Consider the following 576,716-nt stretch of genomic DNA (forward strand, 5'->3'; position numbering starts at 1 on the left):
AAAGGCGCTGGTGCTGAGCCCTGGGTTAAGCCCAGTTTCTCGGGGAGAAGAACAGGAAAGCAGCCTTGCGGAGCCCAAAGGCCCGCCTGCCTTGTTCTCCCCCCTTTCCTCGCCCCTCCGTGTAACCTGACCTGAGCAACAAGCACGCCAGCACCAGCAGCAGCTGTCGGCGGGCGGAGCTCCAATTCCCCAGCGCTGCGCTCCCCGGGGCCGCCCGTTGCCTGCTCGCCTTTCCCCGGAGAGGGAGCGGGAGCGGGGCGCCGGCATGGCCTCGGGCTGGCCTTCGACGAGCGCCTTGCTGCTGCTATTGCTCGCCGCCAGCCGGGAAGCGCTCGCAGGTAGGGCTCGAAAAACACTGCGCGGGTGCGGCAGGGGGGCAGCGGCGTCTCTCTCACCCACCCACCCTTGCAAAAAGGTTCCTGAAGACGCTGCCGCCCCTCCGTGAGTGGGAAGGCGGCCGGTGCGGCTCCGACGAGCTCGGCCCCTCCTCCATTTGGGGGCTCCTCGCTGGTTGCCCCCACCGCGCACGCCCGTCCCCGCGAGGGTGGGACCAAGCCGCGCTTGAAAGTCGCAAGTCTGCCACGCGGGGAGAGGCTGCTGCCGCCGCTGGTTTGGCCCGTGCCCGCTGCAACCTGGCAAGCGACAGGCGCTGGGCGCGGGGAAAAAAAAGGCCAAATCAAGCGCTTGGGTGCGCGTTTGTTGTGGGGCGCGCTGCCTGCCAGGTGTGATGGGAAGAAACGGAGCGAGCAGCAGCCTTGCAATCAAATGGGGAGTGGGGGGGGAGCCTCCTTTGGGTTCTTTTACTGAACACCAGAACCAAACCCGGAAGGGAAATAAACTAAATGCTAGTAGACGCTAACCACTGTTAGGCTTTAGGGCGCAAATCTAATGCATGTTTAGACACGAAAAAGTCCTACAACTCCCAGCATTCCCTAGCTAGAAAGAAATCCTACTGCTGGCTGGGGAATGCTGGGAGTTGTAGGAGTCCCCCACCTCCGTTTAAACATACTCAAGATGTACTTTTGATCTCAGCAGTTTGCAAAACGTTTTACTGACATGGGATTGCAGAAGGATAAGTGGTTAATCTTCGGTTGGACAACCTAGGAGCATATCAAGCTGCTGTATTCTGCGTCCATCAAGCTTAGTATTGTTGACACTGACTGGCAGCGGTTCTCCTGGGTTTCAGGCAGGAGTATTTTTCAGCTATTCCTGGAGAAGCTGGGGTTGAACCTGGGAACTTCAGCATGCAAAGCATGAGCTAAAGTTCTCTGCCTGGTTGCCTGTAGAGAATTCTATCCCACTGGTGACTAGGCTGTGTGTACACAAGTTGTCCTCAACGTTTTGGACCAGTTTAGATGTAGGTAAAAAATAAATAAATCACATCAGCCTTCTCCCAGGTAGGTCCCTCTAGATGTTTTAGACTACTCATCCCATCAGCCCAATCCAGTATAGGTACTGGTCAAGAATGGCGGGAATTGTTGAAAGCACCTGGAAGGAGCCAACTTGGGAAAAGTTGGGCTAAACAGTATTTCTTTGTAGAAAAAAAAAAAAACCCATGCCAACCACATTTAAATTCTCACTGGTGGCAACCCACTTTTTTATTCTGTGCTTTTTTCATGCACAGGAAGCTATGATTACCTGTATCTTATTTATTACATTTGTATCCCTCCCTTTCTCCAAGGACCTCAGAATATGGATCTCTCATCCTCCATTTTATCCTCACAATGAGAAATTGCGATTGGTCACCCAGTAAGGGCAAGCTACATCTAACATTATTGCATAACATGTAGCTGAGGCTTCTCTCTCTCTCTCTCTCTAGTTTGTATGACCCTGATTTGGACTGGGCACAGTATGCATCAGGAGGAGGAGATTAAAATCCCCCACTCTGCCATTTTCTCATCAAAGTTCCCCACTCCACCTCCACATGTAAAAGCTTCCATTGACATCAATGAAGTTTTTTTTAAAGTGTGTGTGAATTTCAGGAATAAACAATGTGTGTGTGAGTTAATCCTCCCCTCCTGGTTTGCAGTGGTCCTAATTTGAATCAGAGCCTAGAATTTTTTTAAAAAAAAGCAGTATGCCCCCAGAAAAATGCCTCAACTTTACGATTTATGTAATACGTACTTTGACTCTGAGATTCGTAGGTGAGTTGGAAGTCTCCTAATCTAACTTTAACCACTACACCATGATGTTTCTCAGCAGTTATATGCTCTGTACACATACAATGAAATTGCACTGTGAAATTGGTGCATGGATGTACACAGTTTTCACATTTCTTCAAAGCATCGTGATTGAAGTGGTCCTTATTGTGTCAACTTGGGGCCAAAATTGATATGAGACAGGAGAACTATGAACAGCATATCCTGTGGTTTATAAAAAAATTAAAAAAAATAAAAATAGCAGCTACAGCATGAGAGGGTGTAGTTCAGATTGGGATCCCAGTGCTGGGGAGTGGGGTGGACAGTGTTTCAGTAATTTCTCTTCCACTGTCTTCCCAGGGTAACTCACCCCTTTCTAGGTTCATGTCTAGTTGGGCTGCCAAGACACATTTGCCACCCTTTTGAAGTGGATTTGTCCTTCTGAAAGATGCTTTTATATCTGGTTGTTTGATGTTGTTGTTAGGATTGAAAATATTCTTAATTCAGCACATACCATCCCTATAGGCACGTGTATCCTGTTCTTCAGTCATGCGGGCTTTTGGGTCATGTGATAGAAAAGGTCTGCGTTTTTGTGTATGTGTGTCTAACTGGACAAGTGGCTGGGCTCCATGCCAGCAATGGGAGTTGCTGGCCCACTGGTGGCTCCCAGTGTCCTTCCCCAGAGCCTGTTTGGCCCTCTAGCATGGGTAGTGATATCCTCATGATGTAAAGTCAGATGTTAACATGAGCTTTTCCTGTGCCACATTGTGTCTGCTTTTTCATTGGACGAGCTGAGTTAGCAAGGTTAGCAAGCATCTGAGTTCCACAAACTCTTTCTGATGAAGAGCTTTATGAACCTTGGAAGCTTACCAACCTCACCAGTGCATCTGAGTTTTATAAAAAGCATAGCTTGAACTAATTTGAATTCTGCAAAATTTCTTCAGAGTAATCTTCAACTGCTGATGTATTTTTGAAAGCAAGTGCTCTGTCTGAACTGGTTTGTGGACTGAGCTATTTGCGTTGTGGTTCTCCATTCTGGAGAAAGAACGTGCAAGATCACATTTCCGCGTAATGAGATTCTAAATTAAATCACGCTAGTCCTTACAGTATTATAGATGGTCCTCAATACTATTTGCCTGTGGAAGACTAAAGATTTATTGCCACTTTGAAGATGAACTGTAGACTGTAAATTAGTTTTTATGCTGGGTATTTTTAATCATACATCATTAAAAGACATTGGAAGCAAACCAAATCTTCTACTGTTACTTTCTACTGTTAGTTTTTCCCTACCCTGTGCCTGCTTACCCTACCCTGTACCTGTTTGCATTCTCTTCCCCTCCTTATTGTTTTACTATGATTTTATTAGATTGTAAGCCTATGCGGCAGGGTCTTGCTATTTACTGTTTTACTCTGTACAGCACCATGTACATTGATGGTGCTATATAAATAAATAAATAATAATAATAATAATAATAATATTAAAATCATTTTCCCCACTTTACTATAATGGGATTTTCATTGCACCCCCTTGGCTGCAACTCAAAGGTACATGACTGTAGCAACTGAAAGTTTGCAGCTTTCTCCCCCATCTTCCAAAGCAAACCCCGAGTCTGCTTTTTAAAACTCTTAAGAATCAAGTATTTGTTGTAAGAACTACTGATGGGAAATCTAGTAAAATGGGCACTGTATTGTTGTTGTTTTCCGGTGAATTGATGACTTGACAGCTCTTGCAATAAAGCTCCAAAATGATTCTCAGACAACCGTTTTAGCTCAAACACATTAATCTTACGGATCTTTGCGGGTCCTTTTGATGACGACATCTGCTTCCCATGCATCTCCTGCTCCTTCTTGCCTTCTTTCCATCACAAAATAGACCCCTTTAAATCCGATTATTATTATTTAAATGGAATGTGCCGCCATTCCGCCTGCTGTGTGCTGGAAAAGTGTCATGATAAAAACGGCCACTGAATGGGCCACATGGTCATTGTTTACTTCCTCTTTCTTCCCCTGTGTAAAGAAAAAGGGAATATCATGGGACAGAAGTGTGTGGGGGACATCCCCCCATCTGATGAAGTTCTTAATCTAAAGAGGTCTTTAAAAGCATTTTTAGGGAATTCCTGGGGTAGGGGAAAAATTGTTGTAGTGGAAAGTGTTATGTTATTGTAAAAACCAAAGCCCCAAGCCGTTCTTTAAAGAGGTGCATAACCTCGGGCCCACAGGTCAAATCCAGACCTCTGGGGTTTCCTAGACCCTGGTCCTACCCCTTTCCCTGAATACAGAACATTGGGTGGCTTCCTGCTTTCGTGCAGTTCCCCCCCCCATTCTTCAAGATTTATTTATTTTATAGTATTTATATATCACTCCCCATTCAAGAATTTCAGAGCAGTGAACAAATAGAATAAAATAACAAAAATAGAATAAAAGACACTAAAAATATTTTTAAAAGAAACCAAAGCCTGATCTACACCAAACAGGATATTGCACTATGAAAGCGGCATATAAGAGGCAGGAGCCACACCAAGCAGGATATAGAGGTACACCAGTCCTTTTACAACTTCATTGGCTGCCAGTCCAGGTCCGGGCCTGATTCAAAGTGCTGGTATTGATATTTAAAGCCCTAAACGGTTTGGGGCCAGGTTATTTGAAGGAACACCTCCTCCCATATGTACCTGCCCAGACCTTAAGATCATCTACAGGGGCCCTTCTCTGTGAGCCCCTGCCAAAGGAAGTGAGGCAGGTGGCTACTAGGAGGAGGGCTTTCTCCTCTGTGGCACCCCGGCTGTGGAATGAGCTCCCCAGAGAGGTTCGCCTGGCGCTTACACTGTACTCCTTTCGTTGCCAGCTGAAGACCTTTTTATTCTCTCAGTATTTTAAGACTTAATTTTAACTTAAATTTAAATTTTACTGTTTTAACTCTGTATTTTAATTTTATATCAATTTTGCTGCGTGGTTTTTATCCTGGTTGTGCTTTTTATGCTGTATTTTATATTTGTGCTTTTAACCTGTTGGTTGTTTTATTATGGTTTTAATTTTTGTGAACCGCCCAGAGAGCTTTGGCTATCAGGTGGTATAAAAATGAAATAAATAAATAAAGTATGTGTCAATAGGCCCCAACAGTTGTCAGTGCACTTCAGTACCATTATAAAGCAGTAGTGTGGCTCCTGCCTCTTATATACTGTTTTCATAGTGTAATATCCTGTTTGGTGTAGATCTGACCAAAGTTCAATTAAAACTGCATCTGGACATTAAGGGAAGGTTTCCTCGAACAGCAACGTAGTTTATTTGTTTGTTTTTACATTTCTATACTGCCCAATAGCTGAAACTGTCTGGGTAGTTCACAAGACAGCATAAAATACAATATAAATTGTAAAAGTTTAAAACTACAGTATAAAAGTAAAACCAAACTAAAACATGTCAGCAATGCAGAGATTTCAAATAGATTTAAAATCTGCCGCCCTGGGATTCTGCCAATACACCCACCCCTTCCCCTCCCCAACCACTAATTGTTCATGCATCCCCCCCCTCCTTCTAAAAGGATGAAATGCCTCTTCTAATGCTTAGTTACTGGCAGTAAGAGCCTTAAGCTAAAATATACTGGAATTTTTTAAAATCATTTTTGCCCCACCCCCTTTTGCCTTCAGCCCCGCCCATACAGAAATGCAGCCCCCGCCCAAGAGCTTCTCCAAGACTGAATTTTGCCTTTGAACTGAAAGAGGTTCAGCAACCCTGTTCTAGATGCATGTAAGCTCTACGTATTTGTGCAAATTTGCAACCACCCAAAATGCACATTTTCATGCTTTTCCCTATGGAAGAAATGCACATTTGCGGATGTGTTTTATTTCATTTTATGTAGTTTTCTATGACTAAATTTGTGCAAAATTCCAGAAAGTAAAAAAAAAAAAAAGTTCCCCAAATCCATGAAATCTGTGCGACTCGGGAAAGGCCACTCTGCTGTGGTATTGGCAGGTCGGATTCTTAGAAATCTGAACTGGATTTCTCTGGCATCACTAAATACATACAATGCGTGAAGAAGGCGGATTGGAGGGGTTCTCAAGGCAGATGCCTATATTTCCTCTCTTCCTCATACCTTAAGATGCTAGGTGGAAAAACAGCTGCAGGCCGTGGGTAAGCTCCCTGGAAGCATTAATTACTGTTATCACAATAGTGTTTTGGAAATTTGTGAATGACTTCTCCATACAATGTGCTCAGTAAGTAAAGGATGATTGCTGTTATTCTGCAAAGAAAGCCTGCCCAGAGCTACAAAGAACAGCTTCATTGTTTAACCATTCTTCTAATAAAACCTTTATTTCAGTTCATTCGTAGCAATCCATGCTCCACCACTGTGCACAAAATATATACAATGGGAGCCTCGAATGCCACATCTTGTAGGTGCTGGCTCTACACTTTTGTTGAATCAATGGCAGTTTCATATGCATTATTTATATTGATTGCCCTTACAAAAATGTTGCATTTCCCCATTTCCCCCCTCCCTATAAGTATGATGACCTCCCCTTTTTTTTCCTGGTGAGTGAAAGTAGTGTAGAAGCAGCATCAGATTCTGCCTATATTTGCAATAAATACTTTTTTTTTTAGAGCTACACTGAGGGCCAAAGCAATTATTCTTTATGTATCTGGTTTTGCTTAAGTTAATTCAAAGCACATGGGATAGGGGGTCAAGATTGTCCTTATAGTCATTGTCAATTTATTTGTATGCTGGATTTTCCATAATACATTCTGCCCAAAGCAGTTCACAAAAACAAATATAATAGCCATAATTATTATTATTATTTTAATGCAACAGCCTTCCCCAGCCAGGTGCCCTCCAGATGTTTTGGACCGCAACTCCCAGCCTGCCTCTCTTTTCACCAGGGTCCCATGTCCTGAGCCAGGAAAGGGCACCCTCGTCCCCATGGCAAGTCTCCTTCTGGTTCTTTCTTGGCAGCAGAGCACCAGGAGAGGCAAATCGGAAAAAGCTTCTCCCCATGCAGATGTCTTCACACACACCCAGAGTTGTAGCAGCCCCTTTAAGCAGGCTCCTAAAGCTGGAGGTGTGGCAAGGCAGGTGGAAATAGCCACCCTTCTGTGGTAAACACAGCCTCTCTCTCCCCCTTCATTATTCCTTCTAGCAGCAAAATTATAAGTGTTTTGAGTGAGGAGGTGAGGTTTATGGACTTACTTCCCAGCGGGAAGAATGAAGGGGGAGGGGGAGAGAATCCCATCAGCCCCGTATACTTAGGGCTCTCTGACCTTCCATACTTAGCTTTTCTAAGTTGGCTAATTACTGGAGGTGTAACACAACCAATGCTTCTGTTAAACATGTTTTGGATGTGCCCAATAGTTGCCTCTTTTTGGGAGAAGCAGGTTAATATATGAAAAGATCAATGCTCACCTCCTGTAATGCAATAGACTTAAGACCCTTACAATGCTTTCATTGTTTGAACAGGTGCCATCTAGATGCCACTTGTGAATGGATACTTATATGGATATTTAGTCTGCTTTTGTTGAAGTTCATGTGTAGTTTTTGGAAAGCTGTACACATACACACACACACACACACACACACACACACTGTTAATTTACATTCACTGAAATTGATATATTCAAATTTATGTAGCCACAATTTTTTCCCATTGCCCTCTTTTTGTTTTGTTGCCAATAAAAACTTTTTAAAAACCAAGAACTGCTATGGTCTGCTAGTAGACCAGGGAAGGGGACAAATAAGTTAGTAGACTAGGGGTAGGGAACCTGTTGCCTTCCAGATGTTGTTAGATTCCAGCTCCCATCAGCCCCAGCCAGCATGATTAATAGTTCCTCACCTCTTCAGTAGAAGTAGTGACATTTCATTATTGTGTGTGATCCTGAAAAAATACCTGAAACAATGTGAACAAAACATCGACTTGTGCATGAATTGAGCAGCAACAGTAAAGCAGCCAGCTTAAGCACCAGTTGTCCCATGATCCAATGTGTGTGTGTGTATGCATGCACATGAGAGAGAGAGAATCTTGTGAACATTAAGAACTTAGTTCCTAGCATATTTTGGTTCCCACTTCAGGAGATTTCAGCATTCCTGAAAAATCTGTTTTGATTAGCACTGTAAATATTTGGCCAAGAATCTCTTTCATTTTTAAAGTAAATCATTGCAATGGAGGCGCCTTTAAACCCTTCAAGTCACCACAATCAATGCTACTCCTTTCCTCTGAAGATATCTTACTTCTTCAGTCCTCCAAAAGAGCCTCACAGAAGCAGAAGACTACACATTTAATTAGAGCTGCAATAAAATGTGTTTTGCCAAATGTGTTAGTGGCCAGAGATATTGTTTCATGTCATTGTATCTCATGAGCAGTACTTTTATGCAGTAATGATATTTTAAACTATATTTTAAATCACTTTGTAAATCTTGTTAGAACCATAAAACTGGTGGACTAGGAAGAAAAGTGAATTCTTACTTCTGCACATTCTAAATTCTAGATGCACAATCTACACATAATGTTGGAAAACCATTTCACATGAGCATGCATACAATAACTTCTTTGTTTTTTGCTTTTTAGCATCATTTTATGGCGAAAGCTATGTACAGTTAAATGTTGCTGAATCATCTTCGACAATATCACTGAAATTACATTTTCAAACGAGTAAACCAGATGGATTGCTCTTTCTTGCTGCAGGAAAAGAAGTTTATTTTTTTGTGGAATTACATTCTGGAAACATACAAGTAAGGTTTTGAATATACAAGGCTAATTCATACTAATTTAGACCATTTGTATATTTAGCTCAGAACTGCATTCTAAAGTTTTTATTTTTTTTAACAGAAACAAAAACGAAAATATAATTTGGGTTTTACCAGTACTAATTCATATAGTTTGTATTACAAGGATAAAGCTTTAATAATTGCATCAATAATAAAGAAAGCATGGTTCAAATTGCAGTTGCTGGACTTCTAGAGTAAGTGTTGTTGTTGGTTTACAACTCCCATCAACCCATTAGCCAGGCTGGCTGGGGATGATGGGAGTTGGATTTCAACATCTGGAGTGCTACAGGCTCCCCACCCCTAGACTAAGGGTCTGTTCAGATCACACACTAACCTACCATGGATCGCTCAAAAACGTGAATTAGCCTGTCATGTGTGGGGAGAATTCCCTCCCCAAAGTGGGCAGATGACCCATGTGGGTGTCCACAGAGGTCCCAGTGTCATGTGACAGGATCCCCGTGGTTTCAGCTTCCTTCCTGGGAAAAAACAACAAAATGGCAACCATAGAGTCCACCGGGAAGAGTGACCGCCACCTCTGAAGATGCTCTTGCCACTGCAGACCTTATCTGTGGTCCGTGGCCATTATTTTCCATTTTCCAAATGGAGCAGCTCCTGGTGACCTACTTGGTGTGCAGAGGTAAGTCACCTAATCACAGAGGGGAGAATGGATAGCGGAACCATGGGAAGCAACGTGGTTCCTATGCATTTTCTAGGCCTGCTTGTCATGGTTCTGTTACCCCTCTTCATGGGTCCCTTATCCCCACCCTCCGTGCAGATCTGAACAGGCCCCTAGTGTGAAGATCTGGATGCATCATGTACTCCAAATGTTTACTGATAGATGTGAAATATTTATATACCATCACTGTACCTTGTAAAGTACTCAAGGCAGCTTATTTCTTTTCTGATACTGGCCTGTTTCAAACACAATCTAAACCATGGCTTACAAGAATGAAGTGTGGCAAAACTGTGGCTCACATGCTTATCTCCCGTTCCTCCGCACACAGATTGAAACTTATTATTATTATTATTATTATTATTTATTTATATAGCACCATCAATGTACATGGTGCTGTACAGATAACACAGTAAATAGCAAGACCCTGCCGCATAGGCTTACAATCTAATAAGTTGTAGTAAACAATAAAGAGGGAAGGAGAATGCAAACAGGCACAGGGAAGTGTAAACAGGCACCGGGTAGGGTGAAGCTAACAGTATAGAGTCCGAACAAACTCAATATTTGAAGGCAATAGGGAAAAGAAAAGTTTTTAGCTGAGTTTTAAAAGCAGTGATTGAGTTTGTAGTTCTCAAGTGTTCTGGAATAACCCATAGCTTCTGTCCTGAGCAAACAGCCAGAATGAGGAATTCAATGGAAGTTGTTAACACAGCAAAGGTCTAGGAGAAGACTGAGGGCTTATATGCATCCACCTCTCTTCCTGGTTATTTATTTATTTATTACATTTTTATACCGCACAATAACCGAAGCTCTCTGGGCGGATCACAAAAATTAAAACCATAATAAAACAACCAACAGGTTAAAAACACAAATACAAAGTACAGTATAAAAAGCACAACCAGGATAAAACCACACAGCAAAATTGATGTAAGATTAAAATACAGAGTTAGAACAGTAAAATTTAAATTTACCGTATTTCTTCGATTGTAAGACGCCATCGATTGTAAGACGCACACTAATTTCAGTACCACCAACAGAAAAAAAGCTTTGATTCTAAGAATAATAATCGCACCCGCGATTCTAAGACTCACCCCATTTTTAGAGATGTTTATATGGGGGAAAAAGTGCGTCTTAGAATCGAAGAAATACAGTAAGTTAAAATTAAGTGTTAAAATACTGAGAGAATAAAAAGGACTTCAGCTGGCGACGAAAAGAGTACAGTAGGCGCCAGACGGACCTCTCTGGGGAGCTCATTCCACAGCCGTGTTTAGCAGGTGCAGCTGCTTCTGCTTCCTCATTCTCTGCAGCTTGGACTTTTCCCTCCTTATGAATAGAACCTTGCTCCTGAGTAGAAGCGGGGTGAACCTGATGGCCAGGCAGGTATTCCAAGTCTCCCACTTGGTCTGCCACTGTCAGTGCTCTAAAGAGCTATGGGACAAGGGAGGAGAGTCAGAAACCAAGGCAGGGTTGGAAGAGGATCTTTGGGATTTCAGGCACGGCATCTCTGTGATGAGATTTCTCAGGTCGACCCATGTCTTCTGTGGGATTGGGATTTGCTATGAAATCTCAACCTTCTTCCAAAGAGGTCTTCTCTAGGCTTGGGTCATCTGGGAACCTGACAGTTTCTCATCATTTCTGAACTCAGAAACTGCTGTTTATTCTAATTGTGGTTAGTTAATAAACCAGATTCTGACACATGGTTTGATCCTAGCTTGTTTGACCTAATTACAATTAGAATGAACCAGTTTCCTGAGTTTGGATGTAATTACAAACTACGATTTATTCAAAACCAAGAGTGGAAAGCTTTCAAATCTCCCACCTTTGCATGCCTAATAGGAGAGCCCAAGGATCACCATGTCTTGTTCTTATAGTGCTATACCACGTCCAGTTGTTTGCTCAGGATCAGAACTAGGTATATATGTCCAAGTCCTATTCAGCTTATGTACGGCAGAGTTTGTATCATAGATTCTTTGCCATTCCCAAATACATTAATGGGGGAAAACATTTTGTACATTATTATTATTATTATTATTATTATTATTATTATTATTATTATTATTATTAATTTATTTATATAGCACCATCAATGTACATGGTGCTGTACAGAGTAAAACAGTAAATAGCAAGACCCTACATGTAGTACATTTGATTCATTTTTTGTTAATTTCCTTTTTGACTCATGGGATGATTCAGAGTTTGTCCCTTTTTGCAGGTGAGAATCAACCTTGGAGGAGGTGAACAAGTCCTCCATTCCCACCGGAGTTTCCAGCTGAACGATTTAGTGTGGCACCTTCTAGAAGTCCATCATGAAAGAGATAATATTACTGTAGTGATAGACAAAAACTATCAAGCTAGTATGAAATTGCCAGCGATTCTGTCTGAACTAAACATCGAACATGGCCTCTACGTTGGTGGGAGTGGCGAGCTTAATGTTCCTTACCTTGATGGTGTGCAAACTAATTTCCGAGGATGTATGAACGATGTGGTATTTAACAAGCATGACATCCTCACATCCCTGCGACCTTCTAGATTTAAAAAAGTTCATGAAGTGTCACTGAGCTGCAGCAGTGAATTTTTTGCAGGCGATGAGGAACCTATTAGTTTCTTTAGCTCCAAGTCCTATATTTCTTTTCCTTCATGGAATATCCGGGCAGAAGGAGTCTTGGCATATAAAGTGCAAAGCACAGCTCAGACAGGCTTGTTGCTGTACAGTTCTGGCCCAGGGGGAGATTTTGTTGCAATGGAAATTGAAAATGGACTCATCAAAGTCCATGTTGGAAAGGGTAAGAACAAAATTCAGCTTTCTTCTCTCATCCCTGTCAATGATAGCCGGTGGCACTTTGTCGAACTGATTTTTTTTGCAAAACATATTGAACTTACAGTAGAGAAAGAGACTGTGAAAACATCGCTGCTGTCGCACAATAAACTTCCTGTTCTTAAGGGGGCCCTTTATATAGGTGGAGTAAATGACGCCATCCGGGCAGAAGTGCTGAAACTAGGGTTAGCATCAGTTTCTGGAAGATTTGCTCAGGGCGGATCATTCAGAGGCTGCTTGAAAGATTTGAATGTTGACTCAAAAAGGAATTCCTTAAAGAATGTTCTTGTGACTAAGGATATTTCAATAGGATGCAAAATTGAGAGTGCTTTTAGTGGAAATCCTATTGTAGCCCCTGAAAAGCAACTTGTAGGAACAGCAGTTCCCATTTTGGCCATTGGTACTCTAGCTTCCAAATTCCATGGCAAAGAGAGTCATGGCCAGTTTTTGGTTGTGAACAACTTGATTGTTCCAGAAGGTGGACAAGCAACTCTTGAATCTAAGCACATCAAAGTCAATGTGGAATTCAGGAAACTAGGGATTCGCCAGTCACAAATTCTTTTTAAAATTAAAAGCCACCCTTCCCATGGACATTTGAGGTTGGATGTAGAATCAGAGCAGGAAGAGTCCACATTTAGCATGCTAGATTTGTGGCAAGGCAGAGTTCTGTATGTCCATGACGGCTCTGAGGAAAGCTATGATTATTTCACTTTTTCCATTTCTACAAGCAGTAAAAAAAAGATGCCTCCAAATCTGCAAGGAAACAAAGAATACATGTTTACCGTTACGGTAAGACCCATAAATGATGCTCCAGAACTCACACTCCCAAATGGGAACTTGTTTGTTCTCTTAGAACACTCAAAGAAATGTCTGGGTGTAGATTCAATAAATATTTCAGACAGTGATACAAGTGCTGCAGACCTCAGTATTTCAGTCCTTGGGAATTTGAATGCAGATGCAGGATTTCTAGAGAATCCCAAGTTTCCTGGAAAGGCTATTACTACATTTTCTTACAAGGACTTACAAAATGGCAGTGTTTGCTTTGTCCACACTGGAGTTAAGAACTCCAGGATTGTTCTGCGAGCAAGTGATGGAGAGAAAGTCAGCAACACAGTTGTGCTGCGTGTTGCAGCCACACCCTTGGATTATAAATTGGTCAACAACACAGGAGTTGATGTTCTACAAGGCGATGCAGCTTTGATCAGACTTAGCAATTTGGCCTCTGAAACGAACGCCTTCCAACAAGATCTGGAGGTGCAATATGAGGTCACAGAGCCACCACGCTATGGAGAAATTCAGAGGAGACAGTCTGGTGGAGAATGGAAAAAAACCAACTCGTTTTCTCAACGCTCTGTTGAACGGGGCCGGGTGAGGTATGTTTCTACCTTCAGAGAGGTGCAGCAGGATGACGCCCTTGAACACTTTAAATTTAAAGTCAGAATTGGCAGCAAAGTTAGTGAAGAGTTTTTGTTTCCTGTCATGGTGAAATGGTTACGGTATAATTTCCTGAGACATGTGCCATTAGTAATTGACAAGTCAAAGAAAGAGTACCTGAGCTCTGATCATCTGCATGCTATGATGTCACAAGTGGAAGTACCAGAAAATGAATTTCATTACAAGTTGCTGTCCTTGCCTGAGAAAGGAAACGTTCTGCTTAACAATGTCTCTCTGCAAATAAATTCAACTTTCAGCCAGCAGAACATTTCTGATAAGAAAGTAGAATACCAGTTGATCAGTAGGCCCCGTGGGGAAACTCAGGATTCATTTCAGTTCCTGATTACTACAAAATATGTGGTATCCAACATCTATGATTTCAAAATCAACATTAAAACAGACCCACGAAGCATTCTTTTGACAAATCGTGGCCTCACTGTTACTGAGGGTGAAGGAAAACTGATCACGATATTAGAATTATTTGCACAAACTCTTGACAACACGACCTTCCAGTATAAAGTCACAAAGAGCCCTCGTCATGGGAAGTTAACACTGATTAATTTTTCTGATTCTCCAGAAAGTAATAACAATCTTAGTAGTTTCACAAATCAGGATATAATTGGTAAGCGCCTTATGTATGTACATGATGACTCAGAGACCCAGTATGATGAAATTGATATCACCGCAACAGCCATAAAATCTGGGGAACGAGTGAGCCCTGACATGGGCACAGAACCTTCTTTATCAACAGAGCTCAAATTTAACATTTCTGTCCAGCTGAAAAATGATGAGAAACCAGTCCGTGTGGTAGATAAGGTATTCCACATTGTTAAGAATGGAAGGAAACTTTTGACCTTGGATGATCTTTGCTACCATGATCCTGACACTGATTTTGATGATAAGCAGTTGTTGTATACCAGGCGTGGCATTCCTAATGGAGAGTTGGTTCTCGTCAATGAAACTTCTCGTAGGTTGTATCAGTTCAAGCAAGAGGACCTGGCACAAAAGCGAGTGCTGTATATACACCATGGGGCAGACTATGGCCGCTTTGTGCTGTTCATAACTGATGGCAAGCACTATACATCATCACTGCTAGAAGTAAGTGCTTCCAAGCCTTACATCCATCTAGAAAACAATACAGGTTTATTGATCCAGAAAGGAAGAGAGGGAACAATCACTGCTGCTAACTTGAGTGCTACCACAAACCAAGACATTAGAAGCGATCATGAAATTACATTCGAGCTGTTCTCATCTCCGAAGTATGGAAAAGTTTTTGTAAATAACTTAGTGCTGGGCACTTTCACTCAACATGATCTAAAAATAGGACATGTGACTTATAAGCATGATGACAGTAACAACCTGGTTGACGCCTTTAACTTTACAGTTTATGCTAAAGGTATCCAGTTGGATGCTGAAATGAATGTCCGTATATATTTGGAAAGTCATCAGCGTTCACCAGTGGTTGTACATAACAGCAGCTTTTTGGTTGAAGAAGGAAAACCAGTTAAAATCAGTAACGGAAAATTGCTGGTAAGCTGAAGTTCTTGAATAATTCATAACAACATATACTGAATATGTTTTCTTTTGTGCACTATCCAACCTCAGCTAAGCATTAATGATCTCTCCCACAAACTTATCATGGTAATAAATGCTGCAAAACTTGCACACTTACTTCAATATATTAATAGCAATTATTAATAATATTGGTCTGAACATGATTCAGTCACATAATAACTATTTCCCAAAAGTTTCATGCTCTTTGGCATTACAGCAGAAGGTGAGATATTCTTCTAGGGAAACAGCATCACTTTAAATTAATTAAGGTTTAGCTGAAGAATAGTATCAACTTTGCAGATAAGTCCATTGAAAGTACTCACACGCAAACATTTTTAATAATCCAACTGACCACATGTACATTTGTTAGTAATTTCTGGCACATCAAATCACTGACGGCGAGAGAAAAGAACCGTTGCCCACCATAATTTTTTATCTCTTTTATTTGTATGCCACTTCCTTGCAAGTTTGTGCCCAAAGTAGCTCACAACAACAAATGAACAAAATAACAATTAAAAAATCATAATAGAATCAATTACAAACAATCATAATGTCAGTAGGTAAATACATAACAAAAAAGTCAATTAGTCAAATACAGCAAAAGCTAACACAAGCTTTTCTGTCTTGCACGGGAGATGATCAAGTGATTTATGAAGGAGGTTAACCTGACCAGAGAAATATTAGTTGAATAGTCAAACAACTTTTAATTAATTATGACTTTTGTTTTACTGACATGTGAATTTATGCAGATTTTAATTGATTGGCCGAGTGATCCTACTTATTTGGGGGTGGAGAACTAAGGCCACTGCATCCAAAGCCCTGCTGGTTCATAGCATTTAGGGGCAGAGGTAGGTGATCGGTTTTGAGCTGCCGTTTTTGTTTCTTTAACTTTTACTTCCCCTTGAAACAATGGGAGGGAATTAAATACGCCAGCTCCAAGGCAAGCATAGATACAAGGCTCGTTTGGGGGCATGCCAGGGAAATGGGGCAAAGCAATCGAAGCTGGTGGCTCTGATGTCCGCGGGGTAGTGAATCTGATCCGGGTTTCAGCCAGAACCTGTCAAAACTCTAAAGGAGCTATCCAAGGTGGTTTGCCCACTGACATCTAAGCCACCAGCCTCCACTAGGGCAAAGGATTCTTCAGATTCTCTGCCGCCTTCAACATGTCCCTGGTACTTTCCGTCCTGGCCACTACTGCCTGCAGGACACCTCATGTGGTGGATCAGCTGTGGCAGCAGAACTTGTCACTCCTGGACCGAGGAGGCTTCCGTCTGCAGAAAGGAACATCTGTAGCGTGCTAACATCCTCAGTAGCCCTCCCCGGGAGCTTTGGATTGCTCTCTTAAGTAATCCATTCAATCTGCATAAATTTTGTGTATGATTAAAAGAATGGCTTTGAAGGGAAAAAAACATCTGCTTATTTCTTTCGTTTTAGGTGACACATGTTCAGTCTCCATTGGGCTGCTTTTGATTATTTTCATCTCCTTACAATTTTTTATACTCCAGAACATGCTAATGCCCCCCTTTTATTTCTCAGTAGCCCTGTTTTAGCTTTATAACTGTTATCACTCACCACCTGAATTTGCTACTAGAGGGAGTCATGATTCCTTTTTTGATGTCCATGATAGTATAAACACTGGGTGATTTTTGAGCTCTTAGGTTAAAGATAGTATGGTCCATTTCCATAACCATGAGGACTAGAAATGTGTTTTGTTTTGGGTTTTTTTTACAAATAAAAGGCAGGGCTTTTTTAAAAAAAATATTTTTTTTAAGATAGGAGGCATAGTTCAGTAGCATAGTACATTCTTTGCATGCAGACGGTCTCGGGTTCAAGCCCAGTTGTTTTTTTAACGATCTAGTTTCTAAAATTCTACTAAAAAAATAAAAAAATAAATCTCATAGCAGTGCTTGAAAAGACCTCTTACCTGAGACCCCGGAGAGCCACTGCCAGTCAAAATGGATAGCACTGTCTAGATGGACCAAAGTATACCCGTGTCATGTTTCGGAGGCTGTACCAGAATGCAAACTGTGTACATGCATAGTTTAGAAACAGCAGTTGCTAAACTGATCTCTACAATGACCACCACTCCACCAGCAGCCCCTTTGACAAAGAGCTGTGGGCAAGTTCAGTGAAGGATGCCAAAAATGGATGAGTATTCCGTGCTGAACTTATTGATGATTAAATGTCAAAATCTGTAAATAGAAAAACAATGCTTATCTTAATTAACTGTACCTATGCTTTTTAAGGTTGTGCATGAAAACAGTTTGCCATCAGAGATAGAGTTTAAAGTACGGTCACCTCCGGTCTACGGGTACCTGAGGAAGTTTACATCAGATGAAGGCTACCTTGGAGTAGAAGAAAATCCAGTTTCGTCCTTTACCCAGCAAGATATTAATGATGGCAATATCCAGTATGTGCAGACCATTTCCAACCAGCCCCAGGACAAGTTTTCTGTTGATGTGACCAATGGCATCCGGGCAGTCAGTGGGATAGAAATTGCCATAGAAATCATTCCAAAGATGATCCCATTAGAAGTGCACAACTTCACAGTTGCCGAAGGGGGTTCGAAAGCCCTGGAGGAAGATTTTCTAAAAATCCCTAGTAGCCATTTTGCAGGGATCAATTGTGAATTCAGTTTAGTGGAGCCACCAAAATATGGGCGTATTGCAAACTCTCGCTTTCCTGGAGTGGCGCTAGCTAAATTTACCGCAAAACAGGTAAAATTGCTCAAAACATAATTCTGTTTTTTTTTAAAAAAAATGTCTAAAAAGCCTGTTCAGACAACACACTAAGCTGTGGTTAGAGCCACCAACCTTTTTGCAGCAAGTGGTTAGTGAGTGTCGTTAACTGTGGTTAGGAAAAACACTGTTCAAAGTGCTTAACCATCATGGCTTAGTGTGTTGTCTGAACAGGCTCAATATAGATTATTCTTTGGAAATTATATACTAAACTGATCTGGATTCCACTGATCAAAATATATCATCTCTGCTTATGAGAAACCACCCATATTTTTAAAATGTTGCACAACAATTTTAAATTTTGCATTGTAAATTAATTTTTCATTAAGAATTTTTTACAGACTTCTATTTGTTGGCTTTTATTGTTGTTTTTATTGCCATTTTACTGTGTTCATTTTTTTTTATCACTTTTAACGTTTTAACTGTTTTTATATATTTTATTGCTATTAGCTGACTTGAGAGGGTTACTGCCCTGAAAGGAGGCCAAGAAATATTATAAATAAACAAATTATAGTATAAAACTTTGAATGTAAAAGTAGGACAAGAATGATATGAGATAAAATGATAGTTGTTGAAGAACTGGAGCGAATTGAGTCCTTGCAGTTTATTTTTTGAACGTGATGGATTCTTAATTTAGTTACTTTCCCTTTTCAGGTGGAACAAGGATTAATCTTCTATATTCATGATGACAGTGAACAACTGCTTGACAATTTCACCATCATAGCGAACAGCACAGAACTATGGAAACAGAGCTTGCCTCAAATTATATTTGTGACCATTACACCAGTAAATGATGAAGCTCCTGTTATAAGGAGAAACAAAATACTTCGGGTGAGTCCTGTGTGATTGCAAAGTCTAAATTTTGAATAAGGTGAGTGTCTTCTTTGGCAAAAAAAAGGGGGACAAAATGGGCTGGGCTGTGTGTTTCCTTTTCTTTCTCTTCTCCGGATAGTTGGCAATTTTAATCACATATCTAGCACAATGGGGATTGGACTCGATGGCCTTATATAGGGTGACCATATGTAAAAGAGGACAGGGCTCCTGCACCTTTAACAGTTGTATAAAAATGGGGATTTCAGCAGCTATCATTTGTATGCATGCAGCACCTGCTGAAATTCCTTCTTCATCACAATAGTTAAAGCTGCAGGAGCCCTGCCCTCTTCTGTATATGATCACTGTAGTATAGCTCCTGCAGCTTTAACGGTTGTGAAGAAGAGGGAATTACACCAGGTGCTGCATACATACAAATCACTGTCATCATCAATTCCTTAGGTTTATCTTACACATATGAAAAAAAACTTTGATTGTCTATGGGGTTATCTACGATGTGCGAATCTAATCTACACTGATCTTCCGGAGTGCAAATCAGAGTCGACAGGGCTTGAATGCCCTTTGTATTGGACTGTGCTTTCTTTTACTGCTGCTGAATTCGAAGCAAACTCTACCTGCTATTCACTTACCATAGTGTGGACTGTGCCAGACCAAATCGGGCAACTTTACATTTTTATGATGTCCCTTATTTTTAAAAATACAACTTCTTCAATCATACCAGACTCGTCTCATCTACAATGCCTCTGACGCCTATTAGCTCCTATATACTCCCACGGTCAGCCAGCTTTAAGCTAGCACAAATGGCAGCTTTTTTCTTCATGGGATCATTTTAAGCATAGATACCTTACAGTAGTGTAACCACAAGGGGGCCTTGTTTTCATTTATATAGAAGCTTCTCCATTCACTGAAAATGGCTCTGATTGTTGTATTTAATGTAATTGTCCAGTAGTGACAATTAAGAAAAAACTAGCTAACTTATATATGAATTAGTAGGAAAGTGAACACATCCTATCAGCTAGGAATGAATATGTAAAAAATTGCACACAGCCCAGACTTTAGTAGCAAAAAATATGTAAATGGAAGCAAATTCCATTTAAAGCAGGGGTGTACTTGGAAGTTATGTTTCTAATTCTAGTTAGATGGGCTGTGCATTTGCTTTGAACGTTGAATAGCCTTGAATGCTGACATTGATTTGTACAATATGGTGTTTTTGCAGGTCCCCACAAGCAAAATAATAACCTAATCTGCTTTTTGTACATGTAGAATGTGTGAGGCAAAATAAGGATAAGAATAAAAGAGAACAGAGATTTTGTGAGCATTTTCTTTTTCTTTTATTCTTAAAAGCGATAGCTGGCCTCTATCCTACATATTGTATTTATTTATAATAAAGACGGGTGAAGGAAACAGCATATTGAAAAGGTATTTTCAATATTTCAAATTATTTCTTTTTTCTTTGCCCTACTGCTACCCAGATCTGCTTCTAGAGGCAAAGTAAGCTCTGTTTTTATTTTGCAAGGATTTAGCATGCAATGATTTTATGCATGTGCTAGTAAATTATTGAATGCATTTTTTTCATAATAAAAGATTTAATTAGGTTGTTACCTACCTGTGAAGTGCTGGAGGTTGTAATTTTAATTAGTTAGATATTCCATTACAGATAAGGAGCTCTCGGGTGACGTTTAATCAAATCCAGTCCATAGCTGCTTCATTAATCTATCAAAACAAATTCAAATCAGTAATATTTATCTAATATTGGCACAATTCATGAAGCAGCATTGCTAGATAATTTCCATTCATTTTTAAAGAGACTGGAGTTTCACACCTACACAGACCCGCTAAAATAGATGGATGTTTTTGACCATAGGGTTAACAAATTATTTCAGAGATCATCATTATTTTCAGCATGGGTTGCATTGCAGGGAAGTTAGTATGCTTTGTTCTCATTGAACTTGGGACTTAAATTAGTCATGAAAAACATTGATTGCAATGCAACTAAGCATCACTGACCTCTTCAGGATACAAACATGTATGTGGGACAGGACAAAAATGCAATGTTCTATCATTTTCTTTTTAAAAAAAATGGGATGGGATGTACGGAGGGGTTTTCTTTATATTTTTATTGATATTTTGTTTCGTTTTGGCTTTCAGATTCTATAGTGCTTTATAACATAATGCAGCAATAACAATAATCAAAGAAAAGGGAGGAGAAGGGAGGTGGGCAGAGGAATGGGATAAAAAAGGCAGTGTGTTGGGGTTATATGATGGGGATTCCTATGAGGAAGTGGGAAGGGACGTGCACGTAGACAGTAGGATTTACATAGGTCATTGGGGAGTGATCCAGTCTTTGCTAGGAGGCTGGCTGAGAGGCCATAGGAAGCAGTGTATGTGCTGTTCTGCTGACAAATAGGGAGGTCAGTCAGCAGGATGAGAGCTGCATCATACAGACATAAGAAGAAGTGCCTTGCTGCATCAGACTGAGGCCCCATCTAGTCTAGCATTCTGTTCACACAGTGGTCAACCAGCTGCCTCTGGGAAGCCCACAGGTAGGACAGGAGTACAATAACTCCCTCCTGCTTGTGTCCCCCAGTGAGTAGTGTACAGAGGCTCATTGCCTCTGATACTGGAGGGAATTTATACCAGTAGCCATTGATAGCCTTCTCCTCCATAAATTTGTCTCATCCCCTTTTAAAACCATCCAAAGCGTTTGCCATCACTACATCTTGTGGTGTCGAATCCTCTGGCATACATGTGGACACTCTGCCAGCGTGGATATCCTGCTGGCAGTGTTGATGAGTTTATGGGGTGGAGGAGGGTGACAAAATGGGTTTTTCTGGGAGCAGCTGTGGATCCACAGGGTCCAGAGCCCCTCATTTCCTTAATAAACCCACAAAATTGCCCCAAATCTACACTAGTCCTGGGGCTGGCATCATTATTTCTCTCCCGTTGGAGTACAAATTAAAAATGTTGCCCCTCCTTCTCACCCTGGCCACAGCAAGCCAACAAAGCAATGATGATAGTAGTGGTTCCTCCATGGAATCTCCTCCTCTACCATCGATAGGATTATTCTGCCCAGCTCCCAAGGTTTCCATATAATCTGACCAAATCTTGAATTATTTGTCAATATGTTGAAGCTTGTGATAGGAAGGACATGTTCCAGGTTCAATCCCTGTCATATCCAGGCAGGACGGGGAAAACTCCTGGCTGAAATATTGGAGAGTCGATGAATAGGGAGGTCAGTGTTGACAATACTGGGCTATATGGACCCATGTTTCTATGGCCTTAGCTAGACCTAAGGATTATCCCAGGCAAATGAAGGGGTCGTCCCTGCCTGCTCCTGGGATCCCCTGTGTGTCATTTGGATGCACAGGGATGATCCGGGGACGATCCCGGGATATAGGTCTGGTCTAGCTATGGCCTATGTCTGATTTTCAGCTGGTTGCTGTATAGAGGAGACATGCCAATCTTTCCAGTGCTTCTATTTCCAACGTAAGGGTTTTCACCACCATGAGAACCAAGAGGAGCCATGCACACAGCTTTTTAAATCTTCACAAGGCATAGAAATGTCTAGTTACAACCTGCTTGAGGGAAGCAAATACTCACCACTTCTAACCAGAAACTGGACAGTCATGAGCCAGTATCGCACAATTAAAATGAACTCTTTAGCGTTCCGCCTTTCCTACAGCAGCTTTCATTCTCTGTGTACGTTAATGCTTTACTCTGAACACAGGCTTAAGTGATCAAATGTCGCCATTAAAGTATCTCTTTTCCCTTAGCAAAGACGTCACCGGATATCATTTGACTTTAAAAAGAGAATCAACTTTGTCAATGATTGTTGTTTTCCCTTTCAGTATTACGTGTAACATTATTGCCCAACAGCAATTTAAAATCAGATGTGTTACTTAGGAGCAAGGAAAGTAACAGAATGAAATGCGAGATGGCAAACATGTACAAGTAATTGTCTAAAATAGACCGAAGAGGGAACATTTGACCTGTTCCTGAGAAACGCTCAGAACTTTAATCAATGTGTGAGTGCAGAGTGGGGTTGCGTCGACAAGCCCTATGCCAACGTTGTGTAAGCTGGCTTGCCTTGACCCTTCCTGCTGTACAGGAAGCCAGATTCCAGCTGGATATCAAGAAAAACTTCCTGACTGTTAGAGCAGTATGACAATGGAACCAGTTACCTAGGGAGGTCGTGGGTTCTCCCACACCAGAGGCAGCTGGACAGCCATATTTAGACAGAAAACAGTCCTACAATTCACAGGATTCCCCAGCGAGCACTAACTGATTGATTGTAGCAAAAGCACATGTGTGTTTGTGTGTGTGTGTTTACTATATACCCTGTAGCCAGTTGCAAGTTGCAATTGGTCTTGGCGTCCTTCCAAACCATTTTAACCTGGCGTCTTTATTTTGACCCAGTCTGTGAGCTTCTGACCTACCATCAGCATCAGTTTAGCCTGTTTATTTCCTTGTTTGTTTCAGTCACAGATCAGTCTGCTGTTCAAGACTGCAATGAAACACTGCTACTATTGAGATAAGCGCTAAGACAAGACAGCTATTTAGGTGCTCCCAGAATGAGTCATACAAATACCTCCGTAAGCATTCATTTGCTCCCAGGCGATACAATTTCTTGTCCTATTTCTTCAGATTCATGCAGGAGGTGGTTTGAGGTCTGCCCAGAGTCCTTGTAGTTCTTAATGATTCTAAATGCTAAAATCCACCAACCACTTCCTGGTGCAAAAGACAGAGGACTAAAAACAAAAACAAAAAACCGTTCCTCTAAGCATATTCTGGGTCTAGGAAATCATTTTCAGTACCCAAACTGAACTGAACTTTCACACAAAGGGCCACTTCTGGTTGCCCCAAGCCAGGGATGGGGGAAACCTCAGGCCTGGTCCAAATCCAGTCCTTGTGGGATTCCAATCCAAGCTTCCAGGGCTCCCAGATGGCCACACACCCTTTCCCCAGCCCACACCTCCTTTCCCCCAATGACTGATCATTTGGTGGTAGGGATGTTGTGGGTGCCCAACTGGTGCACAATGAAGGCTCTGGAAATCACGCATTTCCTTTGTTGCGTAAATGGCGGCAGTAAAGGGCCCATTTACACAAGATTAAAGGCATGTGTGTTCCACATACTGAGAGTGAGGGCAGGCAGTGGCTTAGCAGGAATCGGATGGAGCTGGACGTGGGTAAGTCCCACGTTTACTGGCTTTCGTGCAGCTTTTTTTGCTCATTCTAAAAGGTTGAAATGCCTCTCCTAAGTTTAGGAGCTCTAAGTTACAATGTGCTGATTTTTTTTGTATTTTGGCACCGCACGTTTGGCCCCAGCCACCACCAGAATGAGCTCCATGCCCGCAAGAGCTTCTCCAAAACTGAATCTGGCAGTTGGGCTGAAAGAGATTTCTCACCCCTCCTCCAAATTTCTTAATTTCAGTAGCCTAATTTAGGTTGGGGAGGGGGAAATCATTGCCATTGCTAGAGAACTGGGAATCAGAAACCCTTAATGACCTACTGAGATCGACCAGTAGATCCCCGATTTACCTGCTGCCTGTCCCCGTGCAAAATGCTGATTTGCCTTCTTGATCTGCTTCAGCTACAAAGCTATATATTTTAACAAGTTTTGATAGCCACTACAAGTTTGTGTAATATTTTCTTTCTTTCTTTCTTTCTTTCTTTCTTTCTTTCTTTCTTTCTTTCTTTCTTTCTTTTTTTAGGTCTGGGTGGGTTCAGTCACTGAAATAACCATGAATGAACTCTGTGCAGAAGACAAAGATTCCTCTCCTGCAGAACTCCTGTATTCTGTTTCTCCTCCAAACAATGGCCACTTGGCTCTCAAGTCATCTCCAAACAAAGATATCCTTAACTTTACCCAAGCTCATATTGAGGAAGGACAGTTAGTGTTTGTCCATAGCGGTACGTCACTCTGTCAGTGAAATGCTCCTCTCAGAGATACTGAGGTTTTTGTTTTATTAAAGACATCGATAGGGGTCAAATGAGGCATGTCTACACCTGCAGGCCTTCTGGGGGTGGGGAGGGAAGATCACAGGCTTTTCTGCTTCCAGAATCGTCCCCCAGGGTCTAAACAGAAGCAAGTGTGGTGTTCTTTTTTAAAAAAACAACAACAACAACCAATGGAGATTGTTGTTGATCGATCCTCCCTTAGTGCAGGGCACGGAATAATGGGCTCAAGTTAAAGGAAGCCAGATTCCAGCTGGACATCAGAAAAAACTTCCTGACTGTTAGAGCAGTACGACAATGGAATCAGTTACCTAGGGAGGCCGTGGGCTCTCCCACACTAGAGGCCTTCAAGAGGCAGCTGGACAACCATCTGTCAGGGATGCTTTAGGGTGGATTCCTGCATTGAGCAGGGGGTTGGACTCGATGGCCTTGTAGGCCCCTTCCAACTCTGCTATTCTATGATTCTATGTTTGCGTAATGGCACGGGCGCAATCCTGTGCTAAACATAAGTGTTTTTGTTTTTTGTTTTTAAAAAAACAACCTTCGGAAAACTGCTGAGAGCCATCCCAGGGATGGCAAAAATGCTGCCCCCCGATGGGCGTGGAGCCCCCCCCCCCAGCACAGCTCCATGCCCATTTGAAGAGCCCCGCTACCTGTGGAGAAAAAAGGTCAAACCCAGGAGCGGGCACCACACCGCCCGTGGTCCTTGGGGGTGTCCTGGGACTGCGGAAAAACGGGAAATCCACAGTCCCAGTTATCCCGGGGAAAGTCTCTGGTTGTCCCTGCTTGATCCTGAGATCCCCTATGCGTCATTTGGATGCACAGGGACAACCTAGAGACCACCCTGCGATATATGCATGGTGTAGACATGACACAGGTATACTGTGTTTTGAGCTCCTGCCATCTTTTTCCTTTCGTAATAAGGAAAAGGGATTTAGATTAAAGCAGGGTGTTCAAACATGGCAGACTTTGATGCCACAATAATCTGGATTCATGATCCCAAATGGGCAGCGGACTCAGATCGCCCAGTTCCACATGGCTAAAAATGTTAAAGTTCAATAGAAAAAAGGGGTTATCCAAATCCATTTTCAAAAAGAATCTGTCTACCAAAGATCCACTGCACATACATTGATAAGATTTGTTGAACCTTTTTCAGCTCAAGGGCTAAATTCCATTTCAGAGACACTTTAGGGGATGCCACATTTAAATGATAGGTGGGGCTCAAGGTAAAGAGGGGAAGGCCAAAATTACCAGCATATTTACGCTTAAAGCACTTACGGCTATTAACTAAGCCTTAGAAAAGGAATTTCAACCTTTTAGAATGAGAATGGCCCTGTTCAGAGAATATGCTAAACCATGATGGTTAAGCATTTTGAGTTAAACATTAAGGTTTAGTGTGTCATGTGAACCATTCCTAAGCATGGTGTCTACTTAACGGTTTAAACACGAACACTAACCACTTGCTGCAAAAAGGTTACCGGCCTAACCATGGCTTAGCGTGTTGTCTGAACAGGCCCAATAAAACCAAGCAAACACTGGGAAACCACCAAACGATAGGTGGTTGTGAGAAGGGGTGAGGCCTGGGGAAATGGTGTGGCCATTTGGCAAACCCCAGACAGACAGATTTGGTTTTCAGGTCTGAATTTCAATACCCCTGACAAAAATGATCTTCACTGAATCCACAATGAATATTAATTCCAGATTTACGGAATTGTGCTTATTTTTCATCACATTTTAACTTAAACTCTCAAGATTCTGAATAATTTTTGTCTTTATTCAAATGTATCCCTTTCTTCCTTTAGGAGCCATGTCTGGAGGCTTTAATTTTCAGGTTACAGATGGTCTGAATTTTGCACCGCGACAGATCTTTAGCATCACGGCCCGAACTCTGGTTATTCACTTAGAAAATAATAACGGGCTGGAGGTCTTTCCGGGTAAGGCTTCATATCTTTAATTTCTTTTCTTTCTTTTTTTTTTTTTAAATATCCAGTATTTAAACTGAACAAAGGAATAGACTGTCTGATCAGTATTCAGCTCTTTCTTTTTTTGAAAGAAAAATATGAAGTTGGGAGCTCCAAACATGGAACTCCTACATCATATCTAATTGGCCTTCCAATTGTTGTTGGATTGCAACTCCTATCATCCTTCACTATTGGCTATGCTGGCTAGGGCTGATGGGAGTTGCAAAACACCTACATATGGAGGATCACTTGTTCCAACCTCTGTTCTAAACCAATTGCAATTAAGAGTGCAATCCTATGGCCCCATAGATAGCATCTGAGGGGCCATAAGATACTGGGGATTTCCCTCTTCGAGGCCATGGACCGAGCTACAACCTTGGAGGGGCAAATCCGAGTGGAGACGTCCCACCCAGCCCCTCCTGGCTGCAGCAGAAAGCTCTGCCCCGGCTCCCTTTCCCGAGATTGGGGCTCCAAATTTGGGAAGAGGACAGGAGGAGAGGGAAGGGGACATGAGTGTGTGAGGTGGGGAGGGGCTATCAGAGGCCATGGAACTGCCAGACCCAAAGGACCCACCAGCCCTGTCAAAGTAAGTGTGTTACATAGGCTCAGGAGCCTGTCTAATGCGAAAAGGAAAAGCTTTTTGGAAGGTAGGGAAGCTACAAAAGCCTCTCCCTTTCCTTCTGCCTCGTTCAACTCTTGGTAGAAGGGGATTGGATACTCATAGTGTTCAGACATTGGGGTGCTCCATCCACTGGGTGTCTATCCTTTAGGATAACACCCCAAATATTGTAGAAGTTATCACAGAATTATAGAATCATAGAATGCAGCAGTCCCTCTTAAAGCATTCCTGACAGATGCCTGTCCAGCTGCGTCTTGAATGCCTCCAGTGTGGGAGAGCCCATGACCTCCCTAGGTAATTCATTCCATCGTTGTACTGCTCTAACAGTCAGGAGGTTTTTCCTGATATCCAGCTGGAATCTGGCTTCCTGTATCTTGAGCCCATTATTCCGTGTCCTGCACTCTGGGAGGATCGAGAAGAGATCCTGGCCCTCCTCTGTGTGACAACTTTGTGACAACCTTTTAAGTATTTGAAGAATGCTATCATGTCTCCCCTCAATCTTCTGTTCTCCAGGCTAAACATGCCCAGTTGTTTCAGTCTCTCCTCATATGGCTTTGTTTCTAGACCCCTGATCATCCTTATTGCCCTCCTCTGAACTCCCTCCAGCTTGTCTGCATCCTTCTTGAAGTATGGTGCCCAGAACTGGGTGTAGTACTCAAAGTGAGGTCTAACCAGTACTGAATAGAGGGGAACCAGTATCTCCCACAATTTGGAAGCGATACGTCTGTTAATATAGCCCAAAATAGCATTTGATTTTTTTGCAGCCACATCAGAAGTTAGCCCTATGCCCATTTATTTAGGGCAAGTAACAATTCTTTCTAGGTGAATAAGCTGTCGGAGTGTTTGCTACTGAGCTATGGACCCTTCCCCACTATGGCTTAAATCTTGAAAGCAGAATACACACACACACACACACACACACACACACACTGTGTGTATATATATGTGTGTGTGTGTGTGTGTGTGTGTGTGTGTGTGTGTGACAAACACGTGAAAGTATGATTAACTTGATTAATTAATTTGGTTTGTTAAGTGTGGATTTCAGTTGGGTTCAGAAGTGTACTTAGCTCTACTCCTAATAATGAGACCATTTAACAAAAGGAGTGAAGGAAAAGGCTTTGATTTCAATCTGAATAAATGCGACCTTAATACAATGCTACATGGGCGAGGTTTTTCAGGCTAAACCGTTGTCCCCACAGTTGCTTTCGGAGTCCAAGATAGCTTGAGGCATGAGCTTGTACAGGAATTTTTATAGTAAGCCAAAGTTAATTATCAGCAAACTGTGGCTGATACATTTTTGAAGGAGGAGTCATTCTGCTCTCTGCCAGTAAAAGAGTAATATTTCTTTTAGCACCTTCTACTGTGCTGCACTAGATTTTCTGCTGAGATTTCCTCTTCCTTTGAGCTCAAAAAATTGCTCATAACAGCTTTGGCTAATTACATTCACCTCTTGGTTGCCCTGGATTCCTTGGGCTTTCTTGCAGTCTTCGTTTCCTCCCTTTATGATTGTTTTATTGTTAAAACCCCCCCTGAAAATCTCACTCTTAAATATCGGAATAACAAATGTGCTGGAGTACTTCAACCCTAGTTCATGTTGGCTGAGCATCACATCTGCATTAAATATTCCACCGGAGCTGTTGACCTAGGTATTGCAAGTTACATGTGGAGCTATGTCCTGTTGTTGACAGGGGAATTACAGGGTGCTTCCAGATAGAGACCTCCTTGCGCTGCCCATCAGAAGGCCTTGTGCAGCTAGTCCATCGGCCCCTCCTTAAATGCTTCTTTTGCAGTAAGAAAAAAGACAGAAGAAGCAGTGGGGAAACCTGGAAGAGTTACAAACGGAAGACAACATCATCTGTCTGCCTGTCCCCCGATAACATCCCATGAATGAGGCAGATTGATTGCACAATAAAAGGTTCATCTGGATATTAAGATCATATTAAGATCCACGAGCAGAGACCTGGTGACTAAGTGCTACCTCTAGTAACTGAGGCAGTAAGCCTATTACACCAATTGCTGTGGAACATGGGCAGTAGGGTGCTGTTGTACCTGTGTCCTGCTTGTGGGTCCCTGTTCGACAGCTGGTTGGCCACTGTGTGAACAGAGTACTGGACTAGATAGACCCTTGGTCTGATCCAGCAGGGCTCTTCTTATGTTCTAGACCAGTGGTTCTCAACCTTCCTAATGCCGCGACCCTTTAATACAGTTCCTCATGTTGTGGTGACCCCCAACCATAAAATTATTTTCGTTGCTACTTCATAACTGTAATTTTGCTACTGTTATGAATCGTAATGTAAATATCTGATATGCAGGATGTATTTTCATTGTTACAAATTGAACATAATTAAAGCATAGTGATTAATCACAAAAACAATATGTAATTATATATTGTGTATGTGATAGGGTTGGCGCGATGATGTCATCACGCCGGGCACTCATATGTGGGCGTATCTGCATGTGGACGGACCCTCCTGGAGACGGATAGAGGAGCGGTGTCTCGGTTCCTAAGACCATCGGAAATATGTGTTTTCCGATGGTCTTAGATGACCCCTATGAAAGGGTCATTCGACCCCCAAAGGGGTCGCGACCCACAGGTTGAGAACCGCTGTTCTAGACCATGGAAGGGCTAACAGTGCGAAAGCTGCTCTTGTGATACTCACTAGATTGCCACTGCTTTTCACTACACATTGCTTCCACCTTCTGAGAGCCTTGGATGGGACATGCAAACTTTGCTTTCTGGTAGTCTGCTCAGTGGATGTGCTTCCATCGCTCTCGGAATTCTTGTTAAGGTTGCCTCAGACATCCTGCAGTTTAATAACATAAATTCAATAGGTTACACTTTTCCCTCCTCTGCATGGCTATGCCTGGGAAAACTTAATCTCTTGAATTTCTTCGTGTGACATAACTATTAAAGGCTCACTAATTCTAACAGAATAAGGTGGCAATCCTAGTGCCCCATAGTGGCTTCTCTTTCCGAAATGAAAATGCTGAAATGTTAGTCCCTTTATAATTTAGGTTGCCCAAGCAGCAAATATGTTATGTCTATGTCCAGTAAAACTGAGTTCTATTTGGAAAGCCAGTAGATTCCAGATTGTGTCTGGGGACTTTCCATGAATCAGTGTCTTCCCGGTCCTGGTTCAGGCCATGAGGGGGCGATCATAGTAAATTTAAAGTGAAATCTAGCAACCATAATCGTGAACCAACAAAACTAGACTGCTATGGAAGTTTTCTACATTGTTTATCTTAAATGAGGTCATGCACAAAGGGGAAACTTTGGGAGTTTTAAGGACTTGTAGGAAACGTTCCATTTCTTTTTATCATTTCCTATGTGGTACCTCTCCAGCAATTTATTTATTATTACATTTTTTTTTATTCTGGTCAGACTGGGGTATATAGTTGAGAGAAAGTGACATATCTGAGCTTACCAGGTGATCTTGGGCCAATGGTCAGATTCTAGATGCTATATGCATGTAAGAGCAAACAAACACCATAACTGTTCCACAAGTATCTATATGAAAATAATGTTTAGTGACCAACATTTGATATTATTGCTGAAAGACTCCTATAAGTGATTTGGGGGGAAAAACCATTTCATTTTTTATTCTTGTCTAACATTGACCTATTTAAAAAAATATTATTATTGAACTTTCTTTATCCTGACTGCCTTTTCTGTAAGTTTGGATGAGTTCCTGTTTGGCCTCTTTGACCCATGACATAATTGCCATCTGTTGAGTGCATGACATGGCAACAAAGAACCTTTTCTTCTCAAACATAGATGTTATTATTGGTTAAATACATCATTATGAATTGTGGATTATATTTTACCAGATCAATGGTGCTGGAACAATGCATCAGTTAATTTTCTACTTTGATTTGTCCATTCCAATATTTCATTTTTAGTTAATGTCTGACTGTAATGCTTTATAGTCACTGGTAGAATTAAAAGAAAGTTACTTAGGATGCAATCCTATGCATGTTTAAACAGAAAAAAGTCCTGCAACTCCCAACATTCCCCAGCCAACATGCATAGGATTGGACTCTTAATAACTCTCTTCTTGATCTGATTGCCTTAAACTTTGCCATGGTGGGATGTTTTGAGCAGTAACAACGGGATGATTCAAACATGCAGATCTTGTACATATTGGACCTTACTACTTCATACTGTAGGTCTAGGAACTGAATTTTGAATGTTTCCCCACTTAAAACCACACAAGTCCTGTATATGGAAAACTAGTGCATCTAGGATAAAGCTAAGCTAAAACATTTCTCTCTGGCATGCTAGCTTTCCAGGTGCAAAGAGGGGGACATTCAGATACATGATCCCACATTTGAAGTGGCACAATTGTGAACTGCCCAGAGAGCTTTGGCTATTGGGCAGAATAGAAATGAAATGAAAATAAATAAATAATAAAATGCTACATGCTATTTTCTGTGTGGCTGAACTAGATTATTATTTTTAAATAGCAACTTAAAGACTGTTTTACTTGTGCTTCTTTCCCCATTTTGAAATCAAAGGTGGGAAGATAAAAAATATATATGGCACACTTAAAAGCAGGAGTGGGTTGTTGTTTTTTCTCAACAACCACATGTCCTTCATGTATGGCGGTGGTGGGCGGGGCTGAGCCAAAAGTGGGCACGGCCACTCCTTCCTCCATGGGAGAAGAAGGTAGCGCTTTCCAGAGGCCTGAACTGATCCCTTGTAAATCGGTTGACGACGTATGAATCGCCAAACAAGAGGACACTGATTTGCATAAAATTTGCATACACTGATTTATATGTGCAGATGCAAATATAGAAAGTATTCTTATAATTTAAGTAGAAATATGGTACACCTCACCTTAGTGTGGAAGACTATGGCCAGGTGACCTGTGTGCTTGCCTGTTCAGTCTACTGTCCTGATGTTCTTGATAGGCAACTTCAAGGTCCAGCTGTTCCTTCTGAAGGCTCTTTATCTTTTTACCAGACTTGGACTAGACAGCCTATCAAATAGAGGATGCCTTCAAATAGAGGACAGTCCTCTGTCAGCCCTTCAAACAGAGGACTGTTCTGTGTAAAAGAGGACGCATGACCATCCTACAAGGAAAATGGACTGAGAGCTGCATGAGGCCTGAGAGCTTCAGGTTGTCCATCCCTGGGGTTTAAAGCAGACATGGAAGAGAATCAATGCTGGATCCAAGAGACTGTAGGAACCTTGGGCAAGATATTCTCATTGAGGCTTCTCCCTGAGGGTTTCCATCTTCTCACCTCTGTTGCCACTACCCATCCGCTTGCCTCTGTCTTCAGGAGAGGGCAAGGCATGCAAAATGTATTGCTCCTTCTCTCTTCTCTCACCGAGAGGGCAGCTGTTCAGGCCGCAACAGTAAGGAGAAGGAACTATAGGGCCAGTAAATTTTCCAGAGATTGGCAGAAACCTCCCCCTTCCACTTACTTGGCATAAGCCTTAGCAGGGATCCAATGATGGAGACCCCTGAAGAGAATAATAATAGCAGCTTTCCTCCAGTAATTATACAGCTGGCTATTTTGAAGAAAGAGCTTTGAAATGCACTGTGTCCTTTCTTCCACTCCGTGTTAAATTGAGAACAGATCCTAGGCAAGGTACACATAATAATTATATTATGGAGGCAGAGGTGACAGACACAAAAGGCACTTTCCCTGCCATGTGAAAATATCATTAAAGATGGTGTGTGGTAATGGGAATGTCAGTCTTCTTATATCATAACCTTGGCTGTCCTTGCTTTTGATTTAAAGTGATCAAGGCTGCAATCTTAAGCACACTTCTGAGAGAGTATGCGGAATACAGTGTAAATTACTTGAGCGAACACACATAGAATGGCACTGCACAAGGATGAATGGAATATGATTAGGGTGACCATATGAAAAGAGGACAGGGCTGCTGTGTCTTTAACAGTTGTATAGAAAAGAGCCTTGTCCTGTTTTGTATCTGGTCACTCTAGTATAGCTCCTGCAGCTTTAACTGTTGTGATGAAGAGGGAATGAAGAGGGAACTTTGCACGCATACAAATGACACCCGCTGAAATTCCCCTTTCAATGCAACTGTTAAAGATACAGGAGCCCTGTCGTCCTTTATGGTCACCCTAAATATGATGCTGCATGTCAAAGAAATTGTGTGCTCAAGGATAGGATTGAGGGGAAAATTGAGTGGTAGAAAGGTAACATGAACTATATTGGCAAATATTAATATACCCCTGTATTTTTTTTCAGGCTCTAGGAAACCAGTCACACCCCACAATCTGAAGGCCATCACTAATGATGTGGTTGAGGCAGAAAACAGAACTATATTTTTTACAGTTACAAATTCCCCGAAACTTGGAAGACTCATTGCTGTGCTTTCTGGTAACAGCACACAGGATATTTCAAGTTTTACGCAATCCATGGTAAGAGTCCGTTTTAACTATGGGTGTTGTTAATGTGTCTTTATTACAGATGGATCTTCACTGTCTGTTGTTTTTACAAGTTTGTTTGAAGGGAAGATTTCAGGAACAAATGTTCTTACAGCTTTCATTTGATCAATGTGGGCAGAAGATAGCCAGGAACAACAATATAGAGTATGCTAAGCATAATACAAAAGTGTGGGTTGGGCTAATGTCAACATTTATGAAATCTAATAAAGAAAAAGGAGTGGAAGATTAAGTCAGCAAAAACAAAGAAACCAAGTTTGAATTTATTATGAAACACCCTTATAAATATGAGGGAGTGTAGTGTAATTTAACTGCTAAGAGATTAGGAGTGTATCCAATATTAGTTGCATTCATTTCAGTGGGTCTTCTCTAAGTAGGACTAACATTGGATACAGCCCTAAAGCTATAAGTCAAGATATCCTAGTTCAAATCTTACCTCTTCTTTAAATTTACTAGCAGCACAATCCTAAGCATGTTTACTCAGAAGTATCCATTCTGCGTTTGAGCCAGAGCCACGGTGCTGAATGAGTCGGCATCTTGGATAGCTCCTTTAGAGTTCTGGCTGGCTCTGTTTGAAATCCAGGATGGATTCACAGCCCCACCAGGATCAGATGCACCAGTTTCCACTGGCTAATCCTGCAAAGAATCCGGAACCAAAAGCCCTGGTAAAGGTGTGGGATAAAAGCCACATGTAGAAATGCCCTCTGGTCATGTTGCTGTTCCAACACAGTGGGAGGCACCTGACTGAGGAAGACAAAAGAACTGGGAAGCTGCATTAAATTGAGTCAGATCCCTGGTACACTTAGCCCAGTATTGTCGACACTGACTGGCAGCCGCTCTCCAGGGTTTCAGGCAGGAGTTTTTTCAGCTCTACCTGGAGATGCCCAGGATTGAACCTAGGACCTTCTTCATGCAAAGCAGGAGCTTTACCACTGAGTTATGGCCCCTTCCCTTTGAATTGGCTACTAGTCCTGATGGCTTACTAGCCTCTAGTAAGCGGTTCTCAACCTGTTGGTCGGGATCCCTTTGGGGGTCGAATGACCCTTTCACAGGGGTCGCCTAAGACCATTGGAAAACACATATTTCCGATGGTCTTAGGAAACTGTATTGACTGAACTATGTCATGTATCATCTTTTGTATTATTAAAGCTATTGTTATGTATTATTTTCATTAGCAAACCATCCCATGACAATGGATCGTGTAGAGAAGAACGAAAATAATTTTATGGTTGGGGGTCACCACAACATGAGGAACTGTATTAAAGGGTCATGGCATTAGGAAGGTTGAGAACCACTGCTCTAGTATCAAAGGCAGTAAGCCTATATATATATATATCAGTTGCTGGGGAACGGGGTGGGAGGGTGCTGTTGCCCCGTGTCTTGCTTGTGGGTCTCTGGCCAATAGCTGTTTGGCCACTAGGTGAACAGAGTACCGGATTAGATGGTCCCTCAGTCTGTTCCAGCAGGGGTCTTCTTATGTTCTTAATAACTACCTCTCCCGTAAGTCATCAGTTCAATGGGTGTCTTAACAAGTGACAATTTCTTCTTGAATTGCTGTCCAAGATCTCCAAGAGCTTGTCTCCGTGAATCAGAGTATTAGCTAGCTTGAGAGTAAATCTCTTGGATTCCACACAGAATTAAGGCTTTGTGGTCTTGCAGTTCCCACAGCACTTTCACGGGATTATAGGTTTTAACCCTGAGGTTTGGCCAAATTCCATATATGAAGTCACTCTTTTTTGTAGGCCGAAGTTGTAACTGAAAATGCGTTTAGGACTCATTTCGCTGCCATACCTGAGTATTCGTTTTTCGTTCTCCTCTGGACAGGTGGATGAAGGGATGGTCGCTTACGAGCATGCAAATAAGGAAGCAGTTGATTGGAATGCACAAGATTATTTTATGTTTACAGTCTCCTCCCCACCAGCAGCTCTGGGGCCTCAGGCGTTTCACATTAATATTTCTTATGACATTAAAGGGCATGATCGGAGAACTCAGCTACTTGCAAACACAGGTAAAACCAATATACCCTTTTCAGTCTCATTTGTATCTACTTTTGCTGCAAGGCTGCCCACTTGGAGTTATCCCTTTTTATCTTCACAACAACCCTGTGAGGTACGTTAGGTTGAGAGTGAATGACTTGCTCAAGATCACTTCTTACCAGTGCAGCGATAGGAACCAGGGTTACCCTGGGTGGGGGGAGGGGGCATTTCCAGTCCTTGATCTACCTATTATACCTCCCTGAGTTTCTTTTTTAAAAATTAATTTTCAGTTGTAACTCCTCTGTGTAAATTTTAAAAGGTATGCCTTTTTCATCCAGTGAAATGGCAAACAATGGTTTTGTAAACCTTTTCTAGCATTTCTCAGAATGAATTCACTATTTTTCAGTTCCTTCCTCTGGTTTCCATTTGGGGAAAAACGACACCATTTTATCCTCTTGAAACCAGTGGGTCCTGTCCTACTAGTTATAACTCCAAGGAGAAAGTTGCATTTGGTTTCTCATTACCAATTCAGGAATTGCGGTTCAACCTGCTTTGAATGGGTAATGCCCCCCTTGCAAACACCAGCTAGTGGTTTGGGAGTTCTTCTGGACCCAGCCTCTACCCTGGATGCTCAGCTCTTGGTGGTGGCCAGGGTCGTCTTTGCCCAGCTGAAGCTGGTGTACCAGCTCATCCATTCCTGGAGAATGCATTTCTGGTCAGGGTGACACATGCCTTAGTTATATCACATCTGGATCATTGCAATTTGCCCTGCAGAGGGCAGACTTTGAAGAATATTGAGAAACTACTATCGGTCCATAATGCAACAGCCTGATTTTAACAAGGGCTGTGCACAGGGAGCATGGGACTCCCTTATTGAAATGGTTCCCCTGGCTTCCAATTTGTGTCCAGGTACAATTCAAAGTGCTGGTGTTGACCTTTAAAGCCCTGAATAGTTTAGACCAGAATAACTGAAGATTACCTTCTCTTGTATGAACCTCTAAATATTCCGATGATATTTAGAGGCCCTCTTCTTTGTTCTAACAACCCCTGAGGAGGTTACAACAGCTGGGATTGTTCAGCTTGGAAATAAGGAGGGTAAGTGGAGACACGATACTAGAACCCAGGATCATCCCATGAATCTGATTGGTGGGAGATTCAGGACAGATGAAAAGAAGGACTTCAAATAATGCATAGTTAAACTGTGGACACTTTGTTTACAGATTGTAATGTGATGTTTAGCTTCACCCCTCTTTCTCCAATATCTTTTACACAGTTGCCTGTTTTACAGTGTTGATTACAGAATTTGACAAGGTGTTCTTGTACAAAAAACAAAAAAACTGTGCAACTCGCTATCACAAGAAGTAGTGATAGCCACCAATTTGGATGGCTTTAAAAGAGGGTTAGATAAATTCCTGGAGGAGAATGGCTATGTGCTGCCTCCAGTATCAGAGGCAGTAAGCCTATATATACCAATTGCTGGGGAACATGGATGGGAGAGTGCTGTAGCACCATGTCCTGCTTGTGGGTCCCTGGTTGACAGCTGGTTGGCAACTGTGTGAACAGCATGCTGCATTAGACGGGCCCTTGGTCTGATCCAGCATGTCTCTTCTTTTGTTCTCATGTATTTAGTTGGCGCTATGGAGAAGGCCTTTTTGGTGGCTTCACCTAGGCTTCGGAAAGCCCTCTCAAGGAAGGCCCATCTTACTTCTTCACTAATGACTTCCTAGAAGTTGGTGAAGACCTTCCTTTTTAGGAAGTCCTCTTGAGTGTAATGTTACTTGCTGTTTTAATTAGTCTCTAGTCTGGACCTGATTCAAAGTGCTGGTATTAACATTCAAAGCCCTAAACAGATTGGGTCCAGGTTGTCTGCAGGATCGCCTCCTCCCATATATACCTATCCAGACCCTAAAATCATCCTCAGGGGCCCTTCTCCATGAGTCCCTGCCAAAGGAAGTGAAGAGAAAGGGCCTTTTCTGCTGTGGTGGAATTAGTTCCCTAGATCACCTGGTACCTATGTTGTACTCTTTATATTCCCAGTATTTTTGCAATTTACTATCTAGTCTTTTAACTCTGCTGTTTTTATATCTAATTAAATCTCTGCATCACTGCTTTGTTTTATTCTAGTTGTACTTTTGTATTGTGGTTTTATGTTGTGCTTTTAAGCTTTCATATTATATTTTATGCTGTACTTTGTGAACTGCCGAGAGAGCTTTGGCTATTGGGCAATCTCTCTCTCTCTCTCTCTCTCTCTCTATATATATATATATATATATATCATTGCTGTGTTTTGTCTCTTGTTGCTGCTATTTTGTATTTTGTAGAGGGATGTTTTTAATTGTTAAATATTTATTGTGAGATGCCTAGAACTCTTGGAGAATAGGTAGGATATAAATGTTTTCAAATAGTTAAAAGAAATAAATTGCAATATTGTACTCTGGATCAACCTTCTGACCTTTTCTGAATTACAATTTATTGCTTCATCCAATTAATGCTTTTATATATATATTTTTAAAATGCAGGTGTTGCTGTCCAGGAGGGAGGCAAGATTTTAATTTCCAAAACTCACCTAGATGGTTCAAATCTACTCTCTAAATTACCTGAAGCACAGCGATCTGCATTTGAAGTATGGTATCAAGTTATAATGTTGCCCCAACATGGCAGAATTATTGTGGGGGAAAGAAATATTACAAGAGAGAAGCCCAATTTCTCCCAATACATAATTAACAAATTTGGAATCACCTATGTACATGATGACTCTGAATCACTTACTGATCAGTTTATTTTTGCTGTGTGGTTAAACCAGAAGAGCAAGTCTGCAACGAAACCTGATTCCAATGTGTTAGAAGAGACATTTAATATCACTATTGTGCCGGTGAATGACCAAGCTCCAGAGCTAAAGACAAAAATGCTACATTTGAATGTTTTACAAGGAGATACAACAGTTCTAGGACCAAAAAACCTGAAAGTGGAAGACATAGATAACACACCAGAAGAGATCAAATATACCATCATAAGGGATCCCCAAAATGGCTACTTAGCACTGTGGACTCATCTCAACGAATCCATCAGAGATTTCACACAAGCTGATATTGATGGTGGCAGAGTCTGGTTTGTACAAGATGGTAGTTCTTCATCTGGGGTTTTTTACTTTAGCGTGACAGATGGAAAACATCGTCCACTATACAAACTCTTTAACCTTGAAGTGACACCTATGTCTGTCACCTTGGTCAACCTAACAGAAGTGGTGCTTCCACAAGGACAGAACACCGTTGGTATTACGAACATGCAGCTTTCAGCTACAACAAATGGGAAAAACTCCGAGATCAGATTTAAAGTAACAGAACCCCTCCAATATGGTCATCTATTGATCGGCAATGAACGGGTAACTACATTTCAACAAGCAGATTTATATGCAGGAAGACTGTCGTATTATATGACCAACCTCAGCGCATTTAGAGATACACTGGAATTCACTGTGTTTACTTTGGACAGTAATCTAACCGGACAGGTTATGAATATCACAGTACAACCTCTTGTGCGAGTGGCACTTGACTTGAACATTCCAAATCAGATGGCTTACAAACTAAAACCAAGCGACTTGGATGCTACACAGTTAGCAAACCTGACAGACAGCAGCCCCAAGTTTGAAGTGCTTATGCCTCCAGCTTATGGAAGATTGTTAAGGAGGTCATTACGTAATGCTAAAAGCATAAGACCAGTTGCGTTCACACAGAGTGACATTGACAATGGTGTTATATTCCTTGAAGCAGATGCCAATATGACAGGTGTGGATGTATTAAATGATTCCTTCACATTTATACTCAGAGCGGACACTGTGCAGCCTGCCGTAGGTCAATTTCACTACGTCATCGTGCCACATGATCCTTCACTGGTCCAGATGTTTACAACTGAAGTGCCTCAGTTAACCACTGCTAGCGGTTTAAAGAGTTACACTATTACAAAAAATGGACCTCTGGTTTTTCCGAAGGGTGACTTGCACACTGAAGCACCAGCACGGACCCTGTGGCACAACGAAAACCGTTGGGGGCATTTGGACGATAGAGACCCATGGACTAATGAGGACATTGCAAGAGGCAGATCTACTTGGGCCGAGACCACGATAAAAACAAATTCCAAAAGCCCCTTGGTTCAGCCCACAAACAGCAGCAACCGACTCTTCATCATTATACCCCTCGTTTCTGTGGCTGTTTTGTTCATTGTGACCGCCATTGCTGTTTGCGTCTTCCTGATGTGTCACAAACCGCGGAAGGCCAAGCCTCTCATCGCAGAACAGCCACCGACGGCCCTCAGCAGCCCAAGCTTTTCTGCGGAAAGGAGCTTAACTGTTCCTACCGTCACAGTGACCCCCCTGTTAAAAGGCATGGGCAAAACAACAGCCTTCCCATTCACGGCCCTCAGACTGGAGCAGCAGCAGCCTGTGCTGGTTGCTCCAGCTGCAGAAAGTCTTCTGCAGAGCGCTTGGTCCAAACTTGACCCAGAAATGATCCAGCACTGTCGAAAAACCAACCCTGCCTTGAAACGCAACCAGTACTGGGTATAGTGTGCCACTGCAGCCCCTAAGAGAACTGTGTGAACCACTGTGACATTTGGCTGCTCTTTATGATATTTATTTATTTTGAGTTAAGATCTGCATTCCCTCGTTGTTGCGTAATTAAAAGCAAGTCAATAGTAACCCTAATGGGCTTTCAGTTGGATCATTAAGGCCCACTTGTATTGGTCCCAGAATGAGCGACATTGGATGAAGCACAGCCATGTTTGGTGGTGTGGCAGCGTGGTGAGAAGACCTAAAATGTTGTTCCTACTCTATAACATGGTGTGATACGACTACATAGAACAGACGCCATTTCCAATTGCAGTGCATTATAGAGCTGGCACCCAGTACAGAAAGAACCGGGGACAGAGTAGGGGATAGGCGTACGCTCTCTTAAAGGCACATTTATTGGGATAATATTTGAGAATTGCAAAGGGGTTACTCCTGACCTGCAGCATACGGGGATGGACTTTACCAACTGGCTTTGTGTAGCATGCCCTCGTGCCAAGAACTCCAAGGGTTGAACTGAAAGGTTCATAGGTTGAGGCTGGGACTTAGCCAGTGAGCTACATAGGGCTATAAAATTTGGGTGCTCAGAGCTATTCAAAGTCCCAATAAGAAATGGTGCAACATCAGCCCTTGCCATTGAGAAGCTTTGGAAAGGTTCCAGATTGGCCAAGCTCATGCCTTGACAACAGAGATAGCCTTGTTCAGACGTTATGCCTAAATAGGGGATTTCAACTTGGGTGGTGGGTACAGCTCCAACCTTTCTACTCCTGACCTTCCCACATTGAACAGGGAGACCTGCAGCGGGCTTCTACATGCATTAGACTGAATGCATGTAGAAGCTTCCCTGCAATCAGGAGCCTTGCTTTATTGTGGAGGCTTCTACACATATTTGACTGAATGCACATAGAAGCCCTCTTCAGATCTTCTTGTTCCACTCTGACCAGGGTGGAGAATGCCAAGGGGGTAGTGTGGGCCAGGTCGCTGTGTGCATCCCCTATACAAGTTGAAATTCCCTGTTCAGGCATAACACCTGAATATGGCTGACGATATCCTGATATGCAGGCAGTGCTGTATTGATAAACTTTGAAGCACAGGCATTCATCACGATAGCCGCCCCATAGCCACGTCCCATAAGGAGACTCCAAAAATCCAGGCAGCTGTATTGATCCATATCAACAAACCAGTTTGTGCAGTTCTTATGCCCACCAGGAGCAGATCTTTGGTAAAGCTCTTTGGTATGTATTGCCTATTTAAGATCAAGGTCCTGTCTTGAAGAGGGGAAAGCCTCTTCAAGACAGGTCATTTATGTGGCGCTAGGTCATTTATATGACTCAGCAGCCATCGCGGAACCATCCCAGGGCTTTCCCCTGAAGTTGGGGCTTATGCTAACTTTTCTCTTGGAGCGAGGTGATGACGGCATCTGCCATCTGTCGTCTTGCTCTGGAGCTGCTTCGGAGGCGTGTCTGGGCAGATGGCGAACCCTTATTGGTCGCCATCTGCCCGGACAGGGGGAAGGGGCAGGCCAGTGAGCCGAATGGCCACTGGCCCACCTCTGTGCTTCTCCGGCATGGGGAGAAGCCGAAAAAAGGTTAAAAGCAAAACTGGGACATGAGGAGGCACGGGTGCACCAGTACATGGGCGCTCCTCCTCGCATGCAACCCCACAGGAGCACAAATTCGGGGATTAGAGGGCTTGTGGTTCCAATTGCCTCCAAGCCACCACAAAATGCTTTGTATTGCAATAGGGAAGAATATATTGCTGGGAAAACCCATTTCCTCCCAACTATTGTGAGAATCACAGCTAAGCTGAGAGAGATCAGGGGATTCTGAGAAGGTTGGCAGATGACATCAGCATCCCTGATAAACATAAAGTGCCTGGGCTGCATCTCTGTGAGCCCTGGCTTTGCTACACTACTGTTGGCGGGGCTTGTCGAAACCACAATTTGTTGGTATAAAACGGGAAGTTAATAGAGGTGGTATTATATTGCAACCAAGCCTTTGTCAGTGCATGACCACTTCTTCTGCTGTGGCCTCTCTCTCTATAAATGTAAGCCTAGAGTTTCATGGGAATTTATGCAATTTTTGGCTCAAAACTCTGTATTTACAGAGGTTTTTGTTATTTCTGCAACTATTTCTGCAAAATTCTTTTTTAAATTTTTTTTGATACCAGTCATTGTACATCCTCTCTCACATCCTAATACCTAATACCTACTTGCTTTCAAAATGATGTGGATGTTTTCCAAATAACGAGCAAGGCGCTAATCTCTACCACGTCATTTCGACCTTTGCACAGTTTGAAGGCGAATATTAGGACAAACAAAGCTTTCATTATGTTGACAGGTATTTGTCTGAATCAGCGAGCAAGAAATCCATTGTTTAGTTGAAGCGGCTGAGCAGTTGAAATGGATGACATAGGACACTTGCTGTTGTGTGCGTTAGCTTCTTTTTGTATTTATTGTTATAAACAGTAAGGCTGAAAGTTGTTTTACAATACATACATCACCTCTCATCAGTGAAAGCTGGTGGCTCCGATGTCAGTGGGGCGGTGAATCCGCTCTGGGTTTCAGTCAGAAGCAGTCAGAACTCCAAAGGAGGTATCCAAGGCGCTCCACACCTTGGATAGCTCCTTTAGCGTTCTGACTGAAACCCTGAGTGGATTCATCCACTCCACCATCAAAACTACCATCTGACATCCAAACAACCATCCTCTACTGCCTCTCATCCATATGGTACATCCGTGTGGCTGACGGTCAGCCTGCAGCATTAATCTTTATGTTTATGGTTTTGTCTAGAGAAACCTGTCCACTTGTATATTGTCAGCTCAGGCCTAAAATTCCTTCTGAGCGGCCCAAACAGAACTGCTTCATTTGGAAATCAGCGGGTTCAATAGGGATTCCGTGTAACTGAGAGCAAACATCAGGAAAAACTTCCTGACTGTTAAAGCAGTATGACAATGGAACCAGTTACCTAGGGAGGTTGTGGGCTCTCCCACACTAGAAGCCTTCAAGAGGCAGCTGGACAGCCATCTGTCAGGGATGCTTTAGGGTGGATTCCTGCATTGAGCAGGGGGTTGGACTCTATGGCCTTGTAGGCCCCTTCCAGCTCTACTATTCTATGATTCTATGCCCATTTGCTGCATCACAGAAGTTGTGCTCAGGCCACTAAAAAAAAAAAGTTTCAATCTGACGTTCAAAAAGAAATACACAGTGAGAAAAAGTCACACTTCTCACGCGCCTGAAGAATTACTAAGTCAAGTGTTACGTCACCAGCCGTGTATAGGATGACCACTTATGCATTGCCAAAAAAGAGGAAATGCAAGAAGGACGCAAGAAGACACAGATTTGCATTAAATGTGTACATGCAAATTTATATGTATAGATGGAAATTAAGAAATAGTTACTACGTTAGAAGAAATATAATACATATAGTGAGGAACATTGGGACCAGATGAACTGTGCGCACTCAGTTCTGGTGCTAAATTCAAGGACTCTGCTGCTGTTCATCTTTAAAGTGGATTTGGACTGGACAGACCTTCAAACAGAGCAGAGGTGGGCAAGCTGATGCCCTCCAGAAGTCTTCTACTACAACTCCCATGAGCCCCCGCTAACATGGTCAATGGTGAGGGATTTTGTAGGTTGTACCCCAAAATACAACCTACACCCCTGAAGAATGCCAGATTGCTTATCCTGGAAAGAGGATTCTTTCAAATATAGAACTGTTGTCTGTAAAATAGGATTCATGACTACTCAAGCCATACATTGTGCCCTTCCAGGCGGGTGAAAAAATTCCAGTTTTGAGTCCTTGGCAGGCAACAAAAACACGAGGTTTCTTGATTTCCCCTCCCCTAGTGGGCCACCATATAGTTCACATTGCTGTAAGCTAGGGTGACCATATGGAAATGAGGACAGGGCTCCTGTATCTTTAATAGTTTTATAGAAAAGGGTATTTCAGCAGGTGTCATTTGTATGCATACAGCACCCAGTGAAATTCACAGTATCACAGTATTTAAAGCTGCAGGAGCCCTGCCCTCTTTTGTATCTGGTCACTGCTGCATGCATACAAATGACACCTGCTGAAATTCCCTTTTCTATATTTTTATTATTTTTTATTTATTTATCATATTTATACCCCGCTCCTCAGCCAAAAAAGCCTCTCAGAGCGGCTTACACTTAGCAAAAAAGACAGTCCCTGCCCTCAGGCTTACAGTCTAATAAAGTCATGACACACAAGGAACAGGAGTTCGGGGGGGGGGGGAGAGAGAGAGAGAGTCCAACAGGAGCAGGCCATGATGTTTCTTCTGCCTGCTCCTGTCCCCTTGCTCTTTCTTCTTCCCCACAGGGCCAAGATTATTATTATTATTATTATTATTATTATTATTATTATTATTTATTTATTTATTTATTTATTTATATAGCACCATCAGTGTACATGGTGCTGTACAGAGTAGGGGAAGAGTCCAACAGGAGCAGGCCATGATGTTTCTATACTACTGTTAAAGATACAGGAGACCTGCCCTCATTTCCTACTCACTCCATATTCACTGGAATTCCTGATATACCTGTTTCCATCCACCCACCCCAAGGTCAGAGTTTGTAAATCTGGGAGGAAGCTGTGGCGTTTTCCACAATGGTTGAGAGGAAGGATCATGGATGCATCTCTCTCTCTCTCTCTCTCTCTCTCTCTCTCTCTCTCTCTCTCTCTCTCTCTCTCTCTCTGTGTGAGGGCAGACCTCTTTCTGTCTCTCCCTCCCTTTCTCTATCTCTGCCCTCAGAGGTGGACATCCACCATATTCTATGGTCCCTAGGATACCTTCCCAGGAACCACAGGATTGCTCTCTTAAGCATGTTTAGGTTAGTGCTTTGTTTAGGCTGGATAAGGGTTCATCTAGTCCAGCATTCTCCTCACACCATGGCCAACCATCTGCTCATGGGAAACCCGCAACCAGGACATGAGTGCAACAGCACCCTACTGTCCATGTCCCCAGCAAGTGGTGTACATAGGCATACTGTCCCTGAAACTGGAGGTAGCATATAACAATCCGGACTAGCAGTTATTGATAGCCTTTTCCAGGAATGGATTGTGCTCTTAAGATTTTTTTTAACCTATAAATGAGTACTCAGAAATAAATCCCATTCAGATCAATGGGGCTTACTCCCCAGGAAAGTGGCTACAGGAGTGCAGCCTAAGAGTATTTCCCTCCTTAAAGCTGGTATTTTAAAATAGTTATTGCTTTTCATATACTATTAGAATTACAAAACTAAATTGTAATAAAGTATATTTTATACCAGAAAAATGTTTTGCTAAATAGTGCAGAAATACAGTTTTATTCTGTTGCAAATAAATGTTATATCAAGTTTCTTTGTCCTTTTAAAATGTCCTGCTTACTAAAATCTAGTTAGGATTTGCCATGTAACATGTATATCCATGCGACTGGCTGTGATCTAAATTCAGGCCAGTAACATTTGTATGAACAGATTGCTGCCTTATCTTTCCTTGACTCAGAGAAGAGGGAACATATGTGTAACCTACATGCAAAGTTGGATGGAATCCTCAGTCTGCAATCTTATACACGTTTTTACCTAGGAATAAATCTCATTGAACCCAATGGAACTTACTTCTAGGTAGACATGCATAGGATTGTGCTATCCAATATTTTGCTGGCTGTTAGGATAGGACCTTGATCCAAACTAACAATATCCTTTGAATGGAACAGCGCAAACTTAAACATACCTACTCAGAAGTATGGTCCGCTGAGTTAATTTATTTTACTTGGTTACAGAGAATTTCTATAATGCTTTTAGTCTTCTTTAAAAAAAAGAAAAGAAAAGCCGAAGCACTTTACAAGATAAAATTACAATAAAATTCAATAAAACTATTAATTAAAACAATCAAACAATAATAAAAACAATTTTAAAAATCTCATTAAAATAATGAGGGGCTGCTGGCAATGCTAGTTAGTGGTCAGGGAAATGCCTGAGCAAACAAGTGTGTCCTACGTTGGTGAAAGTACTCCACACTAGGAGCCTGCCTGATCTCAATGGGGAGATCATTTCAGATAGTGGGTGCCACAGTTGAGAAGGCCCTCCTCTGCACTATGGCCAAATGAACCTCAGAAGACCGCGGCTTGCTGGGGATCGCTGAGAGATGTAGCAGGACATTTTCCTGTCAAAATATGCATCCGATTGCACCCTATGGGCGTAGCTAGATGGGGCGATATGCCAGGGATTGCCCCAGGATCATCCCTGTGCATTCACATGATGCATGGGATCCCGGGAGCAGAGAGGGATGATCCCTCCCTTGGCCCAGGATATCACCCTACCCTTTTAGCCTGCTTTTTTCCGCAGTCTCGGGATGATCCCGAGACCGTGGGATGTGTGGCCGGGCGTCACAGGTTGTCTCGGCTCTTCGCTAGTGACCGTGAGGACCCAGGCATGGGGCGCAGAGCTCCTCAGGAGCTCTGTGCCCATCAGGGGCGGGGGGGGGAGTGGGGATTTTTTTTAAAAAAACACCACCTTACATTTTGCGCATGAGCGCTCATGCACTCCTTTTAAAAAATGGCGGGCACAACATCCTCTTCCTCCTGGGACGCCGCACGCCGCATGTAGACAGGGTGGTAGATCTTGCGATAACTATATCACGAGATCCTCCCCCTTCCATCATGCTAGACCCGGTAGGTCTAGCCATGGCCTAAGTCTTCTACCGATGCAGCCACAACATAAGGAGCAATAGAAAGAGCGATGTTGTGTTTGTACCTGAATGTGTTTGCTTCTGAAATGAAAAATTGAATTCACTGACACACATGCCAACATCCTGATGGTGTAAACTCAGTTCTTTAATTTACAAAGCAACATACAAATATGGAAAAGGAGATGCAAAAACATGTCTGAAGCGATGAAGGACTGTAATGCATTTATATTGACACCTTCCATTTTGGTGTCAATAAACAGGGATTGCTTCTGCAGTTACATGAAGTACAAAATACAAAGTTTTAGGCACGTTTACAAGGAAGTACAGTCCTTTGAACTGGGTGGATTTTTATTCTGAATATACTTGCGTCGGATTGGGCTGCAAACTGAAGTGGAACAGAGTTTAGCACCCGAAAACGCATAGCTCTTTCCAGACCCCCCCCCCAATGTATATTTTAAACTTTGTAAGGCCGCCTTGAGGCCCAGCATTGGACAAAAGGCGGGATACAAATAAATATAATAATAATAATAATCATCATCCTCCCCAAGCATTCCGATCTTACATCAAATTGAAGCATAGTCAAAGCATAGTTGCAATTTGCTGAAAATAATTGTCCAATCAAACACAATGGGCACTGTATTAATCGAAATGTGGTTCAAAATGAAATAAGCGGTTCCTGCCAAAAGTGGAAATAAAGTTCAGTTACAGCACAAAGTTTCCTTTCACTGCTTCTGTGGAACCCGTGGCTATAAAACTCTCTGTGAGAAACGACGTTGTGGCAAAATCTTTTTCTTCAACGTGATCATTTCCCCCACTTCTAGAGTTGCTTCCTTGTTCCTTTGTTGCATTACATGATACCTTCAGGAGGGGGGGGGAGAATGCTACTAACCGCTGATTAAGCTGTTTGTTTGCGAGTTGAAAGGTTTAAGCTGAGTAATGTTTCCTTGACCCCGCGCAGTATGAGAGACTTAAGTCTCTTGCAAGGCTAGAGGAAAGGAGACGGAGAAGATTAAGTACTGGAATGGAGCTTTACTGGACGTTTTTCAAACTTCTTGGAAAGGAAACAAATGAATGACGGGTTAAATGAAATGTGTGGAATTCACAGCCTATGATTGATGTTAAACCCCATGGATATCACACTAATCCGACATGATTTGTGTTATATTATGTGTGCAGGGTGGTCACATACACGTCGCCAAAAAACACAAAATGCATCACCAAGAAAAAGAACACACAGTTTTGTGTAATAATTGCAACAGCTAATTTCTATTTATTGAAACTCATGTAGAAAAAGTTGCTAAAATTTAAATAGAAGTGCAATACATCTCACTACAGTGGGGGAAATTGTCACTCTGTGCCTCCTCGGTCTGCTTTCCAAGGAGCTGTCTGTACGCTTTAAAAGCCACATGGCGGTGATATGTTGGTTCTAGAACGCAGCAGCCACATTGCAGCCACCTCGGGGCTTTCCTGTGAAGCTGTGCACTGGAAAGGTTTGACTTTTCCTGCAGGAGTGAGGTCACAATGGCTCTTCTGCCATCTGACCTCACTCCAGCACTGCGTCAGGGGCATTCCCTGGCAGAAAGCAACCTCCGATTGGTTGCCTGAAGGCGGGCGAGGGTCAAGGGGTAGACCAGGTAAGCCAAATGGGCACCAGAAAGCCTGCGCTGTCTCCTCCTGTGAAGATTACTCGCTGCCACGCCGCAGCAGTTATACCACGGGATTTGGTAGTAGAGCTGCGCCAACGTGGTGCCGTGAAGGCCGGGTCCAAGTGATGAACACCTTCAAGGCCTCTGCTGCTGTCCTATCTTATTGTTTGTTCGTTTCATTTATTTTCTGCCTTTCTTCCAAAGAGCCCAAGGCTTGGAGTAAGGGCGAGATATGGATGTGCATGATCTTCCTTTCCATTTTATCCTCACAACAACTCTGTGAGTATATTAGGCTGAGAGTCACCAGCCAGCACTCTAAATGCTACACCACACCGTTTATTTTGAAACCAGACTTAAGCTGTACGGCGCTTCAAATAGAGGACACATTCAAACAACTCCCGTAAAATAGGGCATATAGCCACCCAAGTGTGTGTGGGTGTGCGTGGTGCACACAGCTTGTCTCTCACACAAGCATACACATATTTACATGTCAGACATAAGCCCGTTTCAGGCATTTGGCTGAATGTATGAGTGATTAAAGTGGCCCCCTGCCCCTTCCCCTCTCAGTTCAAACATGGCCATGTTGAATGAGCAAGATCTGAAAGGGAGTTCTACTTGCAATCACTTGAACGAGAGCAGAACTCTCTGCATGATCTCGGACCCTGCCTTATCAGCGAACATGAGTAGAACTCCCTTTCTGACTTTGCTGATTCAACATGGCACGATCTGAACTGAGAAGAGTGGGACCAAAGCGCACCTCAGGAAGCCAGATTCCGGCTGGACATCAGGTAAAACTTCCTGACTGTTAGAGCAGTACGACAATGGAGTGGGGGATCTACACTACTGCTTTAAAGCACTTTATAACAGTTTTGACGACTGTTGGGGCCCAGGACACACTGCATATACAGTTTTCAAAACGTTTTCAAAGTGCTTTAAAGCACTTTAAAAGCAGTAGTGTAGATACCCCCACTTGGGATGTTGTGGGCTCTCCCACACTAGAGGCATTCAGGAAGCAGCTGGGCAACCATCTGTCAGGGATGCTTTAAAGTGGATTCCTGCATTGAGCAGGGGGTTGGATTCGATGGCCTTATAGGCCCCTCCAAGCTCTACCATTCTATGATTCTGTGATTCTATGTAGAGCGTGACAGCTCGAAACTCTACCTCTGCTTTAAGCCCCCATGCATTTAGGGGAATAAATGTATACATTTTTATTATTGACCCTGTTCAGATGACACACTAAGCCACGGTGGTTAAGCATTTTGAGCTAAACATTATGGCTTAGTGTGTCATGTGAAACATGACTTGGCATGTTGTGTTAACCATTCCTAACCATGGTGGTCCCATAACCATGTTTCAAACACACTCACAAACCATTTGCTGCAAAAGGTTAGTGGCGTAACTATGGCTTAGTGCATTGTCTGAATAGGTCCACAACATAAAAAGACAGAGGGGCTGTTCACACAACCCACTGGCCTGAACACCCTGAACAACCCCGCAAACAAACCAAGAGGGCTTGTTTGAGAAAAATAAGCCACGCTGCATGGTTAACAAGCCACCCTGTGAAAAAAGACCTGGGTTCAAACAACACACTAACCCTTTGTTCGACAAAGAACCCATGGTTCAACAACTGACACTCAACCACTGAGTGTGGCTTAGTGTGTTGTGCGAACCTGGTCAATGAAAAGGAGCAAATTCCCTAAGACGAAGAAGGCAGTGCAGATGGCCATGCTAATGCATGAACGTCAGAGGCCAAGTGGCCAACACTGTGGACACCAACACAGCCACAGCCTTGTTCGCAAACAATCACATGATGTCCCCTTCACTTGAGCACCATGTGAAGGGGGCTTATTTATAATATTTATTTATTTACAATATTTATATACCGCTCCATATCTAAAATAGATTCCAGAGTGGTGAATATAGGAATAAAACAGTAAAAAGATTGAAAGAAGAAGATTAAAACAGCAAATTAAAATTGATCAATTTAAAAGAAAAATATAAAAGTCATCCATTGTGAATGACCCCTTTTCTTATTCTTTTTGCAATTAGAGGTTTGCAGATAGTTTGCTGATTATCTTAAAATGCATCAGACTTTTGCTGAGTGACTAAAGGTAGCAGAATTTTTCTTACAGACAAAAACTATTTTAATCACATATGTGAATCATGCCGTGATTCCTTCCTTAACAGTCATGAAGATACTTCTTTTTAGCCCGTTTCCACTTTCATGTTAACTGTTGGACTTAAGGGGACCTCAAATATTAACAAAGGTCAGTGACTTGAGTATCATACTAGAAGACTGTAGGAGAAATAAATAATGGGCATGATCCAGGAAAGGTAAGCACTTTTAATGCTACTATGATAAGCAGTGCACTCCTATTATAAAGTCAGTCCCAGTGAACTCATATAATTCTGAGTATGCAAGCTTAATATTGGGCTGTAAATCCCATTGATTTCAATTATATTTGGGCTCACCTTTGCCACTAAAAAAATGGGACATAAAAGTGCTTAATTTTCTATCTTGCCCAATAGTGTTTACAATTGCACAGAGCTCCTTTTGAAATACATATGCTAACAGACCCATTCCATGTCCAGTAGCCAACCAAGAACATAACATAAGAAGGACAATGCTAGATCAGACCAAGGGTCCATCTTGTCGGGCATTCGTGGCCACCCAGCTGTTGACCAGGAACCCACAAACAGGACACGAGTGCAACAGCACCCTCCCAGCCATGTTTCCCAGCAATTGGTGTAATTAGGCTTATTGCCTCTGATACTGGAGGTAGCATATAGCCATCAATACAAGTAGCCACTGATAGCCTTCTCCAAGAATTTATTTAACACCCTTTTAAAGCCATCCAAATTGGTGGCCATGACTAGGTCTTGTAGTAGCAAATTCCATGGTTTCACTATGCCCTGTGTGAAGACTGTCAGTTGAATTTTACTTCAGCACTGATGGTGGGGAAGCATGTCCCACCCACCCCAGAGAGCAGCGGGCAAACTTTATTTATTTATTTATTTAAATTGCAGTGCTGGGCACACAACTCTCTCTTCCAACATTTTGCTGCCACTTCCCAGCATCTGCCGCCTGAGGCAACTGCCTCACTTTGGCTAACGACAGGACCGGCCCTGTTTCCTAGGCTAAGTTACCTGAGAACCCCCAATAGGCAGCCCAATACAGCATTCTACCAGAAGTGCATTTACCCAGTAGTGCCTGTATTCACCTATTAAATTCTGAAATCTGTACTTTTGCCTAGTTTTTGTCTATGGTATTTTCTTTAGTGACCTTTATCAAAAACAAGCATATCTTGATAAAATTAAAGATTTGAAAGTCCCGTCCCCCCGAATGCCTCGCTCAAACATTAACAGTTTGTAGGAGGAGGGAGGAAGGATCAGAAGTAATGTGCTGATCTTTTTCACAACCCTACCCCAAATTAGGCTGAATTTGGTCAGCCTCTCTGGAGTCGATGCAGACAGTGACTAACACTCAGGCTTCCTTTGTTCGCAATCGGATGGCGCAAGCGTTTTCAGGTTGCAATAGTTCTCTGTCCTCTGTGGAGACATAGGCATGGTTGTGCAATGTATCCTTCCACTGCAGTCTGACGCTATTAAATTACAGGCTGTTGTAATTTACCACTGAAATACACAGTTTAGACCTTCCGGTATCATATTACAAAGCCTCGCTCCACTCTCTTATCTTAAGTGACGTAAAAGAGGAAATGAACAGAATGAATGAGAAAATCGTGTCAAAAATAAGACAAACCAAATGGGGAAAAGGTTATGCAAGGGATTGTAACAACGATCATTCCTCTAAAAAATGCACTAAACAGGAATTCAGTCTATTTTACTAAGCTTGTTCGTTGGTATCATAAGAATATAAGAAGAGCCACACTGGATCAGAGCAAAGGCCTGTCTAGTCCGGCATTCCGTTGCTACAGTAGCCAACCAGGTTGTTACAGGAAGCCCACGACAGGACAGGACTGTAATAGCACCCTCCTGCTTGCGTCCTACAGCAAGTGGTTTTGAGAGCCACACTGCCTCTGATACTGGAGATAATATATGACCAACAGGTCTAGTAGCCATTGATAGCCTTGTTCCCCATGAATTAGTCTAACCTCCTTATAAAACCATCCATGTTAGTGGTCATCACTGCATCTTGTGGTAGGGAATTCCATATGTGCTGCCTGAAGAAGTACTTCCTTTTACCTGTCCTGAACATCCCATCATTCAGATTCATGGACTGACCCCTGGTTCTAGTATTATAAGAGAGGAAGAAAAATGTCTTCCTTTCTACTTTCTTCACGTCCTTGGTAATTTTATACACCTCTATCATATCCCTCTGTACTCTCCTTTTCTCCCCCTAAGCTATAAAGCCCTAAATATTGCAATCTTTCTTCAGTGGGGAGTTGTTCCAGCCCCTTCATCATTTTAGTTGCCCTTTTCTGCACCTCTACAATATCCTTTTTGAGGTGTGGTGACCACAATGGAACACAGTATTCAAAGTGTGGTTGCACCATAGATTTATATAAAGGTATTATGGTATTGGCAATTCCCCCCCACCCGATGCCTTTCATAATTGTCCCTGACATGGAATTTGCTTTCCCCCACCTTTTTTCTTTTACAGAAACCTCATACTGGTTCAGCTTTTTGACTGAGCTGTCCACCATAAACCCAAGTTCTCTTTCTTGGTCAGTCACCATGAACTGAGACTTTTTTTTTGCCTCAATGTGTGCATCACTTTATATTTGCTTACATAGAATCACCTTTGCCATTTTAATGACTATTCAGCCAGTGTGGAGCATTCTTTTGGGGTCTCTATGCAATCTCTTTTTGTTTTACTAACCCTAATAATTTGTTGTCATCAACACAGTTAACCACCTCATGGCTCACTCCTAACACCAGGCCTTTTATGAACAAGTTAAAAAGCACTGATCCCAAGACAGATCCTTCAGAAACCTCACTGTTTCCATTGGAGAAAAAACATTCCTCTGCTTTGTCTTCTTTAGGGTGACCATATGAAAAGGAGGACAGGGCCCCTGTATCTTTAAATACAGAAGAGGGAATTTCAGCAGGTGTCATTTGTATGCATGCAGCACCTGGTGAAATTCCCTCTTCGTCCCAACAGTTCAAGCTGCAGGAGCCCTGGCTTCTTTTGTATTTGGTCAAGAGGGCAGGATTCCTGCAGCTTTAACTGTTGAGATAAAGAGGGCATTTTACCAGGTGCTGCATGCATACAAATAACTCCTGCTGAAATCCCCTTTTCTGTGCAACTGTTAAAGATACAGGAGCCCTGTCCTCATTTTCAGATGGTCACGGTATCTTCTTTAAACATGGGTGGCCTACCTGCAGCAGGGATGCTGCAAACTGTAGTGCCTAGAGCAGTGATAACTTGTGACATGTCTGGACAGGAGTAGGAGGGCCCTAGCCTACACACTTGTATATCACCCTATGTCATGCCCCAGATGAAGGAATCCTCTTCAGAGGAGAAGTTAGAGCACCCATAGACCAGCATCATTGAGGAGCAACCCGTAGAAGAAGACCTTTGGCGAGAGAGCCATGGATCCATCCCCACAAGAGAAGGGGAACTCTGCTTTTGAAACAGAGGCTGAGCAACCACCGAGCCCCTGAGAGATGCAGGGTCACAAGAGGCTGGCCAGAACATCCCCTGTGAGAGGGAGTGCCCGTTTGAAAAGGAAGGTTCCTGACAAGAGAAGTTCCAGAAGACTTTGTTGTGTTTCAGCTGATTCCTGGGTGGCACTCTTGAAATTCCAGTTTATTAGCCTCAGTCATAGGCTGAGAGAACTTCAGGAAGAATATTTGTGTATCCCCTGTCCCAGTATCTTACAACCTAGTTTCCTGACTAGTCTCTTCTTTTGCTTGATCTTTTGTGCTGCTTTCCTTGGACTTCTGATAAGGCTCTCCTCCTCCTCCTCCTCCTCCTCCTCCTCCTCCTCCTCCTCCTCCTCCTCCTCCTCCTCCTCCTCCTCCTCTTCTTCTTCTTCTTCTTCTTCTTCTTCTTCTTCTTCTTCTTCTTCTTCTTCTTCTTCTGGACATCCCATGCTTTTCTAGTGTACATTTGAGTGGAACTATCTCATATATTTAATTTAAGTTGGAACACTTGCCAAAAACATTTACCACCACTGATTTATATTAAGTAGTAATAGCCAGTGAAATAAAGTAAATACACCCATTCTGCACTGAAGAGTTATTTTTGTATTATTATTTTTGGGGCAGTATTATAATATAATTTGTTTGCTATATTGTTTAGATTAATGATATTTAAAGAGAAGATCAGTAGGGTTCCCATCCATCTAAGACTGCCCCAGAAAGTTCAGGGCAAGGACAGTGTTGTCAGGAAACAGTGGCCTTCCTTCTAAATACCAAGTGTCCATGATATATATTGGAAATGCAATTTTTGCCTTTAACACTGCAACGTAGATAATGGTGGGTCAGTCTCTGATGCATGTGTATAATCCTGCTGTCTAAAAGAGGCCTTTTAAGAATCAGAAGTGTAACAATGTGCTTCTGACATCGCTATTCTCAGAAGGCCAGATAATACACTGCTATGCTGTTTTACCCAAATTAATTTTGCTGAAATACCTGGTAGCAGGAATTCTAGCAATTTGAAACAGGCTAGTGTTAAAAATGTTATACAAATCTTTTGAGTCATGAGAAGGTATGTGTCTGTGTGGCTCATCTACACCAAGCAGGCTATTCCACTATGAAAGTGGTATGAAAGCAGTATATAAAAGGCAGGATCTACACTACTGCTTTATAGGGGTACTGAAGTTCACTGACAACTGGTGGGGCCTTTGGGGGGATCTACACTACTGCTTTTAAAGCGCTTTAAAGCACTTTGAAAACATTTTGAAACCTGTATATGCAGTGTGTCCTGGGCCTAAACAGTTGTCAAAACTGTTATAAAGCGCTTTAAAGCAGTAGTGTAGATCCCTCCCCCCCAGGACACATCTACACCAAGCAAGATTTAACACTATGAAAGTGGTATAAAAGCGGTATATGGTATGTGTCAATGGGCCCCAACAGTTGTCAGTGCACTTCAATAACACTATAAAGCAGTAGTGTGGCTCCTGCATCTTATATACTGCTTTCATACCACTTTCATAATGGAATATCTGCTGCTTGTAGATGATCCCCATGAGAATGTTGATTGTGGAGATTTTATTTTGTCGTATATTTAGTAATTCTGTGAGAAGGATGCTTGTTGAGACATCTAAAGGGATCCAAGATCTTTGGAGTTTTGCAATTATATCCAGAATTTTTTTTGAGAACTGTAAGACTTCCCATAGTCAAGATTATTGAGGGAAAGACATTTGGTATGCTGATGAAGAACAGCTGGTATAGATAAAGGTTGCCAACTTTCATTCCCAAAATTCTGGGCTCCTGTTGAGACCAGAGGGTGGAGCCTGATGGGTCCTGGATGGTGCCAAGATGGAATCGGGAGAGTTGGAGGAGTAAAGCCAGAAAAAAACAAAGAAAGGCAAGGAAGGAGCCTAGTGAATCTCATCATTTATATCCCAGGATTGTTACTTTGCAGAACATGATTTGGCACATTGGACTTGTAAAATAATAACTGGCTGGCAGTAGTAACAGACATACTGAAAGCCACTTTGTGGAGGAATCAGTATACAGAGGAACTCTGTAAAGGGCACCTTTACATTAAGGAGAAATTGCATTGTTTTTCTAGGCGTTTGTGCTTCCTGCTTTTTGGCAAGATTGTTTTGGGCTACATTACATGGGTGGAGAGGGGTGACCACATGTTTTGAATTGAGACAGCGCCATTGAGTTCCATTGAGACAGCGTCATTGAGTTCCATTGAGACAGTGCCATCTAGTGGCAAAAGATCCTGCTTTTTCAGAATATTACCATTTTAAAAGTGGTTCTTTTTGTGACGGACTTTCCAAAGAATACTGTGGGAGACATACTGGTGATTGACAACATCATGTAAAAGACCCACAAACGTTTGTGCATGGCCAATTACGAGTGTTCAATAAGTCACTCATTTAGAGGAACAGCCAATCTAACGAGCTTCTTCTCAACATATCCTAGGAGTTCACTCTTCCACCACCCTACAGATTGATGAATGGGCATTGAACATCTTTCTGTCATGAACTGTCCAGGTTTCCTTACTTGCAACATTGGCAACCTTAGCTTGTTTCTTCGATTTTACACCTTTCCTTGAGCAGCACAGACAGAAGGTTTTAATTACAAGCTTGCAACAATTTCTCAAGCTTGCTAGCATTCCTGACCATAGCTGGAGCCTCCTTACTTTAAATAAGCACAAAATACTTTATCTAAGGATCACTCCCTAAGAATACATGGGTAAGCTGATTTAGACTCTCAGCCAAAACAATTCACACACCAGAGATTCCTCTCAAAAGCTGTGGCTGCTTTAGCCATCTCCAATCAAAGAGTGATAAAGAGGAGGAGGGTGGCATTCTTCCAATGCATTGAAAGGGCATCCTCTTTTGGGAACATGCCCACAGCATCAATTGAGAACAATGTGAATGAGCCTCGGGTGGGTATTGGGAACTGGGGTGGTGTCTGTGTCATTCAGAATTATGTGGATGCATAAAAAGCACAGTGTAAAAAATACTCTTAATATCCATGAAAACAATGGGTCAAAGAGAATAAAGATACTCACTGTACGGAGTGCTAATGAATATTCAGATGAACAGAAGTCAGTCTCCAGTGTTATGTCAAAATCAGCTTAGATATGAGGCTGGAGATCTTACGTATAGTACTGCAAAAAATCAAACAAATGGCAAACAATAAAATAATTCTTTTTTGCACACTTATTAGCATAATGCTTATTATTTAGACAGCACTTTGGAGTGTTTAAAGCATTTCATATTATTGTCTTGTAATCGCTACAGCAACCCTGTAAGGAACATTGGTATTATTACTAGGGTTGTGCAAGATTCAGATTCGGAAATCCGAAGCATGGTGGCCGTTTTGTGTGCAATCTGCCATTTTCTGCACAGCCCAAGTGTGAAGAGGGGGAAAAGTCCTACAGCTCCCACCATGCATTGCAGCCAATCAAAGAGGAGCATTGTGTTCTCCATGGCAATAATGGACTAAGCCTGTGAGGGATGCTATGTCATTTAGAGAATTATGGGCTAAGCCTTTGTTTCAATTTAAGAATAGAAAAGGAAAATTAAGAAAACTACACATGGTCTCTCGCTTATCTTATCTACCTTCTCACTTTACTAATACTAGTCTGCCAAACCTAAACATCTCCCACTTTCCTGGAGGGGTGGAGGAGTCACTTGCAAGGTGGAGCTGTAGGACTTGCCACCCTTCTTCACACTAGGGCTGTGCAGAAAATGGCAGATTACACACAAACTGGACACCATGCTTCAGCATTCCGAATCTGAAGCTGGAACAGCCCTAGTGAAATGCTATTTACATGTTACTCTTTGTAGAGCTATCACATGGAGAGGGGAGCAGGACTGTACTGCTCCCCCATCCATAATTACCTGTGTCCCACCAGCCACGCCCCTCGACTGCCATGTGTTCAGTGTGGATGTTTACAGAGATTCACCTACACATGGAGCACATACACATTTCCAGCTGCGCACGCTTAGGTACATCTTTACAGACATTCAGGGTTAATGTGTGGCATCAGCAAGGCATGCATTTATAAAGAAAGGACCAAAAGCGTGGTCCCACTCCTTGTTGCCACTTCTGCACATCAGTGATGTACAAAGTCATGGCCCAAGGCAGGAGTGGGCAACTTCCGGGGACTATTTTTGACCACCCCCAATGCTGAAATTGCTGGTTACAAGCACTAAATCTAGCTTGTTTATGAGTTAACCTTTTTAGCAATAGGGGGCAGCTATGGAGTACCCAAAGTCAAATTCAGCTTGCTCATGATCTAAATTGGGCTATTTGGCACTCTGCAATTGCTACAGATATATTTATTTATTTAAAATATTTGTATCCTGTCCTATATCATTAAAATCTCAGGGCGGCGTACAGATAAAAGCATACAACATAATACAATAAATACGCACAGCTAAGAACAAATTAAACTATGAACCAAGTTAAAACAACATATAATTTAAAAGCAGTAAAAGCAGTTAAAACAGTTAAAACAATGTGACATTGCGCTCTCTCTCTCTCTCTCTCTCTCTCTCTGGAGCAACGGAGGGGATGGGGGTGGGCAGAGACTGCATGCAGCCCATCTGTTGCCCACCCTGACCTAAAGCAATGCTTAAGGGTGCAATCCTATACTTGCATAGGAAGAAAAAAGTCCTATGGCTCCCAGCATTCTCCAGCCACCTGTGCTGTAGGATTTTTCTCTGTCTACACATGCATAGGATTGCACCCTAAGCCGCCATGTGAGTTCATTGTTTTTTTCATTGTTCTTTCCACGTGCTCTGCATCCTTGATAAATTCACTACTGCTCTATAGCGGTATTGAAGTGCACTGATAACTGTTGGGGCACAGTCCACATTCCATATACAGCTTTCATAGAGTTCCCTGAATAATAATAATAATAATAATAATAATAATAATAATAATAATAAGAAGAAGAAGAAGAAGAAGAAGAAGAAGAAGAAGAAGAAGAAGAAGATGCGGCAGGGTCTTGCTATTTACTGTTTTACTCTGTACAGCACCATGTACACTGATGGTGCTATATAAATAAATAAATAAATAATAATAATAATAATAATAATAATAATAATAATAAGAAGTAATTCAGAAGGTGGGGTTTGTTTGTTTTTGTATTTATCAAGGATGCAATCAGACCATATGGAAAGAATAATGAAAAAGCAGAGATCTACACATTTTCTTAACCACCATGCTTGGTGGTCTAGTAAGAGCTTCATAAACCTTCTCTTTCTTTTTTGCTGCCTGCCTGGGACTGCAAAACAGAGTCCTTGCATTGTAAATTTGGAGAACTGCGAAATGTAATGAATAATTTGATTTGTACATTAGTCCCAGATATGCAGATCAGGTCAACTGTATCAGAATTCACAAAGGGCAAATTCCTCAAGCATCGCTAAACAAAACATACGCATGATGTCATCACATCCAACAAATCCCCTACAGATATCAGCCCATCAACTGAGGCAAGGACAGAGAAACACTGAGCATCATAATGTCACATCACATGTGTCTTTTACCAGGTGTTATAGGGGAAATGCAGGGGGCAAAATGGGCCAACGGCAGCCAGTTAGGCCCTGGAACAACAAACGTGATGGAACAAAAGCCGGTTAGGCCACAGATTTTTAGCTGGCAATGAAAGCTATCTAGGGAGGAGGCCAGCTGGAGCTCTCTTGGCAAGAGTTCTAGTGGATGGGCACCACACAACTGAAAAAACACACACCATTCTTTATGCCCCACAGCTATAACCACAGTGAAAGGCAGACTATGAAACAAGTATTCAACTACTGGTCTTAATGCACAGGAAGGTTTATATGGGAAGATACACATGGGAGATGGGACTGGTCCCTACATCTTGAATTAATGCTCATTTCTATACATTAATTATTTTCTTGTCATGCCACACAACTCCACTTAATGTAGTTAAATAATTCCTTCAGACATAGGTCTACCCCTCCAGCATTCACAGTTCATAAACTAATCACCAGCTACGTTTGCAGCTCAGAGGTTGACTCCGCAGAGAATGCTGCAAAGTAAATACAAGCAGCGCTGTGGTTCTGGGTTGTGGCCAGGATGATGTCATTTCTGCCAAGGACAACAATGGATGCTTAGAAAATGCTTGATGAGCGATAGCAGCGCAGCCACAAAGACTGGGTGCCTGTGGGGGAAAGGGGACACATCAGCTCAAAACTTAAGAGGTGCTGAAATGTTACCGGAAAAGATCGCATTGAAATTAATCACAAGCGGGTATTAATGAATACATGTTTTGTTCTCTATTATATTAAAGGTGTGAATTAGCATTTAGCCATGCATTCATTCTCTTATTGAAAGCAAACACGAACCCTCTATGATATCCATCCTCTTAGTATGACAGTGTGGGGTTTGTGACAACAGGGCAGAATCGAACGGGCTGCTTCCGCCCCTGCCAATTCGCTTCTGCCCCACCAACTCCGCTTGCACAAGTGTGATTTAGTGCTTCTGGGGCAACCTGAAACAAGGGGAAATGCTCATTTCTGAAAGGAGGCATATGGGCTTCACTTAGTCATGGCTAACATGTCTCATTGATTTCAGTGGGACTACTCCGGGTATGACTAAATCTGGATTCAACCCAATGTATGCATATCTGCTCAAAAGCAAACCCCAGTGAGTTCAACTGGGCTTGCTCTTAGGGAAGGGTGTTTAGGATTGCAGCATTATTTATTTTAATTTTGGTAAACTACTTTGAAATTATTGATAAAGAGTGGTGTATATACGTGTGTGTGTGTGTGTGTGTGTGTGTGTGTGTGTGTGTTTAAAATAAAGAAATAAATTATATCCCTTCAGTTCCACCAAAGAGTTAGCTGTACAGTATTTCAAATTTTTAATACTGTAAACATCAGCTGCAGTGCAAGAAGATCATTCACAGTTTTCACAAGCAACAAACTGCAGTCAGTAACCAAAATTGCTGCACAAATGTTGTTGCTTTGGTTTAACAAACTACATTTCCCCTGCATGCATTGAATTTATATAAACAAGATGTTTGTCAAATGTGAGGATCCATATCCAATCTCTGCATTTCCAAGTAAAGGACTTTCATGTAACAGGACCAGGAAGTCCTTCTGTCTAAAAGAAGTCAGAGAACCACCATTAGTGATAGTTACTATTTATTTATTTATTACATTTATATACCACCCCATAGCTGAAGCTCTCTGGGCAGTTTACAAAAGTTAAAAACAGTAAACATTAAAAATATACAAAATTTAAAACCATCAAAAACATAAAAACAACAGTATCCATTTAAACAACAGTTCTGGGGTCCGTTAAAAAACAAACTTAGTGTTGTTAAATGCTGTTAAATGCCTGGGAGAAGAGAAAAGTCTTGACCTCGTGCTTGAAAGATAACAGTGTTGGCGCCAGGTGAGCTTCATCGGGGAGATCATTCCACAGTTGGGGGGCCACCACCGAAAAAGCCCTCACCCTTGTTGCCATCCTCCAAGCATCCCTCGGTGTAGGCACTCGGAGTAGGACGTTAGATGTTGAGCGCAGTGTACGGGTAGGTTCATGTCGGGAGAGGCATTCTATCAGGTATTGTGGTCCCAAGCCATGTAGGGCTTTATAGGTTAAAACCAGCACCTTGAATTGGGCTCGGAAATGTATAGGCAGCCAATGCAAGCGGGCCAGAATCGGTGTTATATGTTCAAACCTCCTTGTTCCAGTTATCAATCTGGCCGCTGCATTTTGCATTTTGCACAAGCTGCAGGTTCTGAACCGTCTTCAAAGGCTGCCCCATGTAGAGGGCATTGCAGTAATCTAATTTGGAGGTTACCAGAGTATGGACAACTGAAGCTAGGTTATCCCTGTCCAGATAGGGGCATAGCTGGGCCACCAACTAGAGTTAGTAGAAAGCACTCCGTGCCACCGAGGCCACCTGAGCCTCAAGTGACAGAGATGGTTCTAGAATGTAAGCCTATGCGGCAGGGTCTTGCTATTTACTGTTTTACTCTGTACAGCACCATGTACATTGATGGTGCTATATAAATAAATAAATAAATAAATAAATAATAATAATAATAATAATAATAATAATAATAATAATAATAATAACCCCCAAGCTACGAAGACTAGACGGAACCAGGAGCCTTATGGAACCAGAAACCTTATGGAACCAGGAACATGGAACCTTACTTGAACCGGGAACCTTATGGCTGAGGCCAAGGGTTTGCTTAGTGAGCAGGAGCCAGTGCCAGGAATGAGAGGTTCCTCAGCAAAGTGTCCTTTTGTGGGTGCCAACTAACTTCAGGCTGCTCTCCTGGTGGGCTTACATGGCAGTGGCAGTATCAGTAGTAGGCAGCATCAGTGCTCCCATCAATCCCTCCGGCATTCATATGTGCTGGCAAACTGACATGGGACACCCAATCAGTGAGGCTTCTTTTATTCAGGGAAATCTCATGGTGAAAAGCTTAATGGTTACACACTTCCAAAACAATTAAAGCAGATTGATGGTCAGAAAGCTTTAGGCTCCATGCTTCAGGCAACCACAATAAGAATTCTTGAAAAGCTTAAACCATCTCAAGGAAGCTAGTCTAAATGCAGCCACACGTTGTCCACTCAGAGAACATGGCTAAAGCTTAAACAAGATCACGGGGTGAGTAAAAATTTCAAGCACAAGAACTCCCATGCATGAATTGTAGCACTGGGACTCTCTGCCACCTGAGTCCAGCAGAGAAGAAATCTAATAGTCAATCCCAGCCTGCCATAAGCTGAGCTGACCAGAGAAGGTAAAATTTCAGGCACAAGAACTCCTGTGCACGCATCTTGGCACTGAGACTCTCTGCCACCTGAGTCTGGTAGGGGAGAAATTTAACAGTCTATCTTAGCCTGCCGTGCACTGACCTGTCCTCAAACACACAAACTCTACAGCAATACAAGCTGCAGTCTATGAAAAGCCTCACAGTACGTTTCATGGCACAGTCCTTAGAAATCTAAAGTCCAAATAGAAGAAAATCTATGTACAGAGTGCTTTCAAAGTCTCAAACAGTGATGGATCCAAACAGAGAAAGATTTCAGGCTAGGTGTTGAAAGATGATCTTAGCAAAAGCTTTTGCCCCAGCTTACAAAGAGATTTCAGGCCTGTTCAAAACCACTTGACAGACAAGAGCTCTGGCCTGTAATACATGCCCGTGTCCAAATAGGGCAGCACTGCTCAGCCCACCAAGATGCTGCTGCAATCTGAGTGACTCCTTCAACAAAGAGCCCCCAACTTTCTAGACACTTTAACGGTTTCCTCCAGATGTTTTTCAGCTCCAAAGCCGAGACAGGGAGTGATAAGCAACTCCGGTGAGAACTCTGACAGAGACAAGCTTCCACAGATTTTCTACACTAGTTCTTATTAAATGTACTTACAACTCTGCAAAGCCTCTCTGGCCTCACATGAGAGTTATCCCTGACAGGTGTGCAGGTGAGCGAGCGGCTGCTGCAGGACAAAGAAGCAGAAGATTCTTTCGAGGAGGAGAGCACCGCTCTTCCCATATTCTGCTGCCTGCTGCACCTGCATCCTCCCACTTCATGGTAGGGCTGGCCCTGATGCAGAGTACGTTTACCTGTCACTAAATATAAGTGTGTGTGATCAGGACTCAAAAGCTCTCTGCATTCATAGAAGGGCAAAGGAATATTCAACATTAACTCCAAGAAGCTCCAAGTAGGCATGGAGCTCCTGGACTGGTCAAATCTTTTATAAATACTCAGAGCCCAGCTTGTTGGTCTTTGCTGGTCAATAGGATAAGGCAGTCCTTATAAACTTTGCTCTACATTTTGTACTAAACCAAACACTGCTTGCTGCTAATGTATCAGTGAAAAATCGTAGCGATGCCACAAAAATCTTTTGACTTCTTTCGTCCATATATATTAACACATTCATTTGTTCATGGATGGTGAGTCACTGTAGAAACAGACTAGCTCCGCTTCAGTCGCTCTCCAGTTCCAGGAATCGTTCGCACACAGCATAGCTGTGGCTGGGATGCAAAAACAAGTTGAAACCAGGGGAAACGAATCAGACCAAAAATGAGAAGATGTGGCGGTGGATTAAGTGCTATTAAAAATCAGTTTTGCTGCTGCTGAGCCCATTAATCGGAGTGGACAGGAAGCTCTTCCAAGCCTGAAACAATAAACAAAATGATGTTTAAAAAGCAGTATGCGTTGTTTTGAGGTAATGTAAATAATTTTATTGTGCCAATTCATTGCCAGACGGGTGGAATGGAATCAAGAGAAAGGAAGAAACAGTTAACAATGCCAGGGGAAAACCAAAGCTGAAATTCGCAGCACAGTCAGGCTCCTAAATTCCTATTCATCTCAAAGGCATCTTTGCTGAAATCCTTGAAAACTTGCATTTTAAAAGCATAGCTAAAGATCCAAGTAGCCATCTGGATTGTACCTCATGCACAGCAGGTCTTTTTTGGGCTCATCCGTTGCACTCTGCAATCACCCTGGGATAAATATTTTAAATACATAAATACATTTAAGGCAGGTCTTTGGGGCAGAGGTCGAGGGCCCCACTTAATAGAATGAGCACAGGGTCCCAAACCAGCCCCAGCCCAAGGAACCTTGCCACCTCAGGTGAGGTGGCAGCGCCAAGCACCACCCACCTGGCACCCTACCCATCCATCCGCCATTCTTGCCACTGTTGCCTGCACTCCTGCATGCCCTCATCCCACCCTGCTTGGCTGGCCATTCCCTTCCTTACTTGGCCAGCCACCTCAGCTGGTGACTTGCTCCTGCTGCCATGGCTGCTGTTGGTGCTTTCTGCCCCAACTATTACTGCCTCTCACAGTAGCTTAGGAGCCCTGAAGGTGTCTGGGGCATAAGGCAGGAGAGGTTATGAGCAGCCAGCTGCCCAAAAAAGTGAGGGAGCAGCTGGCCAAGCAGGTAGTCTGAGTGGGTGGGTGGGGGCTGAAGCCACAGTCCTCTTCCTAAATTACCTACCGGCTTCCTGGAAGTTAACACATGGTGCAGATGGATCTTCAGGGCCCTTAACGACAGCCAAAAAATTTTTTACTATCACGTTGGAAGGACAAATGCTCACCTCCCATAATGCAATGGACTGAGGACCTAGTAACACTATCAACTTTTGAACAGGTGTTATATAGACGCAACTTGCGAGTGTATAAATACCTGGATATCTGGTCTGATTTTCTTGAAACTTATGTATAACTCTCTCCCATTTATGTATTTTTTTGAATGAATGGTACATATGATGAAAAATGATGATATTCCTATATATGTAAAATTTTTCTTCTTCTTTACATGATGTATTTTCTGTTCTGTTTTGTTGATATTCACAATAAAAAGTGGGCAGAGCAGGGAGAGTGACGCCATTCACTCCTGCACACATGGCTGCTGCTCCCGCCTTGTGCCCCTACTCATGAACTCCCCTGAGAGTTGGCCAGAGCCAGCCTCTCACAATAGCTCATAATTTCCCTGTGGGCAACTGGGAAACAAGGCAGGAGTGATCAGTGAGGATCAAGTGGCACGCTGCATGCTCAAGCCAGAGAGAGAGAGCTGGGCAAGCCGTGGGCTGGGTGGGCAGCAGCTGAAGCTCCATCCATCCATGGTTGAAGAAGCACCGGCCATCCTGGCAGGGCAGGATGGGGAGGCTGGCACAATTCACCACTCTTCCCACTCTGCTGCCTGATGTGGCCACTTGACCCTGCATAATGGTGGTACTGATCACTACTTCAAATTCTTCAATATACGACAATCACCCCTGGTGTGTTTTGGCCAGGGCTGTCTAAAACGATACGTTTTCAGGAGCTGCTTGAAGGGCGTTACGTTTTCCGCATTCCGAACCGCTCAAGGGAGGGTTTTCCAGACATCTCTATCTCTTCCACAAACTCAGAAGCTTCTCTGGTGTGTTTAGGAAGCTCTTTAAATCCCCCCCCCCCCACAGAGTGTTAAGAAGAAGCAAACATCCAATGTTTTCCCCCGTTTCCTATTTCTTCTTTGAAACTATAAACTGGATTTTTTTTTTATCATTTAAAATTTTCAGACACATTTCACTGGTCACCCGTGCTTTAAATAACACCTGCTTCCATTTAATTTTAAATGTCTCCACCCACACCCCTAGGATACCAGGAGTACCATATGAGGATATAAAAGTGAAACTAATGAAATAGACTGCTTGAATGATTTTTATATGTAATAATTTATTTTCTTGCAAGCATGACTATTTTATTGGGTCAGCTTGTTTAGTTGCCCTTGTGAAAAAGTCATATGTATTTTTCTTGATTCTTCCACATTTCTTTCAATAACTGACAAAAGTGGATTAAAACTTGATAGTATTGTGCATTCCACAGGAAAATTACTTAATTGATTCTGCCTAAGAAGACACGGAATTGTAAATCATATTTAATAAAAGGAGAAAACCATAAGCTAATGGATTTGTTCCTGCCACTAGTGGAAGGAAGGACTTCTTCATGCAGCACATAGTTAGGGTGACCATATGGAAAGGAGGACAGGGCTCCTGTATCTTTAACAGTTGTATTGAAAGAGGAATTTCAGCAGTTGTCATTTGTATGTATGCCGCACCTGGTGAAATTCCCTCTTCAGCACAACAGTTAAAGCAGCAGGAGCCCTGCTTAGCATGACAAGATACAAAAAAGTGGCAGGACTCCTGCAGCTTTAACTGTTGTGAGATTCCTGCAATGAGCAGTGAGTTGGACTTGATGGCCTTATAGGCCCCTTCCAACTCTACTATTCTATGATTCTATGATTCTATGAACTCTGGGAAGAACTCTGATGCAAGTGCCATCTCCCCTCCCTGGTTTTCAGTTTTTTGGTTTCTAAATGCCACTCAACATTCCATGCCTAGTGAGCATGCTCAGCCCACCCACTACTGGGCTGATATTTGGAGTAAGAGTGCCCCTTAGCATTTTTGTATGTATACACTTGTACAAACCTCTAGGGTTTTGTGTGTGTTTGTGTGTATCTATATCTATACCTTGTACAAACCTCAGGATTTCCCCAAGCATACTGATATATCCGTCTTGCCCAGTCTTTCTGTTTTTTAATTGCTGCAATGATTTTTTTTAAATCCAGAACTGAGATCAAAGTTTGATTTTCTCCTCAGCTGCAACCAAAGTTTTCCAGCATTTTGACTTTGTTTAATCAAAATAACCATTTCTACCCATGTTCCTTAATTAAAACTAATTGTCTAGGTCAGCGCAAATGGATTTTCAGGGCCCTTATGATAGCTAAAAGACTTATATTACCACATTGGAAGGACAAATGCTCTCCTCCCATAATGCAATGGACTGAGGACTTAACAACACTATCAACATTTGAAGAGGTGTCATATAGGCGCGACTTGCGAATGGATAATACATGGCTATATGGTCTGCTTTTCTTGAAACTTATGCATAACTTTCCCCACACTTTTTTTTTTATGAACGGTATACCTGATGAAAAACAGTGATATTTCTATATATGTAACATGTTTTCTCCCCATGATATATTTTCGTTCTGTTTTGTTAACATTCACAATAAATCAGGGGGGGAGCACCAATTGTCTATACAGGCTCCTCCAATCTGGTCGCCTTCAAATAAGTTGGACTACAACTCTCATTATCCCCATGGGCATATTCTCTGGGGCTGATGGGAGTTCCAATCCAACCCATTTAGGGAACACCAGGCTGGGGAAGGCTGATCTAGACAATTTCATGGACAATAAGCTCTTAGCATCATATCATCAGCCATAATACCTGAATGAAAACCTCCATGTTTGGAGGCAGTATAACTCTGAATACCAGGTGCTAGGGATATAACAGGAGACAGTTGTTGCCTTCATGTTCTGCTTGTAAGATTCCCAGGGACTTCTATCTTACCCCTGACAGAAACAATGAAGAGGTCTAGAAAGATGGATTAGATTATTTTTCCACAGCTTGCATCTCGCCAGATGCTTTTGGCCTACTACTAGTCCAGTCATCATTTTTTACCACTGGCCGTGCTAACTGGGGCAGATGGGGGGGGTGTATTACAAAATATCTGGAGGGATAAAATTAGGGAAGACTGAACTAGATATATATTTAATTTGATCCAGCAGGGCTCTGATACTCATTCCTGCCTATTCTGTAGGGAACGTTTGAATCTTGTCTGTGTGCATAGTATAGTCAAGCAGGCAAGTCCCAGCTTTCCTCTTTTCTAGCTGGCTGAGCCAAGCACACATATTTGAGTCTTTGCCACCACATTGCATTGATATTTAAGCTAAACAGCTTGGGAAATCAACATAAAACATGGTTGCAACATAAAATACAATATTATGCTCCCCTGAAAGGAGTCTGCAAGGACAAAGGATTGGATAACAAATTACAGGAAGCTTACACAAAGGGTATTTTTGCCTGATCTTTGCTTCTGGGTGACTTTTAGAGCTGTTGTATACTTTGGAACATTAATAAAACATACATTATAAAGGGTGACTTCTGGAGTGTTGCATGATTTACCGTGTTTTACTGAATGCATCTGTATGATTCTATTAGAAAGCTGCCTTTTACTCTGAAAAAAACACACACCAATATTCTCATCTACATACCTTATCGAAAATAGCTCTTGACTTGGGCTACAAACTTTAGTCAGGTAGGGTGCAATCCCCATGCTGTCTGGGGAATGTTGGGATGGTGCCCTTAGTAAATGAAGGCTGCAATTTTATCCAATTTACTTGGAAGTTACTTCTCTGTAAATATGCCCAGTATTGCACTAGAAGTGGAGCACATTTTTGTCAATTTATTAATGGAAATTTATAGAAATAAGTGCATGATGTTTATTCACGCTCAAAAAAGTACTTCGCCTGCCAATGAATACCAGTGTAAGTAATTTGTGAACCATCAACAGTTTAAAAAGGAGAGAGAGAGAGAAACAGAGAAAGAATAGGCTCTTACTTAATTTTTTCAAATATCTTCCTACCTGTTCACCTGGAGGCAATATCTACTCATCGTAGGTGAGTGGTTAGTTATAGGGAAATTACCCTCCCTTTTCACTCTGGAAACAGAGGTCGAAGGGCCTCACAATGAAAGAAAGCACTGGGAGAAGTTTTGAGGAGAAAGCAATTGGAAAGAGAAGGATTAAGCACTTACTTCCATTCCGCCCTTTCTCTGATGCAAAGCATCCTTCTGGCCCCATTCAGAAGACAGCTTAAACCAGGGCTTTAACCACAGTGGTTAAGCCAGAAAACTGGGCTGTGTTCAGAAGACACCTTAAACCATGGCTTTAACCATGGTGAATAAAGCAAAAAACCTTATTTGTCATAGTTAAAGCCATGGTTTAAGGTGTCTTCTGAACACGCCCCTTGAAGAGTACTTAGCACCAGAGAAGGGGGAAATGCGACTTTGTGACATGCAACTGCAGTTATAAGGTCTTTGCACCAGTCTCTAGGCAAATAACCTATTTAAGGCCTTAGCTAGACCTAAGGATTATCCCAGGCAAATGGAGGGGTCGTCCCTGCCTGCTCCCAGTATCCCCTGTGTGTCATTTGGATGTACAGGGGCAGGGACTGTCTTTTTTCCTAAGTGTAAGCCGCTCTGAGAGCCTTTTTTGGCTGAGGAGCGGGGTATAAGTATGATAAATAAAAAAAAAATAAAAAAATCCCGGGATGATCCTGGGATATAGGCCTGGTCTAGCCATGGCCTGAGTGTTTGCAACAGCTTACATTCCTCACTCTCTTTACCCCTGGCATTATCTCCTTCTACACTGTGACAACCTCTACTGAAGTTTTCTTGAGGTTTGGAGGCAGCATGCCGTCGCACGGTCTGTGGAGCTGTTTCCAGAAAGGGGTGTGAGTATTCAAATGTCCTGCTCTACGTACTGTGCAGACTGCACACCCTTTGGATGGGAACCTGATCTTCACAAATCCCACATGGTCCTCATGCAAAGATGACGCTGATCATTTCATTGCCTGTCCTCAGGGCCATTGCAGCAAATGACAAGCTAAGGCCAGATCTACACTATTGCTTTAAAGCGCTTTATAACAGTTTTATAGCGCTTTAAAGCAGTTAAAGCGCTTTATAACTGTTATAAAGCGCTTTAAAGCAGTAGTGTAGATCCGGCCTAAGTGTGTCTGGCGTAATCCACACAGGAAAAGCCAGGGTGGTGTCGTAATTGATGCCAGGCTCCAAGTTCAAGTTAGGGTGGCCACTTATGAATCACCCCAAAAGAGGAAATGCCTCACACACACACCCCAAAAAAGAGGAGTAAAGGTTACAGAAATGTGCATATGCTAATTTATACGTATACATGCAAATTTAGAAATAATTATTACAATTTAAATAAAAATAGAGTGATTTTCAAAGTGAGGAAGACTGTGATCAGCTTAGGTCCCTGCTTATTCTTTTCTGCCCTGCCATAAGAACATAAGAAGAGCCCTGCTGGATCAGACCAAGGGTCCATCTAGTTCAGCACTCTGTTGACACGGTGTCCAACCAGCTGTCAGCCAGGGACCAACAAATCATGGATTTTCTGAGAATTTTCTTTTTCAAGCTTCCTCCAGAGCTGCCTCCTCCTCTGCAGAGAACGTTCAAGGAAATGCCTGCCTCCCCATTTGGACACCATAAGGTCACAACTAGGGTGGAGAATTTGGGGAGGCCATTTTTGTTCAGGCCTCAGAAATATAGCAAAGCAGTGCCCAGCAAAAGATTGCTGCGAGGGAGCATTCTTTTTTGTTTTTCTTTTGAAGGCGGGCTGATATGCAGTTATTATTTTTGACCAGTTCTGAACAGGTGCTTGTCATCACCTTTGTAATCTATTACTTAGGCCATAGTTGTAGCAGGCCAACACCCTGCTGTTTGATATCAAAGCAGGTCATTCCTGGAAGCCATTCAACATCTCATAAGTATTAAGCAAAACAAAGGCAGGAAGCAGGCAGTTTGAATGCCAAAAATTCCAAAGCTTGCCAAGATATGCATGTGTATGTTTTTTGGGGGAAGAAGAGAGTGTAGGGACACCAAAGTAAATGAGCGTCAAGGATAAAAAACAGAAGAGGTCCTTCTCAAAGACCTTAAAACTGTCTCTTATTTTCCTGCTTGTATTAAAGCTCAGGGAATCAAGATGTGCTTTGCATTGTTATAATCCTTCACTCTTCTTGTTTATAGCACGTATTGGACTCAGGCCAGAAAGAAAGATGTAGATTCAAATTTCTATCTAGCCATCAAGATTTTTAGCAGTCTCGGGCAAATCACTTTCTCTCAGTGTAAGTTATCTCTGTTGGACAGTTGGCAACTACTTTCTTGGCTGGAAGTACCTACCGCTGTGCAGCTAGGATCTCTGAACCATCTTATGATTCCTTGGAGGTTGTTATCTGTGAAACTGGCTGACCAGCCAGATCTACACCAAGCAGGCTATGACACTTTGAGAAAGGTTTGAAAACTGTATTTGGAGTGTGTCCTGGCCCCAACAGTTGTCACTACTGTTATAAACCATTTTAAAGCAGTAGTGTAGATCCTGCCAGAGCAGCCGAAGGCATGCGTACAATAGGGCTCCAAACCTTCACAACCTCATGGGATTATTTTGAGGTTATGTTACCCTATTTGAGCTGCTTTGAATTTATTTTAGGAAAAATACAACATGCGAAATAAAAGTAAGGCATCTCCTTCGTGAGAGATTTATTCAAAAGATTTGAGTAATCTTCTATCAAGACTGACTTCCTTAAATTTATCAAAATGGTCGACTGCTCACTGATAAGAAGGAAGGAGCTTTCAAGTGCTTTGAGTTGAAGGAATACAGAATATATTGGGATTAAAAGAGGCACCTCTTGGGGAACAGGACAATTTAATATTAGTGGATGTAGGCTAGTAATTTATTATTACTTTAGCTCGCTGTCAGATTTGTTTTATAGAGAGTGTGAATTATGAGGAGTTTAATAAAATGAAAGAGTGTACAATATTTTATAGAAACCTGTTTCTTTGGGTGAGCCCACATCAGTGCAAACTCAGTATTTGAGATGTATGTGTGCACCAGACGGCCTTTTGGGGGCGGGGATCCTGTATGAGCCCACATCAGCAAATATTTTAGAAAGTTGATACATTTGCCAAGGTATAATGACTTACATGTGTGTCTAGTGGCATGTGTGGCTAATGTATCACTGCTGTTTATTGTTCAGCAATATATATATATATATATATATATATATATATATATATATATATTGCTGAAATAAGAACAAGAAGAACCAGGGAGAGAAGATTATTTCAGATTACTCAGTAACTAGAATGAATGACTCTTATGAATACTTCTGAAGAACCCAGTTTCTATGGCCTTTCAGACTGTTGTTAAAAGGCATCCTTGCTGGTCTAGCTGGTTTCACTAGTTGACATCCCAGATTCAGGACTTGACTTGCTATCAGCTTGCATCCTGACATAAAGCAAATTCGTTGTAAACATCTCTGGGTTGCAACTCTCCTTAGCAAACATACATACATACATACACACACACACACACACACACACACACACACGTATGCTGTGTGTAATCTACTCATTGTGTCAAATCATTACGATCCCATCATGCTAACACTATATCCCTCTTGAGCATTTAAACCTCCTAGGATACACGAGTGTCATCAGATGGGGGGGAATCGCATTTCCTTACCGTCACTTTTTCTCTCTTCTGTCCCGTGATACTACCTCTTTCTTCACAAACAATGGCCACATGGCCCATTCAGTGGGCGAGTTTATTATCACGCCACCTTTCCTGCACTTAGCAGGAAATGGCGGTACAGTTTGTTTCCCCCTCCCAAAAAATCAGATTTACTGGAGTCTATTTTGTGACGGAAACAAGGCCAGAAGAAGCAGGAGATGCATGGAAGGCAGACCTCGTCATCAAAAGGACCTGCAAAAGAATGAGAGTGGGCAGTAACAAGCACGTGATAAAACACTTATCTAATGATGCTCAATGACATTTGTCATGGTATTTTGGATAATGTGGAAGAAAAAGCAGGAAATAACATGAGAGGGGAGTCTACACCATTCATTTATTTCAGGATTGTATCACAGTCATCATTAACGGGGCACATGACGTTCACCTGCTCTCACGGTGATCTCAGCTCCACCTCTCAGTTATACCGGAATTTTCATGACTGGTTTTGTCACATTTTTTCTGGTTCTCTCGCGTCCATTCTGAAGAATGTTTGTGGCATGACCCCCCTTTGCGAGGTCACTGCTGTTCTATGAGTGCCGGGCTCAGTGAACAGCCAATCAGCTGTGAGGGGCATGTGCATGGGTATTGGAGGCGTGTGGGAGTGGACCTGGCCGCTATTTCCACGACATTTTTTAGATGGGTATCAGCGTGATTCATCACCAGGTGTCCTTATTATATAACATAGCTCAGCGCAGGAGTGCATATTCAACAGAGTTCCTACCCCCCCATCTGCTGCTGTGCATCTGCGCTCCTGCGCATCCCTCACAAGTCATTTAAAAAAATCTCTGCCCCTTAGCCATCTGCCTAGCCCATTTCTACCGATACACATGCGGGAGCACCATAACAGGGTACATGTGCTCCCACAAGGGCACTCCTGTAATTGTGGTAAAGATCAGTCACTTTTGCCCTGTGAGTGGCGACCATGGAAGCGGGAACATTCGGAAGCATCCCTCTTCCGTAGTGAAAGAGCTATAGGTGTAGATTAGCCCTATGAAAGTGGTATGTGGAATATGTAATGTACCCAAATAATTATCACTGCCCTTCAATACTGCTATAAAGCAGTAGTGTAGATCTACCCTTAATCGTTAGAGCTGGTGGTATTAGGTTTGACATACCTACACTCATAGTGACAGCTACATGCACTTTCTTCTTTCTAGTTATTTGTACTTGCAGCTTTCAACAATACAAAGAGATTCCAGAGAAGGCATAACAACAGCCCTGCACATGCCTATAAAGTGCTAAGTGTTGGCAGCTAAAGTGATTTTGTTTTCCCTTTTAAGTTTTAATTTGAACCTGACTCAAAAGTAAGTTAAACAAAGGATGGAATTCCAAACTGCTCATGCAGAAACAACATACGAATTTTGCATGTTTTGCGGTTTTTAATTTTTGTATATTGTTTTTAAATATTTTATCTTATGTGAACTGCCCAGAGAGCTTCGGCTATGGGATGGTATATAAATGCAATAAATAAATAAAATACGAAACACAACCCACATCTACATTGCTATAGTCTATGGAGCCAGGATCGTTTTCAAAAGCTTTCTCTATGCAAACAAAGTTAGACATCGCTATGTGTCTCATTAACAAGAGAAATTCTGTTGCGAGTTCCCATTTTAGTTGTATTTTTTGAACCAGAATTAAGTTTTAGAATTATAGGAATACAGTTTTTCATATTCCATACTGCGCACAAAGCAAAATTTCCCCCAAACATTCTAGAACTGCCACAGATAAACTCCCAGTAGTCGTAGAAAATATCACCATGATCTTAACAATTCAATATGTACTCAATATTTCTGATTCAATTTCTCTTTCTTTTCTTTCTTTCTTGTCCCAGTATCAACCCTTCCTAGAAATATTATTCATTTATTTATTTACTATATTTCTATCTCACTTTTCAGACAGTTGTTGACTCCCGAAGCATCTCACAGAGAGAGAAGGGGGGGGAGGGAAGGAGGGAGGGAGGCTTATAAACTAAAAAAATACAAGACACAGAAGGGAAGATAACTGGAGGAAAAAGGAAAGGAAGGGAGATCAGTTTTTCAAGGCTAGAACAAGGTGGTGAGTTAGAAGCAGTCATTTAAATTCACTTCAACCAAGGCTGGTCTTCCCTGGCTGGTGTTTTTACTTGATAGCAATTGGCGCCTATTTGGCTGATGGATAGGGCGAAACGTTTTCCCCCCTTCCTTCTGCAGCCCCGGAACAACCCTCAGGCAGGATGTACACTACTGTTTTATAACGGCATTGACCACTGTTGAGGCCCAGGACACATTCCACGTACTGTTTTCGAACTATTGTATCTTGCTTGGTGTAGCTCTGACCTCATTTGGCTCCAAGGGTTCTCCTTTCTGACAGAGAGGGGGAAGCAAAATCCTTGAAACTCTTCTTTCTCTAGACAATGGATGGGCCAGAGTGGTCACCACCTTGGCTTGTTTATATACTGTTGATCTTCACCAGAACAAGTATTTCCATAAAATATTTTCATTTCCCCCCCCCACATTATCCCAAAGGCTCCAGGTAACCTCAGAGCAGCATTCACGGATCATGCCAATTTAATATAATAGCCTGCAGCAGAAGTTTCAAGCAAATGGTGATTGTGGGGGCACTGTTGCTGATGCAGGCCTTCCTTTTTAATTTCATTTATTTACTATAAAAAAAAAAAATAGGCCTCCGTCCTCTCAGGAGAAGTGCCAGGTGAAGTGGCTGCAGATGCCATCTTATTTTCTCCAGAATCTCTGAAGGAAGGGAGTTTCCCAAACCTCCTGCAATGTAAGCAGGGGCAACAAATATTAGTAGACTGCCACCATCCCTTTACATCCACCTCAGCTTGAGCAAGAGGACTCTCAGACCTTTTGGGGCACATTTGGGGCAGGTTTCCAGGCAGGATTTTTCCAGCCCTACCTGGAGATTGAAGCTGGGACCTTCTGCATGCAGAGGAAGTGTTCTACTCACTGAGTTATAGCCATTCCCACATATCAATCAATTACATCAAATAGGACTGTGCTGCAATTAATTTAGTTTTTGAATAATTGGCTTGTTACCCAAACAGCTACAAGACACAGGCTGGATCTGGACTGCCTTTCCTGCTTCATAAACCGTAGTTTATAAACCATAGTTTATGGAGCCTGGAAAGATCATCCAAATCTGGCCACAGGAGTTAAGGTACATGAAAACCATTCCTATGGCTAGGATATCACTTTGGTTCAGAGAAATGCAAGCTAATAACAGAACATTCCTGACCCGTATTAACTAATACATTATTTGACTATTTGAATGCGACAAGGATAATGCATGCCTCAGTCCTTTGATCCTCTTACAAAACTGCTAGTTCTTGACTAGTGGGGCACCAGTGCTTCTGCTATGAGAGCATAGTCTCCTATAAATTACCGCATAGAGAAAAGCTTCCTGGCAACTGGTTTTAATCTTTTCCTCTCTTTGCCTTGCCATCTGCATCGAGTTGAAAGTCTTTCTGCAGGATAACATTTATGTGTACAGGCTGAGCTTGTCTTCTTAGCTCATAACTTTCAAACCACAGAGATGGCCTCTTGCCAGCTTCTTTTCTCATGATAATGGAAAGTTCTTATCTAGCAGTGTTTCATCTGTAGATAACCAAAACATTTGACAGTTATGATGGAGAAACAGAGAATGAGAAGACCAAGTTACTTTGAAGCTATGTTATATGATTGGTATAGATTACTGCTTTGTTAAATCTGCTCTTTGCATGATGACACAAATGACAGGCAAAATCAGAAGGAAAAAAAAGGCACAAATGACAGGCAAAACCAGAAGAAAAAAAGAAACTTTCCAATTGCCCTAGGGATGCAAAACACCCAAATGGTAGGAATAAGCAGAGGCTAAATAGCTTACTTACTTAGACTGCCATACTGTGCAAACCTGGTAGCATGCCCAATAGAGCACAGTGGAACCCTCCTTAGCATGTGGCAACATAGTTCTTTTGGAGCTAAACATTGTCTTAAGGGAATGCTTACTGTGGTGGTGGAGGCAGGTTGTTGGGTTCTCTTACTCCCCCAAAAAAGAAAAAAAGGAAAGAATGAAAAGCCTGCTTCAGAGGCCAAAGGTCCATGTTTCCTCCCTGGACTATCTCCCTGGACTATCTCCCCATGGTGCTAGTATCATTAGAGAGAGGCATTTTAGTGGCGGCTAGCCACAGCTCTGTTGTGACCATCAGAGAGAGCTTCTTGCTCTTTTTTAGGCTTAAAAAAAGACCTCTCTCCACCGCTGTTCCCAAGGTAAGTGCCCCCTTTTCCTGAACTATCATGAAACTGTTCAGGGGCCAAACCCCACTGAAATCATGCTCCCTGTTTCTCAGGAGCTCAAACAGTCCTTCCAAAATTCACCCCAAACTATTGTTTTGTCATATTCCATTCAGACCCCTACACAGTTTGTACATCAAAATCTGCTATCTGAAATTGCAGCGGAAATGTCTCATCTTTATACCTGCAGTCTACATTACATTTACCAAACACCTTCAGATTTTTCTCCAGTGTGTTACTAATCGGGTATTTGAATGCTGAAGTCGTTCACTTTGCAAAGCTTCATAAGCTTTTAAAGACACTGCCTTAGCTTGTTCCAAGTCAAAAATTCACTGCTTTGTTATTATTAATGAGAAGATGATCCTCCTTATCTACTAAAGCTCAAAGTTTCAAAGTACCAGTAAAGAAATTGTGTGGGTTTTCATATGTTTCTGCCAGGCCAGTGTAAACATCTCTGTGCCTTGAAATTTCTCCCTTTCTCTCTCACGCATTATATGCTTTAGCATAATGATTAAATTTGCCACATATTTTACATTCTTTCACATATGTAGCACAGGCATTTATGGTATGGCTGATGCCAGATTTATAGCAGGCGGGCATACCTCTGTGTCATTTCTTTCTGTTTGGAGCTCTGGTCAGTGCTGGGGTTTTCTACAAATCCAAGGCTGACTATCTTCTAGCTGTTGTAGAAATAAATTTTGACTGCAGGGAATTCATTCCCCCCTCCACTGCCCCCCTCCTGCTGTCTCAATTGCTTTGTAATTACTTTCTCTGCCTTGCATATATTCACTGCACATTCCAGAGTTAAATCAGCCTCTCTCAATAATTTGCCTCTCAGTTTGCCTGACTCTCTGCCACACACTATTCAGTCTTTACTACCGCCCTGCAGGGTCACCATCTGTGCCAGAGGTACCCTCAGGATCTTGCTTCATTTCCTCTTATAATGAGGTCTCATCCAGTCTAAGGGGCATATACCAGTAGGTCTTGACAAAAGCCATGACAGATAAATAATGCCATGACCGCAGCGAAGGATGATGTCAGCGGGGTGGTGAATCCACTTTGTGTTTCAGTCAGAACCATTTAGGACACTAAAGGAGTTATCCAAGGCACCTTGGAGAGCTCCTTTAGAGTCCTGACTGGTTCTGACTGAAACCTGAAGAAGATTCACTGCCCCATTGCCATCAGAGCCACCACCCTCCACTGCATGACAGGTAAATAAGTTTATTGTGTTAGACAGGGTCTTACGTGTTTTGCCACTATCTCTTGTTTTAACATTTGGGGCTAGAGCTGCATTGCCTATGCGTTTCAGACTCCAAAAAACTGGGTCCTTCCTCAGGGCAGTTCAAAAAAGCAGTTTTAGTTCCATTTTCAAATGCTTAGGAACTTACTGCATTTGAACAAGGAACTAAAACTGCTTTTTTGAACTGCCCTGAGGAAGGACCAAGTTTTTTGGAGTCCAAAACATGTAGGCTTATCTGAGGCTTATCTGAATAAACATATTTTTTAAAAAGGCATATCTGAATAAACATTCTTCAAGAACTCCTTTTTTGGTTCCACCCCTTGCCATTTGGCTTTCTTCACATACTCCTACGGGGTTCTCCCTCCCTTTCCCCTGCCCCATAAGGAGGTGGGTAATGTAGTTACACTGCCTGTCTGCATTCCTTACCCCACATTTCCTGGTTTCACTACCATTACCATGTCCTGTTACAATGTCCCTTCCTCCTCAGAAGCAGGTCTGCCTTTAATAAAATAAAATAAAATAAAAATGCACTTCTACTATAAATTTACAGATATTGTTTATTTTGGGGTGGGGTGCACTTATTTATTTCATTTATATCCCACCTTTTTTTCCTCCTTAAGGAACCCACATAATCCCCCTCCTCTCCATTTTATCCTCACAACAACAACCCTGTGAGGTAGATTGGGCTAAGAGTTTGTACCTGGCCCAAAGTCACCCCGTGAGCTTCATGGCCAAGTGGGGACTAGAACCCGGATTTCCTTACTCCCAGCCCAACACTCTAGCCACTACACCACACTGGCTCTCAGTTATACTAAAGCATAATTGCATGACACTAATGAAATAAGAAATAAAACATGAACAAGCAAATGGGTGAATTGCTCTGGCTGCAATATGTATAAAAGGCTGGTAAGGAATAGGATATGACTAATTATCTGGTTGATTTCAAAAGGGCAGGAGATCTTTGCTAATTTAGGAATCAAATAGGGCTTACTTCTGAGTAAATATTCTTAGAATCATGTTTGTGGGGATGTGCCTTGCAGGATTGTAATATTGGCTTTCTTTTTTATAACACTGTATCAGGCACATCATGGAACTACAATTTTATTTCTACATCTAGCTGGTTGTGGTAGGTCAATGTCTTATCAGTCCTAAGTGGTTCTAGTGTTGAATGGACCCTAAAAAACAGCAATTAGATTGAATGGATTAAATGTTTCAGCTCCCTGCTCTTTGATACACACAAAAATAAAACACTGAGGTTATTATTCCATTATCTGCTATGGCAAAGAAGGAGCTCTCAAAAGGTGCTTGCATTTTGATAACCTGCCATCATTGTGAAACATTCTCTGTGGTTTTTTTTTTAAAGAGTTAAGTATGTTATTAATAATGGTGTATTATTATGCCCATCTGTAGATATCTTTGGTTTTGGAACCAAATCATTGTATTATAGCAGCTGCTTCCCATTTTTCTCTAATAATTACTATAATTAGGTGATTTAATGAGGTAGTGCATTTAACATTCCTGGTAGTAATATTGACTCTGATGCCTGCTTATAAATAGAGAATACTGGAGAACAGAATAAGGAACAAAGGACCTAGAGAGATTCCTGTTAAGGTAAGTCTGTGATAAAGAGGTACATAAATTCAAAGCTATGCATTTTAACCAAATGTGCATTCCTGTCCCAGCATGCAATTCATCTTCCACTAAGACACTGGGTCTTCTATAGCTTTGAAACTGGAGATTAGATTGACAAAAACATTGGAATTACTTTAAGGTAATTGCTATGGTTGGAGCATATGTCATGTTAATTCTTGACAACTACAATAGGCCCATAAACCAATTCAAGCAACATTTTCAAGTAGTTCTGAAATGAAAGAAAAGACTATAGTGAGTAATCTTATACACTCAATTAATTTGATCAGGAAATTATGTGAGTCCTGAGAGGAAAAGTGTAGACAGTCAGTAAAAGATCCAGAGCAGAGGTAAAATCCCAAGTCTGAAATGTGTGGAGACCTTCAGTTCCTCTAGTGACAAACTTTTACCCAAATAATGTCTCTAGGTAGAAAAGGTAGGGGGTTCTTTGTTTTTACACAGCATTCAAAAATGGTGATTTCCATGTATTAATTTGTTTAAATAAACACAAACTAAACACATTTAAAAGTACGACAATGGAATCAGTTATCTAGGGAGATTGTGGGCTCTCCCACACTAAGGCATTCAAGAGGCAGCTGGACAACCATCTGTCAGGGATGCTTTAGAGTGGATTCCTGAATTGAGCAGGGGGTTGGACTCGATGGCCTTGTAGGCCCCTTCCAACTCTACTATTCTATGATTTAACAACATATGCTGAGTTTGTTTTTAATGGATCCCAGAATAGCTGTTTTTATAAGGATACTGCGTTTTTATGATTTTTATGTTTTTAAACTTTGTATATTTGTTTTAACGTTCACTGTTTTTAACTTTTGTAAACTGCCCAGAGAACTTCGGCTATGGGTTGCTATATAAATGCAATAAATAAATAAACTAGAATTTCTCCATTGCCTATTATGGATACTTTACCAGTTCAAACACAAGAACAAGACAGGCTAGTGAAAGGGGGGTTGGGTGGAAACCCCAATGGTGCATCAAGGGAACAAAAACTGGCTGCAAGTTTTAAGGATATAGCTGAATACATTCTGTCACATTGTATATGGGAGGAACTGTAGCTCAGTGGTGGAGCACTTGTTTTGTATTCAGAAGGTCCCAGGTTCAATTCCAGCATCTCCAAGTAGGGCTGGGAGAATATTCCCTGGAGAACTGCTGCCAGTGTAAACTAGGGGTGGTAACTTGTGCCCCTCCTGATGTTTTGGCCTACAACTCCCATCATCCCTCACCATTGGCTGTGGTGGCTAAAGCTGATGGGAGCTGTAAGCTTGTTTTTATCTCAATTTTAGAATTTCTGTAAACCGCCCAGAGAGCCCTGGCTATGGGAGCGGTATATAAGTGTAATAAATAAATATAAATAAATAAAGCCAAAATATCTGGAGGGACACAAGTTGTCTATCCCTGGTGTAGCCAATGGCCTGATTCATTCTGGGATGAATATCAGTGAGGTTCTATTGTGTGAATGTTCCTTTCGAAGTACCTTGGAAGTCACTGCTGTTTCCAGTTCAGAAAAGAAATGCTTCATTCTACAAATGTTATGTCCTGATAGGGTGGATAAGGTTGCAGGACATGGTGCAGGCAAGACGAAGATCCAGCCCATGCTGTTGCAAATCTAGGCTGGCCAGAATAGTAAGAGCCGATTGCACTTGGCATCTGGAATGCAGCCAGACCATTCAAAGCTATTCATGAATCATCCGTCTCAGTAGCCGTCTGATTCACTGCACAAAGTTGAATTTAATGAGATAAAAGATGAATGCTTTAACGAAATGAACTGATCATATCAATTTCCTGATAGATCTCAACAGTTTCATTGGAAATGGCTATTTATAACCATCTTATCATCAACCCTTCTTAGGATACTACTGAGACTGCGATCCCTAAATATTCCTATTTCTTCATGGACATAATTCACCCCTGGTGGGGATTATGGGAATTGTAGTCCAATGCATCTAGAGGATGCAGGTGCATTGGACTACAATGCATTGGACTACGCAGACTACTTATTCTGATACGATGAGAGCCTAGTGCTGTCCATTTGGGAAGAGGTTCTAACTGTAAAGTTTCCAGAACTGACCATGATGGCAGTTCTGAGGTAGCAGAAGAAGACCAAAACTTCGTACAAGCCAATAGGTAAGCTGGTCCAAAAGTAGTGGGTTATCAGAAATTATTACAGTTAGTTTATTTTGCAGGTTTAACTATATATGCAGTTTTACTTTGAATGCCTTTTCTACAGTCCGTAGCATGGAACTATGCCCACACCCAAATCTACCGTTTTCGTGGAACTAACCACAATGAGGCTAAATTTCTGGATAGAGACAGCCTAGATCCATTGATTGTTATATAGCTTGGGGTTTTTTTGTGTGTGCCTCAGTCTGCATCATCTCATTTGCCATTTTTTATTTTAATATTTTAGGTCATCGTCTATGGCAAGGATGGGGAACTTCTTTCAGCTTGAAGGCCAAATTCAGTTTTGGAGAAGCTCTCAGGAGCCACATTCCAGTGAGGGGGAATCCTCCCTTCCCCAAAGCAAGTAAACAAATCAGGAAGGGATAGGTTTGCATGACGTCTGAATCTATCTACTCTACTGCTTTATAGCTGTATTGAAGTGCACCAATAGCTGTTGGGGCACATTACACATCCCATATAATGCTTTCTTAGTATTATTTCCTGTTTTTTAATCTGCATTATCCAAAGTGCTGCAACAAATGCCATTGTGTGTCTTACAAGGTATAAATGTGCAAGAGGGATATAGCATTACCATGATAGTATCATAATGATTTAACACAAGGTGTAGATCTGGTCCAGGATTATGGTTAAATGTGCCCAAACAAGTGAGGATCATAAACCAATTTTAAGCCAGAATTTGTTGTTGGCTTACAAAGCCTGCTTTGTTTGGGTGTACTTAACCATAATGCCAAGCTTGGATATCACACAAAGCTATCTCACCCAGGGCTAGATCAACACTACTGTTTTATAGCGGTATTGAAGTGCGCTGATAACTGTTGGGGCAGGTTACACATTCCATATACCACTTTCATTGTGTTATTTCTCGCTTCCATTCTCCATTATCGAAAATACCGCAACAAATGTCAGTGTGTGATCTACGACATATAAATGTACAAAAGGGATATATACTGTTACCATGATGGGATCATAATGATTTGACACAAGGCGTAGATCTGGCCCTGTTTGTTTATCTGCTTCTAGGAAGGGAGGTTCAAACAGGCTGTACCACACTGCTTGTTCAGATCATGGCTTATTAAGCAAAGATTCCTGGCTTAATGTAAAGAATGAACCTGGCTGGTGACTTTTCCTCACATTCAGATCCTTATCTGTAAGGAATACTGTGCAGGCTGGTGAAGATAAAATTGGAAGGCATTTCATGCACTGGAAACACTATGGAGAAATAGATAAAATGGATTCAAGAGTCGTTGGGAATTGACAACAATTGAAAAAGTATAGCCCCCAGTGAAAGACATTTCATTACAAATCCTGCTGTTTAATCAAATACAGATCACACATAACGCAAGCACAGGACTCATTTTGGAGTAGTTCCAGCTAAGGTTCACTGGAAGAGGGGAGTGCATTGTAGTGAAAAAGAATATAATCATGACTCTAACAGGCTTAGAATCACTGAAGGGAAACTGTAAAAGTTGAGAGAAATGGCAAAGCAGACGTCAGGTTAGTTTATTTAATAAAAAGCAGCAGCAAAGCATCAATTCCTGGCTTAAGAAGCAACAGAGTTCTTTCAGTATGACTTGTAAAATAAATATAAATGTACCAGACACACTGTATTATTACTAATATAAAATGGCACAATGTGTAAATAAAAAGTAGCTATTTTTGACTGCGCTTTCAAAAACAAAACCTTAGGAGGTTTAACCATATGCCAGAATTATTGGACTGGAATACTAGAGAGAAGGATTAGTTAAAATAGAAGTTAGAATAGAAGTCTGAGCCATGTACACAGATATTTTCTCAGTATCCAAACCAATTTGCACCAAGCAGCTGCAACCGGGTATTCCATCCCAGGATAGGGATGGGAAAATTGGAGGCACTACTTTCTTAACACTATTCTTCTGCTTAAAATAATTATTTTGTCTCATGTAGATTCTTGAAGACTGTCCATAGTTTGAGTTGGTTCTTCAAGCCACTTGTGGGTTGATTTGGAGAAACATTAGTGCTGGGAACCAAAAATGCTGTGCTCCAGAATTAGCAGCTGCAAGAATTTATCTTCTCCCACCCCATGTACCTATGGATGTATGAGTAATATATGCTGTCTGAGTATGCATTTCATTGATGATGATGTAAGCTTTAGTCTCTGAAAAATTATTTTGCAATAAATCTGTTGTGTAGAAAGGGGAATTTCAGCAGGTGTCGTTTGTATACATGCATCACCTGGTGAAATTCCCTCTTCATTACTCTGATCACTCTAGTGAAAGAGGGCAGGACTCCTGCAGCTTTAACTGCTGTGATTAAGAGGGAATTTCAGGTGCTGTATAATGAGAAGACAGGATACCCTGGAGAAGATGCTGATGCTAGGGAAAGTGGAAGGTAAAAGGAAGAGGGGCCGACCAAGGGCAAGATGGATGGATGATATTCTGGAGGTGACAAACTTGACCTTGGGGGAGCTAGGGGTGGCAATGGCCGACAGAAAGCTCTGGCGTGGGCTGGTCCATGAAGTCACGAAGAGTCGGAAGCGACTGAACGAATGGATAACAAATGCCTACAAATGACACCTGCTGAAATTCCCCTTTCAATACAACTGTTAAAGATACAGGAGCCCTGTCCTCCTTTCCATATGGTCACCCTAGTCATATGGTCACCCTAGCCTTTAGCCCACCCCTGGAATAAGGCTTATAGCAACAGAAACACTGCTGGCTGTAGATCTATGCCTGCAGTCCTTTCTGCAGGCATAGTGAGGGGCATCCATGGCAAATTTTAAAAAAAAAACAACCACCCCTGACTAAACTTTCTGCCAATGGAAGGGTACATGCACCCCAACCAACCCCTTCCAGCCTGCAAATTTAGCTCTGCCTGCCAAATTCCCAAATGGCACAATATTGTCACTCTAAATGGCAGACTCCATCCTTCCAGTTGCAAATTGGTACGGTGTGTGAACCTGAGGTTCTAGTCAGCTTAATACGATGGTGGCCTCATTTTATTGTTTGCTTTGGAAACCAGCAAGCTCTAAATAAGCCAGCTGGTCTCTAGATTTAGGGCTGGTTTGGAAACATTAAAAAACCCAGCACAATTTGTTAAAGAAATAGGGGGCAAAGTTTGAATAATAAAATAAAGTGTGTGTTGCTTTTGATAATTGGATTCAATCATAGTCAGCTGCATTAAAAAGTTTAATGTGTATCCTCACCCCACCCTGCCGTTGCTATCGCCACCTGCATTTACTCAACAGCCTTTGAGGGTGCCAAGCACTGCTCATGCACACTGTTTATGCAGAAACTAAAAAAGGAACACCCTGGCTGTGGGATTATGGGAGTTGTAGTCCAAAACATCTGTTATTAACTTCCTGCTTCTTCCAGAATGTCAACTCTTGAAGTTGCTTTCAACATAAAACCTCAAAACTCACCTTAATCCAGCCACATACATTTGTTCCATGGATTCTCTTGCCCCCTAAGTGATGAGGCGCTTCTATTTTTGCACAGGATGCAGCAATGGTAAACATTCCTTTTTAATATTGTGGGATGGAAACCATAGACTGGCATGTCAAGGTCACTTTCTCAAGCCTGGATAACTATGATCCAGTTTTCCCTAGTCTCTAAATCAACAAGAATGCAAGGTTCTCAGGGCTTTTGGCACTCCCACAGAAATAACTACAGTCTGGCCTACATGTGTAGCAAAATGGCGTAACAGGATGCCAAGGTAGCAGACTTCAGAGGGGGAGATGCCATTTCTGAATACTCCTCCATGTAAAAACCTTCTGTAGCTAATTAATGAACACATTGTGTACAAAGGTGCAACATGTGCTACTTTTCTGCTTACAGGGATTTTTAAAAAAAGAGTTAGGAAATTTAAGAATGTGTTTACCCATCTGCCACCAGGCCCTCAGAATTCTACCACCACAATCCTGCCTTACGCTGCTACTTGTGCAGACCAGACCTAACTGTTGGCCAGCCATGTCAACATGGACTGTGTTCCGATGAGACGCCAAGCCATGTGGTTAAGCATTTTGAGCTAAACATTATGGCTTAACATGTTGTCTGAACATTGACAGCAGGGTGAGATGCTAAAGATGTCTTTAGTTGGATTGTATTGATTTTATTGTGTACGATTTTGTATTTATGCATGTGAGCTTTGGCTCACAAAATGGTGAATGAATGAACAAATAAGTCATGACATAGTAGATGGCATCACTACAGGCTGCAGATGGGGGAATGCCGTTTTGAATTCTCCCCAAGTTAAAATCTCCCTACAAATAAAAAGCTGGCATATATGGGAGAAAGGCCCTGTACAGCCCACTCGCTGCTGTGTTCATTTTCTATTTACAGGGAACTCTCTTATTTATTTATTTATTTATTTATTTATTTATTTATTTATTTATTTTAAGGTGCATAAACAAGGAATTTTCCCACTTACAGCCTGAAGTGGTACATTCCAGTGTACCAGCTCTTCTCCCACTCCCATCCTGCTTCATCTTTTGACCTAGCTGACAATTATACAAGGGACATGTCTACATGAACTGTTTGCCCCGGGGTGGCTTCGCAGTAGTGGCACATCATCTACATGACGCAGCCACCATTGCAAAGCCATCAGGGGGAAAACCCCAGAAACTCCGCTGAAAAAAAGTTGGGCACTTACCCTGACTATTTTGGCTGCGGATACGTGTCACAGCTGATAGCGCCCCCTGATTGGTCGCCATGGGCTGGGCAGGGAAGGGGGTGGACCTCTGGAGCTCAGGAGAGCCTGTGCCCTGTAGAAAATAATAATAAAAAACAACAGGGAATGGGGGAGGAGAGCAATGAGCCCTGCACTTCTTCAAAAATTTAAAATAACAAAACGGGGTGGGGGGAGGAGAGGAACGGGGCCGTTCCTTCCCCCCTTTTTAATTGATATTATCTGTATCTGCACTGCTGCACAGATACAGATAATAAAAATAAAAAAGTGGGAGGAAGGAACAGGCAGCCAGAGGGAGGTCACAGGGAGGAGAGGTGGTTCAGGCGCCCAACGTCCCTCTCCTCGTCCTCCTGGCTGCCCCTGGCTGCCTCGTTCCTGCCCCCGGGTTCCTTTTCCCCTCAGTGCCCTGGGAAGGTTCGCACTTAAGTTCCTTCCCATGCAGATGCCCAGAAGGAACACAAGTGTGGGAGCCAGATGCCTCATGGCGCCAAAGCGCTGCCATCAAGATGGGGGACAGGTTAAGAAGGTAGAAATGTAGGTCATGATATGCAAAGTAAAGTGATTAGTCCAGGCTCCTCTAGAGAGGCAGGCCCTGGTCAAGGGTACCCATTCCTTCTCTTGCTCTCTGCAGACTCCATTCATACTTCTCCACAAAGTGTTCACCAAGGCGATGTTTCAAAGTTGAAGAGAACCATACTAGAACATGGCTTCCTAACAAGCCATGTGGAGCAGCTGCCAATGTTATGAGAAGGGTGCTGCCAAAAAATATCCAATATGATACTCTTCACTGGGAATTTATTGGAGCAAAGCTACATGAAATATTTGTGTATGATAGTGTCATTTGATGCAGCCTGTGTGCTAAGGTTGTAAGCAGAGGCCCACAGGCCTGCTGTATTGTATTTGTGCATCTTTTCTCTCTTTCTCTCTTGTTCTTAGGTGATTTTTTTAAAGTATCTATCTCAACTCCAAATAAAGTTTTGTTGGGTTCATAATGCCTCTTGTGTGATGCTTGAAAACAACTCCCTTGGGCATTCGTGCTGTCAAATGTCCAGTTCACAGGATTTCTCATTCTCTAAGTAGGCTTCTCAATGTCCTTATTCTAAATTTAATAAATAAATAAATAAATAAATAAATAAATAAATATGTTTTTATATTTTTGATGGTTTTAAATTTGTATACTTTTTAATGTTCACTGTTTTAACTTTTGTAAAGCGCCCAGAGAGCTTCGGCTATGGGGCGGTATATAAATTTAATAAATAAATAAATAAATAAATAAATAAATAAATAAATAAATAAAATAAATAACTATAAGGAACAAAGCATGCATGTGTGCACAAGAAAAATGCATATGTTTGTTGTAGCGCCATATGCTAAATGCACAGATCACAATCACAGACCACTGTGCAGTTTCAAATTTTCCTTCAAAAAGCCCTGTAGTAATATGATATCTTTAATTATTATATTCCGAACAAGACATCTTAGGGTGGAATCCTATGCATATTTAGACAGAAAACCATCCTACAACTCCTAGCATTCCCCAGTCTGCCATGGTGTAGGACTTTTTTCTGTCTAGGATTGCACCTTTACTTTATTATATTAACTTTTTTTATTACTCTTTTCCCCCCTTTTTATTGAGACCTTGACAAAACAGAAAACAAATCCCCTCTTTTTTATTTAAATAATGTTGTACTTGATGGAATATTATTACTATGTTCCCCACCCAAAGCCAGTGTGGTGTAGTGCCTAAAGTGTTGGACTGAGAGTCGGGAGATCCAAGTTCTAGTCTCCACTCGGCCATGGAAACGCACTAGGTGACTTTGGGCCAGTCACAGACTCTCAGCCCAGGGTTGTTGTTGTGAGGATAACATGGAGAGGAGGAGGATTACGTATGACGCCTTGGGTTCCTTGGAGGAAAAAAGGCGGACTGAGGCACTGTTAGTCACCCACCCTAAAACTTTAGGATGGGGTTGTTAAACAGGCAATAAATCAAATCAATATGAAATCAATCTGTGTTGTATGAAACACTAGTTCTCGCCTGTTTTACAGCTGGCTTTCTAAATGTTCCTGACTATTTTCCACTATGGGAGGATCACTAGCAGAACTCTTTGGGGCTATGCATATTCCAGATAATTCCCATAGAATCTATGGCATAGATGCTATTTTGAGGCCTGAGATTGTGTTGCTCTGTGTTTGTTTATTCTTTTGTAAACGTTAATGGTGTGTTTATGTCATGTTGTCATCCAGGTTTCGTCTCTCCTAAAATGAAAATAATCTGCTTTCATTATCTTTCAGTAAAAGTCTATACTTTTGCACTAGTTACTATGTAAATGCTCAGCTGTATCTTATTACACTTTCCCTTTTTCTTGGCACACGATTCTGTTTCTGGTCCTTATAGCCATCTCCAATTTTTCTTTCTATGCATGTAATTTGAGAACCGTTGCCATAGTCCTGATTCTCACGCCAAGCTTTGTTCTGGGAAGAAGCCACACCCTAATCTCCTTTAAAAGCTGATTTTAGGACATTTTCTTTTTACCACTGGCTTCCTATGTGCTAAGCCTATTACTTTTTCCACTTACATACATTTTGATCTTATGCACATTTGAACTTACTTCTGAGTAAATGTGGCGCTTATTCCCAAGTAAGTGTGCACAGGACTGCAGCTTTACTCAGCTAAACTTCAAATTGCAGATTTGTCATGGCTTTGGGGTTGTGGAGTAGACCACTTCACCACAAAATTAAGGACGTAAGAATTAACGTATGTTCATCTAGTCCAGGGGTGGGGAACCTCTGCTCTGCAAGCCAAATCCAGCCCATTAGGCCTCTCGATCCAGCCTGCCAGCTCACCAGCTCTACCCTGCCTCTCTCTTTGCTCTCCCCTTTCCCCTGCTGCTAAGATGATTGAAGTTGTCATAAGAACATAAGAAGTGTCACGCTGGATCAGACCAAGGGTCCAGCACTCTGTTCACACAGTGGCCAACCAGCCGTCGGCCAGGGACCAACAAAGCAGGACATAGTGCATGTGCACCCTCCCACCCATGTTCCCAGCAACTGGTGCACACAGGCTTACTGCCTCAAATACTGGAGGTAGCACATAACCATCACAACTAGTAGCCATTGATAGTCTTCTCCTCCAGGAATTTATCCAAACCAATTTTAAAGGCATCCAAATTGTGTGTATATGGGTGGGAAGGAGAATCCTAGATTCTAATCCAACTTCATTCCATCTTTAGGGTGACCATATGAAAAGGAGGACCGGGCTCCTGTATCTTTAAACAGTTGTATAGAAAAGGGAAGTTCAGCAGGTGTCATTTTTATGCATGCAGCACCTGGTGAAGTTCTCTCTTCATCACAACAGTTAAAGCTTCAGGAGTCCTGCCCCCTTTTGAATCTGGTCAAGAGGGCAGGGCACCTGCAGCTTTAACTGTTGTGAAGAGAGAATTTTGCCAGGTGCTGCATGAATACAAATGACACCTGCTGAAATTTCCCTTTCAATACAACTGATAAAGATACAGGAGCCCTGTCCTCCTTTCCATATGGTCACCCTATCCATCTTCAACCACAGCCAGCTTGGTAGCCCTAGAAAGCTCACAGGCAAATGAATGAGAGGGACTGCCATTCCATGACTCCTATTGCTAGCTTCTGGGGATCACAGACATGCTATCTCTGAATACACAGATTCTGTTCTTAACTATCATGGTCAGTTACAACTGATAGAGATTGCCACTGATCTCGGTGCCATGAGTGAAATAATTATCCCAAGGAACCTTGCAATTGCAAGAGCCAAACCTATCTCTGTGTTTTAAACACAGAACAACAGAAATAAAATTGAGAATAGTTATGTGTAGGATAACTTGCACAATATTACCTCAATATTCAAATATAATCGACCTGAATAGAACCCACAGTGTTTGAACAAGGCAAAGAAGAAGAGTGATGATTCTTGTAACAAAGAAGCTGCAGTGCATAAATTCCTCTTAAGAGAACTATTGGATGCCAAGGAAAACAAAGGCAAAGGCCACTAATCCTTTCTCTCCAAACACCTTGTACTCCATAGCTTTAAGATAATCTCGCCTGGTTTCTCCCAACTCCCCCTTTTATCTTCTGCTAGTTACACAGGGGATGTATTCAACAAACAGGTGTGTACTTTTTGTCCCACAACCTCTCCACTAAATGACTTGCCATGGCAGGAAAGGGGTTCCCACACATGTTCTCCAAGTGCCTCTTCCTCTCACAAAACATTGGGTATGCCAGATATTTTATTATTTATTGCATTTTTATAAAGCTCTCCAGGCGGTTCAATTTTTTTAAAAAAACATTCAAAGTTTAAAACAAACAATATAAAAGCATGATATAAAATACAATATAAAAACACAATCAGGGTAAAATCAGCAGCAGTGCAGAATAGAAATTTAAAATTCAAAGTCAAAACAGCAAAGTTAAAATTAATTTATAGACTGTTAAAATGCTGAGAGAATGGTCCCAGATGGTAAAGCTTTCTTCTTTTCCTTCATCCCAGCTAATACAGGATCCAGAGATTCCACAAAATATTTTGAAAATCTGCTTGCCACTGGCATCGCAAAATGGTGCACACACCCCCCCCCCCGGAGCCATGGCCCTATACTAAAGGCCATCTATTGAGGAATATTATGATAGAATTCTCGAGGGAATCCCTCAAGACCATTTTTTTATGAGCCCCAAGAATTTCTAAGATACGAGGCGTAACGTGTTTATTCTGTATGTTCTCATACCGTAACACAATACTTGATATGCTGCAGTGCTATGTGTGAAAAGTCTTCTGCTAGGGCTTGCACAGAAGTTCGCAGAACAGCGCTAAGACATCTTGCCCTCCCACTCATGGTTCTTTGGATCTATGATCCTGTGTTTAAGGGAAGATGATGTTTGCACCTGAGTTTCATTGAAATTAACGGCAATAGAAGGTATACATTTGGAAATCCCTCGTGGGACTTCCAACAAAATGTTGGAGTGCAGAGTGCTCCTGTCCAGGGTTCGGCTAACCATCTCCTCTTCCACGCCACTCTATTCCATTCTCTCTCCTACTCTGGTTTTCCTTCCCCCAACAGCCAATCAGCATTCTGTGCTCACTTAGCATGCTCTGTCGTTATTGTTTTTGCTTTCCCACCGCCACTTGTTTTTTCCTGTGATTTTTTTGTCCTTCCGCAAACTTTGTAATTTCCCCAAACCTGCTGGTATTTCTGTTGGGTGCGTTGATGGGGCCATTTTGGATGCACAACCATCCATATTTAGACAATTCTTTTAATATATGGGATTCAGGTCTCCTTTGGGCTATATGCATTGGGCAAATAACTAAATAACTACTTCTGTTTACCTATAGCAGGAGGGAGGGGGGAGGATCACAGACGTACCTGCTGCTGCGATCCTCCCCCAGTGTCTAGATGGCCGTGCAATGTCCCAGAATGGAAGAGGGACATTGCGGCCACCTTATTTATTTTTTAAAGAGGAGCTGGTCACATGAAAAGGGTAAAATAAAACAACAACCAGGGATGGCTAAATTGCTGCCACCACCACCCCCCGTGGGCCCCATGGGCACAGAGCCTCCCTTTGCATGGAGCTTCCCTATTTGCAGGGAAGAAGGGATGACCCGGGAGTGGCAGCCACACCACCCACACTTCTCAGGATGGTCCTGGGACTGTGGAAATATCAGGAAATCCACGGTCCCAGATATCCCGAGGAAAGTCCCGGGTCATCCCAGGTTGCCCTCAGGATCCCCTGTGCATCATATGGATGCACAGGGACAACCTAGAGACGACCCTGGGATATCTGGCAGGTGTAGACGTGCCTGTCATCCTTTGTTGCTCTCTGGTCAACTGGTCCTGTAAATTGGAGAGATCATGCTATACTGGGCAACTGATGCTAAACCATGGAACTGTTTCCTGCCTGAAGAAGCCACACACAGAGATAGGGAGGGAGAGGGAGAGAGGAGAGGGAGGGAGAGAACGAGGGAAGGAGAGAACAAGAGGCAAGCAAGTGTAGATTTGCAAGAAACTGCAGCAGAGGCAAGAGAGGGAAAGAGAGACGTGCGCTTCCTTATCCCTGTGGATCATCCACACTGACTTGGACAGAATGCATGAAGCCACGTAAGGCAAGAGGTGGGTCTTCGGGCTGGCAAGGGGGCTTGTGGCCTTCTGCCCTCTTTCCTGCCAGCTTCACAGTATGCTCCAATGCATGCCTTTGGGGCTGGAATCGGACCCTAAAGCACCTAGAGGGGATATGTTTAGAACTAACAGTGGGTGGGGGGCAGCTGGGTTCCCTCACTAACTTGAGGCCACTTGGGATTAATGACGGAAGGAGCGTGGGGTCAGTTTGATCCATGCATGCTGTTCTTATGAAAGGGCATTTTTTCTGCCTTATTTGAACCTTCAGGTTTCTATCTTCCTACATCCTCACTCAAACCGACCGAAATCAGAAATAGGATATAGATGTTCCTCAAAAATCCAGATGGCCTGGCTGCTGGCAACACAGACAGTGACTTTCAACTGGTCAATAAGGGACAGATGTCAGGCAGAATTATAGATTTCTCAAGGGGAAGTGTTTTTTGTTTCAATGATGCCAGAAACAATATCCTTCCATTACTGTAAAATAATGGTTACGCTAAGCAGATATATATAATATATATATATTCAGTTATTTATAGGGACAGAATTTAGGGTAGCAGTTGTATCTCTTTCCCACTTGAGTTTTAAGAACGGTGCCCAGCCCCTAGTGCTCATGAATGCACAGCATTTGTTTACATATTGTAAGTGCAACATTATTAGTTCTAGCAACTGGACACCTTTGGATACTAACCCTAGGGTGCTTCCAAACGAGGCTTTTGTCAGGCCTGGACCAACCTATCTTGTCTCCCGAGGCAAGAAGCAGCCACCTGCCTGCTGTCACCTTCCTTCCCAGCAGTGAGGCGTCGGCCTGGTCTTAGAAGACATCAGGCAAGCAGGGGCGCATGGTGTGAGGGCAGGTGCCTTCTCAAGAGAGCCCTGTGGGCTGTTCTCTCACTGTAGCAAATACCACAGTAGGAGAGCAGCTAGCACCCCACTCAAGAGCACCCAGGGCGAATCTACACTACTGCTTATTATGTTTTAAATAACCCATATTTACATTATATTTCCTATTGTGTTAAAAAAATAACGGGGCACACATAGGAATTAAACCGTAACTTAGCTTTTGCAGTAACGGCATAATGCATGATTCCTGGGCACACTGTTTCTTGTATCGCTGAGCCTTGGAGTCTTCGGATGTTACGTTGCTCCGCCCACTTCATTCTCCCTCCCAACCACAACAGCTACTACAACAGCAACAGAAGGAACAACTCTGAGGAAGCAGTTAGATTTGGCGCCGACAGGAAGTAAGAACGCCACCTTCACTGCGATTGGCTTAGAATCAACGATAGAGAAGTCAGTCAGATACAACTCTAACGAAGTAAGGGGCCACGTTATAACACTTGCAACGCTATTTCGTAGTTACAACGAAAGAAATAAAACGACACAAGGAAGCAGAATACAACGAAGATAAAACGTAAGAAACCTAGCGTCATGTGACGCAATAAGTTATCGCAACCCTTCCTTAATGTTATAACACAATAGTGTAGATCCCCCCCAGTGGAGGTGGTGGCAGGCCGCCCTAGCGTGGGTGGGGAGGAGCAGCACAATTCACCACTCCCATTCTGCCACTGATGCAACTGCATGAGGCCACATAACGGTAGGGCCACCCCCTGGCTTTTGTTGTGCAATAGCCATCCCATATTTTTTTCATCACTTCCTCTGTTTTTTATTACCACAAAAAAAATGTGTTAAGTTAGGAAAGATGGATTAGCTGCACAGTTCCTTTTGACGGATAGCACTAAGAGCCGTGTGTTTCGAAGTACCCTCAGCACATCCTTTGCTTTCATTTTTCCCGTTTTGTATTTTTAGCCATTGTTGTAAAGTGCCCAGAGAGCTTAGGCTTTGGGGTGGTATTGAAAATAATAATAATAATAATAATAATAATAATAATAATAATAATAATAGGCAGCTGCCAAGCTGTAATGTCTTTTGAACCTTCAAGAGTTTTAAAAAGACTTGGGAGGTCACTTGGAGGAGGGAATTGTTCATAAGGAAATGCTCAAAATAGCTCTGGTATGCTGTGTGAAGTCCTCTGAATCACATCATGTGGCCATCTTTTCTCGCGTTTGATCCCCCCCTCTCCTATCTTAGCATGATTTGTTCTTTCTTCTAAAGCATTACCTGTTTACCATTTCCTTCTCATTCATTTCTCTGCCTTTTCTTGCATTTCATGTGCCTTTTCTTTCTCATTTGTCACTTTTACTAAATACTTCCTCTGTAATTCCTGCTACCACAAATTGTTGCCTCCTTGGCCACCAACTACATACAGTAGCTACTCATTTTGGTTCGGATGTGGTAAGTTGGAAATGTTGTAATGCCCTTAAAAAAAGATCTTCTCATTGGCCTACATTGGTGAACATTATAAAATAGCAGATCTCCTATGGTCTAATTTTAGTAGCTTGTAGCATTTGTCAATAGTTAGCTTCCCCCATTCTTTAAGCAAGGAAATAACTGTTGTAACCATGGGTTCCTTCCAAATGGAAAACATTGCTTTTCTTCTGGAAATTATTCTTGCTGCGAACAGAGAGCCAGTGAGGTTCTGTAGCTTTTGTCCTAAAGACCGGGGCTTAATCTGAGTGAGGGTTCACTAGGGTTCAGTCAGCGTTCCTTTTAAATACTCAGCCCCATGGATTCCAACATGAAAAGTATTTACTATGAGTTTCCATTTATGGATGGAAAAATGAAATATAAACACATGCAATCAAGAATTACAAGTAGGACTTGTAAAAGTGGGGAGAAGTAATTTTACGGAGGCATGTATGGGTTGGGGATACTCACTAGTGGTATTTCTCTGCATTAAAAAAAACTAATTAAAACTTTAAATAATAAAAATGTTGCAGTGTGGAATTCTCCTGTTTAGGATTCCAGCAGCTAACCATGCCTTTCCCCATCACATTCCATTCCATTCCTCCTCCTCCTCCTTCTCCTCCCAGTTTTCAACGTCCCGCTTTTTGCAAAAGCCCTAAAGATCTATGTTTCTTCTTCAAACCTTGGGGTTCCTCCAAGCCTACTGATACTGCCCTCTTGCATGTGGGTGGTGCTGTTTTGGTTACTTAAACAACGGCACTCACAGCCTAAACATTGGAAATAGAAGATAATAGCCCTATTGATGCATTTGGTACTCAAGAATGCATGAAGGGGTCAACAGGAACGTGTGAGACCAGCCCTACACCTGGGGAACATATGAACACTTATATTTGAAGGGGGATGCTCCTGCTGGCATAGGGTTTCCTCCCCAGGAACAGAAATCTTGATTGACCAGGGTTTCCATCCCCATGGAGGAAACCCTACATGAGTAGAACTCCAGCGCAAAATGCAAATTAAGAGTTCCCCGAACAAAGGGATCCTCTAGAATATATAGACTCTGATTACATCACTTTGTAAGTAACATTATTGGTCAGTTTGCTTATATCTAATGGACCTTACTGGCCCATGCTCTGTTAATCAAACTAGGTTACATTGCCAATACAAGGTAAGGTGAATACAATTTATACGTCACAGCTCACATTCAACACTGATTGGTTTAAAGTTTTTCCTTTGTCTAAGGCCACAGCTAGACCTAAGGTTTATCCTGGGATCATCCAGGGTTCGCCCCTGCCTGAGCACTGGATCCCCTGTGTGTCACCTAGATGAACAGGTTTGACCCCTGTACGATCCAGGGATAAACCTTAGGTCTAGCTATGGCCTAAGATGCACATAGAATCTGCCATGCAGGAATGTTGGGGGCGGGGGCGGTTCTTAACCTTTCACCTGGAGCATAGACTTATTCCACAAAATGAAATTCCCTTTTACACTCATCAGTACCATCCCCCTTCAAACTGAAACTAATTACGCATTGGCTGGAAGTATCAGTGGGGCGCACTTAGTTGGCATAGGAGCGCTGTGCATTCCTGCTGGACCCTTCACATGTTTGGGACACACAAACACCTGAATAGGGCTAATGATTCTGAGTATACGTAACTTACCCTCACAATTGAGTAACCACATTCAGCGAATTAGCGCAAGCAGAATGAAATTTTGGTTAAAATATTGATTCCATCAATGAGTGGATGATGGAACTAAAGATGCTGACAATCTGCAAAACACAGACAGAACGGATTTAATAAAATCCATATATCCCTATTCGGCGGTACGATCTAGCAGGGCTCTCCTTATAGTTCCAATGTACTATGCATAAAGCCAATTACGTAACACTTTCAGAAGCTTTGATGCCAATATTCAGACACTTCCAAAGTCTGCGTGATTCAAAGATGAGGAGTCACTTTTCTATGCTGATTCAGAACACAGAGTTCCACAATTATCTGAAAGCTTCAGGGCTAATTCCTTGCTAGGTATGTAATTCTCTTTTTCTGTCTAGTATACAATTATTGGTCTCTATGCGGAAAAAGAGAATCATCTACTCTTTGGCACACCCCTACACTGGTGTACTTAAAGCACCAATTAGGTTAATGCCAGCAGAAAACCTTTCTCAAAACATTACTACACACATGCAGGCAAAGTCAACTAGGACTTTATTTTGGCTTTTTTGTTGTTTCATTCTATGCATTAGGGGACGCAGGCTTAGCAAAGCTCAAAGGGAAGAGATTCCCTCTCTGGGGGAATAACAGCCTTTGGGTGCGGGCAATTTTTATCAGGACAGCACTACAAGGGCAACGAGTCAATCCCCTCCCTGCCTAACATGGTCCCAATCCTGACACCATGTTGTTGCCACCAACATGGCTGCTATTTTTTTTGTTTTTTAATAAAAATTAGATACATGATATTTAAATGGTCCTGCATTTCACGTATTGTCTAGTTTGACTCTGATCTCAACCAAGAACAAAGCCTAAGTTTGTGTAATAATTCCATTCGCTCATGTTAATCACTTATTCTAGGGTGACCATGTGGAAAGGAAGATAGGGCTCCTGTATTTTTAACAGTTCTATAGAAAAGGGAATTTTAGCAGGTGTCATTTGTAGGCATACAGGACCCGGTGAAATTCCCTCCATCACAACAGTTAAAGCTGCAGGAGCTATACTGGAGGGACCAGATACGAAAGAGGGCAGGGCTTCTGAAGCTTTCACTGCTGTGATGAAGAGGGAATTTCACCAGGTGCTGCATGCATACAAATGACACCTGCTGAAATTCCCTTTTCTATGCAACAGTTAAAGATACTTATTCTCCTTGCCTCCCCCATTCCTATCCTCCCTCTGTTTTTTGTTTTTGTTTTAAATTAAAATAACCTTTGCAGGAGAGCCATTGCAGATTTTGGGATGGGGAGGAAGAATAGATTTTAATCAGAGGGGATCCAGAAAGGTCCAAATCTCCAGTCTTAATGATTTGCCCCATGCCCATTTCCCTTTCTATACCTCCCAGCCTTCTGGGAGGGAGTGGGGAGGATCTCATGATATTCTGCTCGCGAGATCCTCCCCTTTGTCCACCCACGTGCACGACATCCCAGGAGGAAGGAAGGATGTCGCCCCCACCATTTTTTTCTTTTAACCGAGGATGAGAGCACTTGCGCTCCCCAAAAAGGTGAGCAAAAGAAAACCCCACTCCCGCTCACCCCGCCACCCCAAATGGCCACGAAGCGCCTGAAGAACTCCATGCTCCATGCCCATTTCCCACCTCCTCAGGTTTACTCGCAATGAGGCGGGATGAAGCTGGAACAAGTGCTCACACACCTCTCACCATCTCGGGACGCTCCTGAGACCGTGGGAAGAATTGGGTTTTCCTAGGGATTATTTATCCCTGGGAAAACCCATGCTCATCCCCCCCTTGCCCCTGGTAGTCCCTTTGGACGCACAGGGACTCAGCCGTGACCAGCCCAGGTTTTCAGGCTGGTGTAGAAACGGCCTTAGATACATTTAGAGTTAATAATTTAAAACACACACAACCTAAGTTATTTTAAGACGCTCTGTGGCAATCTGAGAGGGTACTGCTATTTCGTCATCATTGTCATCCTTTTAATTTGTGTGTCGCTTTTCCCCAAAATACACCCAACCCAGTTCACAATACAACCGCAACACAAAACCAAGGATGCATTATCAATACATCAATTGCTACAGTGCATTGCTAGACTAGTAAACAACTCAAACGATTCATTTTGTTTACAATAAGAATACAGGAATTAAATGGACATAGAATGCCATCCTTTTGGAGGAAGTGTTTATTAGATGGGAAGCTTCTCTGAGTATGGGTGAAAGTCCAACAAATGTTACACACAAATGCAGTTGTGGCACCATAATAATTGCCTTGGCAATTTGTCTAATGCTTAGAACCTGGTGTACCTCACAATCATGATTAAAGCTGAGTGCAGATAATGGTTTAATCAGCATAGGAAAGCTTAATGTAAACAGCCTCAGGAGAATACCAGGCAAAGCGTATGCCTTATCATGTGCACTGCCCTAATGGTGTCCTATTTGTAAGAGTCACACCATCCATGTGTCATGCATATATCATGCGCAGCCATGTCACCCCCACTTCAGGTGCCTTATTATGGTGTACAGACAGGTGAAATGCCTTTTCCCCAGGGTTACATTATACACAAATGTCTTCATGCATCTTAATTGCAATCACAAACTCTAGTCTTGTTCTATTAATTACAGCTTGGATCTTCTTTCATACCTTGCCTAAATAATTGCAGGGCAGGTTAAAAAAAAAAAAAAAAGGTCAAAAGCTCCTAAATGTTTCAGCTGAGGAGTTTTAAAACACTTTCACATGTCATGAAAAAATAGGTTCCATATGAAGACTTCCATATAATATATGGATATTAGGTCCACTTTGCTTTCGATATGGGCAAATTTCTCCCCTTCCCAGCTGTCTGTTTAGCACAGTCTCCCCTGGCCTGGTGCCGTCCAGGTATGTTGGACTACAATTCTCATAATCCTTATGGGTTATGGGAGTTGTAGCCCAACACATCTGGAGGGCAACTGATTGGGGAAATTGGTTTATTACAACTCATGGATCACAGCTGTTACATAGTGTGTTTACCCTGGCCATAATCCATGCCAATGGTCTTGCTGGTGACAGGTTGGAAAACTAATCATTTCATTAAAGCTACTCACAAGGTGAGTTGTAGTAAAAAGAACATCTGAAGTGTTGGAAAAGTTGCCATGGGGTTGCTGATCTCTATAGTGTATAAGCCATCTCTAAAAGTCTCCTGGTGATGAGGCCATGATGCGTGTGAGTCAATCACATCACAAGATTCCATTCTAGCAGAGTCACCCAACAACCATAATCTTGCTTGATGTTTTACTAGTTTTTATAAACACTTTGGAATTTGCCTTGGGAATTCTTTTGTGAGGATGAAACATAGATTACTGTCTTAGAAAAGACACACGCCTCCATGATTCCCTAGGACAGGGAATCATGAAGGATCCCCAAGCATCCCTTGGCATCTGCTTGGACTTTCTTAGGGAGACCCATTTCATAGTTTGACTCTTGCATTGCGGATGTCTGGAGATATGGTATCTCTGTGCTTTATATGCATCATCCACAGAAGCTGTTTGTTGTTGTTGTTATTATTAATTGGATTTCTTAGTTGCCTTTCTCTTTAAAAAGACCAAAGACAACTTACAACAAATTTATTGAATCATTATTACTATTACTAAAACAATTAGATGCTGAATCAGAAAATGTTCAGAAAAGTATGTAGTACAGTCCTGAACAGATGGCACTATTTCAGAATACAGTGCATATTTGGGAGTGTATTTGGGGTCACATATGTGGATGCTTCTTTATGGAAGTAAAAACAAATCCCTGCACATAGGAATCTTACATATCAGGAAGAATTCTAGGCTAAAACTTTTCTCCATGACTTACTAGCTTTTTGACACTGACTGGGGAGTATTCAACTATTCAATCTGCCCTACACCTGCTTTCAGATGGTGTAGCATCAGAAGGACTGGGCTATGTGCTTTCCCCAAACATTTGGACTGGTTCATTGATGCTGGGTTTTTTTCAACCTCCATATTGGTGGCTAGAGAGCAAGGAAGCCAGACTGGGAGAAATATGTCCATGACTGAGGTCCAGTCATAGGTAGACTTACGAAGGACTTTCCATGTCTTTGGGCCACAGAGCAAATGGGCCTTGAATGCCCCTTCTCCATTGGAAAAAGGCTAATGGGCTCAGGCTGGGGCTGAAGACAGCCATACTTAAACTGAGACCTGCAGGGTATATTCTCCAGCTAGGAGCTGGAAAAGACTAAAGTGAAGCAAGCAATAACCACTGCACTTTCAACTAGCCAAAGCCAGGCTGCGAGTATTTATGTGAGACCTGGCCAATTCAGAGGCTACATAATGTCTGCCAGTTGCAGGGACTGATGTTGCAATTCCCTTCTCCATTTCATGCCTGAAGGGCTGGGACAACACAATATATTTTGCTGCCTGAGGCAAAGGATAAAATCCCATCCCATTCCATATACAGAAGATGACCAGAGAGATAGTTGAATCGTTTTGACCTGTTCTGTGGTTCCTTAAGGCTTGCAGGGAAAGCATCTGATGGCAGTCAAAACAATCCATGAAAAAAATAGGAGCTTGGAAAGCTCCAAGTGCTAACTGGAACTTTCCTATTACAGCAACAGGAAGATGTTGTCTCAGCAAAGAGTTAAAGCCAACTGAAGCCATATGTAGGCTGACAACACCTATAGTGTGGTCAGTCCTGCTACTCCTGGAAGAGTTGACTGGACTGTTAAAGGACCCTTGCCTGACTAGAACTTTCCTATTACAGCAACAGGAAGATGTTGTCTCAGCAAAGAGTTAAAGCCAACTGAAGCCTTATGTTGGCTGACAAGACCTATAGTGTGGTCTGCCCTGCTACTCCTGGAGGAGCTGACTGGGCTGTTAAAGGGCCCTTGCCTGGTCTTGTAGCCTGAGACCTCTGGGAGGGTTGGGAAATGGAGGTTCTGTGATGGACTCAACATCATAGATGGTTGAGGATGATGGCAAGGCCATGCCCTCTGGATGGGATGACCCTAAATAAGGCACTGACCATCATGTCCCTTAGGAAGTAGCCTGTGCCTCATCAGAATCCTCTGCTGCACAATGGAAGGTTTGAGGGCTGGGGGGTCATGACAAACACTGACAACAGAACAGTCTCCTCCACCACACTTGAAGACAGCGGACCTGAGGACACCTATGGGAGGCTGTGTAGCACCCACAGCTCTGTCAACCAACACCTTACTGCTGCCTCACCGACATCTGCTGCCTGAGGCCTGTGCAGCCTCACTCTGCCTCATTTTAGGGCTGGCCCTGCTGAAGAGGGGACTTCAGCGTGTATCCATACAGTCCACAGTATCTCACTCACCTAGGTCTCACAAGATTCCTGGCAGAGGCTTTCCTGCCATATCACAAAGGATTTAAAAAATACTCTAGCATACTTGGCATGTCATCCTCAAACCTCTTATTCTCAGAGCACCACTCCTGAGGCAATTAAGAATCAGAAAGGAATGAAGTGGCTCAACAACCCTGCACTTGTGCCAGTTTAAATACAGTATGCTGGAGGTGGGGTTCTTGTTGCTATTAATAGACCTACAGTGAATACTGAACTATTAAGGGGAGATCTAGAAGAGAGACCAATGCAGAGGAAAAGCAGAAAGACTGAGTACACAGTTTTGTTAAGCATTGTACAAGATAAGCAATTGCAAAAGGAAGTGGACTTCTTCCCCCTGTATTATCTGTTTATATATGAAACAGTGTGAACATTTGTGACCCAACGTCTGGGGAAGGAATGTTCATGAACTTGTTCTTTTTCTTTTGTTCTTTTTGACTGTGCCAGATCTAAAAGCGTAACATACAGAACAAGGAAGAAAAAAATTAAGTCAAGCGAAAGGAAGGGAAACTTTCTGACATGCTCCTTTCGGCATGTTACAGATAGAGCTGCCACCTCAACCTGTAATCTCATTAAAGGCAGGCACTGGCTGAATAATGAACATGATGATAAGGAATGAATAATTTATTATTTGATGAAGAAATGTCCATATTGATTGGATAAATTATTCACAGTGAATAATTCACCCATTCTGCTTGTCGGAAGCCCAGGGCCATTCCTGCAGAAAAGAGTTCCAAAAATCTGTTTCCTGAGACAAAGACAAAGACATCACTTGTTCATCTTCTACACGAATGCCGGGCCTGAAGGTCTGGTACAACAGCAGATTCCAGCCCCAATTACATAATCAGAGAATGTTAGGGTTGGAAGTGAATTAGTCCATCCCACTGCTCAGTGCAGTAAACTTGCAACTACATCATCTTTAACAGATGGCTGTCTAGCCTCTGTTTAATGGTCTCCAGCAAAAGAGAGAACTCGCCACTCCCCAAGGCAGCCTGTCCCACTGCTGAACAGCTCTTACCTACGTCATTTCTCCTAAACCAGAATCTGCTTCCTTGCACTTTCTTGTCCAGCCTCGTGGGAGCAGCACCCATTAATTCATGTCCTGCCTCTTGGGAGCAGCACCCATTAATTCATGTCCTGCCTCTTGGGAGCAGCACCCATTAATTCATGTCCTGCCTCTTGGGAGCAACATGTATCTCTGGTTGTGAACAAAGGGTGGTATGTCACAAATGACCACTCCCTAATGGAGGTGCTTATCTTCATCTGTGTCAATAGTCATGTCTGGACAGTTCAGTGGAGTATTGATGAGCGTCACAGTAGGGATTTGGATACACCCCAGAAGTGCATGTGGACCGGTTATATGCTTCTGCTTCTCCATATTCTCCTACTAGAGTGGGATGATTGTTACTTGGAATTAGGTGGGTTATGAATGTTGCTTTTCCATATAAAGCTCAATGCGGTTTATAGCAAAACTGAGCAAATGTAACAATAGTGCCAAATCCAACAGCAAAAACAAGCCATAATATCTTTATAGAAGGATTTGTTACTTATTTTATTTATTACTGCATTTATATCTTGCCTTTTTTCATCTTGCAAGGAACCCAAGGTGGCAGACACAGTCTCCTCTTCCAAGCTGACACCAACTTGGATGGCTTCAAAAGGGGATTAGACAAATTCATGTAGAAGAAGGCTATCAATTGCTACTGGACATGATGACTATATATTACCTCCAATATCAGAGGCAGTATATATTATGTTATTACATTTATATTTTACCTTTTTCCTTGTGCAAGGAATCCAAAATGACTTACATAGTCCTCCTACTCTCCACTTTATCCTCAAACCAACCCTATGAGGTAAGTTAGGCTGAGAGTCAGTTGACTGCCCCCCCAAGTCACCCAGTGAGCTCATGACCAAGTGCGGACTGGAACCTGGATCTCCCGAGTCCCAGTCCAATACTCTAACCACTACACCACAATGGTTCTCCAGAATGAAGCAATAAACAGGGCATACGTTAAAGGCAACATATGTGCATGTGGATATAATCAACAATAATCAATTAGACACTTAAATCAAAATTATTTCCAAAAAGATCAATAAAGTCAATCACATAAAATAAATGAGTGCATAACAGTTCTGTCCTAAACTCATTAGTCAGCAGCAGGCTCTGTGACTGGAGCCATTCAGTGCCCCAGTGTCCCGGCCAGAAGGAATGGGGCTAGACAGAAAGTAGGGAACCAGGGCTTGCAGACCATTGGCTTTTGGGGGTATCCAATGTTTCCCTAAAGAAGCCTGGCCAGATACTGGAGGTGCCAGTCCAAGGGCAGAATCCAACAGGGCACTTATGCCCATGCCGATTCCCTTCCACAGTCAGTGGCCCCCTCCAATTCCGTTGTGTAAGCGAGATCTACCACTTACACAAGGAAGATTTAGTGCTTCCTAGGGGAAGCCCCGAAACAAGCAGAAACACCCCTTTCCGGAAGGAGACAGGTCAGCGAAGCTCCCTTATCATTTTGGGTTGCCCTGGAAGTGCTAAATTGCCATTGTGCAAGAAGTGGGGGCCACTTGTGCAACCCAACTGGCAAGTTTTAAGAGAATTGGCAGGGATGTAAACGACCGTTTGGATTCTGCCCTAAGACCTGAGCACAAATCCTACACACCCATCACCAGCAAGTTAACTTCCTAGCCCACCTACACAATAATAAGAGCATCACTGCTGATGGCAGAGTGGTTTTGGGGATATTGCTCATTCACCTGATCAGTGTATATTTAATTCTTAAATTTTTTAGATTTTCTAAAACTTAAAATAAAATGCAGCAGCTGAAATACTCAATGGGTAATAATAAATAATACACCTGAATAGATAATAGAGGGTGTCACAAGGGAAGATTCAAACTATTGGCACGAGGACATTTCATGTATAAGGAAACATCTATTTAAAGCAGGGGTGTTGAACCTCTTTCAGCCTGAAGGTGGAATTCAATTTCGGAGAGGCTCTTGGGGGCTGCACTCCATTGGTGGGTGGAGCCAAAGGCAAAAATGGTTGGGGTCAAAATATAAACATACCAGCCTATTTATTTATTTAATTTATATGCCACCCCATAGCCGAAGCTCTCTGGGCGGTTTACAACAGTTAAAAACAGTGGACATTAAAAAGTATATAAAATTTTAAAACATCAAAAATATAAAAACAACAGTATAAAACAGTATCCATTTCAAACAAAAGTTCTGGGGTCTATTAAAAAACAAACAAACTTAGTATATGTTGTTAAATGCTGTTAAATGCCTGGGAGAAGAGAAAGGTCTTGACCTGGTGCCAGAAAGATAACAATGTTGGTGCCAGGCGAGCCTCATCGGGGAGATCATTCCATAATTGGGGGGCCACCACTGAAAAGGCCCTCTCCCTTGTTGCCATCCTCCGAGCTTCCCTCGGAGTAGGCACTCGGAGGAGGACCTTAGATGTCGAGCGCAGTGTACTGGTAGGTTCATGTCGGGAGAGGCATTCCGTCAGGTATTGTGGTCCCAAGCCATGTAAGGCTTTATAGGTTAAAATCAGCACCTTGAATTGGGCTCGGAAACATATAGGCAGCCAATGCAAGAAGGCCAGAATCGGTGTTATATGTTCGAAACTTCTGATTCCAGTTATCAATCTGGCCGCTGCATTTTGCACAAGCTGCAGCATCCAAACCGTCTTCAAAGGCTGCCCCACGTAGAAGCCATTGCAGTAATCTAATTTGGAGGTTACTTGGAGGTTATTTAAGCTTAATGCTCTTCCTGCCATTTCAACCTTTTAGAATAGGGGCCAGGAGAACTGCACAAAAGCTGGGAAGCTACCAAATGATTAGTGTGTGGGGGGAGTGTGTGTGGCCAGACTCTGGGGCGAGGCCTTCTAGGGAATCCTAGAGGGCCGGATTGGGACCCCAAGTCTGAGGTACTGCACCCCTGATTTAAACATTCCAAATATCTGGGTGTTACATCTCTAATTTAAACTTCCAAACTATTTCAAACTTCCAAATCATTACAAGGTTTCATTATCTGTGATTTAACAAGCTCCCTGGGCGTATTTTAGAACACAAAAAAATTTAATGCAAGAATGGAAGAAATGTACATTATTTTACATAACGAGGAGTTTTTTCGGGGGGGGGGAGAGAAGATCCATTTCAGCAGGGTGAGGCTATGCAAGAGGCAAAGAAAGAACCTTGCCAATTGCTGGGTGTCTCCCAAGAACAACACCAAAGGCTGTTAATGCTGTCTATGACACTTTCAGCAGATGGTAGAAACAGGTCAGTATATTAGGGGGAGGGGAGGGGGAGGAAATGAGCATTAATAAGCACTCTTTGACTGCTAAATCCAAGGAACACCGCCCAGATTGGAGCCTGTGATTTTCTGCGCTGGGAAATGCTTTCAATCTTATTTAGCACTTCATATCAGAGGCTCAAGCTCTGTGACCAAACGCTTGGTTTCCTGTTTATGAACTCCTAATGAGTCAGCATTTAATCCACTGCATGGGCTCAGAGTTACACAGCATACAGCTTTCTTGGACACTGCATTTTTCATTAGCAGCTAGGCATGTGACTGGCTTTTCTCTTTATGGATTCATTCTGGCCCTGTGGTTGCTGCTGTAGGGTCAGAAACTGTAACTTCCATGGCTGTATGGACACCTTCCCCAATCTGATACCTTTCAGAAGTGTCAGACTTCGACTCCAAACATCCCCAGCCAGCATGGTCAAAGGCTGTACTGGCTGGGGATGATGGGAGTTGTAACTCAACTTACTTGGAGGCCAACATGGTGAGGTGTTTGGCCAGGAGCTCTCTTTGCATGAATGTCCCACTTTACTTTGCAGCTGAGTAGCACAGTGTGATGCCCACCCTTCACTGGGTTTACTCTGGATCACTTTTATTCTTTCTTGACTCCAAAGGACCCAGCTCAGGTGCATTCGTCAGGGGTTTGAGATGCTAAATCCATCCCTGTGGCGCACCTACTTCTGCTTAGGCCCCACAGCTATACAGATCTGCAGCTTTGACCCAAACTTCTCCCTTCCGCTGTCACCATAGATCGACCTGTACCTTTTCCCAGGTACTCCAATGACCACACCAGGTATAAATAAATGTAATTTAATAACAAGACATAAATGCAGTTTCAAAAGCTTAATGGTTTCTCTCAGTACACATGCGTAATGGTTTCCACTGGTAATTTCTCTTTAATGTTTCACAATACAACTTAAGGTTCTCCTACCTACACTATTCTCTCTCCCACACTCTAATCCACCAAAACAACAAACACGCAGACCCTTCCTACCTCTATCCCACATATCTCCCTCTCAACAACCCTCTACATACTATCTCTCCTCAGCAGCATATATATCACAAGTCTTCCAACTCCTCCCCTTCTCACAGCCAATCCAGACACTCCACACAAACATCCAATCAGCACTCTCATTCCATCCAGCACTCACTCGCCCCCCTATGGCGTCATACTTACCATTCTGCTACAAACACACTGTGAGTACTTTCTTTAAACTCTGCAAACCTTAATAAACTTTCATTATACACCTAACAGCATAGCCACATGCAGTAAAACATCACATACAGCGCCCCAGAATGAAAGACCAATTACCATATTGGCATTTCCCTCCTTAACTGACTAAAGGGTTAAACCCACTGCTTGTTTGTTTGTTGCATTTATATCCTTCTTTTCCTCAAGGAGCCTCCTCCTCTCCATTTTACCCTCACAACAACTCTGTGGGGTAGGTTGGTCTGAGTGCCAGTGGCTGGCCCAAAGTCACCCAGTGAGCTTCATGGCCAAGTGGGGACTAGAACCTGGATCTCCCAGTCCAGCACTTTAATCTCTGCACCACACGGGCTCTCATTAAGTCAGGTTGGAACTTTCCTTAGTTAAGACAGCATTCGAAGCATCCTATTCATATATCTCTTACCGAGCCACAGTGTCTGACCACACCCAAACCCTATGACTTTTGTGGCACCCAAAGCCACAATCCCTGACCACAGTATTTTAAGGATCAGCTGACCTTATGGCTAGATCACTCACATGAGGCTCTTCTAGGGAATCTCATCATCTGGCTGAGTCACCAGATAATAGTCCTGTAGGTCAGGTCCTTGCATGACTGCATCACATTATGCTTACTTCCTTACCGCTTCAAATAGAGGGAAAGGGAGAGATAAAACATTGTGCGTTATCACCCTTTAACTGGGAGAACAGTTAAGAAACATTTCAATATTCAGACAGTATTTTTTTATGCATACATTAGCTTATCTGTAGGAAGAAAGTCACCTGCTGACCTATGGACGTTTTTTTCTAGACTGAAGAATCTTGGTGCACAAACTCTACATGTATCGGCTTGTACTGGTTGTGAATGCACATAGTTGAGGGCGATAGAGCGTTCCACTGTAATCCCATGACCCCTATGTGGGTTCACTCTGGCACTCTCAACCTTTCAAGAACTTTTACCTTGCTCTTCAGCCAAAAAGGCTCCCAGAGTGGCTTACAGATCAATAAAAAGCAAGGCAGTCCCTGTCTTCAGGCTTTCTGTCTAAAAGATATGAGCCAAAAGGAAAACAGGATTAGAAGGTAAGTCTTGAACAAGCAACCCAAGACACCAATTTGTAAGTTACAAAGTTCTTATAACAAGCAGGTGGGTAGGAAACAGAGGGGGGGGGGGAGCCAAATGGAGCTGCTTCACTATGATGCATATTGATAAAACTCTCCAATGACTTAATAAGGCTTACTAAGGAGAGGGACCAATGTTTGCATTTCCCCCCAATGTTTATTATGTTCATTGTTGTTAATGTAATGCAAGAGAGAAAGCAAAAATAAATAAATAAGCAAATAAGAAGATGATTTATTCTTAAAGTATTAGTGTTATACAACACATGCCAACAAAAGAGCCAGTGTGGTGTATTGGCTAGAGTGTTGGATTGGGAGATGGGAGATCCGGGTTTTAGTCCCCAGTCAGCCATGGAAGCTTACTGGATGACTTCACAGGGTTATTGTAGTGAGGATAAAATGGAGAGGAGGAGGATTATGTATGCCACCTTGGGTTCCTTGGAAGGAAAAAAAAGTGGGATATAAATGTGATAAACAAAAATAAAATAAAAATAGCTTCTCTTTTCTGTGCATTCACTGATCTTTTAAAAAGTATTACATACAGTAAAATATATTGTATTATTCAGAAACATCTGTTTTGATCAAATTCTGTTGCCCAGAATAGATACGCACACACATAACTAAGGCTTCAATTGATCCTGGACACACTTACCTGTGAGTAAACTCCACTTAAAAGTATACATAAGACTGTTTTATAAGTCTTATGACCCTGTCATGTCAAGCTTTTCACTGTAATTTCACAAGATCATGTAGTTATTAGGGGTGTGCACTTCGCACTGGAACAACCCAGGATGGGTTAATTGGTCGTCTGAACTTGGATGGGTTTATGCAGGGTCAGTTATTTTTCAGAAACAACCCACCCTGATAACCCATGGGCTGTTGTAGGGGCTGTTTTACACACAATGGGTCAATATGAAAGAAATACTGTATCTGGTCTGAGTGGGAGACAACAACTCCTGGGAGACAACAACTTCAAAACATAGGTAGCAGGCAATAGGAGACACATCTGCCTAAGCGAAGGCAATCCTGGGTTAAGTGGACATAAGCAAGCCTCCTATGATAGTTGAAAGTTCTGGATCTTATTCTAGCTTCAGCTAGAATGGAAATAGTGATAAATTCGAAACTGGCAGCAGACCACTTGATTGAGAGCTGGTTCTCAAGGATTTTGTAGACAGTTTATGCCATGAACAATTAAACAGAGGAACAGAGAAGCATATTTTATTTTCAGTCACCTGGCTTCCATTTCATTTATATATCAGTAATGTGTCCTCTCTCCTGAATTAATCCAACTGGTATTTATTCTTTCTTTGGGAAAGATTCCCTCACGTGATCAAAGTGGACTTAACAGAAACATTTAATATTGTCATCCTAGAGTGATTAATAACAGGAACCAGTCAGTGTTCAGTGCACATGTTATAACCCTTCATTATCTTTATTTGTGTGTGTTCTTGTTATAATGTTTATAATTATTTGTTAAAATTCAATTAAAATATTTTTTTTAAAGGAAAAGGAATGATATAGAGATGAAGATTCTCCTGTCACACCCCTTTGCTGTGCATTTTGGTCTCTGTACACTGCTGGTATGTCTCCTCTGGTAAGGCCAGCTGTTGCTTGAACAGTGTCTTTCACTTACTGCTGCCAGCAAAAAACAACAACAACCCTTAGGCCCGTTCATATTGTGATGTAGGAGTCTTTGTGTCCAGCCCTGCACACTTATGGGATCAGGCTATGCTTGGAAAATCTAGCTTCCAAAGGAAAGCAGTTGTCATGATTCCAGCCCATTATGGACATTCTTCAGTTGGAAAGGGAGCATATTTCTCTAGCTGTAATCCTCATCATGGTTATGACAGCAAAAAACGTTGAATAAGGAGGGAAAGCCTTGTGGTTTATCTTCAAAATCAGCTATTTCTCATCAAGAAGAACAAAGTGTTCATCCACTTGCAGTGCAGGGCATGCAAAACAAATGGCAATTTTAATATAATTTTAATGTTAGTTTCATTTGCTATTGTGAGCTGTGTGTGTAGCAGCTATTGGCTAAATTACTAATAGATTGACCTTGGGGCTGATAAGCAGGGCTGTTCTCTGAAGACATAGCCAAACTCTTCCCTTACCGCAGAGCAGAAGAAGGGGGAAGAGGGAAAATAAATATGCACAGTCTCCTACAGTGCCAACCTATCCATGTTTATTCAAACGTAAGCACCATTGCATTCAATGTGACTTACTCCCATTGTGTATAGGATTGTATAAATGTATATAGGAATGTAGCCGTAGAGCAAAATCTTATGTCTATTTAGATGCAAGTTCTAAAGGGGCTTGTCAGTGTGCACTTGCTAGTAAGCCTGCAATCCTACTTAACTGGGACTCAGTGGGGTTTACTTCTGAGTTGACACCCACTCTAAATCTAGATAAATCACCAAGATCTACCAATGGGATCTCCAACTTTCTCCGTAACCTAGAACACATGTTATGCTCTTTGTCTACAACACTGAAGTCCCTGAAGAGAATGTTTCAGGGAAAGAACAGGATGTACATTCTTTGCCTAAATTCAACATAAAGATCAACAGAGGAAATAGAAATGTAGGGAGGCAAAGATCAAGGCTTTCTGACTATCCTATGCATGTTTAGGCAGGAAAAAAATCCTGCAACTCCCAACTTCCAGAATGCTGGGAGTTGCACAACTTTTTTCTGTCTAAATCTGCATAGAACTGCATTCTTAATTAATCTAGTTCTTTTAGTATTGGAAAACCTTTCCTTCCAGATTATATAATCATACATGGAACCAACTCTCGTTTTGCATTCTTTTTGATACCCCAAAGGGAAAAAATGGTAGTTCAATTCCCTCCAAGAGGCTAAAAGCAAATGCAATGGTCTTTTAATGTTACCTCTAACTGCAACATAGCTGCACTGAATGTACAGGAACAGCAGGAAAGCTAATATTGATTGGCCCTCCTCAGGCACAGGCTATATGCTGTAGTTTTATTAGTATGAATAGAGGATCTGTTTTTTGGGTGAATATTTGTACCCTATTTGCATGAAAAAAATGCTATATGGGAGCGTGTTCAGAAGAGGGCAACCAGGATGATCAGAGGTCTAGAAACAAAGCCCTATGAAGAGAGACTGAAAGAACTGGGCATGTTTAGCCTGGAGAAGAGAAGATTGAGGGGAGACATGATAGCACTCTTCAAATACTTAAAAGGTTGTCACACAGAGGAGGGCCAGGATCTCTTCTCGATCCTCCCAGAGTGCAGGACACGGAATAACGGGCTCAAGTTAAAGGAAGCCAGCTTCCGGCTTGACATCAGGAAAAACTTCCTAACTGTTAGAGCAGTGCGACGGTGGAATCAGTTACCTAGGGAGGTTGTGGGCGCTCCCACACTAGAGGCCTTCAAGAGGCAGCTGGACAACCATCTGTCAGGGATGCTTTAGGGTGGATTCCTGCATTAACCAGGGGGTTGGACTCGATGGCCTTGTAGGCCCCTTCCAACTCTGCTATTCTATGATTCTAGGATTCTAGGATTTCATACCTGGAAATGATGCTGTCTTTAAAAGTCATTCCAGAACATGTTTCCTAAAGGAAGCAGTTTCATGCCTGAATATAGAAATAGATAGAACAAATCAAGCATTTACAAGGGTGTCTAGTACAATGGACTTGTTGGATGCCCACTCTGTTTATTTATATTATTCCCATTTAGCATCACCGTACAGAGATTCTTAAGAAGCACTTCTTTATGAATAACTAACTTTCCCATCTGTGTTTGAAGCTAGAATATCAAAGTGTCAAATCAGCAACATTTATTGCAAAAAGTCTGCATATTCCCACTGTAGTGTCTGGCACAATACAAAGTATTTGTTTGCCTACTTTAAAGTTTATTCATTCATTTGGTATGGAAGACTGCATTCTCTCGTATCAGCCTGCCTGGATTTCAAGATCCTCAGAAGAGGCTCTTCTCTCTGTCCTGCCACCATCAAAGACACATCTGGTTGGAATGAGAGTGGGCCTTCTTGGTGGCTGCTCCCAGGCTGTGAAAACCTGGGCCAAGAGAGGCCAGGCCAGGCCCACTTTTCATGTCCTTCTATTAGCAGACACAGACATGTTGACTCAGAGGCCCAGTTTGCACATAATGAGAAGCCACCATGGGAAATTTTGCTGTGGGGCTTCTTCTTTGGGCAGCTGCAGCCATTTTGAATATTCAAGCTAGGGTGGGGGCATGGCATAACTAGATGTTATGTGTGAATCTGTCAAGTGTGGGTTGTTGGGCTGATTGACAAACCACTCACAACCCTCAAACAAACCATGGATTCTGGGTGGCTTGTCAAGCACCCCACCCTCGCTGGGTTAACATGTAAGGATGAGCTATGACATGCCCCTTCCACAGTTTGAATATTTTAAAATAACAGCAGCTGCCACGACAAGAAACCCTGCAGGGAATTTCCCCCACAGTGGCTTCTTGTTTTGTGTGAACCAGGTCAGAGACTTTGGGCTTTTAAGCTGGCTTGTTTGCTAAAGTAGGTCTTAACAGCTAAATAAATAAATAATTCTGTTTTTATTTTGTGGGACCAACACAACATTGCCTAGCTCTGGTAACACACATTTGGGAATATTTATGGTCTTGCAGAGTGTAACATATATTGCGGCCAATCGAAAAGTCTGGCATACTTACAGTTGGCATACTAGATGTTGTGCAGCAAATATGAGATTCCCCAATACCATGCTTTGGGGTGGAGGGCAGGGGTATTTACAGTGGACTGCCTCTCAGTTCTATTGAAATCAAAACGATTTCAAGGGCTTAGCTGTATGCTTAAATCCCATTGATTCAGCCACAGACTACTTTCATTGGATTACACACACACACACACACACACACACACACTGGCATTAAGTGTTCAAGTTATGTCATGTGTTTTACTGTGGGCATAACATTTGTCAAGTACGCAATGCTGACTTTCTGAATCAGGATGCAGAACAAAAGCATCAGGTGCAATAAGAACCTTATAGAAATTTCTGAATTATCCATTATCTTCTGAATGCATAAACCTGCACCCCCTCTTACCTCCCTACAACATATGAAAACAGCATAGACATCTGACTTTCTACATATTTGGAAGCGACTCCTAGGGCTGGGCTGTACAACAGACTAATGCAACACGAACCTCATGGCTACTTGTTTGGGTGCAGAAGGGAGGGCTCTGCTGATGTCTACAAAGTGTCATCTCAGCAAGTCGGTGTTATTGCAATATTTCTACAACCTCTGCTTAAAAATGTGTGAGGCTTTGGGATAATAAGCGCAAGTACTTTTGTCTAAAATCAACCCATTAGCGCTGCACAGTATTTCAACTGTGAGCCTTGATTAGATTTATTCGCCACATTGCAAAAATCACATTTGCAGAGCAAGCTGCTACGATAAGTGTTACGTTTTTCTTTTTCACGGGGAAGTTTGGAGAGGTGCCAAGGTAGGAATGCAGGAAACCAGAGTGTGTGTTGCAAGATGTGCTCTTTCATGTGAGGTTCATGCTCACAAGATTGCTGGTACTACACCAAACCCCATGTTTTCTTTAGTCATTAGAAAAGGTCAGCAAAATTCAAAGATGTCTTAACAAGGTTCAGCTCTAAGAAGTAATGTGCCCTGCTAATTACATGAATCAGGGGAACCTCAGGCCTGGGTGGCCAAATCCAGCCCTCTTGGAGTCCCAGTCTGGCTTTCCAGGTCCCCCGGATGACTCCATAGTCCATACCCTTCTCCTGACCTCTTTCATCCAATCACTAATTGCTATATGGTTTCTCTGCTTTAGTGCAATTTTTTCTTACCTTGCTTAAAGGTAGAAATGCCTTACTCCCAAGGCATTAAGAGCTTTAAGATACAATATGCTGGATTGTTTATATTTTTGCCCCCACCCCTTTTCCTTCAGCCCCGCCTGTCACTGGAATGTGCCCCCCCCTCAAAGTGCTTCTCCAGAATTGGATTCAGCCCTTGGGCTGAAAAAAGTTCCCCATGCCTGCTATATTGGAACATCTCCAAATAACCGGACCCATTTGTATCTTGCCTTTCCTGCATTCTCTCACTGGCTCTTACTTTCTCCAATTGCTCAAAACTCCTGTATATAAAATTCCTTCCATTGAATACCAGTTGAATTATTTATTTACAATTATTTATTTCCCCATTTCAAGAGATCAGAGTGGGTAACACTGGATTTTAAAATGTAATAATAAACATGTAACAATGCTATGGCCAGATCTGACCTACAGTACGATTGCAACTCACTGCTTGGGAGCTCTGGGTATTTCAGAGTGGTGCCCTCTGTTAGTTCAAGGTAATTCAGGGTTCAATTCTTTACTGTTTCCTGACAGTAAGCCCTGCTGAACTCAATGGGGCTTAGTTTTGAGTAGATGGGATTGTACTGAATGGTTGCAATCAAATACACATTTACCTGGGAGTAAGCCCTACTGTACTCAGTAGGACTTGCTTCTGAATAAACATAGGATTGCCCTGCATGTGGTCATTTCACTGTTTCCTACTAGTGCCATTTGGTCACACCAGGGAGACATGGATTTTAAGAGTATTTCTTCATACTAGCCATGGAGATGTTGAATTAAAGCAGCGAGCATGCAGACTTAAAACAAAGAAACCCAAAACAATAGTGATTTTACCATTACCCGCTCCCCCAAATAATAATAATAGGAAGTCCTCAAAGGACAGACTCTGAAATAAGCAAAGGCCACTGGCTAACTGCCAGTTCATTGCCATCCCTGCTGTTATATCACAGTATTTTAGATATCGGCTTGCAGAACTCTGGCTTTAGTTTATTGAAGTGAGTTCTAAACAGTTCCACTTGAAGCAAGACTCGAGACTTCCAAGCTAAGGCCAGGGCAAATTGTAAATAAGAATGCTAACTGATGGATCTCAGCAAGAACAGGGTGGTGGTGGGATAGATCAAGTAAGCCGGGGAAGCCTCAAAGCAACTGTGAAGATGGAAATCCTCTATTTGGCTCATTATTAGCAACACAAGTGATTAGAAGGAATGTAAGAAATAAGCAAACTGTAAAGTAAATGCTGACTCTTTTGGTAAAAGGAACATGAAAGCATGAAGAAAATGGCAAAGTGCTGAGGCCTTAAGAGCAACTAACCTTATGAATTAACTGATCTTAGGGGCCCTTCTACTTCCTCAGATAAGCATGGTAGGCGAGTTTTACTAATCCAGGAAGATTTAGGAGATCGCAACTTTTAATTCTTGACCTGTCATTTTTTTGAGAAAGTAAAGAACAGGCCATGGGTTATTTAAACCTTACAGAACCTCTCCTGCCCGGGTTTGGACTACACAAGTCATAGCTTGCATAATTAAAATGGCCGCCCTCATTTACCACAGCCCACTGTGGCTTAGCCATGATGGGCTGTTTGATCGTGTGAACTGGCCCAGTATAGCCATGGCAGCTGCGGAGTGCAATACAATGATGTGTTCTACTTCCCAATGCTTCAGATTGCGGAGGGCCAAGCACTTGCAAAACAACCCAGAGACCACTTCAAAGTGCTTACATTCGTATTGCTGTATCACTCCATGTTTAGAGAGAGAAGCAAAACGTGGAAAGTTACCCATTTCCCATAAAAAGAAACAAGATGTTCTGAGCAACAGTTAACTTGTGGTCACTGGGAATAGAAAGCATTCCAATGACAACAGTAACAAGTTGAGGAATGCCTCTATAGAAGGTGCTATCCCAAAGCTAAGTGAATAAGCTACATGGCTTCTCCCCTTCCCCTTATCTGAAACCTAACATTCATATCACAGAGTTTCTTGGAAAGGTCAAATGACAATATTTACTAAAATGTAAGCAGTTAGCTATCCAAAAAGCTGGTCAATGCCTCTTATACACACCTAAGTTATGGAACAGTACAATTAGGACAATCAATGTGTGCAATCTTTATCACAAAAAGTTCAAAGGAGAAAAACAGTCTGTCTTTATCATATGTATAAAGAATTGCTAAGGCCCCTTTAAACTTGTTCTTCAGGGCTGTTTCATTGTCTTTGCATAGTAAGGCCTCTCTCGTTCAGCTGAAAATACTGTGTCTACTAAAGGATGAATGGGGAAGGGAAACACAGGTTTTGAAGAGTATACCAAAAGCCAGAAATCTGTGCTGGTGGACGCTTTGATTTTCTAAAGTGTAATGGGGTTTGGTTTGATTTGAGCACCAATTTCCCACAAGCTCTGTAAAATGGACTCTACCAGATTCTAGCATTTTAGTAGTGAGACAGGCCCTACATGTAGTGGCTAGACTGGTCAATAATCTATCTGAGTGGGAAAGAGGGAATGCCCCCCTCCCACTGTATATATTGTAAAATGTAGTTGATATGATAAAGAACCAACTACCACATTCTTGTACAAGTAATATTGTCCACTCATCTGCAAGGTTGTATGCTAATATTGCATTGAAGTGGATTGTAAAGCATGTCCTATTATTGTGCTACAATTAATGGGACATTTTACACAACCAAGTCTTTCCCCAATGTCAGAATGCCCTACCTTGAACATTACTATTCTTGAGGTTTGCATTTAACCAGTGTTTTTAACTTTATCCTATAAAAAAAGAAAAGAAAGCTTAATAGCAGGAAGACAAGATAAAATTATCTGTAGACTGGGGCCAAAAGGTTTGTACACAACCATTGGGATTTTATTTTAGCAGTAAACCTGCTATTGAAAATGTATCATCACCATCATCATCATCATCACCATCTATTATTCAGGAAACACCAAATCAAAGCCCCTTTGGTATGCAGTGTATTTCTGTGGAGCCTAGTCAATTACATTAATGGGGAATAGAATAACAGGTTAAGGAAACAGTTTTAATTGCAAAGTTACTTGGTTCAAGAAACTACATTGGAATGTTTGAAAAATTCAGATTTGGGGGGCTTGGAGAAATCCTTAGGCACAGCTTACCCACCACTGCCATGATGCTACTGGCACTGCAGGCAGGCAGACTGGAGCACCTTTTTAAAAGCAAGGTATAAGATGAGTAATAAGTGTGTTTAGGATTGAACTCAATGGGGCTTATGTCCGAGTAGATATGTATAGGATTGCTCTGTTAAGAATCAAGGTTCAGCTTTAATTTTTAGGTTCAACTTTGGAAGAACATTTTATTTACATCATGAATATAATGAACTGTAGAGGATATTGGAGACGACCTCCACAAGTCAAGGAAGTGACAAAGAATGAAGTTTTTAGAACTAACAAACTAAACACAGAGAGACCAGGGGAGGGTAGAAGAGAGCAGATGGCATTCACCTGAGAGTGAAATTGTTGCTTTTAATTGTATGTAATTTATTGCTAAAAGAAGTGTGGATGCTCTTGCATATACTGGTGCTGGGACAACCATGATTTAAGAGGCCTGATGTTTTTTGCTGGAACTCCCACATCATCCCAAGGTGTAATGGAGGAAATTAACTCTGCAGCATTCTAAGTTTTCTCCCACACTCTGCCATAACGATGAACTCACATCTGAAATCCTATAAGGGAAAAAGCCACTTGGGGGGTGCATGTGTGTGTGAGAGATCTAGAATGGAGAGAATGCACCCAGAATGTGCTCTTAGAATGTGAAGAAAATGCATCCAGAATGTGCACCTAGGCCATAAATTACAAGAATTACTAGCACAAGATCTGGGAAAGGGCACACATTTTACATGGCTGTAAAAATAGATTAGATGCATTCATGGAAATAGGTTTGTCAAGAGTTATTAATATTTTCCTCCCAACCAATCAGCAATTTCACAGAATGTTTTGTAGGCTCATGTTCAGAGTCAAAGAAATCAACAGACACACAAGTCTTGCAAACAAAACACACATGCATATACATGCGAGCCACTAATCCTCACCTCTTACTCCACTGATAAACTTCAGTATTCTTTTATTAGATAAGTGGTCCAAGTTTCCATTCAAAGATGTGTTACACTGAAAGGTTTTCTGTTCCATGTTTAAAAAAGGAATACAGCAGGGCTGCACTCTTGCTTGTGTTTTTAAGGTTCTGGTACAAATAATAAATAGTATTTTTAATCAGCACGAAGTCTAAAATGATTTTAAATCCCAGGGTTTTTTTCAGCCAACATTTAACATAATATCTAGTGTGCAAGTTACATGACTAGTTATTTTTCAGTCACTATGAGGTTTGAAATCAGGCCCTGTCAGAGGAGCCAATCCTTCATTCAATCAGTCATAAAAATGTGTTTTACTAGAAAAAAATAATGAAAACCGTAAGTCTAAAGGCACAAAATCGCATAGCTGCTCTAATAGGAATTTGTAAACAGAGAATTGGTTGAATTTAGAAAATTCAAACCTAAGAGAATTTTAAAAAGGCATCTGAAGCAGGCTTTTATCTAGCCAACTTCCTGAAAGACCCAAAAGGTTTTGTGGTCTACAGAATATGCACTAAAATACCGTATTTCAAAAAAGCAATAAGGCAAATAGTATAATCATTATTTCAAAAACATTACAATGGTAGTGTAGGCATTTGGAGTATAACTTAGTTACAATGTGTAGTACAGTCTCCACTAAATAGGCATAATTATTTCCTCCTTATGCAATTATTAGGTTCAGCTGGAATCCAGTATAAAATCATCCTTGTAAAGCACCCCAACAGGTATTTGAGAGCGGTGTTTGACTCTGTTGCTTATTCCATCCACAAGCCAAGAAATATCCACCATTCAAAGTCCAAGATCTAAGAAATATTAAACACTGTCGTACTTGTGAAGAGCTTCTTCTAACTTTTGTGTCACTTTTTGGAAAAAAAGTATTTGCTGTTGTAAGAAATGCTGCATTTGTGATTTGAAGTCCCTGACTCGAATTTTGTGGAAATGGTGAATTTCTGCCAGGGTGGCGAAAGAAATAATGTTACAACGATCCTGAATGCCATCAGCTTTCTGGACCTCCATCTTCCCTTCTTCCACATGCCTCTTACTTTCCTTAACTTTGGTAAGGGCTCCTGCATATTGAACAAAAAAGATACACTGAAATTAAGATGAGTGGAACAAATGTATTTAAAAAACATACTAATTAAGTCTGCCATTAGAAGTTGAAAGAGCTCTGAAATAGTTCCCATACTATGTATGTGAAATAATAAATCAATTCTATAAATACACGAAACAATGCTATTCTCATTATATTTTACTATAGCCAGTGCTTGTTCTAGATGTGGTACGGAAGTGCTTACTACACCTAGACAAGGCCTCAAAGTCCAGAAAAATTAAATGGTTTATCAAATTTCAAATGAGCAAACATTTGTAAGGTGCTTTGAAATGAAAGGCAGTGTAAAAATATTTAGATAAATAAATAAGTAAACTCAATCAGTATTATACATATTGGTGATTTCTGACCTCCAGTATAACATACTATACCTACTACACCACTTTGATACTAAATACAAAATACACTTGAATTCTGGAACTTTCATAGCTTTTCTCCTAAAATCCTGCCAGTAAAAATTGCTAACACTACCCTGAAATAACATAATTTTGATGTAAATACGTAAGACATTTCAGTTCATGTGCAAGGGTAAACCATGAAATACATTACGTATGAAGGAGAGTTCCTGAACCTTGAATCAGTTCTATTCTTTTCCGGACAATTAATAATGCAAACATGTTTACTGAAGTTATGTGAGTTCATAATTCACTGGAAGTACTCAATATGGCCAGAGATAATAAGACTACTAAGATGTTTTTAGAATGTTTTTTAGGATGTTTTAACCATGTATATTATGTTTTAATTCAGTTTTATGTATTTTACCATTTATTGTTGTTCCCCGCCTCGATAAAAATGGAGAGACGGGTAAGAAATAATAATAATAATAATAATAATAATAATAATAATAATAATTTCCCAGAATTCTCTGCTTGATGAAAGGATTTTCAGCCCAACAACCCTTTACTCAAGTAAGATCTCTATAAACTTTATAAACTATCTAGAATAAATTCAAGAATTGCAATTTCACAGTAATCCAAATTTTTAGAAGGTAGAATCATAGACTAGTAGAGTTGCAAGGGCCCTATAAGGCCAACAAGTCCAACCTCCTGCTGAATGCAGGAATCTACCTTAAAGCATCCCTGACAGATGGCTGTCCAGCTGTCTCTTGAATGCCTCTAGGGTAGGAGAGCCCACCCACCCCTAAGTAATTGGTTCCATTGTTATACTGCTCAAACAGTCAGGAAGTTTTTCCTGAAGTCCCACTGGAATCTGGCTTCCAGTAACTTGAACCCATTATTCCATGTCCTGCACTCTGGGATGATTGAGAAGAGATCCTGGCCCTGCACTGTGTGACAACCTTTCAAGTATTTGAGGAGTGCTATTATGTCTCCCCTCAGCCTTCTCTTCTCCAGGCTAAACATGCCCAGTTCTTTCAGTCTCTCCTCATAGGGCTTTGTTTCTAGACCGCTGATCATCCTTGTTGCCCTCCTCTGAACCCCCTCCCTCTTGTCTGCATCCTTCTTCAAGTGTGGTGCCCAGAATTGGACACAATATCCAGTGCCGAATAGAGGGGAACCAGTACTTTGCACGATTTGGAAGTTATACTTCTATTAATGCATCCCAAATCAGCATTTGCTTTTTGGCAGCCACATCACACTGTTGGCTGATATTCAGCTTGTGATCTACAACAATTCCAAGATCCTTCCCACTTGTAGTATTGCTAGCCAAGTGTCCCCCATCTTGTAACTGTGCATTGGGTTTCTTTTTTCCTAGGTGTAGAACTCAGCATTTATACCTTTTAAATTTCATTCGGTTGTTTTCAGCCCAGCGCTCCAGCCTGTCAAGATCACTTTGAAGTTTGTTTCTGTCCTCCAGGGTATCACCTATCCCACCCAATTTTGTGTCATCTGCAAATCTGATAAGCGTTCCCTGCACCTCATCATCCAAGTTATTAATAAAAATGTTGAAGAACACTGAGCCCAGGACTTAGCCCTGAGGTACCCCGCTTGTTACCTCCCCCCAGTTTGAGAAGGTACCACTGATTAGCACTCTTTGAGTCTGATTCTGTAACTGCCCAGAGAGCTTCAGCTATGGGGTGGTATATAAATGTAATATAATAACAACAACAACAACTGCGGATCCACCTAATAGTTGTTCCATCTAGCCCACTTTTAACTAGTTTACTGATCACAATGCCATGTGGTACCTTGTCAAAAGCTTTGTTGAAGTCAAGACATATTATGTCCACAGCATTCCCACAGTTCACAAGGGAGGTTCACAGTTCACAAGGGAGGAGATCAGATTAGTCTGGCAGGATATGTTCTTGACAAATCAATGCTAGCTTCTTGTAATCACTGCATTGTTTTGGAGGTGCTGACAGACTGACTTCTTAATAATCTGTTCCAAAACTTTCCCAGGGATGGACTAACTAGTCTATAGCTCCCAGGTGCCTCCTTTTTGCTCTTCATAAAGATAGGGACAATATTAGCCCTCCTCCAGTTGTCCGGAACTTCACCCGTCTTTCATGATTTTGGAAAGATAATAGACAGTGGTTCTGACAGTTCTTCTGCCAGCTCCTTTGTTACTCTAGGATGCAGTTCATCAGGCCCTGGAAATTTGAACTTGTTCAAAGAAATTAGGTGTTCCTTGACCATTTGTTTATCAATCTCAAACAGCAATCCTTCCCCTTCAGCTTGAACTTCACTTTTGCTGGGGGTGGGTGGGTCATAGACCTGCTTTTGGAAGAAGACTGAGCCAAAGTAGGAATTTCAGCCTTTTCTTTGTTGTTTGTTATCAATTTGCCATCCTCGTTAAGCAGCTGAACTACCATTTCTTTCCTCTGTCTTTTACTATGAGAAATCTTTTTTGTTGCTTTTGGCATTCATCGCTAGCCTCAGCTCATTCTCAGCTTTAGCCTTCCTGATGCCATTCCTGCAGTTCTGTGCTACCTGTCTGTACTCTTCTTTTATAGCCTGGCCTTCCTCCCACTTCCTATATGTGTTCTTTTTTGTTTTCAGGTCATCCCTAAGCTTTTTGTGGAGCCACATTGGTTTCTTCTGTTGAAGAGTATAAAACATACTTTAGAATTCTCCCCTTCATGCTCCTTTGTGAATCTTTCAGAGACAAAAGGGATGAAGGATATGAAATGCTAAACACATTGTAACACATCTGAAGTTTGCTTTTCTGCACTTCCAGATTCTCAGCTCACACACTGAAAATTCTGCCTAGGTCTGGCTGAAGGTTGTTGCTTTGGACACCATGGTTGAGACAAGGCACAGGCACCCATATACAAATAAAGGGTGTCCCAGATGCCTATATGCTGTCACAGTGGATTCTGGAGCATGCTCTCAGAGACTCAGGCATGCTGGATTGAGGAAGAGACACTTGTTGCAGGCACCACTTGAACTGAGTTCTCCCAAGCAACTGATGGCCTGCGTCTGTGCCCAAGCCAGTCATGTCTTGAAGCTACAGCAAGATTTTAATTGCTGGCTCTGCAGCAGCAGGTGACTTTGCCTACTTGATTCAGAAGGAATGTAGCTGGCACCAGATTGGCCCAAGCCACTATGAGGAAACCACATGCATGTCACAGTCAGCTTCTTACAGCAGTTGTTATCAAAATTGCTTAAACTTTTGTCTGCGGAAGAAGCTCTTGCTTCTGCTTCTTGCAGACTGAAGGACGTTATGGGCAGTTTCTCTGATGCACAGTCTGTTCATAAGATTTAAGAGTTCATTCAGGCACCCCACCCCCTAAAGTCTCCTGGTGCCGTGCATAGAAGGGGTGAAACTGCAGGGATACCAAGCTACATTTCAAAGGATTTCATCACTGAGGAGCCTAAATAAGCTTCCAAGTAGCCCCATGTTCCTCATTGCCCCCAAGAACAGAGCTGGAAAAACAATACCTTAGAGGATGTGATACAAATATAAACATATGAAATAAATGAGTGAACTGGTTGGTTCTAGAATACAAGGAAGTGTCCTAAATCTATATGGTTTTTTAAAAAATAAATAAATAAATACACAGTGGATGAATAGGCTGAAGGTCACTTGCACATTCTCCATCATCACTCCTGAGTCACTGTGAATTCACAAGATCTTTATCTTATCATGGTTTGCCTGTGCAGTTCTCTGTGAGACATTATGTGGGGTTTTGTTTTGGTTTTGATTCACCTCAATAGTTAATAGCACTTATTTTCAAAAGTTGTGGATTAACACAAATGAAGAGTCATCTCACTGAACTAAAGATTGCAGTTACTAGTAAAATAAGTTTAGGCTTAGTTTGATTTATACACAACATCTGGATGTTGTCAGACAAATGAGTAAGTTTAGCTTGTTTTCCATACTTCTTAAAGTAGCAGTTAGACAATCGCTTCCAATTAGTGTTGTTGATTTTTTTTTTAGCCTTCCCTCTCCCCTATATACAAAACTGGAGATATGAGTATTCTTCAGTTAGGATAAACAATGCAAGCTTTAGGGATCTGGTTGGCCACTCTGGAAACCAGGCTGCTGGGCCAGATAGGCCCTTAGTTTGACTCAGCAGCACTCTTCATAGCTTGAATTAAATCTATCACCTGAAATTAAAGGGGTTGTGTCAGAGCCCCACCAACTTTCATCAGTAAGCCTTGCTAACGTAAGCCTGCAATGGCATTTCCTTCATGGATTGTGGACAATTTGCTTGAAAATGTAAGATTATATGATATATCGACAGTCCAAACTAAGCTAAATGAACATCAGAAAGCAGCATAGGCTACATACATAGGAATATATGATGCAATTGGCTAAAAATGCCTTTCCCTGCCCTTCCCTCATGACATTCCAATTTCCCCCTTGCTTGTTGCAAGTAGTGTTCTGTTTTGAGTATTTCAAGATGTATTATTCTTAGCAGCAGTTCTCCTTTTAAAAAAGTAAAAGCTAACCTCTTTTTTGTTTTCTGGCTTACTTGTGGGCTGTAAGTAATATTTTTGATAGTTTTCAGACCTGGACAAGGCTAAGCTTGTATTGTTGTGGGAGCTTAAAAAAAAATGAAATAAAAAGACATTTTTAAAAATACATAAATTAGGAATGTTGGGATGGTTTGGAGTGACCCATACAACCTAATTTTCAAGGCTTGCAGCCTGGAAAGTACAACTCCTTTGCACTATAAACTCTCCACCAGTCCCAGAAAAAAAACTTTTTGCTATATTCGAGAGTATTAACATGTATAGGTCTTCCCCCAAATTATGGCCTATTTAATGCACTTACTTTCAACAGTTTACAATAACACTGAGAAAAATCAACAGGTCCAAATTGCAAGCTGTTGGGACACAAATGGGCGGTGACAAAAGGTCACTGAATGTTAAAATATTCCAAGCAGTTTCTTTCTCCACAATTCCAAATCATCCAATGAAAAGCAATATGCACTGTATATGGGTGAATACAGGGCATCTGGAGCTATGTATTTACTTTCATGCTTACTTATTAAAAGATTAGTTTTCATCTGGATTGGATCCAGGCTTAGACATACTTATAGCAGACCCACTGAAATCAGCAGGGCTTAAGTTATTCAGGACTAGGTATGACTTAAGTGTGACTAAGCCTGGATCCAAACTGATGATTATTTGAGGGGGAATCCCAAGTAAGAATCGCTGTATTTTATATAGTACAATAGACTAGATGTGACAGGTTTATATTCTAACAGATTTTGATCGTGCTGCAGTTTCATATGGCAAACAAACTTTAAGTCAAAGGCAGGAAAATTGGTTACCTACAATTAGGGTGTAATCCTATGCTTGTTTAGATAGGAAAACAAGTCTTAAAACTACCAGCATGGCTGGCTGAGGAATGCTGGGTATTGTAGGACTTTTTTCTGTCTAAACATTCATAGGATTACGCCCTTAGAAACTTTACATATCTAAAGGAGGAAGATTTATGGTTCTAGATTAAAAACATGTTATTTATATACAAATTACACATTTTCCATGATGAGGAAATACATTTATCATAATTAGAAATAATATCTATGCTATGAAGTCAAATGCTTCATTTATGAAATGGCTTAGCATCAAGTGACACTTCCAGTTAGCAACTATATGGTGAGAAATGTATGTGTAGAAATATGCTTCTTCTAAAAGTGACAATAGACAATAGACCTGAATACCACTAACAGTTTACCCTTAGAAAAACTGAGATACAACATTGTCTTGTTGATGCTAAAAGGTTCTGGTGCTTCTGCAGTGTTTTGAGTTTTGCTAGCCAAGAGAAATATGAAACTTATTAGGTTTACTGCAGCTATGCCATGTCAACTTACAGTACAGAACATTAAATGGTTTCATGCCAAGATGCTTGTTGGAAATCAAGGCAAGTATACTTAGAATAATGAAGCTTCACATTCACATTAAATTATTTTTTCTGAAGAATGGAAATCACCAATTCCATAAGGGTACAACCTTATGGCATGTTGAGATTCATAAACTCATAAAGATAAAATAGAAGTGAAAAATCATAGAACACAGCTTTTCTTACAGACTTTCATTTCCCCCTATAATATACAAATCACATTCCCTCTTCTATTTGACACATTATCTCTCTCTCTCTCTCTCTCTCTCTCTCTCTCTCTCAGAATGAACCAATACAATACCAATTAAGTTGCTTGAGGCTGCCATGTGCATGGAATAGAGCCAGTTTCAAAACCTTGTGCTATTGTTTTAATTTCTTTCACAAGCACCATCCTAAAAACTTGCTAATCCAAATTATTAAATGTACAGCCAATGTGTGAAAATTGACAGCTAAGCAAAACATAAAATTTTCATTGGGGACTAACACACACTGCACCCCCTTTTTTTTGTAGAACTTTTTCAGAACCTTTCTCCTACAAAACCCTGAAATAGTCCTTAAACTCTAGAGGGCTATAAAGTAGTTTGTGGATTATGGAATCATGCATAAAGTAGATCCAATGAAATAACTGCAACTTAAGCAAGTCTAATTGAATTCAGTGGGTCTACTTTAAGCATGACTGAGTCTGGATCTAATCCTATGCAGTTATTAAGAATGTGGTAAGGCTTGAGAACAGTTTAAAGGGAAACATAAAAATATTGCAACTCTTCCAGTGGCAGTTTCTTAACTACTCCAGTATCAAATCCCCAAAGGGAAGCTCTATGTTGTGTGCCTGCAGTATTCCCACCCTTGCATTGAGGTCCCTTTTAAACTCCTTTATACTGAATCCCCCGACTGCTTTTTGAAAGAGTTTACAAAGGGTTCTAGGAAGTCGTATTCTGAAGAAAAAACTCCACAAATAAATCTGCATACATGCACAGAGTATGTGCAATATTGGCCATCAATTTTAGCATTCATGTTTTAAAGGCAATAATGGCCCTTGGTGTTATAAATGAGGTGTCAGATAACTTGAATCATGCTGTTTACTATAGATATTCTTGAAGGCATTCCCTCCCCCACATCCCGCCAATGTTACAACTAGTGCTGAAAAGTTTATTTACCAAAATCTGAAATCATATTTCGGAGAATAGTCTCAAATTAAGTCAGGTTTTGCAGATAAGTTAGTTAGGGGTTTCAAAATATGGGTTTCTTCACTATTATTTGTGCTGAATCATGTTATATGGAATATGTTTTCACTCAGTTTTCACAACATTTCTCATCAGTTTTCAAACGTTTCAATTGCTTTAACATTTGTTTCAGCTTTAGTTAATATTTGTTTCTCAACAATATTTGTTGAGAATTGCCAGTGTTTCAAGGAAGTGTGATGTAGTAGTGATGGGGGACTTCAATTACCCTGATATCTGTTGGGAGACAAATACTGCCAAAAGCGGCCCTTCCAAGAAATTCCTGACATGTGTGGGTGATAACTTTCTCCTACAGAAAGTGGAGGAAGGAACTAGAGAATCGGCAATCCTTGACTTGATATTGACCAATAGGGATGACTTAGTGGATAAAGTGGCAGTTACGGGAACTCTGGGGGAAAGTGACCATGTTATACTCGAATTCTTGATTATGAAAGACACAGAAGTTGAGTGTAGCCATACACGTATTCTGGATTTTAGGAAAGCAGATTTTAATAAACTTAGAACTATGATAAGTAAGGTCCCATGGCAAATGAGCCTAATGAAAAAAGGAGTGCAGGATGAGTGGGAGTATTTAAAAAAGGAAATTTTAAAGGCACAGTTACAAACAATTCCAACAAGGAGAAAAGATAGAAGACAACAGAGGAAACCAATGTGGCTCCACAAAAAGCTTAGAGATGACCTGAAAACAAAAAGGGATACATATAGGAAGTGGAAGGAAGGCCAGGCTACAAAAGAAGAGTACAGACAGGTGGCGCAGAAGTGCCGAAATAGCATCAGGAAGGCTAAAGCTCAGAATGAGCTGAGATTAGCGAGGGATGCTAAAAGCAATAAAAAGGCTTTCTTCAGATACGTGAGTAGTAAAAGACAGAGGAAAGAAATGGTGGTTCAACTGCTTAATGAGGATGGCAAATTGATAACAGATGACAAAGAAAAGGCTGAAGTACTCAATTCCTACTTTGCCTCAGTCTTCTCCCAAAAGCGGGTCTATGACCCCACTGGAAAAAGTGAAGCAGAAGTTGAGGGGGCAGAATTACAGTTTGAGATTGATAAACAAACAGTCAAAGAACACCTAATTTCCATGAATGAGTTCAAATCTCCAGGGCCCGATGAACTGCATCCTAGAGTAATGAAGGAGCTAGCGGAAGAACTCTCAGAACCTTTGTCTATTATCTATTAAGACGGGTGATGTGCCGGACAACTGGAGGAGGGCTAACGTCCCTATCTTCAAAAAGGGCAAAAAGGAGGAACCTGGGAACTACAGTCTGACATCCATCCCTGGGAAAATTCTGGAGCAGATTATAAAGAAGTCAATCTGTAAACACCTTGAAATCAATGCGGTGGTCACTAGAAGCCAACATGGATTTGTCAGGAACAAGTCCTGTCAGACTAACTTGATCTCATTTTTTGATCAGGTAACCTCCCTTGTGGACCGTGGGAATGCTGTGGATGTCATATATCTTGACTTCAGCAAAGCTTTTGACAAAGTGCCCCATGATATTCTGATTAACAAACTAGCTAAAAATGGTCGAGATGGAACAACTATTAGGTGGATTCACTGTTGGCTACAGAATCGGACTCGAAGAGTACTTATCAAGGGAACTTTCTCAAATTGGGGAGAGGCAACGAGTGGGGTACCGCAGGGCTCAGTCCTGGGCCCAGTGCTCTTCAACATTTTTATTAATGATTTGGACGAGGTGGTGCAGGGAACGCTGATCAAATTTGTAGATGACACAAAATTGGGTGGGATAGCTAATACCCTGGAAGACAGAAACAAACTTCAAAGTGATCTTGATAGGCTGGAGTGCTGGGCTGAAAACAACAGAATGAAATTTAATAGGGATAAATGCCAAGTTCTACATTTAGGAAATAGAAACCAAATGCACAGTTACAAGATGGGGGATACTTGGCTCAGCAATACTACAAACAAGAAGGATCTTGGAACTGTTGTAAATCGCAAGCTGAATATGAGCCAACAGTGTGATATGGCTGCAAGAAAGGCCAATGCTATTTTGGGCTGCATTAATAGAAGTATAGCTTCCAAATCACGTGAGGTACTGGTTCCTCTCTATTCGGCCCTGGTTAGGCCTCATCTAGAGTATTGCGTCCAGTTCTGGGCTCCACAATTCAAGAAGGACGCAGACAAGCTGGAGCGTGTTCAGAGGAGGGAAACCAGGATGATCAGGGGTCTGGAAACAAAGCCCTATGAAGAGAGACTGAAAGAACTGGGCATGTTTAGCCTGGAGAAGAGAAGATTGAGGGGAGACATGATAGCACTCTTCAAATACTTAAAAGGTTGTCACACAGAGGAGGGCCAGGATCTCTTCTCGATCTTCCCAGAGTGCAGGACACGGAATAATGGGCTCAAGTTAAAGGAAGCCAGATTCCAGCTGGACATCAGGAAAAACTTCCTGACTATTAGAGCAGTACGACAATGGAATCAGTTACCTAGGGAGGTTGTGGGCTCTCCCACACTAGAGGCATTCAAGAGGCAGCTGGACAAGCATCTGTCGGGGATGCTTTAGGGTGGATTCCTGCATTGAGCAGGGGGTTGGACTCGATGGCCTTGTAGGCGCCTTCCAACTCTGCTATTCTATGATTCTATGATTTAAGAAATTGGTTGGTGGGTTTTTTGTTTTGTTTTTTAAGCAGAAGTGCACTAGGAGGGGTCAGATCCATTTCCAAATGGTTGTTGTTTTTGTTGTTTATTCGTTCAGTCGCTTCCGACTCTTCGTGACTTCATGGACCAGCCCACGCCAGAGCTTTCTGTCGGCTGTCGCCACCCCTAGCTCCCCCAAGATCAAGTCTGTCACCTCCAGAATATCATCCACCCATCTTGCCCTTGGTTGGCCCCTCTTCCTTTTGTCTTCCACTTTCCCTAGCATCAGCCTCTTCTCCAGGGTATCCTGTCTTCTCATTATGTGGCCAAACTACTTCAGTTTTGCCTTTAATACCATTCCCTCAAGTGAGCAGTCTGGCTTTATTTCCTGGAGTATGGACTGGTTTGATCTTTTTGCAGTCCAAGGCACTCTCAGAATTTTCCTCCAACACCACAGTTCAAAAGCACCTATCTTCCTTCGCTCAGCTTTCCTTATGGTCCAGCTCTCGCAGCCATAGGTTACTACGGGGAATACCATTGCTTTAACTATGCGGACCTTTGTTGTCTGTGTAGTGTCTCTGCTCTTAACTACTTTATCAAGATTTGTCATTGCTCTCCTCTCAAGAAGTAAACGTCTTCTGATTTCCTGGCTGCAGTCATCGTCTGCAGTAATCTTTGCATCCAGAAATACAAAGTCTGTCACTGCCTCCACGTTTTCTCCCTCTATTTGCCAGTTATCAATCAAGCTGGTTGCCATAATCTTGGTTTTTTCTGCCTAAACTAGAAAAACTCCTTCCTCTCACCAATTGTGAGGATTTCTCTACTTTGCAATTCTATATCATGCATTCTAGTACACTATTTACAAACTACTACCCAAGCAAAAACAGGCCAGGTTCAAAATGCTTAATGAACCATGTTTGTTGTACAGTCAGAGACAATGCATGTATAAAAAGATAATTACAACCTTCAACTATTTCCAAGTAAACAAGTAAGACTTTTGTAGGCTCAGAATAGAAATGTATTTATTTACTGGACTTACAGCCTGCTCCATCCAAGAAGTTCATGATGGGCAATATGTTAATGCTTTTGTGATTTTATGCTTTCCATGTGTGAGGGGTCAAACTGAATTTATAGCCTCCTGTTAAGGAAAGTTGAACTGGCAAAGATTTCTGCTTGACTCTCTAGAGAGCTAGTTGAAACCAAACACCAGTCTAGATTAACATTGCAGCTTGATGCAACATTAGCTAGAATCATGATAAAGGTGCTCATCATGAATTAGGATTTCCAAGTTTTTAATTGCAACCTATATATTTTTCATTAACTTACAAGAAATACATGTAATTTAATGACAATACAACAATTTCTCTCAATGTAAATAGTTTTTGTACAGTAAAACCTCACACTGATTAACCAATATTTTCATAGTTAAGCAAGATTTTTGTAAACATAAAGTTATCTGCTGGCACCAACTGTTTCTTGCCACATACTTGAACCCAAATACCCTTTCTAAGGTCACCACAATATCCTGTACTCAGCTTTGTACAAGCAAGCATCTTTCCTTCATCTCATTCCTGCAAAAAATGTCGGCATAAACAGCTGAAGAATGTTTCCATTCATTCCAGAACTGATCTACCAGTAATAACTTAAATGTGATTACATCCTGCAAACTTCACCCGGATTATACTCTTGTATGATGCATATGAAAACATGGGGTTGTATTCAAATGTTTCGAATGGAAGAACACCTTTGGATACAATCCATGGTGATTTGTGCTGTAATGGGCACAGGTAATTTATAAGCCAACTCCCCAAACCAGGACTAAATATACAATTTATGAAGCTTACAAGTTAACTTTGGTAAAGTACTCTAGATTAATTTTTATTATAAATGTTTGGGTGTACAAAGTTGAGTATGGGTTATTGTGGATAAATCAAATGACATGGGATACTCTTTTGTGCAATATTAGAGTAATGATTTGTTCAGCTCTTTTATTAAACACAAACAAACACAATGGCTCAGCTCTGAGGGTCCATGTGTTTTGGCGTGGCTTGCTAGCCAGAGACAATGTATGATTGCCAGTGACTCCTGCCTCGCCCAAATCCTCTGCATATGTCAGAGAACTTGGAAGACAAGAGATATGGTGCCATATTCAAGTGAGTCATATTTATACTTCTCTTTCTACCTGATACAAAACGTAGTGTAAGATCAGAAACTCCCTCCCCCTCCCTGTACGTCAGAGTTGGAAAATGGAAAGGTAGGAGGGTTTCTCATGAGATACTAAGGAAGGGCATTTATTGTTGGTGAGCAGACTTGTGGAGGGCTGCTCACCTCTATTAAAAACACAGCTGAGGAAAAAATGGTGTGTCATGATTTTAAATCAGCTTTAGTCCTTAATGGAGTTGGTAAGTATAAGCATAGTCTATCAAGATAAATGGAAGGGGGGGGGGAAATTGAGCATTAGTCTTAGAAAATGTCTCGCATTGTATGATAATGTATGTAAGCCAAAGTGGTTTGCTTTTCCATTTCATCAGAAATTTAAACAACGACTTGAGAAACAGACCTTAACCTTCAACAGGTACATGAACACTTTCAGACCACACTTAAATTGGCATTTAAATGTACACTTAAAGCTTTTTACTTGCTTGAATAATTATACTGACATGCAGGTTCAAATGACACAGGGGTGGTTAATAAACCATAGTGGCTTGTAAACCACCCCCACATGTGCAGGTTGCATGTCGCCTGGTTTATTCAGTTGCCCTCATTGCGTGCAGCTTGTCCTGATGTCCAAACCTGACAAAAGTGGCTGGCTGGGGCGGTTAATAAACTGCTCAGAACCCATGGCCTGTTCTAGGGCTGCTTGGTGATTTGTAACCACTCCACCCATCCACCCTTGCTGGGTTCAGAAGTTATGAAAAGCTGCACCTGGCAACAGTAATGAGCTAAATTGGGCAGCACATGCAGGGGTGATTAACCAGCTACCATGACTTATTAACTACTCCCATGTCAGGCAAACGGGGTTGTGACTTTAGTCATATTTATTGCAGATGTAAGTGGTGACAGCAAATCTACTTCTGTCATTTCCTTGCTGCTATTTCCTTTAATACCCACAACTCTCCTTCTACAAACATAATTTCATCTTCAAATTACACCAGAACTCTTCTAGTTGTCATTTACTCCAAACCACAGATTAATAAACAATGTTCACGACCCTGTAGGATTTCCACCCCCTAAAATACATATGTTTTATATTTACATTTCCTAACATTTCAATTATTTTATTTGATTATAGTTTAAACCTGAAAGCCCTGAAATCTGGCAATAAAATCTCATATGAAAGCACAAATCAGCATGGTAAACACTTTTTTCCTGCATTGAAATAGCCAACAGTGAAATCTCATAAAGTATAGCACACCATGACAGGAAGCACAGCTTTGTAATGAACAACAAATCAAAGCACAACCCACAGTTCTCTCCCATACCCATTTCTAGATATAATTTATGTCAAGAGAATGGTGGATATTAAGTACTGATCCCATGGTGAAGTTCAAAAAGTGGCAAGTAGGTAATAAAAAATGGCACCAAATACATTTTATCAAATGCTGAGACTTTCAGAAATATTGGTGAGCAATTTGATAAAACATATTTTGCTCCAAAATTAATATACACAAGATTTTGGGCCAGCGGGTATTCAGTCCTACCCTACACTCTTGTTTTGTTAATTTGAAAAATTAACCAATCCTTATATAACGTCCCTGAAGACCAAATTACTCTATACGTTACATTGCCTATATAAAGAATGTTTTGCTTAGTTGTGGGCACCTTTCTCCCCAGGTCAACTATCATAAATAATTGGGGGATTCATGTCTACAATATTTTGCTACCTTGTAGTTCCTATGTGGCAGCAGACTCCATCTCTAACATACATTAAGAGTGCTCTTTCTGGACAAGTTTCACTAGAACCTAGTCCTGTTGGAAGCTATGGTGTCCCTATAGCTCTGGAAATGAAACACATGTGCTGATCCAGCTCTCCTTCACTATAAACTTATCCTCCTTTCCAATGTGCTCTTGCATTGGACCACAGCAGCAGACTATGACTAAAGAAGACAGGAGAAAGTGTAAACCTACACTATAGTGCACAGAATTCTCTATCGCTCAGAGAATGAACATCATCTTATACCAAAGTTATATCTTTGGCCAGGATAGGATAACTATATGTATCACCCTATATACATGATCCCTCCAGTATTGTTGCTTTCAGAAAAACTCAAAGCTAACATTACATTGTTCAACTATCATCCTCCCTTTACTTCTTTCCAGCTTTCAAGGATTGTCTGGGAAGAATGGTGGGTGACTGGGGGAGGGAGGGCTATTCAAGATAACTACTGATAGTTGTGCAATGACTGTATTATTTTAAGGTTTTTTACATGTCTCTTCAATCATATTTCTAGGACAATTTACAAAAGCAATTGAAGTGTGAATACAAAAAACAACAATGTACAGTCAAACCCAACTGAAGTCCTACTTAGAGTTAGACCCCTTGAAATAAATAGGATTTAAGTTAAGTCATGACTTAGTGGAGCTAATCTAAGTAGCACTGTTGTGGGATTTTACCCCTAATAAACTAAAAAAAATCTTAAAAGCAGCATGAAAAACAGGGTTGAAATTTTATCTGAAAAGGTCTTTGCCTATAGACAAAAAGATACTAAAGTAGGCACCAGGTGAATCTCTCCGAGGAGAATGTTCCACAACTGCCATCACCAAGAAGATCCTCTCTCTGTTAGCAGACCACATCATGTCAGATGGCAGGGGAACCCACAGGAATTCTCCACTGAAGATCTTAATGTACGAGTAAATCTATGAGGAGACACGTCATCCTTCAAGTAACCTCATCATAAGTCATGAAGGTTTTTAGAAGTTAAAACCCACATTTTGAATTGAGCTGGAAAGGGACTGGGAACCAGTGCAGCTGGCATATAACAGGAATAATATAATCATAATGCCCAGTCCCAATCAACATTAAACTAGCAGCTGCATTCTGCACTAACTGTAATTTCAGAGCCATTTTTAAAGGCAACTCCTGGCATATCCTATTATAGTAGTCTAAAATAAAGTTTACTAGAGTATGGATAACTGAGGCCAGGTAGGATTGCAGGTGGCATACCAACTTAAGCTGGTAAAAGGCACAGCACAGAAGCTGCTTGTGCTTCTAGTAAGAAAATGGATCAAGGTGCACCTCCCAGCTCCAAATCTGTTTCTTCAGGGAGAGCGCAACTCCCTTGAGCATATGACTGACCTGATCGAATTGTCATATCCAATTCATGGTGGATGTAAGCGATTTTATCCTCAAAGTGCTTTGAAAACATTTCACATCTGGCCTCCAAAAGTTATTTAACGTCACCAGATGGGCCAGACTGCAGAAGGCCCCAAACCACATGGAAAAGCTCTACTGGGTGGCTGGCGAGACTCTCTAGAGAAGCAGCAACCACCATGTCACCCAATTTTGGGTGAGCATTGCAGCTGGGACAGGGCATAAAGCAGCAGAGGGAGGCGGCAGTGGCAGCACACATTCTTGCCTCTGGTGGTGAGATAACTTAGGCTTCCACCACTTCCACTCTAGCAATCTTCCTATTTGCTTTATTGTCCTCAGCTCCCCAGAATACCAAGGAGCTGACTGCTCAGCAGTAGTACTGTTACTAGTACTAGTACATTTTGCGCTGTCTTTATTACATGTCCACAATCTGATAGGTTATATTTGTATACTACCCTTTCTCCAAGAGATCACAGGGCATCATACATACTCCTCCAACCCCATTTTAACCTCACAACAATCCTGTGACACAGGTTATTGTGGAAGATGATGGATAGATTCAGCACTATCCAATGAACATCAAGTCTGATCAATAATTTGAATCCTAGACCCCCATCTCCATGTCCAGCACAATATCCTCTATAGCACACCAAGCTGATAAATCATGTATGGCTTATTATGCAATGAAAAATATACTTTAACATCTTTGAAGAAAAAGTACAGGCCTTGGGACACTTTAGTTCCCAGGGACCACAGCACCTTTAAACTCTTAAGCATTCAGATGCTATGTAAGGATTCGAGTAAAACATTACAACGTATTGACAAGTTCTTGAGGAACTAGGCTAGGAGTCTCCAAACTTTTGGATCTGTAGGCACATTTGGAAATTTGACATACTGCTGTGAGCACCACCACAAAATGCTTAATCAGTGGGTCACTGCTTGGTATCTATCTTTCGCATCTATGGATTTTAGGCTGAGTATCATTCAGCAAAAACTTCTGCTTTATGTCTGTTAGACCCTGCAATGCCTCTTTAATAAGGGATTATCTTAATTTGGTGAATTACATTTTAAATGTATGTTTCACAATACAGGGAGATTATTCCACAGGAAAAAAATGTACTGGAAAAGTCTTTAATATTCATTGATGCAGATGCTCTTTTAAATTATTTATCTGCTTCATGGAAATTAACAAATGGCTTCTTTGCACCCTTCTGACAGCTAAAAGACTAATATTACAACACTGAACGGATAAACATTTACCTCGTACAATGCAATGGAGACAGAACTTTACAACACTTTCAATATTTGAATGGGTGGCATACTGTCGTCACCTTCAAATGGATACATATTTGGATATTAATCTCCTTTTGTTGCAGCCCATGTATTGCTGCTAGAAAGTTGTATGCATTTCATACAAATCCATGTATGTATATTTTTTTAAGAAATGGATGTAGGTACCATGTCACCTCAGGGTGCCATGTTTAGGACCCTTGAGCTAGGCCATGTGCGCATAATCTGCGAGTCATCAAACTAAATGCAGGCCACCAGTCAAAAAGCCTCCTGTTTTGGGGGGCGTGGTTGTGGTTGTTTTTTGCTATCGGCTTTGGAATGCAAAAATAGGCAGGCCACAAAACGTTACTGGAAAGTTGTGTTTAGCTTGGTGTGGAACAAATTGTTCATGGCTAATCTAGGCTACTGTGTCTTGAGATAACGTCAGGAGGAAATTCTGCACTGGGTTTATACCCAGGGTGATTTACAATATTTATGCACGCAAGTAAAATATGTAAGGTGGCCAAGGAACAGTTTGATAGTATATGAACTACAACTACTTCCCATTTTTAATAGACTTCATGCCTGCCAACATGAATCCATGACACACATTAATTCTTCTGAAATGGGCTGACTTACAAGCCAGACATTTCAAGAGCTGGCAGGCATCCATTATTGCTTTTTCCTTCACAATATATCCCCCCACCCTATCTGAGTTAGTCTGACTAGCATTTTAATCAATATTCTAGCTACAGGTACTGCTGTCAGGGGAAAGCTTTTCCATGCTACCAAAAATGCTAGTATAAATTTGAATTTTAAGTGTTCTACAAATTATGATAGCTGGCTAAAATGAACAGAATCCATCAAGTCCCTTCATGCTAAACTATTATAGTAGCAGTTCGATGATCATCACATTGTCACTGGCAATGCAGGTAGCATTTGAAATGAGTCTGAAGAATGGCATGTAATACAAAGCCATCACCTGAGTGAAAAAGGTAATTCCTTTAAATGGCTTTTTAAAAAAGTTCTCTAGTGTTGTATTCAATGGACGTTTTAACTTAGCTGCAAGCTCTTCCACTCACTTAAATCAGTGCAGCCCCCTCCACCAACTGCAGCACTCCATGTCATATTCAGTTCTGTTCCAGAGGGTCCCCCAACCCTCAGAAGCAGTATTTTGGGGATACAGGAGCTGTAAGTTGCTATGGGGGAAATGAGGTGCCCAAATTTAAATGAGTTGAAGTGCTTTCTGCACTGGCAAAATCACCACTTGATACACATCTAGATAAAGGAAAAAACATGAAAAGAAAAATCAGTGAAAGAATTTGCCTTCCTTATCCTCTGCTATGATGGCATGGAAAATTCTTGTGAATAAGTAGTCTCCAAATTTAAAATGTATCATAATGGTATTTTCAGAATGCCAATAATTATTTAGAAGGCAGACACTTTATCATCAATCATTTTACACAGTTGAAAAATCTAATATGATAAGCCTATCCACTGGCAAACAAGCTGACCTTTTTTTTTAAGGATCAACAGCATTGACTGCAATCTACCTGGTGTTAACAATAATATATAAATACAATCATGGGAGTGTTTATATAGCTATACAGTAACAGCAAATCTTCTATGCTGAAAGTGTTTATCAGCAATTTCTTTACGGGCTTAAACAAACTATACTCAAGCAACACTTTTCAAGAATAATTGTACACACTGGCTCTTCAGATTTCTCCTGGAAGTCTCATTTGAACAGCTTGAATATCATGTGCCAATTCTCAGCTCCCTACTCACTGTTTTTTCTTCTTTCTTCACCACGTTTCTCTATCTGGATGATAAATAGCTATAAACTGAATACATTGACAATTGTATTATTTGCATCACAAAGGATGGCATTTGTATCCTTGCCCTTAATATGCAGGATACATTAACTGATTAGAACTGCACAGGGAAATTAGACACCAGAGTGACAAACACACTGTCATGAATGGGTACCAACTACACAAGTTTACCTGTACAGATGAAGTCAAACTTCCCATCACACAGTTCTTAATTACAACATATTAGATTCTATTTATGTAATTTTTCACTCACACACAAACTGGGGGGGAAAAAGAAACTATAAAGAGAAACATTAGATCACTGGGGGGAAAGAAGGTACAAAGAAACTGGCAGAGAAAATCCAGAATCCCTTTACAGATAAAGTCCAGGAAATGTCAACTACAGGGCTTGGATTCAGACTAAGTCAAAACTGACTAAGTCCCATTGATTCCAAAGGCCTACTTTAAGTATGACCAAGTCTGGATCCAACTCCAAGATACTACACTGCTGCACATTTATGAGCAATTAATTCCTATGTGACCTGAAACTAGTTAAAGTGTTCTCAGCTTATTTTTTCTTGTTAAAAAACCTGAAGGAATTGTAAGTACTACCAGGCCTCTATGACACAAATCAGACAAACAAAATATATTAAAATGATGCTCATTATCTATATAGTTCTTTCCTACAGCCCTGTTTTACAAACAAACAAACTAACTAATAAATACCCTTGTATGATAGGCAGGTATAGTTTTTTGCTTGGGGGAATAGGGTGGGATAATACCATATCATTATGGTGTCAAAACAACCATTCTTAAATCAAACACTTCCTTCTATAGTTTAGCCTATATTCTTGGAAAAGACTACAGTGACAAAATTGTCTCCCAATACTATATATACAGAGTCTTTTGACATTTTAAAGACTATTGCTTTACAGTGGCATATGTTTTAATGGACTTACAATGCAATCCTACCACATATAATCAGAAGTAACTCCCACTATGTTCAGTGCAGCTTATGCCCAGGAAAATGGGCACAGGATTGCAGCCTAAAACCCACTTCATCTGATGCAGATTTATCCTCACTCAGTTAGGAGATTATATATACATATATACACACACACAAAGAGAAATAGTAAACAGTGGACCCAAAGGCCATTAAATCCAGAAGGTACAGTCTGCAATATTTGTTATACAAAGCTCAAATGTATACAAGATAAGCAGGGTAACCATTCACTATGCCACAATAAATCTTTAATCTTTAAGGAACTTCAAGACTCCTTGGTTTTGCTTTACATGGTTACTCCTCTGAAACATTTTATCAATAATCTACAGAGAAAAACTCATTAGAGACTACCTTCTATACATCACAATTAGATTAGGTTAAAAGGGCATGTTGATACATTACCTTTCTGGACATGGATTATGTCTGGGAAATTAGCCAGATGTCCTTGATATAGAGCTAACAGATCCATCACTGGGTCCAGGTCCTGTCTGGGCTGCTCTGCAAAGAGTTCACCAATTGCATCATAAGCTTCCCCAGTGAAGGCAATGGCCTGATTGAGGCCAACTGAAAAAGCCTGCTGGTCCATCTCAAAGGCTTGGCTGAGGCCCTTGAAGGAGTGCCCTACTTTCTGGTATTCCTTCTTGAAGCCAGTGACCTGCTTGCGGGCAAACTCATTGACCGTCTGATTCAGCTGAATGGTGCTCTCGTCCATCTTCTTGGTGAAGCTCTTGAAGCCATCTACCTTACTTTCGACCTCCTGCAAGTCGAGAGCAGCAGGGCCACCAGCAGGGACACTAATGGTCAGGAAGAAGTTAGCACCCACCATCTCGTCCTTCTCAGCCTTGCGTTTGCCCTGCTTCCAGGCCTTCTCATCAGTGCTGGGACAGGTCAGGAAATGCTGGAAGGCATCACACTGTGCCAGCACTGGATGGCTACACATGTGGTCCATCCACCATGCCAGGCCTTTGCGGCGCTTGGAGATAAAGTCCTCCTCAAAGCGTCCAGTGGCCTGCTTCTCTGGCAAATGGGGCACCGAGATGACAGGAAACTTCTCCACCAGGCGCCCATAGAGCCAGTCAAAGTGCTTGTAGCGCCGGTGCACCTGCTGCCCAGTGTGGCTTGGCACCAGCTTGTAGGCAATGTAACTCTTCATGCCCTTGAACTTGGTCTGCTTGGTGGGATCTTCGATGGAGCATTGGAAAGGGTAAGGGTTCTCCTGCCATTCAGGCCCGTAGGTGCCCAGCACCACGCAGAGTTTGTCCCCATCCTTCACGAAACCGGACGCCTCGCCCAGTACAAAGGCCTCTCCTCCCGATTTCACGAAAGTGGAGAAGCGGTTCAAGTTGCGGCTCACCGTGGCGGAGCTCTTGGCGCCGCCCGCCGGGTGATGCAGAGGTCCGCCAGGCTGGCTGCCCCGGGAGCTCAGAGACAGATCGGAGCGGGTAGAAAGGCGGTACCTGCTCGAAGGGCCGCCTGCGCCGCCGCCGCCTCCCATGCCTGCGTTCTCGTAGTCCGGGTAGGAGCTGCCCAGGACGCCCGGCTCATCCGCCACCGTAGAGCTGTCGTCCCAATCATCATCCCAATCGTCGTCGCTGCCTTGGCTGGTCTGGTAAGAAGAGCCGCCGTAAGAAGGCAGCGCTTGGAAGGAGGAGAAGACCGACGCGGCTGGCGGTGGAGGCAGCTGGAAAGGCTCGGCGGCCGGTGGAGGGAGCTGTTGCTGCTGCTGCTGCTGCAGCACCGGGGGAGGGTTGAAGGCGCTGGCCGGCGTCGCTAAGGGCTCGAAGCCGCCGGTCGGCACGTTCGCGTAGCGGGCCGGGGTGGGCACGGGCAGCGGCAGCGGCGGCTCGGCGGCAGGCGCTCGGATGACCTGCACGTAGGAGGCCGGGAAGAGGCCGCGGTCGCCGCGGCTGTTGACCCCCTCGAACCAGCCTTCGATCTCCTGGTCGCTGCACAGGCTCAGCACCTCGTGTTCCCGCAGCGAGATCTCGCCCGGGTTCTCCGACTTGAAGTCATAGAGCGCGCGGGCCCGCAGCAGCGCCATGGCCCCGCTGCTGCCGCCGCCGCCGCCGCCCAGGCAGGGGATGGGGACGCGGACGGGCCGCCCCACCACAGGGCCGCCAACCAAACGCAGCGTGCACCCCACCCGGTTGTCCTCCCCGCCCACTCCGGCGGCAGCGCTCTCTGAAGCGGACAAACGGGCGCACTCCGCTGCCGGCGTCTCCTTCGCCTCACTCCGCCCGGACCCTTTTATTCTCCTCACACGATTCGCCCCGTTCTCTTTCTCTCTCCCTCGGGGGCACCGCGCCGCACTGAGGAAACTCCCGTCTTTCTCTTCAGCGTTTGCCGAGGCCCCTCCGTGACGGGAGGAATGAACGGGTCCGGGCACTACCGGCAGCGGCTCGAGTCCCCGCTTCACCCCGTCTGTGTCGGCTGGCCGGAGGGGTGTGTGTATGTGTGTGTGTGTGTGTGAGTGATTGAGTGAGTGAGCGCGCGCGCGTGTGGAAGAGGCTGGGCCGGGGGACTGTCCCACGTCGCCAGTTTCGCTAATCCAGAGCCGAGAGGCAGGGCCGGGGAGCCGAGCGCAGAGCCGCCGCCCCCATCGATGGGGCGGCCAGGCGGGCGGCCTGTTTCCTTGGGCTGGCTTCTCGGTGGCCCCGCCTGCCCTCTGGCGTTCGCCTCAGGAGAACCGCCCCAGGGGAAGAGAGAAAGAAAGGGAAGGCGGTAAGCGGCTGAGGAGAAGAACTTCACTACAGCAACGAAAGCCTGTCAGATCTACATTGGGCGGGTAAAAACACGCACAAAAAACGAACTCTGGGGGCGGGGGATCGGCGACCCTCGCTAGTGAAGGAGCTCCACTGAACACAGTTGGACTTACTTCCGAGTAGACACGGCTACGATTGCACTTGGGCTGGGAAGTGAAGTCCCGCTGAACACAATGAAGATTACCTTCCCGTCACACTCATAGGGACCGGGCGGCAGCTAAATAACAACTTTATTCACTTATACATGCACATCTGTATTTATTTATTTTTTCTTCACATTTTTATACCGCCCAATAGCTGAAGCTCTCTGGGCGGTTCACAAAAATTAAAACCGTAATAAAACAACCAACAGGTTAAAAGCACAAATACAAAATACAGTATAAAAAGCACAACCAGGATAAAAACCACGCAGCAAAATTGATATAAAATTAAAATACAGAGTTAAAACAGTAAAATTTAAATTTAAGTTAAAATTAAGTGTTAAAATACTGAGAGAATAAAAAGGTCTTCAGCTGGCGACAAAGGAGTACAGTGTAGGCGCCAGGCGGACCTCTCTGGGGAGGGTTGAATACATAATACTACCTTATGTATTTAATTCTCTTCTTCCCCAGCACCCAATTTAATTTTCGGTAAAGTACATTATGAATATACTGGCCTATTTCAGTCCCAGCATGTTTAATGTTGCTTGTTTATTATTTTAAAAAGTTTACTATCAAAAAGGTTGTGTGCTGTCTAGAGAATAATAATAACAACTCACCTCTCCCTTTGGATTGAGGCAGGGAACAACATTAATACAACAATACAATGTAACTCAAATGCATAAAACTAATTAAAATAGCATATAAAACCAATACAATATTAAAATAACAATCACAGTATCTTAAAATTCTTTGGTTTAAAATTCATCTAGGTAGGCCTTCTGGAAGAGACTAGTCTCTATATTAAACTCAGAAAGAGTGTTAAGTTGACGAATCTCCTCCTGCAGGCCATTCCACAGTCTGGGAGCAGCAGAAGAGAAGGTCCTCTGGGTAACAGTTGTCAGCCTCATTCTCCCCAGAGGACCTGAGTGTGCAGGGAGGATTGTACGGGGAAGGCGATCTCACAGGTAACCTAGACCCAACCATGTAGGGCTTTAAAGGTAATAACCAACACTTTGTACTTCGCCCAGAAACTGATTGGCAGCCAGTGGAGTGATTTTAATATTGGTATAATAAGGGCACCCATAGATGTATAGGTGACCAACCTGTCTGCCATATTTTGAAAGGCTGGACAGAAATCATTTTAATAAATATATAACCAATTAAAGATAACTATTTGTTTGCTCTTTCACAAGTTCTCCAAAATAGGAGGGATGATGATGATTAAGGTGGCTTACATGGTCCTCCTTATTTTATTCTCACAACAATCCTATGAGGTAGGTTAAAGTGAGAGTCAGTGACTGGCTCAGTCACCCAGTGAGCTTCATGGCCGAGTGGGGACTGGAGCTGAGATCTCCAGTCCTTTTCCAACCCTCTAACCACTACTATTCCTTATTGAGGGAGCCAGGTGACTGTTTTGGGGGGTTGGGATAGAATTCCATAATCTAGGCACCACCACAGAGAAAGACTGAGTGCACAGAAGTTGGCAAGGGGGAATATGTGGAGCAAGGCCTCCGATGATGATATAGGTGAGTGAGCAGGTTCATGTGGGACAAGGCAGTCCTTAGAATAATCCTTGCTGCAGTTCATTAGGCCTTTTAAATTCAAAACTATCCATTTAAATTGGGCATGAAAAACAACCACTGAGTAAGTGAAATTGACAGAAAATCTGAGTGTTGTGCTCTGTGTAACTTTTTCCTGTTAATAGTCTTACTGCTGAACTAGTTGTAGTTTTTGACCACTTTTGAAAGGCAGCCCCATATAGAACACATCACCATAAACTAATCTGGATGTTACTAAAATGTGGGTGACAGTGAAGAGATATTTTTTTCTGCCCTGGAGAAACTTCAGCTAGCACTTTGATAAAAGAATGCTATTTGGGCATTCAGAACAGCATAGTATCCAGGGAAACTTCCAAAAACTACAAACCTATGCAATTCCCTCCAGAACAGGCTGTAATCTAGCTGTAGTGATTCCCCTTCATTAACACCTCTGTCTTGCCCAGATTAAGTTTCAGTGTATTTGCCTCCAATACATTGCTGATCCCAGACTGGTTCAGGACTCCCAAATGCCACCACAACCCTGATGGCAAGGAAAAATAGAGACAGTGTTAGATCCAGGATGTGCCTTCCACAAGAGGGACCTTTCACAAGAGGAAGGGCTTCTATTGTGGAAGGTCCCTCCACCCACTTTTTGGGATTCCCACCCACCACAGATTACCCCATGTAGCAGGAGCACAATAATAACAATCACGATAATACCCTAAAATTACAAAATATGTGAATTACTCAACATGGTTATGTTAATGGTTCTGGACACATTAACATGGGTGTTCAAGTTCTCAGTAAAGGTGTTTAGAATTTGACCATGATAGCTATTACATCCCTGCTTTTGCTGAATTTTTAATTTAAGCCTGTTTCTTTTCAGATCAAGGATGAAACAGGGAAACTTCCTGGTAAATAATATTTTTATTTTTTATTTTTGTTATATTAAGTAATTGTCATTGACTTAAGTAAGGGTTTAGAGTTTGACGGAGCCCAAGCATCATTCATGTGTGGGGGGGGGGAGTCAAAATTGAGCATTTAGCAGAAACTGCAGTGTAGATGAACACAGAGGAGAGGGTTGTCATCCCCCCACTTTCCCTCTGCCCTACATTGGATAATTGTTAGCCTCCAAGATCGGGTGCTTATGACTATCCCAACATGGATTGCCCTGTTGATGGACAGAGGACTCCAAGATCAAAGCCCACTATCCAAAACCCTGCTGGCAAGGGCCTGGCAAGGCAAGATGAAGATGGAGGCTTTTATAGTCTTCCATTCTTCAGATTTTGCTGTTTTTAGCTGGTTGAGCCTCTCAGCACATCTAGATTACCTCCTTTCCAGTGGTCTGGGATAGGTGATGGAGAAGTTCAATCGCAGCTTTTAAAGCTCAACTAAAAACTTTTCTTTTTCCTAAAGCTTTTAAAACTTGATGTTGTGCAGACTTTATACTGTTAGTTTTACCCTACCCTGTGCCTGCTTACCCTACCCTGTGCCTGTTTGCATTCTCTACCCCTCCTTATTGTTTCATTATGATTTTATTAGAATGTAAGCCTATGCGGCAGAGTCTTGCTATTTACTGTTTTACTCTGTACAGCACCATGTACATTGATGGTGCTATATAAATAAATAAATAAATAAATAAATAATAATAATAATAATAACCCATGCTTCTCCTTCCCCACTGGAACATCTCCTTTTCAACTCCTCAACCTCTTCTTTTGTGACCTCAGAAAAAGGAGCCACCATGGAGCTTTCCACAGCAGCTGGGAGGAGGACCGGAGAGATCTATGATCAGATCTATGGTGCTCCAGACGCTGTCTAGGGGGCATAGGATTGCTCTGCCCCTCACCTATATTTGGGCCCATAAATCAACAGCCTTGTTTTTGGGATCAACGCCCCTCATTATTGTAGTGCTTTGTCCCTCTCTCCTGCACATGCACAAGTAACACTGGGATTGGTAGTTCTTGAGAGAAAATGTCACATAGGAAGCACAAATCTCTCTCTCTGTCCTAGCTTAACGGCACAAGCAAACTCTCTGTTCTAGAGAAGGGCCTATGCCAGCAACTTACTGTTCTGAATGTTGCTTATTCTTCTCTAACGCTATTTTTGTTTGGCTCCCCATATCTCAAGATCTGGACATTTGGTACACACATATAGAGAAATAGGGTTTCAAAAATATCCTCAAAAAAACATGGCCTACAATTTATTTATCTATTTTATTACATTTATATACCGCCCCATAGCCGAAGCTCTCTGGGCGGTTTACAAAAGTTAAAAACAGTAAACAGTAAAAAAGTATACAAAATTTAAAACCATCAAAAGCATAAAAACAACAGTATTAAAACAAATTTAGCCTCAATTTGCCCCCTTGTGGAAATGAGATTGCAGTGTGGGCTGCACTCCCTGGATGGCTGGGCCCAGTAAACTGTACTCTTCCTCCCTGTGCTTGGGCTTTTGCAGTTTGATCCTATGTATGCATATTTGAAAGAGCTCTTACTCCAGAAAAGTGTGCATACGATTTCTAAGCTACTTTAAAATATTGCTTTTCTATTCTATTTGTTTATTTTTTTATAACATTTCTAATGATGCATCTTCCTTTATTGTTACTTTGTTTGGCCAGTGTAACTTTTGTTCCTTAGATTAATGGGATTAAATTGTGATGCTGTAACTCCTGTAAAATATTATTTTAAATTTAAAGAATAGGAGGTAGATTGTTCAGCTAGTTTTTTAGTATCATGCTGTCCTAAAATGGAGTTTTGGTAGCTTGAACACTGTACAACTAGTCTGACTGTTGGATAAAATTATTGGAGGTGTGAGGTGTAAGAACAATATACGTTTCTTTTGCTGCCATTAACCATTGCCCTGGAGGTCCAGCTATTATATACCTCAGTTGAAAGACTATTTTGAAGGCCAGAGCCCCTAAGCCCCCCTCTCTGTTCTCAAGGTTTACAGTGTGTCTTAACTACTTCACTCCTCTAAGGCCAAATCCTGTCTGATGCCAAACTACCAGCTGGGACAACATAACTGAACACAAATATTCAGGAATTGCTCTGGAGAAGGTAAAAACATCAGGCCATCAAGGCCCAGTAGGATATGGGGGAAAAGAATCTTCCACCATGTGAACCGCCCAGAGAGCTTCGGCTATTGGGCGGTATAAAAATGTAATAAATAAATAAATAAATAAATAAAAAATAAATGTTGGTTGGGAGCTGTAGGGCTTTTTTCTGTCTAAATGTGCTGCCAACTATTCTATGTAGGTTAGCTGGAGCACAGAGGAGATCCTCTCCTCCGTGCTCTAGCTGCCCTGAATTTTGCCTCCTCCTTGCTGTAACCACTCTGCATTTTGCCCGTCTAGCTGCAGCTTTGGGGAGGGAGACAGAATGACCCTAGAAGGAAGCTGCGTAAAGGACCCATAGGAAGCTGCGTAAAGCAGATTCCATGGTCTCCTCCCCTCCTGCGGGACTTACCCTCTTTGTGCTCTTTTTCAGAGTGTGAAAACATAGCTGGCACAGAGAGAACTGCGCTGGCTACAAGGGGGTGGGCCAGGAGCAGGATAAGTGGTTTCTGGGTTCCGAGGTTGGAGCTCTGGTTCCAACTTTGATTCCCAGAAACCAAAGAATCCTATGTCACACACACACACAATATTTAAGTATGGATTTGTGCATGGGCAGGCATACAGAGGTCTTCCTCCTTTCTGAACCTATGAATGACTGAAGAAGAGAGGTCTCCCTAGTTCTTCTACAAGCATGTCCTGGCTGGATGAGACCAGGATGTCTCACTTTCTCCTCTCCTCAAGCAAAACATAAGCTTGCATTTGTAGCTGGGAATTATTCTTATGTCTGATAGTCACTGACACTGGGTGTGTTCTTGAGTAGCTCTAATAACAATAGTTTTTTCTAATTTCATCACAGTAACTAAAATACTTTTCTGAGTTAGAAAAATCATTTGCAGATGTTTCACTATTTTTCTTCAGATAGTGTTACAGTACATAGCACATTTTCCCTTTTGTTCTCTAGAAAGAATCATGTTATGGCAGCAAATGGTAAAATTGTGAGGCCTCTGTTAAATTGCAGATACAATGTTTTAACTACCATAAAACTTCCAGTGACAGTGTGTTAAGCCATACCCTAGTCCTTGAATTTTCAAGGGTAGTGAATGTAATGTTTTGGCACATTGCACTGTAGATATAATAATGCTACGGTGCTCTTAACTAACAGAATAGGTGATGATTGAACCTGTTTGACTGAACAAGGAGCAAGACTCTTATGCCGTTAATCGGTGTATGGAATGCTGCTATCTGGAGGGCATATTTTCTGATCATTGAAACATTACTGTGATGACAAAAACAAGCTAGGAAAATCTTGTGCTGTAGTGATAAACAAATCAAATGTCTACACAAGAACGTCCTACTTTCCTACTTTAGTGCTTACCTTTAAGCTGGAATTGTGGGAAGAAAAAAAATGCAACAATCAGATACAGAGGGGTACAGAACCAATTTCAGTCCAAAAGCCAAATTCCATTTTGGAGAAACTCTCAGTGGCTACATTCCAGTAGTGGGTGGGGTCAAAATAAAAAAGAGCAGGGCCAACCAGCATATTTTATCTTAAAGTTCTTAGGGTCAGTAATTAATCCTTAGGACAGGCTTTTCAACCTTTTAGAATGGGTGAGAGAGAACTGTAAAGAAGCTGGATATCTATCAGACAATTGGTGGCTGAAGGAAAGGGGGTGACCTTCTGGGGAACCCCAGAAGTTCAGAGTAGGACTCCTGGTAGGCTGGATTTTGGTCCCAGAGCTTGAGTTACTGCACTGCTGAGATACAGCATAGCTTAAAAGGTCCCATCTTGACACTGACATATTTATTTATTTGGTTTGTATTAATTACACTTAATATGCTCAGCTTAATCTGGTGTTCTCAAGTTGTGGCTGGTGTGGGGTGATGGGAGTTGTAGTCCAAGACATCTGCAGGGCACCAGATTGGGAAAGGCTGTTCTAAATTATGCTTTGTTTCCTTCTATTTTAGTAAAAACCTCATTCAATTAAGCCTACTTTAGTTTTATTTTAAACATATTTCACTGTATGAATAAAGAAAGTAGAATACGATTGTTAAAATTGCAGTAACTCAAATTGCAATGTTATACACCTTTACCTGGGAGTGACTCCATTTAACTCAATGGGACTTACTTCTGAGTATGCATGTGTATGATTGTCTGTAAGCATGGATTCAAGTGTGTTGTAGCAGTCTGCTACTCTTGATATTCTTTATGTAGCAGTAGCTCCAGTAGCTCCAGCACAGTCGGCTATGTGGCCTCCCTTTTCTTTAAATATACTTTTTTAATGCAAAAATATTTTTTATAATGTTAATAGCATCAATTTATGTGTGATTATGTAACACTTATAAAGTATATTGTGCTTTGGAATTTTTGGTGTTGTTTGTCCTCATAAGAACTCTGAACTCATACAGTATATACCTTCTTTTTTTATATATAACATTGATTGTATGCCTCTAGCGTAGTTGACTGCTATTCAGATGCAAGCATAGCCAATAACAGAAATTATATTAACAGCCGTTATAACTGCAGTGGAGCATGGGAGAGGATTTGAGTGTCCGAAGATGATTACTGGTAGTAAGGCAGTAGCAACCAACTGGTGTTACTCTAAAAAAATAATACTACTTCCACTGTGAGAGAGTGCTTTCTGCAGGGTGCCAGGGTGGTGGTGATCTCAGGCCAGGGCTTCCAGAAGCCAGGCTCCTGCACTGTAGTTCCTGCACCACCAGCACTCTGGTTCCTTGGAAAGCCTGGCAGACTAAGCTCTGCAGTTCAAAGGAACCATCTAGGCTGCAGTATCAGCAGTATGACCTCATAGGCCAGAGGTAAGGAACATGTGGCCCTCCAGATGTTGTTCGACTGCAGCTCTCATCAGCCCTAGCCAGCATAGCTAGTGGTGAGATTAATGGGAGTTGCAGCCCAACAACATCTGGAAGGGTCATAAGTTCCCCATCCTTTCCATAGGCCAAGCCTTGCTCATCAAGCCCTATAAAGCCTGGCGTCTGAGTTTATCTTCATCTGAGCAACTTGTTTTGAGTATAAGGGTATCTCTGCTAATATCCCTACTCCTTTTTCCTGACTGCTGCCTTGGTTTGGGAGCCTGTGCTGGACTTTGACTTTGCACCTGCTTCTGGCCTAGTATTTTCACCTTGAGTCTGGACCCCACTCTGACTTGGACTATGTTCCTATCTCTGTTTCCTCTTATCTCTGTTTGCCTGCTCAAGAATTTGACTTTTTGCCTGGTTATGATTACACACCTGCCTCTAGCTCCTCAGCTTGCCTTCCAGGGCTAAGCATCATTTTACTTTGCCCACTAATTATATATTTTTATTTATTTTATTTATTACATTTTTATACTGCCCAACAGCCAAAGCTCTCTGGGCAGTTCATGACAATTAAAACCATAAAATACAACATAACATACAATATAAACGTTTAAAACTAAAGTATAAAATAAAAGTAACAACTAAAATAAATCCTAGCAGCAATGCAAAGATATAAACTGCAGTAACAGATTTAAAACAATGGAAATGGAAAGACTAAAATGCCTGGGAAAATAAGGAGGTCTTCACCTGGTACTGGGAAGAGCACAGCCTAGGCACCAGGCAAGCCTCTCTGGGAAGCTCATTCCACAAATGGGGTGCTGCAACAGGAAAAGCCCTCTTCTTAGTAGCCACCCATCTCACTTCCTTTACCAGAGAAGGCTCCCGGAGAAGTATCACTGAGGACAATCTTATAGGGTATATATGGGAAGAGTCGATCCTTCAGGTAACCTGGCCCCAAACTGTTTAAGGCTTCGAATGTTAATACTGGCACTTTGAATTGGGCCTGGACATGTGAAAATGTACTGTGAAAATGGAAAAGTACTGGCATAATATGAGCACATTGGCCAGGCCCTATTAACAATCTCGCTGTCCAATCTTGGACCAGCTGAAGTTTCCTGACTCTTTTCAAAGGCAGTTACATATTTAACACAGTGCAGTAATCCAGCTAACCAGAGCATAGATAACTGTAGCTAGCTATGTCTGTCGAGATAAGGACGTAGTTAGTATATCAGCCCAAGCTGATAAAAGGTGCTCAATGCCACCAAGTCCACCTGTGCCTCTAGTGACAATGCTGGAACCAAGGGAACCCCCGAACTACAAGCCTGATCCTTTAGGGATAGTGCAACCCCCTCCAGAAGCAGTTGAACATCACTTAAGGTAGATGAGCCACCCACAAACAGTACCTCTGCTTGTCAGGATTGATTATTGGCCCTCATTCAGTCCTTCAGTGTGCCAAGGCACTACATCCCTCGCCCCCACACATACCATGATCCCACCCAGTACATACAATTTCATGAATCGTGAAAGAAAAAATCTTTTTCTAATTCTGAAATTACTTACAGTGGCAGCTGGTGCTCGCTTGGGCTGGTGTTGCAGACGACAGATCATCAGGAGTGGTGCCAAGGGATAAACAGAGACGGAGCAGTCTTTTGAATCCCGAGCAGGCCGTATCACAGAAACTGAAGCACATGAAGTTTGATATTATGAATGCCAACCAGTGGGAGGGGGGTTCCCCACAATGACACAAAAGTATTCCTTTGCATGACGAGACTTTAAGTTCATGAGTGCAAAACAGTAGGGAGGAGATTTCACACAGCCATGCAACTATTACTAGTTACTACTAATAAGTAATTAAATAATGATCCATTGCTACCCATTAATAGAGCATGTCTGTGAAGTTGAGTGTGCGGGGGTGGGGGATGATGATGACAATGATACCACCATCCTCAGAGCGGCACAGAAAAGCAGCAAGTTCTGAAAGCATCCAAAATCCACTCCTTTGCATAGCTTCCACCAAGCATCCTCCAAACCACCCCTCTGCATCAGAAATAACAGTGAGAAGCAGCACAGTACAGAAATCCAGCTTATTCATGACTACTCCGAAGTAAAAAGGACCATTCTTTAGAATCCAGCAGCAATACCTGAGAGCATCCAAAATTTATCTTTGCATGTGTGACTAATCACACATGTAATCATCATCATTGTACACACAGCCACAGAAGATACTCCTTTAGAAGGAAACTGAATCAAGTGACGCATAAGTGCAAAACAATGGGGCAGAAATCTGTTCACCCCACATTCACTCCATACAGGGCATGTCTACATGGGGCAATATCCCAGGGATTGTCCTGGGATATAAGAAATTTCCATCACTGTGTGGCCCATGCTGTACCCTCTTCTTATCTTGGGGTTCTGCAAGGTTCTTCCTTCTGCTTCCATTTCCAATGTTCTCTCATCTCCACATCTAACCAGTCACTTGGAAAGCAGGCGGTATAAGTGTGTAAGGCTGGGACAGGTAGAGAAAAGAGTAACTCAAAAATTGTACATGTCTCCCAAGTCACAGGAGAGCTACTATTAGCCATTTCTTTTAGATCTTCTATGATCGCCTGACTTTTAATAGTTAATGGTATGTTCAGTTTGCTTGTATGTAAAATTTTTATTTGCTGGAATGGTCTATTGACCGCAATAAACTGTTGTTGTTGAACCTGTATATCTCTAAATAAACAGAACCAAATACTTCCATCACAGTTTGTGATAAGCTAATAAGTTGCTTATGTTTTCCCATTCTAATTAGGGATATTTAAGAATGTAACTTAAAACTTCCATGTATACTTTTAAAATTTTAGGGATAGATTTCATTAATTTTTAAATTACTTTTTTTTATCCAGCTCTAATTTTATCAGTATTTCATACAAAATTCTACAAACTCTTAATGTACAGTAATGTCACTAGGGGGCACCAAATGTTTTAGAAAGTCAGTCTACCAGGCTAAAAAAAAGCAAGGAATGTATATTATATCTACTGTGATATTAACTTGGAACATGTAATCAGCAACCAAGGAAAAGGAATGCTGAAATATATTAATTCATCAGAAAGTTCATATATTGGAATAGAACTTGGTTTAGGAGGTTCAAAGAAATGTGAAAGGCTCTAGCATGAAATACTATTTTCTTTACCTGCCTTGATGGCGCTGGGTCGCTGCCACTTTTGGGAAAACCCCACACTTTCGCTGCTGTGGTGGGATGGGGTGGCAGGTAATCCTGGCACAGGAGGCAGCGCGGGCTTTCCAGGGGCCATTTGGCTCACAGGGCCCACCCTCTGCCCAGGCTTCCGTCGACCAGTCAGGGGTTGCCATCCACCCAGGAATGCTTTAGCCTCAATGCAGGAACGAGGTCAGACGGCAGAAGAGCCGTGGTTACCTTGCTCCAGCATAAAATGTTGGGGTAAGTGTCTGACTTTTTAAATACACTACTTCACGGTAAAGCCCTGCGGTGGCTGTGAGGTGGGTGCTGTGTCATATAACTGATGCACTACCATGGTGCAGCCACCGTGGGGCATTTAAAACCTACAAAAAGCCTTCTGATTATGTGGGATACAGTTATTGTTTCTTCCAAACTACTTTTTATGTAAAAAAATAATACTGGTGATATTGCATGTTCTGGATATAGAGGCAGGATAGGCAAAACTTTGCAGAATCAAATACCCCCTTGTCTTTGTAGTGCCAAAGCGTTCAGGGATGAAATGATGATGGAGTAATATATAGATAATTTGGCTTTATTGTTCAAGGAAAGAACCAGAATCTCTACTCTAGCCCAGCCATGGCCAAGCTTGTGTCCTCCAGATATTTTGGACTTCAGCTTCCTTCACCCCCAGTCTTAATGGCCAGGAATGCTGGGAGTTAGAGTCCAAAACATCTGGAGGGCACCAGGTCAGGGAAGAATGCTCTAACCTGACTCCTTATTTCACTTCTATTTGTATTTTACTTTGAGAATAAAAGTAATTGCTGTATCCAAAGATGGCTTGCTACAATAAACAGTGAGAATTTCGCAGAGAAAATTGGGATTCCCTCCCAATGCAAATAGGAATTTTGGGGCAGCAATTTTCACAGGGACCACAGTAGGAGGGAAAGTGATAAATCCCATCTTCCTGCTCCCTGTAGTCCTGGGCCTGATTGTTTACAATACACTGCAATTTGCATTTTTAAAAAGGTTCACACAATGTAAAAAGTCACATATTTAGCACCTGGTATAGTTTTGTCTTTAGGGGATGAGGTATCTAGTGATAGTCTAACCTACTGTAAGTCCTATTCATTTCAATGAAAATGCTCTTAAGTAGGACTAACACTAGATACAACCCAGGGATTTGAACCCCCTCTGTTTCAGATTCACTGTTTGATTTATCTAAGGATGAAGTCATGACACTAATTAAAAAATATGTTTTGCTTCCAGTGCCTGTAATTATATACAGCCATGTATGAAGATGGCTTTGCAACCTTAGTATATCTGTCAGCACTTCCAGAGAATTTCTAAGTTCATTATAAATTATAACAGAAAGTATTTTCCATAATATAGTGTTGCTTCCCAGTTCCAACTATATGTTGTGGGTGATGACTTGTTTAGTTCTAGACATACGTTTTAGGATTTTGGAAGAATGATAACAGAACATCACCCTGGAAACTAGGCATATGAGTTCTGCAGATGATATATCAGGCTTGGAAAAAGGATTTATGTTGGGAATTTCGAATTATGTGCAGTATTTTGGCTTTGAGCTATGAAGAGTTTGAGCTAAGAGTATGTTGACATTTCTGATACTGCAGTTCTTCTAGGAACGGACTGTCCAATAATCCAAACAAAACAAAGAAAAGTCTCTATTGTGATATGTGAGGTGGGGAAATGAATCTATTTCTGTTGTTGCATAAGATATTAAGAATACAATTACTATTCAATGGTTATTTAGCTCAATCCAACTGTTAAGCACTGTTCAAAACAGTATTCTTCCCAGATACTTACAATGGAACTTGTATATACTGTATTTTCTTTGGATTGCAATTTCTAAGGATGTGTTACAGTTCTAATATTATAGCAAAAAACAAAAAAGTACATGTGTGATAAGTCTGTTTTCATAAAGTATTTTTAAATAGATTTTTTTTAAAAAAAAATATCACAGGTATTGTTAAATCCTGGAGTTCATTCTTTCAGTAACTGCTGACACAGGACAGGCAATTAATCCACAAGTTTGTAGTCAGAGAAATTATGTCTTAACTGACATGGGCCCTGAGGCTGTGTCTGCTCTTTTGGCCATGTTTGCTCTGTTGTAGCACAAATGGATTTTGCAACAGAAAGTACTTATCGAAAAAGAGGGTTTGTGCGACACGGAATAATTCCATGGCAACAGCACTCCTGTAACACTGAGAACTTATCTGGCACTGACAGAAATGCAGTTAGATGCAGATTTGGATGTTTACATGCTGTGCAGATTCTGTGCACATCAGAGCACATTGCATGTACTTTGGACCCAGGCAATTCTGCCAGTGGAAACATAGGCTAGGATCCAAAGAACTGCACAATTAGTTCTGCACTCCAAGGGGGCATTTGCATTTCTCAAACAGTTTTCTTGTATGCTGCATAATAAATCACTTTTGAAACTGATGGTACTTTACAAAGCAGTTTGTGTTATGGTATTATGTGGTCTATTCAAAGAAAGAAAGTAAAAAAAAAATGTAACTGGGTATATCTAAGCTCTTAGGTGAGCTTAAAATAGCTTGTTGAATCCTGGTTATGGTATATATGACAGAATATTGATTAGTGATGTCAGTGAGCCTTAAAATGTCTCCATTTGGAATATGAATTTGTCATGCTCATAAACCATGTCTGTACTCACCTTATTGCTGCCATTACAGCAGTAGCAACTTCTCCGGCAATGCCAGGTAAGGGAATTGGTGGAGAAATTGTAATGTCATTGTGCTCCTGCTGATGTGTAGGCTCTGAACTGGCTTGGAATTTGGATCAGAATTAACTGAGGTATTTTCCAGTTGTTTTGGAAAATAGTACAGTTTGTTAAGCCCAGTTGAACTGGAGCAGGGTGGGGAGTTTCCTGTCATTAGTATTGACTGGGGAATATTTTATTGAATGCATTTCTTGGTTCATTGATTGCACCCTAAGCTGGTTATCCCTGTAATCTTAGTTGGGATAAGAGAGCCAGTGTAGTGTACTGTTAAACTGGAATTGGGAGATTCACTCAGCCATGAAGCTCACTGCGTAATTTTGGATTTGACAGAAAAAAGGCCTACTATTCCCAGCATTCCCCAGCCAGCATGGCTGGCTGGAGAATGCTGAATGTAGTAGGACTTTTTCTGTCTAAACATGCATAGGATTGCACTCTTAGGAAGATTGATATAGTTTCATAACCAGTGGTGTAAATGTTGAAGTACAGGCATTCATCTTGACAGTCCCCATAGCCACTCCCCAAAAGCAAATAGAAAAATCCAGGCTCCATGAGTTTGAACTGGAGGTCTAGGTGACCATATTACCCTCTGAAGGCACAGTCCGACACATGTTTAGGCAGAAAAAAGTCCTACAACTCTATATTAACAAATTGGTCCTACCAGTTTTATTTCCACCATTGTAAAGCTCGTGGGTCTTAATTGCCCATTCAAGACCAAGCCACTTCAAAATATTTAGCATTACAGCAAGGAGCAATTTGTGAACCGCCCAGAGAGCTCCGGCTATTGGGCGGTATAGAAATGTAATAAATAAATAAAATAAATAAACAAATGTATTGTTGCCGGGGAAATTGATCCCTATCCTGCTACTGTGAGGATTGCAGCTACACAATTTTGAGAGGAGGTGGCCAATGACATCAGTGACGTGCTGATCAAAAAGTGCTGGCATTGTGTCTCTGGCAAGCCCTGGCTTCACTACACCAGCTTTCAGCAAAACCCTGTTACAATTTATTTATTCATGGCCCAAGCGGTTGAAGAAAGTGTAAACACACACACACACACACACACACACACTTACTTTCAGGCCTTAAACTATGTTTGCCATGCAGTGGCGTGACACTCACAACACACTCACAGCATGCTCACAATTCAGTTCACGTAAAATATCAGCTTTTTGCGTGTCTCTCATAATCTCATCTTGTCTGATTAGAAAAGTGTTGTGTGTTGCGTACACACACACACACACACACACACACACACACACACACACACCAGGCCCTTGAAATATACTTGCAAATATCCGATAAAATATTTTGAGATCATTCTAATATTAATTCCAAAAAATGTAATTAATGATGGAAATAATCATATAAAGGGGAACAATGAAGAATCAGAAATAAAATATCAGTAGAACAGTTGGAAAAAAAGAAAAGAAAAAGAATCTCCAAAGATGTTACAATAACATATGGGCGAACCACATATGTAAAAGTGTCCTGACACCTATAATGAATATGTGTAATCTTTTCCCTTACTAGCTGTGTTGTTGTTTGTTTGTTTGTTTTTTGCTGAAACTCATCAACTTGCTTTGCCCCCTCTGCATGTTTTCGGGAATCCAACTGCATGATTACCATTCTGGAACAGTGTGTGTATGGCTCAGTTGAGACAACACCTTTGTCAATGCAGTGTGAAAACTCCACTCAACAGTTGAGTTTTTAGAAGGTACTCCCCACACAACATGTTCTAACTCCACTGTTATGTGACTGTGGACTACCGTGGAGTTGAGCAAAATCCATTGCGATGTTTGATTGACAGTTCCTCCAACCTCTCTCCTCCCCTGGCCCTCCTGATAGTATCCCATCAGCCATTGCTGCAAAAAATCCTGGCAGCTCTCCTAGAGCGGCACTTGCTCCTTTCGCCGTTTTTGCCAGGGAACTCTGTAGTCAGTGGAAAAAGTCAACTCAACTCAACAGAAAACTCCATGGAGCCCTTCAAACAACACGTAACGCAACGGTTGCATAGGAACTCTCCTCTGCACAGCGTGGCTATTCAGCATGGAGTGTTTTCTAAAAAGAAAACTACACCGTGGGGTGGAGTTTTCCCTCCAGACAGCACATTTCTCAACGGTTGTGTAAAAACTCCATCGTGGAGTTCTAAAACCACTGTTGAGAAATGTGTTGTCTAAACTGAGCCTGTGTGTTTGTGTGTGTATGGGGGGAACTAGAAATGCAGCTGGGGTGGATTTTGGGCAGTCTGCACATTTAAGTTACTAGTGGCTGGTTCTAACCAATGATACATGATGAAAGCGGTGTCTATATGTGTATCCTCCTCCTAAGGGTATAAAAGGCACTGGGTGGGACTGGTAGCAAAACCTCAACTCAACAATCAGGGTGCGAGCACAGTCTAGTCCAAGCATATTCCAAGTCAGAGCCTTTGATGGAATGATCCCCTCTTAGATGGGTGAATATAGGCTCTGGGACTTAGGGCCTTGCTAGACCTACCTGATAATCTGGTGGGGAGTCGGGGCGAGACCGCGCTGCAGCTAGCGCGGGCAGTCGCCCCTAGCTAGATGTAACATGCGACGGGGTAAGGGAAAGCTCCGTCGCGTCCTCCATTTTTTTTAATCTTAAAGGGGCCATGTGCGCAGGAGCGCACCAACGGAAAAGTAAGTCTTTTTTTAAAAAAATAAAGGGTTCCCCGCTCCCCCGCCCCTGATTTCCCCCCCACAATGTCTGATGCCACCCTGCCCGCTCGTTCGCCTGCCCTCCCCCCGCTTGCCATGTCCGCCCCCCGCTCGCTCACCCATCCCTGCTCGCCATGCCTGCCCCGCTCATTCGCCCGTCCCTGCTCACCATGTCCTGGCCCTGTTCTTCTTCCCCCCCATCCGCCATGTCTGATGCCCCCCCTGCCTGCTCGCCAGCCCACTCGCCATGCCCACCCGATCACCCACCTGCCATGTCCGATGCCCCCCCGTGATCTCCCCACCCTGGCTCCGCTCTTCCCCCCCATCTCTCCTGCCGGGTCCGCTCTTTCCCCCGGCCCCCATCTCCCCCCTGTGATTCCCCCCCCCGGCCCGATGGGCACAGCGCTCCTATGGAGTGCTGTGCCCAGTGCGCAGCTTCTCCCAGCTACTTGCAAGTAAGCGAGCAGCTGGGAAAAGCCACAGAAGTAGCTAGACCTTCTGCAGCTCCGGGCTCAGCCCGGGGCTGCAGAAAAGCTAGGCCATAAGGGGATCCAGTTATCTCGGGTCAAGTGAGGACTTAGCCCGGCACAGCAGGGAGCCCGGGCCTCACACTGGGCTAAGTCCTCATCTAGCAACAGCCTCAGTTTAGGTAGTTCTTTTCTCTTCCTATTCCACCCCGCCAATTAGGCCCTCTGATAGAGACCTAGATGGTGGGGAGAGAACTCCTTAGTTGTGGCATTCTTTTGCATCAACATTCCTAGACTAGTTCCTAAATTTGTATTTTTTAAAAAATCAAGGACACATTTAAAGCTCCTATTAGAAAATAGAGGCTTTTTTATTTATTTAGATGGGGGTAATGCTTTAAAAATCTTTTATTCAACTTTCAGTTGTAAATTAACTGCAATCATATTCTATCTTTTAATGTGTTCATATGGCAGGTGTCCATGAGAGCCTGTATTTAGCTTGGCTCTTTCTCCTCTAAATTCCTTTACTATACATAGCTCAGCAGTCATACATATTTTAACTACACTTGAAAGGAGGCAGTCTTACTTAAACAGCTGCTGTACTCCCAAAAGCAAAATGATGAAGTATTTAGAATAACACATGTAACAAATCTTTCTGGGGGAAAAATACTTTGAAGACCAATTGTTAGATAAAATAAATAATCTGTCCTTGCGTACAGCTATGCAATAGACTGTTATATCTCGGACTGTGAAGCCATTGTTCAGTTTAAAAAGGGACTTGCCTCTTCAGAAGTAGGAGCTGCTGGAAGGCAAACTTCAAAGAAAGCTCCACCTGTGTGGTTGGTTGGTTTACTGCACATAAGTGTCTTCTTTGGATCATGGCCACAGTGCTAATAAATAGAACAGTTTGAGGCATGAAAATTACATTTCAATAAAAAAACACCCTGCAGGCCATTCTTCAGCCTCTGCCTCTTGAGTGCATATGCCTTAAGGTTTTAAATACAACCTCCCATTTCCACCCTGTTCCTTTCATGCATTCTTCTACATCCTTCTTGTACATCTTTTCAAGCCTTCCTTTTGTTCCGCCAGATAGTTTTGCTAAGGTTAAGAATGCCTGTACATATGTAGCTGTTGGGAGCAAATATTGTCTTTCACATCAAACAATCAAGCTCAACACACTGAGTAAAATATGCAAAAGCTTGCCTTTATCTTCATTGTAATCACAACTCTACATGCACAGCACCACAGTACAGGATTGTTCAAGTTACGGTAGGAACAATATTGTCTCACCAGTAACAAATGTCTATAATTCATTTCCTGCTAAGGGTCTTAGTTTCAATAACCAAAATGCCATCGTGGCAGAAGAGAGCAGTCAGATCTTTTGTTTCAACTCCATCTGGCAATTTGTATTGTCTAGTAAAGCTTCTGGTTATAAAGCCATGTTCATCCATTCTGGGTCCATGCTGAGCTTTGATCAGGAGCCAACCTTCAAAGGTTTGAATGATAACATCTTCAGGACGGAACTGCACAACATCTAGTAAGACTTGAAATTGAGGCTTTTCTTCATCTGTGCTGTTCTGCTCAGTTTCAGTTGTACTCTTGGCGGCTCTATGCATGTTCTTTGTCTCAGCAGCAATGGCTGGGCCTGGCAAGGCATACAGAGAGTGATTTAATTTGCACGCTTCCAAATCTTGATTAGCAAAATATTCCTGATAACGTACTGGATTTTCCACCCAATGCCGAATAACCACTCCTTCCATTGCTGAAATAATGTTGATAACTTGCTGATTTATTTTCTTCAGATAGAAAAGAACAGAGTCCTGACTGGGATAATGCACCCTTTCCAGTTATATACCCACTTTAAAGCTAGTTTATCAGCTGAGGTCGCCTCTCATTTTTAGCTCTGGCAGACCTTATCGCTTCACTGGGTGTGACTCAAATCCATGAGACGCTGCATCTTTTGACATGCTGACAATTGAGCACTATTTATAGGACTTGTGTCTGAGCTGGTTTGGAGGTCTTCATTTTCACTACTTGCTTGGTATTCATATTACATTATGCTACACTTTCTGTTTTTGTTATGATTATGAGTAATTCAATATATTGTATATATTATGGTAGATGCAAAGTTCTTATAAAAACAAAGACCCTGTTGAATATTCATTATTAAATTATTACTTAAGATAGCTCAAGTTGCTGTAGTGTCACAAAGGTTAGTATAATGAACTGTCTGGGAGGTTTATTTGATTCTACAGACTTATACTGAATCTCATGAAATGAACAGCTGTGTTGCAAGCTCCATACACTTGATGCAGTTTGGTCTCCCCAAGTCTCCCCCTAGCTTAGCATATATATTTTTTAAAAAGATCATTATCTACTGTTACTTTCTACTGTTAGTTTTATTATTATTATTATTATTATTATTATTATTATTATTATTATTATTTATTTATATAGCACCATCAATGTAGATGGTGCTGTACAGAGTAAAACAGTAAATAGCAAGACCCTGCCGCATAGGCTTACAATCTAATAAAATCATAGTAAAACAATAAGGAGGGGAAGAGAATGCAAACAGGTACAGGGTAGGGTAAGCAGGCACAGGGTAGGGAAAAACTAACAGTAGAAAGTAACAGTAGAAGTTTTACCCTACCCTGTGCCTGCTTACCCTACCCTGTACCTGTTGGCATTCTCTTCCCCTCCTTATTGTTTTACTATGATTTTATTAGATTGTAAGCCTATGCGGCAGGGCCTTGCTATTTACTGTTTTACTCTGTACAGCACCATGTACATTGATGGTGCTATATAAATAAATAAATAAATAAATAAATAATAATAATAATAATAATAATAATAATAATATCACCTTTAACATGTTTAAGTGATTCTGAAAAAAAACCACATTTAGTTTTTATGCTAGGATACTTACAAGACAGGAGTAAGGAACCTCTTTCAGCCTGAGGGCTTAATTCAATTTCAGAGAAACCCTTAGGGTCTGCATTCTAGTGGTGGGCGAGGCTGAAGACAAAAATACAAAAAAAGGAAAAAAAAAGGAAAAAAAGATCCAGTATATTGTAGCTTAAATTCTTACTGTCAAAAACGATATCTTAGGAGAGGCATTTCAACTTTTAGAATGGGAAAACTGCTGGGAATCCATCCAATGATCTGAGGTTGGAGGAAAGGGGTGAGATCATGGAAGGGGACATGACTATCTGGGGAACCCCTGGAGGGCCAGATTGGGACCCCAGACCTGAGGTTCCTCACTCTTGTTATAGTAGTTAAAGGAATACTTAAGGAGTTAATAATTTATTAAAGGGAAGAGTTGTCTATAAGTAGGCAGAGCCAGTGTTAGGGGTACTCCAAACAGTCTTGGATGATACAGATTTTCTAGATCCATTTCAAACTGGTTTCAGAGCAGAATATGTAGTTGAGACTGCTATGGTCGCCTTAGGGGATGATCTTCGCAAGAGTATTGACAGGGGGAGTGTGTCCCTGCTGGTACTTTTGGACCTCTCAGTGGCTTTCGATACCATTGACTATGGTATCATTCTGGTGTACCACAAGCCACCATTCTATCCCCAATGCTGTTCAACATGTACATGAAACTGCTGGGAGGGATCATCCGGAGGTATGGGGTGGGGTGCTATCAGTATGCTGATGACACCCAAATATATTTCTCTATGCCTTCGACAACAGTGTCAGCTAAGGATAGTGTGTCTCCTCTGAATGAATGCTTGGAGGTGGTAATGGGCTGGATAAGGAAAAGCAAACTGAAGCTGAATCCAGACAAGGCAGAGGTGCTTACTGTCCAGGTCCCTAACCTGGGTTTGGAGGTGTGTCAACCAGTTCTGGTTGGAATTACACTCCCCCTGAAAGACTGCGTTCACAGCTTGGGGATGCTTCTGGATCTGTCGCTCCAAATGCCAGCCCAGATAGATATGATGGCCTGGAGTGCCTACTATCAGCTTCGTCTGATATGCTAGCTGTGCCCCTTCCAAGAGTTGGAAGACCTAAAAACGGTAGTGCACGCACTGGTAACTTCGAGGCTTGGCTTCTGCAATGTGCTGTACATAGGGCTATCTTTGTACCTAGTCCGTAAACTTCAACTAGTTCAAAATATGGCAGCCAGGTTGGTCACTGGTACGGCTAGGGGTGACCATATTACAGCAAGTTTAAAATCACTTCACTCGCTGCCAATTAGTTTCTGGTTGAAGTATAAAGTGTTGGTTATTACCTTTAAAGCCCTACATGGTTTGGGTCCAGGTTACCTGCGGGATCGCATTCTCCCATACAATCCCATACAAACTCAGGTCGTCTGGGAAGGGTTTACTCCAGTCAGCCACAACTAGGCTGGCAACCGTTACCCAGAGGGCCTTTTCTTCTGCTGCCCCCCACACTGTGGAATGGCCCAGATAATCAGAACATTCTGAATGAAACTCTGCGCAGATGCAGAACCCATATGTGTGACTGAACAAATGATCACTTCAGGAACTACAGTTACAAGTAAGCAGCCTTCTCTTTTTCCATTCCTTCCAACTGGAAATGTGTCAGTCCTTCTAGTATGAAGCATGAATATAGCTCAACTTGTTTGCTTTTTCCAGTTGTTACATTTACAATTGAAATGGGGACACTTTGCAAGGACAAGACTGAATTGGAACTTGAAATCCGAAAACAAATGAATATTGTGAGCACTCACAGAAAACTGCAAAAATAGCTTTAGTTTAGCAGATAGTATTCTGCTTCAAATATTTTTCAAGGAGACCTGTCAACAGCAGTGTCATCTGATATATCCCAAAGGATTTCCTATTCTGGGGCTTGATGGCAGCTTGATGTTTTGGGCTGCATTACTTATTTTAGTTTGAGTATGGAAGTGATGGCTGTGATGAGCTTAACTGACATACTGTCCTGCTTCTCAAAAATCCTTGAGAGCAGATTTACTCTGGAAATTAATATGTTGGAAAGTGCTTTTTCTTGGAACTTACAACTTTAGCTCTTGCACTTTAATAAGTCTTGAAGAAAGTATGCTGACTTCTTAACAAGACTGCATCTACTTTGCTGATTAAGGGCTGGAACATCACCATAGAGATGTTGCTGAAAATATCCTCCCTGTGCTGAGTGATCTCCCATTGGATGTAACATTATGAGTTATGTTATGACGTCTCTTTGCCCTTCTCGGTGGCTTTGAGGATAATGGCTGTGATTCAGGTGGTAAACAGTTCTCTGTGTTGAGGTTGAGCAGAGGCAACTCAGCAGAAAAAGTTTAAAATCTGTTTAAAACTGGCTTAATTCCTGTGGCAACCAGATAATATACTTTAGACCTAAAGCAGTGCCAAACCCGATTGGTCTCATTTGGAATTCTGATATGGTGCTGTGAGTGTTCTAAAATGACTGCCATGGTGTTCATGGCCAGTCCCAAAAGAGCCACTTCCCAGAACACAAACCGGTGAGGCTAAATTCTTTACTTTCATTTTTATTTACAACTATTTTTACACCACCTTTAAGGGTAAAACCCTTCATTGTTGTGAACTGCCCAGAGAGCCTCAGCTATCAGGCAGTATACAAATGAAATAAATAAATAACCCTCGCAAGGTGACGTACAAGATAAAAAAAACATACAAAAGTAGACAAATATACAATAAAATATTATAAAACGTTATAATAATAAAATAATAATAAATGTATTTCTTACCCGCCTCTCCATTCTGATCGAGGCGGGGAACATCAGTAAATATAAAATACATAAAACTGAATTAAAACATAATATACATTGTAAAAACATCCTAATATCATTTTAAAATCATCCTAAAATTATTTTAAAACATCCTAAAGTTCCACTGGATAGGCCTGCCAGAAGAGATCAGTCTTAATAGCTTTCTTAAATGCTGATAGACTGTTAAGTTGACGAGTCTCCTCCAGCAGGCCAAACACCAATAAACCCTGCAGTCCAGATATTGTAGAAAGGCTAGTGAAAACAAGAGGATTAAACCCTGATAGAAACTGATTCCAGAAGTATGGGCAAGTTACTAAAAGAAAATTAACTTGCCTAAGAATCTGAATACAGGCCAGAAATGGAGTCCACCCGCCTATCTTACCTTTGTCTTTTAAGCGTCTTGAAAACAATGCAGTGATTACTTAGAAGCCAATGTGGATTTGTCAATAACGAATCCTGCCAGACTAATCTGATCTCATTTTTTTGATTGGATAACCTCCCTTGTGGACTGTGGGAATGCTGTAGACATAATATATTTTGACTTCAGCAAAGCTTTTGACAAAGTGCCCCATGATATTCGGATTTTAAAACTAGCTAGAAGTGGGCTAGATGGAACAGGTGGATCTACAGTTGGCTACAGAATTGGACTCAAAGAGTGCTTATCAACGGTACCATCTCAAACGGGGGGGAGGAAACGAGCGGGGTACTACAGGGCTCAGTCCTGGGCCCAGTGCTCTTCACTATTTATATTTATTAATGTAAATATTAATAAACATTTTTAAACATTTTTATTTATGTCGTGGATGAAGAGGTGCAGGGAACGCTTATCAAATTTGCAGATGACACAAAATTGGGTGGGATAGCTGATACCCTGAAGGACAGAAACAAAGTTCAAAGTGATCTTGATAGGCTGGAGTGCTGGGCTAAAAACAATAGAATGGAATTTAATAGGGATTAATGCCAAGTTCTACACCTAGGAAAAAAGAAACCAAATGCAGTCACAAAATGGCATTTTGGGCTGCATTAATAGAAGTATTGCTTCCAAATTGTGTGAGAAATTGGTTCTCCTCTATTTGGCAGTGGTTAAGCCTCATCTTGAGTACTGCATCCAATAATGGACACCATAGTTCAAGAAGGAAGCAGACAAGCTGGAGGGGGTTCAGAAGAGGGCAATGAGGATGATCAGGGGCCTGGAAACAAAGCCCTATGAGGAGATATGGGCATGTTTAACCTTGAGAAGAGGGGAGACATGATAGTACTGTTCAAGTACTTGAAAGGATGTCACACAGAGGAGGGCAGGATCTCTTCTCAATCATCCCTCAGTGTGGTACACTGAATAATGGGCTCAAGTTACAGGAAGCCAGATTCCAGCTGGGCATCAGGAAAAACTTCTTGACTGTTAGAGCAGTACGACAATGGAATCAATTACCCACGGAGGTCATGGGCTCTCCCACACTAGAGGCCTTCAAGATGCATCTGGACAGCCATCTTTCAGGTATGCTTTAAAATGAATTCCTGCATTGAATCATAGAATAGTAGAGTTAGAAGGGGTCTATTTATTTATTTATTTATTTATTTATTACATTTTTATACTGCCCAATAGCCGAAGCTCTCTGGGCGGTTCACAAGAATTAAAACCATAATAAAACAACCAACAGGTTAAAAGCACAAATACAAAATACAGTATAAAAAGCACAACTAGGATAAAACCACGCAGCAAAATTGATAAAAGATTAAAATATTTAAATTTAAGTTAAAATTAAGTGTTAAAATACTGAGAGAATAAAAAAGGTCTTCAGTTGGCGATGAAAAGAGTACAGTGTAGGCGCCAGGCGGGCCTTTCTGGGGAGCTCATTCCACAACCGGGGTGCCACGGCGGAGAAAGCCCTCCTCCTATAAGGCCATCGAGTCCAACCCCCTGCTCAATGCAGGAATCCAGGGGGGTTGGACTCTATGGCCTTATAGGCCCCTTCCAGCTCAACTATTCTGTGATTTTATTATTCTGTGGTAAGGCACAACTATCCTACTTTGTTCTTAGAGGGAACAAGTGGTATCCATATCCAAATAAGGCTTGGTTTAGTGAAATAATTTAGTGTGCTACACAACTTCTCATCTTTGTCTCTCACTCCGCTTCTTCTACCTGTCATTCCATTTCAGGCTTAGACCTCCCCAGCCTCACCAATTGCTCTCTTTTTCCTTTCCTTTGCTCTGTCAGTTTCCTGACATTTCTCTTTCACCTATACCTCTGCTCTTAACCCCGCTGCCTCTCATTTGTGTCTATTCCCCACTACCACTTTTCCCATTTCTGCTTTTCTTGCTGCCTTTCCTCATGCTTGCTGCCTTTCCTCTTGTTCACCCATTCACCACCACTCTTTTTTCTTATTCTGGCTTCCTTTTCTCCCATACTCCTCTTCTGTCGTTCCAGTTTAGGGGCAGCAGAGGCTCAGGTAAGTGACTTGCTGGGTTGCACATGTGTTTTCTGTTACCTCTCTTCTGCCTCCTCACCTTTCCTTATTGTGATGCATGCACAAGTCTTCCAGGTCTCTGTTTTTGTGGGCTGTGCCCCCCAAATTGTAGTTAAATTCTTTTTATATACTCCTGGAAATCTTGAGCTTCACCTGAGCAAGCTTGTTGCTTAGTGAACCCATTTTAGCTACAAAACAAACTGGGAGGTCTAAGCCTGAAATGGTTTGTTTTGTAGCTGCAAGCCTATACACACATACCTGGGAGTAAGTGCAATTGAACTAATTTGGACAGTTGGTTCATGTTTCAAGTGACCATGAATTGGATTTTATTAATATATTATCACTCCATCTTTCCTTATAAAACTTCCAGATGTCTCACAAACAAGAACCATAAACTACAGCCAAATCAACCAAAATAGCCAAACAAAAGCAACAGTCCAAGAGATAAAAATAAATAATCAGCAATAAAATATAGTTAAAACTCCATAAAATGTCCCCATTCAAGACACCAATGTAGGTAAGTTGGTAAAGTCAGGCCTTTCTAAACTTGAAGGTTTTGACACCATGTTGGAAGGCCAATAAGGAGGGGCAAAGTTGAACTTCCTTGGGGAGGGCATCCCATAGTGGGCTTGTTCAGACAACACGCTAAGCTATGGTTAGGCCACTTACCCTTTTGCAGCAAATGGTTTATGAGCATGTTTAAACTGTGGTTATGTGTAGCCACCATGGTTAGTAATGGTTCACACCACATACTAAGCCATAATGTTTAGCTCAAAATGCTTAACCACTGTAGCTTTGCGTGTCATCAGAACAGATTCAATATGTATAACAAGGTGTGTTTATGTGTGTGTATACCTGGTATTCTCTGCCTGGTTATAGGATGTCAAGGTTAAAACCATGTATATGTGCATCCACATGTATACAAAGATTACTTCCTTCCTTGTACTCCATAATATAAATATGTTATATTATGGTTATCCATATGGACAAAACATATAACAAGTTCTGCTCTATATGTGCTTCCACTTTTCTAGCACTATCAATGAGAAGGCATTGTGCACCTATTCTATCTTTTCTTTCTTAATGGATAGTTTTGGTAAGAGAAGAGATGGAAGTAGTAGTGGGAAAACACAGGAGGGTTATGTGTTGAAGACAATGCCATCTGTTAAATTGTGGCACAGGGCAATTGCATCATAAAAGTCTTGTCTGGACACACCCTTAGTGTGAGACTTATTATAACTGAATTTAGTCAATGACAAAATGAACCTTTATTTTTTAGTAACCCTTATCTACTCCCTGGCATATTCTGATGATGTTGATGATGATTTATTACATTTATATACTGCCCCATAGCCAAAGCTCTCTGGGTGGTTTACAAAGATTAAAAAGATTGGATTTAAAAGACAACATTAAAAATCAATATACAAAATTTAAAAACATAAAAACATAGAAAACAGTTAATATTTCAGACAAAATTTTAAACACTCAGCCAGGCCAAGCTATTGAGGTCAGTTAAAACTCAGCATATGCTGTTGAATGCCTGGGAGAAAAGAAAAGTCTTGACCTGGCACCGAAAAGATAACAATGTTGATGCCAGCAGGTTTCATTGGGGAGATTGTTCCATAATTGGGGGACCACCACAGAAAAGGCCCTCTCCCTTGTTGCCGTCCTCCAAGCTTCCCTTGGAGTAGGCACCTGGAGGAGGGCCTTAGATGTTGAGCAAAGTGTACGGGTAGGTTCGTGTCAGAAGAGGCGTTCCGTCCGGTATTATGGTCCCAAGTTGTGTAAGGCTTTATAGGTTAAAAACAGCACTTTGAATCAGGCTCAGAAATGTACAGGCAGACAATGCAAGTGGGCTGGAGTCAGTCTTATATGTTCGACCCTTCTGGTCCATGTTACCAATCTGGCCGCTGCATTTTGCACAAGCTGCAGCTTCTGAACCGTCTTCAAAGGCAGCCCTACGTAGAGTGCATTGCAGTAATCTAACTTGGAGGTTACCAGAACTGAAGACAACTGAATCCAGGTTATCCCTGTCCAGATAGGGGCATAGCTGGGCCACCAACCAAAGCTGGTAGAAGGCACTCTGTGCCACCGAGGCCACCTGGGCCTCAAGCGACAGAGATGGTTCTAGGAGGACCTCAAGCTATGAACCTGCTCCTTCAGGGGCAGTGCAACCCCATCCAGAACAGGTTGAGCACTTTCCATCCAGTCAGATGAACCACCCACTAACAACATCTCAGTCTTGTCTGGATTGAGTTTCAGTTTATTAGCTCTCATGCAGTCCATTGTCACAGCCAAGCAATAGTTCAGCATATCCACAGCCTCACCTAATGTAGATGAGAAGTAGAAGTAGAGCTGCATGTCATCAGCGTACTGATGTCAACACACTCCAAAACTCCAGATGACCGCACCCAACGGTTTCATCTAAATAATAAACAGTATCGGGGGACAAGACTGACCCCTGTGGAATCCCATACTGGAGAATCCACAGGGCCAAGCAATGTTCCCGAAGCACCACCTTCTGGAACCGACCTGCCAAGTAGGAGCGGAACCACTGCAATGCACTCCCAACTCAGACAGTCCCAGAAGGATACCATGATCGATGGTATCGAAAGCCACTGAGAAGTCAAGGAGAATCAACAGAGTCACACTCCCCCTGTGTTTCTCCTGACATAGGTAGTCATGCAGGGCGACCAAGGCTGTTTCCATGCCAAAACCAGGCCTGAAACCCGACTGAAATGGATCCAGATAATCAGTCTCATCCAAGAGTGTCTGGAGCTGGCCCGCAACTATCCACTCAAGTACCTTGCCCAGGAATGGAACATTTGCCACCGGCCTGTAGTTATTAAGATTTTCTGGGTCCAGGGACACTTTCTTCAGGAGTGGTCTCACTACCGCCTCTTTCAGGTGGCCCGGGACCACTCTCTCTCACAGAGAGGCATTAACCATTTCCCTGGCCGGCTGTTCCATCCCTGCTAGCTTTTATTAGCCAAGAGGGGCAAAAATCCAATACAGAGGTGGTTGCACAAACCTGTCCAAGCACCTTATCAACGTCCTCGAGCTGTACCACTGAAACTCATCCAAGAAAACAAGTCAAGGCTGTGCTCTGGATAGCTCACTTGATTCATTTGCTATAACACTGGAGTCTAAGTCCTGGTGAATGCCAAGGATCCCAAAGATTTTATTCTGGAAGTGCCTAGCAAATATATTACAGCGAGCCTCAGATGGTTCTGCCATGTCCTTGGGGCCGGCATGTTGGTACTACGCACCAAATAATTCTTGCCTTGTGATCTGTTTTCTTAGAAGCAACATACTTTGTTCCTTTTGCTCAGAGCCCTTTAGCACAAAATAACATATGAAATCCAGATTACAATTCAGACCTACAACTATATGCAACAGCATTTTTGTTGCACTAGCATAGCATAAGAAGCTTGAGCAACAAGACAGCTGGCTTAGGGCTAAGCAGCACTTAGCTCTCTACTTCACTTTTATTCACGCTTTTCCTAAAGAATTGTTATTATGCAGACATACATTAAAGAATTAAGGAAAGCTTTCTAGCAAACCAAATGGATATTTTGCTGTGATGAAACATGCCTGTTAAGGCACAAATTAACATGTCTTATTACTCTTATAAGTCACTTTACAATTATGCCATTAAGATTCCTGGATACTAAGATATTGTAGATTCATTACTTGAACTGCAGCATAACTCCTAAACAGTTGATTAGGAGACTTGAAAGACCTTATAAGAAGGATCAAAAGGTATACCGAAGAGAAATTACCTAGGGGAAGTGGCATGATATTGAAATCAATAGAAATTGGATTGCTGTGCAGTCTTACTCACAAAACAGTCTGAAAAAGAAGCTGCAGGCATAGATAAGCCAGGCTACCCTGGCACAGAAGCATCTCCCCAGCCCCAACCCTTTCTTCCTTGAACAACAAATCTAAGGAACAGTTTTGTGTTATGTGGAAGTACACGTGTAGCATTTCCAACATCAGTTGACCATTATAGAATGCATTATCTTAGGTTGTGACTCGTTTTTGTACTGTGGGACCAATACATCTACCATGAACTTCTACCAAGAACTAAATGCCTCCGTAGGAAAACCATGCTATACTGACACCTTGTGGTTAAAAAAGTAAACAAAAACCACAGGACATACTTGTACATTTTTAATCTGTTCTCATATTGTTGTGGGTTGTGCAGAAAGGAGACACATTTTCCTGTGATGATGTTTCAGTAAAAAATAGTAAAATAAAGTTAGACATTGGAAACATGAGAGGTTAGCATTTTACCTCTAAAAGAGTGCTGTGGAAAAGACGATAGAAATGTTACTCATTCCAAATTGTCATGGTGGTTAGTTGCAATGACACATTGACACTGTTCAGATGACATGCTAAGCCACGGTGGCTAAGCATTTTGAACTAAATATTACAGCTTACCATGTAGTGTGAACCATACCTTAGTGTGTTGTTTGATCATTCCTAACTATGGTGGCTACATAACCATGGTTTAAACATGCTCACTAACTATTTTCTGCAAAAGGGTTAGTGGCCTAATCATGGCTTAGCGTGTGTTTTGTACAGGCCCTATGGCAAGCCGACAATTTAGCAGACAGCTACAGTTTCATGCAATTACTTCCCAAGAGAAAGACAGCTTTGATTAGCATGGGATTGCTTCCAAGGGGACTTGAGGATGGAAGGATAGGGTTTATCATTTATCTTTGCCTAGCATGAGAATTGTGTCATGAGATCACAATAAATATGCAGAAGCAAGTTTCCTCACTGCTAGCATATTGGTAGGCTACAAAAAGCACTATTTATTTATTTATTTATTTATTTATTTATTTATTTATTACATTTCTATATCGCCTAATAGCCGGAGCTTTCTGGGCGGTTCACAAAAATTAAAACCATTCAAAATACAAAACAACAGTATAAACAGTCTATGGCTAATAGCAGCTTCAGTGGTGGTCAATCTGGACAGAACCTGGGGTAGGCAAATTCAGGAGGTCCAGGGAACCCCCAGACCTCCCCTGCAGGCTGTACCCCTCCCTCAGTGGATGCCCAAAATGGGAGGGGTTTCAAATATTTTTTAAAAAATGGCGTCCGTGGCAACTTCAGAGTGCCAAAAGGGTCAAAATTAGTTTCCTTTTGACTCTTTTTGCAATCCATACTGATTATGGATGCCATTTTATTTGCAAAATAATGTGGTTTTTGTTTTTACTTTTTTGGGGGGTCCCCCCAAATTTTGGATAGTAGTGGGACCACCTGTTGCCCATCCTTGATCTATGGTCTCTCTGGGGAATGGTTAGACAACCCTCCCCACTTTCCCAGCATCACTTACCCTGACTTTAGGCTGTTGGGCTGCAATCAGTCTGAGGGCTCCTGCCATTATGGGGAGAATCCCAGATTTATCATTTAAGAGCAATTGGAAAAGTGTGACCATCTTTGTCTCATAGCAGCTCAACAGTAGAGGAATACCATGGCTACAGAAAGAGGTTTTAAGTAGTGTGTATATTACTTGATCATCAGTTTCAGCCTTCTTAGGGTGGCCATGTGCGCTACTTTACAAAGGATAATTCTCTGTCTGAAGGACTGTAAGAGGAGAGCCATTTATTTGAAGAGCTGACTAGTCCAAGGGCTCATCTAGATGATGGGTTTGCCATGGGGTGAATTCGCAGTAGCGGCAGGTCACCTACATGACACAGCTGCCATTGCGAAGCCATCCAGGGGCGAACCCCAGAAACTCTGTTGAAAAAAAGTCGGGCACTTACCCAGACTTTTTCGTCTGTGGAGGAGTGTCACAGCCGATGGCACCCTCTGATTGGTTGCTATCGGCTGGACAAGGAAGGAGGTGGACCTCCAGGAGCCCAGCAAGCCCCATGGTAAATAATATTTTTTTAAAAAATGGGGGGAGGAGAGGAATGGAGCCCATTCCTCTCCTCCCCCGATTTTTTTTATCTATATCTGCGCAGCTTTGCAATCTGAAACTTTAGTATTGTAAAGAGGATATACACAGACTCAATATGATTTCTACATTTTCTTCATTATGCGGAGAAACTATTATTAATTTTTCTGGATAGTATCCAGTGCTGGTCATCCACCAGCAGAACAGAAACTACTGGTGGAATGGATTTCCCTTTCTGCCTGCGCCTGCCCTCTAAAGACCGAGGGGACAGGAGCAGGCAGAAGTAACATCGGGGCCTGCTCCTGCTGGACTCTTCCCCCCCCCCACAGGGCAAACTGCCATCTTGGCCCTGTGGGGAAGAAGAAGGACCGAGGGGACAGGAGCAGGCAGAAGTAACATCGGGGCCTGCTCCTGCTGGACTCTTCCCCCCCCCACAGGGCAAACTGCCATCTTGGCCCTGTGGGGAAGAAGAAGGACCGAGGGGACAGGAGCAGGCAGAAGTAACATCGGGGCCTGCTCCTGCTGGACTCTTCCCCCCCCCACAGGGCAAACTGCCATCTTGGCCCTGTGGGGAAGAAGAAGGACCGAGGGGACAGGAGCAGGCAGAAGTAACATCGGGGCCTGCTCCTGCTGGACTTCTCTCTCTCTCTCTCTCTCTCTCTCTCTCTCTCTCTCTCTCTCTCTCTCTCTCTCCTCCCTCCCTCCCTCCTTGACTCCTTTTCCTTGTGTGTCATGTCTTTATTAGATTGTAAGCCTGAGGGCAGGGATTGTCTTTTTTGCTAAGTGTAAGCCGCTCCGAGAGCCTTTTTTGGCTGAGGAGCGGGGTATAAGTATGATAAATAAATAAATAAATAAATAAAATAAAGTGCTCCAGAGAGTTGGCGTGCACGTTTCGGGGTATAGGTGGGCTGCAGGGGAAGAAGAGGAAGTCCCAGTATTCTTGCATGATGTAGAACTTAATTATCTTGACTTTTATGTCATCCATAACCAGTGTATGCTTTTCAGTTTCCATCGCTGTGTTCTTTTTTCTTTTTCTTTTGGCACATCCTGTTTTGCCTGTCGCATCTACAGTTGGCTGTACAGAGCTTTTCTAATATCCTTTTTTGTGCTGTGTAAACTATTAGGGAATTCCACTGTCAGCATTCACCATTGTATCTGCAATAGGATTAAATTATTTGTTTTGTTTTGGAGAATGTGTTCTCCAAAATGAGCAAAAATTAAAAGCAGAGGCAGGGGTGGAATTCAAACAGGTTTGAGAATTTGGTAATGAACCTCAGGTAGTTTACAAATTTGGAATGGATGAAAAAATTCAGACTATAATCTGAAAGTTAATTGAGCCAGACCAGCTTGTTTGGTGAAATCCCAAGCGATTCAACACATATCATTGCAATTCTGAAAATCATGGATTTAAGGTAATGCAATGTTCTCCTTCATCCTAAGGTTATTACTTAGAAGTAAGTCCTTGGAACTTATTTCGGTGTGAGAGTATTAGGATGTGGGAGTAAGTCCCATTGACACCATTAAATGTCTAATTACCCTATTATCTTTGTGGAAACATATCTCTCCTTGTCCATCACACTGTACACTTAAAAGCAACCATCATGTAGTTTCATCCTTACAAGCATCCTATCTCCACAAATGAAGTCTTTTGAGCATTCCCTTCTGTCCCTTTCCAACCCACTCACATGTTGTTGCCTTTTTGCTTCTCACCCCTTCTGTTTTGTGTCCTTTAATAATTTGTCTAGTAAGAGTTTATCTCTTAAAGCATCACTAAGTTTTAGTGCTGTGATTTGGTACTGTCTCTGTCCCCTAGATTTCTCTCTCCAACTTCTCACACATTTCCAGGCTAAACTGCCTCACTATCAAGATACTTTGAATCTTATGTACAAAAGGTGTACAAAATTATGCATGGCATGGAGAATGTGGATAGGGAGACATTTTTCTCCCTCTCTCAAAATACTAGAACCAAAGGTCATCCCATGAAGCTGATTGGTGGGAGATCCAGGACAAATAAAAGGAAGTACTTCTTCACACAGCACATAGTTAAATTATGGAACTCACTACCACAAGATGTAGTGATGGCCACCTATTTGGATGGCTTTAAAAGGGGGTTGGATAAATTCCTGGAGACAAAGGCTCTCAATGGCTACTAGCCCTGATGGTTGTGTGCTATCTCCAGCATTCGAGGCAGTAAGCCTGTGTGCACCAGTTGCTGGAGAACATGGGTGGGAGGGTGCTGTTGCACCATGTCCTGCCTTGTTGGCCCCTGGCCGATGGCTGGTTGGCCACTGTGTGAACAGAGTGCTGGACTAGATGGACCCTTGGTCTGATCTAGCATGGCACTTCTTAAGTTCTTATGTTCTTATGCAATGGTACCCATTGTATAAATCAAGGGAGAGCAGTCTTCAGGCTTGTAGGATCTATATTGTTTTTTACCAGGTTCCCAGTGTCCATCAACTAGAGCCAGATGTAAAATGGTCGGTTAGGATTGATGAGAAAGATGCAACTGGGACTTGGGGCATGTCTACAACAGCCCTATATCCTGGGATCGTTCCTGTGCATCCAAATGCCACACAGGATCACATGAGCAGGCAGGGATGATCCCTCCATTTTCCTGGGATAACCCTTCGGTGTAGAAAGGGCCTAGGAAAGAACAGAAGCATAGTGCAGAAAAGACAGAAGAAGAGCATGATCCATGGTGTGAAAAACAGAAGAAAAATCTCAAGAAGAGAAGTATATATTTTTTTAAAAACAAGATGAATCCACAGATCATAAACCAGATTGACAAGGATTAAGGAGAAATTTGAGAAATTCAAGGGTTTGAGATAGGATGACACATTTTGGAATTTGAGAGAGAACAGAAAGCAAAGAAAGAAGGCAATAGCGAGAGAAAATGGGCGAATGGAATATTGTTTTGAGAATCAGTATTCTGTTTCTTGATCACGGTGAGGACAAAATCACATTAAATATATCATTTATGTTATAGCTGTAGTTTCAATTTGTAGGTTGTTCTGTTCCAAACCTGGGTAAATTCAGCATTAAAACATATGAGACTTGGTTCACATGACCCAGCTGGATCATTGTTGGTTATTTAACCCAGGATGAGCCATTTTGCGCACCTGGCACATGTGGTTGCCATTTTGAATAAGCAACCACATGCGCCAGGTTGCAGTGTGTCGTGTGAACCTGGCTGTTGTGGGTTATTCAAGGGTTAAGCAATCCTTGCATAACCCTCACTTAGTAGGATTATGTGAGCCTTGTTTAACCCTTGAATAACCCGTGATAGCTGGATTCACACACCACACCACAACCCCCAGTCACCCTGATTGTGGGTTGTATATTCAAACCTGATACATGCCATAGCTCATCATTGGTTAATAAGAAAGATAAATTCACTAAAATACAATTTTACGGTTCTAGTGGACATGTGGAGGTGAGTTCTGTATGCACAAAGAATTAGTGCTCATAGGAGCTTGCTATAATACATGCATGGAGACACTTGATGCACACAGATTGGGAATTGCTGTGTGCATGCAGAAATTTTCCTTTTTAGGAAAAGATGGAACGTTTCTCAGTGATGGGGGCTTTAGATTGTACCATAAATCTACTAAGTTAAAAATCAGCTTTAGATCATGAAAAATTATGCCAGAATAAATGTGTTAGTCTTTAAGGTGCATAATAATCAAACAGGTTTACCCAGGTTTTTAAACAAATTAGATTGTTTTTCTAATGTAGACCTTGCCCAGACTGCTGCAGTAGAAAGCACTGTCTTGACAAAATAGTATCCCACAATTAAATGCTCCTGTCACCTCCAGAGTGCAGTAACAAGCTGCACTTCCCAGTTTGTTGCTTGTGTATGACACTGTGCCTGATTTACACCCATAATTCACCTAGAAGTCACAGTTTATCTGCTATTGAGTAATTCCTATATTGCCCTTGGGTTTTATTCTGCTTGTTGTTTTTCAGAACACACCCTGAATTTAAGTAGCTTTATTATTATTATTTTATTATTTATTTATATAGCACCATTAATGTACATGGTGCTGTACAGAGTAAAACAATAAATAGCAAGACCCTGCCGCATAGGCTTACATTCTAATAAAACAATAAGGAGGGGAAGAGAATGCACCAAACAGGCAGTATAAAAGTCAGAACAATTCAAGTTTTAAAAACTTTAGGAAAAAGAAAAGTTTTTAGCTGAGCTTTAAAAGCTGCTATTGAACTTGTAGTTCTCAAATGTTCTGGAAGAGCGTTCCAGGCGTAAGGGGCAGCCGAAGAAAATGGACGAAGCCGAGCAAGGGAAGTGGAGACCCTTGGGCAGGTGAGAAACATGACATCAGAGGAGCGAAGAGCACGAGCGGGGCAATAGTGTGAGATGAGAGAGGAAAGATAGGAAGGAGCTAGACAGTGAAAAGCTTTGTAGGTTACAGTTAATAAACTTCTGAACTGGTTTCCAAGGAGTCTCCCGGCCCTTCCCACTGACATTAAAGTATGATAACATAGAGGAAAACAATAGTCTGAGTGATGGGTTCTAGTGAGGGAGGTAGCAAAATCGGAATGCTGACAATTGTTCTGGTAAAATGATATTCCTAAAGTTGCCTCCATTTCTCTTCATTGTCTTCTCACTGTATTGGCATTTCTCTCTGAGAACATGTGACTTCCCCTCATTTTGTTCTGTACCACTTTAAGAATGTCTTGTGATAGGGGAGTAAGTGGAACTTGCCATGGGGTAAGTGGAGCTTGAAACTATAAGTATACTCAAATATTTGACTAAGGACACAATCCTGTGCATAATTAGACAGAAAACAGCCCTACAACTCCCAGCATTCTTCATCGTGGTCTCTGCGCATTCACACATATGGGCTCTGCGCCTGCGTGGAGCTCGTTCTGGAAACTTCCAAAGCCAAGTTAAAAGTTTTTGGCGGGAAGCCCTCCCCCACCGACCACTGTGCATGTCCTAAGGTCCCCATGCATCTCCTCAGTTATCTGAGACCAGGTATAGACCCCAAGATCAGAAGATAGCCACTCGAAGAACCACAGTTACAGGTAAGCAAGTTCTTCCCAAGCCATCAAGGCTAGCTTGGGAATGCTGGGGATTTAGGACATTTTTCTGTCTAAACATACATAGGATTTCTCCCTTAGAGAACACATGTTGGCAAAGTGTCCCTAGAATGCTAAAGAATTCAGATTTTATTAATTGGTATCATTTAAAGCAGGGGTGGGCCACATGCGGGCTGCACATAGCCCCCACCACTGCATTGTCCTTCAACACATCTGAAATGAATTTTTTTAAAAAACCTAAAAAACAAAATACTGTAGTGTTCTGTAGTGGCTACAGAGTGCTAAAATGGACAAATTGCAAACAAGATGAAATTTTGCCCTTTTGGAACTATAGAGCACTTTGGCATGATTTGCTGCTGAATTTCGCTGGCAAATTAGCAATGTTTTTGTTTTTTTAAAAAAAACTTTTCTCTTCCATTGCGGCCTGTGCAGAGAAGGCGGGAGTTGAAAATGGCTCCTGGACGTCCCACAGTTGCTAAACCCTGAATTAAAGTAATGTATCTCAGAAACAGAGCACTATAAAACAAGTTAATAGGACTGCAAAGAAGTGTTCTTTCCTGTATATCAAATTTCCAGAAAGGAACAATACAAACCTAGACACCATTTTGGCTGTGTTGTTCAAGAGATGCCACTTAACTAGAGTGGATGCTAGAATAATTATGCTAAGCGTACCACTTTTAGCATTTGACCAGGGAGATTCAGGTTCAAATCTATCTTTAGTTCTTCAGGAAACTGGGTGATATTGAGCCATTACTATCTCTCAGCTTAACCAACCTTGATAGGATAGTTGTAACAATAAAATGGATGTGGGGGAGAACAATGTGGACCACCCTGAACACTCTTGCCGGAAGGATAGGATAAAAATGTTTTTTTAAAAATAATAATAATGATTAAATATATTCCAGATATTTCTGTACATCTCTGAAACAGAAATGAGGACACGTGGATGAATAATTTGTAAATAATGTTTCTCTTACTAACTCTGAACAAAAATATGCTTGCCACAAATGGTCATGCTTAAGCATGTATGCAAAATAATTCAAAATACGAATGGATTCTGAGTTATTGCATGCAATAGGTTTTTTAAAAGTGTACTGCCTGTTCCAGTTATTGTTGGCATGTCGGACATTTTATTAATGTTTCCACAGTGACCCAGATTGCAACTCGCCATGTCCTGGAAGAACCACTAGTCCTGTTGGTGATACACCACTCCAGTATCAGAGGCAGCATGCTTATATATATATCAGTTGCTGGGGAACATGAGTGGGAGGATGTTCATGTCCTATTTGTGGGCTTCCCATGGGCAGCTGGTTGGCCACTGTGTGAACAGAATGCTGGACTAGATGGACACTTCATCTGATCCAGTATGGTTCATCTTATGCTGCATGGGTTGATCAGGCCATATTCCGGACAAGGGCTGAAACACTTACAAGACCAAACTAACTGGATAGTAATTTCACATTGAAAAAAAAATCACCACCAGAGTATGTGAATGAGCCTTTGGAGGATTACCAAGGAAACGCCTGTTGTGAAACAAAGCACTGTTTCTTGATACATTTCTTCTTTCTCAGAAATTGCAAATGCATCCACTGTCATGGGTGAGATGAATGAAGTTGAATAACCGGACTACCAGCATTCTTCCTTTGTCATATTGTTGCTCCATATGATGTTTTATTTTTTACAATATTTGAAATTATAGAGGAGGTGCCCTTGATTTATAAATACTTTCTAACTAGGTGATTTGAATAGCTATACTTTTCCAGAAATTTAAATGAGGTCTTTAGGTAAATGCAGTCTACTGGAACTTGAGATTTTTGGTTTCAATCTGATGGGTGGGTTTGCACAGTTATTTTCAGCCATGGTGGCTTAAATACACACACACACACACACACACACACACACACACACACTTCCCTTCTTCTACCCAGAAGAAAAAAGGGGGGCTTCTCATTCTTGAGAGAGTCTCACTTAGCATAGGAAGAGCAGGAAAGAGAGTTTCTCACAGCATGGGAAGAGCATCATCAGCTAGAAAGTACAAACCGTACAGCTAGTGTGCAATGCTAACTTCTGTTAGTAGCAAAAAGCATGACCTTCACTTTATGTGAATACAGCTATGAGAACAACTCTAAAATCATAAAAAAATCCAACTGCTTTAGCAAATTGTTATACTTATGACACTATACAGTGCATATGACTCTGAGTAAATTCACACTTGACTCTGCCATTCTTCCAAAACAAGGGTTCTAGAAAATGACCTAAATAAATCTGCACATTCTGAGATTTAGTTCAACTTTGAAATCTTCAAGGGAACCTCTGCGCTACATGGGTTAAGGCCTATCAAATCCAAGAATCAAAACAGATTTAACAATAAATCAGAGGAACCACACAGAGAGATTTTGATGACCATAGTTTCCACTTTGGTATCTCCCTGCTACATGAATACAGGCATAGAAAAATCTAAGAGTCATTATCAGTCCAAGCTTGTGGTCACTATTGACACTGAAGATACATAATCCACAGCAAACAAGGTCTATGAAAGGTATAGTGTTACCCTTCATGGCAGGTTTTTAATGATTCACGGCTAGTTCTTGTAAATTTGGTCCTTTTTAACCTCAGGACCTACATTAAATGGTTCTGAAACACCACAGTGGGTAACCAGTACTAATCCAAATAGACAAACGTTAAATCCCAGCCAATAAGCATCACCACAGACATGATTGTAAATTTGTTGTTTATTCGTTCAGTCGTTTCCGACTCTTCGTGACTTCATGGACCAGCCCACGCCAGAGCTTTCTGTCGGCCGTTGCCACCCCTAGCTCCCCCAAGGTCAAGTCTGTCTATTTATTTATTGTAAAAAATGCAAAATTAAACAAATTGGCATGGTGGTTATATAAGTATACAATCTTTCTCTGTGGTTACAAGAAAAGAGTAAAATGTAAATATCAGATTAACTACAAGAACTGCAATTGCAAAAGCAGGTATTACAAATTTAGCTAATAAGATAACGGCTTGAGCTTCTAGCATTACTATGACTCCTCATTATTATCTGCTTCTGTTTACTATTTGCGGTTTAAAGCTAAACTAAATTCTTTCAACTATACTAAAACATAATAGTCAACCTTCTCTATGCTTTCTCTTAGCTTCCTTTGTTGTTTATTCGTTCAGTCGCTTCCGACTCTTCGAGACTTCATGGACCAGCCCACGCCAGAGCTTTCTGTTGGCCGTTGCCACCCCTAGCTCCCCCAAGATCAAGTCTGTCACCTCCAGAATATCATCCATCCGTCTTGCCCTTGGTCGGCCCCTCTTCCTTTTGCCTTCCACTTTCCCTAGCATCAGCCTCTTCTCCAGGGTATCCTGTCTTCTCATTGTGTGGCCAAAGTACTTCAGTTTTGCCTTTAATACCATTCCCTCAAGTGAGCAGTCTGGCTTTATTTCCTGGAGTATGGACTGGTTTGATCTTCTTGCAGTCCAAGGCACTCTCAGAATTTTCCTCCAACACCACAGTTCAAAAGCATCTATCTTCCTTCGCTCAGCTTTCCTTATGGTCCAGCTCTCGCAGCCATAGGTTACTACTGGGAATACCATTGCTTTAACTATGCGGACCTTTGTTGTCAGTGTGGTGTCTCTGCTCTTAACTATTTTATCAAGATTTGTCATTGCTCTCCTCCCAAGAAGTAAACGTCTTCTGATTTCCTGGCTGCAGTCAGCGTCTGCAGTAATCTTTGCACCCAGAAATATAAAGTCTGCCACTGCCTCCACGTTTTCTCCCTCTATTTGCCAGTTATCAATCAAGCTGGTTGCCATAATCTTGGTTGTTTTTTTTTTTTTTTTTTTTGAGGTTTAACATCAACCCAGCTTTTGCACTTAATTCTTTCACCTTCGTCTGAATCTAAAAGCTATGCTAAAGTTCCTCTAGGCATGTAAAGAGTAAAAGTAAAAGTCAGAGAACTTCTAAGACTTGGAAATAACTCCAAGTTCCAGCTTCAGAAACTAAATCCAAGTCTTAGAGGCTAATGGTCCCAACTTTCAGGAAAATACTCTGAGTCCCAACTTCTAAAATTGTAAAGAGATTCATAATTACCCAGCTCCGTCAAGTTCCAGTATGAGGTGAGGTTGAAGAGAAAATAAAAAGTTCTAAACTTACAGCTCCACTACCTGTGCTTTTATACACTTGTTCTGGCTCAAAGGTGGGGGGTCAATGAGTGATGAGACCACCATCTTCCAATCATAATTTGCATGAATAAGTGATTAGACCACCCATTCACCAATTGGAAGTTAGGTGTCTCCCCCTTCCCAATATTTCACGTGTTATAGTCATGGGGTCCTAGTCATGTTATGCACAGTGAGTTGTCCTGGCAGAATTCTATCAGCCTATGTCCCACTTCATTTTGTTCTCCTAGACCATGCTTACCTGTAATTCCAGATGTCATTTGACTGCCCACCTTAGTGTTCCAGTCTCCTGCAACGAAAATAACATCTCTTTTTGGTGTATTATCCAGTAGGTGCTGCAGATCTTCATAGAACTGATCTACTTCTACTTTTTCAGCATCTGTGGTTGGGGCATATATTTGGATCACTGTGATGTTAAATGGCTTACCCTGAATTCGAATTGAGATCATTCTATCATTTTTTGGATTGTATCCAAGCACTGATTTAGCCACTTTATTTTTAATTATGAAGGCTACTCCATTTCTTCTGTGATTCTCTTGTCCACAGTAGTAGATCTGGTGGTGATCTGATGTGAAGTGGCCCATTCCAGTCCATTTCAGTTCACTGATACCCAATATATCTATATTTAATCTTGACATCTCACCAATAACCACATCCAATTTGCCCTGGCTCATAGATCTTACATTCCAGGTTCCTATGGTGTGTTGATCTTTAGAACATCGGATTCGTCGTTCATCACCAGCACCGTTGGCTGATAGCCGTCCTTTCGGCTTTGAGCTAGCTGCATCATCACATCTGGGGCTAGTTGAACTTATCCTTTGTTCCTCCCCAGTAGCATTTTGACCATCTTCCAACCTGGGGGTCCCATCTTCCGATGGTATACTGACATATCTCTGGTTGTACTGATCCATTTAGTACAAATGGATGCCTCATCTAAATAGATACCTCATCTAAAATAGGTCATTCACCAATTTCCCATATCTGATGACCACCAACCCACAATGTCTCTGTCTTGTCAGAATTCAGCTTTGTTTTATTGGCCCTCATCCAGTTCATTACTGAGTACAGACAGCAGTTGTATATCACAGCAGCCACACCTGACTGTTGATAAAAAGAAATAAAGCTGGCTGTCATCAGCATATTGCCAGATGACCTCATCCAGCAGCTTTGCATCAGTGTTAAAAAACATGGGAGGAGAAGTCAGAATTGGGAGGGAAGATAAAGGTACAAAACTATTTTGTACACATCAAGGAGTTATTTTCTTTGATTGTGTACAAAATAGTTTGGTACCTTTATATTCACTTCATTGTGCTTTGATGCTTGTTGCATGAACTGCAACTACAGCCATACTGTGGAACATGCTTCATGCTAACCTGCTCTAGGCTGTTGGATGGCATTCCTTCCTCGATTTGAACAAGCTGCTCTGTGGCTCAAGAAGACAGAATTTGATTCTGATCGAAAGCGTTGCTGTTCTTAGCAGATGTTATTAATATACTTGTGCATTTTGTGACAATTGGGCAATTATCCCAAGGTTTCACACAGCACAAGTATATATAATAAGACAGTACTTTCAATTCATACAAATGCTGCACAGAAAGGTTGGTTGAGTTAGTAAAAAGTATCACTGTATGTAATACCTAATCTACCATGAAGCATGCTTTTCTGGGATGATCCACTTCATTGTGGAAAAAAAGCATCTAATCCTCCTTGTGGAAAAAAGCATCTAAAAGCACTATAATCCATTATCTAGCCTCTTATCATGAAGACTGCTGACATAAAAGAAGGTGGGTGAAAATTATGTATTATAAATATTTCAGACTCCAATAAAAAGCTATTTGAGCAGCTCTTGGAATTTAATTATGACAGTTAAGAAAAGTGTGGAAGTGAAAGAACTTGGCTGATTGAGCAGCATGACCTACAGCAGCTCTAGAAGTCCCACAGCCCTGAAAAAGTACACATATCTTCTACCCAGCAATAATAATAATAATAATAATAATAATAATAATTTATTTCTTACCCTCCTCTCCATTTTGATCGAGGCGGGGAACAACGGTAAATATAAAATATATAAAACTGAATTAAAACATAATATACATTGTTAAAGCATCCTAAAAACATTCTAAAAACATGGGAGGAATACTTTCTTTTTACTATATGCAGTGCAAAAAAAAAAAAGTGCCAGAAATTCATTTGTTACATTTATATCCCACCTTTTCTCCAAAGAGCCCATGGCAGCGTACATGATCTTCCTCTCCATTTTATCCTCACAACAACTCTGTGAGGAAGGTTAGGCTGAGAGTCAGTCACTGGCCCAAAGTCACCCAGTGAGGTTCATGGCCAAGTGGGGCCTAGATCACAGGTCTCCCGAGTCCCAGTCCAATACTCTAACCACTACACCCCACTGGATCTTTTTGTAATGTATTTCTGTAGCATGCGTACACTCAGAGAAAAAAGGATGTATATCCACTGCAGACATTGTGGTGTACAAACACATCTCTTTTGCATTTTTAATACGTATTCTTTTACTTTTATATGTACAAGAGCTGTTTAGAAGAAACCTTTGTGACAGAATGTATGATTTACAGGTGGCCTCTTACAGGCCACAGCTGTTAAACAATTTACTCCAAAGTAGCATCCTCTGAATTCAATTGGGCCATTTCTCAGTAAGTGATTTGAGGATCACAGCTGTAGACACGATCCATATCTTTCAATTCCAGTGGTTACCTTAAGTGTCACACAGAGAAAATGACTTCTGGTTACCGCCCTCTAATGATGAGTCTGAACCAACAATTTAGAAATACAAGGCACTAAATCCTGTAGCCAGTTTGCTCAGTGATACAGCCTTTTATGAACTTTGTACTAATTGAATGTGAGTGCTTTTTGTGTGTGCATAGCTGCAACTAAATCCAGCAATAAAGAATAGAGGCAGCACTAGCAGCCTGAGCTTGCTCTTTACTTGAACCAAAAGTGCAACATGGTTCCTCATGTACAAGCTGTTCTTCTTATGATAGAATTAGTCACAATTTACTTGCTGTAGCTGTGTACAGAAGCTGGGTCCTTACTACATTTTGGCCTCTAGTCATTGAACCCTGTTTTGTTTTTATATTTCCTGCTGTTATTTTGTTAGTAAAGGCTAAACAATCACTTCAGGAAACGGGGAAAGGGAGGAGGGAGACTGAAAAGTAAAATGCTACCCAGCTTCCCGCTTTTTTCCACTCTTTTGTCCTGTCTGACACACCCTCCCCTTCCCCAAAGGGTGGGGTACAAAGCCAACAAATTTATGTGGAGATCCTTTTGGGAAGAGAAAAAAAAATCTGATTAGGGCTTAATTTGAGGCAGGTTCACCAGAATATACCTCCCAAGCGTGTTTTTCAACTAGAGCTCAGTCCTGGAGCATGATCATGAAGAAAGGGCTGCTCTGAAGGATGTGCAAAATAGCACTCAGCAGCCAAAACCGGGCCCACATATCTGGGATTAAAGGGTTTCTAAAGCAGTTAGAGTGACTTCAATGCAGGCTTGAACCCTAGTGCCTCTCATTTTAGAAATTGTGCACTACTTCTGAAGGGCAAATGAGAGTTCAAGATTCTTTCTTCTCCCTTGTATCGTGACGTATCTCACCTTTTAGATGTTTGGCCTTTTAACAATCAAATAAAATAATAGCTGCTTTGTCGTGGATTTGTTTATGTAACTTCTATAAACACAGCAATGGTCGAAGTGCTGTCCTGTGTCAAGCTTTGTTTAAGATCAAAATCTTGTTACCATAGGCATTTTAAGCGATTTTTAACCTTTTATTTTTCTTTCCCCAAGTTTTGCAAGTTTATTATAACTATAACACGTGCATTCAAGCAAGAAGTGTGGGAAAGTTTATGATTATTTGGGTTTCTAAATATAAAGTTATCATTCAGGTACCGGTTCTTGAACTGAACGCTTGGATTGATCATTTCATTCTCTTAGGGTACAATCCTATGTATGTTTAGACAGCAAAAAGGTCTACAATTCCCAGCAGGCCCCAGCCACCCATGCTGGGAGTTGGAGGACTTTTTTCCTGTCTAGACATGCATAGGATTGCACTCTTAGTAATTATTTTACTCCAACTGCAATTTCTCAATATTCCATGGTCTTAGAATCATAGAAGAGTTGGCAGAGGCCTATAAGGCCATGGAGTCCAACCCCCTGCCCAATGCAGGAATCCATCTTAAAGCATACCTGAAAGATGGCTGTCCAGCTGCCTCATGAATGCCTCTAGTGTGGGAGAGCCCATGACCTCCCTAGGTAATTGGTTCCATTGTCATACCACTCTTAATAGTCGGAAAGTTTTTTTCTCATGTGGCGATGGAATCTGGATTCCTGAAACTTGAGCCCATTATTCTGTGTCCTACACTGTGGGATGATTGAGAAGAGATCCTGGCCCTCCTCTGTGTAACAACCTTTCAAGTATTTGAAGAGTGCTATCATGTCTCCCCCCAGTCTTCTTTTCTCCAGGCTAAACATGCCCAGTGTTTCAGTCTCTCTTCATAGGGCTTTGTTTCCAGACCGCTGATCAACCTCATTGCCCTCCTCTGAACCTCCTCCAGTTTGTCTGCATCCTTCTTGAAGTGTGGTGTCCAGAACTGGACATAATACTCAAGATGAGGTCTAACCAGTGCTGAATTGAGAGGAACCAGTATCTCACACAATTTGGAAGCTATACTTCTAATAATGCAGCCCAAAATAGCATTAAGATATGGGCCATCACACTATTGGCTCATATTCAGCTTGTGATCTACAATTCCAACATCCTTCTCTCTTGTTGTATTGCTAAGCCAAGTATCCCCTATCTTGTAACTGTGCATTTGGTTACTTTTTTCTAGGTGTAGAACTTGGCATTTATCCCTATTAAATTTCATTCAGCCCAGCCTCTCAAGATCACTTTCATAGAATAGAATAGCAGAGTTGGAAGGGGCCTACAAGGCCATCTAGTCCAACCCCCTGCTCAATGCAGGAATCCACTTTAAAGCATCCCTGACAGATGGTTGTCCAGCTGCCTCTTGAATGCCTCTAGTGTGGGAGAGCCCACAAACTCCCTAGGTAACTGATTCCACCGCTGCACTGCTCTAACAGTCAGGAAGTGTTTGCTGATGTCCAGCCAGAATCTGGCTTCCTTTAACTTGAGCCCGTTATTCCGTGTCCTGCACTCTGGGAGGATTGAGAAGAGATCCTGGCCCTCCTCTGTGTGACAACCTTTTAAGTATTTGAAGAGTGCTATCATGTCTCCCCTCAATCTTCTTTTCTCCAGGCTAAACATGCCCAGTTCTTTCAGTCTCTCTTCATAGGGCTTTGTTTCTAGACCCCTGATCATCCTGGTTGCCCTCCTCTGAACACGCTCCAGCTTGTCTGCATCCTTCTTGAATTGTGGAGCCCAGAACTGGACGCAATGCTCTAGATGAGGCCTAACCAGGGCCGAATAGAGAAGAACTAGTACCTCACGTGATTTGGAAGCTATACTTCTATTAATGCAGCCCAAAATAGCATTTGCCTTTCTTGCAGCCATATCGCACTGTTGGCTCATATTCAGCTTGCCATCTACAACAATTCCAAGATCTTTCTCGTTTATAGTATTGCTGAGCCAAGTGTCCCCCATCTTGTAACTGTGCATTTGGTTTCTATTCCCTAAATGTAGAACTTGGCATTTATCCCCATTAAATTTCATTCTGTTGTTTTCAGCCCAGCACTCCAGCCTATCAAGATCACTTTGAAGTTTGTTTCTGTCTTCCAGGGTATTAGCTATCCTACCCAATTTTGTGTCATCTGCAAATTTGATCAGCGTTCCCTGCACCTCCTTGTCCAAATCATTAATAAAAATGTTGAAGAGCACTGGGCCCAGGACTGAGCCCTGCGGCACCCCACTCGTTGCCTCTCCCCAGTTTGAGAAGGTTCCATTGATAAGTACTCTTTGAGTCCGATTCTGTAGCCAACTGTGAATCCACCTAATAGTTGTTCCATCTAGCCCACTTTTAGCTAGTTTGTTAATCAGAATGTCATGTGGTACTTTGTCAAAAGCTTTGCTGAAGTCAAGATCAAATTAGTCTGACAGGATTTGTTCCTGACAAATCCATGTTGGCGTCTAGTAATCACTGCATTGATTTCAAGGTGTTTACAGATTGACTTCTTTATAATCTGCTCCAGAATTTTCCCAGGGATGGATGTCAGACTGACTGGTCTGTAGTTCCCAGATTCCTCCTTTTTGCCCTTTTTGAAGATAGGGACAACGTTAGCCCTCCTCCAGTCGTCCGGCACCTCACCCATCATCCATGATTTTGCAAAGATAATAGACAAAGGTTCTGAGAGTTCTTCTGCTAGCCCCTTCATTACTCTAGGATGCAGTTCATCGGGCCCTGGAGATTTAAACTCATTCAAGGAAATTAGGTGTTCTTTGACCATTTGTTTCTGTCTTTGAACTTTGTTTCTGTCTTCCAGGTATTAGCTATCCCACCCAATTCTGTGTCATCTGCAAATTTGATAAGTATTCCCTGCACCTCCTCATCCAAGTCATTAATAAAAATGTTGAAGAACACTGGGCCCAGGACTGAGCCCTGTGGTACCCCACTCATTACCTCCCCCCAGTTTGAGAAGGTACCACTGGTTAGCACTCTTTGAGTCTGATTATGTAACCAACTGTGGATCCACCTAATAGTTGCTCGATCTAGCCCACTTTTAACTAGCTTACTGATCAGAATGCCATGTGGTACTTTGTCAAAAGCTTTGTTGAAGTTAAGATATATTATGTCCACAGCATTCCCATAATTCACAAGCGAGGTTACCCGATCAAAGACTGAGATCAGATTAGTCTGGCAGGATTTGTTCTTGACAAATCCATGCTGGCTTCTAGTAATCACTGCATTATTTTCAAGGTCTTAATGGCTGGGTTCGAATGACATAATAAGCAACTGCGGGGGGGGGGGGGAGTAAAGAGTCAACGGTCCGTTGTGTCGCTTATCGTGTTGTCTGGGGATGGGGACACAACAGACACACAACTCACAGTGTGCTAATTTCTGGAATTAAGCAACGGTGAAAAACAACGAGCTGCTCCGTTGCTTATCCAGAGACCCGTTGCTTAACATGTGTGGTGGGCTCCATTGCTGATTTTCCGGTGCTGCATGTGTTATTTCAGAAGGACATATAGTCCTCTGGCAAGAACAGCTGAAAGCACCCCGGCCGCTCTTCTACAGCCGGCAGAACTTGCACTGGCTGATGGGATAGCCCTGGAAGGAGGGAGGGAGGAGCAATGGCCAGCCGGAATGTCACTCAAGCACAGTGTCAAATATTCATGGAGCCTGAGCTGTGCAGTGGTGGCAGGGCAACATGTCGTGTTGGGAGAAGCTGCGCAATAACGCACTGTCAGCTGACTATTCCCCCCTCTGTTGCCTAAAGTGTCATGCGAACATGGCCAATGTCTGACAGTGTTGATGTATACCCAGGGAGATTAACATTAGTTACAGGCTCTTTAAGTGGTCTCAATAGATCCTTTTGTTTTATTTATTTATTTATTTATTGCATTTTTATATTGCCCAATAGCCGAAGCTCCCTGGGTGGTTCACAAAAGTTAAAACCATTCAAAGTATAAAACAAACTGTATAAAAACATGATATAAAATACAATATAAAAGCACAACCAGGATAAAATCAGCAGCAGTGCAGAATACAAATTTGAAATTCAAATTTAAAACAGTGAAGTATTTATTATGGAAGGCCTACAAAATACAGTGCTTCAAGTCCAAGTATACTTCACAATGCCCTTTTCAATGTTGATATATTTGGAAAGTGATCCAAAGGTAAGCACTGAATCCCCTGTCCCATCTTTGAGGCTGGCATTTTTAGAACTTACTTATTCCCACCCCCTAATTCTCAAATAAAATATGTAACATTGATACTATAGCTTTCTAAACATAGATGGTTGAATGTGTTCCAACAATTAGTAATCCATTCAATACAATTCCTTTTTATCAGTTACTATTAATGTTAGAAAGATCCATCACCTGCATCTGTGAGTGATTTTTTAAATAGTTAAATTTACCTGATTTTTGACCTGATCTTGGCCAACAATTCTTTCCTTTCATTTGACATCATATTTTGCCATGGTGATCTATGCCACTATTTATAATTTGACTACAAAGAATCTTACGTCGTCTCATATGTTTCTACTTTAAAAAAAATCATGACTATGATAAAATTAGGATTTAGGGTGCAATCCTATATATGTTATGATAAAAAGGTCCTACAGGATTGTAAGATTTTTTTCTTGCTATCATCCATAGGATTGAGCCATAAGTAGAACATCACAAATCCAATAATACTCACATACCATTGTATCATTAGATTATTTTATTTATTTTGGATTTTTTTATCCCATCCTTTAACATAGTTTCCCAGGGCAGCTTATAAAAACTAAGACCATAATACATTTAAAACCATAAAATATCCACACTGACCAAACATGACCAAATTAAAGAGAGCAGCAGAGAATGAGCTGCAGAAATTTAAAAAAACCTGGGAAAATAAAGAAGATTTTGCCTGGTGGTAGAAGGATGTCAACATAGGTGCTAGGTGAGCCTCCCTGGGGAGAGCATTTCATAAATGCGCGCACGCGCGCACACACACACGTATAACTCTGGTGAATGCCTGCTTTGCATGCATAAGGTCACAAGCCCAACTATCAAGTCCTGCTATCAACTATCTCTGCAGAGGCCACCAGTGAGGGAGGAAGCAGCAGCCAGGCACCTCTCCACCGTGCCTGGGTCCAGCTCCAGCTGAGAGCACCCCTCCCTCCTGCTGTCACCTGTAACTGCTGAACTTTCCAACTAAGATTGTAGTGCCTGAATTTGCTTTCCTTTTCCCCCTCCTCCTCCTCCCTCCCAATCCCGTTTCCTTTTGTGTCATGTCTTTTAGATTGTAAGCCTGTGGGCAGGGACTGTCAAGAAATACTTTTGTAAGCCGCCGTGAGAGCCTTTTTTGGCTGAATGGCGGCATAAAAATCCTTAAATAAATAAATAAATAAATAAAATAAGCCCAATCACTGGCATCTCTTGTTAAGGGATTTTGGCTAACAGGGCTGAGAAAGACAAAATCAGAGTGCATGGAAAATAGACAGCAGTAGATTTGAAAGACCAATGTCGCTATAAGGCAGCTTCGTATGTGTGTGTGGAGCCCTCCACTGAGACTTTACGGGTTAGCAGCATTAGAAAATGGCAGAAGGAAGAGATTAATGTAGGATGCCTTTACTTTGTATGTGCTAAACAAGGGTGTGCTACTATTCATATATGCTGATACTATTGAAAGTTTCAAAACATCTGACATTGAAGAGCATACAGTACTATAGGGAAGAGGCAAGGAGACTTTAAGCTTGAGGGAGATCTACTGTGTTGTTTTTTTTACTAGAATCCCAAGGTTTAGCAACCATAGCCAGATGCAAAATAGTAGCTGACTAGGTGGAAGGAGCTAGATGCAAATGCTGGCTAAAGGAATGGAAGTAATTATCGTAACTCATGAGTCATAAACTGGGGTGACATGAATATACAAATCTATATCTGAGTTACTATGGATCAGGCATTCTGACACAACTTAAAATTAGGTTGCAGAACTGCACAAAGACCTGGTCAAACACAATTGCCTTACAGGCAAGGAATGCTGAGGCTAGCAGATAAGTGATTGACACAAGGCCAACCATGGCAGGGAATTCTTTTAAGTTTTTAATTGCATTTTTACTTAGTATTGTTAAACTATTAGAAGTTGGAAACTCTTGTCGATCTACTGCAAATCACACAAAGATCCATCAGTAAATCTACCTTGTATTTCCGCCTGTTGTAGGACACTTATTTGAGAGAAGCAGGCATAATACTGAATATGCAGCAAAGGGCCAATCATGTATTCCACCCACACCACTAAGTACAGCTGTAAAATACTGAAATTAGTAGCTTCAAATTACCTCTACAAGGACCTACAGAATATGAAACAAGCAATTGATGCCTCTGACTGTCTAATTGCCACTGATCTTAGGAAGAGCAACCCTACTTATGCATTATGTAATTCATGGAGCCTGTTTACCAAGGCAACTGTGGCTTTCCAGAGAAACAGACTAAGTAGAAAGGGATTTGCATATTATGGTGATGGTTTGGACTTCTTCAGTGCCAACAACAATGAAAAGGGTAAAAAAAAAAAAGGCTGCAGAAGCCAAAATAAAATAAAAAAGAGACAGCTGAACCGATATCTTGTAGTTCCTGATGCATTTTGGGAATAATTCTTTATCAAGGAAAATCCTTGAGTGCATTAGAAGCAAGACATTCTAAACAATCATTTGTAACTTTTGTATGAAATCAAGAATTTATCTTGATAGGTATTCTTGAAACTTGTTAGGAACTACAAAATCTTGATGCAGCTGTTTCTTTTTCATCTTACTTCTTCAGAACCACGGTAAGAACTTAAGAAGAGCCATGCTGGATCAGATCAAAGGTTTACCTAGTCTAGCATTATGTTCTCACAGTGGCTGACCAGAAGCCTATGGGAAGTCCACAAGCAGATCATGAGTACAGTAACATGCTTCCACTTGTTTCCCCCAGAAACTGGTATTCAGAGGCATATTGCCTCTCATACTGGGGGTAGTATGTAGCTACTTGAGACCCTAGACAGCTACATTCAGATGAAGCCACATCATCATATAAGTAGTGGAACACCTCACAAGAGCCAGACTACTATTTCTTCAAGCCCAGTGCTGTTTTAGAATGACTGTTTTACAATGTATCTGTGTAGGGACTCAAGTAGTTGAGGCATTTTTTAACTGGTGGGTGGTGAGAATTGAAACAGGGACTATGGCCCTTTCTACTCCTAAGGATTATCCCAGGCAAATGGAGGGATCGTCCCTGCCTGCTCCCGGGATCCCCCGTGTGTCATTTGGATGCACAGGGACGATGGGGGGGGGGGGGGGGGAAGGCAGGTGTAGAAATGGCCTATATATACTTTGGATCCCCTTATCATCACTTTCAGCTGGAAATAGAAAGGATTTGTCTATTCTAGTGCATCCAGCTCAGAGAGAGAGAGAGAGAGAGAGAATGGAATTAACTCCCAATGAATTCAATTCTCTATTAAGCATGCATAGGATCACACCTTGAAAAGTCAAATTTCTTTCTAATCCTTCAACTCAGCCCCAGCGAGATTGTTTACGCAACAGGCTGTCGTGTCAAAAGGTTGCAAGGCAGCCAGGTTAGATATAGTGGTGGGAAGGCGCGCGGATGATGCCGATGCTAGTGGGCGTGAGTAGGTGATGATGAACAATGCGTGATTTTGCTAGGCAGTGTTATTCTGGGACGTACCCAGCAACTCGGCGGGAGATTCTAGGCGCGGCTTTCGGGTCTCCTATAATCCAGCAGCTCTGTGTTTCGCAGTCAGCCTTGAGTGCTGTTTTCACAGCGTTCCGATCTGCTGCATCTGATCTCCCTGTAACGGGGAGCGCGATGGGGGAGTGGGAGGGAGCGACAAGAGCTCAATCTGCACCACCGCACCATCACCCGGTATGTGGTCCTCTAAAGATTTCTTTGGAGGACCTGCTACTGGCGGAAGATGGTGGCGTTGGGGTGGAAAACGCACGCTGTAGGTTTTAGTCCTCCGCGCCCCGCTATCTTAAGCATGAATTCCTCAGAAGTGAGGAAAACTGAATCCAATGGATCTGCTTTTTCGTAGGTGTGCTAATGCCATACAGTCCGACCCCCCGCGTGTTGAGTTCAGTGGAGTTTATTTCCGAGTTAAACATGCATTATTAGATCAGGCTGCTCCTCTCCGCCTGCAATGTAGCCCTCGATAGCTTTCTTCGTACTGAAGTCCAACGTCCATCCCTCCCTCGCCTTGCAGCCTGTGCAGCTAGTTCGCCTGCCTTGCCCAGTTCCCTTCCAACGACCGCACTCAACCCGCGCCTCTTCCAGGTTTCACTAGCCTGAGGCGTTGCAGTGTTTATATGCCTTCACCGCTTTTGAACCTGCCCCCTTCCTCGCATCCTCGGTCCCTTTCTGCACCAGTGTGGCTGCTCCTCTCGCATTGCAGCCCTTCCCTCTCCAACCGGCGCGGCCATCCTTGCACCTTTCTCCCGCCTCTACATCCCGACCCCAGTTCAGCTCTCCTGTCTCCTCCCATCCACCTTTCATCCCCCGCAGCCCCCAGCGCAGGAAGACCGGGACGGAGAGCAGGCGCGCGCGTGTCCCTTTAAGAGCTTTCGCTCTCCCTCTCACGTGTGTGATCAGCTGACGGTGACGCTCCAGGGGAAACTCTCCCTGTTCCTGAAACATCGGGCGCTGCTGCAGCGGGCTTGCACGGGCGCCTGGCTGGGCTCTGGTCTGCCTCTCCGCCTTCTCCCGGGTCCGGCTGCAAGAAGAGCGCTGCCGTCGGTGTTTGCTGGAACAGAGCGAAGAGAGGACCGGGCGGGGTTCCGGGCGGGCAGCGCTGAAGTGACAGCCTGAGAGATCCATCCCTTGCCCAGCCGAGAAGCGAGACCCTGACCGAGATCACGCCCCTGCGTCTTTGCCTCCCCGGGAAGCTTCCTGTCAGCCACAGGAGATCCGTAGTTCGGGGCTCCCTGAGTTTTTCCTTCCCCGCGAGCCTCCAATCGCTGGGACGTGGGGACTCGCCTCTTTAGTCACCTCTGATCTGTCTCCGCCAGACGCTTTCAGCCCGCTTGAGATTGCTTGATAAAAGCAGGCTGCTCCTGTGACCTATTAACGCCTAATCCCAGTTGATACCCCAGTTCATGGATTATCTGGTAGGTACTCAGTATGTAAAGTGACTGCAGTCTCTCTCGGTTTCTTTCTCCACACACATTCATCAGCGTCGGTTTCTCAATTCATATATCTGTATGCTGCTGTTTTATCATGGTTTCTTGTGCGCTTTTAAACGTTCCCTTGCAAATATCGCTGCCTGCTTGTGTTTTCTGAATCAGTTGAAACTTGGGTCTTCTGACTTCACAGCTTTAAGTAGGGATCTTTCTAGCATCAGGCTCAGGAATCACCAGAGATCTTCCTCTGTGATGTTGACATGGTAGGGGAATTGGGAAAAGGCTTTCCCAATTGTGCCTTGCTGGAGCTTCAGCTTGGGAAATAGCATTCCTCATGCTCCTCAGACTAATAGAGGCCAATGAGGCAGAGTGATTTTTCTAAAGTGCACCATAGCCCCACTCATTTGGCTATTAGACTTTTAAAGTTCTGACCTCGGTCACTGGCTTTTATTCTAAATGAATAAACAGAGGGGACGCTTGAATGCCTCAAATTGAAACTGTGGGCATGAGTAGCAGTCCGTACCTGAGGAGCTTGGTATTCAACAGTGACATTTAGCTGCATTTAATGAGTGTTTCCCTTATTTGCAGAAAAAGAGATTGTATCGCAGGTGTTTGCTTCAAGGTTGAAGGATTTGTTGGATTCATGAAAGCACTAGTAACCACATATCTCAATTGCCTGTACATGTGAGATGAGATCTTGGCAGTAAAGTGTGTGCTTGGTTGATGTTTTAAACACATGAACCAAAGGAAAGACTACTACCTAGTCAGTGGTAAGCAGAAACACGTGGCTCAATGTTGGTGTTTTAATTGGTGTGCTTTCTATGGCCAGACTTGTGGCTACAGTAAATCAGCAGCGGTATCTTCCAATATTTTGGAAGCGGCTCTTGTTTTCAAAACATACATTGCCTCTTAATAGTCAATGCTTGTTTACAGGTTAATAGAGTAAACTAGAGGCCATGTAGTCATAAAATGCTAGTGTTGCAACAGGTTGCATGGAAGGGATGTGAGGAACTATATATCCTTGGGTGAAGATTATGTCTTACACCCTCTGGTTGAGATACATAAAGAGATGCTATATCATGTGACACAGTTCTTCACCCATGAAACTTATATTGGCCCTATTCAGAAGACACCTTAAATCATGGTGTTTAAGGCTTTTTTTTTGTTAACAAAAGCCCCTTAACCACTGTGGTTTAAGGTGTCTTCTGAACAGGGCCATTATGGCTTGATTTCTCAGGTTATTTGAATCTAATAGAAATGCCTGTGTGATTAAGTTGGTTAAGAATGCTGGGAAGAGCAATCCTATGGTCCCTAGACAGCATCTGGAGGTGTGGGGTGGACATGGGATAGTTTGGGTTCCTGGATTCGAGGTAGGGGTCAGCGCTGCAACTTCAGACGTAGGAGTCTGAGCATCTCCCCCTTCCCATCCCAGCCAGTGTGGAGAGAACCACACTGGCTACCTCTCTGAGACAGCTAGTGGAGAGGGGGGAAAGGGGGCAGTTCTGTGGGCAGAGAGGGGAGGGTGAAAAAGCCATTCTAGGAAAATACAGAGCGTTAGGAGTGCGGAGCCGAGGACCATTTCCATGCTCTTCCTGTTCTCCAAAGGATAACCGTCAACCTCCAAATTGTGCCCTATTTTTTCTACTGGGATTTAGAATCTTTGACATTTCTCTGGTTTGTTCGGAGAAGTTTGGGTAGTATCTTATACAGCCGCTGCACCTCTGCTAGTTCTGTTGCACTAATGAAATGAACCTCTAGTGCTAAGGGAACTAGCAGTTCTTAAAATAAGAACAGAAATTGGTGTTTAGGGCTCATTTTCAGAATGGGCAGGTCAGTGGTACACTTTCTGTGAGCTTTGCTGTCCTGCCCTGTTCCCCACCCCGGAACTGCTAGTTCCTGTTGCGTAGTGGTTAGTTCTGTTACTGCATTGTTTTTACTAGCCAGGTAGATTCAATAACATTGCTTTAAATAAGAGTTACATTTTAACTGGGAGCTGTATGTGAATACATTGGCCATTTCTACACCTGCCTTCCCCCCCAGGGTCATTCGTGGATCGTTCCTGTGCATCCAAATGCCACACAGGGGATCCCTGGAGAAGGCAGGGACGATCCCTCCATTTTCCTGGGATAACCCTTAGGTGTAGAAAGGGCCTCTGAATACATTTCTCCCTTTACTAACTGAACTTGAGGTTCGGAGAAAATTACACATTATATTTCTGTGAAAATAATTTGTTTTTTTTTAATAATAATAAAAACTGTGGAATGGATTATGTCCAGCCCTTGTGTTAGGAGTAAAGATACCTTCTCTATGTTAATCTGGGTGGTACATTTTTCTTTAAGAGCTTAGTTAATGAACCACTAGTAATGAACTTGAGTGGTCCAAGAACAAATGCTGCAATTCCTTGGAAGCCAGGAGGTTTCCTAAGTAATTTTCTGGAAATTTTTATTCAGTTAAAGCTGGCTCTCATGTATTTGGAGTAAATACATCAACTGCATGATTGCTGCAGAACTGTCCCAGTTCCCTCAACACTAGGGTGGTTAATTCAATCCCCTGTGCTGCTGGATCATTACTCCAATTACCCTCACTGGGCATGGGTTGTCGTAACTTACGGAGCTGGCCAGGGTAGGTGGATGACATGGTTAACAAACCACCCAGCAATCTTACAACAGACTGTGAGTTCTGGGTGGTTTGTTAACCAACCACCCTCGCCAGCTTTGGACATCATGACAACATGCACTTAATGAGGGTAATTAGGGAAATAACATGTGACCAGCATGTGCAGGGGTGGTTAACAAGCCACCATGGATTAATAAGCACCCTTGTGTCATGCGAAATTGGTCCATATATTTAATGGACTGAAATTCATTGATGTACATGGGAAACTTGCAAAATGCTCTTAGCCTAGTTCAGTTTGACTTCTTGTATTTCTCATTTGCTTGCCCATTTCTCTATAATGCATGCAGCCTGAAGCAAATTGTTTGCATTTTGACAATAGGGAAAGCTTGCTTTTCTTTCAATTTTTCCTCATTCTTGTTATTCTAATACAGAATGTATCTATTCAAGAACATTCTTTTTCTGCAGTAGCTCTCTCACAGGATGGTGTCTTATTATATTTGTGGCACCTTCTTATGAAATGTGAGATTAGAATGTTAAATTTCTACTTCTTGAAGTGTCTGAGTATTGCGTTTGTTGCCTGTTTTGTTGGAAATAAAAGGCAAGGCAAGTGACAGACAGAAGAATGGAGTTTAGAAATTTAATGTGAATGTTTATCTTTGCTTCACTTAGCAAAGGTCTATAGGTCTACAGGCAATACTGGCTATGAGTTTTCCCAGACCTCTTGCAAAAAGTGACCTCTGACTGAGTGCTAGAATTATTGTTCTTTGACAGAAAGTGTCAACTCAATGAACACATTCTGATTATATGGGTACATAAATTTAATGGTTACAATACAATAAGAATATTAGGATGCAGCCTCTAACTCAGTTGACATTCTCTCTTCCAGAGTTCTTGCCATTTAAGACTTGATAGTTAATTTAGTATAATCCTCACTTCGCTTGATATCGTCAATGGGTGGAGTCCCTTGATTATGTATGTCGACATCCTAATGGCTGGATGTCATGCAGAGCTAGGTGTACCTGTGCCCATTAAAATCAATGATGCCTCCAAAAGGTCTACAAATGCCACAGCGCTGTCAAGCCATTCCTAATCACATGTTCGCTCCCTTCCATCTACCTATTTATTTATTTATTTATTTATTGCATTTCTATACCACCCAATAGCCGAAGCTCTCTGGGCGGTTCACAAAAATTAAGACCATTCAAAGTATAAAGCAGCAGTACAAAACCATAATATAAAATACAATGTGAAAGCACAACCAGGATAAAATCAGCAGCAGTGCAGAAATACAAATTTAAAACAGCAAAGTAAAAATTAATTTATAGACTGTTAAAAATGGTCTACACCTGGGGTCTAAAAGAATATATAGTGTAGGTGCCAGGCGAACCTCCTTAGGGAGCTCTTCCTTCCTGCTCTTTCACAGCTTGGCCTATAGAAGCCCTACCTATCCATACCTACGGCCAAATGGAACATCTGTTTTCAGAGGCACATTGCCTCTGAGTACTGGATGGCTGGGGCAAGCTCCCAGATCATTCCCCTTATCCCCTGGCCAACCAGGGGATAAGGTGGATCTATTTTCTTCGTGCATTCCTCCACTTCATTTCCCTTTCAAAAATTAATTTTTGGATCATTGTCCCTTGCTCTCCCCTTTACAAGTTGTTTATAATTTCTCTCCTGCCACCTTCAAGAGAGAGTCCAAATTTTACCTATGTTGCTGCTACATCCCTAGTATTGTGAACTTGCACTAGCTCTGTCTTGGCAGTAGTGCTTGATTCAAAACAAGTCTCCCCTTCCTGCTAAAAGAACAAAGGCATAAAAGATAAAACACACCTTGCTGCCTGGTCAGTAGCCATCCAATTGTAACTCTAATCAGCATGCCTTGACCACTTGCATCCCAATATGCAACAGCATAGGTCCCTGTGTTATATTCAGTTATCTTCTTTAGAGCTGTTTGGAAGTGAACGCTGCAAACCATTTATGTGCCCTGGCGCTGATTGTTCATCAACCTCCTTCCTTCTGCAAAAACAACCCCTCCAAACAAAAATGAAAATATAACAAGTATCATGGACCTGTGCCTCTTCATTGGACTTTAATATCTTGCTGTTTTTCAAAATGGCTAGTTCTGCACACTCTGTGAGCAGCAGACAGTGGTTTAAGTGCACCTAACTCCATTGAATTGGCTGTAATCTTGCTAATGGCAAACAGCTAGCAATGAATGACCAGTGCCTTTTTAGGTGTTGTTGTCTAGGTAGTGTTTAAATTGCTCCACTTTTGTTTGAAAATGCTGTTTTGAAAGGTTCATGGAGTAACTTTCAGTAGCTGTTGGGCTTCTAAAAGAAGCTGAATATTTAAATAAATTCTAATATATGCATGACTAATTTACAGCTGTCCGTATAAGTTTGCCTATAAAACCATATTTAGCATTTTTCTTGTCTAGAAGATTTAATTTAGAACAATGATTTTCAAATTTTGTTCTAAGGGAATACTGGGTTTTCTTGGAAACTGGTCAGGTATTTCTCAAAGAGAAAAAACTGTGTTCAGTACATGGAGCCAGCTTTCCCTGAAAAATGCCTTTCCTTCTATCCCTATTCTCCTGAAATCCTCCATAATAAGGGAGTATTGAACATGTTCTAGGGCAGCTCTTCTAGAGCAGCCTGCCAGCACCTAGTGTGAAATAATTATCTACTTTAGATAGAGGATAATTAAGACGATCACTGTGGGGGCAGGGAATACGGATCAGGAAGGTATAGGAAAGTTACGAGGTACGTGCCTCTCACACTACTGGCCACTGCACAGTGCACTCTCCACTCCATAAGTAAATTCCCCTCCTCCTGCCACCACTTATCCCAGAGGCTGCCACAGTGGGAATCGCATCACGCCAGCCACTCCATCTGTTGCTATGTGACGGTGAACATAGAGTCTGGCTGCACTGCCTAGAGTATCTCTGGAAGTTCTGGACACTCTAAGCGGCCATCTTGGTGGTTGACACATTCTTTCCATGGAGTGGCCAGATTCAACTACGATGCACCTGCCACACAACACGGTAAGCCACCCTAGGGCTCCTTACCCCATTGTAGAGGATGAGTGCCTGGGGTGAGCACTATACTGTTCTTGGGCAGGGATTTCATCCCCCACACACAACATGCTAAGCCAGCATGGATCGTTCTCAAGTGTGACCCATTGTGGCTTAATGTTATGCCTGAACCCACCCACAGTCTTCAAGCAGACTGCAAGGGGGGAAATGGTGGCTGAGTTACTGATTATGTTTACATCCTTCGCTGTGTGGGACCAGATGGCACGGCAAGCATTTGCTTTGTTGTCCTGGCAATGACAGATTGCCCTCCACTGCACTGTGCCGGGGGCAGGTGCAGAGCAGCGCAGCTTCATCACCATGGGGAGGGTAATTCCTACCCCACACTTTTGCAATAGATGTTGATCTTGTAGGAAGGGGAATCAAAGTAGGTATAGGGAGGGGGGAAACCGGGGAGGAGGAAAATTCACTGAGCTCCAAAAAGAGCTGGCTGTGAATTGGAGAAGGAGGGGGGAGCTGGGTTGAGACAAACCCCTTTCCCTCTATTTGATTTATTCATTTAAAATATTTATATACCACGCTTCATCAAATCGATGAATAATAGAACCATTGAAAGTACAGCCTCAATAAAGTCATAAACACAGAGAGAAACAGAAGAGAAAAGCTTGAATATTCAAATGGCTGCCAGCATGCACTGCAACCTACTGTGGCTTAAATGCGCCTCAGTGAGCTGAGGTGATAATGCAAACTGGGTCAGTGTGTGTGTTTGACCAAAGCGATGCCATCTTCTCTGAGAGCAAAGGAGATATTTCAGAGAAGGCAGCTTGTAGTCCTGGGCACGCTTTCCTGCAATAAGTAGCCTTGAACAATGGGACTTGCTTCTGAGGACACTGGCTGTCAGATTGTCAAAGGCTTCTCATAGCCATTGTTATCAACATCCCACCATTGCAGGCTGCTGCTGGATAGGTTGATTCTTTCACTTTCGCTCCCCAAACTTCTTTCCAAGTAAAGGAAGGGCAGTGTGGTGCAGTGGTTAGAGAGTTGGACTAGGACTGGGGAGACCTGGGTTCTAGTCTCCACTCTGCCATGGAGTTCACTGAGTGACTCTTGGCTTTGGGTCAGTTGTTGACTCTCAGCCTAACCTACCTCATAGGGTGGTTGGGAGGATAAATGGGGAGGGGGAGGATCATGTATACTGCTTTGGGCTCCTTGGAAGAAAGGTGGGATATAAATATAACAAATAAATAGAGATCAATGAGACTGCATCCCAAATTAAGGAAACCTGTCACAGTTGAAGGACAGCTAGGAACTGAACTGAAGATGGAGCTTTTCTCCATCGCTTCATTTGTGTGCTGGGAAATGTTTCAACTGTTAAATTTTCCTCTCTTATGCAACATTCAGAAACATGGAAGCCCTTCCCCTCCAAGTTGGCTGGCTGGAGTTATCAATTCCAAAGTTATTTAAAATGTCTTATTTGCTAGGTACTCAGACTTGACTTAGGTCTCCTGTTATGAAAAGACAGTGCCCTCTGCAGTCCTGTGCAAGTCTGCCACTGAAGGCAAGCTTTGCAAAAGGTTGGCTTTGTGTAAAACCAGTTGGAGATCAGATTTTACCATCACAGCAAGAATTGGGGCCTAATTGTACTAATTGGTTGTCAGTGTAGCTTCGCTGCACTATATTTTTAGGGTTGTTTGAATTCCTGATTTTAACCTAGGTGTGATATTGGTGGGTCAATTAAATGGATTTTGTTGTTGCTGGTATTATTTTATTTAAGGCATTTAAAAACCCCTCTTCAGCCAAAAAAAGTTCCCAGAGCAGCTTATGTACAGACAATAAATCAAGGCAGTCCCTGCCCGCAGGGTTTCAGTCTAAAACGCATGATGACGCACAAGGAAATAGGGATGAGGTGGGGAAAGGAAAAAAGCAGACTTGGACACCAGTTCCTAAAGTTAAATAGTAGTTCTTGTAATGAGTAGCTAGAACCAGTTCAGAGAGAGGAGGAGCCCAATGGAACTGGTCTTTCAGCAGGACTGATAGAATGGCCCTTCTTTCCATACTGGAATAACTGCTGCCTGGTAACAGTTCATGGTTTAATTGACTGTCTCTCCTGGCTCAATTTTCAAAATTGATCCCGAAAGCCTGAAATATATACTCTAGAACATGTTACAAGATTTTTTGTCAATATTCAGGGATTCCTCAGCTAACTAGTTGACTTGGAAAGTATTCCATGAATGTAGAAAGCTTGAAACCCACTGCTTAAGAGTAAAGAGAAACTTGCTAGCTGAGATTTTGACTTCCAGACCAAAATATTTAATTTGCTCAGTCCAACGTTACTAGCATGTCAGGCATTCGCCCAGACGGGGGGTAAAAAATCTTTAATAATAATGCTTTAATAAAATGCTGAATATAATGCTGAATAAATGCTGAATAATATAATGCTGAATAAAATGCTTTAATGCTTTACTTGACTGAAATCAGTAGAAGCCAGTTTTAATAAATGGGGCTGTGGATTCAGGGCACCCTTTATGTTTGAGGGTATTCTGCTTCCAGTATGTTTATAAAAGGGAATGAAAAAGGAAATATGAAGTTGATACTTCCTTCAAACAATGTGGGGTTACTTTCTTGGGTTTTTTTTTGGGGGGGGAAGTGTTTTGCACTTTCTTCATAATATTCTATATTGAAGATTGGGTAATATGCAAATATATTTCTATCTAAGTAGATGACTGATCGACTAAATATTCTTCAGTTGGTTGACAGCTCTAAATAAAACATAACAATAACAACAAAAAGAGGTCTTGTGCTTTGTATTCCCCTAGTGGTTATGTAATACTAAATTTCATTTAGTGATCACCAGACCAACAGCAGTGTAGCATCAAGGGGGGAGCTAGTATAAGGACAGTTGTCTAGATTCAGAGTTATTACTTTTAGCATCCCAAACTCAAATACCTGGCAAGAGTGTTTCAAATGCTGCATCCTTTGTATTTACCTAAGTGCTTGGGAATATAGGATTGCCAGAGCTTTTTAAAAACCTTCAGTATGAAGTGTGTGTTGAGTACAAATCTGCAAGAAAATAAGAATACTTAATTTTCTTTAGCAGGGGCGGCGAAACTCAGTCCAAAGGCTAAGTCCATCTGTCTGGGGTTCCCCAAATGGCCCTTCCCCCTTTCCTTGGCCCCACCCCTTTCTCTCAATCACCAAACATTTGGTAATTTCCCAGCTTCTGTAACACACACACACACACACACACACACACACACACACCCCTTCTAAAAGCAGGAGCTGTATGCCAAGATATGCTGGTGATTTTTGTGTTTTATCCCCAGACGTTTGGCTTAGGCTTTGCGTGCCACTGGAATGGGATCCCCAAGTTGTTGTTGTTTATCCGTTCAGTCGCTTCCGACTCTTCGTGACTTCATGGACCAGCCCACGCCAGAGCTTTCTGTTGGCCGTTGCCATCCCTAGCTCCCCCAAGGTCAAGTCTGTCACCTCCAGAATATCCTCCATCCATCTTGCCCTTGGTCGGCCCCTCTTCCTTTTGCCTTCCACTTTCCCTAGCATCAGCCTCTTCTCCAGGGTATCCTGTCTTCTCATTGTGTGGCCAAAGTACTTCAGTTTTGCCTTTAATACCATTCCCTCAAGTGAGCAGTCTGGCTTTATTTCCGGGAGTATGGACTGGTTTGATCTTCTTGCAGTCCAAGGCACTCTCAGAATTTTCCTCCAACACCACAGTTCAAAAGCATCTATCTTCCTTCGCTCAGCTTTCCTTATGGTCCAGCTCTCGCAGCCATAGGTTACTACGGGGAATACCATTGCTTTAACTATGCGGACCTTTGTTGTCAGTGTGGTGTCTCTGCTCTTAACTATTTTATCAAGATTTGTCATTGCTCTCCTCCCAAGAAGTAAACGTCTTCTGATTTCCTGGCTGCAGCCAGCGTCTGCAGTAATCTTTGCGCCCAGAAATACAAAGTCTGTCACTGCCTCCACGTTTTCTCCCTCTATTTGCCAGTTATCAATCAAGCTGGTTGCCATAATCTTGGTTTTTTTTTGAGGTTTAACAGCAATCTAGCTTTTGCACTTTCTTCTTTCACCTTCGTCATAAGGCTCCTCAGCTCCTCCTCGCTTTCAGCCATCAAAGTGGTGTCATCTGCATATCTGAGATTGTTAATGTTTCTTCCCCAAGAGCTTCTCCTAAATTGAATTTGGCCCATGAGCTGAAAGAAGTACCCTACCACATTCTTTACAATGGTGGCTAAGTGCCAGGGATGGTAAATAATTAGCACTAACTACTTATGCAGGAGTAGAACTGTAAATTGGCATGGAATAGACCAGGTATGTGCTGATGCAGCTAATGCAGTGTTAAAAGGTCTAGCTAGAATGGAACTCACTGTATTCTGTCTAGGTAGACAGAACATTGACTGGGTTAAACTGAAATCCAGAACTGCAAACATTCTAGTTCATTAGCACAGGATTCCAAACTCACTAGTTACTAGTACATGTTTATGTAGCATTCTGAACTAGAGAAGATGGTTTGGGACTTATTTTTGTCACTAACAACACGCTAAGCCCTGGTGGTTAAGCATTTTGAACTAAACGTTATGGCTTAGCGTGTCATGTGAAACATGACTTAGCATGTTGTGTGAACCACTCCTAACCATGATGGCTACATAACCACGATTTAAACATGCTCACTAACCATTTGTTGCAAAAGGTAGGGTGACCATATTTTGGAAACCAAAACGGAGGACAGCGTGGTCAGCCCCAGGGGGCGTATCCAGCACCAAGAGTGTGTGCCCACCCGAACATAGCCCTGGTCACATGTATGATATTACAGCACACATTTAAGACAAATCTGTTCTACATAACATCTTAATGTTAAAATCGCTGAAATAAAGAACAAGTGAGACATTCAATGTATCTGAAATTAACTTCACTCACTCCTACTTTTGTAGCTTTTGCTGTACTTCGAAGCTTTTGCTATACTCTGTGTGTTACATTCTCCCCTTCCCTCAAATATCTTTTCTGACTGTATCCTCTTTCGTTGCAAGCTGCTGCTGCTGTTAACAGGGCTTGCTACTGGCCAGCTGGATGGCTGGCTTTTTTATTTTTAAATTTCAATTTTTAAAAACACACACACATGTGTATGATTATTACAAGTTTCTCTACTCTAACATTAGGGTGGAAGTTGTGGCAATGAACACTACTTTGCCCATTCACACTTCTCACTTACATACATTAGCTTCTCAAGACTTGTGCGTTGGCATCACTTCGCACATCCAGACTTTGAACTCCTGTCTACTTCCTGCACAAACACGCGACTCTGAGACCCTCTTCCTAATGCCCTGCGTTGCATGCCAGCACCATGGGGCTAAGTTACATTAGATGTCTCTGGGTTGTCTGTGCAGCCTCTGTTGTCTCTCACTCTAAGTCAATGCAGACAAACCAAAGCCTCCAGCCTCAAACAATCTTTTTCTCTTTTCTCTGCCAAAGCAAGGCTGCACACTTGTGGCTTGGGATATTGCTTATTGCAGGTTATTGCTTGGTCATGTCTTGTGACTCTTACATTATTATTATTATTATTATTATTATAATATATTTTTATATCCCACCTTTTGCCCAATACTTTAAAAACCTCTGCCACCAGCCGCCTCCACCTCCTCTCCATCTGCACAACTGCTCAACTCTGATGCACGCTTAAAACACTCTGGGTGCCAAGCCAGCCTCTCAGGGCCAAGCTGCAGGTGCATCTGGGTTGCCTTCAGCCTCTCTCTGCCTTATGCCAGCCAGCCAACATCTCCAGCCTCAAATAATCCCCCACCCCCTCTCTCTGCCAAAGTCTCCCAACAGTCCAACCAGGCTGTGCACTTGTACCCTGTGGCTGGGGGTAGGGCAACAGCTTATAGCTTGGTCGCATCCGGTGACTCTTGTTTTTTAAAAAAACTCCACCGCCAGCCCCCTCTGCCTGCACCAACACTGGACTCTGTGACACTCTTAAAAAGGCTCTGTGTGGCACAGCAGCCTCTCAGGGCTCAGCTACAGCCATCTCTGAGTTGTGTCTTCAGTCTAACTCTGTCTCTAAGAGATATGCCAGCCAGCCAAAGCCGCAAATCTATCTATCTTTCTCTGACATGCACTTCAAATGTTCTGCATTGCATCCTAGCAGTGCAGACAGAGCCTTGTTCACAAGTGAACAAAGGGAAGTGGAAGGGAAGCGATAGCAAAGCAAAGCAATGATATGCCAGGTTCCAACATCCGCAGCAACAGGGCATCCGCAAAGAAGAGAGCCTCTCTCTCGACTGGCACCTCACTGTTGGTCGTGAGAGTTTTTCTCTAAGGATGAGCCTTCATTGCCCATGATGTGGAACTTTGAGAAAAAGGCCTCTGGCCCATTCTGTTTTGCCCTGTGGGCTGCTTTGACTGACCTCCCCTTTCCCACATTTTGATTTTTGGATGCCTTGCCTCTGCTGAGCTCCAGGTACCCGACTGCCCACCAAATCTGCAGTTCTAGAATATGCTTATCTTCTTATCCCATGCACTGCTTTTGACCTTCTTGAAAAATCAGTGTCATAATTGGTATCAAAAAGCTTTTGAAGCAACTTTACCAGCTTGATTCTGGCCTTCATAGCAGCTTTCTACAGAAATAACCTCTCTCAAGAAGACTGGACAATGTTAGCTTTAGGCTTGCATCACAGAGTGATTTTAACCATGAATCACTGTTCGTGCTTATGTAAAAAAAAGTGTCAATAAAGTGTTATGCCTTGTTGTCATATGATGGGCACCATATAAGATGAAGAATGTTCTTGAGTTGTAAGTCCTGTGGATAAGAAGGGAGTGATCATGCTGGAATGTTTACATGCTCATTCTTAACAAGTTACTTGGTAGTATAAAATGCGTAAAGAACAGATTCCTGATAAAGGTGTTGTTAGTTGCCAGCTTGCTTTTCTAGCAGGGCTCCCATGTCCTTAAAAGCTGCACAAGAAATCTGCAAGTGAAGCTTTTCACAACTGCATGCTTTCAATTTCTTTAAAATTGCAGGAGCCCTGCCAGGAAAAAATATATCTGATAGCCTATTCGCAGCTTGTTTTTAAAATATATGAAAGTCATTGATACTTTTACCAGGTGCTTTTTTAAAAAATCAGGTTGGTTACCTTTCTTTAGCACCCTACAAGTTAAGCTGCTTCACCTCTTAGATGTTCTCCTTTCTAGGTGCTGCTGCTTGTCTCTACTGATTATCCTTATATTATTTATTTATTTATTACATTTTTATACCGCCCAATAGCCGAAGCTCTCTGGGCGGTTCACAAAAATAAAAACCATAATAAAACAACCAACAGGTTAAAAGCACAAATACAAAATACAGTATATGCATACCCTTTGACAATGTGGCTAATACGTCTTGGTATGTACAGAGCTTTTTTTAAAAAAATGTTCAGGTAAAGACATGTTCTAGAAAGCAGGTGAGCAAAGAAGGCAGGTCACTTTATTTTATTTAGTTATTTGTAACATATACCACAGAATATAAAAGAATCTCTCAGCAGTTAACACCATTAAAATACAATTTTAAAAACACAATATTAAAACACAACATAATTGATATCCACGATTGCAATCCTATGTGTAGTAATCCCTGGATTCTGAAGACAGTGTATTTGTGAATTCTTTCCCCCAGCTATGGCAAGATGTGAGATAAGTGAAAAGATGGATCTCAAAGGCAACTTTTGAGGCTTTAATATTAGTTTTGAGGCTTTAATATTAGTTTACAAACAGAAACCCAAAATTCTCCACAGGAGTCTTGTTGGCTATTGGGCATTAGTGTACTCTAAAACTTCCTGGGGCATTGCTTTAACTGGGGCTTTCTGAGAGTAATTCCAGTGTCTTATTTAGTGTTGAAGCGAAAAGTGAACTGAAATTATATTCACAAAGCATTTTACAGATTCTTCTGGCATGTGATTACATATCAATTGAAAGATCTTATTTTTAAGAACAGAACATAATAAACAAATAAGTTTAAAACAAAAGGGTAATAATTACTTGAAGACTTCTTATACTAGAATCAAAGCTTCCTAGCAAATATTTTCAGCCAGCTTCATACAATTCTAATATACAAAATCCAGTGAGGTGTAGTGGCTAGAGTGTTTGACTGGGAGTTAGGAGATCCAGGTTCTAGTGCCCAGTCTGCCATGGAAGCTCACTGGGAGACTTTGGGCTAGTCACAGACTCAGCCCAACCTACCTCACAGTGTTGTTGTGAGGATAAAATAGAGAGAAGGGGGATTATGTACGCCATCTTGGGTTCCTTAAGAAGGAAGAAGGCGGAATATAAATGAAACAAATAAATTAGGCCTCAGCTAGACAAAGGGGGTCGGAGGGAGGCGATCTCGTGATTTTATGATCGCTAGATCATCGCCCTAGTTCACATGTGGCATGCGACATCGCACCCGCCATTTTGAGTTTTTTTGTTAAAGGGGATGGAGCGCATGAGCACTCGTGTGCAAATAGTAAGTATTTTAAAAATAATAATAATTTTCCCCTCTCCTCCACCCCACTCCCAATGCGGGAACTCTGTGCTCCATGCCTGGCTCCTTGCGGTTACTCGTGAGGAGCCAGGACAAACTGCGAAGCTGGGCCACACGTTCCACGGTCTCGGGATCATCCTCAGACAGCAGAAAGAGCAGGCTACAACTGTAGGGCGATATCCCAGGCCAAGGGAAGGATCACCCCTCCCTGCTCCCAGGATGCCCTGTGCATCATGTGGACACACAAGGACGATCCCGGGGCAATCACCGGGATATCACCCCGTCTAGCTATGGCCTTATTCCCATTCTTTGATAATGAATGTATCACTTGGATAGTTTTGAAATAAGTCAAAACAGAAAGTTTTCCCTCTTTTTTTTTTCTCAACCAGATTTTGTTAATTGCTCTTGAATCCAAAATTCAGCTACTGGTATTCTGGCTGATACAGAGATAAAGGGACATAAGGTTATGTTGTCCTTAATAAATACCTAAATAATTTCTTACTATTTTTTGTAGCCCTGCATTCTCACCTATACTGAAAATATATTAATTTCACTATAATATAAGTAATAAATATATTAATGCCTTATTTTAGTGGATGGAATCTCATAAGAAAAAGAAACAAAGAAAAAGAATAAAAGTAAAAACACTTTTCCTTTCTGCTTCTGGGATTTTTTGTTAGCTTTTCCATAGTAGATTATCATTATTGAAGTGCAGAGATTTTTGAAGTAATTATATGGTTGTCTTAAATGAAGATACATGAGCATGTCAAGAAGAGGAAAGGCAAGCATGATAACGTATGGTACCTTAATGTGGGCTATGAAGCTTGTGCCATTTCCCCTCTGTCAGTCATGTGGAAAGGTGGGAGATCAGTGTGAACTGAGGCATGGAATGTTCTCCCCACTTATCTGCACAACAAGCTTGTGAGGGAGGCTTGGTTGAGAGAGACTGACTTGCCCAGGGTCATCCATTGAGCTTCACATCTATAGGGATTTCATCCCATCTCTCCCAAGTCCACCACTCCTATACCATTTGTATACAAGCTAATACTTAATGTTTTCTGATGGCTCAAAGTTCTTCAAATTTCTCTTTTTTTAAAAAAATACAGCAGCCTATTAAGTAAGCAGTATTAATCCCATATAGTAGATGAACATAAGAAAAGACATGCTGGATCAGACCAAGGGTCCATCTAGTCCAACACTCTGTTCACATAGTGTCCAACCAGCTGTTGATCAGGGATCCACAAGCAGGACATGGTGCAACAGCACCCTCCCACCCATGTTCCCCAGCAACTGGTGCGTATAGGTTTACTGCCTCCGATACTCCTTGGACCAATAAAGGGGCTGATGCGGAATGTGGGGCTTTGTCAAAGGCCACAAAGTGAGATTTGAGCTGGGGACTTCTGTCTCGCAGAATGTCTCTTGTCCACTATTCTCCCTTCTTGAGAAGACATGCTTCCCCAAGACATGCTTTGGATGGAATAAAGAAGAGAAAGGCCAGGATTGGGGTGGGGGAGGCAAATAGGAATGGTTTGAAAATGGGGGAGGGAAGAGAGAGAATTCTCCAAGGCAAATGGATCTTTTTAGAGGGGTAACACTTCAGAGGAATTTAAGAAGGTGTGTGATGGATGCTCATACTGAAATTAACTTTATGAGGTGAGGCGGCTGAGGGCTTTTTCTTGGATATATAAAATCTTTTTCAAAGCCCCAGCATTCCCTGGGTCATGACATCCCAAAGTCCTAACCCTCTTTTTGGTATAATCTTCTGCCTGCAACTATATGGGAGAAATTAAAGTGGAGGGGAGAAAGAAGTTTGTGAAGGCTGATTAAATCCTTTATGTGCTGAACTTCTGCAGATGCCAAGGGTTCCAGTTTGGGGCAATAAATCAGGTGGTGTGTGAAATGCCAGGATTTTACAGGGAACTCTTCCTGCCCCATCCCTCTTCAAAAACTTCATTGCAAGCAAGCTCCCTGCAGTGGGCATGTAAGAGTGCACAAGTACGGAGAGAAGGGGAAGGGAAATGAGCAGACGGTGGAAGGAAAGATGGCAGTCTCCTCTCTAGTCTTTATTGGCCTGCTAAGGGAATGGGTTCTAAGATCTCCCAGTATCTGCAAGGATACTGAGCTCTGAGGGAAGAAACAGGCTTGTGTTAGATCAGATGATGGCAATTGGGACAAATCAGGATCCTGAGGACAGCTCAGAAGATCCCAGGCACATGCCTAGACATGCCTGTATAACAACACTCATGGTGCAGAGGCCTGCCCCTGCAACTAGGGCCTCCCAGTTCATTTGGTTTGTGGCTTACACAGCAGTAGCAGCATTTGGATCCCTCTCCTCCTTGGGAGCTCACAGAGCTAGATGTTCTTTCCTTTCTCTCTTTCTTTCAGTGTTCTTCCTGTTGTCATGCATTTTATTTTTTCTTGTAAAGCAAGGATCCTTTATGAAATGCTATAAAACCAGTTCCCCATTGGTGCTCCCTTGGTGAGGAGCATAAAGTGGGTTATTGCCAGACTGAAAAGACGTATTGACCCTATTCAGATGACGTGCTAAGCCACGGTGGTTAAGCATTTTGATGGTGGTTACATAACCGCAGTTTAAATACGAAGCATTTGCCACAAAAGGGTTAGCGGCCTAACCATGACTTAGCATATTGTCTGATATGCTAAACAGCGCTGCAGTGGTAGATCTGATATACCTCCAAAGCATCTAGAAACACTGGAATACCTCTGAAGAGCATGGTAACTAGTGTTCTGCTTGACTTGCCAGAATGTTGATTAATTCTTGGTTTATGTAGCTTGGCTTCGAACTTGGCTTTCAATGGAGACTGGACATAACAGTGCTGAGAGAAGAGTATTCTAAGGGTTGTGGTTCTTTTTCTTTACTTTTTTACCCTTTGGGAAATAATCCCAGCAAATGGTGGAGGATAGGAGGAATCTTGAGTTTTACCTAGTAGACTACAGATGAGTAATGTGGCATGTTTCTGTAGCTGTTCTTAATAAAATACAAGCCTGTGTGATAAGATAGTCCAGCTTGAAATCTGTATCGCTTAGGCAAAGAAAAGAAACTGAAAGCCAAAAGAGTGATGTGTATTGTGTGTGTATGTTTTACACTGTATTTGTTTTAATAGGATATCTTGCAAGAGGAGTCTTCAAGCTGGACCTTGGAACCTAAATAGTATTATCAAATGTTACACAGCTAATGCTTCTGCTGCGTGTACCAGTTTCAGTTTTGCAGAGTATTAATCTAAGTGTTTATATTTGCAAGGTGGAAAAACAGTCACATGCTGGCACCCTGTGTATACATGTTGCTTATTTATTCCTATTTGTATCCTATAGCATTCCAGAGCCTTGGGGTGGGTAATGACAATACAGCATCATGACTTAGTCCTGTGTTGCTTGTTCTAAGGCTTTGATAAAGCATCAAATGAAGGTGCCTGACAGTCTTGAATGTTTAACTTGAAACAACTTGTGAGTGCAAATGTTTGTTTTCTCTTTCATGCTCACCATGTAAACTCCTTGCAGGAAACTGCAGGAAACTGTAAGTAAATGAAACTTGAAAATAGTCCGGCTCTGAAACTCTTGGCTGGCTATTGCGTTTTTTCTTAAGAAATCTTAATTGAGTACATACTCAAGCTCAGGCATTTATTTATTTTAATGTTTATGGTACCCTGACTATGGCGACTAGGCTTGGCATGCTGCTTAACCCAGCCTTCCCAAAACCTGAGCTATCCAGATGTTTTGGACTACAACTCCCAGCATCCCTGGCTCTTGGCCATGCTGGCTGGGGCTGGCAGGAGTTGAAGTCCCAAACACCTGAAGGCACAAGGTTATGGAAGGCTGGTTTAACCTGTAACCATTAATTCTACAATATTTAATGAATGACTATGACTTTCTCTTAAAATCAATTATGGTGTGGCAGAGATTTTATCTATTTAAAGTTTCAGGAGAAATTTCTCTTGTGTAGAGAGACCTGTGTTACATATTCCAGTTACACATCTAAAAATTAATACAGTGACTTGATCCAGCATTAGTCATGCTTAGAGTAGACTCATTGAAATCAACAGACTTAAATTAAGCATGACTGACTTGTTCCATTGATTTCAGTGGGTTTGCTCTAAGCATGATTAAATCTGGGTTCAACCCAATATAAGTTTGGGTTCTCCCTAATTACAAGTAAAGGATAGTCTTGCTCAGTAGATTTGTCCTTTCCTGTCTGTTACGTTTATTACAGGCCTCAATAATATCCTTAGTTAGGGCTATTTTATTTTGACTATTTGGGGTACCTTTCTCTGTATATTCTCTGATCCTTCTGAGAAGGGCTGACCTGGCATAGATCCACCATTGACTGATTTACATGGAATAATTTATATTAGTTTTGATGGGTTTCACTCACTTTCTTCATAATCTTCTTCATACTCTTCTTGCCTTTTAGTATTTACAGTAAAATATGCTTAATAGTACTCTGAGCCAAAGTGCCCTCAAAGACTTCAGGCTATTTTCCTTAAGTAGCAGTACTTAGTTCATTTATCAGTATTTAAGAGTAGTTGAAGTATATATTTAACAATGTCTATCCATTTGTGTTGCATTTATGCCACTTAAAACCTATGCTCCCAGTTGGACAGTGTAGGTTGCAGTGGAGAATGTCCCAAGACAAGGTTTCTCTTATAGGAAGAGCAAGGAAAGGTGAAATCCTTAACAAACAAGAATACAATGCTCAACAAAATGAAACCATAATGTTTAATATACAAAAATATAAAATAAAGATTAACAATGATATTGCATTAAAAGTGCAATAACATATTGCACAGACCAAGGGAGGAAGCAGCAGCCAGGCACCTCTCCACCGTGCCTGGGTCCAGCTCCAGGTGAGAGCCCCCTCCCTCTTGCTGTCAACTGTAACTGCTGAACTTTCCAACTAAGATTGTAGTGCCTGAGTTTGCTTTCCTTTCCCCCCTCCTCCTCCTCCCTCCCAATCCCCTTTCCTTTTGTGTCATGTCTTTTAGATTGTAAGCCTGTGGGCAGGGACTGTCAAGAAATACTTTTGTAAGCCGCCGTGAGAGCCTTTTTTGGCTGAATGGCGGCATAAAAATCCTTAAATAAATAAATAAAATAAAATAAAATAAATATGAAGCTAAAACCACGTAGAAAGAGGCCAAATGCATTTCAACAAAGGGTCTTCGTCAGTGGCCAATACGGATCTTCAGTGTACTCACTGAAGAATTACTGGTGCTAACTTTACAATTCCCACAATTGTGTGGCATCACTCCCCTTTGAAAATATGTCAGGCTTCAGCCTTTCCAAACCGCCTAGGGTCATGGTCGAAAGGCTGAAGCTCGACATATTTTCAAAGGGGAGTGACACCACACAATTGTGGGAATTGTAAAGTTAGCACCGGTAAATCTTCAGGGAGTACACAGCAAGTCCGTATTGGCTACTGATGAAGACCCTTTGTCGAAACGCGTTTGGCCTCTTCTACGTGGTTTTAGCTACATATTGGTCTGTGCAATATGTTATTGCACTTTTAATGCAATATCATTTTAATCTTTATTTTATATTTTTGTGTATTAAACATTATGGTTTCATTGTATATATATCCTTAACTTTCTCTTATAGGAAACCACATATTCAAAGAGAACAACCTCATGCTGCTCTGACCCTTGGTCTCTACCGATACATGAGGGTTGCCCTACACGTGTAGCCTGAGGAGCTCAAACTACTGCAGGAAGGCATTCATTTTCTGAAATCAGTACTTCATAGATATTTACTTAGTATGGGTAATGCTGTCCATGCCAGTTCTCTTAATATGGTTTTCCAGGACAATGAGCAGCACAGGTCCAGTGCAAACCACTGTGCACTGTGAGTATGGAAATGGCTACCTATTGTTCTGTTAAAAAACAAAGCATACATTTCTATGATAGTCTTCCTCTCCTCCTTAATCCATTAAATCCGTGGTTTATCTGTATGTGTTTTTCTCTTGGCCAAATCCACATTGCCTGTTTGCTAATGCTTGATGACTGTGAGCAGGTTCACACAGTGATAAACGCAGTCATTCTGATGCCTCTGGACCTCTCTTCTTCATTCCCTCAATTATGCGTTATAGAGCTTTCTATGCTTACGGCAGCTATTTCAGCCACTGTGATAATGGAAATGGCAGCTGTGTGCTGCAGATGCTGGATGGACTTGTTCACTCCCATTATCCATGTAAATTCTGACTCCAAGATGGCTGGGAGATAATTAGTGGAGCCTGGCCCTAGGTATCAAACCAATATATTTTTACAGGAAGGAAAATCTGCAGAAGGACAATGAAAAACTCTGATTCTTTCTCAGTATTTAAACATATAAGGTACTTTCTGTTATTATTTGTTCCCTGCTCTTCAGCCTAAAGGCTTATTGGAGTGGCTAAAATTATTTAGAAACAAACATAACACTAAACATGGTAAAAGCAACGGAGCAGTGAGAGGAAATAGAAATGGCTTGTGTCATGCCAGGATAAAACTGCAAAATTAAAATAGATGGTTCTGTTTATAATGGGTCAGACCACCGCATCACCCATATTCAATATTGTTAACTCTGAATAATAGTGTACAGGGTTTCAGGCAGTCTTTTCAAGTCCTGCAATTGCAAAAAAAAACCAGGTCCCCCCTTTCAAGATTGAATCTGACACAAAACCTAGATGGGCATGTTTCACTTAGCTAGCAAGCTGTGGTCGTTCCACACTGTATACCTGGGCTCCCCAACATGGTTCCCAAGGACACCTCTCTTGACACCTGCTCTGTGTTGTTCCTGATTTTTATTTTGTTAAGTTTTTAAACACTACATTTTAACTAGGAGGCAAAGCAAAGGGCTGCCTTCCAGCATCGTCTTTGAGTTCAAAAGTATGATTTCTTGGGTTACAGCACCTCTGCCTTGTGACTTGCTAGAAGTAGATGGGTTGCAGGTAATAGTAAACAAATAGATTAGTGCAGCGCATGGTATGGGTAAATGTCAGGGGTAGGAAACCTGGTCTTCATGGGCACCAGTGTGCCCCTGGACAACTTTCTTGGCACCCACCAAGATGCCCTATTTATTTATTTATTACATTTATATACCGCCCCATAGCTGAAGCTCTCTGGGCGGTTTACAAAGATTAAAAAGATTGGATTCAAAAATCAATTTACAAAATTTAAAAGCATAAAAAACAAAAACAAAAAAACAGTTAACACTTAAAACAATTTTTAAACACTCAGCCAGGCCAAAGCTTGTTTTAGAATCAGTTAAAACTCAGCATATGCTGTTGAATGCCTGGGAGAAAAGGAAAGTCTTAACCTGGCGCCGAAAAGTTAACAATGTTGGTGCCAGGCAGGCCTCATCAGGGAGATGATTCCATAATTGAGGGAAGGCCCTTTCCCACCACAGAAAAGGCCCTATCCCTTTGACTTTTAAAATAATAATACCCCCCCCCACACACACATACACATTTTCTTACCTGCAGCTTGGGATTGCTATGAAATATGTTTCTGTCGGTGCTGAAAAGTGTGGGTTCAAAGGAGTTTTAAAATGTGTTGGGGCTCAGTCCCCACCTCCACCTTGTAGTCAGTCCTTTGGGCAGGTTACTTGTCCTTTGCCACACCTCTCACAGCAGCTATTTTCTTATGGTGCCCAGGACAGATTCCAAAACTGCCAAATGTGCCCATGGCTCAAAATTTTTGCCTCCCCCTGGTGCATAGGATCCAGTATTAAATGTAAGTGATGGGCTGTTGGTGAAATTTTTATGATATTTAGAGTAAGGTGAATAGCAATTCTATGTTCCTCCTTACAAGCCTGGCTGTCATTTTGCCATAAAAATCCCTGTCTACCCATCTTTCTTACAAGGGGAAGAAAGTTGACCTATATAATAAATGGAAGACTTCCCTATAAAGCTGAAATTAGTTCACGGTCGCCAGGGCCTTTAATAATCCTATTGGTTAAAAAAAACATTCTACCAAATGTAATAAATACTCAGTTTAAGGAGTCACTGTAGACAAGCTATAGTCTTGCTTGTACTTGTTTTTTCTGCCCCCTTGTAAAACTAACTACAAACTTAAGCTTTTCCAAGGGAATAGGGAAGTCTGCATTTATTCAGTATATTTACTAGTTTGATTATGCACATGGATGTTGTACAATATATATATATATATATATATATATATATATATATCTTGATGAGGTTACACCCCGTTTACTTTTCATCTTGATTTTGTTTGCAGCTGGAAAATATAATTCTTGCAGCATTTGCCAAAGGTCAAAAGCTAGCAACAGTGCAAATTCATTGTGTTTTGAATAAAAATCCGAACTGAAGTTATATAATCTCCATTGTATGTTTTGGCTTCTCTGTTAAAATAATAAATCTGAACTTCTTGTACTAAGCTCTGTAATGCTGAACTTTAACTGTATGATTGTACTGGAAAATTAAGGGGGTGGGGAAATCTCGATATTGTGTACACTACATTTTCTTGAAAACTTGTTTGATAGAGAACCTGACTTAATAGATGTAATTAACAAATCACAAATTATGAAGTAATTGAACTTTTAAAAATCCTTTGTGCTAGTTATGCTTTTCCTGTCTCCCAAATATAATTAAAAGTTCAGCTTTATAGTCCTGCATCTGACTTCTGAACATAAATAGCCAGAGTGTAAATGTATGAGCATTGTTCTTTGGTTACCATCAATGCATTTAATTAGCAAGATTTAAACTGCTGTCACAGTTAACAAACAGCAAGTTTGCATATGCACGTTTCTGAAGGGGATCACTATTATTCTTAGCATTATTAAAAGTCTTCAATGTACATGGACAGAAGAGGCAAGTCCCTGGGAGCTAACAAACTATGTATGGGTGCAAACTCAAAAGCGTGGACCTACTGCTTTTGTGCACCACAATATCTTTGCGTTTTCCCTTTCCAAGTGTCAGTAAGGCAAAGTGAATTAAGTAAATATTCTTCCATGACTGACCAGTATGGAAAATGAACAAACTTGCTATTGTTTTGCAGTCTATGGCATCTCACACACTTATTAAGGAAGCCATTATTAGCACAGTTCATTCAGCTCCTGACATACCCTCATAATGTTTAGTGCAAGAAGTCTCTGGATGTTTTGGCCTACAGCTTCCATCACTCCTAGCGAGGATAGCCAATAGTGAGGAATGATGGGAGTTGTAGGCCAAAACATTTGGAGGGAGGGAAGTTGCCCAGTTTTGGTTAATGCCTAACTTGTAATAATGGTTGAACCCATCTAATGTGCACTCATGTGTAAAATTTAAATCTAAAATGGTAGCTTAAAGTTCCAAATTGTGAAGGAGAACATTACTTACATTTGAAAGAGACATGGAATTGCAAAGGATGTGATAGAAAGGACTCATCCATGTGTCTTAGATGAGGGCCGCTGAATGTGGCACTCCAAAAATAGTTGAAGTAATGAGAGGCAAAGATAATGCTGACTACAGTGCACTTGACACAGCTGTGTTTCAACTCCTGCTTTGGGATTCCTTTCTTCTGCCACTTCCAATTACGTGTAACATTTGCCAATCCATTATAATATATGGGTTTTTATACCTGCATGCGTACATATAAAATATCTTATTTCAGGATGAATTATTCTCATAATGTTTCCTGGGATGAAACTGCTTTTTTGAGCCTACCTCCGAATTGCCCTAAGAAACATTATGTGGATAACATATTTCAATGTCACTTTTTCTGATTTAAGTTCAGAGAAGTTCATTGCAAAATGTAATTGCGAAGGCTAGAAATACTACGCTGGAGCCAGTTCTTTATCACAGCATTTTTTTAAATGCCCATAAAAATAAACATAAAAATAAACATAGGTTTTAACCAGAACAGACCTGCATACCCTTCTCAAAATATGGTGGTATAGCAGGAGGAATTGTCTGCTATTATGGCCAACCTCTGTGCACCTTTATTAAAAATTCCTTTGGCCTTCAAAAATTAACTTATGATAGGAAAAACATGTGGCATAAACCTGTTCCCCCCCCTCCAAGTCTCCCCCTTCCCCCTTCCCTAGCACTAATACTTGGTAATACTGTATTTCAATTTCTTTAGAAAATGTCTGAATGTATCCAGCTTTCATTTGCTGTTTGTAGAATTGGCATTTACACGGTAAGCAATATGCCATTTTTAATATAACATATATTCGTGGTGTTTGCAAAGTAATTTTTAGGATGCTTGCCTTAGATCCTCAGTTGCAGTTACCCCATGTTTACAGCTGGAGTTGTGTGGCATAGGATTAACAAAATTATCTTGTCATAGAAAGCTGCATAAAATACGCAACTGTGCTTCAATTATAACCCCTAGGAGTTGGCTTGATGTGATGGTGTATGTGGCAGTATAAGTTGGCGCAGAAGTTTTCAGTTACTGTTTTAATAGTAACTTATACCCCGATTTTCAAGATAAACATATTTCCAAGATAGCTCACAATATTTTGATCTAAAACCAAGAACGTGAGCTGTATGGTATGGTGAGATTTGTAAGTAGTAATTAATATTCTAAGGCCTTCTAAGTGAATTCTCAAGGTATTAGTAAATATTGTATGTAAACAGTCTTGTTTGTGTGCAAATAAGGCAGGGTGGGAAAGATTGTATCAGACGTATTTCTTTCAAACACACCAGCTGCTAGGGCTGGAAGTGCTATTTTTACTGTTAACCTTATGATTTAAAACAGCAATAGAATCTTTACAACTGGATGTATATATACATTTTAAATTGAACAGGAACATAAGCAAGTTACTATCTATCATAAGAGGCACTGTGTAGTTAAAATCACATTGTTGTGATCATTCCATGTAGGTGAGATCTATATAGAATTAGAATTTGTGGGAATATTTGCAGTGGGGTCAACTTTCTGGTCATAACATGAGTGGCAAGACTTACTTCTCATTGATACCACAAAGTCTAGGTATTTTCAACATAAGACCAACTTTATTGGGTTGAGTTCTGATTACATGAATTGCACTTGGTTCCAGTGAAATAATTGGAACTTTAGTAATGACTCCTAACAATGTGTACCTATATAGTTTTGCCCAGTACCCTCATATTCAATTTTGTTACATGACTCTACATTGCACTGATTGATAACTCTAAGGACGTTGATTGCCTGGATATAAGACATGTTCACGAAGAACTAGACTGTTGCATGGTTTTTGCAAGAAATCTGAAAGAGGGTTAGCCTATTTGTGATACTATAAACCAGAGTGTAGATACCTCTGGCATGTACAGATAGCCTATAGAACAGTCTGAGTCTTATCTTTACACTGAGGTATGGAGGATACAAGTAACAATGGAGGAAGCACTTGCTGCTTTGTACCTTCTCCAGCCTCCAGCACAAGTGAGCTATGGGAGGCTACTGGGTGTTGTCTTCTCCAGAGAGCCCAGGTCACTTGTCCCAGTATGTGGATTTGTAGATGCCTATGCTTTGTAATTGTAAAAGTGGATTGGAAGCAATGTCCTTATAGACCTTAGGATTATTTATTTATTTATTACATCTTTATACTGTCTGATGGCCAAAGCTCTCTGGGCAGTGCACAAAAACCATAATAATAAAATAAATATACAATAAATTAAACATTAAAGGTAAAAGTGCAATATGATGGTGTAATCTCCTGCAGCATTCAGATTTCACTACAAGCTTCCTATTAAACACTAATCTCACTTGACTGTTTATCATCCAAGACTTGACAGGATTACAGAAAGGGAATTAAAAGCCATAGGGCATAGCAAGCCACCTGTGTTAGTTGTTTGCCAAAGGCTAGATAAGTATCTGACTACAGGGAAAACTATGAGGGAACATATGAGCAAAAGTGCAAATGGATGCACTTTTGAAAGTGAATGTGTGCAGCCCTTTGTCTAGGTAGAGGGTGGTGTTTGTGCTCATTGAACAGCTGGCATTCGGAGAAAAGGAACTGTAAACATAGAATGTGCACTATTAGGCCAATGGCTGTCATTTTAGTATTGGTACTCTGCCTGAAAAAGTCTTCTGCTTCCTTTCCCCCCAGTATGGGTTCTAGCTTTGTTTCATATTACTCTCTGTTTGGAAATGTACACTTTGGTCCTGTCAAGTAGTGTACATAGAAAATGCAGAGTGTAGTATTTCTTTCTATGAAAGAGTTTAGCATGGCACATTGCAGACTACAAAGACAATGCACATTGAATTAATGTCCATGCATCACAAAGGTTCACTAGGAAGATGAACACAAAGGTTCACTAGGAAGCCAAGATTTCTTCTATAGCAGTTTCCCCCACTTCTGCCAACAACTGTATCAACTCAAAATGATCCTATACAGACAATCTAGGTGGTACTCCAGACACCTCCGCAGACACTGTATCATGTTCAAGGCAAATATGAGCACACGTCTCCCAATGTTCTACAAGAAGCTTGCTATGGCGAGAATTCAGTAGCCTATTCATCACTTGAAAAAGCTCTGTTGGATGTCTTCTCAAGGGTGCAATGGAGGCTGAGCAGTACAAACACTTCTCAACCTCTACCATCACAAAATAATCACCGTAATGTGCTCTCACTTGTGTTCAGTTGTACTCTCTATGAAATGTTCAACATCTGCATTCTAGTCATGGTCCATCCTGTTTAATAATTCACAGCTCCTTGGGGAAACAGGGTGGTAGCTGGGCTCAAATGCTGGAGAGGATGCTTGGGAGCAATTGGGTTGATAGGCTGTTCCATCTCACCATTCCGTAGTGAGATCAAGGACCACCAGCTGTGTTAAATTCCTGAGAGCATTCAAGAATCGTTAGATTCCATAAGTCCCCAGGGTGGCCTATCCTAATCAGTCCATCATCCCTGTGGAGGGGAATGATTATTGTCCATTTAAAGTTCACCAAGAAATGGCTGATTATGACAATGAATATAAATGAATAAATGGTCTGACAATGAGTTCATAGATCTGGACCCCATCCAGACCTTCAGTTCTTCACTCAGTTAAAAGCACCTGGTCTAGAGTATGTCCTGCAGAATGTGTTGGGTTGATGACATATTCATATAGCACCATGGTTGTCATGGTGGCCATATAGTCCCAAGCTAGTCCTATGAATGTGATGTCCATGTGAATGTTAAAGTCTCCAAGAAACACAGTCCTGGAGTTCTCCAACACCATTCGAGAAACCACATTAGATAGGTTGGGCAGGGAGATGAATGGGCAGTGGTGGTCAGTACACCAGCAGGATCCACAATGTAACTCCCTGGCCCAACACCAAGTACAAACACCCAAATCTGTCACCTGTGTGGACTGATCTACTGGTGAGGGAGAGGAATTTCTTAGAGATGATAATATAATAATAATATTCCTTACCTGCCTCTCTGTTTGGATCGAGGCAGGGAACAACAGTAAATATAAATACATAAAATATTGATTAAAAACATAGTATACATTGTTTAAAAATTCTAAAAACATACTAAAAACATACTAAAAGCATCCTAAATACCTATACTAAATCCCTCCCCAACTCTTCTGCCAATGTTGCAGTTGCAGTATATACATAAGTGGATAAAGGTGGGACAAACCAACTCCAACCAGTTCTTGGTGATGCATGCTGGGTCAGCCACATCATCCATAATCAAGTAATGGATGAGAGCTCAATCATCTCTGGTTGTCCCACTCCTACCCACATCTGAGGCCGCTTGCTGACCATGTCATGAGCCTGACCCAGAGCAGCAGCTAGGACTCTGATATAAAGGGGAAAGAACCAGCTTAATTGGGAAGGCCAGTGGTGCAAGCCATTGAAGATGCTGGACCTATGCAAGACCATGAACCAGAGTGTCAGCCATGGGCCATTTAAGCCAGAGACGTCCAAATCAAGACCCCCTGGGCCAACTTTCCCTGAGGAACTGGCCTCCTTCACATCAGCAGTCTCCATTTCTCCTAGTGTCTGTTTGCCAGTGCAGCAAACACATAAGGTAGAAGCTGTTCAAGAGGTGAGAGAGTGCTGGGCTCTCCACTCTTCAAGAAGCAGGCAGAGCTTGGGAAGGAAAGACACTCTCAAGAGGGATAAACATGGTCCTACAACATCTGAGCTCCAGATGTTGTAGGACCATGTCTGCTTAGAGCTGTCCAAAGTCCTGCAACTCTAGCCTGCTACTACCTTCTGAACCACCATGCGACATCCATCATATCTCTGCACGCGCGCGCGCGCGCACACACACACACACACACATATATCTCTGTATGTGTTGGCATTACAGCTTGATAAGGTGTATGTGTCTATGTGAAACTGCAGTTGATTGTTAGGTTTTTAACTGAGATGTGCTGTTCAAGACTGTACATATGTTCATGCATCCTATTGAAACATAGCACTTGCATATGAAAGGCTAGCGGCCTTGGATTCCGAGAGGATGGGAAAGAAGGTGAGATCTTGTTCCCACGTTTATGTGAGGGAAGAGCATTGCCTGAACTAGGGCCCTTCTGTTTCTCAATTGAGAATGGCATGGAATGAAGCAGTCAGATGAGCCAGTAGCCATCTATGCTAGGAAGAGATGGTTTTCTCCTCTACAAAGAGTAGCTTGTTTTCAATAAAATAATGAATGTGCTCAGCTTATTGCTGATCACTTAAGCACTTGTGTTCCAGTCCATTTGGGTTGAGACAGGCATTTCTCCATCATTCCCTTCTCCAGGGTTTATGTACTATCTGAAGACATCTTTCTGCTGTTTCCCCATCCCACCCTCCCATTTTTAGTAACAAACATTTGAGAGGGACTCCTTTTCAAAAGTAACTTCTTTATTTCTTTTCCTTGCACTGATTTATCTAAGATATTCAGGGCATAGGAAAGCATCCCTCGGCAGCCATTCGGGATAGTTGAAACTGAGATGATGAATCAAAAGGGCACCAAGCTTCATGGGTGTCAGTGGAGATTTGAATGCAAGCGTTCCTGTTTCAGCATCATTGCACAATTTGCTGGCACAGTGTATCAAAGCAATTAAGCATGTGAAAATGCCAGTAATGCATGGGTGCAATATGATGGTTCTGGCACACTGGCTGGCATTTTCAGAATTTAATCTTCTCTATTTTTATAATTGAATTCTGATCCTTTGTTATAAATGGTTTGGGGCCAGGTTATTAGAAGGAACGCCTCCTCCCATATGTACGTACCCGGACCTTAAAGTCATCTACAGGGGCCCTTCTCCGTGAGCCCCTGCCAAAGGAAGTGAGGCAGGTGGCTACTAGGAGGAGGGCTTTCTCCGCTGTGGCACCCCGGTTGTGGAATGAGCTCCCCAGAGAGGTCCGCCTGGCTCCTACACTGTACTCCTTTCGTCGCCAGCTGTAGACCTTTTTATTCACTCAGTATTTTAACACTTAATTTTAACTCAAATTTAAATTATACTGTTTTAACTCTGTATTTTAACCTTATATCAATTGTGCTGCGTGGTTTTATCCTGGTTGTGCTTTTTATATTGTATTTTGTATTTGTATTTTTAACTTGTTTGTTGTTTTTATGATGGTTTTAATTTTTGTGAACCGCCCAGAGAGCTTCGGCTATTGGGCGGTATAAAAATGTAATAAATAAATAAATAAATAAATAAATGGACGCTTGACACTGCCAGGGGTACCAATGCAGTTGCCTGCAGGAGCCATGGAATTAGGAATGAGCAATGGTCATGTTTGCCAATGACACCAAATTATTTAAAGTATTTACAACAAAAAGGGATTGTGAGGAGCTCCAAAAGGAACTCTCCAAATTGGGAGAATAAGCATCTAAATGGTAAATGTGGTTCAATGTAAGCAAGTGTAAAGTGATGCACTTTGCAACAAAAAATCCCAACTTCAAGTATAACCTGATAGGATCTGAGCTAGGAGTGACTGGCCAAGAAAGAGATCTTGGGGTTGTGGTGGACAGCTCAATGAAAATGGCACCCTAGTGTGTGGCGGCTGTAAATAAGGCAAACTCCATGTTAGGCATAATTAGAAAAGAATCAAGAATAAAACTGCCAGTATCATAATGCATTTATACAAATTTATGGTGCAACCACACTTGAATCTGAGTATGGGGAATTGTGATGTATGCTGCCTCCAGTAAGCCACAATTGATTAGCCATGGGAATACCTGCTGCTTCTAGAAATCCTTGATTCCCTCACAACAATAGGACCACACAATATGCTAGAGAGAGACGGAGCTGCTGCTGTTGTTCCACAAGTGCCCTCTCTCTTTCTTTGCCTTGATGTTGCACCACATATTTATATTAGATGTTACAAGGAGACAAAGAGGAGACTCATAGAGCAGAGTCACCGTTGTGACTCTTACAATATATATTGTGTGTCTAAGAAAATATCCCCATAAATTTCACAGCTCCTTAGCTTAAATGTGTTTGGGGTAGCAAACCTAGTCTCTTGTTTCCATAGGTGTCCGTTTCATGCTACCCTTTTCCAAATATTTCACCTCTCACCTTATTGTTACCTTAGATAACCCCCTTAGAGGGCCTGCTCTTGATACTTGCCTCAGCCCATCTAGCAGCTCTTTGTATTAGCTTCTGCTGGACGGCAATATAGGTGGTTTGTCTTCTATTCCAAGCTCTTTTAGCTTAGTGTAGCAGGAGGAGAGAATGCTCTCTGGATAATGTAGCATCACAAAAATGTTCCAAACCTGTCACATGCATTCTCAGTGCTATATCTGAGAGATCCTAAGATGCTGATGATTTAAACAAATATGCTAGTTGAGCACGCTAGATTGTATTTTAAAAGGGTTGGATCCAACACTGTCAGCATGCAGAGCATAAACTACTGGTGGAATATTCTCCAAATTGTTAGGGGTGCACAGGGGAGGAGAGCAAAGAGAAGTCCTATTGTGTGAGCAGAAATCCACTTGTGCAATGTTGGATGTAACCCATAGAAATAATTACTGTTCGTTTGGCTCTCAGTAGATGAGGTAAACTTTAATTTTGTTATTGATATAAGGATAGATGGGCTTTCACCACATACATGGAGTATATGACACAGCAGCGTTTCATTTCTATTGTTTCATTCCATTTATTTGTTTATTTATTTATTTAGTACATATTTATACTACCCAACAGCCAAGGCTCTCTAGTAGTTTACAATTAAAGCCATATTATACAAAATCAAGATTTACAATTTTACAAATTTAAAAATGTCATATAAAACCAGAATAAGTTACAGTCTAGGGAAAGCTTGTCTTAAAAGATATGTTTTCAGGAGGCTTTTGAAGGGTGTTACATTTTCTGCCTCCTGAACCACATGAGGGAGGGTTTCCACAGGGTGGGTGCCACTACAGAGAAGGCCCACCATCGAGGTTCTTCATGATAACATTCTGTTCGTCTTGGAATGATGAGCAGGACCTCCTCTGACAATCATAAATGTCGTCTGGGTGAGTATCTCTGCCAGAATGGGATTTCATAATGTTTGAAATGGTTTTCACAACTGACACTTAAATTCATCTTTGCATTTTCCATGTCTTTAAGTCAAATGAAAAAGCTGCAATGATCACACTGTACACCAACTGCTTTCTGCTATTTATCTTTCGTTAGCATCATTCACAAGTGATGCGTTCCAAGTTGAAGGGTATTCTTAGAGTCTCTTGCAAAAGTACTTTATAAACATTTTGGGCAGGTGTCACTATGGGCCAACATGGCCTTAAGTATTGCTTTCCAGCTGTTCTGGCTTTTCTTTTGATATGTCAATTCTGACATTAATATACTTCATTTTTTATAATGTACTTGGTGGAGGTATTTGAAGAAGGGAGAGATATAATGTAGTTTTCAGGGAAGGAGGTCTTAAGATGCGAATTGAATACTGTAGTAGAGAACAAATGCATTCATGTGATTATTATTAATATTAATATTAATTACATTTATATACTGCCCCATAGCTGGAGGTCTCTGGGCGGTTTACAAAGATTAAAACACTGAGCATTAAAAACCGATATACAAAATTTAAAACCATAAAAAGCATAAAAACAGATTACATACACTATCCATGTAAAACTGCTATTCTGGCTCAGTTAAAAACTCCGCATATGCTGTTAAATGCCTGGGAGAAGAGAAAAGTCTTGACCTGGTGCTGAAAAGATAACAATGTTAGTGCCAGGGGAGCCTCATCAGGAAGATAATTCCGTGATTGGGGGGCCACCAGCTCTTCCTTGTTGCAATCCCCTGAGCTTCCCTCGGAGTAGGCACCCAGAGGAAGGTCTTAGATGTGTTGTCTGTTTACTTCATTTCATTACACTATTATCCTATCTTTCTTCCAAGGAGAATATGGATTCTTCCTCCCCTTTTTTATCACAACAACCCAGTGAGGTAGGCTAGCCTGAGAGACTGGCCCAGGATCACCCTGTGAGTTTCATGGCTGAGCTGGGAGTTTAATGTAGGTCTCCCAGTCCTAATCCTGACACTTTAGCTGCTATCCCACATAGTATTGCATTTCTAAAGATGCCATTGCAGTCATGACTCTTGCTTTCCTCCTAAATTCTGAAACAGCAACAATTGGCTTTAAAAATAGATTCTCCCCCCCCCCACCACCTCTGTTACTATTCTCTGTCATGCAGTGATAAGCACAAAGTCTGGTTTTCCATTATAATTAGCTCTTATCTTTATTATGAACAACACTTAGCTAGTGAAATTATTCTCTCATCATAACTATTTAGCTAATAATTGTGTGCGGTTATAAATCTTTTAAAACACAGTATAACGAAAAGCCTCTGGATTAAATTGAAGTCCTCCATTGAGCTATTTTCCATGGTGTTCCCATGGGATGGGGGTGGGAGATGAAATTACGATTCATCACAGCTTTGAGGCTACATCCTGTGTACTCCTCCCTTTCCTATTGTGATCGACACAAGCGGCAACCCTGCCCCCTTCAAACAAAACAAATAACGCAGAGGAAAATTTATTTTGCTTCACATTGGGTGCTTCCATCTATCTGTTCAGTTATAATTGGCCTTGGCTACTGTGACTTGGCTGGCAATGATGGCATTTTATCCTAAACCCTACTTTCCAACGAATTAACTAATGTATTCAAATTACCCATGAAACGTGGTAAATCTCCATGGATACAGTAGGTAAAACACTGAACTTGCCAAATCCTTCTTCAGAGATGGACTTGTGACAGAGAGGTCTGCACCTTTTTAGTAACAGCCATTTTGGCTATCCCTGCCACATGGTCATGTGCCTCTTTATTCATAACATCTTGCATACACTGGCTCCCTCTGTGCTACAGTTTCGGAGGCAGGCAAAACCCTTTTTTTTTTGTTTCAGCAGGCTTTTGGAACTATACTGGACTTGTGTTAATGTATTGGATCCCCCCCTTTTAATCTGTTACAGTTTAAAACAAAATTAAACATGTTTTTAATTTTACTGTAGGTTTAATTCTATTTTAACACTTGTAATTTATATTTATATGTTTTAATTGTACGTGTTTTAATCTTGTAAATCGCCTTGAGTCCCAGTACTGGGAAAAGGTGGGAAATTAATAATAATAATAATAATAATAATAGCGATAATAATAATAATAATAATAATAATAATAATAATCTGGAGGTAAAGTAACAGTGTGAATTCATTTCAAATACAGAACCGAGGCTGAAAAAAACAACTTTCTCAAGGGTATTTGGGAGGGTGGAGGATATGGCAGAACAGGATTTATAAAGAGTTCTTTGGGTCCAAATGAAACCATATTGACAGCCGGACCACATTAAGTAGGAACAGAGGCACACATTTTCTGAGGTTTTGTATTCCAGGAAAATCTTAGCGAAAGCTCTTTAGTGCTTAGAGACAGATTCCACAATTAATGGAATTTCTACATTTGTGTTTCTTGCCTGCTGCCTGCTTCTAGGGCTGTGAAAAGTGGAGGGCAACAGAAACTTGCTTTAGGTGCTGCAGAAATGTAGCTGAAAAGCTCTTTCATCCCCCCCCCCCACTGCCTGGTTGTGGCAACAGCAGCATAGAGCAAACAGGACAAATCAAATGACGCTTCATTTTGCTGCCAACTGTTGTCCAGTTATGTGCTTGGACTATGCAGCAAGTAAAAATGTGTAAGAGTTTAGGGTATCAATGAAATTATATTTGGACTGTTGCCTTGTGGTCATCTATTTGCGCGCTAAATATGTGCTGACATGTGTTGACCTACTGATCTGTGTGGTATAATAGGACAGAGTGTGATCACATGGGTCTGCAGTGAAATACTTACAATGTTGCTTTGAACAAATGAGTGCATCTCAGGCTCAGTTTTCACAGCAACCTGTTTAGGGGACTTCCCACTCCATCCATCCCTTTTTCAAGCAGTCTTGGAGCTCTTACCCAAACAAAAGAACACCATGAAACTATTATGGGCACCTCACCTGGTTCTCTTGAGAGGATTGCTGCAATGGCATTTCTTTCTTGAATTCCGTCTCACGTTTCTTGGGCACCTTGGGGCTGGAATGTCTCTTCTAGCTGAGGGAAAAATGCTTTGTTTGCCAAAAAGGAAGTGGCAATAGTAGCATATTAGCTTGCACCACTAACCGTGCTGCATGTCTCTGGTAGATGGCTAACTAATTGAACTGCTGGGATACTCACTGACAGAATAGGAGCTCAGGCGATGGGGGCAGAGAAGTGAATGAAACCTTCCCCAATCTGATGCCCTCCAGATGTGTTGGAAAAGTCCCATTATCCCCTAGCCAACTCTCTCTGATTGCCATGCTGGTTGGTAATGATAGGAGTTGTAGTTGAGCACATGCAGGTGGTGCCAACTAGACTATAGTGTCTTGTAAGAAATAAAAAAGAGGAAAACTTAGTGCTGCTTTTTGAACATTCTGTGGGAATGTACAAATGGTTCTGATTGGGATTGAAAGTGACATTACAATGCTTTGGGACCCCTTTTCCAAATGTGTGCCCCTTCTGATCTGCAAGCAATAGGGCCCAGCGTAGGTCATTCAGTCTGGCTGACTTCCTGCTGTGGAGATGGTATAACTTCTGAGCTCTCAACTGTGCATGTTAGTGCCCTATTAGGAATGGACAGTTTTATACAGAGTCAGGTCATTGGTCTGTCTGGTTCACTGTCATTAACTTGGACTAGTAGCTGCTCTTCAATGTCTTGGGTAAAGGTTTCCTCCAGCATCTGGCACCTAGGATCTTTTTAGCCAGTTTTTAAAATTTATTTATTGCATTTCTATACCGCCCAATAGCCAAAGCTTTGTGGGCGGTTCACAAAAGTTAAAACCATCAAATACAATTCAATTATATTTGGGCGGGTGTGCACTTGGTTCTCGTTATATCAGTATAAGTAACCCCCCTCCTACAATTTTGGCTGCTAGAGAGACATGGCGTATAATATCACGTCAATTACAGTTTGATCCATTCTCTCATGCTAAATTGACTATATGGGGAAACCCAGATTTAAAAACTGGAAAGAAAACATTTCTGTGGAGGACATGGACAGATGATTTTTACTTTGGATCAGTTAATAGGCTCAGATGATGAGTTTTTGTCCTTTTCAGATTTGTGTATTAAATATAATAATTTACCTGCTACGGCTTAATGGCAATACTTGCAATTGCCATTGAGCAATTGCAAGTATTGCAATTCCACTTGCTGGAATCTAGGTTTGGCCCAGCTGCTTTTACAGCTTCAGAGCCTTCAGAATTGTTAGAAACACTTTCAAAAGCTGAACTGACAAGTAGATCCACAACCCATATATATATATATAAGTATTTAATAGCAGCAAGTAAATATGATACCCATAGTTTAAGACTAGATCGGAATAGAGAACTGGAGTGTCCTATCTTGCCTAACCAATGGACAGTTGCTCTAGCATCTGTATCTGAAGCTTCTATGGATCTTAGGTTGCGTCTTTTTTTTATTCGGGTCTATTGAACTCCACAACACCTTTTCAATAAGTGTTTGTCTAACTTGCATAATTGTTGGAGATGTAATGCATCTAATGCTTCTTTAACTCACTGAGTTCACTTCTGGCATTTGAGCCTGAAGGGACAGAGTTTGAGCTATAAAGAGTGGTAAGGAAGGGTTCATTGCCCCCTCCTGACACACTTATCAAAATGGAGACATTTTGAGAGTGAGTCTAAACTGCAGACCTCAATGCAAATGTCAACCCAGTGTGCAGCTGCTTTAAAAAAAGGAAAACTTCATGTTAGGCATAATTAGAAAAGAATATAACTGCCAACATCATACTGCCTTTATACAAATCTATGGTGTGACCATGCCTGGAATGCTGTATACAGTTCTGGTCGCCATACTTAAAAAAAGACATTGTAGAGCTGGAAAAATGATCAAGGGGCTGGAGAATGTAACCATGAGGGAAGCCTAAGGGGAGACATAATAGAGGTATAGAATTTTGGTAGAGAGACATTTTTCTCCCTCTCTCAAAACACCAGAACCGGAGATCATCCCTTGAAGCTGATTGGTGGGAGGTTCAGGGCAAATAAAAGGAAATACTTCTTCACATAGCACATAGTTAAACTATGGAATTCACTGTCACAAGTTGTAGTGAGGCCACCAATTCGCTACCATAAAATGCAGTGATGACTACCAATTTGGATAGCTTTTAATGGTTAGATAAATTCCTGGAGGAGAAGGCTATCAATGGCTACTAGTCCGGATGACTAAGTGCTACCTCCAGTAGCAGAGGCAGTATGCCTATTGTACTCCAGTTGCTGGGGAACATGGGTGGGGTGGTTCTGTTTGCAATTGTGTCTTGCTTGTGGGTTAACATAAGAACATAAGTGCCACGCTGGATCAGACTAAGGGTCCATCTAGTCCAGCACTCTGTTCACACAGTGGCCAACCAGCCTTCAGCCAGGGATGCACAAGCAGGACATGGTGCAACAGCACCCTCCCCCCCCCCCCATGTTCCCCAGCAACTGGTACAAACAGGCTTACTGCCTCAAAAACTGGAGATAGCACATAACCATCAGGGCTAGTTTTTATTTTCATTGAGCTGTCCACCACAATCCCAAGATCTCTTTCTTGTTCGGTCACCGCCAGCTCAGATCCTATTAGGTTATACTTGAAGTTTGGTTTTTTTGCCCCAACATGTATCACCTTACACTTGCTTACATTGAACCGCATCTGCCATTTGGATGCCCACTCTCCCAGCTTGGAGAGATCCCTTTGGAGCTCTTCACAATCCCTTTGCGTTTTAAGAACCTTAAATAATTTGATGTCGTTGGCAAACTTGGCCACTTCACTGCTTACTAATTCCAGATAATTTATGAATAAATTGAAAAGAATTGGTCCCAATACTGATCCCTGTGGGACCCCACTATTTACTTTCCTCCTTTGGGAGAATTGACCATTTATTCCTACTGATCCATAAGAGGACCTCTCCTCTTATTCCATGACTACTAAGTTTGTTCAGGAGTCTTTGGTGGGGGACTTTATCAAAAGCCTTTTGGAAGTCCAAGTAAACAATGTCTACTGGATCACCCCATCTACATGTTTGTTGACACTCTCAAAGAATTCTAGTAGATTAGTGAGACAGGACTTGGTTTGCGGAAGCCATGTTGATTCTTCAGCAGGACCTGCCCTTCTGTATGCTTACTAATTTAGTCTTTAATAATGCTTTCAACCAATTTACCTGGAACAGATGTCAAGCTAACCTGGTTAACAGCTGGTTGGCCACTATATGAACAGAATTCTGGACTATATGGACCCTTGGTCTGATCCAGCATGGCTTTTCTTATTTTCTTATGTGATGTTTTATTACTTCCCCAATGCCCTACATTTTGTATCACCTAGCCTGATGAAGAGTTCTGGAGAACCTGAATGCTTACCCAATGTTTTGTGGCATTTTGGTAGGTCCTGGTAAAGTTATTTGCCCAACTGTGGATTTTGGATATGTATGAAAGACAATTTAATTCTTGCTTTGGATGGAAGTCCACTTCGTAGGGTGTGAATAACAGGAAGCAAGTGCTGGCTGTGGCCTCCTTCAATAAGAAATAACTCTTGTAAAAGATTGTACTGAAAAAAGTATAAACACGGCTGGACTCATTCCCTAAACAGGATGTAGATATAAATAATTCAATGCAAACTGAGTTTGTGGGTACTTTCTCACACACTCCCTGTGAGATATTGAGAGCGTAGGTTCTGTAACTTCCAGGTACACTTATGATACATCATTCTTAATGATGTATCATAAGGAGCTCTTATTAGATGTGTTGATGTATTGAGAAGAATATTATAAATTAGCATTTTTCATTCCTGAATTTGATATATGACAACTTAAAAGTGCTTGGGAACTACATACTTGTCCTGACAGAATTTTAGTGTGTATGTTGCACTGTTCCTCAGGATAGCGCAATCTAGATTCTTAAAAGTTAGTTCTGTGACATATAACTATCAGAATTAAAAACTCAGAAAGATTAAAAGCTAGAGAGCCAGTGTGGTGCAGTGGCTAAAGTATTGGACTGGAAATTGGGACATCTGGGTTCTAGTCCCCACTTGGCCATGATTTGATTTGATTTATTACATTTATATACCGCCCCATAGCCAAAGCTCTCTGGGCGGTTTACAAAAGTTTAAAAAGTGAACATTAAAAAGTATACAAAATTTAAAACCATCAAAAACATAAACAGTATAAAACAATGGTAGCTCACTGGGTGACTTTGGGTCAGTCACAGACTCTCAGCCCAACCTACCTCACAGGGTTGTTGTGAGGATAAAATGGAGAGGAGGAGGACTTTGCACACCATCTTGGGTTCCTTGGAGGAAAGAAGGTGGGATATAAATGAAATAAATAAATGCAAGTCAAAGAATATACCAGAGTATCTTAAGGTCCTGTTCATATCCCACTATAATCAATGGTGATATTTCTATGTTTAAGGGAACTGAATTGTACTCCAGATTACTGTTAGCTTAATAGATTCTTTTAAATGGTAACTTAGGTTTCAGTGAAAGCACTTTAACTCAATTTTTGCATAACTGCTAACTATGGGCTAAACAACCCATAGTTAAAGGTTGGCTGTGCCGGAGCAAGCAAGCGCACTGCCTCCCCTTGCTTGCTGCTTCTGTTTTGTTTCCAGATCAAACAACCAAGGAACATCATGTTGTTGGGATGTGCGAACTTGGCACTCTGCATTGTTGAAGGAGAAATAACCCAGAATTGGATTAGTTTTGCCATGGGTTGGGTTATCTGGGTTATTCCTCCCCTAGCAACCCAGAGTTCCAGGTTCGCACATCACAACAACAACCCAGGAACAGGGCATTCTGGGTTGTTCTGCACTCTGAAAAGAAACTGTAAGTTGAAAGCATGTTGAAGGCAGTGTGGTCACTATTTAACACATAATAGCGATTATGTAAGGACCTGGTCAATGTAGTGACAAAGCTGAATTGACAAAAAACTGTAATATAAAAAAACCAAAACATTGCACCAGCTTGAAACATATTGTTTAACATAAGATGGGGTAGACGATCTGGCACCCTCCCATGATCCCTGACCATTGGCCATACTGGCTGGGGTTGATGGGAATTGTAGATCAAAACATTGGGAGGATACCAGGTTGCCAACTCTTGATGTAAGCACTTATCTAATAGGTTTGCATTTTAAAAAACGTTGCAAAATGCCATGAACTCAAAGACACTTCTGTTTTAACTTCTGATGAAGCAGTTATCTGTGTTTTGTTTTTTAATAGGACAGAACATTCCTTGTCTTAACATTTTGAGTCACTTCATCTGCTTGACAGCATTGTTTCTACAGCAGGGATTTTCAGCCTTTTCATATGCTAAGCCCTCTAGAGCTCCAGGAGTCCAAACTTGTTTGTTTGTATCATAATAGGTATTTTGAAATGTTGAATAGATATTTTTAAAAATCCAAATTAGATGCTGACACAATGGTCACATGCCAGAAACAGGAGGATTGAGTTTCTTTGTGTAAACTTAAAATAATTATTTTAAGATTTACAATTCTGGAGTCCTATTTTTCCTCCACTTCTTCCAGCATAGCTTCCTTCTTGTACTGTTGATGACACACACACACACACACACACACACACACACACACCGACCCTTCTCTCTGATATTACTCATGGCATCATAAGCTTATGATAAATTGTGATTGGAACAACTGGTTCCTTCATCTTATTTGGTTAGATATGGCCGACTCAATCAACTAAACTTAAATTGATCAGGAAGAATATGGGACAACTAAAATGTAATGAAAAAAGACAGTTATGATTGTTCGTAATCATATTTATTTAAGATTGTTCTTAATCATATTTATTTAAGCTCTTTATGAGCCACCTCTCCTCCCAAGGCAGCATACAACAAAACTGAAACCACAAAACAGAACAAATAATAATGACAGCATCCACCTCCACTACCATCAAAATCTGAAAGAATAGTTAAAGCGGGATGGTACCTGGTATCATAAACGGGTACATCGCAGTAGAATCCTAACTCAGTTATAGACCAAGGTAAACAGGGCCCTCTCGAAAGCCTGTAATGATAGGGGAAGGTGGGCGTCAATTGGATCTGAGTTTCACAAATGGGGGCCACTATCCCAAAAGCTGTATCTCTCATGCCTGCCAGCTCTTAAAGGTGGGCACACAAATACAGGCTCCAATGCTGATCTCAGAGTTCGGATGGGGTGGTAAGTAATCTGGACTCAAAACAGGCTAGGGTAGGGGTAGGCAACCTGGTGCTCTCCGGATGTTTGGGACTACAACTCCCATAAGCCATGGTCAGCATGGCCAATGATAATGGAGTTGTACTCCAATACATCTGGAGGGTACCAGATTGCCTACTTATAGTTTAAAGGCCAATAGCAGCACTTTAGATTGGGCCTGGAAATGCACTGGCAGCCAGTATAGGTGTCATATGATCTGATCTCCTAGCAGCCATCAGTACTCAAGCCTGTACATTTTGTATCACTTGAAGTTTTTGAACCGTCTCTAAAGGCAGCCCCATATCGAGTACGTTATAATCCAGCCTTGATATCATTAGAGCATGAATAACTGAAGCAAGGTCTGTCCTCCCCAGATAGTGTTGCAGTTGGTATACACTGGTAAAAAGCACTCCTGGCCATTGCCACCATATGAGCTCCCTCAGTTAGCACCAAGTCTAGGACAACTTCCAGAAGGCAGACTTGATCCCTCAGAGGGAGCGCAAACTTGCCTAGGATGGTCTTATCACCAATGTCTATTTATTTTCTAGGTATCAAAATCATTTTTAACTTGCAGTTTTGCATGGTTAATAGCAATACTGCATATAGTACAATAATATAAATGAAGTCCTACCAAATCATCCCCCCTATAGCCCCCCTATGTGCTCCCCCAAACTGTTTAGGAGGATTAGGGGTCCTTCTGGAGCAGATGTAGGGGGCAAGTGAGGGGTTGCAGGAGGGGAGGAGAGCAAGCAGAAGTGCACTCACATGATGTTGAAACTTAACCATAAGTGTGCAGCTCAATTCAGAGATATTTATTTATTTATTTATTTATTTATTTATTTATTGTCATGAAGCCAAAAAATGGTTTAGTATTTGGGAATGTCCCCATAGGCTCCGTTCCTCAGCTTTCTATGTTCTGACACGATTTGTTATGATATCTGAACAGGGCATATTTTGCCTACAAATCAGGGATTGAAATCACAGTTTAAAGCGTACTTCAGTTGCTGCTTCAAATGAAAAAAAAATCACAGTTTGTCGAGACATCCCAATTGGACAAGCTGCTATTATGTCAAACCATGAGGAGCACATGAGCCCAAAGAGATGGAGTCTGCGGGATGCTCCCAATTTGCCAAGTCATGGTTTGGGGATTGACTCCATGATATGTGAAATGAGCCACAGGCTTAAATATCAAAGCCTCTGTGCCATTGATGTACAATCTCTTTAGTCTGCTTACTGCATCAGAGCAATTACATACATTTTAATTCTTTAGCCGAAACTCCGCTTTCTATTAGTTTTAATTCCATTTTAATAGCATTAAATCCAGAAAACTTCAGAGGTATTTTAATTTAAGAAATCCTAGTGCATGGTGTGTTCTTCTTTTTGCAAAAATAATAATTATATTCCTCCCCACCCCCTGCATAAACTCACATACAGTTTCGTGACTGACTGCAGTGTGGTGCAGTCAACTTGTGCTGCAGTATCTCCCCCCGACCCATAATTTGGTCATCGAAGCTTGGGTCCCTTGCCTAAACTTCTAGGGAAGAGAGGAAAAAAAGCAGTCTCCGGGAAGTAGCAAACAAGGTCGCAACTTTTCCTGTTATACCATAGCAGGAAGGAGAGCCTTCAAATAAACCTATTTTGGGAACTGGAGGTAGGCAGACGTCTTGGCATATCCTGATTATAAATGATCAAGTGACCTGTTTCCCAAGGGATCAGGCCTTGTAACTTCACAGCATTCACCAAGATAGTGAATGGCATGGTTCACTATACAAGATTATGCAGTCAGAAGTTTAATTTTTCATACTATGTTGTCTAACCTATGTGACCAGTGATAATGGAGAATAAGTGGCTGAGTAAAAAGGGTATCAGCAGGAAGAAAGATGCAATGAAGAAAGGAAATAGATGTTTCCTTTCTTGGGTTATGCTTTGTTCAGTCCAATAAGTTCATACATTTACGGGTATTTAAACAGGCTTTGTTGACCATTGCCTTTGGATAGAGGTTCACACATCACAATAACCCCGCTTTTAAAATAAATCTGGGTGTTCATAAACGAGGCAACACACGGGTATAGCCTCATTGGCTAAACAAACTATGGACCTTCCATCTGGCTTATATCTCCCCGGCAAGCCAGAGAAATAATACAAGAACAAATTGTGGGTTATTTTTCTGGTTTGTCAGCAGAGAATCCCTGGTTTGTATATAACAATAACCAAGCAATGGATGGAGGGGCCATGATTTGCTTAGCTGCTCCTGCTTCCTGCAGGAGCGGCTGAGCAGTGTGTGGTATTTGCCTGCTCTAGTTGTATATCCAGACTTCAGCATGGATTATAAGACTACTAGGGAAATCCAGGTATAAAAAACTGAGCTCTAAGGTTGAATGGAAGGTACAGATGTAACAATCAAAATGAAGCTAGTACAAATTCAAAGGGTGTCTGGACTGAAGTGTGTTAAAGTACAGTTCACTTGTTAACTGTTTCATGATACTAACAAGGCAATTGGTTCCAAACTCTAACTGTTTCAAACTTTTTAAAAAAGCTTGCAATGTGTTCTTTAAAAATGAAAAATTACAAGATAATATTTCTGGCAGTGGTTTATCCTGTTTCCAAATACTGTTACTTGACTTGTGCAGCTTGATTGTATGTATAATTACTTGGAACTAAGTGCCACTGAATTGAATAGACTTTCTATGTATGCAGGACAGCAGCCTCACCAGTTGAGCCTGATTTTCTGTCTCACCAGTTTCTATGTTGCATAGAATAGCAAAATAGAATAGAAGTTAATGTTTGCATTCTTGGCTAACTTTATTACCTTAATAAATCGGATTCTGCTTTTCAAATTGTGTCAGTATTTTAATGAGACAAAACTTGTTTCTTGTATACAAATTTTTATATATGAAGCCATGTTAAATTGGTATACCAAATGGATGTAGTAATTTATCCAAAGATAAACTTCGCTTCCTGGGTCACAGAGTTTGGCATCTAATGAAAATGCAGCACAGAAATGGAGGAGCAACACTCAGATTTCAGTTTGCAAGCACCATGTATTTGAATATTTTCCTCAGGGAGTTAGGAGCATGTTAGTTTTGAGTATTTAAGTTTATCTTAAATAATACAGTCATTTTCATCTTAAACCTTATATTGTACAAATTTCCTTTAGGTTGTACAAGGAATTCATTTGAGAAGATGGACTATTGATCTCATTATTTCACTTCCTCTGAGGTTGAAAACTCAGAAGAATAAACTCTGTCATTGTTGATGATCATAAAGGTACTTGAAATCATTGCGTAGGATAGCTTGGGAGAAAGTGGACTGAGAGAAAGGCATAACACACGAGAGTGCCTTTCTAAGACAGGAACAAGTGGACAGAGAAAGCAAGAACCTTAGAAATAATATCCTTTCAGACATCAGCTGGAATAAGGAAGACACTGGCCATTTAAAATTCAAGATTCGAAGTTTTGAACTTTCTTTCCGACAACATTGAGTGACCTTTCAGATCTTTCCCTCCCAACTCCAGCTGAGGTGCACTTGAAATACTCTTGAGCTTTTTGCTTGGCAAGAAGTTAGCAGCCTGAATTTTTATCATTAGCAGCAAAGGAGTGCCTTAACAACACTAGCTACATACTTTAAAAAAAAAAATCAGCATTAGACCACTAGAGGGTGCAATTTAATCTTTAATGAGTCTAATGCCGTGTGTAGAGAAATATTTACCAAGACTGCTGTAGGTTGTTAGTTAATTGGAAATGATCTGGTGAAAACAGTTCACAGTGTGTTGCAGTTATATGAAACACTGAAGTTAGTGATATAGGTGTGTTGGCCTGGAAAGTTCCTGATCTTTCAAAGCTTGATCAAGATTTCATGATACTGTGATGTAATGGTATACTATTGTATGTTGTAGCTGTATTTTGTAGTATGTGTTTTTACCCCTTAATTACCTCTTAAGGCTATGAAATAGAATGTGTAGAAGGGTTAAGATACTACAGGTTATGTGTATACTTGACTAGAGATGGATGAATCGTTCAATTTTGGTTCCTCATTTTCCCAATCTTAAATTTGGTTCATTCCAAACACTTAGAATTTTTCCAATCTTAAGTTTTGTTCGTCCTGAACTTTTGAAGATTTATTTTAAAGTTCATATGAACTTTAAATTAAACACATATGAACACATGAAAATGTGTATGCTTTCCCCCCTACATTTCCTAATACATTTATATTATATGGAGTTTTGCGTTTTACCCCCCAAGGATGTTTCACATTTTTACACACAATTGTCCTAAAATAAAATTTCCCTAAAAATGCATTTTGAATGTTATGTTCTCTAATATATCCATTTTTGTGTGCAAGTTTCCTTAATATAAATATTTCTTTATGCATTCTTTTGATTGGAGAATTCCATTGTAAAAATTCAGGGATGTGTGAATTTTGAAGGATAACCGAGTTTCAGTTCATATATTAGTTTGAATGTGTGAAATTAGCTAAGTTTGCTTTAACATGTGAACCAAACAATTTTCTTCCCCCATCCCTATGACTGTAACTGAGAGAGGCAGGTATGAAAAACATTTCCACCTGCTCATGGGGAGGTGGTGATCAATGTTCTTCTTGTCCAATGGCAGCCCCTAGTACTGTTGGAGTGTGGGGCAGGCTGCCATTGCAACGGGGGAAACTCAAATCCTTGTGCGCAGTGTTCAGTCCCAGACTTAGGAATTCCTAGCTGGTAAATAAGGAATTCTTGTTAACACTTGGGATAGCCCTGATGATGACCTTTGTTGGGAGAGAGACAGGAGGAGTGCAGCACCGTTGATTATTCTCGACTGCTCAGTGGCTTTTGATACCATTCAGCTGTGGTAGCTTGTTACGCCAGCTCTATAGGTTGGGTGTGGGAGGGGGGCAGTGGTTCTGCTCCTACCTGCGGGATTAGTACTAGAAAGTAGCATTGGGAGGTTTCTGTTTTGAACCCATGGCAATTATACTGTGAGGTTCCCTAAGGCTCCATTTCTCCCCCCACCCCATGCTCTTTAACATCTGTATGATAGTACTGGGTGAGCTCATCTAGGGGTTGGAGTGATTTATCAGTATCCTGACATCACCCAACTTTTTTGCTTCTTGCCATCTGAGTAAGGTGAAGTAAAGTGAAGCTGTGTAGGTGCTGAACCAGTGTCTAAATTCAGTAATAGGCTGGGTGACAGCAAGTAAATTGAAACTGAATTCCAACAAGATGGAGGCATTGTGGGTAGGTCTGGTGTTCAACCTGTTCTGGACAGTTACATTCACCCTGGAAGAGCAGGTGTGCAGTTTGGGATGGTCCTTGATCTAGCATTGTCACTTGCAGCCTTAGTGGCATGAAGTATCTTTTATCAACTTCATCTAGTTTGCCAGCTGCAGCCATTCCTGGACAGGAATAGGCTGGCCATGGTTATCCATGCCCTAGTAGGTTCCAGGTTTGATTACTGGAATGTGTTATATGTGGGGCTGCCCTTAAAGACAACCTGGAAGTTTTAGTAAGTACAGACCTTGGCTGTCAAATTTTGACTAGTTCATCCCTAATACTTTCAGAACACTTGTTCTGAAAGTATTACATTTTCTAGCTATTTGCTTCTGAACCCAATTTAAGTTGATGGTGCTGGCTTGCTTATCTTTAAAGCCTTAATCAGCTTAAGATACAAATATCGGAAGGAGTACCTCTGTCACATACCAGCCTACTCTCTGTATAGGCCCTTCTCCAAGTATCCTCTTAGCAGAGGTTTATAAAGGAGAGGGCCTTTTCTGTGGTGGCTCCCCAACTCTAGAGGCTCAATTGGTGCTGTCACTGCAATCTTTTTGGCACTAGGTTAAGACCTTCCTTTTTGCCCAGGCGGTTTAGACGGAGTTTTGCCAAACCAACTTGGACATAATTACTTTTTATGTTCCTAAAGTAACAAAGTGACTCCCAATCTGTTAGAAGTGCTAATATTCCATTATTTCAGTTTTTCCAAAAATTTCCGTTTCCCCCCGAAATGGGGGGAAAACCGGATTTTTTCCACATCTTCAAAATTTCCGGAAATTTTACATCTCTAGTCCCTGCCAGCACAACCTCTCTCGACAGTCTCAAATCCTGCCCCCTCCCTTCGCAGGCCATGGACACTGCTATGATCTCGAGAGGGGGACCCTGAGTTCCAATATCCCTCCCCAGCCCCCTCACAGCTGCCATGCAAAGGTCCATCTAGAAAGAAAACATTTAAAAGGAGGATGGAGAGGCAAAAATGGCCTCCATCTTTGCTCATGCTCAGCAGCCCGCCATGGCATTGGATACGCGGAACCCTCCAAGGTCAGATTGAGTTCTCTGGGCTCCTTAATGCATAACTTTTCCTTACTCAAGTTGGAAAGAAAAAGGAACAGCACCTGCTGAATATCTTCCGTCCTCAGAGTTTATGAGTGACAGTGACCTTTGGTCCAGAGACTAAATAAAATTTGAACTCTAAATAAACAGGCAAACTGCTAGTAAATGCTTAGTCTGAAACAGGCTTTGCATTGAAAGGGCAACACAAGAGATTTGCCCCATTTTCTGAAGTAAACTTATGGTTATTTTGCTAATAATGGATTTTATTCAGGGCTGTTGCTTGATTATTATTTTTAACGAGTCAATATTATACGTTTTAGTTTTGTTAATTGATTAAATTTGCAAATGTGTAAAAATAATTCTGAAGCAAAAACACATGACATGCACATGTTGTAGCAAGCATAACGTTAGAACAGGTATTTCCTCCAGTACATGAGAGGTGTGTGGGATGTGTGTGCTAACTTTAAGAAGTTGAGTGTAGTCTGCAGTTTTCATAAGTATGTGAAACAATCTTGATCAATTGGGACACCTTTTCTTGGTGCAAATAAGATGCAAAATGCAGATAACTTGTGGTAGAGAAAACAAGATGTCTGAGGTTGACAACACTGTTGATTGCCTGTTAAACTAAGGCTATTATGTGTGTTGCTTAGTTTGCAGAAAAATGTTGCAAATGCTCAGTGTTACCTTGTTAAGGGAAAAGACTCCTAATATTTGAGAACGTAAAGAAGCTTAAGAGTAAACAACCAGATGCGAATAAAAGAATGGTTGAGCTGAACTGAGCTTGAAAAAGAAAAAGGGATAGCTGAGCAATTTCCCTGTGGTTTAACATAACTTGGAGGAAATAATGTGCAGAATGGGGAAGGTGAGTACAAGTTTGATCAATTTTATGCTTAGTTGGCGTTTAGACTTTCATAATGATGTCGGCCATATAGTTAGATATGCGTATATTTGATTTGAATTCATGGAAGACGGGCAGTTGTTTCCAGGATGTAATCTGACAGGAAAGTAATGTGCCTGAGCCAAATGTAGTAGCTCTGAGTCATCTAGATTTTGGCCTTCCAGGATACTTACTTGCCCACTTGCCATGTAGCTATGTTTTAAAAGGCATATTGTAAGCAACTCATTTTGAAGGAATTATTCGCCTTGGATAAGGGAGTAATTCACTACGAGGCTGATCCAAGTTTTGTGTGTATGCACATATATATGTTTTGATGCATAAAACAAACAAAAAACCTTTGTATACTTTCTGCATACTTACCTTTCCAATACTTTGATGATCAGGGGTGTCAAATATGAGCTTGGCTTACAAGATAAGCCTCTATATGTCCTCGCTATGAATTCTACTTTAATCTCTCTGGCATGCACAGAGGACTTCTGGACAAGGTTATGTTTTCTTTATTTTGTGGTGTGGCATGGAAAAGATAATAAAAAGCTACCATATTCCTGCTGGGGTTATTTTAATCTTCCCCAAACTTATGCAGGAGTGAAAATATTCCTGCAAGAGCACAGGTTTTAGGAGAGAGGTGAAGTCTTCCAAGCCCTGTGTGAGTGCTAGAAAGCTGGAGGGAGAAGAAAGACTTTTCTGACTTGTAGGAAGCTATGCAGAAGGACAGAAATGCCTGCTGTTTCCACCCTTGTTCAAAATTTTCTGCAAATCAAAAAATAAAGTATTTTTCTCTTCCCTCTAGTAAGCACAGAGAGCTTGGCATAAGGTGAGTTTTGCAGAAAACTTTGGAGTCTGCTGTTTGTGTCCTCCAAAGCTGTCTCTCAAGACTCCACCTCTCCCTTCAGCCCTCTACTAAGCATGGTGAGAGGCGAGAACTTGCCTCAACTCTCATGGAGGTTTGGATAAGGACTGAAACTGTGGGAGAAATTGCTGGTGTTCTGTTCTTATCTGAAACAGCCTTGCTGGTGAGAGCCCGTTACAGACTGCTGTGAGTCTGTTTCTCTCCAGGGGACAAGAGACCCTCACCCCTGGTGATTGGACAGGTGGTACTGTTGATGGCCTCCTGGAACAGGATAGCCTATTAGAGAACACAGCAGAATCTTCTATGTATCTCTTGAGAAGGGTATGGTACATTTTTCACTTTTAACGAGGAACAAGGGTTTAATTGCTTTTTTTATGATTTGTGTATGCTGCTTCTGCTTGAGCAAGTACGTGATCACATACAATTCGGTTCACAAATGAAATCCCCATGGCTTTGCCCTGGAATTCACTGGATGACCTCAGAGGATAGTTGTGAAGATAAAATGAGACTGGGGGAGAACAATGTGCACTGCCTTGAGCTTCTAATAAATTAAACACATTGAATCAGCATTTTTCAAACTGTACATCACGACCCATGAGTGGGTTGCACACCACTTTCAGTGCTTTAGGATGCCGAGTGCCTTTTTACTTGAATACCTTGTGCCACAGTCACACCATGCACATTGCATAGGTAGATGTAGCAGTAGGAATTGGTTCGAAACAGGATTATTTTTATTAAAATGATTTTTAAAAGTGGAAAATAAAAGGGAAGTGATAAGAGATGGAAGCTGTTATAGGAGGAAGTCAGTGTACCTGAGAGAGCACTTTCTCCCCTATCAACTTGCCTGGTCACTGAGGTCATGCTCCTGGTGGTTCCACATAGACCTATCATCCAACTGGAGTCTACCAGGGAAAGAGCCTTCAGTGTGGTGCCCCCCCCTTATGGAATTCCCTGCCTCTGGAGGTCAGGCAGGCGCCAATTTTGTATTCCTTCCAGCGCCTCCTGAAAATGTCGTTGTTCCAGGAAACCTTCCCTTAATGACCAGCCGCAGTTTATTTTGCACTTTATTTCTTTTAAAAATTAACTTTTAATGTGTTTATTCTGTTTTTATTCTATTTTATTTTGTCCACTGCTCCGACATTCTGAATGGGGAGCAGTATATAAATATTGTAAATAAATAAATGTAAAAGCAGCAGGAGGGATGGATGAAATAGAATGGCAGTTGGGATAGGGTACAAATTAAGTGTGAAAGGCGAAGGGGAGTCACAGTGAGTAAGAATACTTTGAGAGACACGTAGAGGGAAGGAGGAAAACAGTATCAAAAGATCTTCTCTACTTAGAACCTCTTGATCAGTAAATTCTGCCTGAAATGGGAAAGCAGAGTAATGATACCTTCAGATCCAGTGTCAGTATTCAATTGATGAAACTGAAATATGAAACCCCCTGCTACAAGGAAATAGCCATAGCAATTTTGCCATTCCCAAAGAGGGGTTAGAGATCTATATAAAATTATTTCAGTAATTGCCACCTAATAATGCCAAATGGCTTCAGTCTGCCACCATTTTGAAACTGACTCTGTCCTTTCGCTACCATTTTGTGACTGGTAGCCCTCAGTCATTTCAGCTGTCTCAAGTGGCCTTGCGGATAGAAAGTTTGAGAACTCCTGCATTAAATGAACAGTGTGCTAGAACAGTAGCTGTTACAAGAATCCCAGGTGACTATTGTCCTGAAGCTACCCACCTGTCAAGCCCCCCTTTTAAGGTAATACCAAGTATTTGTATGAGGCAGGCTAACTGTCTACTTGTTCAAACCACTCATACCAACTGTATGCCTCCACTGTGTGAAGACAGCAACAAATTATGCTGTGATGAAGAAAAGGCTGTGCAAACCTGCCTTTCGCTAGCAATCACTCAAGTGCATATTTGGTGGGAGAAATGTATTATATAGACTTCTTTCAGTAGGCCAGGTGGAGGGTAGATTCCTAAATTCATTCTCTCCCCCACTCCTCCTCCCTTTTGGCTGATGGTAGAAATTTTATTATCCAAGTCATTTGAGCATCCTTCGGTAAAAGTGAGAGTCCAAATGTATTCTTTGGAAGCAACATGTGCTGGTGTTATTAAAGTGGCCGTGCTGAAAAGTGGTTCCATCTTTCTAACGTTCCACCACATCTGGACCTTGGTTTTCTAGAAAGGAGGCAATTTCCTTAAGACTTACCGGAGATTAGGATCCATAAAATAGAAATAGGGCCAAAAGGAGTTGAGATCATAATAGGAAATAAAACCTGAAACTCTTTGTTATGTGCTTGCTGATGCTGGCCTAAAGGCCTTGAAGAAAAGGAATGGCCTATTCATGTCAATGCCTTTTGTCTAGTGATCGATTTGCTTGCCAGTAATGGGACACAACAATTCATCGTTGCTTACATGCTTGATGATGTGGCAGCCTGGCAAGGAAGGATTGTGTCAGGAGCCAATCAGCTCTCTGCGTCAGTTGCCGCACCCCCAAGAAAGAGAAAGGTCTGTTATGCGTTGTGTCCTCATGGTTCCAATTAATAACAAATATTAAGCCATTAGCAAGATTAAAAATTCAAGGAGAAAAACACAGTTGTATATGTTACATTACCTTATGAGTGGATAACTTCCAGTTGGCTTCATTTCAGGTCAGCTGACTTGATTTACTCTGGCATTGTTGCCTACACAATTACCTTTGGCCTAAATCAAGAAGTTAAAAATGTTTTTAGTGGCTTTTAAAACATTGGTGTTCATGTCTCTTGTGACCTAGAATGACTAGCCACGAAGTTAACTGGGTGGCCTTAAAGGCACCCCTGTCTCTTGGCATGGTTGTTCGGAGGAATAAAGGAGACAATAGCATCATGTCACAGGCAGCTGGGAAGACTTTGATTTCTGGGATTGTCTTTCAAAGTCAGGCCACAGTCCAGAGAGCTGCACAACTAATTTTGCACATCCGGTGGGACCTTCACTTTTTCTTTTTGTATTTAGCTATACTTGTCTCCCACATCGTCGGCTGTATTTAAACCACAGAACTTCAGAAGCAATTCACAGTGAAGTGCAAGCTAACTCCATTTAAGAAAGAAAAGGCAAAAGATTAACAACCCCCCCCAAAACAACAACAACAACAACAACACAGGCCGAGACGTAGGTTAAATCTAGTTGATTTGGAGTTACTACTGGCTGCTATAGCTCCCTGTGTGTGGATTCTGGGGACATAAAATTGAACACAGGCCCAGGGCCCCAAATTTGTAGGTAGAGCATCACATCCCCATTAGATATGACATCTAGCAACTTTCTGTAGAAATTATCTGATATTCTTTTGCTTTGTGGTATACAGTAACTATGTTAGCTGAAATTACTATCTTTTGTGGGTATCAAACCTGACTTATTTTAACTTCAGGTCTCCCCATGTTTAAGATATGGCATTTTAAAAAAATGAAAATGTACTTTGTTTATGTCATAAATCAACAGCATTAAACTCAATAAGCACAAGGGAAAAGTCAACAAACAGTCCATGGTCAAAAGCTGAAGTATCTGTCCAAAGCCAGATCAACGTTACTGGAATCAGGAAAGCATCAAAGCATAGTCACGGTCCAGTTCAGGCAAGATCAAGGAGCTGGTAACCAAGACAAGGCACCAAGAACAATAGTTGCTTCCAGTGTTGCTTCTGAGTTCTGGCAAGTCTTTTCTGGGGAGTGTGGTGATTGAGAATTGTTGTCAGCTGCATGGGCCTTCAGCTAGCTTCTGCCTGTTCCTGTGTAGGGCCACTCCCCAAACACTCCCAGGCTCAGCTGTTCCTCCTTTCCGCTTAATCCCTCAAACTCAGCGGTTCTCAACCTGTGGGTCGGGACCCCTTTGGGGGTCGAACGACCCTTTCACAGGGGTCACCTAAGACCATTGGAAAACACATATTTCCGATGGTCTTAGGAAACTGTATTGACTGAACTATGTCATGTATCATCTTTTGTATTAAAGCTATTGTTATGTATTATTTTCATTAGCAAACCATCCCATGACAATGAATCGTGTAGAGAAGAACGAAAATAATTTTATGGTTGGGGGTCACCACAACATGAGGAACTGTATTAAAGGGTCGCGGCATTAGGAAGGTTGAGAACCACTGCTCAAACTGAAGCACCACACTTTATGCTTGTTTGCCATAGAAGAATTGCTCTTAGTCCCCCAGTGTGTGTGTGCATTGGGAATTCTTCTAGACTTTAAGAACGTTGTTTTTCAGTAGTGTAGTATTTAATGGTGCCCCCCTCAACTAACTGGAAGTAGCTTTTTTTCTCTTAAAAAAGAACTATTTGGGTAAAATTGCATGCATCTTCATGTAACGTCTAGTTTTGCCTTTAGTGAAGTACTGTGAAACAATATATATATTACAAATGGCAAGTTGGAAAAGATAAAGGATTTCATCATCATCATCATCATAATGAGGAGGAGGCCTGTACAATGATGTGGATTTTTCAGAAAATTTTTAATTGGTAATGTTCTGAAAATATTTCTGGAAACATAGGGAAACTGCATCAGGATTTTTTTTTGGTTTGCATTGGAAAAATGCAACAAAGCTAAAGAAGTACTCCCAAGTTAATTTTTTGTTCCAATACGCCACAGGCATTTGATGTGAAATATCTGAGGAAAAGAAATTAAAGCATACCTAAAAGGGTGACCATATGAAAAGGAGGACAGGGCTCCTGTATCTTTAACAGTTGCATAGAAAAGGAAATTTTAGCAGATGTTATTTGTATATATGGAGAACCTGGTGAAATTTCCTCTTCATCACAACAGTTAAAGCTGCAGGAGCTATAGTAGAGTGACCAGATTTAAAAGAGTTCAGGGCACCTGTAGCTTTAGCTGTTGTGATGAAGAGGAAATTTCACCAGGTTCCCCATATATACAAATGACACCTGCTGAAATTCCCTTTTCAATACAACTATTAAAGATACAAGAGCCTTGTCCTCCTTTTAATATGGTCACCCTAATACCTAATATGATTTAAATGTTATATTATGTAGACATTTTTATTTTTAAAAAAATGTAAAAATTTCAAGACAGTTGCATGTACTTGCCTTAACGTTGTTTAAATGTAGGAAAGGAACATAGGGTCTCAGAACTGTTGGCATGTGAATTCAGCCTTCCCAACCTGGTGCCCAACAGATATTTTGGATTACAACACCCAACATCCTTCAGTCAGCATGTTTGGCTAGGAATGCTGGGAGTTGTAGTTGTAGTCGTAGCACATCCGGAGGATACCAGAAGGTTGCATTAATTAATTTCAGCAACCCAAAGAACGGCATGATATGCTGACGGCCACCCTGTTCCACTATGGTTGTTGGGACACCTTCCATTAAACTGTCACTACATGTTAGTTCCATTTCATATTGAGACATATGTGTATTTCAGTGACATATATGTAAGATATGCTCTCACATACTTGCTAGAGATAATCATCTGAAAAGCATTAATTACAATTTTGAAACTGCCTAATACTGTATTTGCAATTGCCATCTATTCATTGCTACTAATAAATATTCCATGGAAAAATAAAGCAGTGGAAAAAATTCCACACCACTTCTCTTGGTCTGTAATAAACCTTACGGAAGCAACCCCCCTTCTTCTCTTCCTGCACCCCTGCCCTGCCAATACAGCTTAGTTATTTCTAGTTTCTTCTCCATGAAAAGTAAATAAAATTGTCTACTTACATTATGTACTGGTACTATGCAACCTAGTCTGAGTATCCCATGTGGGGCTCACAATTCACTAAGATTGTTGAGAGAAGTCCAGCAGGTACCAGCTAATAATGTTGTAAAATCTAGTAAACTTCTAGCACAGCAGGGTTTTTCCTATCATGTCCCCAGAGTTAGGGAACTCCCAAGGAGGCCCACCAAAGCCTGTCCCATAAAGGATTTTAGGAAGACTTTTGTTGGTTTGCTCTCTTGGTGTTGTATCTTGACATTGTAAAGCACATTGATACCATTTGGAGAATGGCAGAAAGAATGTTTACATTTAAAAATAAATTAAAAAGATTATCCACTCTGGTCCAATATTATAGTGTCTTATGTTGTGACAGTTTCTTGCTTGTGTTCTTAAACTATATGTGGGGGATTCACTGGAAAATTACTACACATGTGTCTTGCAAAGGTCAGGCACAAGTGGAAGACTTGTGGACTCCACATGAAGACCTGGGAACCTTTGTGAAACAAAATATCCTACTTGAATAATGTTAGAAATCAAAGTTTTTACTTCTGTGTTAGGTTAACCACAATTGCTTTGATGGTTGGTTAACCACAAATGATCATTATGTCTGAACCCAAAACCGTAGTTAATTGTAACTATGGTTTGTTTGACACAATGGACTGAAGTCGTCTTGTTTCAAACAGACCATAATTAAGATTAACCATAATTTTCTGGGTTTGGATGAAACGATAGGGCGCTGTCAACTAAAAATGGAAGCAAAAGCTTTCTAACTCCTTCCTGCTGCGAGGAGGAGACAAGAGAGCATGGGAGCTCAAGGCTTGCCACAGCTCAATCCCATCATGATAAGCCATGGGCTATTGTGACATCTGGATTCAGTCAGTGTATGCTGAGAGGCTGAAGTGCCCAGCAGCTTGTTCCTGACACAATAGGCCATGGTTTAATGTGATGGCTTTAAGCAGCCATTGTAAAAAGTAAAAAATAAAAATGTAATGTTAGGCATGGAACTCATACAGGGCAAAAATGGCTTTGATGGTAGTTATTCAGGCTAATACCTATACCATCAAATAATATATGCCAAGAAACATCAATGCAAGCTTTTAAAATTGTGTGTACAGTCACAAGTAAGTGAGAGAGAAGAGAGTGAAAGAGAGAGAAAGCAAACTAACTATGTCAGGATACAAAAGTATGTGCCCTTGAAGACAATCGGTTTGCAGACCTTGCTTGTAATATATTGGAACGGTTACTGACACCTCTAGGGGTGCTTTCAGATAAAGGGATCCTAGTGCTACCACTCAAAAGGCATTGTGCAGCTATTCCGTCTTTTCCTCCTGAACAGATTTATTTTTGTGCTAAGAAGAAGCTGTGAGAAAACACGGGAGGCTACAAACTGAAGGCGTCATCATCTGGGCACCCTATAAAATTCCGTGAATGAAAAGCCTTGTCTGAAAGCAGGCCAGGATTACTGACCCCAGTTTTGGAGCTTAAAAAGCAATTAGCCCATTTCTGTGTGCTTTCTTCGAGGAAATGAGGACTTGTATTTCTTGGGGGCCGGATTCAAATTTTACCAGGCTGGCGTTGGAGTCATTTCCTTGTTTTCTGCTCCAGGAACATCTGTAGAAAGGAGCCACATTGGTCAGAAGATTGGTATGATTCCTTCCCACGCCAGCGTTTTTCCAGTAATGTATGAATCCTGCCCTAGTGTCCTTGGCTCTGTGCTTTTGGCAGCCAGCAGTCTCCACACGACCCATTGGGAGCTCCTTAACCACCATTTTGGAATTGCTTGGTGTAAGAAGCTACAAAAGCTGGTGGTTGATTTGCTGTTTGCGTTTATGGTTTGTGCAAGATTTATGTGTTTAGAGGAGCTGGGATTGTTTTAAGAAACGCCCAGCGGGAGAAAGCGAACACTTCTTGCTCATCTGTTCCAGTGTGGGTGTGTTTATGCATGCTGCTTGCTAGTGGCTTCTCAACGGTGATGTTTCTCTGTAATAGGATCTCTCCTGGGGAAAGGGAGTATGTGTTTCAGTAAACCTGGTCTTATTTTTATTTGACATCTCTGTAACTATCCTCCGTTTGGAGCCCGTTGTCTTGAAGATGAACGTCCCCCAGTGCTTTCTCTGGAACAAAATCAGTTGGACCGTAGTCTGGTAAAATCCACATACGCAGTTGCCAATATAGGGGCTGTAGACACTTTGTTTTTAAAGATCAAGTTTTTATTGTAGGGGTGAGCAATTGGTGACCCTTGGGCCAAATTTCTCCCCCCATATTTGCAAACCCAGAAGTGAAAGAGGGCTTTAGGCAAGTAGTGGGTTTGGCCACAAGACTTGCCGGCAGGGCATGCTGAGAGGTGGGTCTCTCTTGGGTTAGATACCACAAACATGTTCGCCTGTTGTACAGACATGAGTGACTTCCTGTATTTTCAAATGGAATGGAATGGCACTCATCTACATAACAGAAGCGTGGGCCCCTTCAGCCTGTCATATTAATCGGGATCTAATAAAAGAGAAACATAAGATAAGTTTACAAAATTATTAATGGCAAGGACGAGGTGGTTAGAGATTTCTTCCCCTCCCCTCATAATATTACATAATGATGGCTAATGGTATGGATTACTTTAAAGGGGCGTGTTAGATCAGTTCATGGGAAATAAGTCCTCCATATCTTCCATGGGGTGGATGTGTGCCCCAGATTGCAGGGGCTTGTGGCATGGTGCTACCAATTGGCCATCTACCCACAAGACATCGATGGCTCCTTTGTGCTGCTCCTTTGTGAAGCCAGCAAGACAGGAAGAAAGGGAGAGATGATCTTTCTTCCCTGTCCTCCAGTCTATGTTATTTTTTCTAGATGGGCTTTTCAGCCTGTGTAAGGAGGGCACTTCAGAGGGGGAGGGAAGGAGGCTGGAGGAGGCTTAGGATAAATCATAGCCTGTTCAATCTTCTTCCCTCTCTGCTTCCCTCCTTCCCCCCATCCAAGGTTGATTTTCCAACCTCTGTGAGGCAACTGGCACAGTTCTGTCCACACCAGCTGCGAGGAGTCAGAGGGTGTATCTTCAACTCCCTCTTCCAAGGTCAGAACACTGTCTCCAAACTTGGAAGGGGATTTCTGAGCTATCCTATGGTTCCAGGCACACTCGCCCAAGAACCATAGCATTTCTCTCTCCATGGTTAGGAAAAGCCAAGGTAAACAAGTAAATTTTTAATAGTCATCGAAACCACGTGGTAGTTGGTGCCTGATGTATCACAGAGGAAAGAGAGAGGGCGTCATCACAGAGAAGGCCTTCTACCATGTTGCTGCCAGATGGAACTCTGCAGGGAGTGGCATGGACAGCAAGGACTCCCTTGAAGATTGTAGTGATCTATAGGAGCTATATAGGGGGAAACAATCTTTCAGATAACCTGGTCCTAAGTTGCTTAGGGCTTTATATGTCAATAATAATAATAATAATAATAATAATAATAATAATAATAATAATTTGAACCTAACTCATTAGCAACTGGCAGCCTGTGCAGCTCGTTCAGTGTAGGTGTTATGTGCACATTGCAAGGAACTCCATTGAACAACCTCGCTGCAGCATTCTGCATGAGTTGCATCTTCTGAACCAGTCTCAAGGGCACATAGAGAACATTACATTAGTCCAGTCTTAGGGTTACCAGTACATGGAACACAGTGGCTACCCTGTTCAGGAATGGGCCAAACTGACATACTAGCGGAAGTTGATAAAAGGTGCTCCATGCCTTGAAACTCATTTGGGTTTCTAATGACAATTATGAATCTAGGAATGCCTGCAAACTGTGAATCAAATCTTTGAGGGGGAGTGCGACCCCATTCCAAACAGGTAAATTCCCTAATTCCCAGACCTGGGATCTGCTTACCCACATTGCCTCCACCTTACTGAGATTCAGCTTCTGTTTATTGGCTCTTATCCAGCCCACCACTAGTTCAGGTCATGAAGATGTTATGATTCAGATGTAATGGAGAAATAAGAGTTGAGTGTCATCAGTGTACTGGTGACACCTTACTCCCAAACTCCTAATGAACATGCCCAGTGGTTTCATATGAGATAAATTGGTACCATGCAGCACCCCAAAGCATAATTATCAGGAGGCTGAGATACAAGCACCCAATACTACTTTCTGGACCCTACCCTACAACTCATCAGATATCTAGTTGGGTGTTCCATTTTGGGTAATCTAACATGTCGGGAGGTTGGCACAGAGTAGAACCAAGCGCTGGCCCATCTCAACTCCCATTTAAAAATGCCACTGTCTGCCAAGGCAGTTTGTTTAGGAGCAGTGTCCTTCTGCATGCTACACAATTACTTCCACTACAAGTGGGAGCACCTAAACAAACCATGGACTGTCCATCTGTGGATTGTTTAGCATGACAGGACCTCTGGCATGTGTCTCCCATAACAAACCAGAGAAAGAACCTATGCTTTGTTCTTGGGTTGTTTCTCTGGCTTGTTGTGAGAGAGACAAACCAAGAAGTCCTGGTTTGCATATCATGCTAAATACGTCAGCAGCAATAGGGCAGTATTTATGAATGTGCTGTCCTTAGAACAATAGCATGCAAAGTGGGGCATTATTTATTTATTAAAAGTATTTTTAACCTGTCCTTCATCCTTGGTTATCAGGATTGTATACAAGATACATAAAACCCAGTATAACACAATATAAAATACAACATATCTTCACAATTTAATGTTCTGACATATTTTTGTTGGGTGGCCTTGGCTAGTTGTCATCTCTCACTCTCAGAGTGAAAACAGATGATCACTTACTGCTCAGAAAAACATCCTGTCTGCTGGCTCCAATTGTATGGGGAAACTGTCTGTCTGTAGGGTCAGGCCACATGGTGAGCTGAAGCCCCGCAACTGCAGGGAACTACACCACATAGTACCATTCAGCTCACTACATGGCCTATAGGGTGAGAGCTGCCTTCCTGGATGGTTCTAAATAGTCATTATACCGTGGATATAGTATCGTTTTTGTTTTTCACCATCAATTTCTTGCATTTAAAGCAGTAGTTTTAATGACTTGCTTTACAATCGAAATTGTTTTTCCAGCTCACAACAGAACTAGGAAAGATGCAAAAAAGGGAAAGTGAAATGATCATAGAGCAACTCCTGGGCGGAGGGGGGGGAGGTTACAACGTTTGGAGCTGTTTAGCTTTAAAAAGGGCAAGTAAGGGGAGCCATGATACAGGTGGATAAAATTACCCATTGTCTGGAGAAAATGGATTTGGAGATGTTTTCCTGTGTCTCTCATAATACTAGAAGCCAGGATCTTCCAATGAAGCTGAATGATGGTGTTTCAGGACAGATAAAAGGGAGCTCTTCGCACAGTGCAAGGGTAACCTGTGGAATTTGTTAGCACAAGTTCTAGGTCACAAATTTGGATTGCTTTAAAAAGGGATTCAACAAATTCATGGGAGGAAAAGGCTATCAATGGCTACTAGTCATGAGGGCTATATATTACCTTCAATAGTCCTGATAGCTATGTGCTACCTCCTGTAGCAGAAATAGTAATCCTATGTACACCAGTTGCTGGGGAACATGGGTGGGAGGGTACTGTTGCACTCGTGTCCTGCTTTGTGGGTTCCTGGTGAACAGCTGATTGGCCACTGTGAACAAAATGCTGAACTAGACAGTCCCTTGATCCGATCCAGCATGGCTTGTCTTATGTCCTTATATTCTTATTAGAGGCAATATACATCTGTATGCCAGTTGCTGGGGTACATGAGCACGATGATGCTATTAAACACATATCCTGCTTGTGGGCTTCTATGGACATCTGGTTTTTACTATGCAAACAGAATCCTGGACTAGATAGGCCTGATTCAGCATTGCTCTTTTGCTCTTAATAAATTATTGTGAGGCTAAAACAAGTTGAAAAACGTATAAGGAACTGTAAACATTTTAATTAGTTTTGCATCAGTGCTAGTACTGCCAGACCATAAAATACTATCAGCCTGCCTTGAGTCCCTGCTAAGAAATGATTACTACCTATCCTGGGCAAGTGGCTAACTGCTACAATGTAGTAGCAAGACTACAGTGTTCTCTCTCTCTAATTCCGCTGTTAAGCCTGTATCAGGCTTGACTAGTATGGTAATGTTTGTGAGCAGTAGATGGCAGCATTGTTCTGCTATGTGGAAGCTTCTGTTAATTTCAGCCTGGCTTTAAATCCCATTCATCCTATTTCCATCTACTTTGACATACTTCTTGGATTCAGACCCAAAACCTAGTTAATGGGAAACGGACTTAACATTAGTGATTGTTTAAATATTCTGTATATCTGTATTTGAGACTCTTGACACACAACCTCTATATGGCACTATCTTTTAGGGCTTTATAAATGATATTGCATATTAAATTTAAGCAATCAGGAAGTAGTAGAATTCAAATCATTTTCCATCTAATGGTGGGACACTTACACTCCTGGCCAGTGGGTGTATTTTTATGTTTAACATCAATTGGTAGCAATGAATGGGGAGTTTAAAAGAGAGCCCACTTGCAAACTGATTGGAATATGTGCAGTTAAGAAAAGACTCAACTACTTGATTATGATTAATCAAAGTTATGACTAGTAAATTATGATGGAAACTCCTGTTCCTGAACAGGTGAATTTTGTTTCTCTAACAGCTTGAACCAAAATTATATGTTATGGTCATTGGGAACTGGAAAACGAACCGCCCAGAGAGCTTCGGCTATTGGGCGGTATAAAAATGTAATAAATAATAAAAATGAAAATAAAAAATAGCATAACTAGCTAGATAAACTGGGTTACAATAATAGTTCCTCATACAATGAAAAGTTGTGCAAAACTTCAAATGGGTTAGAGAACCAACTGTGTGTATTTTTGATACCTTACTGTCTTGGCCTGCTGACCCAGAATTCTTGAATATCTCATTCTAAAAACTGAGTGACTTTTTGAAGGATCTAATAAAATTGTTTCACTACTTCGGATGTTATATTTTTGACTTCTATATACTACAGAGACCCTGTTCACATGACACGCTAAGCTGCGGTGGTTAAGCATTTTGAGCTAAACATTATAGCTTAGTGAATCATGTGAACCATTTCTAACCATGGTAGCTACATAACCATGGTTTAAACATGATCCCTAACTATTTGCTGCAATTAGCGTGGCTTAGTGTGTTGTCCGAATAGGCCCACTGAGAAATTATAATAATAGAAGCTACACACTTAACTTCTGCTATATTAACTTGTTACGTTCTAAACGGAACATGACTCAATTTTATTTTCTAAGTTAGGCTTCCCCAAACTGGTGGCCATGCTGCCTAGGGGTTAATGGATGTTGTAATCCAACACATCTGGAGGATACCATGTTGGGGAAAGCCATTCCAAATGGAAATCATCATTGACAATATTGGTGGCTCGGGCCAGTATTCGAAGAACTGAGAAAAGTTTGTTGAATCCAAGGGGTTTTCAGACTTATTTTTCTCAAACTGCACCCACCCCAGTGCCACATGCTAAACTGAGAGCAGTTTCAAAAGTAGTATGTGATATGACACGGGGAACAGATATGTGCAGAACGTCAAATTCCTCTGGGAGGTCACAAGTCCGTTTTATAAGCTTATCACCTTTGCATCCTTAAACTATATAACGAGTATAACTTGTCTACTCTTCTTTAAATTATTTCCTTAAAGTATAAATATGCAAAACCAACATATTAAAAGTTGGCAGAAAGGAAAAGCCCATCACATACTAACAAGAATCTTGTTGCTGAAGTGAAATATTCAAGGAATTATCGAAAGGTCTTCTTGGGCTTATTTTATGGTATAATAAAAAGGGCACATCACAGTCTTAAAAATTAAAATTTGAGGAATTTTTTTTATCTCGTTTTATTTGGGGATTGAAGTGAGAAGGCAATTCCCGCTGCAGCCAGATTTGCTCTTTACATTTGTAATACTTAAAGTAGTTCAATAGAGGGCCCTTGATGCTTTGATCTAATGCCACAGTACATTTAAAAAAAAATGAGAAAGGTTTGGAATATTGTGATAATACAGGACATTCTAACAGATTATTGTAATAAACAGAAGAGTTACACCTAGGGGACCCTTCTGCTCTTTCTGGGCATTCTGCTCGAAACAGGTAATTACGAAAGGCCTCAGATCAGTTTTGTAAAGGCGGCACCCTGATGGGTTCCATGACTGAAGTGTGACATGAGCCTTTTCCAATACAATGGGTGGCCTAACATTCCTCTGGAAGGCCAAGCTCATTAAATATTCCATCCTTCCCCCCACCCTCACCCTCTTCATGCACTTAGCTTGAGTCGAGCGAAGTCTGAGGTTTCTCCGCTGAGGACTTAGCAAAATTGCTTAGAGTTCTCAGATTGAATTTTTTATGTGTATGACTTCATGATGGCATTAGCATGTGCTTTGATCCATGTGTGAATGGCACTGGGTCGGCTCTTATTGCCATATCCAGATGGTGTTACGGGGAACAAACAGTTGTGTTTTAGGATTTCTCAATAGACTGTCTAGACTGTCTTTGTAGCAGACAGATACAGCCACCCATCAAATTAGCGTTTGTCAGATTTATGGTAATGGTTCACCAAAGCCTTCCTGTCACTGACATTAAGATTTACGCCGCCAAGTTATTTTGTTTTCTACAAGATATAGGGAGCCTAATTTATTTACAAAGCCCCCACTCCCTTCCCAAACTGGGATTCAATAGAAACAATTTTCAAATAGATGGCTTGAGTTTTAGAAATGATTAAAAATAAGTGACTTACAGCTGGATTGACTGAGGAAACCTTTTATTTCCCTTTCAGATGATAAGACGGATGTGTATTCTTCTTGTCAGTGCATCCCATATGCTGCTTTTAGAAAGAAAAACATGTATGTGGATTACTACGGCTAGAGTTTGAACTTTCATGTTACACTGAAGTAACGTGAGCTGCTCTCTGTACACAGTGGGAATAACCTTTTGACAGGCACTATGTCCATTCTCAGTGGAAATATTTTTCCAAGTCTCGCCAGAGTGCCTTTGATCATACCACCTCAAATGTAGGGGTCATAGCTACTATGCAAGGCAAGAACCATTAGCTGTTGACCAGAGCAAAAGATAAATTGGATAGGCAGCCTTTGGGTGGGGTGAGGTGTTTAAGCGGAAACCAACTTCTTTTAGATTATCACTCTTTTCTATTAGAAAATTAGTAGTAGCAATTTAAAACAACAGTGGTCAAATTGCTTAGACAATGGCCTGAGAAATCTGTTCACTTCAAACTGCAGACTCCTTTATTTTCCTAGGTGATCAAGAAAGCAACTGATTTTTTTTAACAAAAAATGCATATATTTTTGAGGAGAGGGCAGACATACCTCTCTTTTATCATTTGTAAATATTTATGGGGAGTACATTATTCCCTAGTTAGTATATTTCTTTTGCATCTGTCTTCCAAACAGAAGTGTGCAACAAAGGAATATATTTTTTGTTTGCACATGGCTTACTATGGATCTAAGATTAACCAAAAGGGAACTAGTTAGAACTGCTTTCCCTATTCTTCAATGCAGCTTGTATATTTTAAAAGCTGTTTCTATTGACAATACATAGGTAGGGGAATACTTTGATGTTGAAATATATTGCCGACCCATGCCTTGTAAGATGCCAGTGTAAACTGAGATTTGTCACTGGCAAAGGAGTTTCACCTGCCCCATGCACCTGCATCTCACAGAGGTCACACTGTTTTCTCCTGTTATTTGTGCACTCAGTAAAAATGGACTGAAGAGGGGGGCGGGAATTCCTATCTCTACATTTTGTGCAAACAGATATTGATACTACCATGTTTCCATATGGTAGTCATATACTTTTTTTACACTGCCCATGTGCAGTACTACATGGAATAAAACAATCAGAATAAGGAGTGCCTGTGGCCACCAGGAGCAGCAAAAGAGGAGTGGAAGATGGAGGGTTGAGAGGAGGCTGGATGTTCCCCTATGAGAAGCCTACTTAGGAGAAGGGCATTTAAAAGCTGTGATTCTAACCATGTAATCATAACTGACTGAACAGGATTCAGGTTGTACTTCTGGAATATTACATAAGAGCTAGTTTCCTATTTATTATTAAGTTAATACACAAATTAGCAATTGTTAATGCAGATTAAGTATTAACACAAATTCCCCACTGCAGTTGTCAACAGATTTGCTTTGTAGTGAACTGGAGAAAGAAGAATATATTCAGCAGCCTGCCCGCTTTCAAAAAAAGGACACACCTTGTGTTTTTTGTTGGAACGTTGAAACTATACCAAAATAGTTTAATTATAAAATGACATAAGTTTTTGGAAGCAATTAAAAAAAAACAAGTAAAAATGTAACATACGCCTTTAGAAAGATATTTAGTTTCCACCTGGTTTTAATAGTTGGAAGATAATTTGGGGTAAAATTCCATGTTCTGGTTTATTAGGAAAGGGCTGAAAATTAAAATGCCGATGTCTTAATGTTGTTATAGAAATCCATGGTGTGGAAGCTTTACATATAATCTATAAACTTGTAGGGATATTTCTAAAAGCATGTGGTAGACTTGAGCTATGAAAGGTACAGAAAAATGGCAAGCAAAATTATCAATGGGAACACCTTCCCTTCTTAATTTGAGAGAAGGGATGACTAAAAGAGGACACGACAGAAGGTTTATAAAATTATGAACGGTGTGAAGAAGGTGAATGAATAACTCCCACAGTGAAATTGACTGGCAGAGGAGCTTTGGCTGTTGGGAACATAAGAACATAAGAAGAGCCTTGCTGGATCAGAACAAGAGTGCATCTAGTCCAGCACTCTCTTAACACAGTGGCCAACCAGCTATTGACCAGGAACCAACAAGCAGGACCCAAGTGCAAAAGTACCCTCCCACCCATGTTCCCCAGGAACTGGTATATATAAGCTTACTGCCTCTGATACTCGGGATAGCACCTGGCCATCAAGACTAGTAGCTGTTGGTAGCCTTCTTCTCCAGGAATTTACCCAACCTCTCTTTTAAAGAAATTTGTGGCCCTCACCACATCCTGTGGTAGTGAATTGCATAGTTTATCTATGTGCTGCGTGAAGTAGTACTTCCTTTTACCCGTCCTGAATCTCCCACCAATGAGCTTCATGGGATGACCCCAAGTTTTGGTATTATGGGAGAGGAAGAAAATGTCTCTCCATCCACATTCTCCACACCATGAATAATTTTGTACACCTCTATCCTGTCTCCTCTTAACCTCCTTTTTTCCAAGCTAAGCAATCCCATCTGTTGTAGCCTTCCCTCATAGGGGAGATCCTCCAGTCCCTTGATAATTTTAGTTGCCCCTTTCTACATCTTTTCTGATAAATGTATACAAAGTAAGTTCAGGACAGATGAAAACAAACAAACAAACATAGTCTAATGTCATTCACTGGCACGACATGTGATGGCCATAGGTGTAGATGTCTTTAAAATGGACTTAGCAAATTAATGGAGGATAGGTTTATCAACAGCTGTTAACCATGAAAGTCAACAAAAACCTCTGTGTTAAGAGGCAGTATGCTACTGAAGACCACTTTTCCTTGGGGACAAAAAAATGGGAGGTGTGTTGCCTTTATGCTCTCCTTATGGGCTTCCCCAACACATCTAGCTGGCCAATAATAGAAACAGGATGCTAAATTCGACAGGCTGTTGGTTTCATCCAGCAAGGTGCTCTTATATTCTTAATTGTATCTTATGCAGAAACTGCAGCCCTGGTGCCACTTCTCTTCTTTTTTCCTTTCCTTTTCTTTGAAAAAAAATCAGACCCCAAATAGGTTCTTTAGATTGTATTCATAATATTTTTTATTAGGTTGTCTTCTGGATGGTGTCTGATAATAGGGTATGGAAAGTAATTATTTTGGATCCTTTCCTCTGAACCTTTCTTGATCTCCTACAGTTTTTAGAGACCGCTGCTAATATGTTTTCTTATTAAATACACCCATGCTGTCTTTTATAGGGTGACCATATTTGGGAAACCAAAAAAGAGGACACCTAGTGTGTGTGTGGGGAAGCAGCTTTCTGAGTCCTGCAGAAAGTACGTTATTCCCCCGCCACCTTAAAGAACCCGATTGGAGTGGAGGAGGGGAAAGGATTTCATTCTGCACCACCACCATCCACTCCAATTGGGGCCTTTTCTATAACGTCCACGAATGACCCACTTTCCCCTTTAAGACCTCAATTGGAGCTCGGGGTGGGGGAATGATGTGCGTCAAGAAAGCATGTCACTCCCTGCTGCCATGCTAATGGCAGCCTTAAAGAGGAAGGTGTGTCATTCCAGGACATTATTGAAAATTATAGAAAATCCCCCCTGACACAATGGAAAGAACAAAAACCAGGACAAATCCGGGGAAATCCTGACAGTTGGTCACCCGAGTCTTTTACTGATACCTGTATGGTTTTTTGTAAAATGTAAATGGAATGGATTTGAACCAAGAAAAACTGTGCTGTGACTAATTTCACTGTAGGAAAAAATGGACTTGCAGAAGTGGAAACAAAGATCCCAAGCAAAATATAGTTAACAGTGTCAGTTGTCTTGTACTATCAACTCTGTTGAAAATAGTATTATAGTTATTAAAGTTGCAAAGAGACTGACTAGTCATCATGGTGTTAACCCCTAAATATAGACAAAGAGATTTAATGGCTGTTTAGAGGGGTGTTTGTGTGTCAAACATTCAGTAGTATGTGAGCGTTGCATTGAATTCAGTGAGATTTAGAGGTTCATCAGATGAGTGTTTTGTCAAATGCTCTCTGCTGCGCACTTATGGATGTGTGTGCATCCTTTAGACAATGTCGTCTGCCTCCTGCATGCCTCCTGCTCCTCCTGCTCTTTTTTCAGCCGCAAAATAGACCCCTTTTAATTCGACTTTTTGCGATCTGCTGTGTGCATGAAAAATAGTGCGATGCAAATGGCCCCTGAATGGGCTGCATGGTCTTTGTTTACTTCCTCTTTCCCCTCAGGACAGAATGAGGAAGTAATGAGGGACAAACATGGGGGCAGAGAAGCGATGGTAAGGAAACATGATTTCCCCCCATGTGATGATGCTCTTAGGCTTCCCTGACTTTTTCCCACTGCTGCAACCACCGTTTTCTTGTAAATAGAAGAGTTTTTACTGATGAGTTGCACTGCAAAAAGGTACTTCGTGAACCCTTACTCTTAAAATGTTGTAGTAGCTCTGTTCCTTCTTGTCAGTAATTCCTTACAAACAGCTTTTTCATTTCTTTTCTGCTTCTGATTATCTTAATACTTTTAGACCATATCCTGTAGGTTCAGAGGGCAGCTATGAGCAGCATCTATGAAAGAACGGTAAACATGACAAAACACATGTATTACGCATGGTACGCTTGTCAGAGAGGTGGCATTGCTGTGGCTCCCTCAAAATTGGTGCCAAACCTGAGTTTCTTGCTGCAAAATATGTGAAGCAGCCCTTCATAAATTAGATAAAGCTGCTTGGTTCTTCCTCATAGACCATTCTGTGGATGTGCCCCACCCCCCACCTTTGGAAGGGAGACAGGAAGAGAAATAGGGTCTTTTCTGTTGACTTTGAAACACTTTCTCCAGGGAAGCTTGCCTGGCACCAACTCTGATGCTTTTTCAGCACCAAGGGAAGACTTTTCTTTAATTCTCCAAGACCGCTTAAATCTCTTTGTTCTTAGTTTTATACTCGGCTGTTGCTCCGCTGCGATTCTTGTTATGCTGCTGTCTTTATTGTTCTTCTGTCTTTTCCTTCATTCTGAAGGGTGGGATATTACATGCTGCTAGTAAGTAAGTAAACTAAGTAAATAAATAAGACTTGGCCTGTATAAGGAAGTTGTATGACTTCAATTGAAAGCTTTTGGAAGACTGTTTAAATAAACCCTTGCGGAGTTCATTATAAACTCTGCTTGCAAATAATAAAAACATGCATTGCATGCCGAATTCACAACACTTGGATCTCATCTTTGCATTTTGCGTAAACGATTTTTAGTTTTTCACAAACTCTCAAGTTGTTTTTCTTTCTCCTCCCCTGACGTTTCAGTTTCAGTAATATAATGGCTAGGACAGCCTCTAATTTAACTTGGCTATATATGTGTGTGTGTGTGTGTGTGTGTGTGTGTGTGTGTGTGTGTGTATATATATATATATATATATTTCTTATTCACACCCCAAACCAATACAATAATACCAAGCTAAATAAAAATACAGTTTTGAAAAGAAGAGTGGAGTAAACTTCGTGCATTCATTTCTTTGTATTTTTTGAGACCCAGATTTAACAAGATGTCTAGTCTTCTGTAGCTGCATATGATGCACTGCTCGTCTGGCTTTTAGATAACAACTGAAAGAACGGTGCCCTTTAGAAAACGACAATGTCCTGTTTCTTTCATTTACTTGTCCTAGACGTCTTGGAGCTCTGGCTCTATTGCAGAGGGCAGCGTGATCTGTTTTCTAAAGCCCATGCCTTTGGCAAATTCTTGTTTTTCTGCAGTCAACATACAATAGTAATCTTAATGCGCAGCACTGTGTGTGAATAAACATATATATAAAATACCCTAGGCTCAAGACTGTAAAAATATTGTGTGGGTTTTTCCTCAAGGCTTAGGCGACAGAAAGGGCTTAGTCACAGAAGTGGATAACCACCGTATAGAGTGGAAAACTGGGGTCTCCTCAGAGAAGGAAGTGCTCTGTGGTACATGCGCTACGTAACAACATAATCTGGCTCTGGTTCTCATCAGTATTTTATTTGCAATATGCCCTACTGTGGGCAGTAGTTGTAGAAGTATTTTTTCTTCTTTGTGGTTTCTGTGCATCACACATATGAGCTCTGCGCTGAGCCTAACTTTGGGAAACTTCTGTAGCTGAGATCGTTTTGGCGGGAACCTTTCCCCACCATCCTACTGCACACGCTCTATCAGGTTCCCGCTTTCCCTTCAGTTCCATTTCGACCGCCTGGTTGGTGCCTCATGGAAACTTTGTTTGTTGGAACTGCATCCCTTTTCTTGAATTAGCTGTGATTTCTCTTCTAAATATTTACCTCTCTAGACTGTAGTTTTTTCTTCTTTCTGTCTAGTCAATAAGGCTCGCGGTATGGTCCACGGGGCCTCTGCTTCAACTCGTCATCACCTATGGCAGAGAAAGCATTATTTAAGAACTGCTCTCGCTGTGGGAGTAAACTGACAGACATTCATTGTGCCTGTTGTGTCTCGGAGAATCCCATATAGTTGAGGCCTGCTCACACTGTATGAGCCTATTCAAGCAGGCTCATAGGAACCATTTGGACAGATTGAGAGCCATTCTTTGGAAGAGAGCACTGGAGGCTATTGATATAGCCAGTTCTCATTTGACATCCATGCCTGCGCCAGCAGCCTCAACTGGGGACCATCCGGCTTTTCCCACAAGCCAGTTGGATCCTCCGATGCCTGGATGTTCCTTAGCCATCAATACGGCCAAGAAACTGTCCAAGAAAGCTAAAGCGCACATGCCTACTTCAGATGCTCAAAAGAAGAAAAAGAAATCTAAAGACCCTAGACCGACTGCCCCACCATTTATGGTGTCGACGGCTTAGTCACTGAAGTGTACAGTTGCTGTAGAGTGAAAAACTGGGGTCTCCTCAAAGGAGGAAGTGCTCCGAGGTACATAAGCTACGTAATAACTTAATCTGGCTCAGCTTCTTATCAGTATTTTATTTGCAATATGCCCTACTGTGGGCAATAGTTGTGAAAGTATTTTTTAAAAAACAACAACCCAGTTCTTTCCTACTTAAAGAGATTAATATTACAGGCACAGGAAATCTTTCTCCCACCTGCTAAACTCCGCTGAAGGACACATTTGGACTTGTATTTAGGGCTGCTGTTGAACCTCTTTAAACCCCCTTATTTAAAATCCTCTAAATCGGCATATACTTCAGTGAACTTGAGTTTTGAGAAAGTCTAATCTCTTACTTTATTTGGGGCCTCATAATCCCACCTGTATAACCCAGAAACATTGGGCATTGCACTGCACTGACTGGTGAATTAGATTAGACCAGAGTTTACATCACATATCTCTGGCTTAGCATGGTATTTACAAGGGTGTTTTTTTACTGAGGAGAAAAAACTATTTTTTATCACCCCAGAAAGTTGTGTGTTTTGTTTTTCTCATTTGGAAACATCAAATTAGTCCCAGTTCCAGGTTTTGTATTTCAACCTATGCCACATTGCTATGGATTACAGTTAGTTCAGTTTTATTTTCTTATTCAGATTTGTTAATGGATCTATTGGGTTATGTGTAGATTAAAAATGAAACAAATTTATGCCATTTACATGCTAAGCACTTACTATCTAAGCGTATAATAGGCCAAATGGACAATTATACGCTTAGATAATTGGCATATGGTGTAAATTTGGTACTTTTTATGAAAATGTGCAGGATTTTTGTGAAAGGTTGAGCTATGCTGCTACACTATGATTTTTGAAACTGGAAATTTCTTTTTGTGGTTTAGCTTATATTGCTAAACAATGTACTCAGATCCTAAGTTTCTTTTTTAAACATGAGATAGTTTGAAAGACTGCTGTGATGAGATTGCTGAGTAGCAGAGGGCTTGCTACTGCTGAAAGGGCATCTCATCATGTTGCTCCATCTGTCACGCACTTCTAGTACATAATCAAAGGACTCTACATTTTCTTCAGGCTGTTTCACACATGATGATGGCTATGTGATATCTCTATGCGGGTATGAAATGGCTGCTTGGGTCCAGGCTTGGCTATGCTCACAAGGAGATGTTGCGTGCTTGAATTGGCTCTTCCACGTGCATGGTGTACGTCAAGTTATCAGTGGTTCTTTTTCAAACAGAGGCAGGGGTTGCAGAAGTCTGTAAATATGTTTGTTTGTTTTTAAATACAGTGTACTAGCCCATTAAGGCTGGAATTCTCTACCCACTTACCTGGGGAATAAGTCCCATTGAACTCAGTGAGATTTACTTCTAAGTAGCTATGCATAGTGTTGTGTAAGTGTTGGTTTTTTGGTGTGTGTGTTTTAGCTTGGTTTCTATGGTTCTATGAGTTTTCTATTAACACTCCTCTAGTTGGTTGTAGTTGGCGGTTGTAGAATATTTATCAATACATCTCCGTTACTAACAAAATAGAGCTCAGTTAGCCAAGCTCCTAGCATACTTAATTCATGAATCACATTGAAGAAGCTTTTCTAGCTTAGTTGAAGATCTGTAAAAGGATGGCTTTTAGCACAGCTTTATGCTCTAGGCTATTGTTAAATAATCTGCACCCATCTTTCATCCTAACAGGAAATGACAAGGGATGCTGTATCCTCAGATTCTCCATATCTGTAATCCTCCTTGGTTTCTTGTGTTTTTTTCATCAGCGATTTGTTTTTTCTTAAAACAAAGACTAATCAGCAATCTGTTTTTCTTGACTGACTAATGTTGCCTTCAATGTTATTAGTTCTGTTTTGCTTCTATCTTTGCTCAAGGTTTCATTAAAAGTTCCATAAACAAAGTAAGTAGGTGAGGAGAGAAAGCACTTCAGTGTTTATGAACAGCAAAGATAAAGTTATAAGAGTTTGCGTGGGATGTGGTGACACTTGGGTGTTTCACAACTTTCCTAGGTGCATTGCCTGATAACTTAATATACCATGAGAAAGAGACAACCAAGTCCTTTTTTTCATCTGCTGTAATCTTTTCCTACAACAGATATGGAGTAGAGCTGGATTGCACCGGGCTCTGGAGATGACATTCCTGGTGTGATGTGCCTGCTCCAATGTGTTAAGGAAGGAGGCATAGCATCGAGTTTCAAATCTAGTAATCTTACTTCCGTTGTCAGTTTGAAATCCTAAATTCTTCTTCTTGGTCTCTGTATATCACACATACGGGTTCTGTGCCTGCAGAGAACCCTTGTTGGAACGTTGTAGAGCTGAGATGTTTTAGCTGGAAGACCACTCTACCCCTCTCTTGTGCAAAACCCATATGTGTGACAGCACAGATGACCACTTGAAGAACTACAGTTACAGGTAAGCAACCCGTCCTTTGCTCCTCTGTGATTGGCTTGTATAGAGGAAAAGCCCTTGAATATCAGACTTAGGGCAAGAGATCACGTTGTGCTCCCCGTTCCCCTCCAAATATTTTGGACTACAACTGCCAGTGTGCCACTGGGATATAATGGGAGTTGTAATCCAACAATTTGGAGGGCACCAGGTTCAGAAGCTGCACTAAAGTATTGCAGGGCATAATCACCCAAGATTGTCCTTAGATGGGGTGGGTGGAGGTGTTGTTTTACTCAAAGCCATTTGCAAAGCCATACTAGCTTCTTCTTTTTAGTGAGATGCCCTAAAGATACCATTATTATGGTTTTAACTTTTGTGAACCGCCCAGAGAGCTTCGGCTATTGGGCAGTATAAAAATGTAATAAATAAATAAATAAATAAATAAATTTTCTGTGGGAGCCCATTGTATGCTGCCTGCTCCCCGCTCTATAAATGTTATGTGGAGAATGGGATATCATGACTTAAAATCATGTGTTTCATTGCCCAGACTGGTTGGCAGTATTAAGGAAGGAGAACTAAAATATGGCATTTTCAAAATGAATGTTAGCATCCACAAGTGACCACAAATCAGTATGTTTGATTTTGGAAGGGAACTTCATTTCTTCATCCTTGTTTTAAGAGGATTGATATTTAAGGCTTGTGTTTGAGTGCAGTTTTTAAACCAGTCCATCTTAATTTAATTCCACCTACACTTTTTTCATCCAGTCCAAAGAACAAATGGTTATCATCTCATCTTGCAGACACATCTCAAGTTACAAATGTGAGCAGTAGATACTTTTTCATAGAAAAATTTGCCTGCTTGTATGTGTAGTGTGGAAACTAATGTTCAGCTTCAGTCATCAGCTTACAAAGTTATCTGAGGCTCTGCTATAACTGCAGGGCCCTGTTCTGTTTAGTGAATGTAAGTGACAAGTTGAGGCGTTCTCAAAAATGCAGTTTATTGTCCCATAGCTATATTTACTGTCTGAGGCTAACTACAATAACAAATCAACTGTAGTGATTAAGCTAAGAAATATTGTGCTGAATAAACACAGGTGCAGATCTGTTAAATAGGACGGTGGAACCTTTACACAACTACATTTAATGTTTGAAATCTGTTCTCTAAAGCGCCATAAATTGCAGCAGCAAGTTCCTGAAGTATCCTTACCACCTTGGGCTCCTGATGCGTTAAGGATTTATTTGTGTACTGAAATCTTATAAAAACCTTTTTTTAAATAATATTTGAAGGCAAAATAATATGTCTCATTGGAAGAAATTAGGTTACCTGTTGTTTATGACAAATAACGATGTAGACCTTGCAAAGAGATACCAGGCTTTGAAGCAGGCCCTAAAGACGTATTTATTTACCTTGGCCTATCTTTTGGGGCTTTTGTGGGTGCTCTTTTGTACATGATGTTATCTGGGTTTAATTGGTAATCTTGATTTTATCATAACTTCGTTGTGTTTTGTGATTTGAAATTTTGTATGCTGCCTTGGGAGGGTTTTCCCTAAAAGGCGGCTTATAGATATTTTAAATAAATAAATAAATAAATAAATAAATAACTCATCTGTAAGCACAACTGAATCATTTTGCTGGCTGCTTATTAATGCAGCTGTTATTCAGTTTCTTGGGTTTGAGTCCTGCCTTTCTGTATGAAAGGAAGATACGAAGCTGGTCCACAGTTATTCTCACGTAGGGGCTTGAAAGGAACATATCAAAAGATTAAAGTGGGAGAGCATTAGGAATTGCAGTCACATTGATCTGGTTTGTACGTAACTATAAACCATGGGTTGTCTGGGCTGTGCAGCAGCAAGTAAATATTCTGCCTCCCACCTTCTTGCTGCCTCCACATTGTATCCAGTTTAGCAAACAACCCAGGAATATCCGCTGCCTGGGTTTGTTTGCTGTGATGTCTGAATCTGGCACTCTGGGTTGTTGAGGGGGGGAACAACTCAGAGTTTGTTGTTGAGTTAAAACTCTGGCTGCTTCTCCCTCAAAACCCCAGAGTGCTAGGTTCAGACAGAGCAGCAAATAACTCTGAGGCCATCAGAAGGAAAGTCAGCAGCTGTCGGGCTCTTCTCCATCATGCCTGGATCCAGATCCAGCTGAGAGCCCCCTTCCCTCCTGCTACCAACTGGCACTACTGAAGCCATCAGAGGGAAAGGAAGCAGCAGTCAGGCATCCCTCCATCATGCTGGAACTGTATGAGGCTACTAGAGGGAGAGGAAGCGGCATCCCTTCCACTATGTCCATGACCTGCTGAACTTTGCAACTAAAAATCTAGTGTCTAAATTTGCTTTCGCCCACCCTCCTTCCCAATCCCTTCTCCTTTTGTGTCATGTTTTTAGATTGTAAGCCTGTGGGCAGGAACTGTTTTAAGAAATATCTTTGTAAGCTGCCTTGGGAGCCTTTTTGGCTAAAGGGTGGGATAAAAATGTTACTATTGTTATCATTATCATTATTATTAGTAGTATTAGTATTAGTATTAATCTCAGGAACCTGGGTTGTTTGCTAAACGGATGCAGAACAGAAGTGGCAAACGGGCAGGAAGGAGAGCGCTTGCTCACTGTCATGCAGCCCTGACAAACTATAGGTTAATTAACCTGTGGTTGATTGTTACTTACGAACCAGGTCATTGTGTGACTTAACAACACTGAAGAGGGTATTCAAAAGAGGCAAGAAATGCGTCTCTCGCCGATTGTTGGCTCATTGCAAAGTCGTATAATTCAACAAGTGGAGGAATGGGTTTTGTGCGAAGCTATCCATGTGATAGTGACTGTGGAAGAAATGGCTTAGTGGCCATAAACAAGTAAGAAATGTGTAGGCTGGGCAATAATCTAGTAAAAAATATGCAATCTGGGCCTGCCCTCTTTCAGGAGAGTAATGTCTTTGCCCTTTGAGATCATACTCTTAGGCTCAAGTGGTGGTAGAAAACTTTCTGCCAAAGTTTTCTTTGTGCGACATAATGAAATAACATATTTGGGGAACAACTAGATGACCCTTTTGATATGGTGATATGGTAAAAACAGGATGTAGATGAGTCTGAATTCAACAGTAGTAATCCTCATCTAGTGTAGTAATCCCTTTGAAAACTTTTACCGAAGTTAGTCTTCCATGTTTTGTCAGATTTTTTCCCCCACTAAAAGATCTCTTGTTCTTCATAACAAATCTGAGTGATCTTTTCTTCCTTATACTCTCTCTGACAGTGTTTTCGAGCGCTTTGCTGCAAAGGACCTCCACCACCGCGACCAGAGTATGACTTGGTTTGCATAGGTCTCACTGGCTCTGGAAAGACTAGTCTATTGTCACAGCTGTGTAGTGAAAATAGAGAAAATATAGTGTCAACAACAGGTAAGCGAATGTTCTAAATTACTTCTTAAACTAGCTATAGTTTAATTCTGGCAATTCTGGCAAACGGCTATGGTTTATTTCAGGTCCAATAAAAGGATGCTTTTAAATTATGTTCAACTTCAATTATGCTTGGCTTTTTCTTTAATTAAGAAATAATAAATCAGATGTGAAGCTTCAGTGATTAAATACAGGCTGCTGATATTAACTATATCCACTTTTCATACCTCAGCCTTTTAAAGCATATGACATAAATAACATGTCAAATAAATTAGCTGTCTATTATTTTATCCTCATTTTTCTACTAACCATCTCTCCTATTCCACTGATTTGATTTGCATGTAACACTTGTAAATTTAGTCTTTTTTCAACTTCAGAACCTACACCAAATGGGTCTGGAACACCCTGGTGGGTAACCAGTGCTAATCCAAACAAACGTTTAATCCCAACTGACAAGCATCACCACAGAACATGATTGTAAATAAGAATCTATTTATTTTAGATAATCAAAAAATTAAACAAGCGATAGCATGATGGTTGTATAAGAGTAAAATCTCTCAGTGGTTACAAGAACAGAGAATGCAACAAAAATATAAGATTAGTTAAAAGAATTGCAGTTGCCAAAGCTGGCATTACAAATTTAGCTAATAAGGTAACGGCATGAGCTCCTAACATTGTTATGACTTCTCTTTATCCACTCCTGTTTACTACTTGCCATTTAAAGCTAAACTAAAACATACTTATTAACTCTCCCTTTTCCTCCTCCTGTACATTACTTGGATATAAAAGCTAAGCTAAAGCATTGCTAAGTTCCTCTAGGCATGTGAAGAATAAAAGTAGATGTGAAAGAGAAAATCCAAGACTTGGAAATAATTCTAAGTTCTATCTTTAGAAATAACTCCAAGTCTCAAGCTCAGGAATATTCTAAATCTTAAAGTCTAGAAATATTCTAAGTCCCAATTTCAGAAAATATCATAAGTCCCAAAGTCTAAAAGCTTGAAGAGATTCATAGTTACCCAGATGCTTGTGTCTGTTAAGCCAAAATTCAGAGGTGAAATAGAAGAAATGGGTGGGAATCACGCTCTGCAGCTTTTGCTACTTGTGCTTTTATATAGGGGTGTGCACGGACCCCCCGCTCCCGCTTCTCTTCCAGATCCGCGATTTGCGGATCGGGCCACTCCGCTCCACCCCCGCTCCGCCCATGTCCGCTCCGCTCCGCTGCGGAGCTCCGGATCCGGATCGGAGCTCCGTTTCCCCCCCCCATAGGCTTGCATTGAAAGCTAAAAAAGTATACAACTTTTTTTCTGTTAAAGTTAGAAACCTCAAGTTTGGCACCTTGACACCTCATGGACGTATACACACGCACGCCAAGTTTCAAGCCAATCCCATCATCCCCTGATTTTTGGGGAATTTTTGAAAATCGGGCACCCCATTCACACCCCTTTTGATAGCTCCGTCAATTTGCATGTTAGAAACCTCAAACTCGGCACCATGATAGCTTATCCAGGGATACACATGCACGCCAAGACTCAAGGCAATCCCATCATCCTCTGATTTTTGGCGGGGCTCTAACCTTTTAACTCACCCCAAGTCAAGTCCCATTTTACAACTATGTCAATTTGCATGTCAGAAACCTCACCTTTGGTCCCATGACAGCTTACCCATGTGTCCACATGGGCGCCAAGTTTCAAGCCAATCCCATCATCCCCGGATTTTTGGGGAATTTATGAAAGTTGGACACCCCAGTATCTGCAGACAGCTCAATGGACCCATTTCAAAGGAAATCTCAACATGCCATGAATTGGGGAGTGGAGATAAACCTAAATATGAATCTTCTTCCACACTTGAAAAATTGATTTGGAACTTGAGCACAGGAAGGACTTCTCCCCTGAGTCAAAGCAAGACACACAAAAACCAAACCATCCCTGCGAGGTGGGCAGGGGAGGAGGGAGGGAAGGCAGGCAGGCAGCAGACATTTCTGGGGGCACAAGGAAGTGAGCCAAGGATAGTTTCAAAGCCAGTAATGCATATAAAATGGAATAAATAAATAAATAAATAAATAATCAAAGGAGAGGTGGAATTAAAAGCAGCAGTGTTGCTGAATAAACAAGAAGATTTTTTTTTAAAAGGCTATATCTGTCTTTTACCAGTAAGAGGGGAGTGGACGTGCCCAAGAGGAGGGGGAATCATCTGCCAATTTGACTGGTCCTGTCTAGGTACCAGTCTTTAAGAAGCAAACGATCACTTCAACTCATGATAGGCATTCACTCCAGTGATTTACCTTTGGAGGGCTCTGATGGCCCTCCAAGGACAGGAGAGTGCACAGGGCACGTCCTTGCCCTAGGGGAGCTCATCCCCTTGAACCACATATATTCAGTTGTTCCCCAAAGTTAGGGTGGGTAGCAGTGCTGTGCTTTTTCTATCTCTTATTATTGGCTTAGTATATGATTTCAGGTTGTGTTTGTGCATTTGGTGGGGCTACTGTTTTAAAAAACATTGGGAAAAGTCCGTTCAGACTAAGAAAGAGAAGTTCCCAGTATCCCAAGTATCCCGTTTTGCCTATCCCCTCCTCCAACTTTGGGATCATGTGATCATGACCAGGAGTTGACTCTGCCCCTCAGCCCTTCGAAAAAGGTATTTTCCCGCTGTTTTACCCGATTTTTCCAAAAATTCTAGTGAGCGAACCGCAGCACACAGAGAGCTGAGAGTAGGCTCAAAATGACCCCCAGCCATGACTCTCTAAGCACAAGAAGTTTCAGAAAGATAGCTTAAAAAACAACACAGTTATCCCCTATTCTTTTCCGCAATGCAATCCTATGGGCGAAATTTTTCAAAATGGTGATTGGATCGGTCCGCGAAAAGAGAAGCGCTCTGCGTATGGACGCTTCTCTTCACCGTGCTTCTACGGGTCCCCGGTCCGCTTCTACTCCGCCTCTGGGCAAGGCAGAGCAGGCCCATTCGCTTCTGATTCTCCACTTCTATTCGGAGCGGAGCACATCCCTACTTTTATACACTTGTTCTGGACAAAGGTAGGGCCCTAAACCATCTTCCAATCATAAATGGTATGAATAAGTGATTATACCACCCATTCATCCATCAGAAGTTAAGGGTCTCCCACTTCCCAACATCTCACATGTTATACCCATGTGTTTTGGGGAACATCTCTGGTATTACTATTAACGGGTTAATTTGAAGTTCACTAAAACATAACTGCCATATGGGCGTATTAGCTTGATTGACTTATTTCTGTCTGATACATCTTCTTTGAACTCCCATTCATCTTCGGACATATTTGGTCATATCTGCCTGAACACCTCCTCCCAATTGTCACGTGTGCTCAGGGCTATGATTTTCCCCGCCCAACTAGCGTCGAGTAAGGACATTCTCTTATCAGCAGGTTTACACCACAAGACATCAAAACAGTACTTTTCCTTCTAGTAGGCATCTGAGCATGCTCAATTCTCTCATTCAGCTTGCATACACACTCTGCCAGCACACTGTGGCCCTGAATGAGCTCTGTGAAGCCGCTTGTAAAGTCAAATGTGTTTTTTTTCTTCTTCTTCAAAGACGGTCCTGCAAGTCTTAGCTAGAGTCTTTGTTAATGGCATAAAATCAATTAGCATATAATCAAAACTTCAAGGTCTTTATGCCCATGACTCAGGGGTCTGGAATATACATCCAGGTGTCTTTCAGATATCAGTCTGGGGTCTTTTAGGGAGGCTTGTTGTAAATCTCCCCCAAAGCTTTACTCAGGTCATTCCATCATCCCAGATCAAATTAGCCAGATTTTGTCTGAAGTAGCTTTTTTTGTGCAGCATAATTAAACTCATTAAGCACCAGATTAACAACACTAAGCCACACTGTGGGTAAATTTACCTGTAGGGCTTCATGGTGTGTGCAGGCCACCATTTTGAATATGAAAGTGGCAGCCTGACATACCATTGCTTCATGTGTCATACAAACACTGGCGGTAAACCATCAGATGACCCAAGAACAATCCATGAGGAGACTTTCCATCTTACCTCTTAAGTCTTCTTCATACCACTTTTGTGGAATGTGTAATACAGCAGTGACCAAAAACGAAAGGCCGCAATTATCAAAATATGATCACAATTGGTCATGTCCCAGAGAAGATGCAATAACTCAGGGTCAAATCTATAACACTTAGATAAATTTAGGGTATTAAGTAATTAATTAAAAAAAAAGAATATAATAAATAGTTGCACCTGTAGAAGATTTTTTTTCATAGAGTTTTTTTTTAACCTAAAAGTCATCAGTCCTCTAACAATTTTTGACCCCATTCAGACGACACGCTAAACCATGCTACTTAACCACAAAATGGTTAACAGAATCCTTAACTGTGGTTTACGGTGTTGTCTGACACACGTTTTTCCTGACCATCTTACCCGTTTACCACATTGTGGTTATGCTCACTAACCACGTTATGCAATGTGGTTAGCAGCACTAACCATGGCTAAAAGTGTCGTCTGACATGTGTCTGTGGTTAAGGGGCCGTGGTTAAGGATTTAAGGCATAGATCTTCCAGTACAGAGTTGCCTAACTAGGTGGGGCCACTCTAGCCAGAGGGCTCTATGGTTCTTCTGGACTGCTGATTGATACTCTTGCTGCTGCCATTTCATGTTTTGCATTAGTTTTTGGAGCGATTTTTGCTCTTCTTAGCAGAGCATGCTTACAGCAGAGCTTTTTAAATACCCGCTTGCAATTTTCCCATATGAAGCATCCATTTCTCCTAACTCGTTAAAGTGCCATTATACCTCTCAGGTTCTGATTACTGTGGCAGCAGTGCCTGATGACGCAGCTAGCGCAACCGTCCTGGAAGGCTTCCTCTTCCCCTGCGATGACTGTAGAGGTATAGCAGGCATGGCGATGCAAAATGGAGCGATGCATGCATGTAATTGCTGATTTCATTGGTGCCTGCTCTAAAATGATGGCTGTAACTGCCAGGGCTCCTAGCGCTAGGGCTGCTGGAATACAGGGTGGATCAGTTGGAGGAATCAAGTGCTCCACTAACCACTTTGTGATTAGCGTGTGGTTAAGGAAAACTTAACCACAAAAGGGTTAAAAGTGTTGTCTGCAAGCATTCTGCATGTGGTTAGCATTAACCACAGATGAACATGGTTAAGCTAACCACAAAGCCCAGAGTGTCCTCTGAACCAGGCCGATATCTAAACAGCTGTTATAGAAGAATAAAAAATAATAATTACCTGTAGAAGAGATGTTAAAAGTTTGTGATTTCTGAGGGATCAGCTATAGGAGCACTGGAAGTATGTGAAAATTAGTCCAGAGATAAGAGCCAGCAGTGTGGTTTCCTGCAAACTTGTTTCTACCTTTTTTCCATATATGAGCAATGAAATTGTCCCAAAAAAGGTCTGCAAACATGCTTGGCCCTAAAACTGGCATCTCCAATGTGGTGCCCATGGACAGCTCTCTTGTGACCCACCATATTTCCCACCCCTCTTGCTTTTCTTTGTCTCAGTGTTTTTTTAAATTTATTATTTTGTAACCGGAAAGCTGGCATACTGCAGTGCAAAGTACTGCCCCCAGAACTATCTTTACTTGTTTTCAAAAGGGTTTTGCGTTTTAGACCTCCGACCCTGCCTCTGCCTTATACTTAAGCTCCTGAGCAAGTTATTTTTCTTTTAGTCTCACCAGTTTGCCTTCTGGTAAATGAATGTTTTGTGATCAAACATGGTGGCCATTTTATGAATAGGAAAAGCCCATCCCTATGGCAGCCATTTTATGAGAGCACCCACAGCACTCAAAATTCTAGATGCGCCCACCAACCTTAAAGAAGTTGGTGGGCACATCTAGCAACCCAATGCTAAAGGTAGCCTATATTATAGATGATGGTAGGAATTCAGGAATTGTTACAGTTTGGCTCCAATCCTGAGCACTGATTAGTGTTGACGAAGAGAAAGGGATATGGGGAAGTAATATTTACCAGATTCTCCTCGTGTGGCGCAGAGTGGTAAGCGGCAGTTACTGCAGCCGAGACTCTCCCCACAGCCTGAGTTCGATCCCAGTGGAAGCTGGTTCTTAGGCAGCCGGCTCAGGTCGACTCAGCCTTCCATCCTTCCGATGTCGGTAAAATGAGTACCCAGCTAACTGGGGGAAATGTAACTGCGACTGGGGAAGGCAATGGCAAACCACCCCACTACAAAGTCTGCCAAGAAAACGTCAGCGAAAGCAGGCGTCCCTCTAGGAGTCAGCAATGACTCAAGTGCTTGCACGAGAGGTTCCTTTCCTTTTTCCTCCTCTTACAATTGTGGGAAAGATACCTGTGTTGAGGTTTGCTACATCAAACTGCCTTACCTTCAGGAACTGTTTCAGCCTTTTTTGGGGCAGCCATTTCCTTTCCAGGTTGGCATGCCTTCTATACTTTATCTTCTGCCACAGGCCTTCACAAGTAAAGATGGACATGTTTCCAGATTTAAGAGTGGAGTGTGCCTCCAATTAATCCTTAAAAACATTGTGTCTGAGGTATCACTGATAATATGTAATGATCAATCTTTCTAGGGTTTGGGAGGTTCTGAATATTACATTTAGTTATCTTTTCCCCCCCAATCCTCCATTATAGAGAGATAAAGTTGATTTCCCAGCATGGTATGAACTGAAAGAATGCAGAGAGATAAATAAAATTGTAAAGGAGCTGATTTAAAATAGACGAATTTTCCATCTGTTTTTTGAACTTGCTTGCTAGAGTAACTTACGTTCTGGGGCAAAGATACACTTTTTCAAACCTTATTCTATTTTTTTTGGTGGATGTAACAACGTGCAAGGTTGCTCTTTAAAATAATTATTTTTAAAATCCCCCCCATTCTATTAAAATTATGCAAAATGTATTTACCCAGTTTTGTTTTATATAGCCATGTTCCATGTTTTTGAATGATTCTAAATGTTTTTGGCAGCAAAATGCATGCCAAAGGAATGGAAGAAAGGGCAGGGCCTGGGATTAGGGAAGGGATTAGTGAGAAGATAACTTTTGAAACCTTGCCCATGCACTTTAAGCATCCAAATTGTTGAAGGTGCAAACCAGAGAGGAGTACTACTACTATTAACAAATGTACTGCTTTGGATAGTCTCTCTCCTGAACAAGTTACTGACTTTTATTTATTTATTTCTAATTTCAGGTTTTAGCATAAAAGCAGTACCATTCCAGAATGCCATCTTGAATGTAAAAGAGCTTGGAGGTATGGCAATGTTCATCAGCTTGATATTTTACAGGCAACTTTCTATTTCCTTTATTTCTCTGTTTATGATAATAAATAACGTTTAATGCTTATCAACTACGTACAACCACTGGACCAGCCTTCCCCAACTTGACCAAGCTGATTGGGGATGATAGAAGTTCTAGTCCAATACATCTAGAGAGCACTAGCTTGGGGAAAGTTATGCTAGGCATGGTCCCTGCTTGAAAAGTTGTAATCTAAGGTCAGTGTATGTAGATGAAGCAGTGTGAATGACTTACGGTACGGGCCTGAATTCCCAAAGTAAGGTGTTAGTATAGGAACAAAATACAAATGTAGAACAATTATTAACTGAGCTGGCAAAAGCCATGTGTCCATGCTGTTTCAGGAATAAGATGGAGTCATGAAAACTTACTGATCTTTCCTTGTTCCCTTGGTTATAATTTAATCCAACTTCCCTACCTGCTCATATTGGGGGGCAGGGGGTGGGGAGAAGCCCTCATTACTCATGATTAGAGCAGCAGGTGAAGCTTGTTGTCTCCAGACCTGGGAATGGACTTTGTTCTGTACCCCGCCTTGATCCAGAGGGAGAGGCGGGTAACAAATTATTATTATTATTATTATTATTATTATTATTATTATTATTATTATTATTTAGGGGGTTATAATCCTCACCATATAGGAGAGGCAAGCATGAGGAGCCCCAGAATTTTGTGTCCAAGATTAAAATCTGAACTGGAGAATAATTCTCCAATGTGCCCCCATGGGCTGTAGAGAGCTTGATACCTTTTGTTTGCAAGCCTCTATGATTCCTGTTGCAAATGGCAATTCAGCTGAAGTAGGTGGTTGTTAGGGGGATCAAATTCAGATTTATGTGAAAACCAACAGAGCTTCTTCCTGGCTTTTGGCAAAGGAGCTCAACTTATTTCAGATCCATTCCAGTGGTGGTAAGGGCTGGTACATCACTACTCCTGAGTAATCTAAACAAAAGCATGTTTTGGGGAGGAAACTAATATTGGGCTGTATGCAACTTAATGGCACAAACTATGTTTTTCTTCCTTGAAACCTTGATACTGTCATGTAAAATGAAATGTGGTGTCCATGTGTGTATATTGAGGGAAGGCTGTGGGGGAGAAATCATGCCAGCAGAGAGTTAAAAGTAGTCTTAAAGGTGTTTCAAAAGGTGTTTGTATTTGTGGACCAGGAACAGAAGACAATTAACAGAACACAGAGGACAATTTAGCATGAAGATTCTGGAGGGAGATGAAGGAACTCACAAAAACAGACAAGAAATATTTATTTAGATCTTTGCGTGCAGCTTTTATTATCCCCCCACCACAAGATAGGTAACAATTAACAGAACAAAATATAATCAAAGGAAAGCCAGAAAATATCTGTCATTAAATCAAGAGAGAACTCCTTGAATAATTTTGATCTTGGAAGGAGAGGATAGGCTATGTTGTCAAGGCCAAAACAGGCCCCATCAAGTTGATAAGCACATCACTAATAACATAACAGATTAAAATATGAAGCAAGGTGAGAATTGAAATTGAGCTTTTAATGCTATTTTTAAACATGAGTTTAATGTATTTAATCCTGTTAATGTTTTTGATCTATTTAAAATTGCTGCTTTATTTTTGTTTAATTATCATTAAAGGGGCTAACAACATCAGGAAGTACTGGAGTCGTTACTACCAAGGATCCCAAGGAGTAATATTTGTATTAGACAGTGCCTCTTCAGAAGACGATTTAGAAATTGCTAGAAATGAACTGCACTCCGCGCTTCAACATCCACAGTTATGCACTTTGCCATTTTTAATATTGGCCAATCACCAAGACAAGCCAGCAGCTCGTTCAGTACAAGAGGTATGTTTAACACAGCAGTAATCAGTATGTTCCTAGTTGTTGTTTGAGTGCTGTGATGGGAAGGATGTCATATTGTGGGGGGTGTGTGTGTGTGTGTGTGTGTGTGTGTGTGTGTGTGTCTGTGTGTATTTTGTGCGATCTGCAGGACCTTTAAGGGTTAGATGAACAGAATTCTTCTTTCACCTCATCTTGCTTAAGGGGGAAAAGATGCTTTTAGCTGCCTCTCCCATGAGTGCCTGTGTGCATTGTTGGTTTTAATCTAGGGTTTTTTTTGTTTTTGTTTTTGTCTTTTGCTATTAGTTTAATCTTGTTTTCTTTTTTGTAACAGCCTTAGCACTCTCCCTCTTCTTCCCCATTGCTTACATTTTCCAGCAGTATGCACACTTCTTTATAAAAGCTTTTATGTTTACTCCCATGCTAATGGTTAGCAGTTAAGTTGCAGTTCTTGCTCTTAACTTTTAAAAATCTAGCACAAATGTCCTACCCTATGGGGGCAAGATCGTAGTCTTACGCGTATATACATATTCCCACACCTACATACTTCTCTCATGTGCTTCTCTGTAATTGTATTAAGGAGGCATTTTAAAAAAATCTTTACAGAATTTAGGAATTCCTGTATCTTTGTTAAGAAAAGGAGGCTATTACATGTTTTTCTATTACAGAAACTTGAGGCATATGTGGTTTTAATGACATTGAATGTGATATATTCTGTTAATGTTCAGTTTGTAATGTTGGAATATATATGACATACATTGTCTTTACATTGTTACAAATTTTATATAACCTCTAATTGAGCGAAGTCTGTTTTGGCTCACATGGGTAAAAAACAGCACATTTTCAGATATTGCATAATTTGGGTCTTCTCTTACAATTAACTGGATCTAACTCTGTACATGTCTTGCTTTCAGATGCTCCTGCTAAAGTGAATTGTATTACATATATGTAATTGCTTTTATATATACCTTAAAGGTTGGGTTGATATTTATGTACTTCTAGTAGAAGTTTAATATACATTCAATGTTTACTTTTTAATGTTTGTTGTATTCTGATCTTACATGTTTTCCCATCCAAGGGATGGATCAGTTTCATACCTACTTAACTTCAGGAGTTGCACCTTAGAGTTTAGGAAAGCTACTTCAACAAGTTTAAAGAAATACTCAGTGCTATCCTATGAGCAGAAATACCCATTGAAAAGGAAGTTCAGGATCGATTGGGAGTTTCCTAAGAGCAAGATATTGAAGGTAGAATCACAAAAATCATTCCAGTGAGCAAGAAAAAATGGGAGGCATCTATAATCTCCTCCTCTTATTAAGAGCCTTGAGAGTGAGCACCAATACTTTGAATTTGGTCTGGAAAGAAATAGGCAACCAGTAGAACTTGTACTGAATTTTTGTTATGACTTCTCTGTGGCTACTATCACAGATTAATCTGCCAGCTGTATTCTGGACCAGTTGAAATTTCTGAACTGGGCATAAACTTCCATGGACTATAGATCACTTTGTTTGTGGGTACATGCACCTAATGAAGAGGGGCTATGAAAATTAAGCCACAATCAACTTGTTAGTGTTTGAACTGTCACTCTTTACAGAGGAATGACACATTACCAAAGAGTTAACAAAAATACATATATATTGTAGCTCCGTGGCAGAGCACATGCCAGAAGTCCAAAGTTAAATCCCTGGCATCTCCAGTTAGGGCTAGTAAAGACTCATGGCTGAATCCTTGGAGAAATGCTGCCTGTCAGTGTTGACAATACTGAACTTGATGGACAAATGGTCTATCTTGGCAGCTTCCTATGTATCAGAACAGCTTGTAAAAAGACTTAACTTCCTGTCAACTTCCCAGAAGCAGCAGCCTGGAGAGCACATGAGAATGAAGAGAACTTTCAGCTGAGGAGACAAATAAGGCCAAGATGTTTATTGGTTCCTAAAAGAACACTTTCGGGAATCTCATAAACCCTATTTGGCTTTTATAAAATCTTAAGCATGGATGGGGTATGAGAATACATGTGCCAGAGATTACCCTGGCCCCTACACCTCCTTGTGTCAATGGAGAAGGCTGAAGAGGAACCAGAACCATGTGCTCCATTGATTGTGTGAAACACTGTAACAGCGTCTAGCTAAACATCATTACAATTACTTTTCAGAAATTCCCCATCTACAGAGGGTGGTTGGGAATGGAAGGGAAGCTGGCAGATGCATCCCCATTTTCCATCCCTGCTTCAGATTTTATAATGCCTGAATAGGGCTCCTAATTATTTCTCCCTCCCTTCCCCAATTCCCCATATAACAGCAACCCTACATACTACTTTACATCATCATCATCATCATCATCATCATCATCATCTATTTCTTACCCGCCTCTCCAATTGGATCGAGGCGGGGAACAGCAGCAAGCATAAAATACATAAAATACAGGTTAAAAACATGTTGCTTTGACACTAGGGGAAGCTACTGCTGATTCTGTGGGGGAAAGAATCGAGTGAGAAGCCTTTGCATGCAACTGAAGGGGGTTCTTTGGCAGGTGATGTTGATTTGGGGCAGATAGATGCTTTTTGAACTGTGGTGTTGGAGGAAAATTCTGAGAGTGCCTTGGACTGCAAGAAGATCAAACCAGTCCATACTCCAGGAAATAAAGCCAGACTGCTCACTTGAGGGAATGGTATTAAAGGCAAAACTGAAGTACTTTGGCCACATAATAAGAAGACAGGATACCCTGGAGAAGAGGCTGATGCTAGGGAAAGTGGAAGGCAAAAGGAAGAGGGGCCGACCAAGGGCAAGATGGATGGATGATATTCGGGAGGTGACAGACTTGACCTTGGGGGAGCTAGGGGTGGCAACGGCCGACAGAAAGCTCTGGCGTGGGCTGGTCCATGAAGTCATGAAGAGTCAGAAGCGACTGAACGAATAAACAACATCTTGACTGAAGAAGTGTTTAAGGTATTTTGGTGCTAGGCTGTTTAGGACTGAAAGGTCAAAATTATCTTCTGCCTTTATCATAGCCACAGGGGGTGGCCTTGGGCAAATCCAGTGCCAGCGCCAGGTTTTTGAGGGCCCTTGGGCAAGACACCATCAATGGGCACCCTTCCTCAGTGAGCCTAACTTCTCAGTGTCATTTTCACCAGCTGCTGTTGCTCCTCCTTATCTTTCTCATCATTGCTCCCGCTTGCTTGCTTGACAGGTAGAGTGACCCAGTGAGCAGGTAGGCAGTTTACATCTACTGTGCTTCCTTCTTGCCACCACCGCCATTGTCTCAGCCAGAGCAAGAGGAAGGTGAAAAGGCAGGTTGCAATGATGAAGAGGAGTAACTTGAGGGGATTCTTGTAGTGGACCCCTACTGGGGGATAGACCCTCGGCAGGTACCATACCACATCTGCCCTTGATGCCAGCCATGGGCAAATCACCATTTCTCAGACATGATTAATAATGGGAATAATAGTGATCTCCTTCAGAGATAGCTGGAAGATCAATCATGAAGATTGAGAGCATTTTTCAATCTGAAGTACTGCATAAATAATGGATAGTAGTCACAAAACCCTTTTGCCTAGAACTGCAAAAGAGCCAAGGAGATTCTGCAACAGCTGTTAGTGATATTCACTTGTGGGAGGTGTACTGTAAGTTTTCCAAATTTGAAGCTTTTTTAGCAAATATTTTTCTCTATATGTGGCATTCTCAAAAATAGCATTGTACAAATTATTTATCCAACCCATTAAGAAGAAAACCACATGTAACTTCATTTGGAAACCAAGTAATCAGATCCAAAAATTGTATGATAGTATTGCTTGCTTATGTGAAAAGTAATGTACTTACATCTCATTTCCTTTTTAGAACCATACCAGTTTTAAAGGGTGTTTAAAGACTGAAAGTTTGTAGCTGCTCTATTCCATTGCTCACTGTTTCTTGCCTTTGAAAGGTCTGACATTATCATTTTTCATTTTATCCTCTTAACAAATTAAGCTAACGCTTCAGAAGTCTGCTGTTTCTCTTAACCATATGGTTTGCACTGTAGGCTCCTCACAAGGGCAAACCTTCCCTTGGGAGCATATTTAATATTCACTAAGCTGATTCAGACGCTAAAGAAGTGAGGATTTAAGAAATGTGACTCGCTCACTTTTCTTTATCCAGCTTGTAACATAACATCCAAAGCATGGGTGTGCTTGCTTATCCAGTGTGGTTCGTGTGTTCAAAATCTCTGGAACATTATGATCTCCCTACAACAAGAAAGTGCATGCTCAGATGTTACATTAGAACTGGGCTTTAGAAATATGCTTCTGAAATACCTTCTTATTTTTTAAAATGTCCCCATTTGTTCCGGTGCAGGTTTTTCGTATGTGGTTGTCTCTACTCTGTTGTTAGAACCCAGATGGGAGCAACCTAAAGCCACTTTAATAATCAAGAAAGCCTTTATTTACACAATACCCTGCTGTTCATCAGTGTATGTTGCATCCTCCCTTCAGTACATTAAGTTCCAGCTCTCAATCCTGATACATTATTGAACAAGCCGGGGTTTTTTTTAATAGATTGAGAAACCTCAGTGCTTCCTAAGGGTGGTCGAGGAGCAGCAGCCTCTTGGATCAAATCAGTTTGGCTTTGGTGTATTAATTTGAAGGGGGAAAAACATCTTTCCAGTCTTAGCGCCAAGACCTTAGCTATTTTCTTGGCATCCAAATAGATCAGTTGATGGGGCTGTATGATGAGCAAAGTGTAGGCTCTTTCCCAGTTAATTAAGCATTCCATTTTCTGCTAATTACTATAATGCAGGCTTTGTTTTGAATGGCATCCAGGAACCTTTGTCTGAATGGTTCTATAATGCTGTCTAGGAAGCTCTTATAGATACCCATTGAAAATGTACTCCATTGAAAACCCATCTGGGCCTTGTGCTTTCCCCCCTTTTTAATTGCCTGTTCAGACTTTTTTCCCTTGTCAGCTCACAGTTTTGTGTGTGTGGCAAGCTTGTCCATTCTGGGCAGTTTGATTTTTATCTAGGTATTCTCCCATGAGTCTTGTGTTGGAGTGGTTGTTGTTGTTGTTGTTTTGATGTACAAGGGGCCTGTTGGTAGTTGACGATGCTCTACGATTCATTGGCATTGGGCACACAGATTAGTTACCTATTTGTCTTCTTGGTTATCCATGCATATAACTTTTGGACACATTTGAGATTTACTTTGGGCGGGGGTTAAAAATACAAATTAATTCTCTTATCATCCTGTTGGTTCCGCTACTGCAACTAGAGTACAATGATTTTTAATTGTGGTGAAAATAAATGTGAAGTGTTTTTCTTGCAAGCCTTACATCTGTGATACAAAACTATGTAGCATAAGAGCATCAGAATAGGAACCCAGTATTTGAACTGGTATCTGAACTAGAGTCTTGAGCCCAGCAGCTACAATTTGGACTCCTTCGGCCAAGACAATTTCCTTAGCAAATTCCCTCTTTTTATATTCCTTATCCAGCCCTAACCACACCCAAATCCTACCCCTTGATGCCTTGGTAGGTCAGCTTACTGAGTCATGTCAGGCTCCTGTAAATCAGCAGACCACTGATCTAAACAAGCTGTTGGGCTACTGGTATAGATGTTTGCACAGTTAGTATTTGAGACTGTATGTCATTGTATTTAACACGGTGTATTTAACACTGGTGATTTTAAGCAGATCTGCATTCAGTATAATAGTAATGAAGCTTCCGCTTTGGGAAAGAATAAGGGGTTGTTTTAAAATACAACGTAAATGCCATGTATGTCGGGCACTTGCTAGAGTACTTTAAGGGGTTGGTGGCATTCAGAGACTGAGCGTCCCTGAATATATCCTGTATTATACTGAAAAAATTAAAGAAAAGTTAATGAACGGTGTTGTGTGTTTGGTTGGAGTATAACATTTCTTTGTTGCTTGCATTCATGTGAATGACATTGCTACCTAAAACTTCATTTTTCTTTAACTGGCCAGATCTTTGAATCAGTTCAAATGTTCAGCATGTTCTGTTTGTTTGTATTCAAATGTCATAGAATCAGAGGTAGTGTTGGATGCTGTTGATTATTTGGCTCCATTCCAGTCTGGGTTCAAGACTAGTTTGGGCACAGAAACAGATTTGGTCACACAGGCCTTAGCTAGACCTATCTGTAAATCCGGGCTAGAGGAGGGGAGATCCCATGATGAAACTATTGCGGGATCTCGCCCTTGTTCACACGCGAGGTGCGACGAGCTCTGGAGGAGAGCCATCGTGCCCGCCATTAAAAAAAAAAGTTTTAAAGGGGACAGCAGCGCAGGAATGCTCCAGCGATGGCAGGTAGGTGTTGTTGTTTTTTAAAAAAAATATTTCCCCGCTCCCCCCTCCCCTGATTTCCCCACCCTGGCCACAGTCCCCCCGCCCGTGATCTCCAATCCCCCCCATCCCCCCCAGCTCCGTTTCCCCCCCATCCCCCCTGGCTTCGTTTTCCCCCCATCTCCCCATCCTGCCCTCATGGCCGCAGTGCTCCGTCCGTCACTTTTCCTGGCTACTCACAAATAAATGCAGTAGCTGGGGAAAGTGGCGGAATGGGCTACACGCCTGTGGTCTCGGGCTCAGCCGGAGACCGCGGGAAATACCAGGCCACAACCGGTGCTGGTTATCCTGGGCCAAGGGAGGGTTACCCCTGTCTGAGCCTGGGATCCCCTGTGCGTCATCTGGATGTACAGGGGCTGGGCTGGGGCTCGCACCGGCCTACCCCATCGTCTAGCAAGGCCCTCAGTAGATGACTTATGTTGGGGACTGGACAGGGGGAGTGCAACCTGGTTGGTCCTCCTGGACTTTCAATACCATCACTATGATACCCTTGGATTGTTTAATTTATGTTGGGCATAGAGGGCATGGTGTTACAGTGGTTCTGGTCTTTCCTGGATGAACAGCCTTAGAAAGTGGTGCTTAGGGATGTCTACTTCACCCCATGGCCATTAGCCTGTGGGGTGACACAAAGTTCCATATTCTCTTCAGTGTTTTTTAATATTGACATGATACCACCGGGGAAAGTAAATTGGAGGCTTGGGATGAAGTGCCATCAGTCACAGCTTTTAAACTGAACCCTGGGAGAAAGCTGACCTGAGTTGGGAAGCATCCCTGTTCAGGTTGAATTATCCCTAAGGGATGAAGGTGGAAGTGTTTCTGATTGTCCAAATGGGGACATGGAGGGACTAGGCCATGAGCATACAGTGAAACATAGCCAGTCAAAGAGGCTTAGCGGCCATAGCAGAAGATGCACATACCAGAGACATCTTGGGAGAGACACTATCTATAGGTGTTTCTATGCTAATGCTAGAAGCCTCTGAGCCAAGATGGGAGAGTTGGAGTGCCTGATTTTAAAAGAAGAACTTAAATATGAGGTGCATAACAGAAACCTGGTGGAATAGAGTGAACCGATGGGATATGGTATCTCTGGAAATAAACTCTATAAACTCTATAAGGGAAGGGAGTAATGGAGGTGGTCTCACTCCGTACATGACATAGGCATAGTGTCAAGCAGACTAGTAAACCTAAAAAGGGCAGACTCCTCTGCAGATGTGCTGTGGGTGACTATACCAGGCTCCAAAATAATTTAGCACTGGGGAAAAGTTATTATCCCCCCCAGATCAGAATGCTATTATCCCCCTGAGCAGAATGAGATGGAAAATGAAATCAAGAAGGCATCCAAGTGGTGTAATAATGGGTGACATCAATTACCCCCACAGAGATTGGATAAATGCATGTTCCAGCCATGACAAAGAAGTAAAATTTCTTGATGTCCTAAACAACTATGCCCTACAACAGTAGATCAAGGAAGCAACCAGAAGGTGGGCATCCCCGGATTTAAAATTAAAAATGTTGAGCCTTCAGTTCCAGGGAGAACTACATGCGTATGTATGGGAAATATGTGCAGATTAGTACCGGAACAGTGAGGTTCAACAATGAAATGAAGTATGACAAGACTGCTGGTCAGTGCTTGTCCTAAGGCTGTCATCCTGGTATTCTTAGAAATACCATGCATCAGAAGACCATAGTATGTACTGCTACTTTTATGGGTACATTGAACATTTAGTATGAATGGCAATTACTAATTCTGATTTATTTGTGCTACTCACCCATCATGGTCAAAGCTAGTTTATATCATGCATTCTTGTATAGTAAGAGGTTATGTATTATGTTTACGTGCAATTCAAATAAAACACAGTGAAATGCTGTGTTTACCACTATCTTTTAACTTGCAGAAAGAATCTCTCAAGCTATGTTTTAATCTATAAATGCTACTGTCAAGTGGGCAGTATTGTGGTTTTGAATTAAAGATAATGCTAAGGGCAACGTCTGTCCCATTTGTTCTGAAATGTGGTCTGTCTAGTATATAAAGGCACTTTGTTAGAGGAATAGGAAATCATTCTTCCCTCTCATTTCAACAATGAGCAGTGATTCAGCAGCAAACATACATCCTCAGAGAAATGTGATGTACTAGCTATCTAGCATCTGAGAATGATCTTTATAAAACCAGAGTAATGAATATATTGACATTCTTGTAATGCTGATTTTGCTAATGCTCTGTTGCATCATTGGTCATCCTTGAATCTGTTAAGTCGCATGGTACAGCAGCATAGTTTTATGCATAAGAATGAGAACTGAAATAATATTTGGGAACATAGAAAAAACCCCAATATGAACTAATGATTAAACTTTAATATTAAAGGATTATCAGGAAGATATTGGGATAAGTGGTGAACAATAGACGTTTGACCCAGCAGTCTGGGCAATGGCTGCAATGAAAACATTGCTTCAGGTTCTGACTTCTGTGCCTGTAACAATGCCACATACAGATATTATCCATCGAATTTACCCACTCGCTTCTGCATTCTATAGCATGGGTTCAAGTTTCCTTTAACACCTAACTGCTCTAGCGGGTGGGGCCAAGGAGAGGGGGCTGTGGACTGTCATTTTGGCATGCATAATCTATATACATATCCATGGCCCTTTCTACACCTAAGGATTATCCCAGGAAAATGGAGGGATCAACCCTGCCTGCTCCCAGGATCCCCTGTGTGTCATTTGCATGCACAGGGATGATCCCAGGACAATCCCTGGAAAAAAGGCAGGTGTAGAAGTGGCCTATGTCTATATATTCAAAGCCTATTTCAAGATTTCAATAAGTAAGCAATGCTAAGCTGCATTGCCAAACTACTGGGATATATTTGGTCCCAAAAGCAAGGCATTGGCATTGGGCAAATTCAGGGTGGCCTTCTTGATGTTAATTCACCAGCATTTATTAAGAGAACAAGTAATAATGTTTGTGGGGGAGTGTAATTTCAGATAGCAAATCAAGTTCTGAAACTTTTGCAATTATTTGACCAGTGAGAGCAATTTCTAATAGTCTACAATAGTCTTCCCCAATTGGGTGCTCTCCAGATGTGTTGGAGTACAACCCCAATCATTCCCAGCCAATTTGGCAAACGTCTGTATTCCAACACAACTGGCAGGCATCAGGTTGCAGAAGACTGGTCTGCAGTGTGGCAAGTGCTCAGAACTAAAGATTTGCATCATTTCCATCCTTTTCTTATACTTGAGAATGGGAAATTTAGACTTTCCCTTCTGTGACGATAGTAAAACATTACTTTCTCATTCGGGAATAGAAGTATAATTTTTGAAAACATCAGTGCCCCAGGTATAAGAAAATCTGCATAAAATAAATAGTTGTGGGTCCTTCTAAAATTTTAGAGTCTAAAATAATAAGTTTTAACAGGGCCGGCCCAAGACATTTTGCTGACTGGTCGTTGAGACTGGGCTGGCAGTTTTCTGACATTGGCATAGCGTCATTACACACACACACACTTGAGAGTAGCAAAAAAGGTTATTGGGTGTAAAACAGTCTGTTACACACACACACACACACACACCTCTGTCAAAAGAGGTAATGGCCAGGGAGCTCAGAAGAAACAGCTGGTGGGATGTCACTTCTGCTCCGCCCACACGATCTGCCTCCTGAGGTGCTTGCCTCACTGTGTCTAATGGTAGGACCGACCCAGGGTTTTAAGGATGATAGGGCCTGGAAGAGAAGGCTATCAGTGCCTACTAGGCCTGATGGCTATGTGCTACCTCCAGTATCAGTAAGCCTGTATGCACCAGTTGCTGGGGAACATGGGTGGGAACATGTTGCACAGTGTCCTGCTTTGTTGGTCCCTGGCCGACAGCTGGTTGGGCACTGTGGGAACAGAGTGCTGGACTAGATGGACCCTTGGTCTGATCCAGCATGACACTTCTTAAGTTCTTATGTTCTTAAGACAAAAACATGCGCAGTGAACACTGCTTGCAATTAATGCTTTAGCAGTTCCCACTGTGGATTGCTGTTTAAATTTAATAGAGACTTGTGTCTTTGGCAATGGGAACTGCTGTAGAGACAAAAGCAGGAAATTTATTTGTCGCTTTCTCCACAGCACGTGCAATTTATTATTATGGGTCCTAGACTGAGTTATTACCACTTTTAAGATAGCATATTGTTTGTCTTTTAATTGTTGATAAGGAATTATTTGATGATTCATCTAGTCTGTCAAGAATGTAAAATAACACAACTTGGTTATTCTTTGGGCATGTTCTGACTATCAGATATTCTTAAAAGCATCTCAGATATAATGGTAGCTTTAAGTTCCATTTCCCAGTTCTGAGTTTTAATGTTTCTCCACAAAGTTGGTGTTTTTATTTAAGAAAAGCTTTAGCATTAATTACTGCATTACCTTGGCTGGAAATAAAAAAATAGCTATGAAAAATCAGGGTAGAAGTATTCATTGCTTAACAATCAGTGTCTTGGGATGCAAATAAAGCCTAAATGTTAATTAATTACTTAGTAATTATACAGTAATAATTAGACCTAGAAAATATTTGCCTAGAACTCAGTAGATCTAGGTAAAAACAGTACCTTGATAGTGTCTGAGCTCATATGGGAAGATCTCTAAGATTCCTGAAGAAAAGCTGAGACACATGTCTACATTTATTTATTTATTTATTTATTGCATTTGTATAGCGCCCAATGGCTGAAGCTCTAATAAATCTAATAAATACATTTTCAAAAAGAAAGCAAAGACTGAGGATGCGAAAAAAATATAATTTTCCACATTTGGAAGTGGGGGGCGAGAGACGGACTTCTGCCTGAATGGTATCAAAACACGTAAAAGGAGAAGAAAGTTCTATGATTGTATTCTGATTTATGATAGGGTACATTTTAGGGGAAACAGTCTTTCCCCCCTTCTCGGTCTCTTTTGATCGTTGATCTGGGTGACCCCATGCTCAGGCTTTCTTTACTTCATTTGGCATGGATGAGCTTTTTTTTCTCTTTTTTTTCTTTTTTTGAAGTGTAGTTCTCATTTGGGAACCTCAGGCAGTTCCACTTCACTAATCTGTGATCTAATGAGCAATAATGTGGGTTACAGTGAACATTTTGTTTGCTTTGATGGGAGGATGGCTAGACAGAGTGGGAGAGAAGCAGAGTCTGTGGAGAAAGGAGATGAAGAGTGATTGAACAGTGTGAAAAAGACTTGTTAGACCACGGTAGTAAGCCTGATTTATTTCACAACAGGTCAGGAAAGACCAAAGCATAACTACTATTCAATTGCAAGGCTTAAAATCCTTCTCTCCCAAAAGTATTCTGATTTCTGATACTTATAAACTTGGTGATGGTGCTTATGAAAAAATTCCACACCATACATGGCATCATAGTTTCTTAAAGGCATATAACATAAGGTATGTTCAAAAATTTTAGTTTAAATATAAGCATAGCTTTAAAAAAGTATGATAATGGTTGTCTGCTTAGCACTCAACCTGAGTATAAGAGAGAGACTAAGCACTAAAATGTTGTTTTACATTGAGATCTGTCATTATGTACCTTGTGTGTGTGTGTGTGTGTAGCAGGGTACCATATGTAACCATCATTTTTATTACCTCTTTATTTTCTGTTTTAGAACTGTATCGGAAATAGTGTTGAAAACTTTGGTGTGAGGGGAGATGAGGTGATGTGGGCATATCCTTTTAATCAGTTGCACTGATAGTCTTTGACTTGTAGCAAACTCGGACATTATTTCTGGCCCAGCTGTCATTCATAAAAATGAAAGTGCAGTCTCTTAAGATACATTATTGTTGTGCACTGAGGCATTAGGTAGAAAAACAAATGGGTGCTCTTAAACAGTAAAGCACGCTTTGTTTTTGTATTCTTCTATAGTTTAGCTAATTGAGTCTTGCTCCTACAGGATCTCAAGACCAGCTTCCATATATACCTTAGAGACTGCATTAGCATTAACTGAGCTCTTAATGAAGGTGTATCAAGACCAACCTCTCTACAAACCATATGGCTATCATTCATTGTCCATACTTGAAGAGAGGTAATTTCCACCTTGTCTGGGATGGTTATGTATTAACTAAATGTGGACTGTTTAGTGGGTTGTATAATTTCATTGTAATACTTAATTTAACGTAGGATATCTTTATTGAACTGTTTATTCCCAAACAGTTTCACATGGGATTAAAGCCTCACTTTTCCATAAAAATGCGAAGTCCTGCATTTATCTCATAGTGCATGTGGTGGCTTCCCATAAGGGGAGCGCGTATATTAAATTTCATCCCATTCCTGCAAACTTTCAAGAGCAAAAACTTTATTGATGCAATATAAGCATCTTTCTGTTCTGTTCAGGCCACCCCTTCTGAACTCAGCAGAGGAGGAGGGGATAAGAGCAGGATGGGAACGGAAGGCAAAGAAACAGTTTGTAGGGGTGTGATCCACTTCTCCTCGGATGGGAGAAGCAGAAGCAGATCGGGGTGATTTGCCTCCGCTACAGGCAGAGGAGAAGCGAATCGGGGGGCTGGAGAAGCATGGCGAAGAGAAGCAACCATAAGTGGATTGCTTTTCTTTTCGCTGAGCACTCCGCCCGCCATTTTGGATTTTTTCGCCCATAGGATTGCATTGCGGAAAAGATTAGTGGATAACTTTTTTGTTTTTCAAGCTATCTATTTGAAACTCGCTGTGCTTAGAGAGTCGTGGGTGGGGGTCATTTTGAGCCTATTTTCAGCACTTTGCATGCTGTGGTTTGCTTGCTATTTTTTTTTAAAAAATAGGGTAAAAAAAGCATGAGAGGTACCTTTTTCAACCCCACAAGCCTCCGGCATGCTTGCTCCCAGTGCTGCCTGTCCTCCTCTGTGCCCACCTTGCAGGGATGGTTTGCATTACTGGCTTTGAAACAATCCTTGGCTCACTTCGTTGTGCCCCCAGAAATGTCTGCTGCATGCCTGCTTTCCCTCCTCCACCTGGGTGCTGTTGTGGTGGGGCATCTGCTGGGACTGACTTCCCCATAGATCTATGGCATCTCTGCCTGCATCTCTGCCCGCCTGGTGCCTGGGAGCTGTACTACATGATGGGCTTTGTGGTTCAACCCCACAAGCCTCCGGCATGCTTGCTCCCAGTGCTGCCTGTCGTCCTCTGTGCCCACCTCGCAGGGATGGTTTGCATTACTGGCTTTGAAACAATCCTTGGCTCACTTCATTGTGCCCCCAGAAATGTCTGCTCCATGCCTGCCTTCCCTCCTCTGCCTGGGTGCTGTTGTGGTGGGGCATCTGCTGGGAGTGACTTCCCCATAGACCTATGGCATCTCTGCCCGCCTGGTGCCTGGGAGCTGTACTACATGATGGGCTTTGTAGTTCAACCCCACAAGCCTCCGGCATGCTTGCTCCCAGTGCTGCCTGTCGTCCTCTGTGCCCGCCTCGCAGGGATGGTTTGTGTGTGTCTTGCTTTGACTCAAGGGATAAGTCCTTCCTGCGCTCACTTATTTTATTTATTTATTTATTTATTTATTTATTTATTTATCATATTTATACCCTGCTCCTCATCCAAAAAAGGCTCTCGGAGCGGCTTACACTTAGCAAAAAAGACAGTCCCTGACCTCAGGCTTACAGTCTAATAAAGACATGACACACAAGGAACAGGAGTTCGGGCGGGGGGGGGGGGGAAGAGAGAGAGAGAGAGAGTCCAACAGGAGCAGGCCATGGTGTTTCTTCTGCCTGCTCCTGTCCCCTTGCTCTTTCTTCTTCCCCACAGGGCCAAGATGACAGTTTGCCCTGTGTGGGTGGGGGAAGAGTCCAACAGGAGCAGGCCCTGATGTTTCTTCTGCCTGCTCCTGTCCCCTTGCTCTTTTTTCTTCCCCACAGGGCCAAGATGACAGTTTGCCCTGTGGGGGTGGGGGAAGAGTCCAACAGGAGCAGGCCATGATGTTTCTTCTGCCTGCTCTGCTCTTTCTTCTTCCCTGCAGGGCCAAGATGACACTTAGACTTTTTGAAGTTCCAAATAAATTTTTCAAGTGTGAAGAAGATTCATATTTAAGTTTATCTACTCCCCAATTCATGGCATGTTGGGATGTCCTTTGAAATGGCCATAAAGAAAGAAAGCCCATTGAGCTGTCTGCAGCTTTAAATTTTTTTGAGATACTGGGGTGTTGGATTTTCAAAAATCCCCCAATAATCAGGGGAGGCTTGGATTTGCTTGGGGCTTGGCATGCGTGTGTATACATGGATAAGCTATCATGGTGCCGAACTTGAGGTTTCTAACATGAAAATTGACGTAGTTCTAGCATGGGACTTGATTTGGGGTGAGTTAAAAGGTTAAAACCCCGCCAAAAATCAGGGGATGATGGGATTTTCTTGAAACTTGCCCTGAATGTGGATCTAGATGGTATCTGTGAGGGTGCCTGCTTCAAAGTTTTTATCTGTAAAAATGTCGGAGTAAATCCCATTTCTGAAAATGGGGTGTCGGATTTTCAAAAATTCCCCCAAAATAAGGGGATTCTTGGCTTTACTTGAGGCTTGGCATGCATGTGTATACATGGATAATCTATCATGGTGCCGAGTTTGAGGTTTCTAATGTTAACAGAAAAAAAGTTGTAGGCGTTTTTGGATTTCAATGCAAGTCCATGGGGGGAAAAGCGGAGCTCCGATCCGGATCCGGAGCTTCACAGCGAAGCGGAGCGGACCATAGGTGGAGCGGATCAAACCCGATCTGGAAGTTGCGAATCTGGAAGAGAAGCAGATCGGGGGGTCCATGCACATCCCTAACAGTTTGTTTCACATGTGGATAAATCCTCAGTTTTCCATGAAAAATAAAAAAATCACAGTCCTGTATTTAGCCAGTAGTGCATGTCCCCCATAAGGGAAACCTGTGTATTAAATTTCATTTCCATTTCTGCAAACTTTCATGGAATTAGACCCCTCCCCTTTTTTCTTTTTTTTTCTTTTTGGTGCACGCAAGCGGAAAAACGAGACCTGGCAAAGGCTTGAAAATCTGCAAAAGAAGCTGGGATACATGCCTGGCCAGGTGAGAGAACTACAGGAGGAGAAAGGGCAAGGGAGGGAAATAAACTATGCTGGATATTTATTTATTTATTTATTAAATTTATATTGCGCCCCATAGCCAAAGTTCTCTGGGTGGTTTACAAAAGTTAAAAACAGTAGACATAAAAAAAAAGTATACAAAATTTATAACCATCAAAAAATATAAAAACAACAGTATAAAACAGTATCTATTTTAAACAACAACAGTTCTGGGGTCCATTAAGAAAAAAATTAGCATATGTTGTTAAATGTTGTTAAATGCCTGGGAGAAGAGAAAGGTCTTGACCTGGCACTGGAAAGATAACAATGTTGGTGCCAGGCGAGCCTCATCGGCGAGATCATTCCATAATTGGAGGGCCACCACTGAAAAGGCCCTCTCCCTTGTAGCCATCCTCCGAGCTTCCCTCGGAGTAGGCACTCGGAGGAGGACCTTAGATGTTGAGCGCAGTGTACGGGTAGGTAGGTTCATGTCAGGAGAGGCGTTTTGTCAGGTATTGTTGTCCCAAGCCGTGTAAGGCTTTATAGGTTAAAACCAGCACCTTGAATTGGGCTCAGAAACTTATAGGCAGCCAATGCAAGCGGGCCAGAATCGGTGTTATATGTTCAAACCTTCTGGTTCCTGTTATCAATCTGGCCGCTGCATTTTGCACAAACTGCAGCTTCCAAACTCTTCAAAGTCTGCCCCACGTAGAGGGCATTGCAGTAATCTAATTTGGAGGTTACCAGAGCATGGACGACTGAAGCTAGGTTATCCCTGTCCAGATAGGGGCATAGCTGGGCCACCAAACGGAGTTGGTAGAAGGCACTCCATGCCACAGAGGCCACCTGGGCCTCAAGTGACAGAGATGGCTCTAGGAGAACCCCAAAGCTACGAACCTGCTCCTTCAGGTGGAGTGCAACCCCATCCAGAACAGGTTGAACACCCACCATCCGGCCAGAAGAACCACCCACCAGCAGCATCTCAGTCTTGTCTGGTTTGAGTCTAAGTTTATTAGCCCTCATCCAGTCCATTGTTGCAGCCAAGCACCGGTTCAGCACATCCACAGCCTCACCTGATGAAGATGAAAAGGAGAAATAGAGCTGTGTGTCATCAGCATACTGATGACAACACACTCCAAAACTCCAGATGACCGCACCCAACGGTTTCATGTACATGTTAAACAGCATGGGGGACAAGACTGATCCCTGCAGAACCCCATACTGGAGAATCCACGGGGCCAAGCAATGTTCCCCAAGCACCACATTCTGGAGCCGACCAGCCAAGTAGGAGCGGAACCACTGCAATGCAGTACCTCCCACTCCCAACTCAGCCAGACATTCCAGAAAGATACCATGGTCGAAAGCTGCTGAGAGATCAATAGAGTCACACTCCCCCTGTCTTTCTCCCAACATAGGTAGCTTATTTGTCCAATTGTCTGTAGGCTATTTGCAAAATAAGCTACTGTCCATAGCTTATAAGCCATCATAGGTTAATGTGACGTGTAAACAGGCCCTTTGTTCACATTCTTTTTAAGTACTGTGAGAGCTTTTGTAAGTTCTTGAAAAGGATGTTGACAAAACTCACATGCATCCTGATTTGAATAGGTACTGGGGACAAATACCCACCACCCAGTGTGGTTTTCCCTGAGAACAGTAATTTCCTATGCAAAATCCTGGAAATGTCTTCCCCATCATTTTGCACGGAGAGTAATTTGTAGGGGTGTTGTTTGGGGTGGAACAGCCTTTTCCCCATCAGAGACCCTTTTGTCCCAGTGATCACTTGCAGGGCAGAGTGTGAGCTTTTGTTCCCCAGCAGATGTTTTTCCACCAGTAGCCTTTTAAAGCAGCCCCTGTGGAAGTCAATGGGAAGCCATTTCCACAAGTTCTCTTTAAACCATTGCAATCGGGGTGGAAGAGATGAGAATAATCAAGGCAAGGATCCTGCTTGAGGTGGATTATGCCTACCTTGATTCTCTTTGCAACAGGATGTTTATACAAGTGGAATGGCCCTGCTTTGAATTCTCTCCCCAATTCTAATTTGGATTACATAAAACTGTGAAAACAAGTCTATCTCTAATTACCAAGTCAATCTTACTTTTTGTACTATCATTAGTTTTTGTACCATTGAACATTAGATGAGAGCATGCTGACAGTGGAACCAATTGCCAGGGCAGGGGGAGAACTTTTCCTTCCTGCAGGTCTTCAGGCAGAGACTGGACAGCGATCTGTTGGGAATGCTTTAACTCTGAATTGAGCAGGGGATTGGATTAGACAAGACTTCTCCAACGCTATGATTCTATGATCACCAGGTTGCAGTGCATTATATAGCTTCCTTGAAACTATTGAAGGCTGTGAAATTTCATAAAGATCAGGGTTTGACCCCTATTGATGAAAGGCTTCCTGTTTTCCCATTTATCAAAGGAAGTTACAGTGTGAACTCAGTGTTTCTAATTAATCCTGAATAGTACTAATAACTTGGAATGCCAGAGGAACACACACATGAGTCTGGGATAGTTACCAGGTTTACATTCCCCGTCGTGTTGCCTGAACTGCCTGTAACTTCCATTTCTTTTGGTATCCGATCTTACTTCATGGAACATTTCCTACCCTACGGCATTATGTTGGCCATATAGCCAACTTTCTGGCCACACCCTTTCCCTTGGGGCTTGCTTGCTGTCTGCTTCAATAGACACCTGCACCATTTTTATGCTGTTGGAAATAACTGGAAACTATCCAGTGAAAACATGAAAGCTTAATTACAGTGTTGGCCAGACATCACAGAAGAACTGGATGTAAGAACATGAAGACTATGCTCCCTGCTTCACTGGTGCCTATGAAAATGGGTGAAATTCTTTCTATATGCTACCTCTTGCACTACATTAATACCAAATGCAAAATTTTATTTGATGTCAACAATGATTAGCGAATTTTATACGCAGCTGAGAAATGAATACTTCTCACCCTTCAGACAAAGGTCCAATTTTTTTTCATATATTAGGACATGAAAAGGGTGTATCATCTGCCAGTACAATTGTTTTTCATTACCTCACTGTTGTGGCCCTTCCTGGTGTAGGGTTATGAAGTCTAAAGAAGTTAAGCCTTACTATAGTAGAAGTCGAATTTAGGCTTAGCAGTAGAAGATGGCACAATTGAGCTTAATGGAGAGTTCTAATAGATTTGAAATGAAGGGGGGAGAAGTTGAGTGCATCTCTGTCCCATCACGTGGTAGAAAAAGGAGGAATCCTATAATATCAAGCTGGTGGGAGCAAACAATGGGGAAAGGGCTTGGGAAATTTACAGGAGGGGAAGAGTTGAAAGAAAAGAAGCAGGGAGGTGACAAAAGTACCAGGAGATAGGAAGGGCTTTGGTTGTGAAAGATCTGGTTTTGACCCCTGGTGACTAAAGGTCTTTGAAGGCCCCTGACAAAACAATAGGCTATAGATCCAATGCAAAAAGACCTTTGCTGGTTGTAGTTTTTCAGAGGAAGAAAGAAGTTTGTAGTCAAATTCCATGCATTCCCATTCCTATTATCTGTGTTTTATTGCAGATTTAAGATAGTTTCACTTTAGTATTCTATGGCCCCCATCCTGTAAGTGTTCTTTTAATTTCCAGAGCACACCTTGGAAGTGTTTTTGGAATATCTAGTTAAAAATATAGTCTATTATTTCTCTTTCCTTTGTTGTTAGTTGATGGGTTTTAAAAATTCTCTAACATTTACAAAACTGTAAAAAAAACTTTTTAAAAGGATTCTAATTTACATTAGGTTACAATCAAATGTCTATGTATTTCCCCTTTGGAGTAGTGGACCTTTTCTTTTGTAAAATACCCACTTCATTTCTATATCATTTGGGGAAATGTTAATTCAAGGTTCATGGTGGTATATTTGTACAGTCCTGGTGGGAAATTAATTTTTGGTTATTATGCAATGGAAATACCACTTCTGCAATATAATTACGACTTCTAAGAAAATCTTTTGATGGGCCTTAACATTACCGTCATTATCTTTATCTTGTAAGCAGTGTTGTGTCTTTTTAATCTAAGTTCGTTGGAGCCCGAATAATGTTTGAGTAACTCGGAGATGGTGAGCGATGCTCAATGGTATCTTTAAATCCCATTCAAAATAGCAGGTTGGTCCCCATCAGTGAACACTTTAAATGGATTGCCGAACTGGGTGCTGAATTATAATGAATATTTTGATCAGGGAATGAACCATCGAAACGGAACTTTGAGAAATACTGGGTAAGCGGAATTCTCAGGGCTGTGCATGTAATCACCTGCCTAAAATAGTTAGGATGTTTGGAAAGTGCCTGCAGACTAATTGGATGCATATGAGATTTTGTGGATTGAAGTGGTTAGTTGAATGATTTCTAGTGTTAAAGGGGCTGAGAGCTAATATTCACTAGCTATAGTCAGCAACTGCCTTTCTAACTAGAAAAGATGAGCAAGCAGCAGATTTTTCTTGCCTGTGTGTGAAATGCAGTTGTGATAACAACTGTGTCCTGCCAGTTCACACTCAGAGATCTGACTTGCTTCGTCCTCCAGCTTTGTGATTATACATGGTATTGTGGCCTTCCTCCTTGGGAAAACTGCTGACTCATGACAGGCCTTCATGGAAGTCTTAGTCTGCTATCAATTCCTTGCACTAATTATACATAAAGCAGAAGATTCGGTATTACGAATATAAAACCATGCCCTTGAAAAACCTTGGTTTCTTGTTTGTTTGTTTGTTTTTGTACTTCAGAACTCAACTATGTTATCACTTTCATACTTGTTCTGAAATATTTACATGCCAAGTATTCTGGAGATTTTTCTTCAAAAAGCCTTTTTGGGTAAGAAAGAACTGCTAGATAAGAAAATGCAGGAGTTGGCAGAGCTTGGATTCCAAGTTGGAATCTATATACTGTTTTATGTACTGTATATGCTGTTCTTTTGTCTTCTGTTTTTGTTCTTTTGTGTTAAAGTCATTAGACATGACTACCAGTTTTATTGTTCCATAAAAGAGTGTTTAAAAAGCAATTAATGCCATACAGAAATCTAGTGCAACGCAATTCAAAACGTAAGGTTAACAGCAGCCCCCTGAAAGAATGGAAGGTTTTGTTCATCCTGTATCATAGTGACCACTTTTTGAAAAAAGACAACGTGAAGACCACCATAGCAGCAAATCAAAGCCCCTGGGAGCAAGCTGAGTGTTGCTGAAAGCTTTAGCAGAGTTGTCCTTCAAGCCTTGAAGCCTTGCAAAATAAGATGTGATTTAGTGTGGAAGCCTGCTTTCCTGCTATAATTTATGTTGGGACATTGGCTGCAGAAAATAAAATTATTTCCCATCAAACAGGGTTGCTTTGTTGACAATATAAGTAACTAGGATGTGCCAAGCTTATATCAAATATAATACACACACAATATGTAACCTCTAATAGAATATTTAGTATAGCTAATTTTATAAACATTTCAAATGTAGTACAAAAAAGGCATGTTTTAACAATGAATTAATTGCTCTTTCCTGGTTTTAAGCAAGTGTGTGTGTGTGTGTGTGTACACACACACACACACATATATGCTCCCAGTATAATCAAATTAAAAGTGCAGTATGATCCTGAGTGTAATCAAGAGATAAGACACTAATTTAGCACAATCAAAATAAGCTGCGACACGATTTCCATAATTGCATCCTGGGTGCAGCTTGTGTCGTCCAAACCCAGCCAGCGTGGCTTGTTGGAGGGGGGAAACAACCCTCCAGTAACCCTATAACAGCCCATGGATTATTGGAGAGTTGTTACCCCTTCAACAACCCTTGTTTCCTTGGTTCAGAAGACACGACAAGTTGCACCTGGACAGTGATTATGGAAATTGTGTGCAGCATGTGCAACAATTTAAATAAGTCATGGTGGCAAATTTAAATCATGGTGCTTATTTTGATTGTGCAAATTGATCAACGGCCAAAAAAATTCCCCTTTGCTATAACAATGTTGTGTCATCTTAAAATGTATCTTTTTAAAAAATTTAATACATTTCTATACCACCCAATAGCTAAAGCTCTTATTTATTTATTTATTTATTTAAATTTAATTCACAGTGCTTATTTTGCATGCAAACTGATCCACGGCTAAGAAAATTCCCCTTTGCTATAACAGTATTGTGTCATCTTAAAATGTATCTCTTTTTAAATTAAATACATTTCTATACCACCCAATATCCGAAGCTCTCTGGGCAGTTCACAAAAATTAAAACCATTAAGACAATTTAGAGTATAAAACAACAATATAAAAACACAGTATAAAGGTACAATATAAAAGCACAACCAGGATAAAACCGAGCAGCAATGCAGAGATTAATACAGATTTACAATACAGATTTCAAACCGCAAAGTTAAAAAACTAAGATGATAAACTGTTAAAACACTGGGAAAATACCTGGCGTCGAATACCTGGCGTCGAAAAGAGTATAACGTAGGTGCCAGGTGAACCTCTCTAGGGATCTCATTCCACAGCCGGGGTGCCAGAGCAGAGAAGGCCGTCCTCCTGGTAGCCAACTGCCTCGCTTCCTTTGGCAGGGGCTCATGGAGAAAGGACCCCTGAGGAAGAACTTAGGGTCTAGGCTGGTACATATGGGAGGAGGCGTTCCTTCAGTTAACCTGGCCCGAAGGCAGTTAGGGCTTTGAATGTTAATACCAAAACTTTGAATTGGGTCCAAACTTGGACTGGCAGCCAGTGAAGCTGGAAAAGGACTGGTGTGATGTGGTCAGCAACAGGGAGCTAGGCACCATCCCAGTGTCTTACATCATAAGTTTGATCAAATGCCTGTGTGTGGGCCTTCCTAGACGAGGCCTTAGCGCGCCTTCTGTCCCGGCTTCCCTGCTGTGCGTCCAGATGACGCACAGGGGAATCCGGAGACAGGCCGCGCTGAGGCCTTCTCCAACGCGCCATAAGCGAATTCGCTTATGGCGCGCCTTTTCCCCAGCTCCGGCCTCAGGCCGGAGCTGGGGAACGTCTAGGGACTTCCGCAGCTTTTCGCGGCTCCTCGCTTACTCGCGAGGAGCCGCGAAAAGCCGCGGACCTGGCACAGCGCTCATAGGAGCGCTGTGCCCATCGGCGGGGGGGCGAAGGCTGGGAGGGTGGGTGGCAGGGTGGGCGGCGCGATCGCACCCGCCCTCCCCCTGTGCCACCCACCCTCCCAGCCTTCGCCCCCCCATAAAAAAAAATAAACAAAACACTTACCTTGTCCGCCGTCTTCGGGCCTCACCCGGCCCCTTTAAAATAACAAAAAAAATGGCGGACGCCGCAGGGACGCGACGTCCCTATGCGTCCGCCGTGTGGTAGCCTGGGGGAGGCGCGCTAATGTTAGCGTGCCTCGGCCCTGCCTTCCTGCCGGCATAAGCCGGCAGGTCTAGCAAGCCCCTGGGTCTTGTGTCATATTACACATTTATAATGCTATAATTGCAGTAAAATTATAGTAAGTTTATTGTACTGAATAATGTGAGTAACTAGTCAGATCAGGGAGCAGACGAAAGTCCAATGAGCACGAAGCAATATAATTTGTATTGTATAATTTGTATAATTTGTTGATACTCTTGGAATTCTTATGTAGTAGTGTATACTTTTAGAAGAACAACTTTTAATGCTTTGATGGTGTAATATTCATTTGGGAGATGGCTTGAGTGGAAGTGAAGGAAGAGCCACTGGATGGTTTGTAGTAGATCAGGAAGAATGTCTGACTCCTAATTGTTTGTCAGTAACAACAACAACAAAAACTCCTAAATTAGGCAGTTAGAATCCCTGTTCTGTTGCAGCACAGATGTAGACTTGTACTTATATATGCAATTCATCCCACTGTATGGCTGGCTTCAGTAGGTGCACCTTGGAGGTTCTAGTAAAAAAGAACAAATTAGTTCCTGCAGGTTGCTAAAATGTTGTCGTGATTCGAAATCCTCCCGCTGAGATGTGAGGCAATAAAGAGGTCCGCAGTGTAATCCACAAAGCTTTATTCAACAAATAAACTTCTCTTCACACGTGATGGGAGTGTGAATGTGAGGAGCTATCCTCTAAGCTTAATTAGCCTAGCAGAGCTAGGACAGTTTCCCCACAATCCAACAGATGCTTTACCTCAGGGAGGATTTTTTTGGAGAAGCCTCCGGAGAGTGGCTACCCTAAGGGACCACCTCCCACTTCCTCTCAACTCCGCTTGCTTGACCATGCAGCAGACTCTGGGATCTGTCAACTCCAATGTCCCTTTCCCCTCTAACAGAGGCTGAGTTCTCAGGGTTGGGGGTGGTAGAATGGTCTCTGAATCTTTAGCATCCAGACCTATACGCTCCTTGGGAGATTCATCTTTGACTCCTCAAGAGTCTTGGAGAATCTCCTCCCCTGCTTCCTGTCTTTGATGATGATGATGATGATGATGATGATGATGATGATGATCTTCTTCTTCTTCTTCTTCTTCTTCTTCTTCTTCTTCTTCTTCTTCTTCTTCTTCTTCTTCTTCTTCTTCTTCTTCTTCTCCTCCTCCTCCTCCTCCTCCTCCTCCTCCTGTTGTTGTTGTTGTTGTTGTTGTTGTTGAGATTCTGAGCCTGATTTAGCCCCCGAAATCTGGTCCTGACAAATGTTTAAATTTATTAATTTGGGTTCTCGGTATTTTCTATCCCATTCATTAAATTCTTGAGTCTTAGATGACATTTTAAATAAAATTGGCACTTATTGAAGGCCAATTGTATCATTACAATCAGAACCCTAATATTTAACTTACGTTTTCAATGTAAGTTCATGCTTTCACGAGATATTTGTGACTGCATTTGCTGAGCTCTGTGTTATTGTTTTTAATCTTCATTTTTGTTCAACATTTGTTTGTAGGCAGCCAGTTATATTATGTTTGAGTGATTGACCTTAGAAGAATGTAACTGTCTGCTAAGATATGTTTGTACATGCGCCTGGCAAGAAAATTTGTCTAGCACTAGGCCTTCAGATCTTTGCACTGCTTTCAAATTTCAACAAATGCATTTACTGTAGAAGAGAGTGAGTTTGTTTCATGGGCTGAACCAACTGTGGGATTACCTAAAGGAACAGAGTAATAAAAACAAAACTTGAAATATCACTTTACACTCTTTTGAAATAATAAAGGTGGTGTTAACAAGATTGATGCAAGCTGTAGCTGACAAATGCTATCCATGGATTATTTTACAACTTTAGCTGTATTCCCTTAGTGAAGGTTATGCTGCTACAGCTAATCATAACATTAGTTCATATTCTTTGCTTTCTAGCTGTCTGCTTTCAAATTAGTAGCTTCTACAAAAGTACAGTTACCAATACTGTGGTGAACTTAGGACAATCTTTAGAAAGGAAACAAGTATTAGGAAGCATTCCGATTTGGCTTAGATGATTTACTAGAGGATAAATAAATAGTATAAATGGTATCAAGTACAATTGACCTCCTTGTTCATAGCTTTCTGATAGCAAGGAATTAATAGAAAAATTGACAGTTTTGTGGTAAACGGTGTGTCATTGTTTGGAAGATGGTGGCTTGGATTCTAAGGATGTAAGTGGAGTTGTACTTAAACAGTGCAGCTTTCCTGTTGCAGCCCCATGTGCCTCCTTGAAAGCCAGTCCTGACAGTCAAGAAACCCTCAGTAACAGCTGTCTATACAACATGGGGGCTGCAGCTGTGGGAGGAGTTGGAATTGCAGCTTCCTGTTGCATAAGTGTAAGTTCCATCCCCATGCTAGGGTTCCGTTAGATCCAAGCTGTCTGAAGCCAATTGAAAATGTCCAAATTGAATGAATGTGAAGAATGAAAGAATTAAAAATGGAATTTAAGGCAGATGAGGGAAATGTTTGTTTAAGGAAGAAACAAAAAGACCATCATTTGTAGGAACACAAAAAGCGATCTTTTTCGGAATATTTGACCATGTAGCCCAGTTTTGTCTGCTCTGATGTCTTTCCCATTTCCTGTTATCTGACCTGTTTTAACTAGACATGGAAGGCTTTGAATCTGAAACTTTCTGCCTAAAAAACATGAACTCTACTACTACTGAGCTGGACTCTTCTCAAAGGAAAGTGCCTCTACCCACTGAACCACCAGATCCACAAAGTCATAATGAGTGTCTATGAAAATATTGTGAATTCTTTCCTTAGATGCAGTCAAAAGGAAGAGATATATAGCCTAGTCCAGAAACTCAATCTTGAACTGTTGTGGTTTAGGATCACGTTATCTAAAGGACTGTCTCCTTCCATCTAAACCTGCTCATGCATTAAAATGGACTCTCTCTTCTCCCTGTCTCAATATTAGAAATACAGTTGGTGTGATGTGGATAGGAATTTCTCAGTGGCTATGCTTAGGCTGTGAAACACCTTGTTTGGAATTGTATGAATGTCCATATCAGGCTATATGGTAGCATCCACTTGTCCATCTCTAACTTCCTGCTAATGTGACCAGTTTAAATGCCAAAACAATTTGTCTTTGACTGGGTCTGGATGACACAATAACCAATGGTGGGTTAAATAGTCAATGGTTGGTTGTTGTGTCATCTGTCAGGACTTTTTTACACCACGGTTGGTTATTCAGCCAAAATATTCAATGCAAATAACCAACACTGTGCCGAGTTGATTATTTGCACAACCGTTGGTTATTGTGTTGTGTGTCGGACACTGTTGACCATTTCGTCACACACAGTTGCTTATTTTCAGCAACTGCAGAGTCCCCTGGCAAGAGCAACCAAAGCGATGGCTGCCACTCTAGTCCAGCCAGCAGAACTTACAATGGCTGATGGGTTACCAATGGGAGGACTGAGGGGGGGAAAGGGTGTGTGGGGAGCACCTTCTCGATAATCGTGGAGTTGACTATTAACCCACCATTGACTACTGTGTTGTTGGAATGCAGCCTTTGTCTCCTTTCAGCTCTGTCCTGAAAAATAGTAGTTAAAATCATATTGTAAGAAGGGCTTGTTGTAATTTCCATGTAATAATTATTCGCAGATTATATTCTATTTTATTATAGATAATATTGTTTGGTACCAACCAAACATTTCATAAACTGCATGGATTTACCTCTGTTAGTCATAAAAATGTGTTTCGATACTAGATTTCAGGATACATCAATGAAGGATTAGAATTGCTTTTAAATTATGAATACTGTTGTTTCTGTTCGAGAGATTCAAAATTCGTCCTGTTTATACAGCCATGGGCAATGTGAGCAATATGTTTTGTCACCTGTTTGTTCTCTTAAGAAGATCTGGAACATTGATGAAGAAATATATTTAAAAAATTACTTTGAGGGCTTAACATCTTCAAAATAAATGTACATATTGTTAGTGACAGATTGCTAAATTTGGCTGTAGACACTTAACTGTATTTCTTGCCAAAAGTAATCCAGATGTGCATAATTTATCCTATTGCCATATGTGCGCTGACATGTTTTTCTATAATTAACTGTCTGTATTAGTATTGTTAAACAGTTAAATGTTTATCAAAAACCCTTTGGAGTAGTATTTTATTTAATGCCATGCACAGTCCCATCTTCTAAATTGGAGGGGAGGGGGGGGGAATCTGTGTGAGAGTTTCCAGGAGGCAAATGGGCTAGAAAATACAGAGCAAGCCAGATCTTAATGTTTATTTCCTCAGAAGCAATTATTTGTGAGCATATGATGCATGTTTTATATATGCTCATTCTGGTTGAACAGTAATACCTTTTGTGCTGAGAAATTACAATTAAAGATAAAATTTGTTGGACAAGATGCTGACTACAGCATGCGCGCGCACACACACACACAAGCTGAAGTTGATAAGCATTAACCAAGCATTCCATGCTAATATAGTTTGAAGAGATCTACAAAAGGCAGTTTGTATAACTTTGAAATCTATCTACATGGGAGGAATTATTCCTTCTTACATAGCAGTTGTGCACCTGGTGCTTGTTCTCCTGCTGTCTTGATCTGTTAATTTTTTTCAGCATTCCAGAGAAACACTGAAATTTAGCAAGTGAGCCTGCCAGTTTAGAGAGCTGACGTTTTGCCAAATATGTGTTAAAAGAAATTCACTGTCTCTAATTGGACTGCTTTATGAAGATATTTTGGAAACTGCAAAATGCAGCAGCTAGGATGTAACTAGGAATTAAACAATTCACACACATTACACCCACCCTATACCATCCACATTGGTTACCAATCTGTTTCTGAGCTCAATTTTTCAATCGGTAGTTTTTACTTTTAAGCCCTAAATGGTTTGGGACCAAGTTATTTGAAGGACCACCTGCAACAATATGAACCAGCTCAGGACTTAAGATTGACCTTGAAAGCCTTGCTCTCACGTTCGCCATCAGGAAAGACCAGATTGCCAACTCTCACTGACAGGCCCTGTTTGGTGGTAGCCCCACATCTCTGGAATTTACTCCCTCGTCATTTCAATCAAACCCCCTCTTTGGCTGATTTAAGTGGACCCTGAAGGCTCATTTGTTTTACTTAACTTTTTCTAAATGGTGTTTATGCTAGTTTTATCCCCGATACTTAGTTTTTATATTGTACTGTTATGCATGGATTTTTTCAGTGTTTCTTTTGTAACTATTTAGCTATAAACTGCCTTGATCCAAAGGCCCGATAAAATATATTAATCAATTGTATTTATTTTATCATTTATTTATTCACAATTAATTCACTGAGTACTTTAAATCAGATCCGATATTCCAGTGTATTGTAGTCTGCCTGTAAGACTAAAACTGAATTTTGTGTACCATGTTCCAGATGGATAACTTGGTTAGCCTTTAGTAGCAAGAACAGAAAAAGTGCTGTAACACATTGGAGACTAAAGGATAGTTCAGACTGTGCATTTGTATGCCTGAGTGAGGCATTGGGGCCTACAACCTCTGACCCCCAGCTGAACATTAGTAAGGGACAAATCTGTCTGTCTTAATTTCTACAATGTTCAAACTTTCTGAACCACACATTCATTCTGTCCCAAATCAGTTTGTGAAATTTTTGATAAAAAGCTGGCACGAAAATTCATACACATTTTTGTATGCATTGTCTCCAATATACACGTTTTTATACATGTCTGCTTATGCATACATTTCAAAATACTAAAATTCATATTTTAGCAGAAATGCATACAAAAATGCATATATATATTTGTATGCATTTATATGTATATATATTATTGGCAGAACTTATTGTAAAATTCAGGGAAGTGCAAAAACTGAAGGATAATTCAGTTTTGCTTATGGTCTGGTTTGCTTATTCGTTCCAGAACTGTGAATTAGGTCCAATCATATGAAAATGTGAAACAAACTAATTTCTTCCCTATTTCAAATGAATGTACAACAGTTTGTATGATCCAATGGCTACATTTATGCTTGTATGTATCCTTTCCATGCAATCCATCCACCACTTCTTAGTGGATTAATTGCATGTGTATTCTATTCAGCATAACCTTGCATATGTAGCAGCAAACTATTCACTTTAAACATCAGATGTTTGAAGTGGATAGAGGAGATATTCTTAATTGAATTGAGATATTCTGTCAGGTGTGGGCAACTTGTGGCCCTCCTGATGTTTTGGTTTACGATTCCCATGATCCTTTACCATTGACTACCCTGGCTCCAGCTGATGGGATTTGTAGTCCAAAACATCTGGAGGACAACTTACAGATCAAGTTGTGTGTTGGGTCTGAATGTCAACATTTTGTATCTGATTCTCATCTTGTTAACTTGGTTTGTACTCAAGTATTCTAGATGAAGGTGAGATGAGCCTGTGGCCATTTGATACAAACCAAGGAGTTTTCCAAGCAGTAGTATGATCTGGCTTCAGAGGCTTAATCAGTATGACAGGGCAAGTCAGTCATCTCCCACCCACCCCAAACTTCCCTCCTAGTCCATTGTAGGCTTTTTGGCTGCTAGACAAAAAGAGGCAATCCAGGTTGGTTGGTTTTTTAAGGCATACAATTTCGGCTTTAGCTATAACAGCACACATTACTGCAATGCTGCTTTCGATGAAGCAGATCCATAAACCAACCACAGGTGTATCATTCCTAGAAGAGTGCAAATCTTTTCTCAAACTTCTTTCAGTTGGGCTTGCATCCTTAACTGCATTATGAAGAAAGAAGTATGGGATAAGTTAAAGACATTTTATCTTAAAATGAATTAGTAGTTGCATTAGAAAGTCTTAATGTGTCCTTTAGGAGCCATAACATATGAAATACCCTAGCCCACAGTGGTTATATTACTAAATAGATAACAGTGGAGAAGATTTTGCAAAATACTGATGTGGAGAACTAGCATTATTTGCCCAAGGGCCTTCTCTGTTGTGGCACCCCAACTGTGGAATGAGCTCCCCAAGGAGATTCGCTTGGCACCTACACTATATTCTTTTAGATGTCAGGTGAAGACCTTTTTATTCTCCCAGTATTTTAACAGTCTATAAATTAATTTTAACTTTGCTGTTTAAAAATTGTATTTTAAATTTGTATTTTTGCATTGCTGCTGTTTTTATTTTGGTTGTGCTTTTATATTGTATTTTATATTATGGTTTTATACTGTTGTTTTATACTTTGAATTGTCTTAATTTTGTAAACTGTCTAGAGAGCTTCAGCTATTGGGCGGCATAGAAATGCAATAAATAAATAAATAAATACTTTTATGCCGTGGCAGTCAGAATCTAAGTGGGATAGGCAATGGAGGCAACTTACTTGAGCGCATGAACAGATTAGAATTGTGAGAAAGTGGGCTTTTTTAATTCTAGATTGGGAATAAACAAATAACCCTTTAGTTCCAGTTCATGTCACTTTTGGATGTGTTCGCTCATAAATATTCCATTTCTCTCGCATAAATCTGCAAAAAATGTGGCACATCTTAATCACCCACATGTTTAGGTTTTTTTAACAGTTTTTTAATGCTTTATGTGTGTATGTTCTGTGTCTTAGGTGTTTAAATTTTGTATACTCATTTTAATCTTAATTTTAGAATTTCTGTAAACCGCCCAGAGAGCCTTGGCTATGGGGCGGTATATAAGTGCAATAAATAAATAAATAAAATTTAAATCCTCATGAAAATTTTCATTTAACTGTGTATTATCATGTTTTTAAGATATATTTTCTCTCAAAGTATTCATTTTAAATGCATATTTTGATACATTTATTTGAGCCAAGAACTGCTTAAGAACATTTGGAAAGTGCAAAAGCTGGTGCATACAAAGTTCTGATCTGCACATTCTTCTGGGAGTGCAGATCAGGTCAGTTCATATCAGAATTCACTAAGATCAAATTCCTTAAGCATCCCTAGTGTAGATATTTTATAAGTTGTTACACTTACTCATTCCTGAAAGCAGGATAAACATACCTATTCTAATGTAGACTTAGATAATACTTTTGAGAATAGTTTAGTGGTTTACAAGAAAACTGCTGTTTTATTGTGCTTTTATGTCAGAAGAGAAATGCACTAAATTGGGTGAAAAAAGAAGTTGGGGGATTTTTCTTTTACACCATTCTCTATAATGTCAGATTTATAATCATGTGCCTTTTAATACACATTTTAATAGAAAGAGGAGTATATTACTGGCTGCTGTTCAAAAATGGCAATTACAGTGTACTTTTAACCTTTCAAAAAATTAAATAGTGATGAATTTATGTAATTGCAGCCATATACTGTGCAATAAATTAAGATGCAGTGTGCTGAAATGTATGCACCCCAAAAGAGGGGGAACTTTATGGCATCTTCATATGATGTCTGAGTTATAAAGTGGTTGATAAATGTATTTTGAAGCAGAAACAAACACCAAAATCAGAGCAGAAAAGGCTAACCTAAAATCTTCTCTTTCACCTGCTAACTCTGTCCTATTAAAAAAGTATTTTATATGGAATAAAATGGTATAGTTCAGTAACTGGTATATTTTAATTAATTAATTGATTGATCTATTAGTCTGTGCTGACTCCTTGAGTGAAAGTCCATCATGCAAAACTGTCATTTTGGGTGCACCGACCTAAAAGCCATACAAAAGCCCTATAACAGGACCAATCAATGAGTTGTGCATTTCTTTAAAGAATTTTTTTTCTGCAGTGGAAGAATTGGAAAATCTCAAATTTCCTTTCAAATATATCTCAGCTTCATCTCCTTAATTAACAATTTTTGATGCCTCTTGAAATAGCTAAATGAAACGGGTTCTACCAGTTGTTAATGTCGAGGAGAGCGTTTAGAAAACAGGGTTTCAGTTCTTCCCATTTTGCGGCAGCATCGTATTCTATAATTGTGGTAGATGAAGACATTGCTAAATAATTTGAGTGTTGCGTGCATCATAAGTTTTTATAGCGACATGTTGCTTTTAAAATTGACCAGTCATTTCTAAATTCATGATGTGAAGGTGGGAAGTTGTTTTAGTCATCCTGATGATGTGATGCCTGCAGAAAACTAGCGGGATGCGAAACAACAACTGTTAATCAGCCTTGCAAAGAAGCTTTGAAGAGGTCAACTGAAAGAGATAAAACTTAGCATTTACTTAGTGTCTAAGTCTTGATATTAATGACTTAGTCCTGTGACCCCAAAACGGAAAGGTTCATCAACAAGGCACTCTTACAAGAGGAAAACTGACAAGATTTAAAAATAATCTGGAATTGTTCTCTCCACCCATGTAGTCGATCACTTTCTACAGGCATACTAAGACCAAAATATCAGTTACTAGAACCTCAGTACTTAATTCTGGAATGTACAAGCAGGACCATTGATTGCAGTAAGGTTTAGGCATGCCTAACTTACTCTGAGCTTCATAGTTGTTAATCTGCCATATGACTGCAACTATGTTGTAAATGTGTTTTTGCTCCAGACCTATGTCTTCTTCATAGCACATAGCTTTCAAGTCCCAAAGCTTGTATTTTCGTGTATGTTTGTGTTAGCCTTACTTCCTTTTGATTTTGTGTTGATTCATTTGTAGCACTTTAATTCTGCCTCTAGAAGGAGTATCAAATGCTTCCCTTGAAGGGGAGATTACTTCTTGAAATGAGTAGCAGTGCTAGACTTGTAAGACAGAGTTCAAGAGGTCATTCCCAGGTGACAGCACAAATCCATAAATCACATTATAGCATCTGTCTTTAAAATGCTTTAAATCTATCTAATTAGTAACCATAACAAGCTACACCCTTTTGGAATGATCATGTTTTGAAGAGGCCCATGCCAATAGGCAATTGTTAAAATCACAGAACAAATGCACAATCCGCTTTTAATTAAGTCATTTCTTCCTAGCAAAAGCCCACTTGAGCCTCATCAGCATGCCAGTGTCAAGAGTTTTAAGCTTGAAAACCACCATATTAATCTTTTAGCAATTTGATGACCACTAATTAAGTCTTGTTTAAAAAGGCAGAAATTTCCATTTCAAATCTCTAGGTCACATACGGTCTTTCCCATCAGATGTTTCTAGATCCAAGATGTTTTACAAGTTATTTGGATCATAGTCTAATAGGATAACCCACACACCGGTCACTTTCAGTGAAATAGGACAAATTCTCTTCCTCATAGAGTGATTTTTAATTAAAAAACAGATTTTTACATTTAAATTGGATTTTTTTTTTTATTGTACATAGTGACCCAGTTCGCATGAAATGATAACCCATGGGTTGTTTAATTGATGGGTTGTCAGGGCTGTGAGTGAGCAAGTGCTCTGCTTCCTGCTCAGTCTTCTCTACCGCTTTGCATCTGATTGTTCAACTTGTTGAGAGAACTCTAGCTTGTTGAGAGGAAAACATTGCAGAGTTTTAACCTATGGTTTGTTGTTGGGTTAAAACTCTGGGTTGTTTCCCCTTCAACAACCCAGATTTCAAAGTTCGCACATCACACTGAACAACCCAGGAACAGGGTGCTCCTGAATTATTTTCTAAACCGGATACGAAGAAGTGAGTGGACATGAGAAAGCGCCTGCACTCCCATATGGCTCTGACCAACCATGGGTTAATTAATTTATTCTGTTTAGAGATTTTCTTGGTAACCTAATTCACACGTAACAACCAACTGTGAGTTAATTAATTGAGGGAGCTGTCGTATGTCCCCTAGACAGCGTCTGAGGGGACATAGGATGTTCAGTTACTTGGCTCTGGAAGCCAGAAAACTGCAATCTCTGCCCCTCCGCCTCGTAGCCAGCATGAAGAGAACCACACTGCCTACCACTCTGTGCTTGCAAAATAGAGCATGGAGATTGGGAAAAGTAGGTGTTTCTGGGGGCAGGGAGGGGAGGAGACTGGGGCTAAGAGGTATACCTGGCCATTCCCAGCCTCCTTCCCTCCCTGAAGCCTTCACTAGATGGGCGAAACCACCTGTCTAGCTAAAATGCAGAGTAGGAGGCACAAGGCTTTCGAGCAGCCAGGGCACATCCCGTAGGATTGCGTCCTAGCCATATTTGGTTGTTATGTGCGGACTCGGTCAGCAAGTATATCTCTGAACACAACCAAAGGATCTACTAGATACCCTAAGTAGGTTTCTCTATGTAAATGAAGGATTGATTTTGTCATTTAACAAATACTATTATTTACACTTTTAGCCATCGTTATGGCTACCAAACAAAACCATTTCATTTTCACATGATGAAAATAAACTGCCCTAGTCTTTCCAGTAACTATCAGATCGTACTCTGACTATTGCTTTTAAATTATATTTTGTTTTAACTTGGATCATGGTTTAATTTGTTTTTAACTGTATATATTTATTGTTTTATACTGTATGTTTTTATCTGTACGCCGCCCTGAGATCTTAGTGATATAGGGTGGGATATAAATATTTTAAATAAATAAATAATAAATAATATCTGTCAGGATCATTTATTTTCTGTTTACTACTTTGCTTTTGTGTAGGTGAGGCCATGCCAGGGCAAAGTGAAGCAGAAAGGAGCAATGCTGGAAGGAACTGTTTAGTTTTAACCTCGCAAACTATCATGGTGTAAGAAAGGCCCTATATGGAAATATTTTAAAGAAATTTTCTCTTAGACTGTTCACTCGTGCATTGCCAATGTGTATAGATGCACATTTAAAAGTTGTTGTTAAAATAGAAATACAATACATCTTACCATAGTAGTGAGGACTGCAACCAGATGACCTGGGAGCTCTCTCTATGCCTTATTTGCCCCGTGGTGGCTGTGTGGTGGCACTGTGTCGGTTATACAACGCAGTCACCAACTCGCAGCCACCATGGGGCTTTTCTCTGAAGCTGCAAATTTTAAAGTTGGGGACTTACCCCAACTTTTTGCTTTGAGGTAAGGTCACCATGTGACCTTGCTTTGGCGTCAAACTGGGGGCATTCTGGGGCAGATGGCAACTGCTGATAGGTTGTTGGAAGCACAGGGAGACTGGACAGGGGGGCGGTGTTGGGAAGGCAGATGGCTGCCAGAGAGCCTGCACTCCCTTCTGCCATGGGGATTTCCTGCCCCCACCCTGCAGCAGCAATACTGCAGGGTTTCAAGAGAAAGGAGCACCAAAGCAGTGCCGTGAAGACAGCCTCCTGTGTGCCTGCTCAGTTTGCTGTCCAGCTTCTAACTATTAACGGCCAGCTTCAAGAACTCTGTTCTCTCTTCCTAAGGTTCTTTATCTTTAAACTAGACAGCTCTAACAACAGAGGGCTCCTTCAAATAGAAGACTGTCAAGAATATGAAAAATGTGACAAAGAAACACAAGCCAGTGTGGTGAAGTGGCTAAAGTGTTGGACTGGGAGTTGGGAGATCCGGGTTCTAGTCCCCACTCAGCTATGGAAACCCACTGGGTGACTTTCGGCCAGTCACAGACTCTCAGCCAAACCTACCTCACAGGGTTGTTGTTGTGAGGATAAAAATGGAGAGGAGGAGGATTATATACACCGCCCTGGGCTCCTTGGAGGAAAAAAGGAGGGGTATAAATGCAATAATAAATAAAATAAAAAATAAAAAATAAAAATGCAATAATAAATAAAAAATAAAAATGCAATATTAAATAAAATAAAAAAATGAAACTACACTATAAATTGTAATCTATGAAGTTGTGAATTAACATGGTTCAGGGGCCAGTTTTGCACCATTATTTAGGAAACTCATGAAGTATCAATGGGAAACTTGATGCAAATGAATGGTTTAAATCAGCCTTTTCCCTTGCTGATTTATATCATTGATTTAAGTTGGCTTGATTTAAATCTGTCCACCTTGATTCCCTATCTAACAGTCCGTTTGTTTAAAGGATTTACAACTTGCCTGTGAATCGCAGGGATTTATGTGGTGGCTAATGAATAATCGAATCAGAATAATAAAGCTTTTTAAAAAATCAACCAATAAATGAATGAGCAATAGAAACCAAATATAACAGTAGTATCATAGAATAGTAGAGTTGGAAGGGGCCTATAAGGCCATCGAGTACAACCCACTGCTCAATGCAGGAAACCACCTCAAAGCATCCCTGACAGATAGCATTCATTCATGTCAAAAGCAGAGGGAGAAAAGCAACATTTCCAAGAAGAGTGAAGCCTGATGGAGGATTAAGGGCATTCCGGAGGCAACACACCATGACTAAAATAAAATCGTAATAATCCCTACTTCTTGTTGCCATCCACACTCTCAGCAGGTCCTCTGAAGAAGTTCTGGCAGGCTCCTGTGTGGGCCGGAAAGCCCTTCAGGTTTAAATGTATATGAACAATTTTTTTAAAAAATGGCAGACTTATTGTTCAGTAACAATAGTGTGATTAGCCATAACACAGACATAATCTTTGTTAAGAAACAGAATAGGAGGAATTTAGGGATATAGGTCCAGCATCACTTTCCTCTCTGACCTGGTAGTATTTTGAGGAGTTTAGTCTAGGCCAGACAATTACTGGGGTTCTCATCAACAAATATCCAATTAAGATTTTTCATGCTGCAGTCCTAAGCATGCATATTTAAAAGTAAGTACCGTTTAAAACTGTGGGACTTCAGACAAATGGAAAGGGGGGGGGGACATGATGCCCATTAATAATGTGGAGAAAGTTCTCTTGACAGTCTCCCAAATTGTTGTAAACAAGGCACAGACAGAAATAAGAGGCAGAGGAGGTAGAAGTTAAAAATAAACAGAAGGATGAGGGTTTTAAAAAAACATTAAAAAAAAAAAACGAACCAAATTTGCCAGCACTAACAATATAATGCAAATAAATAAACCCAGCTTTTCAGCATTCCACCAGTCCCTAATAATCAATGGATTTCTTGTAAGGAATGTCATCTGCTCTTCCTGATTTGTTTTGGTGGGGTGTGGAACCAGGAGAGAAACCCTTATCAGCAGGTAGGGACACAGCAGAACCCAGGACTTGTGTTCTATATATGAACAGGCAACAGTGAGTGCCTTTGCGAATTTTAGTCTGAACATAGTGTTCAAATGCATCAATCTATCTTCAGATGTGTATTGGGGAGAGTTAAGTCTTTTTGATATCAACATAGCATCAGTTGGAAGTAAGCAGGCTATGATTTCAGTGCTAGACACTGCCTTAAGGCAAAAGAAATTACACTGTCATGTGGAGGATATGTAGCTGCTGCTATTTTGGTGTTTCGTTTCTTTGTTGTCACATAGTTGAAACTGATCCAGATGAGGAAGAAGTGGAAACTAACAAAAGATGATTACCTGCATCGGACCGGCTAGAACTGGGGAAGGGAAACGGCCCTTACAGTACTGTGGGAATGTGCTGAAGTTTGTTTCAAGCATTGCTTCCTACTACTTGTGCATTCTTTTGGGTTGCAAGGTTGGAATAATCAAAACATATTTTGGAAGACGACACATGCATACCATATTGCAGGAAAAGTTGTGTTGATTCCTTTATGTGGAATGTGTCCACTCCTCTTTCAGAAGCATAATGGGGAAGCATGGCGAGTAGAAGTACAAAACTTCAGGCAACCAGATGCCTAAAAACATGGTCCTGGTACTGGCAACTGTGTTGCTCAAGAAGGTCAAAAAGTTTTTTTCCCTCTATGTGTGCACACACTCACACACAATTGCACCCCAAAACTAGTTACCATTTAATAGGTCATGATCAGTACAGTGAATTGTCCCTAAGAAGTGAGTGTGCTTGCTGGTCCATTGGGGTCATGCATTGCTCATTAAGAGTTGTTGTACTCTGTCCTTTGTAACCTCAAACTAATGTCTAAAGGAATGTCCATGTTAGAGCAGCACATTATAGTTTTCAAGACCTGAGGATACAAAGGCATGAAGATCAACTGCCAGGTGTTTAGGACTACCTCAAGATGCAGAAGAGACTCTAAACTACTGATCATTATTGGCAATAAAAGAGCTGACATGAACAAGGACAAGGAAGTTTTCAGAGGTTAAATTAAAACTTAATCTTTAAAACACACACGATTTTCTTGCATTCTTATTGCCAAGAAATAGTATCATTGTTGCTAATAAGGATAGTATTCCAAATGGCAAAGCTAATTGACAAACATACTGCCTTGTGTATTTCCCCCTCTTGTTTGGCTCTTGACTCTTTAAAGATAATATTGCTCCAGCAGATGTTTTTGTTGGCTCACTGCAGTAGAAGGAAATAAATCTCATGTTTGTTGTTAATTAGGAAGTAGGGCCATAATGACTGCATAAATTTGTATGATTATAGGATCAGAAAGGAGTGGGGGGTGGGGACACAGAATCATAGCCCTGCTAACTCTGGATTTTCTCTAATTGGCTCCTTGCAGGATAGTTAACTTAAACCATAACAAAGAGCAGGAGCCAACCCACACAAGAACCATTTCGTGCGTGTGTGTGTGTGTGTGTGTGTGTGTGTGTGTGCGTGTGCGTGTGTGTGCGTGCTTGCATGGGGGCAGCTGTTCAGTAACCTGGAGGAAATACTCAAAAGGATGGCAGGCCCACTCTTAGGTATCTTAAATATTAAGGTGCAAAACCGGTATATTTTATTATGGCTTGTTGTGCATTTGAAAATTCTCATAATTACTATGGCGATGTTATCAACAGGTCAGAGTCCTTTGTTTAAAGATGGAAATTGATTTGTGCCTTTGGCATTCTTATCAAGTACATTGGCCTGTTTAGTTGTTTAATAGATCATGGTATATAGAACCAGCAAGTTTGGCAGATGCATAGCAATACAGAGCGAAATCCAGGTAGTGTACCACTGCTGACAAAAGGAACAATGGAACAGGGAGGGAGCAATTTCCTCCCCAAAATCTGCTCTGGATCTTTGAGGAGCGATCTAGACTAGATTTGGGGTAGGGGAACAGGAATGCAGGATGGAGAAGAGGAAGGGAAGTTTGCATTGCAGAAGTGTAAGTCCACCCATGCATTATTTGATATAAAATTGTGTATGGGTGGAGAACCTGTGGCCCTCTAGATGATGTTGGACTGAAACTCTCATAGAATAGTAGAGGTGGAAGGGGCTTATAAGGGACCATCAAGTCCAACCCCCTGCTCAATGCAGGAATCCACCTCAAAGCAACCCTGACAGATGGATGTCCAGCTGCCTCTTGAATGCCTCTGGTGTGGGAGAGCCCACGACCTCCCTAGGTAATTGGTTCCATTGTCATACTGCTCTGTCAGGAGGTTTTTCCTGATGTCCAGCCGGAATCTGGCTTCCTGTAACTTGAGCGCATTATTCCCATAATCCCTGACCATTGGCCATGCTGGCTGCGACATCTGAAGAGCTGCAAGTTGCACACCACTGCCACAAATTCTTCCTGAGAAATAAACATTACCAGTAAGATGCAGTGGAAAGCTAGTGAGCAGCAACAAAGGCACAAATATCTTTTGGAGGCAGATGAGGCAGGTACTCTTTCCACATCATGCAGAAATGACCACCTATATCCATATGAAGATTTTCTCACATGAAGATATTCTCATAATACTAGAACCTGGAATCATCCGATGAAGCTGATTGGTGAGAGATTCTGGTCAGGTAAAAGGAAGCACTTCTTCACACAGTGCATAGTTAAACTATGGAATTAACTACCACAAGATGTAGTGATGGCCACCAATTTGGATGGCTTTAAAAGGGGGTTGGATAAATTCCTGGAGGAGAAGGCTATCAATGGCTACTAGCCCTGATGGTTATGTGCCTCCAGTATCCGAGGCAGTACGCCTGTATACACTAGTTGTTGGGGAACATGAGGGCGCTGTTGTACTGTATCCTGCTTGTGGGTTTCTTGTCGACAGCTGGTTGGGCACTGTATGAACAGAGTGCTGGACTAGATGAACGCTTGGTCTGATCCAGCATGGCTCGTCTTAGTTTTTATGTTCTTACCCTGTTAATATGGAAGACATACTATATTTTTTTTTAAAAAAACAATAGAACTGGCAATGTTAGCATAGTATTTATGAAATGAATTGTACTGTCTACTTGCGTGCTTGGGATAGTTTGAGAGGAGAGCCTTACAAAGGGGCATTTCTTGAATATATGAGAGAGAGTCTTGCCAGCACATACTGTGATTTGAACAAAGTACTCAGTTTTATTGGACTTATGATTCATCCACAATAATGTGTATACATTTACATAGCTGTGTATTTGAACTTCATAGATGTGACTATCTAAAGCTAGTTATTTTTAAATGTGCTTGAATGGAGAGTTGGTTAAACATATTGATACTTCTAACACTGGTATTCGTAGATTTGGGGGGCATGAAAGGGACGGTGTATTGCTTGCCCCAATTTAACATTTAGCTTCTGCATGTGTGTGTGCTTTGAGCTGTGCGGGAGACTGCTACCTCGGGGCTAAAATATCTTCCGTGACTTCTATAGTTTTTCTCCTCCTGTACTAGTTGCAGGCAATTGATCCTTGGTCTTGAACATCTGTGTTTCAAATCCTCAGGTTGAAAAAAAAAGTGCTAAAGTCTGTTTCACAAGGTAGGAGAAAATACAAACATGTTAGTTATTTGTTTGACTGCAGTTGTTGATGTCATACTGCCAGCTAGTTAGCCTATTTTAAAGTGTTGTGATGCCACATAGGAATCAATAGAGTTGCTATGATGGTATTTCAGTTGCTGTTTTGATGTGTATTTATAGAGCAGAGACTTTTATATGTTGACGGAAGAATTTTAGCATGCTTTAAAGTTATGCCATTAAAATACTGTGAAACATTATGGAAATGTAGCGAGATTTTGCTCATCAGAGGTTACAAGTAAAAGATTTCTCCCTTGGCCAATTATACGTTTTCAGTTGGCCTAAATAATAAGGGTGGAGTAATCTAAAATCAGGCTGAGTATAGTCAGCGATTGCATAAGGAATTTAGAGGTTAGTGAGTTGCAGGATCCTTAAGCAGTACAGTTTTGTAGTGTTACTTTCAGTAGCTTCTACTAAATTCAACCACTTTGAATTTAAAATACATTTATATACTGTGTTATAAATGGTGTAATAGTTGAGAAATGGATGTAATTTTTAATAGTAATTGGGATTTGTAGGATTATGAAGTAATGTATTATTCAGCAGCTGCAGTATAATATGAGATTTTAGTATGTTGGAGATTTTAGTATGTTTAGTATCCTGAAGGAGCCCTCCACCCATCTAAAGAGCCAGACAGGAGGCCCATCTTCCTGACTTGCCTTACTGTGGGCCGGTTTGGCAATGGTGGATCTTATGGATCCAGTAGATCTATGTCCCTCCTTTCCTCTCCTCTCTCTTCTCCATCCGCTGTTGCAGTCTTCCTCCTTCCCAGCGATCTCAGAAGAGGATCTGCTACAGAGCTTTCTGTACTCAGATTCCCCCTCCCCAGTGTTATAGCTCTGTCTTTGGCCTGGGGGAGGAGGGCAGATATCCACCATATCCTTAGGCCTCCTAGAAGCTGTCAGAGGAGCCATAGGATTACTCTGCAAGCAATTCTTTATGAGCGGTGTACTTTTGATTTGGCCGTGTGCCCTCTCCACTCCCAATTTCTTTGTGGAAAAGGTATTTATTGTACACTGCAAACTGATTTTCTGAAAATGGGCTTATGCTAGTGGTACACCAGTAGCATACGCAACACTGCCGCTTAGCTTACACTGTTGTCGTAGATTAACATAAGTGACCTGTAGTGGCATGCTGTCATACCAACTTATGCTATTGGTGTACCACTAGCATAAGTAACCTCTAGCAGCACGGCAATAACATCAACTGTCATGCCAGCTTAAATATTGGCATACCACTAGAGGTCGCTTATGCTAATGGTACATCAATAGCGTAAGTGGAACAGCAGTGTTGGATACTGACCATTGTGGTTTTAAATTGTATTAAATTGTTTTATGTGATACACTTGGGGCAGGGTGAGGTGGGGAGAATGTTATTGGACAGCCTTATATAAATATAGTAAGTAAGTAAAGACCAGAATGTGTTTGGAGTGAGCGTCGAACACAGTATGTATGTAGATGGAAGGAGAGAGAGAGAGAACAACTCTTTTTGAAATGCCAAGCGAGCTTCTTGGATAAACCATTTGTAGCTGTGGCATTTGAATTGGTATTCCTTGCTGCTGCAAGGATTACCCTTTAAGGTTTCTTTGTACTAGTATACCAGCCATACCTCTACAAAACTGTGCGACGAGAACTGTGTGGTCAAAGCTCCTATTAGGATAGGAGGTTTTCTATTAAGGTTCTTTCATTTCATCGCATTAATCAGACTGAATTCTAACTCTTTAAATGTTTACAGTGTAAAGTCTTCAGGGTACTATCTGTATTGGGATAATATTTTAAACCTTTAAAACAATGTATGAACTGATTAATAATTGGGTGAAATAAAAATCACAAAGCAAAATTATGATTCTATAAATGAAATCTTGATATAGGTAGTTTTAAATGGAAAAGCACCGTACAATTTTATGCATTGTATATTAAAGTTAGCAGGTTTCTATTTAAATCAAAGAGGTTAAAAACGGTTTGTTGTGATTGGTGAAAACAATTAGAAAATATCTTTATAAAGTGGATGTGCTCTCCCTGGAGAATAGTTTGTGATAACTGAACTGAATTGGAAAATCTTTTCATGCTTCTAGACTGATGAATACTTTTGTGTGTGTTTTGTTTTGCAGAAAACAAAACTGCCAGAAGTACCCCTCTACTCAAATTACCTTCTCACTGATAAACAAATCATACATCACTTGGAATGTCATATCATAGACATTCAGTTCATGGCCCCAATCCTTCCATTCTAAGCCTGGATCTTTGATGGTTTCTAGCATAAAACCATCTCTGCGTGCAATAAAGTGATCTGCTATTTGTGTTGTTTCGTATCATCCTTTTTAAAGAAAAGCAGGAATAGAAAGAACACAAGGTATCTATCAACAATGTCTTCCAAAATCTGCACCAGCAACTGGCTGAGCTGGTCTTAAAGGAGCAGCTAATGGTGCCCACTTCTTGTGTCTTGGGTGGCTTCATGCATTTGGTTGTAGATTTTGGTTCATATTCTGTTTAATCCTGAAATATGGTTCAGCACACAAGGTGGAGCACATGCTGGTTGTGATGTTTTTCATTTGCCTGGAAATGTGCACTCCAATTTTTGGTGTAGTTCAAGATTTATTTCATTAGCTTATATGGGCCCGGATCCCTATTCTTGTATGCTCCTACCAGAGTTGCAACTAATTAGGTGGACTTATAGATACTGGCTCACAAATAAGCTTTTTTTGTTTCCATAGCATACATGAAATTCTTTAGCAGAATTGTTTTAAATAGAAAAGTCTGAATAAATCTGTCTGTCTCTGCCTAGAGTCATAAGTAAACCTCTATGGATTCGCCGCCTACTTCATATTCAGATTCTATGACTGGGTGATGGTTTGCAGGAAGAGCATAAAATTAAACTGTGTAGAAGCTCTGTCTTGTCCTGAGATAACTCACTGATGTGATGGGTGTGGTTGTAAAAATGTGAGCAATCAATTTTAAGTTGAATCCATGCCCATTCTGGCTGGTGAAAATCAGCCAGGAGAAGTTGGGACTATTGTCTAAGATGTCAACACGTCTCTTCAAAGCTGCATTTGTCAAGCCTTTCCTCACAAAACAAACTTGTAAAGTTGATTCTCTGGCCAGTTATCATCCTATCTCCAGTTTCCATAATGTGAGAAAGGGTATTTGTCTTGTAGGATGGCTGGACTGATGCCACTGTGGCTTCAGATCTTGGTATGGCTGCAGTAATGGACTGGAAGAGAGCCAATAACTGTTAGCAGGTGGTTCGTCTGTCTGGGTGAGTTGTGTTCAACCTGTACTGGAGGGAGTTGCACTTTCCCTAATGGATCAGTTCATCGCTTAGGGGTGCTTAAAGATCCATCTGTCTCATTAGAGCAGGGGTGAACCGCATTGCCCCCTGGATCCCAGAAGGAGTTGCACCACACCACTTGCCACACAGTCGAAATTCAGTGGTGCAGCAGTAGGGGGGAAAACCTTTAGAAGGAAAATCTATGGTGTGTTGCTGAATTTTAAAAGGGGCTTTCCCCATGCTGCAAGGTGGCATGACAAGTGGTCCCTCCCCTGAGAGGCTCAGGTATCCTCAGCTGATATAAATCTCTAAGATTTTACCAGGTAAGGCTGGTGTGCCAGCTATGACCTTGCTTGGGTAGATATAGCCTGACTTCAATGAGCCATGAAAATAATAATAATAATAATAATAATAATAATAATAATAATAATAAACATAAAACTGAATTAAAACATAATATACATTGTTAAAAACATCCTCAAAAACATTCTAAAAACATTTAAAAACATCTTAAAATTCCGCTGGATAGGCCTGCCGGAAGAGTAATTTAGATTACTGCAATGCATTGTACATGGAGCTGCCCTTGAAGATAGTCCAGAAACTTCAGTTAGTACAAAATATGCAGTTAGTACTGACTGGAATTGGCCTTTATTTATTTATTTAATACATTTCTATACCACCCAACAGCCAAAGCTCTCTGGGGCAGTTTGCAACAAGTAAAACCATAAAATACAACATGACAAAATGCAATATACAACTTTTAAAGTTTTAAACTACAGTATAAAGTAAAAATAATATATATTTCTGCTGCTATTTTGTGCCATTTTATCACTGGAGTATTTTTAGATTTTCTTTTGTGATGCCTATTTTTGCCTCTGCTGCTTTTAAATTACTGTTGTTTTTAATTGATTGATTTATGTTTTGATTTGATGAATATGGATTTTATGTGTGCTGTACAACTCTCTAAGAGCTATTGGCTATAGGGCAGCCAATAATTATTTTAAATAATTAAGGTACAGATATGTCACTTATATTGACAGCCTGAAGAATTACATGGGTAGCTTTATATTGTTGGTCATGAATTAAATTAAATATTTTTAGCAGCTTTTGATACCAGTAATCCCACGGTGTTGTGAGATCAGGCAGAAGTTTGAGGGACATTATTTTGTTTGACCATGGTATTCTTCTGGATTAGCTGTGTGAGTTGGGAGTTGGGATGTTGTTTTACAGTGGCTCCGTTCTTACTTGGATGGACATATCCAGAAGGTGGTGCTGAGGAATTACTGCTCCGTTCCATGGCAATGTCACAGCTTTCTGTAGGGGTTGATTTTATTCCCTGTGCTATTTATCAACTATATGAAACTCCTGGGGGAGGTTATCCTGGGCTATGGTTTCATCAATATGCAGATGACATCTAGCTTTGCCTCTTCTTTTCATCTGAAACTCAAGTGAGGCAGTGGATGTCCTGAATCAGTGCCTGAGCAGTGTAATGGATTGATTGACAGCCAATAAACTGAAGATCAGCCCAGACAAGATGGAGGTGTTGTTGTTGGGAGGTTCATCTGCCCAGTTCAGTTGTGTTCTGAATGGGGGGTTGCATTCCTTCTGAAGGAGCAGGTGCACAGTTTGAAGGTACTTCTAGATCCATCATTGTCACTTGAGGTGCAGGTAGTGTCAGTAGCTAGGTGTGCCTTTAACCTTACATGGACAGAGGCAGCCTGATAACAATCATCTATGCTCTGGCAATCTCCTGGACTGGATTATTACAATGCATTGTATGTAGGCTATGTTGGAAAAACAATCTGGAAACTGCAGTTAGTCCAAAACAGACTAACTAACTGAGACTGGTCAATACGATCACATGATGCCAGTACCTTGTCAGCTGCACTGGCTTCCAGCCTGTTCTAAGCTCAATTCAAAGAGTTGGTGTTCACCTTCAAAGCCCTAAACAGCTTAGGCCAGAGTACCAAAGGAACATCTCCCATAAGCATGTTAGTCAACGACGGAAACCCTCCTCCAGGTGCTCACACCAAATGAAGTCAGGTGGGTGGATACAAAAGAGAGAACATTCTCAGTTGTGATACCCTGCTAATGGAATGCTGTCCTCAGGAGGCTTGCCTGGCAACCGGACTGCTTCTTTTTTATTTTCTCTTTTTCCAATTACAGGCAAAGACATTCCTTTTCTACCAGGGATTTTAGATTCTAGATTTTATCATTTAGGTATGCCTGGGGAGTGTTGGAATGGCTGCTTTTGGATATTATATATGTACTTTATTGTAATGCTGCTAGTTGTTGGTTTCATTGTGTACTGTTTTTATTCTTTTATCATTTATTTATCAGAGAACATGTGTTATTGAGTGGAGTAAAAGTATAACAAATCAATAACTTATTTTATTCTGGACCCACTGCCAACACCCTTAAGCATCAGAACACAAATCTTAAAAACACTTTAAAAACTTTAATGATTTGAATTTGGCATGGTGATCTCTTCAGCACCCGTATTTACTATGCTAAAAGCTGCTTGCCTACAGAAGTAGGTGTGGGTTGAGATGGAAATTGGCTGCATACTGAATATCAGTCTGCAGGTTCTGCATAAAGACCAACCATATATAGGGCGGCAAGGGTCTTGTCATCAGTTAGAATTTGAAAGTACTAAGCAGGATGAAATGGGTTTATTTATTTATTTATTTATTTATTTATTTATTTATTATATTTCTATACCATCTGTGGCATTCCTGCTCCTCTCCTGTTGATAATTCCCTTTCTCTAAGGCCTTTGTCAGCCCCAAGCAGGAAACATCTTTTCTCGTACATGCTCAGGCCCAACCCTTACTCAGTCCTGTCTCTGTGAGGACACAGAGACTTTATGCTTTAACCTTCTATTCTTCCTTTATTACCTCCCCCTTCCACAGCCACAAGCAGGAGGGGTAGAATTCTATAAGCAAAGAAAGCTTTAATAATTACAATAATAAGTTGTTGAATAATAAACAAGGAACTCTTAAATGACTCTGTCATTATATGTTTTCTCATGCACAATACTCCAGAATCACTCTCTCAAACAATCCCTGCACATTCACCACAGTTCTCTCTCTCAGTCAGTTCTCAACCCTAAACTCTTGTCTCTAGACTAAACCATCTCACATTATATACCTGTCTGCCTCACACAGGCACAGCACCTGGTTTATATCGAACACAAACACTTCACCCTGTCCTTCTCACTCTCTCAGGCAATCAGTTCACTCATGCAAATCCACCATTCTCACCCTAGACATATTTACCGAACCATAGATCTGTAACAACAATACCTATATAAACATAAACTCAATATGTACAGACATGTAATGTCACACCGCCCAATACCCAAAGTTCTCTGGGCAGTTCACAACAATTAAAACCGTAAAATATAAGATGATAAAATACAATATAAAAGTTTAAAATTACAGTATGAAAATAAAAATAATAACCAAATAGAACCTAGCAGCAGTGCAAAGGTTTAAAATACAGTACAAGGTTTGTAACAGAAACTGAAAAACTAAAATGCCTGGGAAAATAAAAAGGCTTTCATCTGGGGTCAAAAAGAGCACAATGTAGGTGCTAGGCAAAAGCTCTCTGGAAAGCTCATTCCACAACCAGGATGCCACAGCCGAAAAGGCCCTCTTCTCAGAAGCCACCGAACTCACTTCTTTTGGCAGGGATTCCAGGAGAAGGACCACTAAAGATGATCTTTGGATTTGGGCAGGTGCATATGGAAGGAATCAATCCTTCAGGTAACCTGGCTGCAAACTTTTGAATGTTGGCCTGACCTAAGCCATGGCTAGACCTACCGGGTCTAGCACAACAGAGGGAGGAGGACCTTATGATATGGTTATCGTGAGATCTCCCCCTCTGTCTACATGCGGCGCTTGACATCCCAGGAGGAAGAGGACGTCGTGCCCGCCATTTTTTTTTTAAAGGAGAAGGAGCGCACGAGCGCTCAACCACAAAATGTAATTTTTTTAAAAAAAATCCCCGCTCCCCCCACCCACCCCTGATGGACACAGAGCTCTTCAGGGTCCCAGCTACTCACGAGGAGCTGGGACAAACTGCGATGCCCGGCCACACATTGTGTGGTCTCGGGATCATCCCGAGCCCAAGGAAAAAGCGGGCTAAAAGGGTAGGGCAATATCTTGGGCCAAGGGAGGGATCGTCACTCCCTGCTTCCGGGATCCCCTGTGCATCATGTGAACGAACAGGGATGATCCCGGGTCGATCCCCAGGATATCGCCCAGTCTAGCCATGCCCATAGTATAAGGCTGCATTTTATAACCTATAACTGCACAAAAGCATGGGTTCAATTCTGATATATTGAACCTTTGAATACAATAATCAAAAGTAATCACGTGAGCTGCAATATTGTTACACACACATAATCATGGAAGGAGTCAGTGAAAGCCATTCTATATATTGAAAGAGAATGAGTGATATGAGACAGTTGAGCATTGACTCCAGCTTTTTAATCAAATCTGTTGGGCAGATTTTACAACTTAGCTGCACATCGGTGCATATTTGTGCTAGCTCAAGTCCAGCCTCCGTGTTATCTATTTACACTAAACTGTGGAAGTAAAATGCACCAACATAAGTCATATATTCTCATGACATATGTTTAAACTTGAATTTTATTTCTAAAACCTTATAATTTAATACTTGACTTGATATAATCTATCTATCTGCTTTCAAGAACCAATAGCTGGTGCATTTGGGTCTCTAGAAATGCCTTGATTAGGTGCACCTGATTAGAGAAGAGTCAAAGAAAAGGATAATTGATATCATTAGTATGGGTATAACTGTGTAAGATGCCTCTAATGAAATGGAAATCTTCAAAAACATAATAGGAAACTTTTTCTTAATGAGTAGTGTAGACCATGTTGCTTTCAAGATTTAATTCTTTGTTTAATTCTTTGTTTAGTGATATAGTGATTGTAGACTGGATGGTATTCATAATAGGCCTAGCTAAACATAATTAATTTCCCCTTGGCAAATACCATGTTCTATAGTTGAGCTAAGTGCATTCTGTTTATAGAGCCTCAGGGATTACACCTGAATTTCATTAGGAAAGTTTAAGTAATATACAGATGAATCTGCTTTTCAGAATGGCTTGAAGACAAGGTGAGATGCAATGGGAGGTGTGGTGTTCTCCTTTTCTTTTCTTTTTAATGAAGCCTTTTCCCCCTTTGTTTTTCTCCTATATAGTATTAACTAGTAGATCTTAAACAGCCATGAATACCACAAGACTGGAATGAATAAACAGAGCCTGAATAACACAAGACATCCAAACCAAGATATGTCAGTTGTTTAACGCTTTTAAATGTGTGTTACCTACTAGTGCTTCATGGTCACATAGGGGTGTTCTGCCACCTGCCTGCAGCCAATTAGAAAGTAATGCTAGGGGGAGTGGGATTTGAAGTCTCTGACTCCTAATTCTGTTTGGGAGGCATATGAACTGACAAATCCCTAGTGGGAAATTATGCTCCTGAAAACGCTCAGGAGTATCTTTCTTCTTAAACACTTTTCTCTGTGATTAATATCCAGTTACTGTTTGCTATGACCTGGCAAAAAACCTATTTGTGTAGAAGACCGTTCAGCTAAAAACATGGCCTCTTCTGCATTTTCACAGAGTTACCTAGAGACACCTCAGCCCATACTTGCCATGTTTGCTAAGCATACCTTAGAAGTGAATGCAAGTGTGAGGACAAGCCTTTGACAGAACATATTCTGTTTTCTTATACCCTCCTCCAGATATATCAGCTAGGAACATAGGAAGCTGCTTTATAATGAGTCAGAACATTGGTCCATCTAACTCAGTACTCTATACACCAAGGGTAGACAACTTTGTGCCATCCAGATGTTTTGGACCACAGCAGTCACCAGCCAGCATGGCCACTGCTCAGGGATGGTAGGAGTTGTAGCCCAAAATATCTCAAGGGCACTAGGTTGCCTACCTGGTCTACAATAACTGGCAGCAGTTCTCCAGGGTTCCAGACAGAGGACTTTCCCACTTCTGCCTAGAAATGCTAGAGATTGAACCTGGAAAGTGCTACATGCAAAACATATGTGCTGCCATTGAGCTGTGGCCTTTCCCCATCAGGTAACAAAATGTGGGACAATACCCAGACTATAATGAAGAAAGATGGGTTCATAAACAGTAGTTGATGTTCTTCAAGTGGCCATTGTAAGCATTTGAAACTCCTTCCCTGTTGCAGATGTCACTCATTTTATTACATTGTTGGGGTAAATACAAATGAACTGAGCAGGAAGGTATTTGTCCTGTCTCAAAAATCCTCCTGAAGAGGGAGAAGGAGAAATATCAGCTCCCCAAATCTCCTCCTGAAGGGAGGAGAAGTATCAACTCTCTAGCCAAAACTTTTCCTGAAGTTCATTCTGTGCAGGCATAGAAGCAATATCTGTGACTTCTCCTAAGACCATTTGAAGAACGTCAGTTACAGGCAAGCAGTCTTTCCTCCAGAGAAGATCTGTATTAGATTTCATTGAAATTGTGCTTATTCTTTGAATTGACACCTATAATTCTTTATGCAGATCTGTTTATTTATTTATTTTAAAAAACAACGTCACCTGTATATGGACTTCAATTGGAGCTTAAATAAGAATTGCTCTGAATCAGTGAAATTACATAAGCATTGTTATCCAGTTGTCAGCCTTTCCATACAACTGAAGAGGCATTGTTCCTTCACAATTAATAAAGGTGATTTGTCTAAATCGGGAACGGATGTGTTTTGCTGAATCTGGTCATAATGTTGAATATATGTAGTATGGATAAAAAGAAATCATGCCCCAGACTAGAGCTTCTATTTCAACCTAGGCACTCCCTTCTGTCATGTCTTTTATATAATTGCCTGAGAGAGAAATGTTTAGCACCTCTTAAAACAATATCCATCAACCATCTGTTTTGCACAGGATTAAGTACGTAATAAAAAAAAAAGGAGAGGCAGACAGTTTTTATAACCAGTAGAATGACAGAATTTGCACAGAGCCCAGATGGAATATGGAAATATTTTGTGCAAAAGAATATGTGATGTATAAGGGATCATCTGTATTGATTATTCCTTGGTCATTGATCTTCTGAACTGCCACTATAATTGTTCTTTTTGTTTTGTTTTGTTAGTGAGTGTTTGTGTATTGTTGCGGGTCATGGTTGAATGGCCCGTAGGTCCTATGGTTAGCAAGCAAAATAGTCAAGCAATACTTAATAATACTGGGGGGATGCAGGCTTCTTACTACTCATTGGTCATATCTTCCCAAAGGCAGCATCTTGCTGCTGCTCAGTAACAAATTAAACAAAACCAATTCATTTAAAATGGTGTGTTATGGGGCTGCAGCTGTATCACTTCCTTTTAGCAGTGGGTTGGCAAGAGGAGGAACCATCACCACTTCTCAGGGATTTGTTTGGGGACCCTAGTGGTGCCATTGACTGAAAATAGACCGAATTCCTATTTTTAGATAGGGTAGAAGATTGGCTCTTGGAAATCTTGAGTAGGCCTCCAGTCTTCAGCAATGCATGCTTAGGGAAGTCCAGTACAAGGGGCTAAGCTAGTTTTGGTTCTCAGGTTGAGGTTGTTACTAACTGGTTGGAAATGGATGCAATCAGAATTCTACTGGTAATTCAGAATAAACTGGCAACCACTGCTAGCTTATTTCACTTGCAGTTCTTCATTTGCAGTTTTGCAGCAAAAAACCAGAGCTATCAAGACAGATAAAAAGGGGTACACCTTCAAGATTCAATTTGGTCATTTGGCATTTCCTATCTGTTAGTTTTACCATTGACTACTCCAGGCATTTCTCTTTAGCCTGCAAGAAAGCACTAAAACTCAAGACAGAATATTGTTCCAAACCCACCTTAGCTGTTGATTTTATCCTATCTAAATCTCTTTATGCTTTAGTCTTATGCAGTGCACTGAAGTGGATCATCTTCTAGTGGTAGTCCTTCTTTCTAAGCAAATGTTAGGAATGGTGTGTTCATTACCATTCTTGTTATCAATGTTTTTATTTGATCTGCATTTTGATTATTATTATTATTATTATTATTATTATTATTATTATTATTATTTATATAGCACCATCAATGTACATGGTGCTGTACAGAGTAAAACAATAAATAGCAGGACCCTGCCGCATAGGCTTACATTCTAATAAAGTCATAATAAAACAATGAGGGGAAGAGAATGCACCAAACAGGCAGTATAAAAGTCAGAACAAAATCAAGTTTTAAAAGCTTTAGGAAAAAGAAAAGTTTTTAGCTGAGCTTTAAAAGCTGCGATTGAACTTGTAGTTCTCAAATGTTCTGGAAGAGCGTTCCAGGCGTAAGGGGCAGCCGAAGAAAATGGACGAAGCCGAGCAAGGGGAGACCCTTGGGCAGGTGAGAAACATGGCATCAGAGGAGCGAAGAGCACGAGCGGGGCAATAGTGTGAGATGAGAGAGGAAAGATAGGAAGGAGCTAGACCGTGAAAAGCTTTGTAGGTCAACAGGAGAAGTTTATATTGGATTCTGAAGTGAATTGGAAGCCAATGAAGAGATTTCAGAAGTGGAGAAACATGGTCAGAGCGGCGAGCCAAGAAGATCATAGAATCATAGAATCATAGAATAGCAGAGTTGGAAGGGGCCTACAAGGCCATCGAGTCCAACCCCCTGCTCAATGCAGGAATCCACCCTAAAGCATCCCTGACAGATGGTTGTCCAGCTGCCTCTTGAATGCCTCTAGTGTGGGAGAGCCCACAACCTCCTTAGGTAGCTGATTCCACCGTCGCACTGCTCTAATCTCTGCTAAGATGATCTTAGCAGCAGAGTGGTGAACAGAAACCAATGGACTGATGTGAGAAGAAGGAAGGCCAGTGAGAAGAAGGTTGCAGTAGTCCAACCGAGAAATAACCAATGCATGGTTCTTTGCCGAGAAATAACCAATGCGTGGTTAAAGAATAACCAATTCTTTAAACATACTTGCATGGCTGGCTAGAATAAAGAAAACTAAAGCAATTACTCTGAAAGTTACTGGTGCTCTTTGTGCAAAGCTTGACTGAGTAATTGCAATTGAAAAAGGCTTATAGTCAGGGGGCTTTACTTTCCATTCTTTGGACTGCAAGCTAAGGACACTCTCAGCTTTAGTTAGGCAAATGCTATGCTCTGTCTTGGTGTCTTGAAGGGGCTCCCCTCGCGCCCCACAAGGGTCCACCCAATGCGTGCAATCACCGTCCACTCTCTGGTGGCTGCACTCCGAAACCACTTAATAGATTAGAGAGAAAACCAGGCCAACCTCCAAATTTAACTCAGGTCCGAGGCAGGCCCCTCCCGCCGCCGGAGGCTCCACCTCCAAAGCCTTTCTGGCATGAACAGGCCGCCCACCAGGAAGCAACAGCTGGCCCGCAAACACAATGCCCTCCCCACCAGACCCCGCCACCAGTCCAGAAGACAAAGCAAGCCCCGCCCCACGCTCCCGAGAACCCCCCCCGCCGCCCCATGCGGCACTCCCCAACAAGCTCCACATTCTCAATCTCCACCTCTGAGCATGCCATAGGAGCCTCCAGACTCCCCAAAGCAGCAAACAGAAATGCAGACTCTCCCCGTTTAGGCCCTAATAGGAAGATAACTGAAAACCTAATTGCCACAGAATACCAAAGAAAAGGCAAACTCATTGTCTGATACTATTAAGAATGAGTTTGAAAGTAAAATAGCAGATATACCTTTTATTAACACAGAATAGTGTTTAATAAAAACAAACACAGGAAAGTGGACCACTTTTTCCATATTTCCAATGCAAACAGATATTACATTAGCTAAAGAAAAATAAAAAAGTCTGCCAAGACCAAAACACTGCAAATAAAGTGCTGGTAAAGTGCTGAAGTGTTACACAGGAAAAATATCTATGTAAGATAGTCTTCAGCATATGACACCACAAAATTATAGTTAATTTTGTGGGCAGTGTATGGAAACAAAGCCACCATGTGTAACAAATGTCTCACTCACATTACTTTTACATTCCATTTTACTTTACATTACTTTGTGTCCTCTGTTCTAAGTAGAATTTTTTTGGAAGCCAGGAGTAAATATTATCTATCTTACCAATCTGATCTCTCTAACCCAAACCTATCAAAAGATGGATAGTCTTTTCTGTCACTTGGAGTTTTTAAGCTGATTATTGTAGATTTTCCTATGCAAAATCCTTCCAGCTCTTCTGAAAATGCAACATTTTCTCCACCTCACTGCAAACAGGAGGGGCAGGGGGAGTTTGGAGTGGTTCTGGAGAAAATGTTGAGATTGCTGCTACAGTGAGCCATTTATGCGGCTTCTGTGTGCTTTTCTGTGCACCACAAGCTCACGTGCTTGATTCCTATATAGTTCCTTAGAATTTTACCTGGAGTGTTACATTCTGCTATCATCCCTAATTAAGCCACACTTTGAAAAAATGTGCATTTTTTATTATCAGCAGCTGAAAGACACACATTGTGCTGTTTAAGGAAACTGCATTTAACAGTATATTTTAGTGACAAGGCACTAGTGGCTAATAGTGACTAAAGTTTTTGAAGAACAAAGACTTCAATAAAGCCAAATTAGGCAAGGAACTTAACTCCATCTCCAGCTAGTTTAGTCTACTTGTACTACTGGAGTGTGTGTGTACCGTTCATAGTCAAAACAGTACACAAAGCTATAACAGCTTTAAAAACTCTTCCTTTTTTCCTTTCCTTTTTTTCTGCCTCTTTTTTTTTTTTTTTTTTTTTGAAGGAATCTTTTGCTTAACCATGTTAGTTACACGTTGCTCCAGGAACATGGAGTTAGACTTTACGGTTTGTTTAGCTATGAAGGGATGACAGACTTGGGGGCGGGTGTGTGGGGGAGAGGAATGGTAAGGGGAGCTTAGTTTTGGAATGTAAATACATGTAGAGCTCGTCTCCTTTTGTTTAGCATCTCTTTAAACTAAGACAAAAAAATCAGTGAATGAATGAATAGCAGCATGGTGAAATACCTAAATGTTTGAGTTAAAATTTTTGGATGTTTGAAATCCTATTTGGATCCTTTTCCCAGATAGCAGTGCATTCATATGCACTCAGCAGGAAACTTCATGGAGATACACATTTGAGCAGAAGGTCTTTGGCGGTGCCTTTTTCTTAACTTGTGCCTTTTCTTCTTTTGAAGAAAGTAATGGCTTAAGTCTGACTGAAGAACAATCTTTTTTTTTTTTTTTGTACGTTCCTTATAAGAATTTACTTATGGTTCACAGATTTTTACCCACCAGCTACGTCTGCAATCCTTCGAATTTTAAACAGTATATATCCTATTGCAAACAACAGGAAGCCCCAAATTAAAGACTTAATGACGGATTGCACAAAGAAGACAAAAAGTGTCAAAGCATAAAGCACCCGTTTAATTTTTCAGAAAAAGATCATTAAAATAATTCAGTATTTGAACAGCTTTAATTTAGCAGGATCTGGTAGGCACATGGAAAAGGAAATAATAATGACAAAGTTGCTAAATGGTGAAATTAATATAAGTATTGATTCATTAATAGATATTTGTTATCAGCGTTACATTTCAAGGTTCATATAAACTAAAAAATGTAGAAGCAGATTTGTAACTTTAAAGTACAATAGTAATCTTAAATAAGTTCTGTACTGGCTTCTAGCAACAGACATCTCCTTTTGTTCCTGTGAAGCCAGTGGCTGGGAGACATTAGTCTTTACAAATGATTAGGTGCTGAATATAAAGCAAATGCAAGTCTTTTAACCTCTCTCCACTCTTTTGGCTTAGTTATGCATTTTGATTTGCCACTGTCCAGTTTAATTTACAAGGGAGTAAGTAGGTTTTCTTTCATTTTACGCTTTAATTTTAGTTGATTAGAAAGGACTCAGGTGGAAGGAGAATGGAATTTTTTAAAAGAGACATTTTTATTCCTTTTGGGGTGGGGGTGCCTTATGCATTTTGTCCCTGATACTGAAGTAGAGAGAAGGCACGGGTTGGGTCAGGATCAGATTGATACTAATAATATGGGGCGCAAGTGATACATGTGTTTTGCATGTATCCTGTTTTGAAAATTCATGTCTTACATTCTTTTCCACACCTTATAGTGACAGATCTATAATATACACACTCTTAGAATACAGAAAAATTTTGTGGGTAAAATGATGTTTCTCAGGTTTGTAGTAACATAATTTCGGTGGTTTTATTTCTGGTTTTATTTTTATATTTCTTGTGAGTAGTATAATAATAAAATTAAGCATTCATTCTATTTTACCAATAGCTTGTGCCACATTCTGAACAACAGACTGGGAAATCAATAGCATGAATGAATTTAAAGTTTAAAAATGGTCCAGAAGACTCCTTGAACTCATAGTCTGAATACAATTTATTAAAAATAAATAAATTGAGAAGTGGTGAAACCTACAGAGAAGTGGTGAAGCTTGCAGGAGAATCCAGCTTCTGGTTTTTGTTGCTAGCAAAGTTCTCGATAAATCCATCTTATGTTATTTGGCCATCATCACTATAATATTAGAGGGATGACAACGGTGGGTCATCATTTCTCTAAGACTGAGCATTCATGATGCAACGTCTCCATGGATTGCATTGAATTAATAAGTAGGATAGAGTGCATTCAACTTTGATGACTACGGCAGAATTTTCAGCTATTGGCTTTATGGGACAGAAGTATGTTTGTCTTGCCTAGAAAATATTGCTCAAGATGGCTTGAAGCCCTAAGGAAAACTTCAGTGTCCTGCCCCCTCAAATGCCTTTAACTTGAGAGAAGAGTGAGTTACCAACAAAAAACTTTATTTTCCTGTTCTTTATAAGATTAATTAAATTTACCATTTAAGCTCAGATGTTACACACGTTCAAAAATGACTTTGACACAATAGCTATTGGAGAAGCAAGACACTTTTCAAATATAGTCTGTTACAATTGAGTTGAATCCAGAGATAGATAAGTGGAATTCCACTCAGGAAATGGTTGCTACACACACACAAGTTCTTCCATCCTCGTCCTGCAGCCCTGTGTGTTCCCCAAAAGCAACTACTGAGATGGTGTGTGGGGAACTGGGAGAATTCAACAAGACTCCCTTGCACAAGCAGAAGTTTCTTTCTACTCTGGATCCAAGCCTTTGTTAGATCAATCTGTGGATCCAAACCTTTGTTGTTTTTCTGTTATCTATTGTGCGTAAGGTTATGCATTTTGTTATACTAGGGTGGCCACATCTCCAAAAAGAGGAAAAAAGAGGGTGCCAATTTGCATTTACTAATTTATATGTATAGATGCAAAGTTAGAAATCATGATTAGAATTTGGATGGAAATACAGTTTATCTCACCATAGTGGAAAAGACTTTGACTAGGTGAACTGTGTGTCTGCTCATGTTGCTGTCCAGGTATTAACTGATGATGGGCAATTTTAAGGCCGTGCTGTTATGGTTATTTTTCTTTAAACTGGATTTGTCCTGGACAGTTCTGCAAATAGAGGATGCCTTCAGACAAAGGATTGTCCTCCGTAAAGTAGAATAAATGTCTACTCTATGTGAGATCAACTTGTTAGCTTCATATCACTACATTGACAGACATATATTTGAGACTGTCCCAAGTGTGTGTAGCAGTCAAAGTAACTTCAAATTAACATTCCATTTGCATGCCAATGAATGTCTATTGTTTTCATCACCTTACCAACCTCCTTTGCCAGTATTCCAGGAAGTTGTTTCCCTTTGGACGCTACTCTGGGACCATGAAGCCAAAGTGAAAATGGCTTGTGCCTCCATTTTTCAGCACTTCTGGTAACATCTGAAGGCAGCTTCAAATTGCCATTTCAGTATCCTGGGCATGCACCAAATCCTTATCCCTACTTAGTGGGGAAATTATGTTTAGTCTGCATTTATCATGCATTTTCCAATCTGTAGCTCGTGGTGGGTCATGAGTGCAAAGGCTTCCCTACTCTGTTTTTGGAGTTGGGGAATTTTTTTGCTCATACATAGTGAGAACTCCCCATGAACGACTTGACTGAAGAATGAATGTGGTTTTGGTAATATCCTACAGAAAGTGTTACAGCATTTCAGTTGGTATTCATAAAATGAAGATCAAGTGGTGTTCGGCTTATTAAACTATTCACCCCCTTTTATACAAACTATTTGTGTGTCATGATTTGTTATGGAATTCCCAGCTAGTATTCTAAGCAAGGCCTGAAGCACTGAAAAAACTTTGGGTTGCTTTCCAACAATTGTTTTTACTCTTTGTGGCATCAAATCTCCATCAGGGAAATGTGATGTCTCTGCAGTACTGCTGCAGTTCTACAAAACAACCGAGAGTCTTGTGGATCTTTAAAAACTGTTTTCCTCAGTTCCATGTTTGCGAACTGGGGGTATATTTCATGCATTTGTCAAAGTGGACTGTGGTCCCCAAAATCTTGTGGCACAATAAATAAGTTGGTGTATTACAGCAAAAACCAAAAAGAGGCTAATGGCACCTTAACTTCAACACACACACCCTGAATTTGTCACAATTTGTCGTAATGTTTATCTTATTATTTGTCCACTGGTGGGGACAGGGATGGTTTATCGTATTTCTTGCTGCTACATAACATCCATAGGTTTGGTGCATGTCAGCATATTATGTCTTGGCCCTATTGTTTTCTATATTTGTGTTTCCTATTCCTATCCCATTGCTGCACCTTGGCATCCCTTCCCAATATTCCAGTGGGGGAGGCCTCTAGAACACTTTGCAATGTAGAACCAGGGAACCTACCGGGGGGGGGGGTATTAGAAATCGGTACAAACTACCCCACCTGTGCCTGATTCCCCATATGGTCTGTAAGATGTTGACTATGACAACTAAGTTTAAAATAATTCCTGACGTCTTTGGAACACCCTACACAACATTGGAGGCATTGTTAAACTTCACATCTGATATTATCACAGGTGGAGGATCCTCAAACTTTGTCTACCATGCTTAAACAGCTTCTTCATTTCTAAGTGTACCTGAGTAAAGTTGTTATAAACCTTTCTGTGAATCCAATCAAAAACATAATAAATCCTATCTTTACTTAATCATTTCACAGTTGAAATAGTTAGCAATTACCTAAATGCTCTCGCTCTCTCATATATGAAATAATTTGAAAAATGCAACATTCAGTGTATGGATTGAATATAATTTAAAATATAAAATTATGCATGTATGTATTTTAAAGATCGTCTCTAATTGTCAGATATATTTTATTCCTTACTTAACTATAGCATATATGTCAATGATTTGAAAACTTGTGTTCTTTTGAAAATGATGCAGTTATTTATGCATTTCCAAATATGTAGTGAGTTCTGTATTACTGAGGCTGTAGGTACATATTACCTGAAACACACTACTGATAGAGAAATTATCATCCATGTGTCTCATTCCCCCACTCTTCTCATAATGTTTAGTGCAGTTTAACTTATGTTGCATGACACTCTCCCCACACCCTTCCCAATTCTTTATGTTTGGCTGGCAGAGCTAAAGAAATGCACTTGGTCATGGCATTATGACACAAGGTAATTCCACTGGATCATACAGAAGGGGGAGAATTAGATTATCAATTTCTATATTTGGTGGCAACGGTGTGTTTCGGCTAATGTTTCTTGCTTGAGTAAGACCCATCATAATAAAAATGTGTAATAGAAATTGTTGTGTTGGTAGAAATTATTTCAAGAGATCACATCTGTTTGCATTTAATGACTTTGTTCAAAAGACAAGTCTGAAATCTTGATTATACTGATATGCTTCTGATTATTCTTTTCCAAATCAAATGAGCATCTCTTTTGTCCAAAGAGTATTCTCTTTCAGTTCTCTTACTTACGTCATATAACCTTGCCAGCTCTTGCTCACATACTTAAAAAATAAATAAATCTGTATTTAGTGCACATTAATGTGTATCATCTGTTGTTTTCAAGCAGTGTTAACCATTTGAAAGGTTTTACTCATTCGGAAAAATAAAAAGCCTAGTCACTGACCACCTTGTTATAACATATACCTTATCAGTTCTGCTTTATTGCCCACCACGTCTAATACTTCTCGTACCTCTGTTAAATCTCAGGTTATTGAGACATTTTCCCCGCAGGGGGTTTGTCTATGTTCAGTGACTATGGTATACATTGCATGCTTTTCTTCTCTGGAAATGGCACTATGCCAGGGGTGATATATCTATCATGTACTATATGCTACCTGATCTCATTATAAACGTTCTGTTGTTTTAAATGTGTTATTGTATTCTAAATCTCTGCATTGCTGCTAGTTTTATTCTGGTTTTTGCTTTTATTTTATACTTTAGTTTTCGACATTTATATTTTTATAATGCATTTTATTGTTGTGAACTGCCCAGAGAGCTTCAGCTATTAGGCAGTAGAGAAGTGCAATAAATAAATGTGTTTCTTTAGTCCTTCTGGTTTCCAGCCATATTACAACAGTTCCCGGCATGTTTATTGATTTATTGATTTATTTTAAAAGGTTCTATACTGCCCTTCACCTCAAACAGAGTTCTATGACTGTGTACAAATATAATACATCACCAATATAATAAAATAAGAAAAACCATGAAAATGAAAGGGATAAAACCAATCAGGTTGGCATGACAGGAGGTGGCTCCTTCAGGTATTTGAGTCCCAAGTCATTTAAGGTTTTAAAGGCTAGCACCAGGACTCTGAATTGAGCTCACCCAGAATTGTTGTAATATGGATCCACCTGGAAAAACAAGTCAGAAATCTAGCTGCCAAATTCTGTACTAGTGTAAGTTTCTGGACAATCTTCATGGGTAGACCCATAATGCATTACAATAATCCAAGCCGGGGATTTTTAGAGTATGGATCACTGCTGGCGAACCGGCTGGAACTGCTAAAAGACAGAGAGGCCACCTGAGCTTCCAGGGACAATATTGAATCATGGACCACCTCCAAACTGTGCACTTGTTCCGTCAGGGGGAGTACATCCTATCCAGAATGAATTGATCACCAGTTTTCTTGACCTGAGGTCCACCTTCCCACAATGCCTCTGCTTTATTAGGATTCAGCTTCACTTTATTAATCCCCATCCAGCCTGCTACTGAGTCAAGGCAAAGGTTCAGCACCTAATAGCTTCACCTCACTCTGGTGACACTTCACTTTAAAACTTTGGATGACTTTACACAGTACCTTCATATAGATAATAAAGAGCATGGGGGATAAGATGGTACCGTGCAAGACACCAGCACTCAGTCATGGGGGTCGAGCAGAAATACTCCAGTACTGCTTTGCTTAAAACAACTACTATATCAATATGTCTCCCTCATCCAACCCACAGCCCATCCAGCAAGATACCATGATGAAATGGTATCAAAAGCTGCTGAGGGATCAAGGAGAATCAACAAGGTCACACTCCCCCTGTGTTTCTCCAGGCAAAGGTAATCCATCAGTGTGGCAAAGGTTGTTTCAGTACCAAACACTTGCCTAAATATGACTAAAATGGGTCTTGATTATCCATTTCATCCAACAGTATCTGGACCACCATCACCCTCTCAAGCACCTTGCCCCAAAAGAGGGTACTTATGACTAGGTGATGGTCATTACAATCATCTGGTCTCATAACCACCTCCTTCAAGATGGCTTGGACTTTCCTCTCTATAGGAGGCATTCATCACCTTCTGGACCCACCCAATCAGCCCCTTGTAAGTAGCCAAGATGGGCGAGGGTCAAGACTACAGGTAATTGGACAAACCTTGAAGGTAAAGTCACTTGTATTCATTGATACAAGTGACTTTGCCCTCAAACTACCTTGTAAATGTGTTACTCCAGGCTTCTGAGGGTTTCAATACCACCTCCCCATTAGATGTAATAATATTCTCACCACTCTAAAAAGTTCTGCTGGACATATACCCTTGGATGCAATAATGGCTGAGAAGTGAGAACATTTTGCCACACTACCACAAAACAGACAAGATAATGTGCTCTTACTATTTATTTATTTATTTATTTATTACATTTTTATGCCGCCCAATAGCTGAAGCTCTCTGGGCGGTTCACAAAAATTAAAACCACAATAAAACAACCAACAGGTTAAAAGCACAATTACAAAATACAGTATAAAAAGCACAACCAGGATAAAACCATGCAGCAAAATTGATATAAGATTAAAATACAGAGTTAAAACAGTAACATTTAAATTTAAGTTAAAATTAAGTGTTAAAATACTGAGAGAATAAAAAGGTCTTCAGCTGGCGACGAAAGTAGTACAGTGTAGGCGCCAGGCGGACCTCTCTGGGGAGCTCATTCCACAACCGGGGTGCCACAGCGGAGAAAGCCCTCCTCCTAGTAGCCTGGAGTGGCTGAGAATTCCACCATCTGAGTTCTAGTTATTCTCCTACTTATTTCATTGCCCCAACTCTCTGGTAAACCAGTGAGCCAGCTGGGCCCTACAACACAGGAGAAGAGACTTGGGAGCAATTACAGACTTTTCTGTTTCATCACTTCATAGCAAGACCAGACTCCAAAAGAAACAGCAGCCATATCAAGTGGAAAATCCCCCAGAACACTCAGGAATGCATCAGATGCTATATGTCGCTCTGGCACTGGGCCAACTGTTCAAACCCTATTCAAACTAATGACATATTCTACCTTTGGTGCCACTGATTATGGAAATATAATTCCTGCTGTGTAGCATACTTGTATTTCTTTTCTGTTTGTACAATTAGAAATGGCTCCTGAAGTAAACTTTTAGTAGAATCTGCAACTAAAGGTGCAATGGAAAATTAAATCTGTGTAGACTGATTTCATAAAAGCTTGGTGGATGGGTGAATTCAACTTCTTATTAAAAAGAACTCTTCTCTCTTGAAACATAGCATGTGTTCTGTACCATTTATCCTCCACTTGGAACTCTTCCTTCAATCCATATTCCTAGCATGGAACGTTTTGACTTCATAATTCTTGTATGAGTTAGCATTATGGAGAATCAACATGGAAGAATATGCACATATTCACACATGCATCTGTAGTCTCTCTTTGTTATATGAGCACTGCAAATGCAGTAGAAGAATAGACTATAAATACCCTTAATAAATTCAGCATTGCAATTACTGCACATGTTCTGAACTTCAGGAAGAGTTCTCTGTGTTTGTTGCCTTTACCAGCCAAGATACAATCAAGTTCTCTTAGACAATTCAGACCTGGGGAACTTCCAGAGGAGGAGTAATATTATCCTTGACATTCCTGAAGATTCTGACCAGACTTTTGGGTTTAAACCAGTACTTCTGTGTATAGCATCTGTGGCTGTGGGTGGCCATCATTATTACTTTTACAATGGTCTGGTTCTTTTGTGGATTCTTTTTAAGAGTTTCAGAATTTTTCTTTGCATCAAATGGCAATAATTGAGAATCTGTATTGCCAGGCTACCTAATCAGCTGGTATAATAGGTTGGATCCAGAGCTCCAGTTAGCAGAGTTCTGCTCGTGTGGGGTGTTCCTGGTACCCACCAATGAAAATGGAAAGATATTTTTTGCTAATATTCTCCATCTCCCTTGCAGCATTCTGAAAATGTGCTTTATAGTGTTGGAAAACCTTCCGGAATTGTGTAAGAGATGGCATGGGGGTCTGCAGAGGAGGGGAAATCAGTGAAAACTGCCTTATCCTTTCTGTTAGTAAGAGTTTCTGCTGGATTGAAGGTCCTGGGTTCATGGAAAGAATCCTTCCGTGAATGGATCCATCCCATTGTGTATCGATGCAGTCCTACATAACAACGAAAAGAGAGGTTGCATGGAGTCCAAACTCTGAATATTGTGGTCCATCATGTATAAAAAAAGGGAGTGTTCATGTGCACTTTGTAAAAAGGCAAGAGAATATAGAACAACAAATGAAATGTGACATACTTTTACTGTAACATTTGCTTATCCATGTGAATTGATACTTCTTTCTTTTCAAGCATGGTGAAATAACGATCTGGCAAAATGAGAAGCAAAGGTCACGAGGTTTTTGCACAAGTTTTTATGTTCAAGTTGAAAGCTCTGGCGTGGGCTGGTCCATGAAGTCACGAAGAGTCGGAAATGACTGAACGAATAAACAATATACAAAAAATGCTCTAAAAGTGCCCTAGGTGTCCCAGGGAATCCTGCATTGTTAATTCCACTGCAACCCAATGGCACATTCAACTTGACAGTGTTGTGTGCTATTCGGGGTTATGCGAAAGGACTGTAGCACAACGATAGAGTGCATGCTTTGCATGCAAAAGGTCCCAGTTCAATATCTTCAAATAGGATTGGGAAAGACCCCTGTCCAAGAGCTGCTTCAAGTCAGTATAGACAATACAAGCAAGATGGACCAATATTCCTACTCAGCAAAGTCTTAATGACAGATAAAATGGATAGCTCTACCACACTGTGCCAAGGGGTCATGTTGTAAACCGCCCAGAGAGCTTCGGCTGGGGGGCGGTATATAAATGTAATAAAATAAATAAATAAATAAACTACTGCATGAATGATTGGTAGTGCTAATAATGACCCCTTTTGCAATATAAGCTGCGCTTAGCAAAATTCTGTCAAAGAAAGTACTTCTATGTAGGAGTTAATTTACACAATATGCATGTGGGTCTAACATGATCTTACACATGGTCAAATTATTGTGTACAGCTTCCTAATTTTGACACATGACATACCTCTCTGGCTTGAAGGATTGCCAGATGTTGTATCTATGCACCCATTTCATGCAGTCGTTCCTTGTAAGAATTTTGTAACCTGTTAAGTGTGAGGAATGGTAGCCCTCCCTCTAAGCAATCAACATAACAAGGACTCGAACTTCAAGTTAATAGGGCTTTAATTATGCTAATAGAAAGGGTTTCCACAATACAGATTCAGTGAATCAAAGATTGCCCCAGGGCCTAAAGAGCTAATCCTAAGTACCCTATTAGGGAAGGCTTTTGCAAGGTAGAGATGTTACCACCAAATTGACTATAAGCAGCATTGGCAAAAAACAAAAAGCAGCTTAAGCCCCTCCTTCAGGGCAGCTTCCTTTTGCATTAGCTCTGGTGGCTATTCTGGCAGAGAATCTCAAATCACTCTCTAACTCCACGTGCTTAGACCCCCTTGCGTTGACCAAGTCCTGCCATGGTTTCTCATGGGGCAAGGGGGGGGGGGCAAAGCAGTGTCTCAGCCTGGGCCACCTGATTGCCATGGCCTTGGGAAAATTCTTCCCCATCTCTGGAGACTCTCGGAGAATTTCTTCCCCCAGGCTCTGGTCTTGTTCTAGTTTTGACTCTGAATCAAAATTGGAATAATCAGGAACCTCAGGGGCCCTGACCTCAATCCTGACATTAATCAGTCCTGAATATACCATTGGCTGGTATAGCAGTGCTGGTAGAAGATACAAATGGTGACTTTAGGATAGGAAACAGATATTACAGTGAGGAATCGCCATGGAGAGTTGATGTTTCCAGTGCTAGAAGGAAGAACTAGTATTAGTGACAATAAGGGGAAATTGCCTGGGTCAGCAGAAAAAAGCAGCTGTCTGATGACAGCTGCAAACAGACAGTATCATTGACTTTCTTGAATCATTGACAAAAAGTGTTGTAAATAAAGATGTCATGCTCCCAGTTGGTTTGTGAAGGAGTTGGAAAGGTCACTATTGAGTGGATGTTTAATAATTATTGCCCATCTTCTCTTTTTTTTCAATAGAAGTTAAAGATGGAAAGTGTGTTGCATTGTAATGCTCTTATTTTGAAAATTAAGTAATAGAGCAAATAACTACATACTGATTAACATGATGTGTTTTTATGGGCTTGGTGTATATTGAATACTGAATACACATATTGAATATTCAGTTACAGCAGGTAATTTATCTATATTTCTGAGCTGCACTTAATGCTATTGTAAGCAATATCAATTAATTAATCCCATTTCCAGATACAGAAATCCTTCTTCCTGAATTGTTTCTATATTTTTGAGGCGTACATCTAGCCTTTTAGCCACATGACAGCTCTAGTGATTCAGCTTAAAACACCTCCAAAATAATTGGAACTCTAAAAGACTAATTGTTAATAAAGTTAATTAAGTTGGTGTCTGACAGGAAGCCTTTCGTTCTTGGGAAAAGGAAAAATGTTGCTTAAAAACAGTGGTGTTGCTTTGTCCTGTAATTGTGCAATTCTCCTTCTAAAAGTAATACACTTGGGTGTCCTGCCCATGAAAAAAGTTTGATTTGTTATGAAATAATACAGTTTCCACAAGTATCTTTAAAATGTTTTTGAAGATAATCTTATGTTGGGATATTTCATCAGTGTAGTCACCACAACCCAACATTTCTTAATTATTGTCCCCTGGTATTATGCATGTTCCCTTTGCATTTTACTTGTCAGCTTCCCAAAATGAGAACCAAATGGCAGAAAGGTTAGATCAGTTTAGCAACATTCTAATGTTATCACCATGAGGAAACTAATCTTTGTATGAAAATACATGCTATGCACAAAATATAAACATGTCCAACGGAGGCATGGTCCCACGGAGGCATGGTGACCCTTGTATCATTGTGACTTAGTATTTCAGCACATTCTGCCTTGTTCCTACAAGACAGTACAAAGATCTGTGAAACTGTTGTAATTGGCTGCAGTGATCTTGATGTTAAACATATTGACACTGTTGTTTGAGTTTGCTTGAACTTAACTCTTGGTGATGCCCAGTTTGGGTCCCTAAGGGTTTTGTGAAGAATCACTCAGAGGAGAATAAGCTACTCAGAAATGCACACCTTATATATTCACTATACATTCATGTTATGTGAAGTCAATGAAACCACTGTGACCTGAGAACAATTTTTTCTGATATCACTATCACTCAAACACTATGAAAACCTTTTCCATTGTATATGCTCGTGTTTTGAATTAGTAAATGTATTATAGATACTGAGCAAGCAAAAGGTGGCTCTTATAGCTTCCTGTCTTGGAAAATTGAATTACTCAGAAAATGCTTTAAAAGAAGAAGCTGGAGTAGCTGGATGAAGCTATTTTACGTAGTTTTAATCAGAGATCTGCATATTGCAGATCTTTACCTGAAGTTTGGGAGATCAGAATGCTGAAGAGCATAATCTTGTGTAACGGAAGTTACCTGTGCAGACATGCTTGTGGTGTGCATGTGTGTCTGAACATGTCTGAACATGTCCATAAAACAATTTTCTTTTGACATTTTTAAAATGGAGCTAAGTGGAGAACTAAATTTACCAGTAGTAGATTGTATTACATCTGTAGCCCTGCCAAGCATTTCCTATATCCAGAGTGGTCCCTCTTAGTTTCCTTGTTGTTTCACAGCATCAATCTGCCACAGGACATCTTTACTTTCACCCAGGAATATACAGTAGAAGCTTACTAGCCCAGGTATAAATACACTGGCCATCATTCTGGGAGAGAAATTAATTCTCTGGAAGTTGAGAGCAATGGAAAGTCTTGCAATAGCAAGAAGTAACTTTCTCTATTTAAAGTCCCAGTACTTCCTATTATCATGCAGAACTTGCATAATAGTTAATAGTTTTTTGTCTTCATCAAAGAATACTGCTACCAATGTTTGTATAAAGGAATTTTCTGGTTCAAACAGACGTCATGTATTGGATATGAAACAGGTGATCAATATTATCTGGGCAGGGGGTAATATGTTATATAAATCTTTCAAGCAGTTCATAGTGTTTGTGGAGAGGTCAGTGGGGAATCCATCTCAATCTAAAGTATAACTAGTTGGGTGGTTGTGTGTGTGCAGGTTTATTATGTAGAAGGTAATGAGATCTTGCAGACCCATCCAGCAGAAGTTGATGGCAGCTATGATGACTTGCATATGCAATGTAATATATTGCAGAGATTTGTGTTGAAGTTATGAAGCATTCATTCCATATCTTTACTTAATATTATTGACTCATTGTCCATGCCAATTTAATTTCTTGTTCCAAAAGATCAGCTTTCCTGTAACTTCAGTTAACACGGTTTAGGCAGTTGGACTCTTAGTATTGTTCCTTGGATTTTTACAGTAAGCCTTTGCAGACACACACAGAGGAAAAGCATTTGCTCCAACAAGTAGAATATATATAAATATAGATATATGCCTACGTATCTACCCTTTTTGTATCCTGGGCCTACAAGAGCACATGCTCAACTTGCAGAAAGAATATGAGACACTGGCCTCCTCTCCTTGCACGCTGTGGTTCCATTCTGGATCGGTCTCTTCCCCCTCTTCCCTGGTGCTTGGTTTGATTTTAAAGAAAACGTGGTATCACTGCAAGTGATGCCTTTACTATTGCACCTAGTGAGACCATTGGTTGCCTAACTTTGTGGAATATCGCCATAATGACTGAGTGCCAGAGTTATTGCCTGTTGGGCTTTTCTTTCTTTTTCTTTTTTTACAAACTTGATTAATAGTGAATAGTTTGTTTTGAGTATTTATGAGTATGTATATGATCTGCCTTTGCGTGTAATGCAAGTGCAAGCCCATACATAGGGGTATTGCTTCACAGTTCATACGCTAGGAGGCAACTTCTATCAAAGAAAGTGGAGAAAGTCTCTTTAGAAATGGGCTGGCAATTTATCCCAGTGGAGTTAGAGTTTTTTTTCACACTTTTGGATCCAAGAATGTTCCTCTTTAATCAAAGAAGAACATGGATTTTATGTAGTTTGCCATTACGTCTCTTTATTCTGTACATGTACCTTTTTGAGGAAGAGCCTGAGCATTATATATGTTTACTCAAAACACAATGGGCCTTTATGTTTTTTTTAAACTTGTAACTTAAGCTGACCTTTTTCTAAATGGAGTGAGAATTTCATGGTTCAGTAAATATAATGAATATGTTGGCCTTCATTTGTACTTGGTTTATAAGTTTTATGATTAAGTAAATGCTGGGCTTGGTGCTTAAATTCTTTGGACTGATTAGGAAGTCCCTTTAGGCTTCTTTGTTGGCTGCTTAGTTTTGGACTCTTGGAGTTATCTGCTCAGTTGTTATCTGCTTAAACTATGATGACTTATTATTGGCCTATCAAAACAAAATTAATAGCTGAAGCTGTTCATCATGTAATATTAATGACTTAGAGTTCATTATCAATCTGTAATTCAGTCTATCAGCCTAGAACTCACAAAGTCCAATGTTATCTTAAACAAACACTCATGTGACTGTAGGAAATTGCCTTTGTCAGATCATTGATCTATCTAGCCCAATATTGTCCACTCCAGAAGAGGCTCAGCCAGGTTCACGAAGGGAGTCTGACCCAGACATGGTACTTGAGATCCTTTTAGCTTTACGTACCAGTGATTGAACCTGGAACCTTCTACATGCAAATGATTTGTACTATCACTGAACTGTACTCTGTGCCCTCATATGTACAGAGATTCACTATTCAAGGAAAGTCTCTTGTACATAGGCCTCTCACTGAAAAACATCGCAATATCGGAGCTCATTATCATGCATCGTGCATTTTGCACAATAACTCTTGAACATGCTTTGGGACAAGGCACTCCAAGAAATGTAGTTCATTTCTACTTATCAAGCATCTTGCTATGTATGCTTGATAAGTATACATAGAGGCCTATGTACTTGGTGCTTCTCTTCTTCCAGGGTGCATCTTTAGATAACAGACACACAGTGATGGCCTCTGGCTGCCTTCAGCTGCTTGGCTTTTAGTAAGGAGGAAGCAAATCCTGACTTGGATCCAGTGGTGTCATTCTTCTGTCAGTGGAATTAGGAGAGCAACAATTCCTCCTGCTGCTGCAGTTCTCTATGCGACCTAAAGATACACTTTGGAGAGCTGGGAAACTGTCCAGAGCAGGTGGCACAGACGGCTGCAGTGGGGAAGAGAGAGGGAGAAAGTCCTGTTGAACTAGCAGACTTCCACTACCGTGACGTTGCATTTAAGCCCCTTTATCTAATGCTGCAGAGCAAGAATATATTCTCTCCTACCATGTCAGCTTTCACTTGACTGATAATGGCTGCTCCTGCTGCTTGCCTTATTCTCCTCTGGTTCCTGCAGCTTAGTTTCCCTTGAAGCTGGTGAATGCTGAACACATTGCTAATTCTTTAAATAACTCAGAAGGAGTAAACCAGTGGTTGGACTGTGAGATTTCAAGGGAGGTACATATGTAGTAAACAGGAATAAGGAGTTTCAGAACTTAGAAAAGTCAACAAAGTAGACACCAGACAGACTTCTCTAGGGGGGTTGGCACAGAAGCAGTCCACTCAGGAATACTCAACTGCCAGACCTCAGTACATGGGGACACACAGAGCAGGGTCTCAGATGATAATCTCAGGACATGGTCAGCAACATATGGGAAGTGGCAGTCCTTCAGGTACTGTGACCCCATGCCATTAAAGTCTTTATAGGTTGACACCAACACTTTGAATTAAAGTGCTGGTATTAACATTGGTATTAACATTCAAAGCCCTAAACGGTTTGGGGCCAGGTTATTTGAAGGAATGCCTCCTCCAATATGTACCTGCCCGGACATTAAGATCATCCACAGGGGCCCTTCTCTGTGAGCCCCTGCCAAAGGAAGTGAGGCAGGTGGCTACTAGGAAGAGGGCTTTCTCTGCTGTGGCACCCCAGCTGTGGAATGAGCTCCCCAGAGAGGTCCGCCTGGCGCCTACACTGTACTCCTTTCGTCGCCAGCTGAAGACCTTTTTATTCTCTCAATATTTTAACACGTAATTTTAACTTAAATTTAAATTTTACTGTTCTAACTCTGTATTTTAATCTTGTATCATTTTTTGCTGCGTGGTTTTATCCTGGTTGTGCTTTTTATACTGTATTTTATATTTGTGTTTTTTGCCTGTTGGTTGTTTTATTATGGTTTTAATTTTTGTGAACCGCCCAGAGAGCTTCGGCTATTGGGCGGTATAAAAATGTAATCAATCAATAAATCAATAAATCAATATTGAATTAGGCCTGGAAATAAACTGAGAGCCAATGAATCCTGCCATAGTATAGTCATAAAGGCTAGTTCCAGTCAGTATCTTACCTGCCATACTTTGGCAGCTGCCATAACTGTAGTTTTCAGACCTTCAAGGGCAACCCCACATATAACGTGTTGCAGTAATCTAGCCATGAGATTAGATAGGCCTTTGGTCTGATCAGCGAAGCTTTCTAATGATGGGACGCTTCATCATGGTGGTGATCATTTGTCCTAATAATTTGTTTTCATCTGCTCTGATCTGGAGAGGTTCGCACAGTGATCAAGCTATCAAGACCTGCCACAATCTCCTCACTACATTGAGAAAGATCTTTTACTATTGGAAACCTAGTAGAGATCAAGGAAGAGCATAACTTATATAGCATAACAACGCAAAAAACATTTTGTGGAAGAGAATCCTAGCAACATAAATAATACATTTGACAGTAAATGGAATATTAATATATGGGTTCATGATTAGAACGGCTTACGATATTAGTGTCTTGTTTATCTAGAACATGTATATCAAGGAATTCAAAGCAGTGTTAGCGGAACAATCCATGTGTTAAGTACATAATAAAGATATTCAAATCCTGGTGAAAAGAGCAACTTTAAAAGAAAAAGTGAATACTATATATCTATACAACCTAGGGTGTATAATCCACATGGTTGCAATTTTACTGTTAGTTGTTATTTACTAGGAGGATTTAATAGGAAATGTTTACAAAACTGTTATTTTTCCTTTTTACATACAAATAAATTGGATCATTAGTGATTATTACAAAAGAAAGGATATGTTTTTACTCTTACTAAAAGGTATGAAAGTCCACCCATATCTAAAAACTCTTAGATATTGGTAATATAGCAAGCATTTAATCTAAATAATTAAATCAGTAGATTTTTGCCATTGAATAAATAAATAAATTGTATTTCTATTGCATTTAACTTAGGGGGGAAAACCCTAGAAGCATAGTATCACTTTCCAGATACTGTTGTTAATTTTTGGCACTTGTTCTTTCTTTCTTTTTTTCTAATCCCACAGGATAATCCACAACTCTACAAAAACATGAGTCAAATGCATTATAAATTTCCCTAAGAGAATCAACATATTTTCCAGCTGTTTGGATGGTCTGTCTAAAATCTAACCAGATATCTCATCTCTCAGTATTATTTGGGGCTCTTATACTTTGATTTGTTCAGTGTACTTGATGGACTGGGCCAATAGTTTGTGTCTTTCAGTTTCTTTGCAATTCTCAGCTCTTATCATAGAATGTAAAATGATCTATTTGCGAAAAGATTGCAAGGCATTCAACTATTTACATCCATTAGCACAAAAACCAATGTCAACAAAAACCTTTTAAACTCCTCCCAAGCCAGTTTTGAATGTTATTTATGGAATAAGACATCTCTGAAAGATTATTGCAAATAGATTTAAACTTGTTTTGATCAGTATCAGATAGCTGATCCAAACAATGTAACAGATCCTTATAAAAATCTGAGTTTCTATTTTAAATCTAGTCTTGGCAAACAAGGAGGTTATAATTTATGAAGAAGAATGTATTTGCAATCATTCCAATTAATACTTTCTTCTGTTTTCTCTGGCATGTGCATGTGTACCTAGTTGTAACAGCTTTAAGCATTGGCAAGCACTGTAGTATGCAGTCTAAAGGTTGGAACTGGGCCTCCAAAGCTTTCAATCTGAATCGGCAAAAATAAACTTGTCTCCCTATCTTAGCTCCCCAGAAACTTTGTATATAGCCTTTATTAAATCTTAAATGACTCTGGAGAAACAGGCCTCTGTCATAAGGTCCATTTGGAGATGGTACTCCATCGTATATGAAAAAGCAAAAGTGAGTTTTGTCATTGAAGTTTTGTCTGTTAGAGTCATAAGTTACACGCTACATCTCATGTCTAGCAGTACTGTATTTAGTTTTTACAAACCTTGCTATGTTTAAAGAAAATAGAAATTGCTCTTCCACAATGGGTTGCGCTTATTTGATGTTTTCTGAAATCCACTGTCATTTTTTATGGATCATTTGGGTCACGTGTTGTAAACTCTTACGTGTGTACAGTTGTTCCAAGGAACATTTCACATATTATGAGCAAACCCAAGCTTGCCATTAAGTATATATACTCAACAGGGAGCTACAGCCCATCTATACTCCCTAGCGAGCCTATGAAACATGTATTGACGTAGGCATTTGTAGCATTGACACTTTGGTTCTACTTATGCACTTAAATCATAACAGAGCTTCAGCTCTGGCAGTATAGAAATGCAGGCCTTAGCTAGACCTAAGGTTTATCCCGGGATCATCCCAGGGTCATCCCTGCCTGCTCCCGGGATATCCTGTGTGTCATTTACATGAACAAGGATGACCTCGGGACGATCCCGGGATAAACCTTAGGTCTACCTAAGGCCACAGTTAATAACTAAATAAAAGCTGCACACCTAAAAACTTTACTGTGAAGCAGCCCGGGGTCTCTAGGCTTTTGAGAGATCCACAACATTAATGACTGTTAAGCTTTTAGATGACAATTAATAATGTCCACACTGATGCAGATTCTCTTCCCTGCCTTTATTTTAACCTCTTTTCTAACAAATACATAGTGACTCCTGTTCAGAAGAGTCTATGTAATCACATAAGGAACCGTATGATTTCAGCATCACTAACAGAGTTGAAGAGCAATGAATCTAAATTTTAACACTTACTACTAAGAGTTTGTTAATGCGCTGTGCTGATTAAACTACTCCCAGGTTCAACCAGTCCCAGGTTCAAAATAACTGAAGGCTTCCTCTCATTGGCTGACCCAATGGGCTGGAGAAAATTGGTGAAGCTTGAAATGCCTCCTCACTTGCCTAAGGAAGAGAGAGACCCATTCATTCATGTCATTGACCCTGTTCAGACGATGCACTAAGCCAGGATGGTTAAGCATTTTGAGCAAAACATTATGGCTTAGCATGTTGTGTGAACCATTCCTAACCATGGTGACCACATAGTCATGGTTTAAACACACACAGTAATCATTTGTTGCAAAACCATGGCTTAGCATGTACACTCTCTCAACAGACACAACTCTTTGCAAAGGAAAGGAGTAGGGCTCTTTTCTCTCCTTCATTTTTTAGTGTGTTTCACTGCTTCTGTTTCACTGCTTTGAACACTTTTTAAGAAATGTATACAGTATATATACTAGATAAACATGCCATATGAAAGAAGTATTCAGCTATCATGGACTTGTAGGTCTCCTAACTTTTGATGATGGGAAGCTGGAAACAGTTCTCTTGTTTAGCAGATGTGGTAACCTATTCTAGCAGACCTTTTCTACAGAAGTGCAACTCATTCATTCTCCTCTATAACCCTGCCAATCTAATACTGGTCTGTTTGTTTGTCATTTTGTAAAAGGAATAATGCAACTCACCTCTCTGGTTTTAGATGTAGAACTGTTGATGGAACTCTTACGTTGCTTCTACACCCATAAGCACCATAATCTGCTTCTTCTGCCTGTGAACCATAGATCAACCTTTCTGGCCAGGGTACCTAGATGAGATGAGACCCTGGTGTTAAATTTTTCCTACAGAAGCTAATAGGAAGGTAGTAGGGTCAAGGGTCAGGAGCTACCACAAGACATGAGTCATAGGACAAGATGGCTCCTTTCTCCATTCCATAAACAAAAGGCATCGAACCTTACTTGGATCTTACTTCAGTTGAACTTACTTTCAGTGCTGAAGACAGGACAGTGTCCTCTGCCTTCAGGAGTACAGGGGCAGGTGCCATAATACTCAGAGCTCTGTCCTCCAGCAACTTGCCACTGCTCCCCCTCCCTCAGCATCTGCTACATGAGGCAACTGTCTCACTAAACCTGATGAAGCCCACCCTAAAACTCACCCATGTCAGAAGATAAAGCTGTCTCATTTGTCATTACTACAGCTTCCAAATGCTGTGCCACCTAGAATACATTACAGTGGTCAAACCTATAAGTTATCAAAGCACTGTCCAATCAAGAATGGTTCCTTTATATGTCATGCATAAACTTCACCCGAATAGGAATCTCTCAACTCATCCCTCACCCTCTTAATGTTACTGTTTGCAACTCTTTTCTACTTTGCCATTTATTTTGTTTTGATTTTAAAAAAATGCATATTCATGTTTTTAATGTATACATTGGAAGTGATACTGCAGTGATGGGGGAAATGCATTTAATGTTTTGGGTCCAAGTTTTGAAGTGAATCATGTTCGGTTACATTTGCTTATATTCAGAATGTAAACGTACAGCCCTAACAGTAGTTGGAGCCCAAGTGCCGTTCTGCATTTATATTTTCACCCTGGTGTTTATCAGATCACAATCTCTAATGCTGGATTTCCCAAAGTAGGGCACCTGGATCTCCTACGGGAAGAGGAGGGTGTAAAAAGCCCGTTCATTTCAGGGCATGGATGGGAATGCTTTGCAGCTGCCTTGCCCCTCCTGTATAGGGAATTTCCTCTCTCATGTTGGGTGAATTTTTCCCTCTCCTTCCGTACAGGTGTTCAAATCTTTGCCTGAAGATCTGGCTCCCTTGTTCAGTACATTATGTATTATTATGACTCCAGATTTGCCAGCATGAAATACTTGTTTGAGATTGCTGAGATGTTAACTCTTCTTTTGCTAACTCAGTGCTGTATTCAGGCTATGTCAACTCCATGAGGGGAAAACAAATCTCTTTCAAACAAACCTCTTTCACCTCTGTCTGTGGTTTTCCTTGTTTTGTTTCTTTCTCACCATGTGAGAAAGTCAAAAAACATATGGTAGCTTAGAGAACATACTATATTGCATGTAAAAACTGCTTGTAATCTTAGAATACACATGAGTTGATAGTTTCGTGTCAACTGGCTTTTTACCAGTGAAGAGTTTTAAGCACTGTTCTAGCCTCTCATACTGTATCATTCTATACAGTGAAAATTATTGTTACCTGCCTTCCTGGAAATGCATTCTCTCTCCACCCTCCATATACAGATTGGTAAAGGGAGAGGGAAAACAGCTTTTCTTTCAGTGAAACCCCTTCAAACAGATTAGGGTGGGGATGTTGTCCCGTGAGTTTTATAATCATTACAGCTGGAACTGCACCGTTCCCTCTCTGGAGCTGTCCTTACTGAACACAGAAATGTCAGCCAGTTTGCCGTGTGCTGGTGTTTTTGTTAATCTGCCAGGTAAGGAATTCCATATAGCAAATGAAGCCACCCAAGCTAATTCAGCCTCATATCAATATGGCACATGGATACTGTTACTTCCAAAGGAAAAAAGGGGCCTCCCTTCCTCCAAGTGGCAGGCAACCTAGAGAGGATTTAGCACCCTTCCCTCCTTACTGTGTCCTATGCTTGGGGGGGGGGGACTTGCTCCTATACAGCCCTGGTATTTGTTCTTCCTGTTCTGCATCCCACCCGCCCCAACTACACACACACACACACACACACACACACACACACACACACACTTTCCTGCCAAACAAACCATAACTCAATGCAGTCCAAAATGCCAGGAACACGTTTAGCAGATCTATGTTTATAAGAGGTATGGTTAGACAAAATAGTGCTTACCTCAATATATACTGTATAAATGGCATTAATGTACGTTAATTAGAACACTATTTTCTGTAAATAAAAAGACTAAAAGTGTAAGCAGAGAACCAGGAAATCTCTACTTCAGATCATGTCTCCGGCATGGATTCACCAATGGCCTTAGGCAAACCACTCTCTCTCAGCCTTAGGCTGTCTCCCCATCCCTGCAATATGGGGATCAAAATACAGACATGCCTTTCACGTTGTTTGTAAGGATTGAGAGATAATGCATGTCAAGTGCTTTAAAAAGCACTCTATAAATGCTAAATATTTTACTAAGTTGTTGCTGTTACCACCAGTATAGAGTGTTAGACATGTTTTGAATCATAAATCAATGAGTTCTGAAGACAGCTTCTGTTTTTAAATTTCCCTGTTTTGTGCTGTATCTTAAAAGCCATAATCTCCCCTGCTTTTCTTAGTTCTTAACTTTTGTATTAATTTAGGCTCCTTGGATCAATCTGTTTTATGTATATTGTAAATACACCCACACACAAATCAGTTGAAGGCAGCTGATTTTTTGTTAAACATGCTAAACAAGTTTAAACTAGCTGGCAAACATTTGAGTAAAGAAATCTAATAAATTGCAAATAATAAGAAAAGGAAGTTGATACTGGCTCTTCAAGTTGAAGGCTTTCTAAGCAAAACATATCCAAAAGTTCTTGAATTATATTTTTAAAATGACAGTGTACATTCTTGCACAAGAATGTGGAGAAAAGGAAAGGAGCCAGGTTTAGAAGAAACCATGTTGGTGTATCTCTGCAGATTGGCCTGTTGTAATGAATTCAAGACATTGCTTATACTTTGATAGTTGGATTCTGTTCTGGCTCATGACTATTGTGAATGTTTTAATAATTTGCACTACCATTTTCTGTCATCCTTGGAAGTTCCATTGGAAGAATGAGGTTTCACAGCTGTAAAGCTGAATATTTATTTTGCTCACTTCGGCTGGAATTGTTGACTATTTGTGCACTATTTTAGCTAAACTCAGATGCTGAATTGTGGTGTGAAATGGAATAATTTAGTAGGTAACCTTTATGTAATGTATTTTTATTTTAATGACCAATTTCATAACAAACTCATTTTTTAAGTAACATGTACAGTACAATATCATATCTGCTCAAAGATAAGACCTACTAAGCTAAATGGGGCTTTTTCTAGGTGAATATTTTATTTATTTATTTATTGCATTTCTATTCCGCCCAGTAGCTGGAGCTCTCTGGGCAGTTCACATTTGTTTGATAGTTAGCTTCATTGAGTGCAGTGGGATTTATTTTGGGGTATTTTTTTTTTGAAAAGGTGTCAAGAAACATCTCTAAACTGTCCTTTTAGAAGATGTTTAGTGTTTTAATGTTTTTAATGTTTTTATTATTTGTATGTTTTATGGTTTTACCTGGTTTGCAGTGCAGCTTTTAGCAGAAAGGCAGTGCAGAAATAAACACTGTAAAAATAAAATATGTTTAGTTTTATGCTTAACTGTGTCTGCACACTGTTGAACACCCAATAGCACAGCCTTTAACAATGTCACTGTACCTGAATGATAAGCAATATAAGGCCTTAGCTAGACCTACCTTTTAATCCAGGACGGAGGAGGAAAGATCTCGCGTTGTGTTTAACGCGAGATCCCTCCTCCATTTACGTGTGAGGTGTGGCGTTTGTTTTGTTTTTAAAGCAGCAGGAGTGCTCGAGCACTGAAAGGTAAGAGTTTTTTAAAATTAAATTAATTTCCCCACTCCCCCCACCCTACCCCTGATGGGTGCAGCTCCCAGTTCTGTGAGAGGAATCACGTGGAGCCAGGTCAAACCGTGGCAACGGGCCACACGTTCCGCGGCCCGAGACCGTGGAAAATCCGGGCCCAAAGTGGAGGGCTCTATCCCAAGGCAGGGGAGGGATGATCCCTCCCTGATCCTGGGATCCCCTGTGCGTCATGTGGACGCACAGGGACGATCCTGGGGTTTGCCCCATGATAAAGCCCTGTCTAGCTAAGGCCTAAGAAGCATAAATGGTGTAAAAGTATGGAAACACCAACAGTGTAACAGCGGAGTGGTTGTTCGGGGAATAAGATCATAGAATCATAGAATAGTAGAGTTGCAAGGGGCCTATAAGGCCATAGAGTCCAACCCCCCTGCTCAATGCAGGAATCAATGTGATTGCTTAGCACACCTGAACTTTGCAGTCCACAAGAGCCCTGGGTTTCCAACCTGTATGGATCCCTTACCCATCTTTAAGGGTAAATATACATGGTACTACATTATACCAGACATAGCATAGTACACCTTTCCCCATCCTGGAGCCCTCCAGATCATTATAGACAAACAATGTTGTTGATTCTGCAAATGGGAAAGAATATAATCACATTCCATCAAATGCTTTAAATATCTTGGCGAGTAAGAAGAAATACAATTTAATTAGACATGCATTATGTAAAGCAAATTTTTGAAGCCCATTTTTATTTTATTTTATTTTTAAATAGCTATAAGGTGTGGTCAGGTTAAGCCTAAAGGGCATAGGCATGTTTATGGTGGTTAATCAGCTTGGCAGATGAATAAAATGCTTTTACTCTTGGCAATAAATTGTTTAAATCAACTTGTTACTACTTATATTCTTTATGAGCAGGTATCTAAGTGACAAGTAGACATCGCTCCTGGGTAAGAGTGGGAGGATGGAAAATAATTCCTTTCTTCAATATGTAGAGAAACAAATCCAAAAGTGATTTAAGATACTAACATATGCCAAGAACAATTTTCATATTACTTCAAATAGAAGTCAGTTAGGAAATGGAACTTGCTTAATGCTTTCTTTGATCAACAATACTATTTGTGTAACATTGGAGTGAGACTGTGCACATTCCTCGGTCTTCAGGTTGTGCTACACAGTGCTACTATTGCGAAGGTGTTTAGTTGTGGTTCATTCACATCCTCTTCACCAGAAAGGGATTTTGTATGTAGTAACAGATGACTTTCCATTTTCTTCCTTCCTTTCTTCTTTCTTTCTCTCCTTCTTTCTCATATGGAGTAGGAGGTTGAGAGGCAGAGAACAGCTGCTTGTTCTTCAGGGCATATCAATAAGAGACTGTTCCTTTTGCTCGAAATGAAGATTATGAAATTCCTTGATCCCCATGGTTGCATAATCTTGGACTAGCTGCAAGAAAAGAGTTGTCTCCTTCTCATTTGAGTGTAGACATCTGATTCTCAGTAGACCACCCATGAACCACACCGTCTCATTAAGTGGCTTAGATGCCTCTTTCTTTCTTTCTCAGCCACAATTGGTACCGTTATCACTGATCCTATACATTTTTCTGCTGATACCTAGTATATGCTAGCAGCAGTATCAGCTGCTTCTTTATGATACTGTATGTGCAAGCGCGGCATCATAATGGTATGCTCTGCTCTTCACTGAAGGAGATAAGATCAGTGGTGAATGGGAGAAGAGCGTTTTCTGCAGCAGCCTCAAGGCTCTGGAGTGTGTTTCCTGAGTCATTGAAGGCCTTCTAAAGTCCACTCGTTTTAAGCAAACCTTTGGGGAATAAAATCTCTGATGCCTGTTCTTTTGCAGTGGTATGTTGTGTTTTGAAATGACTTTATGGCTGCCTTTGATTGATGGGATTTTAATTGTTTAATTTCAGAAGATATTAAAATTTCAACTATGTGGTAAGCTGCCTCAAGCGGGGCAAAAAAAGTAATAATTAAACCATAAGGGAGCATGGTGCTGAGCCTAAAGCGTTGGCATCTACCAGAGAGCAACGAGGGTATTGTGCTGTATCTTCTGCTGTTGTCAGCTTGAATACCTGGCTGGTCTTAGGGCCAAGCATCTTTTCTCTCCCCCCCGCCCAACCTCAAGGCAACTGCTTCAGGGTCTGGTTTTGATTGGAACTGTTACACTAGGTGAGAAGGTGTATATCCTTTCCCCTTTTGCATCTTTTCCTCAATCTAAATCACATACCCATAGAACATAAGAAGAGCCAGGCTGGATCAGACCAAGGGTCCAACTAGACCAGCACTCTGTTCACACAGTGGCCAACCAGCTGTCGACAAGGGACCCACGAACAGGAAACAGGTGTAACAGCACTCTCCCGCCCACATTCCCCACCAGCTGCTGAGGGTGGAATGATTCTTCTCAACTGAGAAGAATGATTTAGATTAGAAATACAGCAGGGGGGGAGGGTTAAGCAGTCTTTCACCTAGCATTACTGCTCATACTGAAATCTGAGTGAGCATCCTCCCTACACAGCTAATATAAAAGGGAAGGAAGAGAAGAGATACCCAAACATGCATAAGCCCACATCAAATCAGTTTCGGCCCTTAGTTGTTGTCCTGTTCCTGATCCACTGGCTACCCTTACTTGTTCTTTGTGGGGCCAGTAGTGCCAAGGCAATAAATATATCATGCAATAACTAGTATGGATAGATCTTCTTACTGCACTCTGCCCTGTTTCTGTTCTTTCAGAAACTTGCTTGGTAAAGTATCTGCAGTCCAGGTAAAACGTTGCATGACTAGCTAAAGGACCATTTCTCCTAATTGGCAATAAAATGGTCACGTCTTGTGTTAGGGATAGTGCAAGATGTAGCACTGTCTGAGGCAGAAGCATCCTCCACCAACTTCCCACTTTTTTTAAAAAAAAAACTTTGCTGCAAGCAATTTTGCATACTCCCATGCCTCACTCTGTGGGTGAAATGGCCATGGCGATTGCCTGTACTGCTGTTGCTTTACTGTGATGGTGGCAAATTCTGTTTAAAGTCACTTTAAACAGTATTTGCTGGCATTGTAGTAAACAATGTATCACTCTGAGGAAGGACCCCTCAGAGCAAGGCATGAGTAGGCACTCACTATGGCTCATGGGAAGGATGGCCTTGTCCTATGTAGATAATAGAAAACTTTTATTGTTGTTGCTTCTTTGCCAGAGTTATCATCAAGGTTTCTGGGAATGAACACATATTAAAGTTCTTTTTAATTGGGACAATTATTTTTGGATATAATTGTTTTCTTTTTCTGTTCTAAAGTGGAACATCATTCCATGAGAGATGAACTCGTTAGGTCTCTTTTGGCTTAATTTTCTTTTGTAATTCAGTCCATAAAATTACAGCTAAAAATGCTTTCCCCGTAGGTTAATCAGGGAACCCTTCAGAGCAAGGCATCAGTCCACTGCTCCCAAAAGCTGCAGTGGTAGGTAACAAGGCATGGGACGAGGAGTTGGACTACCGCCACTGCTATCACCACCACATAGCCGCCACCTGAAGTTATTCCCCCTCCCACCAGAATTTGGTGCTGTAGGCAGCCATCCTGTCCCCCCACCCCACCCCCTTGAGGTGGCCCTGCTTCTTTCCAAAAGGGTAAAGAATATTTTTACTTCGCTTTTAAAGGGTATTCTACAGAGACAGTTTTGTGTAGGAAGTGTCTAAGAAAGGTTAGGCAAACAAATCCTCCAATCTGAAAAACACCAGACACAATGATAGAATGAAATATTTAAGAGAGATTTAGTTTTGGAACTGTCAAATGTGTACAGTGTAAAATGATCTCAAGAGGACTGTCAAAAACAATCATGAAGCAAAGTCTCAAAATGTCTGTTTGGTAGGACTTAACCTCCATGTAAACATGCATAGGTTTGTGCTGTACATCGGTTGAAATGATTTGCAGTTAATATGATTTTGGTAGTCCCTCCTTCCCCCAACTGCCACCCAGAAGGGCTTCTGATGAGCATCTTGCCCTGAACGGGTGGGAGAAGAAGCAGGACTAACTTGGTGAGCTTCTAACATCTAGTTTCCAGTGATGGCCTCTCCCTCACCCAATTGCCTCTTGAAGGGCATTTGATGAAATATCTTGCTCTGATTAGGCTTGAGCTCAAAAGAAGAGATGTTGCTGACAAGAAGAAAGAAAAGAGGAACAGGTCAGCCAACGTGGACAATAGATGCAGTGCACACCTTCGTTCAACTGATACATTCCCATTCATCTGGGCAACTGAATCAAGCATCACCATCATGCTTCCCCCCCCCCCCCTTCCACTCTGCTCTCCCAATCCTTTTCCTTGTGTTTCATGTCTTATTAGATTGTGAGCCTGAGGGCCAAGGGCTGTTTCATGGTTGATGGTTGTATACTGCTGTGGGGGTCTTTTGAATGAAGAGCAGGATATAAATGCTTTAAATTAGATAGAGAGATATTTGTCATCCATTATGGAGAAGATACGAGCAGAAATGCTTCACAACCAAAACCTCACTCATACATAAGCATTTATGTATACATAATTTAAAAATGGGTCTTGATAATATCAAATTAACCTGATTTTAAAGTTACGGTATTCTAACACTAGGACAAAAGCCGTAGTTTTTAATTAGAGAAACTCCCCTAGAAAGTTCCTTAGGTCAAATTATTCTAGCTGTGGGACCTGATAAAACTTCTAAACTTTGATTTTGGAATACTATGCAGAAGTTATAAACCGAAAACCATTTACAATGCAGCTGGGGAGGGGGGGTTCCCTAAAAACAAAATGAAATGTACCTATGACTTGAGACGGAAGAACAAATAGGCTTGCATACCTAAAGCTGCTGCTGTATGAATGGTGGTCTGTGGGAATTCACCTGTGTGGGGACCTCATATAGAGCTTCCTTAAAAATATCTGGGCAAGAGGGTGTTTGGGCTGCCTTCCTCCACAAGGAGAGAATCTAATGAAGACAGGATGAAGTCAGTCCTTTCTTGGTCACTACTTCTTTGTCTTCTGGAAGAGCAGCTGCAGAAGGAGCATTCTCTGTAAAGAAATCTTTATTTTGGAAGGGGGGTATCTATTCATATTTACTAGGTTTCTTATTGAGAACAATCATTCCGAAGTGAGCCATTCTGACATACTTCTACTGACAAGCAGACAGGAATAGCTAGTGGCAGTCTATTAATTAAGCTTTCAACAATTTGGAACAGGCTAGTGTTAAAAATGTTATGCACAATATTCATCGTAAGCTTAACTGGGAGAAGAAATTTATTAGTAGATTCTGTGTTAGTTGGTTGCATTAGTGTTGTGATACAATATCAAATACTGTGTGAACTTTGATATTGCCTGTGGACATTAACAACAAAGGAAGTCTTCTAGGCGTGTTAGCAAATACACGTCTGCATTATAACATGTGTCACCCTTAACAGGAATTTCCATTTTAGGACTGGCCATTAAGTAGAATGAGGGGGCTGCCTGAAGCAATAGAGGTAGAGGGGTCACCCTGTTCTGGATGAGGTTACAAGATGGCCACCAATCTGGATGGCTTCAAAAGGGGGTTGGATAAATCCCTGGAGGCAAAGGCTACTAGCCCTGATGGTTGTGTGCTATCTCCAGTATTCGAGGCAATAAGCCTGTGTGCACTAGTTGCTGGGGAACATGGGTGGGAGGGTGCTGTTGCACCATGTCCTGCTTGTTCATCTCTGGCCGATGGCTGGTTGGCCACTGTGTGAACATAGTGCTGGACTAGATGGACTCTTGGTCTAATCCAGCATGGCACATCTTATGTTCTCATGCACTCCCTCTGAGATCCAGCTCACAGATCCAGCTTTGTAACAGGAGTCCCAGGTTGCCTCCATGAGATGGTGTGCCTTTCACCAACTTAGGCTTGATCCATCAGCTATGAACCATCTTCGACAGACAGCCTTGCAACAGTTATCTAAGCTCTGGTAACCTCCAGACTAGACTATTTCAGTGCATTGTACATAGGCCTGCCTTTGAAGAGTTCTTAGAAGCTGCAGTTAGTTCAGACTAACTGGGTTTAGCTAAATGGATTAAACTTTACCACTGCTTAAGCAACTTTACTGGTTGCTGGTGTGTTCCTGAGCACAATTCAAAATGTTGGGAGCTTATTTTTGAAGTCCTAAATAGCTTAAGACCTGGGTACCTTCTGCCTTCACCCACATAACAGTGACAGGCAAAGACCGTTTCAATTGTGTAGTTTTCCGACATGTCATGTGAGCTGGCTTTTTACTGTTATTGATTGATCATTCCGCTGCTGATTTTACTCTTGATTATTTTACTCTTTCTGTTTTTATAATTTTGTTTGTTATTTTATGGTATTATTCAGTACTTTTATTTCATTGAAATCTTCCCTGGGAATTTTACATAATTGGTGGGTGGAATACAAAACAATTTAAATACATTTAAAAATAACAAATGCCTTAAAACAGTGTCCAAGCAGAAACACTGAGTTTGGTATTAGTATCCAAGTGTTTCATCAGTGATAATCTTTAGGGGATGTAGTCTGCAAACAGCAGTTTTTGTGTATACTTTGTGAATTGGCTGGTTGTTGTAGGTTTCTGGGAACTGATATTACTTAAACATAGAAAAAAAAACACTATCTTTCAGGATCTGTTGATGACTGTCAGTTCTGAGTTACCTAGTAATAAAAAATGAGGAATGCGAGGTGGGGCCAACTGTTGTTCTAGCTCCAGTCACAATAGTAATTGCAAATAATCAGGAAAAACCAGCAATGCCCATTCCTGAGGAGTGGTCTCTGTGTAGACATGCGTACAGGCTTTGTACCTCTGCAGAACAACATTTCAGAACTTTCTAGAGGAGGAGGGCAACTTCCTGACCTCCAGAAGTGTTCACCTACAACTCCCATCAGCCCTAGTAAGCATGAAGGATCATGGGAGTTGTAGGCCAAAACATCTGGAAGGCCACAAGTTGCCCACCTCTGTTCTAGAGCCTTATGGAGTTTCTACCTCCTGCCCTTGAGCTGGGGAACCCCATGCGCTATCGCTGACTTGAGAGCAGGAAGAACACCTTTACCCCTCCGTTCCATTTCATTCAACGCCATAGGAGCTTCTCTATCTTCAGAGCTTTGACTTCATGGTTTCAACTTATTTTTCATCTTCCTTTCATCTGTCACTTCTAAAAACAAAAAAAGTCCATATTTCCATTCCCACCCCCCTAAATATCCATCTCTTCATCTGTGAGTGTCTTCTCACAATTCCTTTCTATCTCTTCTTGTGTTGTTACCAAAAAAATAAATAAAAAAATACAATAATATATTAAAATTCACTGTGGCCTTAATCTTGGACTTCTATGGCTCTTTTTTTTTAAAAAAAAAAAAATGCCAGTCTTGCAGGCTAAACTTGGCTGCAATGGCCATTATCAATGTCTCTTCTGTGTGGGTGAATTCCATTAGGTAGACATTTCCCACCATTGTCTATGGTGAAACAAATGTTATCTGCCTATGAGAAGGTCAACAATTGGGGGACAGGTTCTTGGGGAAATGGTCTTCATTATGCGCTAGTAAAAATATCAGTATAGTTAACCCTTACATGTTATTTACTTTATACTTTTCTTTTAAACCAAGTACAATTCCCAAATAGTGAGCATCGAGCAGCTTTTTGGTATAGTAGTGACCCAATTTCAAGGGCTGTATGAGGGGCCACAGTGGAACTTGAAATTTGGATTTGCTTGTGTCCTAATTAGTAGCAGTTCACTTTAATTTAATGGTCATGTGCAAAACATGATTATTGAAGCTGAAATCCACCTGGACGTCAGGAAAAACTTCCTGACTGTTAGAACTGGATGACAATGGAACCAATTACTTAGAGAGGCAGTGGGCTCTCCCACCCTGGAGACATTCAAGAAGCAGCTGGACAGCCATCTGTCAGGTATACTTTAAGGCGGATTCCTGCATTGATCAGGGGGTTGGACTCGATGGCCTAATAAGTCCCTTCCAACCCTACTATTCTATTATTCCTGCATTTGTATTTTTAATGGGACTTTGCTATGGCATGAACTGTTTCCAAAAACTAAATAGAATCCAGTTTGGTTTATTCATTGAGAGAATTAGGACATGAATCTCAAGGTTTATGTTATTAAAATTTTATGTTCTTCTATCAAGACAAGGCTCACCTTGGAAGAATTAATAGGAGATGCAACTGAAAAATACTTGTCTCCATCACCGTCTCCAGGAAAGCATATCAGAGCATAGAAAGTTCATCCTAAAAAGAAAATAGCATCATCACAAGCAATAATAGCTATGTCTTACATTGACTGGCGACCAATATGTGAGTTACCTTTCAGAGAAGAACCAGGCTAGTTATCGGAATAATTTTCTGCTGATATAGGTGATGCTGATCACCAAAGACTAAGAAATTAAGACATCAGCTAAGATGCCAAAGTTTCCTTCAAGGAAAAAAGAAGATGGAGAGGTTGCAGATGAGAAAGGACTTTCTTTTCCTAATGCAAAGAGGTTTAGTAGTTCATTTAACACAGAGTCCACTTTGGCTTTCCTGCCACTTCAGAGTGTGACATTTCCCCCTTCACATGGCTTTTAGTTTAGCACTCTCAGAAGGAATCTTGTGAGCAAAAATAACGTGGGAATGATACAAACAAATCAAGTAATGCATTACTCCGTTCTTTACCATTTTAGAGTGCTGAACAGCTCCAACATGTTGCATACAGCCATTAAAAAACACCCGCTGATACCAAAAGAAGCCAGGAAGACTATGAAAGTTTCTCATACGAATACTTATGTTTGGACCTCCTGGAACGTCTTTTAGAGATTTTTTTTAAAGCAGCCGCTAGAACATTGGTTTATAATAGAAGAGTTAAGGGCATGGCAACCTTCCAAATTCCCATAGTCGGTAAACCCAGATGTTACCTGTCAAGTTGCTCATAGCTTTAACAGATCTGTCACAAGGTCAGACAAATACAATTTCTCCATTACTTTCCTTGGCTCCTTTTCTTAAGTCTTCAGTTAAGATCAGTGGAAAGTTGAATCACAGTCATTGACCTCGTGTATTTAGTTACGCTGTTTTACTCTGATGTTTTAAAAAATTTAGACATATATTGGGCTTTAAAACACAAAGAGTAATATAACATAAACCACACTGTGGGTATGGACTACAAGCTTTAGTCTATTTTTACAATTGGCCTATGATAAGAGACTGGTTTCTGTAATGTGTTCGTATGATGTAAAACACAATTTCAAGCATTGTTATGGACACACACAACTGATAATTTCCGAGTCAATTTTAAAATAATTTTTAAATTATAGAGAGAAGGAGAGAAAGAGAAAAATCTATTAATTAATTAATTAATTACATATTTATACTGCCCAACAGCCTAGGCTTTCTGGGCAATTTTCAACTAAAACCATAATATAACAACAATCCAGATTAAAACTTTAAACTTTAAAAGTCACATAAAACCAAAATAAATTATAGTCCAAGGAAGGGTTGTTTTTAGGAGGCATTTAAAAGATGTCCCATTTTCTGCCTCCCGAACCGCATGAGGGAGGGTTTTCCAGAGGGTGGGTGCAGCTACAGAGAGGGTCCGCTGTTGAGGTTCTTCGTGGCGACATTCTCTTCTTGTCGGAATGATGAGCAGGGCCTCCGCTGCCTACTGCTTTAAAGCACTTTATAACAGTTTTGACAACTGTTCGGGGCCCAGGACACACTCCATATACCGTTTTCAAAACTGTTATAAAGCGCCTTAAAGCAGTAGTGTAGATCCATCCAGGTGTGTATAAGGGAAGGCGGTCTGCTAAGTATCCTGGTCCCAAGTTGTTTAGGGCTTTATAAGATAATAGCATGACCTTGTACAGGGCTCGGTAGCTAACAGGAAGCCAGTGCAGTTCTTTTAACACTGGTTTTATGTGGGCAGCGACCTTGGCACATCTTATGGGTTAAAGGAAATGTTAACCCTAATCAGCCCAGTTTTGCTCATTTTTCGGCAGCAGTACTGATATACAAACCCATTCTTTGCACTTCTCCAGAAATTGAGATACAGTTCTCCACTCAAAAAAATACGCAGACAGTGGAAGGAAAGTCGATTGAAGAGGACTCAGGCCAAAACAAGGACAGAAAAATGAGAAACTGAGCAGAACCAAAACTGACAGATTTGCCCATCTCTATAACAGTGGTTAAAATGTATTTTTTATATAAATAAATGTAATGACAAAGGAATATATTTTGTGCCAAGTCTAGTCATCTCTCTCTCTCTCTCTCTCTCTCTCTCTCTCTCTCTCTCTCTCAATACTGGACTGTCTGCAGTCATCTTCACTGTCATTCAGCTGAACCCATATATTGTTGTGCACATTTAAATTGTTTATTACTAGTCTGCTGCCAGGCAGTAATAAAAATATATTAACTTTCTGATCAAATTTTATGATCTTTCTCATTTTCTTCCTAGACAGTTTATTGTTCCACATTATCCTTTAATTTGTTCATTGTTAATAGGTTTTAGTATCTTGTCACATTGACTCGGTGCCAAACAGAAGCCCCAGCTATCTTTTGAACATCTGTTCAGCCTATTAATAGGCCATACTATGATTTTTCAGACAGTTGTAAATGTGAAGCAATGGCACAAAACTGGCTCATTGCATTTTCAGTCTTTAATATTCAGTATGCTCTTCTGATATTGATAAGCACAGGGCCCTTTTATGTGCAGGCTCTTCTACTAAAAAGCCGAAATGACCCTGAATATCTTCCAAAATCATAGGAAAAAATTGAGTTTGAGCAGGCTGTGGGTTGAATTAAGCTGACATTGTAGCAAAGGAGTTTGCAGTGTCTCTTTAGTGATTGGGGGGGGGGGCTTTTGTGTTACCTGTTTAGATATATCAGTTGATCTATGTCTATATCAGAGTATACATGTAATCTCAAAGTTGTAACTCACATTAAACCTCCTCAAAACAGTGTAATGACAGGTAACTCATAAACAAGACTGAGTGTGAAGGTTTGTTTCATTTATGTAAGTAGACATCTCTTGTGCCTTTTCCTATTCTTCTCATCTCTTGTTGTTTGTTACCGGTGTTCCCCACCCCCATTACTTTTCTCCCCCACTGTTGAGATTGTGACTGCAAGCATTTCATGGCAGGAACCTACATTATCATCATCATCATTATTATTATTATTATTATTATTATTATTATTATCCATCTATATTTATAGTGCTATGTAAACAGTAAAGATCAGTACCAGCTTCAGCTGGTGTGCCAACTACACCCACTCCTGGATAGGAATAGCCTGGTTACTGTGATCCATGAACTTGATAGCTCCCAATTCGATTACTTTTAAGTGCTCTACATGGGACTGCCCTTGTGCCTAGTTCAGAAGTTGCAGCTAGTGTAGGATGCAGCAGCTAGAATGCTCATAAACACATTACACCTGTATTAAAAAAAAACTACTGGCTACCTGATAGCTACCAAGCCTTGTTCAAGGTTTTGCTGTTGACATACAAAGCTCTAAACAATTTGAGGCAGGATACCTAGCCCGATCGTCTTCCCTTATATATACACCCAGTCAACCCCTGAGATTTGCTGAGAAGACCTCACTGGTAGAATGTTTTCAGGTAGTGGTGCATAAGAGGGCCTTCTCCCTTTGGAACACTCTCCCACATGTTGTTTGAGTGGCAGAAACGGTGGCAAGTTTTACACACATCTTCACTCAGACTTTCCCTGGTCTGTGAGGAATTCTGTTACTATCCTCTTATTGTTGTAATAATATTGTAATTTTTTAATGTATAATTATTTGGTGTTTTGTCTGGACTGTTATATTGTAAAATTACATTGTATTTTAATGTAAACTGCTTAGAGATTTTAATATATTAAGCAGGATAGAAGTATTTTGATTAATAAATAATAAAAATAGCCTTTGGCTTCTTTACTGCTTGTCTTGTAATAGGTGGCCAGAGTTGTGCTGGATATGATCCAATGGCAGTTTGTGTTATCCTGGATCCTGTATATGTCTTGGACCATCATCTTGGCTGTTAATAATGTCTGAACCCTTAACCACCTTCCAAAGTTAATAGTAACAAGATCCACCTACTCCCGTATGAACCTGACTAGCAGCTGAAATCTTCACTGGCGGCCCTTCTTTGGTGCTCCCCACTTGCAGATGTTATGCAGGGGGCTACCAAGGAAAGCGACCTTTCTGTGATTCTACTGTAATGATGGAACTCCTTCCAAGGAAAATACTCCTAGGATCTTTGTTACTCTTTAGCCACCATACAGCGTTTGTCATGTTTCAGTGGAATTTTGGGGTGTTGTCCATTGGCTCAAATTCATTTTGGTTTTGTTCTGGCTGTCATGGTAGATTATCTTTTATGGCTCTGCTCTTTAATTTACATATTTCTGGTTAGTTGCTTTTACATATTTTCCAACATGCCCCATTGTATTATTATGTTTTATTCTTAAGCTGCATTTAGTGGAATTTGCAGAAAGGGATATACGTTTTAAAAATAAATAAGATCCAAATATCTCTATCCACTTGGCCTGGCAACTTTGACCTAGGCAACTTTACTTTCCTCCCTCCCAACTTAAGCCTTTACCCACTACTACTCTATAAATGCATGACATCGGTTCCATGATCAAGGCCAAGCCATTAAGGGATGTGTCACCTATTAAAGGGGAGGCACAGTAGATCAGTCCAAGAAGCCGCTGTTAGTCCAAGAAGCCATGAAGAGCAGTTGTCTGATTAGAGAACAATTAAATAAAGCATCAGGGGCAGCAGTCAAAAAATTTAACTGGGTTTTGGAGGCTTTATTACAAGAGTGAGCAACTTGTGGCCCTCCAGATGTTTTGGCCTACAACTACCATAAGAACATAAGAAGTGCCCTGCTGGATCAGACCAAGGGTCCATCTAGTCCAGCACTCTGTTCACCCAGTGGCCAACTAGCTGTTGACCAGAGACCAACAAAGCAGGACATGGTGCAACAGCACCCTCTCACCCATGTTTCCCAGCGACTGGTGCACACAGGCTTACTGCCTCGAATACTGGAAATAGCACACAACCATCAGGGCTAATAGCCATTGATAGCCTTCTCCAGAAATTTATACAACCCCTTTTAAAGCCATCCAAATTGGTGGCCATCACTACCTCTTGTGGTAGTGAGTTCCATAATTTAATTATGTGCTGTGCAAAGAAGTACTTCCTTTTCTTTGTCGTGGATCTCCCACCAATCAGCTTCATGGGATGACCCCGGGTTCTAGTATTTTGAGAGAGGGAGAAAAATGTCTCCCTATCCACATTCTCCATACCATTCATGATTTTGTACACCTCTATCATGTCTCCCCTTAGCCTCCTTTTTTCCAAGCTAAATAATCCCAGTTGATGTAACCTTCCCTCATAGGGGAGATGCTCCAGCCCATGATCCTTACCATTGGCTATTTCCATTATACCTACTTCCTGGCATTGGTTTTTATAGAGGAAGAGTGATGGGCAGTGAGTGTGTGTGTGCGCACACACATACGTGCACACACACACACACACACAGGTGGCCCTGTTGCATATACTGTACATGCAATGTCAAACATCTACCAGCTGCATGGGTGTGAAGTGGCTGCAATTCTCTGTATCATCCAAGTATTCTTGATTCTCATTTCTGCTAACAAGGAGGTTTCTTTCTTCCCACCTGTTTGTTAAAAGGAATACTAGTAGTCCTGTGATATACAAATAACTGCTCACAAGAGCACTTTAACATTTGAACAGTGAACTCAATGGCAGATTAAACTGTGAACAGGAAACCACAGTTTGTGAACTCTTCCTTTATCCTGGACAAGAGGCTTTCACACGAAATGGGTTACTCTATGCTTCTCTTCGGATTGCTATCAAGGCTGAGATCGCCTGGCTGTATCTCAGAGGTCTTTCCTGGGTTCAGACACTGCTGAATCTTCTGTCATCTTCTGCTTTGTAATTCAATCCATTTCACCTCCATTTCACCTTACAACAACTTAATCTAGATGCATCCCAATACTAACATACATTAAACTGACTTTGTTTAGTCCCTCAACAAGTGTTCACCAGCTGTGGTACTAAAATAGATGAGGTAGCATCAATATTGGCTGCATTACTTTACAAAGATAGATGCCAGGTTTGTTCAAATTCGCCCTTGATTTCATGTTAACTGTATCAAAAATAATTTTGAAGATTCAGACTTCAGCAAAAAGCCACTCTTCAGAAACATGACATCAGTTGTTAATTGAAAAGGCATTGTTCCATTTTAGAAATGTCATATTTATGGTGATAAAACTACAGGATAGACCAACGGGCACAGTTACAGTAGGAAAAATAATTTAAAGTTTTAACATACTATCTCTTCAGCATCTATGGTGTTAATATTTGAAACTCATTGAATCATGGCACTTCTTGGCAGAAATTAATGTTACATCCCTGTTCTGTTAGCGTATGTATATTTGTGTTTCGTCCCAACAGTTCTTCCAGGAATGACTTGGCAGCCTCATAGCTACTATGTTAGTGAAGTTAATTGTCACGGCAAAATGATAATATTATGAAGCTAATACTTCCAGGATGTAATGGAGACTCTGCAGTCTCCAATAGAATCAAATGTTACAGACAGTCTGGGTTTTTTGGGTGCATTAATTTCGCCTAGTTGCTTGTCTGCCTTGCATTGACACAAGCTGCAGATAGGATGGTAGATGATCCATGTAAAATAAACCTCCCATTATTCATCTTGGCTAAGATGAATTGAGACAGGCCTTTGAACATCTTTGAAAATGAGCCTGATAATGGGAGTCACAATTCTTGCCAACTTTGATCAACATGTACACACTATGTTTAATTGTCATAACTGTTGAAGCCATTCTGGTTCCTTGTCTTTTGCCTCTCTATTTCATATAATGTACTGGACATATTTCACAATTATTGGCAGTCACCTAGATTTATTTGGTCCTTTCCAGCTTAGCTACATTGCTTCCGATTTGGGCATTCCCCCTGCCCTTTTTCTTTTCTTTTTCTTTTTGCAGTCTTCAGCAACTAGACAGAATGCTTCATGTGTTGTATTTTCTGACACAGATTAATTTACATGTTGGGAGATCTATGTAGTCTCTCTTGAAATATTGTAAAAATACAAACATTCTTTTGTATTGATGTAATGTCAAAAACAGATGCATGTATCTCTTTCCGGTGTGTTTATATCCAATACAAGAGTATTAAAGTTCCCTTTATTCATGTAGATGGGGAATTCCTACAATTAGATATTTTGTTTGACCACCAGTTTGCCTTTTGAGATTTCACTATGTATCACCCATACTTTGAGCACTGCCTTTGACTAGAAACTTACTTTAAGAAAGAAAAATTAAACTGATGCCATTAGGAAGTAGAATTCTCCAGTGTGCATGCATAAATGAAGTCATAAATTGCATAAACTCAGGGTTGGAAGATAAAGATATGGAGACTAGCAGCCTCCTGTTTACCTCCCATTTTGACCAGCTAAATGTGAAGCTCTGTCTAGGAAGTTCTTGCTGGAAATATTAACTTACTATTTGTTATACTGGATACAAGTGTATGTATGTGTTTGTGTAAGAGAGAGAGAAAGAGAAATTGGTTTACTACTTTTCAAACCCTAAAAACAATAAACAAGTAAAACAATAGGAATATAACAGCAGAACATTTAAAAATAGAGATTAAAGTGATCAACCATACTAAAAGCCTGAGTACATGAAAAGGTCTTCACCTGGTTGTCACCCCCTTCCCCTACACCAATGACTCCACACTAGGCAAGCTTCCCTGGGAGAGGATTACAGAACTGGGGGCACCCCAGTTGAAATTTATCAGCAAAATTTAAAGATGGCAACATTGGGCTATTTCATATTATTATTTAACAGACCCCTTTTGTGTACCCCTAAAACTAAGGTACTGCATGCATATCTTAAAAGTTCATGAAACACACCGGCAACAAATGCAGCTTGTGTATGCTGTAGAACAGCCATTGGCCATGCTGGTTGGGAGTGATGGGAGTTGTAGTCTAACACATCTGGAGGCACCCAGTTTGGGGAGGTTGCTGGAGAAAGTGATTGCGGAAACTGATTGGCTTTTGCTTTCAGGTGACATCAACAGTTCATGGTCAGTATCCAAACCCTGTACAAGGACAATCTTTTGTCAGCTCTCAGTTCAACACCAGCAAATTCTGCTTCTCTTCTGCTTTTACTATGCCTTGATCAATGCTCATATGCTTTTATTATGTACATTAACTTATGTGCCAGGATACTCATTCACACACACAGAGAGAGAGAGAGAGAAAAGCAGCTACAGTAGGTCTTTTGATCCTGGCTGTGTAAATGAGAACTCACCATGAGCTACCCTCCTCACTCGTCTTCATGTACTCTGGAATCCTGAGGATCACTTTCCAAACATCTCCACAGTTGCATTGCCAATTTCATTTGAATTTTTTTCTTTTAATCTTCATTGTGGTTGGCTATGTGCACTCTGAAACAAGGCATTTTTATTACCTCTGTGTAATCTGAAGCTGCATTTCTTGTTGTTCTCCTGACACTGTGTCTGTTTCCTCTTTCGGATTCCTTCTACTGTGGCACGTTGCCTGTGGTGTGAAAGACAAGATGAAGAGAGACTCATTCCATGAATCTGTCTGCAGCTGGTCTTATTTTAAAAACAAAACAGTGTGGCTGGCACTCTTTTGGTGGGTGCTAATCATCCTGTGGCACAACACAGACAAGCCTTTCGGGGGTTTGAAATTTGAATCTACTCCAAAGCTTGAACTTTTCCAGTTGGCAGAACAGTTTGCCATTGCAGTATCTCCCAGGCTAGTGTATAAACATTTTTGTTGCACGTATTTATTTATTCTTCACTGTTACTCCCTTTGCCTTTTCTCAACTTGGCATCTTGCATTTCCAGGGGAAAACATCTTATTCTGGAGCACTATATATGATTAGCAGATACATAGAAATCAGTGGGACAAGTTTGACATAACTAAACTCCCACTGATTTCAATGAGTCTACTTTATGCATGGCTAAGTCTGGATTTAACCCAGTAGTTTTAGTCACTAAACCTATTTAAGATAGCACAGTAGTCATTTTAGAACCATAAGATGTTTTAAATAGTGAATGCACTCTGAATCAGTAGTAGTACTCTAGCAGCACTTCCTGGAGAGTAAGTGATTTCTTGCAACAAATCTTAGTTCATAAATCCAATGTCAGGAGCTGACTGAGAGCTTTTCCAGGCAATCATCTTTATAAGTATGATAAATGCCCTTTGTTGCTTATTTGGTTTAAGGGATCCTAGAGATCATCTCTCTTTCAGATTATAGGGATGATCAGTTTCTCATCGGGAAAATGCATCTTCTCCCTCTCCCAGTTAGCACATCAATTGTGATTTAGCACTGCTTGGAAGTTTGTTGAATACTCAGGGACTGAAGTAACATTTTGGAAGTGTGGGTGGGAATGAAAGACACTAGCAGAGAAACTTCGCAGATTACCACAAGATGTAGTGATGGCCACCAATTTGGATGGCTTTAAAAGAGGGTTGGATAAATTCCTGGAGGAGAAGACTGTCAATGGCTACTAGTCCTGATGGCTATGTACTACCTCCAGGATCAGAGGCACTAAGCCTGTGTAGACCAGTTGCTGGGGAACGTTGTTGGGAGGGTGCTGTTGCACCTTGTCCTACTTGTAGGTCCCTGGTCGACAGCTGGTTGGCCGCTGTGTGGAAAGAGTGCTAGACTAGATGGACCCTTGCCCTGATCCAGCATGGTTCTTCTTGCGTTCTTATGTTTGGACTTTTTCTCCTCCCCATCTCCCCACCTTACAGTTCTTTGAAGGATTTGTGCTTGCTTTCTCCGATGTTGAAGCACACCAATGCCATAATTGTAAAACAAAAAGACTGTCTTCTTGGGACAGCTTCATGTGGTATGCTTTCGGGTGTACATCCAAGAAATGGTAAGCATACACCTAAAATGGCACGTGTAAATATATGTATATCACACAGGTATAGTCAGAGAGCCAGGATTGGTTGCAACTTCCTCTTGAGTGTATTTTGAGTGGCAAAGTCAGATTTACCTCTGTGTAATCCAGGGGTGAGCAACTTCCAGGAATCAGAGGGCTGCACTGATCTCTTGGGGGAGGGGGAGCATCAGTGATTGCCCTCTATCTCCATTCGTCTCACCGCCACATCACTGCTGAAATTTAGCGGCACAGGAGCAGGAAGTGAAAAGGGCCCCTTTTAAAAGGAAAATGTCAGCAGCACAACAGCAGCAACAAGAATGGGGATATTTTGTGTCACATTTCCAGAACCTGAGCCTAGCAGTTGCAGGCGCAAGGGTCCAAGAATTCCAAGGTGGTCAGCAGAAAGCAGGGATCAGGCAAAAGACAAGGTCTCAACAGTCCAGGTCACAGGCAACTAGATTCCAAGGCAACACAGCAAGCAGTAGGATAGCCAGGGTTCAGTCCAACAGGAATCAGTCAAAGGAAGCTGGATTCATGAAGCAATGGTCAATTTTGTTGTTCCCAGCAACTCTCTCAAGCCGTACACTGTTGTTTTTATGCAGAGGCTATCAGAACCATACCTAAGCTGCAGCTGGGTTAGTGACTGCAACTGAAAAGCTCCATGTGAGGAAGCCTCCTACATGCAAGTAGACCTTTCTCTCAAGGAGACTTCTGGATCAGTCTAGCACTCCTTCTGACTTCCTGTCTTTTCAGGCGGCAGCTCTCCTGTGGACTTGGGGGTTTCTCTGCCTCCATCTTCAGGTGATGCTCTCACGGTAGTCAGCCTGAAGGCCCAGTCTCCTCTTGGCCTACTGGCAGATCCTGGGCATTGCTGGTGGCAGGTGATTCCTGGTCCTCCAGCTCTTCCTTTGAGAAGAAGTCTTCCAGGAGGGGGATAATATTTGGGGAGGTGGAAAACACAATATCTTTTAAATGAAGACATACGTTTTTACACAGGCTTTCCCTGTGCTTTAATGTAGCTTTAATGTAGCTGGTTTTATATTGCCTTTAAAACTTTTGAATGTTTAACATTTGTACTTGTTGTATTTTATGGTTTTTAATTCTGCACTGTCCAGAGAGCTTCAGCTGATGGGTGGTATAAAAATGTAATAAATAAATAAATGAAATTTCTCTTTAACATAGCTCCTTTTTACTGTTGCTGCTACACCACACCACCAGGATTTGGCAGCAAACTACTGATTTTACTTTAAAAGAGGGCATTCCCCCCATGCTGCCGTGTCACCTAATTTTGGCGTGGGGCGATGAGGGCCACAAAAAGGGCCAGGGGTGGCCGCATGCAGGCTGTGGGCTTCGTGTTGCCCACCTCTGATGTAACATGTGGAAATGCTAAAGAATGCACCACAACTTTCTATTGCAAAGTATCTTATACTTCGCCATCCATGCTTATTTCTAGTATTCACTTTAATAGCATTTACAATGTGCTTCTGCATGGGTTAAAGATAAGGATTTTTGTTGTTGTTGGTTTACCTCCTTATTCCATTGCATTTAATTTGAGTACATTATATCATGTGCCTTTGTGATGCTTTACAAGGGGATTTGTGTGGTGAAATCGCACTTACAGAAACTTGACATGGAAACAGCAGCAAAATCTAATTGTGTGCAGCCTCCGTAGTTCTTGCACAGGACACGACCATAGTTGATGAGTTTCTCATTCAAGTAACCTTAGACCTCATAAAATTGGACTCATACCTGAAGCCCACCCTTTATAATACCAGATTTTTTTCTCATTTTCAGCCCATGCAGTTAACTTGTATCTAGTGTTAAAATAGTGTTTTAAAAGAATCAATTTCATGGTGAATGCATCTAGTCAAACAAGCTATTTAAACAACATCTTACTCGTGTGTAGCAGACCATTTTACAAGTACCTGATAGTTTTACAAGCCTGGGTTTCAGACAGGGTAATTGGATGTCTCTGATATGTGAGTTTGGGACTTAGACTCATTAACTTCTTTCAGTGAACAGAATATTTCTCAGCTAACTTTGTTCTGTACCAGGTGGCATTCTGAGTGCCAGTCATATTTTTTTACAAGTAGAATGTAAGAGAAGAAGCTTAATTTTGGGGCACAAATAAATTAGTTACATGTTACTAATCTTTACATTTCATTAAGGATAGTAATTATAATATATGTGCTACTTAACTAAATTCATCATCTTTTAATCTATATATCTGCTTGGCTTTGTAATATAAACATTGGCTGCTTTTGGATGTAACTATATGCCAGGGTTGCTGAGAATGGCAGGTTGCTTACCAGTAACTTGGAACTGCCTACCTGTTGCTTAGCACCATCTCCACATCAGTGTCTAACTTTGGTATTTATTTATTTATTTATTTGTTTATTACATTTTTATACCGCTCAATAGCCGAAGCTCTCTGGGCGGTTCACAAAAATTAAAACCATAATAAAATAACCAACAGGTTAAAAGCACAAATACAAAATGCAACATAAAAAGCACAAAAAGGTACCAAGGTTTCTTTTGGTTCTGAGGCTGCATTCGGTGGACTTAAGGAAATGAGTGACTAGGCAGGAACCTCTTTGGGGCATGCACACTTGGATGGTGGGGGACAGTTCCTGCTCCAAATTTCTCAACTATAGACCATTACCAAACTACCTGTGCATTCATGCATTTGTATTAATGCGCAGGTGACCAGTCAAAGAACTACAGCTACAGGTGAGCAAGTCTTCCTTCTTTGTGGTCACCGGCATGTCCATGAGACTTCATAGCAGAGGAACAGATGAGAAGATTCTCTGTGAGGCTTCCAGAGAATCTGGAATAGATGCTATGGGTAGGCATTTGGGGCTGCAGCAGTAGCAGGTGGGGCAGGTGAGGGCTTGGGCTGCATCTACAGGTGGAAAAGGAGGCATGGTGGGGGCATGTTCCAGGGCAGCAGCAGGTGGGGGACTGCAGAGGCGGCAGGAGGATTGGGCTGGAGTGGGCAGGTCTTTAGCAGGGGCCATCACCAGCAAGCGGGAAACAGAGTTTGAGCAGCACTATGCCAAGGGCCCAGTAGAATCTGGTGCTTGCTATGGCACTAGTTTGGTAGCAGTGTGTTTCTTGGATTGGCACTTCCATTGGTGGTATCATGGACATAGTCCCCCAATACTGAAGACATCAATAAAGTCATGGGTGGTATCATGGGAACAGCCTATGGAACCACAAAAGCCGATGGTTCCGGCAATGGCTTCGATACTGTAGCCAATGCAGCATAGCAATGCCTATCCGGCAAAGAGGCACTTGGGTAGCGGTGGAGCAATCATTAAGAATCCCCACCAACCTATGTGCCATATCTCCTGGGAGGTTCATCTAGACAATATTGGCATCGAGGATCCCAGTGTGAAGGAAGAACCTAGTCAGAATAGGGTGGACATGACTGATGCCAAGTCAGGGAGCTAGGAGGCTTCATAAGATGTCAAAAACTTTGGGGCAGAAACAAATGATTTTCTGTTAGAAAATGAAATAAACAAAAGCGAACTACTGCATCCTTTTATCCCTTCTGGTTTTTGTGGTTCCAGTCATAACTTTAATCTAGATTGGACACTTCCTATTACATTCTGATGCTCAGAGCATATGTGTCATCAAAAGGTCAGGCAGTCATCTGCTAAAGTAAATTGACACTACTTTGCAAGACTTTGGCTTAAGTCTGTAGAAGACATTGTAATCAGTTTGCAAAATACTACAGGTTGTATCCAGTCTTCTGGAAGGTGGATTACCACAGGACTCTCCTGCTGATTTTCCTTTTGCTAAATCCCCCCCCCCCATTCTAGAGGATTGGGGAGCTGTCTAAAACAGCATAGGAGGAAGTGTGGGAATCTGCAAAAATCACTTCCTCTCTCCCCGTTGGATCTTGAACAAATGGCTGGTTCCAAACCCTTTGTGCTGCTTCTGTGAACATGCTTAGATACCTCAGTTGTAAAGTGAAGTCGGAGGACCCAGTTTAATGTGAACTTTAATGTACTACTGCCTCTCTTTATGATTATGATGAGGAACATAAATAACAGTATCACTTCTTTAACCAACAAGTCAGAAGAAACAGTGTCCCTATGACAAAAATATTACTAGAGTTTGCAAGACCAAAAGCTACCACAACATTATCAGTTTGCTCTTATTGCAGCAGCTACCAAGTGCTGGGCTGTCACAATAACCACTTGTTGTCTGATTAATGAAAGCAAATATTTAGACTGATGATTTATGTTCTTACGTAACAAGAAAGGGTGATGATTGGATTAAATGTTTTCCTTTAGGGAAACACTTCGATGCAAATTTTAGCTTTTTAACACAATGTCTTTTTTTAGTACAGACTGGTGTTGACTAGTATTCTAAAATTGGCTTCTATGTTTTGAAAACAGACTAGTTGGTAATGCTGCTTTTTTTTTACATGCTAGCTGCTTCGAGGACTAATTCAATAAATTTAGTGCCTTCATTTTCTATAAAAGTTTACACAATCTTCATAGTCAGAATTTCTTATTGCCAGCAGATAACCTGACTACCTTGGCAAATACAGACCTCCATGCAGTTGGGGGGGGGGGGCTTCCATGTAGTTAGTGTGGCAGAGAACCCTGGTCTGTCAGTAGGGTGAGTGTGCCAGACATCCTCAGGTTACACAGCCTTTTTTGTGAGCTTTGCACCATCTGGGTTTGTTATCAACTGGCTGCACTGGAACGGTGTTTCATGTTTTTATAGAGCTTTTGCTTCCACTCTGAATATAGTTGTTGGCTTTTATTTGCTGAAAAAAACTTACAATAGTCTTTCATTTTCTTTAAATGTATGTGGTTAATGTATTCATATCAATGTCACACCTTCATTTTAAACTTTGCTAAAAATTATAGCAGGAATGTCTAGCATTGCACAACAACTGAAATTCCTTCTGTTCTGTGGATGAACAATATTATGAAATTGATGTCCTAAGTGGGTTCCATTTTTAATTACATGGCCAATCCAGACTAAATTTGTCAGGCATTTAGACCAATTGATTTCAAACACTGACTAACTTAGTTTGGAATCCAATCCATAGAATATTCCACTTTGCCTTACCTATGATTGTTGTTCCAAGTCCCATTGTTTCCAGTTTAGCCACAGTGAAACAGATATAGAGGGATAAATGGGAAAGATACTGTACGTGTATAAGTACTCTTGGAGCTCTGGTCTACAATTTTCCCCCATTTTTAGTAGCATTTTTTCAAGCTGCTACTGAATTATTCCTTAATAATTTAAGGAATCAGTGGTTGAGCTGAAAGTTGTAACCGTTTACTTTAGCTTAGTTAAAGTTCAAATACTATATTTTATAAAACATTCACATTTCTTAGGATGTTAAATACATTGAAGTAAAGGTCTTTCCCCTACTTCGCTAAATAGTATGTAATATATTTTGACCTTTGATGGGGATTCCATTTGAAATACACTTTAAAAGGAAGATTAAATTAATGATTCTAGATAACAATATTAACTCTGTTTTAAATCACTTTATCATGCGAATACATATTAGCTGTGTTCAGACAACATGATAGCCAATGGTGGGGTAATAATCAACTTGATAGTTGTTTATCTAGGGGGTACTCCCCACACAACATGTTAAATAATCAACCATGGTGTGGATTAGGATCAGCATTGAATTGACTATTGGTCCGCGCTGAGTTGACTCACTCATCCCCCGCAGTCTCTCCCTTTCAGTCTTCCTGCTAGTATCCGATCAGCCATTTTTGACGAAATAACCAATGGTGGCTGAGGAAATAATCAATGGTACTCTCCATACAACACAATAACCAATGGTGGTTCAAATAGCCAACTCTACACAGCATTGGTTATTTGCGTTGGTTATTTTGGCCAAATAACCAGCAATTGGTTAAAAACTCCCTCCACACAACACGCTAACCCATGGTTATCTAACTGTCAACTATTTAAATCACCATTGGTTATCATGTTGTCTGAACCCAGTCACTGTAAACAGATTGTATTTTGGTTAGATACTACTGGTTTTTCCTTCTTAAATTCAGTGTCATATACAAATCTTTGAACAATGCACGTCATGAGTACTTCTAAAGGTTCTTAATCACAATAAAGAGTGCTTTAAAAGATGACATGTTTTTCTTGTGACTTGAAACTAATGTTATAGAGATGATTCTTGGCATCTGATTTGACAATTGAGGCTAATGAAATCTTTTGATTAGTGCTTTGAAACTGCATAAGATGACTTGACTCTATATGCAATGTGTTGGGAATGTAATGAACGGTTTTATATGTAGCCCTTTGCTTACCATATGATGGGATAATTTCAGTTGCTCCTATTACCATTAATTTATCTTTCACTGGCTCCTAGCTGCTGAACACAGAGAGATTGGGGGCCGGTGGGGGAAACAGATGACAAAAATTAAACGGTGATAGTGAACTAGTATTCTAAGCACTTAAGGGGTCAAAATAAGTATGGGTGGAGACAGCCATACATCCTTAAAGTATCGTAGAAAGGGTTTGAACACATGTTTGGCACATGTTTTGCATGAACATGGCAGAGAAATAAGCCATGTTGGCATATTTCCCGTCTGCCCCCTTGTATGTGATAGTTGCAAGCTGGGCGGTGGAATAAGACACTGTGGCTTATTTCTCCTCTGCGATTGTGCAAACTGGGCCAATCTGTGGCATTTGTTTTCCGGGTGTAGAATGTGTTTTTAATCCATTTCTCCTGCACTTTTAAAAATGCCAAAGGGGTAGAATTTATTTTTAAATCATACACAGTAAAAACATTTGCATACCCATATTAACAAGCATGTAGTCACATTATATAAACAAACTTTAAACTACACATAAGAATGTTTACCTGTCTTCACCCCAAAGTTTGTGGGGGTGGGATGAGGGAGGCATGCAGCCCTATTTCACATTTGTGTGCATAATGAAACGAAGCAGCTGTAGACTTACTTGCCCCTCCTGAAACTTCCATTGGTTTCACTTTGTGATCATTGTCTTGGGCTAAGTGATACGGTGGGGCTTAATTTTCAATCTCTTTTACTTTCACATGTGTTCTATCCCATTTCCTCTCTACCCTGCAAACTTTTAATTAAAAATGCCTGCATAAAAATGCAGTTTTTAAAATGCACGTTCCCTCAAAATTTGCATCATTAAATGTCTTTTGATATGGTAATTTGAGCTGGAAATTGTGATGGAAGTTTTGGGAAGTTTGAAAACCTGCGGATTAACTAAATTCCAATCTGTATATTAGTCCAGAAGGTGTTGATAAGGTTGGTTAGTATCGTGATTAGCAAAGGTTGAATTCCTCAAGCATCCCTACTTGCTAGGAATCGTCCCAAATGTTGCCTTCTATGTAACTTTATAGGGAATTGTTTCTATTGTTTGAACCTCATATTAAAATGTTATCTTTGTGTGCCATTGTGTTGCCTTCCCTTTAATAAGTGCATGAAGAATTTAGTCTCGGGGACTAACAGGTAAATCGGTTGTATCGACTTCAGCATGAGCGGAACGACTTCTGTGCAAAGGGCATTCTCGTCCCCCTGCTTCCCCAAAGAGCTTCTTCTAAGGGTCCTCAGGAGAGTCTTTTCAGGGGGCGCAGGAACTGCAGTGGGGAGGACAAGATAGGCAGTTCCCATTAACAAGAGTCTTTACACTCAAGCTGGATAGGATACATCCCATTATATAGAGCCGTAAATGTTCTTGTTTTGCTTTGACTTAGGAGCTTAGGAGCATCTACAACTCAAGAAACATCTGAATGCATACAATAATAAGCAGCTTGAACGAAGTGTTTGTTGCTGTCTTCAAGGAAATAGACACCATGAAAGTTACCACAATCCCAAGATTTAATCAATTTTCTCTGTTGCATTAATAATGAAATTCTACGTACCTATAGGTAGCAACAGTGGTGGCAAAGTAGAGGCTAGGTTTTAATTCTGAAGTTGAAACCATGCTGTTCATAAAAACTGCTTGTTAGAATTTTGTTTTATTGTGTTCCATGCATTTTGAACTTACAGTATAGTCTGGCCTGTGTTCATATATAAATATAATTCTTTCACAGACTTCCCTGTGCTTTTAAATGTATTGATAGAATGGCGGCTTCCAAGCAGGTCACTCACCCCTAACAAAAACCCTAACAGTTCACAAGATATAACTTGTATTTTAGAAATAATTCTAAACATGAGCATTCTTCTGACACTTTCTATTTTGAAAAGGTATAAATTCATCCAAAGGGTGTATACAAAAACTAATTTTTCTTATTGTTGCTTCTTTCTTTGAAAAATAGATCAAAAAGTATTTGGAACTTGAACCACTTGCCCGAGGAAAGCGCTGGATACTTAAACCCTGTTCCTTGGATGATATGGAAGCAGTAAAAGACAGCTTCGGCTTGCTGATAAATTTACTAGAAGACAGAGATCTTGAACCTTCAAGAATGTGAAGAAAACTGGGATGGTTCTCAGCATTGTATCTGTTCGTCTCGCTTTCAGCTGAATTATGGTTTGGTTTAAGAAGACTGTGTTAGAGCTTGCAATAAATATATTTTTGCATAGAGTCTGGAACGCCTGTTTATAAGTTCTGTGAATCAGGTTCATGATTACTTTCAGCTACGTTATCTATACTACTGAATGAGGATTTCCTCTTGTTTACTAACAAATCTGTTCACTGTATGCCATTTTCCTGCATCGTCATTAGAAAGAACCTGAATGTGGAATTTTGCGACATGTACAAAACTTAAAACCAGCTGTAAGCAGACACCAAAAGTTGTCTGGAAATTATAGTTACAGAGAACCAGAGTAAATCTTGAAACCAAGAAATGCATTTTTAATGCAGAAACTAATCAGAAGCCTTATTGAGTGCAAACACCTACCTTTTAACATTTACAGTTTAATTTTTTTTAGAGGGATAAAACATTGATTTAGCAGGAGGTGAAGCAAAGACAGTTGGCATATCAGTATTTTGTTATGAATCTGGAAGCCTCTCAAGTGCAAAAATATAGCTGTTATAAATGTAAATTAAGCTGATTATTGTATAAAATGGTGATGAAATGGAGGCTAACATTTAGTAAAGTTTATGGAGCGAGAACAATAAACAGGCTTAAATAATCACTGGATGTATTCTACATAACTAGTATTATGCTAGAATTCCTTGACCATGGAATCGTTAAAAAAAGTTAGTGTCTGAATTATAAAGTCTGTCTGTGTTTCTTAAATACCCCTATTTTCAGGGGCTTACATTTCTTTCAATCATTGTTCTAGGCTGAATGTTGGTAGATAGCTTTTCATCCTAGAGCATAGGATGTTGTTGTTGTTGTTATTGTTTCTTAAATGTGACAGCACTCCATTTAATTCCAAAAACCTTTCCCAGGTTTACTCTGTTTTGAAGCCCACAGACTGCTTCAAAATTAATTCAAAACTGTCTTGATTTTCAGAGCCCTGGCCATAATACAGCAGTGGATAGCTTCCACTTAATTTGGATATTGGATGTTATATTCATCTACCAAGTAAGGAATGGGTTAGGCCTTGGAAGAATATTATAACATTGGTGATATTATAACACTGAATCTTATTTCTGTATTTTGGGCTTTTTTAATTTTCCAAGAAAAATGCAGGATATGTTTCACTTGTAAAGAAATGCTATGCTTTTTTATAATTTACTTTAGGATACAGTTGGGAAATAAAGATTATCACACAGTTTTTCAATATATACTGCACTTACCCCATTTTTTATAATGACTATTGCATTGAGGTGGGGGTGGGGCTGCCTAATCTTTGACGATTCCTTGTGAAGGATGCCACATGATAGAGTCTTAAGTAATGGTGAGATTACTAAATAGGATAGTTAAACAACTAACCAAAGGGCCAAAAAAATCGTACATCTAAGGGTTGTTGGGGGTTTTTTGTCGTAACTTTTTACCTGTTTCCACTCTGAAACACCCCTTTATAACACTGGAGTTTCACATTTAAAAAATTGAATTATGGTTGTAGCTGCCTACTTCCATCAAAAGAAACCAAGGTCATATTAGGTGGGATATGGTTGTTTTTTGCTGACACAAATGGTTTTTCGGTTTATTTTAGGCCCAGAAAGATGAAATCATTGAAACTACTAGGTGGAGTTAAAAATAAGCAGATAAAGAAGGAACAATCTTCTAATTGGTTTCTCGTGTCTAAGGGACCAAATTTAAAGCAAGAGAAAATGGGCCCTATTTCCAAGACTTCAAAAAAAATGTCTTCACCAATAGATGCACTTCAGACTATGAAAATGGTTTTGCCTTCTAATTTGATCATGAGGTCACTCACTATGCACTGCTGTTAGGTGCAGAGGAAGAGCCTAACTAGCAAAACACAGAATAAAGCTTCAGCCTTATTGTAGCAAAGGGTTGCAATCCTATATGTGTTTATTTGGGAGTAAGTCCCATAGAACTCCCATGGAACCTTATAATTATTAGACATGGATAGGATCAGACTGCAGAAGCTTTATGAAAATGTACACCGGAAAATTAAATTCATATAAGGATTTTCATCAGAAACATTTGATGACTCCATCCTACAGGTTAAAAAGATACCTCAGATCTGCTAGAGAATTTCAGACAAATCCTTTTATTTTAATTTTTATTTGGTGGTTCTGGGTTGAACCTGGATTTTAGCATATCAGTAAAGTTTTTATATCTTTTAATGTTGTTGTTTTTGTAAGTAAATCAATATCTCATGTTTCTATCTAACGTGTTCTTGAATGTACATTAATCTGTGAACAACAATACAGTTTCTTATTGTTTCCTTTTTGAACTGGGCTTTCATCATATAGATGAACAAAATCTCACCCCATCCTATCCCTAGGAATCACTTATCCATGGAACATCATTAAATAGTGAATATTGTCTCTCTCTCTTTTTTTTCTAATTGAGAAAGTTGTGGTGGCTTAAAATTCTTATGGACATCTGTTAAATTACTTTCTGGGTGTGTTTGTGCGTGAATGTGTGCCCACATTGGGCCTTTTCTTAGACCAGTGACTGCCTGCAGTACTTTGGCAGTAAGAATAAAAACATTATCAATCAGTATCCAGCAGCAGCTGTTTTGACAGGTTTCTGTCCGACATCTAATGCTTTACAACGTTCAGTGGCTCCTTTTGTCTCTGAGTCCTAAGATGTTCATTGTGTTGCTTCCATGTTTATATCCTGTACTAATATCTGTGGGAGTGCTAGCATTTTTTGAACATCTTTCATGTGTTCAGTATTCTCCCGGTCCCGGTCCCTTGTATTACATGCCACATGTCTCCACTTACATATTCAAATACTGTAAACAGAAGTGTGTGTTGTGTTACTGAGCTTCTTGCATTTCGTTATTTATAGAAGTTAACAGATTTTTGTACTTAACTAGCTAACACAGTTGCCCTTTTTTTTGTAATGGCAAATAATTTATATTACAAAGGTTTGTATCTCACTGTAGTGAAAAGCAATGATTGATCGCTAACCCACCATATATCCCTGACTTTATACGAAAAGTACAGCATCTATACTCAGTTGACAAATTCATGCACATAACTGCTATGCAGAAAGAACTGTTTGTGATTTATATCGTTTTACGCTAACCAAAATGAAAATAAATGCTGTGTAGAACACTTCACTATGAATGTTTTCATCACTATTGACATTTAGGAATGTGTTTCTTTTAAAAATTTCATTGACATTGTCTGTGCAAGACAATGTGTCTTGTATAGGCCCCATTGAAATTCACAAACAATTTGCAAAAGCCCAATCAGGTATTTCAGCACAGAGTATATAAGGAGGTCTCAGTGGACTTTATACTGTGATTATTACCTTTTTTTAAAAGGTAATTTAAATGTCAAACCTGATGTAAGGATTTCCCCCAGCAATAAAATACTTACTCATGAAAGGATCTACATGAAGAATGCTGACGCTGGAATGCAACTTCCAATAAATCTTGCAGAAAGATAGACTATCAACCAGGATTCTGATCTGCTATTTCTGGAAACGCTTTGCAAAATCCATGTGGATTTTAAATTTTGATGTATTTCCCCCAAAAAATGTGTTCTTCCTTGGAAAATAAACAGCTGTTGGCAAAGACCCTGCAGCTTAATATACCTGACATGCCAAATTGGTTTTCAGAATAGATTAATTGTCAAATAGTTTGGAAATATTTCATAGCATGGCAAAGAGCACATTTTCAGTATTACTATCATTGAGGAACACTGATCAGAAAAAAAAATGCACATAAAACTAGTGACCGAGATCCAAAAGATTGCTTATACTTATATAAAAGGCTTGTTTTGACCCAGTGGAATATTTGACTTTTTAAAGCACCTTGGACAGCTGACAGCCAGGTCATATCACAAACTTATTTTCAAACTTCTGTCAGTTTGGAAAGTAACTTGCTATGAGGCATGGGAACTACTCTTCAAGAACGACAGTGAATTAGAACCTGGCCAATATATTTAGCTATAATGTCAGTGACCTGATTTGCATGACACGCCAGGCTCACCATGGGTTTGTTTTAGAGCTGTGCACGATTTGTTTAAAATGTGCATAAACCTGATGGCCGGGTTCGGACAACACATACGTAACCCCATGGGGGTTGCATATTCAAAATTGTGCCCATCACACACTGCAACTCATTGTGGGTTAAATAACCCACAATAACCCTGGTATGCCATGTGAACCAAACCATAGTATCACTTTTATACAGTGTGCGTGTGAATTTAAATACTAAAGGGTAGGCAAGTTTAATCTACTCAAACAAGAGCATCACAGGGGGGAACTATCTTCAGCGAAGAGGTATCACCACATTGCAAGTATCACTTCTTCCAATGAAGCAAAGTGAGAGCAGTGTAACTCCAGTCATACCACCCTGCATTTTGAATTTATAAACTACACAAGCTTCATCTGCACAGAATTGCACAATATCGATGGCCTATTATTATTATTATTATTATTATTATTATTATTATTATTATTATTATTTATTACATTTTATACCGCCCAACAGCCAATGCTGTAAGGAGACAGTCTCTATTTCACAGTGCTTCAGTTTTAAAATGCTCAAAGGAGATCTCATGCCTAAAGGGATCTTAATGAACTCCCAATAGTTTCTAAAAATCATTTCTTACATATTTGGGAATTTTAGAACTGCTCCTATTAGTCCCTACAAGATCGTAATAATATACTATATTTTTCTACACAAAAGCAATTCTGCGCAGGAAATAGTTTACCTAACATTTGTGACATGTGCTGATCCCATGTACGTATATTGTTGCATGCAGTGTACATGCATTTCAAGTAGGGCTGTGCTCTGCTCTATTTCGGATCCCCGAATCCGAAGTGGAGCAGGCCGATCTGGACCTCTGAAGCCCGGTTCTGAAGTGGATCGGGGGAGGTCTGGATCGGCACAAAGCAGTTCGGAACGGTCTGAACCGATTTGGACTGTTCCGAAGCTCCGGATGCAGGTAAGGGGGGGAAGGGCTTACCTGGCGGCAGTACCGCCACTGCAGTCCATGTGGCAATGGCGACAGAGTCAGGTAAGGGGGAGGGGGGCTCATCTGAGTCCGTCACGATCCAGGTGGCGGCTTCAACTGAGGCCCAGGCCTCAAGCCGGAATCAGGCCGCGGCGACGGTGGCACCAGATAAGTGGGGGGGAGGGTGCTTACCTGGCAGCAAGTAAGTGGGGGCTTACCTGGCTCTGCCGTGGTCCTTGCGGCAGCGGACAGCGAAGCCAGGTAACAAGGGAGGGACCTATTTGTCCCCCATTTTGTCCCCCCTCCCCCACTTACCTGCTTCCACCGCCCGCCATGGAGGCAAGTAAGTGGGGAAGGGGGCAAAATGGCCGAATCTCAATCTGGCCCTTCGGATCTCACTCCGGATCCGGTTCTGGAGCAGATCGGTGGAGGGTCGGATCGACCCGAAGCATTTTTTGGGGGGTGCACAGCCCTAATTTCAAGCACTTACAACAAGTAAGACAAGGGCTACTTCCCAAGTTGAGTATATGTAACATATTAAGTATGTTCATATGTCACTCTTAAGTCTAATCTCTGGTCTTCTGTATCCTGTTCTCTTTTCAACTGTTTCTCAGGATTGACACCTGACTTTCCAAAGAGCAGCAGTAGCTTACTCTTGCACTACACACCAGCAGTAAAGTATTTCACTTCCTCTTTGCTATGATATCCAGTCATTGCCTGCATACAACCAATGATTTATCAAGTAGTAACTTACCACAGTCAACATATAGCCATTTGGTTTGCTACTTTTCTGAAATCACCTCAACTCTTGGTAGGAAATGTTACCAGTATTTAGAAAAATGTAGGGACTGACCAATTTTATTTATTTATTTGTAACATTTATTAGTTGCCCTGGAGCTTAGAATTGTCAGGGCAACGAACAATAGAAACACACATAAAATCCACATAAAAATAGTGACAGCATATTACAACAATCACTTAAAAGTAGCAGGGGCTAAAATGGACATTAGAAGAAGTAAACATATGAAAGAAAAAGCTTCTTAAAAACAGCACAGTACCAGAATTATAGAGGATTCAAAGGCCTGGGAGAATAAAAAGGTCTTTGCCTGGGAACAAAAAAGATAGAGTAGGTGCCAGGCGGACCTCTCTGGGGAGAGTTACTGGGGGAGAGGACTATTACTGAAAAGATGTCCTCTTCAGTCTCCACCCACCGTATCATAGCACTTGAGAGTACAAGGAGCTCAGGCTCTGAGGATGATCTCAGGGCCCACATAGGAATATACCAGAAGAGGTGCTCCTTCACATACTTTGCTCCCCAGGTGTTTTATTTCCTCAAGGACACTTTTCCCTCAGACTTTCTTCGCTCTCTCCTTCTACCCTTGCAAGGAGGTTGAATGGGCATGGCCTGCAAGAAGCTATGTTGGTGATAGCACCTGGGGAATATGTTTAAAGAATTGCATTGTTCTTAGGGCATGGCTAGACGGGGCGATATCCTGGTGATCACCCTGGGATCATCTCTGTGCGTCCACATGACACACAGGGCATCCCAGGAGCAGGGAGGGACGATCCCTCTCCTGGCCCGGGATATCGCCCTACAGTTTAGTACTGATTTTTCCGTGGTCTCAGGATGATCCTGAGACCACAGAACATGTGGCCCGCCATCGCGGTTTTGTCCCGGCTCCTCACAAGTAACCACGAGGAGCCAGGACCTGGGCACAGGACTCCTCAGGAGCTCTGTGCCCATTGGAGGTGGGATGGGGGGAGCGGGAGGGTGTTTTTGTTTTTTTAAAAAAACCTTACATTTTTTGCAGGAGCGCTCCTGCACTCTTCTCGGATTAAAAATCAAAATCAAAATGGCAGCCGCGATGTCCTCATCTCCCTGGAACATCACGCGCCGCGTGTAGACAAGGGCAACGATCTCACAATCATAAAATTGCGAGATCGGCGCCCTCCGCCCCCCTCATCTAGCCATGCCCTTAATTATAATACAAGAATATAAGCCTAGTGAAACCTCAACTAGGGATGCACTAGATGAATTTATGGAAGCCACCATCCCTCAACTTTGGCTCTCCATAGCGGAAGGGAAGTCACTACCCCTTCAGCCTGAATTTACTACATAATCTGGTTTAGCCCTTTAAAGGCTAGTGTTTCCTTTCTACTACCTTACTGTATGTTTTAATATATTTTAAAAGCTTTGTGTACTTGCACTGAGGAGCTTTTGGGGGGGGGGGCAAGAGTGACCCAAAATAAGAGCAATCATATTTGCTAGGGTTCTAGTGTCTGCTACCTGAGACATACGTTTGCCCAATTCGTGCCACTTGAAGGAGTCCTCACACGTCAGCCTATACCACCCCTACAAACTGAATGAAGAGCACTAGTTCATATTATTTACCCTCTTCAAAGAAATTAATTTAAACATAAGCAATCTGTTTTTCAGTATAACTTCAATGGGTTCCCCCCCACCCCGCAATTGTGCCATTTAGGGCAAATTAATGCTGGTATGGGTGGCATTTTATTAGTATATTCTTACAGATGATTCTCCATGTTGAAGTGTACTGACGTGACTGGAACAATACTTTTTTGTATTACATTATTTAAAATAGATCACTTGGATAATATTTTTTTCTGTTTATACATGGCATGGTGGGATCCTAATTCATGGTGAATGCACCTTCAGATTCCCCACCACCACCACCACCAAATATTCTCTATTGAGTATAACCTTTTCCTCATTAAAAAAAAAAAATGATAGATAGCTGTTGGTCAAATGGTACTTAAAGGTAATAAGGTAATCATTCAAGTAAGCTTAAATTTTCATACTAAGAAAACCTTAAAATAGATTCCTTCTTTGTGAGTTTTGAAAGAAAATTCTCTTGTGTGACCGAACTTGCAAATAATAATAATAATAATAATAATAATAATAATAATAATAATAATAATTTAAAAAAACAACAACGCCACTATTAATTCAAGGAAGAAAAGTCTGTCTATATTTTCGTCTTCAACTATATTGGAAATGTGAGTATTAAAACCTGCCTTTTGTTTAAGTACCTGCATGATTGCTATAGGCAAAGGCATAGAATGCAGTGCAGGCAAATTAGCAGGTTGGTTTCCACACTAGCCATCTAGAAAGGAAGGAAAGTGGGCTGAAGGAAGGATTAATCCATCCCTTTGTGCCAGGTTGCTTGGCAGAAGCCACTTTTATTTAATAGCCTGCTGAGAGGCTGGCAACCTGCATTTTGATAGTGCCTGCTACCCCCCCCCTCCCCTTTGGCAGGCTGGTATTGTTTGTAAGCTAGTAACTTTTGTTGCCTTATTTACAAGGGCGTTTAAAATATTCCTTAGCTTTGGATACAAATTGAAAGGGGGCAACTATCCTTTTTAATTTTGGCAGCAGGAGGAGAGAACTTATGCATCTATATGGTGGTGCGTCCCTCAACCTCCCCCAGTGATTAATCTGGACACAGATTTTGATCTGCTATTACCATACAAAGCTGTGTGCATGTTTACTAAGAAGAAAGCCCTGTCAGGTTGTGTGGGACTTACTCACAGGTAAATGTGTATAGGATTGCAGCCTTAACTGACCAAATTAAAAGATGTAACAACTCCTTCTCTTCTGTGGGTACAAAATGCAGAGGCCATGATCTCTAAGCCTTCCATTCTCTTTGACTTTTCAATACTCTCTTATTCACGCCAGACTAGTCAAATCCTAATTATAAACCAAACTAGTCAAATCCTGACAGCTAGAAGGATATCTGTAGAATCTGCACTGTGCAAATGTGTTCCCTCACTTGCTGCTCTACCTTTAAAGTAATGAGCATGACCTTAGTGTGACAGTAAATAAGGTAACATACGGCTGCTAAAATAATGACATACATTACTGGTATAAGGAATGTTTACCCTGCATTCCTATCTTTTAGTGTCCACAATTAACCTGCTCCACAGCTGAGAAAATAATTCTAACCAACAGTGATAAATTGACAACACCTCTCCCCATGGAAGTGGCAACAATATTTATAGAAGTTACTACAAACAAATGCATATCAAGATATAGTGGTATGTTTAGCTAATTTTAGGCCTTGGGATGTGCCAAGGAGACAAGACATCTATGCTATTGTAGTTAAAAGTAACCTAAATCCTCCCCCACTTTGTTATTAAAGCAGGCCTATCCAGCAAGATTGACTTGCTGATTATTTTTTGCTTCTTTACCCCCCTCTTATGTTTGTGGTATCTGAATGCATAACATTCACAATGGCTAGGGAAGAACTAGGAATAATCCTGTCTCTCCTAGCTCCTGCCCCTTATCAATAACCATAAGATTAGCCTCCCTCCCTCCCTCTCTTACAGGATCTACATTACTGCTTTATAGTGGTACTGAAGTGCACTGACAACTGTTGGGGCCCATGACACATCTACACCAAGCAGGATATAACACTATGAAAGTGGTATATACGGTATGTGTCAAGGGGCTCCAACAGTTGTCAGTGCAGTTCAATACCACTATAAAGCAGTAGTGTGGCTCCTGCCTTTTATATACCACTTTCATACCACGTTCGTAGTGGAATATCCTGCTTTGTGTAGAGAGCCCTCTCTCTCCCTCCATCCCTCCCCCCTCCCTCTCCCTCTTCCTCTTCCTTGCAACATATGAACTGGGGGGTTCCAAGCTTCCTGCTAATGAAAGCACCTTTGCTAGCCGTCTTGATTTTGCAAAGTTCTGAACCCATAGAATTTTCAGAATGGAGTCTGAGGTTTTGGTCCAGTCCCATCTCCAATAAAAAGTGCCTAATCTTACAGATTGTAATTATGATTCCTCCATTCTCTTAATACTTGATCTAACCTCAGTAGTTAAACCAAATGCCATGTGGTGCTTTTGGTATGTTGATGCATTATCGTTGGGTTGTTCTTTTACCTGGCCATTAAAAGAATCACGTACTGTAGTTTGAAGACCAAGAATTCCTGTCTGTTTTCACTTTTCTTAGAATGAGGTAAAAGAAATATCTAGAAGGGACTGTTTTGGGATGCAGCAGGGTTGATGATAGAATATTGTGTAGCTGCCATCTGGATTTTCTGAATCCTGATTGGTTGGTTTTCGGGGGGGACTCAACAGCCTCTAAACTTGTCATTAGCTTGGACCAATATCCAGTCAGCCAAATCTGACAACATGTAACTTATATGGAAATTAATTATGTGATGAAATTACTGCATATCCTAGATATACAAAATACATTAAGTGATATCAACAAACCCCAGGGAGCAACGTTTCTTTTGTGGTTGGTTGTGTGTTGTATATTGTATTTGATGGTGGGGGGACATTTCACACTACCTTTTTTCAGCAGTGGAAAAGTGATAAGAATGTGGAGGTATCCACATGCCAACTAAAGTTATTAAAGAAAAAACAAAAAGGTAGTAAAGTCATGAAATCTGTTTTTTCCTCTTAAATGAAGGTAAATATATATATACCCAAATCACTTTCATGTATATATCATTAAAACAGAATCACTGGTAAGAGGGAAAGCAGTTTGGTGTAGTGGTTATATAGTTGGACTAGGACAATTCTCCACTCAGTCATGAAGCTCATTAGGTCCATCATCATCTCTCAGCCTAACCTTCCTCGTAAAGATGTAGTAAGAATAAAAGGAAGAAGAAAAATTATGCATGCTGGTTGCCCTGAACTCCATGGAGAAATGGCAGCATATAAGTAAGATTAAATTAATTTGTAGGGTCATATATTTCGAGCCCTACACCCCAAATTAATGTGTGCTGGTATGTGTTTGGGAATAGGGACAAGGCACACAGCAATACTCTTCCCCCCCACTACAAGCAGCTGGTAACAGCGCTGCTAGAATTGCAGAAAGTGATGCCAGCACTGTAGCCACGATAGTCTGGTACACACACACACACACACACACACACACGAACCTGTCTATGCACACATAGTTGCTTACATATTGAAATGTAATATATACATAGGGCATGGCTAGATGAGGGGGGTGGAGGGGGGTGATCTCACGATATGATGATCGCGAGATCTTCCCCCTCAGTCTACACGTGGCGTGCAACATCCCGGGAAGACGGAGGATGTCGCAGCCGCCATTTTGTTCATTTTTTTTTAAGGTGACCACATGAGCACTCGAGCACAAAGGTAAGTGTTTGTTTTTTAAAACATACTCCCGGTCACCCCACCCCACCCCACCCCTCCCCTGATGGGCACAGAGCTCCTGAGGAGCTCCGCGCCCCGTGCCCGGGTCTCGGCTCCTTGAGGTTACTTGTGAGGAGCCAGGATGAAAACAGGACGCCCGACCACACATCCCACGGTCTTGTGATCATCCCGAGATAGCAGGAAAAGTTGGGATTAAATGGTAGGGCCTTATCCCAGAGAAAGGGAGGGATCACCCCGCCCTGCTTTCAGGATCCCCTGTGCATCATGTGGATGCAAAGGGATGATCCCGGGACGATCCCCGGGATATCGCCCCATCTAGACAAGCCTATATATATATATATCTCACATCCTCTGACACTGCCATTAGGAATATATTTTTCCTCCCCCCCCCCCAAAAAAAGCTTTTAAATTTTTATAAATTCCAAAAATAAAACTTTTTAGATTACTAAAAAGTCTATGCTAGAAAGTAGCAAGTCCCCCATTTTCTGTAACTCCAATAATTTAATCAAGGAATCAAGATTTTATCTGTTCTAAATATAAAAGGCAGAAATTCATTTCAGTTACCTAAAAGTTGTTAGGGATAAAGGAAAGAAGATGAAAATAATGTGCATTGTATGTTCCGAAACTGAATTGTGACACTGATAGTATTCAGCTTATAAAAGGCTGATACAATTATAAAACTTGGGACTTAACTGTAGGGTTTTCTATTTAAAATGTTTTCTAAAAGTTATAACTTCATATTACAGAGCAGTACAAGAATTCATATAAATATATTAAGGTTTTTTTAAAAAGAAAAGAATGAGTCATATTCCAAAATAATAATCAAGACATATTTTGGGTTTTATGATCTTTTGTCGGGAGCCTCAACCACTATATATGTATTTCTAATTAATTCATTCAGTAGGACTTTTCCCCATTAAATATAATTCAAGACATTGTTCACTTCGTCTTCCAAAAAGCTTTTGACAGAGTCCCTCATTAATGACTTCTGAGCAAAATTAGCAGTCGTGGAATAAGAGGAGAGGTCTTCTTATGGATCAGAAACTGGTTAAAGAACAGAAAGCAGAGAGTAAAAATAAATTATAAATTCTCCCAATGGTGGGAAGTAAGTAGTGAGGTTCCATGGGGATCTGTATTGGGACCAATGTTTTTCAATTTGTTCGTAAATGATCTGGAATTAGGAGTGAGCAGTGAAGTGGCCAAGTTTGTGGATGACACCAAATTATTTAGAGTGGTTAAAACAAAAAGGGATTGTGAGGAGAACCAAAAGGATCTCTCCAGACTGGGAGAATGGGAATCCTAATGGCAAATGCAGTTCATTGTAAGCAAGTGTAAGGTGATGCACTTTGGGACAAAAAAATCCCAACCTGATGGAAACTGAACCAGTAGTGATGAAACAAAAAAGAGATCTTGAGTTGTGGTGGACAGCTCAATGAAAATGTCAAGCCAGTGTGCGGCCACTGTAAAAAAAAAGGAAACCCTGTGTTAGGCATAATTTTTTTTTAAAAAAAAATGAGAATAAAACTGCCAGTATCATACTACCTCTATACAAATCTATTGTGCAACCACACTTGGAATACTATAGACAGTTTTGATAACTGCACCTAAAAAAAAGATATTGTAGAGCAACTGAAATGATCAAGGGGCTGTAGCATCTCTCCTGTGAGCGAAGGTTACAACAGCTGGGATTGTTTAGCTTGAAAAATGGGTAGGTAAGGGCAGACATGATAGATAAAGGTGTACAAATTTATGCATGGTGTGGAGAATATGGATAGGGAGACAATTTTCTCCCTCTCCCATTATACTAGAATTCGGGGTCATCCCATGAAGCTGATTGGTGGGAGATTCAGGACAGATAAAAAGAAGTACTTCTTCACACAGCACGTAGTTACACTGTGGAATTCACTACCACAAGATGTAGTGATGGCCAACAATTTGGATGGCTTTCAAAGGGGGTTGGATAAATTCCTGGAGGAGAAGGCTATCAATGGCTACTAGTCCTGATGGCCATGTGCTACCTCTAGCTTCAGAAGCAGTAAGTACTAGTTGCTGGGTAACATAGGAAGGGAGGGTGCTGTTGCACTTGTATCCCACTTATGGGTTCTCAATCAACAGCTGGTTGGCCTCTGTGTGAGCAGAGTGCTGAAATAGATGAACCCTTGGTCTGATCCAGCATGGCTCTTCCTAACTGACTACCAAGTACTTTATGGAAGTAATAGAAATGAGGCTATTTAGTCAATTGGTAACTTTTTTAAAAAAGGCTAATGTTTTAACAGGAAGTCAAGGATCAGTCCAGTCTCTTGAATCGCCTGACATGGGAGGCGTCTGATTACTAACTAAATGTGAACAAAAAAGAGGCTTTCCTTGGCTTAAGTGAGCCAGCCTACCTATGGCCTAGCCAAACCCTGCAGCCATGCTGACTAATAAGACCTCTTTCTCCAGTAAATGTAGCCATGCATTTCCAGTCAGTGTAACACAATGACTTTAGATCTCTTTTCTTCATTTTCTAGGTTTGCGCTGTAGAAATTTATTGGCTTCTTGCAAAAAATTGTGCCTCCCTCTCTGACACTTTTGCATTTTTCCTTTATTCGTTTTCATCTGCTTTACTGGAAAATGCTTGGCACACCCATCTCTTTTCTTCCAGTTAGCTGCTTGCCTTTGGGCAATGCACAATCCCAGCAGCAGATATGTTGCTCATTCACTTCAAGAGGAACAGATTCACCTTAGAGAGGGTCTTTTTGAGTACATATGGAAAAGAGTAACCCTTCATTCCTCAATACATCTGTGAAATATCTACACTGAGCACTTCATGCCAAGATGAAGTTGAATTCTTTTGTCCTGGCAGCCTTACCCAGTCAACACTGCAAGACAGAGACACCTTGGTCAAAATCTGTTGGCTTAGGCCCAGACCACAGGGAAGGGGTAGAGGCTTGAAAATAATTTCTTCTTGGTAGCAAAATAGCTCGGAACAAGATGAACAGTACGTAGATCATTGTTGTTTGCTACAACAACAAACGGTAAAAGTACAAATCTTATTTTTTGGAAAAGTCTGTTATTTGGCATACATCCCCACCGCTCTTTAAGGTGCTTGCTTGTGTTACATTGTTTAATGACTAGAACAAATGTTATAAGACTGCTATAATTAACTAAAGTGTATGTAAGGGTTGTCAAACACTGTAACATTTCCAAAACGGGATGGGGAGGTGATTTACTATACTCATATAAGAGATATTGGCCCCAAGATGCAGGTTCCTGCAAGCAAAACCATGCTGAATGGGTGACTGGTACACTTCTTTGACAGGATTGATCAGCTGTGCAGGGAAAGGGGAAATGGAGGGAGGTTCCCTGTCACAGTCTCTTACAGGTGATTGATTCTGCCAAAGCTGAGCCAACTATCTCGGGTGATGCTTCCATGAAATTGATCCAGGAGAGATCTCTACGCTCACAGTCTGTGTGAAGGATGCAGAGTAAGGGTCCAATCCAGGAACTGCATCCACATGCAAAAGTCTGATTCTTGATAACTCTTGGTGAATAAGGATAATGGAGTTTCAAAATATCTTTTGGAAAGCAATGGTCAAATGGCTAATCAGTCATTTTCTCCTGCTTAAAAATGGCATGCATTGTATCTCCACATAATTCAATATTATACTGACGGCATCTGATTTATTTGTGAAAATCCTCGGGAGAGTTTTCTGAGGGAGCTGGAGAACTTTCAGAACTGCAAATCAAGAAAAGAATAGCCCTGTTTCCAAGTTTGTTTTTAGTTTTTTGGTGTGTGTTGTTTTTTTTAGCGAATTACTATGCAAACCACTAAAAAGTAAAGAGTTCCTACTTCTGGCTTAGATAATGGAGTGTTGAGAATCAAGGGCAAATAAGAAGACATACTGTTCTTGGTTTTGCTATTACTTATGAACCAAAGAGTCTAGATTCTGTGCCAAAAATTCCAAAATTTTACACGAAGGAATTCCAGGTTCTGTGCCAAGAAAACTCTAATTCAGCATTCAAAATAAATTATATACCAATGCATCTGTTGTTGTTTTAGCCTATATATGCCAAATTTTGCACGGTTTATTCGGAACCTACCTTTGAATTTTTGTAGAATGCGAAATTGTTTTTGTTTGTTTTTTGTCATGAGTGTTGGGATGACAGGCAGCAAATGTCAGTGATTGGCAGTAGGGTCTTAAGGACAGGAGAAAATAACTTGAGAAATTAAGGGAAAATGAGTAAATTTGCATGCCATGCTAAACCAGGGTTAGTCTTATGAGGTCAAGTCGCAGCAGTACTGGACTCATTGCTTAGTCTGTTGTTTAAACCTTATACTATTAATTATGGTTAGTGAAGAAGGCCAATTACTGGGCAGAGCATCCTCTCGTGCAAGCACTGAGTCATTACTGACTCTTGGAGGGACGCCAGCTTTTGCTGACTTTTCTTGGCAGGCCTTATAGCGGGGTGGTTTGCCGTTGCCTTCCCTGGCCATTATTACCTTTCCCCCAGCTAACTGGGTACTCATTTTACCGACCTCGGGAGGATGGAAGGCTGAGTCGACCTGAGCCGGCTGCCTGAAACCAGCTTCCGCTGGGATCGAACTCAGGCCATGAGGAGAGTTTCAGCTGCAGAAACTGCTGCTTTACCGCTCTGCGCCACACGAGGCTCGGGCAGAGCATAGCCAGCAACAAGTGCTATGAAACCAGCTTTTCAAAGTTCTTTTGATTTAATTCCGCCCCACCGCAATCTTGGTAATGTTTGCTACAAGATGCAGGGCTCTCACAGATGAAGGCCTGTCTAGCCCCCCTTCTCTTTTCTCTGTAAGCCACTGATTCAACGAGAAGTACCTTCATATTGGACTAAAGTTTACCTAGACCTTAAGGAAGAAGACTGGCCAGCCCCAGCATTAAAAAATGCTCACTGGAATGAATCCAAATTCCAGATGCATGTATTTATAAAGAAAAAAGAAAAAGCTGGCTAGAAAATAGGGAGAGACATATCTGTCGAGAGACATTAAATAAAAGAAGGAAGGCTACCTGAGAAAGTGCGTCTGTATTCCTTGCTTTTGACAGATCCGACATTTCTAAAGATCCTTATTCAGATTGTGATGTTTTGCTGACGGTCTGAGACTAATGTAAGCCAGCTTTGCCTTGTCCTTTGGGGATGCTGAGGAACTGCTGTCTCAGGGCTGGCACCTGTGCCTCTTAACCGCTGTGTGGCAGAGCCAGGTTTTCTGACTCTCATAAGTTACTGTTCACAGAACCAGGGGTCTGTCTGCCTGCTCTGTATACTCCGTGGTGGCTGCACATTTATACAAGTAAGCTGCCAACTCACAGCCACCATGGGCTCTTCCGCAGAAACTGCTCTAAAAGGTCCCAACTTACTGCGGCTTTTCCTTTTGCTGCGAGGTCACCACCTCCTTTCTGCCATCTGTTGGTGGTGACCTTGCTTTGGGTTCAAGGTGGGGGCATTCCCAGGGGCGGATCGAGGCCCAGGATAGGATGCGGTAAGACTGGCAGAGGGCGGGGGTGGGCTCGATGAGCCAAATGGCCAGCGGCACTGCGGCTTTTTTTGGCTGGGAAGCCCACGTGACCTCCTGCCATGAAGATGTAGCGTTCCCATCCCACAGCTGTGATAACGCAGGGTTTCAAGGGAATGAGCAGCAAAGGCGTCCTCCTCAAGACACAGCCCAAGTCCTGCAGTGAAGACTGCTTCCATAGTATCAAAGGGAGGAAATGCAACACCACTGCAAGTCATCGATCAATTGATCACAAATTCATAATAAGTGTGTATTCCTTTGATGCAAACCTTGGTTTCTGTTAATTTCTCCTGAAGTAAGCATACGGCAGTAGAGGCTGGTGGCGTTGATGTCAGTGGGGCAGTGAATCCATTCCGGGTTTCCGTCAGAACTCTAAAGAGAGTTTAGAATGCTGCCTGTTTTGATTGCATTGAGCATGCTCCGGGTTGGGCCCTAAAGGAAGTGGCAGAGCACCTTGGATAGCTCCTGTAGAGTTCTGACTGGTTCTGATTGAAACCCAGAGTAGATTCACTACCCCACTGACATCGGAGACACCAGCCTCCACTGGCATACACCACAGTCTCTCTGTGACATGACTCGACTCTGAGCTCAGTATCTAAATTTACACGTGTACTCATTGGTCAGATGTAATGTGATCGCAGCCACATGGTAACAGCATTGTGATGCAGCAGAGTGGCCTTCCCCAAAAGGGTTCCCTTCGTCACATGTCCATGTGGGAAGCAGGCTCCAATGACCTTTACTCCGAGCCACCAGGGCTGTTCCTGTGTTCTAACAAAGTTGGTTAAAATGGGGAGATTCTCACATCTAGAAATGTGAGTCTATATTAGGATGACTGTATTTGGGAAACCAAAAAAGAGGACACGCAGGGGTTCCCAGAAAGTGTGTCATGCTCCCCTGCCATGCTAATGGGAGCTGCCATTAGTGTGCCCGGGGACGGGAGGAGTGATGCTCTTTCTGGAGGCCCCGGAAAGCACGCTTTCCTTTCCTCCACTCCTGTCGGGATCTTAAAGGGCCTGATTGGAGCAGAAGATAGGGAAGTGTGTCATTCTCACCTCCCCGACACTGCTCCAATTGGGGGCTTTTCTATAATGTCCAGGAATGACACACTTTCCCCTTTAAGGCCCTGATTGGAGCAGTGGGGAGGGGAATAAGAACATAAGAAGAGCCATGCTGGATCAGACCAAGGGTCCATCTAGTCCAGCACTCGTTTCACACAGTGGCCAACCAGCCATTGGCCAAGCACGAACAAGTAGGATATGGTGCAACAGCACCCTTCCACCCATGTTCCCCAGCAACTGGTGTACACAGGCTTATTGCCTCGAATACTGGAGATGGCACACAACCATCAGGGCTAGTAGCCATTGGTAGCCTTTGCCTCCAGGAATTTATCCACCCCTCTTTTGAAGCCATACAGATTGGTGGCCATCCCCACATCCTGTGGCAGTGAGTTCCATAATTTAACTATGCGCTGTGTGAAGAAGTACTTCCTTTTATTTGTCCTGGATCTCCCACCAATCAGTTTCATGGGATGACCCTGGGTTCTAGTCTGTTGGTGGTGACCTTGGTCTAGAATGATGCATCTCCCCCCCCCCCTGCCATACTAATAGTGGCCTTAAAGGGGAAAGTGCGTCATTCCAGGACAGTATAGAAAATTACAGAAAATCTCCCCTGATGCCCAGGATAGAAGAAAAAACAGGGGAAATCCGGGGAAATCATGGCAGTTGGTCGCCCTAATCTTGGGTGACTAGAGTCCAGTTCATCAGATGTAATAAGAATATATCCAATGAGAGAATAGATAGCATCAACATCATTCAGGCTAGCCTTGAGTGTTATTTTAATTATAGGGATGAAAAATAGCAAGTTGTAAGTTTTTTTGTTTTGGTTTTTTTGGCTGAAGGGCAGGACTAAAAATGCTTAAGATATGTAATTTAGAACTAGGAAGGAGGAAAATGTTTTCATGGAGTGTTTATTACAATCCTGGTTGCTATACACGTCTAGGCCTTGTTGGCTCCTGTAAGGCTTGTTGGAAGCAGAGCTTGCTTAGAAGGTGGTGATGGTAGTACCTTGGTAAAATCACACTAGCTAGTAAAAGAGGCTGGGCTCCACGGCATCTGACCACAGGGGAAGCATTTCCACATGGCTGGCCATGTACAACTCTGCAGGTCTCTTAACTTGGGGGTGCTCCAGAAGAGGAGGCAAGGGGAAATTTGGTGACATGTGAACCCTAGGGAATAGGAAATACTATAGTGCTCACAAAATCAAAGGAGTTGTGCCTCCACATTGCGTGGGTGTAAGCCTATCATGTTGGCCTTTATGCTTTCATCTGCCCCCTATATTGGTCCCATTCAGAAGACACCTTAAACCACGGCTTTAACTGCGGTGGTTAAGCCAGAAAGCTGGGCTGTGTTCAGAAAACACCTTAAATCATGGCTTTAACCACAGTGAATAAGGCTTTCAGGCTTAACCACTGTGGTTAAAGCCGTGGTTTAAGGTGTCTTCTGAATGGGGCCGTAATGTCTTGGCATCCACTGGTCCATGTACGCAAGCACATATTGCTTGAGCAAAGGAAATCTTGCCCATCCTGGCTAATTCGATCTAGCAGAGGTGGATTGGCTGGGTGGGTCCAGGGAGTGGTAAATGCCTCCCTCTGTCAGGGAGTGGTGCCTGCTGCCTTGAAAGAGGCTGTAGTGCGCCCTCTCCTGAAGAGGCCCTCCCTGGACCCAGAGGTATGTGAGAACTACCGTCCCATTGCTAATATCCCCTTTTTGGGCAAGGTGCTTGAGCGTGTGTTGGCTGGGCAACTTCAGACGTTCTTGGAAGAAATGGATTATCTGGACCCATTTCAGTCTGGTTTCAGGCCAGGGCACGGCCTTGGTGGCTCCGACCTACTCCGGGTGAAAGACAGGGGGAGTGCTACCCTGTTGATCTTCCTGGATCTCTCGGCAGCTTTTGATACCATTGATCATGGTATCTTACTGGGTCGGCTCTGCGAGATGGGAGTAGGAGGCCCTGTGTTACAGTGGCTCCACTCCTACTTGCAGGACCGATCCCAGAGAGTGGTATTGGGGGATTCCTGTTCCACCCCATGGCAATTAAGCTGTGGGGTGCCACAGGGTTCTATTCTGTCCCCCATGCTGTTCAACATCTATATGAAGCCGTTGGGTGAAGTCATTAGGGGTTTTGGGGTTGGGTACCATCAGTATGCTGATGATACTTCACTCTACTTCTCGGAGTCAGCTGGGGCTGTGAAGGTGCTGGACCAGTGCCTGGAGGCTGTAATGGGCTGGATGAGGGCCAACAAACTGAAGTTGGGTCCTGATAAGACGGAAGCTCTGTGGATTGGTGGTTCCCAAGTCCGGGAAGTGGGTAAGCAGCCTGTTCTGGATGAGGTGGCGATCGCTCTGAAGGAGCAGGTATGTAGCTTGGGAGTACTCCTTGATCCATCATTGTCACTGGAGGCCCAGGTGGACTCTGTGGCACGGAGTACGTGGGGTCAGCTTCGGCTGTTCCGCCAGCTATGGCCTTTCCTGGACAGGGACAACCTAGCCACAGTAGTGCATGCACTGGTAATGTCCCGATTAGACTACTGCAATGTACTCTACGTGGGGCTGCCCTTGAAGACGATGCGGAAATTGCAGCTAGTGCAAAATGCAGCAGCTAGACTTACAGACTTGCAGCAGCATCTTACAGAGCCCACATAACACCAGTTTTAAAGGAACTGCACTGGCTGCCTATACGCTTCCGGTCAGAATTCAAGGTGCTGGTAATGACGTTTAAAGCCCTAAACGGCTTGGGACCTCGATACTTGAGAGAGTGCCTCTCCTTATATATGCCTGCCCAAGACCTTAGATCTGTTGGAGGAGCCCTGGTCCGCATCCCACCAATGCAACATATATGTTATGATGGGACATGGGAGAGAGCTTTCTCTGTGGTGGCACCCCGACTGTGGAATGCCCTCCCCCTGGAGGCCCGATTGGCGCCAGCATTGATTGCATTTCGACGCCAAGTAAAAACATGGCTTTTTAACAAAGCCTTTGATGGTTAAACTCATTGGCACATTGTTTCAACTGTTTTAACTGCATCTATTGCTTTTAAATTATATATTGTTTTAACTTGGATTATGGTTTAATTTGTTTTTAACTGTGTATATTTATTGTTTTATACTGTATGTTTTTATCTGTGCGCCGCCCTGAAATCTTAGTGATATAGGGCGGGATATAAATATTTTAAATAAAATAAAAATAAATCTACTCTTGGGCCAGATCTACACTAAGCAGAATATGACACTTTGAAAATGTTTTGAAGACTGTATTTGGAGTGTGTCCTGGGCCCCAACAGTTGTCACTACTATTATAAACAGTTTTAAAGCAGTAGTGTAGATCCTGCCCAAGGCTTACTAGTTGTCCCTTTGCACAATTACTCTCTGCTACGTAACATTCAGTGTGTTTCAGTTTGAAATTGGGCAGGATGGGGGGCGGGAGAACATAAGGTAAGTTGGATGGAATGGACTAATACCTGGATAGAGGATGAAGGAAGAAACTATGTAAAGAATGGGGGGGGGTGTTCATCAAAGTATGCAGCTTTCGTGGAAGGAGGGGGGTCAGATTCTCACCAGAGAATTCATGACTAAATAAATAGACTATGTCTTTCATTGTAGAAAGGAGATTATGTGACCTGGGGGCCTGGACATTTTAGGGAGCACCTATGAGCCCTCCTACCAATAAGTTCAGAAAAAGAGACCCTGCTAAAGACATCCTTGCCAACCCCACCATGCAATGTAGAGCTAGTGGAGACACGTTGCATACCAATACTGCTTCTAGTCTCTTCCTGCTTCCAGTCTGCAAATATTCATAAAGTATAAATATTTCCTAAAACGTAGTGATATTTTTATCCATATTTTCCCCCAGGTACTTATTTATGTACTTATTTATTTATTAATCAATTTATTTAAAATATTTATATCCCACCCTATATCACTAAGATCTCAGGGCGGCGTACAGATAAAAACATACAGTATACAACAATAAATATACACAGTTAAAAACAAATTAAATCATGGCACTTGATGATTGTGCCAGTGGGTTTTTGATACGATATTTGTGCCTTTAGATTTTAATACCTTTAGGGTGCAATCCTATGCATGTTTAGACTGGGGGTGGGTGGGATGATCCTACAACTCCCAGGATGCTGGGAATTGTAGGACTTTGAGTCAAATCATGCATAAGATTCTGTCTAAACATGCATAGGATTGTGCCCTTGCAGTATATATTCCCTCTCTCCTTTTTATTTACTGTAGCTTTTTGCTTGGGCATCATACATTATCCATTAGACTCCAAGGGCAGCATCCACCAACCTGGTGCACTCCAGATGTCTTGGACTACAACCCCCAGCATTCCTGACCAATTGGCCATGCTGGCTGTGGATGATAGGATGGTACCAGGTTGGGGAAGCCTTAGGTATGATGGGACTTACTTGTGAATAAATACGCACAAGGTTGCACCATAACTGTAGTCTGCAGGGGTGAGGGAATCAACTTGAAGGAACTTCTTTACTTGGAATCACTTCTTCAATATGTAAACATAGCCTGGTTTGAAATTATGTTTTTTTTTTTATGTAACAGAGTCGCTTGCAGTTACTTTTTCAGAACTGTGACAAAGTTTGTAAGAAGTGCCTGAGGTGTTCTACTTTTTGAATAAATGGACGTGGTTGGGGCGGTGGGTGGAGTGGGGTGGGGGAGAGAGTGACTGTGTTAGCCAAAAAACAAAAGGAGGAGAGTGGAGTCTACGTAATATGAGCTGTTGGAAAAATTCAACTTGGAGTACCTTGGAGTTCAGCTTTTAACAAACATAATAAATTAGCAAAGCTTCTGGGGAGCTTCAGCTTTCTCCTGATTATAAGATGAAAACTGGCCATTTATCATTAAAAAAAACATGGTGAAGAGGTAGTGAACTGCAGGAGAGGAAGGGTTTCTTGGCATGTGCAGCTAACAATACCAGATTAAACCTCCAGATTTGTAAACCGTCGCTTAAACCATATATAATCTGCTAGGCTACAACCTATCGTCGGGAGCCAGACCAAGGTTTTTGAGCAGACATTCCCTTCAACACTAGCTTTGTTTTGAGAGTCTGGCCTAAGGTCTAATGATGTCACCAAATGCTTGTTTTTCTCTGCGGAAAGCCAAACATTTGCCACTCCCTACACCTGGGAATCCTCTAAAACAGGAAAGCGGGCTGGGTGTGGGCAGGGAGAAAGAGGTTCAACCTGGGTCTAGAGAGAATGAGAGGGATTTGAAGAGGTGAGATTTAGATGGAAAGGGGAACAGGAGAGCAAAGCACGGCTGCAACATTTAATCAACTGAAGGTGCAAATCCTATACATGTTCAGACAGAAAAAAAGTCCTACAATTCTCAGCATTCACCAGCCAGCCATGTTAGCTGGGGAAAGCAGGGAGTTGCAGGACGTTTTGTTGTTTTGTTCTAAACATGCATAGGATTGTGCCTTGATTAAATTAATCATTCAAAAAGCTTTTTAACTAACTAAAACTTTGCTTCTGATTAATTGGAGGGCAGTTGGAACCCCCCCCCCTTTCTAATGCATAATACAGTCCGGTAGAGATTCATCCATCCCCTAAACTTTTGTCATTCAGGAGTCAGCTAAAGATGTATTTATTTGCACATACTTTGAGGGTATATGCAAGTGTTTTAAATAGTATAGTGATCATCTTTTATGCTACATTTGCAATTTTATTTATTTTATTTTATTTATTTATTACATTTTTATACCGCCCAATAGCCGAAGCTCTCTTTTAGAGTTATGTAATGGTGTTTATATGGTGTACTCTTTTATATGGGTTGCTAGCTACCCTGGGCTCCTTGCAGGGAAGGTCAGGATATAAATCATTTTTTTTAAAAAAAATAAGCCTACTTTTAAAAAAATCTTTCAGATGGAAGGTACTATCTTAAAAGAGATATTCCCCTTTCTTTCCCATATTACAGGAACACATTGGTACATACTGTCTCACATGTATGCATTAGCTAAAAAAGAAGAAGGTATCCTTCCTGTGTTAAAACTATTGTTCAAATGCCATCAGTGAATTAAGCTTGCTTTAATAATATTTTTTTTATCTATTGCATTTCTATACCACCCAATAGCTGAAGCTCTCTATTATGACAATAGTAATAATAATAAATAGTAATGATAATAATAAATAATGACAATGATGGATAGCTTCAAATCAGCATTTTAATGGTAGTTGGAACCAATATGTTCTGTGAGTAGGTGCATGAAGGGAGCACCAGCTGAGAACTGAAATCTAAGGCAGTATCTGTTGTGAGTTTAGTTGTAGTAAGAGTTGCATGATATTAAAATGTGTTTGTTCTACACTGCAGTGTCCTAAGCTATTGTTTTACTAGGGTGACCACATGGAAAGGTGGACAAGGCCCCTTGTATCACCAGTTGTATGCAAAAGGGAATTTCAGTAGGTGTCATTCAGCATTCAGTCCTTCAGGTGTCCTTCAGCATACAGCACCTGGTGAAATTCCCTCTTCATCACAAGAGTTGAAGCTGCAGGAGCCCTGCCCTCTTGACCAGATACAATATATATCAGTCTGGGATAAAGCGTACCATTCTATTATCACTACAGCAGCCAGGAATCCCAATCTTAAGCGTCAAGAGGATTTTAAAGTAATTCCTTCCACATCCATATACTTCCCATGTCTAAAATGTCCAAAGAGCGTCGTGTTCAACACAAACATCCAAACTATAACATGCAAACAAGCCTTAAGTCCGAGGTGGGGCTTTTCTGGCTGATTTGAAACAAAATAGCACCACCAATAGAAGTTTCATGCAAAAGAGCAGAGGAAAGAAGAAACAAAACATTCCCTATTTATTATTTCTATTTGCTGTTTTCATTGCTAAACTAATCATACTTCACAACTGCATAACAGCTGGATGAGGGAGTGCCCGTTACAAGAATTATTTGCTACTAAAGCCATTTCCTAACTGAAAAGATGAAATGTATTAGTGGCTCCTGGCATTTTTTATCTCTGAAAAGAAAAACAGAATGTAGTTTAACCGTTTGGGGTACAAATTCATTGTTTTATATGTGTACTAAAAGGGCTACTCTCATAGCCAGAATTTGAAATGAGAGTACGAAGTGCATTTGTAAACCCTGTTGCTGTTGGATTTGTATTTTTAGAAGTATGGGCTTTTAAAAGAGAGTTTTAAGCTATTTATTTATTGAATTTATATCCTGCCCAACTGGCAAATGCCCTCAAGGTGGTTTACAATCTTTTTTCCCCCCAATAATATTTTTATTTTTCCAATACTTAAACATATAACATTACAATTTTTTTTTAAAAAAAATGACACCATTACTACATAACTACATAAATGTTGAGTACATTAATATCATATATTTTCACTTTAACTATTTAACATAATCATACCTAACATAAAAGTGCACCCCCCACCTCAGGATCTTACTCCTGTTTCCAAAATCTCATAGTTTCTTCTGCTGGTGGTTTCCCACTTCCCTTAGAAAACACAAATATTAGGAACTGTTTCCAAATTCCTTCAAAATCATTCGTTTTTGCTATACCTCTTCTCACATTCATATTACATGTCAATTTATCATTAATAGCTATATCCCATACTTCTTTATACCATTCTTCAATACAATAATCACCTTGAATTTTCCAGTTCCTAGCTACAATCAACCTTGCTGCAGTCAGCAAATTCGTTATCAGTTCCTTAGTTTCGTTTTTACATTTTAAATCTTCAAATAGTGACAGTAATGCAACTCTTGGTGTTTGTTCTATCCTCATTCCAACAATTTCTTCAATCTCCAAAAACACCATCTTCCACAATTTTTGTACATATTTGCATTCCCACCACATATGTAAATACGTTCCTTTCCCCCCACATCCTCTCCAGCAATTTGCTGAGTGCTGGTTATTTATCTTATTTAATCTAACCGGGGTTAGGTAAGGTGGTTTACAATCATAAGACTCCCCGAAATAACAATTCAATAAGAAATTAAAGATTAAATGGCTGCCGGAAGAGGAAGATCTTTACCTGGCATCTAGACTTATATAGTGAAGATGCCAGGCGGATTTCCCTGGGAAAGTCATGCCACAGATGGGAGGCCACTACAGAGAAGACTCTCTAGTGGCCTCCTGTCATACCATTGTGGGCCGTGGCCCAGAGAAGGGCCTACAAAGACAATCTTAGCAACCGGGCAAGGACATGGAGGAGATGGCATTCCTTCAGGTAGACTGGTCCTAAGCCACTGAGGGTCTTAAACGTCAGCACCAACACTTTGAATCAAGCCTGGAAATTGACTATCAACCAGTGCAATTGATGCAGCACTGGAGTAATATGTTTGAAATGGCCAGTCCCAGTAAGCAACTTTGCTGCTCCATTCTGCACTAGCTGAGATTTCCAGACTGTTTTCAGAGGTAGCCACATGTACAGTATAATGAATGCAATAATCCAGACATAAGGTTTCCAATGCTGATAAAAGCTGATCAAAGCTTATCACAAAGTGCCACTGGGGCTACTTGTACCACAAGTGACAGAGCTGAATCTTTGAGCACCCCCAGATTACAAACATGATCTTTCTAAGTGAAAGCAATCCCATTTAGACATGGTTGAATGCTACTTAACCAAAGAGATGAACCACCTACTAACAGCATCTCAGTCTTGTCTGGATTGAGTTTCAGTTTATTGGCCCTCAACTAGCCCAGTATCAAGTCCAAGTACCAGTTCAGGATTGTATCTGCCTCACCTGCCTTTGATGAAACAGCAGGGGTGGGTGGGGAAGAGTTGAATGTCATCTGCATATTGATGATACTTCATTCCACCCACCTGGACAACTTCTCCCAGCAGTTTCATGTATAGGTGAGAAAGCAAGGGGGACAAAATAGTGTCCTGGAGGACCTCACAATGGAGTCAGAGCTATAGTCCCCCAGAGCCACCTTCTGGAACTGGCAGACCAAGTAGGAGTGGACCCACTGTAAAACAGTGCCTTCAACTACCAATTCAGACAGCATCTCCAGAAGGATACCATGATGGTATCAAAAGCTGCCAAGAGCTCTAGGAGAATCAACAGGGATGAACTCCCCTTGTCTTTCTCCCAGCAAAGTCCATCCCACAGGGCTACCAAGGCAGCTTCCATCCCCAAACCAGCCCTAAAACACAATTGAAATGGTTGAAGTAATCACTATCAACCATAAGTGCCTGAAGCTGACCAGCAGCCACCCACTCATTCACCTTGTCCCAAAATTTATAATTATTACATGGTTTAAAATTATTAAGTTCTCTAGATGTAACCTTGGCTTCTTCAGGAGAAGCCAAACCATTGTTTCTTTTAAAGAGCTTGGTAGTCGGCAATCCCTCTAGAAGCGTCAATCACTTCTTAATCCAGGTCTGGCTGTAATCAGTCAAAAAGGGCAGAGGTCAAGAGCACAGGTGTTGGGACAGACAGGTGATTGGACAGACTTTCAGTTTTGACATTATTCTTACATTATTGCTTAAAACTTTGTTAGCACAACTGAAGATTATCTGTCTATCCATCTCAAACTCAAATTGCCACTGTGGAAATTAAAAAAATTAAACATTTGAACAAGAATAAAAAATTACTTCTAAGTTCACACTCACTGCTTAAAGCTCTGTTCATGCCTACAATTTCAGACACTTGTTCTGGCACATTCTCCCGGGCACACCACCCTCCCTTCGTAATGATGTTCTGCAAGCCCAACAAACAGATGAGCTCTGAGAACCACCACTTTCATGAGGAGGGCGGTCATCCATGTGCGCTCTCCTCGCCATGTAAATCATGCTTCTCAAGCTCATGCTCTTAGTAGCAGATCACCAAGCTGCTACTGGGAGACCGCAGTTGTGATGGGAAGGAAAGTGCATGAATCCTGCCCTTCCCACGTGTCATTCCTCTCCATGAATGTGTGTGTGTGAGAGAGGCAGGGGTGTGTGTATGTGAATATGTGTGGATGTGGGGGGAGAGCTGTGTATGTGTACTAGTGTGAGGGAGAGACAGGCAGTCATGTGGGGCAGAAAATTCCTCAGTGCTTTCTTTTTCTGTGGAAAATTTTCTATGTCATAAATTCATTAGTAGCAATGAATGGATGCCAATTGCAAGCACAATATTAAGCAAGCCTGGCAGTTTCAAAAGGTAATGAATGCTTTTCAGGTGATTGTCCCTATCAACTATGTGAGGGAATACATATATGTTGCTGAAATATGTACACATCTCCATGTGAAATGGAACTAATAAGTAGCTCAACGGAAGGTTCCCCAACAACCTTAGTGGAAGGGAGTTGAACTCTCTTGAAATAGATGCGTGGTTCTCATACACATTTCTTTAGGTTGCTAAAGTTAATTACTGTGCCATTTTAGTACCCCCACCTTAAATTTAAACAATGTAAGGGAAATACATGCTATATTGTCTTTAAAGCTTTGCAATTATTCCAATAAAAAATCTACGTAATGTAATATTAAATCACATGAACGGTGCTTTATTTTCCCCTGACCCTCAAATATTTCAGGTCAAATACTTGTGGTGTATTGAGACAAAAAGTTAACACGGGATACTTTTAAAAAAAGAGCCAGTGTGGTGTAATGATGTAGTGGCTAAAGTGTTGGACTGGGAGTCGGGAGATCCAGGTTCTAGTCCTCACTCGGCCATGGAAACCCACTGGGTGACTTTGGGCCGGTCATGGACTCTCAGCCCAACCTACCTCACAGGGTTGTTGTTGTGAGGATAAAAATGGAGAGGCGGAGGATTGTGTACGGATTGTGTACACTACCTTGGTTTCATTGGAGGCAAAAAGGCGGGATATAAATTCAATAATTAATAAATAAATCTTTGGTTGCTAAATGCAAGTAAAATAAACATGCTAAATTGGATCCTTCTAGGGCAGGAGTGGGCAACTTGTGGCCCTCTAGATGTTTTTGGATTATGTTGGCTCTAGCCAGTATAGCCAGTGGCAATGGATTATGGAAGTTGTAGGTCAAAACTTCAAGTAGTCCAGCCCTTCTCTACAGCATCAGAACATTTTCTGATGCAAACTGAAAAAATTCCTATGCAAATGTCTCTAATTTATGCTGGATATTTTTCCAGTCCAGACTGAAAAAAAATCCAGTGTAAATGATTGTATGCAAATTAACCTAATTTGCATTGGAATTTTCTTCCTGGAAAACCCGGGGTGATGTTTTCCTTGGCTGGCCCATGACCTGCCCACTGTTCGCTCCGGCCACACCCACTCAGGGGCAGACTATTACCCTTCTTTAAGACATGGAGGTATGTAGAAAAGAATCCTTGCATTTTCTCTCTTTTTCTGTTCCTAGGAAGGCGAGAATTCAGATGACCCTTTGTGCAAGCGAAATTTACGGAGATAATCACTCGGTAAGCTAGTTGTCTGTGTTTCCCTGCCAAGTAGTGGAGAATGTTACCATCTGATCCAATGTAGAAGTATGGTAAAAATTCTCTTAATTGGTTGGCAGGATGATACAGCTGAACAGTGTATATATTCCATGATAAGTTACTACTTGATAAAACGATTGTCTCTTTTCACACTAAATGATTAAGTGGAAAATGTTGCATGCCATTGTGCAGCAATTTTAAAATAACTACTTATCACAGCAGCACCCAAAGTACTGAAACTTTTGTTTTTCCTGGGATTGTTCTCTTAGCTAAAGAAGGTCCCCAAATTCCAGAGTCTTTGAAGTTACCCGGTCAACATGTATTCAGAACATCAGAGGTTGGCTGAAGCTTTGTTTAAAGAGACACAACCAGCTAGAAGGACAGCTGGTTGTTTAAAAATAGGAAGATGTCTGGGAATACCTCTTTTGGAAGAGAGAAAAGAAAGAATCAGGTCTATGATGCTAACACTGTGGTGATCCATCATTCAATTGACAACTGTTCTCTTTTCAACAAGGATATGAGAACTACCATGATGGAGTATAAACACGGAAGTGGCAGGTGTCCTCGGGCTTTGTTGCAAGGCTTTAATAGATTTAAAAGACAAAAAAGAAAACACAACATTAAAAAAATAACTTTAACTGCAGAGAAAAACAAACCCACACCATATATATATATATATATATATATATATAGGCCAAAATCCATCCCTTCTGTGCTTTATGGCATGGGGATCTGCGCAGGCCCTGGACACTATGGGTAGAATCCAACTTAAGTCCTACCTAGAGTAGACCCACTGAAATGAATGGGGCTTAACTTAAATCCCATTCATTTCAATGGGTCTCCTTCTTATGCATATGTTAAGGCTGTTTTCTTTTTCTGTGCCTTTGGAGTTGGTTCCCGCCCCACACACCTTTAGAACTTCATGTTTTTGTGGAATACATATATGATTGTGGTATCTTCTGATGGTGGTCTAATGAATTTTTTAAAATTTGTTTTACCATATTTACTGTTGTCAACCACTTTGAATTTCTTTTTGGGCGGAAATGGGATATAAGTTTTTTTTAAAATAAATAAATAAATATATAAGGGTTTAGTTGGGTGTTTTTTTGGTCCAGTTGATGAAATACAGATGATACTGCAACTTGTTGTGTCGTTAATAGGGTGAGAAACTTCTGCATGCCTCCAGTAGTGACATCCAGAAGTCCGGCTGCTGTGTATCTAGGCTTCTCATGAGCCCTGAGCAGCAGCAAAGTGAGTGGATGTCAGTACATGAGGCATCTACAGCACTCCCCCCCCCACCGCCCCCCAGATAATCCCTGGTGCACTGTGGTGTGTGCTCAGTGCTACGTGAATCTGGCTGCGATCTGGACAAAGAATTAAAGGACATCAATGAGCCCTGATTTGTGGGAAGGGGGTATGGATCATGTCTAAAAACCTGTTCAGCAAACCCCACATGCATTTACTCTGAAATATGCATAAATCTGTATGCATCTTTAAATATTTGTTAAATTCCCTTTAAATATTCTGTTGGTAGTATCTCATCCCATAGAAAGTATGTATAGTTTATAAAGAGGTATAAGTAAAATGCTAGATATGTGGCAAGACGTGGTAGATTTTATGGGGAGGGGGGCTTTACTAAGAAATAAAGAATTAATGAGGTTGGGGGGGGATACTTCAGTTACTCAAGAATATTGCCAGCTGTGATATTTCATGGGATCCAGTAATGATTATTTTACATGATTTAAAAGGGGAAAGCAGCGAATTGTGACTTGGAACTTGTAAAACAGTTATGCATGGGAAGCTTAAATGTGGTAGCAGATTGGAAAAGAGCGAACGCTCCCAAGGTTGACAATGGTCTTAAAATATTTGGCAAACGGCTGAAATGGTGAAATGTAATGATTATACTAGCCAGAGATGGCTGCCAACCCACAGAGGCGTTAAGAACTTGGCATTGTCTGTCCATTACTCAAATTATTATAATGGAAATATTTAAGAACTTGCTCTGTTCCATTTATTGTCACATTTTTGTTTGCCTATGGCACGCTCATGCCTTTTAAAGTAAATAAGTAAAAGGAATAACCCAGCACGGAAGAGGTCATGATTGCTGATATTATGTGTGATCTCAGTTGCTTTTCTCTGGCTACAAACCACAAACGGCTTGTGCCTGATTTAGTTCTCAGTGAGACAAGTGCAGCGGTTTATAGCTTACACCCTATATTGTGTCAGATCCAAAGAACTCTAAGCAAAAGGAAAATACTGCCATTCCGGAAATGTTTGTACAAGGGTTCACAATGTGCTACAGGGAGTTTTCCTTGTTTTTAAAATATAAAACCAGTTTTAAATTGCACAATAGTTTGAGTGGGTTCGCTGTCATAAAATTTACAGTCATTTACTTGAGAGTAAATCCGACTGAACTCACGCAATGGAGGTTGCAAGTCTCTGACATCTATTTATGTATTACTCATATTTATATACCGCTTTCCAGTGAACTGTAAAAGCGGTTAATCATAATCATATAAATCATAATAATATAATATAATATCAGAGGCAGGAAGTTGCTGGGGAACATGGGCAGGAAGGTACTGTCACACCCATGTCCTGCTTTTGGGCTCCTGGTTGACAGTTGGTTGGCCACTATGTGAACAAAACGTTGGACTAGATGGAACCTTGGTCTCTTCTTATGGCTCTTATGTTCTTAACCATAAAAACACGACAGTAAAAATACAGTGAAATCATCACGGGTTGACAATAAAGATACAGCTATACTGACTGGGTCACACCTCAAGGAAAGTCTGCATGAAGAGGTGGATCTTAGGCAGATGTCTAAACACCAAGACTGAAGTCACCTGCCTAAGGTGTATGGGGGCACATTCCCTAAACACTGTTACAGGTAGTCCTGAAGTGCTCCATAGGACTGCAAGGACCAAGCAGGGACATTAAGACTGAAGGGATCCCTAACGTAACATAGCCCCAAATGGGTTTATAATATCGTATTTCTTCGATTCTAAGATGCCATCGATTGTAAGACGCACACTAATTTCAATACCACCAACAGAAAAAAAGCTTTGATTCTAAGAAATAGTAAACACACGCGCGATTCTAAGACGCACCCCGTTTTTAGAGATGTTTATATGGGGGGAAAAGTGCATCTTAGAATTGAAGAAATACGGTAATAGTATACAGGCAAATGATTCATTCTGCTTAGTCAAACTCATGTAAAACTAGGATCAGCTTCACTAATTTTAGCTAATATAATGGGTTTGAGAGGACTTGGGCTCAAACATTACTGCAGTCTTGGACTAGTTAATGCATAGGAATTTATTCTTTCCATAGGTAGATTGAACAATTGTTAGAGATTTTGTTCCAATCGTTTAGTTGCCTGCCTCTGAAACAGTGATGTGCCTAGCAAGGCTGTTAAGGAAGTGATATACCAATTTATGATGTACCTTAACAGCAAGGCTGTTTGCTAACATAACAACTCTCATGGCCCCTAAATTCTAGGTTCCCAGAGTTCGGTCCCCACATATTGTTGAACTAGGACTCCCCTGATCATCAGCCAGCATGGGCAGTGGTCAGGAATGATGGGAGTTGTAATCTAACAATAGAGGAACCACTGCTAGAATCTTCTGCCTTAGAATGCAAACACATTTACATCTCTGCTGGGAGTTTAGAAGAGGTTGTAAACCCTTTTTTTTCCTTTTAAAGCGTGGTTTTGGTTGATTTTGTTCTGTTCTGTGGCTAGCTTTCTGTATCATGCTGCTTGTTGTACTGTATATATTTTCACTGGGTTGGATCCAGCATGGAGGGAAGGATCCCAATGATTTTTATTCATATGTTTTGGCAATAGTTGCCCCCTTTTAGGGGGAGGTTATAATAAAGATAAAGTTTGTACTGAAACAATCTTTAATATGGAAGGATCTGCATGTCCTCCTAAACTACCTACCAGTTTTTTGGAAGTTAACACATAGTCAACTCAAATGGATTTTCAGAGCCCTCGTGACAGCTAGTTGGAAGAATAAATGTTTACCTCCCATAATGCAGTGGACTGAGGACTTAACAACGCTATATAGACACTACTTGCAAGTGGATAAATACATGGATATTTGGTCTTCTTTTCTTGAAATCTATGGTGCATCTGATGGGGGAAATGATGATAATTTTTATGCACGTAATGTGGTTTTTTTCCTTTTCTTTTCCACAATTTATCTTCTATTCTGTTTTTTTAAAAAATTCACATTAGAAGGAGAATTTTTTAAAAAAGGCTACAAATGTTTTAAAAATAAATAAACAAATAAGGTCTCCTTGTTTTAGCATGAGGCATTTAATCTGGTGGAGGTTTTCTGCTGGCTGAATGGGGGAAGAGGCAAATCTTTGCAAATTCTCCACTCCCTGTACTCCCTGAAAATCTATTCTCGAGCATTAGTGATCCTCCAGAACAGGAGGATGCTGGGGGCTGTTCTGGGAAGGGAGATAGTTTGTTCCCCCACCTTCCTCTGTCCTCCTCTCCACCAGCAGGAATGTTTAGCAGAACTCCACTTGGGAAAGCTTCCATGGGCAAAAAAAAAACTCTGGATCCAACCCACTGTATTTATTCAATTTCACAGAATTCTTTTTTAATTTTAATAAACGGGGGAATACAGCCATCATCAAAATGTTGTTAAGCAGTGCAACTCCGTCACCTGACATGCACCTTTTCTCTCTCTAATATGTCATTAAACACACACACACACACACACACACACACACACACACAGGGCCATGTTGTACCGTGGCTTTTTTATTATCATTTTTACCAAGTCGTTTCTCCACTGCTATTCTGAGAGGCAGTCAATTGTGCGGCTCTTTGTGTCATAATAATTTATAAATCTTTCCACCTGCGACCCTCTAGAGGCTTGTGCGTGAGAGCAATGTAGATTTTTACAAACAGCAAGAAGAGATTAAATAACGTGATGCTATCCAGAGAAGTTTCGAGTTTTTCTGGACACAGCATAAATTTGGGGAAGCTGTTGGAGGTGGTTAATAAACAGGCGATACTTCACTTTTGGAATTTAAGGGGAGCATCATAAGCGTGATAGTTTCATTGGCTGGAGCCACTAATTATTTTGTTGTCAGAAATTGCTTTATAAAAAGGCATGAGAGAGCGATTCAATGCAGTTTCCTTTTATCTGCCTTACCAATTGATGTCTATACAGAGCAAGCTGGGCTCCCCAAACACGTCAGTCTGTTTCAGATACACAAGATTAAGTAGCGAGTGACATTCAAGACCAATCGGCCCACCCAGGAGAAGTGAAACCAGCGGAAAAGCTGTCCGGTTCCCCCTTTTCTCCATTAATCTTGAAGCTTTTCAATGCTGCCAGGTCTCATCTCCATCAAACAAGCCGGAGAGAGTGTCGGGCTATTTCGTTTCCGCTAACTCTCTCCTCCTATCATACCCCTCTGGTAACCCCTTTTGTGCTGGGCTTCTGTTTGTCAGTGCCTCCAGTGTCCCGAATCACCCTTACCAGTGATGGATAGAACACTAGTCAGGGTGGACCTCAGCCCTTTACAAGCCAGATGCAAAATAATTATTATTATTATTATTATTATTATTATTATTATTATTATTATTATTATTATTATTTCTATCCCATTCCATAGCCGAAGCTCTCTGGCTGGTTTACAAAGATTAAAACATTAAACGTTAAAAATTGATATACAAAGTTTAAAACCATAAAACATAAAAACAGACAACATGCAAAGGCAATATCCATTTAAAAACAACGTTGAACTCTCAGCCAGGCCTAATGATAGATCTGGGGTCAATTAAAAGAGATTCTTTAAGCTGCCTCCACACCAGTGGTGCAAATATGTGTAAATAGGGACAGAAAGAAGAACGTTTGTGCCAAACTCTTCCCCCTTGCTTGCTTATTTCACAGCTGTGGTTGTCTGTACCTATGCCACTATTGTCCTGTTTCCTATTGTGCTGTGTAAAGGCTTCATTACACTGACGATTTCCAATGGGTCAGTTCTAAATTGAAGAGGAGTTAGTGCTAGGTTTGTCACCCAATTAAATAATTATTAAATTGGAAGAGGGATTTTTTTTACGTTCTATTTTAAAAGGAAATCTTTGTCATATCTGTGGCGCTCCTTAATTTCTTCCGTCAGAATTTTATAGTGTGGAAAAGTGGCGGATGACAAATGATAGTTAAATGAACAGTAGTGTTATTGTTATTGTTGTTGTTGTTGTCAGAACAGAGACCCCAAAATATAAATAGCCCCATTAGTGATTCCGCTAGAACAACACAGACGATGTCCCTAATTGGCTGTCATTAGATTTTATGTCCCATAGGCAGTGAATGATGTGTGACTGAGCCTCCTGACATTCTGCTGTGTAGAAAGCCTCTTTGAAAGGGAAAGGACTGATCTCTATTTGACATGCATAGAAGGGTGCCTGTCACTGTGATCATTTTGCCCAGCAGTAAAGAACATAAAAGAACAGAAGAGCAGCTTCACCATTGGGCCACCTTGCCTGGTCCTGCATTCCATCCTGATCAGAGCCAGTTGCAGAAGCTTCAGCTGACGTGTTTGAGCAGCTAAGAGATTATCTCTTTATTGGCTCCATCAGTCTAAGGAGAACGTACTGACACTGCTCTAAGGTTAGGGATCTGGTGCTCTGTCTCAGTGTTCCTGATCCACCATGTTGCTGGAGGAAAGCAGAGTTCCTACCAAAGTTCTTGCCAAAAGCAACCAAGACACTGAAGGCAAATTGAATGAGCAGCATGATGTGGCTCCAAAAATGGCTCATAAGAACATAAGAAGAGCCCTGCTGGATCAGACCAAGGGTCCATCTAGTCCAGCACTCTGTTCACCCAGTGGCCAACCAGCCATCGGCCAGGGACCAACAAGCAGGACCTGGTGCAACAGCACCCTCCCACTCATGTTCCCCAGCAACTGGTGCACACAGGCTAACTGCCTCAAATACTGGAGATAGCACACAACTATCAGGGCTAGTAGCCATTGATAGCCTTCACCTCCAGGAATTTATCCAACCCCCTTTTAAAGCCATTCAAATTGGTGCCCATCACTACATCTTGTGGTAGTGAGTTCCATCATTTAACTATGCACTGTGTGAAGAAGTACTTCCTTTTATTTGTCCTGGATCTCCCACCAATCAGCTTCATGGGATGTCCCCTGGTTCTAGTATTTTGAGAGAGGGAGAAAAATGTCTCTCTATCTATATTCTCCACCCCATGCATAATTTTGTACACCTCTATCATGTCTCCCCTTAGCCTCCTTTTTTCCAAGCTAAACAATCCCAGTTGATGTAACCTTCCCCTGTAGGGGAGATGCTCCAGCCCTTTAATCATTTTAGTTGCCCTTTTCTGCACTTTTTCCAGCTCATGCAATTTTAGGATGAATTCATAAAGCCACTTCTCATGAGAAAGATAAGTTGCTTACCTGCAACTGTAATTCTTTCAATGGTCACTTGTGAAGCCGCACATCTGGGCTTTGCATGCGTGCAGAGCTCTGTTTAGGAAAATGTCTAAATCTAAGCTAGAGTTTGAGCAAGAGTCCTGTCCTCAGCCTCCCCATGCGTACACTCAGGGGAGCATAGTTCCCGCCTTTCCTTACAGTTCTATGTTTCCATTTCTGACCAAACACACTGGTTTATATGGAAGCAAAAAGTGAGAAAACTGCCAGGTAGAACAGCACCTTCAGCAGGATAGTAGAGTGGGTTGTGTGACTGCACAGATGGCCACTCTGAAGAACGACAGCTACAGGAAAGCAACCTGTCTGTCTTCTTCATGGCTGTTCAGAATATTGCAGCCTCATCTGCAAGTTACAGGAAGGGAGCAGTGTTGCAGTTAGCTAGTTAATGCATTTGGAATGTGGAGCATAGCTAACCTTAGGATCTCTATAGCCTGCAGTGTGGCTTCCTGCTCCTCCCCTTCCTTTCCCCCTCTCTGCCTTCCTCCATTGCTGAGAGCGCATGTGCTTGCTCTCTCTCCTTTCAAGAAATGGACCGAACAAACTCTGTTGAAACCTTGTGCTGAACATGCAAGAATACTTGTGAGTAAAGTCGTTTTCTTCACTAAAGAAGAGTGATATCTCTCTTTTTCTAGCCTTTTATGTCCATGTGGAGCTGATAAATGCCCATTCTGTGCTGCCTTTAGTTTTTTCTCTGCTGGTTGCCTTTCTAGCAGGAGGCAGCAATACCAAATAATCCCATCGATGGCCTCTGTCCAGTACCACATATGTGTACCAAAGGAAAGGCAGAAGTTAAAGAGCCAGACAGAAGAGCCCTGCCCTTCCACAAGACGCACCTACCCAGGACCCAACATCAAGTTAGTAGTGGCTGATGAAGGTAGAGGGCTGAGACCAAGAAGCTGTTCGACAGAAGCCCATTAATGTGCTTCTGAAGCAGAAGACATACACACTGCGACAGTCCTAGTGAAGTCAGTTCTGGTCATATCTAGAACTGGGGTCCTACACTGGTGACAGACATGGGGAGTTGAGGATATCCAGGGTGCTTCCAGATAGAGGGTTCCAAGCACTAATGAACAGAAGGCACTGAGCAGCTATTTGGACTTTTCTTACTTGACAGATTTTCCATGGTAATGATGCCAGCCAACAGTGGGGTTCATCACATAAGACTGAACTCCTGCATCCTCCTTACCAGGGCTTTCTGCTTCTGAATTCTTTGCAGGATTAAGATCGGCTCCTTTACATAGGCAGATATGTGGTTTGAATAGAGGAAAGCCCTTTCTTGGCAAATTCTATATGTTTTGCTTTACAGCCACTAGATGGCGCTGTGATTATAGCTCAGCTCTGTCATTTCACACAATCGATATATCAGTTTAACATCCTTCATCACATTATTTCTGATCTCTTTAAAAGCAGGATAAAGGTCCTAAATCGTGGGAAGGGCTCTAGAGGTTGACAACATCATTTAAAGATCCACAAACTTCCATGAGCAACCAATCTTGATTGCACAATTCTTCCAGTTATAAAAGATAGCCATGCAGCTGAATATCTTCTCAGTGCCGCCTTTTTATGAGTCACTGAAATTGTGCAAATTGCAGGTGTCACATGTATAATCCTCATCTGGAGGTGCTAGGCTATTTAGTCTTCCACATGGTCACCCACAGATGGTCACATGAGGTCCACTTAGTTTTTGAACCACATCTTACAATCCGTAAGTAAAGGGTTAGACATTCCTGTCTTTCACAATATGCTTATTAGTGAAGGGAGCATTCTAACCCTTGCTCAGCGATTGTGAACATAAAAAAAATGGAGAATGTTATTTTGGATCTTTTACTGTGGAGTACAAGGGCTGTGATATTTATTTTATGTATGTATTGTCTGAAACACTACTTTCTTGCTCAACATCCTAATGTCAGGGGACACCGGCACATTTGGTTAGTTCTGTATGCCGACAGTGCAGAACATTGCAGATGGGTTGTAAACATATATTTTATTGATTGTGCCCAATTAAACTGTTGAGTCAGATTTGTGCCAGCCATTAAGCATGTCTTCGAGGAAAAGCCATTTAAAAATAGTTCGTACAAATTGTTTATTCTTAATGCCAGTGCAAAAACAACCAGAAATAGCAAAGCTCAGGGTTGTTTCTGCATAAGTTCATAAGAGGACCCTGGCTGGATCAGACCAAAGGCTTATCAGTCCAGCATTTTCTGCACATAGTGGGCAGACGGTTGACTGTTGGAAGTCCACAAGTAGGACAGGAGTACAATGGCACTTGCCCACTCATGTCCCCCAGGAACTGGAAGCATACTGCCTCTAATACTGGACGCAATATACAGCCATCATGGCTCAGTGGTAGAGCACCTGCTTTGCATGCAGAAGGTCTCAGGTTCGATTCCTGACATCTCTAGGTAGGGTAGAAAAAACTCCTGTCTGAAACCCTGCAAGAGCCATTGCTGCCAGTCAAAGACCCTGTTCAGACAACACACTAAGGCCATAGCTAGACCTAAGGTTTATCCCTGGATCATCCAGGGGTCAAATCTGTTCATCTAGGTGACACACAGGGGATCCAGTGCTCAGGCGAACCCTGGATGATCCCAGGATAAACCTTAGGTCTAGCTGTGGCCTAAGTCACAGTGGTTAAGCATTTTGAGTTAAACATTATGGCTTAGCATGTCATATGAACCATTCCTAACCATGGTGGCTACATAACTACAGTTTAAACACACTAACCATTTGCTGCAAAAGAGTTAGCAGCCTAACCATGTCTTAGCGTGTTGTCTGAACTAACTAACTAACTAAATAAATAAACCGGCTCAACGTTGACAATACTGGGGTAGATGGACAGTGTCAGTACAAGGCAACTTTGTCTGTTCCTATGACTTGTAGCCATTGATTGCCTTGTCCTCCTTAAATTTGTCTAATCTCCTTTTAAGGTGTTGGTGGCCATCTTGTGGTAGTGAATTCTATTGTTTAACTACGCACTGTGTGAAGAAGTAATTCCCTTTATCTGTCCTGTATTTTGTGAACATTCTGCTTCATTGGATAATCCTAGCCATTACGGGAATGGAAGAAACCCTATCCACTTTCTCCACACCATGCATAATTTTGTACACTTCCATCCTATTTCCCCATGCTTGCCGTTTTTTGTACCATTTTTTTTTTTACAGCCAAACACTCCCAGATGTTGTAATCTTTCCTCATAGAGGAATTGCTCCAGGCCCTTGATCATTTGGGTTGCCCTTTTCTGCACTTTTTCCCCCCAACGCCACCCTGAGTTCTTATGGATATAGGGCAGGATATAAATGTTTAAAATAAATAAATAAATAAATATCCTTTTTACATTTGAAATGAATTTCCGTGAGTTTGGGAAATGTTTAAATAAATATTTGTGGATTAGAATGTTTCTCCCTATAGACTCAGGTGAATCTTCTTAGTTGAAACTTACTTTGCTATCTTGCATTGATGTACCCTTATACAGGAATTCCTTGCTACACTGAAGCATTTGACAGTCTCCTGTGATATCCTTAGGTGTGATGTCATTAGGTGTGAGATTTGGAGGCTTTCTGTTTTGACTGTAGTCCAAAACTGAATCTTGATTTGGAAATCCAAACATTCATGCATTCCATAGCCTATCACTGGAATTCAACAAATGGTTATAATTCTGCCCCCCCGCCCTGCCTTAAAATATATTTCTGGTAAAGCTTTTGTTTGAGGTATTCATAAGGACATGTTTTCTGAAGATTCTGAATTCAGAGGAATACAGAGATACAGATAGTGTGTCTCCAAAAATTGGTATAATTCTCCCCAAACTCGCCATATATGGAAAACACTGGAGTGGGAAATGGGGGTGGGGGGGAGAGAAAGGAGAGTCTACTTTTGTGCTTAGAGGGAGGGATATTGAAGCAATCTATTGTAGGACTGATCCAGTGTTCAGTGTGCATTGCAAGTTCTCTTTACCAGAAGCAAGGGCGTTAAAATATGTTTGGTAGAGTCTGAAAGACCTGCGAAGGGGGAGCTTTGGGTGCGAGATTGGAAAATGCTGGATATTCAAATCCTTCTGCCTTTGCCCCTCTGTGCTCCACATCCATTCTACACCCCTGTCTTATTGTACTTTCTGTAACTTTGGTTCCAACTGTATTAAGCATTAAATTGTTTTTCATTCATTGTAACTCCCTAGCCCCTGTACCTATCCTTCTGAAATGATGCAGGTTTCTTGCCTAGAGACATCTCTATGACATACGGCATTTTTATACAAATTGTCCCAAAGCCCATGGGACAAAATGAAACACTCCCCCTTCCCCATATAAAAACCTCCTTCCACAAAAACAACCCACTTATCCTTCTGAAATTTTGCAAGTGTGCTGAATGTCATTTTCATAACAATTGGCCACAAAAAACCATAGGGGTATATGCACATCCCCCAAACTCTAAATGTTGCTTTTGCCCAAAGCTCCATGCACTTATTTGTCTGAAACTTGTCAGGTGCGATCCTTCAGAAAGAGCAACTATTTCTGCAAATTTCATTATATATATATATATATATATATATATATATATATATATATATAAACCCACCATTATTGTGAGCTTCCTTAAAAAAACACCCCAAATGCTAAATTTAAAGGCATGTAGCACAAAACCGCTTGCAATGAATTATCTGAATTTTTTCAGGCGTAGTCTCATTATAAGGGTCTACTGTCCCTGCAAATGCCCTCCAGTTCTGACAAACGGGGGGGGGGAGTCAGAGTGGTTTGTTGATGTCCGAGGATAGTCAATAGAAGCAATGAAAATCTGGATTTACAAATCAAGTTCTGGATTTGGAACAGAGTCAAAACTGGAGGCCTCCAAATCAGTCTGAGCTGAACCGGACTTTTTCTGAATCAGCAAATCAGGTTTTGAACAAAATCTTGTGCTTGGTGCACTCTCTCTGATAGTTGCAATTAGTTGCAGATCCAGGCTTTTCAAAGGACAAGCCAGCAAAATTTCATTTTTTGTTCCTGATTTGGCTTCAGTGCTGAAAACAGAAGTTTCATCAGGAGCTCACCAAAATTTGGCTCTCTTGAGTCCACATCTTGCATGTTTTAAACTAGTGCTTCAGGCTGTATCCAGGCTGATTGATGAATTTGGAAAGTGGGTGAGGGCAGGGAGGCACACAATATTTTGATTGCATCCCACAAACGGGCAGCCTAGAAATGTTAAGTTCCTCATAGAAACTTGTTGTCCTAACAGGTATGAGGTCTCTTGGATTTCAGGTGATCACACCAGACATTTAATTTAAGTCATGATGTTTGTTTGCAATAATTTTAATACACCAAGACTAATTTTTATAAATCCTGCATGTCAATTAGGAAGAAAACAATTTCGAATGATCAATTTGTCTTTTAAGCCTACCGTTTTCGCCTTTAATTCAAAACGAACAAGACTCAACAAAGGAAATTTCGCAGCTTGCATACCCTCCTCACTTCGCGACTGGCTTAATTACAAACGTGAAGATGAAAATCGCCTACAGGGCTACAACAGTGTATGTGTGGTGTGGAACAGCAAGTTTACTAATCCCTGAGAGAGAGTTTAACAATGGTGGCAGACTTCATTACAGAGGTGTTTGCGTGGTTGGCATAGAACAGATCTTTAAGAATCCTCCACCTTCATTAGTGCTTCATTAGAATTATTCATGACGCTATCAAACACATTCAAATGATTCTTGATTCTACAGTTGGGACTAATTTTATCTAGCTCTAAAGTAGTGCTCCCTTTTCCTGGAATGTGTGTTAGTGTTGCTTGTTTTATATTTAAACTTTTTCAGTATCAGGATTGGCTTCCTGGCTATGCTGCATCTGCCTGATACTTCCTTCAGACTGAAAATGGAAGAAGGCAGGAGATACCCACTTAGGACAATATGTATTGATATCATTCTTAGATCCCTGTTGACATCTATTGACTGTAGTATAGAAGATCCTACAGGGTGAAGGAATGTCCAACCACCAGGATACCACCAATGCAGACAGCGAGCCTCTTCAGATGACACTTTGTACAACATGGTCAGGGCTGGTGCCAGACTATTTTGCGCCCTAGGCAAGGCAAGCTACTTGCACACACACACCCAAAATTGCGCGGAAGTCCAAACATGTGCGCCAAGTGGAGAGCTGGGACTGGCTCACTTCAATTTGGGATCGAGCAGTCTAGAATTCACCGGGACTTACTTCCGTGTGAATGCAACCCGCTACGCAGCCTGGTGTCCCGATCCCCTCCGCACGTTTACTCGGGGGAATAAGGCTTCTGAGTAAGGAGGCATAGGCGGATCGGGCTGCACTGGTGCCTCCCGGTGCAATGCTTTCTCGGATGCAAGTCCCGTTAATCCATGCACGCAGGATCGGAAAGCATCATCAAGAGTGCTATCATGTCTCCCCTCAATCTTCTCTTCTCCAGGCTAAACATACCCAGTTCTTTCAGTCTCTCTTCATAGGGCTTTGTTTCCAGACCCCTGATCATCCTGGTTGCCCTCCTCTGATGCTCCAGCTTATCTGCGTCCTTCTTGAATTGTGGAGCCCAGAACTGGACGCAGTACTCTAGATGAGGCCTAACCAGGGCTGAATAGAGAGGAACCAGTACCTCACGCGATTTGGAAGCTATACTTCTATTAATGCAGCCCAAAATAGCATTTGCCTTTCTTGCAGCCATATCGTATTCAGCTTGTGATCTACAACAATTCCAAATCCTTCTCGTTTGTAGTATTGCTGAGCCGAGTATCCCCCATCTTGTAACTGTGCATTTGGTTTCTATTTCCTAGATGCAGAACTTGGCATTTATCCCTATTAAATTTCATTCTGTTGTTTTCAGCCCAGCACTCCGGAGCTCAAAACGGTTAGTCTTAGGGTAGGATTCAGATTTACGCTGGACTTCCTACACCCCTGCCTTGTCAAGGCAGCCTCCTCCACCCCCCTGAAAATGCTACACAGGGAGTCAAGAGACCCTACTAGATGGGGTGAGCTGCAGTGTGGATCCCCCCCAAATTGGACAGAGGGTATAACTTCTCATAGAAGGTTCTTTCCTCTCACAGAAGCCAGATTCTGGATCAAACCCTTAGGACATTTGATTAAAAACAGCTTCAACTTTCAGACAGCCCCTGGAGATGAAGGCAGCGATCCAAAGAAAGTTAAACATTTTCAAGTCCTATTTTAATGTAGATATTTAAGCACGTGCTTTAACTCAGCCAATGAAATGGGGCACAGAGATCTTTAACTGTGGCTGGATTGTACTCTAATGTTCATTATACAAAGTGTGTGTGTGTATGCGTGTGTGCATGCACATGTATTTATCATGTTAAGATTATATATAATGTAAAGCATCTAATTCTTAGAGATAATTGCAGTGGTTTATTTGCTGAGAAGCTCTAATAGGCAGTACGTTAGACTGATAACATAAAAACAAGCTCCTACAGGCCTTAAAATCTATGTGACAAGAAATAAAAGGGGGATGTGGTGGGGGACGAAAATTTCCTGGGAAGATCCTTCTGTGTGCTGGAGGTGGTGAGTTTTCACTGAGGGGTTAAAAAGGGGAAGTAGGGTAGCTCTGCAAAGTTTAGAGTGCAGGCTACTACACCTCCTGGTTGCCAGTGGTTAAAATTATATAACTTCTATGAAATTCAAAAGTCCTCCTCACCTTTTTCTGAGAAGTGCTGCCAGTGGATCCCCATTTGCATACATAGGGTTCCTGTTGTTTGCCAGGCGCGTACATTCAGCTTGCATTTCTTTTGTTTGTTTGCACAGTTGCAAAGGATAGATACCCCTGTCACCTAGGGCCGGCGTTTCTGATAGATGGCTTCCCCTTCTCTTTCATCCATTGGGTTGGTAATTACACACAAATAATGATCGGATTAGCAAGCCGTATTGAAATGTTTGGCACCATCTTTCAGCTCGATGGAATGTAAACAGGCCTCACCAGGATCACTTCTCGTTCTGATGGAGAACAACAACAGGCAGCAGAACCTCAATTACCTTGACCAGTTGCCACGGTCTGCATTTTCCTACGATCTTGCAAGGACTCGAAGTTTTGCTTCCACTGCCCAGCCCCAAGCCGCGTTCATGAGGCTGTTCTTGATCTTGTTGGTCATACTTATATTTTGTAATGTAACCAATAGCGGTTTATCACACTGGGAGGTTAAAACACAAAAGGGCAGATTCTAGAAAAAGTTAGATGAATATCAGTGGGACTCAGAAGTACATTTAAATTCTTAAGTCCTCCTTTGTTAGGTAGGGCTCTTCCCCCCACCCCCTTTGCATTTATATCCCACTTTTTTCTCCTTAAGGAACCCAAGGTAGCATACATAATCCTCCTCCTCTCCATTTTATTCTCATAGGTAGGTTGGACTGTGACTGGCCCAAAGTCATCCAGTGAGCTTCCATGGTTAAGTGGGGCCTAAAATCAGATCTCCTGACTCCTAGTTCAACACTCTAACCACTACACCACACTGGCTCTCAACACTAGGAAGAGAGATATCTCATTTATCCCAAAGGAAATGGGATTTAAAAGTTTTACAGTGGGCAAAACTAAACAGTACTTAAATGTGCGGACATCATTATACCTCTCCTCTCCGTGTCTTCCACTCCTGCATCGCTTGGTGCCACTTAATTAAAGCAGGCATGTGAAGTAACATGATTGCGGCATTTCTGGCCCCACCCTCAAGCAGCAGCCAATGACAGGGTGGGAGGGATGGAAAGCGTAATTATGCAATCTGCTTTAATTAGAGGCCTCTGCCTTTTTCAGGTGTTCAGAAAGGGGTTAAACTCATTGCATGAGGAGTTGCCTCCCTTCTGCTTTCTGGAGCATGTGGAGTCTCCATGGTTAGAGGAGGGAGGTTCACCTCTTCAGAGTGTCGCCCTCTGCAAGTAGAGGGCGACAAATGTGAGAAGGAAGAGGGACAGGGCTTGAGCACTCCTCCTCCTCCTGCAATGATTTTAACCTCTTTCTGAATGCCATCATCATCATCATCATTAGGGTGACCATATGATCGGATTTGCCCGGATTTGCTCAGGTTTCTGATGACAAATCCGGGAGGGGGAGGGGAAATCCAGATTTTTCCAAAGAGCAGCTCTAATGGGAATTAACAAAAATGCTTATAACTCTATCATTTTTTAAGATAAAGAGATGAAAGTTGGCACCATGATAGCTTTTAGGTAGAGCTTTAGCCATGATCTGTTCATTCATTGATTTTTAGGAATTTTTTAAAATTTGAGGATTTAATTTTTTTAAAAAAATGTTATTTTTAAAGATAAAGAGATGAAACTTGGCACCATGATTGCTCTTAACAAGGACTTTAGCTATGCCAAGTTTGAAGCAGATGTCCATCCATGAGTTTTAGGATTTTTAAAAAAAGTTTGAGGATTTAATTTTTTTTTTTTTTTTTTAAAAAATAATTTTAACATGGCGACCATGTTGTCCTCCTTTTTGGTTTCCAAAATATGGTCACCCTAATCATCATCATCAATTTATTTCATGCCTCTCCTCTGGATCGAGGCGGGGAACAACATTAAATACAATATAATACATAAAACTAGTTAAAAGAGCCTATACAATACAATATTAAAATAACAATCACAACGTCTTCAAATTCTTAGGTTTAAAAAATTCATCTGGGTAGGCCTGCCGGAAGAGACTGAATGGAGCTTAGGTGATAACCAGGAGACATAAGTCACATGATTAAGGCACTTTGGCCCCAAGTCCCACTAATATCAACTAATGTGATCTTCTTTGTGTTGTGCCTGAAGATTTTAAATCCCCACTACCATAACTCTCTTTAATAGCAAATTCACGTGGCTGAATGCTGACAAGATTGCAGCAAAAAAGGGGTCACTGGGAAACAAGCAGGCAGTATCAGCATGCTTGGGTGAACCCTGAGGAGAGCAGAAGTAACAACCATTTTAAAAGAAGCAGCAGCAGAAGCAGAAGCAAAAAAAAAAGAAAAAAAAGGGGGGGGGTTGACCAGACAATCCAGAGACATCTGAGCACGCTCATTAGGCTCCAGGGTGTGTGTGAAATGGCCTGCTTGAGCCTCTTAGATTATAGTACCTTGGAGGAGAGGAGGTAAGGCTGGCTGGCACTTAAATAGGGGTGCTAGTGGGCGACGATACACTACAATATTTAGTTGCAGATCCCACTTGTTTAGAAAGATCTGAACCCTACTGAAGCTACTGTAAGTTTTGTCATTGGTTTCAGTCAAGACATAACCATGCTAATCATTTCATCTTTGTGGTATGAAAGAGAGGAAATAATCTGTTTTTCTACACCTACTACATCCCAAGTTCAAAATATGTCACTTGAGAACAAAGTAAAATAATATAACCTAGAACAGAGTTTGTGTTTATTAGATATGTGCCATTTCTTTACTAAAAATTGCATGCCATCTTTCTACTATGTGGTTTTCTAGTCCTAACGTGGCAGTTTATTTAGTCAGCTCTTCCACTGTTGGTGTGTGTATCAACATTTCAAAGCAGCAGCAAATAGAATACAAGAACACTGCAATTATACAAGAACAATACAAGTAAAAAGCAAGCATTGAATGATTTGCCAGCCTGTAAACCAGCCTTCCTCAACCTGGAGCGCTCCAGATGTGTTGGACTGCATCTCCCAGTTGTAGTCCAACACATCTGGAGCACCCCAGGTTGAGGAAGGCTGCTAAACCTAATCTATAAGGCAGGCATGGCAAACAAGTGTTGAAAACCAAAACCAAGCAATGGGTTGGATCCTGCCTGCTGTGGAGGGAAGGTCTCCACCCCTGGAAGGTGCTACTGCTGGATACGAGGGGGTCCACCCTCCACCCTGCCCCACAGCTCACTCCATTCAGCAGGGTCTCCTGACCCTTTGTGTAGGATTTTCAGGGCTGGAAAGGCTGCCGTGGGTATCTGCTGCCATCAGCCTAGTTGCTGAGGCCTAAATCTGGATTCAATTAACCACCAAAAGGCCCAAATATATGGAATGAACCCCTGCTTTAATGGGTGTGAAACTGCATTATATTAAATAACATTGTAACAGATATACTCTGCAACAGAATGCTAAATTCGTCACCTCTGCACTTGCTGTGTTATTGGGCTTCCATGTTGGAGAACACAGTTTGTGTGTAACATTTTGCATGGGCAAGGGCTTGGAAGTCAGATTACTGGGGGCATGAAATGAACATCAGCTTCTAAGAAAAAGAAGTTACAGTTATTACCAACAAGAGGAAGATTAATTGGATTATTTATGGGCTGTGTTTGCTCTTTTGAACATTGCAACTCAAGATGTAGGGATGACCACCAACTTGGACAGTTTGCAAAGGGCTTGCAAATTCATGGAAGATAAGTCCATCAATGGCTATTAGTCCCTATGGTTATATATTGCCTCCAGTATCAAGCGCAGTCTGCCTTTGAACAGCAGTTGACAGGGAACCCAAATGGGAGAATGCTGTTGTGTTCTTGTACAGCACGTGGGCTTCCCAGAGGTATATGGTCGGCCACTATTGGTACAGAATGCTGAACAAGAGGCCTTTCGCCTGATCCAACATGGTTCTAATATCCTTGAGCTATTGTTGATGCTTTAGTACTTACTTTGTTAGGAAATTTCTAATAGTCAAAGGAAGAGCTGCCATCGTTTCGGCATCGTAACATGTCTGGCTGCTATCTGAGAGCTCTTTGGACCAAGCATCTATTTGAGGCTGCAGTTCTAAGCACCTCAAACATACTAAGATTTACTCATGAGTAAGCAGGCATGGGCTTGTAAGACTTCATCTCTTTTGCTCCATTTTAAGGCATGTTGTGGATGGGCTTTCAACTGGTGCCAAAAACAGCATAAAGGAGGCACCAAGCAAATGTCTCTATGGAGGCTATTTCATAGCTGTAGCCGGGGTGCCACTACCGAGAAGGTCTTCTCACTTTACTTAATGGGAACACATCAGGCAGACTGTCTGATGCAACCCTTAATAATCAGAAAGGTATATACTGAAGAAAGCATTCCCCCCCCCAGGAAATCTGGCCCTGAGAGAGCTAATGAGGATAAAATACAGCTGCATCCAAACTTTGATACCTGGGGGCCTTTGAATATTAAATGGATACATCAAAACAGGAAATGTGAGTCATGATTCCTTGGTAATGTGTGAAGCAACACATTCTATATCCAAATTAGTTTGGCAAGAAGCTTAACCAGTTATGCCTTGAATGTCATGTACTACTTCCTTTCAGCTAGAAGTATGTATTCCTTACTTTCATATTTCCAGGTTGTTACCTCCCTTACTAATGAACTTAATCTAACCACTCTTATAGTTACCAGAGTTCACTTTAGTTGCTTTCTTGAATATAGTCACACCACAAGTTATCCTTTAGGAAACCAGGCATCACCATCAGTCAGATTATTAATCAGTTTATTAATCAGTTTATTAAAGTCCTTACAGTTGGCCTATCTTCATTTGGCAATTCTTCTAATGTTTCATGTGAGACTGAATTCCATTTATTTTCTATGCTAATTGCCTTAGACGTCCCCCTGTGCTCAATGGGATGTATCTCCCCCTTTTCAAAGCAGTAGTAGACCCCTTCACCTAAGCAGGCAGGAAAATGGGAACTGTTGCTCTATGAATGTGACCACCATACACTTGTCTGACTTTCAGCATTTTTAAATCTCAACTGCAGTTACATTACCACACTATTTACCTTAATTTATCTGAATGTATGTTTTCTTTGGCTTCCCCCAACACTAACACTTTTCTTGAACATTACAAGTTATGCCAAATATAAAAATATTTGGTTATAGTTTCTCAGCAGTGTGAATGGTGAGATAGAAAGAACTCCATTATTTAATAAAGAAAGGGTGCCCAGACGTTCTGTCAACCCTGTCTGTTCATGTTAATCAGATATATCAACATACCTGGATGGTAATATGGATATATACATATATAGTAAAACAGATGCTCTGGATTAAGTTCAAAAATATCTCTCTCCAATGTTAAAGATTATGTAAGAGATGGAGCTGATGTTGGCTTCACAAAATTGGGCCCTATAAAGCACTTTGCTGAAATACTAAAGGCAATCTTAACAAGCCATGGAATGGGATGGAATGAAAGGTGTACTGGCATAAGAGACAATTAGATTCAAGACGCAGAATTGATCTTGATAATTTCCATATCACTGAGGAACATTTCTGTACAATTATTATTATTATTATTATTATTATTATTATTATTATTATTTCTATTTGTATTCCACCTTTTGCCCAATACTGGGCCTCAAGGAGGCCTTACAAAATTTAAAAACATATACATTTTAAAACCTATGAATAGAAATATAAAAAGGTTAAAAATATATTAAATATATTCCAATATTAAAACATTTAAAATACATTACAATTTTTAAAGTCCTTAGCACAGACTGAGGCTCAGATTATTCGTCAAAGGCCTGCCGGAACTAAAAAGTTTTTGCCTACCTCTGAAAGCACATCAAGGAGGGAGCCAGTCTAGCTTCCCTGGGAAGAGTGTTCCAGAACACTGGAGCAGCCACAAAGAAGGCCCTTTCCTGAGTTCCCACCAGGTGTGCCTGTGATGGTGGTGGGACTGAAAGAAGGGCTTCCCCAGAAGATCCTAAAGCACAGACAGGCTCATAAGGAAGAATATGGTCTTTCAGATAACCTGGACCTAAGCCATAAAGGGCTTTATAGGTCATAAGCAGCACTTTGAATTGTGCCTGGAAACAGACTGGAAGCCAGTGGAGCTGTTTTAACAGGGGAGTTGTGTGCTCCCTGTAACCAGCCCCGGTCAACAATCTAGCTGCAGCTCTTTGAACCAGCTGAAGTGTCTGAACACTCTTTAAAGGCAGCCCCATGTAGAGTGTATTACGGTAATCCAATCGGGATGTAACTAAGACATGTGTCACCATGGCCAGGTCTGACATCTCTAGGAACGGGCGCAACTGGCGCACTAGCTTTAACTGTGCAAATGCATTCCTGGCCACTGCTGAAACCTGGGCATCCAGGCTCAGGACTGAATCCAGAAGTACACCCAAGCTGTGGACCTGTATCTTCAGGGGGAGTGTAACCCCATCCCGCACAAGCTGAATCCCTATTCCCTGATCTGCCTTTCGACTGACCAAGAGCACCTCTGTCCTGTCTGGATTAAGCTTCAATTTGTTCGCCCTCATCCAATCCATTACTGCCGACAGACACCAATTTATTACAATATACATTGAAGTGTAACTTTAATGAGCATTTCTCATTTGAAAAAGAATGAAGCCCTAATAGTAGTTTTGGTCACCCGTTGTATCTTTGCTATTCTTAGTTTAAGAAATTGCCTCCTTTATGTTGGAGGTCAGAGCAAGTGGGGTAGTTGCATAATAAATGTTTTTGGCTGCCAATGAAGTACAGTTGGTTGACTAGTAACCAAGTTGCATTTTAACAGTGCCAGATAACCTCTTAAATAATGAGCTCAAGCCAAGCAAGTTCCTATCAAGAAATTAAAAGGGAGAAGCTGAAATTAATCTAAATTTAGACTTCCACCTCTCCATGCCAATGCATTGGAGATAAAGGACTATTAGTTTTCCATTTCGCAATATCACTTACTGGGTGGATTTGTTTAAAACTGGCCATCAATAGTACACGATGTAGTAACAGTACTGTGCCTTAATGTTTTGGCATATTTTTAAAGTTTCTTTCAAAATGCAAAACCTTTCAAATTTAAGAAATTCAGCCTGTCATCTTGACCTCCTGATCATGATATCTCCTGTCTTGTGAAAGGTATGTTCCACCTCAGCCCAATGGACCTTGTGTTCTGTTTAGGGATTAATCATTGTTATTGGAATTTTATTAACACTATATTGTTACCTGCCCTGAGCCTTGGAGATAAGGTGGTCTATAAGTCAAATAAAAATTGATGCCTTGACTGATTAAAATGTTTGTAAATATTCAAACCATATCACGGCGCAGCTAATGCCAAGATTGGGGAGGCTCATAGGCAACCCTCATCTAATTTTTTACCTTCTATTAAGGAAAACTTACCTAGAAGTAAATATGCAGTTAATTTTCAGGGTTACAATGGACACTGATCCCCTCCCATTCTTGAGGACCAGGAGGGTACAATCAGAACCACTTTCTCAACGCTCCTTACACCAGAAAAAATTGGGAGCCAGAGTTACATTTGCACCTACCCTTGGGAGACAAAAGTAGCTTACCTTTTTTTGGAGAAGATGGAAGAAGCGGTGAGAGAAAACATTGGGGGGTGGGTTTACAAGTGGAAGATGACATCATTGTCTAGTCTGCCCTCCCCCACCCCTGCCACCACTAAAATTACATGAATCAGGCAGGGTGATTGCACTATAAAAACATAGTCTGGCAGCGCCCTAAGTATAACTTTGAGTGCCAAAAAAATAAGATTTTGCAATCTTTGCTCAATCAGAATGTAATTGAGGTTCATAGGAATATGGTGCTTAATGCAATCTTTCAGTGCTAGCCTTTATTCAGATAAGGAATCTTTCTGGGAAGTTGGCGGTACAACAGAAATGTTCATTTGAACTGGAAGATACTTAGATTAAATGAATTTTATCGAACAGCTTAAAACAATAAGCAGATATTGACTTCTGCCAGCTCTTAGACCGATTAACTTCTCCTAATAAGAAAAAATCTAGAGGAACATCTATTAACAGCCTTTCTATGTGAAAGGGTAGATATTTATTGAACTATAAAATTATTCAAAAGCCAGGGCTTGATCTTTAATGTTGCAGCTCATTTCAAACATTCCTTTTAATGAATTCCACGTACAGCAATTTCCTAGAGGTATGAACACCCCAAATCTCCTCTCTAAATATAGGGAAGTTTGTAACAGGTTCAATTGGAGACATCAAAAACATTTTAAATAGACACCACAAGATGCATGAGTAGTTTAAAGGTCAAATTTATTAGGAGATTAAGAGATGTATTATACATGGACTATAAATACAGCACAGCTGACTTTATTCACAGTCAGACGCAGCGACAGCCAATGCCAACCTATTTTGTGGACACCCTTGTTCTTTTGTTCCAAGAAAAGTTTGCGCCATAAGACTTGGATTTAGGTTTTGGAATCCTCCGCTCTTGAACATCATAGCTCCAGCCTAGGAAAAAACATGTCGAGAATTCTAAACAACACACATACAATCAATAATACGGAACAAGTGCAACAAAAACAAATGTAACTTCAAGCTTTTAAGAGCTAACAAAAAAGAAATAACCAACATCTTTGATATATAATATGTAATTACTAGCTTATTCTTTTGTAAAAGGCAGGGAACAATAATCCTTTAAGACAGATACGCCTTAAATGTGACCTACACCTGTTCCCAGGTTTGTCAGATCTCAGGCATTGCATGTTCCAACTTTCGCCGCTCCTGCTGATGGACCAGCACCGACAGTTGACACATGGAAGTCCTGTAATCTTATGCATCTACACCTCTCTATCTGATGTCGGGCCAAGTTTTGAAAATATGCATGGTAGCAGAGCACCACAATGCCACAAGGAAAGCAAGAAGGACAAAGAGGTGAGCTTAGGAGAATTTATTAAGTGGCCTTCAAATCAGAACCAGTTTCTTTGTAGCTCAGGAACATTGCCAGTTCTTCCACAGCTTCAAATAAGAATCAGATGGAATCAGAATGCACTAATCTCTCAGAGGGGTTTTTCTCCCTCTGTAAACCATGTTCCAATTGCATCCCTCTCTCATTTTCAGCAACTGGAGTGGCATGATGATGATGATGATGTAGTGGTGGAAACGCTGACCATAGAAGAGAAAGGGGAGTCTCTGACTGACAGATGGGATTAATGAAGTATAAAAGATCTCAATTAAGAGACTATTCAACCACTCGGTAAAAGTGCAATGAGGACAATCTCTGTCTGTGATTGGGTTCTGAGGGCTGCCAGGAGGTAGGAAAGAATATGAGGGACTGACCCTCTTTCATTCTACATGTAAGACAAGATCTAAAGAATTACACAACTATTCCCGTGCGTTCAAGTGGCTTTTGGACTTGTGCTTCTGGAACAACAGTAACCCTCCATCCTATGGCAAAAACATTTGAGATGGAGAGAGAGAAGCAATTTGTAATGACTCATGGAGGTTGGTTTTCTGTATAAAAGTAAAAAATTCTCCTGGTGGACACCTTAAGTAGTGTGTTTTTTAAGCCCAGTGATATTATTCTACAAAAGACATAGCAAATCAGTCTTGACCAAGCTTGTAACCTGGATTGAATATAATATTCTGTTGTTTAAAATAAATAAATAGGAGAACATCCTGGCAGTCATCTACACAGACTATTAGAAGGATTAATGCTTGTTTATGGTTGTTGTTGTTGTTTTTAAAGAAGCATTCCAAAGTTACAGAGTAAGCAAAAAACAAAACCCACATGCAGAAGTATTCTTTAGATCAGCCTCCCCCTTGGTTTCTCTATGTTTTGGACTGCCATTCCCATCAGTCCTAACCAGGATGGCCAATGGTTAGGGAAGATGGGAATTGCAAAATGTCTGGAATGACTTGGGTTGGAGACGGCGGCTCTACAGACACGTTCTGTAATCCGAAATGAAGATTTCTATCCCCCTAACAGTGAAAACATTTTCATCCATTTAAGTGACCCTCTTTTCTATCCACCACAAAGCAACCCCAAGCAAACCACATAAGTCTACCATAGGCAAGAGAGCCAGGTAAGCATCCTATACCACAGGAAGGCCACGATAAAACTCAAACTTCTAGTACTTTATCCGCTTAGCAGATCTCTTCCTCTCAGACTGTTTTCACATGTCTCATTTTCTCTGAATCAGACTGACAAAGAGTGGAGGTATAACAATTTCACATGGGACAAACCACTCTCCCTTCATAAATCCAGAATGTCTTTGATACTGGGCCTGGAAAATGGCTATATATATATTTCCGATGCTCACACCATATCACAGGAGGAATCGTTCCTCCACCCGCCCGCCCAATATATGCCAGTGTGGCATAGATCAACCCACTCTTATGCCTTAGACTGGTTAGGGGCTGTCATGCCACCAGCTCAGGTGAGACCTACTGCTGCCAAATGGCCATGTATGAGCTTCCACCTGCCCTTAGGAGCCCGTGAGACTAAGCAAGGATGAGCAGAAATGCTTTGCATATATACCAAAGAGTCAGGTCTCAGGAGCAACTTCCAGGATAAGAGGACAGTTTGTAAAAAGTATAAGGTATTTAAAATACTTTCAGCATAATTCATTAGAGGAAATAGTTTAGGAAAAATTATTCTAAAGTAAAAATATTCTAAGCAGGAAGATATTTGACAAGGCCTAAGTTCTATGAACTAGCCTTCAGCCCCCTATTTATTTATTTTATTTTATTTATTACATTTTTATACCGCCCAATAGCCGAAGCTCTCTGGGCGGTTCACAAAAATTAAAATTAATCCCTAGGGACAACTTCAACTTTTGACTCTAGGGTTCGTGAATGAAAATTAGTTTAATGGATCCATGTTTTTTGAGTGTCATAAACTAGCTCATAATTTGGCATCACTGGATCTGCCTGGCAATCTGAGCGCTCAGGAGGCCTAGTCATGGAATTAGTGAGACTTATAGGCCAAGATAAAGGTGCTCTGGTACAGGCTTATGGGGAAACATGCATTTCACCCACATTACCCTCGGCTTTAGGCCAACACTCGTAGTTCCCTACTTCAGTGAGTACTAAGTTTCTTGTCAAATATTTTCAAGAAATGAGATAAAGAAAAGGGTAGAGGGTTTTTTTTAAGCCAGCACTTAAAGTGCTGGAAATGCTTACAAGAACTCCTCCTCAAAAATCCTGACTGTAAAGAAGAGTGACACATTTAAAATGTGTTTAATTCAGATAGGAAGATTGCTAGTTAAACACTTTTAATCCAGTATCAACGGAGCCTGACCCCAAAAATCCACTTGATGCAACAGGAGTATAGCATCGAAGAATCAAAGAACGCTAAACGATAGTTATCACAACTGCTTATTGCACTTAAGTGCTTGCGGAGGTGTTGAGAAGTGATTCCTTGTTGCTAAACGTATTTTCCCCAAAGTAATCTCCACTGGAGTTCAACGGAATTTGCTTCTAAGTAAACATGTTCAGTGTCATGGTACCAACTTCCCAAAGGGCAAAACAATAAGGCTCATTGCATGTGAATTAGTGCCCTGTTGACTTCAAACCACGATGAGCAACTGTGGTTCACTCACTAGGTTCGAGCCAAGCATTTTAAAAAGATTACTCCAGCCTTCCCCCTCCTGGTGCCCTGCAGATGTGTTTGTACTACAACTACAGCCAGCATTAACCACTAGCCATGCTGGCTGGGAATGGTAAGCCAACACATCTGGAGGACACCAGGCTAGGGAAGGCTAGCTTATTCTATGAATCAGTATGCAAACGTGCACTTCAATGGGCTCCCCCCCCCCCGGCCCTGGCAAAAAAAAAAAAAAAAATCTTACAGAGCAGATATTCCCTGATATCCCCCTCTACAATTCCTAAATGCTTCCTGTAGCAGCCAGGGCTAGAAAAGGTAACTTTACAATATATATTTGCTTCTACCAAATGTCTATATTGGCAAAGTTGCACAACAATGTGACACACTTTCTTGGTCAGTCATGGATAGGTCCATTTACTGAAGAAGAAGTGGTCTGGAAAAACAAAACCCACATAACAAGGCAGCGCCCTGAGCCAGGCATTGGAATTCCAGGCTAGATTATTCATTATAGAAAAACTTGCCTGGCGTGCTGTACAAGGTACAAAACACTCAGTGGGGTAGGGGAACAAGACAAATGGAGAATATCAGACAGAAAAGGAACATTTTGAGTGGGGAAAAAACCTGATGGGCAGCTTTCATTGTTAGCCAAATCAAGAGGTAAGGTCCCACTTCAGGGAGTAGGAGAGATTGTTGTCTGAATCCTCCAATTTCGGACCATGCAGGCACATGGCTGCTGAGTGGGTAGCAGCTCCTGGCATGGGCCATTGAGATCACTACCCTCTCAACAGCTGCAAACCTGCAGTGCTCAAACAGCAGCCCATGCCTCTGCCACTGCTATGTGAGGCCTTTGGATAAGTGGACTGGACAGCCCCCTCCTCCCCTCCCCATTCTTATTCGGTGGCAGAAGCTGGTAGTCTGTCAGCAATTGCTGCATAAGTTGCTGCAGCACGTACCATTCTTTTCAGCAAAGGCAATAGCGGCTTCTTTCGAAGAAAAGGGTAGAAGCATATTGGACAGAGGATCCGCCCTGTAAGAAATTAGGAGGAACTCAGTTACTTGTCATGGCAGATTGTGGGACAGTGTACAGCATAAACAATACAACACAAAAAAACAAGACAGCAGCAGGTAAAGCTTTAAAGCAGATTAAAACTTCTGCAATTAAATCTGTAAAATCTATTTAAATGCCTGACGAAACAAAAGTATGGAACCTAAATGATAGCAGTGTTGGCACCAGACTAAGAAAGCCCTTTTCCATTGTGGATTATCTTGGTACCTCTGATGGAAGAGATACACAGAAAAGAATCTCACCAGAGGATCTTCAAGAATGGTCAAGTTGCTATGGGAGTAAATGCTTCTTCAGGTATTTAGATCTCAAGACATTTAGAGCTTTAAAGATGAGAACCAGCACCTTGAATTGAACCAGGAAGTGAACAGGCAGCTAATGACGCTCTTCTAAAATTGGAGTGACAAGGATGAATAGTTCAAAATTCGGGCAGCCATATTCTATACTAATTGATGCTTTGGAACTCTCTTCAAGTATAATGCATTCCACATATAACACATTGGAGTAATCCAACTGGGAGGTTACCAAAGCATCAATCACCACGGCCAGACTCTCTCTGACAAGAAGTGGCAGCAGCTGGTGAGCCAGCTGTCGGTGGTAAAGAACTCTTGATGCCACGGGTCTCTAGTCATAGGGCTGGATGGATCTTCTTCCCAGGGAGAATACAACCCTGTCCATCTCTCCAGAAACAAGCATCTTGTCAGGATTCAACTTCAGTTTGTCAGCCATCATCTAGCCCATTATTGAATCCAGGTTCAACAGTTCCACAACCTCACCTGACTCAGATGACAAGGGGAAATAGAGTTCAGTGTCCAAATCCCCAGATGACCTCACCCAGCAGCTTCATATAGATGTTAAAAAGCTTGGGGAAGAGAATGGGACCTTGTAGGACTCCATAGCATAAGTGCCAAGAGGACAAGGAGAAATTCCACAGAATTTTCAAAACACAAAACTGGCTGATACAAAGTCAAGTATGTTCTAAGATAACTCTTTTACAACCCAAACAATTCATCACACCGTCTGTTCAAGTATTTCTTCTTGAGGCATGACTTAAGTTTCCTGCATCCATCATCAAGTTCTACCGTTCCCAATCAGCTTAGCGTGAGAATGCAATGTATAGTGTCAGAAAAATAAAAGCGGACAACAATGGAAGATCATCTACTTTTTTCCTACTTGCATTCTGATTTTATATTTTAAAAGAGAAGGACGAACCACAAAGGGGCCAAGAATTCTTAGCCTTCCACTTTCTGAGTGAGTCAAACATGCAGCCCACAGCCCAGCCCAAAATGCTAAACATGTGCAGTACTTACTTTTTCTGAATGCCTCTTTCATGAATAACACTACCACAATCACTAAAATAGAACACTCAATGCCACCAAGGGAAGCATAATGAATTCTCAGAATTTATGAGAATACATACCTCCATTATGGTGCCTCTGAAATTATATAAAAACTCAACTCAAGGTCACAATAGGGAAACAAGACTCTTTTGCTAAAGATACTGGACACTGCTACAATGTTAATTTGATGTGCAGTTTAAAAAGATCTTGCAAAATCTTTAGTATCTTCTTTAGAGAGATACTGAAGTAACTTTAGAAAGCAAGGAGATAAATGATATGCAAAGATGTGAACTGGATAGTTCATTTTATTATGCCTTTAACATACAATTTAACAAGTGACCATAACATTATGGAGATGCTGCCACATGCTACTGTATTACAAACATAATGCCAACTTTAATTTTGGAGGTCACTCAGTAATGAATTAGGTGGAGAAGGAAATCGAAGGTATTTTCCAGCCTCTTGTAGCCTGCCTTGGGCGACAGCAATCTAAATATGTTACTAAACATATTTAGGACAGCAGAATGAACATTGACTCTACCAGCTTAGTTCTTTATATATTGTTGTGGTCAGTACAAAACACATTTATTATAACTGTTGTTAAAATCTATGTTTAATGAATTACTGAGATCCCGTCTCAAATGTGCAGTGAAAATCTGATTTCAGAATGAATCTGCCATCATCATCATAACTAGCATTTATATAACACTTCGTACGTGTTCAAAGAACTGCACATACATTTAGTAATCCTTTCAACCATGCTGCAAGGTGGCTTAGCATTATTATTCCCATACTGCAGAATGGTGACTGAGGCCAAGAGCTAGTGACTTACTTATATACAGAAGCCTGAAGTATTTTCTGCCTGCTTTACTTGAAAGGCTCCAAATTCTTTGCCTAATCTAAATCAACAAGGAATCAAAAGAAAGTGCATGAGGCATAGACAGTGTGTGTGTGTGTGTGTGTGTGTGTGTGTGTTAAGAGATGTGGAGAGTGGAGCCTTGGAATTAGAATTCTAACATCTCCCAAGGTCACCTTATCACTCAAACCGCCCGGTCCTAGGCAGTCAAGCTCCTCTGAGACTTTTAAACAGCTATGCTAATGGAAGCCAGAAGGACCATGCCATCAGTCTACCAAGCACCACTGCAATATCAGACTAAATGAGCCAATGGCATCTACAGAGGCTGGGGAGACAGACAGGAAACACTCTGGAATGGATTGCTAGATTAAACATGTCAGAGAATGAAGTTCACCAATCTGTGCACTATGAACATACTAGTTATTTTATACTTACGTAGATGCCCAACCCATCAGTGGATTTTCCCAGCGCTCCCTTGTGTCAAATTCCATCTTCCATATTTTGGTGTTGTTGACACCTGCTTGCATGGCATTACGGCCTGGAACAAAAATGTGAACTTTTCTGGTTTTAACATGCTCCTCTGGTACACCGGTTAAAGGTGTAATGTCCTACAAAAAAAGAAATGACAGACTGATATGACCTCTTTAAGATGCACATGCAACTGTACTCTTGTGGCAAGAGGTCACTTTCACTGAAAGAAATAAAATGCATAATCCAGAAGATGTTCTAATCTCCATGAACCACAGACAGAAACTTCTAAAATGAATCTGTAGGAAAACACCCCCTTGAGTCTTATATGAATCTCAATATTCATTTAACAGAAACAGACCTCACTATTGCAAAGATGGGTTTGAATGGGCTATTGCAAACATTTCTCCTGTGGTCCTCAATCTTAAACAATTGTTTCTGAACAACTATTTAGACTATGTTGAACAACCATTAGCCAGGTTCAGACAACACGCTAAACCATGCTGCTTAACCACAAAATGGTTAATGGAATGCATTGCCCTTAATGCATTCCATTAACCATTTTGTGGTTAAGCAGCATGGTTTAGCGTGTTGTCTGAACCAGGCCAATGACACAGAGCTATTACTCTGAAGAAGTAAATGACATAATTTCAACCTGGCATCAGGTGTTCTGAATTACTATTTGGAATAACTTGAAAGCCTTTCAAGCAATGTTTCAGTTTGGTTGCTATTCCAAGATTTCTGAAGACTTTGGCGGGGAGCCTTAAAAGCAAACCCATTTCCAAATTGTAGCACAATCCGGATGAAATCTAAAAGACTTTTGCAAGTACATTCAAGTTCTTCCACATATACATCAGGACTCTCTTCTTCCTCCTGCAGCTTCCTGTGCAGCTCAGAGGCTGCTCCAAGAGGTCTCCAACTTTCAGAAGTGGTTTTTGGGATAGAGAGTGGGAACCCTCAACCCTGCAATGTATACGGAAGCCTTCAGGTTCCTGGTCATTATTTGAAGAGGCTCACCCTGTTGTTGCTACAAAACAGCATGGCAGGAAAGAAGGTGCCTCCCACATTGAGGACAAGATTTGCTTTACAAAGAACAAATTTGTACAGTCACCCAATATTATTGTTCATTTTACAACAGAGAAACATAATGGGTAACTGAAAAGCCACCATCCTGGCAACATGCTGCAGGCAATGGTGCTGTCTGTGTGAATTCTGTGCAAGCTGAGAAGGGAAAGACAGGGAGAGGATTGAATTAGATTGGTAGAATGGTGATTTATTTATTTTATTTATTACATTTTTATACTGCCCAATAGTCAAGGCTCTCTGGGAGGTTTACAATTAAAACCATAACATAACACAAGTCAAAATAACAAAAACAACCCCCCCACACACCATATAAAACCAAAATATAGTCCAGCCTGTCAGAAAAAGATATTTTTAGGAGCCATTTAAAGGATACGGGAACATGGCCTTTCGCTGTTGGATTCAAGTGATGGGTTAAATCAAACCAACAGGGAAGTGTTTCTTCTGTCTATTGTATTATCTGCTCCCTACGCTGTCCCATTTTCTCATGTCCATTATCCAATTGTATATGTGATCTTCTGAACAGAGAGTTGCGTCTTTACATTTGTATAATACTATTATATCCACCTCAAGCCCTTGGGATTGGGCAGACTACAAAAGCAAACTTTACGGAAAGCCTCAACAATTCTCTACACTTTGCACTGCAATCCTAGTTTTCTTGACATCTGTTGACGAAGTGTGGATCATCAAATACTTCCGCCAGAAGCTACCACATTCAGCTAGCAGAAGTAACTGCCGCCTACTTAGATTTTTGCATGTACAACGCCAACGGGAGAGGCTTGGACTCTCTTCCGATGCCTCTCTCCAGGAACAAAGGCTGATCTGGTGCAGGTCCAACTGCAGGCAGACAGAACTAATCCAAACCAGTGATGACATGACTTAAGTTTGAGGAGGCAAACAAGTTTAAATAGCACACTGGGATTTTTAAAATAAGCCTCAAGCTACCTTTTGAGTCGCTTCTGTCACAGAGTTTAAATACTCTCACCAGACCATCCTTAAAAAAAGAAAGAGGGAGGCATGTCTTCCACTCCCCCCTCCTCTTTTTGTTTCACTTTATAAAATAAACTCAGAGATCAGTCACAACTGCCAAGTGTGAAATGTTTGTCTTGCATTTAGAACTAGGGGGGCGGGGAGCCACAGGAAATTACAACAATGCATAAAAGCGGAGCTCAGACTACCTAAAGCAAACTGTCAAAATATTTTAACAATTTAATCATAAATGTTTTCTTTGAGTCCAAGTAGTGTTTATGTTGAATTCCAGTCTAGTCAAAATATGAAGACACACCAATTATTAGTCAAAATGTTGCAACAGACAAAACTAAATTCTCTTCTGACAGATTGGCATTTGATTCTAAAAAAAGAAATATCTGAAAGGTTGTTTGATTGTGTAAAGCACGACAATTGGTTGCTCAATGTGTTTCACTTGCTGTAAAAAAAATAAAAATAAGGCGAGGCTCAGTGAATTGTCCCAGCTTGTCTGTTTATAGAAAATCAACTGGCAATATATCCGCTTTCACACAAACATATCCTTGGGCTTAAGACACATAAAGCGGGGGGTGGGGGTGGGACACACTTTGTATAATCATCAACAACAAAATTCAGTTCTCATTATCCTCCAAAAAGTATGACACAAAAATCTACTAACACTCAGAAAAATAAATCTTGTATTTAAGGTGTATTACATATTTCAAGACAAGACAATCGAATCTAAGAGAGAATGCATGAAAAAAAATCATGGTTTCTTATTTTATTCCTACTTAAAACAAATCAACGTTTCAATACTCTACCGTTGCCCACTAATCACAATGTTGCTCATCTCCCATGCTGCTTCAGGTGCCTTGCATAAAAGGCACCAATCAGCACTGGATGATAGTTGAATGAACTCATGACATCAGCACCCAGACTATTTCCCAGTGCAGAGCACATATGACACATACCCTATTTCTTCGATTCTAAGACACACTTTTTTCTCCATATAAACATCTCTAAAAATGGGGCGCGTCTAAACGGGTGTGTTTATTATTTCTTAGAATCAAAGCTTTTCATCTGTTGGTGGTACTGAAATTAGTGTACGTCTTACAATCGATGGCGTCTTACAATCGAAGAAATATGGTATCACATTTGCCCTATGAGGAGCTACAGCTCCATGGGAAGAGCACATGCAGAATCATAGTCAGGTTGTGGGTGGTATTTCCTCTTTTTCTCTTTTCCACCCCAAACAATTACCTCTTCCTTTTCTAATACATCAGCCTACTTTCACTCCAGAATCCAATATAAACTTCTCCTGTTGACCTTCAAAGCTTTTCACGGTCTAGCTCCTGCCTATCTCTCCTCTCTCATCTCACACTATTGCCCCGCTCGTGCTCTTCGCTCCTCTGATGCCATGCTTCTCGCCTGCCCAAGGACCTCCACTTCCCTTACTCGGCTTCGTCCTTTTTCTTCTGCTGCCCCTCATGCCTGGAACGCTCTTCCAGAACACTTGAGAACTACCAACTCAATCACAGCTTTTAAAACTCAGCTAAAAACTTTTCTTTTCCCTATAGCTTTTAAACGTTGAGTTTGTTCTGACTCTATACTGTTAGCTTCACCCTACCCGGTGCCTGTTTGCATTCTCTTTCCCTCCTTATTGTTTACTACGACTTTATTAGATTGTAAGCCTATGCGGCAGGGTCCTGCTATTTACTGTGTGGTCTGTGCAGCACCATGTACATCGATGGTGCTATATAAATAAATAAATAAATAAATAATAATAATAATAATAATAATAATAATAATAATAATAATAATAATAATAATACCTACTTTGGGGGCTCACCTGTTAGGCAAAACAGTGTGGTCATTGCCTTCAGCAGCGTATATTGTGAGCTTACATCTTGTTGGCAGGAGGGGCTGCCTTATTGCAACTTGCATACTATGTACGTTGTGTCCTCGGGAAGGGTTGTTTAGCTAGTTCACAGTTACCTATTTGCATGGGCTGGGGGGCAGGGGAAAGACGTTTTGTGGCCATGCCTGTGTTTTGTACACCTTCTTTTCTGGGGAAGGGTGGGGTTATAGTGCTTGAAGGGAATTATTGCTAATGTTCGGGCATCATACCTCAAATTGCAATCTGGCTGCTTATCCCGCCCCCATCCCAAGCTTACCTGTGCAAGAAATCTCGTCCTTGCAGCTTTAACTGCAAGAGAGGAACTGAGGCTCTTGATTGGTGACTTGTGTTTGGAATCCTGGTGTCAAGTGCTTTTAAGAACTTTGAAAGCATGTGTTCTCTGACCATCTATTTTTACTTTCCTTGGACTTTGTTAGATGCTTGTTGTTTGCATGAAGTGTATGGCATGTGTGTAGACCTAATCAGGCTGGGATTAGTATATCTCAGGAACTGATGAACTCAACAAGTTTGTTCATTATCTGAGGCCCTGCTTTGGGTTGCACCGCCACCAAAATACAGTCAGTTGGTCCCCAAGACAGGTTCTTTTTAGCTGAAGTGCTGAAATTCTGGACCAGCTTTCTATAGGAGGTCTGGTCCAGCCCTTTGCTACTTGCTTTTAGAAAATGGTGGAAAATGGTTAATTTCAGCAATTGTTTTATGCCGCTTATCAGTATTGCTGGTATTAAGGATTTGTTGCTGTGGTTTTTATCATCGTGTATTGTTTTAATTTGATAGTGAACTGCCTTGAACATTTGTTAGAAAACAGGCTATAAATCCTGAAAAATAAAGTAAAATATTGCTAGTTGGAGCTTATACTCTGCTGCTGGTGTGCCATGATTGGCTGCAGAATTAGTCCTTTTTTTTTTTTTTTTTTCAGAGGAGATGTTTTTTTTTAATAATAATTTTTATTCATTTTCAACACTATATAAACATAGATAAACATTTCCAAAATATAACTGAAACAAACACAATAAGAAAAAAAATACATCAAATATCTGCTGCATACATATTGAATAATTGTTGAGTACAAATATCAAAAACTATTACATATGCCTTATCACACTACAACATCTTCATTCTTAACATAAAAGTGCACCCCCCACCTCGGGATCATTCTTGAGTCCAAAATCTAATCATTTCTTCTGCTGGTGGTTTCCCACTTCCCTTAGTAAACACGAACACTAGGAACTGTTTCCAGATTCCTTCGAACTCATTTATTTTAGTTACGCCTTTTCTCCACTTAATATTGCATGTCAGTTTATCATTAATGGCTATGTCCCATACTACTTTATACCATTCCTCAATAGAATATTCCCCTTGGATCTTCCAGTTCCTAGCTATCATCAATCGTGCTGCAACCAACAAACTCGATATCAGCTCTATAGTTCCTTTTCCACACTTTATATCTTCAAATAGTGACAGCAATGCTATTTTTGGTGTTTGTTCTATTTTCATTCCCACTATTTCTTCAATTTCTGAGAACACCATCTTCCATAATCTTTGTACATATTTGCATTGCCACCACATATGTAAATACGTTCCTTTTTCCCCACATCCTCTCCAACAATTTGCTGAATGTTGATCACTTATCTTATTCAATCTAACCGGGGTTAGGTACCACCTCCATAAAATTTTAAAATAATTCTCCTTTATTCTTACTGATAAACTTCTCAACACTCTTTGTTTCCATAGTCCCTCCCAGCTCTGTCGCCCTATTTGTATCTTCAAATCTGATTCCCAAATCATTTTCTCTGTATTCTCTCTAAACTCCTTCTCTAACAATATTTTATATATTTCACTCATTAATCCTTTTGAAACTATACTACCTCCTTTTCCTTTCTCCTTACTTACTACTAATTCTTCAAACCTCGTCATCTTTCTGCACATTCTATTATCTTTAATCCACTTTTTATTCCATTGTTCTAATTGACCATATTCTAGCCAAGATAGCTTCTTCTCCTTTAACAAATTTTCCATATCTTCTCTTGTTTTAATATCTCTTACCCAATCCTTTAATTTTATTTTATTTTTCTCTTTTAATATTTTACATAATCTGCCCTTTAGATCCTCTGGGAAATTCTTTAACATTATTATCGGTGCTAAGGGAGAGTTGCTCGGAAGCAGCTTCCCTTTAAATTTACTCCAAATTTCCCATTGAGTCCTCAGGAGTGGATTATCTATACTTCCAACCCACTTTCTTCCTCCATCTTTAAAAAAAACATTCTCCAGATTCATCTCTACCTTACTTATGATTTTTTCTTCCATCCAATATAAATCTCCTACTCCCATAATTGCTTCTACAACATGTCTTAATCTATTTGCTACGTAGTATAATTTTATGTTTGGGAGACCCATTCCCCCCTTTTTTTGGCTTAGGTACCAATTATTTTTATTCACTCTTGCTCTCTTTTCTCCATTACAATATTTATTAATAATATTTTGCCAACTTTTTATCTCGGTTTCTGATATTTTTATAGGTAGCATCCTAAATACAAAATTAATTTTAGCTAATATCTTCATTTTTATCAAAGCTATTCTCCCAAACCAAGATAAATTTAATCTTTTATATTTCTCCAATTTCTCTAGTACCTCCTTCTTTAACCTCGTTAAATTTTCCCTTTCTAAATTCTCTAGATTTTTTGTAATTTTAATTCCCAAATATTTAATCTCATTCTTAACTTTCAATTCCATTCCCTTAAATTCCCAATCCTTTTCTTCCTTCTTAGTATAGTTAAACAACATCATCTCTGATTTAGACCAATTTATTTTTAACCCTGTAATTTCCTCAAATTCCCTCAACTGATATTTAATTCTTTCTAATTTTCTTAATGGATTCTTAATGGTCAATAAAGTATCATCCGCAAACATGTTTAGCTTTATTTCCCTTACCTCTCCAATTCCTTCTAATTCTTTATCCTCCCTTAGTGCCTTCGCCAAAACTTCCATAACCATTACAAAAAGGACCGGCGAGAGCGGACATCCTTGTCTTGTTCCTCTGGCTAGTCGTATCTTTTCAGTAAGTCCGTCATTTACCACCACTACCGCCGTATTTTGGGAATATAGCTGTTCTATTACATTTTTAAATTTATTTCCAAATCCCAATTTATCTATAATACTCTTTAGTGCCTGCCAGCTCACACAATCAAAAGCTTTAAAAATATCTAATGCCATAATACCTGCCTTAATATTTGCTTTTTTTATTACATTTATTACATTTAAAACTCTACCCACTAAATTATGCATATGTCTTCCTACCACAAACCCACATTGATCTGCTCCTATATATTCTGCCAAAAATTTATTTAGTCGTTTGGCCATAATAGATGTAAAAATTTTAGCATCCTGATTTATTAAAGAAATAGGTCTATAAGAATCGGGATTAGTCAAATCTTTATCTGGTTTTGGGATCAGAATTATCACTGAATGTTCCCATGATTCAGGTATCTTCTCTCCTGATAATATCCTATTATAAAGTTCCATTAATTTTGGAACTAAACAATCTCTGAAGACCTTATAATATTCTGGACCCAAACCATCTGCTCCTGGTGATTTACCCACTTTTAACTTATCAATAACTTCTTCAACTTCTCTTTGAGTTATTACTGACTCCATTAACTCCTTATATTCTGATTTTATTTCCTTCTTTATAAACCTTCCAATATACTCCTCCACCTTTTCTTGTTGAATTTCTTTACCCTTGTACAATTCCTGATAAAATTCCTGAAAATTTTTTATTTTAGCTTTCATTGCATGACAATAATTCCCTCGGCTATCTTTCAACGTTTCTATCCCATTCCTCCCTTTTTCTTTTTGTGTGAGCTTGGCAAGCAACCTCGAGTTCTTGTCACTGTTTTCAAAATATTCCCTTTTCATATACATTAAATTCTTTTGAATCTCTTCTATATTTAAGTTTTCTAATTGTTTCTTCTTAGCTTGTATTTCCACTAATTTATATTTATCTTTACTTCGCCAATATCTTTCCTCCAAGTTTTTAATTTCTATCTCTAACTTTTCCTGTTCTGCACGTTGTTGTCTTTTTAAACTACATGTTTCTCTAATACAGATTCCTCTTGCTACAGCCTTCATGGTGTCCCAAATGACTGACCCAGCTGTTCCTCCTTTTTCATTAATTTCCCATGACTCCGACAGTTCCTTCCGAATTTTATCTACTATTTTATTGTATTTCAATATCTTTGTGTTCAACTTCCATCTATATGCCTCTTTATAATCTTTCTTAACTGTAAATTCTAAACTTAACAAGGCATGATCAGTTACTTTTATTACCCCCATTTCCATTTTACAAATCCTCGTTGCAAAGTCTTTTGAAACAAATATATAATCTATCCTGGAGTATGTATGATGAACTGGGGAAAAGTATGAAAATCCAGGCCTATTCCCGTTAAGTAAGCGCCACGAATCTAAATAATCATTTTCTTTTACTAATTTATTCAATATAGTCATATTGTTCCTCTTTTCAGCATTAGTGGGATTTGACCTGTCCCTTTTATTATCCATAACCATATTAAAATCCCCAGCTAATATAGCATACCCCTCCTTAAATTCTTCTATTTCTTTAAACAGCTTTATAAAAAACTCTCTATGCCTCTCATTTGGGGCATAAACATTAATCAAAGTATAGACCTTTCCCTCAATTTTACCTTTTAACATAAGATATCTACCCTTATCATCCTTTTTTACCTCTTCTAATATAAACCCACTTTTTTTTGAAATCAAAGTGGCCACTCCATTTTTTTTTGATGTCCCTAATGACTTTTCATAATAGGCTAACCACTTTAATTTTATCATATTCGAATTCTCGGAGCCTTGGTGTGTCTCTTGGATCATTATAATATCTGATCCCTCTTTATTAAGCATTTGTTCTATTCTCTTCCTTTTCACGACTGCCCCTAAACCTTTAACATTGAGTGTTGATACCTTTATCTTTTTATCCATAATCACCCTTTTGAAATCTCTTCCGATCCCTTGTGCTCAGCAATTCAAACTTGCTTACATAAAAACACAAACTCCATACATAAAACCCCCACCCTCCTACCCCAATCCCTCCTCCCCTACCTTCCCCCCCTCCCCACCCCCCCACTCTAATCCCCCCCCCCATATCCCCGTGAGTCTAGTACTCCAGCCATCTACTTTAAAGGGGGAGGGGGGAGGCAGTGCTGTGCCTGGCCGGCAGGTTTCTATATTAGCATTTTTATTTGCAATTATCTCCAAACATAATTAACAATTCTCTTACTCTCCAGATGTCCCAGCCTCATTCCCTCCCCCACCCACTCCAGCCCCATCTGCTTCCCCATCCAGACCCAGCCTCTTCAGCAAATCTTTACCTTGATCCAATGAGGTTACTCTGTGTTCCCTCCTCCCATATGTAAATCTTAAAAAAACCGGGTAACCCCATGCATAAGGAATTTTATTCTTCATTAATGTTTCCGTTATTGGTTTAAGACTACGTCTCCAATTTAATGTGCGTTGAGAAAGATCATTGTAAATTTGCACTGGTTTGCCTTTACACTGTATCTGAACCTTAGATCTCAATTCTTTCATAATTTGCTCTTTTTTGTAATAGTTACCAAATTTCACCAATATGTCTCTAGTCCCTTTGTAGTTTTGCCCCCCCACACGGTGGACTCGGTCCAGATCCGATCCATCTATTGGTATGTCAGGCATCAGCTCCTTGAACCAGTCCTAATCCCATCCTCCACTGTGGCTGTAGAGGGAAGGCAGGTAGTTGGTGCATCTCTATACATTCCAATGGGAGTGATTTTAATTTATGCCATTTCATTTGCAGGCATAGCATGCTATTGGGTGCAGGATCAAGCCCACATACAGCAGAAGATTTTAAGCCATATTTCTCTCTCCGCCCAGATTTTCTCCCTGTACCAGCAGAGCAAGGTTATACCTATGATGGTGTGATAATTTTTCCACTGATGTAGGATTTTGCACCACTAGTGAAAAGATGTTTAGAAGCAGCCCTATCATTCACAGTGAGTATAATTCAAGGAAGGATATTATGGGAGTTTCAATCAAACCTTGGTATTTCAAAGACGGCATGACACAGCCTGTTGACATATTTGGTGCTCGTGAGAAGGGGCACTATGCGTGCAGCAATGTACATGTGTAGATTCTTTCCATGAGTAAGTATCCTGACTGGACCAGGGTATTTTCTTCCCTGCCACCTAGTACATGCGGAGTGTTGGTATGCAAATAGACTCCTTTCTCATGACTGTATAAAGTGCAGACAGCATGGGACAGGCGAGGTGGGTTGGTAGTGAAGGCCCGCCTTCTCCAGTTGAAGTTGTTAAAAAAACCCATCTTAAGATAATTACAGTTCAATGGGGTTCAACAGTTCAACTGTTAACTTCCTAATTTGCTAATCTCTGCCCAAACTCCCTATTTTTTCTGCCCACATCCTCATATTACACTCTTTTCCTTGTACTGTCCATCAAATTTATTCCTTCTGTGCATGTTGAGAAGCACAGACATGCTCAATCTCAATAGTCTTGTACATTTTTAAAGAAGAAAAATAAAATATTATCAGATGACACATGGGATATAACTTCTGGGATTATCACTTCACAGCTCACGTTCCACTCATCCATTACCTTCCACCACCAGCCCGATGGGTACCAATGCTGAGCAGAACGCTCAGTTCACTGCTTGCCACCTTCTTCAGCTTCCCCCACCCCTCCAAATGTATATCGAGGCCAACCTGATCGCTCAATTTGTTGTTATTCCAGCATTACTCCTCCCCTATCTGCTGTGTCTACTCTCTGTATACCTGCACATAGCCTTGCAAACTGCTACTGTGCCTTCTCAGAATTGTTCCATTGCACATGGACAGTTCTGATTTTTTCCCATTTGGGGCTTTCCCTCCATCCTCTCCTTTAAAACAACAACAAAAAACCTTTTACTTCTTCTTCCAAGAACTAAACCATTTTGTTTTATAAATCAGCAATCCCACTCCTGCCCGATCACCAGGAATTCACTGCTGCCCTATCCCTATGCTAGTTCTTCAACCCAGATAATTTGTATGCAGAACACCATGCATAAAACAAGGAAGCATGATAATATATAAAACTTACACCCCGTTTCCCCAAATTTGCAAGAACTAAGGTTTCTTAGGAATTTTTCAGTCTCAGCTTTGGCTGACATATGCTGACTTTAATGGAGTGATCTTCCTATCACACATTTAAAGACACCTGAACCTATAAACACGTACTACACATTATTAGCTGCAATTTAGAAGATAGAATTATATGTGACCCACCATCTCTTTGATGGGAAAAGCACACTATGAAGATTTCCCATTTAGCAAGGCAGCATGAGTTGAGAAACTTAACTTGCAGCAGAATTTAGACTAGCACTATGAGCCACTGCTAGCTTGCCCTCCCGGGGCTTTTCATAAAATGGAAGTGCACACGCTCTCTCTCACATATATAGAGTTCTGGAATGCAGTCCTTAAGTTTCTGTATAACATATAACAGCTGTGTCTTTGTCTTTCTCCCTAGTGCTCCAGAGCAATAGGGATAATCTTTGCCCCCACTCTGCTGGTCTTGAGTATATGGAAGCATGCGCTCTACGCAAAAAGTAATGGATGATTTCAGGAGCAAGAGTATGAGTCATAGTAGGAACCAAAAGAGCTCTGGAGAGAAGCTTCCTTCATGATTCAAGGAAGGTTAGAATTCAATTCCTCCTCTCCCCAGAAAGGGATGGGCCATCAATCTAGTAGAAAAGTAGGCCATAGGAAGAGAATGTTCCTACTGAAAGAAGCATATTAGAGTTATAGTATTCTTTACTACTGGAAGTTAAACACTGAAGCAAGTTTTGGGCCACAGCTAGACCTAAGGTTTATCCTGGGATCATCCAGGGTTCGCCCCTGCCTAAGCACTGGATCCCCTGTGTGTCACCTAGATGAACAGGTTTGACCCCTGGAGGATCCAGGGATAAACCTTAGGTCTAGCTATGGCCATAGTATATCTTTGATGAGCAGCATTACATCTCTTTTTGCCATTCCCTATCATGTCAATCCATTGAAGGACCACTATTACATACTGCAGTTATTTAAAACTAGTGTATAGCTTTACAACAGGGCTCTGCTGTCCAAGGAAGATTTGTTCTGCTTGTAAATTACTATTAATGAAGAAAAAAGTCTCATCCAATGTGAAAGAGTCAAGGTACAAATATCACATATTTGATTGACTGCAACTAAACAACAACAACACTTTAGTACTGGCATGGGATTTAGCTTCTGAAAGCCTTTTTTTCAGAGCAAGAAGAAAAACACGGCCTGCTTTAATAATTTAAAATAGCTACATGATGCTGCTAGCTCGTACTTCTGATTCATTACAGCCAAAGTTTCCATGCCTTCTGGGAATGCAGCAATTGTTTATTGATATCTCTCCCCCCTCCTCCAGACACACTCCTCCCTCCCCCAGTTTAAAGCTGGAAATTGAACAGACAGTTGTTTAGGACAATGAGTTTCTGGATTGTGAAGCCCGAGTTGTCCTGACACAGAATTGCTGTTTTTGCTTGCAGTAGACATGTAAGGTACTGTAGCATTGCTGAGCTGTTGCCAAAGATATGGAATAAAGGCTTGGCATCTCTCACATACTTGACACCTAAAGAGCACAGAAGCTCTAAAATTCCTATTCCCTGTAGGCGCACTTTCAGTCTAGACAAACTGATTTCTCACACTTTGAAAATGCATTACAACACTCTATTGTGATCATTTCATCCACACAGCTTCAGCTACTGACAGAAGAACCTGTCCTTTTAGCGACATTTCAATGGGCTAAAGCTCCCGCTTCAAGACGCCATTAAAAACAATACTTGAAAAGAACTAAGTCCAACTCTCTACTGTGTCTCCAGTGCTTTGTTCCGAGTTCAAGTTCTCAGTGAAACTACCTGTGAACCAACTTTCGGAAACAAAGATGTTGGGAGAGGGTTGTTTTGCTTGTGTTTTTAAATTACCTTTCTGTATTTTTAGCAGTATTGGGCTAAATAATTTCAAGCTTTTAGTGTTCAGCCACTTTAAACTGCAGGCAAGATAGCACCTGTGGAATATCTTTGACATTATGTTTATGTTTATGTATCAAAATGTTTGACTGCTTCATTTTATATATAAAACTCTACTAGTGCCCTGGTTGGCATGGGACACAATTCTTTCCATTTTGAGGCATGTTTTCACAGGCAGTGATATAAGTGAGGGGCTTTAAAGGAACAAAAATAGGATTTTTTAAAAAAAATTAAACAGTGTGTCATAAAATAACTGCAGAAGAATTTAGGAAACCAGTGTCTAGAGCTCCTGCCTTTAATTCTAACTCCTTCCAAAAAAGCAGAGGAAGCAAGACACTTATGAAATCATAGACTCAAAAATCAATGGAGTTTCAATCACTCGTGTCCTATTTCAATTCTGAGAGCAATTATGTCACTTCAGCCATCTTCCTATGGGAGAAATTGCCAGTGTAAGCTTTTAGACAACAAGGTGGCTAGTTAATAATCGCATAGTAAAACCAGGAAAGAAAGAAAACAAATCCATGCTTCTACCCCAACTTATTTACATATATTTGGGTATCAACCGTTTGCATTTCATGAACTGGGAATACACATTCATTTCACATCTGCATTATGACGTATCACACAATTTCCCCACAAGAGATTCTACAGAACCCCGGAGAGCAAATATCTACTGTTTAACATTTTCCTCCTCTCTAAATAAAGGAAGCTGGGAACAAGCAATGGGAAGTTGATGTCAAAATGCAGAAAACCTCCCAGCAAGCTCTCAGCAGCCACCCAAGATTCAGAGCCTTCCTAGCTGCACTCTTTTCAATGCCAGAATTTCACACATTTCAATGACCATTATGACTTCAAAGAATCAAATTTTCATCATTGTCCATCATCTGCTGGTTGATTTGTATAAAGGAGTTCTTCTGCATACACTCCAGACAAAAGGCTCCTTACTTCCATGCCTATATATCAAGTTTAAAAGTTCTGTTTGTGACAGTTGTGTCTGTGGTAAATTAGGGTAACATTGAAGGAGTGCAGCTGCTCTGCAGGAGCCTCCTTTTTGGCACCATTTCACTTAAATAAAAACTGAATAATTAGCCTCTGCCTTTATTAAACAGCAAAAATGCCACTGGCCTTAGTAATTACTTCCGGTTGCCCAGCCTACTTAACCTCCATAGTTTATAGTTTTATATCAAATGAGAGGCTAAAGAGAGGCTATCACTGGTTTAGATACATTTGCTGCCATGACCCATATTTTTGTTGGGAAAAAGGCCGGGTATAAATATGCTCTAATAAAATTGTTTAATATTTTAAATCAGGCCACTAAGATGTAACAGATTTTGTTATATCAGATATGGCTAGAGAAAGTATTGGAGCATTAAACAAGCTCAGAGAAAACAGACTTAATGGACAGTTGTAATGTCTGTATTCAATCGTTACCTGTTAGAATAACTTGTATGACAATTTGGGTTCAAACTGCTGCATTTCTTGATCCTTTCCTCGCATTCTAACACAGCTTTTCTCAACCTGATGCCATCCAGAGGTATTGTTCCCAGCCAACATGGTCAAATATTACAGTAAGTATAGCAGAGGCCATCCAGAGGGTGGAACCAGGTGTTGAAGACTATGACGTGTACAATCAACACAAGTGAGCTCTGCCACAACTCCCAGTTATAGTATTCTGACCAACAATAATCCATTCCAAGCTCCACCCATATGTGTGTAAAGCCTTAGGTGAACAAATGGAAATGGAAAAAGAACTTGGTTCCAACCACAGGGAAAAGATGAGAGGGTGGGTGCGAGGGACTTGAGCACCCATCTTGTTGGCAACCCAGCAAGAGTTTCCAATGAATTTATCTTAAAGGAAAATCATTGGTAGGAACCAAGGTAAATAAAAAGGGAACTGAGAGCAGCTGCAGCTTTTTCATGGGGTGGGGTGGGGTGGGGTGGGGTGGGGTGAGATACCTGTTTAGGCCCTTCTCTCAGGGCTGATTCACATATTAGTTATGGAGATGGGAGTGACCATCCAACATGTTTTAATTTAAAGTGCATCACACAAACTCTCTTTCTCTCCAAACTTCCTGAGGGCCTGAAGTGTCAGAAAATGTTGCGCCATATGGGAATGTGGGCAACCACTTGAATTACGCAGAAATAAAAGGAGAACTTTAGGTCTTATCCCCTTAAACCCACTGATTTTAGTCACAATATCAGCTATAGGAGATCACCTCAAATAATAATCAAGCTTAAATAGCCCCGCTTTGACTTTACATTCAATATGGCCATTAATCTATTATTATTATTATTATTATTATTATTATTATTATTATTATTATTATTATCCTTTTAAAACAGGGAGTATCTAGTCATATGAAGGCTACCTTGCTCCCTGCCCCACAGCTTGTCTCACATAACTGATTACGTGGCAACTGTACTGTTTGCTTTGGCCTCCGTACCAACCTCTTCCTCCCCTGCAACTATTAACAAAAACAAAGAAAAAAGTCTAAGCCCAGGTATCCTCCGAACCATTTGGCCAGAGCCTTATAGCTCCTTTGTGCTCAGAGAAATTTCCTTTTTAAAACAATTCACTGCTGATGTATTTGTTCACAGGTGCACTAAAATTCTGCCAACAAATGAATCGGACTACCAGTCTACTTAAACTCCATGCATACTTCCTCGCCAAGAAAATGCAGCATCTGGAAATTTCTAACACAGAGGACAGCGCAGAAAGAAAGAAAATGGCTTGTTCTACAGGCAAACTCCCAATACTTTATTATGGATGTCTAACATGAGTTTAAGTGTATGCATTGCTGCACTTGGCAGAGGTTTTTTTAAAGATAGCACAAGGACTCTAGACAAGCTAATACAAAGAGGTGAAACTGAGATTAGGAATCAAGGGGTGGGGGGTGCGGAGTCCAAACCTGTATTTTATCTTCTCAGAAAGAAGCACTGTGCCATCCAACACTGACACAGGTCAAATATGAGCAATTTTCCATCAATATGCTCAGCTGCAGATTCTGGCAACATGCTATTGCTACCTTGCTACCCCTGGTCTGTGCTACAATGAGCATTATTTGTTGGTATAAAATTGGAAAAGAATGGTTAAAACAAAGAAACTATAGCCTCAGAGCAGCAAAAGGCTGTTGTAAAGGATTAATTTTGATTCCCCAGAATAGCAAATGATCCAGGTAGTCATGCATTCCATATTACTGATAAAGCATTAATTTGCTAAGGTTCTCTTTGATATAGTACTCCATTAGCCATATCATGAACACAGTTCCAGTTTCGGCGCAATCATAAAAAAAACCCTGTACATTTGAATGTTACCTGGAGTTGTATGAAGCAAGTTGATGAAATTCATGAAGAATAAGGCTATCAATGGCTACTAAGTCCTGATGGCTATATGATACCTCAAGTATCAGAGGTAGCATGCCTATTTACACCAGTTTCTGGGGAACATGGACAAGAGGGTGCTATTACACTCATGTCTTGCTTGTGGGTTTCCTGTGGGCAGGTGATTTGACACCATGTGAACAACATGCTTGGTCTGATCCAGCATGGCTCTTCTTATGATATTTAGGGGATAAAGTGATTGCTATATGCTAGTATGCTTTGATGAACCTATGATCATTGTGGGAATAGAGCCTGCATGAAGTATAGTCTCCATAAACATCTATAACAGGTTTTACTGTTATTTTGTACATGGGTGAAGGTGAAGAGCCAGATATTCTACTGACCCCAGTTCTTGGACATGGACATTTTTTATTTATTTATTTTATTTTATTTATTACATTTCTATACCGCCCAATAGCCGGAGCTCTCTGGGCGGTTCACAAAAATTAAAACCATTCGAAGTATAAAACAACAGTATACAACAGTATAAAACCATAATATAAAATACAATATAAAAGCTCAACCAGATAAAAACAGGAGCAATGCAAATTTACAAATTTAAAACCATGTTATTTAAAATTTATAGATTATTAAAATGTTGGGAGAATAAAAAGGTCTTCACCTTTTTGGTCGTACAACCAAGGCTTTGGCCTTAAAAACAGTCCCATTCCCTAAGTCAAGAGAAACTGCTTGAAAGTTATTAAGAAAAAGCAAAGCCAGGTACCCCAAGCTAGCTGCGGTTGCTTCATTTTAGGTAACGGGAAAAAGCCGATATGTAAAGATGTGGGAAAACAAGGCACAAAGGCATACAAAGATCTTCATTGTTCCGCTATAACAGGTCAGTTCGCACAATCATTCACGATTGTGCAAACCAGGTCAGTAAGTTAGAACAGCCCAGGAAAGCTAAACAGGGTCTATCACAATGACCCGGTTCATACGAGGAAGCAACCCACGGTTTATTAATCAAGGATTGATCAAGAGTAAGCAAGCTGGCTTGTGTGCTAAACAACCTAGAGATGCTCCATCCTGGGGTTGTTTAATGCACTGGAAGAGTCTGAGTGGTTGGGAGTCAGCATATTCACTCGCTCCTGCTTGCTACCAAACAAGCCATAGTTAACAAACTGTAGGTTGTTTCACAGTGCAAATGTTGTAACTGGGTCCAAGCACAGCCAAAAAATGAAGACAAGGTTGAACACAACACAACTACCCATTCAGGGCTAAGTGAGCACTTTAGGAAAGGGTTCTGGGTCTAGAACCATCTGGAATATTGAAGTGCAGTTCATTAAAAGGTCTTTTATGGCAGCTTACAAATATTATAATTTTGTTTCCACACCTATTATTTTAGGAAGTAAGGTTAAATATATTAGAAGCTACAACAACAATACTCCCTGTCCCACATCAAGACATTTTCCTTGTCCACCCCTCCCCATCTCGGGTAATTAGAGGTTGTACTTTCATGCTGTAATACGCATTATTATTGAAAGGCGGAAAAACAAGCACCAAGTAATGAATATGGTTTCCATACACAGCAGGTAGTGAAGCCAGAAAAGAACTGACACAGTTATCCTGTTAAAATAGCACACAATAGAGAATGGTTACACAGTGTTAGCATTCTGTACTGCTATGCTTTAGGGATGTCACGGCTATTAACAGTTTAAACTTTCACTGTATTTAGTTAATTAATGCCTAGAATTTTGAAGCATCCATTAAATACTACTTCTAGAAGTCTCTTTTTTAACACTCACATTATATAACAGAAATACTCATACTGATGCTTGTACCATTGCTCTCATCAGCAACTGTAAAAATATCCAAATACATTTGTTAAAATTTATTTTATCGGAACTACTTCTTTGCCCCATTTCTTAGGGTGGGTTGCAAAGTTCAATTCTAAAATATAACCAGTAGGGTAAGATTAAAGTAGAGGAAGCCAATCTAAATCAAACTGGTCTTTCCAAATTTTGATAAAATGTTCATGTTTAAATGCATATTTAAGGAGAGCAACTTTTTATTAAGACATATTAAGGAAAATCCCACACGTTTGCCCCTTGCACTTGCAGATCCCCAAATTCCTCTTTCTGCCTGCCAGTTGACTAGTAGTTGGGGTAAAATAGCTATTTTGTGCAATGAAAATGGCTCCCAATCCAGAAACTGAGTTCTAGAAATGCTTGTTTACTTCCTGATCTCACACAGAATGCATGCATGGAAGACTCTTCCTGTTCCACAAGAACATTGATCAAAGTGCCTACTTTAAACATTATAAGATCAATTGCATTCTAGATCCAGACCTGGTTTTGGATTTGAAATTGCCTTGCTTGTCCTGTGTGATGACCTCTGACAATTAACTCTGTTAATTTTCTTAGAATTTTCAGGGGATTTCGATACCATTGACCATGGTATCCTTCTAGATAGGTTGCCTGAGTTGGGGAGTGGAGGCAGTGCTTAGCAGTTCTACTTGGACTTGGATGGCTGATTCCAAAAGGTGGTGCTGAGCAAGTTCTGCTCAACTCTTTGGAAGTTGTATTTTGGGGTCCCGCAAGATTCCATCTTATCCCCCATACTGTTTAGCATCAACATGAAACTACTAGGTGTATTTATCTAGAGATTTTGAGTGACGTGCATGACACTCTCTCTCTCTTTTTCATCAAATCCAAAAGAGGCAGTGAGTGTTCTCAGTGTATGGGTGCAGTAATGGACTGGATTGCAGCGGAATATTCATTGTAGCGTGTAGAATTGATAAGATATTTTTTTTGTATCTTGAAGGTGTGACTAGTTCTATATACATGTGTTGTGAGATAACTATGCGTAATGGAATATTTTCTTGGAAACGAAGGAAGACTGCCACTGAGTCGGTCAAGTGCTAGAAGCAGCACGCAGCTTAACTATGCTTAACTATAGTTAAGCTTAACTTCATTTGGGTGTTACTAATATCAGTACCAGACCTGGTTACATTGAGAAAAACGGGAATAGTGGTATGGCCAGGTCCCAAACTAAGGATGAGGTCATCCTGGTGGCTATGAAAGGCCAGGATTTGATCAGTTTGGAAGAGAGATCTTAAGATAAAGAGACACCTGCCATATGTGTTTAAGCTGGCCTTGACCACCAGGCCCTCCATTTAGGTAAAGTGGATTACACTCCCCTAACTATATGGTCAGGTTCATGGTAATTGATTCAGAATTGCCACTGAAGGCACAGGTAGCCCCATTAGTTCAGAGGGCCTTTTATCAGCTCATAAACCTTACCTGGACAGCAATAGCCTTGGATATGTTATTGTAACCTCCCATTGTGCATGGGAATAATGCATTGTACATGTGGCTGCCTTTAAAAACAAACTAGAAACAATACAAAATGAGACTGCAAGGTTGTTAATTGGACATTCTGAACATATTACGCCAATGCTTTACCAACTCCATTGGCATCTAGTCCATTTCAGCCCAATTCAGAGTCCAGTTCAACATTCTAGTTTTATCCTTTACAGCCCTGAACAGCTTAAAGCTGGATTACCTGAAGAATAGCTTCCTCTCATATATTCCTATCTGTGAGGTCATTACTGGAGGCCCTTCTCCAAGTGTAACCACCAAGTGAGATCTGGCGGATGGCTTCGGCAGAGAGAATCCCCCTGTATGATAGCTCTCCTCAGACAGGCTTAAGTGGTGTCTAATTTGTATTCCTTTTGGTATCAGGCAAAATCTTTTTTATTATTATTCTTCAGGCTTTTCAGAAGCCCTTTAGATTTTATGGATTTTAAGGTTTAGGCGTTCTAAACAGTTAAGACCTGTCTGCATTTAATCTTTGCTGTGATGCATTTTAAACTGCAATAGTTTGTTTTATTGCTAATTTTGTATTTTAACCATGTTTATGTCCACTGTCCAGAGAATGTCTGTTATAGGGCAGCATACAAATACCATTAACAAACATAGTGTAGACACAGACACACATTACTATGATACAATTCACAAAACATCTAAAACGGAATATATATATATTGTGCATCTTTTTAAAGGTTTGCACTGAACTGCTATCCTAATAAGGTCTGAAAAGCTGCCATTCTTTGATGTAAAGTGAAATACTACTTCATGAATAAAGACGGCCTCCTGTCTGCCCTTCAAAGAGACATATCCTTTGACCCAATGCTCCAGACTAAAGCCTTGAAATTTCTGCACAAGAACACTCTATGAGCATAGTCCAGACAAAACAGACACTTGAGATGTTAGAAAAATTGTATAACTCCAACCTCAGATGCTCCTATAACTCAGAGGAGATAGCACTGCCATGTACCAAAAGGAAAAGGAACTGGAAAAATGAAAGCCTCTGAAAACTAAATGCAATCACCAACACAAATAGATTTGCCAGGGTAATAATTCCAAATGAGTTGCTGTTGGCCCCCAGAATTTCTTAAAATGCTGGCAATAGATAATCCTTTTTGTACAATAGCAAAGTTAACATCTCACAGGATTACCTTTTCAAGTAAAGTTTCTCTCTTTCAGAAGACCATAAAACCTTTTACAAACAGAGATAATTTATTGATTTCGTTGCTTGATCTGCCACAGCTACAGTCTGTCGGCTGGCAGAGCACTTGCTGCCTGCAGACATTTTGCAGAAAGCTCTGTATCACTAGCCGGCTAGCTGAGCTAGCTAACACTGCCACATGCTTAATCAAACAGTAATTACTTAGAAAAGCAAGTGGCAGCAAGCACTGGAGGCTGAATTGAGATACGTTATTCTAATTAAAGAGGGAATTAATTGGCAGGCAATGAATTGCAATGAATTAGCAATCTTTTAAAAAGTGAATATACTTAACTAAATATAAATATGCATGCACCACTTAAGAGGATACCTTTAATACCACCCTAGCCTTTCACTTATCAAACACTTTTCTTTTTTCAAACACTGTTGTGAAACATTTACACCAGCAGGCAGACATTTGGGGGTTATGGCAAGCTATATGGTTCTATTATCAGGAGGTTACATTTTAGTAACGGTTTGCCTGTAATGGCACTAAGAGATATTTTAGGGGTTGTTTTTAAGGATTTTTGCAGACAAAAATCAAGTGGCATATTACTGTGGTTCAATCAATAAGCGGTACCTAAACAACCAAGTTCCTAAATAACAGCTGATATAAATCGCCATAAGCTCTCCAGAATAGAATGGATGGCACCTCCACTTTTCCATGTTTGCAGACATCTGTCCATTTACAAATGGCTTCTATTTTCTGCTTCGTAGCTTCACATGTACAACTTGAAGAGTTGAATCTGCCACCATTAATTGTGACTTTGATTATCACTTCTAACCTGGTAGACTTCAATGTGATAATCAAGAGCACAATTAATGATGGAAGAACATGGCAGAAGCCCACGGTGAAAGCATTCTGGGAATAAAAGACTGGGATATAGTCATATATATTGTACTAAAAACAGTAAATGTGAACACAGAGTGAACACACTGTTAATTACTCATACATTTCCATTGTCTTTTGTATTGGGTTTGGTTTTGGAAGCCTGGCAATGAGTCAGATGTGAACTTGCATAGCATCCTATATGCTGTTTGTACCTGTGTAGCCCTGTTTATTGGGTGACTTACTAGACTTTTTCTTTGAAACACAGCTACAGTGACGGTCACTGCGTTTTGCTACTAACACCAAGTTAGATATTTTACTTATTTATTATGTTTTTATACTGCCCAACAGCCGAGGCTCTCTGGGGAGTTCACAATTAAAACCATAAAATACAACAAATCAGAATAAATTCAAAACTTTAAAAGTTAAAAACACCATATAAAACCAAAATAAGTTACAGTCCGGGGGAAGCTGTTCTGTACTCAGTGAGCCAAGCCCCACAAAATCCTCAGCAGATTGCCCTGTTACCTGTTCTCGCCTGAGACGAGGAAGGTGCACCAGCTGCACAGATAAACAGCCGTGGGATGACGCCTGCTGCTTCAAGGGAACCGGGGCAGCTACAACCTCAAGCTGAGGGGCATGGGTAAGCTTTCCTTTGCTTTTATTATCTGTATCCATTTCCCATCATTAAACTATCATTCTTTCACACTAGTGGACATGTGTCATATTGGCACCTTCAAATCTGTTTAGCGTGGGCATTAGCAGGATCAGGCCCCAGGATTAAGACATCTTTAGTTTGAAACCGGCCTCCTGTCCAGCCACCCTAGAACTTCTTTCCACCACAGTGCCAGCACATACATTTAAAAGGATCCTGATGCTCTTAATTAATTAATGCTGTAATCCTAGTTGATTTATTTATTTATTTTATTACATTTATATACCACCCCACAGCTGAAGCTCTCTGGGCGGTTTACAAAAATTTAAAATGGTAAACATTAAAAGTATACACAATTTAAAAACCATCAAAAACATAAAAAACAGTATAAAAACAACAGTATCCATTTAAAAACAACAATTCTGGGTTCTAAACTTATGTTTGAACCAGCTTGGTGTGATTTTATGTTGTAAATACTGGCTGTTGTTTCGGCATTCTGTAACCAACACCAACACTTGTATCTATTTTATAGAACTAAAACAAAGTATTAACTTTTGATGTCCTCTACTACTTGAAATGATCATACAGAAAATGATCTTGCAACTACTTTTTTCCTCAGCCATTTTTGCCTTTCTTCCCTTTTAAGGGATAATTTTTTTGAAAACGCTAAATGAGCCAACATATTGTGTACAAAGAGACGCCACACAATCCTTTACAGACATGTATCTTCTGCAAACCATAGCTACACTAGCTATTTCTAGCGATGCAAAGAGCAACAAATTTGAACACAGAACTCCAGGGCTCCCCCAAATCCATCAACAGTAATCATAAGCAGAGCAAGTATAGCCACCCTGAAACAGGGTGCAACACAATATCATGTTAGATGGGGTAAAAGGAGTAGTACACGATGTTTTTAAACTCATTCTGTTCATTCCTTGGTTAGAGTCTGGGCTTTAGAGAGAATTGAATATGGAAGAAAAGATTACCCTTCCTTGCTTAATTTCCCGTTTCATATACATCTCTATTAAATAGTTTTACACCTTTGATAAGAATAAATTCTTCAGATCCATTTCAAGTAGTAATGACCTTTGTGTACTAAGAAGTATGGTATTGGAGCTACATGCCAAGTTATTTAGGCATGTCTTGGATATGCTTCTGAGATCCCTTAATTACTCTTGGAAAAGAGGGAGGAGAAATCAAATGTTTAAAATAGAAAGCATTAATGTTGCAGTGAGCAAAAAGGTTATATCCTTTAGGCAAAGGAACAGTGTACTAACAGAGCTAATCATATCCCAAAATCAGGGAACACAGAAGGAAAGGCTCTACATTCTCTCTAAAGAATGTCCCCATATAAATAAAACAGCAATTAGCAATTTCAGAGTAGTGGGTTGCAAGAATGTGAAGATTTTTGGGTAATGACCACAGCTTCATAGGCACCATAAGTTAGTGGAAGAGCAAGGAAAAAACAGTGTCTGAAGCCATGGAGAGTCCCTGCCAGTCAGAGTAGACAAAACAGAATTAAGGATTGGTTGACTGGTAGATGCCAAACCAAAATTGTATTGGAGGATACTCAAGTGTACTGAGCTTCAGAGTCAATGTTCTTGAATGCTACTGAGATAACTAGGCCTCACGGGGTCATATAAATGCAAGAAGTCACAGATGATTCGGTCAATTTGTCAGGACAGAAAGAAAGGTATCCTATCAATAACAAATGTGCCAAGAATTTAGAATATTTGCCAACCATCTTTGTGTGTGTGTGTGTGTGTGTGTGCATTTTTCAAAGGATTTTTTTTTTAAAAAAAGTTGAACCAAACAAAATGAAAACATAAATACTACACTTTTTATACATTTGTTTTCAACAAATTTTGGTAAAAAAGCAGTACACTTCCTGCACTGTAAAGAGCGAAGAAGAAAAGTTTCATCCTGTCAATGACATAACCTTCAGTTTAAACATAAAGCTTTGGTCATCTGGCTTTTATAATCCTTCCGCTGCCTGCGTCTAAGGTACAGCTGTCTTCAACTATGCTTTGAACTAGCTGTAAGAATATATTTGGACGGAGGCGGGAGAGTAAAACAAGTCTTCAGTAGCTAAATAGGGAAAATCAGAAGTCTTCTTGGAACACAGAACAAGCACAATCTAGGACCCAAGTCTATCCTGGGGCAACAGCCACACTGGTGAAGTTCCAAATCAGCCTTCCCCAACCTGGAGCCCTCCAGATGGCTTTGGACTACAATCCCCATCAGCCCCAGCCAGCATGGCAAATGGTCAGAGATGATAGGAGTTGGAGTCCAAAAGATTTGGAAGGCACCAGGTTGGGGAAGGCTGCTCTATACAGTACAGGGATGAGCTGCAAGTGACTGATTAACCTGATCCAATGCTTGTGCTATGTTATTCTGACACATTATTTTCACAAATGGTGCTTTAGGTGTAGCAGACAACTCATGTGAGAGGATGTTTTAGTTGTGGCAGAAGGCTTGGCTTGTACCACTGCAAGTAAAGAAGTAGCATAAAAGCCTGCTGATGCTTGTTTAGTTTAGTATTTAGGCTCTCATATTCCAGCAAACACAGAGTTTTGAACAGATTGGGAACTGTATCTTCATAACAGAAATGCAAATATAATATCCTGGTATGTTTTAGGCTTTGTCTTTTAAACTTGGGGTTTTCCTCCACTGTACTGAAGTCTCTTTGTGTGTGTGTGTGTGTGTGTGTGTGTGTGTGTGTGTGTGTGTGTGTATGTATATGTGTGTATCCATCACTTTGTCAGTCTGCTACATAAAACAGAGGAAGCAAGGCTTATAAACCACCTTTTCTCCAAACTATAATTTAAAGACATACTATGTCCCCAAAGCTAGAAGAGATACCTATGGGCTGAATTTTCTTTTAAATATATTCCAGATTCATAAAATGACAATGCACCCATCTTAATTGAGACCTTTGGTTTCCTCTAAAGATCCATGGTGAGAATTTTAAAGAGTAAGCTAGTATTTTTCCCAACAGTTCACCTTTGAAATTTGCTACTAGCTATTTGATCAAGACAAATAACTATTTTTCCTGGTCGCTAGTTTAACCAATATGGTCTTATCTTTGGAACATATAAGTGGATGGATTAATAATGTTTTCTGAGTTTATCTATAAAACTGAAATTGTTTAAATTGTAGTCATGAATATTTTTGCCTCAATAAAATCTCCAGAACGATTTATGTAGCTTTAAATTGTTACCAAGCATTTCTATCTCTAGTCTTTTTTTGTTTGTTAGCAAATTTAACAATAGCAAACAAATAAAAAAGGTGTGGAAGAACCACAAAAGAGAGGGGGGAAATCAAAAGGAGGAGGGACATGCAAGCCACCTTGAGTTCCTTGCAACAGGAAAAAAGGTGGGATATAAATGTGATGATGATAATGATGATGATGATGATGATGATAATAATAGGAAAAATGGAAGAACATGTCATAAAACATATCCATACATAATCATTTAACTCCCATTTTAATTCAAGCTAACAGGGCCACTTAAAGGACACCTCCTAACACAAAATGCTCTGTAGACTCTAGTCTGTTGAGAGATCTTTGATGTTCTAGTTGGTTACCGCTCTGTTTCCAGGCTCAATTCAAGATGCTGGCTAATACTTTTATAGCCTTAGATCATTTGGGGCCAGGATACTTGAAGAATCACTTTCTTCCATATAAGTCTGCATATCCTTTAAGATCACCAGAAGGCAGCTTTTTTAGAGGCACATTTGATGGGATGCGTGAAAAAGACTTCTCTGTGGCTGTACGCAGGTTGTGGAACTCTGCCTGGGGAAGATTTATCCGATACCTTCTTTAATGATCTTTCACTGTCTTTTAAAGACACTTTATTTTGACAGACTTTAAAACAAAGTATCTGATTTTTTTGTATTTTGTCTACCACTACACTATTAAATGATTTATTTGCAATTGTTCTTATTTTATTTTTTACTTGATTTGATTTTTGTTTTTATGTTGCCTTGGACATCCCTAGATGAAAAGGAGGAACATAGATTTATTAAAGTAAAATAAATATCAATACATTCCTACCACACCAGAAAATGTTTAAATCTATCCTGTTTCACCTTAACAAAGAACCAAAAAGTGTTATTCTGTCTGTCAGTGAAATACTCATCTCTTGCACTGGTCTTAAGAATATTTTGGGAGACTAAGTGGAAACTTTCTCTGACGTTGGGGAGACCATTTGAATTCTGTTGCTATGATTCTCTAGTTATTAGGCTGTTTTGAAATGTAATGAATAAATAAAAATAGCTCCTATGTAGTTTTACTTTATTATATATTTTCTGCTCTTTAATTTCTTTGAAAGCTGCCTCAGACTTTTTTTTAAAGTGGGATATCCATATATCAATTTTAAAAAATCTTTGAAGTCCCAATCTGCCATGTGCAGCTTATCATTTAGGAGAGTTCCTATGACATAGACTGCTTAAAAAGTTATTTCCCAGAATGCCAATAGTTCAAGACAAGGCCAGCAGGTTGTATCTTGTTCCAGTTGTCTCCTTTTGGCCTCAGCAGTCGCACAACATCCCACCCATGGTTCAAGTCATATTAGAGGAGCAGAAAGAAATGTAGCAGGAAGAGGACCAGGAGCGCCAGTATGTTGGAGACCTTCTATGGTCCCATGTTAACTACTTCTTGACTTATGGCATCTATTTTTTAGTAGTACACAATGGAACACAATCTTGCAATTAGCAATTTGCCCTGGACAAGTAAAATTCTTACCAGGATACTTGCCGCTGATCTCAAGCTTTCCTATAGCTTACTGTCTCTGGCAGGTTAATAAATGTTTCGTAGGCAAATATCTTATTTATTTGCAAGGCTGAAACTCTTTATGTATTGCTCTCATTTCATTTGAACAGCAAGCAGCCTGGACTAGCAAACTTTTTTTAAAAAAACAACAACCCAGAACTGCATACTTAACCTATTCAGCTATTTCCCAGAATACATTTCCACTTTTGCTTATGCTGCAATAGTCTCATTATGTCTGCAACTCATACAAGGTAGCTCAAATGTTGACATTTTCCTGACATAAGAGATGTGTGAATTATGGGCTATTTTAATCAAAATCAAGTTTTGCCTTTTCATTACTTTTCATTCCTAAAGAATAATGTATGCTTCTTCTGAAATGTTTAATCATCCCTTCCATTAAAAATATCAATGGAGGATTATAAAGTGTTTTTTAAAAAATAATAGAGATGAAGAACACTTTAATGTGAGTTGCTTCAATAGGGACGTGGTTAGGAAAAAGCAATTAGGTCTAAGATAAATTTTATTGGGGGGGAAGACACTGGGGTACAGGCTACTCAAATACCCACAGAAGATTACACAAGGTTCTTTTCGTTTTGTTTTTAAAAAGGCTCATATTTTTGCTAGCAATCTTACGGATCCAGCATGACCCTGTTTGAGGGACAGGTAAGTACTGGCCTAACATGCTAGATTGTAGGTAGTTGGATGCCTACTGCTATGGTAGACCACTTTGACATAGGCCTTCAAAAAGCGATCAGTTTGCAGCAATGCACTGTATTTAAATTAGATTTGAAAAACAAAAAACTTTCTAATTGACTTTTCCAATTTACTCAGGAAATTGATGCTTGACTATTGCTTTATCAATTCAATGATTCATCAGGAAATCTGCAACAGTTAATCTTACTGCACTGGGCACAATTTTCAATACACTAAGATATGTTGCCTTAGCTCCAGAACAGATACTGAAGAGACCATAGCACTGCCTACGAGAGGTTCTAAAAGTGTGTCATAGTGAACCTCCCCTGATAATTTGGGCCTCCAAGCGTAACCAACACAACATAAAGATAAACAGCTCAGCTGGCAGCATTCACTCATCTCCAGCCTGAGGTCAAGCAGATCAAAGGAGCAAACAGGGATCAGAGAGATGCTTTCAGGTCCCCTGCAGAAAGAAAGAGGCCATGAAAAATAAGGGGTTGTATTCCTGGTCTTCACCATTACTTCAGTAAGTGGTATTAAAGTGGTAAAGGTAATACAGCCACTGACCAGGAGAGAATGAAGCACTGCCTTCTGCTTCGGTCTATATACAATGCAATGAAGAAACTTTAGGATTGAGACTAGTTTATACCAACCCCAGTGCACCATTCTCGGGACAGACTGATTCAGTTTCAGAAGTATGGGTTTGAACTACAGTGGGAGCATAAACGTACTATGTATCCACACACAAAAACACCCTGTAAATTTCATGCCACTTCTACCTACATAGTAAGATGATTCATTGTGGCAATTGACTTTGGTTGCTTCCACTGTTGTCCTGACTGAAGCCTACAGTTTTAGAACATGTCTTGCCTATTCCTTCCAACATGGAAAGCCTAGTTGGAATGGGAACAGGTGGCTTTTTATATTGACCTGGGAAACTTCAGGAAGTCTGTCATTTTGATCAGGAATCCCACTGTCAGTAATATAGGGGGATTCGTTTGACAGAATCATGTTTGCAATTGGTTTTATGCTCCAGGCATATTATACTAACCTCTCCAGTAAAATCAGCCACTAATACTTTATTATTAATTAACAATACTATTCCAATTTATAATGTACTGGTCTAGGTACTTATATGCGTTTCTGCTTTTGAGCTGGAAAGTAATCTGCAAGAACAAAATCCTCTAGTCAGCTATTCAGAATTTAAGTTACCGGTAGTTTTGACTAAAAGGCATACAATAACCATGATGGCTCATGCAGAAACACTGCAGAGATTACTGGAGAACCATATGCGATGCAAACCACTTTACACAAGGAGAAACACGATTTCTATAATAGTACTGGAACCAATTTTGTTTCATATATTAGAAGTTAAATCATTTTAGGCTTTACTAAGGGAGACCGCTGCTGACATCTCACGTCAGCAACAGGGCAATTTCCCAACATCGACAAAGCCTAGAGGGGCCACCTTTTACCCTGCAATTTATCAAATCAGCCAAGATCAGATGGCAAGCCCAAGCTATCAGCTCCTCAGGATAAACTCCAGACCTCTGGAATTCAACCCACTGATGTCTCAGCTGAAGCTGCTGTTACACCACAGAAACTCAAGATGCAACAGAGGGAGCCATGTTCAAATCTGATTGTTCCAGCTCCCTTTGCCTACATAGAAAAAAACAATTGTGACCCCTGTGGCAAATCTAAGCAGCGTATACTTCTGAGAGGACGTTATTTCTACGTGAAAGCACTCCATTTATTAAAATATACTGAAGATAGCACAAATAATGTTTTGATAGCAAAGTGATCATCTGCTATATCTAAGAATTCACACTTTTAAGATGAATGAGAACAACCTGAGGGGGGGGGGAAATCTTTCAAGTGTTCCACATTCTGCTAGTCCAGGAATAATTACAACATTTTGCTTATTTTATTAATCCTATGAGTTCTTACTGTAGATGACAGACCTAGGAAAGGAATAACAGTTACAATTCAACTAATGTTGCACAATGTATTGGCTCAGCTATGAAAAGTTGAAATTCCTTACACACTGCAGCTGCAGACACTTTTTGTGTGTGGGAAGAAAAATGCAAAGTAAGTATAGTTTATGTACGGGGAAATAATTGTGTCTTTTTTTTCCTTAAGGGATCAAAAATTAAATTTCAAAGACTTCCACAGAATTTATCAATGGCAATACAAGTATTTTCAAATATAACAACCGCATTTAAGTTGTTTTCCCTGAAAAGTTATATACTCAAATTATTTCATAGCATTCCAATTCAACAATCCTTTTACAAAGGTAAAAAGAAAAAGAAGAAAGATCAGCTTCCTCTGCCTGAAATGCTTACAATTAGCTAATGTTTATGAACTGTGTGCCTTCTTCAAAAATTGTTCCATTGAGCAAGAAGCCTGGGAGACAGGAAGGGAAATTCAAATCTCACTATTTGAAGTTTCAAAGTTACAGTTTGTCTCAAAGTATGAGTACCTACAGTACCTACTACATAGATGGCAATAAATAAATAAATAAATAAATGTTAACAATTAAATAGGCAAGTTTAGGACTTGCTGCTATGACTATTGCCATACGACATTAAAAGTGGAATGCATTAATAGGTTTCTAAAGTGCATCACTGTACAATAATGACGTTATGGATGACATTAAGGATTCAAATTTTTGAAACTCAGTGAAAACTATGTATCCCCAATGATCAATGCAACTGAAAAACAGACTTTCACCCGGTTGGGCCAGGAGAGTGAAAGGAAACAATTAGAACGGATGTATTTCATTCTTAAGAAACTAGAAAAACTTTTCATCATTACTGCATTGACTTTAAAAACTGAAGGATTGTAAATATTAAGTATGCTTAGAAGTCTGAGTGTCTCTACCTGTTCTTTAGATCCTGGTTCATCATGGTTATTAAAAGAATTCAGGATCAGACTGAAAACTTGGACTTTGGAGACAGCGAATTTCTCCTTGAGGGAGGTTGGGGTCCCTGCGTACCTTAAGGAAGCAGTAGACTGATCCTTACTAAAGAAACCAAATTATACACTATGAACTTTGAACTCCAGACTCAAATCTTCCCTTTCTGGGCAAGGTTAAGAGAGGGTGGTGGCCAATAACTCCAAGTAGTTTTGGAGAAGTTGATTACGTAGATCCATTCCAGTCTGGATTCTGACCTGGGTGCAGGATGGAAACTGCTTCGGTTAGCCTACTCTAGGACTTGTGGCGATGAGTTGATGGTGGGAGCACAACCCTCTTGTTCTTCTGGACCTCTCAGTAGCATTTGACACCATCAATCATGGTAACCTTTTCTCTAGCTTGGGCTTAAGAGGCACAATATTATGGTGACTTTAGTCCTTTTTTGATGGTCGGTACTAGGAGGTAGCCTTTGGCTTATGGCTGTCATGGGGTCCATTTTATTCCCCATGCTTTTCAACATCTATATGAAGCCATTGGGAGAAGTCAGCCAGTGATTTGGGTTTCAGTGTCAAGAATATGCTGATGGCATGCAGATCTATCTCTCTTTTCCACCTAAGAATCCATGGGGGCAGAGGAACTCTTCAACGTATCTGGATGTTATAGTGGGATGGATGAGGGAGAACAAAATGAAATGTCCACAAGTGATTTTTACAAGCTCCAGCTGTTCTGCCAGCTGCAACTCTAACTGGAGCAGGTGGACCTTGCCTCAGTTACTCTTGACACCTCCAAAATGGACAACTGCAGTGCTTTTTACATGGGGCTGCCTCTGAGGACAGTCCAGAAGCAGCATCTGGTACAAGATGTGACTATTTGGATGTTGGCAGGGATCAGAAAACCTAACTCTGATTTTGCAACAACTGCGTTGTCTATCAGTAAGCCAAAAGTAATGCAAAGTGACAGTCTTAACTGTTCAAGATCTAAATCCCATATAATCCTGCCCTTACCTTAAGATCTAGCTCAGAGGTCCTTCTCTAAAGACCCTATTAAGATATATTAGGTTGGGATTTGCAAATGATTCTGCGTTCTTGGTGGCCACAAAACTATGGAACTTCCCATTAACTTGCAACTTGCTTTGTTCCATCTGTACAGGCATTTAGGTGAGGTCTGAAGACCTTCCTCTTCAATGCAGCCCTTTTCTGAAATTGTAATTAGCATTTGTGTTACAGAGCAACTTCTCAATGTAGTTTATTTGCTTACTAATATATTTTTATATCTTCTCTTGCTCTTATTTGAACACAGCCCTAAAAAGTGCCTGAAAATACTTCAGGAAAAGTCTGCAACATCTGTTTTTAAGATTAACAATAGATGCATTTTATTGACAAGATACATTTAACTTCTGCAGTTTGCCCTACACATAAAATATTTGTCTATACTAACAAAAAATACAAAAAAGTGAAACTGAATTTAACTCCCACACAAGAGTTAAGCATTTCAACAGTTTGCACCAAGAACCATTCTCCACATTTGTAAATAGCATCCTTAAAGAAACCAATCAGAAATATTCACTTTTTAAATATTTTCATTGCATCACTAAAAACAAGGACTGCAATTGATCCCCTTTCCAGCACATGGACATACTCCTGAACACACAGGAAGTGAACCACAACCATGGGAATTTATTTATGCTTATTTATATGCCGTTCTATAATAAGTCTCATAGTGACTCACATAATAAGACAGATTAAAAACAATGAATGTAATAAAAATTAAAGTCTTTGGGAAATAAAATCCCTTCCAGAATGCATTTCGGCACATACTAGGGGTTGGATACACACCTTAAATATTTCATCAAGGTATCACTGCATGTTTTTCCAAACACTTTTTTCAGCTACTGCATTTTGGTTTTAAAAGCTATGTTCTTACATAGCTCAAAACTAAGTGAACTATGAATTGTGCATCCTAGGGGTTTGATTACCATTTTTATTCTCCAAAAATCAAACGTGATACAATTGTCAATAGAGATTATTGGTTTAGTTATGACATTTCCACCAGGAGTCTTGGATGCTTTACCAAAAAAAGTCAGACTATTGTATAATGTAAGCATAAATATCAGGTTGCATCATAGTACAAGTAATGGACCACACTCTGCAATATGTTAGAACTTAAAGGCTGCCAAAATTATGATCTGGTAATGATTAGTAAAAGAATGTTCCACAGTTGTTTCTAATTGTAATCCTTCATGCATATTTAAAACAGGGTGTATGAACACAATTTACAATTAATTTACATGGCTTCTTTATATTGCATTTCTTTAAAATGGGATAATCCAACAGTTAATTTTAGAAAGTATTAGTAAGCCATGTATAACTTCCTTGACCAGGAAAGTGTCTGGGTTTCAAAATAGCACATTTACTGCATATTAAAAATGCTTCCTACTGCTTTCTAACCACAATGTAGTCAACATCAAGGCACATGATTTCATATTTTAAACTCTTGCATGTCTAAGGATTTTTTTCTGAAGGCTTTTATGACTCATCAAGGTACCCATTCTACTTTAGGAAGGCCTTTTACTTGGTAGTTAGGCTTACATTATTTCTTTAGTTCACAATGGAGTACTGGATACCTGTGGCACAAAAATAACCCTCAAGGCAGCATACACAGCGGAAAACCCTTACCAATTTTTCATCAACTGTGATGAGTTGCGTGTCTTGGTCTTGGTCTTGTGCCAGCCGCCATGTGGAAGTGTTCAGTGACCTGCAGTGCAAGATTTGAAGTTAAAAAATGATTCATGCAATGAGAAAATAGAGGCAGACAAATCTTACATAAACAAGTTACTTTAACAATATCCGTCTTGTTAAAAAAAATATGGACAAGAGATGAGGGCACAACACACACACACCCCAATTAGTTCTGTCTGCTGGGTTTTTGGCAGACTCCCACTTAGCAGTTCACAACAGGCTGCACTTTATGTCAGCCTACAGGCTCTCTGTCACACAGAGACTGCCAGTGGCAAGGACTGTACTACTCTATGAAAGTACAGTAGCTGGTTTGTCACGAACGGACAGAATAATACAAAGCTACTGCAAGTCCTCTGGAACTCTGAACCTCACTGATGGCACACAAACTTTTTAAAAAGTCTTTACTTCCTTTTCAGAGAATAGTAGAGTTGGAAGGGGCCTATAAGGCCATCAAGTCCAACCCCCTGCTCAATGCTGGAATCCACCTTAAAGCACTCCTGACTCGTGGCTGTCCAGCTGCCTCTTGAAGGCCTCTAGTGTGGGAGAGCCCACTACCTCCCTAGGTAATTGGTTCCATTGTGGTACTGCTCAAACAGTCAGGAAGTTTTTCCTGATGTCCAGTTGGAATCTAGCTTCCTGTAATTTGAGCCCATTATTCTGTGTCCTGCTCTGCGGAATGATTGAGAAGAGATGCTGGCACTCCTCTGTGTGATAACCTTTAAAGTATTTGAAGAGTGCTATCATGTCTTCCCCCAGTCTTCTTTTCTCTAGGCTAATCATGCCCAGTTCTTTCAGTTTCTCCTCATACGGCTTTGTTTCCAGACCCCTGATCATCCTCATTGCCCTCCTCTGAACCCCCTCCAGCTTGTCTGCATCCTTCTTGAAGTGTGGTGCCCAGAACTGGACGCAATACTCAAGATGAGTCCTAACTAGTGCTAAATAGAGGGGAACCAATACCTTGTGCAATTTGGAAACGATACTTCTATTAATGCATCACAAAATAGCATTTGCTTTTTTTGCAGTCACATCACACTGTTGGCTAATATTCAGTTTGTGATCTACAATGATTCTAAGATCCTTCTGACTTGTTAGTATTGCTTAGCCAGGTATTCCCCCTCTTGTAATTGTGCATTTGGTTTCTTTTTCCTAACATTTCATACTGTAGTGGTGGAGTTCAGAAGCACAATCATACCTGAAAGAACTTTCCTAAAACTGGAATTAATGTCTAGGCCGTGTTCAAAATTCTATTGATGCACATTTTGCTCTACAAATGATCAATAAAATCATTCCTAAGGATTTGTCTCTGAAACTTGATTTAAAATATATCTTAGGTCTAGTAATAAATTAGCCCAAACATTGGGATGGATCCAAAAGCTGTCCTCCCTAACATTCAAAAGTTATTTTTCATGAGTAAAAGGACTGTTTTACACCTTGCATTATAACACTGTGCAAGAAAATGTAGCTAAATCCAAAAAAGTACTTCTGTTAGTACAAGAATTTGTGTAACCTCTTGCATAGGCAGCAGTAGAATTAACTGTGGCAGAATCAACCTATTATGGAACGCTCTCCCAGAACATTTGAGATCTACAAGTTCAATCACAGCTTTTAAAGCTCAGCTAAAAACTTTTCTTTTTCCTAAAGCTTTTAAAACTTGATGTTGCTCGGACTTTAGACTGTTAGTTATACTGTTATACTGTTAGTTTTACCCTACCCTGTGCCTGTTTACCCTACCCAGTGCCTGTTTGCATTCTCTTCCCCTCCTTATTGCTTTACTATGATTTCATTAGAATGTAAGTCTATGTGGCAGGGTCTTGCTATTTACTGTTTTACTCTGTACAGCACCATGTACATTGATGGTGCTATATAAATAAATAATAATAATAATAATAATAATAATAATAATAATATATCATTGAATGAACTGTTTGTTAAGCATTTATAGAAAAGCAGCAACAGCTATTTTCCTTCTGCTCACATTTCTTTGGATCCAACCCACTGTCTTCAACTGCAATAATCAATTTTCATTTTACTAACTGGAAGCAAAGGAAAAATCAAGAAGAGTTGTTAAAAGGAAAATGAACGATTTCAAACACACACACACAAACGAACACATACACCATGGTACAAACATCTTTATTATTTCAGGCACTTATATGCCACCTGTTATCAAGTTCTCACGATGGCTACTGAACTATTTACAATAAAAACAAAATAAGGTAGTAAGGCAGTATATGTGCCTGCTTATTTCACTTGTATTCCACTCTTCCTTTGGGAAACTCAGATCAGCAAATTTAGTATACAAGGAATTTAAAAACCAGACTTTCTTTTTGAATTGTCCTTCAAACACTTACATAATTCACAAACTAGATAGATTTCCAAAACGCAAAAGAACTTTTGAATTTATGAAGTGCCATACCTGCCTTGTTGGCATAGATTCCAACACTACATGAGCATCACAGTTTCCGAAAGCCAGCTATGTGGTATTAATGTAACTTGAACAACAGCTTGAAAGTATGTCCTCCTCCCCCACCCCAAAACTCAACCTTCAAACAGCAAGCCAAAACCAGAAAACCCTATCAATGTTAATTTGACGAGTAGCCTATACTTTAAACTGTGATTAATTATGTGCACTTGTTTAGTGTAATATAGTGGCCCAAAGATATCAATTCTTAATGTCTATTGGAAATCACCTTACCCAGATGTACAATAAATTTTATTTTAATAAGTGTGACAAGCTTCCAAAGAAGAGACTATCCCACTTGTGTTTGAAAGATTGACTGAAAAGGAATTTTAATGCTACTGACAAAGTTCCAGTTATTAGAACTAAAAGTCTAGGGTTTCCCATACTTTGCCATTGAAAGAAAACCTGTTTGAATGGCTCCAATGCAACACAAATAAAAAAATGAGATTATCAGTCAGGTGGCACTTCCTTTTGTTTCAATTTTGGGTTAAAAACACACACAGGATAGCATTGCTTGTGAGACACTGTTGCTTCACTCCTCTGTGTGTGTTTTTAACCCAAAATTGAAAGAAAAGGAAGTGCCACCTGACTGATAATCTCATTTTTTTGAGATTATCAGTGTCTCACAAGCAATGCTATCGTATCTCCATGAGATTTAACTGCATAGAAGCCAAAATCTGGCAAAAATGAGGCACTACTGTATTGACTTCCTATGCTGTTAATCAACATCACAAATATAGGTAGAGAAGAGAGATAATCCACAATCTACATGGCTACTTATGCTATATAGTCTGACCATGAGCAGACTGTAGAATGGGTCGGGGAAGTATTTGTCTAAAAATGACTGTGCCTTGTCCTTGCAAAGAACGTCTTGCTAGATCAGGAGGAGCATAATGTTTGGGCTCCCAACAGATATCGGGGTAATTGATATCATCACTACTACATCAGATCTCCTTGAAACACTGGCAATTTGTTTCTCAAAAGTTTAATCCTCCTCTTCTCCTTGAGTGGTTGGTTGGTAATAGACTCTGATTATCATGTTCTGTTTATTCCTTGCCCCATTTATTTTAATCCAGATGCTCTCGACGTGGCTCCCAGTCTCATTTGCCTGTATTTCTGTGCAGGGACAGGTATTTTTAACATATAGTGCAACTCCGCCTCCCTTTCATTTCTTCTGTTCTTTTTGAAAAAGTTATATCCTTCAATTGCTATATTCATCCCACCAAGTTTCAGTTATACCTATCAAGTCGTATTTGCCTTCATGTATTAAGAGTTCAAGTTCGTTCTGTTTGTTTCCCATACTCTGGGCATTAGTATATAGACATCGAAGACCATGTGCTTTATAGTCTGGCTTTGTTCCTACATTGTTGTGGGCACTATTGGAGCTGTTCTATGTATTGAAGTGCATGGGCCTTCATCCATTGTTGCCTTGAGGTTTACGTCTCCCGCCCCTGTAAGATTCAGTTTAAAGCCCTCCTGATCAAGTTCTTCATGCTGTGGCCAAACACATTCTATACAGCCCTTTGAGTTGCAACCCATCCCTTGCTAGCAGTCCATCTTCCAAACAGCATAGCCCGTGGTCCCAGAATCCAAAAGTCTCACATCGGCACCACCTTCATAGTGGTGGTATTAGGCAATCCACCACCCTTACCTTTCATTTGATACCAACAATCCTGCCAATTATTGGCCATTCTCAAATTTCATTTGAAAGGAATGTGAGTAAATTAGTAGTTACGCTGTCTAGTTATTCCTGTATAGTATAGACAGTACAAGATTCTTTCTAGTCCAGTTTACACCCTGAGCACAGGACAAAGAGTAGTTTGGTAGAGGATTTACATTTGTAGAATGAGATGGGATACACAACTGCTCAGATCTTACCAGACAACTGCTCAGATCTTACTAGACATTTTAGTGACCATTGAGACCATACACCAGTGTTTCTCCAAATTCTATACTGAGATTCACTAGCATATAACAAGAAGGCTGAAGGGTGCCTTGAAAAGTTAGGCCACGATATTGGATGCATGCATTACTTCATGCCTAAAGAGGGGAGGCTCCATGCAACATTTATCCTTCTCTCTCTTCAACAATTTATGAGGTCATCCTGAGGAAAGGTTTAGGGATAGAAATTCTCTGACAGACCACACTACAACTGACAACCTTGGGGAATCCCAGGTGTATTGCCATTGCCCAGAAAGCATAATGCCGCCCCGTAGTCCTGGCTTATAGGGCAGAGAGGAGGCAGGATGCCAGGAGGCAATATTAATTAGGCTATCCAACAGTGGCAAAGAGGATACCTGCCCATTGTTCTGAGAGCAGAAGGTGAGAGATGCATTGTTTTTTTTTCTGTGTTTCTGAATGTTAAAGAAGTGTATCTCCAGTTTTAATTCCAAAAAATACTAAGTGCTAAATCTACAAAAACATCACTGATTAAAAGTTAGCTTAGTTTTTTTTTAAAAAAATCTTCAAAGTCTGTCAAAATATGGAAAGAGAAGGACTCAATGATTTCCCACTGGAAGGGTGTTGCACAAGGGTGGCACCACCACAGAGCCCTGTCTCTCATATTCATCCTTCACTGTATTTCATATTTAAACAGAACAGAGAGTACTGCCTTCCATGCCAATCTTAAAAGCTGGAAGGTTCATATCAAAGCAGGTGGCTTCTGAGGGAAGGGTCCTAAGCCATTTAGGGCTTTGAAAGGCCAGAACGAGCACTCTAAATCAAACCTAGAAACAAAATTAGGTTAGGGAACATGGTTCAATCTTTAGAATACTAGACAATAGTATGACTGAAATTATAGAGCCGTTTTTAAAGGCAGCCTCACATAGACAGCAGTGCAGTAATCAATCTAGAAGTATCTAGACACCAGGTACATCTTCTCCAGAAAGGGCAACAACTGGCAAACTAGCTGAAGCTGATAAAAGGCATTTACCACCACCACAGTCACCTGTAAATCCAAGGAAAGTGACAGGACTAGGAATATCCCCAAGCTGCTCTGCTGCCTGGTTCATAGGGAAATTATTCTATTCATTTTTGGCCAAATGATTTGAAAGAACAGGGATAATGAATTTGGGAACGAATCTTTGGCATGGCTCTGCATTTTGTTGTTTCTCCATTTTACATCTGTACATTTTACCATGAGGCATCATCAACTCTACTATTCATCAAGTCAAGGAAAAGCTGTTGCCACTCCAAACTTGTTTCTAAAACCCATAGCCCATGGATTAATAGACAGACTGAATCCAGACAAGACAGAAATGATTATGGTTGGTGGTCCTTGGAGCGCAGTGCTGAGTATTTCAGATGTGATTGATGATGTTCACCTCCACCCCCAGCTGATGAGGAGCACAGAGGTTGACAGATTGTTTTCAAGATCCAACAAACCGAGATCACTATTCAATCCATTCTTGTGTGTGTGCTTCTCCATAAGTACAGCTATCAGCTCAGTCCTAAACATCTTTACCTGGAAATAAGATCTGTAGATTTCAGTGGGGATTTACATCTAAGCAAGTATATTCAGAGAGCATTATTCTGTGTCATACATAAACGTATGCAATTTATTTCAATTAAAGACCACCATGTTTCTCTGATACATTTTTCCATATATGACACGTTTACTGCTTATATAGCAGTTTTTAAATACTCCTCAAGTTAAATTTAGTGCAAATTATCAGCGTGCGCCTTAGTATTCTACAATTAAATACGTTCAAGACTTTAGAAGAAAATGCACAGGCAAAGTGCTACATGCCTGGCATATGCCATGGAAGTATTGCAGAAAAAAGAAGCCTCAATTTGTGAATTACATTCTCAGACATAGATGCCCCCCCCAAAAAAAATTGGGGAGAAAAATGATTACATCAGCTCACACAAAAACAATAATAAAGACCATGTAACCACATCTGTATTAGTACTTTGATGCACATACACACTGACAGGGGGGAAAGTTAGCTAGAAAGCCTCAAACCTTTCCCAGTTTAAGGAAGGTTCCTGACTAGCAGCAATCTTTACAGGCAACCAGGCAAGTGGTCTGTATTATATTATATTTGTAAATGCCTAAAATAGTATTTTCCCTCTAAATTAAAGGTATTCTGTATTGTTTTAAAGATGAACTGGATTCAAAACATGGACCTGAAATGGATATGCCCAAAAGGATAGATAGTACACATAAAGGCACTTAACTGGAGAAAATAGGAAGAAGACATTTATATATCCAAAACCTGGACAGGTGAATTCACTAATTTTGTCTCCCAAGACAACATTGGCTTAGAAACACAGAAATGTTGCTCATCTGATGTTTAAATAAATACCAAAATAAAACTAATTTTAACATTACTAGCCAAAGGTCAGACAGCTACTTGGTATCACATATCAAAGCCAATTACTACAAAAAGTTCACCTGTCTTTAGAAATTGAACTCATGACCCTTTAGGTACTAAATACACTCTTAAGGAAAACACACAACTACCAAGCAATTCAGCTGAATGTTACCAATAAATAAATAAAATTTAAGCCTTCCAGTGTCAATCACAATGAGTGGTACATGTTCTCTCAGTGTGATCCTTCATGCTTTCCTGGCATCAGATGACTAAACAGCACATTGTTCTTTGTGCGTGTGTGTGTGTGTGTGTGTGTGTGTGTGTGTGTGTGTGTATAATTAGTTATGAAAAGGATGAATGCAGCAACATTAAAAAAAGCATCCACTAGTAACAGGCCAAGGAACTGCTATCTAAATCAGACAACATATTTATTTATTTATTATGTTTACCCTACCCTGTGCCTGTTTGCATTCTCTTCCCCTCCTTATTGTTTTATTATGATTTTATTAGAATGTAAGCCTATGCGGCAGGGTCTTGCTATTTACTGTTTTACTCTGTACAGCACCATGTACATTGATGGTGCTATATAAATAATAATAATAATAATAATAATAATAATAATAATAATTTTTATACCACCCAACAGCTGAAGCTCTCTGGGCGGTTCACAAAAATCAAAACCACAACAAAACACCCAACAGGTTAAAAACACAACTACGAAATACAGCATAAAAAGCGCAACCAGGATAAAACCACACAGCAAAGTTGATATAAGATTAAAATACAGAGTTAAAACAGTAAAATTTAAATTTAAGTTAAAATTAAGTGTTAAAATACTGAGTGAATAAAAAGGTCTTCAGCTGGTGACGAAAGCAGTACAGTGTAGGCGCCAGGCGGACCTCTCTGGGGAGCTCGTTCCACAACCGGGGTGCCATAGGTAATGATGTTAGTTCTAATCGGTGCTGTATCAGCGGAATCTTTTGCTTAAGAAGGCAAACAAATCTAACAGAACAATAATTATGCCCATGCAGCATCTTCTTAATTCCTGACTAGAGCTGGAATTCTGTATTTGTGGGCTGACTGGTGGGAACAGGGAGAAGACTGGGGGTGGAAAGATTACACATTCGCAAAAACCACAGGTGACCTAAGTTTTGCCTTGACTGTGTTTTCTGAAATGTCAAATGTCTCCCCACTCAAATATATTCAGATCATACCAAGAGCCACAGTAACCAACAAGTGTGCTTTTATTATCACACAGTAGTACAAAAGTCAAAGTGTTTAATTCCAGAGCTGAGAGGAATGAAAAAGCTAATGTTCCACAACCCACCTCTGTGTTTGGAAAATGCTATGGTCTTTTACTGTTCCAAGATTATTCTGAGTTCTCAAGATTTTAGCTATTACTTTAAAAAAAAGAGTAGTCTCCAAATTGCAAGTCTACCAATGTGATGTTGTACATCTTGATGTGTGCTGAGGTGTAGCCAATATGTGGATGACACCCATCTCTACATCTCCTTTTATCTAATACAGGTGAACGTTCTGAAACAGTGCTTGGGCAGGATAATGGACTGGGTGAGGCCAATAAACTGAGATTCAACCCAGACAAGAGATACTGTTTGTGAGTGGTTCATTTGTCCAATTAAGTGGCACCTTGTCCTAAAGAGGGTGCACCCCACAAAGGATGAAGTTCATAGTTTCATGGTCATTAGAGCCTCAGTGGCTCAGAACACCTTTTATTAGCTTAGGCCTAACTGGACAGAGATAGACTTGAAACAGTGACCCTAACTGGACAGAGATAGACTTGAAACAGTTATTCAAGCTTTGGTAACTTTCTGCTTGGGTTTTATGTTGTACATGGAACTGCTTTTCAAAATGGTCTAGAAATGTCAGTTAGTCTCAAACAAGGTGGCTAGAGAGATAACTGGAACTGGCTAATACGATCATATTCTGTCAGTACTTTGCCAGTTCACATGCTAACAGCTGGTTTCCAAGCCCAATTCAAAGTGCTGGTTTTACCTTTAAAGCTCTAAATGACTTGGGGCCCCGTTACCTGAAGGAGTGTTACTTACCACACTCATTTACCCAGAAACTAAGGTCATCATCTGAAACCGTCACTTCTAATGAGGTGGGGCTCAGTGGTGGCACTGGAAGGACATCTGTGCAATGTCTTTCCAAAAGAAGGTTGTCTGGGGCATATACTATTATCCTTTTAGCATAAAAGAAATACATTTTTTTATTCTCTCATGCTTTGAAAGTCTGAGTGTTTTTAATTATTTGAACTAATTTATTTTTTGCTGCTGCTGTAATTTTATTATGTGCTGTACTGTTCTTAGCCCCTTGCTTCTGCCTGCTTTATTGTCATCACTGTTTTATTGTGATTTTGTATTTTATATTTTTAAATTTTCCCATACACCAGCATCAGTTATTCGGCAGCCTAAAATTCAAAATAAATAAATAAATTACTACTGCACTACAGACCTTCTCCTAATCTCAAGAGTTATTAACAAATTATTATTTATATTGTTAATATTTTATTTATTTATTTCATTTCTATACTGCCTTATAGACAAAGCTCTCTGGGAGCTTTACAACAATTCATAAAAATACAAAATACAACATAATAAAAACAGTCTAAATTTTTAACATAGAAAAATTAAAACAACGTAAACAGCTAAAAACAATTAAAAACATTTTATTTATTCCAAAATTATATGTTTTTGTGCTGCCTTTTCAAGTGCGGCTACTTATTCCCCCAAATCAAGGCAACAGCTTACAAAGAAATGGTTTCAGGGCTGCTGTTTATATTTGCAACTGCAATTTATTTCTATCTCTCTCCCAAGCAATTAATAGTTGCAAGATATTTTTTTTTTAAATCTTCACTTATGATTGATCCTAACTGCAAATGCAAGCTTGTTAACCATTAACAAGTTGGCTTGGTTGTTATAAGAGTTCAGAAAATATAGGACATTATCACTTTGAGATATAAATACAAATATGGTGGACCCAACTACCTTATGAACAGTTCTGAAAATATACGTTTACATTAACTAATCACTGACTTATGGTTTATGCCATACGATTCTTAACTTTTGTTACTGGGTGGTTAAACTACAATAAATAAATAGGTAAGCAAATTACTGATATGTATTTGTGTAAAGTCTAAAGGCATAAGCCATACTCATAACAAGTGAAAAGGAACAAACTTGTATAAATTAAAAGACTAACACATATTCAGTGGTAACTTCCACACATCATAAAAATGTAGCATTTAATCCGTTTTTGACCCAATTGTGAGTAAACCAAGCATAACTGGTTAAGAATTGCAGCTTTAATAATCTGTTGTATTACAATCTTACATCTTCATAAACTAGTTTTAAGTGTTATTCTAATTTGCCATGAGCAGATGTGGATTTCCTTTGTGCCCCACATTTGCATTTCAAATCACTGCGCTTTGATACACTCCTAACACACAACCCTATGCATATCTACTCAGATGTAAAACTCACCAAATGTAATGGCAGCCTTAAACCTTCAGGTCAGTACCCAAGGAAGTATAAGCTTGCGCAGAGGCATGCCAAGAAAACCCATCATGCAAGCTAACATTATTGGCATTGTGCTAGTGCAACATAACTTGTATAAGCATAATGACATTGTTGGATACTGCCCCAAGTTGCAATCTATATACACTCTAAACTAATTATAAACTAGATAGAAGGCAGTTCTTATATTGTGAATTATGTATATCCAGCAGCATCTGAAGACATAAAAACTGTCTTTCTGGATGAAATCAATCTAATTGATGATCATGAACAATAAGGAACTGAATCTGGCCATGCTATGCAATCAAGGCTCTCCAAGACAAGCTATCTAATCACCCAGATTTATCTGAGATTTTACGGAATCAAATGTTTGAACAGTTGACTCAGCTCAGTTGATCTTTGGATGGGACATTATTCTAATGGAAGCTCAATCCAGAGATCATAAAAATAAAACCTAATATATGCAAACAAAGTAATCTTTACTTTCAGGATGGTGAATTATTCTCTCAAAAGCAGACACTTCAAAGAGAATTTATGGAGTTCATTCAGTTTATCTGAATGCAAAATGGCAATTGACAGTCAGCAGTATTAACAGGAGTTCTGAAGAGGAAAAAGAATGGGCTGTTGCTTGACTCTTTAATAAGAGAAATAAGAGCCAAATTACATCTGCACATTTTCCTTAACAGAGCAAATAGCACATCTCGGGATAATTTAAGTTAGGGAATTGATGCCAGGCAAAGAGTTAACTGCTTTCCTCCTATCCAAATTACCCCTCTATGGCTGCTTTTTAAAGAAAAAAAAACCCTTGCACAGGTCCACTCATGGAACTCCACATGTGTGTGTAAGAGAACTCTATTTCAAAAGAAGCTGGTACGTGGATTGATGAAAATTTAACCTCTGAACACAAAGTTCAGATGCAACTTCATACAAAGACTAATCAAACAGTAGCACAAAACTTGTTGTGGACTTGCAAGTGAAAAACAGTTAGTTTAAAAAATAAATTTCATTAAGAAATAAATTGCACTGTTTAATGAAGGTAATTAAAACTAGTCCTAAAAACGTAGTCCATGAAAAAGTATTTTTATGAATGACAGAACATGATAATTGGGTTTATAAAAGAAAAATGTGTTCTTTTTCGCTTTATCTAAAAATAAAGATTTTTTGTAAGCATGAAAAACTGGCTGTTAATTTGTGAAAAAGCTGCATTGCCAACAATCATATTGACTGAAGAACAAAGTTCAAAGACTGCTTGAAATTGCCAGTTCTCTTTGGATACAGAGAATGACCTTACCAAGAGAATTGAGGTTTCTCACACTGCCAATCAAATATGTGCTTTGTAATGAATAACATTCTTGAGATTCCTGCAAAAACATAATGGCTGGTTAAGTAACAGATCTTTCAAAGAAGACTGTTTATCTGTTGGAGAATATGTAGTTGCCAGAAGCAAAAGAAGCACAACAGAGATTCATGAGTTTGTGGAACTTAAGATGCAAACTGAGTATATCATGAATTTATTATATGAACATAAAATACTTTTTTTGCATTTTGATTTGATGTATACTAGGCAACAGTTAGAGATGCACTATAATCTTAGCTCTAGAAACCAGTATTCCTCTTGTATTACTATCTTCCAAAAATATTTTATTTATTTACTGCATTTCTGTTTGGGCGGTTCACAAAAATTCTGTAGTAATTTCTCAACAAGGAGCTTATAACCTAGGAGTGTCTGATTTTCCACTACTCAGAAGACTGTTAAATTGGGAGCATTCTTTCATCAAGTTAAAATCCAAGACTGAACAAACAACCCAAGCAATTCCTTGAGTTTGTAATATTCTTAGAAACACACTAAGGACCTCCGACTTGGTGGCATACAATTATCCAATGCAAAGCAGGAGGAGTGGTAAAGGCAATTCTTGCCTCCCCTCCAGCAGATTTCACTAGATGGGCTTTTTAGCCCATCTAGCAAGGGCACTTTGGAGGAGGAGGGAAGGTGGCTGGCAGACGCTCAGGATAATTCGTATCCTAACCTATCCAGTCTTCTCCCCTCCGCCATACCGGAATGCCCCTTTCCCCCCTTCTCTGAAGTCAAGTTTCCAACCTCAGAGAGGCAGCTGGTGTGTTTTTTCTGCACCAGCTGCGAGGGCTCGGGGTGGGATCTCTGACTACCCCTTCTGAGATCAGAGAATTGTCTCTGACCTCAGAATCGGACCCATCCTATGGCCCCTGGGATGCTCACTCAGAGACCATAGTATTGCTCTCTAAAGCATCATGTGAACTGAAAGCACACCATGGGATTGTCTGCAATATTGGAAACTCTCAGATTGTGTACAGGCACATGAAATCAAGTGCTTTGTACAACATTATAAAGAATCCTGGAAAATACTTCTTGGATCATGTTAATGTACCCACTTGGACAAATAAATACTTTGAGTCAGAACCAATTGGCTCCTTGGGTCAAAAGAGACTACGTAAATCCATCAGCACTCATCTAAATGGGTTTAAGAAGAAGAATGCATAGATTCAGTAAAGAATCGATACTGAGAGCCCTCGTTTAAGGTAACTTAAGTAAATCAAAAACCTGAAGCTGGAATAATAACTTCAGAATTTGTTTAAAATTCCACTAGTTAGTGTTAATTAGTTTTTTGCCCACTTTTTATTGGTGCACGAAGAAGAGCAGCCATGTTAGTTTATTGTAGCATCAATCTAACAAAAATGCTGCAGCTGCTCAGATACTGAGGTCAAATGACAGAAATGTTTGCACATACAATAGCCAACCTCATTACAAGAGAGTTAAAGTAGGCTATTGCCTAAGAAGCTTCATATCATAGTAAACTGCTAACAGTCTAATGCTACACGTTTACTATGGCAGCATATGCAAACCTATTTGAGATTAAGTCTGATTGAGTCCAGCTACAGCGGAATTCTGAAATGCACACGCGAGCTGAGTCATCAGGCAGTGCCGCCGCAAAAATCGGATAATGAAGGAAGTAATGGCGCCTCCACCAGGTAGGAAACATGCCTGTTTCGTATTGGGGAAGTGCTGGTGGGGTTTAAAAATGTTCTGCAGTGGGCATGCGCCGCTATGAAGAAGTAATATCGCTTGAAAAACTAAGCCAAGACCACAAAATGGCAGCCTCACAAAGTACTGAAGTCAAGTGGTAGTCCAGAGCAGCAATAGAACCTGCCGCCTAGAGTGGCCTAGGCTAGTTAGGCCATTCTGTACTGAAAACTCTTCTTTTTAGGTCCCTTAACCACAGATTAAGTGTCAGATGACACTTTTAGCCATTGTTAGTGTGCTAACCATGCTGTATAACAGAGGAACATGGTTAGGCAAAACGCGTATCAGTTGACTCCGTTAACCATGCTGCTTAACCACAAAATTGTTAATGGCATGCTTAACGGTATCATCTGAACATTGCAACTGACTGGTCTGTGAACTAACTATAATGAAGAAGCATAGCTGAGATAGGTTTGGGATAAGTCTGCAAAAAGTCTTATAGTACTTTGAAGTCTAACAAATTTATCCTAGTATAAGCTTTTATGGACATTAACTACTTCATCAGCTGAATCTAATGAAGTGAATCGAGTCCAGAGAAAATATCCATTTATTTATTGTTAGCATTTATATACTGCCTTACATGCTAAAAAGCCATCAAGGAGGTGTAGAATAATTCAAAACAATAACATATTTAAACAATAAACAGTAAATACATTAAGGTACACATTCTGAAAGGCTAAATTGAAAAGATGTATCCTTATACCCATTCTAAAGGACAAGAGAGTGGGGCCAATTGCTGTTCTTGAGGGAGTGAATTCCATAGTCTGGGGGCAACACAAGAGAAAAAATACGTTAGAATAAATAAGTCTTTGAGGTATCACAAGATTCTTGGAGGGGGGGAGTTCTGCAACAGACTAACATGCCCAGGTTTCCGTGGTGGCCAGGACTGCATTTGCACAGTTAAAGCTAGGGTGCCAGCTGTGCCTGTTTCTAGAGATGTCAGACCTGGCCACGGTGAAACATGCCTTAGTTACATCCCAATTGGATTACTGTAACACGCTCTACATGGGGCTGCCTTTAGAGAGTGTTCAGAAACTTCAGCTGTTAAAATAGCTCCTCTGGCTTCCAGTCTGTTTCCTGGCACAATTCAAAGTGCTGGTTATGACCTATAAAGCCCTATATGGCTCGGGTCCAGGTTATCTGAAAGACCATATTCTCCCTTACGAGCTTGCCCGTCCTCTGAGAACTTCAGGGGAGGTCCTTTTCTCGGTCCCACAACTCTCACAGACATGCCTGGTGGCAACATGAGAGAGGAACTTGGTGGCTGCTCCAGTGCTCTGGAAGCTGGATGGGCTCCTTCCTTGACGTTTTGGAGGCACGCAAAAATGTTTTTGTTCCAGCAGGCCGTTGATGAATAATCTGGACCTCTGTCTATGCCTAGGACTTTTAAAATTGTTATGTATTTTAAATGTTTTAAAAATTTTAATATTGGAGTGTATTTAATTATATTTTTAACTTTTGTATATTTCTATTTATAAGTTTTAACTTTATATGTTTGAATTTTGTAAAGCTGCCTTGAGTCCCAGCATTGGGCAAAAGGTGGGATATAATAATAATAATAATAACAATAATAATAATAATACTCCTGAAATTCTAAAAATCTGTTTCTTTTTTTATAATCTCTTCCTATATTGAGCTAGGCATTTCTTGAAATCAATGGACTTAAGCGTGTCTAACTATGCATTGAAGCAAGTTGTTAGGGCGCAATCCTAAGGGATGTGCCCTGGGTTCTTGTAAGCCTCTGAACCTGGAGGCTTATGTGTATGCAATGCAAAGTAGGAGGCACCTTGCACCTCCTACTCTACATTTCACCTAGATGGAGGAAAGGAGACTGGGGACAGCTGGGAATAACTTGTATCACCATGTCCCCAGTATTGTCCCCTCCCCTGGGAATGCCTCCTCTTCCCCATCTCCACACTACATTTTGAGAGTGTAAAGAGGTAGCTCACACCGGCTATGAGGAGGGAGGGGTGGGCGGTTTCCTGGCTCCAAGTTTGAAGCCAGGAAATTGAACCAACCTATGTCCTTCTAGGCGCTGTCTAGAGGACATAGGATTGCTCCTTCCATGACCTAACAGGATGATTTCCCCCCATTACACATTAGGATACTGTACTCCTTCCACATGTATCAGTGTATATTTTCAATTTATTAAAAAAAAGAAAAGAAAATGCAAAAAGCAATCAGGTAGGTCAAATTTAGCCTAGACAATTAAAGGTAGGGAGATCATTATGGGGAGACTCAAAAGATGGTATTTTCTTCCGTAATTGTTTTTCTATACCTCCTTTCTGTTTCCTATTTGACTTGTTGATGGTTGAATGTTTAGATAGTCTTTGTAGCATATGGCACAACTCATTTTGAAGTAAGTGAGCCCACTGTACTCTCTTTGGATCTAAGTAGCTACAAATCTAAGAAGCAGAACTTCAAGAACTCAGTATTATGAAATATATTCTACTTCAAATTTATAAAATTCATCTCTACTAAACCAGCATTCACAATTACCTAATAGCATTAGTAAAAAATGAAAATAAAGCACTATTTAAAGCAAAGAAAAAATGGAATACAGTGTACATACACACATAATTATATATTCTAATTGTATTCAGCACTCCCTTTGAACACTCCAAGAAAGTTTGTTGTCAAATGATATTTGATATTCAGAGTTACAGTCCCCTAAAGTTATCCATCCTATAAAGAATCAAATAATATGTACACTTAAAAAAGGTGCCTTACAAAGATTAAACATAGATAGTAAAAAAATAGAAAACTATTTTAATACCACTTCTGTTCCCCAAAATTTCTGAAAATCTTAATTTTTATCCTTCCTCAATCCATCCACATAAACAGAAGAGGCTATTATGTAGCCAGTTATTTCTATAGAAATGACTGTATTGGATTTCACATTCACTAGCGAGAGAAATAGTATCTTCATATATTCACAATATACACTACTTTCTAAAATTTAGAATCTAAAGAAAAAGAGTAAAAAAGGAAATTTGCAAGTGTGGAAGGTTTGATAAGTGTGCATACAATTAACCTTTAACAATGATCTGGTACAAATATCTCCACTAGAATAGACTAATAGGGTTGCCAAACAATGGCTTTCATGTCTTCCCAGCTACAGGGTTTTAAAAGCAGAATAGCATGACTAGGAAAGATAGGACTTTCAAAGTGACCCTTATTGTGAATAGACCACTTTCCTCTTATCTTGCATGTATACGGGCTCTGCGCAGAAATGTCATAGGCAACTCTGCTGTCTCTTGCATTTCATGGCCTCCTGGCCTCACTGTTGACAAGCTTAGTCTGTACCATGTGCATATATTTCTGCCGCCTAAAGGCAACACTTCATGTATCTGGAGATGTGCACAGGAAGTTTTACACCACTGTAAATCCCCTCATTTTTAAAGTGCCACAGGACTAGAGTTGTTTTTAAATAATTTACTCTGTACAGCACCATGTACATTGATGGTGCCATATAAAAGAAGAAGAAGAAGAAGAAGAAGAAGAAGAAGAAGAAGAAGAAGAAGAAAAGAAAGAAAGAAAGAAAGAAGGGACACACCTTTCCTCAGGTTTACAGTTCGAAACATAGCAAGCTGGGCATGGAATGAGAAAGGATCTAAACCTCGGTGATAGGAGGAGGAAGAGGGGTGGCAAAAGCAGTTCGCCCTCCCTCCCCCTATGGTATTAACAGAGGAAGGGGAGTGTCGCCCCACACAATGGAGCTAGGGAAGCCCCCCCCCTCACACACATGACACTTACAGAGCCTCATCAGGACCGGACCGAGAGGAAAACCCACCCCACCCCACCCCACAGAACAAGACACACAGCTCTCATCCCAAGTCCATCCCTGGGCGGAGGACTGGTGGGCAGCGAAGGATGAGGGGCCGTGCGCTTGTCTGTCCGCTCGTCCGTTCCCCCCCTCCCCTTATGTACCTGGTTCCAAAGCTGGCGACGGCGACGGCAGCCGCTCTCGCTCCTCCCCCCCGCGCAAGGTGTCTCGCCAAAGCCGTTGTCATTGAGACCTCCTGAAGCAGCAGCACCGCCGCCATGATGGTGCGAACAGCTGCTACCGAGATGGAGCGCCGCTAGGGACAAACCACCTCCGTCCGTGTGAGAAACGCGAAGCGAGAGCCGATGTCAGCCTCAGCAGGTTCTGAGGGCGACAAGCGATACAAAATGGAGGCGAATGTGACTAAGGGGCCGGGAGAGATAGACTGTGATAGTGAAAAGCGGGATACAAATCTATCTTGTCGTTTTGTAGGGTGTTTTGTGAGGGCGAAGAAACGCTGGAAAGCAGCATCTAAGAGTGCAATCCTACGCATATGAAGACAGGTTAAAAAAAGTCCTACAGCTCCCAGCATGCCCCAACTATGACTGGGGCATGCTGGGAATTGTATGGCTGTTTTCTGTCTAAACATACTTAGAAATGAATATTTAAAATAAATATACAGTTTGATTTTATACATGTATATTCAAAAGTAAGCCCCATTGAACTACATGGGGCCTACTCCCAGGTAAGAGCGCATACTGTATAGGATTGCAGGTGGGGTGTCAATTCCACGTCATCAAAAAGACACAGATTTGTGTAACATTTCCATGCACTAATTTATGTCTGTAAAGGTGCACACTTATAAATAATTACTGTAATTTAAACAAAAATACAATACACCTCCCCATAAGGGAAGACTGGCTAGGTGGCCTTTGTGCCTGCTGTAGAGATGCCAACTGTTTATGGACAGTTTCAAACCTTCCCGTGTTCCCTTTGAATTCATTATCGTTAAACTGGACATGGCCTGAATGTCGTTCAAACTGAGGACCTTCAAATAGAGGACTGCCCTCTGTAAACTAGGAGAAATGGCTATCATAATTGCAAGCCTAATAAATTAATTCATTAATAGTTACAGCTGTTCTAGGGTTTGGAGGTAGGTAGGTATAACAATATGCCTTTGTTGGGCTCCCCTTTCATCACATGGGCCTGATCCCCATCAAGCAAACTACACAGAGAGATGGCAGATGAATGGCATGGTCCAGAGAACTCTGGTTTTGGAACAACTAATAAATGTAACCTTAATATACACCACATAAATAAGTGGCAGTGATGAGGGATGCCTGTGGGGCGCCCAGAAAGGGATTGCCACCTCAATCTGCTCAGTCACCCTCTCTCTGGGGAGCAAGGATGGGGATCCTGACCGCTGTGCCATCCAGAGGGAAAAGCCATGTGGGCAGAGCAGCTGCTGTGTCATTCTCTCACTTGTTCTCACCTGTGTCCTCCTGCTAGGCGGAGCAACAGAGGGGATTAGACCACCAATGGAACCTCCCACTGAATTGCCCAGAGAGGGTAGGTGAGCAAGCAGAACAGCCACGGCTTTCTCTGGCTGATTCACTCTAGATGGTCCTCCTGGAGCCAAACCTCCTCACTGTGCTGCCCAAAGAGATAGAGTCTGGGTAAACCAACAAAGGGTCTTCCAGATGGAGAAGGCCTGCAATCTGAGGCTGTTCCTTCCAACCATAATTCACCTAGTCCCCCTTGCTATGCTGCTCAGACGGAAAGTGAAATCAAACAGAATGGTGTCCCAATCCTCCTTGCGTATCAACCCAAACAAGCAAGCAAGTAAGTAAGAGAAGGCAGTGGCTTCTCACGATCTTTCTACTGGTCCCAATTTTTCTCACTGCACTGCTCAGAGAAGGAGGCTGAGCAGGCAGAGAGAGGAGCCACCATGTTCTCTTCTTACCCACATTCTCACTCTGAGAGGCAGTGCATGCAGCATGCTGACTCCTTGACATCTCTTCTCCCAGAGGGAGGGCAGTTGAGTGACTAAAGGCAGCTGTCCTAGGCTACTTGTCCTGTTGAATCTGAGTGTAAATATAAGAATATAGGAAGCTGCTCTATATTGAGTCATTGAGATTGGTATTGTTGACACTGGTTATGGTTCTGCAGGTTTTCAGGCAGGATTCTTTTCTTGCCCTGCTTGGAGAAATTGGGGATTGAATCTGCGACATTTTGCATGCAAAGTAGGTGCTCTATCAGTGAGCTACAGTTTAAAGGCAGAAGTGTTCAACCCTGGTGCTGATCCTGTAGGGAGGGTCAGCCACAGACCATCCATACAGAATAGAAGAAAAGTAGCCCTGGATAATGTATTTATTTCTGGGCAAACACAGTGCCAATGCAAACTAGAAATGTTATGCTTTCATTGGAGTTGCCAAAAGGCCAGAAAATAACAGCCTGTTCTGCACCTCTTCTTCTTCTTCTTCTTCTTCTTCTTCTTCTTCTTCTTCTTCTTATTATTATTATTATTATTATTATTATTATTATTATTATTATTTCCATTTCTATACCATCAATAGCCAAAGTTGTCTGGGCAGTTCACAACAATTCAATAAAAAATACGAACAACAACATTATACAACATTAGATAAAACATTATCTAAGAAATTTTAATGTACAAAATTGAAAACAATTTAACAGCTAAAAACAATTTCAATAAACAATTTCAATAATAGATCTGTTCCACACATAAGTGCTCCATCATATGCCATTAAATGCCTGGGAGTAGAGGGCAGTGTTAACTTGGTGCCTAAAAGATGACAGTGTTGGCACCAAGTGGGCCTCAGTGAAAAGGTCATTCCATAGTTGGGGGCCACCACTGAGAAATCCCTCTCCTTTGTTTGCCACCTTCCGAGAGTCCTTTGGAGATGACACTCAGAGGAAGGCCTCAGATGTTATCATAGTGTCTGGATAGGTTCAAGTCAGGAGAGGCTATTAACAGCAGTTTGATATGTTTAAATAAACAGGTGAAGCTTTAAATGGGAAGGAGCTCTGCATTATCAAGTTCAAATTGCTGCAGATCAAACTGTTATTCATGGAGTGGGTAGTTGCAGCAGCCAGATCGAAAACTGCATTTCCAAAAATGCTGATGTTGCTACTGCTCCAGTTTGTGTGAGAATGTTAGGACCATGATTAGTTTATAATTAGCATATTCCCAAATTGTACACCATAAGCTCTATTGATGAGATATTTGCAGACATTCAATATGACATGGTTTCTCAATTTACTAGTTTGTATCCCTCTAATAATAGTTGTTCACCTTTCTGTAAATCTCACTGTATTCAGTAGGCTTCTCCTGTACTCACCTCCAATGTATGTGTTTCTTGTCCCAAGGTCTCCCCCATGCATTTGATTGGAGGGTAAGCAACTCGTCATGACCAATGGAGAGAAGTTCTCTGCAATCCACCTCTAAAATATGTTGCCTCATTTAATCCCAGGCATTCATGAAGAGGGTGACACATATGTTGCTGCATGCTTCACATTAATCACAGCACAGCCATCACCAGATATTGATACGGACTGTTGACACTGCTGTTGTGTAGTTAGCATTGTTTCCGGCACAAGGCCTGCAACCGATAACTGAACTGTGAATATTGTTTGGAACCAGCAAGAATTTCCGGTACTTGCCGGCCCACAAACTAGCTCGGTACCTTGGACAGAGAAGGCATGGGCTGTTCCAATGCTTCATGTTCTAACTGGTTGTGATGCTCTGTCCAGTTTGCTGGACATGGTAAAAAGAAAGCCCAGGCAACTTGAAAGGCATTACCTGAACTGACTGATGCACTCCTGGAATTGTGCAGTGCACCAAGTGACACCTCAGACCACATGCATATCTTTAAGAGATTTGTCATCCTCTTATATGACACAATGAGCACATGTTCAGAAATTGACATGGCAAGAAAGAAGTTCTTCACAAGGAACAGCAATGTGGTTCAGATCCTACCAAGCTGAGAAACTGTGAAACAGGATGTGAAGAGGGCAGTGTATCAGGGTGGCCAATTTGGGGTCAGGCCCAGTTCCGAAATCCTATGCTGTCTTCACCGATCAGCTGGGGCTGGATCAAGACACACAGTGTCCTGTACAAGCCATACTGGACAACACTACCAGAGGCATCTCTGACATGCTACAAGTTAGTATCATAGAAGTGTAAGAAGAGTTGTAAGAAGCACTGCCACGCTTCCATGCGCAGTGTTCCAGTAATTGATGGCCAGACCTCAGGTACCACTATAATATATGTTTAGCAGATATACCATGTTCCCAGCCCAAATTGCATTTTCTTTCTTTCTTTCTTTCTTTCTTTCTTTCTTTCTTTCTTTCTTTCTACAAATCCTTGACATCTATAATCATAATTAATCCTAATCAAGAGTTGATGCCATGGAGGGCTATTTTCCACATTTAATTATCCTCAGTGTGTTCTAGTCCACTAGAGCTGAGCAGTGCCACAATTTTGTAAAAATGGCTTCCATGGCAAATCTATGGTGTCCCGATATCTAGATTTGTTCATAATATATTAATCTACCTCTGTTCCAAATTTGATGCTTTTGCCAAAATGCGCACAACTGTTACGATATATCCAATTATGCCTCTAAACTAATAGGACTGCAGCCATGCAGCACAAACCTAAATATATTTATCAGAAATAAGTCTCCGTGCAATCAATTGGATTTATTCTATGGTGAGTTTAAAACTGCAGCCTTTGTTCCCATTAAATATGACGAATAACTTGCATAATTATTACTGGACATATTGGGTTAGTAGCTTAGTTTTTTAAAAAACAGAACTATATTAATGACTAGCTGTACCCGGCCACGCGTTGCTGTGGCTCAGTCTGGTTAAATGGAAAAGAAAGAAAAGAGAAAGCGCACGTTTCTAATATGTTTAATTTCACAATGCTTGTGGGTATACAAATTTTGTTGTTGTTCCATTGTCTGTGCAGATATAGAGATTGTCCGGTTTGCCGACTCTAGAACACGCAACATATAATTGTCCATGTGAGAACCAATCCGTGTCTAGATCTAAACCGCACAATTCTAAAGATTGGCCCTGAGCTTTGTTGATGGTGATTGCAAACGCCAATCGAATTGGGAATTGCAATCTCTTAAATTGAAATGGCATATCCGTTGGAATCATAGGAATGCGAGGAATGAGGACATCTTCACCTTTGAAAGGTCCTGTCAAGATTGTTGCTTCTACGACGTTGCTTAGTAATTTTTTTACTGCAAGCCGCGTGCCGTTGCAAAGCTTTGGCTGGTTGATATTTCGCAACATGATAATTGGCACGCCGATTTTCAATTGCAGTACGTGCGGTGGCATCCCTGGCAGATCGAGTGAATTCAAAAATTCTGTTGGATAACTAACCGCTTCATCTGCTTCCACAACAGTGTCGATGGACCTGTATGTGACTGCCTCGCTTTGAATGTTAGACTGAATAATATTGTTAAGTTCGTAGACGTCTTTGTTCTTGGCCGCAAGAATAGCTTGTTCACTCAGCCAATCGTGATTGTTATAATTGGTTTGAATATTGGGAAATACTTTTTGAACCAATTCTTCTTTTGACGTCACTAAATTGCAGAAGTTATGAGGCAATGAAATTCGTCCTGAAGTCAGATCAACCGGCACCTTTCCGTTTCCAATTTCCAGCAATTGACGTGAGAATATCTCAGCTGATCGATCGTTTTGCAGCTGGACACGCATATTTGTAGTTAATTTTAACGTCTTGACGTGTCGCCACAAATTAGAGTATTTCAGGGAAGCATTTATTTCGTCCGCTGGTGTCGATCAAGGAATTACAGGTAATGTTTGCCTGAAATCTCCTGCAAGCAATATTAATGCGTTCCGAAATGGTCTGATGTTTCCATGCAAATCTTGCAATGATCGATCAGGAGTCGCGAGCGATTTTTTTTTGCACCATTGTGCATTCATCCCAAACAATAAGTTTGCATTTTTGCAATACTTTTCCCATGCCGGATGCTTTGGAAATGTTGCACGTGGGAGTTTCAATGAATTGCATGTTCAATGGCAATTTCAAAGCGGAATGAGCAGTTCTTCCACCTGGTAGCAATGTCGCAGCTATTCCGGACGACGCAAGAGCTAAGGCTATGTCATTTTGGGATCGAATTGCTGCCAGAATCAATGTAATTAGGAACGTTTTACCAGTTCCTCCTGGCACATCTAAGAAGAAGATTTCTCCAACCCCGTTATGGACAGTTTGCATTATTTAATCGTAAATGCCATTTTGCTCAAGCGTTAGCTTAGGAATATTTGATTGCACATACGACAAAAGATCACCCGTGTTGTAATTTTGTTCACGACGCAATTTTACATGGAACGAAGCACGCGTCATTTTGACATAACGTGAAGAAAGCAGTTAACGTTGTAGCCAGTGGATTCAGGGCTATTTGTTGCACATTTGCAGCTGTGAAATAAACGTGTTGTCCATTTTCTAGATGTACTGCTAAGTGAACAACAGCTGGACTTTGTTCATGTATGGGAAATGAAAGAATTTGCCATACAGCTTCATTGCTGCTTATGTATCTTCCAGCCTGACCAGCATGTGTTCCTTTTACGTCCAACAGATGGCGCTGTTTTTCAAAAAAAGCATGTTTTTACCTGTCACAGATGTGGTGAGGAGGTTAGTGGGTTTTGGCCCCTCTGCTAGGCCGGAATCTCCTGGCAGTTACCTTTCTTCAGAACTTGGAACTTCCATAGAAGGCCGCAGTTCCGAGAAACATCGCTAGATGGCACCAAATAGGAGAGAACATGGAAATAGGAGAGAAGGCAGAGGCAGTGGATTGGCCTACTGGTTGGTGATGTCACAATGACTTCTCTCCTATTTGCATAAGTGGCTTGGAGGAGGCCTCTGGGCTTTTATATACCCTATTTCTTCGATTCTAAGACACACTTTTGTCCCCATCTATAATATAGTTACATAAAAACACGCGTGTATTCAAATGCAACGTTGTGTCAAAATTTCAAAGCAATCGGTGAAGAACTTTCAGAGATTTTAGATTAGGAACAAACGAACATTTACATTTTTATTTATATAGATAAAACAACTTTCAGGGCTATGATCCTTTTTCAAATGTACACTTCAGTTACTTTTCATATGCAAAACAGGTAATATCCTGCAGGTAATACAGTATGTTGGCCACTTTGTGCTGTCCAAACACAATGGCGGTTTTCCATCCTCTGCTTCTTTAAAGTCCTGCTAAACTCACTAGGCAAGGATGTTAGATAATAATGGATGTTACTTTTATTTTGACACTAATTTCCATCTTTTAAAATCATGACACATTTTATTTCTGTTTTATGCAATTCCCAAGTGACAGCCCAATAGCTGATGAGTTGTGTGTGTTGGGGTGCTATTTGTTAAGGCCTGCTGGACTGCATATGAAATTTACAGTCAGAGCTGTCTGGTTTTAATTCCCCCCCCCTTTTGTACAAGTCTTCAATAAAACATCACAGCCCATGGAGGAAAAGAAAAATTAAAAACAGGCAACTTCTGCTACATTGTTCTTTCACAGGCAGCCACACAGACGGCACAGACCTACAAGGAAACTCCACCTTTTCCTCATAATTCTGAAAAAAAAAATCATTTTTAATGGGTACCATTTTCAAGATGGCTATTGATATCTGGATTGCAATCTCCTGTATAAATATTACACTAGAGGCAAGTAAGAATGCCAATCAAACTCTTGCTATCAGAATGAATTAGGATAGATTCTTTGAGTTGCAGCTTCTTTCCTACAGTTTGTATAGTGTCCACCTGTAAGACTGTAATCCAGAAGGGGTTCATTAATGGAGCAGGGGTGGGGAGCAGTTTTGGTTTTGGTGACAACGCTGCAATTATAGTGTGGATTGCCTCAGTGATATGTCAGGAATACTATGAATACCTTCTGTGCACCACTGTGACTCTTGCGATTGCTCATAACTCCTGTGATATTTAGTCACGTGAGCATTCTTGACAAGAATACATAACAGTGGTTGTATATCAGTACTAAAATCTCTCACACATTGGCTCTGTTTATTAAGGCTATGTTGAAATAACACCTAGCACTGTCATTTTAGACTCTTTTGGGAAACTATTCTTTTTTTAGGGTGGCTGTTTTTGTTCTTTTTGCTGTTTTTGGAAACTTTCAAAAGTTTGCTGGAGTTCATGTTACAACCCCCTTCTGCTAGCCGCCACCAGCCGCTCGATTTCACATCCAACACCAGCATGTGCTGGTGTCATATCCTGTTTAGGGGAGAGACAGTGAGTGAATGAGTGAGTGAGCAGCAACAAAGGTAGCATTTGAGAGAAAATTCTGTGGAACATAGGAAGGTGCTTAGAACAAGTCGGACCATTGGTCCGTCAAGGCCGGAATTGTCTGTACTTTCTGGCAATAACTCTTCACGGTTTCAGACAGGGTTCCTTGGAAATGCCAGGGACTGAACGTGAGACCTTTTGTAAAGCTTCTTTTTTCCACCAAACTGTGGGCCCTTTCCCGTCATATACAACCACATCAGTGTTTAAATGGTCAACAGAGCATTGCAAAAAACTGTAGCTGGAAGAAAATGTTACAACATTTTGATGGAGATTCCAAATGTTTCAATTAACAGTCACCCAAAAATTCCTGATTGCTTACACATTTTTTTGCACAAAAATAAAAATGAACAAAATTAAAATGAACAAATACTAAATATTCCTGGAAACACTAGCCTCATTTTCAACTTCTCCCCAACCCTTCTGTAATACTCAGGGGCTGGCTACATTTTGGGGCCTGTAGGCAATCATTCGGTAATTTGAGAAACTCTCCTGTACCCCACCACAAAATGGACACGCTGCAGCCTACAGCCACCTGCCATCTTCATTTCCTAACAATGTCTCTGAGCCCGTTCTGAGGCATTCATGGGAAGAGAAGATGGAAGCCGTTAGAAGCCCCCACCTTGCTTTGAAGCAACTAGGGGACTGTCTTGACATTGTGTTTGCCCCAGGGTGGCTCCCAATCTATGCTGGGTTGGTTAGATGATGCAGCCGCGGATTCAAAGCCACCCTGGGGCAAAGAGGCGAAGATGCTTGGGATTTGGCGATGGAGCGGTGCCAACCCAGCACCGTGACAACAGCCCACTGTCTAACTTAACTCATGTCCTGAACTCATGACTATGTTTTACTCCTTTCAGTGCCAGTTGAAAACCTTTTTATTTTCCCAGCATTTTAGCCTTCTCGCCTTTTAGTTCTGCTGTTTTAAACCTATATTTTAAATCTATACATTGCTGGTAGGTTTTATTATTATTATTATTATTATTATTATTTATTTATTTATTTATTTATTTATATAGCACCATCAATGTACATGGTGCTGTACAGAGTAAAACAGTAAATAGCAAGACCCTGCCACATAGGCTTACATTCTAATTTGTATCTTTCTATTTGTATCTATTTGTATCTTTATCTTGTAGTTTTAAGCTTTTGTATTTTATATTGTTTTACGCTGTACCTTGGGGTTTTAATTTTTCTGAACCTCCCAGAGGGCTTCATCTATAAGATGGTATAGAAATGTAATAAATAAATAAATTGACGCTGAGTATTCTCCTGCCCCTGCCAGCAGCAGCCCACGATGAGCAGATTGGGTAGGGAAATGGTATGCCGATGTAGGGGGAAAACGCACCAATAAGAGTGGATGCTAAAAAGAGAAATCAACTCTGGTGCTTGATAAACGTGTTAAAAATTATTTTATTCTTTAAATCCAAAAATGCTCTGCTCAACGTTTCGGACGTATTGTCCTTCTCCAGGAGCTATAATAAAATATACAGTTTTTTTTAAAGAATAACAAAACAGAAACAACACCCATGCATTACTGAAATATTTCATGTAGAAACCTCAGCTACTCCTATCTACAGATTTTTTTAAAAAACAGTATATTTTATTATAGCTCCTGACAAAGGACGATACGTCTGAAACGTTGAGCAGAGCATTTTTGGATTTAAAGAATAAAATAGTTTTTAACACGTTTATCAAGCACCAGAGTTAATTTCTCTTTTTAGCATCCATGGGAAGGGAAATGCTCAGTGCCATGACATCCAGAGGCTAAGGGCCTTTCTACACCAAGCAGGATATTCCACTATGAAAGTGGTATGAAAGCGGTATATAAAATGCAGGGGCCACACCAAGCAGGATATAGCACTATGAAATATCCTAGTGTTGGGGTCCATTGACACATTCCAGTATATGGAATGTGTCAATGGACCCCAACAGTTGTCAGTGCACTTCAATACTGCTATAAAGAAGTAGTGCGGCTCCTGCCTTTTATATACCACTTTCATACCACTTTCATAGTGGAATATCCTGCTTGGTGTAGATGAGCCCTTCATAAGATGAATTAAACATCATGGATGGATGGAAGAAGTCGGTATGGGGCTGCTGTTTTCATCAGCAGTTCCATGGTCCTCTGCTTGTTTAGACAGGAAAAAGTCCTATGTGGCTGGCTGGCTAGGGAATGCTATAAATTGTATAACTTTTTTCCTGTCTAATCAGGCATAGGATTGAGCCCTTATTTTATTTTTGCAGCTGCTGCTCTTGTATATGAATCTCCATATACAAGAGCAGGGAGATCCATATGAATCTCCTTGCATCTCAAGAAATTGGATAGTGCATAGGGCAGAGTCTTTATTTTCTTGAACTGCCTCTCCAGGGCTATTTGCTTTGTCCCACCTCTATAAGCTTCTCTTCTGGCTTCCGCATTTCAGAGACATTTTAAAAGTGTATTTCCTTTGGTTCCTGAATTTATTTGGTGTTAATTCCACCCCACCCACACAGTTCGTTGTTATCTGTTGTTATTGCTGTATGAACTAATTTTATTGATTCCCGACCCCCTAGTTTATTGTGTGTGCCTTTATGCACATCGTCTTGAGCAAACGTTGGAAAGATGACTAAAATTCTTTTATAAATTAATATTGCTGACCCAGCAGACAGAGAGCTCTTTCCTCCCCCTGCAAACCAGCCGGATCAGGGAATGGCCGGCTGCAAGGGTTTAAAAATCAGACCTGTTTCAGACTTGTTTTAGAGATTGCTCTTATTGTTTGACGTAAGCAGGGATTTTCTTTCCTTTTATTGCATTGTCTGTGCAAAAGGCCCCTTCCTTTCCTCAGTCTCCATAATAACTTATTCTGTGGGGGTATATTTGGTTATGTTTTCCATGAGGAAAAGGGGGTAAAACAGATTTTTATCTTTGAATTTTTATAGCCATATGCTCTATGTTCTTTTTCAGGGTTTTTTTTTTTTTAATATCTTGGGCGTGCCTGACTCAGGCTTGAGCCCTGTGAACAATAAAAGGGGAGCTGCTCATAATGGCTGAAGTGCCTCGAGCAGCGTAAATCAGACACATCTTGGTAGATAATAATGTTAAATGCTAATCATTCTTTGCTGAGAAGAAAATCTCTCTTTGTTGTTCTTTTTGAAGTCTGGTGCTGAGGAGAAACAGGGACTTTTGAGACTGGTTTAGCAAAGCCCCGACATATTGTAAAATTGACGGGTGCCTTGTCTCCTAGATCTCCCTGCTCAATGTTAAATAGGCTCTCTTTAGTTGATCCATCTTTAGAATGTGTCTGATATTTTCAACAGACTGTCTCGCTCCCCCTCTCCCCGTCTCCGCCTTCTCTCAAGTGCTGTCAACAGGTCTTGAACACAGCTATTGAGCAAAAGATCTTTCTCAGCATTGCTACCTGAAATGCCGTGGTCTCCGAGCTATGGCCCACTTCCTATTTTCACTAAAGGTGAAGGCCGGTGTAACATTTTTAGAGCAGCAGGGCTGATTTGGAAGCTTGCTCAGGCCAAATGTGTCTTTCCTTTCCCCAGGGCTGAGCTCTGAAAGAAACTAGCCTTGCAAGTCTGCAATAAAAGCCAGCTGTGGATAGCGCTGGTTGATTGGTACCCGTGATATCTGCCAGAACCCCTTACAATCTGAACTTCTTTTTTTTAAAAAAAAACTTTTCATTTTAAAATAAATAAATAAATAAATAAGGATATGAATGAATTGATAAGTAGAATGGATAAATGTTTCTTGCTGTTTTATGCACAATTGGAAACTGTCCTAGATTTCTTTTAAATTGGAAGGCAATATAGAAATGTTTCAATGGTATGCTTTTAAAAAATAAGGCAGTTAGCTAACTTGAGAAGCATGGGAAAAGAAGCAAAACCAAAGGCCGAACCAATGTTGATAACGCTTGTACATATGACTATTGTTTAGTTTAGAAAAGTTGGGGCCAATCTACACCTTCATTACAATCAAATCATTATGATCCCATCAGGATAATGCTATGTCCCTCTTGTGTATAGGAGACACAATGACATTTGTTGGGTTATTTTGGATAATGTGGCATAAAAAGCAGGAAATGACACTACGAGTTTCATCAGATGAAAGTTTTATCGCATGCTCGCTAGTGCCCACTTACGGATGTGCGCATGTCCTTTAGACGACATCTGCCTCCCAAGCACCTCCTGTTCCTTCCGCTTGTTTTGCCGTAGCAAAATAGACCCCTTTTAATCTGACTTTTAAAAAAACGGAATGTGCAATGATCTCCTGCTGTGTTCAGGAAAAGCGGCGCAATAAAAACAGCCTCTGAATGGGTGATATGGTCTTTGTTTACTTCCTCTTTTCCCTCTGGGAAGAATGAGGAAGTGTGGAGAAGTGACAGTAATGAAATGTGAAATTCCCCCGTGTAATGATGCTCTATGATAGCGGTATATAGAATGTGTAATGTGCCCCAGTAGTTATCAGTACAGTTCAATACTGCTATAAAGCAGTAGTGTAGATCTAGCCCAACTGGGGCTCTTGCTGTGACTAAGGCCTTAGCTTGACCTACCTTCTATCCCACGACAGAGGAGGGAAGATCTCGCGTTGTGATTAACACGAGATCCCTCCTCTGTTTACACGTAAGGCACGATGACCTCAGGAGGAGAGGTGTTGCACCCGCCATTTTTTTTTAAGAAGACGAAGCGCATTCAAGGTTCTGAATTGCATGGAAGCCTATGTGCCTATAGCTATTCTTGTCAAAGCCTCACCACTGCAGGCATTGTACTGTACATGTGGATGCCTGTGGGCAGGCTATGTTATGACATTGGGCCTTCTCAGCATTGGACCATCCCAGTTCATGTGATGAGTTTCACCACTTACAGCCCTTGAAGAGAGCTAGAGTTCTAATAAAATCTGGCTTGGAACTGTTCCAGATTCCTGCTAGGAAACTGCTAGGGAAACATGGAGGGAACTTCTAAATATTAGAGCTGTGTGCTCAAGAACTTGCTCCAAATCTTCTGCAAGGGTTCCTTAGCAGATACAAAGATGTGCATTCTTCCTTGAATGTAGGGAATTGAAAGGCAATGCTGCAGAGCATTCATACACTGAATGCTCAAACCCAGGTAACACAATTGTCTGTGGCATAGACATGGTAGTTTAGGAAATGGTGCATCCACTTCTAGCCCAGACAGCAGAGGTAAATTTTGAAAGACGGGTCCTCATCATGAATGTTTCCCTAACAACACTTCCAAAGAGTGTCCAAAATTCCAGGCAGCTATGTCCACTTCATCAACCAACCAGTTCTAGTTTTTATCTGTTAAGAGCAGGTCTCTTGTAAAGCTGAGGGGTCTTCATTACCCACTCCATTACTGGGAAAATTCATTTCCCCCCAGGTAGTGGAAAGATTATAGCTAAACTCAGATGATATCAGCATCCCTGCAAATAAAAATGGTGTGCCGTCCCTGTAAGTCTTGCTCCTCTCTTCCACTGCCAATCTGTAATCTTCCTTTGCTAGTATATTTGATACAGGGGAAAAAGGCAAGTATGATTGATCAAATAATCAAGGGCTTTGTAGGAGCTTCTGATGACTTCAAACCAAATTGTGCACACATCTGATGCAGCAATGCTGGGAGTTTTTCCAAACTTTTTCCCTAGATGTGTCTAAACTGCTACAGAAACCTGCAAAACTTATTTTTACCAGAGACTATGGCTAGACAGGAGGGGAAAAATATGAATGTGTAGGCAACGATAGAGTCGATAATGAGTAAAGTCAAGGGAAAGGCCACAGCTCAGTGGTAGAGCACTTGGTACATCCCTAAAAAATAAATAAATCTGATTCTGTCAATGAACGGCTGACAGAATGAAATATGCCTGATAATCCATGAAACACATATATTAAGATCCGTAGATCCCTACTTCGGAAGATATTATTTCATATATATGCTTCATATTATATTAGGTTATGTATTTGCTGTGTTCCAGTAACTTAAGGTGTCTTTTCCCTTTTGGGTTATATTTTTCTGAAAATGAAAGGTACAGCATTCTAGAAGGCCTGAACGTGTTCTCTCCCCTGCTCCTGATGAACTCACCTATTAAGAATCAAGTCTGTTTCTGTTTCTTGAATTGAATGCAGTGAGGGCACTTCCAAATTGGCCCTGCTGTCCTAAAAATGTAACATCTTGCTTCCCCTTATACCCAAATACCCACCTTCTTCAGCAATTCACTCATCCAGATCATCATCTGAGACCTTTCTTCAGGTGAACAAACACATTGTCAAAAGTGCTATCTTGAATACCCTTGCTGGACAGGTCGGCTTGATTCCCTCATTACTATCCTTTAGGAACCAGGGAAAAACACTTTTTGTTTTCTTAGGGTTTTAAGAAGTGCTGATGTTGGTGGTGGAGTCGTTTTAAGTTGAAGCAGTTCTGGTTTTACTGACTATTGGAATGGACTGTCACTGGTTTTGTTGTTGTGTTTGTATGCTTCTTAGAAGTATTTTATATTTGTATTGTTGTGAGGGTTTGAGGCCTACTGAGGCAAGGTAATAAAACCAGGCCTTAGAGGCTTGGTGTTATTCTGTTGGGAGGTGGTATACCTGAAAGGAGTAGTTTCATTTCCTTGTTAAGTTTCATTTCTTCAGCTGAGTTTCATATCTTCAAAGTTAAAACAGTAAAGGATGAGAGCATGAGGAGGAAGCAGCTGGAAAAACGTAAATGCAGCTAGAGTAAAGGGCAAGCGTTTTTGAAACTTTTATTTCCTTTTAATGCCTTTGTATCACTCAAGGCTATTGACTAAATATCTTTGTTTGTAATTTGGTTATTTAAATACTCTAGTAAACTGTCGTGTTAAATCTCAAGTGTCAATCACCCCACGTCTATAGCCTAAACTCACGTTACTGGAAAGGGGAAGGCAAAAGAAGGAAGGTGGGATTGTTAAGGAGGCAGAGATCCTTAAGGAGTTGCTCAGGGGGTCCAGGACATGGAAGGAACCGAGAATTATACTGTTATTATTTCTTACTACTTTGTTACCCACTCTGGGAACAAAAAATTGTGATAAATGAGCAAGGTATAAATTATATTAATAAAGAACTCAGGCCATAACTCAGTTTCCAGATTCAAACCCTAGGATCCCTAACAGAACAATTTTATACATTCTACTCAGAAGGGAGCCCCACTGAGTTCAATAGGACTTACTCCCAGGAACATGTATCCCTTTGTCTGGGAGTAAGCTCCATTGAACTTAATGGGGTTCAGTTCTGTGTAGAATCTGTAGGATTGCACTGTTAGGTTACAATCCTATATACACTATCTGCAGTAAACATCATTGAACTGGGCTGTTCACAAACGCACTTGTTTTAAACTGTGGGTTTGATGAACCATAGGTTAGCATGTTGTCTGAAAGCAGCCAGGGTAGATTGTTAACCATGCAGTGTGGTTTATTTTCCAGAATAAGCCATCCATAGTTTGTTGTTGAGTTGCTCAGGATGGTTATCAATCCACACTATATGGTTAACAAGCCACCTTGTTTGCATTCACACAACACGCTAACCCACCCTGTGGAAAATGTGCTGCGTTCAGACAATATGCTAACCCATAGTTCAACAAATAATCCATGATTCAAAACAACCCACACTCAACCACTGAATGTGGGTTAGTGGGTTGTGAGAAAGCCCCAGTGAGTCTTCCTTCTGAATATACATGCATATCATTGTGCTGTAAGAGATATTATTTGCTGACAAGAGAAATTAACTAGATTCTTTGCCACTTTGTCAAAATATTTTATTATCCTTCAGACCGTTTGGATAATGATACATATTCTGTAATATTATGAATTTCTAACTGGGTTTTTTTTATAACATATAATTAACATAATACAAAAACATAGATAAAAGAAAAAGTGCTCATTGGCTTATTAAGACTAAAACATCATGAGTAATTACTGATCATGTGAAGTTCTTGTTTTTTCTGGTTGAGCTGAAAGTAAACATCGGAGTTCAAAAATGACATTAGTTCTGTTTAATTGATATTACAATAATCCAAGTAATCTAGTAGAACTCAGTTGTTGTTGTTTTTAAAAGATAATTGATCTTAAATTCTAAAACGATTACAATTTCAGATTCTTTAAGCTAAATAATAAATTACAGTCTTATTGCAAAATTGGGGAAAACAGGATGGAGGTATCCCATGCCATTAAAAGGCTTAGCATATTAATAGCCCTTTGCATTATCAACCATTCAGCTGCAGGATTCTGTCATAGGAAAGAAAAGACTTCTTACCCTAACAGGAAACACTGGCAAAGCAAAAGTGACATCAATTCTCTGTCAAATGAAACCTAACTCTTGTTTCTGAGAGACACCATACCTGAAAACACTTTTCCCTATTTGTAAACATAATATTTTAGTGAAATTCTTTTTCTTTTTTAGAAGTTCTTCCTTTAATTTTGAACCACTTATTGCCTTTAATGGCATTTTTTAATCATTATTAAATTTTGCAACAGAGGGATTCATGTCACAGTACAGTTCAGATCAAAATATCTCCAGCAGAAATCCAAATGTGATTTTTTTCCATTACCCATCGATCTAGGCTTTTTTTTTTGAATACTCATGTATACCCAGTCCAAGCCAATAGTTTTAGTTTTATGTCTGACACCAAAATATAAGAAGCCCAAACAACATTAGGCAGGGTCCATGTGTTGTTGATAAAAAAGAGAGAGTTTAATTTTCACATTATAAAGAAGCCATGTGTACTTGCTCTTTTCTGTTTTAGAACTGTCATTCCAAATTTGATGGGTGGGGGTGTCTTTGGGCTGTGAAATCTTGATACTTGGCTAATTTTGTTTATGCATGTATTATTTTGCAACCGAGTCCTATTCTGTTCTATACACTTTTTACATTGCCAGTTATTTTTCTTTCAGTTAATGTTTCAAAGGAAGGGAAATAACCATTTAACAGAGATAATCTCTTCCGTAACAAAAAAGAGAGAATCAGGTTTAAATGAGGCAGAGTTCATTAAAGAGACCTGTAATCCCTATTGTGTCTGTGTATTCCTCCCAACAATTCACAAAATGTACGTTTAAAAACCCTCTTCAAAATAATTATTTTTCCTATGTATTTTTCATGCAACATTAATTATCTTAGTGTAGCATAAATCTCTGTTAACCTAATACAGTCATTTGAATTATACATAATATTGGATTCATTAATATACAGCAGACTAAAACATTTACCCATCCTTTTTTTCCCCTTGCATTCTCCCTGAGTCACATAAGGCATTGCATGTAGGATTTAGATATTTTTTTCTTTTACTGAATTTAATTGAATACAGGAATATAGCAATTCATATATATATATATATATATATATATATATATATATTATATATATGACACTCATCCGGATGAAACTGCAAGATTTGAGCATTTTTTTATTATTATTATTTTATGCAGACTTTCAAAGAAAACCAGTCAAACGCATAATGGAAATTTAGCTTAATTTTTTTTTGCTGCAACACCTATGTAATATTAGAGGTTGAATTTGTATCTTGCCAAATAAATAATTTTAAAATCTAAATTATCTTATACAATCTCCTTTTGATAGCTCTGAGTAGGCCTGGTGCAGATCATCAATCTAACACTTGTGGTGTTTTTTTTAAAAAAAATTAGCGAATGAGTAGAACTATGTTGTGTAGAACTATACAAGTGTACATTTTTACAACAAATGGGCATTCAATTTAAATGTTTCTGATGACTCCTTTAAGCCTAAGGAAATACGGGGTTGTACCCGATAGTGGTTACTCCAGTGATGAAAGGTTTCTGCTAGCAGAAGAAGGGGGAAGCACTTTTAGGTGATTCTCCCTCCTTTTGTTACCCCCCCCATCTCCCAAATCTGTTCTAGAGCATCCCCAACCCTCTGCAGCAGCTTTTGGCCTTTAGCAGAGTTGCCACAATTGGATGCAACCGGCAGGTATAATCCCATTTAATCTTCATGGTTCTGTATACTTTTAACTGTTTACAATAACAATGCACATGCTAAGATTAAGATGGAAATGTCTGCGGCTGTATAAAAATGCCATGTGAAGACATTTCCAGAAAAAGGTAATGCAGACTTATTCATTCCTATTTACATATAGTGCAATCCTGGAATTGTTAAGTATATATTAAATCTGGCAGCAGCTATCCAGGGTTGCCGGTGCAGAGAGTCAAATCAAATTCTGGCAGGGCACATGGTCTAGTTTTCATAGTGTGGTTCTGATATTTGCACAGGATGGAAGTACTAGATTGAAAGAATTTCTTCACATGCAAAATTAATGTACCAGGAAGAAGTGTCCCCTTAAGTTTAGTTTTAGAGTTAAGCTGCTTACAAATTTACTTACACATCAAACAGCATGGAAGGTTTAAGGTGAAGTGCCTGCCTTCATTTCCATATCATTTACTTTTGGTTAACATGCAGTAAACATATTTTGTGGTCTCACATATTGTGTTCTCTTACAGCTTCGCCTCTATCCACCTTGGTCCAGAGCTTACTGGTGGATTCCTTCCTCTGCCAGCAGGCCCTGGTGGGCTTACTTGGTTGTAGTGGTAACAATGGGCAGCTGGGTCTACCCACTCTTTTAATTTCCTACAATACACCAGAGTGATACAAGGTTGGCTGCATTGTGGGAAATGAAAATGATGGCTATATCCAACTGCCTAGTGCTCAGAATGCTGGGCAAGAATATTGTTTTTAAATGGATACTGTTGTTTTTATACTGTTTTTATGTGTGTGTGTGTGTTTTTAAATTGTATACTTTTAATGTTTACTATTTTTAAATGTTGTAAACCGCCCAGAGAGATTCGGCTGTGGGGCGGTATATAAATGTAATTAAATAAATAAATAAATAAATAAATAAATAAATAAATAAGAACAAAAAATAAATGAATGGGGTGGGTGACAGTATGCATCAGCAATGACCCTGTTAGGGCCCTGTCAGCTGCCCAAGGGTGTCAGGTGTTGACATCAGCCTTCCTTGGTCACCACCAGGCCAGCTTTTTTCCTTCTGGAGATTAGAATTAATACTGACATTTGGGATTCGTAGCAGTACATTGACTCTCTGCTTTCCCTCTATGCATTAATTTGGGCTTGGGAGAATGGCATTAGTAGTGCTGGGCTATTTATTGTGTGGAGTGCAACAAGTATGATAGCTGAACAACCTCTTGTCCAGATTGCTGCAATGCATTATATGTAGGGCTGCCTTTGAACACAGTCCAGAAACTTCAGATGGTCCAAAACAGGCCATGAGACTGTGAACGGGGACTGGCCAACGGCTACCAAGAAGAGGGCCTTTTCTGCTGTGGCACCCTGGTTGTGGAATGAACCTCACCTGGCGCCTACACTGTGCTCTTTCCAGTGCCAGGTAAAGACCCTTTTTATTTTCCCAGCCAAGCATTTTAGTCTTTTAGAATCTGTTGTTTTAAATCTGTCATTGCATTTTAAATCTCTGCATTGCTGCTAAGTTTTATTTTGGCTTGTACATTTATACTATAGATTTAAACTTTTATATTTTATATGGTATTTTATAGTGTATTTTGTGGTTTTAATTGTCATGTTTTACCCAGAAAGCTTTGGCTAATAGGTGGTTTAGAAATGTAATAAATAAATAAATAAATAAAGGACATTGGGGCCTATGTCTATTCCATATTGAGTTACTAACACACAAGTCAGCAAGAGAAAGGTGGAAGTGAGTTCTGTATTTATGAGTTAACATGGCTCTATTTAAAATGAATTAATGAAAAGTTGTTTAGAGTTTAGAAGCGGAGCACAAGAAGTCTGCAAATTTAATATTCTGATGCTTAAATAGTTACTTGCTGGCTTTACTTTTGCTTCAGCATGCACAAGATTGCACTCCACCACTTAAGATGAGGTAGTTCAAGAGGTTCATTTTCAAAATTAATCCTTTAACATTTAAAAGCATATGGCACAACACTGACCCTAGCTACAGGGTTGTCCCTAATTTGCAAAGGAAGAAGATCTTGGCTGAAAGACCAAGGGAAAGTGTGGGTAAATGGAAGCTAAGTAATCTTTTGAGTGTTGTTAGAAACTGGATTACTTCTTGATTTAGATGTGTAACTTTCCTGGGCTTGGATGGGTTGATGTACTTGTGATAAACTTGACTACCAGGCCAAACGTAAAGTTTTATTATTAATGTATATAGCCCTAAGCAACTTGGAAGCAACTTAGGAACTACTTTTTATTTTATTCATTGCATTTATATCCCACTTTTTTTTCTCCAAGGAAGCAATGTACATACTTCTTCTTTTCTCCATTTTATCCTCACCACAACCTTGTGATGTGGGTTGGGCTGAGAGTCCGTGAAAGGCACAAAGTCACCTAGTAAGCTTCTATAGCTGAGTGGGAACTAGAATCCAGATCTCCTGAGTCCCAGTCCAACACTCTAACCACTACACTACACAGGTTCCCGTCCTGTATGTCCTTGCCAAGTTTTTCTGATCTTCAGAAGGAACCCGTCCGAAAATGCCGCTTGTTTGCCTTAGAAATACAAGGAACAGAACGTTGGGTGTTGCAGCACCCACCCTCTTAAGTGTTGCAGCACCCACTTGTGATCAGGTAGGAGCCTACCGTTCTGACTTTTAAGTGTCTGCCCCCAGTTCTATTATTGCCTTTTAATTGATTTATTCCTATTCTGTTAATTCTAAGTGGAGTGTTGCTGTTTTTGGTATTTTTGTGTATTATTACTGTGATGTTATTGAATGTGCTTCTTATCTGTATTGTAAGCTGCCTTGGGGGTCCTTGTGACCAAAAGATGGGATATCAATCTTATAAATAAATAAAATAAATCAGGGTTCTTTTTGCGCTGGAAGATGATGCAGCTGAGGATAGGGTGACCATATTTTGGAAACCAAAAAGGAGGACAACATGGTCGCCCCCAAGGGGGCGTGTCCAGTACCAAGGGGGCGTGCCCACCCGAACATAGCCTTGGTCACATGTCTGATTTTACAGCACACATTTAAGACAAATCTGTTCTACATAACATCTTAAGGTTAAAATCACTGAAATAAAGAACAAGTGAGAGATTCAATGTATCTGAAATTAACTTCACTCACTCCTACTTTTGTAGGTTTTGCTGTACTTTGAAGCTTTAGCTATACTCTGTGTTACATTCTCCCCTTCCCTCAAATATCTTTTCTGACTGTATCTTCACTCATTGCAAGCTGCTGTTGTTGTTAACAGGGTTTGCTACTGCCCCAAATCTGTTTCAGATTTGGTACAGCTAAAGCTCTACCTAAAAGCTATCATGGTGCCAACTTTCAGCTCTTTATCTTTAAAAATGACAGTTTTAAAAATAATAATTTTAAAACCTCATTTTTTAAAAAAATCCTAAAAAATCAATGGATGAACAGATCTGTTTCAAATTTGGTGTGGCTAAAGCTCTACCTAAATCCTATCATGGTACAAAGTTTCATCTCTTTATCTTTAAAAATGATGATTTTAAAAATAATAATTTTAAAACCTCAATTTTTAAAAAAAATCCTAAAAAATCAATGGATGTATAGAACTGTTTCAAATTTGGTGTGGCTAAACCTCTACCTAAATCCTTTCATGGTGCAAAGTTTCATCTCTTTATCTTTAAAAATGACGATTTTAAAAATAATAATTTTAAAACCTGAATTTTTAAAAAATTCCTAAAAAATCAATGGATGAACGGATCTGTTTCAAATTTGGTATGACTAAAGCCCTTCCTAAGAGCTACCATTGTGCCAAGTTTCATGTCTTTATCTTAAAAAATGACAGAGTTATAAGCATTTTTGTTAATTCCCATTGGAGCTGCTCTTTGAAAGAAAATCCGGATTTCCCCTCCCCCCTCCTGGATTTGCTGTCAAAAACTCAGACAAATCCGGGCAAATCCAGTCATATGGTCACCCTAGCTGAGGAGGGCCAGATTTAGAAGCAGGCAACCTACACGACTGCTTGAGATGCCCGGCTTGGGGGGCATTGGGCTCAGAGAGCACCTGTTATGGGTTATCTACTCAACTATCTACTCAACAGCTGAAACAAATGGTACAAACAATTTATCTTGACTTGCAAAGCTGGCAGCACTGACCTGCCTGGCTAGTGTTGGCTTAACGTCTCTCTCCCTCTCTCAAACATTATTTACGATAAAACCTACAACATCAGTGCCCCTTTAACAATTGATGTGCATGTGAGTAATTGTGATCCGATTCAGGCTTGTACATTTATTGTCTCGTATAAGAGAGATAAATCTTGCGTGCAAATCATGCATAAAAGTCGTGGCATGAGCTACAAGCAAAATGTTACAAATGGAGCGGGGAGCCAAAGATGGTCCCCTCTGAGGGCACCACTGGGTCTAGGGCCTGCAGCTAAGCGACTTTTGTTTTGCTCAGCTCAATTTGCCTTCCTTGCTAAAATGATGGTGTGGTTTGGTCCTCAGGGAGGGTTGAGCTTTTTAGTTCTCAGTAATATGGGACATGTGTGTGATTATATTTGTGTGTGTGTGTGTGTGTGTGTGTGTGTATGTAACATTCACAGTTCAGTGTGCAATAATTACAAAACGCAGGAAGAACTGCATGACAATTCCCAAGTCACATATTCTCTTTTTATCCTTGTACCTCATTTAGTAATAAAATGGATTTTCCTTGTGCTGAAACATGACACTGTCAAGTTTCACTAATAGTACATTCAAAACATAGTCACCAAAAGCCACATTTTATATTAATAACAAATGTATATGCTAGATTTAAGCACAAAAGGAGGCAATTTACGTTTGGCGTATACGATGTCTCTAAAATAAATATGCAACTTTCTTAGACTCTTCATGACCCATTACTAAATATTTAAGAATAACAGTATTAAAGTTAGCAATATCTTTTCTTCTCTCTAATACTTTATGTTCTTCCTAGTATGCTTTGCTTTGACATAATCTACTCTTTTCAAAGTCTTTAAAAAGAGACTGAGGAGAGGGAGAAACCCTGATTTGGATCCTAACTTCATTGAGATCTGTCTGTCAGTTCACTGAATTCAGAATCTTCCATCACAATTAGCACTTCAGCATCCAGATTTCCTTCTCCTTGAATGCCCACAAGGTTTTGCAGTGATGGCTTTTCAATGTGAAGACCTGGAACAAGAGGATGAATTCAATAGCAACCCAAATTGGTGAATGAATGGTATTCCCAGGCTATTGTGCTGGCTAGTGGCATGTGGGGAGGTAATAACAGGGTATTATAGTCTTTCTTAATGTCTCATCTACATATCAGTCTCATGAGACCTGAAGTCTTTTCAACCAAAGCTTTCCAAAATAAGAGCTAAGAGGTATAGATTTCCCAGGACTGCCAGTGTGAACATCAGTCATCTGAAATATGTAAAATCACATTTACACCTCACTTCTTTTCTCTCTACTCCCTGCCCCGCCCCCAATATTTGGGATATCTGTAACATCAAGTATCAGCCAAAGTTTAAATATCTTTATACGAATATAAACACAAAACCTACCCCTTCTTTTCTTTTCCTAAAAAACAAACAAACATTTTTAATGCTGGCTATTGGTCTTTTGATTGGATAACATTTCATTTTGCTCCAGAGATGGGCAACCGCTCCCAAACTCTCCTCAGATTAACACAAAAATTACCCGAGTTCTTCTGGAGGAAAAAAAAAAAGGCAGAAGAACTCAGGTAATTTGTCAGAGGAACTTTGATGGCTCAAAAATAAACAAATCACCTGCCTGTCTCCATCCTCTTCCCCAATACCAGAAGCCATTTCCACCGGCGCAGTGCTGGGCTAAAGTATTCTGCAAATAGCTCCCAAACATTGGCTTAATCTCCAGGTGGGTAAATTCTAAGAACTTTCAGGTGGCCCTGGGCTTACCTTAGGGTGGCCATGGGCTGGGAGAGGACTGCCCTCTATTTAAATAATAACAATAATAATAGCATTATTTATTTATTACCCGCCTCTCCCTCTGGATCGAGGCAGGGAACAATATCAAGTACAAAAATACTATAAATTACATAAAACTGATTAAAACGTATAAAACTAATACATTATTAAAATAACAGCCAGACATCTTAAAATTCGACTGGATAAGCTTGTCTGATTCCAGTGTAGAGATACTGAACCTTAAGGACTGTTGCCCACCCACAGTGAGCACCAGGGCAGGTTATAATAATAATTCATGAATTATAATAATAATTTCTGAATTTGCATCTATACATATCAATTAGCATATCTAAATTCTATGCAAATTACTGTCCTTTTTTGAGGTGATGCATTTCGGCAATTCACCTTTAAAGTTGAGGTGGGTGAGGTTCTTTGTTTGCTTTAAAGGAGAAAAAAAAGTTTTGCAGCTTGGCTACCCTCAGCAGCCCAGCAATGTTCCCATTGTAATTAGGGAGAGCATGTAATGTCGTTCCTGTGTAAGGTGCCTTCTTTCCCCCAAGGATGCCCACGGGAACAACACTGCATCATAATATAGCATCATTTTCATGGGGCATTCTGTCCAGAATCAAAAAAGGAATGCCACTGGACTGCTGAGGCCAGCCTGACCACCACTTGAAGCAGCAGCCACTTCCCCACCCCTGAAAAAACAGAGTGAGGAAACCCTCAGCCACCTCATCTTTAAAGGTAAGCCCACCCCCACCTGAAAGTTGTTCAAGCATTCAAGAAAGCTATAAAGACTGATATCTTCTGGCAGGCCTATCCAGTGGAATTTTAAGATGTTTTTAGAATTTTTTTAGGATGTTTTAACAATGTATATTATGTTTTAATTCAGTTTTATGTATTTTACCGTTTACTGTTGTTACCCGCCTTGATCAAAATGGAGAGGCAGGTAAGAAATTAATTTATTATTATTTATTGGCAAACTGGTTCTGTAGTAGTGGGAGAGAGAAATATTTGGCCCAGTCTTACCTTTAATCATTCGTGGGAGCAATAGCAGCAGGGTGAGAGAAGAGGAGGGAGTCCCCGCCCCCTTCCATCTGTTGTTCTGATGCACTGGGTATAGTGCATGGGGGACCATGGGAGATGTAGTTCTCCCAAAAGCTCTTTCAATTAGTGGGTCTTTATGAAAGCCCAAAGTTTATTTCCAAGCCTGGCTTGGGAGAACTCTGCTGCCTTGTCTAATTTACTTTTAGTTTCAGAACCATTCCCTGGCCCTGTAAATGGCCCTTGTCTATTCTAACGGCTGGCACTCTGTTTTTCACAAAGAGGCCTGCAGGCCATTTTTGTGTGTGAGTCTAAACATTTCTTCACAAGTGGTTTAGCTCTATAATAAAGTGGGCACCATGTTAACAGTAAGACATTACATTCAAGCAGCTACACTTAGATTTTACATGTGTTTTATGCCTAACAGTACAAACATTAAAGTGTGGAATATTCCTATTTCTTCCTCTAAAAATATGTTTTTGCTTGGAACTGGGTGCCATTTTATTTCATTGCCATTCTTTTTTCTATAAGCTGCCTAGGATTCCTTTTGCGACTGGAAGGCAAGATATAAATAATATCTGTGTATATTGATAAGATTCTAGTTCAACCAGAAAAGAGACAGAAAATGTTGGGCCAGATCTTGCCCAAGAATTTCCAGTTGGACATAGAAAAAGCAACACTAGGAGTTAACATAGATATTGTATAGTGGCAAAATGAGCAGGAAATCTGTCCTTCGATCAGAGATGAAATAATAGTGTGGTTTCAAAATTGCTCAAAACAAACACACAAGAGATCTAACAGAACTGCATTAGACCAATAAGATAATTTTTATATATTATTTATAAATGAAACATTTGATGGTACACTAACAATCATAACAATGTCATAACAACCATCTCAGTCTACAGGGCTCTGGTATATTCCCATTTTGATTATACAGTCTTCATCAGGAACTCCTATAAACAAATTTTAAGATTCATAACACACTCTAATATCAAACTCTAATTACTGATATCATTAAAAGATGGTTTCTCTTCCTGAATAGATAATTTTTTTTAATGGTGTACTGGTTGATAAGGCTTTTTTTTCCTTATTGTGTAGTCGAAGGGAATATACCAGGGTTCCATAAACTGATATGAGTGATATGGTTGGTTTGATTGTTAGTGCCATCAAATATTTCATTTAAAAACACTGTTTAAAAGTTACATTATTGATCTAGGTCAGTTTCTTTAGATCTCTCAATTTGTGTGTTTGCTTTGAGCTGTGATTGGGAACTTTGTCTTTTCTGCTTTGCAATTTCAAAAATAGGCAGATATTTTGAAGGAGGTCTTACATAACCTACAGATTCTCTGTTAATGCTGGTTCACTCTTTGTCTGCTCCAATCAGTGTTCTTTGGGAGTAGCACATTACTTTTGTGAACATTTCTGAAATATTCTGCTGCTAGGGGCAATTTCAAAAAAATAAACCATCTTATTAGAGGCAAACTAAACATGTTGGATGCCTTTTTCTACATAAATCAACATGTTGCTTAGATTTTCCTGCAAAAAAAATCTGCATAGTCTTTTCTTTAGACAAATGATAGCTACATTTAGAGCTGGTCAGGAAGTCAAAAAGCAGCTTGCTTCTCCATTCAGCTCCTTCCTTATGTACAGCATTGTGTAGAGAAATTTATGATACACATCAGTGGTGCACATGTTCACATCATGGGGATTTTTAGAGGGGGGAAATGCCATGGACGTATTGTTTGCAACAGGAAGTTTAAAAGTTGTGAATTCCACAGGGAAGAACAAACAGAGGCCAATACATTTATTGTGGCATGAACATATGAATCCAAAAAAATAGGTTCTTATCTACCAAACCTCATCCCACAAATTATGTGTTAGTTTTTTAAGGTGCCACAATTCTCTTGGTTGTTCTTCCCAGTGGAACTGTATATTTCATTCTTCCTATTGTAGGTTTCCGAGAAATACATGTAAGTATTGTTGATTCAGCAAATTTATTTTTATTAATTGGTCAGTTTTGTTTTATAATAACATGTTACCAAGGTGTATCTAAGTGCATAGTACTCCTCTATCAAATTGCTTCCTTTGATATTTACCAGCAAAATTCAAGTAACCACTATATGCATATGAATACGGCATGGAAGAGTTGGCAGGTTAATGCATTTATGCAAGTTAGCATGGACACCTCATATTCAATTCATCTGCATCATTGTTACTTCCTTTAATCTGTCCTGTTTATGCATTCAGCTAGTATCCCATAGGAATAAATGTCTCACACATTCCTTGCATTTCGGGTGTCTCTTTAAACATGTGGCAGACTTGATTTCATAATGGGGCTCAACCCTTCTAAGTCCCACAACATCACCTACCAATTACGATGTAGTTTAATTGCTGTCCTGATTATGGAATACTTTGTCTTTGGTTTCAGTAGTATGAAATGCAATTACAAGTTGTTGTAGAAGGTTGAAGAGATGGGAAGGTTGAAGAAAGAATAAATGGATCCTGTTTTGGTTTCTCATTTACCAGAAGATGAATGCTTTATATACAAATTAAGTACTGTCAAGCAGATTTTCAGGGTGACATGCTAGTTTGTTGGTCCACACATGGGGATTGAGAGGATGGACCAGGGAAATATGCACTGAAGTTTCCATTTATTGTGTCAAAGGCTGTGGCTTCCATCAACTATTAGATGCTTGGTTCATACTAATGATAAGTGACTGTCACCCCTGGCCAGTTCAAATGTGAATTTTTGATTACAATAATGGCACAGTAGGTATATCCCCCTGCCCCAAACTCAAATGACTGGTTTCTGCCCTGTGGGGCTCTTGTGGGACTGTCCCTCCCTGCCATCTGAGAATCAAAAAGAAAGATCTCATTCAAAGTAATGGGAAGCGTACAGTATGTACACCTGTTTCATTTTCGCCTTCTTCTGCCACACTACAAACATACTTATTGTTATCATGCAAAATTCTTATAAAGCACATCACTAGAAGATGCTCACTTATTGATAGTTTGATCATAATGACACTTACTGCAAAACTGTGTCAAAAATCCTGCTTCTCATTATTAAAAAGTTGGTAAATTTATGCCATCTGTTTTCGGGAAACTTATTTTGGGAATCTATGATGAGGGTATGTTTTAATTAAGAGCTTAAATTGCCGTCCCCAAACTGTCTGCACATTAGACTGTATTGTGCAGAACATCCTTTTGTGCATTATACTTAATTCCACAACTGTTCTTTTTATTCTTTTGCTTTTTATTCCTTTCCTTGTTATGCAGACTACATTATTTATAGCCTCCTTTCCTATGATTATTTTTTATTCTGAACAAGTTTCAATGTTAGAAAGAAATACTTTAAAATTATATATTTGCAATTTTCTTCCACTTTTTTTTTTAAAAAAAATACAGCAAAATGCTCAATTTGTCATTGGTATTTAATTTTTCTCTCTTATCTCCATAGAACTTACATTAATAATTTAATTGGGTTCTATATATACCATATCAAAATCTCCCACTAAAATAAATGTGAAAATGGATGCTTCTTATATAAGCTTCTTACAATGTAATATGAATGGTATACTTAGATGGGATTGCACTCACCCTGAAGGAGCAAGTTCGTAGCTTGGGGGTTCTTTTAGATTCATCATTGTCACTTGAGGCTCAGGTGACCTCAGTGGCACGGAATGCCTTCTACAAACTCCGGTTGGTGGCCCAGCTACGCCCCTATCTAGACAGGGATAACCTGGCTTCAGTTGTCCATGCTCTGTTAACCTCCAAGTTAGATTACTGCAATGCGCTCTACGTAGGGCTACCTTTGAAGACGGTTCAGAAGCTGCAGCTCGTGCAAAATGCAGTGGCCAGATTGATTTCGGGAACCAGAAGGTTTGACCATATAACACCTGCTCTGGTCCGCTTGCACTGGCTGCCTGTATGTTTCCGAGCCCAATTCAAGGTGCTGGTTTTGACCTATAAAGCCTTACATGGCTTGGGACCACAATACCTGACGGAACGCCTCTCCCGACGTGAATATACCCGGTCACTACGTTCAACATCTAAGGTCCTCCTCCGGGTGCCTACTCCAAGAGAGGCTCAGAGTGTGGCAACGAGGGACAGGGCCTTTTCGGTGGTGGCCCCCAGACTATAGATCTCCCTGACGAGGCTCACCTGGCACCAACGCTATCTTTCCGGCGCCAGGTTAAGACTTTCCTCTTTGCCCAGGCATATGGCGGCACATCTTAATCACCCACATGTTTAGTTTTTTAACAGTTTTTAATGCTTTATGTGTGTATGTTCTATGTTTTAGAATTTTAAATTTTGTATACTTGTTATTATCTCAATTTTAGAATTTCTGTAAACCGCCCAGAGAGCCCTGGCTATGGGAGCGGTATATAAGTGCAATAAATAAATAAATATTCCTTTTTCTCCGGAAAAATCCCGTGTTTTTATCTTTTGCTTGGCATAGACCTTCATGCCGTTTCCTCCCGCCTTTTTGGGATCTAAAGAATCATCACATGGGGAAGGGGGAATCGCATTTCCTTACCATCGCTTCTTCGCACTTCCTCATTTCCGGAGGGGAAATAGGAAATAAAAAAAGAACACGTGGCCCATTCATAGGCTGTTTTTATCGTGCTGCTTTTCCTACACACAGCAGGAGATTACGGCACATTCCATTTTTAAAAAATGTTGGAATAAAGGGGTCTATTTTGCTTCAGAAAAACAAACGGGAGGCGCGTGGGAGGCAGGCAACATCGTCTAAAGGAGGCACGGATATCTGTAAGTGGACAGGAGCGAGCATGTGATAAAACACTTATCTGATGAACCTCCTATTCCTCTATTTCCTTGTGGTTAAGAATGCCCAGCGAATACAACTCAGCCAAGCACTTTCGGCTCATGTACATCTATGGACTTCCTGGGATGGGGGGGGGGGAGGATCTCGGGCTTTCCAGCTTCCGGAATCCTCCCCCAGCGTCTAAATGCCAGTGCGATGTCCCAGAAGGAAAGTGGGATGTCCGGCGCGGAGTGGGGTTTTTTTTTCTTCCAGAAGGAGACTTTTGCATGAGTGCGAGGGTGCAATCCAGCGCCAAAGTAAATTTGAAAAAAAAAATCAAAAGTTGGCGCTGAAAATGCCAGCAGCTATCCCAGGGATGGCAAAAAAGTTCACCCCCTTACCTTCGATGGGCATGGAGCCCCCTCGCAGTGCTTCGTGCCCATTTGTTGTGTCACACTACTCGCAGGGAGGAGGGGGACCTGGGAGTGTGTGCCACACTGCCCGTGGTCCTCGGGGTGGTTGCAGAAGCAAGGGAAAAACCAAGATAAAAGTAGTCCTAGTTATCCCGGGACAACTGAGTGGTCCTCCCTGGTTGGCCCCAGGATCCCCTGTACATCATTTGGACGCACAGGGACGACCTCGAGCTGACCCCAGAATAATTGGCTGGTGTAGACATGCCCTTCACGTGGTCAAGCAGGATGAGTTAAATTGCCCACTGTACTTTGAGCAAATGGGAGATGTAAGAAAGAGGCCGAAAGGGGTATGAGGGAGAATGAGTTTCTGGTTCCCTTGCCTCAAAATGCCCTGCTATGCAAGTGCTCCCCTCCTCTCACTCTCCTGTACTGCTCTGCCATTACTCTGAGCTGATAACAAAGCAGCGCTTGGAGTCACTGTAGGCTGTGGCAGTAGGGAAAAGATCCCTGGTGTTTCTGGCAAAGTTGAGTGGCATGAGTAAGCAGGTGGCTTAAGGTCTCTATGAGGAAGGCTTTTCTCTATTTCTGTTTTCTCCATGGCAGTGGCATTGCTAGACCTGAGCCATGGGACTCTGCCCCAAATCTATCCCCCAAGTTCCCAGGTCTATTCCCCAGAGCCCTGAGTATCAATTGGTGCCAGTGAAAAGCTTTCTCACTCAGCATACTTGAAATGCAGGGGAAATTTTCAAGGGGGATTACAGCTGAGGAGGGAAGGATTAACTCTCCCCTTCCCTAATGTTGCAGGCTTCCCACCCCTAAAATATTCTCCGGCATGGCAATCAAACTTCGAAAATAACATTTTCCATTAGTTTGGGATCTGGGTCAGGGTACAAATGAATTGAAAATATATTTTATTTGAAATGATTTGGATGAGAAATAAATTGACTGGCTTTGCTTCCTGTGAAACTTGAATAAATCATAACAATTATGTCTAAATTTGAATATATAGATATAAATTAGTAAATTAGCATATGTAGATTTTTTTAGGCAGATTGGTGTTCTATGAGCAAATTTGCTCTGTGGGCTGTGGGGTTTCAAGGTTTCTTTTTATTTCATTTTTATCCCACCCTTTCTCCAAGGAACTCAGAACTGTCCCTTCCACCTTTATCCTCATAACAATCCTGTGACGTGGGGAGGGGGTGGCTGGGTGTGTGTGCAATGCCCCCAAATTACCCAGTCACCTTCATGGGCCAAGTGATGATCTGAACCCTGGTTTTACTAGTCATAGGTTGACACTAGCTACAATATGAAGTTGGCCTATGGGTTCAACCTAACTCTGTTCTCCTGCTGGAAATTCCAGCAATCTGTCTCTAACTTCTCATAAATCACAGGAGATGGCTGGTGTTTTCCAGTGAGAATGATGGGAAAGAACCGAATGGTGTGTGTGTGTATGCATAAGATTTCACAGATGTCTTCTTGCTTTTGCCTTAAATGCTCTCTCTTTCTCTCGTTTTGAACATATGACAGCTACACACCCCACTCTCTGTGCCTGAGCTACATCATCATGCTTTGTACACTGTCTTTGAACCTGTTTAGCTGAACACCTCACCTAAGAATCCAATGAGATCCAGGTGGAGGGTTTTTTTTTTTTGTAGAGGTAAGACTCCCAGTGTCCCCCTGCCTCCTTCAGTAGACTCGCTCCTCTTGTTACCACTGCATACTTGCTAGCCCCCCTCCTTCTGGGCCAGATCAAGCAAGCAGATGACTGATCACCAGTGTCCCTGCCTGCTCACTCATTCCTTCCCAAGAGAGCAGATGGGCAAGCTGGCAGTGATGACTAGGGTGATGATCGAGAGCCACCGCTGCTTTTTCACCAGTATACTTTCCACATCCGGACCAGAGCAAGAGAGTGGATGAGCAAACAAGGGCCTGTGGCTGCTTGCCTTTTCCCTTACCTTTGCAGCTCCCCTTGCCTGCATTCTTCCTTTGGGTTAGAGGGAGAGGGTGTATTAAGAGGGCAGCAAGGGCGAGGAGTAGGAACAGCAGAGGTTCCAGTAGTCTGTGATGGGGCCTCCGCTGGGGTTAGGGCCTTGGCAAATGCCCAGTGATACTGAACCCCCACAGCTAGCCCCAATAAGGAGCAGTGACAGCAACATCCTTCATTTTACAGCCCAATGCAAGTGTATTTCAGTGTGCTCCAAGTGGTTAAATGGAATATTTCCACACATTCCAAGTTCTTTACACAATCCTAATGCTTTTTCCAGATGCAGGAAAGGTGAGTTGAGCTGAATGACTTGCACAATTTAGACCGCAATCCCATACACAAACTTACAAGGGAGTCATTGCCATTGAAATCAGGTGGCCTTGCTTCCAGGTGAAGATGTTTAGAACTGCATGATTAGAGAAGGTAAGCTCCTCAGAAGATTGACCTGTCTTTTTTTCTTTTTTACATATGCTACTCTGTAAAATGCATGTATGTTAATGGCACTGTATTATTATATGTAAACTGACATTCAAAGAATGACACACCCTCACCCACCAATATACCACGGGTCAGAGTCATCCAATGAAACTGTTTGGCAGGAGCTCCAGGACAGATAAAAGAAAATGCTTCCACATAATTAAGTTATGGAATCCCCTACCATAAGATGTAGTGATGGCCATCAGCTTAGGTGGTTAGGCACACTCATGGCTACTAATCATGACAGTTATATGCAGCTTGAAGGTTTCAGTGGGCAGCTGGCTTCTAAATGCCAGTTTTTAGGAGGCAACACTAGGAGAAGGCTAATGCCTTTATACCCTACATGTTGGCTTTGTGGAGGTACCAGGCTGGTCATGGTGGAAGAGAGGATGGTGGGGATTTGGATGGTCCATGTGGAACTAACATTGGTTTAAAAATAGAAATCTAATTTGTAAAATTCTTAGTTGGAACCCAAATATTGGTTGGAACCCGCATTGGAAAAAACTGGTACAAATTGTGTGAATTGATAAAACTGTTGAAACTGTTTCTGTATAAAAGTTTCTGTAAGAAACTGTTTCTGTATAAAGTTATTTGAATCTCACTGCTTGAACTTGTTAAGCACCACAACCTGGTGCCTGCCAGATGTGTTGGACTACAATTTTCATCACCTCAGTGATGATGGGAGTTGTAGTCAAACATCTGGTGGGCCCCTGGGTTGGGGAAGGTTGAACTAGTTCATACAATCAGATTTATTGATGAATGGGCCATGAGAGATCACACGCTAGACCAAATGTTCACATCTCAAGCACAATGCTTTTTAACGGTATCTGTTCACACATAGGTCATCAAATATAAGGGAATATAAAGCTATTACTTTAGGTTTGCATCAAATTGCTGTGAGTAAGGAATTCACAAGGGCAATTCCTCAAAAAAGGAGCTGTTAGTACACAATTAAAACATCACAATTCCAATATCCATCAAAGAAAAGCTTTATTGAATGTAGGCAAAATACATGGTTATGTCAACACCACATGGTTTTACAAGAGGGGGATGAGTACTTAAAGCTTTAAAGGAAGTTTGCAAGTGCTCTGTGGTTTAAAACAAATAGAGTGAAAAGGAGGAGTGAACAGTGACAATACTGCAATATTTCCTTGAAGGAGGTCAGGGCAGTGCACATGGTTCTCCCTCCTCCCACTCATTTAATCCTCACAACAACCCTGTGAGGTAGGTTTGGCTGAGAGATAATGATTGGTCCACAATCACCCAACAAGCTTTATGACTAAGTGGGGATTTGAACCTGGGTCTCCCTAGTCCAATACTAACTACTGCAACAGACCGGCTTTCATATGTCTCAATATGAGACATTGGAAGGATGAAATTAGGGTAGAGTTTTCTAGATTCTTAAAACTGACTTTACACCAGAATGAAACATTTACAGTGCTGTAGTGCAGAGTTTTCTTTCAATCAGTCAAGATTGTATAAATTATAGTAGGTGGATGATCGGATGTATGCTTGTTTACCACTTTCTAAGACAACGAAGAACTCTCTTATATCACTTTATTTTGAAATTGCCTGAAATCCATTTGTTGAGGCTCAAGTTTACTTTCACGTTTACTATGGCTTGGAGTCGGTCTCAAGAGACATTGTATTTTGCTAGATGGGGGGCTGATCTCTATAGCAATTTCCAATTCATATCATCTGTTGGAGTTCGCTATGTGAATTTGGACCACATAGTGTGTTTATCTCCCCTCCTTGTCAATGATCACCACATGGTGAGTTCTCATGGTTTATCTGGCTGGGAGTGAGAAGTAGAGAAATTCTTAATGGGAATGACTGGTCCTGTGGCAAACATACAGACCATCTTTTCAAATAAGTCTACGAAAGTCACTTTCCCATTCGACTTAGATGGCTTGAAACAAAACCACCACCACTAACAACAACTCCCCCCCCCCAGCTTATTAAAACTTCCCTTCCTGGTCACCTGCCCCGGGTATTTTTCAAACCTGGTTTAAACCAAGGGCAGTATCCAAAGCTGCCCTTGCACTAATGGGAGTGACCACCAATGCAATAGGAAGCTAGCGCTTTCTAGAGCAGCCAAAAAGTAGCATTTCCGGAACAGAACAAGTCAGTGGAGCTCACGATATGAAGCTCAGCTGACCTGCCCCCTTCTGGAAACACTTGTTTTGGGCTCATTTCCAGCGTGGCTCTCGGCAGTGGTAACTTCCCATTGTGCTAGTGGTCATTCACAGCGGTGCAATCGAATGAATGTGAGCTTTGGATGCTGCCCCACCTCTTTGTTCGAGCTCATCCAGCTTTGGCTTCGGATGTTCTTGTACCCATGGAAATGTTCCATGATGGAACTCACAAAATAGCCTATGAGGGATTTCCCCAGTGGCCTTTCATTCAGACGCTGGCCAGGCCTATATGCCTGCTTTACTTCAGCAAAGTTGCTGTGTCATGAGCTTTCTGACCCTCGGACATGAAATAAGACCCTGCATGCTCTGGTCACACCAGTGCGTATGATCCTAAAACTAACCCTTTCCACATTCAAAAAGCCATTCCTAGCAACCACATTCACTAAGCAATAACCGAAGCTGATGTACAGGGGGGGAAAGAAATCCAATTTTTATTTTTATTTTCACTCATAATTTATTTACAAATACACATTATAACTTTTATATACATTGCACATTTACATGGTAGAAAAGTACAAAACTATATATTTAAATGAATTTATATTTAACTCGCCATGTTTGAAAATATAAAATTGCCTCAGAAAAAAAAAGTATTATGAAAAGCAAGAAACTTGAACTGATAAAGCTTTGATATAATATTCTGTGAACACTTCGAATGAAAAACAGAAAGAACTTTTAAAAAAATGGAACTGCAGGAGCAACTGCAAGGACATAGCTAATAAAAACATTGAATGCTTGTGACAATGTATCTTTTTTTTTTAAAAAAAAAAAAAAGGACAGAGGATGCTCTCATTACATTTAGCCACATAGCTATTAACAGACTTCATAATCCGATCTTTGGGCCTGGATCCTCATAGTACAATATAAATGTCCAGTACTTTGAGATCACCTCAGTACATGATACAATCAGAAGAGCATAACCAAGGGGAAGAGGTTTCTTTAAAGACTACCTTATTGTACCCCAAATATATAGTTAAGTCAGTTTACAGCGCCTTTTGGTCAGTCAAGATTCCTTGTAAACAAATACCCGAGGGATCGTGGATATATGTACATAACCGGCAAGAAGGAAATGCAATAAATAAAAATGACAGAAACTGACATGCAAAGTTTTGTTAAAGTGGAAAAGAGTTAACGTCGGCAGAGATGAGAGTCGTGACGGGGAGGGGGAGTTAAGCTCTAAGGAATGGATTTATAGTTTACAAGAAAAAAAAAGCTTTACTTTACAAGCAAAAGACCTCACAATAAATAACACTGCTCATCCCATAACGATTAAATTTCTTCCAAAAAAATAATAATAAAAGGTGTACAGTCAATCAGACATTTTTAATGTATAAATTATAAAACATGACACAGTATAAATAAATGTCTACAAGATTCAACTATATGTATACTTTTTTCTTCCCCAAATAAATAAGCATACACTTATGTACAGTATGGACATTGAATTTCTTGCCCAATGGCTGTTCCAAAAGTGATGGAAGTTTTTACCACTCTAGAATGGAAGATATAGGAAAGCTGTAGTCCTGGTCCTCCTCTTCGTCCTCTTCCTCAGGATCTTCATTGATGGCTAGATAGGAGAATACAGGGGAGCTGTTGTTTAAATACGGACAACAACAGCTCAGAAGCAGCTGAGTGCAAGTTTTCAAAGCCCCCTGCACAGCCATAATAGAGTGTTGCATTTCTGTTTTACACGTGGCTCGGAGTAAGATGCGCTTTGGCATCCGCTGTTATGCAATAAAGTTTGTTTTTTGCACGTGTGTTTGTGTGTGTGTGTGTGTATGTGTGTGTTACATAATCTATGAAGTCATAACTGCAGCAAGTTCTGAAGACTCATTGGCTCAGGTTTTATTGGCAGATTCCTGAAATTAGATAAAAAGTGCTCTTGTGTTCTAGGTTTTTAATTGCTTTTGAGTCCTTCATTCAGAGGCAACTGCAAGAAAACAGCAGCCCACGTGGTTAAGTGTTAAGCTAGTTTTGGGAGGGGGGGGAGGTTGAGAGGAGGGTGCAATTAGGTTGTAGCCGAGTGTTAATCAAGCAAACAGCAAAGCACACGAAAGCAAACAATATTAAGGAAGGGCAAGAAATAGCTCGAAAGATGCATTTAAAGCAACCCTCTGGTGTTAAACACAGACCCTTTCCTACAAAGAGAAAAGGCACCCCGAAACGTTTGCTGTTGACTATCTGTTGCGTCTTACCAAGCACAAGACGTCTGTATAATATGTAAATCTCTTTATATAAGATCTTTCTTATACGCAGTTCCCTTTCATGTTTAATAAAGGCGTCAGTCTTTACTATTCTAGGGATTTTTTTTTCCTTTCAGAAGGTTAAAGTTCCTGGCAAGGTTAAAAATCTCACTTACAGTTGCAAGATCCTGGGTGCTTTACTTCTAAAAGCACACCCAGGGAACAGGCTGCTTCCTTCATGGCACACTCGCTCGGGTAAGTGGTGTTATCGCTGGCACAGACAGCTTCGTCCGACTTGTTTTCGGGGCACAGCTCGTCACAAAGGGCACACCGTCCTCTGCCCACTTTAAAATCCCACAAACATTTCTTCCCAGTGCTGCATTGGATGTCTTCGCAAGATTTGGCCTCTGCAAAAGATTTTCATTTTTAGGAGAAGGAGAAGAAGGCGGAGGTAAACAAAACAAAACACAAAAAGCAAAAAACAAAACAAAACCCTCCTACGAATCAATATTCTGACCATTGCTGCAGGGCAGCAGGAGATGACCACAAAACCCCATGGATACCCCACAGGAGGTGGTGGAGATGGGAGTGTGAGGTGCAGAAGCAAAGATCTAGAGGAGTGAGTTGTCTCCTGGTTTTGTGGTAGAGGGTAGGACCTTGGGCGTTACTTCTAAAGGCTGTTTGTGGAGATAGCTGAGAATATCAGCTCAAAGAGGGAGAGTTTTTCAGCAAAAAGTTTTGGAGTCTGTGACTACAAGCTCTGAGGGAACAGCGTAAAGTAACTGCTGAGGCCCAATTCCTCTACTTGCATTTGGGGGTGACTGCTCCAGGAAGAAAACCCTTACAATTCCCAAGTCTTATTCCTATAAACACTGCTTTAGATGCAATTGAGCAACAAACACCCACCCTTATGAGTAAATGAACACACACACACACACACACACACACTGCCCAGGTCTGCACTGACTTATACCTCCTCTTTGACCTTCAAAATGCCCCGAGGACACCTTGTTGAAGGCCAATTGGTGACCCACACTCTTCATCCTCAGCATGGTCATTTAAGTCTTTTGGCCTAAGTGCACTCCCATTGACCTCAGTAGAGCTTACTTCTGAATAACTAGGCCTAATCTACACTAAGCAGGATATTGCACTATGAAAGTGGTCTATAAAAGGCAGGAGCCACACCAAGCAGGATATAACACTATGAAAGTGGTATATAGTATGTGTCAATGGGTCCCAACGGTTGTCAGTGCACTTCAATACCACTATAAAGCAGTAGTGTGGCTCCTGCTTTTTATATACTGCTTTCATACTGCAATATCCTGCTTGGGCCATGGCTAGACCGACCGGGTCTAGCACGATGGAGGGGTGAGGATCTCATGATATGGTTATCGTGAGATCTCTCCCTTTGTCTACACACGGTGTGCGATGTCTGAGGAGGAAGAGGACGTCGCACCCACCATTTTGTTTTTGTTTTTTTAAAGAAGGAGTGCTTGAGTGTTCAAACAGCAAATGTGAGGTTTTTTAATAAATAAATAAATTTCCCCACTCCCCCCACCCCCAATGGTACACATACCATAAAACTGTACCCTGTGCCTGGCTCCTTGTGGTTACTCATGAGGAGCAAGGGCAACCTGCAATGCCCGGCCACACGTTCCAGTCTCAGGATCATCCCGAGACCGTGGAAAAAGTGGGTTAAAAGGGTAGGGCGATGTGCGTCATGTGAACGCACAGGGATGATCCTGAGGTGATCTCCAGGATATCACCCCATCTAGCTATGCTCTTGGTGTAGATTAGGCCTTAGAAATGGGCTACACAGATGATGATGATGATTGATGATGATAATAATTTCTTACCCGCCTCTCCCTCTGGATCAAGGTGGGGAACAACATTAGATACAAATACCATAACATACGTAAAACTGATTAAGGTAATAGCTCAGGAGCAGAGGCTTACTGCAAAGCTACTTTTCTCATATAAGCCACTGAGGCCAGATCTACACCTTGTGTAAAATCATTACAAATATGGAATAAAAAGTAGGATATAACACTATGAAAGTGGTGTATGGAATGTGGATTGTGCCCCAACAATTAACAGTGCACTTCAATACTGCTATAAAGCAGTAGTGTAGATCTAGCCCAGGAATTTGTCTACCACTATAGGTGTTACTTTATCATAGCAAAGCAAGGAAGGCTGTGTTATCACTAATGGTTCCTGTTGGGAATGGTCACTGCGCTTATCTTGTATACATGTGAATTTGGACAGAAATGTCACAAACTAGACACCTTCTTGCATGTCAAGGCCTTTCACCCTCACTGCTTACCATTTTTTTCTTTATTCCTAGCTAATTGAGGATAATATTTTATGCATTAGGTGAAATGGGTTCTTGGGCATGAACACTAATGCCGCAATAAGAGTGCAGTCTTATGCATGTTTAGACAGAAAAAAATCCAGCAACTCCCAGCAGGCCCCAGAATTTTTTTCTGCCTAAACATACATAAGATTGTGCCTTAAATATGTTAGTCTTTAAGGTGCCACAATGGTCTTCCTTGGCTTCATATGGCAGTAGAGGATGGGGTGGGGCTGTTAAAAAAAAAAGTCAAGATCCAGGTTCTTGACCACATCTAAAGTAGCTTTCTAGATAATAGCTGTTGTCCTTGTTTTCATCAATATATTCAGTACAAGCTTGATAACAAAGTTAACAAACGGAATCACACATACACACACCAAAGCTCCGTGGAGTCATCATATTCACTTCAATAGAACAATTCTAGAGTGCATTCGAACATAAGAAGAGCCATGCTGGATCAGACCAAGGGTCCATCTAGTCCAGCACTTTGTTCACACAGTGGCCAACCAGCATGATTTGAAACTTGCAACCCTAGAAATATAACAGGTTACCAGCTAATTAGATCACCTTATTTTATAATGTTGGAAGGAAATAGCTTAGGGCATAATTGCCAAACAAATGAATTTTTAAGTCCCATTGATTTCAACAGAAACATTAGGCACATGCTTAAATCCTTGAAATCAATGAGAAGTAAAAGTACTTAACTTCAGAGGAATCCTCATTCCTCCAGCCCCAAATATAAAGTGTAGTATTTCTGACCCCTTATCAGAGGAATGTATGATAAAAACACTTATACTGCTGTAACAAACATTTGTGCTTTATTTGGTGATTTCAGGAGGTTTCCTTCGTAATATAATATGCCCTACGCTTCATGATTTTTAAGGGAGAAAAGTTGTTTTGTATTAATGTGAAAAAAATATTTCCTAAGAACTCATGTCTAGGCAGATGTTTTCACTGGAATCCACACAGAAGCCCATGCGGTCTGAAGATGGCTTCAAAGACCTGGTATCCTAAAGTATCAGAGCTTCCAATAGAACCAGGGCCAAAGATTAGTCCTCAATAATTGTCAGCTGGATTCAATAGAAAGTTTACTTGACCAAAATATGGACTTTTGGATTCCAGGAGTGCATTCCTACTCATTTTTTTTTTAAAAAAAATAATTTTGTAAGTTCTAGCATTTTCTTTGACTGTGAAGTGGTTTTGGTGTGGCAGATGAAGAATAGAATGTCCTATGCATGGACTGTGCCAGTTTTTCTCCACTTCAGATTTCTGAGTCAAAACTAGAAATTTTGGTGAAGTGGAATCCCCCCCCGCCCCACCCACTCTTTAAAATAATGTTTGCCTGATATCTCTTTGGAGCCATTTTCCCCCTGGCTGCTCCATTCAGGGATTATATAACAAACAGGATGACATTACAACTCTATGTAGCCTATCAGATTTGGCTGCATAATGTGATTTAGGGCAAGTGACGGCAACTGAGGGTCAGAGTATTTGAGGACAAATGAAATGAATCTTTTTGCAAGGCGTTCCAAAAAACAGGCATTTTTTTCAGCACTGGCAAAAAAAGTTATCAAAAAGTAAATACTTTCAGCTCATCCCTAGTTAACTTGAGCAGCTTTCCCACAAAACCCAGGTCTAGCTTTATTCCAGTGTGGATTTTAAGATTCAAGGGTGACTGTGCATGGGAGAGGAAAGGAAGGAAATTCAACATGTGTCCATAGAGAAGAAGCTAACTTGCAGGGGAAACTGGGATACCTGACCATTGGTTAAAATTGTGCCCCAGTCTTTCTATTATTTATTTATTTATTTATTTATTACACTTATATACCGCCCCCACAGCCAGAGCTCTCTGGGCGGTTTACAGAAATGCTAAAATTGAGATAAAAACAAGTATCTTGTTTTTGATAAAAACAAAGTATCTTGTTTAAGATAAAAACAAGAATCTCCAGACTGCTCAGACTAGGGCCGTTTCTACACCTGCCTTTTTCCCCCCAAGGATCATCCTGGGATATCATCCCTGTGCATGCAAATGACACACAGGGGATCCTGGGAGCAGGCAGGGATGATCCCTCCATTTGCCTGGGATAATACTTAGGTGTAGAAGAAAGGGCCTAGTTCTCACACACAGCAGATGAGCTGGTAAATCTGTGTCCTTACTGTATTGCTTCAGACTGCAAGTATGACTCCACATATCCGAATGCTCTTCCATCTCAAAGAGAAAGTCTACAGAAAACTTGGATGTCAGAAAGCAGCCCCCCTAGTCTAGGTTGCTCCCTGATATTCCAGTTTTTGATGCACAGGATTTTTAATTTAAATGCTTGCATGGCAGAACATTAAACCATGTGAGCCCATATATACAGCACGAAGTGGTATAGTCCTACCACGGATTTATCACTTTGGAGTCAGACTCTAGAATCACAACAATCCTGCCACTTTAAGCTAAGAAAATATGTCTTCCAATATCAAGCGATGAACTTGATAAGTGAGCAGGTGTTTGAATTTGTATTTCACACATTTAAATCCAGCCCTCTAGACACTAACACCACACTGGCCCATTTGTACTAACATTCCTTTACATTAAAGCACTCTTTCCTGGTCCACCACCAAGATAGTTTGCACACAAGATGCTAAAAACACCTTTGATTTGGGAATTTGAAGCCTACCCAGTTGACTTTTAAGAAGTCTGGCAGTTATTTTAACAATGTATTAGTTCTATCCAGTGGAATTTTAGGATGTTTTTAGGATGATTTAACAATGTATATTATGTTTTAATTCAGTTTTATGTATTTTATATTTGCTGCTGTTCCCCGCCTCGATCAGAATGGAGAGGCGGGTAAGAAATATATTATTATTATTATTATTATTATTATTATTATTATTATTATTATTATTATTGGTTCCTCTTCTTACTCACTTGTTAGCATCGGGAACAAAAGTACCAGATATTTTGTTCAAATGTTACAGGTGAGAAATGACGAACCTGATTTCAACATTGCTGGTAAAAACAGCCAGTGTGTTCATACCTGCTGGTGTCACTATTAGTGACTCAGGAAACTCCTCCAGTTTGAATTGGGTATGGGGAAAAAGCAAAACAATTTTCTTGAAGCTCGGAAAATAGCTGGGTTCTTTCCAAGCCCAACCCTGATGGTGTCAACAAGATCATGACAAGGCTTTGTCTCTCTCCCATGCCCTTTGGGGAATTTCCAAGCCCCTCCCACAAACTACCCACCTCCTTCTCACAATTATATTATTTATGTTTATTGCTTTGGCAGCAGTAACAAGGGAATGAAGAGAGGAAGGTCTCCTTCCTATTTCCTTTCTCTCATGCTGGCAGGCTGCATGCCAGAAGACAGGTACACTGGGGAAAATAATTTTCAAGCGCTTTACATAGAGTTACAGAAACTACATTTCCCAACAGTACTGGAAAAACTACATTTCCCAGTACAGTCATAGCTGAGTGCAGGCCTTCAGAGAAGAAAGGGACTAGAGAAACCTTCTCCTCTGTTCCTGTGCTGTTGGAGAAAGGTAAATCATGGGATGGAAGAGAGGACTGAAGGTTTTTATCGACTCAGATTAAAGTCTGAGCCAGAAGAGAGTTTGGACCCACAATACTAGCCTCCTCTTTGAGGCAAGTATTGTGTTAACCAAAGTCTGGAAATACAAATTTGAGTACTACCACTAATATTGTACATATATTTAACTCCTGAGCCTCCCCTTGCTGTAACTTACTCTGACACCTGCCTCTCTTCTATTGTATGTACACCACATTGTAATCAGGACTACCGCATTATTAAGGAGAAATCTTAGTTGATTAATCTATGGTCTTTAGTTGATTACTTGATTAAATAATAGATTAAAAGTGCAATACATGCCTACTCAGAAGTAAGTTCAATTAAGTTCAATCGGGTTTACTCTCAGGTATGTGGGTGAAGGATTGCAGGCTTAATCTACATAAATTATCCTTGATAGGAGGGGGCACAATAGTTCTAAAGAAGAAAATGTATTTTGCTTTTAAATAATGTACACATGCATGCCAGCAGACATCACTTTGGAAGAGGCAACCCCATTCCCTCTCAGATAGAAAGCATGGAGGATTCTTTCCTATCTGCTGCTTTTATATGTATTAAAATATTTTTAATACATATAAAACACATGTATTAAACATGCTTTTAATGTGTTTAAATAGGGTGACCAACTGTCAGGATTTCCCCGGATTTGTCCTGGTTTTTGTTCTTTCCATGGTGTCAGGGGGGATTTTCTATAATTTTCAATAATGTCCTGGAATGACACACCTTCCTCTTTAAGGCTGCCATTAGCATGGCAGGAGGGAATGACATGCTTTCTTGAGGCACATCATTCCCCCACCCCGAGCTCCAATTGAGGTCTTAAAGGGGAAAGTGGGTCATTCCTGGACATTATAGAAAAGGCCCCAATTGGAGTGGATGGTGGTGGTGCAGAATGAAATCCTTTCCCCTCCTCCACTCCAATCGGGTTTTTTAAGGTGGCGGGGGAATAACGCACTTTCTGCAGGACTCAGAAAGCTGCTTCCCCAAACACACACTAGGTGTCCTCTTTTTTGGTTTCCCAAATATGGTCACCCTAGTTTAAATTTGTTGCTCAATTAACTCCCTCCCCCATTTTATTGATGACAATGTTTAAAATCAATTCGTCTAACCAATTTATCAGCGAATGGAATGATTCAAATGATACACTAAGCCATAATGTTTAGCTCAAAATACTTAACCACTGTGGCTTAGTGTGTCATCTGAATAGGGCCGGTGTGATATTTGTTGCAATATTTTGGATAGTGTGGAATAAAAAGCAGGAAATAACACTATGAAAGTGGTATATGGAATGTGTAATGCGCCCCAACAGTTATCAGTGCACTTCAATACTTCTATAAAGCAGCAGTGTCGATCCAGCCCTTGATGGGGTGAAATCAGATCTTGGCCAAAGACTCATCAAGAGTCCTTCATCAAGTCTCTCTCAGCCCAAGCAATACCTCATGGGACCTTTGTGGGCGGCAGCTATTATGCATGCAAAGGACTTAGGCCACAGCTAGACCTAAGGTTTATCCCAGGATCATCCCGGGTTTGTCCCTGCCTGAGCGCTGGATGCCCTGTGTGGCAGTTAGATGAACAGGTTTGACCCCAGGACAATCCTGTGATAAACCTCAGGTCTAGCTACGGCCCTAGTAAGTCAAAAGAGAGATATACATGATGAACACTAACAGTAAGACCTTCATCACTTCCTTGATCTGGTGTAGCGTAGTGGCTGAGAGACTGAGCTATACATAGGAAGTTCGAATGTTGCCTCTGCCCTGCATTCACTAAGTGGCTTTAGGAAAGCCATTCTGTCTCAGCCTCAATCCCTCCATCTGCAGTATGGCAGGATAATAACATTGACTTCCCTTATAGGGTTGTTGTAAGGATTAAAACTAAATAACACACATGAATGGTTTTTAACACTTTAAGGCATTATATTAAAATAATAATAATAATAATGATGATGATGATGATGATAATTTTTTGTACAGCCCCAGATAATAGAGATCTTCTAGTTCCAACGTCTGTCTCCCTTGGGGGAAAGGGAATTTCCCCCAACAATTCCTGCATTTTGCCATGGCCGCTGCCATCGCCCATAGCTCAGGCTGCCTCCATTTGGAGCGCCTCCTGCTCCCTATTCTGCTTTTCAGATGGACCTTACACATAATGCCTTGTCATCGCCCTCACAAAATAAGCTCAGGAAATGGCTCATCACCCCTCTCCTAGTCCTGGGTCCCTCCCTCTGCCCGGCTGGGTTATATCATCTATTTCTGAGTGGGCCAAACACACAACACATGTCTTTCTTCATTCTGGAGGGTTCGACTGGTTACAGGTAGGTACATCCAGGTGTCCTAGGCAATCAGAATCAAAGTAATTATCAGGGCTCACCCTGCCACTAGCCAGAGCGAGGCTACTGCCTCAGGCATGATTTTGGTTAACATGAAAGAGCAGCAATGGCTAACTTATTTAATTTATTATTTTATGTTTAATACCAGGGAGGGGAAGAGGTACTTGTTAGATTTTGTGGTGCCAAAATAATTCGACTGATATTAGATACTATGGCTTGCAGTGGTAAGGGTGGGGAGAGGTCATTTGCTGCAGTGCCTTAGGCAGCAAAATGTCTTGGGCTGGCACTAGTTATTCTTCCTCAGTTTTGTCGCTGCCTGGGCCTTTTACCCATCTTGACAGGGTGACCTGTAGGGGTTCTCTCAATTGGCTTGTAAGGGCTCAATGCTATGCTTGTTTATACAGAAAAAGTCCCATCACTCCCCAGCCAGATCCATTTTAATTTATTTGCCACTCTACCCATTGTTAAGCTTCCTCATACACAATATAGAGTATAATGGCCCTGTTCAGAAGACACCTCAAATTACGGTGGTTTAAAGTGTCTTCTGAACAAAGCCAACATCTATTATGATTAGAGTAATAGTAATATTTAATATTTATGGAGCACCTTTTCTGTGTTCAAAGTACTTCACATTCATTATTTCTGTGTTCTTCTACAAAATATTTTGTATAGTCAGCTACCACAGTTTGCCCTCATACATTTCCTCAGAAAAGCTACCTTCCTAAACTTGCACTCGCCAAGATAACAGATGGACAGTGCTTACAGAGGAGGATCTGAAGGCTGGAAGGAGGGGGTGCATCTCAGGAACGGAAAAATCCATTAAAATGTCTTGAAGGGGAGAATTATTCAGAGGAAGGGTTAAACACTCCTCCCATCTGCTGATTCTCCCAGGGCTGGGCCTACCATTAGAAAGAGTGAGACGGTTGCCTCAGGCAAATGCTGTGGAGGAAGGCAATGGCAAAGTGTTAGAGGACAGAGCTGTGTGTCCCGTGTGGTCCACCCTGTGCTCCCAAAGCAGACTCAAGTGTGGTGGGGAATGTTGTCCCACCACCAGTGTTGAAGGAAGTTTCAACGGCCAGTCTGGTTGGCTTCTGTCTGGAATGGAAGGGCTCCATTTTGTCCTTCAGGTCAGGTAGCAAAATGCCTTGGCCCAGCCTTGCCAACAAGTGCCCCACACCCCTGCTTAGACATGTGGTTAAGGTACCTGTGTTTCCCTCATAATGTCTACTTCTACCCTGTGAGGCAGGGATTTGAGGCCAAATCAGATGGCATACTTTTCTTCCAGCATAGGTGTATACCTCCTGTATGAGCCATCTAAAAAGACCCTTACTTTGTACTGCTCCCTCAGTTTTTTCTCCCTCATCCATGGTACTTACTGATACATTTTCCTTCATAGGCTAGGCCAATGGATCTTCCGAGCAGGCAGGTAGCTTTCCTCAGATGACAGGCACTCGCATATGTTATTCCATCATTCCCACAGAGATACTGTTCAGGAGAAGTAGGTTCTGGGCAAATCCGATTACATGTCACACAGTTGGCATTATTATTTTGATCGACCACACATGTGGAGCTGCCTGGACATAAAACATCCCTACAGGTCTCTGGAACAAAAAACAGGGGGCAGTCTGAACCCTGGAGCCATCTCCACCATCAGGTAGCACAGAAGCCATGACACAAATGACAACCATTTAAAAACATTTAGCAGCTTTCTTCATTAAAAGGAAATTACATGGTGATGCTCAAATTATTTTATATCCTATCCACAGCCTAGATGGACCACTTGTTGTCAGGATCTGAACTAGGATTCACCTAGACTTTGTCCTAGTGCCCCTTCTAGTAAACCTAAAGACAGTGTTAGAAGTTGGCATGGTTAGTCACCTGCCAGGGCCCATGCCCTTCCTGGGGGCCCATTGCCAAGGTCATATTGGCCCTGATGTTTTCTTCTTCTTTGCTGTTGCTACTTATTTCTTGCCTGCTCCCTTGTCAAAAGGGATGGACAAGTGAGTGGTGAAAGAAACAAGGGTGAGGAGGAAGAGATGTTCCTATTTGCTTCTTGCCAGCTGGCAAGCAAACAACTGGAAACAATGGCAGTCAGTTGGATGAGAAGCGAGACTCTATAGTGAAGGGGTCTTGCCCAAGTCCCTCCACCAAAACCCAAACCAAACCTGGAACAGATGTTGGGTGAACCTCTCAAGGCCACAGTTGAAAGACTGGAAGGTCCCACCAGCAGAACAATTGTTCATATACTTAAGTTCATTAGATTCAGTCCCCAATGTTAAAAGGAACAAAAATTGGTTCTGGCACTTTCTGAGGATACTTGGGACAAGAACAAAATGCTTGTAGACCTGGTTTATCAATGTTCTTGGCAGACACTGTTGCCTAGAAATAAGCCTCACCTACACACACTGTAGAACGAGGATGGGAATGAGATATTAGCATTCTAAGGTGGTGGAACTAATTCAGATTGGAGGTTGGTAGGTTCTCTTGTATAAAACACACGCACACAGTACCCAACAACAAGCTCCCTGAAAATAAAACAGCAAACTAATACATCAAGGAGCAGGCTGAATTTCTCTGTCATGTACTCATTCTTTTAAACGTCTAGGCAAGTTTATCTCTAAGTAGGGGAATAATTTAAAAGTGGCATTCAACACCAGTAGTCTGGAGTAATACAATGCACCCCATCATGACATGATTCTACCAACTCATTCTGCATATACACCAGGCCTAAGTTTCATAGATAGTTCCATTGACAGAACCAGTGTGGTGTATTAGTTAAGGTATTGGATTGGACAGTGAAAGCTCTGGGTTCAAGTCCCTACTAACTGGGTGACGTTGAAACCCCCTGGGTGACTTTGGGCCAATCACTGACCCTTAGCTTAACTTATGTCACAGGGTTGTTATGAGGATAAAATGGAGAGGATTATGTTAGCCACCTTGAGTACCTTGGAGGAAAAAAGAAAGATGGGATATAAATGTAATAATAAAATAAATGTAAATTTATGGAAGTGGCCTTAGCCACATAGCACTTGTCTGTTGATTCTCCCCTCTCAGTATTTAGAACTCCACCATATGTTATTATTTTGGGAACCTGAGCTACAATCCGCAACCTACAATCCCGCAACTGGAGTCTACAGTGGTATGCAAAAATGAGTAATTTACAGGTGGATCTTCATGCTTTTCTATGTATATCTAAGAGAGTATCTTTGTTGTAAACCTACTTTTGCATTTGCCCTGATACTGGACTTCAAGCTCAGGCTGTTCTTTGCATCTGGCTTTCAGAAGAGCACACTCATTCTTGTAGGTTTTCCCATCTAAGCCGCACACCGGGCCCTTCCATGTGATATTAGAGCAATCCGGAGCACAGACACACCGAGGTTTGTTCTTCTTGTTCATTTTACATTTCTTCCCAGGCCCGCAGTCCACATTCTCACAGGTTTCTAAAGAGGAAATGAGAGGGGAGCAGAGGAAGGTGGAACAGAAACCCAGAAATGTTGCTTTAATAATATCCAGAATCCCCGCCACAGCTCCACAAACCACAGGCAACACATGAGAGGATATTATTTTTATTGTTGACCCAGAAAATAAGAAAGATTATCCCTCCAGCAAAAGACCGTAAAATAAAAACTAACACAGGATCTTTCCATTTGCTGAGTTGGATGCTTAGAGGAGACTCCAAAGACTTCCCAAATGTCCCTTTTTCTGGAGACAGAGACATGGGATCACATTTGTGCTCTACCCTGTAATTAATGTGCATGTGCTCCATGCACACAAGCAGCAGCAATGTGCATTAGAACCCTCTACAAGAACGCACTGAAAGGATGGAAAAGACAACCTTTAACTACTCTGATTGTAAGGCAGGGTGGCTAATCCCCATTAACCAAACTATATGCATGTGAGTGAGATGCATGACAAAGCCATCTTATTGTAAAGCTGTTTCATGCTCCCTTCTCCAGCAATGCAGTTTCTTCCCTGCTCATCTAGTGTCCCTGACATATAGGGTTGGTTCTCCAAGGTCTTTCATTTTGAAGGTCATTGTAGCAGAGTCATCCCAAGGTTGCATGTGCCTGTATGAAAAGCCTTGGCTGCAATCCATTGATTTTTTATTCTAGAGTAATCCTGTTCAAGAAATTTGGACCTCTCCAGGGTAATTGGGTTGAGTTATGCCCCATTTTAGAATTGTATAGTACTTAATCCCAAAATTTGTATTAATGTGATTCGCTAAAACGGTCTCAGAAGCTTGCACATTTTTGTGATTTTTTGGTTGGCCTAATAAAGTTATTGTACTTACACGGATTTTGGAACTTTTCTTATGGTCACTACAGCTACCTTTTAAAATAGTAAACACATAGGTGGCACTAAAACAATGTTGTAATTGTATCACCCTCCTCACATACCATTTTCTTCTTAGAATCATGACTTAATTTAAGCCAGGATCAGAGCCTGCTTTGAATACCAGTAGTCTGTAGCACAAAAAGCGGGTAGTTTCCTCCCCACTCCCCCGCCCCCAGGGCAGGGCTCCTGTGCCCATAAGAGCTGAGTGATTCAGCAGATGAAGCTGCTCCCAGCATAAAGGTGAAATAGTTGGGAAAGTGCTACTTGCTGAATTTTTCCTTGTTATGCATCAAAGGCACAGGAGTCCTGCAAAGAAAAATTGTTTTCAAGCCTACCTGAGAAATATGATAGTGAAAGAATGCCTCTGAGTGTGTGCAGAGTTCCTTTTTTGTATAACTATAACCTCCCCATAATACATCTAGAATTAGGGAGTGGGATTCTTAGGTCAGATAGCATAGCTTCAAATCAGTCTTGAGCCCCAGGGCTACTTTATCTCGCTCTCTCTTTTTGCCTACAATAACACTCACCTTGCCTAAAAGAAGAAAGGGAAGCCAAGTGAGGGCAGTGCTTACTTTCTAAGAAAAAGAGTCACTGGGCTCAAGATGGTCTGGAAACACCAGTTTCTGATCTGGAAAGACCATAGCTTAGTGGTAGCAGTAGAGGCTGGTGGCTCCGATGTCAATGGGACATTGAATCCAGTTCGGGTTTCAGTCAAGAACTTTGAAGGAGCTATCCAAGGTGTGAAGCACCTTGGATAGCTCCTTAAGAGTTCTGACTGGCTCTGACTGGAACCTGGAGGGGATTCAATGCCCCACTGACATTGGAGCCACAAGCCTCCACTGAGTGGTTGAGATCCTGTTTTGCACGCAAAACGTCTCAGGTTCAATTCACAGCATCTTCAGGTACTGCTGACTAAGGCCCCTGGAGAAACACAGCCATTCAGCACCTAGACACTACTAAGCTTGATGGACTCAATATAAGGCAGCTTCCTATGTAGACCTTCTTTGTGATTATGATGACTCTTGCTAGTTACCCAGTGATGAGGGGAATGCACTCTGTATCTGCTCAGGAGCACTTCCACTTTTCACATGATGTAGCCCTGGGCATTGAGGACCTGGACTGGACTGAGCTATGGGCCAAAAGATTAACCCCTGACATGGCCAAGGGGGAAGAATTCTCCCCCTACTTTGGGGCCTGAGACTTAGTAGAAGAGCTTTGCATGCAGAAGAGCCCAGACCTAACCGCTGGCATCTCCAGGGTTAAAAGCATTGTTACGTTGCAGGAAGAGGAGTGGCTACTCAGCGTAAGTTTGGCAGACCAAAGGCACTTTGCTTCTAGATGGACAGCTCCTAGCACTACCAGTCAGAAGGCATTGTACAACTATTCCATCTTTACCTCCTTAATAGAGTTTTTGGGTGCCTCATTCACAGAATATTATTTCTAGATGACATCATCTTCCATTGACACGCTTCCTGTATTTTCCCACTGTTTCTTTCCCTTCTTTTAAAAAATTAGAAAGGGGCGGGGGGGGGGGGAGAGACAGTAATGGCCTCTGTCTGGAAGCTCCTTTTGTGGAAAGGAAAAACAAAACAAAAATGGAGAGAAGCAACAAAGGGAAAACATGGGAGGGTTCTGAGTGCAAGGTGAGATGTCTGGACCCCCTATAAAATTCTGCAATTGAGGCAGGGCGACTGCACAAACAGTCCTGTCTGCAGGACAGTCAAAATGCATTGTGCACCTACTCTGCCTTTTCCTCCTTAAGGGATTCCCCCCCTCCTTGCAAGAAGAAGAAGAAGTAAAAAAGAAAGACAAGAGGGGTGATGGGGAAACTGGGGAAGGTTACAAACAGAAGTTGGCTGGTCTCGTGTTTGAGGCAGGGCTACTGCAGAATAAGACCTCCGTTTGGAAGTACACTTTGACTAAGCTACATAGCTCATAAATGAAGACTGGCATCTTTGGGAGCCAGGTTTTTAGGAGCACCCACCTTTGCACGGGATGCAGTTGGGGGCGCCTCCGCTAAAGATCATCCACTTGAAAAGCACGTGGTCGCTGACGTCCTCTTCTGTCCACGAAGTGGTAAGCCTGCCGGTTTTACAGCACTCTTCTTTGCTGAGACCATTTTTGTAAAGGACCTGACAGCGGCCGTTTCTGGCTTGCCGGAGCCAGCAGTTCCCAGCTGCGATCAGGAAAAGAGAGGGAGGGAGAGAGAGAGACCCAGCCATATCAATGTCAGTTACCACTGACCCAGACACAACACGTGCTGCTTTCATTGACTTTTACTAGACTGTTTACTTTTTATTCGTCCCGTTCCATAACCTGAAGCTACTCGTCTGGACCAAATGGAAGAGCTGATCAAACAACCTGATCAAACCAGTTTGACGCCTTATTAGTCCATATGGGGAAGGTACGAGAACCGTGGACGGGGCGGGTGGGTGCTGTGGGGAGGGGGCTTAATTGCACGTGACAGGGGTTTGAAATAGATCTGGGGCATTTTAAAAAAAGAAGAAAAAGAAGTGTGTGTGTGTGGAGACAGGCAGACAGAGATCAAAAGAAGCAAGAATGACGAACTTATTTTCCTGCTCCATCCGCCCACCCCGACAACCACGCTTTCTAAAGAAATAAGTAGATAGAAGTTTGCACAGCAAATTTACGGGAAAATTTCATTGCCGCCCCATTCCTGGGGCTGCAATGTGCGCCTGATAGCAGTAACACTGGTGTTTCGAAATCTCCAAATTTTTCTGATTTCCTCAAGTGAAGAAATAAATGGCTTGTAGTGGAGGAGTGAGTTATCAAACTCTACACACTTACGCTGCTTTGGCAAACACAAGAGGAGGACGGCGGAGAAGCGCTGGATCACGCCAGACAAGTTTACATAGTTTCTAGTATTGGGGGAAGCATTGGGGATGATACACTGACACCAACAACCTTGAGTCTGTCTGTTACGAAGGGATCCCAGCCAAAAGCCCCGATCTGTCAGCCCATTTTTTTCTGAGATAATTTGAAGAATTTTCTTGAGATGAGTTCCTCGTGAATCACCAATGTGACTTTCTCCAACTATTCAGTGCAAATCGATTCTGTTTCTTCATCCCACAAACTACTAGGCTAATACCGCCACAAAGATAATAATAATAATACGACGTATCAGGAGCATCTTTTAATTTCTGTCTACCTAAGGCTACAACAGAGCACTAAAAGAGACAGAATAAATATCAATAACTGTAGAGGTATCTCAATAAAATAATCTCCTCCCAACGCACCCACACAACAGCCAGTATTGGGGAGGAGGTTGGGTGAGGACTCTTTGGAGTTGTATATATATATAGGTTTAAGATGGTTGTTTCTTAAAGGCTGCAGACCTACACACACTTAAGTAGGAGTAAGCTGTAGTTAATTCAGTGGGGCTTACTTCCGAGTAGCCATGCATAGGGTTGCGCTGTAAGACATGCTTTGCCGTTGTGAAATACAACGCACCGAAGTTCATTCACAGAATGGCATAAAATGGGAGCACAAAGAAAACCCTCCGAACTTGTGGGAAAAGTCTTTCTCGTCTAGGAGGGTGAGCCACGATCCTAAGGTGCCGTCGGGACCCTTAGGGGAGCCTTGGTGACTGTAGCCATTTAAAACCCGTACCAGAAACCGCTCACACATTCGCGTTCAAAACTAGAGCTAGTCGTGATCTGGTTGGTGGTCGAACTCAGAAAAGTTCCTAGCTGGCGGTGCAGCAGCTGATCCCGGCTGTAGCGTGGTAGCCATGCGAGATAAAAAATAATAATAAAAAGCTATAGCGAACGCGACTACAGCTAACGATGATGAAGGTGATTAAATCATAACGATGATGATGGTGATTATCTTTGCCTGCGCATCCGACCAAACACGGGTTTCCCTGCCATGTCGGCGCATTTGCGCAAAGCCTCTCGTGCAGCGCGATCCTAAGCACTTTTACTCGAAAGTAATAAGTCCCAGTGAGTTCAGTGGGACTTACTAGCTGTGTATAGGATTGTATCCTTAGTTCCACAGTCAACTCATCTGATGGAGCCTCTGGAGAACAGCGTTGGTGAGGAAGAAGATAGATAGGTGACAGAAAAGAGACATAACAGCTGGACATAAAAGGCGTAAAAGGTAGCTTACCCTGCGCGGTTTGATCTTCCATGAAGTGGCAGAAAAACATCAGGAGTAAAACCATGCCTGGAAAGATTCTCTGATTTAACATCCTTAGTTAATTTTCCCTCCAGCGAAAGAGAAGAAGACACCACTTCAAGTGGCAGGAGTAAGGCAAAGAGAAACGCGAGAGCACGCCAGACAGACAGCCTTGCCTATGATCGCTCTATTGAATGAACGTCAGGCTACGAATGCAGTCTCTCTTTAAATCTATGGGGTCTTAGCTCTGCGGTGGGCGGTCTCCTAATGTGTGTGTGTGTGTGTGTGTGGAGAGAGAGAGAGAGTGCGTGTCTGTGTGTTCGGGGGGTGGCGGGGAGATTTTAAAAGTTCAGTCTGAACACCTTTCCAATTATCCGCTTTTGGGGTGTTTTTTCTTTAAAGGTGCGCGCGCGCGCGCGCGCGCACAGACACAAATATATACATTCACTCCACACATACCCGGTGTTAGATCAAATCTACAAACGGGAATCAATGTAGCTCTTGCGCTCGTAGTAACAGGAAGGGGAGACTTTGTTGCTGCCGCCGGTGTGCGTTCGTGTGTTTTTAAGCCAACAAGGCAGGCTAGCAGCGTAAAGGCAGGAGACCGCTTGGTCCAGTCCATCTAAGGCGCAGGAAAGCCGGCGGGAGAGGGGACAAGGCAGACCAGGCACTTCCCTCCAAGGGATCTCGTGTAGACTGATTTAGAAAGCCCCAAGTCGTCTCGCCGGTTTGGAAAGGCACGACCCGAGCCTTTCCCGTTGTTTCCTCGCCCTTTCTCCATCCCTGACCCGTGGGGTGGGACGGTGGGTAGAAGCGATTTGCGAAACAACGGGGCTAAAATGGGCCCTTGTTTCTTTCTGCATGGGTAGGGGCGAACGGTTGCGTTTCGAAAGGGAGGTACGTAGGTGTGTGCGCGCGCGTGTTTAGGTGCTGGGACGCCCAGAGAAGCGACAGTCGTGAAGTCTCTCCTCCGGAGACGAAAGGACGAGGGTCGTGGTGCCCGTGTACGCGTCGGGTGAGCGCTCGCCTGCCTGCCTGCCTTCCCTCCCGCCCCCTTTCCACCGTCTCCCCACCACCAGCACCGCTCCCCGTCCCAGATGTTGTGGCCACTAATAAATCTCTAACCCTCACACCTCCAAACAGTAGTTAAGTGTCTGGCGCGCACTCCTCTCTCTCTCTCTCTCTCTCTCTCTCTGGGAGTCGTCAAAAACAAATCAAAGTTTAATACCTAGTTTAATACCCCGAGTGTTAGTCTTTTCACTTGGGGGCGTCTGGAGTACTGTTTAGAGTGGACTGGAGAGCTCGGGGAGAGGAGGAGATTGGGGTGTGTGTGTTGGGGGGGGGGGTAGAAGGCGGCGTAGGCGGTCCCTTTCTCCGAAGAATAAAAATAATAAGCATCCTCCGCGATTAAGGACGGACACGATTGCAACAGGCCTAATGAACTTTTGCCGTGTCCGTCTATTAAGCGCTGTCTGGCGATGCCCCCCCCCCTTTCTCTCTCTCTCTCTCTCTCTCTCTCTCTTTCTCCTTCCTTCCTTCCTTTCAAGAGAGTTGGCGGACTCGTTTATAATAACATTTTTTGGCACCGCTGAATGAAACTGAGTAGGCGATATTTCCTTTTATACCAAACGATTACTTAACGGGAAAAAAATGGGGAGCGTTGATTCAAAAAGCCGCCTCTTTAAAAACAACAACAATAAAAAAAACCCTGAGGTTTTCGATCTCCGCCCCCCCCCACTCCCCCCCCCCCCCGCCGCACAACGCCCGCTTCTCTCTCCCAGCCGTTACCACAGGGCAACAGACAGCAAAATATGCAGACAAAAATTCTTGCCTATTGCCAGGTCACTGTGATTTCTACTGAAGTCCGGCGGACTCCTCTCCCTCTCCCCCCTTTATCCCCCTCCCCATTTCAGACCCCGTCTACCCCCTCCATCCCCACCCCCACCCCAGTCTCTCTCTCTCTCTCTCTCTCTGTCTCTCTCTTTCTCTGTCTCCTCCCCGCTCCAACCCCCTCCCACAACTGCAAATAACTCAGTGATAACAGATTTTTTTCCACCAACTGCAGGAGATAGTGCTAATCTTTTAATAAAAGATCCCATTACAATGGGATCTGTCTGGACAGACTATAATAGATCTAGAAATACAGCCGTGCTAATATTAGGAGACAGTTGTTTGGGTGCCTCAGACTGGGCCGTGGTCCCGGCTTTGAAAATGGGCATGAATCACAATACCACGCCGCGGCAACCCCAACCCCCCCCCTTCACAACCAGACTGGTAAATGACTGACCTCTTCCTTGCAGCAGTATTATTATTATTATTATTATTATTATTATTATTATTATTATTATTATTATTATTATTATTATTATTATTATTGTCATTATGATCTTTACCGTCGAGCTCCGGATTGCTTTGATTATGTCAGAAGCTTCTTGCGAGTCTGCATCCTTTTCTTCTTTTTTATCATCTCTCCTCCACCCCCCACTCCTTTCCCCAAATTGATACTACCACTCGCTCTCCTTTTCTTCTTTCCCTCTGAATATCAGCCTTGATGTGGGGTTGATGAGCGCCCTCTTATGGCAGATGCCATGATCAATTAACAGGGGGAAATTAAAAACCAAACAAAAAACTGGACATTCTCCTTCCTGAAGCACAAGTCATCACTAAAAATGGGATCTCTGTAGTGGTGGTGGTATAGGATTCCTGAGTCCCAGCATGGTTTTTAGCAAACCAATATTCGCCTCCCCCCAACTCTTCTCAAGAAGTCCCAAAGGGGTGGATGTGTGGGCCACATATTGGCGCTCATGAAACTTTTGTCTTCTCAAGAAAAAGCCTTGTGTGTATTAAAGTTTGCAAGTAAAACGGTCCTGCCTCTCTGATTTTGCCTTACAACATTCCTAAATTCTGAAGAAACAGTAAGTCATATATTACCCATAGAAAGTCACAGTTCTCTTAAAGGAAGTCATGAGTTCCTGTCCCCTATTGATCAATATGCAAGGAGCATCTGTTGTGCTATGAGCATCAACAAGCATTTCTTGCTATATTTGCTTTGATTACAAGGAAGACAGGAATCTTACTGGACCTGCAATCATATACCCCGTTACCTGGGAATACGTCCCTTTGAACTCAATGGGGCTTACTTTTGCTTAGACAACCATTGGACCGAGCTGCGTGCCTCCTTTTGTCCAACACAATAATCACATTTAGCATGTAGATTATTTAGCACATTTAAACTATTCAAAGCACTTCACCATCCCAATAGTCCTTATAATAGCCATGTAAAGTGGGCTAGCATTATTCAGATGTTGTAGGTGGGACAAAAGCAAGTGATTTAAGGCCTGACTTGTGAGCTGGTGACTGAGATAACATTTGAAATGGAACTTTAAAATGTGCCAGGAAGGTGAGCCAGTGGGGTACAGTGGTCACAGGGCTGGGCTGGGCCTGGGCCTTGTAGCTCACTGGCTGACTTTGAGCCAGCCAGTGATTCTCACCCTAGCCTGTGCATGGACTGAAAGCACATGAGGCAGCCACCTCACTGAAGCTAAGCAGGTCTGAGTCTGGTCAGTGCCTGGATGGAAGACCACCTGAGAGCCACCTTGAGTTCCATGTTGGAAGAAAGATGGATATAAATGTAACAATAAATGCTGCAACCTACCTCACAGGGTTGTTGTGATGATAAAATGGAGAGGAGGATCATGTATGCCACCTTTGGCTCCTTGGAGGAAAGGCAGAATATGAATGTAGTAAACAACAAATAAACTTCTCCAGGATATTGTAGAGCTAAAGAAAATGCTGAAAAAGAAACCAAGATGATGATGATGATACAATAAAATAACAAATAACTCCAAGTACATTTGCACTGGTCTGTGAGTAAAACATCCAAAATCCTGGGGGTGGGGGGATAAATCCCAAACCTACATTAGGTAATACCTTTATACAGGGAGAACTGAGTTACAGCCAGGCCCCTGCCTCATAATACTAGAAGGGGGAAGGTGTGTGTCTTCCAATAAAGCTAATAGTGGGAGATTCAGGACAGGTAAAAGGAAGTACTTCTTCACACAGCACATCATCAAACTATGGAATTTACTACCACAAGATGTAGCAGTGGCTGCCAACTCCACGGAGCTAAAGCTCATTAGACAAATTCATGCAGCATAAAGCTATCAATGGCTACTAGCCATATGGCTACATATTATCCCCAGTATTGGAGGCATTATGCTTCTGAATGCCAGCGGCCAGAGAAGATGAGCAGAAAGGCACTATTGCACTCGTGTCCTGCATGTGGACTACCCATAGATATTTATTTGCCAGTGGTGTTGTGGTAAATTCTGAAGTTCAGGAGCATGACAGTGTATATACACCCACCCCCAAAGAGTATGACTACAATCCTGTGCGTAGTTACCTGGAAGTAAACTCCACTGAACTCAGGGGTGCTTACTTCTGACTGTGCAGTTCAGCTTGTAAATTACATTGAGCTTTAACAAAATATCTTCAGCCAGCTAAATGCAGCCTTTTAGTTTTTAATTAGGAATGAAAGCAATCTTGCAAAGAAGTGTTACCATTTCAACTGCTAGTGTAAAGTAGTGTAAATGTAATAAGTAAATAAAACAAACAAATAGTGGGGAAAATGTCACTGGTGTGTGACAGACTACACGCGTAACAAGCACTTTCTTACATCAGTGACGAAGTCCAGACTGAAATATCTTTCACCGAAATGGTGGGGCAGGGTGTGGGAGAGGGCTTTAGATCATGGATAATGTGTGGGTTCAGGGTAAATAGGAGATGGCTGTTTGCTCCGAGGAAGGGTTGGTGGTCTCCCATTCATGCTTCACCTTGATCAAGCTTCACCTTGGTTTTGTATTGATCCATTGGGCAAAATGTTTATCCTGATTCTAGAAAGTGTTTGCTATTGCACAGGGGGGTAGTATTAACTTCCCATATTCCTGGAAGTGGACCTCATAACAGATCATAATGGTCCCATATGCACCTTAGATGTGCATCATCGGGAGATCAATATGATTGCCTTGGTATGGAGACTTGAATCACACCTGTTTTCTGACATCACATAGACACAGCTGCAGTTTCTTTTATTGTTTTGGCTTCTTCAAATGCTAGACATTTGGATTTGCTTGCACCTAAATGTCGAGGAGGCATTGTTGGCCCTAATTTTTTTCTTTCATATATCAGCAGGCCTACATTTCTGACTGCCCCACCTCTCTCTCTCTCTCTCTCTCTCTCTCTGACACACACACACACACAATCTCCTTTTGCTTTGTCATCAACAAAATGTAACTTGCAGTAAAGGCAACAATAAAGCCCACTCTGTGATGGAATTAATCGACAGGATACAAGAATGCTGCTATTCTCAGGCTTTGCATTTTCTTTTTAAAAAGCAAGCTTGTTTCAGAAATTTCTACATTTTAATATGTCTGGCTGGATTGTGAGGAAACTAACAACAGAAGACCTCCAGTGTCTCACAGAAAAATGGTTCTTTGAGATCATCTATGTGGAACCATCTCCAATTTTTCCTTATAAGGAATGTTATTTATATTGTTTCTCTTAATTATTATTCATTTTAATGAACAATGGGGATTTTCTTCAGTGTCTGCCCCAAAGCCTACCATGGCCTACAGAAATGCAGTCATCATTTTCAGATAGTTCTGTTTCTTTGGTAATTGTGTCGGCATTACTTGAAGTGTCAGTTATAATAAAATCTTCTTATGGGTAGAAACTAGGGCCTGCCCAAGACATTCTGCTGGCTAAGGCAAAGAACAAGATGGAGCTCCATCCCATTCCATGCATGAAAACAAACCAGATTAGCAGTCTTTAACACTAATATTTGGACATCCTCCTCCATTGCACCTGGAGACATCAAGCTAACTAACCTAGGGGGTGTAGAACAGGCCTCATGGCGCACAGGTTTCTCCTCCCGCACACCTTGCTGCTACCTCCCAGCATCTGCTGCTTCAGGTGACTGCTTTACTCTGCCTAATGATAGGGCCGGCCCCTTTTAGAAACAGTATGTGAGCATTCGGCAAATAAGAAGTCCTTCCTTCCAGAGTTTCCTGAATATTTCAAGGCAATCTAGGGGAATGTTAGGCAAATATTCTCTCTTTTTTAGCATGAGATATTTTGTGTTTTTACATAATAATACTGGGCTAGCATTTGCCACAACATTGTTACTCCCATTTTATAGATTTTATTTGTTTGTTTGTTTGTTTATTACATTTTTATACTGCCCAATAACTAAGGCTCTCTGAACAGTTCACAATATACAACCATAAAATACAACAAGTCAGACTAAGGCCGTTGCTAGACGAGACGTTAGCGTGGTGTGAGGCCCGGTCTCCCTCCTGTGCATCCAGATGATGCACAGGGGATTCCGGGGTCAGGCCGGGCTAACGCCTCCCTTAACCTCGGATAAGCAGATTCGCTTATGGCCTGGTTTTTCTGCAGCCCCGGCCTAGCGACTTCCGTGGCTTTTCCTGGCTGCTCGCTTGCGAGTAGCTGGGAGAAGCCACGGACTGGGCACAGTGCTTATAGGAGCGCTGTGCCCATCGGGCTGGGGGGGGGAATCACAGGGGGGGTAGATAGGGGCCGGTGGAAAGGCCGGACCTGGCAGGAGAGGGGGGGAGAAGAACGGGCATGGGCATTGGGGACGGGGGGTGGAGGAAGAAGAACGGGCATGGGCATCGGGGATGGGGGATGGGGGGCGGGGAAAGAAGAATGGCACTGGCACGGGCACAGGCATCGGGGATGGGGTGTGGGGGAAGAAGAACGGGCACGGGCATCGGGGATGGGGTGTGGGGGAAGAAGAATGGGCACGGGCATCGGGGATGGGGATAGGGGGCAGGGGAAGAAGAACAGGCACGGGCATGGGCATTGGGGATGGGGGGTGGGGGAAGAAGAATGGGCACGGGCACGGGCATCGGGGACGGGGGCGGGGGAAGAAGGATGGGGCAAGGCATGGTGGATGGGGGAAAGAAGGATGGGGGACAAGGCATGGCAGACGGTGGGAGGATGGGCGAGCGAGCAGGCGGGGGGGCATCAGGCATTGTGGGGGGAATTCAGGGGCAGGGGGAGCAGGGGACCCTATATTTATTTTTTTAAAACCTACCTTTTCTGGCAGTGCGCTCCTGCGCACATGGCCCTTTAAAATTTAAAAAAAATGGCAGATGCGACGGGGCTTTCCCTTGCCCCGTCGCATGTTATGTCTGGAAAAGGGCAATGGCGCGCGCTAGCTGTAGCGCGCCATCGCCCCGACTCCCGGACGGATTATCCGGTAGGTCTAGCAAGGCCGTAGGTTTCAAACTTTAAAAGTTAAAATATCATATAAAACCAAAATACGTTACAGCCCAGGGAAAGCCTGTGTGAAAAGATATGTTTTCAGGAGTTGTTTAAAGTATGTCACATTTTCTGCCGCCTGAACCACACAATGGAGGGTTTTCCAGATGGTGGGTGCCACAGCAGAGAAGGCCCACCGTTGAAGTTCTTCATAGTGACATTCTGTTTGTTCCAGAATGATCAGCAAGACCTCCTCCGGAGATGGTCAATGTCATCTGAGGCCATAGCTAGATGGGGCGATATCCCGGGGATCACCCCGGGATCGTCTCTGTGCATTCACATGATGCACAGGGGATCCCGGGAGCAGGGAGGGATGATCCCTTCCTTTTCCTGGGATCTCACCCTGCAGTTCTAGCCTGCTTTTTCTGCAGTCTCGGGCTGATCCCAAGACTGCAGAACATGTGGGCAGGTGTCCCGGGTTGTCCCAGCTCCTTGCCAATAACCGCGAGGAGCCGGGAGCCGGACATGGGGCACAGAGCTCTGTGACCATTGGGGGTGGGGTAGGGGAAGCAGGGAATTTTTTTTTAAATGAAAACCTCACCTTTTGCGCCAGAGGGCTCGTACACTCCATTTTCTTTCTTTTCTTCTTTTAAAAAATGGCGGCTGCAATGTCGCATGCCACATGTAAACAAGGGCGATGATCTTGCGATCATAAAATCGTGACATCGTCGCCCTTTTACCCCCTCATCTAGCTGAGGCCTGAGCGTATATAAGAGAAGGTCACCCACTTATGTTCCCAAGCAACTGGTATAAATACTTACTGCCTCTGGTACTGGAGGGAGCTCTCCTTTCAGGTTTGTGGTCTCCAATGTGGTGCCCGCAGGCATCTCTTTTGGAGTCTTCCAGGTTCCCTGCCCAACCTAATTTTTATTTTATCTATATAAGAATACGGTAGTGTAAGGCTTATTACTTGAGATTTACCAGACTGATTTTGATGATGATGATGATGATGATGATGATGATGATGATGATGATGGAAGGTTTAAGTGTTCAAAGCTTCTTCTTCTTCTTCTTCTTCTTCTTCTTCTTATTATTATTATTATTATTATTATTATTATTATTATTATTATTATTATTTGGGCAGCTTAGGAAGGGAGAAGGGAGCCTGAGACAGCTGGGGAACACAGCTCCCAGATAGCTCCGTGCTACGCAAGAAGAAAAACACAAAGGAGGGAGGGCTTTAGGAGTCGAGCCTGATCTCAGAGCGGCCATATTGGTGGCAGCGAAGGTGGTGGAGAGGGCAGCGAATGCTCTCAGGTGGCAGAGGAGGGGGAAAAAGTGGCCTTAGGAAAACCAGGTTTTAAAATGTGAAGGAAGAGGCCAGGAGGTGGGTTTGAGGCCTGAGGGGGAGACGCAAATGTTGACAGTGGTGACAGGTGTGAGGAAGCAAGGGCTAAAAATCCTTGGTTGCGTTGAAGGAACACCTAAACACCTTCTGGAGGACTGACATAACAGGAGTCAAGGAATGGTAAGGTTTACTCTCAGGCTACCAGCGCTTATGGCAACATGGGCATCACACTAGTTTCTTAAGATTGTTTTTAATTCTTCTTTTTACCTGGGAGGTTGGGCAGGCTGCCACTTGAACTTCCAGTGCCATCTTTATTTGGGTTCAAAGGAGAGTTTTTGTGTTTTGGAGTTCATATCCCACCTTTTCCTTGTACTTAGATCCTTGGGCAAGTTACTGTTCTTTTAAGGCCAGATCTACACCAAGCACGATATAACACTATGGAAGTGGTCTATGGCATGTGTCATGGGCCCCAACAGTGCACTTCAATATCATTATAAAGCAGTAGTGTGGCTCCTGCCTTGATCTCACCAGTTCATCATCTGGGAAATAAATGTTTTGTGACTGGCCATGCCCGCTATGGAAGCCATTTTATGAATGGGTAAACTACCCCATGGCAGTCATTCTGTGAGAGCACCCATGACGCCCGGAAACTTCCAAATGTGCCCACTGACCCCAAAAGATTGGGGACCCCTGTCTTTGGAGTCCGGTAAGCAAGACATCATAAGGACCCTCCATTGCACTGGCTCCAAAAATCTGTATCACTCTGTTGTGGCTTTATTAGACCAGTTGTCTCGCTTGCGTATTTGGTTCATCGTGAGCCAAGGGAAGCAGTGGGAGGGGGTGGTGGTGGCATGTCTGTGAAGACTGTCTGTGACCTTAAATACAAGAAGCCTCTTGTGAAGCCTCATGAAGCTTTACGGACTTTGGTGACTGTGTGTGGTTAGACAAATGCTTTGTGTGGATATAGTTAAAAGGGCATGTGAGCAGGTGGCATTCCCAAACGCCTCCAAATAAACCTGCACATGCTGTATAAGGTCAAACATACCCATGCTTGGGGTTTATTGGTCGCTGAAATAGTAATAACAGACCCTTGTGTCCCTACTCGAGGTCATAGATTTCAACACACATTGTTAACTGTTAGGCGGCAGAGGAAAATAAGGGAAGGTTGGAATCCTAGAGCATTGTACTACACCCTCTTGCCATGGAGATTCTGGAGGCTATTGCAAAAGAAATTAAAGGAGAGAGGAGAGCAAAATAAGGCATTTTAAAATGTATATTTTCAGATTGCATAGGGCAAAATCCCATTGGTGGCTGCCTTCTGGCAGCGGAACAGGGAGGCAGCTGATGCCCCCTTCGCCTACAGCCCGCCTCTGCCCCGAACTTCCTCCAGATAGTTTGGGGACACTCTGGAGCAATTTGGGAGGGGGCTGCAGGGGGAAGGAAAGGAAGGGGAATTTGTGTTGCATGAGTGGAAGAGCACTCGCACAATGCTGAATGTTGCTTTTAGCTGCAAGTGAGATACGATGCAGCTAAAGGGTGTAAAATGGCCCTACTCTAAACACAATTCAAGAAAGCTAGCCCCCTCCCAATCTTCTTCTTCAAACATTGAGAACCATCTGTGTGTTCATGTAGGACCTCTTTAAGCTGTACATTTTTGTACAATGTAAATACAACAAATAGAACTCACGGAAGAAAAACAGGATTAGCTGTGGCTACTCGTTGAGTGTGTACCCTTAATGGCAAACCAGGGTTTATTATGTAACAATATTTTTCCACGGAGGATTAGCTGCAGAGTCCTGGTACAGGCGCTGGGAAGTTGATGCAGAAATAACGTTCCTCATATATTTATCAGAATGGCAAAAGAACAAAACGGACATGGCCATTCCCACCTTCTATCATACTTGAATCCTTATACATAGTATTGTGTGTTTTTAATGTAACATGTCGAACAACACTAAGGGCATGTCTGCATAGTTTTTTTTAATGCATTAGATGCAGTTTATATATTAGCATTCCTCAACCTAGAGCCCTCCAGGTGTCTCAGACTACAGTTCCCATCATCCCAGCCAGCCATGCTGAATGGGAACAATGGGAGTTGTAGTCCAACACACCTGGAGGGCGCCTGGTTCGAACAGGCTGGTATGAATGCGCTCAGCCTCTCAATGATATGCCTTAGGCTGAGATTGCGCTGGATTCTTTGCTATCCAAAATCAGAGCTGATGGGACCTTTCAAAATTGACCCAATTTCCTCCCATTCCTCTTGCAGATTGCTTTGGAAAACTACAACTGGATATTTCCCCACAAGACTCTTGAGTCCCAACCTCCAGTTAGTGTCGCTATTTCCTTAGTAACATGACAGGTTTCACTTTTTTCTTAGTAAGATGAATGGTGTAGTGTAGTTACACATTTCTGCACATCTTCTTGCAACAAAGCACCTTGGATAGCTCCTTTAGAGTTCTCAATGGTTCTGACTGAAAGCCGGAGTGGATTCATTGCCACACTGACATCAGGGCCAGCAGGCTCCATTGACCACAGGGGTAAGGCTGCCTTGGGTGTCTCTACTTTAAGGTAGAGACACCCAGAGGCATTGCATTATTGGGGCTTTGTGCTTCCTGCTTCTTTTGCGTGTTTGTAACGGGCTGCATTACACAGGCAGAGAGGGGTGACCATGTGGTTTGAATTGCTGACAACATGGTCTGAAATTGAAAACTCCCCTCCCAGTGTTCATATACTTGAATGGAGAGCACCCTCTAGTGGGTACTTTGGCTGTGCACATTAGGAAATCCCGTGATATTTCAGAAGAATTGGGATATCCAGGTTGTTGTTTACTTAGAATGGGATTACAGGGGAAAGGTGCAAGGGACATGCAGAAGGTTGGCGACATCATCTAAAGGACCCACAAACCTCTGAGAGAGGCCAGTGACGAGAGTGCCATATATACAGAAGTGTGTAGAACCTCAAGCTTGGGGTTCCCCAGAACTAGTCTTCCAGTTGTCTCAATCCAGCCCTCTGAAGTTCCCCGGGAGGCCATGCTTCCTTCCCCTGTCCAGCCCCCTTCCCCTTTTACCGCTCCCTTTCGCCCAACCACCAGACTTTTTTTGCCATACCCCCCACCCCATTCTAAAAGGTTGAAATTCCTTTTCTAAGGCCTTAGTTACCTGCAGCTAAAATAAACTGGTATTTTGGCTTTGCCCCTTTTGCCTTTGCTCCTGCCAATGAATACAATGTAGCTTTCAAGAGTTTCTCGGAAATGTGGTTTGGCCCTTGGGATGAAAAAGGTTTCTGCACCCTGGATTATAACCTTGAAGGCCATAGCTAGACCAGGCCTATATCCTGGGATCGTCCCGGGATCATCCCTGTGCATCCAAATGACACACAGGGGATCCCGGGAGCAGGCAGGGATGACCCCTCCATTTGCCTGGGATAATCCTTTGGTCTAGCTAAGGTTGAAATAGGCCTAATCTACACCAAGCAGGATATTGCACTGTAAAGGGGTATGAAAGTGGTATATAAAAGGCAGGAGCCACACCAAGCAGGATATAGCACTATGAAAGCGGTATGAAAGCGGTATATGGTATGTGTGAATGGGCCCCAACAGTTGTCAGTGCACCTCAATACCGCTATAAAGCAGTAGTGTGCCTCCTGCCTTTTATATGCCGCTTTCATAGCATTTTCATAGTGCAGTATCCTACTTGGTGTAGTTTCAGCCCCAGTTGTTCGCACACAGCACATGCACAGCGCAAGGCACAGGATGAGTACAAATGAGGACTGGCTGCCTGTTAGCTACTGAGCCACATACAGCATTATGTGGTTAACTTATAAAGCCCTAAACCATTTGGGAATAGGATACATAGCAGACTGCCTTCCCTTATATACACCGAGACAACATTTATGATCTTCAAAGGAGGTCTTACTGGTCATTTTGAAGCAAATGGAATGTCACCATAAAGTACCTTGACCGCAGGTCTTCTGTGTGGTGGCTCCCACCCTCTGGAAAACCCTCCCTCATGCGGTTTGGGAGGCAGAAAATGTAACCTCCTTTAAACATCTTCTGAAAATATACTTTTTCACACATGCTTTCCCTAGACTGTAACTTACTTTGCTTTTATACGATTTTTAACTTTTAAAGCTTTATATTATGTTTTAACTTGTTGTAGTTTATGGGTTTAATAGTGAACTGCCCAGCGAGCCCCAACTATTGAGGAGTATAAAAAATGTAATAAATAAATAAATGCCATTGCATGCAGCATGCTGTGGGATTAGTAAAATGGGAGAAGCATGTTTGTAGGTTTTCTTCTGTGAACTTTTTATGTATATTTATTTATTGAATTTTTATACCACCCAATAGCCAAACCTCTCTGGGTGGTTTTCAAAAATTAAAACCATGGAAACCATTCAAAATATAAAACAAATGGTATAAAAGCATAATATAAAATACAATCTAAAAACACAACCAGGATAAAATCGAGGAACAATGCAGAATTTAATACAGATTTAAAATACAAATTTAAAACAGAAATTTAATACAGGCATATGTGGAGGAATCCTAGGTCAAGAGGGACTCCAGAATACAGAATGCAGCTCAGTACAGAGACCTATTCTTGGTAAATGCTGTAAGTCCATGAAATGGGGGAAAATTGCTTCAGAAAGGAAGCATATGTTAGATGAGGCAGCAGACAATACTAGCCAGTCAAATTTATTGCATCTTGGCTCCTTTCGTGTGACATATTCACCTTCAGTTAATGCATGACCCAGTTGGGTTGGGGGGTGGGGAAGCAGGGTCCCACCTGCTGGCCTGCCCTCCACCTCCATGCATTAAGCTGAATGTCGGAGCTACTGAAGCTGCTGAAGTTTGCTGATCTCAGGCGCAAAGACTTCAAAGATGACTTCAAAGTACTACAAGGCCTTTGAATTCTTCTCCAGCTTGGATTAAAATCTGAGTGGGAGATGAATTCCTGGAGTACACACTCTCATCACCAAACGTCCCCTTCCTTCTAAACACAACTTATCCCTGTGTCAAATTTTAGATTGTAAGCAGTGTGTGTGTGTGTGGGGGGGGGGGTAGGGCAGAAGAGAAGCACAATTTGTGTGTGTGTGTGTGTGTGTGTGTGTGTGTGTGTGGAAGCTTTATCCCACAGATTATATGAGTTCCAATCATCTCCTACATCTACATTAGAGGCAAGATCTACAGTTCACCCTCTGAAATTTAACATTTGGAAGATCCTGGGGAAAGTGCTGAACCCTAAAGAATGACAACTAGAGCTGAGCCTTAATTTATCAGAAGACTATTTTCTCAGAAAACTCCTGAGATTTTACTTTTCTTATCACCCCTAGAAATAAAAGGCCGCTTTACAGAATTTCTCCAAATTTCTTCCCTGTTTTTCACCTTACCCACTCCCCCACAATACCCCAGAATTATGCTAGGTATGGAGTATTTTGGACAATGCAAAATGGGGGCCAGCCTGTCAACACAATTGCTGTTGTTGCCACATGCAATGGCAGTTCCACCCCCCCCCCCAAAAGCACTTTGGGAGAAAGAAGCTGTGCTACACCCTTTGCCAGCATGTATGAGATTGTGTGAAATTGTCAGAGAATTTATCTTCCCTCTGGAGAAATTCAGTGAAATCGTCCCTACAATTTCTCTGCCCAGAAATTTATTTATTATTTATTTATTACACTTATATACCGCTCCCATAGCCAGGGCTCTCTGGGCGGTTTACAGAAATTCTGAAATTAAGATAAAAACGAGTATACAAAATTTAAAATTCTAAAACACAGAACATACACACATAAAGCATTAAAAACCGTTAAAAAACTAAACATGTGGGTGATTAAGATGTGCAGCCATATGCCTGGGCAAAGAGGAAAGTCTTAACCTGGTGCCAGAAAGATAGCAGTGTTGGTGCCAGGCGAGCCTCGTCGGGGGGGGGGGGATCCGCACGTCGCTCCCAGAGCGCTTCTATGCGATCCCAGTGCACCCCGAAAACGATAGTCTGACTTCCCTGTAAAAGAAACAAGGAAGAGCCGTCCATGCCGCTGCTGCCGCCGAGGAGAACTCGGCAAAAGAAGGAGGGGTGGAGAGCGGAAGAAGCTCTCCGCCCCTCCTTCTTTTGCCGAGCTCTCCTCGCCGGGGGAGAGCTCTCCTTGTCGTCGTCGTCGTCGGCATGGACGGCTCTTCCTCGTTTCTTTTACAGGGAAGTCAGACTATCGTTTTCGGGGTGCACTGGGATCGCATAGAAGCGCTCTGGGAGCGACGTGCGGATCCCCACAGGGAGATCATTCCATAGTCTGGGGGCCACCACCGAAAAGGCCTGTTCCTCGTTGCCACACTCCGAGCCTCTAATTTCAAGAGGTCATTTGCACACATTTCTGATTCTAAGGATGTGCTTCATGATTGAGCTGTGGCTGCTCTCACCCATGCTTTGGAGTGATCCAATTTTGCTACCTTTACGGTTTAACTCTGTGCCTTAAAAAAAAAGGCAGAAAAGCCATTGAATCACAAAGCAGCTTTTTGTCAGTACCTCCATATGCCGACATGTATTTGTGGGCTGTTTCCACAGCCACACCACAAAATCATGTTTTGGTTTATGCAGGCCACAAATGGACATATGATGTTGATAACTCAACTGAAATTAAAATGGGATCCATAAACACTACTTCTTCTGAGAAGGAGATTGCGGTGATCTTAGTGTGCAAAATCCCTTTTTATTAACTTCTTTGTCTTTTCTAGTGGTCAGGATGTTAAAACTGGTGGCTAAAAAAAGCTATATGGGTTTAAGATGTTCCACTCCAGTCAAAGGCTGTCTGGTCTGTGAATTACAACCCTACTATTAATTATTGCTACTGTGTTATGTGCAGTTGTAGGACAACTACTGCCACTGCTGTGTAAGAATAAAAATTAAGTGGAGATAGCTTACTTCAAAGAAAACATGCATAGGGTTTGGCCACAATTGGGTAAATATATAAATGATATGACATGATAAATTGAGATCTACTGTCTCAACGGTATGGAGCACTTCTCACTTCGAATAATTAAAGAGGCCCCGTAGTTTACTCACTTAAACAAATGTGATTGGGTGTTGATTTCATTTTGACCTTCCTTTTACAGTAAGGATGGAGAACTTCAGGCCTGGGGCCCAAATTGAGCTCTCCTGCAGTGCCTGGGTGGCCAAGCCCTGTTCCCCTAACCCTCGCTCCCTTTCCATCAATCACTGACAGTTCTATGCTTTCCCAGCTTCTGTGCAGTTTTTCCCCGTTGCAGAAGATTGAAACGCCTCCCTAAGGCTTAGTTACTGGCTTATTGTGACATGTGAACCTGCGCAGGCTAGGTTTTGTCATAAATAACAAGTGAGCCCAGAATCCTACTGCCCACTGACTGTTTTGGAGTTGGGGGGGGTCTTTTGTTTTCTTTGATGGAGTACCTACTTCACAGTAGCAGTTTAAATGGTAAAATTTCTTGGCACGGTTGCTTGCATTTCTAATTAAAAGCTAAAGTTTGCATTTCAGCTAGCTGAAGATCTTTTGTTGAAGTTCAATGTGTTTTCCAAGTTGAACTTATGTGTCTGAAGGAAACACCAATGAGTTAAATGGTGCTTTACATCCAGGTAACTATGTATAGGATTGCAAAGTCGTGTCCCTGGAAACTTAATTGCAAAATTGGTTTGGGTTTATAATGACTTTTTAAGCAGAGGATTTTCTCCTTTGATTATAAACACAAGGAAAGCTCTTTTTCTCACTCTGCCTCCCCCACCTCTCGTTATCTGGAGGTTGGAAATTTAGATTTTCCTTGGGGAAATGGCTATGGGGCTCCTACACTACATCACTGGGTATAATTTACATCCTACTCAACAGAAATAAGTTCAAGTTTCATTCCCAGTTCTTATCATCCTATTCCTCATCTTTCTCCCGGTTCTTCACAGCTGGCTATATAATACCATGTTTTGCAGGTAAATAATACAGGCTACTTTTTCATATATATATATATATATATATATATATATATATACACACACACATTCCAGTATTTTAAAATGTAGAGCATGCACCTTTTATATCCATGTGTATGGGGCTGTGTAGAAGTTCAGTTTGAAAGGGATAGATATGAAGGTAGGCTGAACCTAACCATTTTAGTGACATGGATATGTGATTGCTTATGGATGCCCAAGCTCCATGTTTTCTGTGTAGGAACTTACAATGCAAAGGCTTCCAAGATTAACAGGGACCCAGAAAAATGTGAACCTGTATTGAAAAATCACATTGAAGTCATTACACACTGCAAATCAGCCTACAGTTTCTGAAACTCTGTTTCTTAATCTCCCACTTTCACAGTTGTCAATATAGGGCTTTAGGACCAAACCAGACATTACTTTCAATTCATTTCTAGCAGCTAAGTCTCCCCGCCCCCACCAGTTATACTGTAGCATAGATGCAGGGCCCCTGATCCATGTTAAGACCATATACAAATGTCTGTTTTGGCCCTGAGTTACAATATTTTGTACAGAACAGGCGACTGTCTAGCACAAAAAGTGACATGCATTATATGGTATAATGGATTATCCCAATTTTCCTTTGCTACATTGTGATGCGGAGAAAATTCAGAGAAGAACTGAGTTTCAAACATTTGCAGAGTTAATGCATTGCCCTCCATTTCCTTGTATCTCCACCCTTCTCTGATGAGATGAAGACCTAAGCTCAGAAGCTGAATTCTGTCTTTCTCTTCCCCCTTTTTGGACCTCTGCCTTAAGGATAGGCAGTCATGCTTTTTGCGGTGACTGCTAAGAATGACTTTCTTATGACCCTGTCTAAGCTGATGCTCTTGGGTAGCTTGAATGTAAATAATCTAATAGACCTTAGCCAACGGTTCCCAAAGGAGATACAGCTGTAGTGCTATTACTTGCGGAATAACAACCAAACCAAATCTATTCATGCTCGAGGCTGTGGTGCATTCATCATATGATACACACAGGGAAACACAATATGCAGCAAAACATCAGCTAAACAGATACTTGTGGCATAGGTTATGCCCACAGAAATGCAGGATACATATTTCTCCAAATACCATAACACACATACAATTTGCTCTCGCAACGTTTCCATTGGGGACTGATTTATGTCCCAAATACTTTACTTTCTTCTACTTGGATTAAAAATGATCTTAGCTGCAATGCACGGGGCGATACACTTTGCCTGCAAAGTGGAACCCAACAGTCTGGTTGCTTCAATCCCATTGCTTCTAATTACATTTAGGCCGTCTGGCTGCATGCAGGATCTCACCCTTTGACAGCAAATAATCAGGCAATGAAATTATATGCTTATGGACGCACCTGAGCATTCACCCCCCTCTCCATTTTCTCTCTTCCCCCCACCCTTTCAGCTATGAAAAGAAACGATTGTAAAGAATCCCATATTGAGAAGCACTGATTTGGCTTCCAGGCAGTGCAGGCTTGTAAGAAATGAGAAAACTGGAGGGCTTTCTGAACTTTTATAGAGGATCAGGAGAAAGCTGTTCGGCACAGGTGTTTCTGTAATTATGATACACTGGAAAAATTCATGGTGATCCACAGTGCTCATGCTGGGGCCACAGCTGTTCTAACACATACTTCTATGTATATGATGCTGTTCTTTAGAGTTAGCACATTTCTTTGTGTCATATAAAACAAAAGGAATTCCCCACCCCACACCCCACCCGAATAGGTTTGGGTGGTGTGAGTAGATGATGAGTACCGGGTGGGTTGTACTTGTTGCTAATGCCTTTAATGGGATGGTGGTACTAGACAGCGTGGAGAGCAGAGATGGGCAGATCTCTTAAGTTTGACCTCATAGCAATTCTTGTTCACCACCACCAAATTTGCCACGTCGCAGTTCCATATCTCCCACCCCCACCCCTGGCCCCTTGGACTGAAATTCATCCCATGCATTTTTGTGCCAACTTTTCAAACCTGCATTTTTAGGGCACGCTTTCAAATGTACACCTCTTTGTTGACTAAAAAGTGTTTGCGCACAGTTTAGAAACGTACACAGTTTTCTCTTTATATTTGTCAAGTGTGTGCACATTAAGCACTGTAGTTTTGTTTTGTTTTGCAAGGTGCATTGCAAGCAGGGGAATGTACAGATTTTCAACTGCGAATTGCATTCGTGTCAGTGTTTAGTTCCAGGAGGTACGAATCGGGTAAATCTGGTGGTGGTGGTGGGAACTTGGCAGAATGGATTTCTCAACCATCCCCGAGGAAAGAAAGCACCAAAGCAAGAATTGGTCTCCATCCATTAGTAATCGTTAGAAGGCTGTCATAAAGGATAGCATAGAGCAAGGGTCTACATGTCCAGATTTGTTGTAGCAACTCTTCCAAAATCACTAAAGATGGATGGCTCAGCAGCATGGATGTTCATCCTTAGCATAGGAATAAGCAGATTACAGCAAGCATTGCAGTCTCATAGAGAAAGATCTGTGGAAGCATAGAGGTTGTCCACTGGTCCCTGGTCCCTAACACTGACATATTATAATATAATAAAATATAACTATAAATAATCATTTCTACTGATCAGTGATAAAACTGTAATCGGCTGAGTTACAGCTCAGAGAAAGCTTGTGTAAAGAGATAAGTCTGAAGGAGATGTCTGAAAGTCAAGACTGTAGATGCTTTCCTGATGTCAACTGGAAGAGCATTCCACGAGGTGGTTGCTGCAATACTCAATGCTCTATCATTAGTACTCATAAAGGTGAACATCAGGGTCCTAATGGCAGATTAGGGCCATAAGGAGTATGCAGCATTTTTCTGTAAAGTGCTTTTTATAAGTAACATAATAACATAAGAAGAGTTACGCTGAATCAGACAAAAGGTCCATCTAGCCCAGAATTTTGTCCACACAGCAGCCAACTAGCTGCCCATAAGAAACCCACAAGCAGGACATGAGTGCAACAGCACCCTCCAAGTCATGTTCTCCAACAACTGGTATACACTCAGCCTCTGATACTGGAGGTAGCAGATAGCCATCAGGACTAGTAGCCACTGATAGCCTTCTTCTCCAGGAATTTGTCGAATCCCCTTTTAAATCCCTTAAGGTGATGGCCATTTCCATAGTTTAACTATGCATTGTGTGAAGAAGTGCCTCCTTTTATCTGTCCTAAATCTGTCACCAATCAACTTCATGGGATGACCCAGTCTTATGAGAGACAGAGGTCACTCTTACTTCCTGTCACATTAATTTGAATGTAATAGGTCTAGGATTAAATCTGGATCAGTTATTACCTCAGTCATGCACAGACTCTTTGCCAGAGTTCCCTCTATCACAGTTCATGCTCATGTAGAGACACAGTTGTAAAGTGGGATCAGATGTGCTTCCTGGCCATATACTTTTATCCTTAAAATAAGCTCCATGCAAAGCTAATATTGTGCTCTTGTACAGTCCGCTCTCTGATCTGGGATATATGGTTGGTACAACCATTATGGTTGTCACAGTGATTGCATCCATCTGGTGAGCGATCCATCCCCCATCCATGAAGTTCAGCAGTGCTTACCTAGGCAATGTGCTTCCATACCTGTGTTCCACTCATTCATGGCCAATGGCAGCGTTGAGAAAACTGAAGATCTGGATTTGCATGGTGAATATTGGCAAATGTTACAATTGGCCACAGAAATGCTAATCCTGGGGGTGGTATTAATGGCCATACAAGGTCTTGGCTACTTTGATTCCCCACTCTTCATTGTTGTCAGCATTAGAGAGGATTGCACAGTAGGGAACAGAGGAATCTGACTTACATCCGGTCATACTATTTGTCCATCTAACTTTATGAGGCAACACAGAATCACCACCATGTACTGGAATAAAAGCGTGGAAAAGGCACAAGTCTACATGGGCCAGTTCTTGCACAATGATTGGCTCTCCTTGCATGTAGGTATTCCCATTGTTGACATCTGTAAACATAGGGAACTCTTTCCTATAGATGTAAAGCAGATGTTTATTGAGGGAGCATGGTGAAAGTGCACAGTGACCGTAATGGACGGGGTTAGCCCTTGCGGCCCTGCAGTGCCCTGTATGCATTCATGTGTGCCCCATTGTTCCGCTCTGATTGGCAGTGGCTCTCGAGGACGTCAGGGAAAGTTTCCCTTCATCACCTGATCCTTTTAGTTAGAGATGCCAAGTCTCACTTCTAGGCCTTTCTTCAATCATAGAATCATAGAATAGCAGAGCTGGAAGGGGCCTACAAGGTCATCGAGTCCAAACCCCTGCCCATTGCAGGAATCTACCTTAAAGCATACCTGACAGATGCTTATCCATTTGCCTCTTGAATGCCTCTAGTGTGAGAGAGGCCATGACTTCCCTAGATAATTGGTTCCATTGTTGTACTGCTCTAACAGTCAGGAATTTTTTCCTGATGTCCAGCTGGAATCTGGCTTCCTGTAACTTGAGCCCATTATTTGTGTCCTGCACTCTGGGAGGATCGAGAAGAGATCCTGGCCTTCTTCTGTGTGACAACTTTTCAAGTATTTGAAGAGTGCTATCATGTCTCCCCTCAATCTTCTCTTCTCTAGACTAAACATGCCCAGTTCTTTCAGTCTCGCCTCATAGGGCTTTGTTTCCAGACCCCTGATCATCCTCATCGCCCTCCTCTGAATACGCTCCAGCTTGTCCGCATCCTTCTTGAAGTGAGGAGCCCAGAACTGGACACAATACTCTAGATGAGGCTTAACCAGTGCTGAATAGAGGGGAACCAGTACCTCATGTGATTTGGAAGCTATACTTCTATTAATGCAGCCCAAAATAGCATTTGCTTTTTTTGCAGTTACATCACACTGTTGGCTCATATTCAGCTTGTGATCTACAACAATTCGTCTGACCTTCTGCCTCTTGTTCACTATTGCACGGGGTCCCTGAAATTCTTCCTCTGCAGGCTGTCCTCCAGTCTCATCCTCCAGTAGCTGAAAGTGGTTGCTTAACTCTAATGGTTCCACAGCTACACCACCGAACCATGGCTACATTCATTTCTCAGGCTGCGGGGATGCTGCCTATAGCAACTTGGATTGCCCCTGGCATGGATGGAAATCCACCCCAGACCTTGCAAGTGCTGAACAACAGAGCTGGTTTTGGCACACTCTGTCTGGGTGAAGGGTCCAGCGCCTTGGCTCTGCCCTTAATTCCATCCCACATTGAGAAGATGGTCTTAGCCTGTATTATATTAATCCCAGGGTGTCTTGTGCATCTGCCAGGCAGCCTTTCTGCAGCTTTTTGAGATAAATCCAAACAGTAGGTGCTTTGATAGGCTTTATTTCTGTCCGACGTTTTAGAACACCAAAGGAGGAAAGTTAGCAATAGTACAAGTAGGTTTGACAAAGGGCTAGATAATCTTCAGAGAAGAGGTGTCTCAAAGGCTATGAGTCAAGATTATCTGGGAGGCTGCAATCTTGATCTTCGTTTATAATTGCCCGGATTCTATGATGCTTCCCCTGGAACATCCAGTATCAGTCACTATTAATGACTGGAGGCTTCGTATGTTTTTGGAGAAAGAAAATTTGAAACAATTCTCTCTGCCTGCAAATATCCACACATGTATTTTCTTGATGTGGTTGTTTGTAAATTCCACGTATGGGTGCTGTTGGATACAGGGATTTAAAACAACAACAACAATAGCAATGGGCACAATCCAGCCGGGCAAAGTGCTTTTACATCCTATTGAGTTCAATGGGATATTTTGTGCATATGCATTGGGACTTAGCTTTGAGTAAAGGTGCATAGGATTATGTGGCATCTATTTCCAATTTAAATAAATGGGAGTTCAAAAGTCTTTAGTCTTGGCTGTATATTTCCAAAGTGGTATAAGTACTCAACTCAGCAAGCTGGTACTTGTTAACACTATTGCCTTTCACTTCACCAATAAAATGCAATGTTTTAGGTCATGATCCAACCAAAGTTAAGTGCTTTTAAGTGCATTGATTACAGTAGGAAAAACTTAAGCAAGAGTTTAAGTGAAATTTAAGTGAAATCAGTGAACTGAAAATGCTTAACTATGGTTGGATGACGGTATGATGTTTTACTGTTTATTGCCAGTTATATATAATGTAAGTGTTTGTAATGTTTAATGATATTGCCATTTAGGATGTAAGTGCTGTGTGGACTTCACTTACAAGGTTGTTAAGTGGTTAATTCTGGTGGGAGGGGGAGTTAGTGAATAGAATGTAAAGTGAATGCTGATTGGCCGGTGGTTCAAAGGTTTGGATTGGCAGTTAGCAGTGAGAGGGAGGAGTCCATGTTGGTACCAAAGATGTGGGGAAATGTAGTCCTGGAAGCCAAATTTTGGTTGCTAGGCAGAAGGTTGAAATCCAGGACCACCAAGGTGGCGTTTTCTGAAATGCTACCTGTTCCACGTGCAGGGCCAGCTAGACAGGCACAGCTGAGAAGTCTCAATGCGTGGATGAGATGATGGTACAGAGAGGAGGGGTTATGATTTGTTAGGTACTGGGGAACATTTTGGGACAAGCCAGGCCTATGTAAGGGACAGGCTGCACTTAAACTGAAATGGAACCAGACTACTGGTGCTAAACATAAAAGAGTTGGCAGAACAGCTTTTAAACTAAATCCTGGGGGAAAACCTGATGATTTGCCCCATAGTTAGGATCCTTTGATTTATAGTGAGAAATCGAGGAAGACCCAAAGGGGGTGGCATCACTGATGGCTTCCACCCCCCCACACTGAGTACTTCTGAAAGTTAATTTTCAGAAGCATAATTTGGAAAAGCTTGAAATGCACAGGAGTGAAATTCATAATCTAAAATGTTGCTGAATTATGGAATTGTGTGAATTTTAATTTAGACTCTGTTGGATATAGCTGGATAGACCTAATATGACCCATAGACAAGATTGTGTGTGATTAAAGAGACAACTACTGTGAGTTGTGCATCAGACATGCTCTCAACCACAATTATTTTCAGTTTGTGGCAAATCGGACTTGGACATGAGAGACAGGTATTTGAGTTTGCCTCTGATACGGGTTCACCACATCACCATGTAAGTAAAAGACACTTGGAGCAATGGTTGGCTGTGTTACCAGCCCTCTGACCTTGACCAGGGACAGAACGATACATTATGTGCCAGCTGAAGATTGCAAGAGCTGTCCCACATAGATCACATTGCAGTAGTCAAGCCTCGTTGAGGCCACCACAACACGAGTTATAATTGTTACGTCAGAATGGGCCTGTTCAGATAACATGCTAAGCCATGGTTAGACTGCTAACCCTTTTGCAGCGTGTTTTAAACTGTGGCTGTGTAGCCACCATGGTTAGGAATGGTTCACATGACATGCTAAGTCATGGTTCACACAACATACTCTTTCTCTTCTGCCGCTCCCAGACTGTGGATTGGTCTGCCGGGAGAGATTTGCCAACTTAACAGTCTTTCTGAATTTAAAGAAGCTATAAAGACTGATCTCTTCCGGTAGGCCTACCCAGCCGAATTTTAAAACGTCTGGCTGTTATTTAAATAATTTATTAGTTTTATATGTTTTTAATCAGTTTTATATATTTTATAGTATTTTATAGTTGATGTTGTTCACCACCTCGATCCAGAGGGAGAGGCGGGTAAGAAATAATTTATCATCATCATCATCATCATCATCATCATCATCATCATCATCATCATCACACTAATCCATAGTGCCTTGCTCAAAATGCTTAACTCCTGTGGCTTAGTGTATCGTCTGAACAGAGTCAATCTGAACATGTGACAAAAGTGATGGACATGGAATAACGGGCTCAAGTTAAAGGAAGCCAGATTCCAGCTGGACATCAGGAAAAACTTCCTGACTGTTAGAGCAGTACGACAATGGAACCAGTTACCTAGGGAGGTTGTGGGCTCTCCCACACTAGAGGCATTCAAGAGGCAGCTGGACAACCAACCATCTGCCAGGTATGCTTTAAGGTGGATTCCTGCATTGAACAGGGGGTTGGACTCGATGGCCTTATAGGCTCCTTCCAACTCTACTATTCTATGATTCTATGATAGACATAACTAGAGCTGCTGAAAAAATGTTGAGAAAACGCCAGCAGCACAATATTAGTACCGCTATTAGGTAGGAGGAATGGTCCAATACGTCAAACATTTATTATTTATTCAAAGCTGTTTCTCAAGCTATTACTTTGTCCGGAAGGGTTAAGCTGTTGATTAACAGCATTCCTTAGCAAAAAAGAAAAGAAAAGAAAAAAGAGGGAAGTACCATTGTAGGCTGCTTGCAAGTCATGGATATTCTGCCCTTGTGGCCAGGCAATGTGTTATTTTGTACTCTTGTATCTTTAATAGGCAGCTGTGTACAAAAAAGGTCCATTTTTATTTTATGCCCGTATGGCACATCTGTTCAATTAACAGATTTGTATGGTTTCATTGCAGCTGGATTTGGGGGGCTGCTGATGAAATCAAATTCAAATCTCTCTCTATTTCTCCCTTTTCTTTTCTTTTCTTTTCTTTTCTTTTCTTTTCTTTTCTTTTCTTTTCTTTTCTCACTCTATGTCCCTGTAAAGACTCATAAACTTGTTGGGCTGAGTGATGTAAAATTGATTTTAACACTCTGAATTCAGCTCTAAGAAGGGTCTTCTCAAAGAATCCCCAGTTGGAAAGTGGGTTTTTAACCAACACAAAAGCCAACAAATGCTCCCAAGTGTTTAGAAAAGGATACAATGATTACAGTGGCAGGATAATGCAAAGATAAGTTCAGAACATGCAGCCCTCATTAGGAATGCATAGTAACAGTGGGGATGTGCTTCCCATCAATCTTATGATACAGATGGAAACGTAAGACTGCATGTAGGGATATCAGAGGCATCCGTTTGGGTGCAGGCACAGCTCAACGAGGTTCACTTGTTTTGGTCCCCTGAACTTTGGCCTTTTTTTCCCTGCAAGGTGGCCCAACTCAATCGGCGCCAACTGAGGCCAGTTTGTGGATTTTCCATATTTTTTTTATTTCCGCAAATAGAAATTTGCACAAATTTTGACTGCAATTTACACAATTTTGGGCTGCAATGTGCACAGATTAAACAATTTGTGCAAATAAAAAAGAAATACGCATCATCATCATCATCATCATCATCATCCCAGAGTTTGGGAAAAACCTGCGAGCCGAGTCGGGCACACTGAAGATCTCCATCAAGCCAAAAAAAGAAATGGATTTCCTTGTGACGGACATCCCTAATGGCATGTGATCCTTGCTACATGTGGCCATCTCTGGACAGGGATTATTATTAAGTTCAGGGCTGGGCAACCTGGTGCCCTCCAGATGCATTGGACTACAAATCCCTGACCATTGGCAGTGATAGTTGGATTCTAATGAAAGTTGTAGTCCAAAGATCAGGCTGTGTACCCTCTAATCAACCAATGACGGCTCTCACTTAAACTTAATGTCTGAATCTACATTTAACATAATCAGGACCCCCTGATTATGGAATGCGCTCCCCAGTAAGGTATGCCTACTGCCAAGAATCTCATCTTTTTGATGCCAGGTTAAGACTTCCTTCTACTCCCAGGAATTTGCCAGCCTATGATAGAGCTTTTTAATGTTCGTTTTTTTATCGGATCCTGATAGTTCAATTGTTACTTTTTTTTAGCTGTTTCAAACTGTTTCACAGTTTTATATGTTAAAGGTTTTATATTATATTTTACCCTCTTGTGAACTGCCCAGAAACTGTTTGGCTGTTGTATAGAAATATAATAAATGATTGAATTAATGCCTGAAATGTTCTTCTGGTAAGTACTCAAAGGCCATAGCTAGACCAGGCCTATATCCCGGGATTGTCCCGGGATCATCCCTGTGCATCCAAATGACACACAGGGGATCCCGGGAGCAGGCAGGGCCAAAGTGTATTTGAAACTAGGCTGACAACCATTACCCAGAGGACCTTCTCTTCTGCCGCTCCCAGACTGTGGAATGGCCTGCTGGGAGAGATCCGCCAACTTAACAGTCTTTCTGAATTTAAAAAAGCTGTAAAGACTGATCTCTTCCAGCAGGCCTACCCAGTCAAATTTTAAGACATCTGGCTGTTATTTTAATAATGTATTAGTTTTATATGTTTTTAATCAGTTTTATGTATTTTATAGTATTTTTGTATTTGATGTTTTTCCCCGCCTCGATCCAGAGGGAGAGGCGCGTAAGAAATACATTTATTGTTGTTGTTGTTGTTGTTGTTGTTGTTAATAATAATAATAATAATAATAATAATAATAATAATAATAATAATAAGAAAGGTGCCGTATTGGAGGAGGGATTGAAGATGATACTGGTTAAGAAGCAAAGAAAGGAGTTTCGGCTATAAGGCTGGAAAGTAATAATAATATTTTTTTAAAAAGTGGGAGAAAGAAGGAAGAGAAGCAACAGTGAGCTGAAAGCCATGCACAGGGGCCTGCCTTTGGAAATGAAAAGGCTTCAGCCAGATTTGCAGGAATAAGAGAAAAAGTTACTGGATTAGTTCCATGTTTCCAAAGGTTACAGCCAGCGCAACACAAACCCAAGAGGCAAAAAGAGAGCAAGGCAGAGCCTCAGAGGTGACAGTTTTTGCTGATGAGAGTGGCAGACAAGGCTGAGTGGAGAGAGCATATTTTTAGGTACGTTGTTATCTAGACAGAATTGGCAGGCGAAGAAAAGTGTCTGGATGTGAAGGAAAGAAACAGAGAGACTGAAGGATACCGGCCATTTCTTACATCAGACAAAACACATTTGTACTAAAAAGTTGCATTGGGTTCTATTCTCGGTATTATATGCAAACAGCTGTATGAGCATTCTAATGCCTCTAGCATCTGCACCGGCTTTCTTTGCTATTTTTAGGCCCAATTCAAGGTGCTGAGGATATGGTGTAAGCCATCCCTTCCCCGCCCCTCCCCGCCTACTGGCACGGCCCCTCTCCCTTCCCTTCGAGGGTGCCTTTGTGACCTCTGGGAGGCAGCCGGCACTGTTCTCTCCATGCCAGCTGTGACGGGGAGGGGCAGGGAGCGTGGACTCATGGGTCTAAAGTCGGAGCGCTGTCTCCGACCTCAAATGTAGCAATCCTAACTATCTTATGGCTCCCAGACTGTGTCCAAAGGCTTTCGTGGCCATCTGTCTTTCAGGGTCCCCTTCCTTCTCTATGGTCTGCACACAGCCTCTAAGGTCCGCTGGGACTTGAGAGTGGTTGTGAGGTGGTGCCACCTCTCCAGTGACAAGTTTGACCTGTGAATGAAAAGCTTCCTCCCACCACTTTGGGAATGGTTTCCGTCAAAAGTACAACAAACCAAAGTCCAATTATTTTCTGAGGATGACAGGGAGTTTGTCTTAGGGGCTGTTTTCTAAATGCTCCTATCAAGATCACCAAACATCATTTCAGTGAAGACAGTTTACACTGGAGATGGGAGAACCAGGGGTGCTTGAGCTTGCCCAAATTCCCTGAATCTCACTTCAAACTCAGTTTGGCTGGCTCCCATTTTTGTTTGTGACCTTTTTTCAGGTTGTTTCGATGGGGAAAGTGGGCATTTCTTTGAGCATTCTTTTTTTTTAAAAAAAATGTGCACTTTCCCCCATTGACTAAAGCATGTCAATGTATATTCTTTGGGGGGGGGGAATCGCATTTTCGAACGCAATAGTGAGTTTGAAAATGTGCAAACATTTTTCAAAAAAATGAGCTCCTGTTCGCTTTCAGGGCAGCCCCACCCTGAAGGGGCAAATAGGTGCAACACCCCTCCCCCCGCTCCACTGGAGCTGTGTTTTGCTCCTTGCTCTAGGATTTGTTTTTTGGAAAAATGTTAATTTTTTTCATGACAGACAATGACAGCCTCCATTGAAAGAATGACAGCTTGTTTTAAGAACAGGAACAATTTAATAATAGGGCTCTCTGGGTGAGTTCACAACAAAGCCCCATCTAAGAGAGCCCCCAAAGGTCTGCTCATTCAAGACTTCTCCTGACCGAGGGTGGATTTTTC

The 576,716-nt window shown here is 41.1% G+C and overlaps 6 protein-coding genes across 10 annotated transcripts; 2 read left to right on the forward strand and 4 right to left on the reverse strand.

The window, feature by feature from the left end:
- Nucleotides 1-262: 262 nt before the first annotated feature.
- On the forward strand, nucleotides 263-40,483 carry LOC134399957 (chondroitin sulfate proteoglycan 4-like). The gene is made up of 10 exons (XM_063128073.1): nucleotides 263-338; nucleotides 8,687-8,850; nucleotides 11,772-15,338; nucleotides 17,609-18,079; nucleotides 18,755-18,931; nucleotides 24,643-24,841; nucleotides 26,689-26,820; nucleotides 33,689-33,861; nucleotides 35,710-35,893; nucleotides 38,381-40,483. The coding sequence occupies exons 1-10, from the start codon at nucleotides 266-268 to the stop codon at nucleotides 40,420-40,422; spliced, it is 7,182 nt and encodes a 2,393-aa protein (XP_062984143.1). The 5' UTR covers nucleotides 263-265; the 3' UTR covers nucleotides 40,423-40,483.
- A 77,690-nt stretch (nucleotides 40,484-118,173) lies between these two features.
- SNX18 (sorting nexin 18) lies at nucleotides 118,174-141,631 on the reverse strand. Its single transcript, XM_063128074.1, has 2 exons — nucleotides 139,993-141,631; nucleotides 118,174-120,063 (listed from the first exon to the last, which is right to left on the reverse strand). Exons 1-2 carry the CDS (start codon nucleotides 141,629-141,631, stop codon nucleotides 119,810-119,812), a joined length of 1,893 nt encoding a protein of 630 aa, XP_062984144.1. The 3' UTR covers nucleotides 118,174-119,809.
- Nucleotides 141,632-142,308: 677 nt separating this feature from the next.
- On the forward strand, nucleotides 142,309-407,060 carry ARL15 (ADP ribosylation factor like GTPase 15). 4 transcript variants are annotated; one of them, XM_063128076.1, is made up of 6 exons: nucleotides 142,309-142,375; nucleotides 144,917-144,944; nucleotides 270,785-270,929; nucleotides 278,078-278,137; nucleotides 279,792-280,000; nucleotides 383,819-387,140. In XM_063128076.1, exons 2-6 carry the CDS (start codon nucleotides 144,924-144,926, stop codon nucleotides 383,969-383,971), a joined length of 588 nt encoding a protein of 195 aa, XP_062984146.1. In that variant the 5' UTR covers nucleotides 142,309-142,375; nucleotides 144,917-144,923; the 3' UTR covers nucleotides 383,972-387,140. The 4 variants fall into 4 exon arrangements, 3 of the variants coding, with proteins under 3 accessions (XP_062984146.1, XP_062984147.1, XP_062984145.1); XR_010025555.1 differs by lacking the exons at nucleotides 142,309-142,375; nucleotides 144,917-144,944 and adding exons at nucleotides 200,706-200,752; nucleotides 407,043-407,060 and having other exon boundaries at nucleotides 383,819-385,908; XM_063128077.1 differs by lacking the exons at nucleotides 142,309-142,375; nucleotides 144,917-144,944 and adding an exon at nucleotides 194,592-195,081.
- Nucleotides 159,399-160,901, reverse strand: HSPB3 (heat shock protein family B (small) member 3). The gene has a single exon (XM_063128662.1). It carries the CDS (start codon nucleotides 160,745-160,747, stop codon nucleotides 160,298-160,300), a length of 450 nt encoding a protein of 149 aa, XP_062984732.1. The 5' UTR covers nucleotides 160,748-160,901; the 3' UTR covers nucleotides 159,399-160,297.
- Nucleotides 407,061-436,466: 29,406 nt separating the features above from the next.
- On the reverse strand, nucleotides 436,467-494,523 carry NDUFS4 (NADH:ubiquinone oxidoreductase subunit S4). The gene is made up of 5 exons (XM_063128078.1): nucleotides 494,333-494,523; nucleotides 476,969-477,047; nucleotides 443,473-443,645; nucleotides 440,732-440,805; nucleotides 436,467-436,681 (listed from the first exon to the last, which is right to left on the reverse strand). Exons 1-5 carry the CDS (start codon nucleotides 494,446-494,448, stop codon nucleotides 436,578-436,580), a joined length of 546 nt encoding a protein of 181 aa, XP_062984148.1. The 5' UTR covers nucleotides 494,449-494,523; the 3' UTR covers nucleotides 436,467-436,577.
- A 33,517-nt stretch (nucleotides 494,524-528,040) lies between these two features.
- FST (follistatin) lies at nucleotides 528,041-548,400 on the reverse strand. 2 transcript variants are annotated; one of them, XM_063128080.1, is made up of 6 exons: nucleotides 548,151-548,396; nucleotides 546,007-546,198; nucleotides 542,909-543,127; nucleotides 541,064-541,288; nucleotides 531,622-531,852; nucleotides 528,041-530,829 (listed from the first exon to the last, which is right to left on the reverse strand). In XM_063128080.1, the coding sequence occupies exons 1-6, from the start codon at nucleotides 548,230-548,232 to the stop codon at nucleotides 530,747-530,749; spliced, it is 1,032 nt and encodes a 343-aa protein (XP_062984150.1). In that variant the 5' UTR covers nucleotides 548,233-548,396; the 3' UTR covers nucleotides 528,041-530,746. The 2 variants fall into 2 exon arrangements, with proteins under 2 accessions (XP_062984150.1, XP_062984151.1); XM_063128081.1 differs by having other exon boundaries at nucleotides 530,736-531,121; nucleotides 548,151-548,400.
- Nucleotides 548,401-576,716: the final 28,316 nt, after the last annotated feature.

This window comes from Elgaria multicarinata, chromosome 6, assembly GCF_023053635.1.
Source record: "Elgaria multicarinata webbii isolate HBS135686 ecotype San Diego chromosome 6, rElgMul1.1.pri, whole genome shotgun sequence".
Classification (NCBI taxonomy): domain Eukaryota; kingdom Metazoa; phylum Chordata; class Lepidosauria; order Squamata; family Anguidae; genus Elgaria; species Elgaria multicarinata.

Coding starts and splice junctions, on each gene's coding strand:
- LOC134399957 (XM_063128073.1), top strand. CDS start 266: ATGGCCTCGGGCTGGCCTTCGACGAGCGCCTTGCTGCTGCTATTGCTC. Junction 339..8,686: donor CAGCCGGGAAGCGCTCGCAG/GTAGGGCTCGAA, acceptor TTTGCTTTTTAG/CATCATTTTATGGCGAAAGC. Junction 24,842..26,688: donor GTTAGTGTTTGTCCATAGCG/GTACGTCACTCT, acceptor TTCTTCCTTTAG/GAGCCATGTCTGGAGGCTTT.
- SNX18 (XM_063128074.1), bottom strand. CDS start 141,631: ATGGCGCTGCTGCGGGCCCGCGCGCTCTATGACTTCAAGTCGGAGAAC. Junction 120,064..139,992: donor CATAATCCATGTCCAGAAAG/GTAATGTATCAA, acceptor TTCAATATGCAG/GAGCCCTTACCAAAGTTAAG.
- HSPB3 (XM_063128662.1), bottom strand. CDS start 160,747: ATGGAAGGAGTGGTTATTCGGCATTGGGTGGAAAATCCAGTACGTTAT.
- ARL15 (XM_063128075.1), top strand. CDS start 200,708: ATGGAGTGGCCAGATTCAACTACGATGCACCTGCCACACAACACG. Junction 270,930..278,077: donor AAATATAGTGTCAACAACAG/GTAAGCGAATGT, acceptor TTCTAATTTCAG/GTTTTAGCATAAAAGCAGTA. Junction 278,138..279,791: donor GAATGTAAAAGAGCTTGGAG/GTATGGCAATGT, acceptor TTATCATTAAAG/GGGCTAACAACATCAGGAAG.
- NDUFS4 (XM_063128078.1), bottom strand. CDS start 494,448: ATGGCGGCGGTGCTGCTGCTTCAGGAGGTCTCAATGACAACGGCTTTG. Junction 477,048..494,332: donor GTCGCCAGCTTTGGAACCAG/GTACATAAGGGG, acceptor CTTGCACTGCAG/GTCACTGAACACTTCCACAT. Junction 436,682..440,731: donor TGCCTTTGCTGAAAAGAATG/GTACGTGCTGCA, acceptor GTTTTTTCCTAG/GCTGGAGCTATGATGTTCAA.
- FST (XM_063128080.1), bottom strand. CDS start 548,232: ATGTTAAATCAGAGAATCTTTCCAGGCATGGTTTTACTCCTGATGTTT. Junction 541,289..542,908: donor GTATCAGGGCAAATGCAAAA/GTAGGTTTACAA, acceptor TTTTTGTTCCAG/AGACCTGTAGGGATGTTTTA. Junction 530,830..531,621: donor GCACCCAGGATCTTGCAACT/GTAAGTGAGATT, acceptor TCTCCTATCTAG/CCATCAATGAAGATCCTGAG.